Source organism: Dama dama, chromosome 3, assembly GCF_033118175.1.
Source record: "Dama dama isolate Ldn47 chromosome 3, ASM3311817v1, whole genome shotgun sequence".
Lineage (NCBI taxonomy): Eukaryota > Metazoa > Chordata > Mammalia > Artiodactyla > Cervidae > Dama > Dama dama.
Window position 1 is genome coordinate 57,932,721 of NC_083683.1, and position 576,716 is coordinate 58,509,436.

The window sequence follows — 576,716 nt, forward strand, 5'->3', positions numbered from 1 at the left end:
GCTGATGTCTGGTCCACTGTTGGTGAGGATGGATTCAAGGCTAGAGCAGGCTTGCTGATGGGCAGGACTTGGTCTGGGGTCTCTGGATACAGGGCCGTGGGTGTCTGTGGTCTAGGGACTGTGCACTGCATGTGTATGGGGCCAGGTCCTGGGGCCTGTGGTTGGCAGGGCCAGGGCCATCTGTGGGTGGGGGTCAGGGGGTAGAACTTAAAGCAGCCTGTCTGGTGGATGGGGCTTGTCCCTGCTCAGTTGGTTGCAGAGCCTGAGGATACCAGTCATGGTGCCCACAGGCTGTTGGATAGGGGCAGGGCTGGGTCCTGAGGCTGACCAGCTAGAGGGAGGATCCCACAGTGGTGCTGGCTGGCATGCGTCCATGTGGTACAGTGAGATCCCAAGTGGCTACTGCCAGTGGCTGTAAATCCAGGGCAACCAGTCTCCTGAAAGTAAGCCCCACTGGCCTTCAAAACCAAATTGTCTAGGGTCTTGTATTCCTGTTACAAGACCCCCATTTTGGGGAGTCTGCTGGGGACCCAGACCTCTTGCTCCTTGGGGAGAACCTCTGTAACTGTAACTATTCTCCCATGTGTGGTGATCCTCTTTGGGTTCAGTTCAGTAGCTTAGTAGTTCCTGTCTGTCTCTTTGCAACACTATAGACTACAGCACACCAGTCACTGTCTCCCAGAGTTTGCTTAAACTCATATATATTGAATGTATGATGCCATCCAACCATCTCATTCTCTGTTGCCCTCTTCTCCTCCTGCTTTCAATCTTTCCCAGCATCAGGATCTTTTCTAATGAATTAGCCATTTGCATCAGGTGGCCACAGCAAACGGAATTTCAACTTCAGCATCAGTCCTTCCGATGAATATTTCAGACTGATTTCCTTTAAGATTCACTGGTTTGATCTCTTTGCAGTCCAAGGAACTCTCAAGAGTCTTCTCCAACACCAAGGTTCAAAAGCACGCTCAGCTTTCTTTATGGTCCAACTCTCACACCCATACATGACTACTGGAAAAACCATATCTTTGACTAGACAGACCTTTGTCAGTAAAATAATGTCTCTGCTTTTTAATATGCTGTCTAGGTTTGTCATAGCTTTTCTTCCGAGGAGCAAGCGTCTGTTAGTACCGTGGCTGCAGTCACCATCTGCAGTGATTTTGGAGCCCAAAAAATAAAGTCTGTCACTGTTTCCTTGTTTCCCCATCTACTTGCCGTGAAGTGATGGGACTGGATGTCATGATCTTCATTTTTTGAATCTTGAGTTTTAAGCCAGCTTTTTCACTCTCCTCTTTCACTTTCATCAAAGGGTCTTTAGTTCTTCTTCACTTTCTGCCATAAGGGTAGTGTTATCTGCATATCTGAGGTTATTGATATTTCTCCCGGCAGTCTTGATTCCAGCTTGTGCTTCATCCAGCCGAGCATATCACATGATGTACTCTGCATAGAAGTTAAATAAGCAAGGTGACAATATCAAGCCTTGACGTACTCCTTTCCCAATTTGGAACCAGTCCCTTGTTCCATATTTGGTTCTAACTGTTGCTTCTTGACCTATACAGATTTCTCAGGAGGCAGTTCAGGTGGTCTGGTATTCCCATCTCTTCAAGAAATTTTCCACAGTTTGTTGTGATCCACATGGTCAAAGGCTTTAGCATAGTCAATGAAGCAGAAGTAGATGCTTTTCTGGAATTTTCTTGCTTTTCCTATGATCTAGAACCTGTTGGTAATTTGATCTCTGTTTCCTCTGCTTTTTCTAAATGCAGCTTGAATATCTGTAAGTTCATGGTTCGTGTACTGTTGAAACCGAGCTTGGAGAATTTTGAGTATTACTTTGCTAGCGTGTGAGATGAGTGCACTTGTGCGGTACTTTGAACATTCTTTGGCATTGCGGTCTTTGGGACTGGAATGAAAATGGACGTTTTCCAGTCCAGTGGCCACTGCTGTTTTTTCCAAATTTGCTGGCATGCTGAGTGCAGCACTTTAGCAGCAGCATCTTTTAGGATTAGTAATAGCTCAGCTGGAATTCCATTGCCTCCACTAGTTTTGTTCATAGTGATGCTTCCTAAAAGGCCCACTTGACTTCACACTCTAGGATATCTGGTTGTAGGTGAGTGATCACACCATCGTGGTTATGAAGTCATGAAGATCTTTTTTGTATAGTTTTTCTGTGTATTCTTGTCACTGCTTCTTAATATCTTCTGCTTCTGTTAGGTTAATACCATTTCTGTCCTTTGTTGTGCTCATCTTTGCATGAAATAGTCCCTTGGTATCTCTATAATTTTCTTGAAGAGATCTCCAGTCTTTCCCATTTTATGGTTTTCCTCTGTTTCTTTGCATTGATCACTTAGGAAGGCTTTTTTATCTCTCCTTGCTGTTCTTTGGGTTAGTGATACCATATAGTATTTGTCTTTGTCTGACTTGTTTCTCTAAGCCTAATATTCTCTAGATCCATCCACGTTGCTGCATGGCATTATTTCATTTTATCTTAGTCTTTTTTTCCATTGTGTGTATGTACCACATCTTCTTTACCCATTCTTATGTTAATGGACACTTAGGTGCCTTCCATATCTTGGCTATTGTAAATACTGCAGCTATGGACATTGTGGTGCACATATATTTTCAGATTAGTGTTTGTGGTTTTTTTTTTTTTTTTTTTTTAATGAGCCCAGGAGTAGAAATGCTGAATCATGTGGTAGTTGCATTTTTGGCTTTTTAAGGAACCTCTGTGCTGTTTTACATAGTGGCTACACCATTTTATATTCTCATAAAAAAGAGTACAAAAGTCCCCTATTCTCTACATCTTCCCTAACATTTATTACTTGTACACTTTTTGATGTTGGCCATCCTGACTGATTTGGGATAATACCTCATTGTAGTTTTGATTTGCATTTCTCTGTTAATTACCAGTGCTGAGCCTCTCTGCATGTGCCTCTTTGCCATCTGTGTGTCTTCTTTGGAAAAAGTGTATATTGGAGTCTTCTGCCCATTTTATGGATTGGATTTTATTTATTTATTTATTTATTGGTATGCAGTTGTACCAACCTCTTGCTGGCCGTGCCATTTCCAAATAGTACTTTCCTTTCAGTATTTTTTCCTTGTTGTTGATGGCTTTTGTGCAAAAGCTTTTATGTGTAGTTTAGTCTCATTTTTTTATTCATTTGTTTTAATTTCTTTTGCATTAAGCAAATGAATCAAGAAGTAGTGCCACCATTTATGTCAGAAATTCCTATGTTCTCTTATATAAGCTCTATGGTTTTATATCTTACATTAGATTTTCAAATAATTTTGAGTTTAGAATGTTCTGTCACCTTACACAGTAGGATAATCTTTCTTTTACATGTGGCCTTTCAGCTTTCCCAGCACGACTTGAAGAGATGGTCTTTTCTCCATTGTATAGTCTTGCCTCCTTTGTAGATTAATTGACTGTAGGTATGCCCATTTATTCCTGGGCTCTATACTCTGTGACATTGCTATATGTGTGTTTTCCTACCAATACAACACTGATTTGATTACTGAGCTTCATAGTATAGACGGAACTCTGAAGTATCATACTTCCAGCTTTGCTCTCTTTAAGATTGCTTTGGGAATTTGGAGTGTTTTTTAGTTTTCTGTCAGGTTTTGGATTTTTTTCTAGTTCTGTGGATAATATTCTCACAGTTTGATAAGGACTGACATAAATGTATAGATTGATTTAGGTATTATGGCCATTTTAATATTCTTCCAATCCAAGAATGTGGGGTATCTTTCCATTTCTTTTGATTGTCTTCTATATCTTTTAATGATGTTTTATATCATTTTTAGCATATAGTCTTTTCACTGCCTTGGTTAAGTTTATTCATAGGGTATTTTTCTTAATGTGACTTTAAACGGGATTGGTGGTGACTGTTTGTTGTTGTTGTTGTTTTTAACTTTCCCATTCTGATATTTCATTATTAGTAGATAGGAATGCAACTTCTTTCTGTTTATTAACAAGCTTGCTGAATTCATTAGTTCTCATAGTTTTTAGGTGGAGACTTTATGGTTCTTGATATAGTGTCATCTGGACATTTGCTTCCAGCTGGATACCGTTTACTTCTTACTGTATCTGATTTGCTCTGGCTAGGGCTTCCAATGCTGTGTTGAATAGAGCTGGTTACAGTAGGCATTCTTGTCTTGCTCCTGAATTTAGCAGAAAGGCTTTTAGCTTTTCATCACTGAGTATTATGTTGACTGTGGGTTTGCTTTAGTAACCTTTTTTATGTTGAGACATGTTCCTTCTATACGCACTTTGTTGAGAGGTTTTAGCCTGGATGGATGGTGAATTTTATCAAAAGCTATTCTGCATCTATTGAAATGAAGATTAGGTTTCACTCTTTCTTTTTGCTAGTATAGTTATCACACTGTGTTTTTGTTTTCATTTTGCATATGTTGAACCGTCCCTGAAACCCTCAAATGAATCCAGTTTGAGAGTGGTAATTGGTCCTTTTTATGTATTATTGGATTTGGTTTGCTAATATTTTGTTGAGAACATGTATGTTCGTCAAAGGTGTTGGCCTGTAATTTTTTTATTTTGTAGTGTCTTTGTCTGGTTTTGGTGTCAGGATGATTGTGGCTTCATGGAATGAATTTGGGAGTATTCCTTCTTTAGTTACTTGGAAGAGTTTCAGAAGGATAGATAGAAGTCCTTTGTGTGCCTGGTAGAATTCCCTTGTGAACTAGACTAGGTTAGACTTTTCTTTGCTGGGAGTTTTTTTTTTTTTTTTTTTAATTACAGATTCAGAGTCACTTCTAGTCATCAGGTCATATCGTCCAATTCTGCTTGACTCAGTTTTTGCATTTTTCAATTTCTAAGTTGTCTGATTTGTTGGTCTATTCAAAGAATATGATTTTTTTCTTTTGATTTTCATGGTACCTGTTATATATCCTTTCATTTCTCATTTTTTTGGGGGTCCTTTCTCTTTTTTGTGAGTCTAGCTATAAGTTTTTATCAGTTTTAACTCTTAAAATACTGCATGGTGTCTTTGATCTTTTATTTTCTCTCTGATCTTCATTTCATTCCTCTGTTCATGTTGTGCTGTTTTTCTTTTGCTAATTCTTTTAATTGGTAGGTTAACTTGTTTTTGTTTTTTTTTTTTTCCTTGAAGGTCTGTATTGCTATGAACTTCTCTCTTAGAACTAATTTGGCAGAGTCCAGTAAATTATAGAGTTGTGTTTTCATCTTCATTTGTCTGAGGTATTTCAGTTCTTTTTTGATCTCACTGTAGACACATTTATTCTTTTCAGAAGCATGTTTAGTCTCCATGTGTTTGTTCTTTTTTCAGTTTTTTTCTTCAGTTGATGTAATAACAGTCAGAAAAATGCTTGATATAAGTTCTATTCCCTTATATTTGTTGAGGCTTATTTCTTGACTTAGTAGATGATCTATCCTGGAAAATATTCCATGTGCACTTCAAAAAAATTGAAATTCTGCTTTGTTAGATGATATGACCTATGAATATAAAATAAGTCCAGCTGATCTATTGTATCATTTAAGACTATGATTGACTTATTAATTTCTTTTATTGTCTTATCTGTTTGTTTTTTATGTCACTGGGCTGTTGTTGCTGCTAAGTCACTTCAGTCGTGTCTGACTCTGTGCGACCCCATAGACGGCAGCCCACCAGGCTCCCTTGTCCTTGGGATTCTCCAGGCAAGAACACTGGAGTGGGCTGCCATTTCCTTCTCCAACTGGGCTTCTGTGCTAATTCATTATCAAGCTTGAGGGTAAAGGGCCTCATGTGATACACAAGAGACAGTAGCTGTGACACAGTGACTTTTACATAATGTAGGCTCTGAAGTAATTCATACATGTGTCCCCCCTTTACAAAGGATACTCAACCTATAAATACAGTGTTAAATTTACTACTATTTTTCAGATCAAAATGAGACAGAGTTTGTTCATTGAAGTTCAAGTCTGTATTTTTCAATTTTAACTGTAAATGGGAAACTCCAAAGAATGAAAATTTTTAAAAGAATTAACCATTAATGTCTGGGGCTTCCCAGGTGGCGCTGGTGGTAAAGAACCCACCTGCCATTGCAGGAGACATAAGGTACGTGGGTTCGATCCTGGGTCAGGAAGATCCCCCGGAGGAGAGCGTGGCAATCCACTCCAGTGTTCTTGCCTAGAGAATCCCCATGAACAGAGGAGCCTAGCAGGCTACAGTCCACGGGGTCGCAAAGAGTTGGACACAACTGAGGCAAGTTAGCATTAATGTCTAAGTAGGAGAAATAATATTTATATTATGATAAAGGAAAAGGTTTTGATTAATCCTTATTGTTTTCTTCCTTTTCATGCATATCAAGTATCATCTGGACTTGAAAGGAGAGGGTTTACTTTTCAAGGTGACACACATGGAAAAGACTGGGAAATTCAAGCTGGAAAGGCATAGTATGCTGTACTTACATGATTTTGCAAAGCAAATATCAGGTTGATATGCAGATGACTGAGCTGAGCATGATGGAAAGGACGTGACACGAAAGAAACAGAAACAAAAATATGAGAGAGACTCATGTATTTTACAACTGGCTGAAAAAAATCCCCTTCACTGGCAAGCAAAACAGAAAATATCAGCTGGCATAATGCAATAAATATGCCAGACACAGAATTAATATCCTTAATTTACAAAGAGATATTGTGAAAAACAGGGAAAAAAGCAAAGTGGAAACTCAAAGAATAACCTACATTACCCTAAGAATATCTTTAATTATAAGTAATTAAAAATGGGCCAATAAATTATGAAAAGATCTGAACTTGAAAAATATGTATTATGACAACAAAGATCATTTTAAGCTATGAAAATATTGAAGTTTCTTAAAAATGATTTGGGGTGGATTAGAAAAAGACACCTGAATGTTCATTTTTGGTGAGTGTGTGAGTAGATGTGCACAATTTGACAATATTCTTTTATCAACAATTGTACCTCAAAAATGTTTAACCAGACACGTGTGATCATTATTTTTTGCATATTCTGGTATGTGTATAGCAGGACTGTTTTCAACAGTTGAAATTAGAATTAACCTGGGTATCTTACACATCTATCATAAATGAATTGCTTCTTATATCAATCTTATACACTGTGTTACATTAAATAGAAGACAGTTAATTCAGTATATGTCATTAGAGAACAAAGATTACATAATGATGTAGAAAGGTCTTCATGACTTATATATGAGAAAGAAGTTTGTTCTAGATAGAAGAGACAAATACCTTCTTTATGTCTTTCTCAAGTACTAGACAAGAACAATGTTTGGGGAAAAAACACCACGTGTGATGTTTACCTCATCCACTTGCTAGTTTTGTGATCCAGGAGGAATCAAAACATTCCTGAGCCTATTTTTTCATCTGAAATTTCAGGAGAGAGTTCCTGGTTGCTGTGAAGATGGAGAGTCAATGTGAGGGTTTGCTTTATGCTGAAGCTCTTCTCACATATGTCTTTACTCGTGTTGGCTCTAACACAGATGAGAAGAGGCATTTCTCATGGAGGTGAGATAATGAGCACCACGTTTCGTAACAAGACGACCATCACGTTTCTCCTGAATGGTATTGGCTACTTCCTACTTTACTTACAGAATGCTACTAACATATTAAGTGTACACAGAGGAGCACTGCTATGTATGATTTGACACTGAGCAGCCTTTCATGAATGTGATACTTGGTGATGGTTGTCACTGATATACTCAGTTCATAATATCCTGAGGGATCCCAAAGGAAATATACACCAACCTGTATAATAATCACACTTGAAAAACAAAAAACTTGACCAAAAAGGATAATTAATCATAAAATATTCTAAAGCCACCTTTCCAAACTAAGACCTTTTACATAGAAGAGTTTTAAATTACAATGTCAGCCATGGCTGAGATGGTGCTTTCAATGGGGTTATATTATTTTAAGATAATGAAAACAGGCCAGGTCTAATGTTGGTTAAGTTTTCTCTTGCTCTCAGCCAAATCCTGTGGTTATCTGCCCTCCTTTCTCCGAGGCACAGACTCTAATAATTCTGTCTAAGGACACTCCAGCCAGCCTTGCACTGTACTCTCTGGATGTCAGAGTTTACTGATCCGGTCAGCCTGACTGGATCCATCACTTTGCTGTTGAGAATTTTCTTTGCACTGCCCCATTTCTTTTTAATCTAACAAAATAACAGCTTGCTTTAACAAGTAGTCTTTCTTCTCATGTGATAATGAGCTTACTGTCAGGGAAAACAATCTGCCTCACAAAATAATTTGAGTCACAAGCAAGTCTCCCATTCAGCTAAGGAGAAAAGGCTATGTGTAAGTAATGCCTCAACAACAGCCGTTCATTTCTGAGTCATGGCTACACTCTGTTTTTATGGATATAAATAAACAACTTCTTAATTGTCTCCAGTCAGTAAATAAACTGTAAAAAACAAACAAACAAAAAAAAGGGTCAGTAGATAAATAGAAACTTTGTACTCCAGGTTCCCAGGCTGAAAGAGGGAAAATTTCCTATTTCAGGCCGGCAACTCTGCAGGCTGAAAGGTGAACATTGGTTCATTTCACATTATACTATTCCTGAAAACTGTACTTCTTCCAGGAAAATTTATGTACATATTCTCATCTAAGTCAAGGTTGTCAGAAACACGGAGAAAACTGCCACAGGAAATCACATTTAAGTTCCATCTAAAATAAGACACAAATGGACTTATCTATGAAACAGGAAGAGATTCACAAATCCAGAAACTAACAGATGCCTGTGGGGATTTGGTTGTGGGTGTTGAGAGGTTGAAGTAGAAGTGAAGAAATGAAAATCACTGTGTATAATGTAAGAAAAATAATAGTATACTGTATGCAGCAGAGAGAAATACAGCCATGATTTTGCAATATCTTTAAATGGTATATATTCCATGAAAATACTGAATCACTCTGTTGTATCCCAAAGCAAATAGAGTCATGTGAATCAACTTGTAGCTCAACTGAAAAAGAAAGAGTGGGTGGATGGCTACAAACACAAGACATGATCAAGAAGGAAGGTTCACAAAATAAAAACGGGAAAAGTTTAGGAATAGAAACTCCCACCAAGAAATTAATTTGGATAGGATTACTCAAACTCTCCATTGGTTCATCCACTAGAAAGCACAATATGGAGGACCTTCAGAAAACGAAACGTGGAAAGGCCGGAGGAAGCAGCAATCACGTGCCGGGGCATAGAGTCGGGGAAAAGAGACATTTTTGAAGAAAAGGGTACCCATGACGTCCCTGCCGGACCAGTTTCCAAACGAAGGACACTGCTGCCACCTCAGTGCACAGGAACACAGAAATGAATAAAGAAAATGGGTTCTATATATACAATGGTAAATGAATCAGCCATAAGGAAGAGTGAAGCAATGTCGTGTTCAGGCACAGGCAAGAAGGTAGAGATGATCACAGCCAGTGAAGTAAGAGAGATAGGGAGCAAGAAATAGAAATATGATGTCACTTGTAGGTGGAATCTAATAATGGTTACATAGTTCTTGGAACCAAGATAAACAGTTCACAGACTTAGAGGAAACTTGTCTCCCTTATGTTAGCAGAGGCGAAAGGTGTTGGACACGTAGAAATAAGGTTCTTGTATAACATGTGTACACTGCTATTTAGAAAATAAGCTCCAAGGACCTGCTGGGTAACACGAGGAATGATACTCCACCTTCTGTCATAATCTGTATGGGAACAGTTCCTGAAATCCAGCATATACACATCAGTGTGTGAAGCAATCAAGTGACTATGAATTTTAAAAAAAACATCCACTGCCTTGTAATTCACCTATATACTCAAGTTCAAATAACTGGGTGAACACAGTAAATATAGAAACATATGCTGACTCTATTCCCCTCATCCCATGGTTACTTTGACTGCTATCATATCTCTGGAGACCGGGCGGGCTTGGGTCCCAAGGCTGGATTGTTTTGGGGCTCAGGGTCCTGGGAGGATGTGGCAGGCAGTGTGACCCCACGATGTTCCTGGGGTGCCTCTTGCCTTCTGCAGGAGCCTTCAGTCTCTACGTACAGGCAAAGTATATGAAGAGATTTGAATTAACGTAGACACACATACGTGTATGCAATAGATGATCCAAAACGACCTACTGAATAGCAGGTGGAAGTTTATTGAACAGTGTCATCACCTAGATGGGAACAAGAACTTGAAAGAGAATAGCTAAATGTTCATCCATGAATGTATCAACTTCCTGTACATCTGAAGCCCATATAAAATCAGAAATCACTTCTAATCCAATACAAAATCACTCTGAAATGACAGGGCAGAGGTTGGGGGGTTGGCGGGGGGTAGGGGAAACTTGTGGGGCTGGGTAATGTTGCCGCCTTGTGGCCATTCTCTGTAACAACAGCTTGAAAAGCTGTGCTGATGGGCATTGAGTATTCTCAAGGCCAAAGGGTCTGGAAGTCAAAAACTGCTGATCTGAATAAACGTCCTAGGGTGTGAAGTAGTCCTTGGGCCTAGAAAAGAAAACAATGGTCTCAAAGGCCCTTGCTGAATCATCTAACTTTGGAGAAAATAAAACTGAACTTTAAGTCCCGCCCTGATGCTCCCAGCCTGTCGCATCTACCTAGGACTTACCATCCGCTGCCCAGAAACCTCCAACCCCCTACATCTGCCTGGGACTTATCACCCCCTGCCCAGGGGACTTATCACCTCTGCCCAAAACCTCCCACCCCCTGTTCACCTACAAATGCCATCTCAACTAAAGATTACCCAAAACATCCCGCCTGACTAACACTTCCCTTATCGCTTCCACAAACCTCCTTTTAAATATGAAGCCTCCCTGATCCCTCTCGAGCTCAGCCTGGTTGTTAGGCCGACTGTGGCCCCTCCTTGCCTGAATAAAGGTAACAAACCTCTATTGAGGTCGTCTCTCCTCCTTTTCTGCCTCACCCGGAAGTATACCTTACGGGGTGGTTATCAGAAAAGAATTTAAAACAGGGCCAAGTTACAGGAAGCTGCGTTAAGAGGTAACATGAACTCACCCTTGAAAGCACAGAAAAAGAGGTCAATTTCGCTAAATAAGAGAAATGCAAATCGAAGGAAGGAATCATCTCACAGCCCTGAGAATGGCCATTGTCAGAAACTTGACAAACACTAAAGAATGGAGAAGGTGTGGACAAAAGGGAATATTCGTCCCCTGATGCTGGCAATAGACATTGATAACAGACACTATGAAGGATCTTGGGAGGCTAACTAAAACAAAGAAAACAAGAATGAGGTTAGAAGACTCTCTAACACCATACACGAAATGAACTTCAAATCATAAATATCTAAAGGTTAGGAGAGATTCTATGAAACTCTTAAGGAAAACATAGGCAGGACACATGAGGATATAAACCACAAGGTCTTTTTGGGTTTGGTTGATTTCATTGCAAGGTCTTTTGGAATCCATCTCCTAGAGCAATGAGAAATAAAACAAAACCAGGAAAATGCGACCTACTTCGATTTCAAAGCAGGTGTCCCAAAGTGGAAACCTTTAGGAATGAAGAAGGCAACCTGGAATGCAAAGAAATATTTGCAAACCAAGATACCCACAAGCATTTCATCTCCAAAAACAACAAAAAGCTCACAATGTCATAATATTTCAGTAAAGTGGGTTCCGTAAAGTATTGCTCCCTTCTGTTGTTTAGTTCAGTTCAGTCGCTCCGTCTTCTCTGACTCTTTGTGACCTCATGGACCACACACGCACTGCTTCCCTATCCATCACCATCTCCCAGAGCTTGCTCAAACTCACGTACATTGAGTCGGTGATGCCATCCAACCGTCTCATGCTCTGTCGTCCCCTTCTCCTCTTGCCTTCAATTTTCCCCAGCATCAGGGTCTTTTCAAATGAGTCAGCTCTTAACATCAGGTGGCCAAAGTATTGGAGAGTCAGCATCAGTCCTTCCAATGAACATTCAGGGTTGATTGCCTTTAGGATTAATTGGTTTGATTTCCTTGCAGTTCAAGGGACTCTCAAGAGTCTTCTCCAACACCACACACAGTTCAAAAGCATCACTTCTTCGGTGTTCAGCTCTCTTTATGGTCCAACTCTCACATCCATACATGACTGCTGGAAAAACCACAGCTTTTACTAGACGGGCCATTATCAGCAAAGTAAAGTTTCTGCTTTATAATATGCTGTCTAGGTGGGTCATAGCTTTTCTTCCAAGAAGCAGGCATCTTTTAATTTCATGGCTGCAGTCACCATCCGCAATGATTTGGAAGCCCAAGAAAATAAAGTCTCTCACTGTTTCCATTGTTTCCTAATGTATTTTCCATGAAGAAATGGGACTGGATACCATGATCTTCGTTTTTTGAATGTTTAATTTTAAGCCACCTTTTTCACTCTCCTCTTTCACTTTCATTAAGAGACTCTTTAGTTCCTCTTTGCTTTTTACCATAAGAGTGGTGTCATCTACATGTTTGAGGTTATAGATATTTTTCCCAGCAATATTGATTCCAGCTTGTGCTTCATCCAGCCTGGCATTTTGCATTATGTACTCTGCCTAGAAGTTAAATAAGCAGGGTGACAATATACAATCTTGATGTACTCCTTTCCCAATTTGGAACCAGTCTATTGTTCCATGTCTGGTTTTAATGGTTGCTTCTTGATCTGCATACAGATTTCTCTGGAGCCAGGTAAGGTGGTATGGTATTCCCATCTCTTTAAGAATTTTCCAGTTTGTTGCGATTCCCTCAGTCAAATGTTTTGGTGTGGGCAGTAAAGCAGATGTTTTTCTGGAACTCTCTTGCTTTTTCAATGATCCAGCAGATGTTGGCAATTTGCTCTCTGGTTCCTCTGCCTTTTCTAAATCCAGCTTGAACATCTGGAAGCTCTTGATTCATGTACTGTTGAAGCCTCGCTTGGAGAATTTTGAATATTACTTTGCTAGCATGTGAGATGAGTGCAATTGTGCGGTAGTTTGAGCATTCTTTGGCACCTTTCTTTGGGATTGGAATGAAAACTGACGTTTTCCAGTCCTGTGGCCACTGCTGAGTTTTCCAATTTTGCTGGCATATTGAGTGCAACACTTTCACAGCATCATCTTTAGGACTTGAAATAGCTCAGCAGAAATTCATCACCTCCACTAGCTTTGTTCGTAGTGATGCTTCCTAAGGCCCACTTAATTTCAGACTCCAGTGTCTGACTCTAGGTGAGTGATCACATCATCGTGGTTATCTGGGTCATGAGAATCTTTTTTGTATAGTTCCTTTGTGTATTCTTGCCGCCTCCTCTTAATATCTTCTGCTTCTGTTAGGTTCATAGCATTTCTATCCTTTATTGTGCCCATCTTTGCATGAAATGCTCCCTTGGTATCTCTAATTTTCTTGATGAGATCTCTAGTCTTTCCCATTCTATTGTTTTCTTCTATTTCTTTGCACTGATCACCAATGAAGGCTTTCTTACCTCTCCTTGCTATTCTTTGGAGCTCTGCATTCAGAGAAAGTCTCTACTTTCCTTTTCTCCTTTGCCTTTTGCTTCTCTTCTTTTCTCAGCTATTTGTAAGGCCTCCTCAGACAATCATTTGCCTTTTTGCATTTCTTTTTCTTGGGGATGATCTTGATCACTGCCTCCTGTACAATGTCACAAACTTCCATCCATATTTCTTCAGGCACTCTGTCTATCAGATCTAGTCCCTTGGATCTGTTTGTCACTTCCACCATATACTCATTAGGGATTTGATTTAGGTCATACCTGAATGGTCTAGTGGTTTTCCCTACTTTCTTCAATTAATGTCTGAATTTGGCAATAAAGAATTTAAGTCTGAATTTGGCAATAAGGAGTTCATGATCTGAGCCACAGTCAGCTCCCAGTCTTGTTTTTGCTGACTGTATAGAACTTCTCCATCTTTGGCTGCAAAGAATATAATCAATCTGATTTCAATCTTGACCATCTGGTGATGTCCATGTATAGAATCATCTCTTGTGCTGTTGGAAGAGGGTGCTTGCTATGACCAGTGCGTTCTCTTGGCAAAGCTCTGTCAGCCTTTGCCCTTCTTCATCTTGTTCTCCAAGGCCAAACTTGCCTGTTACTACAAGTATCTTCACTTCCTACTTTTGCATTCCAGCCCCCTATAATAAAAAGGGCATTGTTTTGTGGTGTTAGTTCTAGAAGGTCTTGTAGGTCATCACAGAACTGTTCAAGTTCAGCTTCTTCAGCATTAGTGGTTGGAGCGTAGACTTGGATTACTGTGATATTGAATGGTTTGCCTTGGAAATGAACAGAGATCATTCTGTCATTTTTGAGATTGCACCCAGGTACTGCATTTGGAACTTTTTTGTTGACTATGATGGCTACTCCATTTTTTCTAAGATATTCTTGCCCACAGAGGTAGATATAATGGTCATCTGAATTAAATTAGCTCATTCCAGTCCATTTTAGTTCACTGATTCCTATAATGTCGATGTTCACTCTTGCCTTCTCCTGTTTGACCACTTCCAATTTATCTTGATTCATGGACCTAACATTCCAGGTTCCTATGCAATATTGTTCTTTACAGATAGGACTTTACTTCCATCACCAGTCACATCTGCAACTGCGTGTTGTTTTCGCCATGCTCTTAGTTTTTGGTTTTTTTTAATAATTAGTTTTAAGCCAGCTCTTTCACTCTCCTCCTTCAGCCTCATCAAGAGGTTCTTTAGTTCCTCTTCACTTTCTGCCATTAGAGTGGTGTCATCCGCATATCTGAGGTTGTTGATGTTTCTCCCGTCTATCTTGATTCTAGCTTGTAACTCATCCAGCCTGGCATTTTTAATGATGTGCTTAGAGTATAGATTAAACCAACAGGGTGACAGCAGACAGCCCTGCTGTATTCCTTTCTCAATCATCAACCAATCAGTTTTTCCATACAGGTTTCTAACTGTTGCTTCTGGACCCACATACAGGTTTCTCAGGAGACATTCAAGATGGTCTGGTACTCCCATCTCTTTAAGAGCTTTCCACAGTTTATTATGGTCCACACAGTCAAAGGCTTTGATATAGTTGATGAAACAGAGGTAAATATTTTTCTGGAATTCCCTGGCTTTCTCTATAATCCAGTGAATGTTGGCAATTTGATCTCTGGTTCCTCTTCCTTGTCTAAGTCCAGCTTGGACATCTGGAAGTTCTTGGTTCACATAATGCTGAAGCCTAGCATGCAAGATTTTAAGCATGATTATCCTAGCATGAGAGATGAGTGCAATTATCTGATGGTTAGCACATTCTTTAGTATTACTCTTCTTGGGAATTGGGATGAGGATTGATCTTTTCCAGTCCTGTGGCCATTGCTGGGTCTTCCAGATTTGCTGATGTATTGAATGCAACACCTTGATGGCATCATTCTTTAGGGTTTTTAATAGTTCTACTGGAATTCCATCACATCCACTTGGTTTATTAACAGCATGTGCTTCCTAAGGCCCACTTGACTTCACTCTCCAGAACGTCTGGCTCTGTGTGGCTGACCATACCATGCTGTTCATTTGGATCTTTTATATGCAGTTCTTCTGTGTATTCTTTCCATCTATTCTTAATCTCTTCTGTGTCTACTAGGTCTCTACCATTTATGTCCTTTATTGTGCCCATCTTTGGGCAAAATGTTCCCTTGATATCTCCGATTTTCCAGAAGTGGTCTTTCCACTTCTGTTGTTTTCTTCTAGTTTTATACACTGTTCATTGAAGAAGGCCTTCTTGTCTCTCTGTGCTGTTCTTTGGAAATCTGTGTTTAGTTGCATATACCTTTCCTTTTCTCCCTTGCTTTCACTTCTCTTCCATCTTTAGCTATTTGTAAGTCCTCCTCAGATAACTACTTTGCCTTCTTGCTTTTCTTTTGCTTTGGGATGGTTTTGTTTGCTGCCTCCTACTGTACAATGTTATGGACCTCCATCCATAGTTCTTCAGGTGAACTGTTAACTAGGTCTAATCCTTTGAATCTATTTGGTACTTCTACTGCATATTCATAGGGGATTTGATTTAAGTCAGACATGGATGGCCTAGTGGTTTTCTCCACTTTTAGTTTAAGCCTGAATTTTGATATGAGAAGCTGATGATTTCAGTCACAGTCAACTCCAGGTCTTGTTTTTCCTGACTGTGTACTGATTCTCCATCTTCAGCTACAAAGAATGCAATCAGTTTGATTTGGGTATTGGCTGTTTGGTGATGTTGCATGTGTCTGGTGTTAGAAGAAAAGTATGATGCTGTAAAGAACAATATTGCATAGGGACCTGGAATGTTAGGTCCATGAATCAAGGTAAACTGTGTCAACTACAAACTGGCACTTACCAAGAGCATTGCCAACAAGTGAACAACAAAGGCATTTGCCATCTGCCTCTATGGAGACTGAACCCCATGCTGCTATAGCTGTTGACCTTCAACAAGCCCAGAGGGAGTTCAGGGTGGAGTGAGGCACTCTGTGCTCCAGGGAATCTGGTGGGACAGGCCTTTAGATAGTTGGATGTTTTTAGGAACAGATTTTATGATCTCCATCCTTGCATCTCCTCATATCTAGAGAAGCACTAAATCCCTTCATGGTGACATCAGGTCCTCATGACTAACAAAAAATCTTTTGTAAAATGTGTGTTTCACAGTATTGAACTCCCCCTTCACCAAAACCTTATATATTGACCTTCCCCCACTGCCACTTTGGAGCAGTCTCTCAAAGCTATCTGAGATGCTGCCTCCCAGTCTGCAGTCTTCATTTTGCCCCCAAATAAAACTTAACTCACAACTCTCAAGTTGTACATCTTTTTTAATCAACAACTGGAAGTGATCAAACAGGAGATGGCAAGAGTGAAAATTGACATTTTAGGAATCAGTGAACTAAAACCGACCAGAATGGGTGAATTTAATTCAGAAGACGATTATGTCTACTACTGTAGGCAAGAAACCCTTAGAAGAAATGGAGTTGCCCTCATAGTCAACAGGAGTCTGAAATGCCACATTACCTGGCTCCTGAGAAACCTGTATGCAGGTCAAGAAGCAACAGTTATAACTGGACATGGAAAAACGGACTGGTTCCAAACTGGGAAAGGAGTACGTCAAGGCTGTATATTGTCACCCTGCTTATTTAACTTATATGCAGAGTACATCATGCGAAATGCCAGGCTGGATGAAGCACAAGCTGGAATCAAGATTGCTGGGAGAAATATCAATAACCTTAGATATGCAGATGACACCACCCTTATGGCAGAAAACAAAGAGGAACTAAAGAGTTTCTTGATGAAAGTGAAAGAGGATAGTGAAAATGTTGGCTTAAAACTCAACGCACAGAGTTGGACATGCCTGAAGCAACTTAGCAGCAGCAGCAGTAACATTCAGAACACTAAGATCATGGCATCCGGTCCCGTCACTTCATGGCAAATAGATGGGGAAACAATAGAAACAGTGAGAGAATTTATTTTCTTGGGCTCCCAAATCACTGCAGATGGTGACTGCAGCCATGAAATTAAAAGATGCTTGCTTCTTGGAAGAAAAGCTATGACCAACCTAGATAGCATATTAAAAAACAGAGACATTACTTTGCCAATGAAGGTCTGTCTAGTCAAAGCTATGGTTTTTCCAGCAGTCATGTATGGATGTGAGAGTTGGACCATAAAGAAAGCTGAGTGCTGAAGAATTGATGCTTTTGAACTGTGTGTGCTGTTAGAGAAGATTCTTGAGAGTCCCTTGGCCTGCAAGGAGATCAAACCAGTCAATCCTAAAGGTAAGTGGTCCTGAATATTCATTGAAAGGACTGATGCTGAAGCTGAATCTCCAATACTTAGGCCACCTGATGTGAAGAATGGACTCATTGGAAAAGACTCTGATGCCAGGAGAGACTGAAGGCAGGAGGGGGATGACAGAGGATGAGAGGGTTGGATGGCACCACCAACCAGATGGACAAGAATTTGACCAAGCTCCAGGAGTTGGTGATGGACAGGGAAGCCTGGTGTGCTGCAATCCATGGGGTCACAAAGAGTCAGACACGACTGAGTGACTGAGCAACTGAACTGAACTGAACTGAACTGAGGGTGGGCTTGCTCCATGAGAACTCATTCCCAATAAATCAGTTCAGGGTGGAGTCCAACAACACCTCCCCTCTGCAAATGGGTACCCAAACCAAATTGTCTTGTCCTGTAAAGCAAAGCCCAGATTGAGGAGGAAAAAATGTTTCTGATGTGCACACCGGAGCGACTTACCCTCCAGAATCGAGCCCATAGGCTCTTAACCCAGGACTCACAAAACAAATGAACTGGCTGAATTGTCTATGGAATTGGGTAGACTTACCTTACAAATCGAGTCTGACTCTAGAAGTTTGTCTGATCTTTGTCTCAACTGCCAAGCGCTGGGGGCAGCTGGCGCTTCTTCAGGGGATCTTGAAGGAAAGAACATTAGGACAACAAATGGTCCCAGCAGCTTCTAGGGTCTTGCCCCAATATTCCCTGATCAGGGCCATCTAGCCACAAGTAACAAGGCTTCTGCAGGCTAAGCCAAATTTTTACCGAGTCCAAGCTCACTCTGATCACTGCATGACAGGCCAATGAATTCGTTGAGAGATGACGTGTTGAGGCAGGAAGAGACTTTAATTAGGGAGCCAATTGACTGAGAAGAAGGCAGGCTAGTGCCCCAAAATAACCATTTTGTCAGGGCCTGGTTGCCAGGTCCTTTAGTGGGTCAGAGATGGCAGGGAGGTGAGGTAATAAGGAAAAAAGACTATTCAGTCTGCAAATGTCCCCTAGAATGACAAGCCTCAGGCAGGGGTATGTGTTAGTTTCACTTCCTCCAGTCCTTTATGGAGGGTTGCAGGTTGCAGGACATTTTGTATGCTTTTAGTAACAAAAAGTGTTAAAGTCGCAGATGCAGTGTAAATTTAAAATTAACCCTTCCTGGTTACTCTTCCAATAGCAAAGACGCACAACCAGAAAAATCTCCAATGAGAGGTTAAAGCTGGAACAAGACACGGTACATATATACAGTAGACTATTTCTCACTCATTAAAAACAGCTACTGAAGTTAGGGAATTAAGATACTGTGAGCCACAGGGACGGACCTGGAAGGATCATAGGCGAAGGGAAGCCAGTCATGCAGAGGAAGACTATGGTATAGGATGTACCTTCCCAGCAGAATAAAATTAAGCACACAAGGCCAAAAATTTACAATCCAAAAAGAGACTCAGAGAATTAAAAGATAAACAAAAGATTCCAGGGGAATAAAATATGTGAATGGCCTTGAATGAAATGTGTAGACACATTTCTTGTCTACCCTCATAGACAAGAATGTGAATCTGTAATAGATAATCCACAAGGAATATTCTTTTCTCTCCTTCCATCCTTCCTTCCTTGCACAGATACACAGAAATCTGTAACTCTAAGAGATAATCCTCAATAATTATCTCCTAAGTTTTTTCTATCAGTTCAGTTCAGTCTCTCAGTCGTGTCTGACTCTCTGTGACCCCATGGACTGCAGCACGCCAGGCCTCCCTGTCTCTCACCAACTCCCGGAGTTTACTCAAATTCATGTCCATTGAGTTGGTGATACCATCCAACCATCTAATCCTCTGTCGTCCTCTTCTCCTCCCACCTTCAATCTTTCCCAGCATCAGGGTCTTTTCAAATGAGTGCTCAAACTACTGCACAATTGCATTCATCTCACACGCTAGTAAAGTAATGCTCAAAATTCTCCAAGCCAGGCTTCCGCAGTACATGAACTGTGAACTTCCAGAGGTTCAAGCTGAATTTAGAAAAGGCAGAGGAACCAGAGATCAAATTGCCAACATTCACTGGATCATTGAAAAAGCAAGAGAGTTCCAGACAGACCTCTATTTCTGCTTTATTGACTATGCCAATGCCTTTGACTGTGTGGATCACAACAAACTGCGGAAAATTCTGAAAGAGATGGAAATACCAAACCACCTGACCTGCCTCTTGAGAAATCTGTATGCAGGTCAGGAAAGCAACAGTTAGAACTGGACATGGAACAACAGACTGGTTCCAAATAGGAAAAGGAGTACGTCAAGGCTGTATATTGTCACCCTGCTTATTTAACTTATATGCAGAGTACATCATGAGAAATGCTGGGCTGGAAGAAGCACAAGCTGGAATCAAGATTGCTGGGAGAAATATCAATAACCTCAGATATGCAGATGACACCACCCTCATAGCAGAAAGCAAAGAAGAACTAAAGAGTCTCTTGATGAAAATGAAAGAGGAGAGTGAAAAAGTTGGCTTAAAGCTCAACATTCAGAAAACTAAGATCATGGCATCCAGTCCCATTACTTCATTGCAAATAGATGGGGAAACAGTGGAAACTGTCAGACTTTATTTTTGGGGGCTCCAAAATCACTGCAGATGGTGACTGCACCCATGAAATTAAAAGACGCTTACTACTTGGAAGAAAAGTTATGACCAACCTAGACAGCACATTAAAAGACAGAGACATTACTTTGCCAAGAAAGGTCCGTCTAGTCAAGGCTATGGTTTTTCCAGCAGTCATGTATGGATGTGAGAGTTGGACTATAAAGAAAGCTGAGTGCTGAAGAACTGATGCTTTTGAACTGTGGTGTTGGAGAAGACTCTTGAGAGTCCCTTGGATTGCAAGGAGATCCAACCAGTCCATCCTAAAGGAAATCAGTCCTGAATATACATTGGAAGGACTGATGCTGAAGCTGAAACTCCAATACTTTGGCCACCTGATGTGAAGAACTGACTCATTTGAAAAGATTTTTCTATATATACACAGAAAAGTATAACTGAGATAGATAATTCAGAAGGACCTGATGTTCAGCACTCTTCTTATCCTTCTATGGCCAAAAAAAAAAAAGAGATAAGCCATGCCATAAATACTTATGCCTGAGTTAGGAGGCTGTATGCTGACAACAACCACAAGATTTCAAATTCAGTGTACTGCACTGCAGCATCAACAAGATAGTAGGAAAAGAAGAGAAAAGCAGTGTCTTCTCTCTTATCTCTGACCTCCCTGGCTTGGGATGCTATCACGTCCCTGGAGCCTGGACAGGCTTGGGCCCCACGGCTAAACTGGAGGTGATTGCCACAACCTGGCAGGGTGCCCTGGGTTGACCCTTTTAAAGGTCTACTGTCTGCTACGTTCTGGCTGGGACCAGAGTCCTGCATGGCATCAAGGCCTCAAGGGACTTGAAAGCACATTTCAGCTAGCCTCGACCTCTCCTAATACTGGGCATCCTAACTCAAGCCTCGTTCCTAAGAGTGCAGCCTCCTAGCATGAGCACCTAAGCACCATCAGCAGCATACTATGGTCTGGAGAGATTAGCCAGGGCAGGCTGTGTGATGCTTTAGGGGAAAGATTACTGAGACTCAAGCCCTTTCAGGTTAGCTATGCACACTCATCCCTATTTCAGTGCCAAGAAGCAAACTTTCCCTAAGGTTTTGGTTACCCCAGGAACCAAAGGTAGGCCTGAATAATGCTGCTGCCTTGTCAACATTTTCTGTAACTACAACGTTTTCTCCAGTATTCACTGGCAACTGAAATCACGAGGGTTGGATTTCTGTTGATGACAGAAATTAACATTACCCGCCTCAGGAAATGTCCTGGGGCGTGTAATGGAGAAAGAAATTCCAAACACCACTGACTTTCAGTAACCCGATTGTCAAAGGCAAATTTTCCTTTTTTTAGGGGAAAAAAAAAAGCCAAAACAAAATCAAACCTCCACAACAGGACAAGATACCAAGGATCCCGAATTGCTGGAGGAGTGCCATTCAAAACGACAATGGGAAATCAAATCCCACCAGTCACAGTGGTTATCATCACCAATCTACAACCAATAAATGTGGGACAGAGCCTGGAGGAAAAAAATCCCCCTAAATTGTCTGGGAATATACACTGGCAACAGTCAGTAAAATGGACGGTGTCTGAATGCCTGAATAAAGACTCTCAGATTAAAACTAGGGTCTGATATTCCCATACCTTGGCCTATATCCTGAGAAAACAATTGATCAAATGGCATGGATACCCCAACAAAGCTTCAACACTGCTTCTGATAGCTGAGACATTACCAACAAAACCTCCAATGAGGGATTAAAGCTGAAACAAGGTCTGCTACATATATACAGTAGACTATTTCTCACTCATAAAAAACCATCCCTGAAATTAGGTAGTTATGACAGTAGTAGCCACAGGGATGGTCCTTGAAGGATCACACAGTAAGGGAAGTCTGTCAGGCAGAGGAAGACCATGGTATATGAGGTACCTTCCAGACAAAATAAAAGAAGACATACCAGGCAACAAGCTTACAACCCAAAATGAGACTCAGAATTCAAAGTCAAAGGAAGGGTTCCAGAGAAACGTTAAGTGACAGCCCGGGAATGAATTAGGATGTCCATGCCTGCATACACAAGAAATCTGTATTGTCATGTATAATCTACAGTGTCCCCTTCCGTCCTTTCTATCTTCCATGTATAGACAGCAATCTGTATCTCTAAAGACAGAAATCTGTATCTCCAAGAGATAATCCACAAAAATTATCTCCTAAATTCCTTTCTTTATGTACACAGAAAAGTGTATCTGAGATATATAAATCACAAGGACCCGATGCTTGGCACTCTTCTTGACCTTCTATGGTAAAAAGTTCAAAAATGCAATAGAGATACACCATGAATGTGTTACACCTGAATCGGGTGGTGAGGACAAGCCCAACACTGCAAATCGACTGTCCTCCAACACGGCATCGGCATGATGCCAAAGAAAAAGAAATGCAATGCCTGCTTTATTCCCTCCCATCTCCCTGACTGGGGGTATGATCCGTCCTGGAGCCGGTGCAGGCTTGGGCCCTCAGGCCAGACTGCTGTGTTTTTGAGACAGCCTGGCAGCGTGTTCGTTGAGCCCTTTTTAAGCCTATATTGTCCGCTGTGCTCTGGCTGGGACCAGAGGCCCGAGTGGGATCAAGTCCTCGGAGACCTTGGGGGCAATAGTCGCCTCACCTCCACGTCTTCTGAGGCTGGAGTTCCCAGCTCAAGCCTCCTTCCTGAGAGTGCAGACTCCTAGGCACTGAAGGACAGTCAGCGAGCTGCTGTGGGTCCGGCTGGGATTAGGCTGGAAGCCGTGTGTGTGTGTGTGTGTGTGTGTGTGTGTGTGTGTGATGCTTTAGGGGAAATAAGTAGTGAGACACAAGCCCTTAAATGTTTCACAACCCTGGAAGCCGACTTTCCCTAATGCGCTGTTTGCCCCAGGGACCAGAGTGAGCATCAAAAGTGCTGCCACCTTGTGGACATTTTCCGTAACTACAACTTGACCAAAGGCGCTTCCAGGTACCTCCATTTCACAAGCGGAAGGGGGTGCCGTCAGTGACAGCTTGCTTCAAGAAAGATCCTGAGGTAAATATTACAGAAATAAATTGCAAACATGCCCAACGTGCCAGATGCCAATAGAAACTTAAAATTTCCACATAAGCCTAACTAAAAAAAAAGAAAGAAAGAAAGAAAGAAAAAATACCCTAACCACCATAAGACAAGATGCTCAGCATCCCTGATTATTGCAAGAGGAATGCTCATCAAAATGACAACAAGAAATCAAATCCCACCACTCAGAATGGCCATTCTCACATGTCTACAGATGATATATGTGGGAGAGAGCAGAGAGGAACAGGACAGCCCCACACGGTTGGCGGAAGTATCACTGGCAACAGCCACTAGAACTGACAGCCTCTGCACAGCAGGAAAAAACAAAATGTAAGAGAGCTGACCCCAGGATCTGACGTTCCCACATCTCGGCCTATATGCTGAGAAAACCATTATCCAAAAATTCACATCACCCCAACATTCACTTCAGCACTACTTACAAGAGCCAAGACAAAGACCCAGCAAAATGTCCACTGATAGATTAAAGCTTAAAAAAGGCCTGGTACTTATAGACAATGGATGATTATTCAGCCACGAAAAACTGGCAATGAAATTATGAAATTATTCCACTTGTAGCAATAGAAATGGATGCTGGAGGATCACATACTAACTGAAATCAGCCGGACAGAGGAAGATAAGAGCATATACTAATGTCCCTTCTAGGCAAAATTTAAAAAGAAATAAAAAGGAACTAAATTACAACACAAAAATTGACTCTGAGAATTCAAACACAAGAATTTTTAAAAAATAAAAAAGGAAAGGCCAAGGAATTAATTAGAATTTTGGGAATAACACATACACAGAAATTTGGGTCTATACTAGATGCTCCACCAGGACCTGATGATCAGCACAGGGAACTATGCTGACCTTCTGCAAAAACCTCTATGGTGAAAGAATAGAACAGATATGCTGTGTGCATATGCCATAAATGAATCAGGCAACAGTACACTGACAGCAAACAGAAAACCACAGAATTAATATACTCCAACATAGCAGAGGCATGAAATTAAAGAACATAAAAGCATTGCTTTGTTTATTCCCTCCAGCCTTCCTGACTTGCACTGCTATTCCATCCCTGGAGCCTGAGTAGGCTTGGGTTCCATCTCTGGATTGGAGTGGAGTCAAGACAGCCGAGCAGTGAGTCCTTAATTGAGACCCCTGTTAAACCTCTTCTGTCTGGTTTTCCTGACTGAGACCAGAGTCCCTAGTGCTCCCAAAAGATGGGGACCCAAACCTCTATCTTCCAGGACCTTGGAAATGTTACCTAGCCTCCAGGACCTCTGGTGCTGGGGTCCCTAGCTCAAGCTTCCTTTTTGAGAGTGCAGCCTCCTAGGCCCCTCAGCAGGGTGCTGTGGCCCCGGCTGGAATGAATCTGGAGGGGAGGGGTGAAGCTTTAGGGGAAAGAAGTGAGACACAATCCCTTAATTTGTTGCTCAGGCACATTCCACTCCAGTTCACAGCCCAGGAAGCCTAGTTGCCCTGACTCTGCTTGCCCAAGGAACCAGAGGTGGCCTGGGGAAAATGCTGCCATCTTGTGGACACTTTCTGTAACTACAACTGCACCTCCAGCGCTTACTGGCACCTCTATCTCTCACGAGTTGGGGTCTGGTAAGGACAGCTGTCCTCAGGACATGCCCTGGGGCAGGAATTGCAGAAATCAACCCCAAACACAACCGGCTTTCAGGAAGCCAACTGCCACAGGTAAATTTTCCTCACACCGTTCCCGGAAAAAAACAAAGACCCAAACCTCCAGCACAGGACAAGATGCTCAGCATCCCTAATTACTGCAGGAATGCCAATCAAAATGAAAACGAGAAATCAAGTCTCATCAGTCCCGTCAGAGCATCCTCAGGAGGCTACAAGCACTAAAGGCAGGAGAGTCTGAGAAAAGGGAAGGCCCCTACACGGTAGGTGGGAAGGCAGACTGACAACACCCAGTATAATGGACAGTCTCTGAATGCCTAAAAATACACTATCAAGAGAGGCTAGTTCTATGATCTGACATTCCCACGTCTGGGCCTGGAGACCAAGAAATCCATCACTCAAAGAGGCATATGCACCCCAACTAGCACTGAAGTCCTACTCACAACAGCCCACACAGAGAGACAGCAAACTCTTTATCGACAGATTAAGCTTAAACAAGATGTGCTACATATATACAATGGACTTATTAGCTATAAAAACCAAAACTGAAATAAGGAAATTATGTCACTGTGAGGCTGTCACGCCTAACGCCATGGCAGGCAGCCTAGATTAGGAGTAGGCCTGGTTTCCCAGGGTAACATAATTATCAGGCCTCCTGGAGCCAGCCAATCAACATATGCCTAGCCAGAAAAAAGGGAACCTATCAGGGGAAAGCTGAAAGCCCCACGTTGGGCCAATAAAAATTACCTTGCAACTGTGTAACCAATCCGCTTGCGCCAACTACCTGCTGCTTATTTTGACTTAATAAATACCCGAGAGAACTGGGACTCGGGGCCTTTCATCCTCACACACCTGGTGAGGGCGGGAGGCCCTGGCTCGAGTGAGTAATAAATTCCCCTATTGCGAGTTGCATTGTTTCGAGGAGTCTTCTTTCCCAACCAGGGACTCGGACTACAGGCAGAACATTTGGGGGCTCGTCCGGGATCCCTTGACCGGGGAAGAACGCTCTTTGGAACAAAGGGGAAAAAGGACAGGTAATAGCACCGGTGCTCAGGCAGGTCTAGAAAAGTCCAGAGTAAATCCAGGGCCCTGCTGTGAAGCAGGAAGGTGTCTGGCGCAGAAAAGTCCAGAGTAAATCCAGGGCCCTGCTGTGAAGCAGGAAGGTGTCTGGCGCAGAAAAGTCCAGAGTAAATCTGGGGCCCTGCTGTGAAGCGGGAAGGTGTCTGGTGCAGAAAGACCAGAGTAAATCCGAGGCCCTGCTAAAAGGCAGGAAGGTGTCTGGCGTTACAGAAAGCTTTCCATGAGGGAACGGACTGGCTGTTCCGGCTGGCATGAAGCCGCGGCCAGCAAGCGCGCTAGGAGGCAGCCAGCTCTGTGGGAAGGAGACCTCCTCTCCTAAGCCCGAATCTGGGGAACAGTGGACGCCATACGGTAAGGTGACCCTCGTTCCAGAGGATCTGTGTTGTCGGCCGATGTGTGTCTGTGTGTTTTTCTGTGTAACTGCCGGCATTGTCTCCTGTCTCGTTGTTTCGTTGTCTACTTCCTCATTTCTGTTTCTGAGAGTTTCAGTGAACGGGCAGACAGTTGTCGGGGCAACTGACGAGTCCTGGCCAGGGCTACTGCCTGACGGATTCTGAAGGCCTCCCAACAAGTCAGCCCCAGTAACGGGAGCCTGAGAGGGTGAAACTCTTCTTTTTTCTCGTATTCTAAATCAAGAATCTGGCCAAATAAAAACCCGTCTGTGTGAGCACGGGACAGGCACTTAAGAGCCGATAGGGTGCCTGCCACTGGAAGACTCCCGTGAAAGGATAAGGGGGTCACAGAACGGGCTAGAAACCCTTAGGGTGCCTGCCCCCAACAAGAAAACTTCCATGCAACGACTAAGGCACTCAAATAGTTCCACAAAGCATACCACAAGCCCAACCTCCTGGCCGCCACCACTCCCGATAGGATTTATTGGTGGTAATTCTCGGTGACTTTCTTCTGACTCTCGCTATGGGGCAAGGAAAATCTACCTCACTCTCTCTCATGACTGATCATTTCTCAGATGTCAGGGCTAGAGCGTATGATCTGTCGCTACTGATTACAAAGAGTAAATTAATAACCTTTGGCTCTGCAGGGTGGCCTGCCTTCCAAGTTGGATGGCCTCCAGAGGAAACTTTTCAACCTTCTATTATTTGAAAGAAAAAGTTATGGCTCCTGATCCCTGGGGCCACCCGGGCCAAGTCCCATATGTTATGGTCTGGCAAGATGTAGTAAAAGATCCGCCCGAATGGGTAAAACCTTTTGTTCACAAACTCCCTGATTCTCCTAATGTACAGGTCCTGGTTATGGAAACTCCCACTGCCCCAGAGGAAGCCAAGAAGAATAAGGGCCCAAAACCAGTCTTGCAGGAATCCTCGGACCAGAACCTGATTGACTTGAAGACGGAAATTAGGCCCCCGCCATATGCCCCTCCTCCGTTGCAGGTGCCCCCGGGGGGAAGAGCCTCCCCCCGATGAATCAGAAGGGATAAAGAAACCCCGACCCCAGAGAAGAAATAGAGGAAATAAGGGTGAGCAAGATCATGGGGACCCAGAGTTACCTTCATCTACTGTACAGGCACTCCCCATCCGGGTGGGACCAGCTAACCCGGACGGAGAGCAAACCTATCAGTACTGGCCCTTTTCCCATTTTGTTCACTCATAACCCCACCTGGGATGATTGTCAGCAGCTGTTGCAGGTGCTCTTCAATACGGAAAAACGAGAGCGAATCCTGGCAGAGGTGCAGAAACGGCTCCCGGGGGTCGACGGGAGACCAACCGCCCAGCCTCATCTCATGGACGAGGGGTTTCCTCTGTTGCAGCCTAACTGGGATTTTGAGCGAGTGGAAGGTAGGGAGCGTCTCCGAGTGTACCGCCAGACTCTAATGGCTGGCCTGCGGGCCGCAGCTAAAAAGCCAACAAATTTGGCAAAGGTAAATTTAGTAAGGCAAGAGCCCACTGAGAGCCCGTCAGCCTTCATAGAGAGGCTAATGGAAGCCTTTAGGCAATATACACCTATGGACCCCCAGGCTGAGGAATCACGCTCTGCAGTTCTACTAGCGTTTGTGAATCAGGCAGACCCAGATATTAAGAGGAAATTACAAAAGATAGAGGGGTTAGGAGAACAGACAATACAAGACTTACTGAAAGCAGCTGAAAAGGTATTTAATAATAGAGAGACCCCAGAAGGAAGGGAGCCACGGGGACAAAAAAAGATATTGTTGGACCATGGAACAGAAAGTAAATCTGGGCACCCACCAGGTGTCCCATTCGTTTTTGGTGATACCAGAATGCCCAGCCCCTCTACTTGGACGGGACTTGTTGACTAAAGTTAATACTCAGATCCATTTTGACCCTGGGGGAATGTCAATCACGGATGGACTTGGACAGCCGATACATGTCTTGTCTCTAGCTTTAAGAGATGAATACAGACTTTGTGCCTAAGCCCTCAGAGGTTATAGCACCAGATATAAAACCGTGGGTCCACAAATACCCATTGGCATGGGCAGAAACAGCAGGAATGGGACTGGCTAAACAGAGACATCCGGTCGTCATCGAACTAAAAGCCGAGGCAACTCCTGTGAGGGTGAGGCAATACCCTATGAGCCAGGAGGCTCGGCGGGGAATCACTCCCCACATTCGACGGCTCATGGATGCTGGAATTTTCAAGCGGTGCCAATCCCCTTGGAACACCCCCTTACTACCAGTGAAGAAGCCGGGGAGTACGGATTACAGACCTGTCCAGGACCTACGAGAAGTCAACAAGCGGGTGAGTGACATACACCCTACTGTCCCCAACCCGAATACCCTCCTGAGCAATCTGCTGCCTGAGTACACTTGGTACACTGTGTTGGACTTGAAAGATGCTTTTTTCAGCCTACCCCTGGCGGCCCAGAGCCAGGAAATATTTGCCTTTGAGTGGACTGAGGGGGAAGGCCAACCGGTAGTACAACTAACTTGGACCCACCTCCCACAAGGGTTCAAAAACTCCCCTACCTTGTTTAATGAGGCTTTGAGTGAAGACCTCTATGAATATCGGACTCGCCACCCAGAGGTCATCCTGCTGCAATATGTGGATGACCTTATGTTGGCTGGAACCACAGAGGAGGCATGCAGCCGTGCCACCGGTGACCTCTTACAGACTCTAGGCACCTTGAGACATCGTGCTAGCGCAAAGAAGGCGCAAATATCCCGGCAAGAGGTCACCTATTTGGGGTATAAGATCAGGCAGGGACAAAGGTGGCTAACTCAGGCCATGAAAGAAACAATATTGCAGATACCAGAGCCCAAGACCCCCCGCCAAGTGAGAGAGTTTCTGGGGACTGTTGGATATTGCAGACTGTGGATCATGGGGTTTGCTGAGAAGGCCCGGCCCTTGTATGAGGGAAGTAAAGAGACCCCAAACTGGACTTGGACTGAGCCAATGAAACAGGCTTTCCAGACACTCAGACGGGCCCTACTAGAAGCCCCAGCCCTTGCCCTGCCTAACCCAAATAAGCCATTCCAGCTGTTTGTCGATGAAAACCAAGGAATAGGAAAGGGGGTCTTGACTCAACAATGGGGACCATGGAAGCGGCCGGTAGTATACCTTTCAAAGCGATTAGACCCGGTGGCCTCTGGGTGGCCCCCTTGCCTCTGCATCATTGCAGCCACTGCCCTCCTCATCCGCGACGCCGACAAGTTGACGTATAGACAGCAACTCTGGGTTTACACCCCCCACGCCATCAAAGGGGTTCTAAAGCAGCCACCAGGTAAGTGGATCTCCAATGCCCGTTTGACACATTACCAGGCCCTGCTGCTTGATGCCCCACGGGTGCGTTTTCAGACCCCTTGCTTCCTGAATCCAGCCACGCTTCTACCTAACCTAGAGAAGGACCACCCTCTCCATGACTGCAGTGAGATACTGGCTGAGGCCCTGGCGGCTCGAAAAGACTTAACTGATGTGCCGCTGAACAACAGTGAACTAGTATGGTTCACTGATGGGAGCAGCTATGTAAACGATGGACAAAGAAAGGCGGGAGCCGCTATAGTTGATGATTCAGGGCAGACAATATGGGCTGAGACACTTCCCCCAAACACGTCTGCACAAAAAGCAGAGTTGATTGCCCTAATACAGCCTCTGGAACAAGCAAAAGGGAAGAGAGTCACCATTTTTACGGACAGCCAATATGCTATTAGCACTGTCCATAGTCAAGGTCCAATATACCAGGAAAGGGGATTTAGAACAGCGGAGGGAAAAGAAGTTAAGAATTTGCCCGAGATCCCCAGGCTCCTGAAAGCTGTTCAACTGCCCCGGGCAGTAGCAATTGTACATTCCGGTCACCAGAAAAGAGAAGACCCTAGGGCACGGGGCAATCGGGCTGCTGATGCGGCTGCTCAAGAAGCGGCCAACCGGGACTACGCCGCCCCCATATTAGCCGTGGGACTTCCACCTCCTGGTATGGGGACTCTGCCGCCAGTCCCCGACTATTCCCTCCCTGACCTCGTTTGGATCAACGAGGATACCACCCTCCAGAAGGATGACAAAGATGGATGGTACCAAGATCAAAACAACAACCTGATATTGCCTGCAATCCTGGGTCGTCACCTATGTAAACACCTGCACACAACTACACACTTGGGGGAGAAAAAGACCTTGACACTTCTCCGGACGGCCTGCCTGAGGTTCCCTTGACAAAATGCAACTGTACGAGAGATAATCCAGGCTTGCAAAGCGTGCCAGCTGATGAGGACAGGGAAAAGGCAGCACACTGGAACGAGGTACCGAGGGGAAGAGCCAGGGCAACACTGGGAGATAGATTTCACTGAGGTAAGGCCAGGCAAGTACGGGCATTGCTATCTGTTGGTTCTGGTAGATACCTTCTCGGGGTGGATAAAAGCCTTCCCCACTAAGGGAGAGACAGCAACAGTGGTTGCTAAAAAGATCTTAAAAGAGATAGTGCCTAGGTACGGGCTGCCAGTGACTATGGGCTCTGATAACGGACCTGCCTTTGTGAGCCAGATTGTACAAGGGCTGGCCCAAGCTCTGGGGACAAAATGGAAGTTACATTGTGAATATAATCCCCAGAGCTCAGGACAGGTTGAAAGAATGAATCGGACCCTAAAAGAAACTTTGACAAAGTTGGCAATAGAGACTGGCGGGGACTGGGTGACCCTCCTTCCCTTCGCGCTCTTTTGAGTGCATAACACCCCTTATAAGCTGAACCTTACCCCTTTTGAGATTCTGTATGGAAGACCCCCTCCTGTGTGTCCTATATTTGAGAGAAAATGCCTACCACCCCCTACCTTGGGACAATTTCAGCAAACACTGATGGCATTAAGTAAGGTACATAACCATGTTTAGAAATTAATTCAAGAGATACATGAGGGTCCAAGCAAGGGGACCATCTCCTCACATAATATTGGCCCGGGTGATTGGGTTTGGGTAAAATGACACCAATCTAAAGCATTAGAACCTAGATGGGAAGGCCCTTATGTTGTTCTCCTTACCACTCCTACTGCTGTTAAGGTCGACGGGATCAGGCCCTAGGTTCACTGCAATCACGTGCGGCAAGCCACCCCGGAAGAACAGGAGAAGGCGCAAGCAGAATGGGAGGCAAGACCTCACCCGTCAAATCCTTTAAAACTGAAACTCGTACGACGGGAGCCCTCTTAACTCTCCTGCTGATAACAGTTTTCATCGGCCCAGGAGCAACCAGCCACAACCCCCATCAGCCAGCTAACCTGACTTGGGTGATCTACAATCCTGAGACTGGAGAAGTGCTTAATTTGAGCTCCAACGTGGCCCCCAAAGGGACATGGTGGCCAATACTGACCTTTGATTTGTGCGTGCTGGCGGCTGACGGTAATGGGTTTGGTCCCCACCAACTGACCAAGTTCTTTGCCCACGGCTCTTTCGGTCTGTTCACCCGTAACTGTGAGCGAAAAGGCCCACAGTTCTACGAACAGGTGCCTGTCTATGTCTGCCCGCGGGGAAGAAGGGATCGGAACCAAATTGAAAAATGTGGGGGAGTTGACTCTTTTTATTGCGCCACTTGGGGTTGCGAAACCACGGGAACAGTCCATTTCGCACCTCCAAGAATCCTTGAGCTCCTTGGCTGAAGTAGTGTTACAGAATAAGAGAGGTTTAGATTTGTTGTTTCTGCAACAAGGAGGATTATGTGCAGCACTGGGAGAAAAATGCTGTTTCTATATCGACCATTCAGGGGTGGTACAAAAATCTCTCCAGAAAGTAAGAGAAAGACTAGCCCAGCGGAAAACAAAAAGCCCAACAAGGCTGGTTTAAATCTTGGTTTCAGCGCTCCCCCTGGTTGACCACTTTGATTTCCACCCTCCTGGGTCCACTCATAATATTAATATTGTTACTGATCTTTGGTCCATGCATTTTAAACCGTCTGGTCTCATTTATTAGGGAGCGCCTAAATACCATCAAACTTATGGTATTCAGACAACAATATCAGTCAATTTCACAGGGTAAAGAGGAAGATTCCTCTACTTGAACAACAGACAGGGGGGAAATGTGAGGCTGTCATGGCTAACGCCATGGCAGGCAGCCTAGATTAGGAGTAGGCCTGGTTTCCCAGGGTAACATAATTATCAGGCCTCCTGGAGCCAGCCAATCAACATATGCCTAGCCAGAAAAAAGGGAACCTATCAGGGGAAAGCTGAAAGCCCCACGTTGGGCCAACAAAAATTACCTTGCAACTGTGTAACCAATCCGCTTGCGCCAACTACCCACTGTGTAACCAATCCGCTTGCGCCAACTACCCACTGTGTAACCAATCCGATTGCGCCAACTACCTGCTGCTTATTTTGACCTAATAAATACCTGAGAGAACTGGGACTCGGGGCCTTTCGTCCTCACACACCTGGTGAGGGCGGGAGGCCCTGGCTCGAGTGAGTAATAAATTCCCCTATTGTGAGTTGCATTGTTTCGAGGAGTCTTCTTTCCCGACCGGGGACTCGGACTACGGGCAGAACAGTCACTGGTAAGCCACAAGGATAGATCTAGAAGGATCATACCCTAAAGGAACTCAGCCAGACAAAGGAAGGCAATAACACAAAATGTATTTCTCCATCTAGAAAGGTCTGCATTCTCTTATCCCTGCACGATCTCCAAGAAATCTATCATGGTTATCCTTTCCTCAATAACATCAAAGATATGATTTTTGCTTCCTTCCTGAACTTCCGTATTCTCTGTACTTGTTGGTCACTTATCAATCACTGCCCTTCTTTGTTAGAAAATTAAAGTGTTAGTCGCTCAGTCATGGCCGACTCTTTGTGACCCCATGGACTGTAGCCCGCCAGGTTTCTCTGCCCATGAGATTTTCCAGGCAAGAACACTGGAGTAGCTTGTATTCACTTCTACAGGAGATCTTCCCAACCCAAGGATCAAACCTGGATCTCCCACACTGCAGGCAAATTCTTTACCAACTGAGACACCAAGTGTAGTAGAAAGCTGTGTGGTTCCAGATGAATTTTAAACCCTTTTGCTGGAGATAGAAATCACACCTATCTACCAATAATCTAACAGCATAATTTAATTAACTAGTTACAAAGACTGATCAAGATTGAGCTCTCTAAGATCTAATATAGGAAACAAATCTTCAAATATTAAGAATAATATGTCTTGAAGATATAGTAAAAGTTATAATTAACTTCCAAGTAATGTAAGTCACAAGGAGGTCTGGGGTTGAAGAACAAAAATAAAACCTATTCAAGGAAGTCTGGCTTAAAAAAAAAAAATAAGACCTATTCAAAACCAAAGGTCTTGTAGGTCTTCATAGAACCGTTGAACTTCAGCTTCTTTGGCATTTGTGGTTGGGGTATAAATAAAACTGCTTATAAACCTTCAGAGATGGTAGAATGCTAAAATATTGTGAAAAATCAAACCTACTCCATTTAGTTTCCGACATATTCCAAAAAGGCAAAGAGGAGATCCAATAGGTTTCATCAACCAGTCAGTTGCTAAGCAACTCATCACTAAGATGGATGTAAAGTGCCTTGATAATGATAATGGGCATCAGGGGATGTCCTTGCAGTAGTCCAGTGACACAATCATAGGGAAATAAAAAAAATAAAGAAGGATAAAGCCAGGTCGTCCTCAGATGCTAACCTCAAAAGACTGACCTTTGAAAAGGTCTTATGTCTTAGCACAAACATAAGTACTGAACACTTGACCATTTCACAGCAGATATTCTTCATTACAGAAGTACTTCATGAGTCACAAGAGTACTACAAAAACAATCTGAGTAATTTGATGTGCTTAAAATAAAACAAAAATCTTCATTTCCATCTCCATTTTCCTATTTTCAATTTATGTTGTAAAGTAATATGCTTAGAATTAAATCCCAAGTTCTCAAGGTATTATTACTGTCATTTTCACTGCTGATGAGTAAAAACTTCATTTATGATTAAAAAAAAGTTCTAAAAAGTGTACTAGTTGCATGGGAAGGTTTTTGAAAATGCACCAGGTACCTTTTATTAACTAGTGGCAATTACATTTTTTATAATTATACAGTGATGCAGAGAAATAAGAGCATACTGAAATTAAAGAGGATAATAAAATAGTAGAGATAAAATAAAGCCCTAATTGTTGAAAACCTCAAAAATGACAGAATGATTTCTGTCTATGCCCCAACCAGTAATGCCAAAGAAACTGAACTTGAACAGTTCTATGAAGACCTACAAGAACTTATAGAACTAACACCAAAAAAAGATGCCCTTTTCATTATAGGGAACTGGAAGGCCAAAGTAGGAAGTCAAGGGATACCTGGAGTAAGAGACAAATTTGGCCTTGGAGTACAAAATGAAGCAGGTCAAAGGCTAACAGAGGTTTGCCAAGAGAACACACTGGTCATAGCAAACACCCTCTTCCAACAACACAAGAAAAGACACCCCACATGGACATCCCCAGATGATTAATACTGAAATCATGTTGATTATATATTTTGCAGCCAAAGATGGAGAAGCTCTACACAGTCAGCAAAACCAAGACCAGAAGCTGACTGTGGCTCAGATCATGAACTCCTTATTGCCAAATTCAGACTTAAATTGAAGAAAGTAGGGAAAACCACTAGACCATTCAAGTTTGACGTAAATCAGATCCCTTATGATTATACAGTGGAAGTGACATATAGATTCAAAGGATTAGATCTGATAGACAGAGAGTCTGAAGAACTATGGAGGTTCATTACATTGTACAGGAGACAGGGATCAAGACCATCCCCAAGAAAAAGAAATGCAAAAAAGCAAAATGGTTGTCTGAGGAGCCTTACAAATAGCTGAGAAAAGAAAAGAAGCAAACAGCAAAGGAGAAAAAAAAAGATATTCCCATTTGAATGCAGAGTTCCAAAGAATAGCAAGGAGAGATAAGAAAGCCTTCCTCAGCAATTAATGCAAAGAAATAGAGGAAAACAACAGAATGGGAAAGACTAGAGATCTCTTCAAGAAAATTAGAGATACCGAGGGAATATTTCATGCAAAGATGGGCAAAATAAAGGACAGAAATGGTATGGACCTAACAGAAGCAGAAGATATTATGAAGAGATGGTGAGAATACACCAAACAACTATACAAAAAAGACCTTCATGACCCAGATAATCTCGATGGTGTGATCACTCACCTAGAGCCAGACACCCTGGAATGCAAAGTCAAGTGGGCCTTAGGAAACATCACTACGAACAAAGCTAGTGGAGATGATGGAATTCCAGTTGAACTATTTCAAATCCTAAACGATGATGCTGTGAAAGTGTTGCACTCAATATGTCAGCAAATTTGGAAAACTCATCAGTGGCCCCAGGACGGGAAAAGCTCAGTTTTCATTCCAGTCCCAAGGAAAGGCAATGTCAAAGAATGTTCAAACTACTACACAATTGCACTCATCTCACACACTAGCAAAGTAATGCTCAAAATCCTCCAAGCCAGGCTTCAACAGCACATGAACCATGAACTTCCAGATGTTCAAGCTGGATTTAGAAAAGGCAGAGGAACCAGAGATCAAATTGCCAACATCTATTGGATCATTGAGAAAGCAAGAGAGTTCCAGAAAAACATCTAGTTCTGTTTTATTGACTATGCCAAAGCCTTTGACTATGTGGATCACAATAAACTGTGGAAAATTCTTCAAGAGTTGGAATAAGAGACCACCTGACCTGCCTCCTGAGAAATCTATATGCAGGTCAAGAAGCAACAGTTAGAACTGGACATGGAACAACAGACTGGTTCCAAATTGAAAAGAAATAAGTCAACACTGTATATGGTCATGCTGCTTGTTTAACTTATATGCAGAGTACTTCATACAAAATGCCAGGCTGGATGAAGCACAAGCTGGAATCAAGATTGCTGGGAGAAATATAAAAAACCTCAGAAATGCAGATGACACCACCATTATGGCAGAAAGCAAAGAACTAAAGAGCCTCTTGATGAAAGTGAAAGAGGAGAGTGAAAAAGTTGGCTTAAAACTCAACATTCAGAACACTAAGATCATGGCATCCGGTCCCATCACTTAATGGCAAATGTGATGGGGAAACAATGGAAACAGTGAGAGAATTTATTTTCTTGGGCTCCCACATCACTGCAGATGGTGACTGCAGCCATGAAATTAAAAGACGCTTGTTTCTTGGAAGAAAAGTTATGACCAATCTAGACAGTGTATTAAAAGGCAGAGGCATTACTTTGGCAACAAATGTCCATCTAGTCAAGGCTATAGTTTTTCCAGTAGTCATGTATGGATGTGAGAGTTGGACTATAAAGAAAGCTGAGTGCTGAAGAACCGATGCTTTTGAGCTGTGGTATTGGAGAAGCCTCTTGAGAGTCCCTTGGACTGCAAGGAGATCCCAGCCAGTCCATCCTAAGGGAAATTAGGCCTGAATATTCATTGGAAGGACTGATGCTGAGCTGAAGCTCCAGTACTTTGGCACCTGTTGTGAAGAGCAGAGTCATTTGAAAAGACCCTGATGCTGGGAAAGATTAAGGCAGGAGGAAAAGGGGATGACAGAGGATGAGATAGTTGGATGGCATCACTGACTTGATGGACTTGAGTTTCAGCAAGCTCCATGAGCTGTATGTGTCTTTGCCCTTGATCATAAATTCTCAGGAGATACAGATGGTGCCCCTCTACAAATTGACGATAGTAGACAATCTTGTGGTTTTCCTGTTGGTTCAGATGGTAAACAATCTGCTGCAATGCAGGAGACCCAGGTTCAATCCCTGGGCTGGGAAGATCCCATGGAGCAGGGTATGGTAACTCACACCAGTAACCTTGCCTTGAGAATCCCATGAACAGAGGAGCCTACTGGGCTACAGTCCATAATCTGGTCATGTGAGCACACGGCCATTAATGTCACGAGTTGTTTCTGCTTTCAGGTTCACCCCAGAGTGCTCTGCATGTGAGTGTCTTATATATAACAGAGCAGACTTCAAAGGAAACTGAATGGTACTCTTCAATTTTCTTCCTCTCAGGATAATTTTAAAATTGTGTTCCCCCTGATTCATTTATGTCCTCAAAGGAAGTTAGACTGTCTTACTACTGACAAGAGTTGCCAAGAGCTACACAAAACAAGGTCAAAAAAAGTTGGGACTAAAAGAAACTGCAATATTTTTTGACAATAAATATGTAATATTTCATGGAAAGTTTTCTAAAAGTTACATTTGTATCTCAATTTCTAAAGATAAATTTTTTATAATTTAACAAAATACTAAATTAAAAGTGAAATGTGATTGATAAATTAACTAAGTGACCCCTTGAAATGCATAAAAATGATAAGCTAGTTCATGGGGTTGATTGAATTCACATGTCAACTGTCAGCTACAGTGTGAGTACCTCTGAGCTGAGATCTCTCTGTTGTTCAGTCGTTCAGTCGTGTCCGACTCTTTGTGACCCCATGGACCGTAGCCCACCAGGGTCCTCTGTCTATGGGATTCTCTAGGCAAGAATACTGAAGTGGGTTGCCATTCTCTTTTCCAGGGGATCTTCCCGACCCAGGGATTAAGCTCACATCTCCTCCATTGGCAGGCAGGTTCTTTACCCTGAGCTACCTGGGAAGCTCTCCCCTGGCCCGAGGACACTGGCCTGCCCTCTGTTTATTCTGTGGAAGCTGAAATAGAAACCACAGCGCAGAGCAAGTGGGCAGCTCACCCCTCCCCGCCATCACGCCTCACCGAACATCCTCTGGCCAGCATTTTTCCACTGGAACCACTGGACAGGCCATTTTCATATATTCTGCCTAGATTAACTACAAAGAACACTGTGTACCTTCATTAAAATAGAAACCTAATTGTTCCCACCTTAACAAACATAAATCAAGTGTTATTATCAACAAATAAAAGACCAACACCCTTGGGAGTTGCCAAGGGTTTTCACAGATATCTACCTTCAAACAGTCAGTTCTTTCTCCTTTTCCACTCCATTTAATCAATTAGAAAAGGCAAGTCTGCTTATTTTCAAAAGCCACATTTCCCAATAGGAAATCAAAAGCCCAGGAAACAATTATGGAAAATGGGGCAGAGCAAAATGTAGCAGCCATTCATGTTCTTTAAAGCTTTCCTGAACATTTGTTTTCTGTTGCTTCTTTCTCTCTTAAACGGGTTATACCTAATGCCCTCAAAAAGCTAGAGTCTGGAATATGAAGAACTGTTTTGGCTAATATAGAAAGTACTTTCTTACAATATCAGAACTAAAGGTACAGAGTCTTAGCAGGTAAAAACATCCTTTCTCTTTTGGTCTACGATTGTCTTCAATCTGATGAAGAACAATCTGATTTCTTCATGCTGATTTGATCCAAATCAAAAATAGAGCTAACGTACATAGTTTTGAATTGGAAGTATTAATAAATCAGTTTAAGCTCATAGTTACTGTTTTATGTATCTCACAAGAACTTTCACCAACTGACCTATAAACAGGATGACTAAATAGAGTTTTGTAATGTATGTTTTTGAAAAAAAAATTCATCTTCTTCAGGTAATTGTTTTATGACATTATTTTAAGAAGTATTAGTTTAGATTATTTTAAATCAGGACACAGTTGAGAAAGGCTGTTAATAATGCCTTTCAGAGAAGTAAGAACTACACAGGCTGCTGTCTTTGCCCAGCACTGTGGCCACGGGCCTCAGCACAAGAAAGAGCACTCTGCTAAAAAACTAGATCTCATCTGTGCTCAGCATTAGCAAGAGCCCCAAGGCAACAATGAAGGTGCTGTCAAAGTGTAGCTGAGAACCTGTTAGTGATTCTGAAGGCGTCGTTGTCGGCAGTTTTACAGTCATGACTTTGAAACTTGTAAGCCAGAGTTTTGGTAAGAGTGCGCATTTTCTGCAGTCGTATGAAGAAATGCTTTGTGCCGTGTGTGTCTAAAACCTGCGGAAATAACTGCAACTTGGCAAATGCACTCAACTGCATGTTTAGGTGTCACAGACATCAGGGAACTGGATCCCACCTGCTGCAACCAAGACCTGGAACAGCAAAATAAGTGAATATTTTTGGACTTCCCTGCTGGCTCAGATGGTAAAAGCATCTGCCTACAATGCGGGAGACCTGGGTTCGATCCCTGGGTCGGGAAGATCACCCTGGAGAAGGAAGTGGCAACCCACTCCAGTACTCTCATCTGAAAAATCCCATGGACGGACTGAGGAGCCTGGCAGGGTATAGTCCATGGTGTCGCAAAGAGTTGGACACGAATGAGCGGCTTCATTTTCACTTTCACAAATCAAACTGGTTACCTCAGTTTTTAAAAGTGAAATTTTCAGGGCCTTTCCTGGTGGCCCAGTGGTTAAGAATCCACCTTGCAATGCAGGGGGACTTGGGTTCAATCGCTGAGTGAACTAAAATCTCACACACCAAAGGGCAACTGAGCTTCCATGCCTAGCTACTGAGCCACAGAGCCACAACTAGAATTTGCACAGCTACTCAAAAGACCCCACATAGGGCAGCAAAGACCCCGTGTGCCCCAACTAAGACCGGATGCAGCCAAATAAACACACAATAAATAAATAATTTCTTTAAAAAGGTGAAAATTTTCAGTCGTTTGGAAGAATAGTACATTTGAAATCTGTGTGAGTTAATACGTTTCTGAAAGAGCTGATCTCCTTGTACCACATGAGGGGGTTTTTAAAAGCCCCAAGAAACTGGGAGTTATCGGAAACACATGAGGTTAAGAGCAGGCCACTGTGGCCAGGAGACACAGGGGTGGAGGTGGCCGGACCAGACTGCAGAGAGGAGCGGCTGAGGGTAGAAGCTCATCACCGTCTGCCTCCTGACAGAACTTAGAAGCTTAGGAAAGAGTTTTCTCACTCTCACTCTTAATGAGACCCTTGGGGCAGGTTATCTGGGAGCTCGGCATCTGCAGGATGAAGGCTGAGTGTCATGAGCTGCAGGCATCGGAAGGCTTGGCTGGAGCTGGGGCATCTGCCTTTGTGTGGTCCAGCCGCACAGGTGAGGGCGGGAGGGCGTCCCCACGTCCGGATCACCTGTGTCTTTCCAGAGCTGCTGTGTCCTCCCTCAAGTGGCAGCCACTTCCCACCAAGGGCCCCAGGAGGAGGCGGAAGAAGCTTCCGATTCCATATCAGGAAAATATACAGCCTCAAGGCTGTATATTGTGATCCTGCTTATTTAACTTCTATGCAGAGTTCATCAGCGAAATGCTGGGCTGGATGAAGCATAAGCTGGAATCAAGATAATAACCTCAGATAGGCAGATCACACCACCCTTATGGCAGAAAGTGAAGAGGAACTAAGGAGCTTCTTGATAAGGGTGAAACAAGGGAGTGAAAAAGCTGGCTTAAAACTCAACATCCAAAAAACCAAGATTATGACATCTGGTCCCATCACTTCATGGCAAGTAGATGGGGAAATAATGGAAACAGTGAGAGACTTTATTTTCTTGGGCCCCCAAATCACTGCAGATGGTGACTGTAGCCATGAAATTAAAAGACACTTGCTCCTTGGAAGAAAAGCTATGACTACTTAGACAACATATTCAAAAGCAGAGACATTACTTTGCTGACAAAGGTCTGTCTAGTCAAAGCTATGGTTTTTCCAGTAGTCATGTATGGATGTGAGAGTTGGACCATAAAGAAGGCTGAGCACCAAAGAATTGATGCTTTTGAGCTGTGGTGTTGGAGAAGCCTCTTGAGAGTCCCTCGGACTGCAAGGAGATCCAACCAGTCCATCCTAAAGGAAATTAGGCCTGAATATTCATTGGAAGGACTGATGCTGGAAGCTGAAGCTCCAATCCTTTGGCCACCTGATGCGAAGAGCAGGCTCATTTGAAAAGACCCTGATGGTGGAAAAGATTGAGGGCAGGAGGCAAAGAGGGCGAAAGAGGATGAGATGGTTGGATTGAACTGACTCAATGGACATGAACTTCAGCAGACTCTGGGAAATGATGAAGGACAGGGAAGCATGTGCTGCAGTCCATGGGGTTGCAAAGAGTCAGACACAACCGAGCGACTGAATAACAAATCTACAGAAAACTGTACAAGTCCATATTCACTGTGAGCTGCTCTGATGTCTAAATTAAAATGTTCCTACTAGGATAGCAATGCATTTTCACTTGTTCTTTTTTGGATGAAGAATAATGCCTGTCCACTGCCTCCCAATGATTTTGGCAAAGGTGAGCAATGTGCAGAGAAAAGAGAAAGAGGTGAAAAGGCGGGACTGGAAAGGGAAGAGAAGCGCCCATGGTCAGTCACTGGGCCAGACCTTCTGCACTGTGAGCTCCTGTCACCATCAGTCAACAGGGAGGAAGTGCAAGGGGACAGAATTCATTAAAGTAAGGAGCTCAGAATCTGCCTGCAATGCAGGAGACCCCGGTTCAATTCCTGGGTCAGGAAGATTCCCTGGAGGAGGGATAGGCTACCCAGTCCATTATTCTTCAGCTTCCCTGGTGGCTCAGCTGGTAAAGAATCCGCCCGGCATACACACTGAGGAAACCAGATCTGAAAGAGACACGTGCACCCCAATGTTCATTGCAGCACTATTTATAATAGCCAGGACATGGAAGCAACCTAGATGCGCATCAGCAGATGAATGGATAAGGAAGCTGTGGTACATATAACCATGGAATATTACTCAGCCATTAAAAAGAATTCATTTGAACCAGTCCTAATGAGATGGATGAAGCTGGAGCCCCTTATACAGAGTGAAGTAAGCCAGAAAGATAAAGATCATTACAGCATACTAACACATATATATGGAATTTAGAAAGATGGTAACGATAACCCTATATGCAAAACAGAAAAAGAGACACAGAAATACAGAACAGACTTTTGAACTCTGTGGGAGAATGTGAGGGTGGGATGTTTCAAAAGAACAGCATGTATACTATCTATGGTGAAACAGATCACCAGCCCAGGTGGGATGCATGAGACAAGTGCTCGGGCCTGGTGCACTGGGAAGGAATCGGGTGGAGAGGGAGGTGGGAGTGGGGATTGGGATGGGGAATACATGTAAATCCATGGCTGATTCATATCAATGTATGACAAAACCCACTGAAATGTTGTGAAGTGACTGGCCTCCAACTAATAAAAAAAAAAAAAAGAATCCGCCCAGAATGCGGGAGACCTGGGTTCCATCCCTGGTTTGGGAAGATCTCCTGGAGAAGGGAACCCACTTCAGTATTCTGTCCTGGAGAATTCCAAGGACTGTATAGTCCGTGGGGTCGCAAAGAGTCGGACAAGACTGAATGACTTTCAGTTTCAAGGAGCTTAGGAAGTCACAGAGATTCAGAGTCAGCAGGAGGCGAGAGGTTCCTGTCACACCTCCTGAAACCCTTGGTTTCTGGTTGATAGAAGATTATGCTCAATGACGTGTATGTGTAGCAGTGACCCTTCCATACCTATGAGGTGTATTACATGTCAGCAGCAGTGAGTTCAAGCCTCGCAGTTTCTTGTGAGACAAATCACTTACCAGAGTGTCTTAGGACATCTGAGGTGTCTCGTTTTTTTTCATTCTCTCTTATCAAACTGCCTGAGCCTAATGGGCAAAAGCACCGTGTGGTTTAGTTTCTCAGAGAAGAGTTCAAAATAAATGGAAAGAATGTTTCAAATACCTCTGCTATTTTAATACAGAAATGCAAGATCGACCAAAGTTGGGGTTATTTCAAAATCATTCTTCAAAAAGAAAGACTTAACTACTTCCAAATACTTTGGAGCATGTTATTTCATAATCAGATTTCTAACTTTGGTGGTATTATTTTTGTTCTGTTAATGCAGATGAGGGGTTTCCCCAGTGGTTTAGACGGTAAATTAAAAAGAAACGGAAGTTATGTCCCTAGAATTTAATCAGGGTACAATGGTGAGAAAGCAGAAATAACATAACAGCAAAATAGAAAATATATTCAGTTCACCTGCCACCACCAACACGTTGTATATCAACGCTACTATAATACGGAATAAAGGTTAATTTAAAAAAGAATATTCAGGAAAAACACAAAAACTTTTGGGTGTTTGTTCAGGTACATGCAACGTTAAATTACAGCCCTGAATTAAAACTCTCAAAAGCTTTCATTTCCCAGGTAATCACAATTGGGCTTGGGAAAAGTCTGCCGCCTTGTGGCCATTCCCTGCAATAGCAACCATAAAAGTTTTGCTTGTGAGTCCTTGTTCAGTTGCTCAGTGGTGCCCGACGTTATGACACAGATTATTCAAGGCACATATAGCTCACGGTGGGGCTTCAGCGTGGTGGGTCGCCAGGCTGGGCCAGGCTCCAGGGCAGGGAAAGCAGGTCCAGGGTCCAGAAGAAGAAAGTCTTTCAGGGGAGGTACTCAAGTGCACTCCCTGAATAGGATTCAATTTAGAGAAGTTAACACTCCGGTTACCTCTTAGAGGATATTGGGAGTTTTCCAGGCAGTCAGAAAAGAACAACGTGTGCAGAGGTGATGAACAGAAATAATCACAAATGACTCTGCGTACCTAAGATGGAGAAGTGTTTGGGTATAAGAGAAGGAGAGGGCAATTTACAAGGTTCAGACTGGGAGCACTTCTGTGTACCATTTCAGAGACTTTGAATTTTGCACCGAGGAACTGAGAAAGCACTGAAACTTCAGAAGGGGAGGTTGGTGTTTGAAGGAAGGCCCCCTGAAGACAGAAGGCTTCTCACGGGGCTGATCTAAATGACCCCAATAAGACCTATTTTTTGTTTCTTAATTTTAAAATTTATTTCTTACTTTTCAGCTTTATTAAGAAATAATTGACATGCATTATTGTATAAGTAATGTATGTCAGATGGCTGGATGGCATCACCAACTTGATGGGCATGCATTTGAGCAAACTCCTGGAGTTGGTGATGGACAGGGAGGCCTGGCGTGCTGCGATTCATGGGGTTGCAAAGAGTTGGACACGACTGAGCGACTGAACTGACTGACTGATTGACTATAAGTTTAAGGAATACAACATGACAGTTTTGACTGATATGTATTGTGAAATGATGGCCACAATAGGCTCAGTAATATCCATCTTCTCGTTCATCATTTTCTTATTTAATGAATTATACTTTGAGTACTTTATAAGGCTTCAGAAGATTCATATATCTCTAGCTGAGTTGTGCTCATTCTAATGCATTTAAACAGAAATGTAACAGTCTCATTATTTTTCTTTACATTTTTTTATTGGAGTATAGTTACTTTACACTGTTGTGTTAATTTCTACAGCAAAGTGAACCAGCCACATGTATATACATATCCCCTCTTTTCTGGGTTTCCTTCCCATTTAAGTCAGCACAGAGCACCGATTAGCGTTTCCTGTGCAGTATAGTGGGTTCTCGTTAGTCATCTATTTTATACTTCACAGCCCTGTCCTGGCCAAGGGGCTTGCGTGACTCAGTGAAGATAGGAGCCATGCTGTGCAGGGTCACCTAAGACAGACAGGACAACGGTGAAGAGTTCTGGCAAAATGTGGCCCACTGGAAAGGGAAATGGCAACCCGCTCCAATATTCTTGCCTGGAAAACCCCATGAACAGTATGAAAAGGCAGCAGTCCGTGGGACCACAAAGAGTTGGACACAACTTAGCAACTGAACAACAGCAAAGTGAATATAAGACTTAATTTTTAAAAAAGCATTTCCTGTTCTTTATATAGAAGTACAATGGAAATATCTAGATTACTCGTAGTTACTATTTCTTAAACAGTTTCATTGAAGTACTTCTTTATGGTCCAACTCTCACATCCATACATGACTACTGGAAAAGCCATAGCTTTGACTAGATGGACCTTTGTCTTCTTTTTATCATAGTTTCCCTTTCAAGGAGCAAGTGTCTTTTAATTTCATGGAATATTCAACACTAAATAGAGATGAGCTATGAATCCATGAAAACACATGGAGGAAACTTAAATGCATATTACGAAGTGAAAGAAACCAATCTGAAAAAAGCCACATACTATATGATTCCAACTATATGACATTCTGGAAAAGGCAGAACTATGGAGACAATGAAAAGATCCGCGGTTTCCAGGGATGCGTGAAGAGGGAAGGATGAACAGGTGGAGCACAGAGGATATTTAGGGAGTGAAACGCACAGAATACATGCTGTCATAAATTTGTCCAAACCGATAAAATGTAAAGCACCAAGAGTGAACCCTAATATAAGCTATGACTTTTAGGTGATCATGATATACCAATGTAAGATCATCAGCAGTAACAAATGCACTACTCTGGAGAGAGTTGTTAATAAGCGGGAATCATCTATGACTATATGAGGGCAGGGAGTATATGGAAATCTCTGTATTTGCCACCAAATTTTGGTGTGAGTTTAAAACTGTTCTAAAAACAAAGTCTATTAAAAAAGTCAATAACCTGGCCAACTTTCATTTTTCCCATCTGCTTTTTCATTGTCTTCTACATGGAAAACTCTATACACACCAATCACATTTAAAATCATGGAAGTAAAAAATGTCTATTACAGTTAATTCAGTGTACTTTTGCTTGAAGGATAGTTATTCAGATGGTGGTCAAAAAGTAAAGTGAAGTAGAGATTAACAGTCAAAGCTCTAAAGATTCCATTTTAATCAAATGATCTGGAAATTTTATTGGGCAAGTAAGTAGAGACACTGAAATTTTAGATAAAGTAGATCTTAAATTTGAGGGTCCCATTCCCCTAGTTATAACAACAATTAGACTTGTTTTCCCTAAAAAAACTTGCTAAGGTAATCTGAACTTTGCATGACCATATGGGCATTAATTGAAAGGATCTCATTACATACCTGTGATCTATTTTGGTTAAAATAATCATGAAAGTTTTCATATTTGCTAAGATTCTTAAATTCTTTGGGGAATTCCAAGTCATATAGCATTTAATATCAAGTGTTGTTCAATGAAAAATGATCTAATGCCAAGGATACTTAGAAAGGCTTTCATAAATACATTAAAGTAGACGAGCTGTAAAACAGAAGTAAGTGGTTTATCAAAAGAATAGAAAAAATAAATCACAAGAATTTTGGAAGGGAGATTATACAGGTAGCTTCTAAGTTGGTCTTCAAAAAAGAACCTGGATAACCAACAAGGGCAGACTGTATAGCACACAGAACTCTGCTCAGGATTATGTAGCCTTGGGAAAAGAATTTGAAAAAGAAGAGGTACAACTGAAACACACAGTGTCGTTAATCAACTATGCCAACATAAGAAAAAAAAGTTTTTTGAAAAGGAACATGATAGATCAGTTTACAACAAAGATGCTAAGGGAATACTTGGATAAAAGTGGAAAATATACGTTTCAGTAACTCCAGATGACATGGTTTTGAGGATTAACTGATGGCCAAAGGAATAAAAACAATGGGTCAAATGACAAGCCAGGTAGATGTCTAATAACTGCTAATGCTTTAGAAGTCAAACAAAAACCAGGGGAAGTGGAAAGCACAGGTTCAATAAAAGAATCAATGTGGCAAAATAGAAAACAAGGTTACTGTTACCAGAGAATGGGGAGGGGCAGATGGCGATAAATTGGGAGGTTGGGGTGGCATATACACACTGCTGTATACAAAGTAGGTAACTAATAAGGGCTTGTTGTATGATACAGGGAACTCTACGCAATACTCTGTAATAGCCTCTATGGGAAAAATATTTTTTAAAAGAGTAAGTGTATGTATACATACAACTGATTCAATTTGCTAAATACCTAAAACTAACATAACATTATAAATCAACTGTACTCCATTAAAAAAAATTTTTTAAAGGAAATGTGTACTTTTGGAACGACTATTAAATGCCCCCCACCCCCGCAAAAAAAAAAAATCAAATGAAAAATCCTGATATACCATTTTGAATAACTTGGAAAAGAAGCAAATAAGCAATAAAGGCCGAAAGGCCTTCAGTATGTTCAGCTATGTAACTTGCAAATAAGGAATCTTACAGTTAATATTGTTCACATATTAAAGCACTTAATATAATGGACGACGTTGCTGATCTATCGAGTTATATAATTATTGGCTGTTAGAAATTGGTCATATCAAAGTTTCTTGAAAAAATTGAACTATGACCTTTTTTCTTGAGGGAGAAAATAAATTTATAGATTTTTAATGTCTGGAACCTCATGGGAAGTAAACAAGATGCATGTTTAAAGAATGTCACTCCAGATAATTACCAATGCCTTTCTTTTTAAAAAAATGATCAAACTATCATAAAATGATGATATAAAACCTTTACTAATCGAGTATTGTATTCTATTGGAAATTAGGCAGCTCAGGTCACTGGCTGCTCATTATTATGCAAATTGTGCAAGTAACTTACCCTCGGTGAACCTCAATTTCCTCATCTATAAATGGGGATGGTAAAAGTATTTACTCCATAGTGTTGTGTCAGGGAGCAGCGCTGGCAGAATGCCTAGCTCGTGTCTAGTTAGCATGAAACACTGGGTAAAGACAAGCTTCATAGAGTTTGGTGTTGTGGTTTTAAATATTGGCTTAAATACTGAAATGAGACTATTATAACATCAATAGTTATCAGGAAAGTTATAGAATCTGACCCAAGATACTATGAAGAGTTCTTTTACCTAGTGGAAAGGTTAGGTTCAGCATAGGATAGTGGAGGGCAGCTACTAGAACAAAGAAATCTATTTCATCAGAATACTTAAATGGACTTAAATTCTTCAGTCAACTCATTACAAACCTGTTAATAAATGCCTTGAATAATAGCAACTTATCAACTTATTCAATACCCCAAAGAATAAGACTTTTGAAGCATGAATACAATCTCATAGGAGAATAAAACAGGTGCCTTAGAGAAAACTTAAACTGTTCTTTAAAGAATACGTTCCGATTATATGTTTCTGTTGTTAAAAAAGAGATGCTTAATTTTTTCATCTAGAGCATTGCATAATGACAGATGGGCATTTTTTTTCTGTAATTATTCTGATACAGCATGAATAACCAACAGGTACAGAAATTAGTTTCACTCAAAGGGAAGAAATTTAAATTGTGGGAAGAAGAATGAAAATTTTGTTAATTTCCATTTTCTATTGAAAATAAGAACAAAAAAATGAAAGCATCAAAAAAATTGCCATTGTGTCTTCTGCCACAGAGATAATTCTTTGAAAATTCTGTCTTGATAGCATTTATTCAACAGCATTCTCAGAGCTTTGCATAGTGAATTCTCTGGAATATGGAAGCAAGGGAATGACAGTAATTTGCTGTACCATTATGTAAGACCCCCACTGTTAACAACTGCTTCTCATCCCTTTCTTACTGGCAGAGAGTTTATCGTGAGTTTTACTCACAATCCCAGTAATGCTTAGCCCACACACCCCTATTTCTTTGTAAACTCTAAGGAATAAACACCCTATTGACCCCTCACATCAAGACTTCCTGCAAGAAAATCTAATGAAAAATAAACCATCGATTATTATTTTAGTGTTATGCCAGTGTCTCTGGTTATCTGTTTACAAAGTACATTGGCTAGTGGATTATGTCTTTCAGACTGTTTTTCAGAATGGCTTAATGGTTCAATCTGGCCTCTTTGAGGTGGATTTAAATCAAAGAAAATGTGAATTCAGATTACCATCTTCGTCAGTTTTCACATTCGCTGGAAACCGATTTTAAGTTAATGCTGATAGCATGTCTCGTCGTAGGGCAATTTCATGCATTCAAAACAAATTCTTAACTTTTGTCATAAAAATATGAAGGGCTACGTATAAAACAATTTAGCTTCACTCAAGACCCTAAAGCTGGGATGAAACCATAAACAACCAGTCTTCAGAATTGATCTGAAAAAGGTAAGATCCTGATGGATACATAATTTTGTTAATCTTCTAGGAATAAGAGATGGGGAAACCTTTGACACCACAGGAGCTTCTCAGTCTTAAGAAATCTAGATTTAGAAACATGGAACAAAATCTGCTACCTGGTATCCATTAGCAAGTGAAGCATTCTAGGATGAAGTCTAGCCTAGGTTAGGAACAGAATAGACACACATTAGTGATGCATGCATGCTAAGGTGCTTCACTTGTGTCCAACTCTGTGCGACCCTATGGACTGCAGCTTGCCAGGCTCCTCTGTCCATGGAATTCTCCAGACAAGAATACTGGAGTGAGTTGCCATGCCCTCTTCCAGGGGATCTTCCTGACCCAGAGGGCAAACCTGCATCCCTTACATCTAACTGGCATTGGCAGGCAAATTCTTTATCACTAGCACCACCTGGAAAACCCATGCATTAGTGAATGAGATAGCAATTCTACATGTTATACATAGATTACATACACAGAGTAGCATGCATTTGGTTACTCATTCATTCAACAAATATTCATTGACTTTATATCAAATGCCTTTCTCTCTATGCTGCATTAGGGCAATGCCAAGATATTCACCTTTGCACAATGCCTATACTTAAGAACTTAATAGTTGAGGAAAATAAAGACTCTGATGTACCTGATTTTAGTGTATCATTAAGTGCTGAAAAAAGAGTTACACAAAAAGAACTCTGGGGTAAACCATCTTGTGGGTCTTTATTCATAATAGCAAGGGATTGAATCAGATAATCTCTTTTCTTTCAGCTCTCAAATTCCATGGTTTTGTTTTACATATGCAAATAATCTGTAAGGCTGCAAACCCATTTTAAATCATAAAAATTCTTTGTTCCAGTTTGTTAATCATAGATATACCTTGTTGTTTTTCAATGCAATAAAGATAATGCTTTGTAAAGCATTCCTCAGTATCTTGTTATAAAGTCTGTTTAAATTCTTAATTTTAGTTTACTCTTTTACATAAGACTGTTTTTATTTTTATATATGGCTGGTGTGACTTCCCTCATAACTCAGTTGGTAAAGAATCTGACTGCAATGCTGGGGACCCAGGTTTGATTCCTGGGTTGGAAAGATCCCCTGGGGAGGGAAATGGAAACCCACCCCAGTATTCTTGTCTGGAGAATTCCATGGACAAAAGAGCCTGGCGATTGCATTGTTATCGCTTTTAAAACTGATTGGTCCATTTAAAAAATGAAACTGAGAAATGTGTAGATATCACTGATCTTCCACAATTTTGATTGAGCTTCCAGAGGGTGGGATGGGGTAGGCAGGGTGGGGAGGCAGCATTGGAGGGCTCTTTCATTTCAGTTCAGTTCAGAGAACATCTAGTCTGGGTACTATAATAGGACTTAATATACAGTGACAATCTGAAAGATAATTATTTCAAAGGGATAGATACCTGTATGGCTAGTTCAGTTCAGTTCAGTTCAGTCACTCAGTTGTGCCCAACTGTTTGCGACCCCATGAACCACAGCACACCAGGCCTCCCTATCCATCACCAACTGCTGGAGTCTACCCAAACCCATGTCCATTGAGTCGGTGATGCCATCCAACCATCCCATTTTCTGTCATCCCCTTCTCGTCCTGCCCTCAATCTTTCCCAGCATCAGGGTCTTTTCAAACAAGTCAGCTCTTCACATCAGGTGGCCAAAGTATTGGAGTTTCAGCTTCAACATCGGTCCTTCCAATGAACACCCAGGACTGATCTTTAGGATGGACTGGTTGATATGGCTACTAAGTCATTCTAAAAAATTACCTGCCCTTAGAGATTCTTGGTTCTAAGTTGAATCATTGCCTATGGGCGTATAGGTAAATAGACAAGAATCGACCTGCCAATGCAGGACACGCAGGAGATGTGGGTTCGATCCTTGGGTCAGGAAGATCCCCTGGAGTACAAAATGGCAACTCACTCCAGTATTCTTTCCTGGAGAATTCCATGGACAGAGGAGCCTGTGGGCTGCAGCCCTTGGTGTCATAAAGAGTTGGACATGACTGAGCATGCACACAGATAACAATCACACATTCAATTGAGACCCTTCTGTGTGACAGATATTTTGTCTACTGTGGATCATCAGGCTAACTATGTGTAAACAAACTGCCAAGAGTGCTGAGGCATCCCACCATGGTTTCTCAGCTTCCTCCAGAATTGATCCTGATTGATACCAATTTGCCTGTTCTATCCTTCTGCTATTTGCACTCATCTGTGTAGTTCTGATTCCCATTTGGCCTTAGATCTTGGCTTCTCATGATTAGCTCAAGACCTCCTGCTGCTTTTAGACAAATTTCTGGCTCGAAATTTGCTGGTCATTTCCTCTCAAAGATGATTCTGGCATTTGTTCTTGTGACCTAAGTATTGCAAGTCATGGATAAAAGACACTATTGACATCTGCTGTTGTGCCAGGAAACAGAGAACCCTGGAGAAAGCCCTCCAGAAGGAGCTAGACTCCAGACGTATTTGAATCACATTTTTATACAAAGTGGGTCCCCGTTATCTTCCTGCAGACATTCTCCTACTCAACACAGCATGTTCTGCAGTGAAACACTGATTGTTATATCCTCCTCATCTCCTATCTACTCTTGTACTTCTGAGTCTTTGTATATTAAAATGTTTTCAATACTGTCTTCTCAGTCCAGGGGTTTGTACATGTCTTTCACAGTCAGCTCAAGTGTCATTTCCTCTTGGAAGCATTCTGACTTCGCCACACCAAATGTGAGGTGATCCTCAGTGGTGACCCCACATCGGTTAAGTCCCTGTTCAGTAACTGTTTGACTTCCCTGTCTGTTTTCCAAATATACTAAGAGTGCTTTCACCTTATGCAGCATCATGTTCACCTCTGAATCCTCAGTGCCCAGGACAGGGACTGGAACAAAATACATGCTTCATTAAGTGCGGGTTGCGTGTGTGAATGCATTCTTAACAATGGCTCCTTGATTGCTAAATGTCTCCTTCTTGGGATAGCATCACCTTGTGGAATAGTGTCAGGTTCAGAAATGTTTCATCTTTTCCATTTAAAATTAAATTATATTTTCCTGCTATTGCCTGCTTTTTTCAGGTTTTCATTAAGAATAAATAGTGAATATTTGGATTTTTCCCTCATGGTGCTTTGGGGATATTTCTGTGTTATAAACACTTGTCTCTTCTGGTGAATTACCAGTATTCATCCAGTCAGTACATTTTTATATGAGGAAAGTATTTTTCAAAGTATCCAAGGACTGTATCATGACTGTTACCCATTATTTTGACAATACCTTCTTTCTACCAACTAACTTTATCATATCTTCCACTGGAGTCCTTCAAACTCAATGTACTCCATTATTGCTGGAGATTTATAGTTCACTCTTAAAATCAGCCATCCTCATACATTAGCTTGGGGTTTCTCAATTTTGTTCAGGTGGCAAAACGCCTGGAAAAATGACACATGTTGATGTAATGGACTCTCACTTAAAGGAGAAGCACTTTTAGTTACAGAGAATGTGGGTATATTCTATGTACATGAGGTAAAAGCCACAACACTGAACGCCCATATCCTTGGAAAAGAATGAGGTCGGTGAACTAGACATAATTATTGCAGTAATTTATTTTTTATTTCTTTCTTTCTTGTGAAAAAAATAAATGCAAAGATTCTACATTTTTCTATGTGAAGACTTAATACTTATGGCAGACCACAATTTCTTCCTGGATGGAAGGTAGTTTGTATCTTTCAGGGTGTGTTAATTACTCTGTATTTTATGAAATGCCTTTTAAAACTATGTTTCTATAAAACACGTATTTTTCCACTAAACTGAGTATAGACTAGATATATAGAATATATAGATATAAAATATATATTTTTCTAATATTTTTTAATTTATAAAGTTAATGAATATTTTTAGTCCATTTTTTGTTCTTCCCTCATTATTATTCTTTACTTAAAAAAATTTTTTTTGTAGGAGTATAGTTGCTTTATAATGTTGTATTAGTTTTTTCTCTACAGCAAAGTGAATCAGCTATATATATACATATATCCCCTCTCTTTTAGATGCCCTTCTCATTTAGGCCATCACAGAGCACTGAGCTTCCTGTGCTACACCGTAGGTTTCCATTAGTTGTCTATTTTATACATAGTATCAATAACGTATATATGGCAATCCCAATCTCCCAATTCATCCCACCTCCCATCTTTCCTTGGTGCCATATGCTTATTCTCTACATTTGTGTAAGCATTTCTGCTTTGTAAATAAAATCATCTGCACCAGTTTTTTCAGATTGCACATATCCATTAATATGATTATTTGTTTTTTCCTTTCTGACTTACTTCACTCTGTATGGCAGTTTCTAGGTCCATCTACATCTTTACAAATAACCAAATTTTGTTCCATTATTTGTGTAAATATATACATCTTGATTATTCATTCCTATATCAATGGAACTTCAGATTGTTTCCATGTCCTTCACGTTTTGATTCTTTGATGTCACCTGCTAGTAAATGACAAAGTGAATTTACAAGTAGTGAATCAGTGTAAATTCAAACTCCATAATAATAATAACAATAATAATAATCTTGTAACCACTCTTAATCATCTGTTCTATATAAACTAAGCTGCATATTGAATTTTATTTATATTCATTATATAACGTAGTTCTCCTACTAACAACAGAGAATTCCACTTGGCAGAAGAGGAAACTGAGGTTATAGAGAATAAATAACTCATCTAATGCCTCTTGAAGTTTCTGCTCCTTCTTTATCGTTCTCTTGCCCTGAATTTCACATATTCTTTGGCAATTATATTGAAGTGAACAGAGGAGGATATTCTAATCAAATACTTTAATGATATTAGTGTGATGGAAAAAATTAACCCAGAATTTTAGACAGTGTCTCATAAAGCTTTTATATTGTTTCTATTTTGATGGGGAGGGGCTCATTCTTACTTTTACAAGGTAGCAAGATATAAATTGAATAACTTTAACAATAGTCAGTTGCAACCAGGATTCTGTAGCATTAGGAGGTTTTCTCTGTGAATTTTCATTTGACCTGCCTTCTCTGAAACTCTGAATCCATCACTGGTGTGATGCTGACTTGAGTGGCTTTGTTCTAACATACAAAGCCTGAATAAAAAGCAAATACGTTCAGAAATATATAAATTGGAACTCAGTTCATGGAATAATATATTTTTCCCCTTTGAAAGAAAAATACAGTTCTCTGGATTTATAGCCACCAAAGAGTTTTATTGACACGTTAATTTCTGAACATCATTTAGATAAATCCCTGAGTCTTGCCCGTCCCATCATATGATTTGTGATGCTTTCCAGAGTGTCTGGATCCAGAAATCAATGACTGCCTTGTGCTTATCAACATATGCCATTCTTCATCTATGACAGACAGAGCATGGGAAATAGATTCCTGTTAATTTTTAATCAGATTCACAAATAACATCCCTTTGGGGGTACAGAAAAGAGTTAGCGGTGCAGAGACTTTAAGATACATTAAAAACTCACATCAAATATACATCAAGACACGATATTAAAGTCCTCACAGGTATAGTCAAAACAGCCATCCACAAGAGCATCAGTTTGCTTAAAATGCCTCAGAGAGAGTACTCCCATCACGTACAGCTTACTATCCGTGACTTTCCATTAACTCTGCGATGGCATGACCTCTTTGTTGAGTCTACCTCCACAGGCCTACTCTGGGCTTTCCAAGCATGACTGGGAAGGTTGCACTTGTGAACAAATGCTCCTACTTCTTCTTCATTCTGTGATGGCTTTTGATTTAGTGCACCCTTAGTGAGTGAAAGTGCTGCATGCAATATGCCAGCAGATTTGGAAAACTCAGCAGTGGCCACAGGACTGGAAGAGGTCAGTTTTCATTCAATCCCAAAGAAAGGCAGTCTCAAAGAATGCTCAAACTACTGCACAATTGTGGTCATCTCACACACTAGTGAAGTAATGCTCAAAATTCCCCAAGCCAGGCTTCAGCAATACGTGAACCGAGAACTTCCAGATGTTCAAGCTGGTTTTAGAAAAGGCAGAGGAACCAGAGATCAAATTGCCAACATCCACTGGATCATCGAAAAAGCAAAAGAGTTCCATAAAAACATATATTTCTGCTTTATTGACTATGCCAAAGCCTTTGACTGTGTGGATCACAATAAACTGTGGAAAATTCTTCAAGAGATGGGAATACCAGACCACCTGATCTGCCTCTCGAGAAACCTATATGCAGGTCAGGAAGCAACAGTTAGAACTGGACATGGAACAGACTGGTTCCAAATAGGAAAAAGAGTATGTCAAGGCTGTATATTGTCACCCTACTTATTTAACTTATATGCAGATTACATCATAAGAAACGCTGGGCTGGAGGAAGCACAAGCTGGAATCAAGACTGCTGGGAGAAATATCAATAACCTCAGATATGCAGATGACACCACCCTTATGGCAGAAAGTGAAGAGTAATTAAAAAGCCTTTTGATGAAAGTGAAGGAGGAGAGTGAAAAAGTTGGCTTAAAGCTCAACATTCAGAAAACTAAGATCATGGCATCTGGTCCCATCACTTCATGGCAAATAGATGGGGAAACAGTGGAAGCAGTGTCAGATTTCAGTTTTGGGGGGCTCCAAAATCACTGTAGATGGTGATTGCAGCCATGAAATTAAAAGACGCTTACTCCTTGGAAGGAAAGTTATGACCAACCGAGACAGCATATTAAAAAACAGACACATTACTTTGCCAACGAAGGTCTGTCTAGTCAAGGCTATGGTTTTTCCAGTGGTCATGAATGGATGTGAGAGTTGGACTGTGAAGAAGGCTGAGCGCTGAAGAATTGCTGCTTTTGAACTGCGGTGTTGGAGAAGACTGTTGAGAGTCCCTTGGACTGCAAGGAGATCCAACCAACCCATCCTAAAGATTAGTCCTGGGTGTTTATTTGGTGGGACTGATGCTGATGCTGAAACTCCAATACTTTGGCCACCTCATGCGAAGAGCTGACTCATTGGAGAAGACCCTGATGCTGGGAGGGATTGGGGGCAGGAGGAGAAGGGGACGACAGAGGATGAGATGGCTGGATGGCATCACCGGCTTGATGGACATGAGTTTGAGTAAACTCCAGGAGTTGGTGATGGACAGGGAGGACTGGCATGCTGCGATTCATGGGGTTGCAAAGAGTCGGACATGACTGAGTGACTGAACTGATTGAACTGAACTAGTGACTTATGGACAGTCTCATTTTTATAAAGCTATTTATGAGAAATAGGAACTGTGTGATGGCAAGGTATAACAGGAAGTGAAAGTGAAAGTTTCTCAGTCACGTCTGACTCTTTGTGACCCCATGAACCGTATAGTCCATGGAATTCTCCAGGCCAGAATACTGGAGTGGGTAGCCGTTTGCTTCTCCAGGGGATCTTCCCAGCCCAGAATCTGAATCCAGGTCTCCCACATTGCAGGTGGATTCTTTACCAGCTGAACCACAAGAGAAACCCAAGAATACTGGAGTGGGTAGTCTATCCCTTATTCGGCAGATCTTCCTGACCCAGGAATCGAACCGGGGTCTCCTGCATTTCAGGAAGATTCTTTACCAACTGAGCTATGAGGGAATCCCAGGTATAACAGAGAAATATTACAAATGCTCACATTGAGGGACAAAATCTTACTGCCTGGTTATGTTGTTGTCATTGTTGTTTAGTCGCTACATCATGTCCAACCCCATGGAATGTGACTGACTGGTGATATTGGTTATCGTTAATGATGCTGTCTAGGACTTGACATTCATCTTACATTCATGCCAGGTAATGTTTCCCTCATCAACTCTCTTTTCCTTAACATTGATGTTACTCAGACTTCATTGTCTTAACCCATTGCTTTTTGGTCTTCACATACTGTTCATCACATTACTTGATTCAGTCTGACATCTTTATCTTTTACCTGCATGCTTTCGCCTTCAGCTTTAGCCTCTTGCTTATGATTCAGTCATAGAAGTCTAAATATAGGCTGTACACTTGCGCTTGACAGGACCCATTATCTCTGCTCTCTCTACTCTTCTTTTTCTGGTGGGTGCTCTGATCCTTTCCGGGAACACAGAAGTCGTTTTTGACTCATCTCTCTCCTATATATCTGTCCTTCAATCCTTTATCAGGTGATACCAATTATATCTTCAGATGTTTCTAGAATGTACACCCTTTCTGTTCCACTGTATACCTACTTCTGCTAACCAGGTAGAGGCTCTTATCATCTCTTCCTATACAATTTCAGTGGCTTCCTGTTTTCTTTTACTCCAGTCATGCTCCAACGCCTTAATCAATCCCTCTTACAACCGAAATGATGTCCTTACAGTGTACACCTTAGCACATCACTCCAGCCCTCAAGACATTTACAAACTCTCCATTGACTGTGGGGTGAAGTTTAAGTTCGTTAGTACTACATGCTCAGTCGCTTGGTCATGTTCAACTCTTTGGGACCCCCACGGACTATAACCTGCCAGGCAATTCCATGGACTGTAGCCCACCAGGCTCCTCTGTCCATGGGATTTTCCATGCAAGAACAGTGGAGTGAGTTGCCATTTCTTCCTCCAGAGGATCTTCCTGACCCAGAGATTGAACCCAAGCCTCTTGTGTCTCCTGCATAGGCAGGCGGATTCTTTACCACTGCACCATCTGGTTCGAGTGGCATGTAAATAATTTTATGTCTTGATCCAATCTTCCTCTACATGCAATTTCTTTTCACTTTTAAGCTCATATTTCATGCTCTAATTAATAAACTTTATATTCCTTTAACATTTTGTGTGTTCATTTGCTTTGATCCATTTAAGAAGGAGGTCCATCTTTCTTTTCTTGGCTACTACTTACTCATCTTTCAAGGTCTTGTTTTCTTCTGGGAGTCATACATTAACCCAAGATTGGAATAAGTGGTCCTCCATGCTCACAAAATATCAAGTGTACATCTGTATTATCCTTAGTACTTATGACAATATCCTATGTGTCGTCTTACCCTAATATAAGCTTCTTAGGAGCTACCTGCTTATTTTATTCTTTGGTTTCATTCTTCTAGCCAAGTGACTAGCATAGCGCCTGACAAGTGTGAAGAGCTCATTTTTTCCTGATGTGAACTGAGAGGTATTTTGAACATCATTATGGACACATGAATCAAGACTTAAATTCTGAGGTTTTCACAATTAGATGTCATTATTCAATTTTCAAAGTGTTTAGTGAATTTATTTCTGATATTTTTTTAGGGTAAGGATACAGGAGGAGGGTAAAGTATGGTTCTTAACCTGAAGGAAGGTATTAGTGCAACCAGTATACTAGGGGTATAAGATATTTCATAATCATTATTTAATTGCATATATTGCATGTTTCACAAAATTCACATGTATACTTTGTGAATTTGAATACATTAATATTATGTATAATGTATGCATTCAGAAGATAGGTACGATTGTTAACTCTATACCAGGCATTAGGACAGGCACTGAGAATTTTACAGCTATAAGACATGACCTTTACCCTCAAAGAATTTACAGTCTAGTTTGGGATTAAACTGAGGAGCGATCACAGATTCATAATGCAGTGTGATGAGTGTTCCATGTGCACCAGGAATATGCATGAATAAAAGAGTGCCCTTGCCCTTGATTTGAGGGGTTCACAAAAGAACTAGTATAGTGAATGGTGTAGGCAGTTCAGGGGGGATCAAAAAGAATTAAGGAAGGAAGGGGTGAGTGTACGTTGAGAAGTGGGTAAAGATTTCATGCGCCATATGGAAACTGAGTTAGACATTAAGGGACTGGTTACGTGGTGAGTATGATATGACTCATCAGACACCATTAAAATTATTCAGCATAGATAGGGTATAAGTGTAATCAAATTGTGATATATATTTTTCTTTCCTCTCTTATTTTGAGAAGGGAAAAACTCAAATAATTTCTTGTTATGCTATGCTTATCACATGGTTATTTCCTTTCACTCACAGTCAAGTTTCATGAATGAAATTCATCTGTGAAAATCATGCATAATATTTAAAGAATAGTTGAAACAATATTTCAAAAGTCATTATGGGGAAATACTGTAACCTGCCTCTGGCAAATTTTGTGCAGCAGTCTATCTTATATATGAGAATTTCAGGAAGAGATTATCTTAATGATCCTTTAATAATAGGTGGGATAGGAATGGGGAAATAAAGAAAACACCCAACACATCAGCGATGGAACACCATCGCCTACTTGTATTTCTATTTCTTGGTTAGACTTTTCCTGGGTTGTGGTTCTTTAGAACTTCGTAAAACATCACATCAGCAAATCTCAAAGAATCATAGGGCATGAGTTCATTTTCCATCTGATCAGTGAAAATAGCATTTTAATCACGAAACTTACAAAGCACTGAGGATCTCCAGTTTCAAGAATTTCAAAAATCAGTCCTTAAAGCATTAATCCAAATATAAAAATGTTAAATGGTCCTTTTACTCATTTAACAAGTTTTTTAACCAAAACTCAAGATAAAACTTTCCTCAGAAAGCTTCCTCAAGTAATGTGTACTGTAACACCCAGCAAATGCCTACTTGTGAAGTGTTCCCAAATGACCAGTAGATTATTGCATCACACACTGAAGGTCACAGTGGCTGCCAGTGGTCAGGTGCATTAACCTCAAGGCCAGGCTCACACTACTCTTTTTTCTTCCAGCTTTATTGAGATATAATTGACCTACAGCACTGTGTAATTTTAAGGTATATAGCATAATTACTAGACTTACATACATCATGAAATGATTATCACAATAAGTTGTTAAACATCCAACATCTCATATAGATACAAAAATTAAAAGAATAGAAAAAATTTCCTTATGATTAAAAACTCTTAGGATTTACTCTCTTAACACTTTCCTATATTAACCACAGCAGTATTAATCACAGTGTACCCTACATCACTAGTACTTATTTATTTTATAACTGGAGGTTATTATACCATTTACCTGCCTTCATTCAATTCCTCCCTCCTCCCTACTTCCCACAGGTGGAAACCACATATCAGATCTCATTTTTTGTCAGTTTGTTTAATTGTTTATGAAGTCCCCTTTAACTACATCCCTATGTTAGCTTATGTTATACAACATAGTGGTTCAATATTTCTATACATTTCAAAGTGATCGCCATGATAAGTCTAATTACCACCTGTCAACATATAAAGATATTATATTAAATAAATGTAACTACTGACTATAGTCCCCACCCTGTACATTTCATATATGTGGCTCTTTTATTTAACAACCAGAAGTTGGTATCTCTTTATCTGCCTTCTCTATTTCTTTTCTTCTCTTATTCTCTGCCCTCCTGATAAATACCTGTTTGTTCTCTGCATCTATAATTCTATTTCTGTTTTGTTATGTTTCTTCATTTTTTTGTTTTTAGATTCCACACATAAGTGAAATTATGCAGTGTTTATTTTTCTCTGTCTGACTTATTTTACTTAGCCTAACAGGTCCATCCATGTTTTATCACAAATGACAAGATTTGTGAAAAAAGACATTTCTTTTTCATGGCTGAATAGTGTTCCATTATATACACCACATCTTTATCCATTCATCTACTGATAGATACTTAGATTGCTTCCATATCTTGGCTATTGTGAATGATGCTGCAGTGAACTCTGGGATGCATATATCTTTTTGGATTAGTGTTTTTGTTTTCTTTGTATAAATATCCAGGCATCGGATTGTTAAATCATATGGTACTGCTATTTTCTAACTTTTTGAGGAATCTCCATATGTTTTACATAACAGTGGTACCAAACTTGCATTTCTACCAACAGTGCATGAAGGTTCTCTTTCTTTTCTCCATACTTCCACCAACACTTTTTATTTGTTGTCTTCTTGATAATGGCCATTCTTACAGATGTGAGGCAATGTCTCACTGTGGTTTTGATTTGCGTATCTCTGATGATTAATGATGTTGAAAATCTTTTCATGTGCCTGTTGGCCATCTGTATGTCTTCTTTGGAATAATGTCTGTTCAGATCCTCTGCCCATTTTTAAATCCAATTTTTATTTATTTTGAGTTGTATGAATTCTTTGTATATTTTGGACATTAACCCCTTATTGGATATACTTTCTATGTAAGGTGATTACTCTGCTTTGAAAGGTTCTTCTCTTCTGAGAACAGAGTGACATTTTGTTGATCCATGTCTTCTTGCTTATTTGGTCTCCCATTGACAAGAAACACACATATTTATGAAATAGCTGACAAAGGCAAATGATGTGTTTGTGGTGATAGAACAGAGGTGAAACAAGCTGGCAAGCACATATGGTGAGTAGGGCATCAGAAAATCAAGTCCTGATTCACCAAGAGCGAGATCAGCATTTTGGTACATTTTATAGACATAGAATTTCACTCTTTTTAATAAAACAGGAATGGTAAAATTATGGAAGAAATACAGTTTAGTATTGAGCATTTCCATCCCCCAAATAAACATTCCCAGTTATTTGCTTTAGATTTTGAAAAGGTCTTTGGCCTCTTTCAGACAAACACACAAAACTATGATTACATGTGTGCTAAGTCACTTCAGTCATGTCTGACTCTTTGCAACCTTATGGGCTGTAGCCCACCAGGCTCCTCTGTCCATGGGCTTCTCCAGGCAAGAATACTGGAATGGGTTGCCACATCCTTCTCCCGGGAATCTTCGCTTCCGGAGATCAAACCCATGATGAGTCTTCTGCAATGGCAGAAGACACTAGCGCCACCTAGGAAGCCCACTATGATTGCAGTTATAACTAATTTTTAGAAGCCATTTCAGGCCTACTACTTAAGCAGAAAGTAATGATTAACTGAATTCACTTTTATATACTTGTTCAGTGTATTCAGAGTTGTTGAGGACAATTCAAGAAGAGAAACAGTTCCTGCTTCAGCTACCTAATACCGAGTGAACTGTGCCTGATTTCATGCTAGTGCTTATATAACAATGTACTGCTGATCATATGAACTAGTGGTAAACCCTGGTGATTGCACTGAGCTGTGCCTTATATGTTGCACGTTTATAAAACAGCATTTGGATAGAGGCAAAGATTTTTGTTTTAGTAGAAGTTATAATCACGAACATCATCATTATTATATTTTCTACCAGGTTACAATGCCTATTATGACAAATATGCATGTATATATATTTATATATATACATATATGTATAGTGCTTCTGCTTTATAAGATATCTTTAAGATATCTGCTTTATAAGGTAGAAGACAAAGATCATGTTCTCATTCTGACAGAATGATTGATTAAACTAACTTCTTCCTAACCCTTCTGTTAGAAAATGCCTGGAAGTGATGAAAAAACTGTGACAAATAAATTTAAAGTACTGCCAAGTTTAAAATAAAGAAAGAAGTATCTGTAAAGAACAAAACTCAATGGGGAAATGGAAGTCAAGGTACTAAACACAACTTGACATGGGGAGAGAAGTTTGGAATGATGGTGGATATGGTGGTACGGAGTCGGAGGAAGATTAGGAGAGTTATTCTATTCTGCAGCTGGGCTTTAATTTCCAATATAGACAAATAATAAACCTTGAGTAAGACAATGAGTTGAAAAGTGAGAGATTTCTACATGTATTTAGAACCACTGAAGGACTGTCATAAATAAACAATGTAAAGATTCTGAGTTATGCTTCTGGTTTGATCCAGGTGTTACTGGACCACTGTTCTCACAGATACTATTAACAGTGAAAAAAGATGCAAAAGAAGATGAACTTACAGCACTGAAGAGAAGATAAAGCCAGGTATATTGTTAAGGAGAGGTGACATTTTGAAGAGAATGGCATAGACAGCATAAACTACTCATTTTTGTGGCAGTTAGCAAAGAGGGCATCATGAACTCTGTTAAGAAACATGCAGTTCTTCTGGAACAAAGAACTAGTGAGTGGAGTTTGCTGCTATAAAATTACAGTATAAAAACAGATATAATCTAAAGAGCTGAGAGAAAAAAATATGAGCAGAACTTCAGGGAAAGTGAAAGTCGCTCAGTTGTACCCAACTCTTTGTGATCCCATGGACTAAACAGTCCATGGAATTCTCCAGGCCAGAATAATGGAGTAGGTAGCCGTTCCCTTCTCCAGGGGATCTTCCCAATCCAGGGATCGAGCCAGGTCTCTGGCATTGCAGGAGGATTCTTTTCCAGCTGATTCTGTATCAGATGGATTCTCTATCAGGGAAATGTGGGTCAAAATCAAAAGTACTAATATCATATAATTGGAATCACAGAAAGAGAGAAAATGGCTGCAGAAAATGTGTATTAAGAAATAAAAGCTAGATTTTCCCCAAATGTGGGCAAAATTATATAGATTCAAGAAGCTCACTGTCTCCAAATATTATAAACTAAAACAAAAGAAAAAACCTTTGCCAACACACATCACTGCTGAAATTCAAAAGTAAAGAAAATAATCTTGAAAGCAAGGAAAAAAAAAAACCACATTAGTTAGAAGATTAACCATGAGCAGTTTTTTGTACACCAATTAAACATCAGTAAGCAGGATAAATGGTATGTATCTGGGTAAATATAAAGGACTATATTTTTTAAGATCTTTAAAACATGTATTACTGTTAAAAGCAAAAATTATCATGTTTATAATGGGTTTCAATGTATATAAAAGTAATATATATGAGAATTAGAAGGGCAGGTCCAAGGAACCTATATGAATATAAATCTTCTTCTTTACTTAAAATAGCAGCAGAATAATAACTCTAAGTAGGTTGTGAATGGAAGGTATGTGCATTTTACTATTTAGAACAACTATTGAAGAAATGATACAAAGAGAGTTAGCCAAAAGGCCAATGCTGTTGTTGAGTTGCTAAGTCATGTCCAACTCTTTGTGACCCTATGGACTGTAGTCTGCCAGCCTCCTCTGTCCATGGGATTTCCCAGACAAGAATACTGGAGTGGGTTGCCATTTCCTTCTCTAGGGGATCTTCTTGACCCAGGGATTAAACCCATGTCTCCTGCATTGTGGATTCTTTAACACTGAGCCACCAGGGAAATTCTAAAAGGCCAATAGGTAAATTTAAAAGGAATTTAAAATTTTTTTTAATTGTTTAAATTTTTAAAAATTTAAATAGAATATTAAAAATAGTTCAGTAATCCAGAAGGAAGAAGGGAAAGAGGCTTAGAGAAACATTAAAAGAGGGGACAAACAAAAAATGAATAATAAAATTGTAGTGCTAACTGCCAAGAAAAGATGTTTTAAAAATGAGATATTATTTAATATGTGTTGATTTGGTTTGGAAAGTATGACACTTATGTGTGGGTATAGCAAAATTGTGGCTATAGCAAAATTGATTCTCATACATTGCTGTTGTGAATGCAAATTACTATCAACACTACATAGTGATAGCCTATACGTGAGCAATTTAACTTCTATGTGTGTGTCTTAGAGAAACTATGGTAAACATGCTTGAAAAACATGTGCAAAGATTTATTGAAACATTTTTTAAAACTAATTTTTAATAGAGGGAAAAATGCAAACAATTTAGCTTTATAGAATTTAATTCTGCCAAAATATTCAATATAATTCTGACAGAGTATAGTTCTGACAAAATGTGATCCACTGGAGAAGGTAATGGCAAACCACTTCAGTATTCTTGCCTCGAGAACTCCATGAGCAGTATAGAATACAATGCCAGTTAGTAAACATTAAAATTTAAAAAATGCTGCATATAGTTTATGGATACTACAGTACATTTAAAGCTCTGACTAGGAACTACAAAATCATGAGCATCATCACATTTGTGCAGGAAGGTAATAAGCATGAGAAGGTAGCTATACTGTTAAAATTTTTAAAAGAAACCAGAAGCAAAAATAATATTTTTTAAAAGAAAGGAAATACGCAATTACTTATAGCTCCTATTTATACAATTCACTTTACAGGCCTTTTTACCCCATAGTACTTTTTGTGGTGATAATTTCAGTGTCAGTTGATTGAGTTATCCAGGGATAATGAAAAAAGGAACAAATACTGCTCAATCATCTCCTGCTTTATTCATCATTCTTAGGAAAGGCAGCAGTCTGATTGGAATGTACACGTTTCAATTCTTCCTAATTTGTTAGGGGTTGAGATAGGACTCTCAGTCTATGATGTCCCATTCCTGACACCTGGTTTTGACACTTTATAATTTCCTTTTTTAGAATTTAGAATTTCCTTTTTTAGAATTTAGAATTTCCTGGGGCAGTGGCTTCATCAGTGCTAGAACTGCCATGGCTATGTTAAAAGTATTATAACTTTCAATCTCCTGTACATGCTTCCAGATATTTTACAGGTTAAGCAAGTATCATTTCTTACTCTCTAAAGCAGCTCACAATAATTGAGGAAGAACTCTAAAAACTGAGAAGTCAAAAATGGAACGTCATAGTGCAATGCTATGCAACAATTAAAAATAATGACATGACAATATGCTCCCACAATACGATTAGGGAAAAAACAGTGTCCAAATCCATAGTTTGATGTTACTAAGGTAGAAATTTTGTTAAAGTTAGTAATAATTATAAACACATGGATGCATAAACTCATATTTCCCCAGGGTGGGAGTGGAAGGGAAGTCTTTGTACCAAAATGTTACCTCTGTTTATCACTACTTAATGGAATCCATGACTACACATTTTTCTTTCTTTCTGTATTGTCTATTGTTCAATGGATGCTTTTACTTTCATAATTTAGAATATTCGACTCTAAAGACAATTAATTTAAACTTGATTTAAATTTAAATAAATTTCAGAAATTTGGCAGTTTCAGAAATTTGGTAAATTTCAGAAATATAGCATCTGTTTTTGCCCACTTGCTACAAATAGTGTGTTAAAGTTACAGTGCTATCTAATTATAGCTAATTCAAAGATAAATTTAGTTTTATTTCCACATTTGTCACTGAGGGCTTCCCAGGTGGCACCAGCAGAAAAGAATCCACCTGCCAATACAAGAGACACAAGAGATGCAAGTTCAAATTCTGGGTCAGGAAGATCCTCTGGAGGAGGAAACGGCACCCCATCCCAGTATTTTTGCCTGGAGAATCCCATTGACAGAGGAGACTGGCAGGGTACAGTCATGGGGTCTCAAAGAGTCGGACACAATTGAGCGCCTGATCACAGCACATCTGTTACTGAATTTGGTTTTGAAAGGAGTATACTTTTCAATCTTTGTGACTATCAATTTAGAACAGATCAAATATAAAATTTGGTTTAAGTTCTGCAGTCAAAGTCTAAGCTAGATTATTTACTTTCTTTTCTAAAGCAGAGTACTTCTAAGATCAGAGGATCCAGATGACTTCTTTCAAGAGAGTTTATTTATATTTTTCTCCTTTTGTATTGACCACGAAGTAGTATTTGGATGAGCCCTTGTCATATGGACTTGAATGAAAAAAGTATTTTATTAAAATGTAAAGTGAGGTTACCTTCTATTCTATCCCCAAACAACAAAAAATCAAAATTAAGCTACTCTAAGAAACAGAACATTTGCAAAATTTTTATTCTCCAGCATTTGGATAGTATTTAGCTCAAGTATTTTGATACCATTTGCCAAGGAAGAAGCTGAGAACACAAAAATGCTTGCTAGGGTATTTTTCTCTTTTTTTTTCTGCTTAGATTTCTCATCCATAATACATTGGATTGATTCTTTTGTTGGTAGTTTAATATAAGGGTAGTCCACAAATTTTTTTCTCTAAGTCATTCTCTTAGGATAAATAATCAGCATATGCACCCACATTTCTAATTAACAAGATGTTTATTTTACACTAATAGCATGAAATAAAGAGTGGAATTTCATATGATTATGTCCATTGGGTAGTTGCAGTCTCTTGAGTTTTTGTTATTTGAAGAGTTGTATTACTGTAATTTGAAATCAATGCAACTAGAATTAATTTAAAAATTCTTATGGAGAAATTTTCATTTAGTTTAATTTTGCATTTTTCTTACTGTATTTCTCTTTACATACATAGTACATTTAAAGGCATGCTGGAAAATTTTTTTGACACTGTCATTAAACAGTGTGGTTTTCCAGGTTGGTTAAGATATCTATGGAATTACAAGAGCCTTTCACTGGTCCCTCCTCCTGGAAAGTTCTTTAACCAGGTATCTGTTTTGATAACACTTTCACCAACTTCAAGTCTCTTTGCTCAGTTTCACCTTGTGGCTTATCTTGAATATCCTATTAATTTGGTAAACTCCTTTCACTCATTTTGACCCCACCCTCACTCTCCTAATTTCCCATACTTCAATCTACATTTTCCTTTCCCTGAAGCACTTATCAACTTTCACCATATTATATAATTTACTTCTTTCTTATATTTACTGTTAAATGTGTAATTCTTCCTCCTAGAATGTAAGCATCTTGAGGGCAGGAATCTTTGTCTTTGGGGCTTAATGATACATCCTAAGAAATAAAAACACCTGCTGGATCATCACAGGTTCTCAACGTGTGTTTTCTTTAAATTATTTGAAGTCAAATGATGTATCAATGAAATATCAGCAGATTATTTCACTGTTTGGGAAATGAATGTGATGTAGCCCATCCCATTGTAACGTGACTTCAAATACTGTTTCCTAATGTATTCACTGAGCAATGATGCTAGTGTTGTCTTGGCACACTTGGATTCTGTTGAATAAGTCAAAATCATGGCCATGGACAGGTGACTGACTGCTTGGTTATTTGAGGACACTTATGGTCATATTAGAGTCATTTTTACTAAACTTCCCTCTAATTCTCCCCTCCATGTGTGGAGGTGTAGGTTTTTTACAAAGGAATGTTTTAATCTAAAAATGTTTCTCAACACTAAATCTTAGACTGATAAATTATCATCTTCTCTTCTGTAAGCATACAACTGCAAGAATGAGGGAATAAGGAACTATAAGACAGAGAGAACCATGGCTTTTCATTTCTAAGAGGGAGCAATCAATGAGAAAGACATGGAGGCCCATCTTTGGAAGATATTCTTTCATATCATTTTACGGTTATGGGAGAAAATGATTAACAGGAATGGAGTCGGATTAAATGATCTAACCAAGCCATAGCTACATTCCTTGAATCTTCTTAGTGTCTTGGGCTTTTGGGTGAATGAATTGTTCCAAAATGGCCTCATTCAAGGAAATCTTAAAGAATGATCAAACAATGTAGAAAATGTATTTGACTGGCCCCAAGTAGCTGGTCTAAGCTGACACTGGGGGTTCTCACATCTATGTGCTGCTCGGTATGATGGATGGGGTAAGTGCATCCTGATTAGTGTCTAGGGATGGACAGAGAGTTAATGCAGAGAGTCAGCAGTTTATAAATCTATGACTGACATCTTGGCTGAATCTGACCTTTGCAGTGCCAGAGTAGATGACAGCATAATACACTGGTACCAACGGCTAGCTCCCAGGAAAGCTTATACCTCATCCTGAATCAAATTTTAATGATGAACCAATAGCAGAATCTATTGGTACTTATTAACTTTCTACTGCAATATTTTGTGTTATACTAGAGTGGGTAGCCATTCCCTCCTCCAGGGGAATCTTCCCAACCCAGGGATCAAACTCAGGTCTCCCCATTGCAGGCAGATTCTTTACCAGCTGAGCCTCAAGGGTAGCCCAAATTATACTAAGACAGCTAAAGAAGACTATATATCTTATTTTGGGTCTCTAATTTTTTCTTAGCATATTGCTATCTTTATGTAATTGTATATGTGTGTGTGTATGTGTAGCAAACACTTGAAATAGCTAAAACTCAAAAAAACTAGAGCTCTGTTAAGTTGTAAAATTTAATTGTCATTAATCCTCTTGATGAAGTCTGTTTCTTGAGATGTTCCCAACTCAGGGATCAACCCAAGTCCCCTGTATTACAAGCAGATTCTTTACCATCTGAGCCACCAGGGAAACCCCTTCAAAACACTACATTTTCCATTTAAGTCTTAAAGTTAATTCTTTCCATTAATCAGGGAATCAGTACAACAGAGTTGTTAAAGCCTGGTACTAGGGTCACCAGTCCTGAATTTTAATCCCAGCCATATCACTTACTAGCTGGATGACCATGGGCAAATGACTAGTCTTACTGAGTTTTAGTTTCTTCTTTCCTCAAAAAGGAGAATAACACCTCCCAGAGCTCTTGTGAGAATGTGAAAATATATATTTTGTAAATTTTAGTCATTTAGTCTTCATTCCTGGTGTCCTTTCTATCTCACTATTTTCTTCACTGTGTGCTTACACAGAAGGGTAGATTGTTCTGCTTTTTTCATAATTGGAAAACTATTTCTAAAAATTAATGGTGAAGCCATTCATCTGAATGTACCTTTGCCCTAAAATTTCTACTTCCTTCTCTCTGAGCCATTCTACTCTGAATATAGCTTAATTCACCTCCAGTCCTTTAATTTGTAGAAATAAATTATTACTCTTCTTTTCCCCTCTCATCTATAGATATCTCTCAGGCAAAGGAAACGAACTTTGTGACCGACAAAATTACTATATAGCATGGGGCAGGGTAAACACATTACAGATCTCAATAACGTGTTGGTCATTGTCGCTGGTTTCTCCTGTACACGTTCAGAAGTTCCTTGAATTCATTTCACTCTTTCATGTCTCTTTTCCCGGCTAACACAATCCCACAACCTCTCCACATAGAACAATTAGAACTTATTTATCCAGTGAGACTCAGCTCATTTATTGTTTTCCACTAATAGTTTCTTGCCTGCTATGCATCCTTGCCTCCACTTCCACCCTCCAAGGAGAGATAAGCTCTCTCCTGCTCTACTTTACTGTAAGCATACTTCTTACAAGTTCTTCTAAGCATGATGGTGTGTGTTGTCTGTCTTTGTTCACTAGATGCTAGACCTTACAGTCCGCTGCCACAGCATTGCTTCATCCTTTTGGAGACAATCTCCAATGGGTGTTTCTCACTACAGAGCTTTACTGCCAGGGCTAGAATCAGTGTCTTCTGCTCTGGCCCTGATCTAATTCTAATGAGTCGACTACAACTGTCACTATTTACATTGATTATATGTGAAGTAGTATATTGTAGTGGTTTGGTAACAAATTATCTGATTGTACATCCTAACTCTACCAATTTGTCTTTTGCTTGGTTACCTACTACTGGAGTGTGGGCAAGCTGCTTCTCTGATGTTTGTCTATGTGAGCTCAGTCATGCCTGATTCTTTGCAACCCCATGGACTGTAGCCCGCCAGGCTCCTCTGTCCATGGAATTTCCCAGGCGAGAATACTGGAGTGGGTTGCCATTTCCTACTCCAGGGGATCTTCCCAACCCAGGGGTCAAACCCATGTCTCCTGCATTGACAGGTGGGTTCTTTACCACTGAGCCACCAGTGAAGCCCTACCATCTCTAAATTGAGATGATGATAATACCTCCTTGTAGGGATATTGTAAAGTTTAAGTGGGAAATCCATATGCTTAAAATGCAGCCTGACACATAGAAACACTAATCAAGGGTAACGCTCATATTTAAATAATAATCATAATCTAAATAATTTAAAGAAGAAACTTTTACAGTCAGTAGACCCAATTTCTTTAAAGTGTCCTAGGGAAAGACGGCCATTATGAATGGTTTTCATCCATTTATAGACATATTAATGTGGAGGCTCACAGTGGTTATATTCAGTTTGAGGGCATGTTCTGAAAGGCTTCTTTCCTGTATAAATTCTTCCTGACTCTCACCTCATAGGAAACAGAGATGGTGCATTTTCTGGTGAAAAAATTTCACATGATAGTTATTTTCTGTTTCTGTTTCCAAATGTAAATGATTTCCTTTAGGACACAGCTCTGTAATCCAGTATTATTAATAATTTGCCTGGCTCTTGCATAGTAATTTCCAAACTTGTTTAAATTGAAGCTAATTTTCTGAAACGGTGTAGTTTACTAACAGAGGCTCTTCTCTAAAACACCAAATTGCCTTCACTGGTGTTAGATCACCAAGTCAAGGGAAAGTAGCATCTGTGAACTCACAGAGACTCTGTCTCAAAGAACTAAGGGGTTGACTTTTCATTGATCGGCTGATTCACTTATTATACTCTGACTTCACATGTCACGGGATCAAATCTCTTGAAAATATATTAGGTCAACTCACCAAGGAATATGAAATTTTTTCTCCTTTATCTTTTTCAAGTGAATTAATAATTACTGTCTAGTCACCAAAATTACATCTCAATTGAGGTTATTTTTACTGTACTGAACTATTCTAGTAGTATATCTTGAATTAGAAACTGGAAATTTTGCTGTGAAGGGAATTTTCATGCACAGTTTAATAATTCAGCTACCTCAACCCCTGGGCAAAATAAATAGCTAGCTGAATGCTTGTTGGCAAAGTCACAGCGAATTATATTATTTGAAACTCTAAATATCCCCCCCCCCAAATAAATGTTGGAATTATCTGTGGGAAAGCAAGGGATTCAGGGCATTACAGTAACATTGCTTCCTTACCGTATGTGCATTTTCTTCTTGGAGATCTATGGAGTTTGGTAATTGTTTTTATTAGGAATAATAGAAGTACACCCATTGTACTTGGGCTGCAATTACTCCCCCTGACTCTCAGCCCTGCAGCAATTCTAGGATCTGATATTAGTTGAGAAGAGTTTCACCTCTGATTTTTAAACATAGATAAATAAGTTATCTCAAATATCTGGTAAGAATTCCAAAGAGCTGGAACAACTGTCACTATTGAATTTTATCAACTAGTTGTTTTTAATTAATTTATTTTTGAGCATTTATTTTGTGTGAGGCACTGTTAGTCAGTTGGCATACGTTAGTGAATACAATTGTCAAAGATAACTGCCATTGTAGAGGTTGGATTCCGTTGTGGGAAGGGGGTGGGGTTAAGGAAAGACATAATGAATGATAGATGCCATTAGCAATTCTTTTGGTACGTTAGAAACCGATACAGGCTCTGGGGAAGAAGACTGGGGAAAAGTGAATCCGGAGTAAGGAAAGAGGTTGCAGCCTAGAGAGGTTTGGGGTGAAACGGTTATGCCACAGAAATGGTACGTAACACACCCATGTGGGGAAGTGGTGGAGTGGGGAGAGTAAAGCCTCATAGAGCTCAATTTTCAGCACAGAAGTCCTGACAAGGTATCTAAAATACATTTCATTCTCCGCCTTTTTGCAACTAGTGGAGTGCAGTTCCTGGCCTTGTCTCTCAGCGCTAGAGATGAAATAAATTATAAAGGAAATGATACTGCCCAGGCTCAGATCCTGTGACATCCTGTCTAATTGAAACTCTTGTGGGTAGTATGTTTCCCATTAGTTGTCCCAGTTCACAGGGGATGCAGGAAGAAAGCACTGAAGAGATAGGCAGCTCAATTCAACAAGCACTTATTCATATCCTTATTTACCCAGAATGACTTTATTCAATTTCAGTGATACAAAGATGCAGACGTTCTTAAGGCCCCTCAGCCGCCTTGTAAGATGAACCAAAGATGAATGAATATAAATGAAAAATATGTGATGTTGCTAAGCAAAGGTTGTGTATACATTCACATGTGGAAGAGATATACTGTAATCTGGAGTTAGCCCACGGCTTTCTGGAAAAATGAGATCAAGGTTAGACCTTTGCAAGCTTGAGCGTGGCAGTGAAGCAAGCGGGAATGATCTGGGAAGGGCCACAGTATCCCACCAAGACACAGAGGTAGAAAAATCAGAGCTCCTGGGTTAATTAAGGGAGACAAATCTGGCCACGGGATTTCATAAGCAGGAGTAATGAGCCCCTGGACTAACAGAAGGATTTCCACACTCAATGTCCCCAATGAGGGGGATCAACACCTATATTAGACAGACTGCTGCAGCCTTCCTAGGGACTCGAACTTGGGCAGGAGGAGCCCAGTTACAGGGGCGATTCCATTACATTTTACCTTAGTAAAATGGAGACAAAGGATAATTATCTCCAAAAAACAAAAAGATGTCTTCTTCTTTTCTGTTACATGGATATATCCTACTAGTCTCTAAATACGGCCTCACTTAGGTCACTACGGTCATAGGCTTTGAGCTTGAGTCTGGAGAAAGTTTAAAAAACAGGGACCCCGCTGAAGACACGGGAGAAGGGAATCGTGTTAGAAAGAAGGCACCCCCAGGATGCGTGTTCACTAATTATACTCAGCAGGCTGCCCCATGACCTCTCCCCCGGCAACCCTGCTTAACGGAAGACGCCTGTCCTCTGTTCCCATGGGCATCCTGGAGAGGTTGGCACTCGGAGGCCCAGAGAACGTCAGCTCCCATCTATGAGTTCTGTCCACGTGTAAACCAAGATTTGGGGAAGGGACAGGGTGAGTTGGGGGGTTGACACTTTCTTAGGCCGCCTCCTCTGGTTCCTCAGGTCGGGCCCTCATCTGGTCCCACTCCCAGGTTTTGGACAGATACTGGATCCCCGAGGACAGCCTCAGCATGCTTCCCCCACACCCCCGCCGCGCCGCGCAGCCGGCTCCCCCCGCAGCCGCCGCTAAGACCCGGAGGAGTGGAATTCCACTTTGAAACTCCGTGCGTGCGGCGCGAGGGCCAGCCCCGGGCATGCTCAGTGGCCGCGGCGCGGCGGGGCTGCTGCTCGCACGGCTCCGGCCGCGGGCTCCGGGGCTGGCTCCCCCCGCCTCCGCCTCCCCGCCACGTCCCCCCAGCGGCTGCGGAGCTTCCAGAAGGCCGAGCGGCGGCGGCTCCCCGTGATCTCGGCCCCCGCCCAGCGCCGCCGGCTTGCCGCCGCCTCCCACTCCTCTCTCTCCCCTCCTCTCTTAAGGTGGCGAAGCTGGGGCTGGCTTCTGTTCGCGCCACACAGCGCTCCGCCAGCCCCAGCCCGGGACCTGCCAACGCCTCCGGGAGACCAGAGGACTCTCGGCGGGGGCTCTTTCCAACACCACTTTGCCTGAAGTGGGGTCGTGGCGGAGTTGCTCCTCCGCCGCTCAATGCAAAGCGCTATGCGGAGAGCGGTCGGCTTCCCTGCGCTGTGCCTGCTTCTTAGTCTTCACGCTGCAGGTAAGGGGCTGCCCGGCAGAGCTGTGGATGCGCTGGGAGACTGCACATGCTCCAGGACTCTGGGGAAAGCTGGCTTCGCGAGGAAACCCCTAGAAAGGCAAAGCAGGACAGTGCTGACCCGGTAGGGGCGAGGGAGTCCTGCACCTGTTGGAAGACTGAGGCCGAAAACTTAAGCTAAAATCAGCCCTTGATTGTTCCTGACCTCGTATGAACATTTTCAATGCGAATACAGGTTTGCTTCCTCCACCCATCCCCTCCATCTAGAATCCCAGGTTTTGTTTCTAAGCTCCACACTTGACTGCCCGTTTTTCAGGAGGCAGACAAGACTCCCTACTGGATGTAGTATTTTCTACTGCAGCGACTACTTCCGTAAGGTCTCTCGGTTTAGCGAGAGTTCACAGGGATCCATTGGCTGTAACCTGATGGACCACATCTCTGCCCCAAAGATCGAAATACACGATTCCCATGAACGATGCCGCTCCAGGCTCCTTTGGCCCCAGCTCTTGTCAGTCGAATTTTCTAAACCAATAAGACGGACGAAAGCTTTAAAATAGGACCTTCTCGTCTCTTTCAGCATCATGGTCAGGTTCCGAGGGCACCAGACAGAAAACCAATCACAGTTTCAAAGCTGACAACCGCAGGGTAGGCACTGTCCCCTGGGACGGGTTTGATGAGGTATAGAAAGGAATGACAGTTAGACCGGTTCCCAAATATAAATACAGTTGATATCAGAACCAGTATCAGGTTTCGTTTGGAAGCAAACCTTAAGAAGTACCTGGGGAATTTTACATAAAATGTCGCTATAGACCCTGCTTTTTTGATACATGCAGCCTCGATCTGATGCAGGGACTTGCTGGACTGAATCCTTTATCATTTTTACACACACATGAACCAAAATAAAATATGGCAGAGAGATTTTAGGAGCCCTACTGCGACAGCAGTTGTCCATGCAGTATCCCTATAGCAATCAAAGACCAGGTATTTTCCCCGAGTTTGCCTGTCATCCAATCACACGTATTCATTCATTTTTCCAAGCAATATTTTATTGAGTATATAATACAGTCAGGAGATAGTGCATAAAGATAATGGATGCAAAATTGCAATTTGGGGGTATCTTTTAAAAAGAGTGTGGGTGAGCCCTTTTCTGTGTAGGCAATAGTGAGAGTGAAAAATGGTACTTTCTTATTTCTAGCTAATTCTATTTTAATGTATGGTGAATCTCTTGAACAAGTAATGTATAGGAACATTCAGACTATAATTAAGTACCCATGTTAACTGTTATAATTATGATGTTATATTGTGGAATTTTCAGTAGTTCTTTGGCACTTTGAAAACTAGGATGTAGCTGTGACGTGGTCATTAAATTATTTGCAAACAGTTGTAGTAAATCCTTTTATTACTGCATACAATTCTTTAATGTCGAAATATGAGATGAAAACATACACATTGGGTTGAATTTTATCTACATTATTGTTTTATTATAGCCCTGAGACAAATAGCTATTACCAAAAAAATCTTCAGTTCCTATCAAGTTTAGGAATGATTTGAACTGATCTATGAAAAATATTATTGTTATTTTTAAAACTAATGTATAAGATTTCTAAAGATAACATTTAATGTATCTTGAGTAATTATCGCTTAAAAGCTATAAATAACCTTAAAACTAAGCAGGTGGAAAACATTTATAAATTTGTGGTAGATGAACATTTGGGATGAGGAAATAGAGGACTTTCGTTCATCAAAAGAGAAACCTAGAAGTCTGTAGACCTAGATTATACCTGGAGCTCTGCCAAAGGGTGTATTACCAAGACAAACCAATCCAACTCTACTTTGACTTCTTAATTTGAAAAAAAAAAAAAAAGGGGAGATGATTAATCAATTGAATTTAGTCACAAGGCATTGAAGGCTATCTCCAGATTTCAGTTGCAATTTGCCATATAGAAATTAATTACATTCATATTTTTAATGTAGTGCTTTTGATAGGTGTTTTTTTCACAGCAGATTGCAAGTTTAATATTGTGGTTGTCTTGCCAGTTTCATTTTGAATGCATTTTAATTTAAACAGCAGTTTGTGGGTCACAAGCTGTCATCAGATTAAAATTCATCACAGTTATCTAAATAACATTGTTAGGACTTTTCATTAGAACTGAGATGAATCAGCTTTCTTGATCTCAGCTCCTGTAGATTTGGGTAATAAAAAAGTGAGTGAGTGGAAGGACAAAGATCAAGAAGTCAGTGATAGTCTCCACTTGTTGAATGTCTCATTTGGCTTCTCTTACAGAAGGTTCTCCTCTCTGGAGGAAAGTGGGCTTTATAAAGAAGGAGAATGAATTCTATGTAGTCAAGCCTCTTTGTCTGAAAAGCTAATTGATCCGTTTTGGTTGTGCCCAGGGTACCAGCCACTACTTTATGCTGGCAGAACTGATGATAGGTTAGACCTCTTTCAGGATGGGAGAAACTGGCTGCCAAGATGTGAGTGCTCTTCGTAGCTATACTAGAAACTGTTAACTTCCATAGTCATTCTCCTAATGGTAAAGTAGCAAACTGTTTTCACCTTGAGTGCCCTCTCCAACTGTTTGGTCATGATCCCCTGAGTCACTATACAAAAAAAAAAAAAAAAGAATTCTGACCAACCCTGAGTTCTGATGACTTAACAAGGAAAAGTATTGAGATCTGTTTGCAGTGTCTATGGGAGCAAAAAGAGGAAGAGGGGTACAATGCTGTGTAATTAGAATCTCTAGTAAGATAACTCTAATGAATTACTGAGCATGGCGTTTGTCAGAGAACTTGGACTCAACTCTATCCATGGCAGCTGATGTTTGTAGACATTCTTAACAGAAAAAGTGATAGTTATTGTTCATCCAGCTGCTTACTATACAGGTGAGAAAACTATGATTCAGTAAAAAGTAGATATTATTACTTTAAAGTACTGGTTAACAGTATAGTCAGGGTAAAAACCCCATGTTTCCAGGCCTGTGATTACACTCTATATAAAATCCTACACTCTTTGGGAGGCCACCATTGAGATAATGGTGCCAGATTCTTTTTCCCTAACTGTCCTCATTCCTTAGCCTCTGTGAAGCAACATAATGTATCAACTTCACCAGAAAAGACCACTTCAGGAATATCCAAGAAGGCAACTACAAGCTACTCAATGATATGGATGGTAAAATAATTACGTGGAAGAGCCACAGATAGCTTATTTTCTTCAGTGTTTCTTCTCTTTCTTTGCCCAAAGAACTATGGGAGATGATATTTATTGATAATATTTTAGTTACAAAGGAGTAAATGTTTTGGGGTATCTTGAAGATTCTCACGGGAAAGCTTTCTTTTTCCTAGTGAATGTCTTGCTAAAAAAACACAAGTTGATTTCAATGCATTACTCTCTCTTCAAGCTCTGGAAATGGTTCTTTCAAACTTCTATATGGTTCTTACTACCTGCTTTTTGGATGGCACAGAGACTGCCTTGCATGTATATTCTGATGATGCTTCTTCATTCTCAGAGAAGTGCCTAGTCAGTTTCCCTAGTCTTTGAGAAGTAAGAGTTCCTGTGATGGAACTAAAAGGATCAGGGAAGTCACTGGCAGAAACATCATCCTCAAAAGAAAGGGTAGGAACTTCCCTGGTGGTCCAGTGGTTAGGAATCTGCCTTGCAATACAGTGGACATGGGTTCGATCCCCGGTTGGGGAACTGAGATTCCACATGCTGTGAAGCAAGTAAGCCAGATTCCACATGCTGTGAAGCAAGTAAGCCAGGCACCCCAGCTATTGAAGCCTTTGCACTCTAGAGCCCCCGTGCTGCAGCTAAGACCCAATGCAGCCAAAATAAATAAATAAAATATTTTTTAAAAAGAAAGGGTAGACAGATAGGAAAATAATATTTTAAGATATCTTTTCCCAATGAAGAGTCCCTTAGAGTCCCAGAATCAGTCTTTCACTCGACATAGTTCTTACACTGGCCAGGGGTCTGCTCTATTCTCTCCCACATTACCTCCCTGATATCTCTCTGCTTTCCTCTCTTTTGTCTCTCTCCAGCTACAATGGTCTCCTCCCTAATCCAAGAAGACACCAAGTTCTTGCCCATTCCCCCCAACAAGTTTTATTTATTTCTTTGCCCGAACTATCCTTTCTCCATATTTCCATGGCTTAATCCCTCAATTTTCGGTCTTTGTTCAAAGATTACTTTCTCAGTGAAGTTGTCATTGACTATCCTAATTAATATTTCATCACCCCTCAATTCTTCCAATACCTTTCCCTAATTTATTTTTATTATTAATTTTATCAAAGTATAGTTGATTTACAATGGTATGTTATTTTCTGCTGTACGGCAAAGTTACTCAGTAACTCATACGGATATTCTTTTTCATATTCTTTCCTTTCTGGTTTATCACAGGATATTTAATATATATAGTTATAGTGCCCTGTGCTATATAGTAGGATCTTGTTGTTTCTCCATTCTGTACATACTAGTTTGCATCTCCTAATTTCAAGCTCTCAATCCTTTCCCCCACATCCCCTCCCCCTTGGCAACCACAGATCTGTTCTCTATGTCTGTTTCTGTTTCCTAGATGTGTTCATTTGTGTCCTATTTTAGATTCCACATATAACCCCTGATAGCTCAGTGGGTAAAGAATCCACCTGCAATGCAGGAGACTCAGGTTCAATTCCTGGGTCAGGAAGATCCGCTGGAGAAGGGATAGGCTACCCACTCCAGTATTCCTGGGCTTACCTTGTGGCTCCGCTGGTAAATAATCTGCCTGCAATGCAGGAGACCTGGGTTCAATCCCTGGGGTAGGAAGATTCACTGGAGAAGGGAAAGGCTACTTCAGTATTCTGGCCTAGAGAATTCCATGGACTGTATAGTTCATGGGGTCACAAAGAGTAGACACAACTGAGCACGTTTCACTTCACTTTTCCTAAGTGCTATCAGGTATTTGTCTATTTTGTTTACTGCTATTTCTATAGCAGATCCTGCCCATCCTAGCACTGGGAGAGGAGCAGCGCCTGGCATAAAAGCTGCTAAAGATTAGAAAAATACATTGAATACATAAAAACAACACAGTAATATTTCTAGTCTCTTCTTTTTGCATTTAATTTCTTCTTGGCACTCATGCAAGGCACCTAGTAAGCTGAGTCACTTCCAGAATAGATTTCAGCAGAGCTTATTTACCCAAAAATTAAGTTGCTTCCCAGAAGTCTCACATACCCAGGGGACATACAATCTCAAGCAGACTTTGCTACTTTGGGAAATGAAGAGCAACTGGGGATGAGCTTTAGCTATCGATGAACTCAGTGGCAAAGTCCTCCCAACTGATTGCCAGATGCTATAAGAGCCCAAATGCCTTGTTGGTTGGCTGTATTTTTAATTCTTTGTAAAGTGCTTTATACCTGTGGGAATGACTATGGTAATGTCTGCATCTTTAGCATTTAAGAAGATAGATATGTGTATATTTGAGACCACACATTCCTAGAACCCTGGAGATTGCTTATTCTATTGGAAATCACACCCTGACTAGCACCTTATGAAAATTCTGGGTTGTATTATCCACAACCCAAATAATGATGAATGTATTATCCATCATTCAGACTTCTCTGTTTCTCATCCATTTTTCTACCAACTCTAATCTTTTTTTCTTAATTTTAAATTTATTTATTTTTTTATTGAACGATAATTGCTCTACAGGATTGTGTTGGTTTCAGCCAAACATCAACATGAATAAGTCATAGATAAATATGTGTCCCCTTCCTCCTTCCCATCTTCCCTATCCCACCCCTCTAGGTTGTTACAGAGCCCCAGTTTGAGTTCCCTGCGTCATACAGCCAATTCCCCAAGTCTAATCATGGTTCAACATAGTTAAGGTGGTCTTTCATCTTTTCCTTATCAATGAATATTGAGATTAGATTAACTCTAATTTTGAAAAATTCTTCTCATTGATTCCCATGGATAGCCACTGGTTTCCTCAATGGCTTCTCTCTTATCTAACTAGTCATTTCTCAGTTGCACTTTTAGGTCTTTCTCTGAGCATTCTTTCATAGGTTAGTGCTCTGTAGAATTTATGTGTCCTAGGTCTTTTTCCCTCTCTTATCCCGGTATACTTTCTCTGTGGATGTTTATATTCAGCAAAGTTGAAATCCATATTTCTATCTCAGATATTTCTCCTGCTCTCCAGTCCTATCCCTACAATTACCTAGGAGTCATTGGCGATCCCACAAGTATCAGGAATCTGGCTGTTAATGCTCAGCACTTCCCATAACAACCGCTTTTATTTCTATATATTCTATCGTTGTGAATAACATGAGAGTCCCCCACAGTCACCCAAGCCTGGAATTAATTGCTCATCTTGTACCCTACCTTTGCTGTTTTCAGCCAAAAAGTTACCAGGTGTTCTCACCACCTCTTCTCCACTTTTCATGCCCACATCACTGCCTTGGGATAGGTCCTTATTTCTCATATAGTATCTTACAATAACCTACCATCAAATTCGTCCTTCATAATCATGTTGGAGGTAAAACTGAAAAAAAGCATACTCGATCACATTCTCACTTTGTACTCTCTAATACAGCCATCTCCTTTTCTCTTAGGGTAAACTCAAACTCATTAGCATGGGGAAGTCTTTTACTCTCAGGTATTTCCCAACTCCATCCTTATTTCCTATCATCATGTTCTGCTTTGCCCACTGTTATCATACTAAAAGCAAATTTCATTGGTTTGCCAGGCCTCTCATCCTTTTCACATACTGTTCTGTTTATCTGAAGTATCCAGCTCAGCTTTGTTTTCTAGATAATTTTTCTCCAACTTTAAATCATAGTTGAGCATTGCCTCCTTTGAGAACCCTTCCTTGAATCCCATCTCATCCAAGTAGCTTTCCCAAGTTTTCCTTTGAGGCCTGTGTATTTCACTATTAACCTTTATTATTATTAACTATTAGTATTAACTATTAACTCACCTTTAACCTGAGTTTTTTTTTTTGAGGACAATAAGAGAATTGTAGCTTTTATCTCTGTATACTAATAACGTATTAATAGAACTGTGCTTGTTATCTAGTATACCATCAGTAAATGTTGCATTCAATAAATATATTCAGGATGAATTTGGAAAAATAAATTTTGATTAATTTATATTTACAAAGAGATTATATCTCATTTTTCATGATCATAACGAGTACAATTGACTTTACTACTGCCCTTTCAATCCAATGTATATTTACTGGTTACAAAGCAGTGGAAATGGGACAGAATAGCTTTCATTTAAACATATTCTGTTTAAGATAAGTTTGTGTTCTGTGAGCATGATGCTTACTCTAGTGGTGTTGTGTGTTGAACTCCTCCTAGATGGATAGACATCCCTATATGATTTTCTAGTACTACTTCAAGATGGGAGTGAGATGAATGTGTTTATTTTAGAGAGATAAAAGAATTAGACAAGATACATAACATGATAGCTGTGCATTAAAGAATGGACCCAGAATCCCTAACTCTGATTACTGATCAGCTATCTTGAAATAACAAACATGAGCCACCTACACATTTAAAATCAGGTGGGAGTTTGAGGCAGTGGGTTCAATAAGCAGAAATAAAAAATAATCCAGCCTTCCTTTACTCCCCCTACCAAAATCCAAACTAACCATCACAGAACATTTCTGAGTATTTGGATGGTTTTATACAATTTTTCTCTTTTTTATGTATAGATAAAGTCTTTATTACACCTTCTTGGGAGCCATGCTTTTACTTGAAGAATGGAGAGTGGCTGATGAATAATAAAAAGTCACTTCTTCTGAGATGATGGGGTCACACATCAAAAACTCATTTATTGCCATTATTATTAGTGATAACATGGATGTTATGTTTCATGGTAAGTATATTGTTAAATCTCTTAAAAGCTGTTTGTAAAGTCTAGTTCAAAAGGTAGAGAAAGCCATTTTTACCTTTAAAGGCTGATTTTGAAAGATCCTACTTGGCCATAAGTGCATTCTTCAACTTCAAAGCACTTACAAATGCTGACATACTTAGAGTAGCTTTGATATTTCTCAACACAAAGGATTTTAATAGCTTGAAACATTTTAATGGTAAAATATTATTTTAAGATCAGGTTTCCTAATGCCTGCTCACCAAATAATGTAGCTGTAAGTGTCTACTACACTTACATATTTGCCACAGAATGACAATTAGCAAATTTATGCTGCACATAGTAGCACTTTCCATTTAGATCATTTCTACTTATAATGACAGTCTAGACTTTTCTCATAATCAAATCTCATTTGATTTCATTTTACTAAGATGTTGATATCCATGAAAATTTCAGCCACAGGGACCAACAAAACAAAACTGCTTACCTGAAACAGAAGTCTAGATCAATATGTCTAATTATACTGAAGTAGATGCTAAGTTCAGTAGGGGCATGAACTATTTTCTGTCTTGGTTTGGACCTGAAGCAATGTCCATTTGCTGACTTAAATGTGCAGAAGGGCTTAAGACAGCCTAAACTACTGTTTCTTTGAAAAAGAGCAATGAATGAGCACAGATTAAGAGTATCTCATAGTGATTTACTGGCCTATACTGCAACCTGTGCAGATTAAGACTCTTCTGCTATTTCACTAGAGTAGTGATTCAATTCCTGATGGAGACTGGAGGGGAAATGTGGCGATGCACATAACTACACAAAGTCAGCTGCCAGTACTGGGATACTTTCACTTACCTGGGGAAGAGGCTCAATACAAACTCTGCCACACATTATATCATGATGAGTTAGTCCGCACGGCCATCAATCTATAAATATAAATTTACAGATTGTGATTTTAAAGTAATTCACTTTCTTGGTCTCTTGTTGATTCAAGACAGTATTTTTATTCTCCCTGGAAGAAAATGAAATAGCTTAAGCAGAAAAGTAAAGAGAAAATTGAAATAAAGGAGAAAGTGCCATATTTTTCGATAATGCTTAGCAGAGTACTGTAGCAGTTAAGAGCATGTATATGGTGGTCAGTTTCAAATCCAGGCATGGTCACTTACTGTCTCTATGGTGGTTTAGTCCCTAAGTTGTGTCCGACTCTGCGACTCCATGGACTACAGTTCACAAGGCTCTATCCATGAGATTTCCCAGGCAAAAATACTGAAGCAGATTGCCATTTCCTTCTCCAGGAAGGATCTTCCCGACCCAGGAATTGAACCTGGGTCTCTTGCATTATAGGCAGATTCTTTACCAACTGAGCTATGGGGGAATCCCTACTATCTCTCTGTAACTTGGAGTAAATTTCTTGATCTTCTCACATCTCAATTTCTTTTGAAAATGGAGACCGTGTATTATAGAGTTGTTGTTGTGTGTTAAATAGGATAATGGAGTGTGAAATAGACTTTGCTGTCTCAGTAAGTGCCATGTAAGTGTTAGGTATTATTTGACTAGGGGTGGGAGAGGTCAGATGCTAAATGATCAACCAGTATCTTGGAGCAATTTCTCATTCTTTTTGTATTTGAGCCAATGCTAGAGAAGATACATGCCCAAGAGAGATTCTGGATTCCAGCCTCTTTTTCAGTTGAATCTTATCTGCATAATTCCTCTTTCTTTGGTCTGAGCCTTACTAATGGGCAGGTTTGTGATGGATTTTGAAGCTTCAAAGCATCCACCTACTTCTTCTGGCCACTGAAAGGCTGAAGAGAGCCTGGCCAAGCCCAGGATGTCAGACCTCATTCTCCTAGTCCCTATTCAACACCCCCCACCAAACCCCTCAATAAAATAGTTTAGCATGCTTCTCCTCCTCCAAATTCACCTCTCCCCTAAGTCTCTCTCCTAATGCCTTACCTATAAGCATCTAAATGCATTATCTATCTATCATGTCTTCAGCAAATCCTTATTTAAGTGAACATATTAGTAAAATGCAAATTTTTCTTGGGCTTACCTCATGGTAATTGAAAATAAATAGCCTTTTCACCTTTTCCTAAACACCATAGATCTGAAATATCTAGTTCTTATTGCACTGTGTTGCTTAGCAGATAGCCCAGACTTGTCCTAGGAGCTGCCTCCCTAACAAGTCTCACTAGGCACAGATGCAGAGTAAGTTCAGACGTGTGACCAAAGCTGCAACTCACAGCTCTAAGAATTTCTTTTAGGACTGCTGCTCTAGTAAGCCTTCTCCTCTACTGACTGACTGACACTCTCCTGCTTGCTATTTGTAGCCTATGGAACTTCTAGGTCTTTGGGCTCCAGGTCCACATGGAAGGCTGCCCATGGTTCTGTGGGCACTGGAGAAGATAGGAGTGTTTGAACATAAAGGGAAAGCAAGGAGGGACATGGAGATGGGAAGACCTTTTATTGGGGATTGTCAAGCACAGCCTTAGCCTGTTCGAGGGACGACTCATCACTCCCTAATACCCCGACCTTGCTACCCAGCCCCACTTGATCTGAGGATTCTATCCTGCTGATCTTATCTCAGGTGACCTACCATGTATAGCTCCAGTCTGGTTCCCTGAGAGAGCTGCAATCCACCAGAAAAATCAGAATTCAACTATGGAAACTTTTTCATGGTGCTAACCTCCGATATGCAAAGTTATGTTCGTGGTGGGTTGGCTGTTTCAGTGCCTCTGAATGCTCCATGGCAGTTAAGAAGCTCCCTAGGGAAATTCTCACAGGTGCTCACAGGTCTGGTCCAGTTGGGCAGGGCTCTTGTCACTCCTGGGTCCCTCTGCATTTCCAGAGCATCAAGATTCCCCATCAGGTGTCCACTGGTCTTTTCTGAGTGACTTATTTCCTTAAAATGGGAGTGCCTGATTCTTAGAGAGCTTGGATTATAACATTTATCAGCTGTTTGTAATTCCTAAATCTGAACATTAACTGAAGGTATGAAAATATAACAAAAGGGTCTCCTCTCTAGATAAACATTGAATTTATAGGGAAGAGAAAAATAGATTTCATTACAAGAAAAGAAGGAAAATACAAATGACTATTTCCTAAATCCCTGTAATGTGCTAAGTGTGAAAGTGTTGGCTGCTCAGTCATATCCGACTCTATGTGGCCTCATGGACTGCAGCCCAGCAGGCTCTTTTGTCTGTGGAATTCTCCAGGTAAGAATACTGGAGTGGGTAGCCATTCCCTTCTATTGAAAACAGGTCTCCTGAATTGAGGCAGATTCTTTACTGAGTTCACCAGGTCTATTTAATCCCTATGACGTACTAATCTCTATCCCAAATCCTTTCTATAATATAATCATCTCACCCTTTAGGATAGAAAGTTTGTTTGAAATGGTATGCTTGTACAACAGAAACAGCAAAAATTAACTCATGTAACAGAGTAAAAATAAAAAAATTAAGCTCTAGAATCTGACTTCCTGGGTTTGAATCCCATCTCTGCTATTTACTGTTTAAATTCTCTGTGCTTCCCTTTTCTTATCAGAATAAAAGGCTAATACCATGGTAACTACCTCGTAAGGTGTTTTAAGGATTTAAAGAGCTAATTCATAAGGCCTACAGCAAGGGGCTGGAACACTGCATATATTTAATGGCAATAGTTGTGAGAATTATCATATTAGCATGTGAAAACTTTCATTGGTCTTATATTTCAGTTTCCATACTTGAAAAGGAAAAAGTGTGCACATTGACTATCGCCCACTAAAAAGAAATTCACTCTGAAGCCTTCTTTTGTGAAGTGTCCCTGCCCTGAAAATCTAATTGTTGTACCTCCATTAAAAAAAAAAATACTAGTAGAACTTTTGTCTTATGAATTAAAAACTGCTTGTAATTAGTAAGCATGCGTTGGAAGCAATGAGTGCTGTTTTCCAAACTGGAGAGCATAAGAGAAAAATAACTCCATAGGCACCAGAGGTGCTCCAATTATGGGCAACCTCCCTTCTGGTAAAGACCTTCAGTCTTAGATTTGGGGTAGAATTTGTAGTATCACCCCTCCTGCTGTCTCACTCTACAAACTATCTGAATTCAGAACATCCAACAGGAGCCAAAATATCCCACTTCTAATGTTGAACCTTCTGCGTGTCCACGGACACCTTGCAGACTCTGTGCATTGCATGGTTTGTGTACTCCACTGTGAGAGCCTTCTCCATATACCTTTGGGGTGTGTAACTGGGAGCGGAGGGAGTGGGTTTCATGAGATCAGAGTTGCTATATATGCGTACTGTGGATCAGGCAACCCACCTGCCCTAGCGTTAAGTTTTGCTGAGTCAACCATAAATTCACCTTGGGTACAGAGTCCATGCTTCCAAACCAGTCCTGCCCTGAGCCTGAAGCAAAGTGCCTTGGCTCTCCCATACTTCAGCCTAAGGCATCAGCCCCCGCTGCCGGCAGCCCCTTCGCCGCTCCCCCAACCCTGCCCTTGAAGTCTTGAAGTTCACTCTCTGGAGCTCTGTGCTCAGGCTGAATCTCAGCCTCCTGCCTTCTCCTTCCTCTGCACCCCAATTAAAGTGTGTTGTTCTTACTTCCCATTGCAAGAGAGGTCTCTCCTCTGCTAGCGCTATTTTAGGAAAGATGTGACACAGTGATCTACTCCTGATAAAAATAGCTGTTAATTGTATGGTCTTTCCCTAGCAAATGTTCATTTTTTTCAAAGAACAGTGAAAAAAAAAAAAGCAGTGTCTTCTGAGAAAGCAGTGCCTTCGACCAGTGGTGTTCATTTCAAGTGATGGATGAAGGGACCAGGACAGGATGTAGTAGAGGAGTTGACCTGAAGGACCTACCAAGTGCCCTGTGCTCCTCAAACCCCTAAATACAGGCGGAGGAGACCAGGGCAAGATTTCTTCAAGTGGCCACCGTGGACCTCCTTCCTTACTCTCTGTAGTATCATAACTGGGGCTTCAAGTGGCCACCGTGGACCTCCTTCCTTACTCTCTGTAGTATCATAACTGGGGCTTCCAGTTGCTTCCAGTTGCTTCCAGGTGTTGCTAGTGGTAAAGAACCTGCCAATGAAGGAGACTTAAGAGACACAGGTTTGATTCCTGAGTCAGGACGACCTCCTGGAGGAGGGCATCGCAACCCACTCCAGTATTCTTGCCTAGAGAATCCCATGGACAGAGGAGCCTGATGGGCAATAGTCAGCGGGGTCACAAAGAGTCGGACATGACTGACTGACTCAGCACAGCATATCACAACATCATTACTATGAAAATATTGTAATTTTTTATATGTTCTAATATTCATTTTGCTATTTTTTAGTATAATTCCTAATCTACTATGAGAATTATTCTTAAAACAGATATTTTTCTTGCAATTGAAATACAGTTTTTAAGTCTTTTGGAGAATTCTACTACAAAAGAGATGATAATAGTTTATAATCTCTATATTTATAAATAGTAATATTTTAAATGCTTGCATAACAATGAGGCATAAAAATTAGATTTTACAAGTGTACTTAGAGCTTTATCACTCCATAAATGCATATGAAACTCAATTTCTATGATTTCTGCAGAGGCTAGTGTTACTTAGCTTTCTATCTGTACGGTCATTTTTCCCCACTTCTGCATTTCCCAAGAGGGCATATGTTGATGAAGATCTTCTCTGAAACTGCTATGTAGAGTTGAAAAGATAGTAGCTTTCACTCTTGTCAACCTCTGCTCCAGGCATCTTTTAACTCAGTTCTTCAGGAACTGGGGAGCATCTGACTGCTTCTGTGGAGCCAACATAAATCTCACTTCCTCCAGCAGAGTCCGAGGCCGTGGTCTTAATCTCACTTCTTTATGGCTTCTGTCTAGTCACACTGCCCCAAAGGATGCTGTCCTAATTGTATTAAATTTCACTCTGTAATACTAATTTATCAAATGAGACCTATGGCTACTAATGCTGGACAAGAACTAGGAAACATGAAATCCTTTCATTATAATTTTACCACCAGCACATGGCACACAGTGGATATTTTCTGAAATGACTGTCTACTTCTGTGGCTCCCAGATAGAGTTTTCTGTCGTGCAGCTCAGCTTTGGATGGAAGAGATAAATAGGAAGAATGGAGGGACTCCTAGAGTAGTTACAGTGGGCTCTAAGTGGGAGGAGAAACCACGTTAGTTCTAACAGGATATTTGAGGAAATATGAAGGAGTATTTACATCAAAGAACATGCAGGAAAAGTTGACAAGATGCCTTAATAAAAATCTTTCCTTATTGTTTTAAGATTCAGGTCCTTTCCTACATAGAAAAAAATAGAAGCAGTTCTGTAAAAATAAGACTAGTTACTGTGGTGTTGTTTTTTAAATTTTTATTATTGGTATACTAGATATATCATTGGTCAAACACTTGAAGCATGTAAATAATATTAGAAGAAGACATAGAGCTTCCTCATGGAATTATGTGTTTATATCCTAGAAACTAGGGCATAGACTAGATTTTAGAAAAAGACATTTCCGGAAGGGAGTGTAACAAGCTCTTTTACTGAAAGGGAGGGCCTTTCGGTAAATCATGGTAATCATGGGAGGGCCCATGATTGTTTAAAATTTATATATGTATAATTCAATTAAAATTTATAATTGTTATCCTTTAGAAACAATGGCTCAGTGTTTAAAGAATCTGCCTGCAATGCAGGAGACTCAGTATATATGAGTCTCCATCCCTGAATCAGGAAAATCACCTGCAAAAGGAAATGGCAATTCATTCCAGCAGTCTCGCCTGGGAAATCCTTGCCTGGGATGGAGGAGTCTGGAGGTCTCCTCCATGCGGCCGCAAAGAGTCAGACACGACTAAGTAACTAAGGATGCACGCACACATAGTTTTACTTTTTATGATTCATTTACTGATCTGAAGATGAACTTTTTTTTTTTATCAAATTGGTTGTTTGATATCAGGATACAAAACAAGTGTGTACACATATAAATATATGCATACATAATATAACACGTGTTGTAAGAACATAATTAAGACACACAGCCTGAATATTGCAAAGTTAGCTTTATGTTAATATATATAGACAAAGCCATAATGGAATTTTCAAAACACTAGTGTACCTTGCTAATAAGATTAGTACGAGTGAGTGTCTGTAATACCTGGAAGGTTATCCCAATACACCTCAGTTGCCGTGTCTTGAGAAGGCTGTATTTGTTCACCAGGAAGATTCAGTGTTGGTCCTGTGGGTGCTTCTAACTGGAGATTAGTGCCATGGTGACCTCATGGGTTAGCATTGACAGTAGTAAGTAGTATTTCAGAACAACTGGAAGAGTTGTTTTAATGTTAGACTCCTTACATCCAAGGATAGCACTTCTGAAAATCCTCCTTTGAGTTCCCAAAGAGTCCTATATTGTTCTTATGGAAAAACTTATCTCTTTAGAGAAAAATCAGCGCCATGTGAAATCTAACTGAATTGAGGCTCTCTTTAAAGAATGTACTGTATTCTCTTGTAAAGTACATTTCTAATCTGGTTGTAGACCTGTAATATAAGAACCACCTTCATTTTCTGGTGAGAAAACTGAGGCTCAGAGAGGTTGAGGACCCATAACTCAAGTTCTGATAGACGGGGTGTGGTGGTTAGGTATTAAAGATGCAATCTAGCTCTCTTATCTCTAAAACCATTGTTTTTTTTTAAGCATGTTTCTTTCCTTTCTCAGTTCTATTAATTGGCATTTTCTAAGTAAATTTTTACTGGTACTTATGTATTTTTAACTTTTCCTGAGAGGCATTTACAAAGCAAATGAGAACCTTGTCATAGCTCATGTAGAAATTCCCGAGGGACTTCCTTGATGTTATCCATCTGCATCTCCTTTCTAGAGAAGAAAGTGCTGGCAATCCTTGAAAAACAATGATTGTCCTTTTACAAAATGATCAGAAAACAAAGTTGCCCTTTTTTGATTGTTCACTTTTTCAGGTCTCTTTGGTGACCACTGTTTCATCCTTTGTTCCTTTCCCAAGTCACTGACACTGGTTTAAACAGCTGCAATACGAGGATTTATTCTGAGAGGGTATATGTGAGCCCATTCTACCTTATGCATCCAGAGTTACCAAAGTTGAACGTGAAATAATGAATCATAATGTACATAATCATAAAATCACACTGTGATTTTATGTATTTTCTCTTTCCTTTGTTATGGATCTCTTCAGAGACTATCAGGGTCATATCCAGAATGAAATTTCGATTGTGGAATTTTATGACCATCAAGACTGGTTATTGTCCTGTAAATGTTGTTCCTATGATAAACATACCTTTATTTTAAATTCAGTTAAGTATCTTTAACAAGCTATTCACTGTTCTGTGAGGGAGCTCTGTCCCTTAGAAATTGAAAAAATTGTGATTGAGCTCTCAGTGAAGATGAGGAATCCTACTACTTATCTCATTTCTACTTCCTTTTTCATTCCTTACAAGAAGTTTTTTCAGTCCTTCTCAGTTCTCCTGGAGTCTCCAATCTTTGCTCTCATCCTCTCTCTCTTATGAGATAGCTTCATCTCCTTCACGGAGAAAATAGAAGCTGTCAGAAGAAACTTGCTCAACTTCCACTGTCAAACCCATTAACATCCTTCATCTTCCTGCCTCTCCTGTATCCCCAAATTATAATGGAAGAAATACCTCCCTCCAATCCAGGGCTCATCCCCTTGATGATACTCTGGATCCCAACTCCTCCAGTCTTCTGGGGGGGCTCGGTCTACTGATTATTTCATCTGTTTTTTATTTTAGTGATATTTCCAACCACTTCTCCTCAACTAGCTCTTTCCTTTTAAAGAGTAAATGTACTCAGATCTCTCCTATAGTGAAAAAAAAAAAAAATCCCTCAATCCCACTTTCCCTTCCTGTTAATACACTGCTCTTGTCACACTGAAGTTTGTTGCAAGAGTTGTTTTTCATGTTATTTCTCATTTATCTGCCACTTGATCCTCAATCCAATTAAATCTAGCTTTCTTCCCCCACCCTCACTCTGAAATTACTTTCTGTACATTTATCAATCATTTGTTAATGAGATAGATAAGCATTTAGTGATGAGAAAAGATGTTTTGATACAGTGTTGAGTGAAAAAGGTAGTTTACAAAGCATAATATAGCATAATCTATTGCCTTCATTTGGAGTGTAGTGCAATGAATTTTAACTTATCTATAGATTCATGTAATCACATTGTGTACAGAAAAGTTCAGTCACTCCAAAGAACTCCTTCATGCTACTCCCCCTGCTTCTCAACTGATAACCTAATAATCATTGATCTAGTTTTTTCTTTTCAATATTAATTTTTGCTTTTCAAGAATGTTCTATAAATGGAATTTCTGCAACTGTCTTCCTTTCCTCAGCCTAATGCCTTTGAGAGTGATCCTAATTGTTTTGCAGATCAATAATTCATTTTTTTTAAATTGATGAGCGATGTTCTATTGTATGGATGTATCAGTTTGCTTTCCATTCATCAATTGAAGGACATCTGAGTTATTTCCACTTTAGAGTAATTATGCATAGAGTTGCTGCAAAAGTTTGTTTACTATCTGAGTATTGTTAGTATTTTTCATTTTAGCAATTCTAAGAGGTATGTAGTGTTATCAGATCACAGTTTTAATATGCATTTCATTACTGGAGTAATATTCATGTGCCTCTTTGCCATTCATGTATCTTTGATTTTGTGTCTGTTCAAATCTTTAACCTAGTTTTCAATTGGTTTGTTTTGTTTTCCTACTGTTAAATTTCTTGAGTTCATTATTTTTTCTCATTACAAGTCCCTTATTGGATATGTGATTTGCAATTATTTTTTGCCACTCTTCAGCTTGCTGTTTCATTCTCTTAACAGTGTCTTAAACAGAGCAAACATTTTTTTGTTTCAATCCAGTCTAATTGATCAATTCTGGTGACATCTCTAATAATTTTCTGCCTAACCCTAGTTATAAAGATTTTCTCCTGTATTTTCTTCTAGAAGTTTTATAGTTGTACATTTATATATTTGGATCTGTGATCTTTATTAAGTTCATTTCTATGAAGCTTGTATAGAGATTCATTTTGTTACAAATGGAGGTTCGATTGTTCCAATATGATTTTGAAAAAACTATCCTTTATTGTTTTTACATCTTTATAAAAAAATCAAATGATGACATTTTCTCTGGATCTGTTTTAATTAATTATTTTAATTGGAGGCTAATTACTTTACACTATTGCGGTGGTTTTTGCCGTGCATCAATCTGTTTTTGAACTCTGTTCTGTCTCATTGATTTATCTTTATCCTAAGTTCTAGAATTAGACAGTAGTATTCTGTCACCTTTATTCTTCATTTAAAATTGTTTATTCTACTTTAGAATCAATCTATGTGTAGAATTTTGCTTGAATTTTTATTGTCGTTGGGGATAATTAAATCTTCGTTATATAAAGCCTTCCAGTTCATGAACACAGTATGTCTATTCAGTTCTTCTTATTTTACTTTCTCAGCATTTTGTAGTCTTCTGTATATATATCCTGTACATATTTTGTTATAATTATACCTAGGTATTTTATTTTTTGTAACTGCTGTAAATATTTTTTAAATTCAGTGTTTGGTTGTACATTCCTAGCTTATAGAAATGCCATTGATTTCATAGGTTAACACTACAGTCTATTAACTTGCTAAACTCACCTGTTCTACCAAAATTTTGATGAGTTCCTTAAGATTTTATACATAGACAATCATCCTTTCTACAAATAGAACAATTTTGTTTTTTCTTCTCTACTCTGTGTGCCTTTTACTTCTTTGTTTACTGGCAATAAACAGGACTTTCATTCAGCATAGTATTGTATAGAAGTGATGAGTGTCATTGTCTTGTTCTCTATTCTTAAGAGAGGGAAGGTAAACCTATTGTTAACTGTGAGTTTTTGTGTAGGTGTCTTTTATAAGTTTGAAGAATTTCCCTTCTATTTCTGGTTTGCTTATTTTTTTTCACTGTGAGTTGATACGAATTTTGTCAAATGCTCTTTCTGCATCAGTTGGTATGATAATATGGTTTTCCTTCATTAGACTGTCAATATGATGGATTAGGTTGATTGCTTTTTAAATATTAAAGCAGCCTTACATTCCCAGGATAAGCCTTACGTGGTTATATATTATCCCTTATATTTCTGCATTCAATTTGCTAATATGCTCTTGAGGATTTTTACATCTATATTCATGAGCAATATTTGGTCTTTAGTTCTTTTTTTAGTAGGGCCTTTTTCTGGTTTTGTTATCAGAGTAATCTTGGCCTCATAAAGTGCTTTGAGGAGTGTTCCTTTTTCTTCTATTTTCTGGGAGAGGTTATGTATATATGAAGTTAATTTTTTCTTTTAAGTGTTTCAATTTGCCAGTGAAACCATTTGATCCTGAAGATTTCTTTTTCAGAAGAAAACTTAAGTAGGAATTCAATTTCTTTTATAATTTTAGGGCAATTTAGGTAACATTTCATCTTGGGTGAGTTTCATTATTTTCTAGGGTTTGAACTGGTCATTTCATCTAAGTTGTTAAATATAGATGCAAAGAGTTGTACACAGTTATTTTCTCATTATCCTTTTCATGTCTGCTGGGTATGTAGTGGTATTCTTTCTTTCATCTGGTGTTGGCAATCTGCAAGACGCTCTATTTGTCAATCTTGCTAGAGCTTTATCAATTTACTGATGTTTTCAAAGAATACACTTTTGTTTCATTGATTTTCTTAACTTCTTTTCCTCTGCATACTTTACATTTATTTTGCCCTTTTTTTTTTTTTTTTCTGGTTTCCTAAAGTAGAGGCTTAGATTATTGATTTGAGACCTCTCTTCTTTTCTAATACAAACATTTATGCTGTAAGCTTTCCTCTAAGCACTGCTTTAACTGTGTCTCACAAATTACGGTGTTGCATTTTCTCCTGGAGCTATCCTTGTCTATACTCTGGTGTACATTGTGGGTTGGCTAGAGAATCCTGGAGGCAGGGAGAGACGGTAAACTTACTGCTGGTGTTGTGCAATTTTGAATTCTGTTCTTCGTCCCTAATCGCTCTGCTACTGATTACTTCTCAGAGTCCTCAAAAAGATGTTTTATGCATTTTGTTTAGATTTTATAGCTCTGTTTATTGTAGTTAACAAGGCAGAGTGTGCTTGCTTCATCTTACCCAGACTCAGAATCTTCCTTAACCTTTTAAGTCCTTAAAAATTCCTTTATTTTTGTTCAAAGACTCAACAGTGGAGGATGGTTAGCTTTGTATTTCTAATGCTGTACCCAGAGCTTTTCCATGTTGAGTCTGGTGCTCTGAATATCCAGGGTCAGCTGTCCATTGATGAATTTTAGGTCAGTAAATCCTATGCAAGTGTTCAGAGTTGTTTCAACTCTCAGACTGTCAGTGACACTGCTGCTGAGGCCGCTGCTAAGTCGCTTCAGTCGTGTCTGACTCTGTACGACCCCAGAGACGGCAGCCCACCAGGCTCCCCCGTCCCTGGGATTCTCCAGGCAAGAACACTGGAGTGGGTTGCCATTTCCTTCTCCAATGCATGAAAGTGAAAAGTGAAAGTGAAGTCGCTCAGTCATGTCTGACTCTTCGCGACCCCATGGACTGCAGCCCACCAGGCTCCTCCGTCCATGGGATTTTCCAGGCAAGAGTGCTGGAGTGGGGTGCCATTGCCTTCTCCGGTCATTGACACTGGACACTGCCAATCACAGACTCTTTGGTACACTCTTCCCACTGCTTCCATACTTCCACAATCTCTAATTTTTCTTCTTCTCCCACCAAACATTCCTTTAGTGTGGCCTCTTCTGGATCTTTGCTGTAGACTCATAGTTTTTCTCATTCCACAAGGCAGTCTCATCATTCTGGCACTCACTTTTCCTTGAGTATGCTTATGGTTTTTCAGTATTTATCTTTAGTCCAGCACTTTCTCCCATGTTCCATATAAATATAACTTCTTTCTATATGTTTCTGCTTCTAAATATTGTAGGCCCTACAGAATCACATTTCCCTGTCTCAATAAAAGACACCCCTATATGTTGAATTGCCAACTAGAAATAGAATTATTCTTAAATATCCACTGTTTGTTCTTCTTACAACATTAACTCAATTGCTGAATTTATTCCCTTTTATTTTTGCATCAATTCCTATATCTTAAGGCTTCTGGAATTCACCTCTGCTTTGTCCTCCTACTGCCTGCCACCTTGTCTGGGTTATTCTCCTGTCGTCTAAAATATTTTACCCCATACATTTGCACTTACTTTTGCTTCCTCCCAGTCCATTTTATTGTACAGCCAGAGGGACCTCTGAGAAATATAAATTTTACATTATCACTTCCTTCTTTAAATTTTAAAAAAAATGTTCAATTTCCTAATGTTTCATTTCTTAAATGCTATTAAAGGTATTTTGCAGTGTACCATGTTATTCTCAAAAAATCACTTAGTCTCTTGGCATCAGTTTCCTATCACTGCATAAAAAATTGCTATAAGATATAGCAAACTAAAACAATACATATTTAGTATTTCTCAGTTTCTGTGAGGCAGAAATTTGGCCATGGCTTACTGGAGGCTTCGCTTCAAAGTCTCTCATTAGGCTTCAGTTAAAGTGTTGGCCTGAGCTAGGCTCCTAGGTGAAGGCTCACCCGAGGATAGATTTGCTTCCAAGCTTATTTGCATAATTGCTGACAGGATTCAGTTCCTTAATTGTTATTGCAACTGAGAGCCTCAGTTCTTCCTTGGATTTTGGCTAGAAGCCTCTTTCTTCATGTGGACCTCTCCAACAACTTGCTTTATCTAAGTCAACAGGAGTCTTCTAGCAGCACAGAAGTCATCTTTTTTTAGCCGAATCACAAAAAGGACATCCCATCACAAGTGAGGTCTCACTCACTCTTAATGAGCATGAATGCCAGTAGGTATGGGTCTTAGGAACCATCCTTTTCTTCTTCTTCTTCTTATTATTATTCTTAGGAACCTTCTTTTTCTTATTTCCTCTCTTAATTTCTCTGTGCTGCTTTCTGAATTATTACCTAAGCTTTTCCTACTTACCAATTCTCTATTTAGTGGTGTCTAGTCTACTGTTTAATCCACGTGTTGCATTTCTTCAATTATGATATTTTTCATTTCTATGATTTTCACTTGAAAACATGCCAGTTCTCTTTCCCTCAAATCCCTTATTCTTATGTTCTCTTCTAGTTGGATGTTTTAATTAACTTATTTTGAAGCCCTGTTCAATTTTCTCTTTCATTTTTTCTTTCTTAATTAAGAATCTACCCACTTCATCTTCTGACCATCTCCCATGGCAGGAATCCCCATGTGCTTTGTAATTTTTTTAAGTCTATAAGTATGTCTTCATGGGGACTCATCTTACTTGGAAACACATGGAAATTCCATTTATATTCAAGTTTCTAGAGACATCACTATAAGATTGATTTTTCAGTTGCTTCTAAGACCTTATAATACATACAGGTTCTAAAACATTTTCTTTCTTAATCTGCTAGAAACTATTCTTCCTTGGTTTCCCTCCTTCTTTACTACCATTCCTTCTCATTTGTCATGTTGGCTCTATTTCATTCAGCTTCTTGACTCGAAATGTTGTAATTCTACCATGAGCTCTGTCCTGTGTATACTCTTCTCTTTTCAAGGAATCTCCAGTCACTTGGCTTTAAATTTTATCCATACTGGATGTGTCACATATCTGTCTCTCTCCAACCATGAAGTATACACTTATTAAATTTCTAATTCAACATCTCCACCATGAAATTAAAAGATGCTTACTCCTTGGAAGGAAAATTATGATCAACCTAGATAGCATATTAAAAAGCAGAGACATTACTTTGCCAATAAAGGTCTGTTTAGTCAAGGCTATGGTTTTTCCAGTGGTCATGTGTGGATGTGAGAGTTGGACTGTGAAGAAAGCTGAGTGCCGAAAAATTGATGCTGTGGTGTTGGAGAAGACTCTTGAGAGTCCCTTGGACTACAAGGAGATCCAACCAGTCCATCCTAAAGGAGATCAGTCCTGGGTGTTCATTGGAAGGACTAATGCTGAAGCTGAAACTCCAGTACTTCGGCTACCTCATGTGAAGAGTTGACTCGTTGGAAAAGACCCTGATGCTGGGAGGTATTGGGGGCAGGAGGAGAAGGGGATGACAGAGGGTGAGATGGCTGGATGGCATCACCGACTCGATGGGTATGAGTTTGAGTAAACTCCGGGAGTTGGTGATGGACATGGAGGCCTGGTATGCTGCAATTCATGGGGTTGCAAAGAGTCGGACACGACTGAGCAACTGAACTGAACTGATCTTTAATAGGCATCTGAATCTTAAAATTTCCAAAATGTTTACCTGAATATATTCATAATGTTGAAATGAAGAGAGGTAATATTTGAAGACAAGAAAATAAAACTTATCCCAAATACTAACTCAGTGGTCCTCAACTTCAGAGTTGGAATGTGAGAAAATTTTGATTAGAAATCTAGATTTGTAAGCTACCTTTCCAGAGAGTCTGCTATGGTAGTTCTAGGCTAAGATATGGAGATCTGAATCTTAATATCCCAGGTAATTTTGATGCAGGGATCTAAGCACAACACTTTGAAAAACTTTTTCTTCCCTAATGTCTTTGGTGGGGTTCCTAATTAATAGTGATGCCAACTTGGTTCTTATTACTCAGGGACAAGGCAGGACTGAGTATTTTCACATATAAAACTGATAGGGTTGGGAGATTCTAGTTCTGTTTCAACTGCACTTAAAATTAGATTTTTTTCATCTTTCTCTGTAGGCCTATTTTTGTACAAGAGACTTTATTAGTTGGACTCACCTATTCTATTTTTGGGGGATTGATATCGTGTGTTTAGCCACTAGTCGTGTCCAACTCTTTGCCACCCTTTGGACCATAGCCTGCCAGGCTCCTCTGTCCATGGGATTTTTCAGGCAAGAAGACTGGAGTGAATTGCCATTTCCTTCTCAGGATCGAACCTGCATCTCCTGTGTCTTGTGCATTGCAGGTGCACTCTTTACCCACGGAGTCATCAGGGAAGCCTGATATCATATAAAAAGAAAGATTGAAGATCAATTTCTCAATTCTTCATTAAGTTTTACCCTTCTCATAAATCTGTGTTTTCTGATCTTCTGAGCTGCTTCTTTTTCTTGGTGAAACTCTTTGCCATCACCTCCCATGTTTTTGTTTTTTTTTTTCCTTTTTTCTCTTCCCAAATCTTGCAAGGACTTCCAATCTTTTTTGCATGTTAATTTTTTAATTAACACGCCTATCTCTATAGCACTATCTTGTTATATAGGGTTATAATCCCTCTTTTTGGTAGGAGAACCAACCCCCAGGTGAGAAACCTAAATTCATTCAAGTGTGCAATATGCCTTTTCTGAAACAAGGGACCATCTTTAAGTGAGGCATGTTTAAAAAGTCAGCTAAGATAAAAATAGTATCTCCATTCTGTTTCTTAGCCTTAAAGTGACCACTCCATTGTTGCTCTTTACGTCAGACTCAGTCCTCTAACAGGGGAGGGAGGAAACTGTTCATCTGTAGTATAGAAAAACTGTAGGACAGTGGGCCCCAGCCTTTCTGGCATCAGGGATCAGTTTCGTGGAAGAGTTTTTCCATGGACAGGCCTGATGGGGGATGGTTTGGGGATGATTCAAGTACATTACATTTATTGTGTACTTTATTTCTGTTATTTATTTCTGTTCTTTATGTGTGTTTATTTCTGTTATTATTACATCAGCTCTACTTTATATCATCAGGTATTAGATCCTGGAGGCTGGGGACCCCTACAGTAGGACACTACAATATAATTTATTAAAGCAATTTTAGTAAAATTTAAACAAACATTTGTGGTCAGAAAGTTAATATATCTCTAAAACATTTTATCACCATTCTCCCTTAATAAAACACAGCAAGAATTTTAACAGTCAAGGACCATATTCATTTATATATGTTCCTAATGACAGTGTCATTTCCAAATGTGAGGAATTCCTACTTCATTCAGAGAAACAAAGTTTACAGTTATTTCAAGGTCATAGTGTCTAATCATCATTGTTGGTGAATTAAAGTAACTTGATTTCTTTTTCTAGAAAGTTAGTCTATTCAGCATACTGAGGATTGAAGACATGAGGACTAGTTTCTATTACTGTCTCAGAATTCACATGGAATTTAATTGTGATTTGAATGATCTAAAAGCCTAAAGTCACTGGGACCCAATGGTTTCCAAATAATTACATCATGGTGAATGCAGCTGAGCTTACTGAAAAAAAATAACCTATCTTCTTATCCCTAAGTGAGAGTTGAGACATATTGGTAAAATAACATTACCGAAAGTGCTGTAAATATATGCTGGTCACAGAGGCTTGGTGGGAGGAAAAGCTATAAAAACTAGCAATTTCTCTACTATAGATATTTGGTAAGAATTCAAGGCACCCCAGAATTCTTATGAAAAGAGGGAAGTCGTCTTCTGGGGACAGCATTTTTATAGCTTATTGTTGCCATAGGCATCCTGAGGGGAAATCTGTGGTGCCTAGGATGCTAGGCACAACGTGGATGCCATTACCATGTTGTGATCTGTTCAATCTGCTTGTCATCTTATATAGAAGATCTTAAGTTTGCTTTTCTAATTGGCGTGTGACCTAGTGATACTCTTTTGACTTACATGTATATGTTATCTCTTTCCTTCTGTGGCCAATGATAAAAAGAATAAAAGAGCTATTCAAGTCAATGGATATTTACCTAACAGATGAAATAAAAGAGAATGTATCACTTTATCTGGATGGCCATATTACTAAGTAAGAAGGGGAGAATGGTTATTATTATTCAACTGGGAGTTGCTACCACAATAATTATACTCAGACTTCTGCCCTTAGTTAGCTTCAAATAGTCTACAAGTATTAAAAATTACACAGAGTTGATTATAAAATATCAGCAGGATAAAAGAAGTATGAAATAAAAATTGTATGAAATGCTATTGATTAAAGGGAGGAAAGCTTGTGTATGATATAAAGAGTTGTCATTTGAGGAATAGGTAGGACATCCAGGAAGAGTTGCTCAGCAAGGTGTTAGAACCATGCATTTAGATAAAGGAGGAAATTCCTGACTAAAAGATGCATTAGAATATCTGAAATATAGGACTTTTTCAAACTATACCCACCTCTGTGCACCCAAAACCTCCGACATGCCTCCATACCATCAAGTGTGTTCTCCTTATTGGGGATAATGGAGTAGGGATGAAAACGGAGAGTAACTGATCTAAATCCTTCACAAGCCTTAAAGCTTTCTAAGAACAGGTAATTCTCTTTATCAGATAATCTATTCAGCTCAGTGAAGAAGGTCTTTGATTTTTGCTTCTGCTTCTTCCCCCTTTCAGGATGCCTTTCAAGAAATAATGATCACTTTTTGGCAATTCGTCAGAAGAAGAGTGGGAAGCCAGCATTCATTTATCACCACTCACAAGACATTGAGAAGAGCCTGGATATAGCTCCACAAAAGACACACAAACATAACTACCATTCCTCTTCTGAAGCTCAAATAGGCAAACACCACCAAATTGTTAACTCAGCATTTCCTAAACCCGCATATGACACATCTCTCAACCTGTTGGCCATGGCTGGTCAAGACCTTGAAGTGGAAAACCGCCCAGTCCCAGCAGCAAATGTGATTGTGGTGGTAAGTATTGCATTTAACTGATGCTGACGCTTTCCTCTGTGGTTGATGCTTTCAAACAAATGAAAACGAATGGTCATGAGTTATCATTGGATCTCAGTGACTATTTACCATAGCATTTCTTATTCTCTGGTGTTTCCTTTTTGTTAATTGATTATTATCTGCTGGCTTCCTCTTGAATGTAGGCCCATAAAATAAGAAACTCTGTCTGTATCTTCTCTGCACAGCCCAATGCAAGGTGCATAGTAGGTGCTTAATAATTTGAACAAAAAATTGTGTTAGGAAGTCTTTACTTATGTTGGTTCATATCCTGCAGTTTTGGATCATATCCTGAACTAAGCCTCCTGCCTTCTGTGATAATTTGCTCTAAGTAGATTGGCTTGAGTCTCAGTTTATATATAAATTGTTGTTGTTGTTGCTTAGTCGTTAAGTCATGTCTGACTCTTTTGCGACCCCATGGACTGTAGCCCACCAGGCTGCCCTGTCCATGGGACTTTCCAGGCAATACTGGAGTGGGTTGCTGTTTCCTTCTCCAGGGGGTCTTCCCAACTTAGGGATCAAATCTGCATCTCATACATTGGCATGTGGATTCTAACACTGAGCCAACAGGAAAGCCCATATGTACATGTATTTATTAAAGATATCCTGGTCACTTGACTCAAATGGTAAGAAATGAAGGGACCCTGAAAGGGAAGAAGTGATGTTGAAGGAGGGGAGTTTTCTAACTGAAGTAGATAAAATGGTTGGGAAGTAATTGATGGATAATATTCCTAATATCACTGAACAAGCATCACCATTTATTAATCAAGGTGATGTAGTGGGTCCATTGTTTGCCTTTTTAGGGTTTGTAGCCTAGACCAGAGGTTCCGAATTTCTGGAAGTATCATAAACTTATGCTAAGGTTGACAGAGCATTTGGATTCCAGCCCCTCTCAAGTTTAAAATTACGATAGGAGGATTCACATTAAAACTACAAAGCACTAGCTAAATGAGTGTTGATTGTATTTCTGTCTCCAAACGTAACCAAATATGTTGACTTTTAAGGCAAGATGATTCAGTGAAACCATGTTTGTATTTTGGCAACCTCTCTATAAGCCTAATGTAGTGAAAATTAATAAGCTTTTGTTCCTTTTCTTTACTTTTTTATCTACCACATATATGACAGCTTAGTATGGAGGATCAAAGATCCATTCATGGATGTTTTCAACTAGCATGCACTTAATATTTATTATGATCCAGCCATCATTTCGAGTATCTAGAAATACCCATCATTTGTGGTATCTACAAGTGAAATGGAGTCTCTTGTTTTGGTTGGGAAATGTCTGGGAGGAATGTTGGTAACCAAAATAAAATCATAAACTGAGAACATAATATGAGCTTTTGTTAAGAAAAAAAAAATGTAGGTCATTTTGCTGCTTGAAAAACTCAGACCAATTTTCTGCATTTACATGAGTAACACAAGTTCTGAAGGTAAAAGCCATGCACTGTGTCTATTGAGTGAAGACAAATGATGTTAATGATGTTACTGTATCTCTATATGCCTGTGCTAATGCTCGGACTCGGGAGAGATATTTCCTCTAGTGACCATCATACACTCATTGTTATCAACTCTTAAAGTCACTATGAATTACAGATCAAGACGTTTGTTCTATCTTCTGATGTCATGTACTGTCGAGTTAATTTAATATTATGGAGGGTAAAAGGCATCAATGAGGAATTCTGGCAGGTCATTTCACTTTTAGTCCATCTGTGGTTTAGAGATTCATGAAGAAGCTGTGCTTTTTCTTTGGGGTGATGATGACATGGAGGTAATAGGCAATTTTGCTGCATTAGCCTTCACTAACCTCTCTTGGTCTAGACTCTAACCATGCTGTGGCTCTGGTAGCTGGCACAACAATTGCTAGTGCTAATGTTTCCTGTAATCCACTTACATTACTTATGCACATGATGATTTACTAGGAAAACCAGGGAAGTAGGGTTATTTTAAAATAAATCAATAATTTTCAGCTTGCTCAAAAAGCAGAGTGTCAACATTTAATCAACTATCAGCTGGTTTGAAGGTTCATTCTATACAGAAAGGAGAGTTAGGAATGGAACATATGTAGTGGAAGGGAGATATTTCAGCTGCTAAACGACTTTGGTGGAGTAATTGGTATGTGTTTGCACACACACACACACACTCACACACACATGTATATATATATTGCAGTGATACAAAAGAATTATTTTGTGGCTTAATTTATACCAAAATGAGTAGTATCAATAAATATTCATTTCCTGTATTGGGAGAAATGATTGCAGTCTTTTTCAGCCAAGGTGAAAACCTACTCCCAACTTCCAAAATATACATGTAGATAACTTTTAAGACTTCCTAGCTCAGAGGAGAGATCACTTGTTTCTTTCTCTCTCACTTATTCCTGACGTCTTTAAGACCATGAATTTTAAAATAAAAAATTATCAAGGACTTGAAAGTTGCATGTATCCTTCTTATTTTCCTGATTCCCGGTTGTTGGCACAAAGCATTTCAGAAAACATTTGTCCCCAAATGATTTTTTTTATCCTTTTTTTCTTTCTTTTATAATCAGGAAAATCTGTAGTTTATTTATTCCAGGGAGAGGACAGCACAATTAGAATGTTTATCCTAAAGCATGCTAACTATGTTCCAGAAGCTCAATTGAGAAGTTGTTCAGATTTTTGTACAAAGAGGAAATATGAATATCCTCAAGGTCAAGGCTGTGGTAGGAGTTAAAAAAAAAAATGGCTCTAGCCAAACATGTGCTGAGAATTCCATCAATATACATCAGGTCGCAAGGCTACCACATTAAGAAAGAGGGAAGTCGGGTGTGAGGGAAAATGGAAGCGTAGAAGAAGATGCAGGCTTTTCCAGTTCAGCAAGTTCAGCATAGATTGCTGAGTGAAGGTTTTAGCTTGGGCAAAGTTTGAGAAGACTGGGGAATAGGAAGGTTTTGGAATATAAAGGGTGGGGATTATATAGTAAGATTATGGCTTACTCCACAGAATGGATTTGAGGGAAGGAAAAGGGATAGGAGGAGGAGGAGGAAGAGAAGGAGGTGAAGAAGAAAAGGGAGGAGAGAGGACAGGAGAGGAAGGAACCAAGAGTAACAGGAAAGAAAGGAGGGGAGAACGTAGGGGAGGGGGGAGGGAAAGGAGAAGGAGAAGAAAGGAGAAGATATAGCGGCAGTTCATGGGGCAGTGGGAAGACTTTTGTGAGCACATAAGATGATGGAGAGTCTCCAGGAGCCCAAGATGTTCTCCATGGGATTCCTAGAATCCCGAAGCTTCTTGTCTCACTTACCACTCACCCAGACCATTACCCAGACTATAGACTAAATTAAGTTACTAACTTACTTCATCCCTGAACAGTTTGTGGCCAGGTAATAAAATAAGGCACATTATCTCAAACTAAAACTATATATGCCTCACCCGTAGAGCATCCCTACCATCTGTTCACAAGAGGGGAGGTTACCTGAATAAAAATTGGGACACTATTAACAAGTAAAGGCAAACTAGATGCCAGGTAGCAGCTAAATGTATGTGAAAGCAGAAGATCTGGACTTCAGTTTTTATTAAGACATGATAGTGCCTTCAAGAAATAATGAGGACATGACAGCTTACAACTTGTCCTCAAGAATATGATTCTTGTACCAAAAAATATATGACTAAAGTCACACTGACAGTAGCCCAAACAGGCAGCAAATACACTCTGATATAGGATAAAATCAAATAAAGGGGCTTGGGCTATGTCCTAACACTCAGACTTTTTGCCTATGAGGACTATGACTTAGTGCAATCTTTTGGACCCGGGATATTTTATCCCAAGAAAGTTCTGAACTTATGAAAACCACTCTAGCCTGTATACTTCTTGATGCGTGCATGCATGCTCAGTCCCTCAGTGGTGTCCAAGTCTTTTGCGACCCCATGAACTGTCGCCTGTCAGGCTCCTCTCTCCATGGAATTCTCTAGGCAAGAATACTGGAGCAGGTTGCCATTTCCCCCGCCAGGGGATCTTCCCGACCCAGGGATCGAACCCATGTCTCTTGTGTCTCTTGGGTTGGCGGTTAGGTTCCTTACCACTAGCGCCATATGAGAAGCCCATACTTCTTGATGCTGCTGCTGCTGCTAAGTCGCTTCAGTCGTGTCCGACTCTGTGCGACCCCATAGACGGCAGCCCACCAGGCTCCTCCATCCTTGGGATTCTCCAGGCAAGAACACTGGAATGGGTTGCAATTTCCTTCTCCATACTTCTTGATAGTGACTGCTTATATGGTGGGGACCAAGATGGCTGCATTAATGCGTAGGCTAAGTGATTGCAGACAGTGGAGTGATGGTCATAGTGGGCAAGCTCACAGAAGGTGGGAAGCAAATGCAGGCTTTGGGAAAATTATGAATTATTGTGTGTCAAGCATATTCAGGGTCTGATAGTAAGTACCAAGTCCAAAATATTAAATGGATGCAAGACGTAAGCCTAATGCAATGTAGTGTCTTCCAATGCAGTCCTGAGACACTAGTCCCAAGTTCCTAAAGAAAATGAATATAAAAAACCTCAGAGAAAAATCTCTACCATGTTTTTTTTTTGAATGTTGAGCTTTTTTTACTTTATTTTTAATTGAAGGATAATTGCTTTGCAATATTATGTTGGTTTCTGCCATAGATCAACATGAATCAGCCATAGATATACATATGTCCCCTCCATCGTGGACCCCCCTCCCACCTCCCATCCCACCCCACTCCTCTAGTTTGCTACAGAGCCCTGGTTTGAGTTCCTTGAGTCATACAGAGTATTTTTACCGACTATCTATTTTATATATGGTGGTGCTGTGTGTGCTCAGTGGTGTCCAACTCTTTGCAACCCCATGGACTGTAGCTCACCAGGCTCCTCTGTCCATGGAATTTTCCAGGCAAGAATACTGGAGTGGGTTGCCATTTCTTTCTCCAGGTGATCTTCCCAGGAAAGGGATCGAACCCATGTCTCCTACATCCCCTGCATTGGCAGGCAGATTCTTTACCAATGAGCCACTGGGAAGTCCCAAATGTAGTTAAATATGGTTAATATAGTATGTTTTGTATTATGTGACTTTTAATGAAATAAATTTTTTAAAAATTGGATTGCTAGGTCTTATCCACCTTTTCATGGATGAAACTGCAGAGGGCTTGAAATCACTGGGGACTGTCTTGGAGCTTGGGTGCCACAATCTTCAAAGCAAAATTGGAAAATCTTTATATTATGCTATTGCTTATTACATACTTCTACCTGTAAACTTCCGGGAACATGACATATGAACTTCAGGAAAGGTAGCTGTGTGCTAAAACCATATTACTGCAGAAATTGCATAATATATCATAAAAGGGGAAGAAACTGTGTCAATAAAGAAACTTTGAGCCTTAAAAAAGCCTTCATGATTGATGGCAATTTACAGGCAAAAAAATCAAAACCCTAAATCAATGTTTCTCCAAGTTATACAATTAATAAAAGGTGCTAGAGGCAAAATTCAAATTTGTCTGACTTTAAAACTCAGACGGTTTCATTTTTAACAGAAGATATTTAGTTTGCTTTGGGAAAGTACTGTAAATTTTCCTAATAGAGAATGTGACTTTATGAATTACATTTTATTTAAGCTAGTGATAATGTTAATTTTTATACTCTAAAAATACATTCATCGATAGCTAGATGTTCATGTTGGAGCCAGAGGTTAAAAGGTAAAAGATCCACTCCACGGATAATAATATAAAATGAATTATAATGTAACATTAGATTTTAAGAAAGTCTAGTAAAAGAAATTCTGCAGTCTACTTCAGATATTTAGTTAACTTTTTACTCTTTTCTGAAACAAAAGCGTTCATATTAAACTACAAGATCTTCTTACATAATCGCCTTTCTTTTAGAATCCCAAACATTTGCATTTTGGAAAGCTTTGTGCCTAGATTCTCCAGATATTATTGTACCCCTGCAAAATCATCTTGAAGTAGAAATTCCGTTCTCGAGGTTGGCACCCTGACAGTCAACAGCTGTCACCGTCTGTTGCTTTTCTCCATTTCTAGCTACTAAAGCAGCAAGGAGAATGCTGGAACACATTTTATGTGTTGATAGAGGTCAAGCTTAGGCAACGTCTATGGGAAGTTTCAACACTGGGCCACTCAGTACATCTGTTTGTTTTGGATCATTTAGACTCAACATTAGAATGATGGGAAGTCTTAAGAGAACTGACTTAATTATCATACTAATTGGACATTGGATATTTAGTAATTTTTTTTAACTCCAGAAGTAATATATTTTCATAGCGTTTCAGAATATTTAGAAATATAGAGAAGGAAAAAAGAGGAAATAAAAATAATCCTTAGCAGATAACAGTGTTGTCTTGATGTATGTATCTATCTATATGATCTTTTCAATATATATGTATATCAATTTTTTTTTTACCAAATATGCAATCAGGATATGTAAGATTTTGTCTTTTTTTTTTTTTGCTTAGTTTATATTGCATAAACTATGATATTCCATCATATATCTTCATATTATTAACTATACAGCATTATTTTTGTTGTTGTTCAGTCACTCAGTTATGTCTGACTCTGTAACTACATGGACTGCAGCATGCCAGACTTCCCTGTCATTCACTCTCTCCCGGAGTTTACACAACCTGTTGTCCATTGAGTTGATGATGCCATCCAATCATTTCATCCTCTGTCGTCCCCTTCTCCTCCTGCCCTCAATCTTTCCCAGCATCAGGGCCTGCTAAAAATTCCATTGTGTAATAGATTTCACAGTTTTTATGTATTGATGTATATCCCCAATACATTCAGTAAGTTAAGACAAAAGGAGAAATAAATGTTGAGTATATCAAATATAGTACTTGATTCCATTGCAACTGCCTCCTTAATAATCTTGAGAGAATTTTGAGAGTTTATCTTAAGGGAAACTGCTTTCTTTATGAACTCTATATATAACTGTAATATAGGATCGATTTTTTTCCACATGGTCAAATTATGTGTTCCATAGACCTTAAATCTGAAGCAAGGGAAATATTTAAAGCAGTCAAGGAAGTTAACAGGACAAAAAAAAGGATGTCCTGTTAAAAGCATATTTAAAAATATTCTATTTCCGGACTTTTCATTGAGGAAGATGGAAGGTGCTGTGTCTCATTGTGTTGAAACCTAAAACCTCTTTTCTTCAGTCCAAAATTTTCAATAATGTAAAAACAAATAGAATCTGCAGATGAACAAAGAGGATATATTATCTTTTGAGCAAATATTTACTTGTCAGGTCTTTCTCTAAGAATTGCCCTTCGGTTTTCCAGTTGTTAAAAATTGTGCTCTTGCATCCTGGGAGTGACTTAGTCCCTTTTTCTTTCTTTCTTTGTTTCTCTCTAATTATAAATACCTATATGTCATGCTTGGAGAAGGCAATGGCACCCCACTCCAGTCCTCTTGCCTGGAAACTCCCATGGACGGAGGAGCCTGGTAGGCTGCCATCCATGCGGTCGCGAAGAGTCGGACACAACTGAACGACTTCACTCTCACTTTTCACTTTCCTGCTTTGGAGAAGGAGATGGCAACCCACTCCAGTGTTCTTGCCTGGAGAACCCCAGGGATGGGGGAGCCTGGTGGGCTGCCGTCTATGGGGTCGCACAGAGTCGGACACGACTGAAGCGACTTAGCAGCAACATATGTCATGATTATTTGTGTGTTTGTTTGTCTTACTGTACAATGCTTTATTTAAAATCTAACTGCTGATGGATAATTCAACTGGGCTTTCTGGGCATCTGGCCTTGCCAGTGAATAATGAGATTGGCCCCGTTTAGCAAATGACTTAGTTCTTTCACCATGATCCCTGTAACTCAGACGGTAGAATCAATTTGTTCCTTTCTCTTGTTTTAAGAAAACATAAGAGTTAAAAGTCTCTGGAAGGTTGTCTCCTTGAGCAAAGTTATGAAGCTTACTCATTGGTAACTTTTATCTTTAGCAACTGAGCGCACCACAGATGCTGCTTCATTCCGTGGGTGACCACATGGCCGCCAGGGAATCAATGGTCACCGTCCCCTGCCCTTTGATCCATTTACCACCCCCGCTCCCTGCCAAACCACATGTTTTCGTGAACCAGGACTGAAATGAAAAATCCCACTTTTTTTTTAGGTTTTTTTTTTTAATGTGGACCATTTCCAAAGTTTTTATTGAGTTTGTTACAATATTGCTTCTGTTGCTTATGTTCTGGCTTTTTGGCCAAGAGGCATGTGTAATCCTAGCTCCCCAACCAAGGATTGAGCCCCCAACACACAGACCTCACATTGGAAGGCAAAGTCTTAACCAGTGGACCGCCAGGAAAGTCTCGTAAATCCCACTTTTAACACCAAAATTCAAAGGAAAAAATCCTCCTCTGGTATTCCTCTACTCTCCACATTCTCAGTACTCTGGTTATGACATTTCTGGCCACCATATCTGAGGAGAGGGCAGGTTTTCCACACCAAGCAATTCTGCAATACCAGCTGGGTGTCCTCCAATTTAATCCAGGTCAGACACTCTCTACTGGGAGAGAGCATCAGATCCCACAGGCTAAGGGCTTAGTCCTATGAAAGTTCAGGTGCCAATCACAAATCCAGGTTGTTACCTGTGCTTTTGATCAACTGTCTGTAAATTGGAGTTCCTTTGAACCCTTTATTGGGTTTGATCAGTTTGCTGGAGTGGCTCGCAGAGCTCAGTAGGACATTTTACTCAGCAGATTGCCAGTTTATTATAAAAAGATATAACTCGTGGAAAAGGCAACTGGAAAGATGCAAAGGGCAAGGTATGTGGGAAAAAAATGCAGAGCTTCCCTGCCCTCTCTGGGTGCACTGTTCTCCAAGTACCAATCTCTCTGAACCCTGTTCTTTGGGATTTCTGTAGAGGCTTGGTTATGTAAGCATGATTGACTAATTCATTGGTCATGGGTAATTGATTGAACCTCCTAGCCCCTCTCCCTCCCCCAGAGGTTTGGGGATTGGACTGAAAGTTCTATCCTTCTTTCCCTGAGGTTATTTCTTCTGGCAACCTGCCTTCATCTTTGGAGAGATGGGTGGTCCAAAAGTCACCTCACTAATGTAAACCCAGGTGTGGTTTATATGAATAACAAAATATACCCATTTCACCTTCATAACTTGAGTTAGTTCAGGAACTGGAGACGACTAAATAGTATAACAAAAGATGTTTCTGCTGCTCTTATATAGGAAAGTGTAAGGGTGCCAGGAACTGTGAATGAAGACCAAAATATTTTTTCTTATTATAAATCACAATTATCACATCACCTTAGCCATTTATCATTGCATTTTCGTCCTGTACTTTATACATTTTTCCAAATTTTCCTTTTGAAGAGTGAAAGTACAACCCAGCCAGTATTCATAACCCAAGTTGCTCTTTTCTAACCTATCTGCTGTATTTGGACCATATGAAGCCAGAAAAATAAACCAAGAGAAAATCATCAACTTTACATCTTTCAATTTAGCCTGTTTTTTCATATGATTTAGTCATTTAACTGAAACAGCAAGTTAGCAACAGAAACTTCAATGAAATAAGAAGAAAAAGACCCACTTTTGAGGGCTAGGACAGATGTTCACAGTTCCTAAGACTGCAGGAAAGACGTGTTTGTGAGATTTGTCTGCCCTTTTTTTTCTGGAAATGGCAGTCACACGATACAAATTGCAAGAGAGCTGGAGAGAACACTGAGATATACATCAAGATAATCAGGGCTAAAAGTCTTAATCCCAGATTTCCTGAATTGCATTTATGAATGTCATTCAATTATTTTGAATATCTTGGGATTCTGTATGTTTGTGTGTCTGTAGTTCAAAAAGGCCTCTGATTTTCTCCTGCTTCCATTATTGACCCAGTGAAGCTGCACGGTTTAAGAATTTGTCTATTTTTCCTGCCTGAAAGCATGGCAACTAGAATTAGGTCTTTAACCAGAACAAGTTATTACGGCATGTTGGTTTACTGTGCTTTAAGCCATCAAGTTGCGTAGAGCTGGTCTGTATTTTAAATAGAAAGTATTGAGCAACAAATGGCAAAATTTGTATGAAATGAGCCTCTATGCAAATTCTTTGAATTTAGACTGTTAGACATCAGCAGTCTTCTTTTTATGGGCAAATAAATGTTTCAAAATTTCCTCCTGTATGACAGGTGATGGTAGCATCTTTATACTTAAATGTAATTTTTGAAATTATAAAATCAAATTAATTAAATTAAATCTATGATAAGCTGGATTATGAAAAACAGCCAGTTACAGAAAGCAATATATTTCTCATAACTATTATAGTATAGGTAAGTCATGGAGACCAGAGAAGAGTATGCGGTATCTGGAAGGAAATGAGAATAAGCAGGAGCAACTGGATCCTCAGACATGCAAAAGGTTTGAGTGAACACCTAATGCTTGCTCCTTGAAATAGTCATTCATTCAGAAATATCATTGAGTACCTCCTATGTCCTATGTCCTAGGCAGTATAGTAGGCTCTGGTAATGCAAGAGTTGACACGGGGCAACAATATCATTACAGCTGTGTAGCTCACATTCTGATAGGAGAAAAACAATAAAAACAAGTGAGCAACTAAACATACTTCAGATGGTGATAAATGCAATGAATAAAACAAAATGAAGTTATGTGGCAGGGAGAGAGTGATGGGACTAGACTAGACTGGATGTTGAGGGATTCTATTGTATATCCAGAAATACTTAGGGATTGGATCAAAGTATAGCTCCCAAATGGAAGCTGCACATTAGAAGTATAACTTTGGAGTCAGCAGAATGGGGTTGGAATCCCAAATTAGGTTCTTATTAATTGTATTTCCTTTGGTGACTTAACATCTCTGTATTTCACTTTCCTCATCTGTAAAAAATCGAAACTAATAATACCCATCTTATGGAATTCATGTGGGAATTGAATGAGATAAAACATTCAAAGCACTTTACATCATGTCTGACACATAGTAAGATGCTTCACTCAGCTAGAGCCAGACATCTTGGAGTGTGAAGTCAAGTGGGCCTTAGGAAGCATCACTACAAACAAAGCTAGTATAAGTGATGGGATTCCAGCTAAGCTATTTTAAATCCTAAAAGATGATGCTGTTAAGGTGCTGCACTCAATATGCCAGGAAATCTGGAAAACTCAGCTGTGGACACAAGAATGGAAAAGGTCTTTGGGATTTCATTCCAACCCCAAAGAAGGGCAATGCCAAAGAATGTTCAAACTACCACACACCTGCACTCATTTCACATGCTAGCAGGGTAATGCTCAAAATTCTCCAAGCAAGGCTTGAACAGTACGCGTGAACTAAGAACTTCCAGATGTTCAAGCTGGATTTAGAAAAGGCAGAGGAACCAGAGATCGATTGCCAACATCTGTTGGATCATAGAAAAAGCAAGAGAATTCCAGAAAAACACCTACTTCTGTTTCATGGACTACACCAAAGCCTTTGACTGTGTGGATTACAAGAAACTATGGAAAATTCTTAGAGATGGGAAGACCAGACCACCTTCCTGTCTCCTGCAAAACCTGTATGCAGGTCAAGAAGCAATAGTTAATACTGGACATGGAACAACAGACTGGTTCCAAATTGGGGAAAGGAGTATGTCAAGGCTGTATATTGTCACCCTGCTTATTTAACTGATATGTAGAATACGTCATGCAAGATGCTAAGCGGCATAAACTGGAATCAAGATTGCCAGGAGAAATACCAGTACTCTCAGATATACAGATGATACCACACTTATGGCAGAAAGTGGAGAGGAACTAGAGCCTCTTGATGAAGGTGAAAGAGAAGAGTGAAAAGCTGGCTTAAAACTCAACATTCAAAGATCATGGCATCTGGTCCCATTACTTCATGGCAAGTAGATGGGGAAGCAATAGAAACAGTGAGACACTTTTATTTTCTTGGTCTCCAAAATCACTGCAGATGGTGACTGCAGCCATGAAGTTAAAGGATGCTTGCTCCTTGGAAGAAAAGCATTGACAAATCTAGACAACATATTAAAAAGCAGAGACTTTACTTTGCCAATAATGGTCCATCTAGTCAAAGCTATGGTTTTTCCAGTAGTCATGTATGGATATGAGAGTTGGACCATAAAGAAGGCTGAGCACTGAATAATTGATACTTTTAACTGTGGTGTTAGAGAAGATTCTTGAGAGTCCCTTGGACTGGAAGGAGATCAAACCCGTCAATCCTAAAGGATATCAACCCTGAATAGTCATTGGAGAGACTGATGCTGAGGCTGAAACCCCAATACTTTGGCCACCTGATGTGAAAATCTGACTTATTAGAAATGACCCTGATGCTGGGAAAGATTGAAGGCAGGAGGAGAAGGGGATGACAGAGGATGAGATGGTTGGATGGCGTCACTGAGTCAATAGACATGAGTTTGAGCAAGCTCTAGGAGATGGTGAAGGACAGGGAAGTCTGGCATTCTGCAGTCCATGGGGTTGCAGAGTCAGACATGACTCTGAGTGACTGAGCAGCAACAACAATGGCAAATTGTTAGCATTGGGCTTCTCAGGTGGTGCTAGTGGTAAAGAACCCACCTGCCAGTGAAGGCGACATGAGACATAAGGGATCGCAGGTTCAATCCCTTGATTGGGAAGATACCTTGGAAGAGGGCTGGCAAACCACTCCAGTATTCTTGCCTGGAGAATCCCAAGGACAAAGGAGCCTAGTAGGCTACAGTCCATAGAGTCACAAAGACATGACTGAAGTGACTTAACATACATGCATTATTAGCATTATATGAAACAGTGGAAAATACAGCTTTCTAGTCAGTACCAAGAACACTTGTAGTTCTCCTGAGCCCTTGGTTGGCTTATATCACTTAAATACTATGAATCATATTTCCCTCTTTCTCTTGACAGCTGGAAAGCTGAGAGCCAAATTTGTGGTCCACCTCTAGCAAATAGAACTTTATTGAGTGCCTTATTTATTTTGTGAACTAACCTCATTCTTGGCTGGATGTTTACTTTTCTTCACTTGTTTTCTAATTCAATTTCCTCATTTCCTTAGTTTTTATTCAATTTTATTTTGTATTATTTGTGTTTTTGTAAGCTGCCATAAATCCTTTGTGTAATATGTTCTCTCTAAACAAATAGTCACTACAAGGAAATAGCCAATCAGTGTGGACAAGTTGAGTCTGAATGTTACATGTTCTCCCTTATAGGGAGAATTTGTTTAACCCTTGGGTTTGAAAATATAAGGAAATATAATTTATGTTAAAAATTACAGTGTGCATAATGGTCTGTTTGGCTCACTGCTCAGCAGGCCCTTAGCCTCAGCCCAATCCAATGTCATGGACCAATATTCATTCTTATCATGAGTGGTTTGAGCCAGTGGGAACATAATGGTTTAATTTTTTATTTTTTTAACTTTTCATTTTATACTAGAATGTAATTGATTAACAATGTTGTGTTTATTTTTAAGATGTACAACAAAGTGACTCAGTTATATATATACATGTATCTATTCTTTTTCACATCCTTTCCCCATTTAGGTTGTTACATAATACTGAGCAGAGTTCCCTGGGCTATACTGTACATCCTTGTTGATTATCCATTTTAAATATAGCATGACATGTGTATGTGTCAATCCCAAACTCCCTAACTATCCCTTTCTCCCTTAGAAGGAGATGTCCTATGTTCACATGACTGTTCTGCCACTGACTGCCTTTGAGATCTTGGACAAGTCAATGAACATTTCTGAGTCTCTGATTTTTCATTTTAATGGCAAATTAAATATGTGACCCGGCTACCTTCTTCTGCTGTTTTCCAGGACCAGTGATTGTATTGTGTAAAGCATATCACATTGTCATAATGTCTGCTGTTGCAATCATGGTGATGATAGTGATGGTGATGATGATAATCAGTAGGTTGTCAATTTTGTTGCTGATCTACTCTGATCTTGGCATAAAATCCCAGTACTGTAATGGGCTTCTTGCCTTGCCATACAAACCTAGAAGGTATCCCTCACACAGTAGTTTAAGCCAACAGCATCACCCAAAGCTGTGCATCACACAGCCCACCCAGCCACATGTGGTCACCCTGACTAAAGCCCTCCTTAACTTCCATTGCTAATTATCTAAGTTCTTGACATCATCTTCCTTCCCTGAGTGTCTGCTTTGTTCAGTCAACTGGTACTTCAGTTCCTCTGAGCCTGGAAACCTGTCTTCTTACTAGGTTTGTCTTTCAACTCCAATCTCACAGCCAGCCCACACCTCTTTCCTGCTGGTAGCTTTTCATGTTGCCCTGGGCCATGTCTTATGAAACTCCCACCTTCTATTCTTATCTGCAGAAAGCCTAACCATCTTTTCTGTCAGCCAGAATGTGCTAACACCTGCTCCACATTCACCTCTCATCACCTGCTCCCAGATGCAGTGACTTCTTTTTGCCTAGAATTTTCTGAATAAAATAATGCATTAATTGCCTTCAGGATCTTAACAGTTGCTGTATTGTCATTAGTTTCTGTTACAGAAAAGATTTTTTAAAAGGTGTTATTAATCCAAATGCAGAATAATTTGTTGACAAATTAATAATTTATTAGTAACCTCATTATTTATTCCCAGTTTACTAGGGAAGATCAGGTAATAAGGACTCCATACATATAAATGCATACTCTAGGTAATTGAAAGTTACCTTTATAATTATTAAGGGTGTGAATTTTTTAAATTTATATTATGCATTTCTCTATTTTAAATGGGTATATAGTGATTTTAATTACTTTTTAAAAAACTGGGTCATACTCTACAATTTGCTTTTCTTAATAGTAGCAGGTCATAGACATACCTCAAAGCCTTTAGATATAAATTTGGCTAATTAGAATAAATATTCTAACTAGAAGAAAAATTCTAAATAATTCTAAATTTTGAAGGTTGCATTCACCATATTTTCTTAAACTATGCCTCAGATTCAGTGTACAACCAGTTGTTCTTTATGTTTTGTATTTGCTACAGTAAAATTGCTGCAATAAATGTCTTTAATACACACTCTTAGAGAAAAAAGAATATATAATATGTATGTGTGTATATATTTATTATAATATGTATATAATATATGTGTGCTTATATATAGTATGTATTTAAATATATTTTGTTCATTTATATATATATATGAGATTTTCAAAAGAGAGTGTTTCTTACAAGAGTATTTTAGTTAATATATTATCAAATTATTATTTTCTGAATAATTGTAGCAATACCCTCTGACTAGTAATGTATCTGACTGATTCAAAATCTCTCTGGTAGCAGTTGGCTGCTGATTTTTTTTAATTTTTGCTGACCAGTAGGGGAAAGAATTGCACCTCACGGTTGCTTTGCTTACATTAGCATTTCCATGACAGTGTAAAATATTGAGCGTCTCTCATGTGTATTGATTATTTGGATTGCCTCTCATGCAATTGCTTATTTGTAACTTGTGTATCAAGTTAATTATCTTTTTCTTAACAATTTGTAGAAGCTCTGTTTATTGGGATATAATCCCTTTGTCTGCCATATGGGTTGCCCAGATTTCCCTCTCGGCTCTCATTTCTCTTTTTTATGATGTCTTTTGCTGTACAAATTTTTAATTGTTTTGCATTCAAACATTTATGTTGGCCTTCTTTAAAAAGTAACTTTCTTGTGGCTCTTTCTTTTCCACTTAACAATATATCATGGTCATTTTTACAAGGCAGGTTTAATTTGTTCATTTATCTTTCCCTAGTTTCTTCGTATGGGATAAGCTTATGCATGCATAGTTCTGTCTCAATGAGAAATCATTTCATTTTTTATTGTAATCATTCTTATTTAGCATTTTTTGTGTCTTCCTTCCCGTCTCCTCCTTCTTTTCACCCACTGCATCTCCTGTTGAACCCTCTTATTTTCCTGATCATTCATACTGAGTACTTAGTGGGTGTCCTCTTAGTTATTTTTTATACTCATAGAATTTATACACACATACATGTGCATGCACATACACAGTCACACACATATATGTACATATAGACATATGCCTATGTTGAAATTTTTGTCATTTTATGTTCCACAAAAATGGTATAATGTTATGAATATTTCTTTGCTCTTTTTTCCTTTCTTTCCCACTGATAACTCATGAAAAGCTTTTCTACTCCATGGTCATACTACTTCATGATGTGGTTATACCATAATTTATTCAGTACTTCCTCTATTCATAGTAATTCATATTGTTCCCACCTTTATTTTTGGCCCTATGAATAATGTTATAAAAAGATCTTTGTACATATGCTTCTACATGCTAGCCCTTTTATTTCTACAGACTAGATTCCCGAAAATGATATTGCCAGGCTGAAGTAATATATAGCAAGATTTGTTTCCCAAAAGACAATAGGAATTTGCATTTCTACCCATAAGTACACAAGTACCACCACTTTTCATCTTTATCAAGAACAATGTTATCAGTCTTAATTATTGTGACTGACAGGTGTAAATTTATATCTCATTATTACTTCTGGCTTCTTAAAGAAGCTATCAAGTATAATTGCCCTTTCTGGATGACTCCAGATCCTTTGACTTCCTTTATTACATGGTGTGGTATGTTAGCTTTGTGAGTTTCCTGATTCCTCTCTGAATGTCTCAGAGTGACTGCCTCTGCCTGCTTCTAGGGGTCATGCCTCTACCCCACCTACTGGGTTGTCTCAGATATGTTTGAAAAGTTTGGACTTTAAAACCAGAAGACAGTATTTGCCCATAATATTTAAACATCAGTCAGCAAGCTCTCAGTGAAGACCCAAAGAGTACCATTTATGAATTTAGTTTGATACTTCGTAATCATTCAATTCTTAAGAAGAATTTATTTTCCAAAAAGTTAGTTAATGGGGGTCAGTTAAAAAGCTTGGATTCCGTGATTTAAAATTGATGGACACCATTGTCAGTCTGCTTAGAGTATTAATAAACTCAGAACCTGCTTATCACATAGCAAGAAAAATGTATAACCTCAGGTCACCAGCTTAGAAAAGGGTGATCACCTCCATCATGACATACTGACAGCTTCTTTAATGACAAATTCTGTTTGTCACTCACTCTTCCTGCCTCCTGCCACTACATCACTGAAATTTATAGACTCTGGTCTTTATATGTTCTGAATGTTCCTGTCTGGGAACATTTATTTTCTTTCCTACCATGTCCCTGGGATAGTCTCATGGTAAAATTGTAGCCTAGATAAATGACCCCAGTGAAAGATAGCAAAGATGGCTCACAAAAGGAGAGAGAAGGCATGCTGGGTGTGGTCCTATACACCCAACAGTCTCCCACGGAATGGACTCTTTGTCGAAAGATTCCAAATATTTTGGTTTCATAGGTTCATGCATAGTGAGAAAATCCTTCAGCTATCTTAAAGACTTTTCTTTTTTTCATTGATCATTTCAATTCTTTTTGCTTTGATTTTAGAGTCAACAAAACTGACTTGTTCCAGACTAGGCCTCTCATCCAGCTTAACTACAGGATGAGATTACTCCAAAGAAAATGGTTTTAAGAATTCTGGTTCCCAAGAATTTTACTTAAAAACAAAAAACACACAAAAAGGATTCTGGTTCCTATGCAATCAGCAATCACTTCTCTTTGTAAATGAAATCACTAGACACCCAGCTGTCCCAGGCTTCTTGATTGGCATGCATTCACTCATGGTTCCATCACATCTAGGCATTAGCAAGAGGGAGTAAAATCTCAAAACTCCTCAAGTTGGCAGCCTGATCAGTTTACCACCCAGTGAAGTCTGAGTTGTTTCAACCACTTGATCTTTAAATTTACACAAATACTAGTAGAGGAAGTAGTCTTACACACCACCTGCCTGTCTAACTCACTTATTTCGCAGATAGGCCAGAAATATGAGATGTCTTGCTGGAGGCTTAAAGCTCATCAAGGAATAAAGCATCTTGAACCAGATCATCTGAATCTCAATTTCTTTCATGAAAAATTATGATATTAATGTCTGTTCTGTTTCCTTCACAAGGATTTTGGTGATGAGCAAATGAATCAATGCGTATGAAACAATTTGAAATAATTGTGTTATGAACGAATGTCAGATATCAAAAATTGTTTTATTTTTATTTTTTATTGACTTATTTTTTGGCCACATCATGTGGCATATGGGATCTTCATTTCTTGACCAGGGATCAAACTTGCATCTCCTGCAGTGAAAGCAGAGTCTTAACCACTGGATTGCCAGGAAGATTCCCACAAAATTGTTTTAAAGTTGAGTGCTGAATCTGTTGTAGTAGGATTTTCTGGATGGATTATACCATTTATTGAGATGCTATCTATGAATGGACCCTCTACCAAACTTATTTCAAGATTTTTATTGTCACACCTCTAGGGCTCCCCAGGTTGTGCTAGCAGTGAAGAATCTGCCTACCAATGTAGGACAAGCAAGAGACACAGGTACAGTCCCTAGGTTGGGAAGATCCCCTGGAGTAGCAGTATACTTGCCTGGAAAATTCCAAGGGCAGAGGACCCTGGCAGGCTACAGTTCATTGGGCTGCAAAGAATTGGACACAAGTGAAACCCCCTTCCCCCACACACACGTTGTCACACCTCTATCCTTGCACAAAAGGAATGGAATAGTTGATTTGTTAAACATCAGGATGCTTCTGCCATCATTTTTTTCTGAAAGACATTTAAGATGGGCAATGTGTCATGGAGAAAAGAGTCAAATTCAGGCAGATCTTTTCCAGTGTCTATGCACTGAACCCACCTGTCTTCATGAAGCCTATTTTATGTGCCACTATATGACCTTCAATAGAAATAAGAGTAAATATTTTACAAAAAAGAAATAAAAATGTTTATGTCTGAACATAAAGTTTTACTTATACCCACATTTTAAATAACCTTAAAAAACTAAATCTAACTTAAAAAAGTTAAATATCACTCCAGTCAATTCTGTTTATGGTCCTTATGAAACAGCTGTATGAATTCAAAGTTAAAAAAATCAGATTATTCAATTTATATCCATTGTTTTTTGTTCAGAAAGATGAAGTCTGTGTTTTCAAAAATAAGTTCAAAAGTGCCACTCTGAAAGCTCTGTTGTTACCTCTCTGAACTCTTTCAGGCTTCTCTACTGACCATTATTATTGTCTTTATGAAAATGAAGCCAAGGTGGTAATAGGAGGTGATAAAATAATCCCTGCTCCAAAATATATACACTAGCATCTATCACAGTCTATACTTCCACCAGTAGAAAATAATTTTCTCTAATAATGGCACTGAATTCCCAGGCTATCTGGGGTGAATAAAGTCTTGATATTTTAGCAATACCTAGGTACTGAGATATTCCCCATATACATTTTCTAGATAGCACCACCAAATAATTTATTTATGCAGCATGCCTTATTGATCCTGACTTGATGATGTATACTGTTGTACCTGTGGGGCTGTGGATTCCTGGCCTTATCCTCAAGGGATAAATGAGGCTTCAGATACATAATCTTGTCCACAAGAGAGTGACCTAGGCTTGGAGTATTCTTTTGTTGTTGTTCAGTCACTCACTCATGTCTGACTCTTTGTGACCCCATGGACTGCAGCATGGTTAGGCTAAAATGGGCCTTCGGTTGGGGAGGTCTGAGGAATCAGAACGGGAAGTACAGGGTGTGGACACCTAAGAGGCGTGATGGTGATTTGTTGTAGGAGTGGCTCTGAAAACAAATAGCTTCCATAGGCTTCTTTTCCTTTAGACTGAGTTTGTTACTGTTGACTTTTTCAGCAAACATCCCTTAGCCAGAGGGGCCACATGCTCCAAGTCTGTGAACCGAAGTCAGCCTACAGAGGAGTCTGTTGGTTCCAGGGTTTTGATGGAAACCCCAGGGCAGAGCTTTCAAGGAGGACGTGATGCTCAGCCTGCACCGAGTCCGATAGATGGCAGGTCCCTCATCCTTAACACCCTGGGTTTCCTGCTTGCCTTCTAAAATCGTTTCAGTTTGTAACATTGGTTTTGGATTTCAAGATCCACTGAACCTCTGTATCCCAAGTGTTGGTTGTATTTTTAATCTGTTCCAAAATTTGTTCACGTGCTTTACCTGTTGTTTTTCCAGCATCAAATCTGTGAATGCATCCTGCTTTACATATCCTCTGCTCAGTTAATGCAATAAAACTGTGAAAACCTTGCTGGAAATGTCACTGTGAATCTTTGCAAAGCCTGAAGGCTGCTGAATGCCATAAGCCTGTAGTCTGAAGCTGCAATAATTAAATCCTTCTTTAACAAGTGCTAGTAACACTGTGTGTATTGGACATGATGGTTGTCAGGATGGCTTAAGGACAGTGGACTTTTCTAGAAGCCTCTCATGCTTCTAATATTCTAGTGACAGGAGGCTGTACTATAAATGTACTATGTTCACAGTGGATGGCAGTATCTGTCATCCCTGTCTTTGAGGGAATAGAGTATGAAGACCAGAATTAAATATTTTTTGTTGTTTCTATTGAGCTGCTAGTTGACTAAGGGTATATAGAAAACTCAAGGTTGTGATCATGGTGAATCTATAGAATATAGGGTAACAATAAAGGAATAACCATGTATCGGGCTCCCACTATTCGTAAGGCCATGGGAGAGGCTTTTCATCCCTCTAGTTCCTAATTCTGTCTCATATCATTATTCTCATTTTACAGATAATGAGATTGAGGCTCACAGAGGTTGTCACACAGAACATATCTCGTTTGACTTTTAAAGATAGTGTTCTTTCCACCATGTGGCTCTGGGTTTCCTCTCATCTGTGGGCTTTGGGAAAGGTCTGATCAGGATTGGAGATGACTGGTAACTATCTTTCTTGGGCTCTAGCAAGAGAACTATTTGTGCAAGGAAAATCAAAGGCTTTCTAGTAGATACTAGGTTACCTTAGTGCTCGGAAGCTCTGAAATTCATGGCCTGGATCTGTGAAAAATTCCATCTCTAGCTCTCCCACAGCTTTCTCTTTGGTCCAGAAGAGAATGCCTGACTTCTTGGGAAGTTCCATGTTGCTATAATAGCTGCCTCGGGTGCTGCAATAAGTCGCCAAAAACACAGTGGCTTAGAACAACACTCTTGTATCATCATATAATTCTGGAGGTCAGAAGTCTAAAATCAGTCTTACTGGGGTAAAGTCAAGGAGTCTACAGGGCTGGTTCCTTCTAGAGGAGGCTTTAGGGGAGAAATAGTTCCTTGCCTTTCCAGCTTCTAGTGGCCACTTGCATTCCTTGACTGATGACCTTCTTCTAGCAATGGCATCTTTCTGACCTAGCCATCCATCATCTCATCTCCTTCACTTTCCTGCCTGTTTCTCATAGAGCTCTTGTGATTACACTGATCTCATCTGGAAAATCCAGAATAATTTCCCACCTCAAAATATTCAACTTAATCATATCTGCAAATACCCTTTTGTCCTGTAAAGTCACATTCATAGGATGAAGATGTTGGCATCGCCAGGGGCCAATTATTCAGCATACCACAGCCGCTGTTCCTGGTGATTGCTCCACTGGTAATGATATCCCACTTCAGGCAGCTCAGGACTGCCCCAGCATCTCCTGAGACACAGAATTCAGAGTTGCTCTCATGCGTACCTCCTCAAGGCAAGAGTGTGAGTGGCGAAGCCAATTTGGGCTTCTTGCTGTCAAACAGGACTTGCAATTTGGTAACCTCAATCTGGATGCAGCTCGTAGGTAAATTTTGAATGTGCATTTTTTTCTTAAGTTGGGTGTTCTATACAAAAATTGGCATTTTGGGTATTTAAAAATTGCGAGATCTGGCATCACAGTGCCATGTTTTCAAATGGCTGCATAATGGCTTTCACTTCTCCATTTTAGAAAGAGGATGTCTCTCCCATTCATCTTAGTCCCTGTCCCTGTCTGATGATGAATTACACTGGCCTTTTCACTCATTTATTTTAACCACTTGGACTGTGCAGTTTGAGTATCTGAATGTACAATAACGATTCTCAAACCACAGCATTAACATGGTTATCAGAGAACTTCTGTTCAGTCATTTAGAGCAGGGAAGTAACTTTATTTGTACTAGAACACTTTGTGTTAATCCTTGGGTATCCTTGCAAGGTAGAGAATGATCCTTTTCTTACAGCCACATCCTGACATTTGCAGGTTAGTTGGATCCTCCCTTTGGATGTTTATTTTTTCAGCCTAACATGTAGCCTTTGATCCACCAACACCTGGGCCAAGCATTCCTAATCATCAGTTTAATATTTCCTGTTCACTGGAGGCAAAATTTTCTACCTGTTACTGGAAAAGTGACCCTCCCTTTCTTCTTCCTAAGACTGTTTCATAAGTATATCAGCTTCTTAAAATTTAGAATCTACTTTACTCCACAAAAAGACTGTCATTCTCTTTATGTCCACAGTCTCAGAGAGTGGCTGGTGTATAATGAGTGATTTATAAATATTTACTGAATGAATGAATAAATTATGATAATAAGTGACATTGGTAATGATGGCTAACATTTATGTGAACTTAGTTATGAATGAATGTTGTATCTTTAAATGAGTTAGCAATTGCAGTCATGATAGACACAAGTTCACTGTGAGTGCATGCCCTCCCACAGGCCCTGGAAAAGCTACCTTATTTATCATATGATGCTCTGTTCCTGGCTACAGATGATAGGACCACAGAAAGATTTCTAAGCCAAGGATTCCCTATCCTTAACCTGACCAGGAACCTGTGACATGGCCAATTGCAAAGAGCATTCCCAAGAAATCAACCTAGGCCTCTAGGGTGTTTTGTTTTGAGAACTCAGATCAAGAGAGACAGTCTCTCTACAATTGGTAGCAGATGCTGGAGCAAATGGATCATACTGGGATTAGGGACAGACTCCCAGTCAGACTATGTGCAAGATGATTAGGCAGAAATAATGCAGCCACTGAGAGATGGAGGAGAATTTTCTCCATTTTGCCTGATTTCTCCATTTTTTGCCTGATTTTCCAGCTCCCAGTTAACATTTTACTGAGGCTTGGCTATCTTGGGAGGGCTCTGAAATTATCTGTTGCACCCTTACAGCTTTGCTTCATCTGTCTTTAACTCAGAGAGACTATCATTAAAACACTTGCCCAGAATGTTGCCTTAGCCTGGGATCCTAGCATGACAGCAGAATTTAATGAAGGAGGGATTGTCGAATAGCAGTGTGACCAAAGTGAAGATTAAAGGAAACCAAGAATTCTGACAGCTTCAGGTGCTACAAACTCCCAGCAAACAGAACTGGGACTCAACAGTTTTTAGTGTTGAATGTTTTTCAATATGTGAATGTGCCTGAATCCTTCCATTCTAAATGGTAAAAAAGTAATAAAAATACCTGGAGATACTTCACCCTGTTATAAAGCAAAAAGAAATGATAGCAATTGGTTCATTAGATTCATTGGACTGAAAAGGATGTCAAATAAAAAGAAACTGTTAATATTTAATCGGGCATTTTAGGAATCAGCTTGCTAAATTTGTAAAGATTGCATTCTTGGTTTTTTAATATGCTTCCTGGAATAACTACCTTCAAAGTGGGTATAATCTTTATGCAATTGCCTTGACATTAAATTTTTATGAATTAAAAAGCATGCTAAGGGATTAAAGTAGAATAATAGATGTAACATTACATGAAAGTAGGACACTCATAAATCATTTATGACTTCCTTGCTCATCAGGACTTGACTTTTTGAATCTTAATTGAAAACTGGCATGGATTTATTGTTGAAAAAAAGTAAATTGGTAATTCTGATAGCAGACAACTTTCATTAGGGAGTTAATTAATTTTAGGAGGCTAAGAGCCTGGTTTTTTAAACATACACAGTCATGTTGAGTCGTGGGACTTTATTTAATTACAGCCATCTTCTGGTCAGTGCACATTGTTTATCTTTTATTTTCATTCTGATCAATGGTAGTAAGATACAGCATAAGCTATTGTGAGCTATAATTGTATAGCAAAACAAAAAAATAGTGTTAGGCCCCAAATAGTCTTAGATGTGCATGTGTGTGCTCAGTTGTGTCCAACTCTTCGCGACCCCATGGCCTATAGCCCACCAACTCCCCTTTTCATGGAGGTTTCTAGGCAAGAATACTGGAGTGGGTTGCCATTTCATGCCCCAGGGGATCTTCCCGACCCAGGGATTGAACCCATGTCTCTTGCATCTCCTACATTAGCAGGCAGATTCTTTACCACTAGTGCCACCTGGGAAGCCCAGGCCTCAAGTAGGGCATAGGTCAATTGGTTGACAAAAAGACATATTCTGTAGCAATCTTAACACTAGACCAGTCCTCATATCATCATATTTCTGTCTTCCTTTTATGTTTACTTACTCATCAATTGCTGTGATAAACTTGAACATTTTTTAGATCCCAAATGAGATACTATTATAAAAGATCAATTAATTGATTTTTTAGAAAGAAAAGATCAATTAATTGCTCTTTTAATTAATTGATTAAGATTAATTTTATTAAGAAATAATAAAATTCTTTGATAAATTAAGCAACAGATAGACTGGCTGGTATACTTTATTGTTCTGAAGTTATTTATATAATTTCTTTAGTTTTTACCCTTTGAGTTCCCTAACCATCTTAGTTCCCTTCTTTAATACAAATGATTATTCTACTAGTTATTGCACACCCAACAACACTAGTTGTAATACCTGTACATCTGTAAAAAAGGCAACATTCTCTTCATTTTACAGATGAAGAAACTGAGGCTCATGTATCTCACCAAAACGTAACTTTTTCAGGGCTGTGAAGTTCTGAAAAAGACTGTTTTTTAAGTAAGCCCTGGAGAATTTTCAAGTGCTTATAAATTTTTGCACACTGCTTCACCTCTCCCACCAGGACTGTGGACAATCGCCCTGCTCATCACTAATCATGAACTTTGTCCTGCTGGCTGGGTTGGTATAGGAAAGAAAGGTCTGATCATGAGCAATCCTGATTTATTTGCCTTGTGCCCTCACCCTCTGGCCAGATGTCACCCTATTTAAAATTCTTCCTTAAAAGAACATGACAGTCTGAGGATCACCCTATTCTGAATTTGAGTTTACAGCCTGGTTTTGAAATCCAGATTTTATTCCTTAAGAACTAGATTTGGAAGGCAGTAGCCAATTAAAGCCACCTGTTTATGGGCACAGTGATGTGTTTGGAGGAGTTCTTGTACAATGAAAGAGATTGATGGCCCTTCAACAGGATCATAACTCCTGTAGGCAGAGGACCATAATTTGCTTACCCAACCCCAAACTAAACAAAGGTCTCTGTGTGACCTAAAGGGGTGCAGTGTAACCCAGAAGACAGCCCAGACTGAGATCAATCCCAGTCATTCCACAAGACCTTGGGAATCTGCATGGACACTATTGGAATTCAATCTCCACAAGGATATTTGGAGCAGAGCAGCCCAGCCTTACGGTTTTACAGCCTTATGGTTTTATAGATTTCACAACCTGACTGAGGACCTCTATAAAAGCTTATCCTATTTTCCATTTGCCAGGCAGTTTCTCAAGCTCAACTTTAAAGACACTATATGAAAACATTTGGAAATTTCAAAATTAAATACTTATCAATTCTAGGAATGGGAAAGACCACATGTGAAAATAATTTTACAGAAACCCACGGCAAGGAAATGGTTTAACGGTAATGTTAACAAATGCCCTCAGAAACTCTGCTGTGAGATCTCTTTCAGTCTTTCTTTCTAGCTGGCATTTTCTCCTCATATGGATATCTCACCTTTCATTTCCTACTAGGCCAAGAGGAGATTCTTGTATGGAGCTTTCTTAGTTTGCTGTAGTCTTGTCCTAAATCCTACTGCATCAGAGTCTCATTTAGTTGATGAATATTTATTAAGCATTTTCATGTGCCAAGATGAATACACTGACCCCCTGTCTTGTCCCCCTGAAAGTAGGAAATAAATCTCTCCTATGAAAGGTACCCTTCCTCACCAGGAGATAGAAATACATTCTTATCACCAGACAGAGAGTTCAAGGTCCAGAAGGCTGTGTGAATGAACTTCACTTAGATTCTTCATTAATGAGTACCCAAGCCTAAGTTTCTTTATCTTGTCAGTTCTTGATAAATGTATTATTTCTTTGGCTTAAAGGTATAAAAGCTGCCTGCTTTGGCTATTTCTCTGTGTCTCATATTTCTACATATGAAATTAAAGTGTGATTTTTCTCCTATTAATCTGCCTTATGGCAATTTAATCACTGGACTAGCCAGAAGAACCTAGAGGGGTAGAGGAAACATTTTTCCCCAACAAGGTTGTAATACAGAATGGAAAACAATCCTGAGAGATGAAGAGATTAAGACTGAATCAAGAGAAAGGGGCTAGTGCAGCCTTTCTGAGAAGCCAGCCCTCTCAGCCAGAGGGTTTGTTCCTCTGTTAAAGAAAGAACATGATTTTGATTAGAACCACTATAAAAGACCAAGGAGAGCCCACAGTGGATGATAGGGCAGCAGTGTGGTAGGATAGTGGGATTCTAGGTGAGTTCTCTCTGATTTAATATCCCTGATGGGAAGAGAATTTTGAGAACAATAAAAGAATTTTAGAAATAGTCTTTGTGGAAAATTAAAGTGAGAATTAGCTAGGAAACTAGAGTAAAAGAAGAGAGCAGTTTGTAGGACCACTCCTGTGAAATGAGAGAGGGTAATAAGGCAGGATTGGCCAAGGAAAGCCTCAGACGGAAGTGCAGCTCTGAGAAAGGCTCAGCCAGGCTGATGGGAAATGAGCACCCATAGAAAAGATTGTCTAGAGAGTCCTGTATCCGGCAGGAAGGGCCTGGCTTTTTTGTTCCTACGGAGCTCAGTGGTTGATTGGAGTGGTAAGGCGAGAAAATAACCTCAGCATGAACCTCTGGTGAAAGCAGCAGCTGGAGATGGTGAGCAACACGTTTTCTCTTGAAGGGAGATCTGAGCAGCACACCCCGCAGCTGCCGTGAGCTAAGTAAACGCCACCAACCTCTGGCTCCTCCTGGTTCCTGTTCTGTGCCCCACGGGCTTTTGTCTAGCAGCCTATTGTCAAAAAACAGTGTTCTTGCTTTCTAGGTTTTGAGTAGATTTTTTTCCCTGTTTCCTTACTTTAAGTCTTATCAACTTAAATAGAATTTTGTGTGTTCCCAAACTTCTGGTGACTCAGACGGAAAAGAATCTGCCTGCCATGCAGGAGACATGGGCTTGATTCTTGGGTTGGGAAGATCCCCTGGAGGAGGGCATGGCAACCCACTCCAGTATTCTTGCCTGGAGAATCCAGTAGACAGAGAATCCTGGTGGGCTATCGTCCATAGGATTGCAAAGAGTCAGACACGACTGGGGCAACTTAATACACATGCCTATCTCTCTATTCAATATCATTTTCACTCAAGATGTATGTGTGTGTTCAGTCACCCAGCTGGGATAGAGTTTCAGGAGGAAGGTGAAAAATCTGGGAGATGGATGATGGTGAGAGTTGCTCGACGATATATCTGCACATAGAGACACTGGAAATGTACAGTTTGTTTAGTTGCTGAGTTATGTCTGACTCTTTTGTGACCCCATGGACTGTAGCCCACCAGGCTTCTCTGTCCATGGGATTTCCAGTGCAAGAATACTAGAGTGGGTTGCCATTTCCTTCTCCAGGGGATCTTCCTGACCCAGAGATCAAACTTTGCGTCTCCTGTGTTGGCAGGCAGATTCTTTACCACTGTGCCACCTAGGGAAAGACAAGATATCAAACACCTGTTTGCTAATGGCTCTCCAAATGTATGTCTCCACAACAGATTCTTATCTACAGCCCCAGAATGAACCACCACTTAAAATTATTTGACCATTCGACTCCTTCGTCAAAATCTCCCTTCACATGTTACACAAGTGCCTCAAAGGTAGTCAATCCCATATATTTCTAAAATCATATCCCTTGTATTTCTCCCATTTTCCTGACTATTATTCCCTGTTTTGGTAAAAAAAAAAAAAAAAAAAAAATCCACTCAGTTGCCCAAAACATAACTATAGAATGATACTAGATTCTTTCTCTCTCCCCACCTTGCTTGCCAACTACATCTCACATTGAATACCAACCCTAAGTAATTCTAATCCATATATGCTTTGCCATCCTAACTGCAATTTTAATGGTTAAGGACTTATAATTTCCTGCTCATTTAGAGCTATAACCTTCAAACTGGCATTCCGGACTTCAGATGTGATCTCTGTTATTGCTGAAGAGATTATTCTCATGGGCAATCTGTTCATATTACCCAAAAGTCTTAAGTAGTTCACCATCAAATACTGCTTATATACCACATGTAGCCTTCCACCATTTCCACTCTGAAAATGTATCCAGTTCCATCCCCTCTAAGTCTAAAGTTCCTATGCTCTCCTTGAACTGAACTTCTCATGGGGAGAAGCCACCACGTTCCTTCTTACCTGCCCTTTTGTATATATGGCTGCATCTACCAGCCTGGAAAACGCCTTCTCACTCCTCATACCCCAGGCAGACTGGATGTCCTTTCTCTGTGCTCCTATTCTTTCTTTCATGCACCATCACTGTAGCCATTGCAATTGGCCTGCCATTGTCGGCAAGGTCAGCAATGTCTGTCTCCTCACCATAAATGACACTAATAACATGCAAAGGTTATATCTTTTAGTCAATATATTCCCAGAGCCTGGGCCTTTAAGTGACTCATGACACTTGAGTTTCAATGAGCACATGAATATGAATGAATTCAAAGAATTGAGTCTTGAAAATAATTTTTTAAAAATATGTCCTCTCCTAAATTGTTTTAAAATAGTTGCCTGAAGAGATAGCAGAGAAAAAATATTGGGAGTGAAAAATACTGTGGGTTATGGATGAAAATTTTCCTTTGTTTACTAAAGTACACAGATTTCATTCTATTACAAGCAACTTCAGAGGATTATCTCCAACTGCCTGTCATAGCTTCAGCTGTATCAAGTATTTCCAGTGCAAGTAGGACATGGCAGTGTCTTAAAACACATTGTTCTATGAAGGTTTCCACAGGCAGTGCTTTGTTGTTGTTTAAATGGAATTTGGCCTGAAATCCTTAAAAAAAAAAAAAAAAAAAAACTATATTCATACAGTACTTAACAGTTGCCAAACCATTTTCACACCCTGATTTTACTTGATATTTAAAGTATCTCAATGAAGGAGTCAGGACAAAACTGATCATCTTTTTATAGGTAACAGAAGCTCTGAGCGGCAATGAGGCTTACTCAAGACTGACCGTTACTCTAGCTGGAACACACGACTTCTGGTTGCTAAACCCATGTTCCTGCTCTCCAGCCTTGCAGCCTTCTTGGTGGTTTCTGTCTGCAGAGCAGATAGAGCTGTGGGCTGTTAGTCACTCCCCAGATCAGTTTGGATTCCTACAGTGTTTCTCATGGCCCCAAGGTTATCGGTCACTGTCGACTGTGGATGTTATAGAAGTTACTTCATTTCAAAAGTGCTTTTCCTCAACAGCTTTCCCAGCTGCTCTAGTTAAGTTTGGAGCTTCCAGCTCGAGTTATTGACACTAGCAAACCCCTTTACTGATCTTACATAATGATCATTGCTCTTGGGTTGGTGTCTAAACTGCAATCCTACATTTGATGGTTTTATAGTTTCATCTTCCTGGACATAAAAACAGTCATCACAACAATTTTTTTTTTTAAGTTTAAACTGAAGTTCTTTAATTCTGCAGAGGGCTAGAATATTTTTTGTAGCCCTCATAGAAGAATTTCTTAGCCCACATTTCTCTACACAAGGCTAAGTTTAACAGCAGATGTGTTTTGTTTGGATTTTATAGTGCTTTAAAACACAGTTAGAATTTGGGAGATTTTAGGTAGAGTATGTACCCTTCAGTTTTTCCCTGGGACCCCATCCTAAGTCATTTAAGTTTCTGGCCCCAGAAGTAGTCTGAGTTTGCACCCCACCTGTATTAATATATGTCACGGTTTAAAAATAACAGCTAATATTTATGTACTGTATATCTATGTACTGTTTTTTTCAATATTTTGCATATATTAGTTTAATTTTCACAACAGACTCTTGATAGGTGGATAACTCTTGGTTGTAGGTGAAATCTCACCATCTGCATTTTAGAAATAATAGGATAGAGGCACCAAGAGATAACTTGCCTAGTCATATAGTCATCAAGTGGCAGGGCTGAAATTCAGACCAAGCACTCTGGATCCAGAGGTGAGCTCTACACTCAAGTGCCCAAATACAATGTCAGCTTTTGTATGATTCATAAAAGGAAACAGAAAACAAATCATTGGTTGGTAGTCCTTACCAAAGAAATGTGAGCTAAGGAGCTTGAATAAATGAGCTGAGAGTGCTCTGTCTGCATATGCAGCAGTGAGCATAGGCTTGCTTCTGTGGACACTGAAGACTCTGAGGGTCTCGTGAAGATGCATTTACTACTCCAGTCGAAAAGGTGAAAGGGCACTTAGCACAGAGTGGACCCATGAAATTGAAATGCAGTGTGTGTCCTTGTGCTACTCTGATTTTTTATAAATGTAGATTGCTAGATTATATTGGTAGGAGCAGCTGGTTTTGCTCTGCATTTTCCTTGTTAGTAATTCCACTTCTCTTTGCAAGCTTATGATATCACTCAGTATCACACAGAGGTTGAATGAGATTCCTAAGAAATCCTTACCAGTCAAGCTGGGGCATTGTATGTAATCAAGGCAAGGGAAGGGGAGGGTAAGTAATTCCTTCCCACTATATGGCTACAAGATAATTATCACTAATCACCAGTATGCAATTTTATTAATAGAATGGAAAAGAACAGAAGGATTCAGATGTTTCCAAGTTTTAAGATTTGATAGAACTCTAACTCCAATAGTAATAATAATGACATTTTAGCTACTAGAATTGTAGAGGTTTATTGTTGAACCACTCTGAAAAGACAGAGATGGAGAGAGAGAGTGAGCACTATATTTTACTTTCTGATAGGCAAAAGTGAAGGATAGAAACACTTATAAACTTGGAATGTTATCACCCTCCTTGTTGGTCTATAGAAAATTTTGTTCATAAGCCTATGTGATCAATATGTTTCATATTTGGTAAGGGCATTGCTGGCTGACTTGCCTTTGGTCCTATAGCAAGCCTGATAGCCAAGAACTGTCATGCTACGTTAGGAACAGAAGCCAGGGATAGGAGAGAATGCCATCTTGTCTGGGGTGAGCAGAATAGGACGGCAGAGTCCTATACAGGAAGCAAAAGCATAATTGGGCTTAGTGCAGTCATAAGTCAGGTCAGACCCCAAAACTGAGGAAAGGTGGGTGAGAAGCCCAGTGTGCGTGCTTAGTTGCCCAGTGATGTCCAGCTCTTTGTGACCCCCTGGACTGTAATCCTCCAGGCTCCTCTGTCCATGGGGCTCTCCAGGCATGACTACTGGAGTGGGTAGCCATTCCCTTCTCTGGAAGATCTTCCCAACCCAGGGAGTGAACCTAGGTCTCCTGAATTGCAGGTGGATTCTTTACTGTCTGAGCTACTGGGGAATTTATATGGGAAGGTCAGAGACACAGACCAACTAGAAGGAGTAGAATGTGGTCTGGCAAGGAGACAAGGCAATTATTGCTTAATAGAAGTTAAAAGTCTATGTTTTGGAGTCAATTCTGAATTCCTACTTTTATCGTGTGTGTCAGTCGCTCAGTTGTGTCCAACTCTTTGCAACCCCGTAGACTGTAGCCCGCCGGGCTCCTCTGTCCATGAGACTCTCCAGGCAAGACTACTGGAGTGGATTGCCATTTCCTTCTCTAGGGGATCTTTCCAACCCAGGGATCAAACCCAGGTCTCCCGCATTGCCAGCAGATTCTCTACCATCTGAGCCACAGGCTTCCCTACTTTTCTTATTAGTTGTCTGCCTATTTGTAAGCGGAATGTGCAGTGGGTAGGTACTAGATTCTGCAGTTGGATTGCTGAAGTTTGAATCCTGTTTCTTTACTACGAACCATGTGACATTGTTACCAACCCAGGTTCTTGGACTCTTTATGCAGCAGAAATTGATAAGAGGCCAGATGAGAAATTCAGGCAAGGCTTTACTGGGACTCCTGCTATAGCACAAGGGAGGAGAATCAAGTAACAGGTGCCCTCACTCACTCCCTGACAGGGGGCAAACAAGACCCTTAAAGGGGCTGAGGGTAGGAGTGATAGGCTGTTAGACAGGAGGGCTGGCTTAATGGTCTGCCCACCGCCTTCCTGGTACTGTGTGCAGCGATCACGCATGGTACCAGACTTTTGCTCCTGGCACCTGGAAAGAAGCAGGTGGATTTTGGCCCTTTTGTATCTTATTGTTCATACTTTGCCCCCACTGTACATGCAAGCAGTTGTTTTCAGTCCCTTATAATTTCTTTGTATTTTGTTTCTCCAAGAAATGTTTGTCCAGGCTCCAGCAATTCAGCAAAGGGTGCCAGGTCCCAGCCTGTCTCAAATGAGTAGGTTATTTAATTACTGGATGTTTCAGCTGTGAATCTGGGAATTAGAGAAGACCCTTCTTCAGAGGCTTCTGTGGTGGCTCAGATGGTAAAGAGTGTGCCTGCAGTGCGGGAGACCTGGGTTCAATCCCTAAGTCGGGAAGATCCCCTGGAGAAGGAAATGGCAACCCACTCCAGTGTCCTTGCCTGGAAAACCCCATGGACAGAGGAACCTAGCAGGCTACAGCCCATGGGGTCACAAAGAGTCAGACACGACTGGGCAACTTCACTTTTCTTCCTCATAAGGTGGATATGAGGATTGGGTGAGTTAATATACGAAAAATCTTTAGCATAGGCATTGCAGATAGTAAGCACAAATAATTGTTACTATCATTATTAATAATCTTTTTGTGCTTCTGTGCCTCCTTTTTAAAATGAAAGTCATAACACACACTGCAGAGGGCTGTAGCAAGGAATAAATGAGATAAGGCGTGGATGTAGCCAGCTCCAGAACAGTAGTCAGGAATTGTTATCAGGTCCATAGAGGATGTGTTTGCCAAGGTAATATCCCATGAGGACAGACCTTCTTTTAAGAGCCCTAAGATCCTACCAATAAATCAGATAAATCATAAAGCATGTACTCTAAGCCTAGCATCTGACAGCAGCCACTTTCCTGCCTCTCTCAGCCTGTAAAACATGATATCAGAAAATTGAAGAGTGCAAGATGGAAGGGAATTTAGAGTCCTAAATTCAGTCTGTGCTTTGTATGAACAAGGGGACAGAAGCCCAGAAAGATAAGGTAATTTGCAGTGACACACACCTAGCTTGTTATAAAGCTGCTCCTTGAATTTAGTTATAATACTTAGCCTCCTAGTCTAATATCTATTCCACTCGACCACGCTGACTCTGCCTCTTCTCAATTCTCACAGCCTAACTGGCACCTCCTCTGGGGCTGACTTGAGTTCCATGAAGGACCTTAGCTTAACTTCACTATGGAGTGAGCCTCTCCTGAGTAGGTCCCCAATTTCTGCTTGATGAGTGCTAAGTATTTCTGATAATAATCACAGTATAAAGGAAATAATATACTATTAATCAGGAAAGCATTATGCTAGCAACAGGAAAACTATGTTATGGTCACAGTTAACTATGCTATTTTTAAACACACTTTTAATTTCAAATTTCTCTTAGGTATTTTTTCTTCCTATAATTGATAATGTCTTATTTGTTTGTTCTTTTTATATCCTTCACATAGCACATAAAACATCTTGAGTTCACATTGGTTAACTTAATATCTGTTGAATGAATAATTTGATTAGTGGGTTTGTCTTAAGTCTGACAACTCATTTTGATACCTGATTGAATTTTTCAACCCCTTACATTTTTCTGATTCTCATGTTTGCCAGGTAGTTTTGGATACCGATTTGAAAAACCTAAGTATCCGCACACTCTTCAACCCTTTACTCCTTTACATTCACACACTCAGACATTGTCTATGGTCCTTCTAGAGCCTTCTATCTTTCTTCAGAGGATTGAGTACAGCAAGTAATTTTGGTGGGGGGTGGGGGGTGCGCACCCCAAAGCATGGAGGATCTTACTTCCCAGACCAGGGATTGAACCTGTGTCCCTTGCAGTGTAAGCACGCAGTCTTAACCACTGGACCAGCAACTAACTTTTAAATCTAAACAAAAGTAGTATTCCCACAACAATGAGACTAAAAGCTGATGATCAGACACAAAATATTTTTAAAAATAATGCAGAGAAAGTAAAAGTTAGTATTGAAAAAAAAGAAAATGTTAATGTGCTCAAACATTTAATTCTCTCAAATGGCTTCTTTTTTCTTCTCTATTCTGTCTGTAATAATAAAATGGTGTTTCATCAATTTTAAGATATACTTTTTTAAAAAAACATTTCAACATCTCTAACATTATGATGTGTTTCCAACGTGATGGCATCTTGCATTTTATAATAAACACTTTTTCTATCAGACTACACAAAAAATGTCATTGTATGATGGAGGGTGTTTTCAACATGATGAAATACAGCAAGAACAGTCATCTTCTGAGTATTTGATACATATTAACTTCTTTAATCCTCACAAATACTTCCAGAGTGGGTTCTCTTATCCTTCCTCTTTTCAGATTAGAGAAACAAGGGCAGATTAGCAGTTAAGTAGTTGCCTATAAAGTTCTACATCTAGTCAGTGATGGCTCTGGGATGTGAACCCAGACTTCTTCCCAAGGCTGCCTTCTTAACCTCTACCTGCTACACTTTTCTGGCTTTCCTTATAGGACTTTGAATGCTCTTCTTGTTGCCATCTCCTGGATTGTCTTTTAGAATACTTACATATTTTTGTAAAATAACTATACTATCCACTTTCATTCTCACTGGTGTTTAAAATTAATTAATTAATTTGTATTTTTGTGTCTGCATGTTTTTCCAAAGGGCCATTAATATAGTTATGATAAATGCAGTTGTTAAAATAGCCATCTCTGGGACTGGAAACTACCTGAGTTCAAACACTGGCTTGGTCACCTACCAGCTCACTTACCTTGGACAAATTACCTAACCTCCGTTTCCTCATTTAAAAAAATAAGTATTTAATGTTTTTAGAAATTCTGCTTTATAAGGTTATTTTGAGTATTAAATCAAATGACTTGTATGTATTTAGGACAGTGACTGACCATAATGAATGCCCAACAAATGTTAAATGATTATTATAACTTTTATGAAATCAGTATATGAGACTGAAGTAAAAGTAGAGGAAATGAGGTTAAAATAGGAAGAAATACTCAGAAAAGTTAGTAATTTACTAACTTATTTGTGTATTCTACAAAATATATTTAAGGTTGTATTTTGTCCAAAGCAACAGAGGGACAGTATCTTCCTTCTTATACCTGAAGGTCTATAGAAGGAAGATACCTTGCAAAATACATTTTTGTTCTGCACAGAGCCTGGCACTGAAAGTGAATGAATGAATGAGTGAGTGAGTGAATGAATGGATGGGAAGGAGAGGTACATCAATTCTTATTCCCCAAAAAAGTATAGAGTCTTAGAGCTCTGAGTACTCAGGGAAGGGTGAAATCACTCCCAGCTAAGATGGATGTGAAGAGATTCACTCACCATATATTTAAGTACCTTCACTATTCTCTCTTGTGGATACAGAGAATAGAATGTCAGGGGCTTCCCAGGTGGTGCTAGTGGTAAAGAACCTGCCTGCCAATGCAGGAGACATAAGAGACAAGGGGCTCGATCCCTAGGTCAGGAGGATCCCCTGGAGGAGGACAAGGCAACCCACTCCAATATTCTCGCCTGGAGAATCCCATGGACAGAGGAGTCTGGTAGGCTATAGTCCATGGGGTCGCAAAGATCCAGACAACTTAGCACATAGCACACTGCTCTCAAGAGTGATGCTCCTAGCACTTTCTTATTTATGTGTAGATATTAATGGTGAAAAATATCACTAAGGAATTGGGTAGTCATTTTAGTCAATAGAATTGGATTCATTTTATTAATTCAGGCAAGCTGCCTCTAAATTGCTGCTATCTTTTCTTTCTTGAATGGATACAAAATTACCTTATTCCCATAGAGAAATGTATTACTCTATTTGAATATTTAAATTAATTTCAAATTTATGAGAGCAAAAAATCACATGAATATCTTGGTAAAGACAAATAAAAGTTGTATTTATAGTTTAGACAATTGGGTATTTTCTGTTTGTGTGTATGCCATTTCTTGTGCTGAATGACTGGGGTTAAAAAAAAACAAATATTAATTTGTGGCCAAGAAGATTACATGCTACATTTTGCAAGACAAGTGAACTCATCCTCAAAGAGCCTAATTTGAATTGATGAAAGAAAAATTACTAAAAAGGCATTAATTTGATAAATATTAAAGGACTAGATGAAATCATTATCTTACCCAAATCATCTGATTATAAATAGTTATTGCTACAAAGGAAATCAGTCCTGAATATTCATTGGAAGGACTGATGTTGAAGCTGAAACTCTAATACTTTGGCCACCTGATGCAAAGCACTGACTCATTTGAGAAGACCCTCATGCTAGGAAAGATTGAAGGCGGGAGGAGAAGCGGATGACAGAGGATGAGATGGTTGGATGGTGTCACCGACTCAATGGACATGAGTTTGAATAACCTCTGGTAGTTGTTGATGGACAGGGAGGCCTGGCATGCTGTAGTCCATGGGGTCGCAAAGACATGACTGAGTGACTGAACTGAATTGAACTTGTCAACTATATATAGATAGATTGATAATTTTTTTCCATGGAAAAAATCAATGGAAATGTCAAAAACAGTTAAAATATGAATATGAAATTAAAACCCCTCTTCTTTTGCTTATTCCATCCACCAGATGTCCCTCTTCTCAAATGTGGTGATGTGTTACTACACAAATAAGTGTCAATGCTATGTTAATGAAAATAACTGATAGTTGAGTTGAATAAAATCCACAGATAATCCCAAAGACTTATTCTGGCAACTGCAAAATGGCAAAGCCTTAGCAACGAAGTCTAAATGCTCTTTCCAGATAGAGTTTCTCTCTATACTGTCATTGCAAAGAGGCTATCTGGCCTGTTCTTAAAAATCTACTTCAGTGGGAGAGCCACTCCTATCCAAAGCAGTGGGTCTAACTCTGGTCAGTTCTGCCTGTTGGGAAATTCTTTCTTACTTTGATCAAAAATCTCCTTCTTATCCCTATCAACTACTGTTTGAATTTCTACCTTTGGAAATTTTATAAGTCATAACTAATACATGTATTCCAATAACACACATCTAAATAATTAAGTAGCTATTAAATAATACCTGTGTATTCTTTTCTTCAGGCTAAGTATGTTATATCCCCAAAATTCATTGATGAGTGAGTTGTTTAGAATTAGAGACATATTTTTCATATAAGCACCAAATTATGGATGGTGATTACAGTTGTGGACTAGGTCACAAAATTTTATTTAACTTATGCCAAGATGAAATAGTCAGAAGTTACCTTTATTCAGTAAATATTTGTGAAATACCTAATTAAGAATTCCCAGTGAGAGTTATTTAATGTTAATTATATTTGGTTGAATGGACACTACACAGAAATTTATTTGAAAATTATTTTCTCAGATTCAAATCATAATTCTAAGCATCTATCACATATTCTGCCCCAGTGTTTTGATGTAGCTGTAAATAATCTGAATTGTAAATGATTATTTTACATTATTCAAACTCTTAAGAGTAACTAAATAGCATTCAAAGTACATTTCCATTCTTAAATTATCAGACAAGTCTCTAATCTGATCATTACAATTTAATATCCATTAATCTGCATGAACACAGTTGAGCATATAAATATCCAGGGGGAATAGTACTGAGAGAAGGAAATATGATCACAGACCCGGGTAATTATTGCAAATGGAGATTACTCAGCATCAGTACAGCTGTCTACACACTAAATCATTATATTTTATTTTTAAGAGTTGTTTGATGACTGCTCTAGTCAACATCTGAACTCTGTTAATTTTAAAGACATTTTTTCCCATTATATGTAATATGAGTGGGCATTTCTTGTAACTCATTGTAATGACCCCATGACACATATACATTTTTAGTTCTAGGTAATAATAGTTTATGATCACACTCATTTGAAGCAATTTCCTCCTCAGAATCTCAGTGAAAGGATGGAGTACTCCAAAAATCAACTGACTGCAAATTATCTTCACTGAAAATCATTATGTTTATGCAAATCAAGTAACACAAATTACATGTTCCGACTATTTCTAAACTGTTCTTGACAAAAAAAAAAAAAATAGAAAAAATACTTCTTAAAATGAAAATCCAGCCAAATTTCCCAGTTCTGCTGAGTCTTTCTGGGCTCTCGAGATGTCCATCCAGTACTTGAAGACACAGAGTTTGAAATTCAGAAATTCTCTGCTTCCGAGCATTATGGTTGTGGGAGGTTTAGATCTAAAGCCCATTATTGACAAATCTTATTAATTGGTGCTTCATCTCTTGGTGAGGCAGGAACAGGGAGGCAGATTCTACAGAAAATCATAGAAAAGATCGGCTACCAGACAGTTCATCAGTGATGTTGACTCCAAAGGGCAAGATGCCAAGATTAAGTGAATTGCTTTCTTTTCTTTCTATACTTTCCATTTTTCTGTTAGCTCCCTAGACTCTAGTCGTTTATAGAACTACTAGGCTTCAAACTTTTCTTGGGCATTTTAGCCAGTGAAGACCTAAGATTCATGGTGTTGTTGGGGTAGTCCTTAAAGGAAATAATGAACTTTTAAGGTTAATGGAAAACTATTAGCATTGTGTGTGTGTGTGTGTGTGTGTGTGTGTGTGTTAAAGATAATTAAAGAAGAACACAGATCATCCTCAAGAGATGCAGAAAAGCATGCTAAATGTCATTGCTGTAAGTCCATAGATGAATCCTTTCTAAATTGTCCTGCTGTGATCCTGACTTTTCAGTCTCCTCTCTTAGATGATATATTATAAATATATATTCAGATTCTGTCCGTGCAATCCCTATGACTCAGTTTTGTTTCTTTCCTTTTTTTTCCCTTTGACTTGTTTTTCTAACCAAGATAAGTGCTTCCAATATTTCCGCTCATTTTTATTGTGAGCTTCATGTTTTGGGGGAAATTTCCTGTGCACACCTACAAGTTGCTTTCTCTCTGCACTTTTCTGTTCCTTCAACTCTTCCCTCCCAGTGAAGTCTTCCTAGAAGAAAATGAGCTTCATGAGCTTTCATGATCTGCTTTCATGATTTTCAGAACTTTAATGAGAGCCTGAACCAAATGCCCTCATTCCAGCTGGCCCCTTACTGCTCTTTCATATACTATCCTCACTTTTACTGGGAGCTGTGCCAGGCAGCACGTTGGGTCTCAGTTCCCCGACCAGGGATTGAACCTGTACTCCCTGCACTGGGAGTATGGAGTCTTAGCCACTGGACCACCAGGGAAGTCTCTAATATCCTCACTTTTACCTCTTGACCTTTGCTTTTCCAATTCCCTCCAGCTGTCTTCGCTAACTTCCCCAGTCTTCCTTCTTCACGGTCCAAATCAGATCCAGTCTCCTTTTTGAAACTTGTCTGATTCCAGTAGCCCACAAAGTCTTCTCTTTTTTTCTTCTTGTTATTATGCTTGAAAAAATGTAACTAGACCCTCGACTAAGTTCTACTTCCTTAAAAGTGTACAAGATGATTTATACTTCTCTGGTATTTTCCTACCATAGCTAGTAGGAAACATAGGTGTATATTGTAATATAAACTGTATTTATTTTTTATTTTGTGTAAATATTTGTCTAGTAGTTACTCTTTCCACAGGATTTGAATGAAAAATTTTAAAATCAACTAAAATCATGTAGTTCAAGTCCAAATCTAGTATGAACTTTCTTATATAATGTAATCAAAACTGATAATTGGTTTAGTCACTTAGTTGTGTCCGACTCTTTGCAACCCCATGAACCACAGCATGCCAGGCCTCCCTGTCCATCACCAACTGTAAACCCATGTCCATTGAATCAGTGGTGGCATCCAACCATCTCATCCTCTGTCATCCCCTTATCCTCCTGCCCTCAATCTTTCCCAGCATCAGGGTCTTTTCAAACGAGTCAGCCCTTCGCATCAGGTGGCCAAAGTATTGGAGTTTCAGCTTCAACATCAGTCCTTCCAATGAACACCCAGGACTGATCTCCTTTAGGATGGACTGGTTGGATCTCCTTGCAGTCCAAGGGACTCTCAAGAGTCTTCTGCAACACCACAGTTCAAAAGCATCAATTCTTCGGCGCTTGGCTTTCTTTATAGTCCAACTCTCACATCCATACATGACCACTGGAAAAATCATAGCCTTGACTAGACGGACCTTTGTTGACAAAGTAATGTCTCTGCTCTTTAATATGCTTTCTAGGTTGGTCCTAACTTTCCTTCCAGGGAGTAAGTGTCTTTTAATTTAATGGCTGCAGTCACCATCTGCAGTGATTTTGGAGCCCCCCAAAATAGTCAGCCACTGTTTGCACTATTTCCCCATCTATTTGCCATGAAGTAATGGGCCTGGATGCCATGATCTTAGTTTTCTGAATGTTGAGCTTTTAGCCAACTTTTTCACTGTCCTCTTTCACTTTCATCAAGAGGCTCTTTAGTTCTTCTTCACTTTCTGCCATAATGGTAATTGGTTAACTAATTTAATTCAATTGCAGTAGGGAATGATAAAAATCTTAGTTTCTTCACTAATTTAATTCAATTGCAGTAGGGAATGATAAAAATGATGTACCTTTTAGTCTTATTTATTTTATTTAGTTTCAACTATATAGTCTTAGACCATTTTTGATTATGAATGCACTGATTAGGGTATGATGTTATCTTATAAAACCCATGCTCAAATTTTATATCTAATTTCCAATTTTAGTGTTTTTAAAAATGGAATGAGAACCCCATTTGCAAAAATAAACTCAAAATGGATTAAACACCCAAATGTAAGACCTATACTATACTATACTAAATAAATAGTATAGATAAATAAATAAATAAATAAATAGATACTATAATAAAACTCCTAGAGAAAAACATAGGCAGGATACTCTTTGACATAAATCACAACAATACTTTTTTGGCTCCATCTCCTAGAGTAGTGTAACTCAAAGCAAAAATAAACAAATGGGGTTGAATTAAAGTTAAAAGCTTTTGCACAGAGAAGGAAACCATAAACAAAATGAGAAGACAACCTACAGAATGAGAGAAAATATTTGCAAATAATGTGGCCAACAAGGGCTTAATTTCCAAAATACAAATAGCTTATACAGCTTAATATCAGAAAAACAAACAACCCCCACAATGGGCAGAAGACCTAAATAGATATTTCTCCAAAAAAGACACATGGGTAACCAACAGGCACATGAAAAGATGCTCAACAACACTAATTAGAGAGATGCAAATCAAAATGACAATGAGGTACCACTTCACATTGGTCAGAATGGCCATCATTACAAAGTCTACAAATAATAAATGCTGGAGAGGGTGTGGAGAAAAGGAAACTCGAATACTGTTGGTGGCAATGCAAATTGGTGCAACTACTATGCAAAACAGTATTGAGGTTCCTTAAAAAATTTTTTTAAAGTTACCATTTGATCCAGCAACCCCACTCCTGGGCATATATCCAGAAAAGAAGAAAACTTTAATTCAGAAGGATACATCTACTTCTAGGCTCATAGCAGCACTATTTACAATAGCCAAGACATGGAGCAACCTAAATGTCCATCAACAGGTGAATGGATAAAGAAGATGTGGTACATATATCAGTGGGATACTACTCAGCCATTGAGAAAAAAGAGATAATGCCATTTGCAGCAACATGGATGGACCTAGAGACTATCATACTAAATAAAGTAAGCCAGAGAAAGAAAAATACTGTATGATATCACTTATATATGTAATCTTTAAAAAATTATATAAATGAACTTTTTTACAAAACAGTAATAGACTCACAGATACGGACAACAAAGTTGTGGTTACTAAAGGGATAAATTGAAAATTTGAGGTTAAGGATACACACTTCTGTATTTACTATTATATATAAAACTGATAAACAAGGACCTACTGTATAGTACAGGGTACTATATTCAATATCTAGTAATAGCCTATAATGGAAAACAATCTAAAAAAGATCATGTCTCTCTATCTACCTATTAACTATCTGTTACTGAATCACTTTGCTGTACGCCTGAAACATTATAAATCAATTATGTTTCAAATAAAAAGGAGTGAGAACCTGAAAGATATAATGTGAGTATAGAATCCTTCTAGATTCTAGGATTTTTCCTAGCCTAGTACAATTGTCTAACCAAAACCTAATTCGACAGGGATTCTTTTTAGCAACATATGTGCCTTGAATCTTTCAAAGATTTCAGCGTAGCTTTCATAGAAATAACAGCTATCTGGGTTTCAGTACTCATTTTAACCATCCTACATAAGAGTTCCTAAATTACAGCAGTAACAATAATAAATGCATTTGGCATATACAGGTTTGGAAACACACCCGACTGACTTTTAGTGAGCAGACAATGAGTTGGTGCAGAATCACACAGATCTGCTAGAACGGAATCCACTTATCACCAGCATCTAGCAGACCTTGAGATTTGCTCCATATATTTTACAGGGCAACTGGGGAGTTCCTTGAAGAACACTTAATTATGGAGGTAATGTTTGGGAGCTTCTGTGAACACATAATATTCACATTGCCTTTTTAGACATTCATGTTCACCTCCAGAGAGTCCTAGGACACAGTTAATGTTCAATAAATATTAGCCATTCCATGTTTCATGAGAAAATCAAATATTTTTAAATGTGTTAAATCAATAAAAACCTTTATAGACTGTTTCAGTTCAGTTCAGTTGCTCAGTCATGTCCAACTCTTGGCAACCCCTGGACTGCAGCCCTCCAGGCTTCCCTGTCCATCACCAACTCCCAGAGCTTGCTCAAACTCATGTCCATCAAGTCAGTGATGCCATCCAACCATCTCATCCTCTGTCCCCTTTTCCTCCTACCTTCAGTCTTTCCCAGCATCAGGGTCTTTTCCAGTGAATCAGTTCTTCACATCAGGTGGCCAAAGTACTGGAGTTTTAGCTTCAGCATCACTCCTTCCAATGAACACCCAGGACTGATCTCCTTTAGGATGGACTGGTTGGATCTCCTTGCAGTCCAAGGGACTCTCAAGAGTCTTCTCCAACACCACAGTTCAAAAACATCAATTCTTCAGTGTTCAGCTTTCTTTATGGTCCAACTCTCACATCCATACATGACTACTGGAAAAACCATAGCTTTGACAAGATGGACATTTGTCAGTAAAGTAGTGCCTCTGCTTTTTAATTTGCTGTCTAGGTTTGTTTTAGCTTTTCTTCCAAGGAGCAAGTGTGTTTTAATTTAATGGCTGCAGTAACCATCAACAGTGATTTTGGAGCCCAAGAAAATAGACTGTTTAGCTTGCAATATACATTTCTGGGGTAAGATAACCATAACTGAAGAGCATTAAGACTAACAGTAGTGAGACTGCAGAACACATAAAGGTCTAGTTCATTCCTTATATTCCTTAATTCAACAATCAAGACAGTATTTTTTTTAATAACTCAAACACATTAATTTTTTGCCAGCCTCTGCCCTCAATTATACAATACAGAAATTTGTCAAATTTTAGTACAAGTATCTCATCTTTTTTATTAATATTGTGAGTGATTTCTTTTAACTCTGGAGTAAAATATGTTTTCCAAACTTAATCGAACATATTTCTTTAAATATTTAAGTAGAGTATACACACAAAACTTTTTCTAGAATTAGTTCTAGTTCTTTAAACACACTGAAAGAACAGTAGAATTATAAGGCAGAAGAATTAGAATATTTCAAGTGAAATGGTTTTAAATATCTGCCATCTAAGGCTAAATAATAGCCCTCCAAAATATATCTACACCAAATCTATGAAATCTGTGAAAGCTAGCTTATTTAGAAAAGTGGTCTTTTCAGATGTGATTAAGTTAAGAATCTAAACTTGAGATGATCCTGGACTACCTTGATAGGCCTAAATCCAATGGTAAATGTCCTTGTAAGAGAAAGACCAAAGAATGCTCAAACTACCGCACAACTGCACTCATCTCACACGCTAGTAAAGCAGTGCTCAAAATTCTCTAAGCCAGGCTTCAGCAATATGCGAACATTGAACTTCCAGTTGTTCAAGCTGGTGTTAGAAAAGGCAGAAGAACCAGAGATCAAATTACCAACATCTGCTGGATCATTGAAAAAGCAAGAGAGTTCCAGAAAAACATCTATTTCTGCTTTATTGACTATGCCAAAGCCTTTGACTGTGTGGATCACAATAAACTGTGGAAAAGTCGGAAAGAGACGGGAATACCAGACCACCTGACCTGCCTCCTAAGAAACCTGTATGCAGGTCAGGAAGCAACAGTTAGAGCTGGACATGGAACAATAGACTGGTTCCAAACTGGGAAAGGAGTACGTCAAGGCTGTATATTGTCACCCTGCTTGTTTAATTTATATGCAGAGTACATCATGAGAAACGCTGGGCTGGAAGAAGCACAAGCTGGAATCAAGATTGCCGGGAGAAATATCAATAACCTCAGATATGCAGATGACACCACCCTTATGGCAGAAAGTGAAGAGGAACTAAAAAGCCTCTTGATGAAAGTGAAAGAGGAGAGTGAAAAAGTTGGCTTAAAGCTTAACATTCAGAAAACTAAGATCATGGCATCTGGTTCCATCACCACATGGGAAATAGAGGGGGAGACAGTGGAAACAGTGTCAGACTTTATTTTTGGGGGCTCCAAAATCACTGCGGATGGTGACTGCAACCATGAAATTAAAAGACGCTTACTCCTTGAAGGAAAGTTATGACCAATCTAGATAGCATATTAAAAAGCAGAGACATTACTTTGCCAACAAAGGTCCGTCTAGTCAAGGCTATGGCTTCTCCAGTGGTCATGTATGGATGTGAGAGTTGGACTATAAAGAAAGCTGAGTGAGTGCCGAAAAATTGATGCTTTTGAGTGCCAAAAAATTGATGCTTTTGAACTGTGGTGTTGGAGAAGATTCTTGTGAGTCCCTTGGACTGCAAGGAGATCCAACCAGTCCATCCGAAAGGAGATCAGTTCTGGGTGTTCATTGGAAGGACTGATGTTGAAGCTGAAACTCCAATACTTTGGCCGCCTCATGCAAAGAGCTGACTCATTTGAAAAGACCCTGATGCTGGGAGGGATTGGGGGCAGGAGGAGAAGGGGGCGACAGAAGATGAGATGGCTGGGTGGCATCACTAACTCGATGGGCATGAGTTTGAGTAAACTCCGGGAGTTAGTGATGGACAGAGGCCTGGTGTGCTGTGATTCACAAAGAGTCGGACATGCCTGAGCAACTGAACTTAACTGAACTGAAGAGGAAAACAGAGGTGGATTTGAGCCAGACAGAAGAGAAGACACAGAGAAGAGAGCAGTGTGACCACAGAGGCAAAGGTAAGAGTGATCCGGCTCCAAGTCAAAGAATGCATACAGCTGCCAGAAGCTGGAGGAGGCAAAGACTAGATCATTGCATAGACCTTTTGGAGGGAGTGCAGTCAGACCAACACCTTAATTTCAGAATGCTGAACTCCAAAACTGTGTGAGAATACATTTCTGTTGTTTTAAGCTACCATATTTGTGGTTCCTTGTTACAATAGCCACAGGAAATTAATATTCATAAAATAAATCCAGTAAGCATGTCATCTAATCCATTACTGGGAACAACTCAAGATTAAATAGATACTAAGGTCTTCATTAGATGAAGATTTCCCAAAGAATGGTATTTGAGCAATTCAATTATTTTATATATATATATATATATATATGGATCTGATTATGTTTATTATAATCTGTTGTGCTCCTTATAGAGAATTATGGGGAAAAGGTAAAATATATTCATATGAAAAAGCAAAATTCAGAAGTCTTACATAAAAAGTGGCAGCAGCTGTTTACAAATACAACATATTTTCATTTCCGTAGGAATTTCTTTATTGTGCCTTTAAAGAGGAAATTTGGTTCTAAGTTCCTTCAGGGGAAATATTAACATTGTATTTTGTTTTTGAAAACTTGTAAAATTAAATTTGAAGCTATGAGACTTGAGTATTGATAAAGAAAATTGCAATGCTAATACTAATAGAGCACCAGGGGAATGTTAACAGAAAGGCTTATCTGCAGAGTATTAGTAAATTGTTTTATAAGTACTATGTGCCCATACATATACTCTCATTAATAAAATGTTAATTGGATTTTGAATTTATGGTGAAAACTAATGCCATGAGCAATTAAATGAGTAAGTAGTAATCTAGTATCAGAAATTTTTATTAAATTGGGAGGAAAGTTGTCTTTACTTTTATTCAGCTTACAATGAAACATTTGGAATGTGAATATTTTACATTTGAATATTTTAAACTATTATTGTGTTGTGTAAAAATCAGAATTATTGTACACTTTCAATCCTTACCGTATTTTCAATAGACTTTCAACTCCATGACAAAGGTTTTCTCACTTTACCCAATCTTAAGCATCACATCCTGCAATTATGTCCTAGTTTTCAGCTTTTCTTATGGACACTCTGGTACTCAGAATCAAAGTCATGTTGCAAGAGTCAGCTTGTAGAGATACTAATAGTTTGGGGGAGATCACCCAAGTCATGATTGAGAGAATCAGCCAAGGGATGAGGGATATTCAGTTTGTGATGCAAATGGAGATAAATAACAAATGTGGGAAATTATGTGATACCTCTACAGGAAATTGAATTACCCGTATCATATTAATAGGTTTAAGATTAGATCTTCTTGTCATCTATCATATTGAGGCACTGTGTCTTAACTCGACTGCTGATTCACAGGTGGTTCAGGTGAGGGGTGGCTGTAGCTGCTTATGCATTATGATATTTTGTTGGTACATTGGAGTCTGAGTCCAGTTGAGCTGAGATACAATTTCCACTGAATGGCTCTTCTGTGGCAGAGAAAAGGGTCAGTGCAGGGATTTCTCTAAAACCAACCAAAGAAGGCTTAGTTACTGAGAAAGTACAAAAGAAGTTGATTGTAAGGGTCTCTTATCTCTGAGGTAAAGCCAATTAAAAAAAACAAAGCTTTGTAAAAATTCGAGATAAGATAATCTGACCATGTTGATCATAGTATGTTTGTATGCATAGTAACTTTGTGGTATCTCTGTTAAATCTAACCCCTGTTCTGATCATTCTGGTGGAGGAATTATGCTGGAATTTTATTAACCTTAATCTCCTGCTATGTAGCAGAAGTGAAAAGTGAAAGTGTTAGTTGCTTAGTCGCTCAGTCATATCCAACTCTTTGGGACCCCATGGACTGTAGTCCATCAGGCTCCTCTGTCCATGGAATTCTTCAGGCAAGAATACTGGGGTAGCCATTCCTTTCTCCTGAGGATCTTCCCAACCAGGGATCAAACCCGTTCTCTACATTGCAGTTAGATTCTTTACCATCTGAGCCACCAGGGAATATATGTGGTGAAGGATATTCAAATAGAGACACAAGGACAACTCCTGCCTCTCCCACAAGGCCTCAACTATTCTTAAAGGGGGAGGGATTTGCAGTGGGTTCTCCCCACAGTTTTCAACGATGATCCATGTTTCACTGTCCTGTGTGCTTTCACACAAATTGTTCAGAATCGTGCCAATCTCTATCCCATGTTGGAACGAGTCTAGTGGAAGAAGCAGCTAGTTACAATCAAATAAACTCAGAAATTAATCCATTTAACTCAGAAATGCTTATGGTAGACAGAATAATACCTCAAAAATGTCCATGTCCTAATTCCTGGAACCTGTGAATGTGTTACTTTACATGGCAAAGGGGAAATAAAGTTGCAGATGGAATCAAGTTTGCTGATAAACTGACCCCAAGATGAGGAGACTATCCTGCCCAATGAAATCACAAGGGTCCTTAAAAGCGGAGGAGAAGCAATGTGAGAGTGTCAGAGTGGACTCAGTGTACCACTGGCACCTTTGAAAATGAAAGGAGGAAACCACAAGACAAGGAACATGACGTCCTCTAGAAATAGGAAAAGGCAAAAAAAAAAAAAAAAAATGAATTCACCCCAGCCCTAGCACCTGCAGAAAAGAATGTGGTCTGGTAGATGCATTTTAGCCCAGTGAAACCCATGTCAGACCTCTGACCTACAAAGCTATACGATAAATTTGTATTATTTCAGGCATTAAATTTCAGTAATTTGTTATGGCAAGAGTATTAAATGAATACAGTGGCATTCAGGAACAAACAGAAAATCAGAATCCAGTGACTATAATTACTTAATTCACATTTCAGAATCCAAAGACTTGATCACTTCTTATGAGACAACAGGCAAGCCAATAAGAGGGCATTAATCTTGCAGGATGGCATAGACACATTGGTTTTGAACTGGTAGTGGTTTATATCTGCTTCTAGGAAAGATATGTTAAGTACCAATAAGAGTACCAACCAGTGTCCCAGTGGAGGGAAGCCAAACTCTATATCTTGCTCACATGTGAGCACAGTCATTGAGTCATCAAGTGGGTAAGCTCAGAACCATATCATAGCCAGGTTCTTCCTACCTATCACAAGGTTGATAATTTAATAATCACTTCTTTTACTCGCTGTCTATGGTACTCTAATATCATTAAAAGAAAGGAGTTTGCAGACCATAAAATGATATCTCATGGAATGTTTTATCCCCCTGACTTAGCTACCCCAAATCAATATCAATACAATTACACTAGGTTATAATAGTTTAAAAATAGCCTGTATAGCTTCACAGATGAAGCATATGTTGCAATTACATATTCCTAAGGTTTTTTTTCCCTTAATCTTTAGCAATCTAAGCTGACTTGTGGTAACCATGTTCAATGATCAATGATGTATCAAATGTCTTTTAGACATATATGTTCACACACAGAATAAAAAGGAGTGAAAAAATGTTGAGTAAATTAGGATATTAGTTCAGTGGTTTTACTTTTCTTTCCTCTAGAAATCTAGCCTGATAGGTATATCAAGTGGGCAGAAAAGTTCTGACCTATGAGCTCATCTGAAAAATTGATGCTTTTGAACTGTGGGGCTGGAGAAGACTCTTGAGAGTCCCTTGGACTGCAAGGAGATCAAACCAGTCAATCCTAAAGGAAATCAACCCTGAATATTCATTGGAAGGACTGATGCTGAAGCTGAAGCTCCAATAATTGGCCCCCTGATGTGAAGAGCCAGTGCATTAGAAAAGACCCTGATGCTGGGAAAGATTGAGGACAAGAGGAGAAGGGGAAGACAAAGGATGAGATGGTTGGATGGCATCTTCAACTCAATGGACATGAGTTTGAGCAAACTCTGGGAGATGGTGAAGGACAGGGAAGCCTGGCATGCTGCAGTCCACGGGGTCCCAAAGAGTTGGACATGACTAAGTGACTGAACAACAACAACAAATGACCTTATCTGAGACCCATGTTGTGTCTTTCTTGCCACCCTACTTTAGGAGATAATTCTATACATTCACATCACAGTGTCACAGCATCTTCAGCATCACAGTATCCACATTCTGGTCCATAAGCGGGGAATGAAGCAGAGGACAGATAGCTTCTGTTCAAAGGTATGCAGACAGGTACACACTCTACTACTGACTTATCATTAGCTAGAGTTGAGTCACGTAGCAAAGCGCAAGAGAGGCTGGGAAATGTAATCTGTAGACAGGTGGCTACATGTTCAGCTAAAATTTGGAGGATCATATTAATTAAGGCAAATGGAGAGTCTGGATATTGGGGGAGTAATTAGCAGTCTCAGCGCAGAGAGCTAGAACAATCCCTACCAGTCAAACCAGATTTGGCCCAGACCTTTGTATGTGTATCTTCACCTTATTCTTCTGACAATGTGCCTGGTTTTGATCTATTTCTGGCTGCTGATTTCTCCCTTTGTATTCCTTTATGTATTTCTGTTTGTGCATTGTCACTTCACTTACCTTTGCTACCAGTTTACAGTCTTTATTCCACTATATTCTTGGGATATCATTTTTGGTTTATGGTTGTCTGTCATTCCTACATTCTGTCTTTAAGTGGTCACCTTCCTGGCCAACCAAATAATCTGGAATCTCAAATAGCCCAGAGTTCTCTTTCACTCCCAGATAATCTCAACCAATAATGTGTGACATAAATCATCTTTATGCAGACAGCAACCACAAGCTTTATCCTTTGTCAAAATGCATTAAGAAAGAATGACGTCAACAGGTTTTATGTTTTATTGACCTTTAGAGTAGATAAAACTTGTGCTAAATAGTTAGTAGCTCTACTTAAACAAATTAGATTGATTTGAGACCAAATCTACATTAGGTAGTCAATATGCAACCTCATTTACAATAACACATCAATCATAATGTAGGATTAGCAGTCATGTGGATGAACCTCGGAAGCTACCACCTTCCATGGATTACTTATTCTTGATATTTTTAAGATGCTTTGTTTGCATCTTGAAATTTTTTGTTTCTTTTTTAAAGAAATTCTGAGAAAATGAGGCCCAGACTCTAGTAACATAGTTAAGAAGAGGCATTTCCAAGTCAATAGCTTTCTTTGTAATAGTCAGCAAAAAAATATATAAGTTGAACTTATAATGGAGAAATCATAATATTCCATCAAAATAAGTCATATAAAGTAACTGATTAGTGCTTATGAAGGCAGCCAATGACTTCAGCAATGTAAAAGATAAAAAATAGAATACTCAGAGATTACATAGCCCAGCATCTTTTGTCTTACTGATCGAAAGACATATCCAAGTGGGGGGATTTTCACTTGAGAAAGCCAGAACTGGAACCAGGTATAAATGCTTGGACAAAATACAGTGTCTTAGATTTCTGACTGACCTACCTTTAGAGCTACATCTCTTTTTATCTCTTCTTACCTTTTTCTTCTGTTTTTTTTTTTACTAACAAAGTTGCTTTACTTTGGAAAATGCTGAAGGAAATAAATTAAATACTCTGGTCATTTGGCTAACCAGTTCCACAAATTCCACATATGAGATGAGTTTGTACCAAGTCAGAGTAAACAAAAATACATGCATATTCATATACAAGAGTGGGCTTCTCTGGTCACTCATAATCTGCCTGCAATGCAGGAGACCTGGGTTCAATCCCTGGCTCAGGAGGATCTCCTGAAGAAGGGAATAGCAACCCACTCCAGTATTCTTGCCTGGAGAATTCCATAGACAGAGGAGCCTGATGGGCTACAGTCCACTGGGGTTGCAAAGAGTCAGACACGACTGAGTGACTAACACACATACAATAGTAGAAAGAGAATTTTTAAACTTTTAAGACTTTCAGAAGTTCACAAATTGAAAGTCCTTTAGTAGTACAAAATTAAATGAATACCAAAATGTTTTTCAAAGATAGTAAAAAAAATAGTTCCAAGTCAATCTACTGATACCAGGTTGTGGTGAAGGAAAGTGCAGTGTTTATTTCAGGGCACCATGCAAGGCATTTGGGCCTGTTAAGCACTAGTTACCTGGACTCCTTGCTTGGTGTGCTGCAATAAATGGTGTACTTTTCTTCACCATAACCCAGTGTCAGTAGATTGACTTGGAGGCACACAGGCAAGCAGACCCAAGTTTGGTGTGGTAACAGTATCACTAGTTTTTGTTCTAGCACTGAGCAAACTTCCATATGAGCTTTTAGAAGGTGAATTGGATCTAATTCTTGGAAATTTTACTTTTCTGAATGAAAGAGGCCTGAAAGCAACAGGACTTCCTAAGTGAGTGGAGAAAAGTAGGGGGAAGAGGCCCCACATATCTTCACTCAGGCTCCTCCTCTCTGCCTCCAGATTCACAGTGGGCAGAGCTCCCAGTTTCTGGCTTGTTTACCCAGGAGTAGTTAACAAGTTTCATAGGCTACTTCAGCCAAGGGTCCGTGGCCAGCTTTTCCAGGATGGTGCACAGTTCAGGGACAGCCTTGTCTTTGACTACAAGCCAATGCTGTTTTCTCTAAGTCATCCCTGCAACTAACTGTTGACATATGCTTGACTGTCAATTAACTTTTAGCATCAATTACTTCCAGTAAGAGATGCTAAAGAAATATTTTCTAGCCAGGAAGAAAGTAATCAGGATAGATGCCTTGTATGCAGAATGACAAACGTAGTTTTCCTCCTTTAAAAATGTTCTTATTCTATGGTTTACTTTTAAGGATTACCTGGGAATAAATTCATTCTATTAATCAACAACTGTACATCAAGGACCTGCTGGGTCCTAGGCATGATTCCAACCACTGAAGAAGCAGCAATGAATAAAAGAAAGGAAAATCCTGCCCTGAACAGTCTTGCATTCCCATCACTTGAGTTCTTGTGGTTTGAATCACTCAAGTAGTTTCTCTACTAGGTGCCAACACCAAACTAATTTGAGAAAATGAGCTAATTCTGCACTTTGCACTACCCATGTGATTTTGTCAGTTGAAAAGACTGAACGAAGATCTTCATGTATCAAAACTTTCAGTTAGGTGGCCTGAGAGATTTGAGGATATGCAGAGAGAGATGGTTCAGAACATTGTCATTCAGTGTGGCTTTGCTACATACATATATAAGCTTGTCACCATAAAAATGGGGCAAAAACCTGCAGCCCTACAAAACATGAAAACATTTTTTAAATAAAATAAATTTTTTAAAGTTGTAAAAGATAATACCAGTAAATGTAAATATATATATTTTTAGAAATACATTCAAAAATAGTTACCATATTCTAAAGGCCACCAAGGTACCATGGAACTACTGGAGTCCCACAATAATAGCACGGGTATGTCTGGTGCCCCAGGGTCAGGTGATATTTTGCAGTTAACTTTAGCCCACGCCCCATGAGGCTGACATCTGTGGCAGAAGACAAAGTTTCTGTTCCCCACAATGTACCCACAATTTCTGAATGTAGATTCAAAAGTCAATAACTGCCTGAGTCTCTAGAAAGCCTGCTGATGGAGTCAAAGTCAAAATCATCGTACATTCTTTTTCCATTGTGATAACGTTCGTAGCTGCGGTGACTGTTTGAAGAAGAAATGCATGGGAGGGATTGAGAAGTCCCAGGAAAGCTTCTCCCATGTATTGAGTCTGTCCTGTCTGGGGCCTTTTCAGGGACCACTCTAGATGTCACATTTGTTCCATCAGGGGTTTTCCTTTGGATTGCTGCATGCAAAGTGAGCTCGCCACGTGTCAGCTTAGATATCCAAACCACTGTAATGTGTAGGGGCAGGGAAGCATTGCTTTCTCCTGCCTACCGAGTGAGGCTTTTTGGTTGTAGGGTCCAAGTCTCCAAGGGTACATGTGATGGAAGTAAGAGTGTTGTCTTTGTTGATTGTCTTCCTTAAACAGCTAAGACATCATCCTCGACTCCCCACCTTAAAGGCTGTTGTGCTCCAGCTGCCAATCCTGTCTCACCCTCCACTCCCAGCACTTCAAGCAGTCTTTACACTGATGTCTGCCCAGAAATTGTCTCCAGCCCACCTGAATACCTCACAGCATATCATACCGAACTTGTCAAAACCTGAACTTGTTGCTTCCACTTCCCCACAATATGAATCCACCATGCCCACTCTTGTCCCCATATTTCCAGCCTCAGGGAATGACAGGAGTCACTCTCCACTCACTTTTCCAACCTAGAAACCCGACTGGCAGCCTGTGTCCTTGCTTCTCCATCATTACCACTCTGACCCCGTCACCACTTCCGCTGCTTCTTTTCCTATGAATTCTTAAGTCCATATGTCCTCTGCATCCCTGTGTATGTTAGATCCTCAACATGCTCCCCAGAACTGGTGTGGCATCCTCCTGACTTCTTGTCCAACTCCAGTTTTCTGCTCAACTCGTCCTCTTAACCTCTCAAATATAAAGGTGAATCTGTACCATATAACCATTAACATCCTTTCATAGACTCTCATCACCTTCAGGATAAAATTCACATGACTTTCCAGCCCACTTTCCATTATTGCCTAGCATGCACTACACCCTAGTACATGAAATTGCTTTAATTTCAGACGTACCACATTCTCTCAAATCCTCTCTGCCTGTAAAGTCCTTTCTCCATAATATTTTTCAACTTCAGGTAACATTGAAAAATCTGAGGCTTTCCAGACTCATAGACTTAGAGAATGAACTTATGGTTACCATCAAGGTGGGGATAGTTAAAGAGTTTGGGATGGACATATACACACTGCTATATTAAAATGGATAACCAACAAGGTCCTACTGTATAGCACAGGGAACTCGGCTCAATGTTATGTAGCAGACTGGATGGGTGGGAAGTTTGGGGGAGAATGGATACATATATTTGTATGGCTAGGTCACTCTGCTCTTCATCTGAAACTATCACTACACTGTTAATTGGCTATAAGTTCAGTTCAGTCGCTCAGTCGTGTCCGACTCTTTGTGACCCCATGAACCGCAGCATGCCAGGCCTCCCTGTCCATCACCAACTCCCAGAGTGTACCCAAACCCATGTCCATCTAGTCGGTGATGCCATCTAACCATCTCATCCTCTGTCATCCCCTTCTCCTCCTGCCCTCAATCTTTCCCAGCATCAGGGTCTTTTCAAATGAGTCAGCTCTTTTCAAGAGGTGGCCAAAGTATTGGAGTTTCAGCTTCAACATCAGTCCTTCAACCCAGGGCTGATCTCCTTTAGGATGGACTAGTTGGATCTCCTTGCAGTTCAAGGGACGCTCAAGAGCCTTCTCCAACACCACAGTTCAAAAACATCAATTCTTCGGTGCTCAGCTTTCTTTATAGTCCAACTCTCACATCCATACATGACCACTGAAAAACCATAGCCTTGACTAGACGGACCTTTGTTGGCAAAGTAATGTCTCTGCTTTTTAATATGCTATCTAGGTTGGTCATGACTTTCCTTCCAAGGAGTAAGCATCTTTTAATTTCATGGCTGCAATCACCATGTGCAGTGATTTTGGAGCCCAGAAAAATAAAGTCAGCCATTGTTGCCACTGTTTCCTCATCTATTTGCCAAAATAAAAAGTTTAACAACAAGAAAATTAGAAAAAATTTAAAAATAAAAATCAGAGATTTTCCCAGTTTTCAAAATCTGAGTTTTAAACTTCTCTAGAAAAATCATTTCTGGCGGCCTGGAGTCAGGTTTTGCACACAGCGACAATTGGCCAGAGCTCCAAGCTGCAGGCCCTGTAGCTAGAACCTCAAATCTGTTTCTGACTACCACTCTCCAGCCCTGCTCACTTTATTCATTGTCGTTACTAGTCTGCTTACTGTTGGCATTTGAATTTGCAACCTCTGATCTACAGAAATGCAAAAGCTTACGAATGCATTTACCAATGAATCATAAAGCTTCCAGCATATGGGACAGTTGCATTGCCGTGACTTAAATAAACAGTGTTGCTGTAGACATTCTGCCCTCTTATTCTATTCCGGGCATGGAGAATAGCAAATTTGGTAAGATAAAGTTATACTGGCATGCCTATTACATTTTGTTTTATTGCGTTTGCACTCTTTTTTTTTTTTTTTTGCAAATTGAAAATTTGTCGCAACCCAGCATTAAGCAAGTCTGTCAGTGCTAGTTTTCCAACAGCATTGGCTCATTTTGTGTCTCTGTGTCACATTTTGGTAATTTTCACAATACTTCAAACCCTCCACCAGCAAAATGATTGTGACTTGTTGAAGTTTCAGATGATGGTTAGAATTTTTTAGCAATAAAGTATTTTATTCATTGAGGTAGGCACATTGTTTTTTTTAAACATAATGCTCTTGCACACTCAATAGGCTACAGGATAGCATAAATACAACTTTTATATGCACTGGGAAACAAAAAAATCCATGGGACTCACTGCATTTCAATGCTTATTTTATCCTGGTGGCCTCAAACCAAACCCAGAATATCTCTGAGATCTGCCTGTATCTATTTAGGTCTTGGAGGAGACACTAAATTTGGGCAAGAAAGATTTTGTTTCAGAATGTGAGCATTAAAACTAAACATGTTGGTGAGCAAGAACAGGCAGAATCATGTTTGAATGGAATTAGGGTGCTACTAGAAGAAACATTGTTGGGATTTAAGTGGGAAGATCCATGTTGGAAGACTTCCTGATCGTTAAGACTTTAAGAGATCTAGGAGGAGCAATGAGGTGTCAGGAACTATAAATATGACCTGAGAAAAGAAATGCTTTCTTAAGAAACAGAAAGCTTCATGTGGCTACATGCAGGTGAGCCAAAAAGCAGGCCTAAAGTGACAGCTTGCCATCTGTCCTCCCAGAGCCAGCTTTGCAGAACACCAGCCAAAATGAAAATGGTACCACTTGTGTGGGTTGCTCTATTTTGTAGCATTTGTAACAACAGAATTCTTCACCCAGAGTGAAGCCAGAGCATTCCACAGCTGAAGGGAGGGTTGGGAAACCCTCACATCCTCTGTTTCCATCTTCTCCATGGGTGGGCTCAAAGAATCTTCTTTTACTTTTCTCTGCAGTCTGGCTCCTTGTTACAGAGAATGCCAAAATAATATCTGAAAGAGCTTAATTGAGACTTTACCTAGGCTATTGATTGATCGTTATGAGTATTAGCCCATTAAGTCTACTGGGTCCAAAAAAGTGAGCTAGTGCCTTCTGGTGAATTGTCAACAAAACATTTAAACCTACTCCTATCCCCCAATTCACAAATTTAAAATGAAGAATTAATATATTCAACATTTATCATTTTCCTCTTTACACAGTGGGGTTAAAAGTGTGGGCTTTCTTGATCCAAATCACTGCTCACTAGGGGAACTGGAGGTTAAAGTTATTTAACCTCTCTGTGCCGGTCACCTTTTCCTTATCTGTAAAGTGGGGATAATAACAGTAGCTTTTTCTTAGAGTTGGGAGAATTTAGAAAAGCTAAAACAGGTAAAGTCTTTAAAAAGAGGCTAGGTGTGGATTAGCTATTATCAACACTATATATTTTAGACACTGTGCTAGGTACTGAATATCTTTCACAGAGCTTAGCCTAGTGGCTGGCTATGTGTAAAATGTTTCATAGCTACTTTGATTCAGCCAGGCCGGACAGCGCATTTGGATACAAAAGAGACCTTAGAATCCCTGATGGCAGCTTTTTTTCTCTGGCAAAGTGATCCTATCCCTGCACAAAGATAGCCTCTGGCAGAAGCCCAGAATGTTGACAGCCTGGTCAGGTGAGAGATCAGTGATTGCCTTTCAGAAGCAGAGGTGCCGGTTTGGCCAAGTTGCATCCATAGATGTTACAGTTTTAAAAGATAACAGAAGCTGCTCGAGCAGCTGTGGTAGACTGTACTACCCTTCAGGAGATTCCTTGCTCTTCCCTGGGAGAGTGTTGGTGGCCGACTCGGCCATGTGACTTGCTTTAGTCGATATAATCCACTTCTGCTAAGCTTTAGAGCCTTTGTACTGTAAACTGTGCTCTTTTTCTTGCTTCTGAGATTATCGAAGCATGTCACGTGAAGCCTCCTTCAGCCTGAGTCTCTGAAATATTATAATGAGCTTGTTTGTACATGGGGTGCATCTTTTGCACATGAGGTGCGTGAGTGAGAATAATTCTTTATCAATAAAGCTCCTGAACATGTGGAGCCCTTTGTTACTGAATCATCACCTATCCTATTTTAACTAATACATCATCCACAGTTACCTCCAGTTGCTAGGATGGCCAGAATTCCCTACTGCACAGATCTTTTAACCTCAGGACCTCATGCTCCTCTTTTTTTTCATTTTCTGTCTTTGGTGGCTCCATTGGTACCCCCAGTCTTGGCTGTTCCCTTGGAGGGAACACAGAGTGGGACAATGAGCACTAGACCTGAACCCAAATCCTGAGACCAAGGTCCAGCTGCTCCACTGTCTAACTTTGTGATCTTCAGCAAATCAACTCATCAATCTGAGCCTCAATTTTATTTGCTTAAATAGGAGGCATAAAATATCTGTTAATTGTAACACAACTTTGTTCTCCAGAGCACATTATAAGTTTTATGATAATATAGAAAATTATTTTTAGTTCTTAAGAAGTCATGGGTGAGACTTCTCTGGTGCTCTAGTGGTTAGGACTTACCACTTCCATGGCGGGTGACATAGGTTTGATCCCTGATTGGGAAGCAAAATTCCCACATGCACACGATGCAGCTGGAAAAAATTAAATAAAGCTCACACCAATTTTTTACAATTTTTTAAATTAAAGAAAAGAAATCATGGATAGGCCTCATCACCATCAACCCATGAAACTCTCAGTCAACACCAATGGACTGATAAGGGTGACCACAGGAGGCAGGGCACCTTAGAAGACTGGTTTATGAGTGAGAGGTCAAGGTCCTCATCTGTGTCCTTACTCAAAACACACTTCTCAGTCCAAAAGTGCCATTTAGAAAGGGGAGACTTGATGACAACTTTTCTTAGTTTCTCAAGACACATTTTCTTATGCCAAATAATATTGCAATTGTCTTTGAAATGCAATATGTGAGGTGTGTTAGACTCAACCATCGATATACACAGAATTCAGATTTAAAGAGAATGTAAATAAATGTGTACATACCCAAGTTGTTCTCAGAGATGCTTACGTCACCACGCACAGTGGTTTGTAATAGCCTGAGGGTTTTCCCCCAGCCCTGAATGACTCAGAGCAAAGTAGGAGCAGGGGAAGTTAGAATGTTCTTGCCTATCATTGTTCTCAAGAAGACTCCTTCTCAGTCTGCCTTCTAAGTAATCTTACTTGACTGCACAATCTGATTTAGATTAATTCATTCATTCACTCCTTTATCAAGTTTTTGAGTGACTATAATGTACCAGTTCTAGACACTATATACAGAATAGACAAGTCCCTGCCTGCATGGAACTTACATGTCTGAGGGGAGCTGACGTTCTGTGTTTCTATAGTTCCTGACACCTGTCTCCATCTGTCTCTATGTGCGATAGTCACTGGTTTGGCCTACAAGATCCTCGAAGATATGGGGAATACATATCTCATTAGCCTTTGTGTCCTCAGTGTCCCCAGCCCTGGTGCCTGGAGTACAGAAGGAATCCAAAAATGTTTCTTTCAAATGAGTAAATATCAGGAGTTAGAAGAGCTGGCTTTCAAGTTCCCAAAAAACATGAAAAATAAAGGACTTAGTTACAGTGCACAATCAATAGTTATCCTTAACTGGTTCATTTTGTGAAAATTTATAACAAGATTAATGTTGCTTTTGGTGCCGCTGTGCATTTGTTGACAGACTTAGAGATCAGAGTGAATAAATGCAGAAAGCTAGCTATGTTCTTCTAGCTTATAAAAATTGTTATGAAGTACTTTACAAACAGTAAGTGTCAGAAATTACTCTTGAGAGTCCCTTGGGCTGCAAGGAGATCCAACCAGTCCATCCTAAAGGAGATCAGTCCTGGGTGTTCATTGGAAGGACTGATGCTGAAGCTGAAACTCCAGTACTTTGGCCACCTCATGCAGAGTTGACTCATTGGAAAAGACCCTGATGCTGGGAGGGATTGGGGGCAGGAGGAGAAGGGGACGACAGAGGATGAGATGGCTGGATGGCATCACCGACTCGATGGACATGAGTTTGAGTAAACTTCGAGAGTTGGTGATGGACAGGGAGGCCTGGCATGCTGCGATTCATGGGGTTGCAAAGAGTCGGACATGACTGAGCGACTGAACTGAACTGAAGAAATAACACCAACGTGGTCAAGGCTAAGCATGGGGATGCAGCCATGTGAGCAATCTGTCCTATGTACAGCCAGTGGTGCATGAGTGTCATGCAGAGAGAAAGGAAAACCAAAGTGCATGTTTGAAAGCATTTTCTTCTGAGAGAGAGTCACTTAGAGCTAAGCTTTGAGTACTGCAGCAATTATACAGCAAATTCTGTGGGCTTAAGAAATGTTTTCCCAAAAAGGCACTATCAGTTCAGAGGTTGAGAAACTGTAAAGACAAGAGGAAAAAGGGGAGGGACTTCCCTGGTGGTCCAGTGGCTAAAACTTCACGGGCCCAAAGCAGGGACTGGAGCTCGATCCCTGGTCAGGGATCTAGATCCCACATGCCATAACTAAGAGTTCTCATGCTGCAACTAAAGATCCTACATGTCGCAACTAAGACCTAGTACAGCCAGATAAACAAATATTTTTTTTTTTAAGAGTAAGAAGGGGAGAAAAGAATGGATAAAGGATGTGGAGACAGTAGTGAGCTTGTTAGTGATAGTCAAATGCTAAGCTACTCTTACCCTCTTCATTTATTTCTGTGACATATTATGTACCCTACAGTGTGTTTAATTACCAAAGGAGAAGAGATACACCTTTATTTAGTCATTTATCATGCACATGTTTATTAGTATCTACTCTTTTATCTTTGTTTCTTAGGTCCCTATTTTGAATCAGATACTATCTTAGATGCTGGACAGAAAAGGACCCTGCCCTACTGAAACTAACATTGTGATAGGGAAAACAGATAATCAACACCTAACTATATAAATAAGATGATCATAGGTCATGATAAGGGCCATGGAGGTGATATTAACGGGCCATACCCAAGAAGGTGTCTGGAGTGTGGTGGGTTAGTGCTAGTTTAGAAATGGCTACAGAGGAAGACATCCTAAAGAGTTGACTTTGAATCAAGGTCTGAACCATGAGAAGAAGCTCACCATGAAAAGCTTCAAAGAGCAAAACATTCTAGCCAGGGGAGAGGACAAGTGCCAAAGCCATGAGGCAGGAATAAGCTTGGCAAGTTCACAGAATAAAAAGCAGACCAATATGACCAGAAGGTGGTGATGAAAGGGTAGAGGAGGTAGAGATCAGATCCTACCCAGCCTTGAGGGGTGTGGCAAGGATTTTAAAATTTTCTTTTGGACCTTATGAGAGTCATTGGAGAGTGTTTGACAGAGAATTGAACATGATCTGGAGCAAAGAACTAGTGAACTCAAAGTGTTACACAAACCAAATAACACTGCCTTCACTGCTTTAAGGCAGTCCCAGGCCTCTTCTCTCCTTTATCACTAAACCAAGGCCCATACACCCACATTTTAGATGATTGGTGACTGATTCTGACCCTGTAGAATTATGAGGCATATATTTGAAATTGGATGCAATTTTGTTAGATAATTTTGTTAGATAATGCTCATTTCTTTAAGCATTCATGTGATCAGTCTATGTTGACTGCATTTTTCTCAAATCAAAAATTTCGGCACATGAATTGACAAGTTTAAAGTATGCTTTTTTTTTCAATAGCTGAGTAGTATTCCATTGTATATATGTACCATATCTTCTTTACCCTTTCATCTGTTGAAGGATATCTAGGTTACTTCCAAGTGCTAGCTATTGTAAATAGTACTGCCATGAATATTGGGGTGCATGTGTCTTTTTCGGTTATTATACACAGTGAAGTAAGTCAGAAAGAGCAAAACAGATATCATACATGAATGCGTTTATATGGACTCTAGAAAGATGTTACTGATGAGCCTACCTGCAGGGCAGCATAGGAGACTCAGACATAAAGAACAGACGTGTGGACGCAGTGGGGGAGGGAGAGGGTGGAACCACTTGAGAACAGAGCATTGAAACATGTACATTACCTTATGTCAGACAGATGGCCATTGAGAGTTGGCTCTGTGATGCAGGGAACTCAAATCCGGTGCTCTTTGACAACCTAGAGGAGTTAGATGGAGTGGGAGGTGGAAGGGAGGTTCAAGACGGAGGGGACATATGTCTATATATCTATCAGTTCAGTTCAGTTCAGTCACTCAGTCATGTCTGACTCTTTGAGACCCCATGAATCGCAGCACGCCAGACCTCCCTGTCCATCACTAACTCCTGGACTTTACTCAAACTCATGCCCATCGAGTCGGTGATGCCATCCAGCCATCTCATCCTCTGTCATCCCCTTCTCCTCCTGCCCCCAACCACTCCCAGCATCTGGGTCTTTTCCAATGAGTCAGCTCCTCACATGAGGTGGCCAAAGTATTGGAGCTTCAGTCTCAGCGTCAGTCCTTCCAATGAACATCCAGGACTGATCTCCTTTAGGATGGGCTGGTTGGATCTCCTTGCAGTCCAAGGGATGCTCAAGAGTCTTCTCCAACACCATAGTTCAAAAGCATCAATTTTTCGGCGCTCAGCTTTCTTCACAGTCCAACTCTCACATCCATACATGACCACTGGAAAAACCATAGCCTTGACCAGATGGACCTTTATTGGCAAAGTAACGTCTCTGCTTTTTAATATGCTGTCTAGGTTGGTCATAACTTTCCATCCAAGGAGTAAGCGTCTTTTAATTTCATGGCTGCAATCACCATCTGCAGTGATTTTGGAGCCCAAAAAAAGTCAGCCACTGTTTCCACTGTCTCCCCATCTATTTGCCATGAAGTGATGGGACCAGATGCCATGATCTTAGTTTTCTGAATGTTAAGCTTTAAGCCAACTTTTTCACTCTCCTCTTTCACTTTCATCAAGAGGCTTTTTAGTTCCTCTTCACTTTCTGCCATAAAGGTGGTGTCATCTGCATTTCTGAGGTTATTGATATTTCTCCCAGCAATCTTGATTCCAGCTTGTGCTTCTTCCAGCCCAGTGTTTCTCATGATGTACTCTGCATATAAGTTAAACAAGCAGGGTGACAATATACAGCCTTGACATACTCCTTTTCCTATTTGGCACCAGTCTGTTGGTCCATGTCCAGTTCTAACTATTGCTTCCTGACCTGCATACAGGTTTCTCAAGAGGCAGGTCAGGTGGTCTGATATTCCCATCTCCTTCAGAATTTTCCACAGTTTATTGTGATCCACATAGTCGAAGGCTTTGACGTAGTCAATAAAACAGAAATAGACGTTTTTCTGGAACTCTCTTGCTTTTTCGATGATCCAGTGGATATTGGCAATTTGATCTCTGGTTCCTCTGCCTTTTCTAAAAGCAGCTTGAACATCTGGAAGTTCTCAGTTCACGTATTGCCTATTGCTGATTCATGTTGATGTATGGCAGTAACCAACACGACATTGTAAAGTAATTATCCTCCAAGTAAAAAAATGATGTAAGTTTTGGAGACTCTGCATTGGGAAGGATCCCCAGTGTTCTCCCTACTTGCTACAACTAAAAATAAAGCCTTCCTTCTCCCACAATAAAAAATTAAAAAATAAAATATGCTTTTGAGGTTAAGAGAATAGAATATATTAAATCAAAAAATTAAAAAGTAAAATATGCTTTTGAGGTTAAGAGGACAGAATATGTTAAATCAGAATCGTTTGTGGAAAACTTATTGTGCCTAGCCATATACATCTTGTTATGTGAAATAAAAAGACTGGATTCTTAGCTCTATGTGATTTGTGGAAGGTGTTTCTCAAGAGTTATTAAACAGAAATTGCAAGGAGTTCCCACACAGGAGTCAGGGAGCAGATGACACACGGGGCTCATTAGTGCTGTTCTTGGTGTGAGCACCGCCCCTATCTGGCGTGAGAGAAGGGGGTGAGTGCCCAGCCCTTCCCACCCTCTTCCCACCTTCTCCTTTATCACTGTTCCATTTGCACCTCACTCCTTCTCTTCCACACCCTATTAGCACTACTATTCCATTTGCAGATGAATAGATAGAAAGGTGTTACCAAAATTTCAGCCTTTTTCTCAGTAGTAACCTAATATTTTGATGCCACTGACAGTTTCTCTCTCCTGCCAATTCCTTCTCTCCTTCCTTTATCACCTCCTTCCTCTTCTTTTCGCCTCGTCTCTCCCACTCTTTCTTTTTTAGTAGGGCTTCCGCCAGGACTTCAGAAAGTCCCAGATGAAAAATATTTAAAATCTTTTCTGGGAGAAAAATAGTTTCTGAAAAAGAAGATTGATCATTAATATTTTTAAATCAAGGGATATATACTTATTAAAGCTTATTATTTAAGAAAAAGAAATGCATGATATCTTTTCTATGTTGAAAAAGAGCTGGGATTGCTAAAGTATCAACTATATGGGTTATTTTGGGGGGACCGTTTGTGTGCCAAGCACAGTGTGAGATGATGAGAGAGATATATACACACTCCCTGCGTTCCAGAGCAAATATCCAACAGGGCAGCGGGACCCCACAAGGGACCACAGGGCGAGAGAGGCCATAACAAGGTCTTTTACAGAGGTGTGGTTTTCCACGGTAGGACCGAGAATAAATGGGAGATTTATTCCAATGGAGGCCTGATATGGAAGAGATTTGATGCAAGACCAAATAACACTACCTTCCACTGCATTATGGAGAAAAATGACAACCCACTCCAGTATTCTTGCCTGGAGAATCCCATGGGCAGAGGAACCTGGCAGGCTATAGTTCATGGGATTGCAAGAGTCGGACACGACTTAGTGACTAAACCAACCACTGCTTTAAGGTGGTGCCAAGCCTCTTCTCTCCATTAGCACTGAACCAAGGCCCATGCCTCCACATTTTAGATGATCAGTGGCTGATTTTGACTCTGTAGAATTATGAGGCATATGTTTGGTACTGGGTACAATTTTGTTAGAAACAGGTTAATACAGCGATTTATGAGTGAGCACTCTTAAGCCAGGCTGTCTGGAGTGGACTGGCTGTCTGGAGTGGAGTGCTGCCTCCATCATTTACTGTCTAGGTGAATTGAACCAAGTAACTTAGCCTTTCTGTTCCATTTCCTTGACTGTAAAGTGGAGTAATAATATTGTTCATATTGCGTGCTAAGTCACTTCAGTTGTGTCTGACTCTTTGCAACCCTATGGGTTTTGGCCTGCCAGACTCCTCTGTCTGTTGGATGCTCCTGGCAAGAATACTGGAGTGGGTTGCCATGCCCTCCTCCAGGGGATCTTCCCGATCCAGGGATCGAACCTGCATCTCATGTCTCCTGCATTGGCAGGCGGGTTCTTTACCATCAGTAACACCTGGGAAGCCCATTGCTCATATAAATTCCGTGAAAGGACTTATTATAATATTTGATACACCATTAGTCCTTGATGGATCTTGTATATATGAGAACTAAATGCATATAATGCACTTAGAATAGTTGAAGAAAACTTAATAAACACTGGATGATGCTAGTGAGTGTTAGTTCTAGTGGCCTGTTGTTAGGGCTTTGAGTGAGAACCATCTTTGGTCCTGAGGGAGTGGTGCTTTTTCATCATTACTTGTGCACAGACGCCCCCTCATGGAGGCAGAGCCAAATATTTGCGGCCAGTTCCTCTCTCCAGTTCTAGGACGACATGAAAACAGTAAGACTCAGCAGCTGACATCACCAGCCACACTGCACCCCGTGGCTTCTCCCAGGCCAGGCCACCGCTGAGACCAGGCCTACCCCAGAGGCTGCTAAGTCACTTCAGTCGTGTCCGACTCCTAGCAACCCCATGGACTGCAGCCTACCAGGCTCCTCCATCCATGGGATTTTCCAGGCAAGAGTACTGGAGTGGGTTGCCATTGCCTTCTCTGACCCCAGGGGAGAGCAATCCATTTGGGAACCTAGCACTGTGTGAAAACCCGGCTCAATCATATACATGGGAGAGTACTTAAAACAGTATGATCATTTTTTGAAAGATGAAAGAAAGTCAAAGTGTTAGTAGTTCAGTCCTGTCTGACTCTGTGACCCCATGGACCGTAGCCCCACTAGGCACCTCTGTCCATGAAATTTTCCAGGCAAGAATACTGGTGTGGATAGCCATTTCCTTCTCTAGGGGATCTTCCTGATCCAGGGATCATTTTTTGAGATAATCAAATACAATTTTACATAATATCCTTCATGGTTGCTTTTAGCCATGAGAGTTTCCCAGTGGAAACATTAAAGTTTACTGTATGGTCATCCCTTACCTTTTTTAAAGATTTAAATTACTCAAAGGTATGTATTCCTTCAAATGCAAAAAATTCTTTGCTGAGTGACTACTATACGCCAGGCACAGGTGAGACCTTGGGGCACCAGAGAGAATGAAATACAGCCCCTGGCTCAGGAGACTCATCATCAGACAGTACAACAGAGAATGCGGAGCAGTGAGCTAGGACTAAGCTGCAGAATATATCGTAGCTCAGTTGGTAAAGAATCTGCCTGCAATGCAGGAGACCCAGGTTTGATTTCTGGGACAGGAAGATCCCCTGGAGAAGGAAATGGTAACCCACGCCAGTATTCTTGCCTGGAGAATCCCGTGGACAGAGGAGCCTGGCGGGCCACAGTCCATGGGATCACGAGAGTTGGACACGCCCTAGTGACTAAACCACCATCAGGGACGCTATGAGGATGCAGGGGAAGGACGTGGAATGGAGGAGTTGCTTGCCAAGGGCAGTTCTGTCTGGTATTGGAAGCTCCAGGGATGCTAAGGGTTCCCAAGGACACGTGTGGAGGGAGGTGGCGTTAGCGTCTCACCAGCAGAGGAGTTGTCTGCTCTGCTGTGTCGCCTCCACTGTTTATCTCTTCACAGAGCCCTGCCCCTCATCCACATGGCCACCTAGACAGCGGAACTGGGGCCCACAGGCTGATTACTACATCCAACTCCTGACAGGACAGCAGGGGCAGCCCCTTTCTGGCTAGCCCTGCCCTCACTGGCCCCTTCTCAGGGGCACCTGGCCTGGCCTGCTGGCCTCTGAGAGGTGTTATCTGTGCTGGGCAAGGCCCTGGCCCTGGACAGGCAGCTGCCACCTCCCTTAGGGAGGGTCAGGCCTCTCTGGTCCTCTCCTGGAGATCCTGGCCTTCACCATTGCCAGTGGGAACCAGAGGGAGGAAGATGAAGCTTCAAGCCAAACGGAGCTAGGAGGGAAGTATGGTAAGTGTAAGCTGTAAGAAAAAAAAAAAAAAAATACTACTAACATAAAATAAATATGGGATGCTGTGGGAGTATGGGGGAGGAGCTGATTACTCTGCCGCTGGGTCAGAACTAGGTCAGGGCAGTTTTCCTGCAAATCCCTTTTTCTTTTTCTTTGAGATCCTGTGGTCTGTGAGCTATAATGTGTTCAGTCACTAAGCCGTGTCCCAACTCTTTGCGACCCCCATGGACCTCTTTGAGCCCCACAGGCTCCTCTGTCCTTGGAATTATCCAGATAAGAATACTGGATTGAGTTGCCATTTCCTCCTCCAGGGGATCTTCCTGACCCAGGATGGAACCCTCATCTCCTGCATCTACTGCATCTAAGGCGGATTCTTTACCACTAGCGTCACCTGCCCACTCCAGTATTCTTGCCTAGAGAATCCTGTGAACAGAGGAGCCTGGTGGTCTGCTGTCCATAGGGTCGCACAGAGTTGGACATGACTGAAGCGACTCAGCAGCAGCACCACCACCACCTGGGAAACCCTGTGGTCTTATGAGGCTGGAGGCTTTAGCTTGAGTGACAAGTGACTGCAAGGGCCAGGTTTCTAGACAGTGGTTTGCATCCCTGAGCTGCCCTGTCTGTGGGTCAGTTTTAGAATGTGTTTCAGTATCTCACTATCCTTTTCTTTCATTGTTATAACTGCAGAAGTGTCATATGCAATTACAATATCACCTCTGCTGTTCCACTCTTTTTCTAGCTTAACAAATAGTCTTAAACGCTGAGCAATTCTATAGCATCAGCCATGTTATTTCAAAAACAAAAAAACACCAGCTCTGTGTGTGTGTGTGTTGCTTTGCCAGTGATATAGGCAAAGGGAGGGAAAATTAGGGTAAAAAGGAAGTGAGCACAAAACATTTTTACTTTATTATTTTTTTGAATTGGACTTTAGGGGAAATCCTTTAAACCCAAGGATAAAAAAGCACACAGCCACAAAATTGGTCTAAAGAAGGATCAAGGCCCATGACCTTAATTTTATTGGCATTATGCTCTAATCAGCCAATGAATTAAGAGATGAGAGGACATTTCAGTCAATTACAGTCACGTGAAGTCGGTGCCTTTTTCTATGGTGGCAGTTTTCTAAAGGCCAAAAGAGCATTTTTCAAATGCGTTTTTTTCAGAGACTATTTATTGGCAATCCTGTCTCGGTATTGATGGAGGAAGTCATTAAATTTCCTTCCTCTGTGTTCATTCAGATGGGCTCTGAAAGGAGGGAGGAGCTATTTATATAAATGTGAACTGGCTTCTAATTGCATGCAGAATCCTGGCATCTCTTGCTTCAGCCTCAGTTACATCCCCACCATGTGTCTGATACCAGAGACATGAAATTATGAATTGGCTCAGCCTTTACACTGCCTGACACATGTTTTTCATGAACATTAAAATTCATTTAACTGAGAGAAAATTAAACCTAGGTTCTGGCACTAATCTCCACTTGTCTTTCTCCTGGCAGCGTAAATTGTTTATTTCTGTGATGTAAAAAAGCATAGCTATTGTTTGTTTGTTTTGCAAACTCCATCCATTTTCTAGGGAAACATTTGCTGTCTTTACCACTCTCTTGTGTGGATACTGATGGATAATTCAAGTCTGATCAAGTTTTATGCCACTTCCTGGGCTCCAGGGTTAAATTGTCACCTTGTCAAAAGCAGCCTTTCCTTTGTATTTCTTGCAGTGCTCAGCACCATGTCTTGTATACAGTGGTGTTTAATGAATGCTTATTAAGTAAGTGAGAGCTCCTGGAATGTAAATATTGATTTTTTTATTAATTTTTGATACATTAACCACAGAAATCAGATATGTCAATAAATCTTTAACTCAATAAATCTACAGATTTTCCCTAACTATTCTCCCCTCATCAAGTAAGCTCCAGCCTCACTAGTCTTCATGATCATTCTTAAGTATGCCAAATTTATTCTTGCATCAGGATTAAGGCATTGAAAGAAGCAATGATCTCTTTCAACATATTTTTCATGTATATGAGCAGTGTTGACAAATACTGAAATGTCTCTTGAAAGATAAAAGTCTTCTCCTTTGAGGGAAATAGTCTAGTATGGATAATGCCTGGTATCTTGCTTAATCTTTTTGAACTGACATTTTTTTTTTTTTTTTTTTTGGATTGTTAAAGAAAAATTCTTCTGACACTTGTTAGAGCAGTTAAGGAAGACTTTATTTGGGACTACTGTGATACATGGCAAGACTGTTGCCATAGGGGAGAGAAATCAGGTTCAACTCCACATACAACCAAGATAACTGAGGATTTATGGCCCCTGAGCATAATGAGGAGTCAGTGGATAGAATGTTACTAATAGGAGACATTAAAGATAGAGGTACTCTTGCTAAACCTATTTAACAGGATTCTTGCTGAGGACATTGTGGGGGTGAAAGAAAGATGAAAGGAGGGAAGAAAGGGAGGAGGGAAGGAAGGAAGGGAGGTGGGGAGGAAGAGAGGAAGGAAGGAAAAGAAAGAAAGAAAAAGAAAGAAAGGACTCTTCAGACTAGTGGGTTTTTTATTGCTTTCCTTGGAAAACTAGGGCAGAGGGCCAACAGATCTTTCATTTTTACTTTTTCCATATACTTTAAGCTTTTAAAATAAATTTTAAACTATTTTAAAAGACCAGTACATATGCTAAATTTTGACACTTTGCAGCCCACAATCACATTAACATGTGCGGCCTGCTGGACTCGTTTTTGTGTAGATGTTAAGGTTTCTCCTGCTAACTCTGTTGAATTAAAGACATCCCGACATTCATTCATTCATTGTTCATCCACCCACTTAGCAGTGCCAGTAGTATTGAGGATCTACCAAAGACCTGTGCTGGATGAGATAAGCTGTTAGTCTGTGATCATTTGTAGCTACTTGTCTATGAGTACTGCAAAATCCATAGAAATAAATCCAGAAGCGGAGACTGATAAAATGCTACAGCTATCCATAATCCTTCACTTCAAATCAAATAGCTCCATCAATTTCTTGACTGATTTTGTAAAACTCAAATTATAGAATTTTTAAGTTGGAAAATAAACAGTTTTTATTTTAATATGTTTAAAAATATTTATATTATCCTTACCTTTTTATTTGGGGGGTTTAAATATGCGTTTGTTTGGGAAAAAAAGGGTAATGTTTCTAATACTATTTATTTTTTTTGTGTGTGATTGTATTATTTTATTTCTGGTCTTCCCATATGGCACAGTGGTAAAGAATCCCTTTGGCAATGCAGAAGATGCAGGAGACATGGGTTTGATCCCTGGGTCAGGAAGATCCCCTGGAATAGGAAATGGCAACCTGCTGCTCCAGTATTTTTGCCTGGAATATTCCATGGACAGAGGTGTCTGGTGAGCTACAGTCTCTGGGGTGTCAAACAGTCGCACAAGACTAAGTACAGGCACATAGCCCAAGTATCATAAGCTTTGTGATTGTGTTAATTCCTCTAAGTCTTTTTCTTTCTTTTTTTTTTTTTTTTATTAGTTGGAGGCCAATCACTTCACAACATTTCAGTGGGTTTTGTCATACATTGATATGAATCAGCCATGGATTTACACGTATTCCCCATCCCGATCCCCGCTCCCACCTCCCTCTCCACCCGATTCCCCCGGGTCCTCCCAGTGCACCAGGCCCGAACACTTGTCTCATGCATCCCACCTGGGCTGGTGATCTGTTTCACCATAGATAGTATACATGCTGTTCTTTTGAAATATTCCACCCTCACATTCTCCCACAGAGTTCAAAAGTCTGTTCTGTATTTCTGTGTCTCTTTTTCTGTTTTGCATACAGGGTTATCGTTACCATCTTTCTAAATTCCATATATATGTGTTAGTATGCTGTAATGTTCTTTATCTTTCTGGCTTACTTCACTCTGTATAAGGAGCTCCAGCTTCATCCATCTCATTAGGACTGGTTCAAATGAATTCTTTTTAACGGCTGAGTAATAATCCATGGTGTATATGTACCACAGCTTCCTTATCCATTCATCTGCTGATGGGCATCTAGGTTGCTTCCATGTCCTGGCTATTATAAACAGTGCTGCGATGAACATTGGGGTGCACGTGTCTCTTTCAGATCTGGTTTCCTCAGTGTGTATGCCCAGCAGTGGGATTGCTGGGTCATATGGCAGTTCTATTTCCAGTTTTTAAAAAAATCTCCACACTGTTTTCCATAGCGGCTGTACTAGTTTGCATTCCCACCAACAGTGTAAGAGAGTTCTCTTTTCTCCACACCCTCCACAGCATTTATTGCTTGTAGACTTTTGGATAGCAGCCATCCTGACTGGCGTGTAATGGTACCTCATTGTGGTTTTGATTTGCATTTCTCTAATAATGAGTGATGTTGAGCATCTTTTCGTGTGTTTGTTAGCCATCTGTATGTCTTCTTTGGAGAAATGTCTGTTTAGCTCTTTGGCCCATTTTTTGATTGGGTCATTTATTTTTCTGGAATTGAGCTGCAGGAGTTGCTTGTATATTTTTGAGATTAATCCTTTGTCTGTTTCTTCATTTGCTATTATTTTCTCCCAATCTGAGGGCTGTCTTTTCACCTTACTTATAGTTTCCTTTGTAGTGCAAAAGCTTTTAAGTTTCATTAGGTCCCATTTGTTTAGTTTTGCTTTTATTTCCAATATTCTGGGAGGTGGGTCATAGAGGATCTTGCTGTGATTTATGTCGGAGAGTGTTTTGCCTATGTTCTCCTCTAGGAGTTTTATAGTTTCTGGTCTTACATTTAGATCTTTAATCCATTTTGAGTTTATTTTTGTGTATGGTGTTAGAAAGTGTTCTAGTTTCATTCTTTTACAAGTGGTTGACCAGTTTTCCCAGCACCACTTGTTAAAGAGGTTGTCTTTTTTGCATTGTATATCCTTGCCTCCTTTGTCAAAGATAAGGTGTCCATAGGTTCGTGGATTTATCTCTGGGCTTTCTATTCTGTTCCATTGATCTATATTTCTGTCTTTGTGCCAGTACCATACTGTCTTGATGACTGTGGCTTTGTAGTAGAGTCTGAAGTCAGGCAGGTTGATTCCTCCAGTTCCATTCTTCTTTCTCAAGATGACTTTGGCTATTCGAGGTTTTTTGTATTTCCATACAAATTGTGAAATTCTTTGGTCTAGTTCTGTGAAAAATACCGTTGGTAGCTTGATAGGGATTGCATTGAATCTATAGATTGCTTTGGGTAGAATAGCCATTTTGACAATATTGATTCTTCCAATCCATGAACACGGTATGTTTCTCCATCTGTTTGTGTCCTCTTTGATTTCTTTCATCAGTGTTTTATAGTTTTCTATGTATAGGTCTTTTGTTTCTTTAGGTAGATATACTCCTAAGTATTTTATTCTTTTTGTTGCAATGGTGAATGGTATTGTTTCCTTAATTTCTCTTTCTGTTTTTTCATTGTTAGTATATAGGAATGCAAGGGATTTCTGTGTGTTAATTTTATATCCTGCAACTTTACTATATTCATTGATTAGCTCTAGTAATTTTCTGGTAGAGTCTTTAGGGTTTTCTATGTAGAGGATCATGTCATCTGCAAACAGTGAGAGTTTCACTTCTTCTTTTCCTATCTGGATTCCTTTTACTTCTTTTTCTGCTCTGATTGCTGTGGCCAGAACTTCCAACACTATGTTGAATAGTAGTGGTGAGAGTGGGCACCCTTGTCTTGTTCCTGATTTCAGGGGAAATGCTTTCAATTTTTCACCATTGAGGATGATGCTTGCTGTGGGTTTGTCATATATAGCTTTTATTATGTTGAGGTATGTTCCTTCTATTCCTGCTTTTTGGAGAGTTTTAATCATAAATGAGTGTTGAATTTTGTCAAAGGCTTTCTCTGCATCTATTGAGATAATCATATGGTTTTTATCTTTCAATTTGTTAATGTGGTGTATTACATTGATTGATTTGCAGATATTAAAGAATCCTTGCATTCCTGGGATAAAGCCCACTTGGTCATGGTGTATGATTTTTTTAATATGTTGTTGGATTCTGTTTGCTAGAATTTTGTTAAGGATTTTTGCATCTATGTTCATCAGTGATATTGGCCTGTAGTTTTCTTTTTTTGTGGCATCTTTGTCTGGTTTTGGAATTAGGGTGATGGTGGCCTCATAGAATGAGTTTGGAAGCTTACCTTCATCTGCAATTTTCTGGAAGAGTTTGAGTAAGATAGGTGTTAGCTCTTCTCTAAATTTTTGGTAGAATTCAGCTGTGAAGCCATCTGGTCCTGGGCTTTTGTTTGCTGGAAGATTTTTGATTACAGTTTCGATTTCCTTGCTTGTGATGACTCCGTTTCTAATACTATTTAAACATAACTTGTCTAGACCTGGGTTTCCAAATATTTTTTGTCACACACCCATAAGTTTAAGAATTAATATATTCCCTGATGTATGTTTATTTACATAATAGAGCTTTCCTGGTGGCTCAGCAGTAAAGAATCCACCCACAATGCAGGAGATTTGGGTTCAGTCTGGATTGGGAACACCACCTGGAGGAAGGCATGGCAACCCACTCCAGTGTTCTTGCCTGGAGAATCCTGTGGACAGAGGAGCCTGGCGGGCTACAGTCCATGGGGTCACAAAGAGTCAGACACGACGGAAGCAACTTTCACACATGCACATTTACATAATAAGTGTATACTAGAGTAGTAGTGTTTTATATATATTATACAACTTACCCAAAAATGAAAACTAAAAAAAAAAAAAAACCAGTAAAATGAATATAAATAAAATTTCTAATAACCTCTTCCTTGACTCTCTTGGCTCATCTTGTTGATCCAGTTGACTCCATTGGACCCCTCGCTCCTTCTTGTACTGTACTTTTCAATACTTTGAGGCTGGACTCTTTCCTGCTTTATTATCTATTCTTGACTATTGTTTTATGGTGATGACTAGTACTGCAGTATATAAGTCTGTTTAAAGGTCATTTTTCTTGAGGAATGCTAACTTATTTACATATACATTTGTATACATTGCATTTGTATATCATATACGTATCATATGTGTATCATATACCTTTGTATATCACCTCTACAAAGGTCATTTTTTTTAGGGTGTGCTCATTCATGTCATACTTATTTGTAAATATTTCTTCTCTCCCACATGACTGTTACATTTTTACTTGTAATAAAATTTTAGATAAGACGCTTCAGGAAACATTTGTGCTAGAGATAAAGAATGATAAATTAAAGAAGTGACTAAGCAGAAAACTATTTTTACCACAAGCGATACCACCCACCTCGTGCGCCTAGAGAATGATTTCACACATTAAGAAGAAATAGATAACTCAGGAAAAGAGCACTTCTTCTAAATTAGCAATAAGTCCGTGTTCAGTGCAATATGTGATAAGGAAATAAGGAAGAAATAGCTAAAATCGACATGTGTGTCTGTCAAACAACTTTAAAATTGTTTTAGCCATAACACTTGGAAGGAAATTAGATTACTAGGTCTCTGAGGGCAGGGCTAGTGTTCAGTTTTATGTGTCCTTAATGTGCTTTTGCAAAAACAGAGTTTAAATGTTTGTTGAATGAATGTTAGTGAATTAATAAGCAACAACATTTTCCCAGCTTCAGTACCAATAATTTTGGTCAGAATTAGCAACCTGAACTGCTTAGCTCATACAAATTACCAGAAGTTCTATGTTCCCCTTGAAGTCTTAATTTTCATGATGCTAAATCTGTATAAAATATACAGAGAATGGGATTAAAAGCAAATTAGACCAGGCAGAAGAATAGATTAGTGAACTTAAGGTCATAGCAATAGAAACTATCCAAAATGCAATACACAGAGAAAAAATTGAAAAAAAAATTAATAGAGCCTCAGTTAGGTATGGAACACCTTCAGGTGGTTTGATATTTAATTATTGGTTTGATATTTATTTATTGGAGTCCCTAGGGGGAGTCAGAAAAATATTCAAAGAATACATATATTTCACACCAGACACTGTAATTTTTATCTCTAGAAGCGAGATTTGCCTCTTTTTTATACCTTCAGTTTCTGTCCTTAGAATGTTCATGCTGTCTTCCACCTCACTGTTGTTGTTGAGTCGCTAAGTCATGTCTGACTCTTTGCAACTGTGTGAACTGTAACTTGCCAAGCTCTTCTGTCCATGGAATTTTCCAGTCAAGAATATTGGAGAGCACCTCCTAAAATCATCACACCGAGGGCTATGAATTTGGGGAAGAAGGGATGGAAATATTCAGTCCATAACACTGCACACTAAACAGACCTTTCCTCTCAAGCTAGTGTTTTCATCCTAAGAATGTCTCCAGCAGATGGCAATTAGACATAAAGCATGCCTACCACATGGGATGGCCCATCTTGGCCAAATAGGGAGTGCAGTGAGGAGCTGAGTCTCTTGTTATGTAAGGATGTACAAAATATATTTGGTTTTGTCTCTTTGTCTATAAAGTCTAGAATATTTACTATGTGAACTTTCATAGGAAAAATTTGTGGACCTTGATCCAGGACTAATCTTGCCCCACTGCTGAGGCAATACCGTTCTGAATACTCTGCCCAGTACTCAGTGTAATTTAAGGTTTTGGTGCTCTAGCTGGTGGAAACAGGAACTATTCCCATCCTATGTGAGCTCTGAAAACTATTCCTCCCATGTTTTTCTGGTGGTTTTTCCTTCTGCCTCAGGAAGTTTCATCCTTTCTGAGGTTCCACAAAAAATTAAAAATAGAGCTATCATATGATCCACCAATTCCACTTCTGAATCTGAAAAAAACAAAAACACTAATTTGCAAAGATAAATGCACCCCACATTTACTGAATCATTATTTGTGATAGCTAAACCATGGAAACAACTTATGTGAGTATTAGTAGTTATATGAGTAAAGACATTGTGGTATATGTATATATTATTCAGCCATAAAGAATGAAATCTTGTCACTTGCAACAACATGGATGAATCTCAAGGGCTTCATGCTAAGTGAAAGAAGTCAGACAAAGAAAGAAAATACTCTGTAATCTCTCATATATGAAACTTAAAAAAAAGAAAATAATAAAACACTAAGGTTATAGATACAGAGAACAGACTGATGATTGCCTGAGATGAGAGGATGGGGTGGAATAAATGGGTGAATTGAGTATGTGTGTGTTTTAGATTAAATAAATTGAGTAAAAATTTAAGTGCAACAAATTATGTCAAAGAATAGGCTGAAATTCTTTCTCCCAGATTCTAAAATTTAAAATTAATTTGTACCCAAATAATGATTTTTAGAAAGAAGAACATCTAAATAATGAAGCAATTAAACTAGGGTTTGATTTATATATATATAACTGGATTGCTTTGCTATACCTCAGAAAAACAAAATATCATAAATCAACTGTATTCAATAAAATATTTTAAAAAAAACAACCTAAAGGTTGATTTTATAGATCCAGAAAGTAGGTGGTGTAACTTTCTCATTGCTTACTCTATTCAGTGAATTTTTTAATCTGTCCATGATCTATGAAAATGCATCTGCAATAATAACAGAGAAACCATTTAGCTATAGTTTCATCCATGAGAAGGGCACTTTCTGAAAGTATGCTTTTCTTACCCCTAACATAATATCCTTTGGACATATACACACACCAAACTGCTTCTCAAGCTGCCAACTCATTGTGATAGACTGCCAAGAGAAAGCTTATTTTCTTCTTGTCATTAATAGTTAATTGTTAGTGCGGTTTCTCAGATGGGAGATGTGGGTTACAGAAATCATATCCATCCTTTCTAAAAGTGCTGCGATATTATTAGAGGTGATCATGTGGCAGAAAATAAACCTGTTCCTTGGAGGATTAAATGGAGTGGGCTTGCGGATTTTTCTTTCTCCTCTACTCTGAAGCACTTTAGAGAGTCACTCATTTTCACAAGTAGTCTGCCTGGGATACTAAATCAATGTTAATGTTCCATGAAAGCTCTCCTATTCTGGAATGATTTGCATTGGTATATATCTAGAGCTTGCCTTTTGAGGGGTAACATGTGTACCCATAGTAATGCTTCATGCATTACTGAAGCATTTCATTTACCCTCTCTACTGCCAGGGTCTCTTGTACAATTATACTGGCTGTTGGAACATTATTTTACAATACTATGAGCCAACTTTTCTAATATATCACCTCTGAGATTTTGTGGCTTCCCTAATTGGGGAAAAGAATAAAAGAAAAAGTGACCAAAAAAGGTCAACCAATGAAGAGAAGGAGAATTTTAAACTATCCTTAAAACATAGTAGAGAGATCACTTTCACGATCCCTCACTGGACAATGTATCTTATTAGAGGATCTTGATTAAAATAAATTGAGCTGAAAAGCTAAAATGAAATAATGCCTAAAATAGGAAAATCTTGATGTAAATATTAGTCAATGCTAAATGAACCCATTGAAATTTTGCTATATTTGCTGCTTTGCAATGAGGCAAATACAAGTTTTTTTAAAAATCGGCTAAAATCTCTGTAGGGCGATGTAATGGATAATGTTATAGAAGCAGAGTCAGGCCCTATGTCCACTACTTACAGCTATCTGACCTTGGGCAAGTCATTCACCTCTCTGCATTTCATCTGGCAGGATGGACATGGTAATGAAACCTGTTGAATAGGAATGTTGAGAAACCTCAGTGAACTGGTGCCTGCAAAAATGAAAGTGAAAGTCACTGTCATGTCCAATTCTTTGAACCCCATGGACTGTAGCCCACCAGTCTCCTCTGTCCATGGATTTCTCCAGGCCAGAATTCTGCAGTGGGTAGCTGTTCCCTTCTCAAGGGAATCTTCCCAACCCAGGGATCGAACCCAGATCTCCCGCTTTACAGGCAGATTCTTTACCATCTGAGCCATCAGGGAAGCAATGCCTGAAAAGGGTTCCATGAATGCTAATATTGTTATTAATAATCAAAAAACTCCAGCACAATCTACATTTGCTTCAATTATCTGGAAATATACAATGAAAGTGGCTTGGAGACAAGAATTACCTGGGTTGACAAGCTAAGATTTCTGTCATGTTTTGCATGGAGGCCAACCTCTACCTGAATTTTGCAATAATTTGCAGAAAGCTAAGAGGAGCTAAAGAGCCTCTTGATGAAAGTGAAAGAGGAGAGTGAAAAAGTTGACTTAAAGCTCAACATTCAAAAAACTAAGATCATGGCATCACTCCCCATCACAAATAGATGGGGAAACAATGGAAACAGTGAAAGACTTCATTTTCTTGGGTTCCAAAATCACTGCAGATGGTGACTGCAGTCATGAAATTAAGACGCTTACTCCTTGGAAGAAAAGCTATGACAAACCTAGACAGCATATTAAGAAGCAGAGACATTACTTTGCCAACAAAGTTCTGTCTAGTCAAGGCTATGGTTTTTCCAGTAGTCATGTATAGGTGTGAGAGTTGGACTATAAAGAAAGCTGAGCGCTGAAGAAGAATTGATGCTTTTGAACTGTGATGTTGGAGAAGACTCTTGAGAGTCCCCTGAACTGCAAGGAGATCCAACCAGTCCATTCTAAAGGAAATCAGTCCTAAATATTCGTTGGAAGGACTGATGCTGAAGCTGAAACGCCAGTATTTTGGCCACCTGATCCGAAGGACTGACTCATTAGAAAAGACCCTGATGCTGGGAAAGATTGAAGGCAGGAAGAGAAGAGGATGGCAGAGGATGAGATGGTTGGATGGTATCACCGACTCAATGGACATAAGTTTGAGCAAGCTCTGGGAGTTGGTGATGGACAGGGAAGCCTGGCGTGCTGCAGTCCATGGAGTCGTGAAGAGTTGGGCATGACTGAACGACTAAACTGAACTGAACCTCTACCTAACAATGTTGTTCAAATGGGAGCACTTTATAACAGCATAGCATGTGCTTTTTAATATTTTGTAGGCAGATTCCACCTCCGCCAAAAAAAAAACCCACAGAAGTATATTAGAAAATGCATACTTTCAGTTATTCAGTCAAACTATATATATGTGTATACACACACACACATACACACACACACACATATATATATATATATCTATAATTTCTGTTTTCATTTTTCCTTTAAAGCTGCCTGAAGGATTTCACATTTGGAGACATGTAGACTGAACTTCTGACATAAAATCCAACCAAAATTAAGTTGAGGATATCATATTTTGTAGGCACTTGACAGTTCATAATGTCCCATGAAATTATTATTTCAGAGTAGAGCCGCTCATTGTCAATTTTGCATTGGTTCCAAAACAGTAGTTGTGTCCATCAAATGCAAATACCTTCCATCTATGCTGAAGATACCCTTTTCATCTTGTGCTTTTATTGATGTGAGGTTTAAATACAGTGAATTTTCATCTCCCCATCCCCACTGTTTCTGACATATCTCAATAATACCAGACACAATGACTTTTTAAAGATGCCTCATTGCACATTCACTAACATGCATTACCCTTTAGAAGAATAATCCTAGTTAATACTGACAAGATATGCAGTCATAGAATTGCCAGAGTGCATTTCAATTAAGTTTGATTTTCTTACCCACAGGTCTTAAATCTAATTGGCTCAGAGAGCTTTTGTCTTTCTGTGAAAGACAGATACATAATTATGCTATTTGTTAAGGGAAAAGAAATATGCCTGGCACTGAGATTTCCATTGTCATTTAAATGATAAGTACTTTGTAACCACAAGACATTCTCATTCGACTTGAGAAACTACTTAAATCCCAAACACATTGATCAGAGAAATGTTTTCTCAGCAACCATTTCCAGGCAACATGCATTTTGTTATAGAGTTCATATTCATTCTACATAAGAACAGCATTGTTGCATTAAGTCAACATTCAAGAAAACAATCCTTTAAAACTTATACTCGAGTAACTGTTGAAAAGTTAGATGATTATTCTAAAAGATGTTTATGTATTTTACCACTAATTTTTGTGCATACTTGGAAATGAAGGAAAACGACCTCCATGGAAGTAATGATATTGTATCCCTAATGACTAAATCTTTTAGTATTACTACTCAAAATTAGAAAAAATACTGGGCAGTTCTACCCTTTGAAATTTAAAAACTGCTACAAAATAAATTCTAGGGACAGTGTATGCTTTGAATCATCCCGTTTAACTCCAGAAATTGTTCATTAATTTTAGATGATGTTTTTATTGGGACAGAATCTGAAAATAACTTCAGCATGGATCCTTGGGGTTTAATGAACATAGCAGATGCTTACCTGGATGTATGTATGTATAGAGGAACACTGCAAACAAGTAGGAATTCCATTAGGAATGCGTCTGCAGCAAAAAACAAAACATTCAGCTTAACAGAGGCTCTCACAATAAATCATTTTAGTTTCTCACAGGTAAGAAGTTTATGGATAAGCAGTCTTGGTCAGACACAATAGTTTAACAATGTCCCATCCCTTCACTTTGCCCTCCATGGCATGTGTTCTGGCCTTGTGCCTCCCACCTCATGATTATAAGGTAACTGGCCCATCTCTGAGTATCACGTCAATGTTTAAAGAGAGTTCCCCTCTGGTGCCTCACTCTTTTATTAGGAAGCATAAGGTTACTTGTTATGCAACCTGATCGTGTATCAGAAATATGCCTTATGACCTCACTTAGCTGTACAGAAGGCTCATATATGAGCACTTAGCTTTTCCAGTCCCTCTGTGGGAAGTGGTCGGGGAGGGAGAAGAGACTTGAGAATTGCTGCTGGGTCAGTCTCCCTATAATATCCCCACATAGACCAACTAAACAAGGCAGACAGAAATCAGCTGTAAGGAGAAGAAAAGAGCAATTTCTGATTTGGAGTAAGGATATGAAAGTGGTACCTAGACTGGGACTTTTAGGATAAATAAGACTTGGTAAAGGAGTTACAGGCTACAGAACAATTCAAAATAGAGTAAACAAAGGAAAGTATAAAGTATAAAATGACATGACATGTATGGGCATTGAGCAAAAAGTATGGATCTAGGGATGTATAAATGTGCTGATTGAGAAGTTCTATGCTAAGAATTTACAAAGGGATTTTGAGATTCATTTATAAACTGCCAAATAGTTTAACTTTCAGTGGTTTCCCAGAACTATAAAATCAAATCACTCAGACTGCATAGTCTGGCAGTAAGGCTCTCAGTTATTTGGACCTAACCTGCTTAGCTAGTGCATTCTTTCCTTCCACTATACCTGCATATATGAAGATATCTTTGGTCAAACTGGATTTCTTATCACATCCACCAGCTGCCCCCAAACAACATGCTCTTTCTATAGCCATTAGTCTCCTGTTACAGATTCTACTGAAATCTTCTGCTCACCCCTTTCCAGACTGAAGTTCTACCCCTCAAGTCCCCTCCCATCAAGAGATGTAGTGGGATCATCTCCAGTCACTGTAACTATAGTAAGTCCCTCTTTTGCACTATTGTGTGTGTGTGTTAGTCACTCAGTTGTGTCCAACTCTTTGCAGCCTCATGGACTGTAGCCTATCAGGCTCTTTTGTCCATGGAATTCTCCAGGCAAAAATACTGGAGTGGGTAGCCATTTCTTCCACCAGGAGATCTTCCCTACCCCGGGAACAAACCTGGGTTTCCTGAATGGCAAGCAGATTCTTTACCATCTGAGCCACCAGGGAAGCCTGCTATTTTAAATGTTATTATCCTGTATTGGGAAGGATAAGGTAAGAGAGACCCAATCTCCTAACCTACATGCAAAGACTGGCAAGAATGATGACTTCAACTCAGTTCAGATTTGCTTTCATTTCCGAGGACTCCCAAGCAGGCAGTCAAGCAGGTCATGGATAGACACAGGATTAGGAAGCAAGTGAGTGGCCATAGCTCCCCAGTTTCTCCATAAACCTTCATGAAATCATGTGTGTAGTTGTTGGTCAACTCAAGCCTATCGGGGTAAGAAACCTGTCAGGTCTGAGGAGGCCAGAACTACAGGTTCAATGCCGCTTAACCAGGGGCGGGACCACAACAGCATCAGGATCTATCTATTATGTAAATAAATTTTGGCTTCAGCCCAGTTACAGTCCACATTCTACTTCTGGCCAGAACCTACACACACTATCTTACCACATATTTTTGTAATGTTGGAGTTACTGTGTATATCTGTTACACCTTGTATGTGTATATCGATTACACGTGTTTACTTGTTGTTGTTCAGTCACTCATTTGTGCTCGGCTCTTTCTGACCCCATGGACTGGAGCAAGCCAGACTTCCCTGTCCTTCATTATCTCCTGGAGTTTGCTCAAATTCATGTCCATTGAGTCGATGATGCCATCCAACCATCTCGTATTCTGTTGCCCCCTTCTTCTGCCTTCAGTCTTTCCCATCATCAGGGTCTTTTCCAATGAGTCACCTCTTCTCGTGAGGTGGCCAAAGCTGAGCTCCAGATTCAGCATCAGTCCTCCCAATGAATATTTGAGGCTGATTTCCTTTAGAATTGACTGCTTTGATATCCTTGCAGTCCAAGGGACTCTCAAGCGTCTTCTCCAACACCACTGTTTGAAAGCATCAATTCTTTGGCACTCAGTCTTCTTTATGGTCTGACTCTCACATCCTTACATGACTACTGGAAAAACCATAGTTTTGACTATACTGACCTTTGTCAGCGAAGTAATGTCTCTGCTTTTTAGTATGCTGTCTAGGCTTGTCATAGCTTTTCTTCCAAGGAGCAAGTGTCTTTTAATTTCATGCCTGCAGTCACCATCTGCAGTGATTTTGGAGCCCAAGAAAATAAAGTCTCACTGTTTCCATTTTTTTCACGTCCAGTTGCCATTTATTACACATATGTATATCCATTACAGGGGATGCCTGATGTGCTGCAGTCCATGGGATCACAGAGAACTGCACACAATTTGGTGACTGAACAACAACAAATATCTAGTACACATAGAAAAGGAAATGGCAGCACACTCCAGTATTCTTGCCTGGGAAATCCCATGGACAGAGGAGCCTGGCCGGCTGCAGTCCATGGGGTTGCAAAAGAATCAGACATGACTTAGCCACTAAACAGCAGTTACACGTTGTAACATAATGGTTAAGAGCACAAGCTCTAGAGTCAAATTGCCAGAATTTAATCTCAACTCTTAGCTGCTTTATTTTGGGGAAAATATGAATGATCTTCATTTTTTTCCTTATACTAATTTTTAATTATTTTACAATGACAAAAAAGCTTTCTTCTTGTGAAAGCAGTCATCTTGAAATGTCAGTTTTTACAAACACCAGTGCAATGGCCTGTGGTTCCCAGCCTGTTCACACATTCATCAGGGCTGTCAACAGTCTGTCTTCGGATGTGAAGGCGGTGGGTGGTGTGGTGAAAGCGAAGACCCGAAAAGCAGACTGATTCTAATCCCATTTCTGTTGTGAAGTTTCCGTGTGGCCTTGGGCAAGGTTTCTTCAATTGTCAAGACATACAGATAATCATATCATATTGCTGTTAAGTGTAGGTAAGTTTACTTGTTTTCTAACTAGCTAGCATCAAGGGTCTTCAGATGCTAAAATAAAATAGCTCTAACCCACCTAACTGTAAAGAGCCCACTGTTAATTACAGACCCAAATTTTGAGTTAGGACACACACACACACACACACACACACACACACACACATACACACACAGTGCCAAGTCCAGGGGCAGGCAAGTAAGGCACTCTAGGCACAAAATGTAAGGAGACAGTCATTCTCCGAGTCATGCAAGCTGACTGATTCTAAATCCATTTCTAATCCCCAAAATGACCAATGCTTGACCTCAGCTCAGCCCTGACTATGAATGCCTCCTTATATTTTGTACCTTAAGTGCCTCTTACCCTAGTCTTGGCCATGCATGTAAGTGTACACACACACACACACACACACACACACACTTTAATAGTAGTCAGAAAGAAGGATGAAAAATATTTCTCTAGAATGCTTGTCAGTTCTATAAAGTTTATCAAATATGTGGAAACAACTTAATTGCACTTAGAAAGAAGAAATTACTCTGTTTTCTGATAGATGATAAGGAACAGTAGAAAAATTTCTCCTTACTCAGACAGTATCCTGTCCTTTTTTCCCTTCCGTGTGATTCTCATTCTGTTTCTTCACAGCCATTGTTGTCTTCTTGGCATGACTCCAGAATTCCCACATTAGAATCCATAGGAATAGTATTATGTTTTGTTTTGTTTTCTTTCTGGCCACACTGCAGAGCATGCAGGCTCTTAGATCCCTGACAAGGGATCAAATCCATGCTCCCTACAGTAGAAGCATGGAGTCTTAACCACTGGACCACAAGGAAAGTCCCCGTAGGAACTGGATTAAAAGTGTCTATCCAGTCATCCAGTGAAGCTTCCAGATATCTTCTTACCATAAGGTTCAAGCTTCACATGTGTGAAAAGAAATACATGTTGGCCTCTGTCTACTTTAATTTATATACTGCCTTTTCTTGGGGTTTCCATTTAGATTTAGTCTCCAACTCTGGACATTTGAACTTGCTATAGACCTGGCAACTTCAAAGGATGCTTCTTTTGGTTATTACTCACTATTCTTATCTCTGTGATCTGAAACTGCTAACTCCCCATGCCCAGAGTAATTACTTGAATTCTTTTGTCAGAATGTGTTGAAGTGATAGCATTTGCAGGGTACTGACTGTCTGTAAGGACAAAACAGCAGTTTAACATGACCATACTCCTTGGCACATAGGCAGACAGCAAGTGCTTCTGTGACAAAACTTCCTGGTGCAGTGGGAAGACCCAGAGGGATCGGGTGGAGAGGGAGGTGGGAGGGGGGATCGGGATGGGGAATACATGTAAATCCATGGCTGATTCATGTCAATGTATTACAAAAACCACTACAATATTGTTAAGTAATTAGCCTCCAACTAATAGAAATAAATGGGAAAATAAAATAAAATAAACAAAAAACAAACAAACAAACAAAAAACTTCAACATGACCCCAAATCAAAAATTTATAAGATATGACAGGTATCCTTTCTAAATTTTTAGTTTGGAGACAAAATTAACAGTTTAGCCTTATGAAATTAGCTTTTACTCTGTGTAGCTAAGTAATATAAACCAAACCTGCATTATGCTAATTTACCCAAACATTAATTCATTCGCATGAGTTGAAGTAGGTCATTTTGCCATATGTAGTTACATTTATATTTCTATTTCAGGCCTATTTTTTTGTAAAATAAGACATTTCCAAGGCACTATATTGGCAGGAATTTACTCTTTGCTAAAAGCAGTTACTTATGTTCTCACAGAATCATATTTGAAAATGTATCTCAAAGTATGGACACTAATAGCAACTGCTGCAAATAAAGAGAAATGATTTCTGGTATGGAAATCTGAAAACCTGGGTAAGAGCCCCAGGTCTAACACTAGCCCGTGTGACCTCAGATGGAAAGCTACTTTCCTCTGTGTTTGGTAAAATGTATCTGTAAATTAAGAGAGTTAAGACAACATAATCTCTAAGATTCCATTACTTTAACATGCCTTACTTCTTAACTATTATCTAACAGGTACTTACAAAATGTATAACAGTACATGTGAAACTAATTTCAAATTCACTACCCAGTCATTGCTGTTAACATGCAAATCCACTTTAAGTGTTGTGTCATATACCTGATTCCTGTAACTATACATCAGTTAGCATCTCACAAAATATGGCTTCTTCTGCACAACTCTTCAGTCTAATTTGCTTATCATTGCCTAATGGAGTAAATGAAACAATATTTTGCCAATCATAAAGAGACATCTGTGAGAATATTATTCTTGGTAAAATTGCATCAGTTTAACAAATAATGATTGCAAAGACAGCTTTTTTAGGTTGGTGTTGCTTGTATTTTGTAATTCAATAGCTGGTTAGTATTATTTAGTTCATTTCAGAGAGAAGCCCATGTAACCTAATATTTTTTCTTTGCTGTCAGACAAGAAAACTAAAGTAAAGGGTGACAGTTATTTTGGTTGTATAAGTATTCTGTTCAGTATTGTGGGTTAAAGACAAACTGACTCTTACAGGTTTTTGATAAATATTCTCTTGGTTTGGTAGCCACAGTCTACTTTGCTACACCCCCACACCATCTGTTTTTATCCTCATAGTCTATAGGATGACAGCCAAAACTTTCTACAAACTCCAGGAGGATGTGAGAGAAAAAGTTCAATCACAAGAAATCTGAAAAAAACTGTTTTTTATCATTCAGTGTCATTGTTAATATTATATGGGTGTATTAGTGGTGGGTTCTCTGGAAAAAAACTGAACCAATAGAAGGTATATCTAGATTTATTATAAAGAATTATCTCACATGGTTATGAAGGCCAGGAAGTTCAAAAATCTGAAGTCAGCAATCTGAGACCTAGAGGAATTGATGGTAGTTCCAGAATGAATTTCAAGTCTTGAGAACCAGGAAAACCAATGGTGTAAGTTCTAAATGTCCAAGTCCAAGTCCTAAAGCAGGAGATGACCAATGTCCCAGCTTGAAGCTTATAAGCAGAGAGCACAAATGCTCTCTTACTCAGCCTTTCTGTTGTATTCAGGACTGCAGGGGATTGGATGAAGCCTAGCCACGTGGGAAAGAGCAGTCTGCGTTACTCAGTCCATAGATGCAATGTTAATCTCATCCAGAAACATCCTTACAGACATACCCAGGGTAACAGTCAACCAAATATCTGGGTACCTTGTGACCAAATCAAATTAACATGTAAAATTAAGCATCACAATGGGCAATCTAAGAGTGTAGAGTCAACTCTATCCATTTAAACCTAAGAAGACTGAACTCCAGAGACATAAAGTGACAAAGTGACTACCCAACTCATATAATTAGTGGAAGATCCAGGGTTATAATCTAAATTGTTACAGTTTATAATATATATTATATGCATCAACTATATATATATATACATATATATATATATTCATTCAACTTTCATTCTACTATACCACAGTAGTTCTTTTTAAAAATTGCCATTCAAACTAATTTAAATGTAGTCTATGTTAATGAATCCCATCTGTGTGTGTGTGTGTGTGTGTGTGTGTGTGTGTGTGTGTGTGTTATGTGTGTGGAGAAGGAGAATATGCATGACTTAATAACTATGTGATCTTTGGGAAATCATTAATACTCTTGAGCCTCAGTTTCCTCATTAGTAAATGAGGGCAATAATTGTACCTACCTCATGAGTTTATTGCAAAGATTAACTAGGTCATTGTATTAAGGGTAAGCACTTCTAGTTACTGGAACATAGCAAATGCCATGTAACCATTAGTTATTATTGGTAATGTTGATATAAAACCTTATATAGTCAAGTTTTGCCTTATTCCTCCCCTTAGCACCATCCTTCTCTGCCCTAATCACTAGGCCTGGTATGTCAGCTAGTTCCTATTTCTCTATGATACTGTATCTCATTCTGTAAGCACTCAAGGATTTCACAATCAAACTGGACAGCCACAGCACAGAAAGAATAGTATGTCTGAAAAGTACCGGGCAAGGGGAAAACTGGTTTAGACAAGTCTGAAGAAGGAGGCAGTGTTCAGGTATTTTATTATTCCTATTCTTCTGTTGCTGAAGCTGAAGCTCCAATACTTTGGCCACCTGATGTGAAGAGCCAATTCACTGGAAAAGACTCTGATGCTGGAAAATATTGAAGGCAAAAAGAGAAGGGGGCAGTAGAGGATGAGATGGTTAGATAGTATCACTGTCTCAATGGACTTGAATTTGAGCAAACTCCGGGGGATAGTGAAGGACAGAGGAGCCTGGCATGCTGCAGTCCATTGGGGTTGCAAAGAATTGGACACAACTTACTGACTGAACAACAGCAGCAATTCTTTATTAGGTTTTGGATTTTTGCTTTAGCAAAAACAACCAAACCAATGTGTGTAACCATATTCGCTGAAGTTTCCAAATGTGCAGTTTAGCAGCACATTCCAACCTGGGAATCATTTTCCAGATACTTGCTATACCTCCAAGTGGGCAGGTAACCTAGGCATATAGAGAAACAAGAACTTATTAGGCTTTCCTTTATTTTGTTTGTATCATTGTGACCCTCAGCTCCTTCTTAATCACATATTACAATGTTATTTACAATGAGCTGCTAGTTAAAAGGACTGGCCAAGTGATCTGAGAGCTGCTCTCTGAGATTTTGCCTCATGACAAAGTGCTTGTGACATGGGTTATTTGGGGAGCTGCAAATTTACATACCAGGGCTTGAACTGGGCTTATTTTATGAAAACCCACCTCTTTTTTGAAATTACTTACAAGTCAGACATTTGAATATTTTTTTCTTGTCAACAAGGATATTTTCCCATGTTTATTTCTGAGAAAGAGTTGACTTCCTGTTACTTAGCAAAATGTTAAGATACTTATGAAACTTATACATATCCAGGAGAACATGTGTTAATATATCCATGGTATGAAAAAATAAGTGCTATAACATCCCTCATGACAAAGAAATATAAATATCACACCTGGACGTTGTTTATTATAAGAGGTGCATATTTAATTTCTTCAGTGGCTCTCAACCTCTTTCATACATGATCTTACTGAGATTCAATATATGAAGATAAACTTTTATTTTAGAGAAACTAAATTTGTGATGCTTGGACCTCCGTCACAATCTTTAACTTCTGATGAGGAATTAAGAACAACAATTATAAAATAATACCTGGTGTGTTGTGTCTAGATTTGTGTGTGTTTTATTTAGTGCAGGTGCATATACCATGGGCTTCCCAGATGGCTCAGTAATGGAGAATCTACCTGCAAATGCAGGAGACACAGGAGACATGAATCTAGGTTAGGAATATCCCCCGGAGGAGGAAATGGCAACCCAGATTCTGGCCTGGAAAATTCCATGAACAGAGGAGCCTGGTGGGCTACAGTCCATAGGGTCACAAAGAGTCAGACACAATTGAGTGACTGAGCACGCATGCATGCACATATAACACACATGATGTGCATAATATTCACTACATATAGACACAGACTACTGGCTAAATTGTGTAATTGGGTCTAAAGTACACTGGAGTGCTCTTTGAAGATAAGATTAATGTTCAGGTGTGGTTAGAATGATAAGTGGACCCTACACTTCTCTTCTCCTGGTTGAAAGGTTAGGTGCCCTTAAAAGATGCTCTTGGAGCCTCTTATGCTTTCTTTACCAAAGTCTTTGGACAACTCTTTGTTATTTTTTATTTCCTTTCACTCTTTGGTATCTACTGTTTGCTTCCATTTATCTGCTTAACAAGAAATTTGTTGAGTACCTACTTATGTGCCATGACCTATGATGGACACTGGGTTGAACACAGCCAATCTGACTTACTCCTCAAATTGCTAACATTCAGACAAATATATAAAGTGAATACGTAAGTGTAGTCATTAGAGATTGGAATAAGACTTATGAAAGAAACACAGAGACTGTGTTGAGGATGAGAATGAAGGGCTTCTCTAGATAAGATGATGAAAATAGCCACCATGAGGATGGACACTTGAACCAGATCTGAAAGAGAGTAAAGCAGAATTTCAAAATTTGGCAGAACAGCATCATAAACGGAAGAGCCAGTAAAAGATATTTGCAAAACAGAGAGGATGCCAGTGTGGAGGGAGCATTGAAAAAAGAGGAAGATGAGGTTAGTGAAGTGAGTTGAAGGCAAGTGTAGGGCTTTGTAGGCCAAGGTATGAAGTTGGAACTTTCTTCTAAAAGGAGTGGGAAAGAAGCCTTAAAGAATTTTTGCAGGGAATAGATGTGATCTTATTTAGAGTTTTAAAGATCTTTCTTCATGCTCTGTGAAGAATGAATTGGAAAGAAGCAAGAATAGGAACAGGGATATAATGTCAAGTGTACTAAGATACAGATAATGGAAATTTAAACTTGGTGTTGACAATAGAGACAGATCAAAATGAGAAGATTTCTTGTGTATCTAGGGGCAGAATGAAGAGATCTTGAGGACAGTGTGTGTGGTGGGTAAGTATTCACGGGTGCTTCAAGTTGTTATCTTGTGCAATTGGATGGTTAGTAATTCCAGTTACTAAGATGGGAAAGTTTGAAGAATAACAGGCTTAAGAACAGTCAGAATCTCGAATTTGGAATATTAAGTTTCAGATTCCTTTTGGATATGCAGATGGAGATACTGGGTAGCAGTTAGATATCGGAGTCTGTAGAACTCAGGGTAACAAGCTGGGCTGGAGATAGACATTTGGTAAACATCAGCCCATTAAGAGTGTGCAAAGCCTAGGGCTAGGTAATAGCTCCTAAAAGAAGAGTGAGATAGAAAATAGAAGGTGTCCAGGAAGGAGCCCTAAGGTTCATCAGCATTTAGAAGCTGGGCAGAAGAAAAGTCAGCAAAGAAAATGAGAAGGAAAATCATCGATGTCGAAGAAAAGTTGAGAGAATACGATGCCACAGAAGCTAAGAGAAGAAAGTTTCAGGAAGGAAAAAACAGTCAACTGTGCCAAAGAGCTTCTGAAAATTAGATTAGGATATATAAGTGTCTATTAGACCTGACAATGTGGAGGTTGTTGATGATCTTAACAAGGCTGGTTTCTTTCAGTTGTTGGGGTCAGTGTTAGATGAGAGTGTTTGAAGAGTGAAATAGAGATAATATTGGGGCAAAGACTACAGAAGATTTGCTTGAAAGTATTGGGTTGGCCGAAAGATTCTTTCAGGTTTTTCCATAAGATCTTATAGAAAAACCTGAACAAACCTTTTGGCTAACCAATATTTAATGTGATGGGGAACAGAGAAATGGGACAATCACTAGAGAAAGATATGGACTCTATGAAGGTTTAATTTTCAAGATACATATTTACATATATGTATCTTGTACATATTTATATATTTATAGGAACAGTCCAGTACTGAGAAGGGAACTGATAATGCAGAAGACAGAAGAGGAAACAAATTCTCCAGAACACAACAGGGGATGAGAGCATAAGTGGAGGGATTTGCCTTTGGAGCAGGAAAGGACTGTGGGGCGCAGAGATGGAGCCTTAATAACCATTGTGTGTCCAACGTATCCAGTGCTTGGCATATGTTAGAAGTTCAATAAATATTTACAGAGTGAATCAAGTAAACATCCGCCCTAAGGCTGGGAAACCAAACAGGCAGCAGACTCAAAGAAAAAGTGAAGAGAAAGAAAGTAAAGAGAAGGACATGCCACTTTCATACTCCTTCATTAGTTATTGCTTATTTTATAATATGTTCTTTATGATTCTGGTTAAACAACTTAGCCAAAAATTTTAAGAATCAAGCTAAATTTTTTAAATGTGGGGACTCAGGCTATGTAGTGTTTAGCTACTTTAGTTCTTGGTTACTTAATGCCTAGTATGATCCCCTAACAATGTGAATTCTCAAATGCAAGAGGTGTGTTCTACCTCAGTAATTAACTTCCAGATGCATGGCAAGAGTCTAGCAAATTTGTTGTTCTGCATGTAATTTCCCTTAGTTTTCATGATTTTCTTCAGCACTGATCAAATTACTGATAATATTAAACAAAACATGTTCATAAATCACATAACCATTTTTACTTTGGAGGTACAAATTGGCACTTTGTAAGATCTAATTCATAGTCACAGAGTCAATGTTTTTCACAAGCCTAAGAAAACTGTCATAAAAAAAAATCTGTATACTCTGATGAGGTTCAAATAAACACACTTTTATTATGCCTATGTCAGGATGTTCAGATGAACTAGAAGACAGATCATTTGTTATTAAAATTTTTCTAAACACATTTTGAAATACAGGACTCGATAAAATATTGTTGGATATTTGTTGTTTAACAATTGCCATCCTCAAAATACATGCCAACCAGCAGTACTCAGAAACAACACTATAAAGAAAGCACATCAAATAAGATACATTTAATATCAGATTTTTGTCTTCTTTTTATATTAGGAATGAGTCTATTGATGTTAATAAATCATGAAACTTTGTCAATGCATTTGGAGTAAAGGAAATAATAAATTTTGAGGTTCTCATTTTAGTTCTCTAACGTAATACAAATTATATATACACTCGAATGAAGTGTATGGATAATAAATGATGTGGCTATATTTTTATCATATGATAAAAACCAAACTGAAAAATAATATAGTCAGAAGAATTCTGATGAGTTAATCACAAACGTCAGGCTTCCCTTATAGCACAGTTGGTAAAGAAATCTACTTGCAATACAGGAAACCAGGGTTCGATCCCTGGGTTGGAAAGAGCCCCTGGAGAAGGAAATGGCTACCCATCCCAGTATTCTTGCTTGAAGAATCCCATGGACAGAGGAAACTGGCAGGCTACAGTCCATGGAATTGCAAGAGTTGGATACAACTTGGCGACTAAACTTAGCACCAATCACAAATGTGAATTTATTCTCATACATTCAGTGGATGAGAATTTATTTTAATTTATTCTGGAGTTACTGTGAAATTTTCATTTGTGGTTTGTTAGAAAATCATCAAAGATTTATCTCATCTCTTATTATTCTGTTGGAAGCTATTCCAACATACTGATTATTTGCTTGAACTTTCTAGAGACTTTGAGTGGTACATTATAATAGTTGTCATATTTAGAAACAATTTCAGCCTAGAAAATAAGAAGTTTAATTTAATTTATATTTGGGGAGTGTAACAAAAGAACCCCTGAGGAAGTATCATTTAAACTGAGATCCAAATGATGAAAAAGAGTGAAGTAGTTGAAAAGCGACAAGAGAATTGCATATTGGAGTTCATGGCAAACCAAAAAAGTCTGAAGAAACCTGTGTTGCCCTAGCCTTCCCAGCACAGTGATAAGACCTGCATTATAACAGTGATGACAGAGATTATGGATACTGTACTTGCTGCTTGCCCCTCCTTACACCTAAACTCTGACTACCACCTTGACTCCAACTTCTTCAATTCTCCCACTTTCATATTTACTGAGACTCCCTGGAAGACATCAACCTTTTCTCCTAAGTACAGTTCTTTTGGTTTTGCATAACACATGCAGGACAGATGTCTGCTGCCCTCACTGCTGGGGTCACCTGCTCTGAGGTTTCCTTGCCTCTAAGTAGCCGCAGCTGATGGCAGCGGGGATATCTGCCTGTGTCTGTATCAGGACTTCCTCTACTGATGCTGATGCCATTGATAGCTGCCCTGAGGACGCTGTTGTCCGATTGCTACTGATACTTAAGGCCCCGTGTCTCTTGACTGAGGATGCATGTGACCTGATTCGCTGCATGAGCCCTCTGTGGGCTGAAGCTCTGTTCTGTGTGACACCAGCGGAAGGAGATTTCTATACTGCCTCTCTTCTACCACGCCTGTGTGTTCCTTGGTAATGTGTGTGCCCAAAATGATGTTCTGGTTCGTTGTTGTTCAGTCGCTAAGTCGTGCCTGACTCTTTGTGACTCCATGGACTGCAGCACACCAGGCTTCCCCTTCACCATCTCCCAGAGCTTGCTCAGACTCATGACCATTGAGTCAGTGATGCCATCCAACTATTTCATTTTTTCAAGCTTAATTTCCCCAGAGTTCTGGAACAAGTCTACCTAAATTCTTCTCTCCTCCTCTTCCATTTCACCCAAGTCCATTGTCCTTAAATCCCTCTCTTGAGACCCAACCCCCACTTCCCTTACTACATGTTTTTTCCCCAAGAAGCTTCTTAAGCTCTCATGTGAATAGAAAAGACATGCAGTTATTTCTAACTCATTGGTTTTCTCATTAAGCCAGATTTTCCTGAATCCTCAGATGCACACATCATTATTTGAAGCTGTGGTTCCTCTCACGTTAGTTCTATATTTTTGGCAACTAAGTTCCTTGACCAGCATTTTCTAGAAAAGGTTTTTCAATAATATGATTACATGTGGATTTTTAAAATTACATGTATGCTTCCAGAATCCTCATTTGGTGCCTATGAAGTGATCTAAAGACAACATATCTGGTTGAATTAGTCACCCTCTCCTCCCTCATCTCTCCACTGTTAAATATTTCGTTAGTAAGGAAATGTGATTATCTTGTGAGATATTAGAAGAGTTAGTATATGTATAAAATCCAGTATAAATTATAATCTTAATAAAAGATATAGCAGGAAAATTAACAGAGAGACAGAGCATCATTTTCCATAAGCAGAATTGGTCTACCTTTGCTTGAGTCCTACAGAACAGCCCCATGACATAATAATAGAACAATTAAAGTTAGAGTAGGAGGAAGCCCTGACTATGAGCTCTGGTTCTGCTACTTTTTGTTCATCATTTAAGTTTTTTTAATTTTAGTATCCTTACCCGTGAAATAAAGACAAAAATATCTATATGCTCAGCTTAAAAATAGCGAAGTAATTAATGGTAATATTTATTGAATGCCTACTAGGTTCCAGACAACATGATAAGCATCATAGAAGCTTTATCTCAATCAGTCCCCTTAACAGCCCTCTAGGATGGGTACATGGAACACAAAAAGCTGCATATGGATGTTTATAGCAATTTTATTCATATTTGTCAAAACTTGGAAGCTAACTTGGAAGATATCCTTCAGTAGGTGAATGGATAAATAAAATTTGGTACATCCAGAGAATTAAATACCATTCAAGCCTTCCCTAAATATAATTGCCTGCAATGCAGGAGGCCCTGGTTTTATTCCTGGGTCAGGAAGATTCCCTGGAGAAGGGATAGGCTACCCTCTCTAGTATTCTTGGGCCTCCCTGGTAGCTCAGATGGTGAAGAATGAGCCTGCAATGTGGGAGACCTGGTATCAATCCCTGGGTTGGGAAGATTCCCCTGAAGGAGGGCATGGCAACCCACTCTAGTGTTCTTGCCTAGAGAATCCCCATGGACAGAGGAGCCTTGTGGGCTACAGTCCATGGGGTCACAAAGGGTCAGACAACTGAGCGACTAAGCACAGCATACAGCACAGTGCTAAACGGAAATGAACCAACAAGTCACGAAGAGACATGGAGGAAATTTAAATTCATATTACTAAATGAAATAAGCTAGTCTGAAAAGGCTACAGACCATGATCCTAACTAAATGAGATTCTGGAAAAAGGAAAAATATGGAGACAGTAAAAAGATCAGTGGTTAGGAATATGAGAGGGATGAATGGATGAAGCACAGAGGATTTTTACAGCAGTAAAAATACTCTGTGATACTATAATAGTGATTTCGTGTCATTATTCATTTGTCAAAACTCATGGAACATACAACACCAAGAATGAACCCTAATGTAAACTATGGACTTTAGATGATTAGTGATGTGTCAGTGACTTGACTGACCTGCCTCCTGAGAAATCTGTACACAGGTCATGAAACAACAGTTAAAACTGGACATGGAACAACAGACTGGTTCCAAATCGGGAAAGAAGTACATCAAGGCTGTATTTGTCACCCTGCTTATTTAACTTATATGCAGAGTACGTCATGCAAAATGCCTGTATGAATGAAGCACAAGCTGGAATCAAGATTGTCAGGAGAAATATCAATATCCTCAGATATGCAGATGACACCACACTTACGGCAGAAAGTGAGGAAGAACTAAAGAGCCTCTTGATGAAAGTGAAAGAGGAGAGTGAAAAAGTTGGCTTAAAACTCAAAATTCAGAAAACTAAGATCACGGCATCTGGTCCCATCACTTCATGGCAAATAGATGGGGAAACAATGGAAACAGTGACAGACTTTATTTTAGGGAGATTCCAAAATCACTTCAGATGGTGAGTGCAGCCGTGAAATTAAAAGACACGTGTTCCTTGGAAGAAAAGCTATCACCAACCTAGACAGCATATTTAAAAGCAGAGACATTACTTTGCCAACAAAGGTCCATCTAGTCAAAGCTATGGTTTTTCCAGTAGTCATGTATGGATGTGAGTGTTGAACTATAAAGAAAGCTGAGCCCCAAAGAATGGATACTTTTGAACTGTGGTGTTGAAGAAGATTCTTGAGAGTACCTTGGACTACAAGGAGATCCAACCAGTCAGTCCTAAAGGAAATCTGTCCTGAATATTCGTTGGAAAAACCAATGCTGGAGCTGAAACTCCAATACTTTGGCCACCTGATGGGAAGAACCAACTCATTGGAAAAGACCCTGATCCTGGGAAAGATTGAAGGCTGGAGGAGAAGGGGAAGAAGGAGAAGACAGAGGATGAGATGGTTGTATGGCATCACCAACTCTATGGACATGAGTTTGAGCAAGATCCGGGAGTTGGTGATGGACAGGGAAGCCTGGTGTGCTGCAGTCCACAGGGTCGCAAAGAGTCAGACACAGCTGAGCGACTGAACTGAACTGAACTGATGTGTCAGTGTAGGTTTATCAGTTGACAATCAATGTACTATTCTGGGGTTCAGGTTCGGGGGAGAAATGTTGTTAATTGGGGAAGCTAAGGATGTGTGTGGGAGTAGGAGATATATGGAAAATCCTCAACTTAACTTTGCTATGAACCTAAAACTGCTCTGAAAAATAGTCTTAAAAAGTACTTACCTTGATAGTGGTTAAGTCACTACAGCAAAGTCATCTGGTTATTAAGTGGAAGAGCTATGCTTCAGATCCAGACCCTCTGACTCTGAATTGCTGCACTTATCTGCTTTACTGTGCTGAATAGGAGATAATGTTCAAATGTACATGAATGATATTAACTCTGAAATCCCTGTGGTTTTTTTCCTCTGAGATATGTGGCTGAAGCTAGTCATTTCTCAAAAAGAGCAACTGCATTTTCTGTAACTGTCACTGATATAATTTCCCAACTACACATGGTGATTTTTATTTTATTTTTTCTCCATTTATTTTTATTAGTTGGAGGCTAATTACTTTACAATATTGTAGTGGTTTTTGGCATACATTGACATGAATCAGCCATGGATTTACATGTATTCCCCCTCCCGATCCCCCCTCCCACCTCCCCCTCCACCCGATCCCTCTGGGTCTTCCCAGTGCACCAGGCCCAAGCACTTGTCTCATGCATCCAACCTGGGCTGGTGATCTGTTTTACCATAGATAATACACATGTTTTGATGCTGTTCTCTCGAAACATCCCACCCTCGCCTTCTCCCACAGAGTCCAAAAGTCTGTTTTGTACATCTGTGTCTCTTTTTCTGTCTTGCATATAGGGTTATCGTTACCATCTTTCTAAATTCCATATATATGCGTTAGTATACTCTTGGTCTTTATCTTTCTGGCTTACTTCACTCTGTATAATGGGCTGCAGTTTCATCCATCTCATTAGATCTGATTCAAATGAATTCTTTTTAATGGCTGAGTAATATTCCATGGTGTATATGTACCACAGCTTCCTTATCCATTCATCTGCTGATGGGCATCTAGGTTGCTTCCATGTCCTGGCTATTATAAACAGTGCTGCAATGAACATTGGGGTACACGTGTCTCTTTCAGTTCTGGTTTCCTCAGTGTGTATGCCCAGGAGTGGGATTGCTGGGTCATATGGCAGTTCTATTTCCAGTTTTTTAAGGAATTTCCACACTGTTCTCCATAGCGGCTGTACTAGTTTGCATTCCCACCAACAGTGTAAGAGGGTTCCCTTTTCTCCACACCCTCTCCAGCATTTATTGCTTGTAGACTTTTGGATAGTAGCCACCCTGACTGGCGTGTAATGGTACCTCATTGTGGTTTTGATTTGCATTTCTCTAATAATGAGTGATGTTGAGCATCTTTTCATGTGTTTGTTAGCCATCTGTATGTCTTCTTTGGAGCTTCTGCCATAAGCTAGGTATTGTCTAGACTGTGGTTGGTTAATCAGAAAGGAAAATAGCTATCTTGATTAACATTTCCTACTTGGGAGAGAGTATTATATATCATTGATGAAAAGTGTTGAGAAATGTAAGGCAGGGTAAGGAGGCACAAGTAACAGGCAAGATGATATTTTAAAATAGTCTGATTTTAGGGAAGGCATCTCCAAAAAGGTAGTGTTTGAGTAGAGACCTGAGTAAAATGAGGGTTTGAGTCCTACATATTCTAACAGTGAGACAGCAATGCAAAAGCTGTGAGCAGAGGAGGAGTTCGCTGTCTTGGGAGATCAGCAAGGAGATAAAAATGTCTGGGGTAAAATAAGAGGAAGAGTAGTAGAAGATGGTAACTGGGGTGGAACAGATGGGGATGGCGGAGGGGAGGAGGGATGCTATTAGGGAGATCAAGATTATTTTTATTTTTCCTCATAAATTTTTGGAGGTATAATTAAAAAACAGCACTGCATAAGTTTAAGGTGCACAACATGATAATTTGACTTACATACATCATGGAATGCTTGCCATAAGTTTAGTGAACACCCATCATTTCATATAGGTACAAAATGAAAGAAATAGGGGGAAAATGTCTTCCTTGCAATGAGAACTAAGATTTACTCTCTTAACTTTTGCATATAACATACAACACTGTTAATTATATTTACTATGTTGTATATTACACCTGTATATTATCTTATAGCTGGAAGTCTGTACCTTTGGACTACCTTTATTGAATTTCCCCTCCCCCTCCCCTCACCTCTGGTAACCACAAACTCAATCTCTTTTCTCATGAGTTTTTTCATGAGTTTATTTGTTTTTAAAGTGTAGTTGGCCAACAACACCATGATAGTTCCTGGTACACAGTGTAGTGAAAATCGTTCAGTTGTGTCTGACTCTTTGCGACCCCATGAATTGTAGCCTGCCAGGCTCCTCTGTCCATGAAATTCTCCAGGTCAGAATACTGGAATGGATGGCTGTTCCCTTCTTCAGGGGATCTTCCCAACTCAGGAATCAAACCCAGGTCTCTGGCATTGAAGGAGAATTGAGGACTGGGCCCTCCAGTATAGAGAGGTCAGGAAGATGAAGAGAAGTGAGCAAAGGCGTCTTGAAAAGGAGCGGTGGTGAATGAGATACAAAACTAAGAAAATGTGGCATCATGGAAGCCTGCTGAGGAAAGAACATCAGGGAGGAAGAACGAATCACCTGTGTCAAAGTCTGCTCATCGGTCAAGCAAGATGGAGTTTGAGAACTGACCACTGGATATGGCAATACTGGCTTAATGTCACAGGAGCCAATATAGAAATAAAGGAGGATAGAATAGAGGAACCAAAAACAATAAACATGGACAATTCTTTTTAGAAGTTTGTTTGAAAGGAGCATAGTGAAAGGGGGTGATAGCTGGACAAGGAGATCTTTCAGTTTGACTTGTTTCACTGTAAGAAATGTAGCACATTTGAAGGCAAATTAGAAAGACACAAAAGAGAAGGTGAGCTAATGATGCAGGAACAAGAAAGAGAATTATGCAATAATTACCTCCCACTGATATACCTAATATATTTATCCTTTTGCAACAATGCAATACTATATCCTTTTGCAACAATGCAATACTATAATACTGCAAAGAGGGCTTTGCCGGTGGCTCAGCAGTAAAGTATCTGCCCGTGATGCAGGAGTTCCAAGAGACGCGGGTTCAATCCCTGGGTTGCAAAGATCCCCTGAAGCAGAAAATGGCAACCCGTTCCAGTATTCTTGCCTGGAAAATCCCATGGACAGAGGAGCCTGGACCCCCAACTCCATGGGGTTGCAAAGAGTTAAACACAACTGAGGACGCACACACACATACTGCAAAGAAAATCTTTGTGTCTGTTTCTTTTTTATTCATTGAAATCATTTCCTTAAGGTAAATATGCAGGTAGGGAATTACTGGATCAAAGATAATGAGCATTTTTAAGAAACTTGATGGTGCCCCATTGCTTTAAAAAAAATCAATTTCCTGTTCTACTCATAATGTATAAATGATTAAGATTTATTTCAATCTTGCTTGCATTATCTTGTGGCCATAACTCATGGAATCCCCATACTGTTTCAACAGCATTTTTTCTAACAAACTGTTAGCTTCTTAAAGACAGAGATCATACCTTAAAATTATCTTCATTCCCTCCTATTTTTTAAACCAAATATTTCACTTATAATAATAAAAACAATCATTTATCTGGTAGCCCTCTCCATAAAGGTGTGCATGTGGCATAATGGGAAAAAATAATCAGTTATAGAATCAGACCAACCTATATTTGAACACCACATTCATTACTTGGGTTTTTTTTAATCACTTTAATTTCCCTATCAATTAAAAGATTGATAACAATGCCTGCTCTCTAAGTCCTGGTGAGAGCTGAAATGAGATATCTATAAAGTCCCTTGCACGAGTAGGAAATTTTATAGAAAACAGAGGAACTTTTAGAAGACCTTTCTTATAAAACTACCTTGTGAACATATATATATTTTTTAAGGGCAGAAAAAAATAAAAACCTTCATATAGCTTGTCTATAGTCCTTAGAGTTCTCATATTATAGTTTTGCTAATGGTCATGAAAAAAAAAAATCACTATGCATTTCAGTTCTTATAAACTGTCGAAACAGAAAGCACCTGAGGTATCTCTTGGGAATGTACAGGCTGCTTCAGTAGGCCTGGGATCTGCAACGTCTCGAAATAGCGCCAGGCAGCTACCTCAGGTGACTAAATGGGGCTTCCTCTCAGTACACCAGGTTAGAAAGCTTTCTGATTAGTCCGGTTCTCCGAGGTGAGGAAGTAACACAAAGAGGAGTACAAATGGAAACCGAACTTAACACAGCATCTAGCCAATTCCCAAACAGGTAAGAGAATCTTTCGTGACACTAACAGTGCTAGGTTAAGAGGTTGAATATTGAGATTTCTGTCTGTAGCTGTTCTTGTGCATGCATATGAGTGAGTCAGCAGAGAATCTTTGTGATACCTAGGGAAATAGCTTTAGCCTCAAAGTTTGAAATTAAAAGAAAATCCTATGCAATTATTCAATACCTCTGAACAGTAAAAACCTTACCACCATTACAAGAAGTTTCTTATAAAAAATTTGTATCCAGACCAACAAGGTCCTACTATATAGTGCAGGGAACTCTGCTCAATGTTATGTGGCAGGCTGGATGGGAGGCGAATTTGGGGGAGAATGGATACATGTGTGTTTATGGCTGAGTCCCTTTGCTATCCACCTGAAACTCTCAAACGTTGTTAAATGGCTATACTCCAATATCAAATAAAAAGTTAAAAAAAATATTAAACTAAAGGCCTTTCCCCCAGTTTTAGAAAATATTCTATGGGAAATACATGTTTTCTTTATATGCAGTGATATAAAAAAATAAAGATGTGTGTTTACCCCAAAATATTGTGTCCATCATAAAAAGAATGGAATTACAAGTACATCCACTTGGACAGATCTGAAAATTTTCATAAAAGCTATTGAGTGGGGCAGCTATTTCCTTGGTTTTGCTTGGTGTAATTCCCACACTGACACTGGGGAAAAAGATGAGCCCTTGCATTTATGATAACTATAAAAGGAAAGGCGAGCTTACAGTGGGTTTAGTCACTAAATCTAGACATTTTATCATACTGCTTCCTGGGGACCCTGCCTTTGTGTGCAGACTTCACGAAAAGACTAGTCAGTATCTTCCATTGTAATCGGATGTGGGGGACCAATAAACGACAGTTGGTGACAGGAGATATCCTCTGTCTAATTCCCAACCGGGGACCTCAGCTTTGTTGTTTTCTACCAGTAAACCAAGAACCTTATTATGAAAGCAGGGCTGTCCTCATAAGAATTAGGGCTCTCGTTAAAAATTATGTATGAATTCATTAGCTAATCTGTACAGAAAGTGCTATCCTCAGGTGAAAAGACTCACAAAATATTTAGTTCACTTAAGTTTGTTTCAAAACAGTATGTATCAAGTTCCCATTGTATTCTAAGCATTGTACAAAGTTCTGGGTGTACAAGGACTAAAAACAAGAATTTAGGTTGAATGTTTAAAGATAATAGAGTGATTTTGGTGTTGGTACAAAATTATGGGTTATTCTGATTTTATCTGTGGTCTGTGATGATGAATAACAATGTCAGAAAACAGTACATCTGGTGTTTCCATCCATCTTAATCATAAAATTGGATTAACTTCCTGTCTGATTCAATGTTGCAGAAAACAATCATCAAGATGCCCCAAATATATCATTTGATTTAAGAAATCGATCTTTAGTTGCCACAAAAATATAGGACTGTCAGATTTTTTAAAAGTATGTTTCTAGTGTGAAACATGAGGAGATTATAATGCCAAACAATGGTTTGGCAATCATTTCAAAGAAGGATTCAGGGTTTAGCAGCAAGATTTTAGATTAAAGAGAAATAAAAGTTTTTAGTGATTTTCTTTTAATGTCTTTTAATACGAGGAGGATAACCTGTTTAAATCTGCCATTTAATAGAAATGAAAGCTTTAAAGGAGACATGGCTTCTTAATTCTGCACACCAAAATATCTTTCTCTACAGCTTCCACAGTCCTAAATTTATATTTTAAATTGCTAGAGTGAATTATCCAGCTGATAATTGATGCTAGATTGTGTTGTATGAAATATAGAAATTAGTCATTTCTATATTTAGCTGTAACAAGGAGGAATAAGATATATATAGTTTTCTTTGTTTTTCTGAACAATCCATGTACTTCTATCTAGCAATTTAATAATTAGTTCAGAGAGATAGCAATCCTAATAAATATCATGACCCCAATTATGCTTAAATGAAAAAAAAAGAGTGTCACTAGGAAGATTGAGAAGTAATAACAGGATGAAATTGGCACAGTCATGCTGTGCATTAAAGTTGTGCTGTAGACAACATCACTCAGAACCTTTATTTTCCAGAAATGAGATAATTCTCAGCATTCTAATCACCAGAATAACACATTGTGGGAAATTATATGCTTATTATTTGCCATCTCCTTCTACAGATGAAAAAAACCACAAGAACATTGACTAAAACTTATTCCACCTCTCTCTTTATTCATTTTTAGTTATGCAGAAAATTGTTACTTCCCACTGTGTCAGAAAAATCAAGATTCCTGAGAATAAACGTTGAAAGGACACTAAATCATAGAGTTTTTATTTGCATGCCCAGAACACATGCCAATAAACCTTGTTTTATTTTACCATACTTCTTGGGAAATTGGGTGGTTCACCAGAAGAGTGAAAAACAGAATCCTATTACAGTCATTGAAGTGAAACATAAACTACTTCATGGAGGGAATGGAAATAAAAGTAAATTTATAACATCCTTCCAGGGATGTTAGACCACAAGCCACCCTGTTGATCAGACTGATGTTTCAGAGCCTGTGTGGTCCTCCCTGCCACTCACAGCTCAAGATTTCACATGTGAAAAAAGTCAAAAGTCCCAAAAGAATATATTCCTGTTGATTGCACATAAGCCCATAAAGATAAAAGGGGACAATTTCCCTATTTAACCCACAGAGGGATTAAGCACCCAGGGTCTGTAATGATTGATAGTTTCTTCATTTTTTAAGGTAGTATTTATATGCTTAGTGGCTTGGGAAGCATCACTTTCTAACTGAGAAGCAAAGTGCTTGAGGAGTTAAAGGATTATTACTTTGCCCTGGAATGTCTATTTCCAAGCATCCCTAAATGCCACTTAGAAGTCAGCCTGCTCACAATTCTTACTGCATTTGGTGGTCAGATGTCTCCTCCGTCTTTTCAGAAAAGCTGCATGAATGGAGCGGTCATGGCTGTGATGATTAGAGTTTTGTCATCCTGACGGGGTTGAATGTAGAAACCTGAATTAGTCTGACCTTGTTTTTCAGGCAGCATTCTTCTGAGCATTGGGCTTTTGTCTGTAGGGTTTCTCCCTGGCCTTGATTCTAGCCATTTTCCATTCAAGCTTTTGGTTAGTGTGCCTGCCTACAGCATAAGAGATGCTGAAGGACAGGGAGGGGGAGTAACAACAGACGGGAGATTGAAAGAGAATGCAGGAATAAGAATAATGGAGAAGAAATAATAATCAGTACAAGGTAGAAAACATAATCAGGGGAGTTGAATGTGGAAATTTCTGTTGACTGGAGCATATAATAATGAGACTTGAAAATTCTGTTAAAAGCAAGTAACTTGCTATTATATTTGTTTACCGTACTCAGAGTAATATCTATTCGTGGGTAAATCGTGATTTTTCCCCTGTCTCCAAAGAACTTTGTGTTAAAACTGTATTTTCGTCTGTCTTACCCATAGATGTGTCTGTGACTTTTATTAAAATATTTTTCTAAATGTAAATGGAAGAAGTGAAACTTTCACTGTTTGCAGATGACATGATCCTCTACATAGAAAACCCTAAAGACTCTACCAGAAAATTACTAGAGCTAATCAATGAATATAGTAAAGTTGCAGGATATAAAATTAACACACAGAAATCCCTTGCATTCCTATATACTAACAATGAAAAAACAGAAAGAGAAATTAAGGAAACAATACCATTCACCATTGCAACAAAAAGAATAAAATACTTAGGAGTATATCTACCTAAAGAAACAAAAGACCTATACATAGAAAACTATAAAACACTGATGAAAGAAATCAAAGAGGACACAAACAGATGGAGAAACATACCGTGTTCATGGATTGGAAGAATCAATATTGTCAAAATGGCTATTCTACCCAAAGCAATCTATAGATTCAATGCAATCCCTATCAAGCTACCAACGGTATTTTTCACAGAACTAGACCAAAGAATTTCACAATTTGTATGGAAATACAAAAAACCTCGAATAGCCAAAGTCATCTTGAGAAAGAAGAATGGAACTGGAGGAATCAACCTGCCTGACTTCAGACTCTACTACAAAGCCACAGTCATCAAGACAGTATGGTACTGGCACAAAGACAGAAATATAGATCAATGGAACAGAATAGAAAGCCCAGAGATAAATCCACGAACCTATGGACACCTTATCTTTGACAAAGGAGGCAAGGATATACAATGCAAAAAAGACAACCTCTTTAACAAGTGGTGCTGGGAAAACTGGTCAACCACTTGTAAAAGAATGAAACTAGAACACTTTCTAACACCATACACAAAAATAAACTCAAAATGGATTAAAGATCTAAATGTAAGACCAGAAACTATAAAACTCCTAGAGGAGAACATAGGCAAAACACTCTCCGACATAAATCACAGCAAGATCCTCTATGACCCACCTCCCAGAATATTGGAAATAAAAGCAAAACTAAACAAATGGGACCTAATGAAACTTAAAAGCTTTTGCACTACAAAGGAAACTATAAGTAAGGTGAAAAGACAGCCCTCAGATTGGGAGAAAATAATAGCAAATGAAGAAACAGACAAAGGATTAATCTCAAAAATATACAAGCAACTCCTGCAGCTCAATTCCAGAAAAATAAATGACCCAATCAAAAAATGGGCCAAAGAGCTAAACAGACATTTCTCCAAAGAAGACATACAGATGGCTAACAAACACATGAAAAGATGCTCAACATCACTCATTATTAGAGAAATGCAAATCAAAACCACAATGAGGTGCCATTACACGCCAGTCAGGATGGCTGCTATCCAAAAGTCTACAAGCAATAAATGCTGGAGAGGGTGTGGAGAAAAGGGAACCCTCTTACACTGTTGGTGGGAATGCAAACTAGTACAGCCGCTATGGAAAACAGTGTGGAGATTTTTTTAAAAACTGGAAATAGAACTGCCATATGACCCAGCAATCCCACTGCTGGGCATACACACTGAGGAAACCAGATCTGAAAGAGACATGTGCACCCCAATGTTCATTGCAGCACTGTTTATAATAGCCAGGACATGGAAGCAACCTAGATGCCCATCAGCAGATGAATGGATAAGGAAGCTGTGGTACATATACACCATGGAATATTACTCAGCCGTTAAAAAGAATTCATTTGAATCAGTCCTAATGAGATGGATGAAACTGGAGCCCCTTATACAGAGTGAAGTAAGCCAGAAAGATAAAGAACATTACAGCATACTAACACATATATATGGAATTTAGAAAGATGGTAACTATAACCCTATATGCAAAACAGAAAAAGAGACACAGAAATACAGAACAGACTTTTGAACTCTGTGGGAGAAGGTGAGGGTGGGACATTTCAAAAGAACAGCATGTATACTATCTATGGTGAAACAGATCACCAGCCCAGGTGGGATGCATGAGACAAGTGCTCGGGCCTGGTGCACTAGGAAGACCCAGAGGAATCGGGTGGAGAGGGAGGTGGGAGGGGGGATTGAGATGGGGAATATGTGTAAATCTATGGCTGATTCATATCAATGTATGACAAAACCCACTGAAATGTTGTGAAGTAATTAGCCTCCAACTAATAAAAAAAAAATAAAAATGTAAATGGACACCAAGTCACAAAGTATAGGAATGATAGTATCATAAAAGTATATGAAGTGGTATTTTGTGATTTTTGGAAGCCTCATCTCCTCCATTGACTCGGAAAAGTCAAGACCTTCACCATTTCATGATTTTTTAAAATAGCTCATTATAAAGGTGGGGGATTACTCCAAATTAAATAGAATTTAAAGTTTTAAGAACAATGTATTAAAATTCTTAACTTTATTGCTAAATTATGGGAGGCTTTTTTTTTTTTTTTTTTTTTTGCCACAAGGCATATGAAATGAAGGATCTTAGTTCCCCAACCAGTAATTGAATCTGCTCCCACTGTAGTGAAAGCTCCCACTGCAGTGAAAGCTCAGAGTCTTAACCACTGGACCATCAGGGAAGTTCCAATAGAAGAGTCTTTAAAGGCAAAAGAAAAGATTTTTTTACAAGAATGTTATTAGAGTATGTGAAAGGGAACACTAATTAAGAGGTAATATTAAAATAGAAAAGGGAGATTAATGAAATGAAGAAAAACTTTGTTATAAAAAGCTTTTCAAATGAGTAGGATAGCGATTGCAATCTAAATCACTAGATTGACTGTTTCAATATTAATATTTAATTTGCAGTAGTAGAGAGAGAAACAAGAAAAGGATCATAAATATGAATTTGATTCAGTAGCTGTAAGGAGTCTTTTATACAATTTGGATCTGAGTTGATGGTTCACACAACCATGGTTAGAAAGAGTGGGATAGGGAGCAAATGGAAGTAGAGATTCTGAAATCAAAGAATCCTTCTTAAAATGTGCTATTTTAACCTTGAACCTCAAGCGTGTGTTCTTCCAAAATTATGTCACTTTAGCAAAACCAAATTGTTTGACCATTGCTTTTTCCTCTGACCTAGATTTCCTAATTGACTTTTGGCCAAAGTCCTTTGATTGTTAAATCAGTAAATGTAAGCACTGGAAATCCAATCAGGCCACTTCTTAGTATATTAATATTATTACAGTTCCAGGAAATAAGTATAAAACCTTCATTTAGTCAACAGATTTGCTCCTCACCCACATGCTGAGTATTCAGAGAAGGAGATCACTTTGTTGTTTTTAACACTGATGTAGTCAACCCACAATTTTAAGCAAAGTTTATGGAGCACTTTTTTTTTTTTTTTTTTGAATGTCAATTTATTTATTTGTTATTTGTTTAACCGCACCACGCAACATGCGTGATCATAGTCTCCGCCCATGGATCGAACCCGTGCCCTCTGCAGTGGAAGCTCCACGTCTTAACCTCTATCTATCAGTTTTAGCTGTTTTATGTTTGATAACAGGTGATCTTCAAAAGCCCTGTGAAAGGTATGCAGTTAACAATCGATTTGACAGATGAAGAAAGTGAGGCTCAGAGAGAGTTAGTAATTTGACCAAGGTCACTTAGCCCAGGATATATCAAAGTCTGTCTTACTAACCATGCTCTTAACTATTATATTATACTGTGGCAAAGTTTTCTTATTTGGTGTTTGCTTACCTGTGTACAACTTCCGAACTCATTATTATTTTAAGTCATATTCATTCTCTCTAGCTATTAGAAAACTGAGTACTCCAGAGCTTTTAAATGTGTGAGAACATAATTTGAGAAGCTCTTGAATATCTCCCTTGTCCACAAGGTCTTTCCTTTCTAAACAAGAATTCAGATACATTTTCTCACTCTCTACCAATTTTCATTTAGCTCCTTCATGAATTGTTTTAACTGATTAGCTAATCAGTTGTTTTAGCAGCCCATAGCTCTAACAGAGTCTAGGATATGAGAAACTTGTGAAGGTGGCATTGCAATTGTTTTCAAAATGTCACAAGACATTACTCTGCCTAAAAGTAGTATTGGCATGTCGTGTGCTAAAAGAGGTAGCTCATCACAGTGTAGAGATCTTAAAAAGAACGATTAAGTCACATGATGCATGATTACTGTAGTATAAAGGTCAAAACTCTTACCACCTGAAGGGAAAAAATTTTTCTATCTATTTACCATCTTGTCTTCTTTGTTCTCAGAAAAAACTGGCCTTGGTGTTCTGCCTGTTTTTTCAGTATCCAATCACATCTTAACACCCCACCTTCCCTACCAAATTCTCAATATACACTGATTACACACTAACTTTAGTTTATGAGTATCAAATTGTACTAACCCTTAAAAACTCATTAAGGGACACTTTAGGACAAAAGAGGACTTCCCTGATGGCTCAGCAGTAAAGAATCTGCCTGCAATTCAGGAGATGCAAGAGACTTGGGTTCTATCCCTGAGTCAGGAAGATCCCCTGGAGGAGAAAATGGCAACCCACTCCAGTATTCTTGCCTGAAAATCCCATGGACAGAAGAGCCTGGTGGGCTACAGTCCAAAGGATTGCAAAAAGTTGGACACGACTGAGCAATTGAACACACATACCTAGGAAAGAAGAAAGTCTGTGGGATTGTACCCCAGGCACCCATATATCTACACAGTGATCCTGCACTTTCAAATAAGTTCCAGTGAGGACTCACTTGGCCTCCCAATGGACCATGGGCCACATTTTGAGATTCATTACTTGAAGGGCACCAATTATTTCTCATCAACAAATCCAAGACCCTTTCCTGCATTTTTCATAACCTTCAGCAGCATCCAGCAGTATTGACAAACCTCTTTCACAAACTGCTCTTGACTCCACAGCACCATATACTAGATTTTCCTTGAACTCTGCCACCCCTGTAAATATCCATGCTGAAATCAAGGTCAACTAACAAAAATAGTTGTTGAGCCTTTTTGCCTTTTGTGGGTTTGGGCAATGGGGTGCAATGTAATGTCTAGGTTTGTTGCACCATGTATTGGTGTTTGAGGGGGACAAGAAATAGCATCTCTCTTCTCCTGCCCAAGAAAGACAGAGGAAACAGACCTGGGAAGATAAAAAATGTGACTTTATTGCTGATGGAGCTGCTGGATTGTGACTTAGGAGCATGAGAGTATACTTCTATGACTGCCTCTCCTTCTTTAGCAAATTCACCCACCAGTCACAAGAGTACTGGGCAACTGGGACCTCACTGGAAGGGACAGAGCCTTCACAACTTACTTTACTATTTGCAAAGAGTATACCAGGTTGTATTGTCTTTACAGGTAAGCAGGCCCCTAAAGGAAGTACAGAGCTACATATGCCCCAGTGTCTCATTCCAAGTGCACCAATTACGTGTCACTTACCCTCCCCTGGGGAGATTGAGGAGGGGAGGAACCAGGAATATTACTATGTTTGAGATGCCACCACACAGAATAAAACATCAGGGTTGGGGAATCGTGTTTCCTCCTAACATTCAGTTCAGTTCAGTTCAGTCGCTCAGTTGTGTCCAACTCTTTGCAACCCCATGAATCGCAGCACGCCAGGCCTCCCTGTCCATCACCAACTCTCGAAGTTTACTCAAACTCCTGCCCATCGAGTCGGTGATGCCATCCAGCCATCTCATCCTCTGTCGTCCCCTTCTCCTCCTGCCCCCAATCCCTTCCAGCATCAGGGTCTTTTCCAATGAGTCAACTCTTTGCATAAGGTGGCCAAAGTATTGGAGTTTCAGCTTCGGCATCAGTCCTTCCAATGAACACCCAGGACTGATCTCCTTCAGGATGGACTGGTTGGATCTCCTTGCAGTCCAAGGGACTCTCAAGAGTCTTCTCCAACACCACAGTTCAAAAGCATCAATTTTTCGGCGCTCAGCTTTCTTCACAGTCCAACTCTCACATCCATACATGACCACTGGAAAAACCATAGCCTTGACCAGACGGAGCTTTGTTGGCAAAGTAATGTCTCTGCTTTTTAATATGCTATCTAGGTTGGTCATAACTTTCCTTCCAAGGAGTAAGCGTCTTTGAATTTCATGGCTGCAGTCACCATCTGCAGTGATTTTGGAGCCCCAAAAAATAAAGTCTGACACTGTTTCCACTGTCTCCCCATCTATTTCCCATGAGGTGATGGGACCAGATGCCATGTTCTTAGTTTTCTGAATGTTAAGCTTTAACCCAACTTTTTCACTCTCCTCTTTCACTTTCATCAAGAGGCTTCTTAGTTCCTCTTCACTTTCTGCCATAAGCGTGGTGTCATCTGCATATCTGAGGTTATTGATATTTCTCCCAGCAATCTTGATTCCAGCTTGTGCTTCTTCCAGCCCAGCGTTTCTCATGATGTACTCTGCATAGAAGTTAAATAAACAGAGTGACAGTATACAGCCTTGACGTACTCCTTTTCCTATTTGGGGCCAGTCTGTTGTTCTATGTCCAGTTCTAACATTATGGGAAGAGAAAAGGCATAGATATATGTGGCAGTTATAGCATCACATTAAAATGGATACATATTTGTATGATTATATATTAGATACATAATATATATTAGATATATATTAGATTATATATTAGATATATATGCACACATATATATAACATATGTGCACATTACATTATATTACCTACATATTAGAAAAAAGCTAACACTAAAACACCACAAGCTTTATTTCAGGGTGATGGAATAAACTATTATGAATAATATTTATTTCTTTTTCCTAATTCTTTGAAGTTCCTAAATCTTCTATCATGAGCATATTTAGTTTTTATAATTAAAAAGATAAAATTTTAAACTCTTCAAATTAGTCACAAGAAATATACACTCTGATTAAGTGCCATTTACAAACAGTATAACACACCAGTCAGGAAGCTGATATTGATTTAGTGCATTAGAAACAAGTTTCAAAGAATTGGTTAGATGAAACAAACTGATTTTCCCCCTCCTGAATGGTGCAGTAGTCAAAGTATGTGTGTGTGTGTGTGTGTGTGTGTGTGTGTGTGTGTGTACACTCAGTTGTGAAGACCAAAGCCCACCATACTCCTCTGTGCATGGGATCCTCCTGGCAAGAATACTGGAGTGGGTTGCCATTTCCTAGTCCAGGGGCTCTTACTGATCCAGGGATCGATTCTGTGTCTCTAATGTCTCCTGCTTTGGCAGATGGGTACTTTACCACTAGCACCACCTGGGAAGCCCCAACATTGAAGCCCCACCCAATTATAGTTTTTGATCTTTGAACAGTGCGAAGATTAGCTGAACCAACCCCACGTTCAGTTGTAAATCCAAATGTAACTTTACAGTCAGACCTCCATATCTGAGGTTCTGCATCCTGGGATCCAACCAACCCTTGCATTGTGTAATGCTATAGTGCATACCCAGTGAAAGAAATCAGTGTATTTGTGGACCCACAACTTTCAAGCAAGTGCTACTCATGGGTCAAGTGTAGTAACTACACAATGTAGTAACTACACAATGATTTACATATTCCTTCACTTCACAAAGATTTATTAAACACCTACCAAGTGCCAGGCACTATTCCAGGTCCTGGAGACGTAACGGAGAACCAGAAAGGCAAGTTTCCACAACGGCGGTGCTCACATTTTAGTGAAAGCATGCATCCTAGGTTGCTTCAGTCATGTCCGACTCTTTGTGACTTTATGGACTGTAGCCCACCAAGTGCCTCTGTTCATGGGATTCTCAGGCAAGATTACTGGAGTGGGTTGCCATGCCCTCCTCCAGGCACATTTTAGTGAAAGGAGGTATATAATAAGCAGACAAACAAAAAAAGAAGCAAGAAACTATAGGATAGTGAGGAATGCTATCCGGAAAATAAAGCAGGGTGATGTGATAGGGATTGGCCAGGCTGAGACAACCCTTCTGAGGAGACAACACTTAAATTGAGAGCAGAAAGATCAGAAGATCTCCTGATCAGATCAGGAAAGATCAGTAGTGGTGTTGAATGACTATCCAGTGGGCAGGCAGATGCCATGGCCATGGTGTGGGAATGAGCACAGCTTGCTTGAGGAACTGGAAAAAAGGGTGGAGTGACTTGAGGGAGAGATATGAGATGAAATTTAGAAGGAACAGGAGCCAAATAAAGTAAAGCCTGGTAAGCCATGTAATTGGATTTAATTCTAAATGTAATACAAAGTCATTGGAGGATGTTAAAAGAGAAAGGAAGCCGAACTCTGGGAAAAAAATAGATTTAAAAATGGGTAGAGAAGATTAGGAAACTATAAACGAAAGTTTTGTGCCATTTCCTGTCTGAAACAGTTAAGAGAGAGTGTATCTTATCTGAAGCATCACAAAGAATACACTGACAGAACTCAGAAGATAAATGAAGATAATAATGAAACATACTTTACAGAATCAAAATCACACTAGAAACCAAAGAATTAGATTAGATTCTATTGAAAACATATAAGAACACAGAATAGACCTGAGAAAATTTTGATGAAATAAAGAAGTGGTAAGAAAAAACAAGTATATTAAACAATAAAGTGGTTAAAAAGAAAGAATATAAAATTGCAAATTAGTATCCTTAAAGATGAACCAAAAAATATTTAGAAGAAAAATCATTCAGATGTATAATAGGAAGAAATACTTCTGAAATAAGACATCTAGGATGTGTAGACATCAAGGCTATGTATGTTGCAAAAACTACCAAATCAGGAAACATCCTGGTGAAACTTTTTAACTTTAAAAAATAAAGACTCCTATGAGATTTCAGGCAGAAGAGCAAGTTATGTACAAGACAGGCTGGCCTCAGGCCAGGGCATTTTTCACAGCAATTTTCAGTGCCAAGAGGCATTGGAATAATAGCAGCAGAGTTCAAAGGCAAAGAATAAAAATGAGGATTGAATCAAGAATTTAATATCCAGCCAAGTGGTAATTTATTGTTAAAGGCACCACAAGTATATTTTCTTTTTTATTTATTTATTTATTTACTACTTTAAAATATTATATTGGTTTTGCCATACATTGACATGAATCCACCATGGGTGTACATGTGTTCCCCATCCTGAACTCCCTCCCCATCCCGTCCCTCTGGGTCTTCCCAGTGCACCAGCCCCGAGCACCCTGGATCATGCATCGAACCTGGACTGTGATTCGTTTCACATGTGATAATTTACATGTTTCAATGCCATTTTCAAACACATAACATGGGAGGAAACATAGTGCTTATGAAGCCTGCTTGAAAGAATCTACTTGATAATGAAATACGGCTAAATGAGAGATACATCAAAATAAAGAATTCAGGAATGGTATGCCCTTCTAAAAAAGAGCTGATCATGATCTTTACTATGAATATGTAACTAACACTACAGAGCCTTACAAATTTTAATTACAGAATATATTCGTTAGTGTAAATAATGCTAACACAATCCCAACATGTTAGTGACTTAATGCAATAAAGGTTTATTTTTAACTCATATCGCTGTTTAACAAGTGTTGGATGGGATCTCTGCTTCATGCAGTGATCAGGTCCTATGCATCTTCTTTTGTATGGCTCCATCATTTTATTACAGTCTTCAGAGTCACGCTGGACCCATACAGCTTATAGACAGAGGGAAGAGAGAGGGTAGAGAAGACTGCCTCAGAGAGAAAATGTCACTTTACTTTAATTTACATTAATTGGTGAGCACTATTACATGACTCCACCGCGATATAAATGGGCTAAGATGCCAGGAGGAAACAATGGGTTTAGTGAGGAGTCTCTATTACATAAAAACATAAATATCATCAAATATAACAATACAAAAATAATAATGTAATTATAAAAACTGGAAGATGATCATGATAATTGATGGAAGAGATGTACATTTCCTTACTTTTCATAGCAGCAATTAGTAAATATTTTCTGAAGTTTTCAAATCAAGAAATAAAGATTTAAATATATTATCATGCAATATCTATATTATGAACATAGGCACCTGAAGAAAAAATATTTAGAATGACCAAAAAAAAAAACCACTTAGCAAAAGACAGAAAACTAAGGAGATATAGAAACAAATTTTAAAAGATAGCATAACATAAAACACATTTAGATATACTAAAATAATAAAAGTCAATGCAGTCAGCTAAACTATAGTAAGAAATTATTAGGTGAGACTCAAAATATGATGTTCAATGACAGTATATATTGTAAATACAGAAATATATCTGGGATATATTTAATAAATTAAATATATATTAAGTGGAATAAAGCAAGCTATGGACAATATGTGTAGTTTAATCATATTTGTATTTAATAATAATAAACATGGTGTATAATAAATATACATTATTTTACATTCTATATGCATAGAAAATATTTGCAGGAATACCCAAGAAATAGCAGTGTTGTGTCTGAGGATTGGAATGAAAAGTTAGGAGAAGGCAAGCATGCTTCCATTTTTTATTATATATCTTAAAATTAAAATTTTTGTAATATGAATTTTTACTATTAAAATTTAAACAAAAGTAACTAAAGTTCAATATAGAGTACTGTCAGAGAACTGAAAGATGCAAGCAAAGGGAAGGGAAAGAGAGGTCATGGAAATCTGACAGCATTATATTTTCCTAAATATAGAAACAGAAGTAGATTTGGTTGTGGATGAGGAGAGGGGAAAAGGCAAATTCAGCTTGAGTAATACTGTGCTTGAAGTATAAATGGAACAGTCAGGTGGAAGGCTGCAGGTGTGACTCTAAGAAATGTGGGAGCATGAAATATGGAAATAAAAATGATTAGTATGTAAGTGACAGATGAGGACAGCACAGAGAGTTAGAAGAGAAGATTGAGTGATGGTATAAAATTCCTCCAATAGGTCAGGCTTTCCTTCTCTGTTCAGAGACAGAGAAACTTTTGCTTTTGTTCTTGGGAATCACTTGACATTCCAACTGCTGGCCAAAAAGGGGAAACTCCTTGCCAAGGATGAGCTTAGAGATCCTGGGTAGCAGTGAGCACACATTAAATTTAGGAAGGGGTGAGTGGAGTCTTCCTGACCTGCTTGGTCCTAAAGGAAGCTGGGATCGTTTGTGGCTGTTGGGAATTGAAACTGGACTTCTTTCAGGGCTTTGAGGACATCTCTTTGGCTTTCCTCCCCCTGTTAGGGTCACCAGGTGTGGTCCTGACTCTTACTGGGGGTGATCAGATGACAGACCAAGCTTCAAGAGGTGACTAACATCTAGAAAACTGACCCCCCCCCCCCGCCAGGCAAAAATAATTCAAACTGTCTTTTAAATAGAAATAACTAAAAGCTAGCTGCATACTTACAATTTAAACATAATGCTGGTACATAAATTCAACTGCTACATTTTAATCAGTTTCCTCAAATTGATTTATATCTAAGACTCATAGGCTTCAAAAGCTTTAGTAGACTGTCTAGTGACCAAAGAAAGAAAGTTATATCACAGGGGTATTTCTTTTGTGGGAAGAAGTCGACTTGGGGGAGGGGACATGGGACCCAGATCAAAAGAACTGACTCAGGAATCTCTTTGCAAGGCAGAAGCCCAATAAATTTAAATACAGATAGAGCTTGAAATCTTTGAATTTTTACCATGCTTAATTTTTTATATGTTTAGATATTGGTAATATCAATAACAGTACTCAGTTGTTTGGGATAGTAACTCTATCTGCATCATTCATTACTGTGAAATGGCTTAGCATTCGTACTTGGAAAAAGCATTGTAATTTCTTTTAAACTTAAAATTTTCAGTCATTTGTATGTTAAATAATAGAAATGACCAAATGGGTTTAGAATAAGACTGAAATATTTCTTGCACTGTTATATGGTAACTTTGAAGTTGTTACACTGTTATTGCCATGGAACTTTATATGCTGTTATGATCTAACTTAATAGGATGAGAAAAAGCTGTGTGTTTCTAGCATCTCTCCAGGTGGGAGAAGGTAACATATATTCTTTTATTATAGGAAGTCATATTTATTTTCCCTGAAATAAAATTTTCATTTTTTCTAGAACCCTTTCTTTTTCTCAAATTGTAATTGTATATAATGTCTGGCATGTATTAGGCCTTCCAATACATTTTTTGCTTGTTTGAACTATATTTTAGCATTACTCTTTTATGGTGAATAGTCAGAAATACATGCACGTGCTGTGAGATCAGCTTAACTTTTCACAGGCAAGCAGAGAACTGAGGTAAATTATTCAAATATTTGAAGCAATGAACCGGATGATTGGAGTTTTAAACCAATTGCTTCAACTCACTTCTTTATTTTAGTTAGGGAATCTAAAATTTCTGTTTCAAAGGCACAGTTTTACCTTCTTGGAATGTTGCCATCTTGAGTGATGTTAAATCTTGAGTTCCCATTTCACATCCATTTGCCATTTCAGTCTGAGAAACTTAGACTTTAATACTGTTTCCACAGTTACAAGCTTCAGGTTAATCATGGCCCTGGGAATTGAGCTCTCAAGTGCGTACACCACCCCCTGGGCTCACAGTTCTCTGCGTAGACTGTTGGCTGCAAACCGTGCCCATGGGAATCAAGGGCTCTGCCTGCTTGCTCACCCTGCCCGACAAACACTGCTGGTGAGCCAGAAGTCGGTGGTTCCTCATCAGTGTTTGCAGTAACAGAGGAACCCATCTCTGGGCTTTCCAAAGGAAGGGAGTAAACAGCCTCCAATACAAGGTCCAATATCTATTGGCAGCTTCCACAGCTTTGCAGAGCTGAAAGTAAGCTGTTAGATAAAAGGAAGTCTCTGTTTCTCAGAGCCACCAGATGGATTTAGTCTTTCTAATCTTTTGGATTTTCCATAAAGCATGTTTTCATAAAATATAAAGTGTGCTTAAAAGTATTAGGTTTTTCTCATTACTGCATTTCCATATCCTACTTATCCTTCAGTTTTATTTTCTGCATCAAAGTGTGTGTATTCAGTCACTCAGTCATGTCTGACTCTTTGTGACCCCATGGACTGTAGCCTGCCAGGCTTCTCTGTCCATAGGATTCTCCAGGCAAGAATACTGTAGTGGGTTGCCATTTCCTCCTCCAGGGGATCTTTCCCACCCAGGGATCAAACCCACATCTCTTGTGTCTCCTGCATTGACAGGCAGATTCTTTACTACTGTGCCACCTGGGAAGTCACTGCATCAAAGTATATTTTTGTATACAGGAAACATTTTTAAACCATAGAAAAGCACACAAAATAATATAACAAACAATTGTGAATCATTAAATGGCTTTCGTCTGATTTTTTTTCTTATTAAGTGTTACTGATGGCATGAGTGTAGCTTTTCTACATACTCCCAGCAAAATTCTCCTTTTCCCCTCTCCAGAAACAAGTTTTACCTTATAGTTAGGGTTTGGATAGAGTTTTTCAATAGTTCTTTCCTTTTATAGATCTCTGGTTTTTGCCAGGAGTCTTCCAGCTACCTAACATGACCAAGCTCTATGGCCCCTGCCCCTACGCAAGTATTAAAAGACTCTAAGGTGCAAAAGCAGTATAGACTTCAGCTGTACATTTTGATTGGAAACCATTATACTTCTTTTGACCTCCCCCACTCCCTTTGATTTCTGTGTGTGTGTGTGCGTGTGTACTCACTTGTGTCTGACTATTTGCAACCCCATAGACTATAATCTTGAACTACAAAGAATGCTCGAACTACTGCACAATTGCACTCATCTCACACGCTAGTAAAGTAATGCTCAAAATTCTCCAAGCCAGGCTTCAGCAATATGTGAACCGTGAACTTCCAGATGTTCAAGCTGGTCTTAGAAAAGGCAGAGGAACCAGAGATCAAATTGCCAACATCTTCTGGATCATTGAAAAAGCAAGAGAGTTCCAGAAAAACATCTATTTCTGCTTTATTGACTATGCCAAAGCCTTTGACTGTGTGGATCACAATAGACTGTGGAAAAGTCTGAAAGAGATGGGAATACCAGACCACCTGACCTGCCTCCTAAGACCTGTATGCAGGTCAGGAAGCAACAGTTAGAACTGGACATGGACCAACAGACTGGTTCCAAATAGGAAAAGGAGTACGTCAAGGCTGTATATTGTCACCCTGCTTGTTTAACTTATATGCAGTTAACTTATATGTTAACTTATAACATCATGAGAAACGCTGGGCTGGGAGAAGCACAAGCTGGAATCAAGATTGCCGGGAGAAATATCAATAACCTCAGATATGCAGATGACACCACGCTTATGGCAGAAAGTGAAGAGGAACTAAAAAGCCTTTTGATGAAAGTGAAAGAGCAGAGTGAAAAAGGTGGCTTAAAGCTCAACATTCAGAAAACTAAGATCATGGCATCTGGTTCCATCACCACATGGGAAATAGATGGGGAGACAGTGGAAACAGTGTCAGACTTTATTTTTTGGGGCTCCAAAATCACTGCGGATGGTGACTGCAGCCATGAAATTAAAAGACGCTTACTCCTTGGAAGGAAAGTTATGACCAGCCTAGACAGCATATTAAAAAGCAGAGACATTACTTTGCCAACAAAGGTCCATCTGGTCAAGGCTATGGTTTTTCCAGTGGTCATGTATGGATGTGAGAGTTGGACTGTGAAGAAAGCTGAGCGCTGAAAAATTGATGCTTTTGAACTGTGGTGTTGGAGAAGACTCTTGAGAGTCCCTTGGACTGCAAGGAGATCCAACCAGTCCATCCTCAAGGAGATCAGTCCTGAGTATTCATTGGAAGGACTGATGTTAAAGCTGAAACTCCAATACTTTGGCCACCTGATGTGAAGAGCTGACTCATTTGAAAAGACCCTGATGCTGGGAAAGATTGGGGGCGGGAGGAGAAGGGAATGACAGAGGATGAGATGGTTGGATGGCATCACTGACTCAATGGACATGGGTTTGGGTGGACTCCGGGAGTTGGTTATGGACAGGGAGGCCTGGCGTGCTGCAGTTCATGGGGTCACAAAGAGTCAGACATGACTGAGCAACTGAACTGAACTCAACTGAGACTATAACCCACCAGGCTCCTCTGTCCATGGAATTCTCTAGGCAAAAATACTAGAATGGGTTGCCATTTCCCCCTTCAAGGATCTTACTGACCCAGGGATTGAATCCACATCTCCTGCGTCTCCTGCATTGGGCAGGCACGTTCTTTACCACTGCACCACCTGTAGCAATGAGTATTTGGTCATTTCCAATCACTTATTTTGTACCAACTTTATGTATAGAGAAGTTACTATTTCCTAACAAAGTTATAAATTATTGAAGCAGTATTAATTCTTCTTTCACAGCAAACTGGGAGAAGGTCTTCTAAGACTTCTTACACTCTAGTAGATCACACTTAAAGCCAATCGCTTAATCACAAAAATGTGTACATAGACCTGCACCTCATTTTATAGAACAGATGGTATTGCAGCCATCTAACAGTTACCGATAATCTTCTATGGTCAAGTTAGGGAATTAAGCGTTATAAAATAAGAAATGCCTAAAGATTTTGTTTTCCCACTTTGCAAAGCATCCATTTCAAGTGATTATGATGCATTTTTGAAAATACATAGTTAACTAATTTGAATGTAATAACAGTACCCATGGCTTGAATTAAGGATGTAGTATTAATTGCATACCTTGGTTTATATTTTAGGAATTTTTAAATACTTAGTTGTCTTTTTCCAAAGCTATTTGAAAATTAAGAAATTGCTTGCCCAAGCAATTGAATAAGAATTATTTACCTTAGACTCAATTATCAGTTCCATTGATTTCTTTACCAGAGTTTGAAAATGCATCATTGCAGCTCATTCTTTTGCCTTGCACTGGCAGCACATTGCTCTATAGAGAAACTGCCAAGTCTGGTGATATGGAACTTACACAGAATCTTCCTCTCTGTGACTGTGTGTGAACACAAATTAAAGATGTCCTCTGGCTTGGATTACTGAAATGTACTTGGCTGCATGTTCTATTCTATCGTCTGGACTTCAAGCAAAGTAAATCAGTACACATTTCAGTGAAATTCTTTGTGAATTGATCATTCATATGAATTCTTGATTATAACTAGACAAATCACATCATTATATATACAATGTACCATCTTCTTAAGTAACACAATTTAAAATTTCATGTAAAATGTCCCTATAATTTTATCTCCATTAAAAATGAAATAAAGCACCATGACTGTGAATTTCTCAGAGTCATAGGAATTGTTGTGGTCGGTCATCCATCAGGAACTGAATGTTGAAAATCAAAGATTTACTATAATTTGAATTTTTTATTTTCCAGACACTGCAAATGGATGTAAACAGGCTGAACATAACCTTGCTTCGGATATTTCGCCAAGGAGTAGCTGCAGCTTTAGGACTCTTACCCCAGCAAGTGCACATCAATCGCCTCATTGTAAGATACCTACATTTCGCATTTCCAGAGTATAAGCTTTGATCTTTATTGCAGGGCTCAAGAATAATGAACAATAATAAAGAACACCCATGCTGTAGTTTTATGGCCCATGAGCCAAATCTGGCATAACACCTGTTTTTGTCAAAGAAGTTTTATTGTAACAAACCATACCCGTTTGTTTACATATTGTATAAGGCTTCTTTCATGCTACAATGGCAGAGTTGAGTAGTTGTAACGGATTGTCTGTCTAAATTGAAAGTTAAAGTATTTGTTATCTGGTCCATTACAGAAAATGTTTGTCAACTTTCTCATAGTTCAAGACTAGCTACCCTGGTAGGTATAAATAGAAAGGCCCCCGAATACCTGTCTCACCACCCTGATACTCCTCCCAAAATATTCTCCCTAAGAGAGAATGTTTTGTATCAGGTAAGACTCTGTCTCCAGACAGCATCTATTCAAATCCCTTCAGGTATAGGAGGATGAAGGATAGTGAACACATAGGCAGAGGATTTTGAATAAAGAGTGAAGAAGAACCATCCTTAACGACAGCAGTCCAAGGAAAATGCAAGAATAGTCTTGAAAAGTCAAGAGAAAATTTGGATGGATAATTGAAGTGGGACAAAGTAAGCCCAAAGGATCTTTTCTATTAGGCCCACTTTAGACCTATCAATCACCCATATCCTTTCTTTTCCTCCTCTCCTCAGTACTTAGGGACCTTGATATCATCCAACTACATGTTCCCATCTGTACTTGAAGGTGGGTGTGAGCAAAGGCAAAGAAAGGCAGATTAAAATATGGTTTTCTCTTTGTAAAAAGCATATTATCAAAGCTTCCTGTGAAAAGGGACTTTGGAATAATCTTTTACAGTTTTAAAATTGTTCTTAATTTCCACTGCCTTAGAAACTCAAGCAAGAACTTCGTGTTCTCCTGCCCTAAATTCTTAGGCTCCTGCTCGGGCTCAGTTTTACATCAATACCTGCATTTCCACATATGGAGAAGAATTTGCTTTTAATTTTGGTTTAGAATTGTTATTTCTTTTCCTTTTTCCTGTGTGGAGGGTAAATTACTTTCATCCCCATAATAACTTTTATTCTGTGAGTCAGCTAATCTCTGGGACTAAATAAGATTTTTTAAAAAACAAAGTTTTTAACAATACCATAGAAGAAGAAATATAGCATTTCCCATTATCTTGAAAGAAGTTATTTATATCCAGAGTATACCTTACTCAAGTGAGAAGTGAGGTATTATAGATGTCTTAGATCTAGATTTTACATATATATATATATATACACTTAGATATCTTAGATATACTTTTATGTGTGTAGATTTAAAGAGTATAATGGCTCTTTGAAAGGGTAACAGAGGAATTTGCCACACCTAGAGTGGGATATGCATATCCTCAGAGAATGTTAGCACCATTTATGCATGTTTATTTCTAAGAGTAGTTTTTGTAATAGTTTGAGTTATGATGACACCTGAGGAAGCACAGTATAGTGATTAAGAGCAAGTGCTGTGGAGACAGACCCAGAATTCTGTTTCATTTCCTGTTTGGCCGTATCCCAGCTCTATGACCTAAGGCAGGTTACTTAGGTTCTTTCATTTACAAAATGAAATGACTATAATACCTCTGTCCTGGAGGTAACAGGTTTAAGGCACAGGGGAGCATGACAAGTACAAAACAAGGGTCTCTCCCTACTATCATTGCTATTAGATCATAAACTATTTGAATTATTACCAGCATCTTTCACATCAGCATTGTGTGATATCCTGTTGTTGTCTGTTGTTTGCTGTAAACACAGAAACATTTTTCCCTGGATTGCTAGCTGTCCTCCATTTGATGCCTGACTGAACTTCTGATAAATTGCATTCAAAGAAAATATTCTTTAAAAAAAAAAAAAAAGTTTTCTAGCAGGATAGAACCCTGCGTATTGAAAAGAAAAGCTAACCACAATTTTCTTTACACGTGTTTTGTGTAAGTTGTGAAAGAGACTCTATCAATGGCAGCATCAGTTTGTTCAGTATTTGTTTTTTACGGGTGTGTGGCACATCACCCATTTATGGTAAGAAGTCCTCTCACCCTGCCTCACAAATGAGGTCAGACTAATAGGAAAGTAACATGATATCATTGCATAACACATGCACTTCTACTGAACAATAAATCTTAAGAGTGTGACTTATTTAAGGTGAAAAACAGGATCAGGGAAGTAAGTTCAAAGACAGCATTGCCTTCCTTAGTTAGTCCAGTCTTCACAGTAATGCAGCTTATAAGATGGGGTGATGATGTCTAATAACTGTACTCTTAAATCAGATTTTGCTTAGTTCATTTGATTTTAAAATACTTCTTTAAACACAATTTCTCAGGAAACATCTGAACAATGTATCTCAAAATTTATAGTATTGAATAGAAAATAAGCCAGCATCTAGTGAAATATAAAATTAGAAAACTAGGCATGTTAACTAATTGAAAGAAGGCCATTTGAAGATTTGGGACTTTGGGCTGGTAATTTTAAGTGTACAAGAGAATACTTAATAAAAGTGATCTCCAAGATACCATTTAGGAATCTAAGGTTCTGGTTTTCTTTAATATTTCTAGAGGAAAACCAAAAAATATTTCCCAAACTTGCTTCACATGTATACTAACATATACAAATAATCTGCTTTTGCTAGGAAAAGAAGAACAGTGTTGAACTATTTGTGTCTCCCATAAATCGAAAAGCAGGATTTTCTGATGCTCTGCCATCTGAAGAAGTGCTGCGTTCACTCAATATCAATATTTTGCATCAGAGTTTATCCCAGTTTGGAATTACAGACATCTCCCCTGAGGTAGGTTGTTGCGTGGAATATTTCATTTAAAATTTTGCACAGTTAGTGTGACACAACCCAATTCTAGGAGACTTTGAGATGAAAGCTGTTGATTGTGTGTTAACTGATAATATAAAAATCTCCCTAAAGGTCAAAATTCTCTGATTTCACTCTGCGTATTTTTATTCCTTAAGGAAGTTCATTTTCATATCAAAGTTTCACTTTTTGACACTTTCTTCTCCAGTCTTTATGGCCTTATAATTTATTTTGACTTATTCAACAAATTGTCCAGAAGAAAAGTCATTTAGATATATTTGTCAATTGATTTGCTTGTTACTGAGCTGTTCCAAAAAACACCCTGATATCTTTCCTCCTCAACAGTTTTGCTTCTCATTGTTTTTGTTATCAAAATGGTCACTTTTTCCACTAATAAGTGAAAGTCACTCAGTTGTGTCTGACTCTTCGTGACCCCTTGGAATTGCTGGGTCTTTGTTACTGGACACAGGCTTTCTCTAGATGCAATGCCTGGACCTGTCGTCACAGTGGCTTCTCTTGTTGGGGACACGGGCTCTGTGGTCCATGGGCTTCAGCAACTGTGGCTTGTGGATTCTAGAGTGAAGGCTCGGTAGTTGCAGTGCACAGGCTCAGTTGCCCCACAGTATACGGAATCTTCTCAGACCAGGGATCAAACCTTTGTCCCTGGTACTGACAGCCAGATTCTTAACTATTGAACTACCAGGGAAGTCCACGTGTATGTGAAAGTGAAGTGAAAGTTGCTCAGTCGTGTCTGACTCTCTGCAACCCCCTGGATTGTATAGTCCATGGAATTCTCTAGGCTGGAATACCGGAGGGGGTAACCTTTCCCTTCTCCAGGGGATCTTCCCAACCCAGGGATTGAACCCAGGTCTCCCGCACTGCAGGCAGATTCTTTACCAGCTGAGCCACAAGGGAAGCCCAAGAATACTGGAGTAGGTGGCCTATCCCTTCTCCTGCGGATCTTCCTGACCCAGGAATCGAACCAGGGTCTCCTGCATTGCAGGCGGATTTTTTACCAACTGAGCTATCAGGGAAGTCGCCTACCTTGGGATTAATATGAGATGTGGTTTTTCAGTTGGTGAGAAACCCAGTCTTTAGAACTATGAATATTTCCTTTATAGTGTTTTCTAAATTTGGCACTTTTCAGATTTCCCCTCCCACCTCCACCATTTTCATTCTTAAATAAATCCAGTCTTGTTTTTACTTCACCTTGCTGTGTCCCACTCTTAACAAACTTGCTAGAATAAACATCATCCCAAATAAACATAATTAAATTCACAGAATCATAGAATTAGACCTTGAGAGAACACATATGGACATTTCAAAGATGCAGAGAGTAAGGCCCATAGAAATTAAGTGACTTCATCAAGGTGACAAAGCAAGTGAAATAGTAAGCAGTATTTAGCATCTAGACATCTTATTCCTAGTCTATTTCCCTTTGCAGTGAAGCACACTGCCTCTCATTATAGCAAATGTCAGGTGTGGTATAAAAAGCTTTGTTACAAGATTGAGTTTGAATCCCAAAGCCAGCATTTAAAATGTGTGTGTGACTTTGGGTGATTTAGTCTCTGTGAAATTCAGTCTGTCTTTACCTGGTATCACCCTCTCTGAGCCTCAGATTCTTCATATCCTACATGAATATAGAGAAAGAAAAAAGGAAGGAAGAAAGAAAGAAAGGAGGGAGGAAGAAGAAAGGAAAAGGAAACAAAAGAAAAAATAAAAGAAAAAATTTGGTATAATCCTCATCTTATGAACTTGAAATAAGAATAAAATTTTAAAATGTAAGAAAATACATGGAAGTCATCACAGAGTAGACACTGAACAAATATAATTTGAATGCAGAATGAAAATGTATTTCATCGCTGAACCATGACTGTAACAACAGCCTCCAGCTGGTTTCCCTGCATTTAATGTTGTTTTCTTCCTTGCTCTCTCCACCACCAACCCCAACACACACACACACACACACACACACACACACACGCATGCACATGCATACACACATGCACACACACACACGCACACGTGCACACACACACAGTGTTTTCTTTCTTGCCACCAGAGTAATCATTCTAAAAGCACATCCGGCCATGCCCTCCTAATGTCCTGATTCTCCTCTGGCTTCCTAAATCCTGCAGAATCAAGTCTGAATTTCTTACTGTGATATATGGTTCTTTGGATACAGAGCTCTATTATTGTTGAACAACACTCTCTTGGTTTATGCTTCAGCAAATCCAAACTTAATAGGCTCCAGGACACCGCACACCATTTCTTCTCTCCATGGACTTGTGTGTATGTTGATACGTCTACACGCCTTTCATGTTTCAAGATCAGTCTACTGTATAGCGAAGGCTTCCCTTGTGCCTCCACAGGCATGGCTGCTGGCTTTGTGTTCTCACTGCGTTTAGTACAAAGACGTATCCCCTGTTGGCCTTCAGGTCCTACACTGTTGTTCCTTGACAGCATTTTATGTGTGTACTCAGCGCCTTTATTCAGGGCCTGGCATGCAGTGGGGGTAAAAATAGCCAATAACTGAGCTAGGTGGTGTCCAAAGCCAGAAAAATAAATGTATAAGCAAACAAAGACACAAATAAAATATGATTTTTGCTTTCGATGAGTTCTATTCATGACAGGGCCACAAGAGACAAGCAGATAAGGAGAATACAGGGCTACGAAAACATAACCGTACTGTGCTGTGGGGGGTTTGAGAAAGAAGAGGACACTTCACACTTCAGAGAGACCAGGAGAAGGAGTCAAGATGAACTCAAACACCCAGACCCCTCCCCAGCCCTCGCACGTGACCCTGGAAGAGGCTCCCTCTTATGCATCAAACCAAACTCCATGCCCGTAGTCCAGGCCCCTCACAGACTGACTTGTACACATTTTGCTCTGAACAACTCATCTCTAAAAAAGATCATTAGGTTAATTTATACTGCTACCCATCCTGGGTTGGGAAAATCCCCTAGAGTAGGACATAGCATCCTGCTCCAGTGTCTTGCCTGGAGAATCCCATGGACAGAGGAGCCTGGCGGGCTACAGTCCGTGGGGTTGCAAAGAGTCAGATGCAATTGAGTGCACACACACACACACACACACACACACACACACACACACACACACCCATAAGCTTTCAGTGAATAAGTGTTTCTTCCTGGTGCTTTATTCTGCCTTTAAATGACATCCTGAAGGCTTTAGGAATATGGCAGCTTAGTGAGTCATCTAGATTTGTGACCCCAGGGAAGCTCACCGTACCAAAAATTAGTTAAAATCAAATATTTGAGGTGCAGCACACCTCAGTCTGGTAAAGGCAAGCAGTCTAGCCTGAATGCCTGTCACAGAACTGTTAGCTGTCAGTAGACCTCAAGCCTGTACTGCATTTGAATACTGAAAGTGTATTTGATGATCAAAATATGATAGTGTCTGAAAGAATTGTGGGAGTCTAACAATCTAGGAAACCTAGAATATGGGAAGTTTTGTATTACAGGAGCCTAGGATGTGTTTTAATTGGATATAAGGAACATTTCATCAAGGACTGGGGGATTGTTGCAGCCTTTTCTTCTGGCACTTCTAGAATGGGCCCAGTGATACCCTCTGACCAGAAGCTCTAACTGCTGCTAGAAGAGAGCCATCCTCAGTGTTCACAGGCTCTTGCTGGGAGCTTCAGACACGAACAGTCCAAGAGGCTCTGCAAGAGCATTTGTTGATAGTTCTTTAGGCTGATAGGTATTCTGCGAATTTCCCCACTTCTTTATTCATCGTTGTGGTTCATGTGTAATAAACAGCTTAAGCCTCAACCCATTCTTTCACATTTCTAATCCCCAAATTATAGCCCTGTTATGGTAACGTGGTTATTACCAGAACAAAAAAAAAGGAATACTGGTATTTGGGGTTTTCATCCTTTACATTGATTACAGAACATTAAGGAATGCTGTCTTGAAGCATCCGTTTCTACACTTTTATTAATTACTTTCAGGGAAGGGTGTTTTGTTGTTGTTGTTGCCATTTATTTATTTGTTTGATTTTACTTAAATTAAAAACTACCCTTGGGAAACATAGACAAATACCAAACAGAATTCCTTTCACTTACTCATCTGTATTTATTTCGAATTTAAGTTTCTTGACCGACAGAAACATTTTTTCTTTTATATATTTTCATATGATACCTAGAACATTGTAGGACCTCAAGTATTGTTTAAAGATGTTCATACAGATTGAAAACTAGACTTCCTCTTGCCTAATAAGTTAAATCTCAGGGAAATAAAACTAAATTCATTATTTTAGGTTCTATATTTAAATGTGTTTACAAAATTAATTAAATATCTTTTGAAGCAGTACATTCTGCATTGATAGTGAAAAAGATGATTTAAGATTTTGTTGTTGTTCAATTGCCAATTACCCTAGTTTCATAGGTCTTATATTTCAAAGGAGGATGTTACCTTCTTTAAATAACAGGTCAAGGTAATGAACTGATACCTTCTTGGAATGTTTACAAAGAGAAAAAAATCATACCAAATAAATATAAAACATAATTCATGACTTTGGTGATTGTTCCTTTAAACATTAGCCAGTTGTCTAAACAGTTATATAGTCCTAGCCATACAGTGACAAGGAGGAATACAGTCAGTTTTAACATGGGTCAGATCATGCATACCAAATTGTTTACCTTGTGCATGATATGGTGGAAGTTTGGCATTTATCTAACAAAACCATATTGTTATATGATCAGTTCAGTTCATTTCACTCAGTCATGTTTGACTCTTTGTGACCCCATGGACTGCAGCATGGCAGGCTTCCCTGTCCATCACCAACTCCTGGAGCTTGCTCAAACTCATGTCCATCAAGTTGGTGACGCCATCTAGCCATCTCATCCTCTTTTGTACCCTCCTCCTCCTGCCTTCAATCTTTTCCAGTTGGGGTCTTTTCTAATGAGTCAGTTCTTCACATCAGGTGGCCAAAATATTCAGCTTCAGCTTCAGCATCAGTCCTTCCAATGAATATTCAGGACAGATTTCCTTTAGGATTGACTGGTTGGATCTCCTTGCAGTCCAAGTGACTCTCAAGAGTCTTCTCCAACACCACAGTTCAAAAACATCAATTCTTCGGCGCTCAGCTTTCTTTATGGTCCAACTCTCACATCTGTACATGAGTACTGGAAAAACCATAGCTTTGACTAGACGGACCTTTGTTGGCAAAGTAATGTCTCTGCTTTTTAATACACTGTCTAGGTTGGTCATAGCTTTTCTTCCAAGGAGCAAGCGTCTTTTAATTTCAAGGCTGCAGTCACCATCTGCAGTAATTTTGGAGCCCAAGAAAATGAAGTCTGTCACTGTTTCCATTGTTTCCCGACCTGTTTGCCAGGAAGTGTTGAAGTGTTATATGATACATCTCATTAATCTGCCTAAGTCAATTAATTAACCAGCTAATTTGTAACATTTCCATTTTATTCTTACTCTGTGTGCTTCACCTTTCTAAAAAGATATAGCTCTTAGAGTCTTTGTATTATCTCTCCTAGCAATGGAGATATTTCCCCGCATTTGGGGTCAGAATTGGCTCTTTTTTAAAAAAAAGGAAATTATAATGCATCAAATTATTAAACAGGATGTAGAGAAGTCATTGCTATCAGTATAGGAAACCACCCACTTTTTAAATAATCAAACTGAACAAAACCCAGCAGCTTCTTCCACTGCCACAGAGTTAAAGGGAAAGTGATATGGTTGTGAAATGAGATGTAAAGATAATACAGTACATTGATGTGACCTCGCCATGGAGCCTCTGAATCAGTAAACCCTCAACCGCCTGTCAAAATGTAAAAGGCATCACAGTAACCTTATACAAAGGTTAGACTGGAGATTTTGTGAATTACAATCTTATGACTTGTGGGATCCTAACTACAAACCTTTTCACTTACTACCCTGCCCTTATCAAGGTTTTTAGATCTCTGTACAAATATAGTAGTGCTCAGTAGGACCAGCATGACTCAAAGGAAATCTATTTACCAAGAAAGTGCAGTGACTAAGTTCTAGGAGTTCAAAACATGTGTCTTTCTAATTAGGGGTAGGAGGATGGGAGGTGGGAAGTTCATTCCTCCATCATTACTGCTTTGGTTAAAAGAGAAATCATAATTGATTTGTCTTAAGCAGAAAGGAACATGTTGATGTTCCAGGAGGTGTTGAACTACAGCAGGAAAAAAAATGAACCAAATCAGGTTAGGAACACAAAATCTCTTTCCACCCACCTAACCACTCCTTTTTAATCCAAATTTTATATGAACTAAAGCTGAGATCCTCACACTTAAATTTGACAAGTTTATGCTGCCTACTTGAAGGCTTAAGTGCTTTGCTTTTATAGCAAGCAATAGATGCTATTTAGTTGCCTGCAAAAAAAAAAAAAAAAAGCTCATTTCCATATTTATACTTGATTTCTAGAAGAGTTTTCTCTTCTATTAGTTTCTAGCTATGTTTACAAAGACATTGGAATAAAATATGGTCTGGCTAAGACAAGCTGTCACTTGAACCCAAGATTTCCTTTTTAGGAGGACATATGAGTTTCTACTTATTTAACAAGCAAGCATTTTCAGATTCTCCATCAACTTACCACTCATGTATTTTAAAAACATACATTAATCATTTCTTGCATCTATGAATTTGTCTCTGTCTTAAAGAAGGCAAGGTATTACAGTGAATTTAAGTATATTTTACAAGCAAAAGAAAGGGAAATTCAGCTACTTCAAGCAACAGAAGTCTTCCTCACATAGTTATAACCACAATTGAACTCAAAGATCCTTTCTGTTCTGTTTTGTTCAACTCGCCACCAAGACTCACTTGAGTTTCAGGATAGAAATTTTTCATAAAATATTTTTCAAAAGGCAAATATTTCTTTTTGTCTAATTTACAAACATGGAATGCATTTTTTTAAGTCTTGACAAATAACTAACAATGACTTCAAAATTCAGACACCTACAAGAACAGGTTTTGCTGAAGACTTTTTTTTTTTGAGACAATTACTATTTATTTTTCAGGATTCTATAGGTTGACTAGGATCAGCTGGGTGGTTCTTCTTTTCCACATAGTATAGGCTGAAGTCATCCCAGCGGTTACATTAAGTTGGGAATTTACCTGCCTCTGGAATGCTCAAGATGACCTCTCACTCTCCAGAGCCACTGTCTTTGATGTTTTTTGTCATTCACTATCCTATTGTTCAGGGCTTTCTTAATCACTGGAGACAGCTCAACTAAAGGGAAGAAAAATCAGACTTCAACAAAATGTAATTTTAGATGAGTGGGAGCATTCAACTTGATTTAGCCTTATATGTTTTTCCTATTTGTGGACCATTTGGTTTCCAGCTAAATTTTCTTTAACCTAAATCTGTAAATTTCACTGAATTATAAAACTTCTGTAAACTTATAATTTATATAAATTATAAAGCTCCATTGCATTATAAGATGTGATTTTAGTAGATGCATTTAAAAGAATAGGTAAAATTAAACTAAATCATTCATTGACATTTTATTCATGCTATTTCTCTACCCTTTCACCCCCCAAATAGTAAGCTAAGTTAATAAACAAACGAACAAATAAATAAAACTATTTTCCTTTTATTACCTACCAAATAATTTTAGATATTTTGATGCTCCCTGATGATTTCAGTAAAATATAAAGTCCTAACAATTTATATGGCTAAAGTGGTACATTCGTCAGATTTTGACAAAATAGACTGGATTTTTAAAAAAAGATTTCATAAAAAAAAGGAAGGAAATGATCTCGACATTGTTGCTCTGTTTATTAATGCATCATGAGACTGCACCTGTTTCACTTTTGTTTAAAAGTTGAGAGCAGTGTTACAGCACGTAAATCAGGGTGTTGGTGTTGTGGGAGGAGTCTGAAAAGAGTAAGGAAAGCTTCAGAAACAATTTCCACAACCCAGAGACAGCAGAACTCTCTCACCTACGAAGCAGGTGGTTGCTGAGAGTTCGAGGGACATTAACAAAGGCTGGGGCCCAGGATGCCACGTCGGGCTTGCTCGCTCCTATACAGGAGATAAAATAGTCTTAATGTCTGAGAACGGCAATCCGATGTCTCAGATCAGTTTGAGAAGCAGCTCTGACAGTGGGGGATGTAGGTGTGTTCTACTACACTGGATGGAATCAAGCTAAAAATATGTTTAGTGTCTGATAAGAACGCCAGTCTCCTCAAGCTCTCATTTAACATCGGACTTTCTGTTTTGCTTTCAAAGAAAAACGTTTTACAAGGGCAGCATGAAGCGGACAAAATCTGGAGCAAAGAAGGATTTTATGCTGTTGTCATTTTTCTCAGCATCTTTGTTATTATAGTAACCTGTTTGATGGTAAGTTCGTTTCTTTATATATTTTCTCTTTTACTGAGCCCACCATTTGATATTATTGGACACACTGCCATTCATTGGAAAGACTGGGAACAGAAGCAAGGCTCTGATCCTGCTAGGTTGGGAATATTTCACATCTAACAGCAGGGTGAGAGCTAAAGGAAAACCTATGGAATTATGGATTCTGACCTGCAGAATAAGGCTATAATTGCACTGAGGCTTTTAGTAACTTGATCAACCCTGAGAATGAAGCTTCAGAAACTGATTTAGCGAGGTCACTGAAACCCTCAAAGTCGTTTAAATCTCATGAGTGCACTTTGGGATTACTTTATTTCTTCTTTTATATCATCTTTATGCAACTTGGGAAAAAATTTTAAAAGAAATATGTCTTAGGGGTAAGTTTACTTCTTAATGAGTAAAAATAAGGTTTTCTTATTTTTAATGGGCCTTGAAAGCACTCTATGAAATTCCAGGCATGAAAAGGAGATGATTATAGGCTAAAAGGCTAAGCAATTCATAATCAACTAATTCTTAGGTGAAAGAATAATGTAAAAGTATAAAAGCATACACTGCAACTGGCTGTGTAAATGACAAGTTATAGATATGAAGCCTTTAAGAGTATATTTCAAATTTTAAAAAGTAGAACTCTAGATAAACTTAAACACACTAAAATAGGCAGTGCTTCTTCGTGTTGAATGAATTAGCAGTTACCTTTTCAATAGAATGATAAAATTTTCTATTGTTTTGAAAATTCTGTGATATAACTTTAAAATATTTGAAGTTTATAAATGGGTTTTAGTATCTTTTTTTCCTGTGTGCTATGTTCTTCTTAATTTTGCACATTTGTAAAAGCATTCCTTCCTTAGTTTTTAAATGCCCCCTGCAAAAGACATCACTCCGGTTATGCTTGCGGCAGTCAGCAGTGTTGCTGGGTGTCTTAAAGGGTTTTGTTTATTTGTGATCCTTGTCCTGGGAAGGGGTTTATATTAGAAAGATTAGGGCTCAGTTTGGAAAGATAGAGGCTGAGCGGATCTAAACTTGAAGGATATAAAACAATTAAGGCTTTAAATAGACTAAAGATTGGCATATTTCCTAGAATCTAAACTTTAGAAAGTAGCAAGTTTCCAGTTGCCCTAAAGTTTCCATCACCATGAATTCAGAGACATCTCCTATGGGTCAGGCATTCAGAAAGAAGATTTCTAAAAATTTTGACATGATCAAAAAAAGAATAATTTAAGAGTAGGAACACAGATTTTTATAGCTAAATAGTGGAGGTTAAGGGTAAAAAAATTTAATGAAATTTGGAGGTGTTATGGAAATTTTGACAGACACCTCTGGACATTTTTTAGGTAGTATAGGATATGGTTTCTTGTTATGGTTAATTGTGTTTTAAAATATGTGGTTCTTTTTTTCTTTTTTTAATAAAGGAAATCTCAAGTGTTGTCCTCTATCTTATAAGTCACAATTACAGTATTTTTCTGCTTGGAACATTGGAAGGAAGAGGAAAATAGAAAGGGGTACAGAGAGATTCAAGTGGAGATTGTATCTTGTCTGACTCATTGTGACCCCATGGACTGTAGCTCTGATAACTCAGTTGGTAAAGAATCCACCTGCAATGTAGGAGGAAGAATCCCTGGAGAAGGGATAGGCTACCCACTCCAGTATTCTTGGGCTTCCCTTGTGGCTCAGCTGGCAAAGAATCTGCTTGCACTGCAGGAGACCTGGGTTTGATTCCTGGGTTGGGAAGATCCCCTGGAGAAGGGAAAGGTTACCCACTCCAGTATTCTGGCCTGGAGAATTCTGTGGACTGTATAGTCCTTGGGGTCACAAAGAGTCGGACACAACTGACTCACTTCACTTCAGTTAGGACTGCTGCCCATCAGGTTCCTCTGTCCATGGGATTTTTAAAGCAAGAATACTGGTGTGGGTTGGCATTTCCTTCTCCAGGATCCTCCCTACACAGGGATTCGAACCTGCATCTCCCGCACTGGCAGGCGGATTCTTGACCACTGTGCCGTCTGGGAAGCCGCCTTGTTCAGGAAGTAAATACTTAAGATCCAGAAGAGCAAAGGCAAGGATGAAAGGAAGAAAGTGGGAAAGCAGAGTCCTGAGCAGCTCGTGAGCTCTGGAGGGCTGAGGGAGTCAGAACAGAGGTTGACTTGTTAGATACGCTCCAAATTCTGTATCTCTAGCTCAGGGTGGATCCCCATGTATCCAACGTGATTGGATAAATTCCCACCCTACATATTGGTCTCCAGTAGCAATAGAACCTGTAGTCACCACACGTTAAACTACTTGCGGCCAGGGAATAACTGACCCTTCTTTTCCCAATAGCTGCAAAGCATCCATGTAAAATTCAAAAATCTAAGTCTGCTCCAACGTTGCTAGAAGAAACCAAGAAGGAAATGTTTCAAGAGTGTGTAGGCAATTGCTCCCTTCAGGGCTGGTAGGTAGATTCATCAGTTCATTCAATCCAGGAATTCCTGCAGTGGGTTCACGGTGAGCCTGTTGGCCCTTTGGGCGAAGGAAGGAACAAGACAGATAAGGTCTCTGCTCACGGTGCTTATTCTCCAGAAGAAGACAGAGACAATAATTAAGTTACTGTTTTAAAAAATCAAATAGTGTTCATATTCTATGATTCCTAGTATATGACATTCTGGCAGAGGCAACACTATAGAGACAGTAAAAAGATCAGTGGTTGTCAGAAGTTGTTGGGGGCAGTGAAACTTTTCTGTACAATAGTGTAAAGGTGCATACTGACATTATGGATTTGTCAAAACCCATGGAACGTACAGCATCAAGAATGAGTGAGCCCTAATCTACGTTCTAGACTTCAGTTAATGATAACATATCAATGTTGACTTAATTAGTAACAAGTATGCCACACGAGTGCAAGATGTTAGTAATAAGGGAAGTTGTTGAGGGAGGTGGGGGAGGGGGCAATATGAGAGCTCTGCTCTCTGCTCAATTTCTAATAAACCTAACACTGCTCCTAAAAATATAAAGTTTATTTATTTTGTAAAGAATCAAAAAGCATCAAGTGCCATGAAGAGCTTATGGTGAGATAATAGTGTGAGTAAGTGGAGCAGAGCAATCAAAGGCAACTGAGATATCTGAAAAAGTAGGGACAGGGCCTCCCTGGCAAAGGATGTTACAGATGGAGTGTGGAATGGAGCAGGTGAAGCTGAGGCAGGAGTCCTCTCTGGCTTCCAGGAGAAGGGCAGAAGCTGTTTCAGACAGAGCTTTGATGTGATCTGATTTGTGGATTTAAAAGATCAGACTCTCCGCTGGTGGAGCGTGGTTGGGGACAAAACTTGGGGTGAAGTGTTGGAGCAGCTACTGTATTAGCCTGATGAGAAATATGATGGTGGCCCTGGGTAAGGGGGTGGGGGTGGAGATGGAGAGGAGTGAAGGATTGGGATTTATTTGTAGGTGGAATTGAAAAGACTTGCTGTGTACTGATTCTCTAGGAGGAAAAAGAAAAATGAAGGATGACTCCCAGCTTATTTGACTGACAATCGGATGGTTGTGTTTCCATTTCCTGGGAGAGGAATCCATTCAAGATGGGGAGTAGTGAATCAGAAGAAACATTTTTTATTTGTATTCCAATAGATTTTGAATAAATGAAAGAAAGTAGTAGAATGATATGTTTCAAACAGGATCTTCCATTTTAATGTGAAAACGTCACTTTAAAAAATAGCAGGGGAATCAGCAGTATAGAAAAGAATTAATATTGATAGAAAACTAAATACTACCTGTTAGACAGGAATAAGATGAAGTTAAGGTTTTCTGATACAACTTAACCACTGACAAGTTCACATGTAGGACTGGTCAAATGTGATTCTCTAAAATAAGCTTATCTTTGTACATGTTCAAGTGTTTTTGATAATGATCTTGATTTAAAGTAAGTTTTTTCCTTGGATCTCTTTGTAATAGTTACACTATCACTCTTGTGACTTTCAAAGAAGTATACACTGGTTTCTGTTTCCCATAATTTTGTTGATTCCATGGCAAAGGAAAAGATATAACTCAGAAATTTCCCTCTGGCGTTAATTATATTTATAAAAGATCAAATGCCATTATTTGTGTCCAAGCCTTCCTCATATCATAGAAATGAAAAGCCTGTGGTTTTATTATGAAATTATATAGGTAAATAGCTGTCACAGAGGATTATATGCTCTGTAACAATAAATAACATAAGGCTTGGCAAAATTTTTGAAATATGGCATATTGTTTACTTTCCTTAAAATTTAAAAAGAAAATATATGTTGCCAGGCATAAAATTAGACACGCATGACATTTTCAAATGTGTGACTTATTTAGCACCTCTCAAATGTGAATGCAGAGTGGGTGGCGCAGCAAATAGACAAATACCATTTTCCAAGGAAAAACGTGTGGGCAACTTCCAATCCATTCAGTCTGTTTTAGGTGGAGGAATATATTACTGAGAAGAATTAATTCTTAAACTGAAATAAATAATAGAAAGAATGTGGTTTACCACCTGCATGACATCTCCAGTGCACCTAGAAGTTTATTAACAAGTGCAGAAGTATTTATGGAATTAGGTAGAGCTGTCTACAGACCAGATTGCTACTGGAAAGCAATTTTATTTTATTTGTTTTTGGCTGTGCTGGATCTTCCTTGCTGCACGAAGGTTTCTCTAGTTGTGGCAAGCTGGGGCTGCTCTTCATTTTGGTTCACTGGCTTCTCCATTGCAGGGGCTTCTCTCGTTGCAGAGCACAGGCTCTGGGTGCTTGGGCTTCAATAGTTGCAGCACAGATGTTCAGTAGTTGTGGCACACAGACTTAGCTGCTCTGCAGCATGTGGGATCTTCCTGGACCAGAGATTGAACCCATGTCCCCTCTGTTCGCAGGTGGATTCCTGTCCGCTGCACCACCAGGGAAGTCCTGGAAAGCAATCTGAGAAAACACATAAAAAGTAGATGTTTGGGCCAATAAAATCTCTGCCTTGTTAGCCCCATGGAAGAGCCATCCATATGTCATTCAAAATGTTTGTCTAGGCATGGTCTTGGTAGTGGACAAAGGAAACCCTCTGTTGGACTACCTAATATAGCCTGAGCATCACAAAGAAAATACATGTCAAGGGCAAACATACATAGCCACACTTTTCTAATATGTTATATGTAATTCCTAGTGGTTCAGGAAATGGGACTAGATTCCGAGCTGGAATGCTTTGGTTACAGAACCATTTTCCAAAGTAGGTATATCTCTCAAACCAATTTTCGGGTTTTTTTTTTTTTTTTTTCTGTATTAATAGAAACCATTCAGCTCAAAATACAACCCTCTCAATAATAACAAAAATAATATAACAACTATGATAACTAGTTTCTTCCAGACAGTACTAAATGTACTGCCTGGTACTAAACAATATATTTTTAACTTCATTGACATACAAAGAGCTGTACATGTTTAATGGAAACAACTTGATGAGTTTGGAGGTAAGCATACACCCATGAAACCATCACCATAATCTGTGTCATAAATGTATCTATCGCCTCCAGTAGTTTCTCTTTTCCTCTTTATTTATTATTATTTTGTGTTGTGATAAGCACACTTAACACAATATCTATCCTCTTAGCAAATTTTCAAGTATACAATACAATAATTCGTTAATTACAGACTCTCTGTATAAACACAGTATATTTTAGTTTCCTAATTTTACTGACAAGGAAACCAAGATTCAGAGAGGATAAGTGACTTGACCAAGAACTAGCAGTACGTGGGTGTATGTGTGTGGGTGTCTGAGAGGAGAGGTTGGAATTCAAATCCAAGTCTATCTGGATTAAAAGTCTGGGTTCCTTCTCGTGATTTTATATGTAAAGGGGTCACACTGTAATTTCTTCCGATCCTGTCGCTCTGTCTTGTGAACGTCTATTTCTGGCCACAAAGGAGTCTAGAAATCAATGACAATGCCTGTGTTAATTAGAGACATTCAACTCAGGCAGACGTAATAAATGTGTACTACCATACCTGCCTTCGACCCAGCTCTATTTTTACACCTAGTATCTGGTACCGGACATCATTTTTACACATCTGTCTCTTCTGGAAGCCTGTGAATTCCCAGAAGCGAGGATTGTGTGCTATCTTTGCACCCACAATGTTGTTCCTACAATGTAGTAATATTGGATTCACATTTTATTCAACTAAAAGAAATGAATGAACTGTTTCAGAACTAACTGTAAACTATTGCAAAGGAGAAATGCTATGACTGTTAGTTCGTGTCATCCTCTTTGAGATCTGAACATATTTTAATCCAAACAGATGTTTTGTGTGTTAGTCACCTATGTGTTTTTTATTGAAATATATTTGACATCTAACATTGCATAAGTTTAAGCTATACAACTGAATAAGGTTTTTAAATGAAAATTATAAGCTGCAAAATAACTTTATAGGATTTTTTAAGCTTCCTCTCATTTGTTTCTCTGATTTCTCTGGTTCTCTTCCTCCTGTTATTTTTTTCTCCTGCAGTAGTTGTGACTTTTACAGTTTCTTTCATTCAATATTCCATTCTCTTTTTTCGAATGATCAAATGAGTGTGTGTTGATAATCCCAAGATTTAAACAGCAAGTTCTTAAAGGGAAAGTTATATTGACTTGCCATTCCTACAGCAAGCTTTTAGGTGGAGTTTGGAAACAAAGTGCATTCACATAGAGAAACATGCATATGGTATATTCCAGATCTCGATCTGCTCAGAGAAAAATTTCTGACAACACTTTTTCAGAGGCTTTGGGAAAAAGAGGGGGAAGATGATCTGTGGGGATTTAGAAGACACTGTAGCAGAGAATGATTATAGGCATATGTCAGGAAGCCTGGATTCTAAACTTCATTTCTAACTTGCCATAAGTCACTCAACCACTCTGGATTTAAATGTGAAGCGACTTAACTACACCAGGTGATTTTTAAGGCTCCTTATCCCAGTTTCCTGATAGCAGCACTGCTGACATGTTGGCCTGGATAATTCCATCAGGAGTGGGGGGCTGTCCTGTTCATTGTAGGGTACTTAGCATTCTGTCCAGCCTCTGCCCACTGGAGGCCAGTGGCCCCCTGCACACACCCCAGTGCATGTTGTACATGTGTGCATGCTAAGTCACTGCAGTCCTGTCTGACTTTTTGCAGCCCCCTTGACTGCAGTCCGCCTGGCTCCTCTGTCCATGGGATTCTCCAGGCAAGAATACTGGAGTGGGTTTCCATGCCCTCCTCCAGGGGATCTTTCTGACCCAAGGATCGAACCCATGTCGCATGTCTCCTGCATTGGCAGGCATGTTCTTTACCACTAGCGCCATCTGGGAAGGCCCAGTACCATGACCAAAAGAGGTTTCCAGATGTGGCCAAATCTCCCAGGAGGGCAAATTCCTCCTGGTTGGGAAACACTTCTATAGAGCTTAATTCCATGACAACTGCTCTGTTGCCAAGTACCAACCTCTCCAATTCTTTTCACATTTTGTCAGATAGACCAGCTCTCTCTGTTGAATATTTAAACAGTGTCTTAAGAGTATTGTATATTCTCCAGGTTCTGCTTCCCCTAATTAAAGATGTAGAAGTCAGTTTTTACACATACTATGTAGATATCAATTTAAAAAATGACCTCTAACCGGAGATGAAGTAAAGAGATGATTGTAAAATATGTGGCAAGGTTCACCACCGAGAACATAAGCTCATGAATGGTATAGAAGGACTTTGAACCAGAGCTAGTTTTCCATTAACACCTGTCAGTGGAACTAGGGAGAAGGCTGACATTTTCTTGGCTTTCTCATTTCCATTTTAAAAATATTTATTTTTTTATTTGCCTGTGCTGAGTCTTTGTTGCAGCACATGGGATCTTTAGTTGTAGCATATGAGATCTAGTTCCCTGACCAGGGATTGAACCTGGGCCCCCTGCATTGGGAGCTCAGAGTCTTAACCACTGGCCCACCAGGGAAGTCCCTCTCATTTCCATTTTTGAAATATGCTTCTCCAAAACTCTAATGTAAACAGGCAAGTGAATGTTTTGATTTATATATTATAAGTGAAGTGAAGTCGCTCAGTCGTGTCTGACTCTTTGCAGACTCCTCCAAGGGGCTCCTCCATCCATGGGATTTTCCAGGCAAGAGTACTGGAGTGGGTTCCATTTCCTTCTCCAATATGTATTATAGTTGACTGTGAAAAAGCTTAGAATATACAATATATGCATTATCCTTGATTAAATAGATTTTTGTAAATATATGTCTTTTTCTTTTCTCATTCAGGAAAATAACACACTATTAAAAAAATAAAAAGCTGTCTCAACTTAAATTCTAATTTTCTCATCTTTTAGTAATTATGTACTTATCTTAATACATACATGTCATCTAATTGATATTGTTCTATTGTGGGTTTTGTTTGTGCAGAATGTTGACAAAGTGCTTTTTGAAGGTTATAGAAAGTGAAAAGAAGGAACAAGTCCAAAAACATCTCCCCATCCTTGGGCATTATCTTCAGTATTTTCTATCCTACAGAAAGCAGTTACATGCCACTTAATATTGGACATTTTCCTTATGCAGTAATATTTGTCACAGGAATATTTAGAACCCATTGTTTCAAAAATTCAAGATTTAGCTTTATCTTTCCACAGTAAACTTTTATACCACCAGTATAAAGTTACCAGGTTATACAAAAGTGAACTGACATAAAAGGCAAGAAGGCTCTCCTTGAGTTCCTGGCAGTTCGATTTATAATACGCATTTCTAGTTATACCTCATCTGTGCATAGTCCTTTTCCTTAAAAGAACTTTCTTTTTTTAATATTTATTTATTTTTATTTATTTATTTGGCTGTACAGGGTCTTCACTGTGGGATGTGGGATCCTTAGTTGCAGCTTGTGAACTCTTAGGTGCAGCATGTGGGATCTAGTTCCCTGACTAAGGATTGAACCTAGGTCCCTGGCATTGTGAATGTGGACTCTTAGTGACTGGACCACCAGGGAAGTCCCAGAGAGAACTCTCAGCGTACAAAGATGTACTCTTAGATTTGGTGACGTTCAAACCCATTGCTAGAATCACATGGGCAGCAGATGGGATTTCAGAGTCAATCTCTAAGAATGATGGTGTGGCAAAGAGCATGCACATAAGGGGTAGGAAGTGATCAGTCCTTCGAAGCAGAGGGGCCTTGAGTTTGGCTCTCCCACAACTAACTGCTGACTTTGGAGCAGCCACATTAGTTAGCTAAACTTCAATTTCTTTCATGTATAATTAGGTCAGAAGGACCTCTATTTTTTTTTAATATATAAAACCTATATATATGTTATTGAACACATTGATAATATTGCATTTATTAAGAGCTGAAAATTGTGAACATGTAAATTATCTCACTTAATATTCACCAAAGCTCTATGGGATGCTATTATAATCCTCATTTTGTTAGTGAGTGATGACCCTCAGGTTGGGAGGGGTCAAGAAATGAATGTGCCCAACGACACACAGCTGCAAGATACAACAGAGAAACATTAGGAAAAAGCAGTTTAAGTAAATCTTCCAAATTCATGTTGTGACTTGGGAGTAAAATGTTTGAGTCCCAATTTCTCAGGTTATGATATCATAGAGGTCTTCTCTAGATGTGAATCTCTACCATAATTTTGTGCAGTGAGGCTGGGACGGTGGTGACCTTTTCTTCCTTTTGCCCCAAAGCACACAGGTGGGTGGGACAGCTGAGGTTCCGGACTCCTTGGAGGAGCCTGTAGCCAGAAAAAGGAGGTCCTTCTTTCCTAACCTCCTAATGTCCTGACCTCCATTCCCTCCGTATCCCTAACTAAAAAGTTACTTAACGTATATTCATCCGTATTTTTTTTTATTTCTTTGCCCTCCTTCAACTTATTTCTTGTTATTACAATCTGAGATGTTGGAACTAAATAAATTTTTTACTCTACATTTAAATAATTCCAGGGCTCCCTTTCATATTACAATTTCTATTTCTTCAGTTCTTCATTTGGAGTCATCTCTCTCATGACTCTGAGTAAAGTTTTTTTCGGGAAGGGTAGACAGGTAATATATCTTATGAAACTTTGTATATTTAAGAAATTGCTCCTGCTGGCTTTATTCACATGAATATCAGTTTATCTAGGGATGGGATTCATATATCCTCTGTAATATGCATTTTTTTCTCAAAGTCATAAAAATTGCTCCATTTTCTTCTCACATTTACTCTTCTTTCAGTCGACATACTTTAAAAAAAAACTAAGAAGTTTTTTCATTCCGTATCCCTAAATTCCATAGAAACAGGATACAGTCTATTTTGTTCATGATGGAATACTTTGTACTTCACACAAGGCACTGAAAAATAGTTTTGGATGACTTGCTTCTCTCTTTTATTCTGGTTTATCATTTACCATAACTCTTCTCTGATGTCCATATCCCATCTTTTCTCTTGTTTTCATCTTCATTTTTTTCTCCTTTGCTATAGATTCCAGGCAGACTCTCAGCTTTGTCATATCTACCACTGATTGTATTTTCTGCATTGTCAGTTCTGTTCTTTATTGCTTAAAAGAAGATTTACACCCTGCTGCTGAGTTTTTAGTTCTTTGAATTCTTTTCTTCTTAATCTCAGTCTAATACCTTCTCATCTTAGATTGTTGTGGTTTTGTTTCATCCTGATTCTTTTTTTAATAATTGAAGTAGAGGAGTTATCATCAAGAAAGAAGAAAAAACTATGAAGCCGTTATACTGTACATCTTAAACTTTAAACATATGCAATGTTATATGTCAATTATATCTCAGTAAAACTGAACAAAACTATATTAAAATATATAAAATATAAAAATTAATATTTTAAAAAGAAAAGAAAAAAAGGGGGGAAGGGGCTTATAAAAAGGAAAGCCTGAGGACAGGAAGGACAAACCTTGCTCACTTCGCAGTTTGGTCCACTGGCGTGTCCCAGCAAAGTCAGTCCCATTCTTTTAAAAGTTTTAAAACTTTCTCAATTGAGTTAGCCATTCCAGAAATAACTCTGAGAATGAAGGAACATGATACTTTGGCTTTTTATCAACACACATTCAAAATTTAAAGGAGCAAGAAGTAAAACAAAATTCTGATTGTCCAAATTATTCTTTAACATGTGCCCTAAAATTTAATTTTTTTCAAGTATTTACCAGATACTCAAATTAATATGTGACTAATGCAGATATTTACCTACATTAAGAACTTGTGGCTTATAGCATTGCTATGCTTTAATTACTACTTTATGAGACTTTCTTCTTACACATTGTAGTGGTTGCAGATCTCTGTTTCTATAAATGTCTTAAGTCTCTATATCATGGCTATTCTTTCTATAAGTTTTCCATGTCAGTCATTTTAAATTAGAGCTTACATGTGATCACACTGACATCTGATACCTTTATAAAATTAGGCATATTTGTTTTCGAGTTCTATTTGAAAAGCAGACTCATGTACATATACGTTTAATATGTTTGTACTCCTTGTGACTGCAGTGTTTGCTCAGTCACTTCAATGGTGTCTAACACTTTGCAACCCCGTGGACTGCAGTCCGCCAGGCTCCACTGTCCATAGGATTCTCCAGGGAAGAACACTGGCGTGGGCTGCCGTTTCTTCCTCCAGGGGAATCTTTCTGACCCAGGAACTGAACTCAAGTCTTCTGCATTGCAGGTGGATTTGTAAACACTGAGCCACCGGAGAAGCCCACTCCATAACTGGAAACAAACTGTATCTTTTTGAGGAAAATCCTCAATAGTATAAAACTGAGAAATCATCCTAGGAAGCTTTGCTCACTTACTTTGGTTTGTCTTCTAAGTTGGGATGGAGATCATATTCTGTTGTTCAACATGAAAAACTGTGACGGAAATTCTTTGTATCTCCTTCCATAGATTCTTTACAGATTAAAAGAAAAATTTCAGCTTTCCCTGAGACAAGATAAAGAGAAAAATCAGGAGATCCACCTATCACCCATTGTGTTACAGCCTGCGCACTCTGAGGACAAGACAGCCAACAGCATGGTCCAGCCTGAACAGGCTCCAAAGGTACTGAGTGTGGTTGTGGACCCTCAAGGCCAATACACTCCTGAGATCAAAGCTGCCACCGCTGTCTGCCCTTCTCCTTTCAAAATGAAGCCCATAGGACTTCAGGAGAGGTAAGAACTTTTTCCAGATTCCCCCAACAGGTTGATTTTTTTTCTTTTTAGAGTATTCCTAACTGAGAAGGATAGAACCAGAGATGATTGGCATACTGGGTAGAATTGTTCACCACCAAATGAACACCAGGAGGAAGTGGTTTTTCTTGTCCCCTAAAAGAGTCTAGCTGTGTTGTCAATAATCTTTTAGTCACATCTGATTTTGATAAGACTTGGGTCTGGTGTAGACCCAAGTCAAGTCTTCAACTACAGGACAGCTTCTATAATCATTTATTGAGTGCTTTTGAAGGCCACTGTTCACACATAACACTATCATGTTTAATTGTCATCAAAACTCTGGTAGATAGAAGGTATGGGAATAAGAATATTTATTGGATATAGTAGAGTATTTCCCACCAAAGACCACATTCTTGTAGGAAGGTAGAAAGAGTCTATACCACAAATTAGTTTTTATGAAGTTTTCCCTCTGCTTCCTTTGAGCCAAACAAACAGTAAATATCTCAAGCTTCATGACATTATTTTTGTTGTTTACCTGCCTTTGTGATATACTGGTACTGGTATGTTCCCATTTAAAGCAAATTTAAATAGGAAAACTAGAATATGCAAAATATTTATTAATTTATTTATTATTGTAGTGGTTTTTGCCATACATTGACATGAATCAGCCATGGATTTACATGTGTTCCCCATCCCGATCCCCCCTCCCACCTCCCTCTCCACCCGATCCCTCTGGGTCTTCCCAGTGCACCAGCCCTGAGCACTTGTCTCATGCATCCAACCTGGGCTGGTGATCTGTTTCACCCTTGATAGTATACTTGTTTCAATACTGTTCTCTCTGAACATCCCACCCTTGCCTTCTCCCACAGAGTCTAAAAGTCTGTTCTGTACATCTGTGTCTCTTTTTCTGTTTTAGAATATGTAAAATATTTAAATGAGGGGCTAATTCTTTGCTTCCTCAAAATATTAAGTAGAGCTTTCCCATGGTATGTCTTAAAATAAGAAGCTTTGCTCTTATATTTGAAATATGATTGATATTATATCCAACACTGCACATCAGGGTAGTGGGGAACTGAGAGCTTTTCAAGGTTCATTCTCCCAAGTTTGTCCTCCACTTGTTTCCCTGGGTCTCCATTTTATATCACTGTCCTTGTTGTTGCCTTAGAGCATGTATGTAAATTTTGATTGTATTTTTTATCACATGTGCACACATACACCCCATATTTCAGATAATATAGTTTGGGGCTTTAAGAACTGCAAAAGACAAAGTGGGTAATTCAAATTTCTTTGAAAGTATTATCAAAGAACAATGAATGAAGTGAAAAGAAAGGAGTTTGTTGCAGTGATCTCCAAAGTTCTATAAAAGAATACTTTGACACCATAATGGAAGAGAATGGAGAACAATCAAGTCATTCTTCCTACCTCCTCCCCCAGAAGACTTGGTTTCCTTATGAATCTACTTGGGTCTACATGAACCATTCTCTTGCTTAGATGCCACCAAATTGCTGTCTGGGCTACAATCTTAAAGGGCAGACAAGATGAACTTTCTCCCTAAGGCCAACCGGAAGAATGACTCCAGACCCAGCTCTGCCATTTCTGGATTGAGTGATTTCAGATGAATCATTTTACCTATCTGGGTCTTGCTTTCTTCTTCTGCAATACGAAGCAACTAAACTTGACTCCTTCACTTCCTTCAGGCTCTTTTATGCTTGTTACCCACATTAGTTTCATGCCTTTATGTTTGCTTCAAAGAGAAACCTTGAAGCAGGTGTCTGAGCAGCAGTGGTGTAGCAAGGGCAGGGTGGCAGAAAAGATCTGGTCAGATGAAAGTGATAAGGGGGTCACAAAGATGATTTAAAGTTGATAATAAAACTGACTGAAAATCAGACTAATTTTTATTAGCATCATGCACCACCAGTTCTGAGCAAGGTCAGCCGTTTAGTCCTCTGGGGAGAATCTATTTCCAGCATCCTGCCCTTTGTAGGCTGCTGCTGGGCATGTTTGAATTTCAAGGGGCAGAAGGTTAAGTATCCACTAATTCATTTAAGTGAAGTGAATGTTTAAGAAAGGATTGCACAGGGATGCTGGCTTGCTCCTCTTTGTGGTCTATATGGGGGACTCTGGAGAGTGTGTGATCAGCGTTGTGGATTCCCTGCCTCCTGGTCTACAGACTTCCCTGCATCCCCACCCATTGCCTTCCACTTCCTGCCTTGAGCAGGAAAAAGCTCTTCTCTACACAAGGGCGCCAGCTCCTCCCTCCCCACCCGGATAACTTACTCTATCAAATTTCTTCGTCTAAGTTCAACTGCAACCTTTTTGCTGATGCAATACCCTCAGCATGAAAATGGTTCTCTTTTGTATCAAATAAACTCCCTTCATCCAGTCCCTCCTCTGATTTTTATCTTTTCTTCCTTTCTCAGATGTGTCTTAAATAAGCAGTCTATTTGGTTGCGTCTATGACCTTCTTTAAGCCTCTATCCTCGCTGTTTCTCTCACATCTTCTTGCCAAGTATGTCAGTGGTCTAACCACCAAAGTCAAAGCACATGTTTTGTTTCTTTTTACATCCAACATTAATGCCCACTTCCTGTTTGATACTCTCTCTTCCTTTGGCTTCCAAGACATTAGTTTTCTAGTTCTTGAGTGGCTACTTTTAGACACTGATAAACTTTCTCCCATAACTTCAGAGTTTCATCAGAGAGGTAGCTTGAGCTGAAGATACTTCTTTAGGAATCAACCACATAAAAAGTAGTAAGAGAAGAAGAGGAAAATGGTCTTGGATTACCTGTGTGTGGTTGGACTACCCAAAAAAGAGACAAGTGGTCCTGGGGTGAGGAGTGGAGGTGAGGAATAGGCAAGGAATATGGAGAAGGCAATTCAAGCGTCACTGTCTCATGAAAGTCATTACGTCCTCCTGCTTCTTCCTCTCACCCACCTTCCAACCTGGATTCAGTTCCCTCTCCCCCATGCCCCTCTATGCTAGTCCCATAATCTTGTGTGCATACAGTAGTTATAAACTTCTTAGGTAAATTTTTTCATTTGTCTTACCCCATAAACTCTAAGCTTCTTTAGGGCATGTATATGATTTGTCTCTTCCATATAGAACATAATTCCTAAAAAGCGAGAGCTCCTGTAAATAAATGCTGTAATGAATGTATGAATGTTATATTAAATAATTCTCAGGTTAACAGCAAATTCTTGTAGGGAAACACCTTATTTATTCCATCATCCCTATTCTCATCCTGTTTTTCTACCATACTTCCCTTGCCAAGATGTCATAATGATGAGGGTTTTAAGAGTGATAAAAGATGAGAGATATATAGTGTTCCATATAGTAGAAACTTTCCTGAGAGTTTTAAGCCTTAAAACATAATTTATGTTTATATGTTCTAATGGCACCTTTAAAATAGCCTTGTGTTTTATAGCCTTCCATCTCCTGATCCCAGAGTGAAATAATAATCCTCTGTTTATTGCATGAAAGTCTGGCTTCATTAAAATCACCGTGAGATCATAAAAGCTGCATTATGAGTCATTTGTCCCCAAAAATCTTTTGGGTCATGCCACATAAATCTCTCATCCCTGAAGGGGAGAATCTACTCCTCTGACATAATTGATAATAGAATATAATTTTAAATTAAAAATAAATAAAGGAAAATATAGAGACTAATTGAATATGCTTGACTGAGTACAAAGGATATACCCTGAAAATTATGCAGATTAAAGAATTATAAGGGGAGGGACAGAGCAGTCCCCTTGTTTTCCTCTATTTGTGATTAGTCACCAGGTCATATTGATTCTTGCTACTTGGATTTCGTCACTTTCAATTCCTCTCTTTGTAGCCATCACCCTGGACCTAGCTCTTATTACTTTATATTTGCATTATTATGTCCTAAGATTATAAAAATGGCATTAGGACTAATGGGATTATATATTTCACATATATGACTTTATTCCATCATTTCTGTCTGATCTAATTCTCTTCCCTCCCTCAGTTCATACGATACACTCTTCAGATTTATCTTGCTGTAACAATACTTCCATTATGTTACATTGCTGTGTATGCATCCTCAGTAGCTCCGCTTTGCCTGCAGGATAAGTCACAGACCACCTCGGTGAGCCTTAGAGGTCCTGTACTATCTGGCTCTGAATGTTCCATTTACCAAAATGCCCCCAAGTAAACCCTGCAGCCTGTTCTCAGCGGGCCATGCCCTGTCTGCGTCTGCACCTTTGTTCGCCTGCTTGCTCCTCATCCTCCTTACAGCCATCTCTAGCCTCCAGGTCCCAACACGAAACTTACCTTCTACCTTTGGCCATGACCCCTACTGAAGCCCACGGTGCTTTAACACCTCTGCCTTCTCGCATGTACCACACTTCTAGCAGTGATTTTTAATTAAAGAATCATTTAGAAAGGGACAGAAATGGGTTTTTGATAGATTGTCCTGTCCCCTCACCGGCTTGTGAGAGTCTTAGCGACAAGTACAGGCTCAAGGTATTTCTGTGTGTTTCATATTCCCGTGTGTTGTTCCATGGTTCCTGTGAGCACCATATATTGTAAACACGTGGAAACCATTATGGAGTTAATTAACTAAGTAATGCTTCTTTACATATGAGGATCTCAAATATTTATTTTAAAAATTCCATAAAAAGAGTCTAATGACAACCTACTGAGCTGGGTCTCCGTGCTAACACTACTTGACATTTACTAAATAAGTGACTCAAAAGGTTAATTAAGTCCTTTTGGTACCGTTTTCCCAATCTTCAAAATAGGTATGATAGTGTCTGTTCCACCTTTTTTCAAAGGATATCGTAAAATTAACAATCAATATAGGGACCTTCCCTGGTGGTCCAGCAGTTAAACTGCTTCCACTGCAGGGGACATGGGTTCAATCCCTGGTTGGGGAACTAAGATCCCATGTGCAATGTAGTGCAGACAATTTATTTTTTTAATTTTTTAAAAATTTTTGAATAAAATTTTAAAAACCCAATCAATACAAAATGATATTATTCTTTTAAGAAGGAAAATTAAATCTAGTCCTGTTTTCATTTTTCATTCTCTGATCTCATTCCATAAGTCAGTTATATTTTTGAACTTAAGCGTGTTGAGACTTCTTTCAAACTGAATTGATATGGTTGAACCTGCTGTTCGACATCATAAATATTTTTAACTGTTGCTTGACTTACAGGTTTTCTCATCCTGTTTATAAATTTGGTTATTTAATATTATTTAATAGGCATTAATATCAAATTAAATGAATTCTCATCTAACAAAGAAATTCTTTCCCCACGTGAGTCCATGAATTTGAGAGCTACATTCAGGTACCTGCTCCACAACTTCTGCATGTATAACTTGCTTGTTCACCAGTGATGAGGGGAATAGCACATGCCCTGCAAAGGCCTGGTGACAGTTAAGCCAGGTAACCAATGTCACATGGCTGGCACGGCAAGCGGCCACAGTTAGCTCCTATTCCTTCTTCCTGTGACCCATTCCTGTCCTCCTCAAATTCTTCTCTTGTCCCTCTCAAGGAAACTGTATTTTATAGTTGGTTTTTGCCAGCTTCCAAATGCCCAGTATACAAGAGATCACACTCAGACCTTAGAATGGTACACTTTCTTCTGTACAAAGACAGAGAACTTGTAAATAGAAGTTTCTGCAGTTTTCCCCTTTAGGCTATTGTGTGACTAATGCAGTCAATTTTATGGGAAGGAAATCAACAGGTAGATTCACATTATTTCCTCATTTTCCTCATCTGATTTTCTATTAGAAATAAAAAGCAAGCAAAGGCAATTAGAAAACTGTCCAGAAAGGAAGGATGGACTCATTATAACAAGGCACTCTCACTCCTGACTTAAATTTGCCTCAGAAATGAGTGAATGGGCCAGTAGGTGTATGGCATTAATGGAGGTTTTCTATCTATCATAATCAAAATCTCCCCAGACCCCCTAGGGTTGCTGATACCCAATGACATTCATTTTCTGACTTTTCTTACACTGTACCACAGGATGGTTTGTTCTGGTGTCCATAAATACTGTGCAAATGATGAAAAAGCACCCGGGTATGTGAGTTTAAAGGTTTTGTTAGGGGTTGCAACCTGTCTGAGCCTGGGAGATTTCTTTCAGAGCTAGAAAGATGTTTGCAGTGGAGGAAGCCATGAAAATGCAGGTATCAACAAGAGAATGGTGAGTATTCTACACCTAAACTCAAAGCCTTTGTTTACTGTCATTTCCCTGAGGCAAGGGAAATGTCTTGACTTCCACCCCTTGCCCTACCATACAGAAAGACATTTCAGTGCTCAAAAATTTTAACTTAGGAAAGTGCTGAGCAGTGCTTAGTTGCTCAGCCGACTCTTTGTGACCAGTCCATAAGGACTGTAACCTGCCAGTTTCCTCTGTCTTGGGGATTCTCCAGGCCAAGAATACTGGAGTGGATATCCATGCCCTTCTTCAGGGGTTCTTCCCAATCCAGGGACTGAACCCAGGTCTCCGGCACTGCAGGCAGATTCTTTACCAGCTGAGCCACAAGGGAAGCCCAAGAATACTGGAGTGGGCAGCCTAACCCTTCTCCAGCAGATCTTCCTGACCCAGGAATCAAACCTGGGTCTTCTGTATTGCCAGAGGATTTTTAACCAGTTGAGCTACCAGGGAAGCCCTTAACTTACGAGATACATACTTAATTGTTCCTCGACCGATCTCCCTTTGGAGATATAAAGTAAAGGAAATAGTGTAGAATGTATACAACTGAGCATCAGGGTACAAAGCATTAAAAATACTCTAGAAATTAAAATCTGTATTCACCAAGTGGACCCATGAGTGAAAGAGGGGTTGAACTTCCTCATTTTTTGTTTAGTGAAACTGAGACCCAGAATCTCCTTTCTTAGTTGTTTCTTAGGTGTTAGATGAGGTTCCTTCCCAGGCAGTGCTAGTGGTAAAGAATCCACTCACCCAGTGCAGGAGACATAAGCGACACGAGTTCAATCCCTGGGTTGGAAAGATCCCCTGGAGGAGGGCACAGCAACCCACTCCAGTGTTCTTGCCTGGAGACTCCCCGTGAATGGAGGATCCTAGAAGGCTCTATGGTCCGTGGGGTCGCAAAGAGTCAAACATGACTGAAATGACTTAGCTATGCCCTAAAAGCAGCCTGAGCCAAGGATTCTTGTCCCAAGTGATTTAGAGAAAGCTTCTGGGAGAAGCCTAAAGGAAAATAGGGGAAGCAAAGAGATGATTTCCATTGGCGTCTGGCCTCAGCCTGATCACACAGGAAGAGCTGGAACATGAGACGTTCCACCTTAAGGGCATCTGTACCCCATGTCGGTCAGCCATTGACTTCAGGCCACCTGAGGGTGGTGGAGGCAATACTCCCCAGGTACTGCTGGACTAGGCCACTCCCATCAGCCGGGGGCGATTCTCCAGAGAAGTGGCAGCTATGTGCCATCCTCGGTCAATATTCCGAGCAGCTGGGGAGGAGAAGGTGCAGGCACCAGTCGAGTAAAGGTGATCTGGGTGGGGAACCAAGAGCATTACTCCACTCACCAAAGCTGATGACACCAGTTATAACAGAGCCAAGTTTATATCCCAGGTTTCCTTGATCTTTCCAGGCTGTTGTGCACATACCATAAAGCCTCCTTCAAATAAACACTATTTGTTCTAGTGGAATTTAGAACCCGGCACCGTGGAACACAGTCTATCAGCCACAGCTCATTGGTTCAGCCTGACAATATGAGGATAATAACATAACAAATAACCATTTAGAGATCAATCCTACTGAACTCCAAGTAACGTCAATGAAATTAACAACTCAGTGAGATGTAGTGACCCTTTATCTGTACTTTCTCATTTAATCTTCACAAGGGACTTATTATCCCCTCCTTACAGTCAGGAAACACAGTTTACATTATTGCCAAAATAGCGGAATAGTAAATTTCTGGGGATGAGAAAATGACAAACAGAATTCACACCCATGCAGTCTGGCTCCAGAGAATGTTCTTCTAACTGGTACTATATTGTGTGTGGGGGTGGGGGGGGCAGTGGTGGAGAAGTGTGGGGTATGTGGCACATTCCTATCTTTTATGGAAAGTAAGTGAAAAATATATTACAAATCATTATGTTTATGGAGTGTCATGCTGTTATTCCTCCTAACAAATGTCATGCTTGGCTTTTGGAATGCTTTTTGGTTTCTAATTCTAGTAGAATTCAGCTTTATTGTGTGTGTGTGAATGTATGTATTGGCTGTGCCTTGGCAGTTTAAAAATGGGACCTAATAACTAGACCACCAGGGAATTCCTCTAGAATTCAGTTTCATGAGATTAAGTTTCAATATATTCAAGGCAGATAACGATTTCATGGCCAGTCTGGAAACTCACTGTCAGCTGCAGGTTTTTCTTGCATCTGGTTGCTCCCACTCCAGAAGCCTGGTGGTTATCCAACATGAAGGATCAAGATGGTAGCAAACACGAATATAGAAAGAAGGCAGTCTGAAAGGGAGACATGAGGCAGTAACTCACAAAACTCAAGTCAAAAACTGCTCTCAACGGTTGTGGCAGGGAGGTCTCTATTGTTCAAACAGCCTGAATAATAACTAAGTCCATGTCACCAGCCACTGTGCCTGCATGGGAGGAGAAGTCGAATAATGAAAGGTAGCATACTGACCACTCACCTACCACGTGCTGCCTACCACCAGGCTAATGTATTGATTTTATCTCCTCCACTCTTCACAGCATCTCATGAGGCAAGTACTATTTTTATTCCTTCCTGCAGGTAAGCTAACAGAGAGAGAGTGAATATCATGCACAATGTCACAAAGAAATAAAGATGGAGTGGAAGGGCTAAACCTGAACAGTCTGGCTCCAAAATCTGCACATATCCACTCTGTTCTACATCCTCCTAGGTGATGCAGATGATAACATTTTAAACTTCTCTTATTTTATAATCATATCCTTATAAAATATTTTTATGAGGATATCCATATTTGCAGAGGCTTTGGAAACATGCTGAGCCCTTCATTAGTGGGGAACATCAAGCAGGTTTTTTCTTTATTTCTAGGACAGGCACAATCACATTTTTCTAATGGGGGAATGAGGTTCTGAAGGATTAGAAAAAAGCTTTATATGGTTCTTTATTATTTAAAAAAAAAAAAAAACCACTGGAATTGAAAGGATGGAGGCAAAAGTTTTTAAATCTGCCTTAAATTTTTTATGGAAAATGAGGCAAAATTTAATAGTGGTAAATGAAAGAAATGACAGTGGCTACAACCCAGGAAGAGTAGAACAGAAATCAAGATATATTTTTAAGGAATTAAGTGTGGCAGCGTTCTGCCTAAAAAAGGTAAAAATTGGCCATCATTTATTGCAAGCACAGACCTAGCTTCTCTCCAAGCAGTCTGAAATGTTTGAGCCTGTGTGAGTAAGTCCCAAGAGTGCAGACGTGGAAGTAACTCTACTAGCAATCACTATAATAACTCCTTTCCCCTCTCCACCTTCCTTTCTTCCCCCCTCATGGCCCTTGGCAGAGTAACAGAGTTAAGTCCCATTGGGTCCTCTTGCTGCTATTTCTTCCACCAGACCACCCTTCCCACAGGCTGCCTCATCCTGAGATTCTAGTAAAAAGGGCTTCTCAGAACACCATCCCACCCCATTCTTCAACATCTATGAACTTGAAACCTGATCCTGACACTGGCTTCCAGATTTACTAGGTGATCTCTGTGTCCATTCACACTATGGGGTACAAATTCCAGTAGGCTTCTGGGAAGTCTTAAAGCCATTCTGTAGGGTCTGGCCTATGTTTAGAGAGAATTATGTGCTTCCCCCAAGCAGCGTGATGACAGCATCTCAACAGAATTCTTGTCCTGACCTTCAAGAAGAGGTTGTGTGGTATAATTGTTTGAGGTTCATATTGACCAATTCCTCTTTCCATGATTAAATTAGAGTTTCACTGTGGAGAGTTCTAAATGCACTGCTTTTTAAAAAAAAATTTATCTTGTATTGGGGTAGAGTTGATTAACAATGTTGGCGAATTTCAGGTATATAGAGCAGAGTGATTCAGTTATACATATACACATATCTATTCTTTTTAACCCTCTTTAGGGCTTCCTTTATGATTCAATTGGTAAAGAATCTGCCCGCAATGTTGGAGACATGGGTCCCATCCTTGAGTCAGGAAGATCCCCTGGAGAAGGGGATTCCAGGAAGAACCCATTCCAGGATTCTTTGCCGGAATATTCCATGGACAGAGTAGCCTGGCAGGCTGCAGTCCTTGGGGTCACAAGAGTTAGACCTGACTGAGTGACTAAACCACCACCACAGCTTTTCAAATTGCTTTCCATGTAGGTGATTACAGAACATTGAGCAGAGATCCCTGTCCTATACAATAGGTCTTTGTTGCTTCTCTATTTATGTATAGAGAACTCTCAATCTATCCCTTTCCCCTACCTTTCTCCCTTGGTAACTGTAAGTTTGTTCTCTAAGCCTGTGAGTCTGCTTCTGATTTGTAAATAAGTTCATTTGTCTTATTTTTTTTAGACTCACCATACAAGTGATAACATGATATTTGTCTTTCTCTAAAGTCAGATTTCTAGTCTTTGCTAGCAAATCATGTTACAGATCTTGGTGTACAGGTTGACAAAATTAGGTAAAATAGCCTTTTTTGGAGAAGTGTTTTAATCAGGGCAGGCACAGACAATTCCCAGAGTATTTGGCTTCCTATTTTGAGAGAGTCCAGCTCTGAATCTCTGTTACTGTGTCAGTAGATTTTAGCTTGTAGGCAAAGTCTTTTGCTTTCGGAATTACTTGAAATGTGTCATAAAGCTACAGCTTGGGGTCCTACTCTCTGTATTTAAAGGACTGTATGAATATTTGTTTTCCTGTAAGGTGACGTTCTACTCTGTTCTCATCAGATTTTCCCAGCTCTTGATACATGACCTCTTTTTGAAACACACTGAAAAATCACAGATCACTCACAGGAGATGACTTTAGCAAAATTATTTTTCAACTGAAGGATTGGTTTGGTTTTTCACCTGTAAGTGTATTACAGACATTAAAGTGTCATTTCCATTTAGCAATGCATCATGATTTGTTGTTCATTTGCTCAATCATATCCAATTCTTTGCCACCCCATGGACTGCAGCATGCCAGGCTTCCCTGTCCTGTTCCATCTCCCAGAGCTTGGTCAAACTAATGTCCATCGAGTTAGTAATGCCATCCAACCACTTCATCCTCTGTCATCCCCTTCTCCTCCTGCCTTCAATCTTTCCCAGCATCAGGGTCTTTTCCAATGAGTCGGCTCTTTGCGTCAGGTGGCCAAGGTATTGGAGCTTCAGCTTCAGCATCAGTCCTTTCAATGAATATTCAGGGTTGATTTATTTAGGATTGACTGGTTTGATCTTGTAATCCAAGGGACTCTCAAGAGTCTTCTCCAACGTTGTAGTTCAAAAGCATCAGTTCTCCGGTGCTCAGCCTTCTTTATGGTCCAGCTCTCACATCCATACATGATTACTGGATTATCTGGGTGTAATTTAAACAGGGTGGCAGGGCTCTGTTTTCTGATAGGTTCTGAAGTCGGCCCAGTCCATCTGATTGTATTGATAGTACTATGGGGAAATAGTGCCCTCCAGTGGATAACTACATGTTGAAGCAATTATTAGCTAGTCTCATCTAGGGAAAAGAAGCTGGCTCTTACTTTTGTTAAAAGAAAAAAAAAATCCATAATGACTTTAATGTCCTCTCTGTCAGATGAAGCCTAATCTTTTTTGACAGATACTTTAGAGAAAGGTCTCAGCCGAGTGAGAAAGAGCTGTAACTTGAGAAATAACAAATTGGTGTGAACGTTCTCAAATATGATGTGCTTTCTAAAAATGCTTAGCTTCCAATCATTTTCATTTCTCATTAAATCCACAAGTAATTTTAAAGACAATGTGTCAGATGGAATTATTATTGCCTACTATGTCTTATAATATATGAATTCTTATATTTAGGAGCCATTTCCCTCCCCTAAATCAGAGGTTTGAATACAAGCCTCAATATTCCTTCCCTTTTCCAGCCTTTTCACCCTGCCTGCCTCACTCCTCATTTCCCCCCTTTTTCCTCTGGATTCTGATTTCCCCACTTGGTGGTGTCTATAGCACAATGCCTGATACATACTACATATTTCTTAAATATTTGTTAAGTCTCAATATGAAAAGGGCTTTCCTGGTGGCTCAGCTAGTAAAGAACCCATCTGCCAATACAGGAGACACAAGAGACTCGGGTTCAGTCCTTGGGTCGGGAAGATCTCCTGGAGAAGGGAATGACTACCCACTCCAGTATTCTTGCCTGGAAAATTCCATGGACTGAGGAGCCTAGCAGACTACAGTCCACAGGGTCACAAAGAGTCGGACACAACTGAGCGTGCATGCACAATGTGGAAAAAGAAACAAGTTCTTGAAATTAGGTTTATTCTATAGAAAGAAGTACATCAAAAAAAAAAAAAATTAACAGATGATCCCCATCATCACTGCATGGCCTCCAGACAGAAGTCCTCTGTGATTTCTGGCCTCATGAACCAGCACAAGGGGCTGAGAGACGCCTCTTGTCTGTCCTGGATCTCACACTGCATCACAGGGAACTAACAGATGCTTATAAAAACCCTCCTTCTCCTGCTCTGAGTATGGTTTCCTGACTCATTCATTTTACTATTGCTATATTTTATTTGCTTTGAATTTTGGTCCCTAAGTTAGCATCTTGTTACTAAATATTCAAAATAATATTCTTCTCCTGATAGAATCTTTAGTCTACCTACAGATTCTAAAAGACAAATTGGAATTTTAAACCCACTTGAAGCAATAATATGAGTAAAAACAATTAAGTGCTAAAGGACCTATGAGTGAATACATTAAAAGTAGAGCAAAGACCCGCTATATAGCCAAGGAATAGACCTCAAGCATGTATACTTGGCCACATTAGTCTCTGACAGACACTCAACACTGCATCCTTTTTTCAATCCTTTTTTCAGTCATTCTCTTTCTCATTGCTCAGGGTACCTTTTATAGATCTATACTGTCCTCCTTAAATTCCCTTCCTTCTTCCCCCACTCTATCCATAGAAAAAAATAAAGACCTCTGGGAATAAAATATCTTTAAACACACCACACACACACACAGAAGCACACCTCGAATCTCCTAAGAGCTCATTCATCTGTTTCCTTACTTCCTAATTTCACACACACAGTAGGGGTTCTTTAAATATTGGTTATATGATCCAATGTTAGCATTATTCATGTTTCAGCCATAAAATGCCCCTATAGTTCTAGAAAGCCCAAACACAGAGGAAGCTTCTCACTTGCCATTTCATTCTTGGGTGCTTACTTTCTCCAACCACTTATGGTGACCGATGAGCTTTTTCAATTTTTTTTTTTTTAGGCCTATCTGCTCCTGTTTAATGAAGAGTCTTGTAAAATTAAAGCAATTCTATCCCAAATCTGTTATTGTCGCACAAATATGCATCAAAACACTTGAACAAGAAACATCATGCTTTGAATGAGTCCACATTTGTGAAGTAATGGTTTAGAAATCTATGAGGTCTCAGATCACGAGACTGAAAGTTTTTCCAGGAGAGGCAAGATTTCTTCTTCTTTGAATATTCTGTAGAGCTTGGATAGGTGACTATCCTTATCCTTGTCTTTACTTTCTTATTACACATTTTAAAATGTCATCCTTCTTTTTTAAAAATAATCATATCTACCAAACAAGTCAAAAACTAAGAATAATAAATATTTTTCTTGAGTCAAAAAAATAAATAAATAAATAAAAGTAATCATAGACATTTTGCAGAAGGAAGATAGTTTCAGCCAACTTCTTGTTCCAGGTGACCCTTATGATTTCAACCATGGTGATAATGGCTTGATTTGCCATCACTGTTTTGTAGAAGACAGTTTATTTCTTGAACCAGCCTTTAAAGTGTATTATCTTTAAAAGTGTTTTATTCCCCACTCCATCCTCATAATTCATGGAGGGTTAAATATATCATGGGCAGAAACTAATAGGAAAAAGCTCTTATTTTAGCCAATATTTGTACAAGAGAAGGACTTAGGTACTGGAGCAGTTTATAATGGAGTAAAGTTCCTTCCAATTGAATGGGTGAGAATTCAAGAATGCAAGTGATAAAGCCTTATGCATATGTAAGGTATGGGGGCAGATTTTATGTATTTTGTGATTTGGGCAGATTGAGTCCAAGAGTTTGGTTGGTAAGTATTCTGGAAGAATGCACACAGAGATATTATTAGAGCGATTGGTTCCTCCATCAAATAGGAAATCCTTGAGAGCCATGCTCTCAGCAAATGTGTGAGTAATGCCCCCGAATTTCTAATTTCTGTTTTAAAAATCCTTCCTATATGACCTGTAGGGGGAGCACTGAAACAACAGTATACTTAGAAAGTGAAAATGTACTCTTCCATGTATGACAGAAATTCCCAAGCAATATTCTGACGCTATGCCAGTAAGATCAAGGTAGGGAGGTTGTCTCATGAAATCTTGAATATGGTGTCAATAAGAGTCATTCCAAAATACATTTGTTATGGGTTATTCTGCCCTGAGGTGGGAGCATATGCACAAAGTCAAATGGCATTAGAAAGTCAGGAGCCTAAAAATATTAATAATAAGTAAAATAATAAAACACGGCTTAAACGTGATTATATGACCCCACACATTATCATCCTTCAAAATACTACACTGTGTCATTTAGTGAACGAAATTGTAGGCTCTTTGGGATAAGGATGATGTCTTACACCATTAATACTTGTATTGCTTATCAAGGTACCTGGGGCACATGAGACCTTAATAAGTGCTGACTCCCCCCTCTCAGGTGATGCAGTTGGTAAAAATCTCCCTGCCAATGTGGGAGATGTAGGAGATGTGGGTTCGATCCCTGGTTGGGGAAGATCACCTGGAGAAGGAAATGGCAACCCACTCCAGTATTCTTGCCTGGGAAATTCCATGGACAGGGAGCCTGGGAGGCTACAGTCCATGTGGTTGCAGAATCAGACATGATTAAGCACACATGCACTGCACTGCACTGTACCCCCTTCTCATTTCCACTCGCTGCTGGTGACAGTAGTCATGTGGTCGGCATGGTGATAGTCTGGAAGTAGGTGGTGATAATAGTAGAACTAGGGTATTCTTGACAAGTCAAAAATACCACATTTTAGAGTTGAGAGAAACCTCAGAGCCATGGTTCCCAAACATAATTCTACATCACATTCCCCTAAGGGCTTGCCAGGGGGCACTAGTGGTAAAAACCTGCCTCTCGATGCAGAGGACATAGAGACATGGGTCGGGAAGATCCCCTGGAGGAGGGTATGGCAAAGCACTCTAGTATTCTTGCCTGGAGAATTCCATGGACAGAGGAGCCTTGCAGGCTACAGTCCCTAAGATCCCCTGGAAAAGGCAATGGCAACCCACTCCAGTATTCTTGCCTGGAGAATCCCATGGACAGAGGAGCTGGCAGGCTCCAGCCCATGGGGTCACAAAGAGTCAGACATGACTGAAGTGACTGAGCATGCAGCATACACACAGAGCTGTTTATAATGAATATAAATCCAAAAATAACTCCTAGAAAAGCTGTTGCTGACTCTCAGATACATTCTTCATTGGCCACTTGGAAGCCTGATTGCAGTAAAAAAAAAAAAAAAAAAAAAAGTGATAATTTCTCTTAAAAGTTCTTTTGTGAAGTTTTCTTTTATACTTCTTTATGATTAATTTTAATATGTTATGTATCGTTTATGCTTAGAAGTTAAATATTCTGATTTTTTACCCTTATAACCCACTCTAAAGTTGACATTTTATCTTATCATTGTAATTAAAGTCTTTAATCACCTTTTCTCAAAAGTAATTCAGTTTTTTAATGTTCAGCAAACACTCCTCTCCAGGAGGACTTTTGTATCCATAAATGTCTGAGTGTTTTAATCTTCTGAGAAAGGAAAAATTAGGACTGGGACCCAGAACTCAGTATCATCTAGAATGGGGCCCTTACAAGTTTATGAGACAATTTCAAGATTTCTTCTTTACTATATTGCCATCTGAAGCCTTTTGTATGATCAAATATACAACAATAAACATGTGGCATCTTTAACACTAGGTAGGAATTTTAATATATATATTACTTTTACCAAAAACCCATCCCACCCCGCCAACTCTTCCCCATCATCTTCCCTATATGTACCAAAATTTTGGGAAAAAAAAAAAACATTTTTTTTGAAAAGAGGAAATGGAAATAAGTAGGAAAGAACCTTATTTTTGAAATGCAAGCTATCCCATGATGACAAGAGTAATAACAGTTAACATTATATTGAGTGTTTACTACATTCCAGGCACTGTTGCAAATGCTTTACGTGTATAGCTCAAATACAAAACAGTCCTGCAGTTATCAGCCCTGTTTAACAAGAGGAACATGGTCCCAAGAAGTTTTGTCACTTGCTCAAGCTGGTCGTGGGAACCATAAAAAGAATATAGGTGATCTGGTTTGAGACGCCAAGCTGTCAACTGTTGCACACACATTTCTAAGGCATTAAATTTCTACCCAGATTTGAAGCCTGATTTTTGTGTTATAGTGTCTTACTCACAATAGACGCAACAAATAGATATTTGTTGCCTCGAATTGGATTTCTGATGAAATGTTCCTGAATTCAATTGACCAAAATACAAGCAAAAAGATAGAGTAGACTTTTTGAAAAAGAAGTAGGAGGATGAGGAGGAGGAGAGGGAAGGGAGGAGGGTAGTGGGCTGGGGAAGGAGGAGAAGTAAGAGGAGGAGGACGGGTGGGGGCATCATTCCTTACTGGGCTTCAGGGTGGGTCCCCTGGACAACGTCTAAAAGTTATATTGAAAATATCACCTGTCTTCATGATCAGTCTCTGATATGAGTCTACACAAGAAGCAATACTATTTAATTATGATTTTCTTATGTAGGCTTAGAAAGGTCATTCAAGACCCTCCCTTAGCAAAGAGAGAGAAACTCATTGAGTTTGCCTTCAACCAGAGTTTTGTTGGAGTCCTGGATGGTGAATCCGTTCATCCTAGAACTTAACAGATAGTCCAGAAATAAAGTCATCATTTGGCTTATTTGGCTCAGAGTCAGATATTTAACCCTTTAATACTTAAAGTTTCAGGACTGTTGGTAAGGGAAGCAATAAATAAATTAAGTATTGCTGTGACGTTAGTCTAAAAAAATCACTTTGTTCTGAATGTTTTCCATTCTTTCCCACCATTTTCTCTATTCTATTAAAATGGTTTGTACCACAAGGACAATTGTCAGTTTATATAAACTCACCCGACTTGGCTGTGAGCACATTTTTTTTTTAACCAGTATTCAGTTCCCAAATCAAGAACTGGGGAATCTGAAAATATTTAGTGACAGAAGCATAAAAATGTATTACATTGAAATGATGTAGATTTCCTGACTAAAATATAGAGCTTTTCCTAGATTTAGTGGATAATTTTATTCCATTGTGCTTTATTTATTCTTAGTATAACTTGAGGGGATTGTTTTCAGGATAAGTCAGGATAATTGTTCAAAACTGAGCTATGGGCCAACCCAAGGGCATTCTCCTGGGAGCAGTTAAGTTAAAACATACAAAAGATCTCTCCTCTTATCAAAATTATCTCTCCTTAAAGATAAATGAGGAAAGGTTTGACATGAGATAAAGATAAAAGCAAAATAAATCAGTGACTAAATGTCTTATGTGATCTTAGGACATAGTTAGATGGCAAATACATTATGTCTCCCAGTCTCTTCATGCTGACTTTATAATGGGATAATATATAAGATGCCTTTTGAACGCAGTTGACACCCTTCCTTTCTCAGAAAGGTAGTATTGACCATGAGGCTGTGCAAGCTATTGGTAGATATGAGAAATCAATGTTTATCCAACTCATTAATTTTTTTTTCAATTTTTAATGTACTTTACAAATAATATGTTGTTACAGCCGAAATGTTGAAAGCATATTTAAGCCAAAACAAAAGCGCAAAAGTTACTTCATGGTCAGTTCCACCACCAGAGGGAACCACCATTAACACTTTTTGTATATCCCTCTAGACTTGCATGCACACACATACACATCTTCATGCACACCAGACCTCTCGTAATCGCTGCTCACTGTGACAACAGAGGTTGCATCAGGAATAAGAGCAAGCATCAACCGTAGTTATGACAGTAACAGTAGCAGTGTTAGCTCCCAAAGGGGAGCTAGCAATATCAGTAACAAGAGAATCCATAACCACCGTAGTTGTAACTACAGAGAAAGCTGTGATGATTGTAGCAGATGTCTTGGCAACAGAAGCGGCAGATGCAACAGCATCGTAGCGGTAATAATATTAATAATACCAGTTAAGAGTTACATAGCACTTATCATGAACTGAGCACCCTTCTGGGTGTTTCACATAGACTCTCCCAATTAATTTCCACAACAACCGATGAAGTAAATGTGTTAGTCGTATCCCCATTTTACAGATGAGAAACCTGATGTACATTCCGGTTAGTAACTTGGGCAAGTTCACACAGTCTTCATTTAATCTTAGCCAGAAGGCCGAGGAACGATCAAGATCACCCAGTCTTAAGGAACCCGAATGTGATCCCCCGCCAGTCTGACTCCGTAACCCACTTTAACCAGGAAGCTGGTAGTAATAATATGAATTCTAAGATATAGTATAAGAAGTATTTTACAATTTACCTATATAATGAATGGATGAATTAGAATGATCCTCAAATTGGAAAAACTGAAGAGGAAGATATGAACTAACTTCCCCAAAAACATCTCTTTCAACTAAAATGATAATTTCTTACAGTTTTCAAAATAAAGTGTCTTTCAAAGATAATATATTTTGCAAACATTTCTGCTCCCTTTTTCATTAGCCCTCAACAATCTGTACCTATCCTTTTGGGTGCTTGTATAACATTTTAGAGTCTCTGACTGCAATTTCTTAAAAATAGAAAGCAAATGAACCACACTGCCTCATTTGTCATATCCTCAGTTTTTAGATGAGTCTCCATGTATTTAGATATATGGAGTATTTATGTTTAATAAGTATTTGGGAGTGAATGAATAAAGCAATAAAGAAATAAAATTTTAGAATCCACACTAAAGGCAAATAGAACCTTATTGGACCAAACACATACAACTGCAGTAAGAATGCTATTTAATGCTGATGGCAACAGCAGCCAAGAGAATAAGAAAAACTTACTCACAACAGAAAAGGTAAATCACGCTGATGCTTTGGTTCTATATTGACTCTATTTCACCTTCCATAATTCCAGATTTTGAACATTTAAGTTACAAATAGTATTAATATTTAATCTGCCTGTACACTGGACCATCTTTATAGAAAAGATTTCCTCTGCTCCCTGAAAGCTATAGATATAATTCAAGATAGAGGGAAAACTGAAACAAAAATTGACTTTGGTACATTAGTAAAATTCTGTCTTTTGTATGATGCGAAATACTTAATCTTGGGCAAAATATATGGCCCCTAACATAAGTTTTAATTTTTGTGGCTTTTTAATAATTTCAGGCTGCCAGAAAGGGCAAAATTGGAAGTCATTGTACTTTAAATATAAAGTGACTTAAAAGAAAAAAAAAAATCCCCTCAAAAGTCATCTTAGGACTTTTCTGCTCGGAGTTTCAGGCTGAAGTTTCAGTGATATGACTTGATTTAATTTCCAAGGCTCTTATCTGTAGTTTATTCTTGTTACTGCAGTTGCTACTGGTTTTTAACTTTGTACACAGGAAGCCAGTGCCAATCAGTTTTGTTCCCAAGGTGACAGGAAACCCTGGTTGGTCAGATGTTGATTGTGCTTGCTGTTCATGCTCCACCCATCATATATTCTTCCCTTTTGGCTGAACTTAAGACAAATTAATCAGCGGTCAACATCTGGCAGACAGTTTTGGTGTCTTCACAGTGATTTGTTGACCTGCATGGTTAAAAAGTAAAAATCCAGTGCATAAAACTTGCAGACTCCAAAAATAAATACTGCCAAGAATCCCTTCTAAGGACTTGCATAGAAGGCCCATCTTTTGGCTTTTTCATTGAAAATGTGAATTTTCTCGAGTAATGAAACATCTGCTGAATAAATATTTCACCTTTTTTGTGATGGTCAGCTGCTTACCTCACCCTATTGTAAATTCCAGAGATGAAATGTGGAACAGGGAACAAGGAAGGGCTTGGAGAATGTTAAGCTTTTTAGCAGGTCTCTGCTGTTGATGTTTAGCTTTAGTCACCTGCATCTTTTCTCCATAGTAAGTCCTGTTCCACATAAACATACCCCTTATCACTAAGTACACTGAAAGTAAATGTTGGTACCCAGAACGTGACAAATAACAGAACTCACAATTAGAAGCTAGGTGTAAAATCAAGCCCAATGACCTTCCCATCACTCAAAGCCAGTCTTCTTTGCAACTTTTTCTTTCAAACTCACAGTTTATGATTCTATAAAAATTGTCAACAGTCTACTTGCTTTGCAAACTGTTTTTTTAGAAATCATTAAAGATGGTGATACTAAAATGGATGTCAAAAAAATAAATAAATAAAATGGATGTCAGATGTTATCATGTCTAGTGATAGTAAAGGTTTCTCATGAGAAATGTACAAGAAATCCTTTTTTTTTTTTTTCCTGTGCAGGAAAATGAAGGAAGGTAAAATGCAGGAAGGTGAGATTAAGATAAACCTAAAAAGGGCAGGTATGTTGGACCGGATAGGCTTTTCCTGTTCCTAAAATGTCTCGTGTTCTTACACAGGAAAAGCATTCTTATCCACCCGAGGCATTTGCAAGTCCTAGGCACAAGACCTAAAAGTACCCTGGCTTGTGATGGTAAGAAAGCAGGAAAGAAGTGGGTGGGAGAGGAAGTGTCCGTGGTAAGTCCATAACCAGGACAAGGTTCCCAAAAGGTAGAGATACACCCACGTCTCCTTTGAGAACAAATTCTGCTAGTTTGTTCTTTCCTAATACTTCCATACCAAAAATTGGATACCTTTAAAACTGGGGTTGATTCAGGCAGTTGAGTCACCACAGAATTGGTAAGCCTGCCCATTGCGAGTTCACTTCCCTTCCTAATCCTGCCACTTCGATGTCTTCCCACTCCCCTCCCAAAGATTACTTTCTTGATGCATTAGCAGGAGGAGTTTTGATCCACTTGTTTTACTTTTTCATTAAAATATCTTCCTTAGAGAAGGTAGGTCTATGAAATAAAGTTGAAGGGCTAGAAATATTTTGCAGTATTTTGAATCCTAACCATTTTGCAGAGCCATAATCCTGATTTTTTACCAAAAACCAAGTAGAAGGAAAACTCAAGAAATTAATTATTTTTAAGCACCTGCCAAGGTCCTGTAAGAAAGCTGGTTTTTGTTGTTGTTTAGTTGGTAAGTCATGTCGACTCTTTGTGACCCTGTTGACTGTAGTCTGCCAGGCTCCTCTGTCTTTGGGATTTTCCAGGCAAAAATACTGGAGTGGGTTGCCATTTCCTTCTCCAGGGGATCAAACCCAGGTGTCCTGCATTGGCAGGTGGATTTTTTCTTTTTTTACCACTGAGCCACCAGGAAGCCCTAGCTGGTAGCGACCCCTAATAGAATCCTGTGGCAAACCTAAAATGCATTTGAAAAGCCTTTGCAGTTCTCTCCCCTTCCCCTCATATTGGTTCCCTTTTGATTTGCATGACAGTCTAGTTGAACAGGAGCAATCTGCTGTGTACCTGGTCTTCTTTGCATCTGCATTTCCATCAGCAGTGGAAAGGAGTGTGCCCAAGGGTGGGGGGTGGCTGCCCACAATAGCATCGGGTGCCCCTCCTCAGATGCTAGATCAGGATAGGGGAGTGTCTATTCCTGGGCAGCAGTATCGCCGTGTACAATGCCAGCTGATCTTTGACCATAATCGAAACTGTTCCCTTGGCTCTTCAGCATCATTTCTAACCTACTAAGCTGGGAGCTTTAGGACGTTTGGCGTAGCATGCATAAGTAACAGCTTTTGTAGGGCATCCAAACAACAGAGATAGCAATGGGTAAATATCTGCAAATGCATTTCTTTTGGGAACTTATGGCCAGTGTGTTTTTCTGGATGATCCTGTTTACGTAACACATTTCGTTAAGTAACGAAACCTCTCTTGGCTTGCTTAGAATAGAAGTCCTATTGTGGAGTGGCTATCTGTATAGGCAAACCCTATCTAGTGAAGAACACTACACTGAGCTTTCATCTGAACCAAGATAGAAAAAGTTCTTGTGGCAAAGGTAAGGGGGTGGGGGAAGTAAGATCACTTATTGGGCACATTTATATATAGGATAACATTTCATGGTCTAATATTAATATCAATTAAAAAAATGTCCCAGAAGCTAGAAAAGCCTGGATATGGCTCTGTCAATACCTCAGATTTGTTGAGCAGCTGCTACGTACTATGTATGTATGGGATGCCTCTCAACCATGTAATATCATTTCCTCCTCATGACTGTCTTGGAGGGGGGGGCGGTTATGGTCTCACTTTTAACTGAGACGTGTGCGTGTCCAGGCTAAGTCACTTCAGTCATGTCCGACTCTTTGTGACCACATGGGCTGTAGCCCTCCAGGCTCCTCTGTCCATGGGATTCTCCAGACAAGAATACTGGAGTGGGTTGCCATGCCCTCCTCCAGAGGATCTTCCTGACCTAGGGATCAAACCTGCATCTCTTGCATCTCCTGCATTGGCATGCGGGTTCTTTACCACACGTGACACATAGAAAGTCCTGAGATGCAGACACATAAAAAATGTCATAGAGCCCACAAGCTCCAGAAATGGGACTGAACCCAGGTCTGTGCACCACCACCAAAGCTCATGCTCTTTTTTATCACCTACCTCCCCTGATGCTCCAGGTATCCCATAATTCTTCTGTTTTTGCCTTTTCTGTATTCATGGTTGGACTGTATTCAGTTTTGTCAGTAGAGAAATATATACATTCTGAATCATTTATTCTGCCCAGCCCTCATAAGCCCATCCCACTTGGAGAAGAGCCGGTAGTGCCTCTTTCCACCCCTAGGTGGCACCTGTGTGCCACCAACAGACAGAAGAACATTCTGGGTCAACAGCAGGTTGACTTGCTCTTGCTTTTGTTCAAAGGACATTTAAGCAGATCATTTCTCTGTCTTCAAAATTCCTGCTTGAGGAATATGTAGCATTTTTTATGCTTTTATCTTATCTTATTATAGTTTATTTACAATATATGTTGCCATTTTAAGATTTAAAGTCAAATTAAATAGACAAGGAGAGGACCAGATCCTCTCTTTAGGATCATTCGATCCTAAAGCTCATGGAGTCTCAGCAGTCTTCCTTCTCAGAGGTACCTTATCACCGACTGTAGAAGGCAGTCCCTGAAATTTGTTCAGACAGCAGATGCACTCAATAGGGTTGCCCAGATACAGTGTCCATGACCTTTAAAAGATTCTGGTTTGGGATTAACTGGAAGGGATTTTATTTCTTCTTCGTTAGCAATGATAAAGATGTATGTTATATGGAAGCAAATGCCTGTGCCTTTGAATTTTCAATTTTAAAAAAGAGAGGATGTGTTGCTCTCTCACGCGACCCATCCAACAAAACAGTAGTGTGATTAAATCTGGGAGATTTTCATGATTCGTTAGGATCTGCATTTAGAAGGGATTTCTGTGATAAAGGCACAATTTCACTGTAGAAATGATCTGCAGGAAAAGATGGGGGTGGGGAGCCTTGAGAAGTTTGCATTTGTGAACACTGGATTCCCGTAATGCAACAGTCCTTATCGAGGGCAGCCCAAGAGTGAATTGGCAGTACATTAGAAAGCATGATTATAAGAGGGAAAGCTGAAATGGCCTTCATGTCAGCTGTTTTCCTCCACAGGATACTGGGTGATTCCTGTCCTAACCAGATATTGATTACTTAAAGCTTAGCCCAAGAGTTCTTGTCACAAATGATTTCCGTAGTGTATTTTGACTTGCTGAGGTCTGAAGAACTTTTGGAATTTGTTAGGTGTGGACCTGAACTCCAGGAACAGATTGTCTTAAGTGCCTCATTTTTATCTCATGACTGGTTTTCTGTCCTCATTTGACATGGAGAATTATTGGTGGAAAATGCTTGCATTGATAATTCAGAGAAATTATGGTTAAAAAAAAAGTTCAATGGACTTCACATTTTTTAACAATATATCAAACAAATGCAAACTGCTTATAAATGTTTTAATCTACAAAATTATATATTCTTCTATTTCCCCATTATAATTGCATTTCTTACATTTCATAAATATTTCACTTCATCTATCATATTGAAATTCAAACTCAAAATATTTAAATTGCTGGAGACTATTTTTAGAGTGAATAAATTTTCTTTTCACAAAGTACAAAGAATTAATGTGCCATCCAACTTTTCAAAATATTCTACCAAATATTCAACCCAAAATGGTAAAATACAAAAAGGGTGTATGTTTGTGTATAAAGCAGCAGACCATTTGTCTTTTTTTATGTAACTCTTTCTTAGCAATATAACTACCAGTGTTAAGGCTTATAGTACTTTATAGTTCCAAATGTCCAACAGTCAAGAATTCCAAATGCTACAAATAATATAAATTTGAGTCACAATAACAGATTTTCTAGAACTCATTCTATTCTGAGTCAGATAATTTGCAAGACCTTTCAAGTACTTGTAGCTATGTGGGATTTTTAAAAAGAAGATTTTATTTTTCATTTCTTAGCATGGATCCCTATTCATATTAGAAATCAAGAAGCATTATTACAGGTAAATCAAGTTTTATATTATTAGGTTAAAGTTTTAAATTACCATTATGACATTTTTATTATAATTGTTTAGAATACCAGCAAAAGCACATACTACTTTTTTCCCTTTGGAATCAATGAAAAACATTATGATGAGTACAAGAAACAATTTGTTTCTAGCCAGTCTTGAAAATCTCCCAGTACTTAATTCTTACTTTCCTCCCCGCATCTACAGATCTGACGTACACAGAAGAGATCAATGGTTGCAGACAAGGAACAGAAATTGGGTCAATTATGTTCTTCCCTGGTAGTATAGGCAGACATTCTATATATATATAAGATATGTCCTATATTGTAATGTTTTTGTTCTGGGATCTTGTATTAATTTTGTCAGGACACCCTAAATGTCAGTATTCAATTTTTTTCATTAAACTACAAAAATTTGACAGTTAGAGCTATTTTTCAAATCTAATGGGCATCCTGTGTTTTCTTATTTGCTAAATCTGGCGACTCTATACCTTGTTATCCCTTGCTAAGCATCCTTTAATAAGTAGACTCATTCATATGTTTCTCAAGTCCTCTCTAACCATTAGAAATTACCATTTTCAGGATAAAGTGTCACTGGTCTAGCTTAGGACCATTTAGCATGCTCAGATGATAGAGTTAGTTGGTATTTAAAGTCATTCTAGTCTTTTGCCATACTTGATCTATAGCAGACATATATTAGTTATACCTCTCATAATTGTTCCTACAAATACATTTGCACAAATAAGCAAAAATATAGTTCAAGACTATCCATTGTAATATTGTTATTAATAGCAAAAAGAATTGGAGATAAATATCTATTATTAGATGTTCATCAATAAATCTATACCATTATATATTTATTATTTGTGAAATCCACATTGTTACTCTAGTTGGATAAGCTTTCTAATATATAATGGAAAATGAAAGAAAAGTTGAAAAACTATGTGGAATTTTATGATCCAGTTTATATTAAAAGCCATATGCGTGTTTATCTTTGTAAATGCATTGGTAATTTCAGAAATTGTGTATAAGAACCTGAATAGGGGTGAGCTCTGGAAAGTAGATCCAAAAATTAGGAGATGGGAGGAGCCAAGGAGGAAGGGACTTTTTTCCTCTTTGCCTATTTGAAAACTTTACTGTAAGTACACATTAATTTTATTAATGTTTTAAAATTAAAACAAATAACTTATTGCTTTCTTTGAATTAATAGATACGTAAAGCATAGATATGTCTGTGCATGCTAAGTTGTTTCAGTTGTGTCTGACTCTGCAACTCCATCGACTGCAGCCTGACAGACTCCTGTCCATGGGGATTCTCCTGGCAGGAATCTAATTCAACATAAAATGAAGTGTGAGTAGAACAGTAACCACATTATTTGAATAATAATGTAAGTAGACACAGCCTTTAGGACCAAAAAAATAGCTTTGAGTGTTTACCTAAGAATAATCAAGCAATGACAAAATGAATTTCAATCTATGCCACGTAGTGCTTGTGGCTCAGACGCTCAGTCACGTCCAACTCTTTGAGACCCATGAACTGTAGCCCGCCAGGCTCCTTTGTCCCTGGATTTCTTCTGCAAAAATACTGGAGTGGGTTGCCATTTCCTCCTCCAGGGGATCTTCCCGATGCAGGGATCAAACCCATGTCTCTTATGTCTCCAGCATTGGCAGGTGGATTCTTTATCACTACTGCCACCTGGGAAACTCCATGCCATGTAGACATAGTTATAAGTTAGCATCCCTCATGTGATTCTTGATATTACGCTGGCTTCTTTATTAGGATATATTTTGTGAACAGATATATACAGTATTACAATATGAACACCAAACTTAGTTAATAAATCATTGTATTATAAATATCCAAGAATGCTTGTTGCTTTTAACTTATCTAACTCCTCTCTGTATCCCTGAAAGACAATCAGTATTCTAGACTTGGTGTTTAATCATTCCTGTAGCTATTCTTATGCTTTTACTTAGTATATATATACCTCATATAAAGCATAATGTATAGTATATATTATAGATAATATGTAAATATATGAACAATGTGTAGTATAATTTTGCATAAACTCCATCTATAAAATGGTGCCAAAGTATATATTCTTTTGCTTTATTGCACAACTAAACTAAACTAAAACTAAACTAAAACTGTAAAGCTCCTAGAAGAAAACATAGGTGTAAATCTTCATTACCTTGGATTAAGCAATGATTTCTCAGTTATGACGCCAAAAACACAACAACCAAAGGAAAAAAATATGTAGCTTGAACTTCATCGAAACAAAAATGCTTGTATTTCAAAGGAGACTTTATAAGTCAGGGTTCTCCAGAGAAACAGAACCAATAGGATGTGTGTGTGTGTGTGTGCATATACATGTGGGCTTCCCAGGTGGTGCTAGTGGTGAAGAACGACAATGTCGCCTGACAATGCAAGAGACATAAGAGATGAGAGTTTGATCCCTGGGTTGGGCAGATCCCCTGGAGGAGGGCAACCCACTCCAGTACTCTTGCCTGGAGAATCCCATGGACAGAGGTGCCTGGTGGGCTACAGTCCATGGGGTCTCAAAGAGTCGGACATGGCTGAAGCGACTTAGCACACAGGTATGCATACATACATGTGTATTTATATAAAGAGATTTATTGAAAAGAATTGGCTCATGTGATTATAGAAGCTGGCAAGTCCCGAGATCTGTGGGGTGAGCTGTCACACTGCAGACCCAGAGAGCTGACGTAGTTCCAGTATGGAGGCTGGCAGATTTGCAACCCAGGAAGTGTCAGGGTTTCAGTTCAAGTTCTCAGGCAGGAAAACATTGATGTTCTAGTGCAAGGGCTGTCAGACAAGAAGAATTCTCTATTAACTGGGGAAGATAACCTGTTTATTTTATTCATACCTTCAATTGACTAGATGAGGCCCACTTTGGTTATGGAGGGCAATTTGCTTTACTCAGTTAACTGATTTAAATGTTAGTCTTACCCTAGAACATTTAGAATGGTGATTGACCAAATATCTGGACATTCCCTGGCACAGTCAAGCTGGCACATGAAATTAACCAGCACAGATACTGTCAGACAAGTGAAAAGACAAATCAAAAAATGGAAGAAAATATTTGCAAATCATATATCTGATAAGGGTCTCATATCTAAAATACATAAACAACTTTTCAGCCCAAAACTAAAAACATAATCCAATTTTAAAATGGGCAAAGGATTTGAATAGAATCACTGATAAGTACATAAGTAGATACTCAGTATCATTAGTCTTTAAGGAAATGCAGTTAAAACCAAATGAGAGACCACTGCATACCCACTTCAGTTCAGTTCAGTTGCTCAGTTGTGTCCAACTGTGACCCCATGAACCGCAGCACACCAGGCCTCCCTGTCCATCACCAACTCCTGGAGTTTACTCAAACTCATGTCCATTGAGTCAGTGATGCCATCCAACCATCTCAGCCTCTGTTGTCCCCTTCTCCTCCTGCCCTCAATCTTTCCCAGCATCAGGGTCTTTTCAAATGAGTCAGCTCTTCACATCAGGTGGCCAAAGTATTGGAGTTTCAGCTTTAACATCAGTCCTTCCAATGAATACTCAGGACTGATCTTTAGGATGGACTGGTTGGATCTCCTTGCAGTCCAAGGGACTCTCAAGAGTCTTCTCCAACACCACAGTTCAAAAGCATCAATTCTTTGGCGCTCAGCTTTCTTTATAGTCCAACTCTCACATCCATACATGACCACTGGAAAAACCATAGCCTTGACTAGATGGACCTTTGTTGGCCAAGTAATGTCTCTGCTTTTTAATATGCTATCTAGGTTGGTCATAACTTTCCTTCCAAGGAGTAAGCGTCTTTTAATTTCATGGCTGCAGTCACCATCTGCAGTGATTTTGGAGCCCAAAAAAATAAAGTCAGCCACTGTTTCCACTGTTTTCCCATCTATTTGCCATGAAGTGATGGGACCAGATGCATGATCTTAGTTTTCTGAATGTTGAGCTTTAAGTCAACTTTTTCACGCTCCTCTTTCACTTTCATCAAGAGGCTCTTTGGTTCTTCACTTTCTGCCATAAGGGTGGTGTCATCTGCATGTCTGAGGTTATTGATATTTCTCCCGGCATTCTTGATTCCAACTTGTGCTTCTTCCAGCCCAGCGTTTCTCATGATGTACTCTGCATATAAGTTAAATAAGCAGGGTGACAATATACAGCCTTGACATACTCCTTTTCCTATTTGGAACCAGTCTGTTGTTCCATGTCCACTTCTAACTGTTGCTAACATACCCACTAGGATGGCTTTAATCAAAACTATGGACAGTAACAAGTATTGGAAAGGATATGGGCAAATTAGAACCTTCATATATTGCTGGTAGAAATGTAAAATGATGCAGCCGCTTTGGAAAAACACTGGACTGTTTCTCAGAAAGTTAAACCTAGAGTTACCATATGACCAAGAAATCCCACTCCTACATGTATACCCAGGAGAAATGAAAACGTATGGCCACACACCAAAAAAAAAATTTGAATGTGCCTAGCAGAATTATCCAAAATAGCCAGAAGTGGAAACAATCCAAATGTCCACCAACTGATAAATAAATAAATGCCTTGTAGCCATACAGTAGAATATACTGTGCCATAAAAAGTAATGAAGTACTGATAGTTACTATCAATACAGCATGGATGAACCTTAAAACCATTTTGCTAAGCGAAAAAAGTTGGATACAAAAGTCCATATGTTGTATGATTCCATTTATAAGAAATGTCCAAAATAGGCAAATTTCATAGACACAGAAAGTAGGTTCGTGGTTTCCAGGGACCTTGGAAAAGGAGGAATGGGGAGTAACTGCTAGTGCATGGAGGTCCTTTTGTGGCTAAGGAAAACATTATACACTTGACCATCGAACAACACAGATTTCAATTGCACAGGTCCACTTACACATGGATTTTATTTTCAATAAATACACAAATTCTCCTTTGTTGTTCAAGGGATGGCTGAAAAATTGATTATTGTGCTATTTACACAACACACAAACTATACTAAAAACTACTGAACTATACACTAAACAAGTGGGCTTTCATACTTGAAGTTTGTAAAGTATACCTCAATAAAAAAGGAGAAAATATGTAACTTTAATTTTATATCAAAGTGTTGGTTATTTCTAGAAAATTAGTTGGATTGTGCTTCTGACATTTTTCCACTTTATTTGAATTGGTTGAAATGTGCTAATTTAGAACATTTTTATTTATGGAAAAGGAAAGGGATGTATTTCCTACCACAAGTATAAAAGTATCCTTTACATGACAAATTTCAGTTCACTCTTAAAAATGTGTATGGCATTTTGCATTCCAGAAATATTTATTTTTTACCAGTCCATCTGCTCCTTGAACATCATAAAGATAATAAAGCACAGTATCCAAAGAACTCTTTACTTCATCTGATATGCGTGATATCTCTTCTTGGGTGAATGGCTATTCTGTTTTTAGGCTTATCTTGCACTTACTCCATCTGACAGTAGATAAGAGAAGGCCCAAAAATAAAAAATGAATTATTATGAGTGGCATTAGATCAACAAATCCCAGTTACTTGAGGGGAAAAGGCTTATTTTAAGTTTTAGCAACATCATTCAATCACTGTTTTTCAGTCGCTCAGTCATGTTTGACTCTTTGCGATCCCGTGGTCTGCAGCATGCCAGGCTTCCCTGACCTCTTCACCAAATCCTGGAGCTTGCTCATACTCATGTCCACTGAGTTGGTGATGCCATCCAACCATCTCATCCTCTGTCATCCCCTTCTCCTCCTGCCTTCAATCTTTCCCAGCATCAGGGTCTTTTCCAGTGAGTCAGTTCTTCATATCAGGTGGCCAAAGTATTGGAGCTTCAGCTTCAGCATCAGTCCTTCCAATGAATATTCAGGACTGATTTCCTTTAAGATTGACTGGTTTGATCTCCCTGCAGTCCAAGGGACTCTCAAGAGTCTTCTCCAAGACCACAGTTCAAAAGCATAAATTCTTTGGCTCTCAGCCTTCTTTATGGTCCAACTCTCACATCCATACATGACCACTGGAAAAACCATAGCCTTGACTAGATGGACCTTTGTTGGCCAAGTAATGTCTCTGCTTTTTAATATGCTATCTAGGTTGGTCATAACTTTCCTTCCAAGGAGTAAGCGTCCTTTAATTTCATGGCTGCAGTCACCATCTGCAGTGATTTTGGAGCCCCAAAAAATAAAGTCTGTCACTGTTTCCATTGTTTCCCCACCTATTTGCCATGAAATGATGGGACCAGATGCCATGATCTTCATTTTTTGAATGTTGAGTTTTAAGTTACCTTTTTCACTCTCCTCTTTCACTTTTATCAAGAGGCTCTTCAGTTCCTCTTCACCTTCTGCCATAAGGGTGGTGTCATCAGCATATCTGAGGTTATTGGTATTTCTCCTAGCAATCTTGATTCCAGCTTGTGCTTCAACCAGTCCAGCATTTTGCATGATGTAGTCTATGTATAAGTTAAATAAGCAGGGTGACAATATACAGCCTTGACATACTCCTTTCCCAATTTGGAACCAGTCCATTGTTCCATGTCCGGTTCTAACTGTTGCTTCTTGACCTGCATACAGATTTCTCAGGAGGCAGGTAAGGTGGTCTGGTATTTCCATCTCTTTAAGAATTTTCCAGTTTGTTGTGATCCACATAGTCAAAGGCTTTGGTGTAGTCAATAAAGCAGAAGTAGATGTTTTTATGGAATTCTCTTGCTTTTTCTATGATCCAACAGGTGTTGGCAATTTGATCTCTGGGTCCTCTTCCTTCTCTAAATCCAGTTTGAACATCTCAGTTCACATACTGTTGAAGCTTAGCTTGGAGAATTTTGAGCATTACTTTGCTAGCATGTGAAATGAGTGCAAATTGTGTGGAAGTTTACACATTCTTTTGCATTGCCCTTCTTTGGGATTGGAATGAAAACTCACCTTTTCCAGTCGTGTGACCACTGCTGAGTTTTCCAAATTTGCTGGCATATTGAGTGCAGCACTTTAACAGCATCCTTTTTTATGATTTTAAATAGCTCAGCTGGAATTCCATCACCTCCACTAGCTTTGTTCATATTGATGCTTCCTAAGGCCCACTTGACTTCACACTCAAGATGTCTGGCTTTAGGTGAGTGATCACACCATCATGGTTATCTGGGTCATTAAGGTCTTTTTTGTATAGTTTTTTATTGAGCAATTAGCAACATTGTTCTATAATTTATTTTATTTTTAGAGGTTTTTTTTAGTTGTTTTTTTTTTTTAGTGTGGACCATTTTTAACGTCTTTATTGAATTTGTTACAATGGTTGTTTATGTTCTCTTGTTTATGTTCTGGTTTTTTGGCCATGAGGCCTGCAGGATCTTAGCTCCCTGACCAGGGATCAAACCTCCACCCCCAGCATTGGAAGGCAAAGTCTTAACTGCTGGATTATCAGGAAAATCCCAGTTCAATAATTTATGTTTAAACATCTATTCCTATACTAGACATGACTGATACATGATCGTGTATTTACATTGGCGAGAATGAGACCATCGTGATCAAGTGCCACTCCTCTTCACTTCTCACTAACACAATGCTTCCAGGTAATTGAGGTGTTCCTTCCACCTGAGAAGTGGTAACACTTTAGATAGAGTCCACAGCCCCCGAGTAACCCTGCAAAGTCATTTACTCTTCTCTGGCCAAGAGGAAACAACTCCCTACTCTGAAATTCCAAGGTGAAAGGCCAGTGATTTTAGATGGCCACCATCATCCTGGTTTATTCCTAGAACATTTGAACTGACCAAAGCCCATGACTGCATTGCTGGGTGGTGCACTTTTAAATGAACACTGAACAAACACAGGAATGCATATTTAAATAAATTACTGTTCCTGGGTAAACATTTGGGGAAGTTCTGGAGGCAGTAGATTTTCATAATTTTGACAGAGTTCATTTTAGGTAAAAAGAGACCATGATGGCCTCCAGTGAATGGTTTAAAACATCTGCTTCTTAGATCAAATAACTGAGAAGGACTTCTGGAAGCTTTCAGATAGGCTTTAAATTTAATTACTTTTTCAAACTATCTAATTCCTTCCCTTAAATGTGAAACTTTTCTTTGTGAAATTTGAATTTTACAAATGTTCTCCTCCAGTGATTAAAAAGAATTTCAAGGGTTTGGTATAAAGTAATGTGTTCTGAAAAATAAATAAATATTTTTTGCCCCTAAAACTTCCTATGCATGATTCTATTCCATAACAGACAGCAAAATATTTGAATATTCTATGTAAGTTTCTTTCCTGAGATGTACTGTCAACATTCACTCTAGGGGACTTCCATGGTGGCTCAGTGGTAAAGAATTGGCCTGCCAACGCAGGAGACATGGGTTCGATCCCTGGTCCAGGAAGACCCCACATGCCACTGTGTGCTAAGCTCGTGTGCCATGACTACTGAAGCGCAAGTGCCCTAGAGCCCATGCTCCACAACAAGAGAAGCCACCGCAATGAGAAGCCAGTATGCTCAACTAGAGAGTAGGCCTCGCTCTCGCAACTAGAGAAAAGCCCATGCAGCAGAAAAAGACCCAGAACAGCCAAGAGTAAAATAAATAAATAAATTTATTTTTTTCATTTAAAAAAGGCATTCACTCTAGCTGCAGTCAGAGGTGAAAATACAGTCTTGTTACATTTTTGCAGTTAGATTCTCTTACATACAGACTTAACAGTGTCAGATAGGTTGGTTTATAGTTTTACTTCATAGTGTACCACTGAGGTGTAAAATTATGCCTTCATTGCTAGTTAAAACTTAAAAAGTAGTCTTAAACTAGAAAGCAGCTGATTTCCATCAGGATTGTAGAGTTTGGATTTTAAAACTTAGGTTGAACAACCAGATGTTGTTTAAAAAAGAAGCTGAAGATACCGAGAAGTTGTATGTTTTTGATGATTGGCATTTCAGCTGGGCTCTATAGATCACTGTAAGCGTGTGTCATTTCAGATCTTGAAAGAAAGTGAAAGTATTTAATTCAGCTGTAATGTTCATTACTAAAAGAGTGCTTTGGTAATTGGTTGCTTTAAAGTGACACAGAGTTATTAATTGTACTATGTTACTGAGAAACCTTCATTGTGTGAGTGTATTGTGTGTGTGTTTTTGTATATAAATCTGCTAAAATTCAAAGAAAGATATTTCACTTCAAAAAGGATGATTTATTCATTGAGGCTTATTAATGTTTCCTCAGCATCATCTTTTTCTTAACGTATGAGCTTGGAAAAACTAAACTTGGGAACTAAAATTAGAGCTACCATCATTTTGTTCTTTTGTTAAAGGGAAACAGCCTCCTCACCATGAGTGACAGTCAAAACAATAACAAATGCCAAAAAAAGAGTAAAAAAATTAATCATACTCGGATATAAGACAAAGCCCTACTTTTTTTTTTCTTTTCTACCAACAAAATCACCATAGCACTTTAGGATGTTAATGCTCAGACTTCACTGATATTCATTAGGACTCAAACTAAATGTCTACTGTAATATTTACTATACCTAGATAAGCTTGGCTTCTCCATTCTAAATTTTCAAACTCCTGTCTAACATGATTTCCCACTTCTTTTGTTTTCAGGGAGTTGGAAAAGCCAGCAGAATACAGTAACTACACATAGCCTTACCCTCACCAATTCACTTGCAACTATTTATCCATGCATATGACAAACATGTTGCTTTCCATGTGTTTAAGACTAGATGGAGAGGGAAGAGTAAAGTCAAATTCTTTGCCCTCAAGGAATTCACACTTTAGGGTGCATCCTTTCTAGTGAATATAATATTACTGGAGACATTTTGGGGGGAAAAAAAGTTGTTAAGAGGATTCCAAGGAAAGGGACCGTAGCATTTGGGCAATTGGATCTGAAAGGGCTGGGGCAAACCCATTTCAGGCATAGAAAGCAGAGTTGTAGGTTGATTGACCTGCCGGGAGCACAGATCTAGGTTAGGATGCAAGAGGAGATGAGGCTGGGGAAATGCAGAGGGAATAAATGAGAAAGCATTTTATGTCCAAGGGCAGCCATGTGTGGGTTTTATTGTCATATTTTCAGTGTCTCAAACATCATTTTGATGAAATCTAGAAGAAAATGTATTGGACTAGGAGATTTTAGAGTTAGGAAAGTTTGCTAGGAATCTACTACATAGATCAGAGCAAGATGTGAAGAGGGTCTTAGCTAATTCAATCAGTCAGTCTTCATGCTTCTTCCATGTTCCTTCCATCCAGTGATTTATCCAAACTCAGAGATTTTGAGTTAGTTTTTAAGACTTCTTGACCTAAAAAATAATCATGAAGTGAAGTGAAGTGAAAGTTGCTCAGTCATGTCCAACTCTTTGTGACCCCATGGACTGTATAGTCTATGGGATTCTCCAGGCCAAAATACTGGAGTGGGTAGCCATTCCCTTCTCCAGGGGATCTTCCCAACCCAGGGATCAAACCCAGGTCTCCCACCTTGCAGGGGGATTCTTTACCAGCTGAGCCACCAGGGAAGCCCATGGAAATACGCAAACCTTCGATTTAAGGATGTTCATTTGCAGTCCAGTCTATAATGGTGAAAAACTGAAAACAACTTCTTGTCCAAAAACAAGGTACTGGTTAGAAAGAGAGAAGTCATCAGTCATGTCTGACTCTTTGCGACCCCATGGACTATAGCCTACCAGGCTCCTCCGTCCATGGGATTTTTCAGGCAAGAGTACTGAAGTGGATTGCCATTTCCTTCTCCAGGGGATCTTACCGACCCAGGGATCAAACCCAGGTCTCCCGCATTGCAGGCAGACGCTTTACCGTCCAAGCCACCAGGGAAGCCTCTGGTATTGGTTAAGTAAACTATGATACATCCATCCAGTGAAGTACTGTGGAGTGTTTGCAATTAGTGTTCAAGTAAATTTGAAGACACAGGACATTCAAAATATGTTTAGTTAAATAAAAAGCAAGTCACAATGAACATGTAGACAAAAAAATCTAGATTTTGTCATGCATATATACATGTATAAAACTTAAAGGACAGATACTTGAAATGTTATTAACAATTACTCTTAGTGTTGGTATTATAGGATAGTTTTCTTTTCGTTATCTATATTTTTAATTTTTATAGTGTTGATGCATTATTTTTGAATCTGAAAAAAGTTACTAATTTTAATTTTAAGGATAGGAGGTAAGAATTTTAAGGGCTTGCGGAATAAAATATGGTCCCAACTTAGGTGACCACTGACTTTGCATATGTAATGCTGCTACTGACTCTCCATCACTAACCAGCTTCCTGAGGTTACCTTCTTCAAACGTTTATCAGTGTATGCCATATAGCTCCCAGGCAGTCATGGCATGGAGTGCAGTAAGAATTCCCATGTTACCGTTATTAAGTATTATAGTCATTCATATATTATGTGTCAGTTAGTAGGCTAGAAATGTTTGTCTATTTTTTGCTTCTTTACCTTTTATCTTGTGAACCAATTCCACGTGTTTTATTATTATCTCCATTTGCAAATGAAGGAATCTGAGGCCAAAAAAGCTTAAGTGAAGTGCAAAGCGCTGACTGAAACTCAGATTCCAAGGTCAATGCTCAAAGAACAATGTAACGAGTTCAATTTATTTTTTTTACTGCTTGTTTTGATTTTTACTTTTTATAATAATAAAAAGGGGTGTAGTAAAGTTTGCCTCATGCTGTACATATGTAAAAGGTCAGATATCATTGTATGAATTAAAAATATTTATTTAATCCCTCAAAAGGAACAAGAATGTTCTACCTAGTGAAATAGGTGCTTTCAAGTAGGGAAATCAATCATTTCTCACACCAAGAAATATTCTTCACATTATAAGATTTTTCTTCTTACTTCAGAGCAAAATTGATTTGTCATCTTCCTGGGTCTGGTGTCTTTCATACTTAACATATGTCTTTCCTTTGGGGAATTTTATTATAGACAATCACAATACCTAGTCATTCATTTCAGCTTCTATATATTAGTAATACTGTATTTATGTCACCATTTAACTTTCCAAGAGCTATGAATTTAATTCACAGTTTAACTTAGCATCCCATATCCTCTTTTGTTTTTAATTGCCTTCATGATCCAGGATGGGAGTTAGCACTGTATATAATTTATTTGAAGGTAGAGAGATGGAGGGAAACAGCAAACTATTCATTTAATATCATAACCCTTGGAACTTAAAAATCATAGAATCTCGAGTTTCAGAGAACTGTGGAGGCCAGTCAATCTAAAGGAATTCTATTTCTCTATTTCCATGTTTTTCCTTTGTTATTCAAATGAGTTTAAACTTCTTTTTTTTTTTTTTTCATCTTTATTAGAAATCTTCTTGAAAACTAAATATGTGGACAAATTTGATGAGCAAATGAACTAAGAAAAATCAAGTTGGTGGTCATGGATCTTAAGATCACCTTTACAATCAAGCACAGTTTATCAGATTTGTGACCACTGTGATCAAAACACATGATGAACAGATTGACCTGAAGGTCTCAGACTCGAAACATTTCAGATTTGGAGAAGACTTCACTGTTCAACTTCTTGCTTCTCACCAAGTTGAATTAGATGTGTATACTGATAAGGACAGCTCTGAAAAAATTGTGCTTATTTTTGACAAGACCAAGAAAAAAAAAAATAAGATTGAGAAAGCTCTCAAAGAGCTGTTTGCCTTCATTCTGTACTAAATTCTTATAATCTTTTGATGCATATTTTTCCGTTCCCATTTCAAGTACTTTGAGATAAGCAGCTGCCACCATTTCCCACTGAAACATAATTTCATAATCTAGTAGTTTCAGAAGTACATCTTCCTGGACTCCAGGCAAAAGGATCACTGTCTCATTTTGTTCTCTTACTCCCATTTCCATTCTTTACTGGGTATGAAATGAGGGACCATGCTTGAAGTCCAGTGCTCTTGGTGGTCGCAATACTGCAAAAATAGCAGCCATATGTGAGGGTTAGAGTCATGGTCACAATACTGGAAATTAGCTTTTCTGCCTAAATCTAGCTTCTAAAATCCAGCATATTGCCCGAACCACCAGGAAAATAAATGCCTAGTTTCTGAATTATTCCAACACTCAACTTCTTGTATTTTTAGCTTGTATTTTCTTTTCACCTCTTGGTCGTTAGGAGCAGCAAGGCAAAAATTGAAAAATCTCAACAGAGTTGTTTATATTCTCTTGTTGAAATGAATGTGTAGCTCTGGTCCATAATATTTATACAAGTTTTCCTTTTTACTTAATTGTAATTAACATGCTGTTTATTGCATTCCTTTTACCTTTCCTTAAGAATTTGCTTTTTCCTTCAATTGTTTGCATCGGTATCTTTTGAATTTCCTCCCTCTTATTTATTTTTTGGCATAAATAAAAATTGGTGCTACAGTGGGAGCTTGATAAAGCTTTTTATTATGTTCCCTTTTGTCCAAGAGCAATCATGAGACCTAAAAAAGGTCTAAACAGTTTGTCCAGAGTTATGTTACAAAAAAAGAGACAAAGTTTTTAATAAGACTTTGTGTTCTTAGCTTTCCGCATCAGTTTTTATTAAAGGGCCAGATTTCCTTCAGTTATTTCTGTGGATTCTGTTTATTTTTTTTTCTCTAAATCCTTTAAACTTTTTTCCTGTCCCTTAATTTAAATTTTCTCTTAATTTCTTGTATCTGTTTTGTCTTCTTATTGAAATGTCTTTCTGATTCTGGCCTTATGTCTTAACATTTGGCTTATGGATCCTGTGGAACAGATGTACATTCTTTAGTTCAGTAAAGTGGTATTTTCTCTCTCCTCTAGACCATTAGTCAGGGATAGCTAGTTAAAAGGCTTCCCAGGTGGCTCAGTGGTAAGGAATCCACCTGCCAATGTAGGAGATACAAGAGATGCAGGTTCAGTCCTTGGGTCAGAAAGACCCTGTGGAGGAGAAGATGACAACCCACTCCAGTACTCTCGCCTGGGAAATCCCATGGACAGAGAAGCCTGGCAGGCTACTGTCCGTGGAGTCACAAAACAGTTGGACACGACTTAGGGACTCAGCACACAGCTGGGTAAAAACCTAATATTTGCATATTTATAAAACACATCCTTTCTCCAGATTGTTTAGTAAATTTTGTTAGAAACATTGGTAACCTATTTGAGGGGGAAAATCCTAGGTTATTCTCACCTTTATCACACTTCAAAATCAATTACAAATAGATTAAAAGATTAACTCTTTAAAAACCAATCCAAACTCCCAGGAGAAGAATTTCTATGGATTTTAAATCAGTGCAAGAAAATACAAAAGAAAAGAACAGCATCTTTTCCTCTTTAATTTGTTTTCATATTTAATTTATAAAATTTAATGTTTGACTAGATGTAAACATACTTTAAAAAAATCCTTAATAGTTTATGATAACAGTAAGCTATGTATATGCAGCAGATATGTCTGAGAAATAATTAGTATCTTATATCATAGAATTCTATAAGTACATTAATGCCAGAATATAAATTTAAAAAGAGCATGAACAGACAATTGTCCAAGGTAAGGACCAATAAATGAATAGTCATATGAAAATGTGTTTATCCTCATCTCTAACCAAAGAAGTAAAAATTAAAACAATGTCACTGCCCATACTGCCCATAAAATTGCAAAACTGAAATATCAGTTTAAATATTAGTGACATTATTTATGTGACTGAGTCATTTTAGTTTCTTTTTTTAAAACCCCTAAGTTTTAAATTTTCTACAATGAATATGTTACTTTTATAATAGAAAAATTAATACTTTAAAATAGATATGTATGCATATTTAATCTCTTCTCTCCAACTCAAGACATGACTAAGAAGTGTACACATTTGTAAGTTGATTCTACTGATTTATTTCCTAATTCCTCTATATTTCAGTTGACCTAAATATTGTTTATTCCTCAAAAATAAGAATTAACCAAAGTGGAGATTTTTCCAAGCTCATGACATCCTATGGCAGTATTTTATAGTCAGGGTACAAGAGCCCTCATGATAAGGCCTGTGTTTTGTGGAAAGTGTTTTCTATAAGGTCAACAGCCTGTGCCAGTTTGACTCCATAATTAAACTTTGAGACATGTCTGAGATGTTGAGGTAAAGTGTTCTGGAACTGCTTAGGGTTCCAGGCACATGGATTTGCCGTAATAAAATGAAAAAGAGAAACAGGTTATCAAGAAGGATGTATTTTGCTTTAGTGACGAAGTATAGATTCTATCCATTGGTTTCAAAATGTTAAAGTTAATCTCAGTAAAACAATTTTTTAGTTTTTGTGGTGATCACTTAAAGTGAATCCCTTAGAGAAGTATTAGAAGGTGAGAGTTATATAGAACTTTATTCATTACGACCCAAATTAAACACTGGCCAAGCATCTCATTTTATAAGCAGTTTACTTAAACTATCTGATTAACTCTTATAATAATCCTCTGAAGTTAGTACATTGAATTGTTTATTTCACAAAAGAGAAGGAAATTGAGATGTACAAAGTCTAGCCAGACCAAAAAGTCCATCACAAGCTCTTGCGAGAGGCAGGATTTGAGACCAGGCAAGCATGACTGTAAAGATTGAATTTGTGACTTGAAAATTGTACTGTTTCCACATTATACTTCAATAATCCTAACTTTGGGCTTCCCCCAGTGGTTCAGTAGTAAAGAATCCACCAGCAATGCAAGAGCCGTAGGAGATGTGGGTTTGATCCCCGGGTCAAGAAGATCCCCTGGAGGCGGGCAGGGCAACCCACTCCAGTATTTTTGCCTGGAGAATCCCACGGACAGAGGAGTCTGGCTGGCTATAGTCCATAAGGTCGCAAAAAGTCGGACACCACTAAAGCGACTTAGCAGCAGCAATCCTAACTTTACTACCAACAACTGACCCCAACTCTACATAGAGCACTGCACAGACTAGCGTAACCTGCCCACTTTACCTTGCTTTTGTGTGGCAAAGCAGAAAGAGCTTGGGTTCTATGTTCTAACATGGGTTGAATCTTTAGTCTGCTATGGTGTTCCTATTAGTTATTTCTTCACCTATGAAATGAGGGAAAATAAGGCCTCAGAGAGCTGCTTGAAAGTTGCGATATCATATGTGAAAGTGCTTAGAACAGTGCTTGGCAAGTAGTTAGATGTTTAATAAATAGTATTTGTTTCCTTTCTTCCTTCCCTTGCCAAACAAAAGTCATTCTTCCTGACCAAGTCAGTTTGCATGAAAATGCTTTCTTGGCTCTCAGTTTATCACAGAATCCTTATAAAAATTTTTTTTGGTTTATTTATTTTTAATAGAAGGATGATTGGTTTACAATATTGTGTTGGTTTCTGCCATACATCAACATGAATCAGCCGTAGTATACAAATTTTACACATTAGATCAAAAGGACCTAAGACAAGGATCCCAAAGACTTTTAATCCTCCAGGTTTGGGTAGAGTATGCCACAAGAAGCCAAAATAGAAGCTGATATAACTCGATGCTCTGAATTCTCTCTTTTCTGGATTCGGGTAGTTTTTTAATACTCTTGTTTCTATAACTCTTGCTTCTCTTTTCAGCTCTCCTACGTGACCCTGCCCCCCAGTTGCAAAATACATCTTACACAACATAACTCTAGCTCAGACTGCTGATGTGTGATTTCTCAAAGATGCCTTATCATTTCCTGCTCCCACATTTTTGTTTTCCTGCCAGACTCTGTCTCTGAAATAACTGTCTACTCAAAATTTATCTTTTCTCTTCAAGACCCAACTCAATTCATTCTCGTTCATACATCTGCTCTGATCACTCTTGATGAAGAGACCTTGCTTTCTACTAAACCATCATCTAATAGCACTGAGTGTCCCTCAGTTGGCAGGTTGCAGATACTTCTATGTTTTAGGGCTAAAAATGGACTGAACAGAATAATGGCATCTGATCAGAAGTCCCTTAAGCCACCTCTCCCAGCTCCTTACTCAAGTATCTATGTAACCAGCAAAGTCAAATTCTTATAAATATAGTAAAAATATAAGGCCAATAGGCAAACTATTTTCAGAATTAGGAATTTCTGCAATTTAAAGGCCAAGAGAACTGGACTGAGAAACTTTAAAAACCACTTTCCCACTAGAAATAGATTAAAATTCTTGGCATGAATGTAGAAGCACCCTTTGCTCCTCCTCAACTACTTATCTCCTGCTCAGAAACACAGGCACTCTGTCAGTCACCACTGACAGGCCCCAAGAAGGAAAACCTGGTGGGAGCAACCAGCCCTCTTATCAGGTAGGTGATTATTTTATGGAGTGGCCATTATGCTATCCCCCAACCCCTAATACAATGATTCAGAAGAGTTAAAAATAATAACGGGAACTGGAAAGCTTTTTTAGGAACATGCTCAAAAAAGGCAGATAGTCAATACTAAATTTTGAAGTCGAATGTGGGGGTTAGGGGAGTGTGAATTGAATCAGTTCAGTTCAGTCTCTCAGTCGTGTCCGACTCTCTGCGACCCCATGGACTGCAGCACGCCAGGCTTCCCTGTCAATCATCAGCTCCCAGTGCTTGTTCAAACTCATGTCCATCGAGTCAGTGATGCCATCCAACCGCCTCATCCTCTGTCATCTCCTTCTCCTTTCAGTTGTAACCTAAACGTGTACTAGGGATGTGACGTGAAATATGATGACTATTAACACTGGTCTATGGTATATCTGTGGAGAAGGCAATGGTACCCAACTCTGGTCCTCTTGCCTGGAAAATCCCATGGACGGAGGAGCCTGGTAGGCTATAGTCCATGGGGTCGCAAAGAGTCGGACACGACTGAAACAACTTAGTAGCAGCAGCAGCGGCAGCATGGTATATTTGAAAGCTTTTAAGAGTAGATCCAAGAGTTCCCATCACCAGGAGAAAACTGTTTTTGGTGTCTATTCAGATATTAACTAAGCTTATTGTTAATCATTTTATAATATATGTAAGTCAAATCATTATGCAATATGCCTTAAACTTATATTAATACAATGCTATGTATCAGTTGTGTCTCAGTAAAACTGGGGGGAAAAGTCAGATGTGAGGCTAGACATAAAATTAATGAGAAATTATTTATTTAATATTGATAAACTTACAGTGAAACTATATTTACGAATCTCTTCAAACAACATAATAGCTGAAACATATAAAGTAAAAATTATTAGAAATATAATGAGAAATAACAAACAATTCTGTGGAAGACTCGCATATATATTTCAGGCTATGAGGAATCCAATAGGAAAAAAGTAAGAAGAAAATAGATTGGAATAGTATTTTTAATAATATATCAGAATATAATATATAAGGTGATAGATATGTATATATGTACATGTATATGATGTGTAGACATATTTATCAATAGATCCATGTTTAGTAGCCAAACCAGCTGCCAGCAAAAGCATGTATGAAATATTTAGAAACTTTTATTATAGTTTTTGTCTCAAAGAAAACATCAAGAAATTCCAATGATTAGAAATCTAGTTCATCCTGATTTCTATGTACATTTCATGTACTAGATATTAATAAGGAAAATGAGTGGGCAAACAGCTAAATTACCCTCGAGTTAAAGCAAGAATTAAACTACAACTACAAGCCATTTAGAAATTAATGAAAATGACAGCATCACATATCAAAATGAAGAATGAGACACCAACACGGCAACTGGAGGCAGATTCGTGAGAGGAAAGAACTGACATATTTTCGTTTAATGAATTTTTTGTTGTGTGTTCTAATCATTTTCTATTCCTTAAAATTAAGCTCTAACCACTTCAGCGTTTCTTGATGTAGTGCTTCATACATGTTAAACACCATTTAAAGGAAGTAATATGCTAGACTGAGCCAGACTTGCCTGTGAGTGTCCAGGAGTCTCTGGTGGAGGCTTGGGTCAACAGGGGCCTACTGCGGGGCCAGGGGCACTGAACACAATGGTGTGACTGAGCAACTGAGCTGAACCTGAACTGAACTGTCTGCTTGTATTCTCTCTACTTGGATTCATTTTGGCTCGTATAGGCCAGCTCTTCATTTTCCTGGGACAGTAACCACTTGGCACCAAATTTGATCACCTGACACACACCTCAGTCCCCTTTAAATTTAAAAATTCTTTAAATACACTCTCTGGCCTTGACCCTCAGTCAGTTCAGTTGCTCATTCATGTCCGACTCTTTGTGATCCTGTAGACTGCAGCATGCAAGCCTTCCCTGGCCATCACCAATCCCCAGAGCTTGCTCATACTCATGTCCATCAAGTTGGTGATGCCGTCCAACCATCTCATCCTCTGTCGTTCCCTTCTCCTCCTGCCTCAATCTTTCCCAGCATCAGGGTCTTTTCCAAAGAGTCAGTTCTTCACATCAGGAGGCCAAAGTATTGGAGCTTCAGCTTCAGCATCAGTCCTTCCAGTAAATATTCAGGATTAATTTCCTTCAGGATTGACTGGTTTGATCTCCTTGCAGCGCAAGGGACTCTCAAGAGTCATCTCCAACACTACTGTTCAAAAGCATCTTCTTCGGTGCTCAGCTTTCTTTATAGTCCAACTGTCACATCCATACATGACTACTGGAAAAATCATAGCTTGGACTAGGTGGACCTTTGTCAGGAAAGTAATGTCTTTGCTTTTTAATGTGTTGTCTAGGTTGGTCATAGCTTTTATTCCAAAGAGCAAGCGTCTTTTAATTTCATGGCTGCAGCCACCATCTGCAGTGATTTTGGAGCCCAAGAAAATAAAGTCTGTCACTGTTTCCATTGTTTCCCCATCTATTTGCCATGAAATGATGGTACCGGATGCCATAATCTTCATTTTTTGAATATTGAGTTTTAAGCCAGCTTTTTCACTCTCCTCTTTCACCTTCATCAAAGAGGCTCTTTAGTTCCTCTTCACTTTCTGCCATAAGGGTGGTGTCATCTGCATATCTGAGGTTATTGATATTTCTCCCAGCAATCTTGATTCCAGCCTTTGCTTCATCCAGCCCAGCATTTCGCATGTTGTAGCCTACATATAAGTTAAATAAGCAGGGTGACAATATACAACCTTGACAATATACCTCCTTTCCCAATTTGGAACCAGCCCATTGTTCTGTGTCTGGTTCTAACTGTTACTTCTTGACCTGCATACAGATTTCTCAGGAGGCAGGTAAGGTGGTCTAGTATTCGCATCTCTTTAAGAATTTTCCACGGTTTGTTGTGATCCACACAGTCAAAGGCTTTGGCATAGTCAATAAAGAAGAAGTAGATATTTTTCTGGAATTTTCTTGCTTTTTATATGTTCCAACAGATGTTGGCAATTTGAGCTCTGGTCCCTCTGCCTTTTCTAAATCCAGCTTGAACATCTGGAAGTTCTCAGTTCACATACTATTAAAGCCTGGCTTAGAGAATTTTGAGCATTACTTTGCCAGCGTCTGAGATGAGTGCAATTGTGCAGTAGTTTGAACATTCTTTGGCATTGCCTTTCTTTAGGATTGGAAAGAAAACTCAGCTTTCCCAGTCCTGTGGCCACTGTTGAGTTTTCCAAATTTGCTGGCATATTGACTGCAGCACTTTAATGTGCTATTTGACCCTCAATACATGCTATTTGATAGTTACTCCTTGATTCCATACACCTAATGTTATTAGTAAGAGGCACTCACACCTTCTGTTCAGGACACAGGGAGCCTTTATATGCTGGAAGAACCACACCTTGCCTCCCAACAAGAGGGAAATCACAGAGAGAGGTTCAATTGTAATTTAGTATAAGGGTCTGTGGTCTTCCTGTTGTAAGTTTATCACAGAATTAAATACATACATATGCAAGTACATACATATATGCATACATACATATACAGGACAAAATATATACATATGTATACAGAATGAAAAAGTTATCTTTTAGGAATTTACCAGAAACTATAAAAAATACATTTTGAACTTTTAAATTCTATTTCAATGGCAATCATTTGAACTAAAATAAATAGATTGTTTTTCTCCTCTGAGCTTCCTGTGTTTAGTAAAATCATAAGTATAATATATTGATGTCAAAAATATTAGCTAGGGTGGATACAGAATTTTTATACTGGACTGTCAGATATACAGATAAAGTAGGTTTGTGTTACATCTTATTCCTCAATTCAAATGCTGTTTACTTTTCCTGAATTTTTCACTTATTAGCCTTTCTTATTCATTTATTAGCCATCTTATTATTTCCATAGCAGCTATATCCCTTAATAAACTATAGTTCATTTTCTCAGTTCAGAGTGGTTTCTCCAACAACAAAACTGTCAGTTTGCTGTAGAGAAACTACAGTAATTGCTATCATCAATTATGGTACCCTAAAAGAAGGTCGTTATTTCTATAATAGTTCTCGCTGAATTATGTGTATATACAGGAAGACAAACTGATCTGCTGAAAACAATCCATACAGTGTTTAAACCTAATAGCATTTTCCTCCAATGTAGGCGAGGGTCCAACGTATCTCTCACATTGGACATGAGTAGCTTGGGCAACGTTGAACCCTTTGTGGCCATACCAACCCCACGGGAGAAGGTAGCCATGGAGTACCTGCAGTCAGCCAGCCGAATTCTCACAAGGTCGCAGCTGAGGGACGTCGTGGCAAGTTCACATTTACTCCAAAGTGAATTCATGGTAAGCTTGCTGTTTGTTATTCACTCTTCAGGAGGCATTTTGATATTCTAGCCACTAGAGGCACATTCCAAAAGGACACTGTCAGCTCATAGTAAAATGATTACAGTTCTAAAGGTTAAGTGCAAAGATTTCAGATCCACCCTGCATCTCATCAGCTATTGGTGAGTGTTCAAACCAGGATGATACCTAAATTAAGGCAGAGGGTATAGAAGCTGGCCAGGCAAAGAAGTGGCAAGAATGAGCTGACCATTCCAGGATGACAGAGCAGGCTTGCTTGTCACTATTTGGGAAATTAAATTGTTCAATTTGACAGGAGTATTAAAATTAAGGTGGGAAGTAACAAAAATTGAGCCTCAGATATAAAACAAATCTAAGACTTAATATGTTACTGAGGGTTTGGATTTATCTTGTGTTTAAAAAATGTTACTATCCAGTTAGGGAGTTTGGGATCGAGAGGTACACACTGCTATATTTTAAATGGAGAAGCAACAAGGACCCACTGCATAGCACAGGGAACTCTGCTCAATGTTATGTGGCAGCCCGGATGAGAGGGAGCTTAGGGGGGATCCGATACATTGCATGTATGGCTGAGTCCCTTTTCTGTCCACCGGAAACTATCACAACATTGTTACTAGGCTATGCTCCAATATAAAATAAAAAGTTTTTAAAAATTACTATCGGCAGTAGAGTCTGCATTGGAAAGAGGTATTTTGGAGACTCTAGAGATTATCCTATGAAGCTGTGATTAGTCAAAACTAAAGAAGTAGCAATGAAAATTGGAAGGGTCTATAGGAGTCTACAAGAAGTGGCCTTAATGAGGTAAGTCAACCAAGAAAAAAGGAGGTTAGGAACGACATCCCCATTTTTAGACTTAGCAACAGGGTGCATATAGTGCCTTTTAATGAAATAAGAAACACAAAAGGAAGACTAAATGTAGGCTAAAAATAATGGTGAGTTTCATTCAGCTAAAAATGATGATGACCCATCGTTGTTGCTGGTAGTAACTTAATGCATAAAACACATTTTATCCAGAGAGCATGGAGACACATTAGACCTTCTTAGGTCCAACTGTTTCCCAAGGGGAATATCCATTTTATAGAACCACTTGCATCTTAAAGCAGTTGTACATTTTAAGCATATCCATTGGGTATGATAAATTGAACACTCTAGGGTAAGTCAGGTGTTTGCAACCACCCTTTCATGAGCCAGCCATAGGTTTGGTCTATTACTTTCATCAACTATTAAGTGTCCAAAGTAAAATACCAAGCATGTAGTTTTAAAAATTAGACTTTGTAGCATGTCATCTCTTTATGTATGAAAAAAAATGAAACCTGGGGGGATAAACAAACCAATCAGTGATCATGTAAGTGGTCAAAGGTATGTTTCTTGAACTGCAGATAGTTCAGTGAGGTAAGCCTTTAACATAGACTACTTCCTTGAAAGGGAGGTTGAGGCCAACAATGAATAGAAAGAGAGAATGCTGGAAGATGATAAATTGTCAGTGTGTGTCAGAAAACAAGAAAGAATGGGAGGAATAAAGCTAATCACGACTTTGCCAAAACAGGCTAACCTGTTTGAAATTACTAAGCATGAACATGTGGTTTCTACTGAACAGTCAACAATTTTGCTTACTTTGGTAACTTGAAAATATGAACTTTTAACATTTAGTTGGAGCAAAGAACAGGAATAAATTATAAATGTCTAAAATAATGCAAGTTTCAGAAATGACGTTTTTAAAGTAAGCTTCTCCTCTCTGTGGACCAAGTCTTAAATTCATAGTGTAGTCAGGCTTTTCTTGAATTTTCAGATTGCCTGAAAACAAGGACAATTTAAATAAATTTGTAGATAAGTTCTTTCATTTCAATGAATACTAGGCTGTCAAGTTTTATTTTCTTTTGGAGAAAGTGTAGGTAACAAAAATATTATTTTATGTGATCTAGGGATAAAAGGTATTTTAATTCACATTTATCTAAGCAATCCTTTGCAGAATTTTAAGTTAGAGAACATACCATTTTGTATAATCAACTCCTTAAATATTTGTTCAGAACCTTTTGAAAACTTTGGCTTATAGTTTCCTTTATTCCAGTCAGCATCAGATGCTCACCTTTTAGGTCTAACATGTAGAGTGATTCCTGCTCTAAATGTTCCCTCCTCCATCATTTGGCATATACTCTGACTTAATAAATATATTTGTATTCTTGTTAATTGCTAGAAGACAGTGTCTAAATGCCCTTCACTACAAATATTGCATTTACAACCAGAAATGGAACAGTAAAATTAAAAACCATTCCTTAATACAAAAATGCATCATATCATTATTACTTAAATCAACAAAAATGCCCTTTATATTTACCATTTGAGGGGAAGTTTTTCATAATCCTAAAAGAGTCACAATTAATGTTAGAACAGAATCTATCATAATAAAAAAAATTAGTATTAAATCTACACAAAGATTGGAAGAAATCTAAATACACTTTAAAAAAAATTTTCAGCCACCTGTTTATAAATTCCCAGCAATTATGTCAGAACAGGATTCTTAAAACCTAACCAAACGTTTCTATGTCTCTTTAAAAACTACATATCAAATAATACTATCTAACACACAAAGCCATTTCTTAGAGTCAGCTTGTCAGGGTGCAGCTGATGTGTTTGGGAAAGGAAGGGTGTTGGCAAACCAGAGGTGGTAGTCTGTTGTTTCATAAATGACTTTGAAGTCCAATAGAGCTCTGGATCAGATGGCCCCCCATGAAGATTTTCTTTGTGGCAGCATTAGATACAGTATTTGATATCACTTATTTTTGCAGGAAATACCAATGAACTTTGTGGATCCCAAAGAAATTGACATTCCACGTCATGGAACCAAAAATCGCTATAAGACCATTTTGCCAAGTAAGTTTCTTGAATTAACTAGTTTGTGTCGTACCCCTCCCTCAACATTTCCCATCCTCACAACTTCCATATACACACCAAATTTGGAATTGCAAACACAGCTCAAGACTAATAATCATTAAAGTGGAATTCCCTGGCGGTGGAGTGGTTAGGAGTCAGTACTTTCATGCTAAGGCCAGGTTCAATCCCTGGTTGGGGAACTAAGATCCTGCAAGTGGTGCAGCCAAAAGAAGAAAAAAACTAATAACCGTTAGAGTGGGCAAAGGTTAGTAATTTTATCTTGTATTACTCTTGTTACAATGGTCTGCTCACAATTCCAGTAGACATATGGTTCTAAACTTTACTGTAGCACACATTATGGTCAATTAATTTTCACTAAAGGTGTCAAATAATTCATGGGAAAAGAATAATCTTTTCAATAAACGATGCTGAGAAACTGGATAGCCACATGCAAAAAATAAAATAACATACAACATACGCCTCATACAACATACAAAAATTAATTCAAAATAAGATCAAAATGGATATTCTAAATGTAAGAACCAAAACTATAAAACTTTTCACATAAAACAGATGTAAATCCTCATGACCTTGAATTCACCAATAGTTTCTTAGATATGACACCAAAAGTATAAGCAACAAAAGAAAAAAAAAATTGAACTTGATCAAAATTTAAAAGTTTTGTGCTTCTAAGTGAGTGAAGTCGCTCAGTCATGTACGACTATTTGCAACCCCATGGACTGTAACCCACCAGGCTCTTCCATCCATGGGATTCTCCAGGCAAAAATACTGGAGTGGGTTGCCATTTCCTTCTCCAGGGGCTCTTCCCAACCCATAAAAAACTAAAAAGATGACACTGACACAAATTGGGAGAAAAATTTATAAATTATACACATAATAAAGGATTTGTATCTATAATATATAAAGAACTCACTTATAACTCAATTATATAAAGACAAATACCTCAATTTTGAAATGAGCAAAGGACTTGAATAGACATTTCTCCATAAAAGATATACAAATAGCCAACAAACATATGAAAAGATGCCTGACACCATTAGGCATCAGGGAAATCAAAACCATGGTGAGATACCACTTCATATCCACATGATCATAATTTAAAAGAAAGATAGTAGAAGGTGTTGGCAAGGATGTAGAGAAATTGGAAACTTCATACTTCGATGGTAGGGATATAATATGGTACATACAGCTACTGAAGAACAATCTGGTAATTCCTCAAAAGGCAAAACCTAAAGTTACTATATGATTCAGATATTTTACTCCTAGGTATATATGTAAGAAAAATAAAAACATGTGTCCACACAAAAGCTGTACACAAATGTTTGTAACAGTATTACTCATAATAGCTCAAAGGGTAGAATCAACCAAAATATTCATCACCTAATGAATGGATAAATAAAATGTTGTATGTTCACATAATATAGTATTATTCAGCAATAAAAAGCAATGAGGTCCTGATGCATGCTACGACATGGATGAACCCTGACCACATTATGCTAAGTGAAAGAAGCCATCACAACCTCATATTGCATGAGGCCATTCATATGAAGTGTCCAGTTAGGCAAATCTGTAGCGACAGAAGTGTTGGAAGGCATGAGAAAAGAAAAGGGTATGAAGTTTGTTTGGGGGATAATGAAAATGTTGCCCTTGCTAGAAATACTTATCCCGCATCCTTACAGAAAAGATTCTGTAGGGCTGCCTACAGAGCCAAAGTGTTGGGGTTCATATCCAGCTGGAGCGCTTACTCTATGGCTTTGGGTAAATTCCTTAACTTCACCTGCGAGATAGAAGTAGTGGTATCCCCGTCACATGGCTGTTGTAAAGCCCAGGGCTTCGCACGTGATAAAGTGCTCAGTGTTACTCTCATAACTCAGAAAGATATTACTCTTCCTTTGTTACAGAGGAGGAAAACTGAGATTTATAGATATTAAAGAAGCAAGATTCAAACCCAAACACATCTGCCCACATGCCTTTCATCACTGATGGTTGTACAACTCTGTGAATTAAACAAATAAAAACAAACTCTGTGATGGTATACCTCACATAAGTGAATTGTATGGTATATGAATTATGTCTCCAAAAAATGCTTTTACGGAAAGACTTCATTATGCGTAGCAATCACCCGAGTCCTTGTGAGAAATGTGGCATCTTGTGCTCCACCCTGAGGATTCTGATTAAGTGGGTTCTGTTGGGCCCAAGAATCTGTACTTCTAGCAAACAGGTGATTCTGATGTAAGTGATACCAGGACCACACTTTGAGAAACACTGCTTAGACTATTTTAAAATCATATTTAACTGTGAAACTTATTGATGTCAAGCAGTGAGCTAAATGCCAGGAACCAGGAAAGAATAAGGAAGATCATATAATATCAAAGAGGTCATGGACCAGAGAAGATACATATAATGAGTAATTATGTCCAATGTAAGAGTCCATGGGGTTGCAGAGGACATGACTTAGCAACTAAACAACAACAACAGCCAGAATAGAAATGTTGCCCAAATGGTGTAGGAGGATGGAGTAATCAATTCTGCCTAGAAAGGCAAAAACACTTTGGAGAGGAAGCAATATTGTCAATCACTAAACAAACAGATGTAGTTGGGATCATGACAAAACCCATAAACATCTCAGGGCAATAACTCTGGAAAGATGGAGCCACAAAGGTTTGTTTCAATGTATTAACACTGAAATAGTAGAGTTTTCATAATGCAGTTTATTATTTCACTCATTAACCTCCAAATTCTCCATATTTATGCTAATAGAGCAAGAATTACTATTAATAGTGTTCATGCGCTTCCCCTTCTGTTGGAGTTGGAAGCACATTGTAATAGTTACTTCACAGTAACATATTTTTTTTTTCCTTTTTTTATTTTTTTTTATTTTTTTATTAGTTGGAGGCTAATTACTTCACAACATTTCAGTGGGTTTTGTCATACATTGATATGAATCAGCCATGGATTTACACGTCTTCCCCATCCCAATCCCCGCTCCCACCTCCCTCTCCACCCGATTCCTCTCGAAACATCCCACCCTCGCCTTCTCCCAGAGAGTTCAAAAGTCTGTTCTGTATTTCTGTGTCTCTTTTTCTGTTTTGCATATAGGGTTATCGTTACCATCTTTCTAAATTCCATATATATGTGTTAGTATGCTGTAATGTTCTTTATCTTTCTGGTACTTCACAGTAACATATTTTTAACTGATCTTTATAGCTAAACCTGTCTACCTAAGATACAGTCATTGTTGAAAGATATTTTGTAATAATAATTGGCTGAAGGGAAAGAAAGTGCTGTGTGTTACATCTGGTATTTCTCTCTCTCAGGCTTTTTCATCTCAAATTGACCAAACACAAGTAAGTAGGGCATAAACATGCATTGCAGTTATTATACTTAACCACCTAATCTCAGAAGGATTTGGAAATTATTAGGACATTTTTAAAGTTCAGCCTTCTCTGTTTCCTGCCCAGATGCTATCAGACAACTGCTTCATCGTTCTGTGTCAGCTTTTCCATTCCCAGAACTGGGTGGGTCACTTGAACCAGGGCACCTGTGCTGACAAATGATGTTGCAAATGACGGATTTTCTGTTGAAAATGTCTGTAGCCTGAATACCCCACCCAACCCCCTGTCATGCAGGATATAATCTAGTAAATATAGCATGGACAAGTCACATCACTGGTTGGAAAATCATCAGAAAAGATGGGAATGAATATGAAAATCTGCTGTTTATGGTTTATTTTAGACTGTATGATGGGATAAGTTTGAAATATTACATAAAATAATTTTTAAATGAATAAGATTTTAAATATTATAATTGTTTTTATTTTTTAACCTAGAATAAACCCTTAAGTTTAAAAGCTTCTGGCTTGTGCATATTAGTGAGACTGTGTAATTTGGAGGGTGTTTTGCAGCAGAAATATGGATGCCAAGAACTAATTAAATTGTAGCTTTTTTTTTTTTTCTATCTACAATGTCAGCCTGGCTCTGATCATTCTTAAGTGGCAGATTAAAGTGCTTATGTCAAATTTATATCAAATTATTTTACAATATAAACAAATATTGTGATGAGAATATCTTTATGTCTTAAACGCAAGAGCAATGGGAAAAAACTGGTATCAGTGTGAAATTATTTGTACAACAAAGAATTTTTATGTATATTTCTTCCATTCAGTTTGTTTATACAACTATAAAACAATATAAATCAAATTTTAAAATCTTAGTTACTCTGGTCATCACTTTTTATTTAAAAGTGTAAAGTCTAGTAATGTTTCCTACTTACATTATGTTTTCTGTTTTATTATATTATGTTCCTAGAACAGAGTAGATATGCAAATCAATGAACCACTCATTAAGGCAACAAGTTGTATGACTCAAGCACAATATTGAAGTTAGACTTGATTTCCTATCCTGGCGAAAATATTTACAATTTATGGCAGGCTACTTCATCTTTCTGTGCCAGCCTTTCTTTGCCCTTAAAAATAGTAGTAGTCATACTACCCTATAAGGCTGTTGAAAGAATTACATAATCATATGTGAAAAATGGCTTGGAAAGTTCCAAGAAATAGTAAACCCTCAGCGAATGTTAGTTTCTCCTTTCTTTATCTTCCTAGTGAATTCATCGTTAATCCCAGAAACAATTCCAGATATTAAGAGCACTAACTATGGGAACATTTACAGTTTCAGAAACAGAGTACTGAAGAGCCCTGTTTTCCATAATAACCATCACTGCACTGGCAAAATCACCGCTGTCCACAGAAGCTCTGTACAATGAGGGAAATGTTCTATATCTCCCGTGTGTGCTGAGTGCTCAGTCACTTCAGTCTTCTGACTCTTCTGTGGCCCCATGGACTGTAGCCTGCCAGGCTCCTCGGTCCATGGGATTCTCCAGGCAAGAATACTGCAGTGGGTTGCCATTTCCTTCTCCAGGGGATCTTCCTGACCCAGGGATCGAATCTGTGTCTCTTAGGTCTCCTGCATTGGCAGGTGGGTTCTTTACCCCTAGCGCCACCTGGGAAGCCCGTATCTCCCATGAGATAGTCATTAGCTGCATGTGGCAATAAGCACTTGATGTAAAGTGAGTGCACCCACGGAACTGACTTTTTTTTAAAGAAAGCAGCTTATTTTTTTTTTTTTTAATATTTATTTATTTGACTGTGCTGTGTCTTAGTTGTGGCACGCGGGACCTTGGGTTGTGACATGCGAGCTCTTTAGTTGCAGGATATGGGATCTAGTTCCTTGATCAAGGATAGAACCTGGGCGGCCTGCACTGGGAGCGTGGAGTCTTAGCCACTGGAGCACCAGGGAAGTCCCAAGGAGCTGACTTTTAAATTTTGCTTTGTTTTAATTAACTTAAATTTACCTACATGTGGCTAGTGGCTACCATATTGGACAAAGCAGGCCTAGATTCTTCTCTCTCTCCCACAACAAATTTGAAGATGATTCCCAATCACCTTGAAGGTGTGACCAGTCCCTGCCCTTCCTTCCATTTCCCTCTTCTCCTGAATTCATCTCTGAGAACTATCCTATTCCTCTCATCTCTGCCTTTGTCCATCACTAGCAGTGATAGGCTTTTTCCTTATCGAATAGCTTCCTCTCTGACTTCAAACCTTAAACACGTTTCTTCCTGAAGAGGAAATCGTCAGATCAGTATGTGTTGTTCAGTTGCTGTCACGTCCAACTCTTTGCAGTCCCAAGCACTGCAGCCCATCAGGCTCCTCCGTCATCTGTCTCCTCGAGTTTGCTCAAATTCATGTGCACTGCGTCAGCCCAGTATAACCTTTGACAAAATCTGATATGATTCTAATCAAAATATCAGGATCCAGGTATCATTTTGTCTATTAAATAGAAGACTTAAGATTGTCAGAGGTATTTTAAAGAGATGGAGAAGAGGGCAGACATTCATGTATTCTGTACACCAGACCTATGTGTGTGTAATACTTTGTAGAGAGGAAAAGAGAAACAAGAAGGGAAGAAGAGAGCGAAGGATGGAGGAAGGAAAAGGATGTAAGGAAGAAGGGAAGAGAAGAAAGAATGAAAGGAAGAAAGCAAAGGAAATAAAGAGAAGAGCAGGAGAGAGGAGCAAATGTGATCAGTGTCCAATGTAACATTGAATTCATGCACTGCATGAATAAAATTATAACAGTAAAGATGAAAACAGTAATACATGATGGCAATAATGACAAAATTCTGTTTTTTATTATTTGGCTTTTTATTAGACTAAACTAGCTTTAAAAAGACTTCAATTCATTTTCATTTTCTCCTACTCTATCATATATTGTATTGTATTGTATATTGTATTTTTTTAAGTATTTCAAAATCTCTAAATATTTTGAAATACTGTAAATTACCAGTTTTCAACATAAATTTAGTTTAGCTTGACAAGGAACCTGCTTCTAAGCAATTTTGGGGTTGAGTTCCCAGTAAATCATATACATCATAGGCATTATAAAAACTGAAGGAAGTGGGCTTCTTTTCAAGTGTGAGTGGTTTAGGCCATTTGTGGAAACTTTTAATAATCAGTGGATACTGAAAAGAAATAGTTTTCTCGTCCCCTTTGCTATGAAAAGAGACAAACCTAGAAGAAAAGCGTTCTTTTAACTCTTTCTAATTGAAATTAATTCTGATATTAAACCCACTCTGAGCCACATATCAAGTAGAAATCACGAAAGATGTAAAAGTTAATTAAAGACAGCCTTTGTTCTCAAGGGGCTCATAGTAATCCATTGAGGGCAAGCAAGAATCGAAGCACTTAAAATACAAGATATTAAATACTAAAATAAAATTCAAGCAGCCTGAGCAAAGAAAGGAATGCCTAATTCTGCCAGGAAGACAAGGAAGGAAGTATCTCTTGAACTGAGCCCTGAAGAATGAGGACGACTTGCCCATGCAGAGACGTCAGGGAAACAATATGCACAAAAACATAGAATCTGCAAGAATGTGGAGTAGTTGGGAGATTGCCCTTGGCCCTTGTGACTAGAGTATGTACTCTATGTACACACAGAAGAGTGATGATAGATACATGCATGCTCAGTCATGTCTGACTCTTTGTAGCCCTATGGACTGTACCCCGCCAGGATCCTCTGTCCATGGGATTATCCAGGCAAGAATACTGGAGTGGATTGCCCTTCCCTTCTCCAGGGGATCTTCCTGACCCAGGGGTGGAACCTAGGTCTCCTGCATTGCAGGCAGATTCTTTACCATCTGAGCCACCAGGGAAGCCCCACTGACATTCTAAGAAACTTAAAAGAGTAAATCTGGTTAACCTATTCTTTCTTGTTTTCTTCATTAGATCCCCTCAGTAGAGTATGTTTAAGACCAAAAAATGTAACTGATTCATTGAGCACTTACATCAATGCTAATTATATTAGGGTAAGTAAATAAACCTAATTTTCTTTCTGATAAGCATGTCGATTTACTATCTGGAATTGTTGGGTTTTTTTTTTTTTCACCCCTCAGAATAGATTAATTTTGATTTAACTTGGTTGCTAGCAAGTTTTGTTTTGCTTGCTTGGTCATAATCAATGTTGGTAGGTCTTCCTTTCCTGTGTGTCTGTGGCCGGAGTGCTCCCTCTGAGGTGCTCTGGGGAGGATTAAGCTTCACAACCCTCAGCACCATGTGCTATGATTGACTTGTTGAGAGAACAACCACAAGAATGGTGGTGCTAGAATCAATGAAGCCTCAAAAGTCTGTGTAGCTTTTGGACCTGCAGAGTTGCTTTGTTTTGAAGATCTTTCACCTAAACTTTCAGTGCAAGGCATGGACTTCAAAGCCAACATTTTTTCTTTTTTTTCTCAAACTAGGGCTACAGTGGCAAAGAGAAAGCATTCATCGCCACACAGGGCCCCATGATCAACACCGTGAATGATTTCTGGCAGATGGTTTGGCAGGAGGACAGTCCCGTGATTGTTATGATCACAAAACTCAAGGAAAAAAATGAGGTATGACCTTTTCCCAAGTGCAGAACAGTGTATTTTTTCTGTTGCTCTAGAACAGAGATTGTTTAAGGAAAATTACCATATACTTCCTAACAAATTTAAGATGTTAAGACATTGAAAGGCTAGGTCAGTTTATGCTCCCAAAAAATGGTAATTGGTGTCCTATGAATGATAGGTTTCTTTCAGTGAAATCAATGTGCTTGGCATACACCATTCACATTTGTATCCATATATCTATGTAAGGAAATGAGGGGCCCTGAATCACCACTCTGATTTATAACAGGGAAATAAAAAATTGTTCATTTACATCATGAGCAATTTTTGAGCACCTCTAAGTGACAGATACTGTTTTATTTACTTAGTATTTATTTATGGCTATGCTGGGTCTTCATTGCTACACGGGCTTTTCTCTGGTTGTGGAGAGCAGGGGCTACTCTCTAGTTGCGGTTTGTGGGCTTCTCACCATGGACAGAGGAGCCTGGCGGGTTACAATCCACAGGATCGCAGAGTCGGACACAACTGAGCTACTAACACGCACACACACAATGCGCTGGCTTCTCTTGCGGTGGAGCGCGGGCTCTAGGGTCCTCAGCCTCCAGTAGCTGCAACTTGTGGGCTCAAGAGCGCAGACTCAGTAGTTGTGGTACATGGGCTTTGTTGCTTCACAGCATGGGGGGTCTCCCTGGACCAGGGATTAAATCCACATCTCCTACATTTGGCAGGTGAGTTCTTTACCACTTAGCCACCAGGAAAGCCCCAGATACTATTTGAGTCGCTGGCAGTTTATTACTAAACAAACACAAAGATTCCTGCCCTTGGTAGATTTTAACTTTCTAGTGAGGGGCAGACAGACAACAAGCAAGAAGCAGAATTTCATAAGAATATAGCATATTAGATGGGATAAATGCTGTAGGAAAAAGAGTAGAGTGGGATAAGGGGACTGGGTGTCTGAGCCGTAGGGAGCAGTAGGAGAAGAGTAAGCTGCAATATTATACAGGGGCTGGGGGATACATCTCACTGAGAAAGTGAAATTTGCAGAAAGATTTGAAGTTAACCAAACCAAACGACTTTCTCAATATTTTCATAAAACAAAATCCAAGAAAGAGACAAAATTAGATCCCACTCCAAACTAGTAAACTTTTCTAAGGATCTAGCTTATAGAATATGCTTTCTGTATTTTGCATCATAAAAATAAAACTGTGTAATTCCCAAAGAGTGCTATCCTAGGCACTGCCTGCATTTCATGACATCCTATTGAGATAATTTACAGTCTGATTTTAGCCAGCATTTGTGCTTGTTTTCTGATCAAAATTACTAAGCCCACATCTCACCCTGACAATAAGAATTTAAGAAAATGGAAATTTCTCTTTTACTCCTTTGGTGAGTTGCAACCACCGACCACAGTATAACCATGCTGCTAATGCAGAAAACTCGGGTCCACAAACAACAACTTAAAGTTCTTTTAAAGTTTTGTTGTTTTCTTCCATTTTTGCTACAATAGACAAAGAATCTTTTTCTGAAATTTATCCTGGGGGAAAAAAAGTATATTTTTGGCCAGTAGATGAAGTTATATACTACATTAGCTATATGCTTACTAAATAAATGCATTTCTATGAATCTTATATGAAAGCCTAAAGTGGCATAATAAAATAATCCCTAATAGTCTTAGCTATTTCACCCAATATCAATTTGTCAACGTAATAAACCACTGACAAGTCCTGCACAGTTGTTTAATATCTATGACAATTTATCTTCATGGCAGGAAAAAAATTCTTCAAGTTATAAAGGTATATTCTCTGTGTATTTATACTCATGTACATATACATAGAACTTATATAATATAGCAAGCTAGATAATCTGAAAAACCAGTCATACTGAGTGAAATATAAGATGGCATGCATAGCAGAGCTTGGGGGAGAAAGTAAATACTAGTAGTCAAAAACTGAATAAAATGCATAAAACCAGAGAATTACAGGTTACTTGTGTTTTCATGGTAATACAAGAACTGGAGACAAAGCCTTGGGCTTGCAGGAGCCAGGACTTAGAACTGAGACCTTCCATGAAGTGAGCACCTGCAAGGGCTATACCTTCAGTGAAAGGGTGAACCACAAAAATAAACCTGCCTACCAAAATAGGATTATAACAGGAAATTAATCTATCAAAGTCTGGCCTTCTCATGGGATCAGTAGGAAGGTACTCTTGAGTATTCAGAATTCAAAAACCAGGAAGCACCAAGTGGTAAGTAATTAATATAAAATAGTAATTTTTAATGTATATAAATCATTTATAAATTAGTTTATATTCATTTAATTAAAAAATTAAAAGTAATACTGCATTGGTATGGCACTTTACAAAAACAAAATCTTCAGCTATCTGCACAGCAAACACTACACAGAATTTCAAAGGAAAAAGCCCAGCAAATATAAACTCAGAAGTCAAACTTCTGAGACACACATGTAAATAACCAACATAAGTAAAAAGCAGAAACAACAAATAGTAGAAATAGACCTATGAGAAATTGAAACAATAGAAACTATAAATACAGGCTTTTTTTATAATTAAACATACAAAATATAAAATTAAAAAACTTGACAAAAGAACAATTTACTATCAAAAAAGACTAGGAAGATTTAAAAACAAACCAAAGAGGCCTAGAAATAAATATTATACAGACGTTAAAGTGAAAAAACTTCATGAGAAAAGTTGATTGGCAAGCTGGACACAGTTGAATAAATAATTACTGGATTAAAAAGCAGAGCTAAGGAAGTTACCTAGAAGATCAATATGACCAAAAATGTGAAATAGAGTTTCAAAGGACAGTATTTAGATGTCCAAATATGTCTAATGGATATTTTAGAAGAAAAGGGAGAATATGAAAAAAGAAGTAATATTTGGCTAGGTATTTTCCAAAATTGGTAAAAGACTTGATCTCTCACAGTAAATCCTAGACTGGATAAATAAAATAAATCTACAACTAGACACATCTGTGGAATTGAAAAACACTGCAGAGATTGTTTTAACAACCAGAATGACTAACAATTGGCTTCTCAACAGTAAGAGCAGAAGCCAAAAATCAGCAGAATAATACCCACAAAGGAATGAGAGGAAATCACAGACACCTTAGAACTCATACAAGATTTAGCAATGCTTCCTAGATCTGAATAGACTGAACTACTCCTGCCCACTTTGGTTGGAATTGCCATTTTCTGAATAGATTGTCATGATGTGTTTTCTCAAAGAACATGCATACCTTTATTAGTTCTATTTTTTTTATTAAAAATAAAATCATGCAAAATTGACATAGAAAAAGCACTGTGATTTATGCGATTACATAAATATAAGGATGTAAATGTTTTGAAACAAGTTTTCTTTCCACTGAAAACATTATTTGTTGCATATTTATTAAGGATTAATACTTGGCAAAACATATATCCCACAAGGATTGGAGAATAGGTTTAGTAACTGTGTAAGATAATTTTTGTTGTCCTGAGCATTTCATTCCTCAAATGCTATATTTGTTTCCTTAGACAAAAAGACAGAGATATGCCAATGGTGCTTTAACTTGTTCTTGAGTCAGGTTTCATCAGGACAGGACAGAAGAAGCCAAGATTGTTGGTTAGTGAGCAAGAATTCCCTAGAAGTTAAGTAGGATGTGACATATTTTAAAGGCCAACAGAGATAATATGAATAATTGGCGGATATGCCAAAGCCCTAAGAGACAGTTATATTCTTCCCTTCTGTCCCCAAGATCAAAATTTGTCATTCTAAGAGAACTGCTGCATGAGATAAATGTGTATTTCAAAGTGACACTGAGTTGGTTAACTGACAGTGCTCAGACATCTCCATTCTGAATGTGAATGTGCAAAGAAATAGACCCCATCTAAACCTGAAGCTAACCTGTGCCTTTCCCAGGTGGCACCATTGGTAAAGAACCCACCTGCCAATGCGGGAGATAGACAGGGTTGGATTCCTGGGTCAGGAAGATTCCCTGGGTCGAGAAGATCCCTTGGAGAAGGAAATGGCAACCCACTCCAGTATTCTTGCCTGGAGAATTCCATGGACAGAGGAGCCTGGTGGGATACAGTCCATGGGGTCACAAAGAGTCAGACACAGCGGAAGCAACTTAGCACACAGATCTGTTGGTACCATGCTCAGAGTTCTTGTTCTCCAGAGGAGAGTCAAGTAGATCTGTTGAAAGCCAGAATTTTTGAAAAAATAATGGCCACATAGAGGACGACTGAGGTTTTTATTTTTCACTTTGGCTGCATAATTCAGAAATTGAAGAGGTATTATTTTTTCTTACCATTTTTAGCCTCCTGCCTTTTTAAATGTCTGAGATATATCTTCTGGAAATATCAAAGTAAATATTGATACATTATGTTACACTTCTGTGTGTAATTTGCTACATGTATTTTCCTGTGGCCAGGCATATTCCAAATATTGCAATAAAGATTTTGACTTCTGTTATTATTAATTGCTCATTAAATTAAAATGAAAATTCCTTTCCATCCAGATTCTCTAAAGATGTACAAAGAATACTGTGAAAGAAACTTTGATGTTTTACAAATCAAAATGATACTGGAAAGTCTGGCTCAAAAGAAATAGGCAGTAGACTTCACACTGCCAGGAAGATGCTGTTTACCAAAAATGTGCCAACTTTCAATTGTGTTAAGTGTCATTGTTCGAAATAGACAAAAATCATTTCCTCAAAAAATATGTGAGGGTGGAGTTATCTTTAGAAATTCCCAGGCTTTGTATTTTCATGAACCTTCCTACTTTCTAATAAATAAAGAAAAGAAAAAAAGAAGAATTGCCAGCTCTTATTCAACAATGTTCTCATAGTTACTTTATTAAATAAGAATAGACAAAAAATTTTTAAATAAAGCTGACAAATCAGTTCTCATCTATCGTGAGAAAGGAGAAGCAATTTTTATTGCTGGTAAGTTTGATTTCTTCATTTAGGTAAATCTCAAGGAAGGAATTCCTCCTGAAAGAAATAAAACATTGAAAACACAGTGTTCAAACTTTTAACATGAACTATTGCTAAACTAGAGAAGACACAGCAGCTAAAACCTGAAAAGCTAGAGTTAGATCAGTATAAACAGCATTTCTATGTTTCCAAAGTCCTCCAACTAGCTCAGACTTTCCTCTAGGAAAGAAGTGGCTATGAATGTTGGTCATATTATGTGTATGGTGGAAGATATTTTCCACCGACTGCCATTTGTTGAATGTATATAGTAAGCACAGTTCATATGTTAATTCAGTATATTTTCACTCTATCTCTACAAAGCAAGATTTACTATACCTATGTTATGGATGAGAAATGAAGGTCAGAGGTTGAATCATTTGCCTATAGTCTCAAAGTTAGTAAGTGATGGAGTCCCAATTTTAGTCCAGGTTTATTTGATTCCAAAGCTCATGTACTCGTCATGCTCCAACATAATAAATGGGCTAAATAAGGATGTAAAGTAAAGTGTTAGTTGCTCAGTCGTGTCTGACTCATTGTGATCCCATGAACTGTAGTCCACCAGGCTCCTCTGTCCGTGGGATTCTCCAGGCAGGAATACTGGAGTGGGTTGCCATGCCCTTCTCCAGGGGATCTTCCCAACCCAGGGATCAAATCCAGGTCTCCCACATTGCAGGCAGATACTTTACCATCTGAGCCACCTGGGAAGCCCATAAATAAGGATGCAAGACATTAAAAGACAAAGTACCCACGGTTGCCTTCAAGGAGGAGTAAGACACCGAATTATCTTTCATGAAGTGAGGGCATTACTTGGCGATCTGGCCTAACAAAATACTTCTCTCAAGTACTTAACACTGCCATGCTCTGTCTTAATATTTACATCTTTCATCTGAGTTCAGCTATGTGACTTAAATACTTAAAAACCCTATTTTGCCCATTGGCCTGTTCAGCACTTTGCAAGAGGTTTAACCTCAAAAAGCAAAATAAAGAAATCGTATTTTAAGTATTCCCCAATTTCATTCTCTTCCTTTCTCTAACTGATAAAATTATGGATAAGATTATTTTAATTACATTTCTTTGTCCAAATAGCCCTTATGGTGCCTTACAGTTTTTCAGTAGGGACCTACAGAGTAAGTAGGTGCACAAGGAACATAAATCTGGCAAAGCAATAGCAGACAGAGGCAGACACGACCCCACAGAGCATGCTGAGCAGTTTGGTGTGGTTTGAGCATAGTAGGGAGTGAAGGGAGATGGGCCTAGAATGTTACATTTTGCTGAAGAACATAGAGAATGAAAGACAGTTCTTTGTATATTCTGCTTTTAACATTACGAGTGTTCTCCATATTATTAATAACTCAGCAAAAACATGATTTTAAGTGACTGCTAGAATTTCACTGTATGGATGCTAAAATGTATGTAATCATTTCCTTATTAATAGATAAAGTCATTTCTAGTCTTTTTATCCACATCTTTCATTATTAATTTATATTTTTAGCTGTGAAATGACCTGACTAAATGACAAGAACTTTTGAAAAAATATATTCCCAATGTGTTTCCCAGAAATATATCTAACTGTATCATCATCTTTGGGCTTCCCTGTGGCTCAGGTGGTAAAGAATATGCCTGCAATGTGGAGACCCAGGTTTGATCCCTGGATTGGGAAGATCCCATGGAGAAGGGAATGGCAACCCACTGCAGTGTTCTTGCCCGGAGAATCCCATGTATGGAGGAGCCTGGAGGGCTAAGTTCCATAGGGTGGCAAGGAGTCAGAGATGACTAAAGTGACTAAGCACTCCAATATTTTTGCTTGGGAAATTCCATAGACAGAAGAGCCTGGAGGGCTATAGTCCATGGAGCCACAAAGAGTCAGACATGACTGAGTAACTATCACTACACTACTGCCATTACCTTTAGCATCTAGAATTCTCCAGCTAACCTTGACGACTTTTAGTACTTAGTTCTTCTTTATAAAACATCCAGTGGTATGTGTGTATACATTCATTCAACAGATATTTATCAACTATCAACCATCAAGTATCAGTGTAGGCACTTGGATTATATCTTTATTGACAAAATAGTCAAAGATCCCTCTTTCATAGAGTTAGAATCTAAAAGAGGAGACACAGTAAACAAGAAACAAAAATTTAAAATATTAGATATAGGTACAGTGTTAGGTCTTATGAGGGGTGGAGAAAACATATGGTAGAGTAAGAGAGATGGAATACAGTTTATACCAAGATCAGGAGATCATTTTAAAATGATATATGGCAACCTATAAGAATCTTATGAATTTATAGAAGTTAAGTAATAACTTAAGTCAAATCACAGCTACTATAGATGACTTTATTTAATTAAATACATCCAAAACAGGTGTTTTTTTTACAATATAAATATTAATCAAGTATATCCCATGTTTACGTTAAGTTTCATTATGAAATCTGATGGGTATTCAGATGGAAATGATCGGTTTGTAAGTAAATTGTAGTTAAAAATAAAGTAGATCTTTTTAAGCTGTACATTTAAAGAGAAAATAAATTTTCCTGATAAAATACTAGTAATTAAATGTTAATTATACTATGTTATATTCTAAGTCCATGAAATAAAAGTACATCTTCTCAACTATTATTAGCTAAAAAGATTAGAGTTTAAGTTAGATAATCTAGAAAGTTCATCAAATATACCTAGAAATTCTAGAAACTGGGCTGTTTGATCTTCCAAATAACTAATGTTTATTGAACACTAACAATGTGCTTAGAAATCAATCTTGACAGTAAGCTTATTTGTAAAACTCCATGAAAGAAGACCTTGAGGTCCAGGGCAGTTAAGCAACCTGCCCAGGCTAAATGCCCAGCAGCCTGACTCCCAGCTCCTCCCTCTCACATCTCTACATACCCTCCTCAAGTCATCCTCCTAGTTAGGGTGAGAAGGGAGAAAATTTCTGTCCAAGCAGTGATTGTGGCCAGAGAGCAGTATGTGGGATTGCTTACAGTCCTGGTTTAAAATCTCTAACCATTCTAAGAAGGAACGAGGAGAAGGATAAGCATTTTGACTTAGTTTAAAGAAAAAGTGTGAAGTCTGTTCATTCAAAGTAGTGGACAATTTGAAAGTGTGGATTGGAGCTGTGATTGGGGGAGTCATGCTCAAGTTAGAGGTCAGTCTGTGAAGCGTGGGGTGGACAAGAGGATTCACTCTTTGTACCAAGCATGCAAATAAATGAGCAAAGTCCCATAGTCAGAGTGTCTGTCAACAAGGTCAGGGAGGGTCATGTTGAAGGAGAGTGGAGACCCATTGACTGGTATTCAGCTGTTCTGGAGGATCAGAATTAGATATTTGGTTTCTAGAGAAGCAGCCTGACCCAGCACTGCCCAGCACTGCCCAGCAGCCTCAGCTCATTTCCTGAATGACCGGGGGCTGGACAGTTATGCTGCACAAGCAATTAAGAGTGGCCAGGAATTCTGAGGCTGACAGTCCCTAAGAAAAATTACTCACTGTTCTTTCAAACATGCTTACATTCCAGATATAATTTGGCACCCTAATTTTTAATTCAGCTGTTCTCCATTCAATTGCTGTAACTTGCTTTATTTCTAGCTATAGTTAGAAGCCCTCTTATTTGACACATATAATCCAAAAACGTCAGAGTGGAGACGCAAACACAGCAAAAAGCTCTTTTATTTTGTCCTAAAACAGGTACAGTTGTTCCTATTCAGATTTGTTCATTATTTTATTATGGGACAGTCTTTTATTATTTTTAATATTGGCTCCAGGTGATGTAGTTTGTGTAATTCCTGCCCTTTATATATCATTAAAATGTCCCATTTCAGTTTCTTTAAAATGAGAGAACATAGAAAAGTTTATAAAACCATACGAATGCAGAATTCTGTCTATATTTCCAAACTTTGCCCTTTCATAAGTCTCATTTGTACCTGATTTGCATGCTGTTTTCTTTACTAATTCAATTCCCCGCCCCGCGTGAAAACCTAATTAACTCACACAATTATTTCATGGAAAAATTCTTTTTTTCTTCTTACCCTCATGTTTCATGAATTTATGTAAAGTTTCATTAAATGAATGCAGCTGTCCTTAAGAGGTTTGGATACAAATACCACTTACTAACATACAGCTCAGCAGACAGTGACAGAAGTACTGGACTTAGTAAGAGAGTGGATGGAGGGCATTCAGTGTTCCATTATCAGCATATTTTACAGAGGGAAGGAAGAGTATTGGTTAATGGTATAGAAAGAGTTTGTTATTGGAGCAGAAATCCAAACACAAAAGCTTGAGTTTATAAAGTGATATTTGCTCAAAGGGTCTTGGCTCTAAGAGGATGTTCCCTACCAAAACACCTGAGCTTCAGTATTCTTAGCTGTAACATTATAAAAAAAATAATAATAACAATAACAATATCTAGTCTCTGTTCTACTTAACATAAATGATCATGGAAGGGATTCAATGACATATTTTGGTGAAGATGCTTTTAATATTAAATTGCTGCATCTATGTTAGTAATATTCGGTGGAATACTAGGAATTAGAGTAACTAAAACCATAATTATTTTAGACAATCTGATCCATTCTCTTTTATGCAAATATAACCCAACTGCAACTAAGTATCTCTTTGTTTATTTACAGCCATTTCCTATGTGATGATACATCTTCAGCTCATAAAGCAAAAATCTCTTTGATTTTAAATGCATAGAATTTAAAAAGAAAGTGACTGAAAAATAGATTTTCTTTTCAGGCAACTAATATGCTAGCTAGACTTGCTTCTTCTTTATACACAAATAAACCTAATGTGGTGAGAGTGAGAGGGATGATCAAAGAAAAAAAAATAGATTATAAAAACATGGGTTTGCATTGCTTTGCACTGCATTCTATTTTTGCTGTAAACCACTGATGATTAAAAATTGGTTGATGTCCATGATCTTTACAGTCAAGGTTCACTAATTACTTGTTTTTACAAGAGACACATAACCTTCTGGAAACCTCTTTGTCCTCCAAATTATGAATTCTTGGAATTAATAGATAATTTTGCTGAAAGAATCGGCCCAGCTAACAGAATAGTGATGATTTGGGGTTATATTCTGCTACATAGCGTGCTATTTTGAATTACCCACAATTAGTGTGATTTCACAATATTATCTTTAAGAGAGCATTTTCCTTCCTTGCATTTTCCTTTTTCATATCATTGTTAACACCAAAATGAAAAAACCTGAAAAAGCTGCTCACAAAAATAATTCAAATGTGAACTGATGCCCTTAGAAACAACCACATTTGCAGCTCTCGCTCACCTCATATTCAAAAGCACCCACACTTATCTGGTCTCTTTTTCTACATCCTCCTTAAAGAGGAGGAAAATGTATTCAGTGTATAAAAATAAGCTATTGTATCTCAGAAAGGAGATGGGATGCTAATTAAGGGTTGTTTGAATGAACAAGTCACATTACATTGTCTACTGGGAGCCGGCTGCCAATTGCATTTTTGGTAAAGAGTCAAGAAAAACATTCAGGAGGGCCCCGGCAAGCTCAGGAGAGAAGCAAGCAGTGCTTCCATTTATCAAGTAGGTGCACAAGCCTGGACTGTATTGTTAAGAGTCAGGGTGCAAGCTGAGAGCTCCTGCCTGGCAGTTTTTCTTACCAGTTTCAAGAGCCACCTTCTCACTGAGGGGCCTGCTACTCAGGCCCGGTCCTGGACAATGGGGCACATATGCCTGACTGCTGGGCCACTGAATGCCTCCTTCTTTGTTCAATACCTTTTGCAAGATTCTTTGTCACTCTTCTTGGATTCATCCAGGAGGCATGGGTTTTAAGTCACACAATAGCCCGGGTCTTGCAGCGAAATAATTGATGCTCCATTGAAAGCAACCATGCAATTTGGTTAGTATGATTATCTTTAACAAATCGGGGAAATTTCAGACATTTGGCAATTCGTAAAGGAGGAGGGAAAGACATTGCTTTATCTTTTAAAGATTGCTATTTTTTTTTAATTTATTAAAATATAGTTGATTTACAGTGCTGTGTAAGTTTCAGGTGTACCATAAGGTGATTCAGTTATACAGATATATGTATGATTCTTTTTTAGATTATTTTCCATTAGAGGGTATTACAAGATGTTGAGTATAATTCCCTCTGCTAAAGGTTTCTCTGTTTTAAAATGTTAATGTTGTATTAGCCAGACTAAGCCTGATAGCCTTATTGCTTGATAGTCTTGGGGATGGAATGGCATGGAAATAGAGGTGAAAATGATTTACTTTGTTTGGAAAAGGACCAGAATGTAGAGGAGGCAAATGTATTTTTATGTAGTGGATGAAAAACAGTGATTCCACTAAATGAAGTGACTTCCTTGTGGCTCTGTCACATAGAGCATTTGGTACTTAGCATGATAGAGCCCCAGAGGTGTGTTTCTGATATGTTACATGTCTTTTCCTTTCGTTCTGTAATTCTGTAATTTTTTTTCTGTTGCTCTTTTAAATCTATAAGAACTTAACTATTTTTAAGTGTGGTCATATGTCTTTGATATAGATGTAAAGAAACAAGTGTCCTGAGGACTGAAAGGTCACTAACTGAAGGCAATAAGTGAAAGAATTTCTTTATCAATATCCATGTGTGTTTGAAAGAAAATGATGAATTCTATTTAAACAATATTTCTAAAATTAAATTACTTCCCTGGGCACTGAAGATAAAGCATTAACTTTCACACTTTTATTCTTAGACATTAAAATATGTGGTAAAAAAGTAATAGTTCTTTTGTGGTTGTTTAAAAGGCAAAAGAATAAATAATATGAGTTTATATGTATGTTAGAAACTCGTTTTGTAGTTTTTTAAATAATGTGATGATGTCATAAAAATAATATATTTGACGCATGATCTAATGCATATTTAAGTAATGATCGAATCAATGTAGATCAAAAACCCATCCCATAATCCAGTAGTTGCAAAATACAATAACAATAATAATAATATCAAGTTTTGAATGCTTACTGTATGCCTGGCTTTGTCCTAAGTGCTTTCCATGTATTAAATCTTGAGGAAACTGAGGCCAGAGAGAGCTTATGTTTCCTGTTTATGGACTCATAGATAAATGGTAGCACCAAAATTTGGTCCCAGGCTCTTTGACTCCAAAGCTTGCACCTTATCCATCATATTATGTTTTCTTACTTACAATATAATTGTTACTACTGCTATTAAACCCTTCAAAGAGGATCCTTGATAAAAATTTTAAAAATAATTTTGCTACACATTTATTTCAATGGATCCCACAGGTGAAAAGAAAATTGGTCCTGGAAAATACAACACCACAGATATATTAATGGCCATTATGTCTACTTTACATACAGGGGAGACTGCATTCTGTGACATGTAACACATTACAGATACTCTTGCTAGAGACATTAGTTTGATGAAGCAGGAAATGTGGGAAAATGTGAAAGTGTTAGTCACTCAGCTGTGTCTCACTCGTTGCGACCCCATGGACTGTATGTAGCCCGCCAGGCTCCTCTGTCCATGGAATTCTCCGGGTAAGAATACTGGAGTGGGTAGCCATTCCCTTCTTCAGGGGATCTTCTCAATCCAGGGATTGAACCCTTGTCTTCTGTACCGCAGGCAGATTCTTTACCATCTGAGCCATCAGGGAAGCCCCAAGCAAATGTGACTTGCCTCAATCATAGTGGGAGAACATTTTTTTTCCACCTTATTCATTGCATGATAAACTCTAATATTTGGATCTTAGTTTCCTAATTCTTAATTCAGTTCTGAATTAGCCCTTAATTTCTCTGTGGGGATTTGAGAAATTTTGCCTCAATTATTTTTTGTATGGGATTAACAGCAATAGTGTTGGTTTAAAAAAAAAATCTTGATTGACGTATAATTTATACTATACATACTATGGGCTTCCCAGGTGGCACTAGTGGTGAACAAACAAACAAAACAAACAAACAAACCTTCCTGCCAATGAAGGAGACAGAAGAAATGTGGGTTCTATCCCTGGGTCGGGAATATCCCCTGGAGGAGGAAATGGCAACCCACTTCAGTATTCTTGCCTGGAAAATCCCATGGACAGAGGAGCCTGGTGGGTTACAGTCCATAGGGCTGCAAAGAGTTGAACACAACTGAGCACCACATGCGTATATATGTATACTATAAAGTTTACCCATCTAAAATGTATAGTTCGGTGGTTTTAGCTCATTTACAGAATGTTTAAAATTGATACTTGATTTATTTTATTTAACTAAATAGAAACTTTTAAGATGCTTGAGTGAAAAATGCTTCAAGGCCAATGAAAACCGTTAATATATGCTGTGTTTTTCTTTCCCCTCCTCCAGAAATGTGTGCTTTATTGGCCAGAAAAGAGAGGAATATATGGAAAAGTTGAGGTTCTGGTTATCAGTGTAAATGAATGCGATAACTATACTGTTCGAAACCTTGTCTTAAAGGTAAGAATATGTAGCTGTAGCGGTCTACAAAGTGGAAGGTGTTAGAGGACTGCATTTTTATTTTGAACTTTTTTGTCCTCAGAACTGAAGATTCAATTTAAACAAGTTAAATAATGTCAAGATCAAGGGGAAATTATAATCACTCCCTTATGTATTTTGTTGTCAGCTACTATCACTCTGGAATAATTAATTTAAGTAGACATTAAAGAAATCCACTAAATAGGGTACTATGGTCTTTTAATTTGCATACATATAACACCTCTGATTTAACCTTTTGAACACCCTTAACTAAAGGACTAAAGGCTTGTGCTGGAGATGTTACCATGATTTCTTTTTTTAATGTCACTTTGTCTCAGCAGATTTAAGTAAGGCCTGAAAACTGTGAAAGGGAAAATCTGTACTCGTGGGTGGTTGTGGGAGGCAAGAAAAGCCTGAAGTGTTGTTGAGATCTTCCAAAACTTGGAGTTACAGTCATTTATAGGGACTTTCCCAGACCAGATTATGTCATAGAAAATTTATCTTATTTAAATTTTGGACAGCAAATGCTGAGGGATGTTGCCATGGTATTGTTGGTATTGTTTTTGCTTCTAGAGAGCAATCATCCCAAAGATTCCAGTTCTATCTAGAACCCCACTGCTGGGACAGAATCATCACAAAGAAAAAGAGAGACAGAGCTGCACTGATGGGTTTTGGTGGGAAATTCATGATAAGAAGGCACTTGGAGAAACCTGTTCTTCAACATGTATTCTCTAGTGTCTAGTCTATGCCGGGCCCCAGCTTGGTTTTGAGATGACCGCATGGACCCTCCTTTGTGACTCCTTTCCTACAGGGATTCCTCACTGCTGTTAAACACTGGTATTTAGGGTGAGTGTAGTGTCATGAGAGTGACTGAGTATAAAATTAAGCATTCTTATACTGTCAATATGTTCATAATAACCTGTCAGGAGCATTCAAAGAACAGGAAACGCACTATATCCCAATTCTTTCTTGGCCATTTATTCATCTACCATTATGTTCATGATCATAAATTACAAACATATGTATGTTTTCTATATTAAATATATATCATATATATATATATATATTTCTCATTTAATTGAAGCAAGATGTCAGATTTTGACATCAGCATATTTACAGTACATTTTTCTCAGGTTGAAAGAATATTCTTCAAAAGTCTCCTAGATTTTATTACCCCCTGGAAGTGAGGAGCAGGCAAGATGGCAGTGATAGAAAGCGTTTAGTATTGTGGTTTGGATGACTCTTAGTTCCACAAGTAAACGAAGCGCTTGGTGGCTGTTTCTATTTTCAGCAAGGAAGTCACACCCAGCGTGTGAAACATTACTGGTACACCTCATGGCCCGATCACAAGACTCCAGACAGTGCCCAGCCCCTTCTGCAGCTCATGCTGGACGTGGAAGAAGACAGGCTGGCCTCCGCGGGCCGAGGGCCTGTGGTGGTCCACTGCAGGTAAGGGGCGAGCTGTCCTTTCTGCCTCAGCAACCGTCTATTCTTTGTAAAGTCATGCAGCAGGTGGAAGCTGGGTTTGACTCCCTGGTTCTGACTTTGCTGGTAAATTGAACAGATATTGAAACTAATGAGCCTCCCCCTTGATTCTTGACCACAATGATACTTGTCAGAAATGAAGTGCCTTTACTAGCGTATTTTTAGCAGTCATACAGTGGAGAAAATTTCCCTAATGGATCACTCAGGGAACAGGGGCTCTTATTCATTCAGTCCTCTACCTTGAAATGTAGGTGGATTCATTTAGTCTCATCATTCTCATGAGGAGACTGATTTTTTAATTCTCATATGATCTTTTAATTATCAACAGCTTTTTTCTTGTTTTGAGATGTCCCTGAACTTTACTAGGATTGTGTCTTGATAACATTTTTTATTATTATGCCAAATTTGGTGAAAGCCAGTCAACTGTTCTAAAAGTTACCTCATGAAAAACAGATGGAAATAAATTTATGAAATGGTGAATGGCAAGTGGTAATTCACCAAGAGGAAAACAAAGTGCTGTTACCAGAACATGGGGTCCTGGAGGGTGGGCTGACAAGAGGCCAGGCTGATGTTTAATGGTTCCCTTGACTCGTGTCCAGTTTAAAGGTCTTATCCTTTAACTTATACCTCTTCCCCCTGTTTTCCTGTTAGTGTGCCCAAAGCAAAGTACAAATTTTAAAGTTATTTATATAACTGGTCATTTATTCTCCATACTTTCTCAAAACAATTTGCATTACTTTATTGATCCCCTTAAGTCTTATAAGATAGATTTTGGTGATTTTTTAATAAACAAAGTATATTACTTTAAATTATGATTTTAGCCTTCTTTTGAACCTTTGTGGTTTAATTAAGAGTAAAATTTACTGTATGTCTACTTGCCCAATGTGTCATTATCTAGTTTCTAACATTAGGCCTTATCCTAAACTTAACTTGGGTCTGAAGACAAATATCTAACTGACCATACTCTAGAGCTGGAACCGTCCCCCACCCAAAATCATAAAACAGTCAGGATATCTAAAATGAACTAACCATTTCCCCTCTAAAACCAGCTCCCCTTCTGATTGCTATTTCTAAGAATGAGACCGTCTTTTTTCCAGCCACTCAACATCAAATGTTGACAGTTATCTTTGGCCCTTTTCTCAATTCCAGCCTCAGTATCTAATCAGTCACCAGATTGGCTTTCCCTTCAAAGCTTCTCCCATAATCATCACTTCCTGCCCAACCACCCAAGTTCAGGCCCTTATGACCTCATCCATGTATTTTAGAAGTCAGCTAATTGCACATACACACCCCACTTCCCCATGCTCCACCCCCACCACAGTCTATTCTGTGTACTTCTCTTGGATGATGTGCCTAAAACCCTCTTTCATCACATGGAGTCTCTGCTCAAAGCTTCACACAGGCTTCCCATTGCCTAGAGCAAAATTCCTTAATCTTGGATTTGTGGGTTAGCTACAGGGGCCAGTGAACTTAAAATGACTTGAACAGATTTGAGTACATTAAGTTAAGTGAATTTTCTGGGGAATGAAAACTCATTGCTTTCAACATATTCTCAAAAAAAAAAAAAAAAAGTATCATTCTTTTAGAGGATGAAGTCCAAAGTTCTTAGCTTTCCATAATCCTTTATGGACCCCACTGTACCTTCCCAGGCTTCTTTCCCACTATTCCTCTAACGTAACTTTCTCTTTCTAGCCAAACTAGTCTACTCATTGTCACACATCTTATTTTCTGTTCTGCAAATTTTTCCCTATGCCAGTCTCACCTATGGAACAATCTCTCACATTGGTGATAACCAATGTGCGTGCCATTCACAAGGTACAGTTCAAGTACTATCTCTTTATTGACACAAACTCTCTATAGACACTTACACTAAAAGGGATGCATTCCTCCTCTGAATTCCTCTACAACTCATATTCAACAGGAAACAAGTGCCAAGTCCGAGAAATAAGTGCTATTTGACTGCTGCTCTTGCTATTGTTCATTCGCTAAGTTGTATCCAACTCTTTGTGACCCCATGGACTGTAGCCCACCAGGGTCCTCTAATGAGATTTCCCAGGCAAGAACACTCGAGTGGGTTGCCATTTCCTTCTCCACGCCATCTCCCCAACCCAGGAATCAAACACACATCTCCTGCATTGGCAGGTGGATTCTTTACCATGGAGCCACCTGGGAAGGCCCTATGGTTTTTGAGTATCAAGTAATATGATCAGGTTCCTATTTCAGAAAGATGAACCTAGCAGCTGTGTATATCATGAATTAGCCCAGGAAGAGTCTTGAGACTTGGAAGCCATGATGAGATCATCGTTAATCATGAAGTAAGATTTCAAAAACGTGAGCACAGTTTATAGAAAGAAAAGCACGGATCCCGAAAGCTCAGTGGAGGTGGAAAACATAAGAATTGATAACAGACTGGATGTGGGAAGTGAGAGAGGGGGAGATGTGGAAGATGGCTCCAAGATTTCTAGGCTGGAAAACTTGTGGCTGCTTGGTAATGCCATTGAGGAAAAAGATAATTAATTCTGTTTTAGATACATTGAATTTAGAGACACTGAACTGCAGCAAGTGTAAAATAGCAACAGCAGAAGTGCCAGCTAGGAGGTGGAATGCTAATCTAGAGTTTAGGAGGAACTTGGGGAACTTAAGTGTAGATTTGGGAGAAATTTACATAAAGATGGTTGAAATTGCTGAAAGAGAGAAAGACAGACAGAGAAAGTTTGTAAAGTTGATAATTTGCCATCTAAAGAGATTCATGAGTAAACCTTCCATGACAGGTAATATTTCTGTTCAGCTGTTACCTTGATTTAAAAAAAAAAAAAAAAAAAGACTTGGAAATGTGTGCCTTTAGCCACATCCTCTCTCCTAAACTGAACTGAATCTTCAGCTATTCACTAACATCTTTCACATCAGTATGTGTATGCGCTAGTTGCTCAGCCTTTTCCAACTCTTTGCGACCCCATGGACCTCACCAGCCTCCTCTATAGAATTCGCCAGGCAAGAATACTGGTGTGGGTTGCCATTTTCTTCTCCAGGGGATCTTCCTGACCCAGGGATCGAACCTGGGTCTCCTGCATTGCAGGCAGATTCATTACCATCTGAGGCACCAGGGAAGCCCCAGCCACATTTTTATATGCAGGACCAAAGCCCCCACTCTCTTCCTCAAATCAGACCTCATTCCAGACCTCCCACTGCATCTCAATGACGCTGCCATTCTTCCAGTCCTCTGGGCGAGTCACCTTTGACTTTTTGCTTTTCTCACTGTTCAGCTCCACTCCTCCATGCTCACTTCTGTGATGTATGTAGATCTTTCCCCTCCTTGCTACTGCCTATACCTTACTGAATTTCAGGCCCTAATTCTTCTTTGTAGAACAGCTGCTACCTTTTTCACTCTTCTTTCCACCCACCACCTCCCTCCATCCCATTCATCCTACTTCTTAGACCTAAAAGGAAGGATGCTGGTGCAGCGCTGAGCAGAGGGCCGGGTTTGTACACTCAGTACACCAGAGCAGCTGCTGTTATCATAATTATTGTTGTTGATCCTAATGATTGTTTTCAATGTTAAAAGAATATATTTTATCTCTGCTATTTTCCCTGCACCTTTTAATTCACTGTCTGTCCTTTGCAGTGCAGGGATTGGCAGGACGGGGTGTTTTATTGCTACATCCATTGGCTGTCGGCAGTTGAGAGAAGAAGGCGTGGTGGACGCGCTGAGCATCGTCTGCCAGCTGCGTGTGGACAGGTAAGTGTTGGCAGGATGTAACAAGAGACACTTCAGAGCAGCAGCATCATCACAACCTGATTTAATCACACGCCTGACTCTATAAAGATGTGTGTAAAATGCTTAAGAATGTACATTATACTAAAAAGTCATCAAAGAAAGTGTTATTTGCAACCCTGACCCTCAGGAACCCAAAACCAAGAATTTGCACTTAACCCTCCTTGTCTCTGATGCAGGTTGTTTATAGTGGCAGCTCTTCTAAGACTTCCACCTCTGTTCCTTCACAGGGACTTTGCATTTTCATTTGAATTCACTGAGTCCTTCACTTTAGGATCTTGCTCCTTTAGAATGAGGCATATGCCATACTACCAAAAGTCATCCTTTTCCTCCACTCATCCTTTTTCAATTGTGAAAAATGCACATGACAAAATTTACCATCTTAACCATTTTTAATAGTACAGTTCCAAGTGTTAGGTATATTCATATTATTGTGCAACCAATCTCCAAACTCTTCATCTTGCAAAGCTCTGTACCCATTTTCTTGACAGCCACCATTCACCTTCTGACTCTTTGAATTTGACTACTCTAGGGGCCTCATACAAGTGGAGTCATATGGTATTTGTGTGTTTGTTACTGGCTTATTTCACTTAGCATGGTATCTCCAAGATTCATCCGTATTATAGCATGTGTCATAATTTCCTTTTTAAGGCTGAATAATATTCCACTGTATGTATATACCAGATTTTGTTTATCCAGCTATCTGTTGATGGACTCTTAAGTTGCTACCACCTTTTGGCTGCTGTGAATAATGCTGCTATGAACATGGGTGTACAAATAGCTACTTGAGATTCTTTAGGGTATATACTCAGAAATGAGATGGCTAGAGCATATGGTCATACTTTTTCAAGGAATGCCACGTTGGTTTCCATAGCAACCGCACCATTTACATTCCCATCAACAGTATACAGGGATTCCAACGCGTTTGTTTGTTTGCTTGTTCTTTTGTAGTAGTCGTCGTCCTAACGGGTGTGTGGTGAAAGAGTCATTTTCAGGGATAGATGGTTTGATAACCTTTGTGATGATCTCTGTTTATGCACTGAAAACAGAACAAACAAGCAGTTTCTTTTCTTGCTTGCTCCAAAACTAAACCTGGGGAAATGAACAGTTGAGTGAATGACAGGTGAGTGACAGAGAACGTGTAAGGATGCTCATTGAAAACGGGCACAGAGAGGAAGATGCTTGCAATCACGTGAGCAGAGGACCTGCCTGCTCTGCAGTCCACTGCACTGTTGTGGAAGAAGAGTTGTCCCAAAAGCTCGGCTGTGGGTTCTCTTCATTCACACGGCAAGTGTGTGTCAACCGCCTTCTAACTGCAAGGCATTGTTCTGGATGCTGCAAGTACTGAAACAGCATGAGTGAGACTCTGCTCGCCTAGAGTTTACATGCTAACAGTGAGAGAGAAGAGATAATAAACAGCAAAGAAATAAACAGGATAATTTCAGACAAATAAATGCTGTGAGGTAATAAAACACTAGCATCACAGAAGCTGAGCCTCCTAGAATTTAGCCCTATGACCTAGAGTTTCCTAAAAGTGAAACCACAAAAGTCACATTTTAAGAATCACGCAATAAATATTTATTGAGCTGCTACTCTGTACTTAGGTCCTGCAATTTCAATACAGACAAAAGAATTATTCTGAAAATTCAATGAGAAAATAGATATAAAGGCAGATAGAAAGCCTTCCAATAAATGTTTACTTTGTTACTGTCATCTTCATTATTACTAAAATCATCAATAAAGCCTCTCTGATCTCTAAAAATTAAACATTCAAATTCCCTTTCGGGATGATGTTTTCCCTCCTCATTGCTATCCTTCTTTCTTTCCTTTTAAATAATCATTTCTCCATCTTTGTAAGTGTATCTTCCCTCTATTTTTCTCTTAACTCTGACTGGCTTATTAGAGGCTGTTACCCATGGTGATTACAATTATGGACTCTGTAAACAGACTGCCTGGTTTTGCATCCTGGCTCCCACCATCGCCTGGCTGTGTGCCCTTGGGCAAGTTACAGGACTTCTTCTTGCCTTGATTTTCTCATCTGGAAAATGGAAGTAATAATAATATCTAATTCCTATGTTCTTATAAGGATTAAGAGGTAATCTGTAAAGTGGCTGCCACATAAGCATGTAACCAAGGTTAGCCACAGTTATTATCAATAGATATAGCAAGAACCTGGGCATGCATCTGTAAAATGGAAATAATAATATATACCCCAGAGGGTTGCGGTAACAGTAAGATGAGATTACACCTGTGATGTACTGAGTAGAACACTTAGTCTAGGTTTCTTTCTTTTTTGAATTCTTACTGAATTTGTTACAATATTGTTATTTGTTACAATACTGTTATTTATGTTCTGGTTTTTTGGCTGTGAGGCATGTGGGATCTTAACTCCCTGACCAGGGCTTGAACCCACACACTCTGCATTGGAAGGTGACGTCTTAAGCAGCAGGCCACCAGGGAAGCTCCCTAGTCAAGTTTCTTACCCTCTCTCTACCCTCTCCCCCACTTCTGCCTTTCCATGAGCGCTGAGTTGCTTCAGTCGTGTCCAACTCTTTGTGACCCCATGGACTGTAGCCCACCAGGCTCCTCTGTCCATGGGATTCAAACAAGAGTACTGGATTGAGTTGCCATGCCCTCCACCAGGAGATCTTCCCAGCACAGAGATAGAACCCGAGTCTCTTATGTCTCCTGCATTAGCAGGCAGCTTCTTTCCCACTAGTGCCAGCTGGGAAGCCCCACATGTAACTGCTTCCAAAAAATGTTTTTGTGCGTTAAAAGATCAGCTCCAATTCTCTGTCCCTTCTTCTAATATTTACTGTCTCAGTTTCCTGAAACCGCCTTGTGTCTATCCACTACTACCCACCCCAACTGGAATAGGATTCATTTGCTTCACTTCAGACTCTGGGACCTACCTTCACCAAGAAGAGGGATCGTGCATTAGAAAGGGAGGAACAGTACCCACTCAGCCTGGAGCTGCTCCTGCAGTGACCTCAATCTCTTCTGCTTTGTGCTTCTGTAAACAAGGCTCCTTCATGGGACCCACAGATCCCTAGGGAATCCAGTTCACACTCTTTCTTATTAGCTAATGCCGGAACTCCATGAATACCTAATATGCAGATCTAAATGGACTCCAAGTTGATGTACGAGGCTTGATCTGACCCTACTTGAAACAACACCTTGAAAAAAAGGGGCTTGGTTTGTTCATTGTTTAGGCTTTCGTGCCTCTTAGATCTTGTCTATTCACCCACCCCTATATCCCTCCTCCCCTACCTGCTTCTGTAGCCTGACATTCACCTTGGTTTCTACTTCCCAGTCACTTTATTCTGTCAAGTCTACCAAATTGTCCTCTAAACTTTGAAGAAAATCACAAATACATTTTTAAAACCATATCACAATGCCTCCTTTCATCGACTCCTTCCTTCCTAAAGCAAATAGGCAGAAAATTTAGCCTTGGCCCACCATCAATACCAAGGTCTTCCCACAAGACTTGTCATTTTGCTCTGGGTAGGAGTTTCAAAATATTCCACTTCTCTGCTGATCTAAATTCTATAGGTTCTTTACCCCCTGGATTTGAATTACTGCCAATACATGTCTCGAAATCATACTAACTGATTTATTCATCAAGATCCGTTCTACATAAATCCTAAGCAGCTGCTTCTATTGTTTATGAAGCAGATCATCTCCTTGAAATTTTCCTTGGAAAGTCTTTTCTTTGCCTTCCTTCCTTCACAGGATTAACATTAGTTGGTTCAGTCACTCAGTCGTGTCCAACTCTTCGTGACCCCATGAACGCCAGGCTTCCCTGTCCATCACCAACTCCCGGAGCTTGCTCAAACTCCCGTCCATTGAGTCTGCAATGCCATTCCAACCATCTCATCCTCTGTCATTCCCTTCTCTTCCTGCCTTCAGTCTTTCCCAGCATCAGGGACTTTTCCAGTGAGTCAGTTCTTCACATCAGGTGGCCAAAGTATTGGAGTTTGAGCTTCAGTATCAGTCCTTCCAATGAATATTCAGGACTGATTTCGTTCTGGTTTGATCTCCTTGCAGTCCAAGGGACTCTCAAAGTCTTCTCCAACACCACAGTACAAAAGCATCAATTCTTTGGCACTCAGCTTTTTTTATAGTCCAACTCTCATATCCATACATGACTAATGGAAAAGCCATAGCTTTGACTAGATGGACCTTTGTAGGAAAAGTAATGTCTCTGCTTTTTAATATGCCATCTAGGTTTTTCAAAGCTTTTCTTCCAAGGAGCAAGTGTCTTTTAATTTCATGGCTGCAGTTACCATCTGCAGTGATTTTGGAGCCCAAGAAAATGAAATCTGTCACTGTTTCCATTGCTATCCCATCTATTTGCCATGAAGTGATGGGACCAGATGCCATGATCTTACTTTTTTTAATGTTGAGTTTTAAGCCAACTTTTGACTCTCCTGTTTCCCTTTCATCAAGAGGCTCTTTAGTTCCTCTTCACTTTCTGTCATAAGGGTGGTGTCATCTGCATATCTGAGGTTATTGATATTTCTCCCAGCAATCTTGATCCCAGCTTGTGCTTCCTCCAGCCCAGCGTTTCTCATGATGTACTCTGCATATAAGTTAAATAAGCAGGCTGACAATATACAGCCTTGACAATATACCTCCTTTCCCAATTTGGAACCAGTCTGCTGTTCCGTGTCTGGTTCTAAATGTTGCTTCTTGACCTCCATACAGATTTCTCAGGAGGCAGGTAAGGTGGTCTGGTATTCCCATCTCTTGAATTTTCCACAGTTTGTTGTGATCTACAGAGTCAAAAGCTTTGAAGTAATCAATAAAGCAGAAGAAGATGTTTTTCTGGAATTATCTTGCTTTTTCTATGATTCAGTGGATGTTGGCAATTTGATCTCTGGTTCCTCTGCCTTTTCTAAATCCAGTTTGAACATCTGGAAGTTCACAGTTCATGTACTATTGAAGCCTGGCTTGGAAAATTTTGAGCATTACTTTGCTAGCATGTGAGATGAGTGCAATTGTGTGGTAATTTGAACATTCTTTGGATTAACATAGATTGTCTTTTTCTTGTTTCTTCCTTCTGTTGCGAACTTCCTTTGTTCAGTTGCTCAGTCGTGTCTGACTCTTTGCAACCCCATGGACTGCAGCACACCAGGCTTCCCTGTCCTTCACCGTCTCTTGGAGCTTACTCAAACTCATGTCAGTTGAGTCAGTGATGCCATCCAACCATCTCATCCTCTGTCATTCCCTTCTCCTACTGCCTTCAATCTTTCCTGGCGTCAGAGTCTTTTCAAATGAGTCAGTTCTTCACATCAGGTAGCCAAAGTATTGGAGCTTCAGTCTCAGCATCAGTCCTTCCAATGAATATTCAGGACTGATCTCCTTTAGGATGGACTGGTTGGTTCCCCTTACAGTTCAAGGGACTCTCAAGAGTTTCCTCCAACAGCACAGTTCAAAAGCACCAATTCTTTGGTGCTCAGCCTTCTTTATTGTCCAACTCTCACATCCATACATGACTACTGGAAAAACCATAGCTTTGACTAGACAGATCTTTGTTGGCAAAGCAATGCCTCTGCTTTTTAATATGCTATCTAGGTTGGTCATAGCTTTTCTTCCAAGGAGCAAGCATCTTTTAATTTCAAGGCTGCAGTCACCATCTGCAGTGATTTTGGAGCCCAAGAAAATGAAGTCTGTCACTGTTTCCATTGCTTTCCCATCTATTTACCATGAAGTGTTGGGACCAGATGTCACGATCTTACTTTTTTGAATGTTGAGTTTTAAGCCAGCTTTTTCACTCTCCTTTCACTTTCATCAGGACTTCCCTGGTGGCTCAGACAGTAAAGCGTCTGCCTTCAATGCAGGAGACCTGGGTTCAATCCCTGGGTCGGGAGGATCCCCTGGAGAAGGAAATGGCAACCCACTCCAGTACTCTTGCCTGGGAAATCCCATGGACAGAGGATTCTGGTAGGCTACAGTCCCCGGAGTTGCAAAGAGTCTGACATGACTGAGCGACTTCACTTTCACTTTCATAAAGAGGCTCTTTAGTTCCTCTTCACTTTCTGCCATAAGGGTGGTGTTATCTGCATTTCTAAGGTTATTGATATGTCTCCCGGCAATCTTGATTCCAGCTTGTACTTCATCCAGCCCAGCATTTCACATGATGTACTCTGCATATAAGTTAAATAATCAGGGTGACAAGATACAGCCTTGACATACTCCTTTCCCAATTTAGAACCAGTCTGTTGTTTCATGTCCAGTTCTAACTGTTGCTTCTTGACCTGCATACAGGTTTCTCAGGAGGCAGGTAAGGTAGTCAGATATTCCCATCTCTTGAAGAATTTTTTACTGTTTGTTGTGATCCACACAATCAAAGGCTTTAGAGAAGTCAGTGAAGCAGAAGTAGATGTTTTCTGGGATTCTCTTACTTTTTCTATATCCCAGTGGATGTTGGCAATTTGTTCTCTGGTTCTCTGCCTTTTCTAAATCCAGCCTGAACATCTGGAAGTTCTCGGATTCACATACTGTTGAAGCCTAGCTTGGAGAATTTTGAGCATTACTTTGTTAGCATGTGAAAATTTTTAGCATTACTTTGCTAGCATGTGAAATGAGTACAGTTTGCACTTCCTTAGTTGTTATAAAAAGCAAAACAGAAAACCTCACTCCTTTCTTTGACCCCATCCAACTTCTTCCAATACTTCTTATGTCTTGCTTCATTTTATCATCCATTTATTGTCATGTTTCATTTTCAAAATTCCCAATTTGTAGGTGACTGCTGCTGTTGACCATGTTTTAACTTACGCCAATAAATGAAAAACTGGCTTTAGAAAATCTGAATGTCTGCCCTTCTGTTCCTGCGGCTTATTGTTCATCAGATCTTCAAAACTGTCTGCAATCCTGGTCTCTGTGGTCATCTTTAACTTCAGTTTTGGATGTGTCTTCAGACATCCCCAAGTGTGCTATTAATTACAGAGATTTATTTAAGCATGGCCATTCCACCGTGGTCTTCAAAGCACATCTTATTTAACTCCAAAAATGAACCCAAGAGTCAGAAAAGAGATATTCTTTAGCTTAATTAAAAAAAAAAAAATAAGTAAACAAAGAATTCAAGATATCAAATATCTTGTCTGATAACATTTAGCTAAGAAAACTGGCAAAGTAGACCTCTTTGGCATCTGGGACTTCTGATTTCTAACTCAAGGTATGACTCTTGATTAAAAGTAAATAAGTTTTTGGAATATGTTTATTGCAAAATTGCTAGACAAAAACATAACTCTTTGAAAATTCTTTGTCAATGAAAAATGCAGTGACACCACAATTTTTAAAACAATGGTTAACATGAAGGACAGCTGTTTCATGAATAGGGTGATATTGTCAGCAATTGTCTTAAGAATATAATTTGAGGAACATAGAGATGTTGCCTCATTCCAAAATATCTATCTATAGAGGGTGCCTAAAATATCTCTGTGTGGCAAATGTCTAAAACACTACCATTAGAGAGCCAATCTTTTTGTTTAAAGAGCTATTCTTTTAAAGTTTCTTGAGCCTAGAGTTGAGAGGTGAGAAATGTGTATGTATTAGTCACTCAGTCCTATTCAACTCTCTGAGACCCCATGGACTATAGCCTGCCAGCCTCCTCTGTCCATGGGATTCTCCAGACAATAATACTGACGTGAGTAGCCATTCCCTTCTCCAAGGGATCTTCCCAACCCGAGGATTGAACCTGTGTCTCCTGCATTACAGGCAGATTCTTTACCGTCTGAGGCACCAGGGAAACCCCTATATCTTCCTGGCTATTAACACATTAAACAGGGTGACCTAGCCTTTTCCAGCTTAGGGTATGTCAGCAAGAGAGTATAAGTCCACACATCAGGAAGGCATTCAGAACTGAGGTTTTGATGAAGGGGAATTGAGGAGAGGGCCTCAGCAGAGGTTCTGCCATTAAGGAGACTGCCAGACAGCTCTGTGCACTGCAAAGGTGAGAGGCAGAAGACACCTCTGGCAAGATCAGCTACCTGATTTGCAGGGACCAGTAAAAATGAAAATGTGAAGCCCCATTTTAAAAAGTGATTAACTCTTTCAAGATCGTGACAGCAGAGCCTGAAACCAATACAGGGTCTTCCTCAGCATAGGGAGACAGGCTGGTTTGATCGAGCATGTCAAACAGATGGAGTCGTCCCTGTCGAGGGATATTGCAGGGTGGGTGTTTGTAAGTGGGTGTGAATTCTGTGTGCTATGGAACAGTCACCCAAGATTCTGCTCCAAGCAGTCCCCCTGAATCACACATGCATTCATGTATTTGACAAAGGTTTACTGAACATTACTACTGAATATGCATCAGGTTCCTGGGGAGCTTGCGTGCATGCTGAGTCGCCTCGGTCGTATCCAACTCTTTGTGACCCTGTGGACTGTAGCCCGCCAGGCTCCACTTGCCTGTCCATGGGATTCTCCCAGCAAAAATACTAGAGTGGGTTGCCATTTCCTTCCCCAGGGGATCTTCCCCACCCAGGGATCAAATCTGTATCTCTTACATCTCCTGCATTGGCAGGTAGATTCTTTACCACTAGCACCACCTGGGAAGCCCCCACTTTGGGTAGAGCAAGATGGATTTCTTAACAGACTTTTCCAGTCTGTGTTTCTCAGGGCCTCTCTTTTTTCAGGTAAAGGTTTTTAAAATTGCTTCTTTATTTATTTTATTTTTGGCTGCACTTGGCCTCCATTGCTGCTGCAGGACTCTCTCTAGCTGTGGTGCTTGGGCTTCGCATCATGGTGATTTCTCTTCTTGCAGAGCACAGGCTTCAGCAGCTGCGGCGTGCGGGCTCAGCAGTTGTGGTGCGTGGGCTTCATTGCCCCGAGGCATGTGGGGTCTTTCTGGACCAGGGATCGAACCGTGTCCCCTGTATTGGCAGGCGGATTTTTCACCACTGGACCACGAGGAAAGTCCCTCAGGGCACATTTTAATGATTAGTTAAACTATGAGAACCGGCTACATGTCAGATTAGCTACAGTACAGATTAGCCTCAGTTCAGTTCAGTCGCTCAGTTGTGTCTGACTCTTTTCGACCCCATGAACCGCAGCATGCCAGGCCTCCCTGTCCATCACCAACTCCCGGAGTTTACTCAAACTCATGTCCATCGAGTTGGTGATGCCATCCAGCCATCTCATCCTCTCTCGTCCCCTTCTCCTCCTGCCCCCAATCCCTCCCAGCATCAGTGAGTCAACTCTTCACATGAGGTGGCCAAAGTACTGGAGTTTCAGCTTCAGCATCAGTCCTTCCAATGAACACCCAGGACTGATCTCCTTTAGGATGGACTGGTTGGATCTCCTTGCAGTCCAAGGGACTCTCAAGAGTCTTCTCCAACACCACAGTTCAAAAGCATCAATTCTTCGGCACTCAGCTTTCTTTATAGTCCAACTCTCACATCTATACATGACCACCGGAAAAACCATAGCCTTGACTAGATGGACCTTTGTTGACAACATAATGTCTCTGCTTTTTAATATGCTGTCTAGGTTGGGCATAACTTTCCTTCCAAGGAGTAAGTGTCTTATAATTTCATGACTGCAATCACCAAATGCAGTGATTTTGGAGCCTAAAAAAATAAAGTCAGCCATTGTGTCCCCATCTATTTGCCATGAAGTGATGGGACCAGATGCCATGATCTTAGTTTTCTGAACATTGAGCTTTAAGCCATCTTTTTCACTCTCCTCTAAAATTAAAAAGTTTCTCAATTTTGAGAAAAAAATCTGTGTGCTATGTTTCTCAGAACCTGTCTCCACCTGGATAGTCACAAAAAGTATTAAAGTTTAAAGGATACAAAGCATCCCCCAGCATGGTAATCCATTCCACTTACTTGAAGCACTCTTTCACATTTATTTGACCACATAACACTCTCCTCAGAGACTATCTAAATGAACGGGAAAGAAGTTATAAAATAATAAATATAAGCTGTTCTTTCCAACGTTTGGTGCCAAAGAGAAAACTAGAGATGGCAGAGGAGTGTGAGCCTGGGAGGAGACCATTTAAAGGTGAAAGGAAAGGGCGGGATTGACTAAGTGGAGCGTCTAGCTTAGTATAATAAGGGCTACGAAAGATGGAGTCAATATATCATAAGGCTAATATTTTGAACTCTTTAGAGTTCAAGCTCCACCAGATTTTTCCTATCCTCTCATACCTTTTTTAACAACAGCCTCTATCCACTAGTGATCCAAAGCTGGACACTACATCTTCTTTATAGTTTATCCCCCACCACTTTTACCTGCCTTCTCTGAGAAGTCCAAGGCCTGGCTAACAGCAAAGAAAAAAAGTGATTTGGATACTGGAAATGGGTTACATGACTGATAAATCAAGAGTCTGAGCATTGAGTAGGATCAAAAACCTAATCAAAAGAAAATGAAAAACAAATGACAATGCTTGATCATTGTTATTCAACATAACATAAACAGGGCAATTTGTACTCAGATCACAAGTCTGCATTTTAGCAATAAATTCAAATGGTCTGATTTAGAGATGAATATGTTATGCTGAATGGATGCTTCCAGTGTAACAACAATGACAAAGCCATTTGGTGGATTCCTCATTCTCTGGCAAGACATTATTTTTATTGGCTTTTGGGCAACATCTATTAATAGATGCTATAGTTCTCCCTGAAGATTCATGAGTTTGTGATTCTCCTATTAATAATACTTTTGAGCATATTTTGAACTAAAATAGGATTTTTTTTTTTCCAAATGGGAGTTCAAATTCAGTGCTGGGCACCCACAGGTGTTTTATTTAGAAGTACATTCATGGATCATTCCTTCATTGCCACTGTGGTCATTTTTCATTAAAAGATGAAGTTACTAACAGGCAATTGGGTAGAGCACTGGCTGGTGCCTCTCAAGTCTTCCCAAGTAGCACAGTGGTAAAGAATCTGCCTGCCAACGCCGGAAGACACAAGAGACAGGGCTTCTATCGCTGATTTGGGAAGATCCCCTACAGGAGGAAATGGCAACCTGCTCTAGGATTCTTGCCTGGGAAATCCATGGACAGGAGAGGCTAATGGGCTACAGTCCACGGGATTGCAAAGAGCCAGGCATGACTGACAGACTGAGCATGTGTGTGCGCATACACACACACACACATGCACACACACTCTGGTGAGACTGGGAAGCAGGCAACAGCTAGAGAGAGAGGTGGCAGGGATCGCTGGAGCAGATGTCAAGGAACCTGAAGCTTGTCCTAGCTCTGCCCCTAATTCCCTCTGTGACCACTTGTCACTCTGGGCCTCTGAGTCTCCATATGTAAAAGGAGAAGTGGTACTTAGCAGAGGCCTCCAACCTGTTTCTGGTCCAAAGATCTCTTTTTAAGAGTAGAATATTTCATGGACCTCAACCTGATGGTTATACTTTGAATCCCGTAGTGCTTACAGATTATCCTGTTTCATTACTTAGAAAGCCCTTATTATCTTATTTAAATATCCCTAAATTGTTGTGACAAAACCACCTAATTAAGAATTCCAGTTGCTATTAAAGCTAAACCAACCAGATTTCACCATATTTAGAGCCTGCTATAAGAGATTCATTTAGGTTTGTGTATACCATGTTTTGGGCTTCCCTGGTAGCTCAACCGGTAAAGAATCTGCCTGCAATGCAGGAGACCCCGGTTCAGTTCCTGGGTTGGGAAGATTCCCTGGAGAAGGGATAGGCTACTCACTCCAGTATTCTTGGACTTCCCTTGTGGCTCGGCTGGTAAAGAATCTGCCTGCAATGCAGGAGACCTGGGTTCTATTCCTGGGTCGGGAAGATCCTGTGAAGAAGGGAGGAGCTGCCCACTCGAGTATTCTGGCCTGGAGAATTCCATGGACTATATAATCCATGGGGTCACAAAGAGTCGGATACGACTGAACAGCTTTCACTTCATACAATGTCTTTGTGGTGTGAGATAGTGATGGTCATTTACTCATCGAGTGTGAGAGATACTTGTCCTTTAAAAGAAATACTAATACATAGCAATAAAATGGCCCACAATACTCAGAGACTGCCTCATATGCATATGGAGAATGACTAAGGAGCCATATGTGACCATCAAAAGACATCTAGGCAGAGAGGGAAGGAATGTGCTCCATTGCAGGCTGACGTCAGGCAATTTTTTCCTCATTGTATTTCTTTTCATCCCACTTGGCACCTCTGAACTCTGGAAGAACTTGAAAACAGAGTTTGGGAAGTGAAACACATAAAATAATTTGTAATCCCAAAGCCTTTTTTTTTTCTTCTTCCCCCTCCCCTTTTTTTTCCTTCCCCAGAAACAGGAAACAATCTGTCTAATCCTCCCTTTTGAGAGTCAGTAGTGAATTCTGCAGTTGTCTTTGTACATCCTTACCTTGGGGACCTTAAATTGGAATGACATCCAAAGTCCTTACTTGTGGCTTCCCAGACAGGATAGAAAAATGCTTCCAGTGTGCGTCATATCATTGTTTAAATGTTTTGATTAATCACTTTAGTTTGATGGGTTTTTTTAAACTATAACAACCTAAGAGGAGGAATACATATGCCATCAGTTTCCTTAGCTAATATGTGTCCCTAGAAAATTCTTTGTTTCCAAAACTTGGTTAAAATAATTCCAAAGCTAAAATTTCCACCTCTTGGTATATTTTTTTTAATTAACTTTTGTCTTGCATTGAGCCATATCCTTTTGCAATCCCGACTCATCACAGAGATTCCCTTAATCAGTAAATTTCAACAATCTCATTGGAAGATCAGGAATTGAACACTTTAGTTTACTTATTTTAAGAACACTTGAAGATAAAGCTTAAAAATTGGTTTGGATTTCCTTGACAGTTCCTAGGCCGTAACAAGATGTCCTCTTGTAAAACAGATTATGCCGACCAAATCTTCGAAGTGGTTGTCAGGACAACCTTTTCCTTCTTCTCAGCTAGGATTCAATTGAGTGTTAACCTGGATGTTCAGAAGAAAATTGACCAGCTTTAAGGGAAAAAAAAATATGGGGAACTCAAGATCTGCTAGGGCATTAAATTATCATTTGACTTGTGTTGGCTTTTGTGCCCTACAAATACTCTGTAGAGAAAATGTCCACATTCAAAATACCTGGTCAGAATCAATCAAAACATTTAGTTTACATTCTCAGTCCTTGAAATGACATGGTGTTTAGACATGGAGAAAACATCTGTCCAAGATACCCCAAGTTCAGCTCCAAACGTTAGCTGTGTTTGACTCATGCCCAAGCTATCGGAGCTTTACCCAGGAGGCACATTATCATCCACACCTTTTGTTCTAAATTTACTGTACCAAACTTTACCAAAAGAATTCCAGATTCGAAAATAATAAAAAGCCAAGGAGCGTCAGTTCCATTGTTAGCCCAGAAATGAGTCACTGCTGCAGAATTTCTTCTGTCTACTGATTAGACCGGATACGCGCTGGGCGGTGCAGCAGGAAAGGCTTGTTGCTCTTTGTATGTGTGAGTTAATAGTCACAAAAGGTCACAATTTTAACATTTTAAAAACCAAACCTCTCTCCTGGGCATCTGGCAGGGTTTTTTTTTTTTTTCAACACCCTCCCAGGAGCAAAGGGGAAAAAAAATATAACTTTTTCCTTTCTAACCTGAGATTACTCTCTGCTGACATGGCTACGTGCTTTTGTGCATGGAGACCAAGATGACATGGATTTTTTGTGTTTGGCGGGACTGATGTGACTTGAGCTATCTGACATTTCTGGAAGGGCAGTTGGTCTGAGTTCTTTCTGGCCTGGCTGAGCACACTGGCCGCAAAGAAATCAAAGCCTTGCACCCAGCACCATTTTTGCAATACAAGAAGTGACTTTCTTCCAAAGGGGCATAATTAGGGTGAAAAGATAGCTTGTCTAAACCAATGCACCTCTGAGGGTGAAAAAAGGAGGCTGTATTAATAATTAGACCAGGACAACAGGAGTAAACCGGGTCTGTCCCAAGCAAACCAGGTACATGATCACCCTAAGGGTTTGTGTTAACCAAGCATTTACCAAAAGAATAACAAATAGAATATATGACATTTATTTAATACTCGCTAAGTGACAGTCACTGTGTCCACTAAAAAATATAGTCACAACCTGAAAGTAGAGAGTTATTTTATTTGGTAGAAATGTTTAGGACTCCCAGCTCCCCAGAGACAGCATCTCAGTAGCTCTGAGAAAACTTTCAAGGAGGTGGAAGGGGGAGTCAGGCCTTATACAAGTTTACAACAAAGGGAGCAGGTAGTCCGAACATCAAAGATCAGACATCAAGTTAAGGAATTTAGCAATCTATGTATGAGAAGATGCAAGCCTCTGCTGCTAAGTTACTTCAGTCATGTCTGACTCTTTGTGACCCTGGGGACCATAACCCACCAGGGCCCTCTGTCCTTGGGATTCTCCAGGCAAGAATACTGGAATGGGTTGCCATGTCCTCCAGTGGATCTTCCTGACCCAGGGATTGAACCCACATCTCTTAGGTCTACTTGCAAGCTTCTGGGCTCACTGAGTTTATTCCTTTCTTATGCACCTCAGCTATCTGGGACCAAATCCTGTTTCCTTGCTCATCTTAAGGAGTGGTAGATGGCTGCTTCTTGCATTTCTCCCAGCTCCTCAGAGGCAGGGAGCGAGGTGGGGGGATTGGCTAGGTCACAGTTTTAGGAGCCCTCATTCACATTTGGCTTCCTTGGTGGCTCAGAAGGTAAAGAATTCGGTTCAATCTCTGGTTTGGGAAGATCCCCTGGAGAAGGGAATGCAACCTAATCCAGTATTCTGGCCTGGAAAATTCCATGGACAGAGGAGCGTGGTGGACTACAGTCCATGAGGTCGACTAACACTTTCACTTTCATTCACATTTGGAGGCTAGAAATTGCTGTTGGCTATCATATTTGTTTATTGATATGGCAGGAGATGTTTTCATTTCACAACTGTGCTAAGCTAAGCATTCTCTGGATTATCTCATTTAAACCTTGCAAATTTTGAAGCCTATTAGGTAAACACTCTTTGCCAGGCCAGTGGTTTTTAAACTTTTGAAGGAGAAACAAAATATTGGGAAGACAAAATCTTCCACAATACACTGATATAGAAAACCAATGACAGTAATTTAAAAAAGAAGAAAGAGTAAAGAGAAATGCCTTGGTCAAAACTGGGATTAGGAACCAGTCTAAGGACACCCTCCTTTCCCACACAGACACTGTGGTAGAACCCTGGGCTCCTGGGAATTCTGTGAATAGCCTTTGGCTAGACGTTGACAGGCTCTGACTCATTTGATCCTCACGATCTTGATGAGGTTTGTCATTTTACAGTTCAGGAAAATTCAGCTGGGATAGCGTAAGTGATTTGTTCAAAAGCCTGTAGCTGGTAGGTTCAAAAGCAAGGATTCAAACTTGAATCTGTCTGACTCCAAGCTTCATTCTTTCTACTAGGTCATCTACCTCCACTGTAGGTGACTCTTCACTAGTAGGTGACTTCTAGGCTGGTTCATATTTAAAAACATATTTTAATTTTTCCATCTAGGCTGGTAAGTATTCTTACCAGTATTCACTCCAGTATTCTTGCCAGAAAAATCCCATGAACAGACCTGGTGGGCTACAGTCCAAAGGATCACAAAGAATTGGACATGACTGAGCAACCAAGCATATCTAGTCTTGCCCAGCCCGAGCAGTATGGCAGAGCAGTCTTCTGCCAGATGTGCTCTTAGTCCTGTAAGGTCCTCAGAGGACTCATTCCAGAGCCTACCATCCAGCCCTGTTTGACCAGATAGTGCCAAAGAATAGCTAACACGGTGGTATCTGCAAGTGCTTAGCTGTGTAGTAATAAATATATTTAAATGGGCTGTTCATTTATATCTCACAACAGTGCTATAAAGCAGGTATAGTTAGATGATTACCTCATCATTTTGCAGATGAGAAAACAGCACGGCAAAGATTATGTGATAAGGGTAAAGCAGCTAATAAGTGGTGGAGACACAATTGGTCTTGAAAGTAGTGTATGATATCTTTTTACCTCTTAACACTCTTTGGTCCCTACTGGTAATGAACTTGATGCTTTGGCATCTCAAGTTTTTTCAAACTCACAATGACTCTCATGGTTAACTGGGTTGCCTTGCCCTGCTTTTATATGGACTTATTCATTTTTGATAATCTAATTCCCATTTGGCAATAGGTATTGTACCTTAATGTGTTATACCCCCAGGAAAAGACTTGTATCTAAACAGGATTCTCCAAGGAGAGACAGTGCTTTAAATACAGTATGTTGGGTAATGGTGGTGATTTTGGCAGGCTGCCTGACTGATGACAGTCTTTCTCCACTGAAGCATCATCTTAATCACCACAGAACTCTTAAAATCTTAACCTTGGTTGAGTTTTTAACTATAATCTGTTGGAGATCAAGGATTATTTAGTGCCTTCATAATTGAGTTGGCTTATGCCTTTTATGTGGTGTTGGAGAAGACTCTTAAGAGTCCCTTGGACTGCAAGGAGATTCAACCAGTCCATCCTAAAGGAAATCAGTCCTGAATATTCATTGGAAGGACTGATGCTGAAGCTGAAACCCCAATACTTTGGCCACCTGATGTAAAGAACCGACTCACTGGAAAAGATCATGATGCTGGGAAAGATTGCAGGTGGGAGGAGAAGGGGACAACAGAGGATGGGATGGTTGGATGTCATCACCGACACGATGGACATGAGTTTGAGTAGGCTCCAGGAGTTGGTGATGGACAGGGAAGCCTGGCGTGCTACAGTCCATGGGGTCGCAGAGTCAGACATGACTAAGCGACTGAACTGACTGATGCCTTTTAAAGTATTAAAAAGAAAATGTTGGATGATGCCTTTTAAAGGAATAAAAAGAGAATTCTTGCTTCTTACCTTTAAGGACCAGCTTGCTCAGAAACTTTACATCAGTAATATAGATCCAAACCTCAGCATGTCCTTGGAGCCCTGTCTGACCTGAAAGGTACCTGCAGTCTGAGTCAGAGTTCTCCTGGAGGCTGAATTAGTATGGGACTCTCTTGAGGGTTCATGATTAATCTTGCTATGTTCATTTATTCCATAAATATATTTTGTTTTAGGCACTACATTAGCTTCTTGAGTATTTTTCACTATGGTCAGCCTATAAAAGACTATAGTTGTCTTGTAACAGGATAAATAAAATCTGCAGGTTAAATTATTAGAATTTAAGTTCTTACAAAGATCAGCAGTGTTCTACATACCAATATATGTAATCTGAAATAATATTTTAAAAGATGATTGTAATGAGTTCCTGATTTTGAGTCAACTTCCAGTTAATGCGTTCTGTGATGCCCCTTCCCTTCTTTTAGCCTAGAGCTTATATGTTTTCATACTACATGAGACAGCCTGGCCTCAGTAACCTACTTGACAAGTATTTACTTCAGACTAGTGAATGTTTTCCACTTTTGAAAATATGCACAAACTGTAACATCATGCCTGCTCTTAAAGGACCTAAAATCTAGTTAGAAATAATTTTGAAATGGAATTAGACAGTCTATCACATGATATCAAATTACTTGTAGTCAAGACCCTGTCTTAGCCCAGTCTTCTTCTACTCCATTATAAATGACAGATAAAAAGACACAAGGCATGCTTGTTAACTATCTGGGAGACACCAATCTGGGGGTGAGAATAAAGGCTAATATACGGAATGATAGAAATAGCGATGTCAGTAAATAAGAACTTTGTGCCGAAACCAACAAGTTGAATAGGAATAAACAGAAAGTTCCGTACTTAGTTTGAAAAAAGTGGAAGAGAGCTGTGATTTTCACATTCAAAAATAATCCTGTGGACTTTTTCTTTATCCCAAACCTTCACTCAATATCCTAAAATACTTGCCAAGCACCAGGCACTCGGTAGCCACTGCGGGATCTTTCCACCCAGCGCACCTGCAGAAGCAGACTCTTTGGCTTATAACATGCAGCTAGAGAGGGAAATATTCCCACTGACTTGATCTCATCAGGAGTAGACACAACACTCTAAGAAGGTCATACTTGATAAAACAGCCTATAGAAAGCGGAGGCTAGACTGGGGAGTGACGGGGAAACCAGGCTGCATAGGAATACTGAGTGACCACAGGATGTTTAGTCTAGAGAAGAAAAGATTATGGGACTTTGATGGTTGTTTTCCAACACTTAGAGAGCTATTGTGTGACTCTTAAGAGGAACCTTAAGGCTTTTAGGGTTATTTCAGTTTAACCAATGGGGCGGGTGAAAGTTAAAGAGGAGCAGACTCCTTCTGACATCTTCAAAAGTTTTCCTGCCAACCTTGGCAAAGGCTAAGTACCCCCCGGCAGAAACTAGCTGGCCATCTACCATGTAGACCTCTCCCTCCTGGAAAGGCAACATTTTGTTGGCAGTTGGAATGCATCACCTCTGAAGATCCTTCAGATGCCGAATCTTTCCCTTTTATTTTTCAAAACAAGTGAGAAGTAACCTCACTTTTCATACACCTCCCTTAAGCCTTGATATGCACAAGAGTTTTGCTAGTCTGCAGCTAATGAGTTTATTTCCTCATCTTGTCCACCTTCGCTGGCAGAAACACCATTTGACTTAGTTAACAGAATATCATAGTAAGTATACTCCAAGCATTAAAATTACACTGCTGACCTTTCTGGGGTAAGATGATGATTAAACCTAGACTGAACCTTCATTCATTCAACAGTTGGACATGTAAATACCAATGTTCACTGGAACATATAAGAAGGGGGAAATCTTGTCTCAAAGTGAAGTAAATGGTGAGAGGAAATTCACAGACCAGAGTCCAGGAGACTGAGCACTTGTAAGGCTCCACAGACTGTCTGCAGCTTAAGGAGGGAGCCTAATGAGCTGTGCTGATGCCAAAGGAAGGGAGGTACCTCTCAGCTCCCTAGAGCGGCCTCAATATTTCCTGTGGCTGGCTCTCTCAAGCCTCACAGTCAAAGCCAGCATCTTCCGGACACCTGCTGTTTTTAGGTGTGCCCAGATGTCATCATCCAGCTGAGAAAAGTCATCACCTCAGCTGGCCACTCCTGTTGTCGACTTAGGATCAAGGAACGCTTTGACCAGAGAGCTGCCTTTAGTACAACAACATGTGCAATTTTCTATGGAAAAGGAATGATGATATATTTCTGCCAATGAGTTGCAGTCACGAAAAAAGTCATGTATTTGCCTCTCTATTACCAAGTACATCATTTGGGCATCCCATCGAAAAAGCAAGAGAGTTCCAAAAAAACATCTATTTCTGCTGTATTGACTATGCCAAAGCCTTTGACTGTGTGGATCACAATAAACTGTGGAAAATTCTGAAAGAGATGGGAATACCAGACCACCTGACCTGCCTCTTGAGAAACCTGTATGCAGGTCAGGAAGCAACAGTTAGAACTGGATATGGACCAACAGACTGGTTCCAAATAGGAAAAGGAGTACGTCAAGGCTGTATATTGTCACCCTGCTTATTTAACTTCTATGCAGAGTACATCATGAGAAATGCTGGGTGGATGAAGCACAAGCTGGAATCAAGATTGCGGGGAGAAATATCAATAACCTCAGATATGCAGATGATACCACACTTATGGCAGAAAGTGAAGAACTAAAGAGCCTCTTGATGAAAGTGAAAGAGGAGAGTGAAAAAGTTGGCTTAAAGCTCAACATTCAGAAAACTAAGATCATGGCATATGATCCCATCACTTCATGGCAAATAGATGGGGAAACAGTGGCTGACTATTTTTCTGGGCTCCAAAATCACTGCAGATGGTGATTGCAGTCATGAAATTAAAAGACGCTTACTCCTTGGAAGAAAAGTTATGACCAACCTAGACAGCATATTAAAAAGCAGAGACATTACTTTGCCAACAAAGCTCCGTCTAGTCAAGGCTATGGTTTTCCCAGTAGTCATGTATGGATGTGAGAGTTGGACTATAAAGAAAGCTGAGCACCGAAGAATTAATGCTTTTGAACTGTGGTGTTGCAGAAGACTCTTGAGAGTCCCTTGAACTGTAAGGAGATCCAACCAGTCCATCCTCAAGGAGATCAGTCCTGGGTGTTCATTGAAAGGACTGATGTTGAAGCTGAAACTCCAATACTTTGGCCACCTGATGCGAAGAGCTGACTCATTTGAAAAGACCCTGATGCTGGGAAAGATTGAGGGCAGGAGGAGAAGGAAATGACAGAGGATAAGATGGTTGGATGGCATCACCAACTCAATGGACATGAGTTTGAGTAAACTTCGGGAGTTGGTTATGGACAGGGAGGCCTGGCGTGCTGCAATTCATGGGGTCGCAGAGTCAGACATGACTGAGCGACTGAACTGACCTGAATTGATTGGCCTGTTTAGTATAGTTGAAGGATGAGTGTTTCTAACTTAACACTGCTGTTTAAGAGGGTGAAATTGTACTGCTTTACTACCTTGTAAGCTTATATTTATAGAAGTGGGCAAGTAAACCTAGATATAAGCCTAATTTTAGTTATTACCATTAACTAGAAGTTACATTATAGTGAGGCAATATATCTCATTTTTAAAGTTGAAGTGCTGAAAGTCCTAAAATCAATTATTTTGAATGGTAACAACAGCCATTAAGAAGAACTAATAAGTTTAAAATCGGTTGTAGTATTGGTTTTGGAGTTATGAAGACTTTATAAGACTTCACATAGTTACTAATAGGGATGCATTTACTCAGTGAGCAGGAAAAATAACATTTATACAACTATAGTAGCTTTGCTAGGTAAAGGAACCATTATCAAAAAAAATTCAATATACCTCTTTTATGTATAAATGTATAAGGAGCAGTGTTATTACTTCTTATGAAGTTAGGTGAAGTGAAGTTGCTCAGTCGTGTCCGACTCTTTGTGACCCCATGGACTGTAGCCTACCAGGATCCTCAGTCCATGGGATTTTCCAGGCAAGAATACTGGAGTGGGTTGCCATTTCCTTCTCCAGGGGATCTTCCCGACCCAGGGATCGAACCCGGGTCTCCTGCATTGTAGGCAGACGCTTTACCATCTGAGCATGAAGTTAGGTACCTTCCACTAATCTAAAACATATGGTACACAGAATAACTAGTGATGATAATGACATTAACTAAGGGGGGAAAAGCAAGAACCAATTCTCTTTTTCCAACTCATTTAAGGATCTCCTGCTACTGTGTTTAAATACCCAGCACACCACACCCAAAATTGTTTCCCCATAACATACTCAAATAAACCATTGCAAGGTAGTTCTTTTAACTTCTAGAAAGAGCAACATTTTACAGTTGAGTTTTGTTTAGTAAACCTATATCAATCAAATCCAAGTGCATAAATCCGTATAACATAAGAAGAATGATAAGGCACCCTAGAAGTAATACTAACACTCCAAATAGAAGTGAATTTATTTAACCTTAGCAATAATCCTGTGAGAATAATCCCATTATTCTCCTACTTTAATAGCAGATGAAACTGAGACAAAAGCATTTTAAGGAACTTGCCCAAGATCAATTTGCCCTCGCTAAGACTAGGCATCAGAGGGATTTGAACTCAGACAGTCTGGTTCCAAAGTTCAAGTACTTAACCATGAGGCTGTACTGCCTCCCCAGTAATGACGTTGGTTAAATTAATCAAATGCCTATTGTGTAGCAGACACTGTGTTAATCCCTTCATATATATTAGCATATTAAAATCATCTTTCAGGTCATCTGGACATAGGAAAGAGGGACAACAAAAGAATTACCATGTCAACTGTTCTGTGTGTCTTTGGCGTAGCACTTTCACTTGAGTGTGGTCTCTGCATTACTTGAGATGGTGGGATGTTAGCAATAAGTTATATTATCTCTTCCTTGCAGGGGTGGAATGGTCCAAACCAGTGAGCAGTATGAATTTGTTCATCACGCTCTGTGCCTGTATGAGAGCAGACTTTCAGCAGAAACTGTCCAGTGATTCTCTGAAGACTCACCAGACCTTTGATCTCTAGGGGTGATTAGCTGATTACCCACTCAAGGCTTCTGGAAGGAGCTTCCCGCAGTGGAAGGGAAGAGAAGCCATGAAGCCAAGTCGGGACATGGACTGTGGAAGATGGCAACATATTCAAGTCCTCCAGCCTCTTGTGTATATGAATGCACTTGTAAGCATCCCCTAAATTATTTTGAAGGTCCTCTGCTGATGGAGGTATGGTTGATTTCTCACACCGCTAAGGAGGAATTTGTTTTGTCTGTATTGACTATCTGCCACACAGAATATATGTATGAAATATACGTCATCAGATGATACCTTGAAGAGCTGCTGAAGAAATTATTATTGTATGTTTAGATGCTTTAATGTTTGCAAAATCTGTCTTGTGAATGGACTGTCAGTTGTTAAACTGTTCCTGTTTTAAGTGCTAATTCCTTCTCAGTTACCAGAATCTTGCTGCTAAAGTTGCAAGTGATTGATGATGGATTTTTAACAAATAAGTCTGTGTTTTTGGAAAAAAAATCAAAAGCAGTAACTATTTTATATGGAAATGTGTCTTGAAAATATTACCTATTAAGTGTGTATTTATCAGTACCTCCTATCAAACAATTACAGAGCACAATGATTGTCATTGGGTATATATGTATTTACTCTCTACTATTGAGCATAGAGGTGGTTTCTGCTCCAGAATTCTATCCACTGTATTTCTACATTGTGAGTCATTTTACTTTCAAAGGGAAAAACAAATTTGTAGCAACTATGATGTATTAAGAATTTTAAATACTTGTCTCTCTTTTACTAAGAAAGAATTTTTGAATATAATGTCTACCTGAAATCTCTCTCCCAGTAAAAGGCAGATGCCTTTGAAATTGATGTAACCTGTCCCATTTCCAGTGGTTCTTTAAAAGGATGCTGCCATGGATATCCTTAAATCACTGAAACGATTTAATCCTCAAGAGACAAAGTTAAAAAAAAATCTACACTCAGCAAACACTAGATGTTCTGCTCACATATGAATTTTTAATGCAACTATGTTGACTTTGTTTCCTACTGCCAATAAACTACTCTTAATACTAAATGTTGAGTAAGGCATGTACTTTTTTTTTCCTTATTTGGAGAGAGACCATTATCTTTTAGGGAAAGCCTGAAGTCAACAGTGTGATGGGTGTAATTTTAGTCTGCCTCTCCCCAGTAGAAATGACGATTTCAAAATGTAGTATTGTCATCACTTGAGTGATAATGATCTAGAAGTGCCATCATTATGTGGTTTTCCTCAATAGACTTCCAGCTATCATTATACACACAGTACATGTTTATGTCTTCATATCACTTGTCATAGGCCTTCATAAATTACATGGTTGGTGTTTGTTCGGCAGAATCACATCACCTGAAGAGATGTAATGCTGTAGGAACATTGAATTACCTAAGATTACAATTCTTTTCCCTCTTGAGCTTAGTCATGTGGCAAAGGGATGGTAGAAGAAAACTTATACATTTTATTCTGCTCCTGGGGGCTGGAATTTTTTTGACATAAAAAAAAAGAAGTAATCATAATCCCTTCTTTCTAAGGAAACAGACAAAAGGACAACTGGTGTAAAACTTCCCCCAAACAATTCAATAGGAGGAAGTGCTCGTCACTGACTTTTCCCCCCACCATGAAGGCACATTTCCTTCCTAGTCTTTGCTTCTCTTATCTGGGAGAATTTTTTTTTCCCCCAAGCAAAGCATGAACAGTCGTTAAGTGGAAAATGGAGGCTGAATTTTACATGGCGATTCTTACCTGCTTCATCTTCGTGAACTCAGGTGAGTGGATCTGCCTCAAGTTCCCTGAGGCATTTCTTCAATAGCCAGCAGAGGAGTCTCTGTCCTTTGAAAAGTCTGTGAAACAAAGCGGAAATGGAGCCAGGTCTCCATGGCAGTTTAGCCAGAGACGATGAGGAGGGGGAATAAAAGGAGCCTGTGATGCCCACATTTTGTTGAGATTTCTCCCCAAAAGAAAATAAATGGCCTCCTCTGGTGTCCTCCAAATGCCTCAGGCAGCTCCTGAAATGGCATCTGAATGGCAGAGACTAAAGCAGCCCCAAGGTGGGGAAAACGTATTATTATGTAACTGTCTGTGGCATCTTTCTGCTTTTTCTCTGTCAAGTTATAGTTTGGTTTCCTTTGTGTTAAAGAGAGAAAGTATAAGAAATATAATTAAAGGGAGTTGAGGAACTGTGGTGGGTTTTATTTGGAAGTTGTTATTTGGAACGTCTGAATATTTTAATGAAATAGCTGAGAAAATTAAGTAAAAGCACCTTGAAGATGGTGCTTGAGCCTGAATATTTCACTTTTTAATCTGATGTTTAACAAGTGGGTATTCAGTTTTCTTTCATTAGCATTTGAGGGAAGACTGTAGATACTGTCACAAAATAGAAAAATACTTCTCTATAGTATTATAAAAATTCAATTTGTGATAATCAATACTTTTATTAGTTACTATTAGCTAGGAGAATGTGCTTAGAAGAATGGAAAATTTTGTTTTATTTTGGGATAAATATACCTAATTTTCAAAAATTGTATTCAAACGCATCCATTTGTACACAAACACTTATAGCAGTGGTAACTTAAGAATTGGAAAATGGAGTGTTTCTTTAGAGTGGAGAATGGAGGTGAGGTGGAAGGAGTGAAATGGTTAAAATGGGAATTGGATTTTATATGACTTTAGCATATTAAATATTTGGGCTAAAATAGCTCACCGTATTCTTTGGATGGTTTAGTTTCTTTTCCAAGCTTCCTTTCATTATTTCAGTGGGGGTGTATTTTCTTCCCTAACCCATGTGAAAGGAAAAGAAAAGAAGCTAAGTGTGACATTTTTGCATTGTCTGTTTTGGGAGTTTTAAATCACATGTGTTGAATCTGGAACTGTTCACTTTAAATGATAACAATTGCAAAAGATAAGTAAAGCTTGCATTTTGACCAGGCTGATTTATGGGTGGGTTGCTTTGTTTTCTGGTGGGCTTTATGGTTTGTTGCATAGCCCTTGATGAGCTTCTCATCTTCCAGAGGGGTTTCAGATTGTCCATGTCCAGAAACAACAGTGTCTTTTCAAAAATGAGAGAGTGGTCATGGACTTGTGCAATAGGACAAACCAGAACCAGCAGTGGATGTGGACTGAGGATGGAAAGCTCCTTCATGTTAAATCTGCTCTGTGCCTGGGCATCTCCAATTCCTCTGGTGGCCCTGGCCGAGCCGCCATCTTTGCCCCCTGCTCCCAGGCTCCTCGATGGACTTGCTATGAGAAGGAAGGGTTCCTTGAGGTGGAAAATGCCTCTCTCTTTCTCAAGAAACAAGGCTTCAGAGTAGTGGTCAAGAAGGGCAGGAAGTACCTCCATAGCTGGATGAAAATAGATGTCAACCAGGAGGGAAAACCAGTCAACGAAAGCCTCTGCTCTAAAAAAGGTGAGTTCTTCCTTTCAGAATTGATTCTGAAAGTTCTGTTAAATATCTTGCTGTTTTGCATTCAAGGGAAGTCCACATGCTCCAACAAAATTCTTATTGAAGATTCATAAGCGAATGGAAATGGATTGTGTGGTACACACCAACTTGGAAAATTTCATTATCTTCGTTAAAATAAGCCCATCTTTCCTTTTTCTGTCTATCTCTCACGCTTCCTTCCTTTTTTTTTTTACTTATTTTATTAATTCAACAAATATTTCTTGAGCTTCTCTTTTGTGTCAAACATTAAGCACTTTGGCTAAATACTACTAGATGTGGGAATGTAAATCTGTGTATAGTATACACAGGTAATGACTAAAGGCAATGATAAGGAAATTAATAATTTTGCTGATGTAGACACTTCTGTTCTCTGATTATGAGGAGTTATTAGAACATCAAAATGGTGCTTGATAAGACTGGGAAGATAGTAAGTTATGCTTTTGCAAATCTCTTGTACTAATGTTTAGGGGTAGATTTTTTTGGAGGTAGTATCTTTGACATGTTAAGAACCAATGTGCAGCCACAGAATTTTCTAATTTGTTGATCATTGATGAATAGAACGTAGATAATGGACATATAAAAACTTGTATACACATGCATAAATTTCTGGTACAACATACAGTTCAGTCCTAGACTAGGAATTTTTATTTGTCAATACAGCTTAATTTTCTGTTTTACTTAATCATTTTATTGCTTATTTACTCCTTTATTAGAGGTTTGCTTTAGGAAGTCAGGAAGGATAAAAGAATTGCTACATACTAGCTATAAATAACTGGAGAATTATCTAGAAATGAAGCCCTTCCTTAAGATTATAATTTGTCAGGGTAAAGTGAATTGCCCCAAATAATTAAATAGCAGAGGTATAGATTAGAACCCAGGTTTAATTTTTTTTAGCTTTTTTTTTGTATTAGAGTATAGCCTATTAACAAATAGCGTTGTGATCCTTTCAGCTGAACAGTGAAGGGACTCAGCCATAGATACACATGTATCCATTCTCCTCCAAACTCCCCTCCATCCAGACTGCCACATAACTTTGAGCAGAGTTCCATGTGCTATATACAGTAGGACTTTGTTGAGAACCCAAGTTTCTTGATTCCTTGTCCAATATATGTTCCATTTTACAGTAGTTTCCACAGGCTTATCCATAAGATTCTTGCCCAATTTGCTACATTCAGAATCACCTGGTGGAGAGGAGTAAAATGAGTCATTGCCATCATTTCTTCCTTTACTGTTGTCTCCAAGATTTGATTCCAAGAAATCTATATTTGGGCATGATACTGCATGCTTTTTAAAAAGTTCCCCAAATGATTTTGATTCATAACCTCATTTCAGGATCAGCATCCACTGTACATTTAAATATTTTAATTAGGTCTTGATTTTTGAGAATTACATGAGTTTTTTCACCACACTGATCTTTGAACAGTTTTAAGTCACTCATTCACTAAATTAAACATCTAAGTAAGTGCCAATTAAATGGGCTCTTCTACAGTACAAGAGTCTCTGTTCTTATAAAAACTTCTGATATGAGAATAAGATAAGAAATATAAAATTTAATTATGAAATTCAACTTTATCAGGGAGAATACATCACATAGCACCATCCACACAGTTCCTTTCCTGTAGTTCATCTAGCTAGATCTGTCCTAAACAACACAGGAACACTGTAAATATTTTGGTTGTATGGTGTATGGTTATACCCAAGCAGTGAGATTCCTCCCCAACTCCCAATCAAACCTTAGAAGAATATTCTTTCATTAGAACTTTTAAAAAGCACATATGAATTCAATAGATATGGGTTATTCAAGATAGAAGATAATTCATGGAAAAACTATTTCTTTTAACCTTCACACAAAACATGTCTAATGATATACTTCATTTCAAAAGTAAAGTAGATATAATAGACCACTTGCAGTTAACCACTGAACATGCCATATCCAAAATGCCTGATAATGTGTGTTGGGGGGAAAATGGACCTCTAGGAAAAGCAAAGTTAAAATTTGAACAATTCCAATACAAAAAAAGTATCATATTTGAATAGACATAGGTGCAACATATACTTTTACCTTCTGTTAGAAACCAACAGACTTTTTTCTTCTCCAACTGTACAAAATGATATTGGTTGACCCATAGCATGAACACTCACTGATTTTCTAGAGAGTTCATTGTGAAATGTTAAATTTCATGTAGATGTTTATAATGAATGAATTCCAAATGCCTTTTCTTAAGAGTTAATAAATACTACACTTTTAAGTAGCACAAATATGCATGTTGTTCATTCAGAGGATGTATTTTTTTTATTAGGCTCATCAGTAAAAGCATACTTGTGAAGGTCAAAACCTGGGTTATATATTTCATATTTGTTTCATAGAAGAAACATTCATAATGCCATTCAAGTATTTAAGTAATGTTTCTCTACTACTTTCTAGGTGCCAGAACTTGTGCTAGTAACTGAAGTAGCCTACACCAGTGATTCTCAACCCAAGTTTTACATCAGAATACAGCAGGAATGTGAAATAGTATTAATATCCTGGCTTCATCCTCTAGGTCAACTAACTCAAGGATTATATTTTTAAATACTTCCAATATGCAGCCAAACCTGAGAATCACTAAATATGTCTTGCTCCTTAGGATTATGAGAAGGCAAATAAGTAAATAGTTAGTTATAATAGAGTATGAGTAGAAAAAAATTTCCCTTCCTTCAATATATATTCTTGCCAATGTGTCACATTAAATGATAGTGTTTTTTTTACTCGATACTTCTTAAATTTTTTAGCGTTTCTTTGAATGCCCACTGAATTTTGTCATAATTAACTGTGCTTCATTCTCACTAAGATGTCTTTTTTCTTCTTCCTCTCCTTTACTCAAGTCCCTCCATAATAGGATGAATCAAATAGGTTTCCAAAGTGGGTCAAAATTCAATTCAAAAATTAATAAGGAGGTTTTTAAGAGAAGAACCTGTACTAGCGTCAGGTTTCCTCAAATAATCACTGTTACTGCGATGATTTTTATTAGGAGAGGAATGTAAAATTGACCTATCTTTTCAAATTTTCATATAATTTATATTTCTTTAAAACCCCTTAAAACAACCATTTAATGGAACAAATAGAATATAGTTTGTGAGTGAAAGTCTCTCAGTCGTGTCTGACTCTTTGCGACCCCATGGGCTATAGAGTCCATGAAATTCTCTAGGCCAGAATACTGGAGTGGATATCCGTTCCCTTCGCCAGGGGATCTTCCCAACCCAGGGATTGAACCCAGGTCTCCCACATTGCAGGCGGATTCTTTACCAGCTGAGCCACAAGGGAAGCCCAGAGTAGAGTTTAATGGGACCTAATTCATGGGAATCCAATTAAAAAGAATATATAGATTATGTAGAACCAGGATCACCAGGAGCATAGTAGATTACCAAGTTAAAGAAAAGATGGATTTAGATTTTTTACCATTCCCTCTGAATTTTAAGTTTACCCTTAAAGACTATACTACATAAATTCATTTTGGATCCCTCCCCCACAAAAAAAATAATAATAATGTATATGGTAGATAGACTCTTACTTAAAAAAAAAAACTTTAAAGATCAAGTTTTAAAATTAGAACTTTATAGCTATTATTCTGAGTAGGGAGTAATAAAAAGCATTGCTTCCAAAATGCCAATATATCTAGCTGAAATGACAAAATTTCCTTTTTCCTATATATTCTTTTGTCAGTCAGTTGCCAGATATCCAGCTATCTGGAAACCATCTTACCTTCAGCAATGTGTCAATAAAATAAGTGATGGACAGATTCAAAATTTTCCTCCATATAGCCACATCTTTGGAGTCACTGTATTGAGTATAACTTTTAGAAATATTTTGTGTATTGTTTCTCAGTCTCTATAAATTCACACAAGGCAGTCATCAATAAGGCAATAAGGAAAAACCAAATTTTATTCTATTCAACCGTATAGCAATTTTATATAATCACACATTTGATTTTTTAAGATTATTATTGCTTTAAGAGTAAAAATGCATTCTGAGGTCCAAATCTCTAATTTACAAACTTTTGAAACCTGGTACTCCTAAGGGTTTCCTGCTAGCAAAAATCTTACAAGCTAAAGGAAAAGTCATATCAGCTTACACTTTGGGAGAGGGGTACTTGTACATTTCTAGGAAAGTTCACTTAAAATTCAGTTAAAAATTTTTTTTTCTCCATGACTAAGTCATTTGTATATACAAGAGATGCAAAAGAAAAAAAGTTAGACTCAACTATTATGCTATAAGCCTCTTCAGAGCAGAAATCATAACTTAGAAATCTTTATCTCCCTTAAAGGTAATCTTGGTTCCAATGGTCAACAAGTGCTGGCTAAATGTGTTTCAACTTCTAAAAGGTGTTAAATATCAGAATTACAGTGATTCCCAGTTGGCTCTTCTGTGGTAGAGAATCCAGGAGACAAGGGTTTGATCACTGGGTTGGGAAGATCTCCTGGAGGAGGAAATGGCAACTCACTCCAGTATTCTTGCCTGGAAAATCCCATGGACAGAGGAGGCTGGCGGGCTACAGTCCATGGGGTTGCAAAGAGTTGGACACAACTGAGTGACTGAGCATGCACATCACAATAATAGGGAACAATTAAGGAAAGTTACGGACTACTTTTATGCCACTACTGAAGTCCTGATTAGTGGTTTTTCTCTTCTTCCCAAATTAAGCAGAATTTTTAAACCCACCAAGCCATTAACAGTTACAGGATCATCTAGTCCAACAGGAAAAGTCTTAGCCCCACAAGGAGACAACACAGGTTATGGGGACCGAATTATTGAAGTTTTATGGCCCTACACAATATGGAAAATAACTCATTCATTGGCCCCCTCTTTTACATGAGAAACAGAGAAATCTTCTCAAAGGATATTACATATTTGCAAGCATACCTAAGCAAATAATCCTTAAGACAGGAAAATAAAAACATTCTAAACTTGAAAAGGGGTTCCACAACACCAGCACCAATCTATTGACTGTAGACCAACTCAAATAGTTCTAGGACTTCCAAATGAGGAGTACAAAATTCCATCTGTGGTTTGGATACCTATTCCAAGGAATCCCAAGTCTCCTTAGAAGTATAAACACCCAGGATGACTGTCTAAAATTGTTACTTTCACTAAGATGTTTCATATTATATGAAGAGTAACATTGTATATGTCAGCCAACCAATCAACATTTATTCCACATCTGCTACAGATTCATTCATTCAGATCTCAGTTTTGTCTGAGGACAAGCAAATTTTTCCAGATATATTTTCAAGTGTCCCTGATATGGCTGAGTTAGTAAAATCACTACGAGATCTCACTGCTGAAGTAAATCATATTGTTGGCAGGCTTGTTATACCTGCTGGTTAGAGTAATTGTTTCATTGTAGTCATATGGGTGAGGGAATAAAATGCATAAGCATTGTAATAGGTAAGCAATCATATATGCTCTTGGGAGACTGGGTTTTAGTAGCTATTTCCTTTAGTGATCGGTAGTAGTGCTTGTAAATACAGAGAGCTTGATGGGAAATGAACAAAGCAAAACAGAAAGTGTCTTTGTATACACAGACTCTGACCAAATTGGCTGTCACTGACATTTTAGAGTTTCCCTCCTTGCATCATTATAACAACATGGACTTTGCAATTAACCATTTATTTACATGATCATTGAAAATCATCCGGTCATTGAGTATTAATATATGCTTTCTATGATTATTGAAAAACATCTAACATAGCATCCGGAGTTGCCCAACGATTTTCAGCCTGTGACACATCATTGAACTTACCAGGGCACACCCAAGGCTGCATATGACTTTCATGGGCTCTGTGCTCTTATATTTTTGTGAGTTCCTTCCTCCACTGGGAAAAAAAATAAAAAATAAAAAATTATCATGGGTCCTAGCATTCTCATTTATTCACAACCTGTGAAAAAAAAATGAACATTTTTTTAACCTGAAAGTTCTTTGTTAAAAATTATTTTCAAAGAAAGTAAACCATTTCATGGACCCTAAAAATCAAGAGCCCTAGGCAGTGTTTGTGTTGCGCCTAACAGATGAGCCAGCCCTGGGCACACCAAGTAATTCACCTGCTTTCCACATGCTTTTGCCCTAACCCTGTTTAGGCTCTGGCTCAGCATGTCTCCCCCAAAGCCTTGTAGCCATGAACTAATAAACCATTCTTCTCCCTCCATCCTCCTACACCACCATTTCATCCTTTTCCAATGTTTGTGTGTGCATTTTCCCAAAAGAAAATGTGGGACATTAGGATAAACCAGGCTCATCATCATATAACCAACCATAGTACAGTAGTTGAGTAGTAATTAGCTATTGAAAAACATTTCTTTGATTGGCTAAACTTTCATTTTTTAATCAAAATTTTTTACTTTGCTATGCTTTGATGTTTTACTATCCTATGTCTTGGTATCAATTTCCATTTATTAATTTTACTTTTTCCTAATCTTGCATCTTTTTTAAGTTTCTTAAAAAAAAAATTAACCCCTGATTATGCCTTCTTGATTGTTATGCCTCCTATTGTTTGTAAAGTTTCCATCTTTGGTACTCTTTTCAAAAATGTTTAACTTCCTAACTCACTTTTTCAAATTTTAGGCATGTGTAATTTTAAATGTATTCTTTATTTCATTGACTGCATTTTCTGAAATTTTAATTATTCATTTTAACATTTCTAATAATTATTCAGAATATTATAATGCCCAGACCTTTCACTTTATTCTAGTCAAATCTTATTTAGTATATCTTGTATATTAACTTAAATATTTATGTGTAAATGTATATATACAAATCATCACTTTTCTAAGGTATCTTCTGTTTCATTTCTCTCTTTTCCAGATTGCTTTCCCACTTTTAAAGGACACATTACATTTGGCACCTTCCTACAGAATAGAAAGTATCAATATAGTTTAAATTTTATATATCCAAAATGAGTTTTATTCAAGTTCTTGCTTTCAATATGCTTGAACATTTTTTTAATCATTTAAAAGAGGGAAACTAACAAATTGTACATTGTCTCCACTATCATTATACAAAAATTCCATTTCTATTATGATTATTTCTGAGGCAATCATAGATGAATTAATAAACTAAAATGCATATTGCTTTTTAAAGAAATGTATTTGAAATATGGTCTTGATATGACACAGTCATTGCAAATCATCTTATAGGTGAGCTCTAAGTGCTAAGCTTTATTTTTTCTACATTAAGTACTAAACTTCTTAGATTGGACCTAGGATGGTCCACCTTATTTTGAACTGCGTTCTAAGAGGAATTGTGTATAATGTGGAAACAACGTAATAGCAATGGTACAATAAAGCTTTTTAAAAATAGCTTCAACATATTGTTCCATTGTGTAGGAACTTTTCCTTGCATTTGTCAAAACACATCTTGTTCTTTCATGAACTGTAAAGGGTATATACCTTTTAAAAGAACATCAGAAGAATTATAGAACCCAAAACACACAGAGATATACTATTTTTAGTATAATTTCATAGCACCCATTTCAACAGAGTTCAGGCAATGGAAAGGTGAAATTATTTTAATCACCTTATATATTTCTATGATGGATTTTTCTTTCTTTTCATCTACTTCATAATTCTTCAATTCCCACATTAGACATGATTAGAATTCAGCTTTGGCTCATATTGTACATATGGATAAAGTTACATATTTAGAGGATATTACACCAGAGAAATGTATATAAATGCAGGTGCTAGATCCCACACCAGATATACTAGATCATAATTTGGGGGTAGGGAGGGGGGCAGTAAGGCTTTAATATTCCAACAAGCTCCAAAGGGGATTGTGATACCTAACAAAGTTTGTTTTGAAATTCACAAAATTTGGAAGTTAAATGTTAAGACTAAAGTTTCCTTCCTGTTTCTTAAATAGCACAAGTTAGAACATAGACACAAAATGAAGGGGTACCAGACTTGAATATTCTGTAGGTTCTTTCTTTGGAAAAAAGGTGGTGTCCTAAACTGGAAAATGAACTCTGTTTGGTTTGGCGTGTTTCAAAAATACGTTTAGAAGGTTAACTAAAGACAGTTACAGAAGAGTAGAAGTTTTTCCATAAGATATCCCAAAGCTACTTGCAATGGTGATAAGCTATGTTATTTGCAAAAGAAATTTCAAGAGTGCTTTGATCATTTACCTAACTTGATGAAAGTCTTGTTTCATCCATTGAATTAATTCTATAAACTGACTAAAAAAAATAGTTCTCAAGAGGAGAACTTACCAACTGCTCCTTGGTGAAGAAGAGTAAACATAGGTTGACATGCAAAGACACATAATTACATGCTAGGTATATGGAAGCTTGTCTCTGCCCTCACCTCACCATTAAATCTTTTTTTTCTGAGGATATGAGAGCTAAAATTGTCTTAGGTAGTAATCAACTCAGGGGATTGACATTGGCCAAAGCTTGAAATAGCCAAAATACTAATCTCCACGTATAGAATTTTTTTCATCCCAACAATAGATTAGTATCTGTGTAAAAGGACATTCTAGCACCTAAATCAGTTAAGAGTGCAGAATCAAGACTGCTTCTTGGGGTCTGTTGTAAAGGCATATTACTAATAGTATAGTTGGATCTGTCCTATAGAAGACATCCCAGGAATGAGTACATCTCTACATATGCCAGGCACAATAGTGATAGATAGGGGCACAGAATTCAGGAAGATAAACACAAACAGAAACTAGGGAGAATGTCCAAACATTTATCAAAGCTTTAGTAGATGTACAGGTAGGGTTGCTGGATAAAATATACCACACCCAGTTACATTTGAATTTCAGATAAATGACAGTTTTTAGTATAAGCATATTCCTAACATACAATATAATATAATCTTTAAATGTTGTATATTGGGGATATATTAAATATACTGAGTCTTTGGTTATTTATGTGAAATAGTCATTTAACTGGGCATCACATATTTTTATTTGCTACATCTGGCAATTGCATATACAGGGTACCCTGAACAATCCTTCACATCTCAAGGAAAAGATGCTTAATGGTCTTGGTTATTTTATTAACATTTAAGAGAACAGCTGATAGTTACATCTTGCTAAATTATAAAAAGGCCTTTTCCATCTTGAGCCTCATTTTGGGCTTATCCCTGATAGCGCAGTTTCCATAATTCTCCCTGCACCTTTTAAATTGGATAGATGGATAAAAGATGGGTAACAAGACAGGGCAAATGGGTATGGTCACACTCAAACTATCTTCTATTTTTCGTGTAACTGAAACTTATCTGCATGCCCATTGTTAAAGCAGTCTTTTTCTAAGAAAAACTGTTTTTATATGAAGACTGTATCGAACACGAGGGTAATTTTAGCACCTGTGCTTTCTTTACTCAGCTGGCCCGGGAACTGAAGTCTCAGTAAGGAGCATTAGAAACACAGCTCCTCCCCAGACCCCCACTACTTTTAATGCACTTCCATATAGCCCGGGACACCTTATTAGAAATACCACCGAGGTCTTCACCAGAAGTACCCCGGAAAACTACAGCCAGAACAATGGCCAGAGGCAGCACCTCAGTCTATGGATGGCTGGAATGACATCTTGGGTTCCCTGGACTACTCCACCCTTCTCCAGCACCACGGAAGAGGTAAGTGAGGAGAAAGGAGTGTATGGAGTGTGTCTTGGGAAGGCCTCAGAAAGCCTATTGCTTGAAAAGACTGGCTTTGCTGGAAATAATGCTACTCAAGTGGGTGATGAGGCACTCTGTGTCTTTGTTGTTAATTGTACATGAAGGCATTTTGCATAATGAGAAGATCTTGGAGGTAGAATTTAAATGGCTACACCTTTATAAGCTGAAGATAATTATAACTCCTGTAGACAGGCCTCATTTCTGAACTGAAGTCAGGGTTCATAGTCTTACAAGAATTAAAATCAGGAAATAAAAATTACAGTCAGTAATTTGCAGGTCCCCCTGCATATAGGTCACAATCATTTATGCTTATAAGGGAGAGGAGAGAGCCACAAAGCAATGGAAGATTCAGGAATCATTATACCATATTTGTGAAGATGGACAAGGATAAGCTGAGTCATATAGCAATTCTACCTCAGCATCCACAAGAGGACAGGTAAATGGCTGAGAAGCAGCCAGGACATGGCTATAGAATCTGTTCACATATCGTTTCCATTTCAGCTGTTCACCTCATTTGGTTTTGCTTTCCACTCAGGGTTTTAGGCCATCATTTTAGACAATAGCTGTAATTAAAGCACATTTTAAAAGCTAAGGTTTCATTTGGCAGTGTTTAGCTGTTTCATAATAAGCGACCTGAGGGCTTCCCAGGCAGTGCAACAGTAAAGAATCCACCTGTCAATGCAAGAGATGCAGAGACCGTGGGTTCGATCCCTGGGTCAGGAGGATTCTCTGCAGGAGGAAATGGCAACCCATTCTAGTAGTCTTGCCTGGAAAATTCCATAGACAGAGGAGGCTGGCTGCCAATAGTCTGTGGCGTCATAAAGAGTCAGACATGACTGAACACATCCACACACACAAAAGCAACCCAAGTAATTTAAAGAAAGTAAAAGCTCAACACTATGCATGTGACTTAACCATTTTAGAGCTGTCTTCCTTTGCATTGTGCAGAAATTAAAATTGCACACGACTCCTCGCTAGTGAACCCATACCTCATTATTGATTGCAAAACAAATAGAGCCAGTGCTATAAATCTGCCCTCCAACCTATTTCTTGCCTTGTCTCTGAAGAGTTCAGAAGGCATCATGACTTTTCTGGACACTCTTTAATCAGTTTAAAGCTCAATATTCACTGTCAGCCTATTAGCAAAAATACCATTTCAAGAAATAACCTAAACTCTAAATTCAGTTGAAATGTCAGCTTCTCCCTTCCATCACCCCACCAAGCTTGGTCTTGAAATAGGGGAAAGGGAGTATGTTCAAATTCTCTCACATCTCACCAGCTATATACCCACCTCTCCAAGCTTGATCTTCATGGTTTCAGATATATCTGGGCTTGGAAAGTAGGAAGGAAAGACAGGAAAAAGGAGCAGGAATGCTGTTACTTAAGAATGCCATCATGTGCTCAACATCACTCATTATTAGAGAAATGCAAATCAAAACCACAATGAGGTACCATTACACGCCAGTCAGGATGGCTGCTATCCAAAAGTCTACAAGCAATAAATGCTGGAGAGGGTGTGGAGAAAAGGGAACCCTCTTACACTGTTGGTGGGAATGCAAATTAGTACAGCCGCTATGGAAAACAGTGTGGAGATTTCTTAAAAAAACTGGAAATAGAACTGCCATATGACCCAGCAATCCCACTTCTGGGCATACACACTGAGGAAACCAGATCTGAAGGAGACACGTGCACCCCAATGTTCATCGCAGCACTGTTTATAATAGCCAGGACATGGAAGCAACCTAGATGCCCATCAGCAGATGAATGGATAAGGAAGCTGTGGTACATATACACCATGGAATATTACTCGGCCGTTAAAAAGAATTCATCTGAATCAGTCCTAATGAGATGGATGAAACTGGAGCCCGTTATACAGAGTGAAGTAAGCCAGAAAGATAAAGAACATTACAGCATACTAACACATATATATGGAATTTAGAAAGATGGTAATGATAACCCTATATGCAAAACAGAAAAAGAGACACAGAAATACAGAACAGACTTTTGAACTCTGTGGGAGAAAGTGAGGGTGGGATATTTCAAAAGAACAGCATGTATACTATCTATGGTGAAACAGATCACCAGCCCAGGTGGGATGCATGAGACAAGTGCTCAGGCCTGGTGCACTGGGAAGACCCAGAGGAATCGGGTGGAGAGGGAGGTGGGAGGGGGTATCGGGATGGGGAATACGTGTAAATCTATGGCTGATTCATATCAATGTATGACAAAACCCACTGAAATGTTGTGAAGTAATTAGCCTCCAACTAATAAAAAAAAAAAAAGAAAAAGAAAAAAAAAGAATGCCATCATGAACTGGCCCTGTGGTTTCCCTAAATCTCCAAGCCCTGAGCCCTTTCAACCACTGATGTCAGTGAGAGTTTCACCACTTGCTTGTGGAATTGAACACTTCTTGGTGGAACACCTTCTCATTCTGGCTGAATGTGCCTTGACTAAAGCTGCATTCTAACACCAGTTTATTAGAGGATTCTTATAGCTGAGCTTAAATATTTATGTTTACTTTTTTCTGTACTTATGTGTGTATTTTGTGTATATGTTGCTTTTGTTCAGTCCCTAAGTCATGTCTGACTCTTTTGAGACCCCATGGACTGTGGCACTCCAGGCTTCCCTGTCCTTCTCCGTCTCCCAGAGTTCATTCAAACTCCTGTCCACTGAGTCAGTGATGCTATCTAACCATCTCATCATCTCATCATCTGCCACCCACTTCTTCTTCTGCCTTCAATCTTTCCTAGCATCAGGGTTTTTTCCAATGAGTCAGCTCTTCACATCAGATAGCCAAAGTATTGGAGCTTCAGCTCCAGCATCAGTCATTCCAATGAAGACTCAGGGTTGATTTCCTTTAGGATTGACTGGTTTGATCTCTTTGCAGTTCAAGGGACTCTCTAGAGTCTTCTTCAGCACCACAATTCGAAAACATCAAGAAAACATCAATTCTTCAGTGGTTACCTTTCTTTATGGTCCAACTCTCACACCCATACATGACTACTGGAAAAACCATAGCTTTGACTATACGAACCTTTGTTAGTAAAGTGATGTCTTTGCTTTTTAATACACTGTCTAGGTTTGTCATAGCTTTCATTCCAAGGAACAGTGTCTTTTAATTTCATGGCTGCAGTCACTCGCCACAGTGATTTTGGAGCCCAAGAAAATAAAATCTGTCACTGCTTCCACTTTTTTCCCTTTCTATAGGTCATGAAATGATAGGACCAGATGCCATGATCTTAGTTTTTTTTTAATGTTGAGTTTTAAGCCAGCTTTTTCACTCTCTTCTTTCACCCTCATCAAGAGTCTGTGTGTTTGTGTGTATTGATATCAGTATATATGTACTAATTTTTATCAGTATATATATAGGCTTTTTCCAGCAGTCATGTATGGTTGTGAGAGTTGGACTATAAAGAAAGCTGAGCACCAAAGAATTGATGCTTCTGAACTGTGGTGTTGGAGAAGACTCTTGAGAGTCCCTTGGACTGCAAGGAGATCCAACCAGTCCATCCTAAAGGAAATCAGTCCTGAATATTCATTGGAAGGACTGATGCTGAGACTGAAACTCCAATACTTTAGCCACCTGATACAAAGAACTGGTTCATTGGAAAAGACCCTGATTCTGAGAAGGATTGAAGGCAGGAGGAGAAGGGAACAACAGAGGATGAGATGATTGAATGGCACCACCGACTCTATGGACATGAGTTTGAGCAAGCTCTGGGAGTTGGTGATGGACAGGGAAGCCTGGCATGCTGCAGTCCATGGGGTTGCAAAGCATCAGACACGACTGAGTGTCTGAACTTAGAACTTATAGGCTTCCCAGGTGGCTCAAATGGTAAAGAATCTGCCTGCAATACAGGAGACGCAGGTTAAATCCCTGGGTCAGGAAGAACCCCTGGTGAAGGGAATGGCAACCTAATCCAGTATTCCTGCCTGGAGAATTCCATGGACAGAGGAGCCTAGAGGGCTAAGTTCCTGGGGTTACAAATGAGTCAGACACAACTTAGTGGCTAGACAACAACAGCAAGCATATATATATATATATATATATATAGAGAGAGAGAGAGAGAGAGAGATCAGTACCAAAAACCAAAAAACAAACTCTGCATCAAATTAAAAACATGCCAAATAGAAACTACAATCAATAGAAACATATCTGCCTGAACACTATAAGGCTGTATTTTAGCAAAAAAGAATATTGCCTCATTTTTGCCCAAGTTTTACCATTGTGAAACAAACATATAGGAAGCTCCTAGATGTGGCTGGTCTCTACTGGTGTGAGGCAAGGACAGCCAGCTCTAGAGTTCCAGGAGCAAGCCAGTCCTGTGTTACAGAGCTCATGTGATCCAGCCCAGAGCTGGGTTTGCAGCCTTGGGTTGTGATAAACACTCTGTTGGGTTTTTTGGTCTTTTGAGTTTTAATTTTTTCTAAGGGGAAATTCATGCTAAGGTTTATATGATCTCCCAGATGAAGCACTAATTGTTGAAAGTTTGTGCGTATCTAGTGTCCAATATGTTTCTATTATCAAATATATAGATATAGATATAGATACATATATAGAGAGAGAATTTTATCAAGGGACTAATTATACACACATACACATTTTCTCCTTTGTAATTTCTCCTCTTTCATCTCTTAATCACTCTTCAATTCCTCACACTCACCCACCAAAAAAAAAAAAAAAAAACTGTCCAGTGACTTTGGAAAATGTTCATACATTCAACAAATAATAATATTTCTTGAGAACTTAACTAGTATCAAAACACAGCAGTTAAGAGCTCAGGCTTTGAAGTCAAAGGGCTGAATTCCTCTTACTAGCTAGTGACCAACTTCAGTTTCCTCATCTATTAAAATGAACCTCTACCTCTTAGGGCTATTGTGAGGACCGGGAGAGACAAGGTCTATAAAGCACTTTCATATATTCTGGGAGGTGGGCACTTGTATCTATTTTCCATCACTGTGTAACAAACAACCCCAAAACTTAGTAGTTTAAAACAATGAGAGCTAACTATTTCTCATGGTTTTGTTAGTTGGAGGGTGGGAGTGCGAGCGTCCTCTGCTGGTTTCACCCAGGCTCACTCTCGAAGTTGCCTTCAGCATGGGGGCTCAGATGAGCTGGAAGCTTCACAGTAGCCTCTTCCATGGCTAGCATTTGAACTGGCTGCATGCTTGGTTCTCTACCTGGCCTCTCAGCCTCCATGAGATGATACCACCTTCTTTACCGGATGGTTTTGGAAAGCTTTGCAAGAGAGGAAAGGTGGAAGCTACAAGCCTACTGAGGCCTAGGCTCTGTGACCACACATTACTTCTGCCCCATTCAGTCAGTCAATGGAATCCTGAGCCAGACCAGACTGAAGAGATGGATAGGTAGAATCCACTTCTTAACGGGAAAGAGCTGCAAAGTCTCCTTGAAAAGGGGCATATGTATTGGGTGAGATGAATCTGTGGTCATTCAACAATCTACCATAGTATTTACTGGGCTTCCCTGGTGGCTCAGATGGTAAAGAATCTGCCTGTAATGCAGGAGACCCGGGTTCAATCCCCAGCGAAGATCCCCTGGAGAAGGCAATGGCAACCCATTTCATATTCTTTCCCGGAGAATTCTATGGACAGAGGAGCCTGGTGGGCTATGGTCCATGGGATTGCAGAGAGTCGGACACAACTGAGCGACTTCACTTTCACTTTTCACTTTCATGCATTGGAGAAGGAAATGGCAACCCACTTCAGTGTTCTTGCCTGGAGAATCCCAAGGATGGGGAGCCTGGTGGGCTGCCGTCTATGGGGTCGCACAGAGTCGGACACGACTGAAGTGACTTAGCAGCAGCAGCAGCAGCTTAAAGAGGCAAGGACTCACCCAAGGTCACATGGTTAAACAGTAGCAGAGCAAAGAGGAGAGTAGACACACACACATACACTCCCGCCCATCTAGTCACCTCATTCTCTTGCATAGAGCTCCTATTAATGAAGATAAAGGCCAAGAAAGAAATGATTTGGAACCCAGCGTCACTCACTGATGCTCCTGCAACGCTGTCCTAAGTTGGCTCTTTTCGGAGCAGATTTTTCCCTACCTTTGTCCTTTTTCTTCTCTTTCCTCACATCCTCTTATGTCAGTTTGGAGGATTGTGAACCTGAGCCAGTACTTGGCTTCAAGACTCTCTTTCTCTCATCCTGGACATGAATTAAGTAAATCAACTTGTATTACATGCCTACAGTATTGCCTGGAAAATAGTGTTTAATTAATATTAGCTATTGCTGTTCTTGCCTGGAGAATCCCAGGGACGGGGGAGCCTGGTGGGCTGCCGTCTATGGGGTCGCACAGAGTCGGACACGACTGACGCGACTTAGCAGCAGCAGCGTTGCTGTTATTATTGTTACCATTACAGTGTTATGTGATTGTGAGTATGTGTGTTTGTGTGTGTCTTTACAAGGACAAAGTTGGTGGAATAAGAAGCTTGCCTATGGTATAAGTCAAGAAATATCTAGCTCAGTGGTAGTCAAAGTATGGACCCCAGATCCAGAAGTTGTTAGACATGCAGCCACTATGGCCCTACCGTAGACCAAATGAATCAGAATCTCTGAGTGTACGGCCCAGCAATCATTGTTTTAGCAAACCCTCCGAGTCACATGGATGTACTTTTAAATTCCAGAACAACTGATCTAGATAAATCTCATCCTTCATTCACAATATCTCTCTCACGGACTCACTAAATGCCTTAGTTTCCCACCATTTATGGCACTTTTGTGCATGTGTTATGAGGGGGGCAAGTAAAGTGTTAGTCGATCAGTTGTGTCCAACCTTTTGTGACCCTATGGACTGTAGCCCGCCAGGCTCCTCTATCTACAGGATTCTATAGACAGACATGTCTATAAACATGTCTATGGAGTGGGTAGCCATTCCCTTCTCCAGGGGATCTTCCCAATCCAGGGATCAAACCCAACCCAGGGACTGAACCTGACCCAGGGATCGAACCTGGATCTCCCGCATTGTAGGCAGATTCTTAACCATCTGAGCCACTTGGGAAGTCAGTGGGTGGGAGGGGATGGTGCCATAAAAACTAAATAATCAAGTAGCAGAATTAATGCATCTAATTCCAGTCTGCTGTGACTTAGCAAAGTGTACAGTCTTGACAGAAGGGGGCCCGGGGTGGGTGAGTGGAGCCTGAGAAGACACTGAACTGCTGCTGGCCTCCAGGTTCTTTGTGTTCATTAGAGAAAAAGGCATTTCCAGGCACATGGTTCTAGCAGGCAAGCACGAGGCTCCATATTGGAACATCGGCTGGATTTCAGCCCCTGCACATACCCTCATCCAGGCACCCCTGTGTGCCACATCCACAGAGATATACTCTGTCTTTGTACACAAGCCCAGGTGTAGATCAGACCAGAGGTGGGTGTCAGAGGTTCACCCTTCACGTATCAGCCATTTCCTATGGGCAAGGAGAGACAGGCAGGACTGGAGGCAGCAGGAAGTCAACCTTTTGGGGCCATAAGCATGGGGTGCAGGAGGAAATTTCATGTGCCTAAATGGCCTCCAAAGGAAGAGAAGACAGGCCACAGAATTATGTTTCTCTTCAAACTCTGAGCGGAGTTCATTTATCATTTGAGTCATGGGCTCTCAAGAAAGGACTGATCTGGATCATCTCTCAGCCATGTGACCTTGGGGGAGATGATTTGATAAAGTGGTAAAGAGCCAGGGCTTTCATGTCAGAGAAACCTGGTTTAAATCCAAGTGTTATCAACTAGTAGTTACTCAAGTCACACTTGCTTCCTCTTTAAAATAAGGATAAATAAGGTAATCTATCTGCCACATAAAACAGCTGTGAAGATTACAATCTGATTAAGAAAAGTGCTTAGTGCATTGTCTATACACGATAAGTATTCAGTAATGTTGACTACTTTAGAAATTAACACTAGCTTCTTGTTTTTATCTCTTTTTCGCTACCCTGCCTATGTCACAGTATTGTTGTAAGAACCAGATGAGCTAGCATTATCATGTGACAATGCTTTCAAAGGAATGAAGTATTGAACATGCATTAAAAATGTTACTGGCTGGTTCTACTAAACACCCATCAGTTTTGTTTGGAGACACGCCCCCTTCTTCCCCCCACCGCCATCCTGCCCTGGCCCAGGCCTGCGAGAGGGACTGCATTTCCTCAGTTCATGAATAGCCATTGTGGTGCTGGTGCAGGTTTAATGGTTCTGTGCTTCCTTTCATTTGGCCCTCAGAGACATCACCGCCCAACATGAGTCTCCAAATAATTAAGGAGACAAATGCAAAAAACAAAACAAAACAAAACCCACCCCCAGCAAGTCTGGGGTCAACTCCTTTATCACGTTACATAAACACAGGGGCATCTCCCCACTGCCCCACTGCTCTGCGGCCAGAACTAAAAATGGGACAACATTCCCCTTTTCTGAGACAAACACTTAGCAGCAGAAGTGCAAACATACAGTAAAAGGAAACATTCCAAACCAGCCCCTAACGATTCCTTGTGATCAAGAGAAGATTCTTAGGTTGTCTAGAGTGCATAGGATAAAAGATTAAACAGATGCTGAGACTGCTCACAGCACAGGGAGCTCATGCCGCGGGTACAATATTGAGGGAGAGATGTGTCTCTGACGACCCTGATTTATAATTGCATCATTTAAGCCTAATTCTGACAAAGGACTGTAGTTCTCTCAGATTGCCCGCTAACGTGGACTATTATGTGCCAATAGCATAATATGGCTTATGATTCACTCGACCCTCCCTGGCTTTAAAATCTCTAGGATTTTCCTTTTCTTTCATTTTCTTTTAATTATAGGGGATTTGCCTGACTCTCCATTTGGTGCACCAAAAGGCTGTGTTCTTATATTGTCACAATATGAGTCACAGGCACATTAAATGCAACCCATAAAACTGAGCATGTACATCGACATGGGCTCTTTAACCTGCCAGTATTTGTCTAGCATATGGGCTCCCTTTGACAGATGAGGTGGAGCCCAGATGAAGGTTGATGCAGAGGGGAGAGAATGTGGCAAAGGAAGGAAAATGAGATCGAAGGAGAAGCCAGGATGTGCAATTTGAGACAGGAAGTCTGTGGCTCTCAGTCCTGGTCTTACACACATCAGAATCATCTAGGAAGCTTTTTTAGATTCTCAAATTCTCGCTCAGACCTATTGAATTAGAATTTGCCAACATAGGACCTCAGCATCAGAGTGTAAAAATCTTCCCATGATTTCTAATGTGCAGTTATATTTGTGATCCATTGGGAAATAATTGAATAATTAATCTGTTAGAGAAAAAACACTGAACCCAAGAGAAGAGGAACAGTTCTGTTGACAAGGTACCTATAACTTGAACCTAATCGTAAGAAAACATCAAATAATTGCAAATGAAGGGAAATACATACCATAGAGATAACTGACATACCATTCAATAAGGTCAATGACATAAGGATGGTTTTAAAGACAGGAAATGTTCCAGATTATGGCAGATTAAGAGACTTGACAACTAAATAAAACACAGAATCCTGAGTGGGATCCTTCTTAGAGAAAAAACAGCAACAACAAATGCCAAAAAGAATGCTTGAATCAATTGATGAAATTGAAATATGGATTATGGATTAAAGCATTATATCGATTTTGCATTTCTTAAATTTGCTGTCTTTACTGATATTTAACAATTCATTCAGGAGATATGCATTCTACTCTGAAACTGTGGCAGAATGTTAGAAAAAGATTAATGGGTCTTGGTAAGGATATGTCATAGCACTCACTATTATAATTCTTACAACTTATCCATAAGTTTGAAATTATTTCAAAACCAAAGAAGTTTAAAAAAAAATAAAAACAGTGATTTGCTTAAGGGCTTGTATAGGGCAGAATCCAAAGGGTACTCTTGAGTGAGGGGTAGACCAGTGGCTCAGACCTAAGAAGACCTGTCCATCTTCTTCAAGGACCAGGAGGAGAAAGGGTTGGGTGGGGGGAGAGGATAGCAAGCATCATGATAAATGATGATGAATTTGCAAGAAAGAACAGTAAATCCAGGGGTCAGAACTGGTGGGTGAGCCAGCTGATAAGTATGATGATAAAGATACTCTGGAAAAGACTGATAAATTCTTTAAATCTCTGCAATTTATCCCAGTTACATACTGGTTTTACTCACATAGTCCACTCACAGGATAACAGCTTTAAAAATCAGTTATTATGAAATATGGTTAAAAGTCACTGAACGGGGAAACTCTGTGAATGCTAGGGAATGTCTCTGAAGGGAAATTTTTTTCATTCTTCCCATTCTTTGGGTGAGCTGGCAACAGAATCCTACCACTGCTAAATCCAGATGCGGTCACTCCTGGGGTACTGTCTGTTTGGGAAGTACACAGGAGGTACCTGTTTTCTCATCAGAGCTCTTCTTATCTGGATCTCAAGTAGAGCTGGGCCAATGAGCACACACTGACAGTGCAGCTTTATTAAACCTTCATCTGTATCCATGAACATTTACATTTGCGCCTCTTTGCACAAGGCTGTAATTCCAGCCCAGGACAGCAGAGTTGACAAGAGAATGCCACAATAGATGATTTGCTAAGAGTTTTGATCTTGGTGGTCTGAAACCAATGACCTCTGGATAATTCCAGAAGGATTAGATCTTTTGTGGAGTCAGAGGTTGCTTAGGCACTAGTTTATCTGAAGGCTTAGGTACTAGGTACTCTTCAATTCTGTCATGCTGAGGGTTCCACAAAACCTCAACAGAAGAGTCCGACATGCAGTACTTGGATGCAATCTCAAAAACGACAAAATGATCTCTGCTCATTTCCAAGGCAAACCATTGAATATCACAGTAATCCAAGTCTATGCCCCTACCAGTAATGCTGAAGAAAGTGAAGTTGAATAGTTCTATGAAGACCTACAAGACCTTCTAGAACTAACACCCCAAAAAAGATGTCCTTTTCATTATAGGGAACTGGAATGCAAAAGTTGGAAGTCAAGAAACACCTGGAGTAACAGACAAATTTGGCCTTGGAGGACAGAATGAAGCAGGGCAAAGGCTAATAGAGTTTTGCCAAGAGAACGCACTGGTCATAGCAACTCTTCCAACAACACAAGAGAAAACTCTACACAGGGACATCACCAGATGGTCAACACCGAAATCAGACTGGTTATATTCTTTGCAGCCAAAGATGGAGAAGCTCTATACAGTCAGCAAGAACAAGACTGGGAGCTGACTGTGGCTCAGATCATGAACTCCTTATTGCCAAATTCAGACTTAAATTGAAGAAAGTAGGGAAAACCACTAGACCATTCAGGTATGGCCTAAGTCAAATCCCTTACAATTATACAGTGGAAGTGAGAAATAGATTCAAGGGACTAGATCTGATAGACAGAGTGCCTGAAGAACTATGGACAGAGGTTCGTGACATTGTACAAGAGGCAGGGATCAAGATCATCCCAAAGAAAAAGAAATGCAGGAAGTAAAAATGGTTATCTGAGGAGGTCTTACAAATAGCTGTGAAAAGAAGAGAAGCAAAAGGCAAAGGAGAAATGAAAGATACACCCATTTGATAGCAGAGTTCCAAAGAACAGCAAGGAGAGATAAGAAAGCCTTCCTCAGTGATCAGTGCAAAGGAATAGGGGAAAACACTTGAATATGAAAGACTAGAGATCTCTTCAAGAAAATTAGACATACCAAGGGAACATTTCATGCAAAGGTGGGCACAATAAAGGACACAAATGGTATGGACCTAACAGAAGTATAAGATATTAAGAAGCGGTGGCAAGAATACACAGAAAGTGAAGTCACTCAGTAGAGTCCAACTCTTTGCGACCCAGTGGACTGTAGACTACCATGCTTCTCCATCCATGGGATTTTCCAGGCAAGAGTACTGAAGTGGGTTGCCATTTCTTTCTCCAGAGGATCTTCCCAATCCAGAGATCAAACCTGGGTCTCCTGCATTGTAGGCAGACACTTTACCATCTGAGCCACCACACAGAAGAACTATACAAAAAAGACCTTCATGACCCAGATAATCACGATGGTGTGATCACTCACCTAGAGACAGACATCCTGGAATGTGAAGTCAAGTGGGCCTTAGGAAACATCACTGAACAAAACTAGTGGAGGTGATGGAATTCCAGTTGAGCTATTTCAAATCCTAAAAGATGATGCTGTGAAAGTGCTGCACTCAATATGCCAGCAAATTTGGAAAACTCAGCAGTGGCCACAGGACTGGAAAAGATCAGTTTTCATCCCAATCCCAAAGAAAGGCAATGCCAAAGAATGCTCAAACTACCACACAATTGCACTCATCTCACATCCTAGCAAAGTGATACTCAAAATTCTCCAAGCATGGCTTCAGCAATACGTGAACCGTGAGCTTCCAGATGTTCAAGCTGGATTTAGAAAAGGCAGAGGAATCAGAGATCAAATTGCAAACATCCATTGGATCATCTAAAACGTGAGAAAGTTCCAGAAAAACATCTACTTCTGCTTTATTGACCATGCAAAAGCCTTTGACTGTGTGGATCACAACAAACTGGAAAATTATTCAAGAGATGGGATACCAGACCACCTGACCTGCCTCCTGAGAAATCTGTATGCGGGTCAGGAAGCAACAGCTAGAGCTGGACATGGAGCAACAGACTGGTTCCAAATTGGGAAAGGAGCACGTCAAGACTGTATATTGTCACCCAGCTTATTTAACTTATATGCAGAGTACATCATGAGAAACACTGGGTGGATGAAGCACAAGCTGGAATCAAGATTGCTGGGAGAAATATCAATAACCTCAGATGACACCACCCTTATGGCAGAAAGTGAAAAAGAACTAAAGAGCCTCTTGATGAAAGGGAAAGAGGAGAATGAAAAGGCTGGCTTAAAACTCAACATTCAAAAAATGAAGATCATGGCATCCAGTCCCATCACTTCATGGCAAATAAATGGGAAAACAATAGAAATAGTGACAGACTTTGTTTTTTGGGGCTCCAAAATCACTGCAGATGGTGATTGCAGCCAGGAAATTAAAAGACGCTTGCTCCTTGGAAGAAAAGTTATGACCAACCTAGACAGCATATTAAAAAGCAGAGACATCACTTTGCCAACAAAGGCCCATCTAGTCAAGGCTATGGTTTTTCCAGTAGTCATGTATGGATGTGAGAGTTGGACTAGAAAGAAAGCTGAGCACTGAAGAATCAATGCTTTTAAACTGTTGTGTTGGAAAAGACTCTTGAGAGTCTCTTGGACTGCAAGGAGATCCAACCAGTCCATCCTAAGGAAATCATCCCTGAATATTCATTGGAAGGATTGATGCTGAAGCTGAAATTCCAATACTTTGGCCACCTGATGTGAAGAACTGACTCATCTGAAAAGACTCTGATGCTGGGAAAGATTGAACGTGGGAGAAGAAAGGGACGACAGAGGATGGGATGGTTGGATGGCATCACCAACTCAGTGGACATGAGTTTGAGTAAACTCTGGAAGTTGGTGATGGATAGGGAGGCCTGGCGTGCTGCAGTCCATGGGGTCACAAAGAGTCAGACACAACTGAGCAACTGAACTGAACTGAACTGAGGGTTCCACATCTGCATTGGAACAACTGAAGAATACAATTATTTTAAGATTCCCCAATACTTAGCTGTGTCTTTGTTGAGTGGTGAGATTTGAATATTTACTGTGTTAGACAGATGTACAGTCATTGAGTCTCTACAACATGGGCATGGGGATATAACAAAGAGCCAAGACTTCTTCCTTCAAAAGTTTTCTATTGTTGCTGATGGTTTTATCATTGTATTTTTGAAAAACATGGTAAGACCGCTTTGATTTTTCACTTTGGTCACTGTCAGCTCCAACATTCAGAGAACCCTGAAATGCCCTGTGTCTGCCTCATCCAATAGAAAAGGGTGGAATGGGAAAGTTATATGGAAGAGGTGAGCAGGATAGGGGCCCAGCAAGCCTCCATTTTTTACTTTTTTTAAGTGAAAAGTCAAAATTCAGACTTTTTACCATGAAAAACCTCCTATTTTTCTCAAAATTACTTGCTTATTCCATTTTTTAAAAACAATATTAAGATCACACTATAAGAGCCAGAAAAGGAACATGTGCTCACCAAATAGAGTCCTCTGTTTACAACCGCCAGAGGATTCTTGGGAAATAGTGTTCTAACATGATGTGTGTTCAGTTGCTCAGTTGTGTCCAACTCTCTGCAACCCCAAGGACTGCAGTCCACCAGGCTTCTCTGTCCATATAGTTTTTCAGGCAAGAATATTTGAGCAAGTTGCCATTTCCTACTCCAGGGGATCTTCCTGACCCAGAGGTCAAACCTGCCTCTCCTGTATTGGCAGGCAGATTTTTTACCACTGTGCCACCTGGGAAGCCCCCATGCTACACTTGATCTTAGTCAACAGTCTAATATGATACACAGAAAAAAAGAATCTTTACCCTCCAAATCATCCCTTTCTAAGGGAGATGAGATGTGTGATTTTTGTTTTTGTTCTCCTTTTCCTTAAAGCTAGTGTTAGCCATGTTTTGTTTATTTACTATCCTAGGGCTGGGATAGTCATGAGAATCATGACCTAGCTCCTGAGAGCGGAACGTATAGCAGTCACACCCATATAGCCATCCCCACCGGCCACATTAACCTCTTGATTTGGTGCATATGTGAGCCAACTCATTTCCGAGGGTGGGGTGACAGTGCGTGAAACGTGGGAATGAAGATGCAACAGAATCGCTTGAGATTGGAAAAGTGATTCGTTTACAGTCACATCTGGTTTTAAGTCATTCTGAGTACAGTTATAAAGCTCTGACAAAAGCTATGCAAAGCCCATTTCCTCTAGATTAAAATTAAAAAGTGGGGGAAGGGAAGAGGGTGAGAAATTTATGTAGGGAAAAAAAAAAAATACCAGGAAACCTTAGAGATGTGTCTGGGAGAGGAGATGGTGGGGCTGCTGCTAGAGACACATCCGGCACTCCCACCCCTCCCTTCCAGGGTTTAAAAAAAATCTTGGCACGGCCAACAGTCAGAGCAGCCAGTGAATGTCTTTTGTGCCGATCTACTGAAGAATTCCTCTTGGGTATGGGATTGACAGAGAAGGTAGTTTATTATTATTTGGATGTGCTCAGAAAGACATTCTCATTCGTGGACTTTGTCATTCTCTAGCATTACTGGGTGCTCAGCATCCATGATTTATTGCTTTTATATACTATTACTACTCACACTAACACTTGTTAGCCAGGGAAGTGCTATTCATATAACATGTACCTTCTCATTTAGTCCACCCCCTCATTAAACCACCCCCAAATGTTTATATTTGTTTCCATTTTCCTGGAGACCTATGACCTAGTAAGGTTACGATTAAGGAAGCTAGAAAGCTTCCTTGAAATGTAAGTATCCCAAAATAGTATCTCTAAACACAAAAATCACGGTCCTTTTTAGAAAACTGCTTATCAAAATTATCTTACCTTAAATTTTAATAAGTCCCTTTTTAAATGCATGACACCTGTGGCAAGTTAAAATTGTATTCACTTCTGCTATCATTGACTGATAGAGCCAATTCAAATTTAAACAAAGAAAAGGATTTGCCATCTTGTAATTGTTTTTAATTGACACATTCCCTAATTGCTAGGCTTTCTTCTTTTTAAAAATCTCTGAGGAAACAGACATGAGAGCTACATAAAAAAGGCATCAGAATTGGCCTGTCATCTGTTGTTTGCTGCATGTTGATCATTTTCCCTTTAGCATCTGTACTTTATGGAGAAGTGTTAAATATCAAAATGTGTATATAATGCACACTGTAAATATACTATATAAAATATATACTATATTATATATTATGTCACCACTTTACTTGACACCTTCTAAAACTGTTCAAGGCCTTTTAAATTGCCAATATATTTCTTATAACCAGAGAGCTCAGTGAAATTTAAAAAAATGAATTATCATTAACTTTCTTTAATATAAAATGATCTGGTTCAGGATTCAGGGTTCGGGACTGACAATCTAAGACTTTTTATTGGAATTTGGATAGCTCTTTCTCACCAACTAAAGCAGGAAATCTTGTTAAACACCGCACACACATTATTGAGCTCCACCAGAGCTCATTTCAAATTCCTCAGGTTGTGGTAGGGCCCTAAGATTTTATGTTTCTAGCAAGTTCTCAGATGATGCTGACTCTAGCCTTTGAGAACCACTGTCCTAAAGATTACGCCTTCCCTCCCCTTTCTTCTTTTTCTCCCTTTATCTTTCCTCCCACTCATCTTTTCCCACCTCTTTCTCTTCAAAATCAATCTTCTCTTCTCTCTTCTCTCACCCTCTCTCCCTTTCAAGATGATCTTTGAGGTATACAGCAGGAACATGTCTAGAAGGGCTTGTTTAAAGTACTTATTCAGATGACAATATTTACTGAGCAGCTACAAAGACTCACTCATTCATTCATTCATCTACTCATTCAAAAAATACTTGTTGAAACTCCACCATACTGCCAAGTTCCGTGCAGAGGAGCAAGACAGACAAAGACTCTGCCCACAAGGAATTCTCTGCATGGCCAGGGAAGACAGTTAGTATACAAATGTATAAATAATTAGATTATTACCAAGTGTCATTAATGTGCAGAATTAAATAAATGGGTTGCTGAGATGAAGATTGATAACGGCACACTTAACCCCAGGAGGTCAGAAAGGGTCTGGCCCCACAGGGGTGTGTTGAGGCTGAGATCTAAAGATTGAGAAGATAGCTAAGCAGAGCCTGTGGGCGGGAGTGGTCCAAGAGAAAACTGCAAGCATAAAGGCCCTGGGGCAGAAAAGAGTCAGCTCCTTAGGGTGTCTCCATAACTTAAACCAAGGCCTGGCACACAGTAGGTGCTCAGTCAGTATTTGCTAAATGAGTGAGTAAATGGATTATTAGACCCAGGGTGCTGGACCCAGGCAAGCAAGAGAGAGGCATGCGGTGAGCAGAGGCCAGGTCACGAAAGACCTTTTAGGTCATGAGTGAGAAGTTTGAATTAACCAATCAGATTTACCGATCCACTCTCCCTACATCCCCTCAAACTTCTCTGCACCCTGCTCAAACTTGGATGTAAAGTAACAATTCTCAAAACATGGCCCCAGGACCCCTGATGATCAGTTGTATCATTCAACATGTATGTTCATAACATGAAAAGAATCATGCTACCATCTATGAATTCATAATTAATGAATGTCACTTAGAGAAATTATTCATTAATTGTTATGACTATCTGTTTAAAAGGCAGCTGTTTAACCAACAGTTTGATTTTAGACACATATCTAATACAAAAAACAGCCCCACCCTTCCCATGCAGTCTGGGAAAGATTTCATAGTGGCAAAGAGAAGTTATCCCTGAAAAGTTACAGAGAGGGTGACTCCAAATTTCTGGAATGCAGTAACTCATAAAGCAAATGCAGTGGCATTAAACAGGATTTGTTGTTGTTTAGTCACTAAGTCGTGTCTGAATCTTTGTGACCCTATGGACTTGCAGCATGCCAGGTTCTGTCCTTCACTAATTAAACAGGATAAATAGGTTCAAAAGAAGTTGAGGAATTCCAAACAAAGATGAGAACAAAGAATAAAATGAATTATTTTATTTATACTTTGTACAGTAGTTTCAAATAAACTCCTTTTGTAAAAGATGTTATCTGGCAGATTTTCCCAGCCCCTTACTTCCTTGAATCTACTACACATCTCTCTAATTTTTCATATTCATATAAGTGTTTCTAAAAAGAAAATCAGCCTTTAAAATGTAATCAGTAAAAACCTGAGTTTAAACTTTCTCTCCTTGTTTCATAATATAGTCATTCTTATGGGTTATTTAGGACCCACTAATTAATTGGGGGCTTTGCCATGAGCCTTATGATACTCCAAAAAACAAAACAAAACAGCAATTACATATGTTTGGAAAAGACATATCTCTGACTCCTAGGCCTTTCCTTCATAGATTGCTGTAATTCTTCATACACATTGGTATCAAAATAGATAAAAGACACACAGTCTTAAATGTACAATGTCTCTCTTTGATAGATCAATAATAAAATCACTGCACTTAAAGAAATTGCTCCTCCTTTTCCTAATTCCTATCCCCAGGGTTATTATTAGCAGGTCACTATTAATTATAGAATTTAGAAGCATTTGAAGAGTGTAGTGGGGATATTTTGTTATTGCCTTGTTTGACTAGTCCTCTTCACCTTTTTTTTGTATAGTTGCCTCTATTATAAGGCAGTATATTGCATTATATTCAGACATTATATTATACATAAAAAATACAATTTTGAAGTTAACTGATAGGGTACAGTAGGTTGGTAATGTAATATTTTTTTAAAAAAGAATGAGAAAGCTTGGAGAACTTAGAAAAAAATAAGATTTAGCAAAGTTTTGTGCAAAGGAAAGAGGAGTATTTAGTAAATTGGAGTGGAAAGATTCCAAACTGGGAGGGCCAATCTATGAGAAAAAAATGCAAAAACTTCACTGGAAAAAACAAAGAAGGATGGGCAGCAGAAGTTAGGTAAGCGGATCCTGCGTGATGGATGAACTTAAAAAAGAGTGAAGTGTGTGATTTGGATACAGTCTATTATTAGGTTAGCTGGCACTTGGACAACACATTAGAGTTTGCAAAGGTGCTTAAACATATGTGATCTTATTCTTCATAATATCTCTGGGAAGTATTTAGAGTAGGCGTTATTCCAGTTTTACAGACAAGGAAATTACGTTGCTTTCTGAATACACCACAAAGGGAAATGGTGATGTGAAAAAGGAATAAAGCTGGAAAAGACTCCTGTAAAGGCCAAAGGCAGCTTGTAGGTTTACAGGATCTAATGTGGAGAGGAGTGTCTCTGATGATGCTGAAAGGCACACTAGGCTGTGAATAGCCATTGAATTTGAGGGGCAAAATATGGAGGGTAAAGGTTCTTTATTAAGACCAGTGACCTGGGCAAATAAATAAGAAAGATTCCATTTTCCCAAAAATACACACATATTTTAGGTTTGACCTTCTTTGAGTATTTGTGACTTGAAAAGGAGACTTGAGATCTCCAGTCCAGCTGCTGGAGAAGGAAATGGCAATCCACTCCAGTACTCTTGCCTGGAAAATCCCATGGATGGAGGAGCCTGGTAGGCTACAATCCATGGGGTTGGGAAGAGTTGGACATGACTTCACTTTCACTTTTCACTTTCATGCACTGGAGAAGGAAATGGCAACCTACTCCAGTGTTCTTGCCTGGAGAATCCCGGGGACGGAGGAGCCTGGTGGGCTGCCCGTCTATGGGGTCGCACAGAGTCGGACACGACTGAAGTGACTCAGCAGCAACAGCAGTCTAGCCACAGAGTAACAACCCATAGAATCTTCAAAGGAGTAGAAACTTCATTTTTTCGTTAATTAAAAAAAAACAAAACAAAACATGATTTCTGAAAGAATTGAAATAATTTTCACTTTTTTCCTTTTTTTCCTCAAAGTAGATACATTTGATATAGTAGTCAATAATATGCCTTTATGTATAATCTATTTGAAAAAGAAAAGAATGGCATCTTTCCCATTAATATAGCTCTACCATTCTGTTTTGAAAATCTCCTCTCCTAGCAATTGCCAGAGATGGCACCCAAAGAAAAGTAACCAAACATTAGAAGCTTGTTGCAATACTTTGCTACTATCACCTGTTTAGTCCCTCAGTCCTGTCCGACTCTTTGCCATGGACTGTAAATCCCCAGGCTCCTCTGTCCATGGGATTTCCCAGGCAAGAATACTGGATGGACTGCCATTTGCTCTTCGTTTATTGGGAACTTTTTAAATTTTCAGATACATGATCACTCAGGTATTGAGGCAACTGCTAGAAGTCAGCACAAAGGTAGCGCTTGAAACTAAGTGAATTTTGCTTTTTTGTAATATATGGGGAGCTGGGCCATTAAAGGTATTTCCCTCAAACCAGAGTTCATATTGCTTTCTTATATTCAATTATAGCTAAAACGACTTTAACTACTGAACCGTCAGTCATAAAACTGCTTTGCTTGTGGGCTGAACAAATGGTGGTGATTATATATGTCCTTGGTTAGCACTATTTGCATAACATTTGGGGAGGGCACAGACCTCTACACAAGAGAAAGGGGAAAGTGAATGGCAGGAAACAAATGAAGGCCCAGTTGACGATGGACACCACCATTTTAGGGTCTTCTCTTGGTGGTGTCAGGGGGCATGCGTTGAGACGAATGCTTTGAGGTGAGAAAGGCCATAGCAGCCTAATGAAAGGCTTTAGGAAAGAGGGAGGCGACCTAGGAAAATCTGCTGTGGTCAAGTTTAATCCTGGGAAAAGGGACCCTGGAGAAAGCAGATGAGGAAGATAGGAAGGAAGACAGGGAGGGGGAGGCGCAGGGTGTGGGGGAAGAGGGCGGGGTGGGGAGCTGGAAAGTGAGAGGGGGCGAGTCCAGATCGTGGTGAAGACGGTGGGGTTGAGGACCACAGAGTGGGAAAAAAGTGGCAGTCGGGCGGAGAGGTGCAGAAGGAGGCAGACCTCCGCGGACGCGGCCGGGACCCCTGGACGGGGAGGCGGCGGCGCGGGGCGGCGGGGGCAGCTTGGCCCGCCTCGTGCCCCCTTGGCAGCCTCAAGCCTTGGCTCCTGGGGGCTCCCTCCCTTGCCGGCGCATTGTTCCTTTGCCGGGAGACGAGGAAATTGCCTTTTGATTGCGGAAGTCCGCGGCCGGGGCCCGGGGCGAGGCAGCGCGGGTCAGAATGGCAGCGTGGGAAGGGCGGCGCGCTGCCGGCCCCAGCCGCCTCTCGCGTCCGCAGCCCGCCCGGGGCGGCAGCAGCAGCGGCGGCGGCGGCGGCCCCCGCGCGTCCCCAGCCCGGAGGCCCGCGCTCTGCGCCCGCGGGGCGCGCTAAGCGCGCGCAACAAGTGGTCCCGGCTCCGCCGGCCGTCGGGCCGCGCCGTGCGTCCCAGCCCCGCAGTAGAGTTTGGGGGAACCGCCGAGCGCCATGCGGAGCCATGGAGCCGGGCTGGCCCTGTGGACCGCGCTGAGCCTGCTGCAGGTGAGGGGCCGAGAAGAGGTCCCCGCGGGCGGACGCGCCCCTCCCCGCCGAGGACCAGATTCTCACCCCGCTCTCTGGTGTCCTGGGTTGCGTTTTTGGAGAGGGAGGTGGCAGAATTTCTCCCCCTCCTTGGGGAACGGTGATCCTCTTCTGAGTCCCCAGCCAGACTGACAGCTCGTGCCACAGAAGGCAAAAAGCCACCTTCTCTCTCCAGCTGCTCGGGAGAAAAAAGCAGTTAGGGGGAAAGTGGCCACCCACCTCTTTTCTCTTGACTGGAGGGCGAAAGGATGCAGGGGCTGAGGCTGGGGCCAGGGGTGAGCGGAGGCAGCTTGGGGAGCTTGCTCCGGACTCATCCCTGGGCAGGGATAGATGGTGGGCTTCAGCTATTGTTCTGGTTCCTTTGCAGACTGGACTGGGGGAGCCAGTGAGATGCAACTTCACCTTGACAGACGCCAGGGTCTCCAGCCGGGCCGTGTCTCTCCAGTGGAGAACTTTGGCGTTCCCCTGTAACTTTAACCTCAGCTACAGAAGTGACACGTCGGGGGTCGCGTGGTGCCACCCTGCGCGGATAGACAACACCACCTATGGATGTAACACCAAGGATTTACAAGCGGGAACCATCTATAATTTCACTATTATGTCTCTGGATGGAGAAAAGAAAACTATGGTCTTGCAAACAGGTAAAAAGTGACAGGTGCGGCTGGAAGTCCAGGCCACTCCTGGCTGAGACCTGCCTTTTCAAGCCAATGCTTCCTTTGAGTTCCAGGCATACAAAATAATGATTATAAAGGGTAAAAACATCTGTAAGGTAACTACTGACGAAGATTTCTAGTCTCCTCAGATCTGGCAAGAAACAGCTTGGCTGACCTTCAGAGATGTCCCTAGTGCTGAAAACAGCGGACTAGCCACTTAAACAGGGAGAGCAGCAGAGAGAATAAGTGCGCTGTGGAGGGAGTTTGTTAAAGTGATGGGGTTTGAGCTCCGAACACGTTGAAGTGTCAAGCCCTGGAATAATTTTAAGTCAATGTTTTTAGAATAAATAACGGAAGTGCAATGATTAGGGATATGACTTTCCCCAACTTAGTTTTATTTTTGGAACCAAGACCTAAAATCATCAGGGATAGAATCATTCTTAGGGGGAAATTAGAAAAAGTCCCTTGAAATGAGGATATGAAAATTTTATTTATTTTTTATCACTTGAGTAACTAAAACCATACAATATCAAAGAACATCTTTTGGTTACTCTGCAAGTTAAATCAATCATTTTCTGTTCGCTTTTGGTAAAACCTTCCATGCATGGTAAGAGTGTCTTTCCTGCCTCAGTTTTCTTATCTGTAAAATGAGAGTGTTAGACTTGGTCATTGAAGTCCAGGTTCCAACCAAGAGCTTACTTAGGCGGGGGCTGTTGTGCATGTTACCTCATTAATCCCCAGAGTCACCCTCAGATATGCTGTAAATCCGCTAATGACTTCCATGTTTTATGACCTTATTAGTCTTCCTTTTAACATTATCTTTATTTGTTGCCATAGAGAAGCCTGACTTTCATCCAGAAAGTCAAATTTGACTGAAAAACTCCAGAAGTTAAATTTAGAAATGTGTTGTCCTCACTAGTCTTTCACTTTCAGCCGAACAAAGATCACTTCTTTAGCTATAGTTCTTTGAGAGGTGTGAGAATGGTGTGTTATCAGAGCTGTTACAACAGAGTCAGGAAATGTAAACAGATTCATATGATAAGCTAATTAATTACTCTCTTATTAAGAATGCCCAATTACTTCAGATGAAAGGTAATTTCTGCGATTTGCAGGAACTTGAATTGAAAAGAGACATCACTTGTTAAGAACACGGTTGTGTTTTTATATAGAATCAAAGAGAGTCCAAAATCACTGACATAATAAGAACATTTTACAGAAATTTAAGTGGCTGGGATTTTTAGTTATAAAGTTCTTAATTTCTTGATATACGAAGGTAGTTCCATGAACACTCAGATTGCCAATACTGTGAAATTCATGACAGAACTTCTAGATATGTTGTTTACATTTGATAAGGTGTCTGTATTGAATGGAGCAGAATGATTTTTAGAAACAGGTGAGCCTTCAGAAGCTTAAGGGAGAAAAGATGAAGACATTAAGCAAGAGTACATTGATTTAACCCAGAGGTTTTGCTTTTTTGGAAAAACAAAATTGATAAAAATGAACTCACTGTGGTGTCACTAGTTAGAATATGTTTAGAGTTTAATTAGTGGGTGTGTTTCAAGTCCAGACACATTTGTGAAATGTAAGAAATATTTGCATTTTATTGACTATGTTGAATTAAAAAAGAGACAATCAGCATTCACAGTTGTTAGCATTCAGTGTCTCATCATTTTCCTTAAGGATTCACCTTTTACAGTACCACAAATAGACTTTTCACCACAAATTTTATGAGCGCTGTGCCAAATGTGAAGAATGAAATTTGATCAATGGTGATGTTTGTATAATGATAATTTTTCCATAGTTATTTGTATGATGGTATAACCTTACTTTGGATTCTCTATATTTAAAAATAATTTACTTAACTCGATATTTTTTTAATTAAGATATTTTTACAAATGTTTCAGAGAGAATATTTTTGGTTGATTGTTGTTTATTTTTTGTCAGCACTTTCTGTGCTTCCTATATTTTAAGGACATATGTGAGTTTTTGTTCTAAGTTCAGAGAAAGTACTGGTATCCCTCTAGTATTAACTGGTACGCTACAGAGATGAATGCCACAAATCATATTTTATTGTTACAAAAGCAGGATCAACTAGTCGCATAATATTGAGTCTGAGATATAACTTCAGACAAAAAAAGTCATTCAGATATGTTGTCCTTTTCTTATTCCATTATGCCTGTCTTATCATTATAGCGTAAAATAGAGTGAGAGCAAGCATGATGTGACTGGAGATATAGCAGTTGCTTAGATTATCTCTGTGTCATTCCAAGTGGGATTTGGCTGGTTATTTTTCCTGGTAAATTATCTAAAAATAGTTATTTTAGTAATGTAGACATGACCTTAAAATAAAATTTAACTAAATAGGAACTATTTCAGCAACAGTCAGTTTTCACTCCAGATTTAAAATCAGAATTGGAAAACCTATGTGGATTCAAATTCAGTTCAACAAACATTTATCAGGCATGGATACTTGCCTGATCAGGGGATTAGGCCAGGTAGTGATTAATAAAGATGACAAGGCATGTTCTCTGTTCTTGTAGTCTTCTACAGAGGTGAGGGAAGTTCAGGATAAGGGTGGTGACAGAGCTTTACCACTTCTTCCCATTGAAGACCCTGCTCTGCTTCTCTTGGATGTTTTTGGTCATAAACGATCAATGCAAGAACTGTAATAATTTGAAAGCCAAATTATCTAGTTGTAAATTTATTAGAAACAGATTATAAATTTCAAAACCTCAACAATTCTGTTAATACTCTGTCCTTGGAATATAGATCAGAGACTGCAAACTGGTAGCCCCTGGGGTGTCGAAACATTACGTGAGCCAAACAAAATCTATCTGTTATTTAGGCATCTCGACACTCCCAGGGGCTACCAGTTCACAGCCTCTGATCTAGGCTCTGAGGACCCAATGTTCACAAAAGTGTGGAGGTTTTCAATATTTGTTATCTGCATAATTTATTTCAATAAATTTTGTCTGGTTCATGTAATGTTTGTGAAAAATTCAGATTATTTCACCAACATTGAGCTGAAAATTCATATAAATACCAGGCATATTGATTACCTTAAAATATTGGAAGATTTGGCAAAACTTGATTATTCTGCCTGGAACTCTCTAAAGCTGAATTGTGGCTTTTCTCCTTTCAGATACCCTGGACCGGGGATTATTTATTTCCTTAACTTAAAGTATCCTAAGGACATTTGTGTTTGCTTACATGAAACTATAGAGTTTTCATTTAGAAATTTGGGGGAGTTTTTATCTTTCCACGAATAAGAAGTAGTTCTTCAGGACCTAAAATGACATCTAACCCATGGTAGGTGGTCAGTAAATATTGATTAACTGGATAGAAAGATGGATTGATGAATGGAGAGATGAATGGGTGGACCTATGAATGAATAAATAGATGATAGATAAATATTAATAAATGAAATTAATACTTTGGGGGAGAATGTATGTAAAGAAAGTGAAAGTGAAGTTGCTCAGTTGCGTCTGACCCTTTGTGACCCCATGGACTATAGCCTACCAGGCTCCTCCGTCCATGGGATTTTCCAGGCAAGGGTACTGGAGTGAGTTGCTACTTCCTTCTCCAGGGGATATTCCTAACCCAGGGATTGAACCCAGGTTTCCCACATTGCAGGCAGAGGCTTTACCATCTGAACCACCAGGGAAGCTGACTGTCTGTAAAAATATGGTCTGTTCTCCTTGGGTTATGGGTAAGTTATGGAGCCCAGGGAAGTAATCCGATGGTAGGGAACTTTACCTGTAGGAAGAATATCTTTGTGGCATATACTTTCTTGTTAATCACTGTCAGGTTCTTATCAATCAGCCTAGTGCGCTTTAGTCATGTCCAACTCTTTGCGACCCTATGGACTGTAGCCCACCAGGCTCCTCTTTCCATGGGATTCTCCTGGCAAGAATACTGGAGTGGGTTTCCATGCCCTCCTCCAGGGGATCTTCCCGACCCAGGAATCGAACCTGAGTCTCTTATATCTCTTGCATTGGCAGGTGGATTCTTTACCACTAACGCAACCTGGGAAGCCCTGCTAATCAGCCTAGAACAAAAAGGCAAAAAAAATTTAGCTCTTTAAAATTAGCTCCTGTGTTTTTAACTTTTAAAACAGCTTTAATTACCAAATTACTATATCAGTTATTATTTCCACCTCAACATGTTGTATTAGTTTACCAGGGCTTCCATAACAAAATATCACAGACTGGGTGGCTTTAACAACAAATTTATTTTCTCATGGTTCTAGAGTCTAGAAGTCCCAGATCAAGTTGTCAGCAGGTTTCTTCTAAGGCTCCTCTGACTGTCTTGCAGATGATCACCTCACTATGTCCTTACTTGGTCCTTCATCTGTGTTGTCCGTGATCTAATCTCCTCTTCTTGTAAGGACACCGGTCATATTAGAGTAGGAAGCACCTTAAAGACCCCATTTTAGCTCAATTACCCCTTTAGAGATCTTATCTCCAAATACAGTCACATTATGAAGTATTGGTAGTTAGGGCTTTAACATATGGATTTTAGAGAGATGCAATTCAGTTCATAAAACTCACATGACTTTAAACACAAGTCATTATTTCTCAGCACTGTCTGTAACTTATGGCATCAAAATCTGTTGCAGGGTTTGTTATAAAAGCATATTGTTGGCTTCTACCTCATATATAATGAATTTAAAAGTAGAGCCTAGGGTATCTGATTTTAAACAACTATCAAAGTGAATCACTGCATACTGAAGTTCAAGAGATAATGATATAGTTTTTCTATTATTCATTGGCATTAAGTTTTTGATAACCATTTCTTTTTATGCCTGGTTAATTCTATAATGATTAGAAATATTTATTGTCTTTCCCAAGAAGAAAATAATACTCTAATATTTGTCTTGCACTCCTGTAGTATTTAAAATACTTTCATCTACCTTGTTTCATAAGTAAAAGTATAAAATATATATATTTAACTGACCATATATTGTTTAATTATATCCACATGGCACTCCTGTGGAGGGAGTGTTATGAGGCACAGGTTACATAGTGGTTAAGAGTTGAGCTCTGAAAGCAGCTGCCTCCACTACTTACTAACCAAGTTGCCTTGGGCAAGTTATTAACCTTTTCTAACCTCTAAAATGAGGACAATAATAAAAATAATGCTCACTTCATAGGGTTGTTTTGAGGTTTTGATTCAGACATAAATTCTACAACCATTTTTGTCACATACTAAGTGTGAAATGTTTCCTGTTATTACTTTCAGGTTAGAGATGAGATTGATATTCATAAGAATTAACTAATCACAAATCCATACTGTTAACAAACATAGACCTTGAACCCTGGCTTACTGGCCCCAACTCCTACTCCTATTCTTTCTATTACTCTGTAGAATGGATACAATTTTTAAGTTGGCTTTTGTTCTTTCAAATTACCTGTGATAGTTTGTTGTTACTTTTCAACTCAACTTTTAAAGAGAAGAAAATATATTACAAAATGCTTTAAATCTATAGATACTTAGCCTACTCAAGGGTAGAATAATGATTAAAAGTATGTTAGTGTGATGAAATAATATTGATTTTGATTTTGTTGTACTTCTGGTGATGAGCTTCAGTATTCAGGAATCAGCCATTTGCAATGTATTTATTTCAGGAATTTTAAGGTCGAGTTGAGTTCCATATATGAAATGGACCAACCTAGTTCTCTGAACGTGACTTTTTGTGTGTTTGGAAGCTTCTGCCACTAGTCTGACCTCTGTAGGTGGGCATGGCATTCTACACATTACCAAAAAATAAAATCTAAGTTGCCCAGACAGAATGGAAGAAAATTTATTATGGCTTCCATTCCCAGACACCAATTCCCTGGAATCCCCCTGGGGGATGGAGGATAATGCTGACTACTTTCTAACATTGCAGGAGAAGTCAAGGCCATTCTATATGTAGGAATGTATATAAACAAAGGTGAATCTATGCAACTGAAATTAACATGGTAGATATACATACAGATTTCCAGGGATTGGGGGTTTTGATTTTGTTCTTCTTCCTTCTAGACGGAAGAACCCAAATACATAAAAAGTAAGCAGAATAGTATTATGAACGACCATGTACCTACACATCACCTACTGTCAACAGTTACCAACTGACAGACCATCTTGTTTCATCTGTATCCCCACCCACTCCCTAACCATGTATCATATCAACACAGCCCAAGTCATTGTTTAATTTCATTTATAAATATTTCAGTATGCATTTCTGAATGGTAAGCATTATTTTTGACATAACCACAGTATCAATATCATACCTAACATTAACAGTAATTCCTTGGTACTGAGATGTCTAGGTTCAGAAGCACACATCAAGCAACAGCTCATGGATTTCTACATAAGAGAGACTTCTGGGCAATCTGTTTGGAAGAGGAGGCCAAAGGACTTCCCTTTATACTGCGTTTATGTAATATTGAGAAAATCTCAATTGGTTTTGCTTTTCGGCTACACTGCGTGGCATGCGGGATCTTAGTTCCCCGAGCAGGGATCAAACCTGGGGCCCCAGCAATGAGAATACTGACTCTTAACCATTGGGCCAGCAGGGAATTCCCAAGAAAACCTCCACTGTTAATATCAAAGAGAAGAGTGGGACTGCTGAAGGATATCCTGGGACTGAGGGTATTAAAGTCTCTATCAGCTGGCAGGGCCCCCGCAGTATTAAAGTCTCTATCAGCTGGCAGGGCCCCCGCAGTGTTGACACGGTTCTCCAATGCTCGGTGGAAGTGAGCTTTTGAGTGCTGTAGCTTACACTGCCCTCTCTCTCTGCAGTGGCCTCTCTTCTCTCTGATTTCTAAGTCCTGCTTGACCTTCCAACTTGCTCACGCTCATTTCCTTCATGAAGCCCACCTCTGAGATCTCCATCCTTGAATGTCGTTCCCCTTTTGCATGTTCAGCATTGACCCTGACCTGTGTTACCCTGAACGGTAGCAGTACTCACACCAAGTACCACTTTCTGAGGCCTCACCACATGCCTGGGCTGTACTTAACACTTTGCCTCCATTACCTCTTAACACTGCAGCTCTGTAAAGCAGGTGTCCCATTTTACAGATGAGGAAACAGCCTCGGTGCAGTTAAGTGACTTGCCTAAAGTCACTGTTTGAAGTGCCATTGTTGGGATTTGAACGCATGTGTAGTGTGACATCAAAGTCAGCCTCCCTGATAAGTCACATTTGTGTTTACCTTTTTCACATGTCCTGTATGCCTGAGTAAACTGTAGACCCTCAGAGGCCAAATACGATGACCTGTAAAATAATATGGTATTCCTCGCTGTTGTTAATCATGATGTGATGATTGTCTAACCTGATTTTTTTTTAATTTCTTTTTTTTTTCCATTCATCTCCATTAGTTGGAGGCTAATCACCCCACAACACTGCAGTGATCTTTGTCATACACTGACACGAATCAGTCATGGATTTACATGTATTCCCCATCCCGATCCTCCCTCCCACCTCCCTCTCTACCCGATCCCTCTGGGTCTTCCCAGTGCACCAGGCCCGATTTAATTTCAAGGCTGTTAAAACTTTGAAAGTTCTTTGCTACCTGAACTTTATGTCTAGTGTATAAAGTTGATAAATGAAATGTATCATTAGCATAATATGGTATGCTGCTGCTGCTGCTAAGTCGCTTCAGTCGTGTCCGACTCTGTGCGACCCCATAGATGGCAGCCCTGCAGGCTCCCCCGTCCCTGGGATTCTCCAGGCAAGAACACTGGAGTGGGTTGCCATTTCCTTCTCCAGTGCATGAAAGTGAAAAGTGAAAGTGAAGTTGCTCAGTCGTGTCTGACTCTTAGCGACCCCATGGACTGCAGCCTACCAGGCTCCTCTGTCCATGGGAGTTTCCAGGCAAGAGGACTGGAGTGGGTTGCCATTGCCTTCTCCATATGGTACACATCATCTTATAAGTCAGAAAGCTGACTATAGTCAAGCTGCAACAAAGTAAAAGAAAATTGTTGTTGTTGTTTAGTCACTAAGTCTTGCCCCACTCTTTTGCAACCCCATGTGCTATAGCCCAGCAGGCTCCCATATCCATGGGATTTCCCAGGCAAGAACACTGGAGTGGGTTTCCATTTCCCTCTCCAGGGGATCTTCCCGATCCAGGGATCAAACCCGTGTTGCCTGCACTGACAGGCAGATTCTTTACCACAAAGCTACAGGGAAGCCCTTTGAAAGAGATTTTTCTCTCTATGCATGCGTGCTAAGTCACTTCGGTTGTGTCAGACTGTTTACAACCCTACGGACAGTAGCCCGCCAGACTCCTTTGTCCACGGGATTCTCCAGGCAAGAATACTGGAGTGGCTTACCATGCCCTCCTCCAGGGGATCTTCCTGACCCAGGGATCAAACCTGAGTCTCTTATGTCTCCTGCATTGGAAGTTGGGTTCTTTACCACTAGTGCAGCCTGGGAAGCTCTTCCTCTTTCTAAATGTATTTAATTAACTACAGATTGTGAGAGCAGTTGCTTTCTCGTTTTCTTCTTCTGCCCGTTTTCAACAACCTGTACCGAGGAATGGTTTGTGGCTTTTGCCTCACCATTATTCTGTTTCCATGATAAAATTCCCAATTAGTTTATATGAATAGTTGATGTTCACACCGTTTTATGTAGAGGGCTACTAAATGCAGCTTCTGGTCTCCTAGGCACCCTGCTTTTAACTAGAATAGTATAATTCCTGTAAAGGTACAGAAGTTGACCCTGTAATCACATAAAATCACATAGAACTCTTGGACTGGAGTTAGTGCTGAAACATAAGGTGTGTGTTGGAGAGGTGGGTGGAGGATAGTAGCCTGCTTGAGTTTCTGTGGGGAAATTCAGGCTTCATCTCATGAAAAATTCTTGGTGCTTCCTAGGAGATCAGGATGGCAGATGGGAGAGATATACAAAGCAATTATTTGGCAATAGTGGGAGAAAGAAAATAAGAAAGACACTTGGAGTAATCCAACACAACACAAGGAACACCAGGTTAAGGCAGTAGGAGAGAAAAAGCAATAGACGAGAAAAATATTTTTTAAAAATCGATAGAATGTTCCCGGATGCAGAATTAAATTTAGCTTTTATTAATATTGTTATTCATTTATCTGTGTTACAGTATCCAAACCATCATCAAAGCTTCATCAAATGAAGCTTCTGTAAATTTGTCTATTATTTTTCTTGGACATCTGGTTTGATTTTTTGTTATACTGACCATGAGACTCATGACATCATTTTCCACCCTGGGACAACTAGGGTGTGATAGAAAAGAACTCACTGGAAGCCAGGTGTTAGAAGCTCTGCTGAATTACCTGTGTAATGTAAATGAGTCACTTCATGCCTCTCATCGTCTTCTCCAAAGTACATTGTAAATGACCAGACCCTACGCATGTATACTCTGTGCCATATGATTTCAAAAAAGCTTTTGACACTAACTTATGAATTGTCTGCTCTCTTGTTGTAAGGCTAAATTTATTTCCAAAATACATACTAACATTTTGAATTCTAAACACTCCTCAAATTCTTATAGCAGTAGATAATAATGCTTTAATGGCTATACAAAAGAATTTTTTAAATATCACTTCCATTTTATACGTATGGGGTTTTCTCTCTCCTTAAGTCAATTTAAGAAAAAAAAGGAAGAATCTGTTTTGGTTCAAGGAATTTGACTAAACTTTATCAGAAAAAGCAGATCGACAGCAAACCTACTTATGAAATTCTAGGGCTTCCTGATAATGAAATTCAGTGAAGCTGAGCAGCTGAATACTGCAGAATTTTGCATTTGGCACTCCACATTTCAGGTCTGTCTGGAACCAAGAAATACAAACAAAGATGTCTTAATTTTATGACTAATGATAAATTTTGATATATTGATTGAGATTAAGTTATTGATTTATGGTTTCCAATAGTTCTCATAGCTTAATAATACTTCACGGGTTACAGTATGTGTAACAGCTGTGGATGGAAAAACCAGAAAGGCTATAAATGCACACATGTGTACATTGATAACTTTTAGCCATTAGCATAAATTATATGTCAAGTAGGGTTTTCTAATTACATATGATCTTCATGTGATAAGATTACAGACATATGACTAAATTTTCAAATGGCATTAAAACTCTCTTTCATATATCTATCTAGATACCTAGATAGATATGTCTCTGCATAGATAGATGATATATAGATGCATAGGTAGATAGATGGACAGATAGAGAGATAGATCAAATTAGCATCCTGATGGAAGTATCTAATTTGTTTCTAACAAAATATTGAAAACCTTAAAAAATTTAATACAGCAGAGTTTTCCTTGGTCTTAGATTGAAAGTCTGAAAACTATTGCACTCCCGCTGCATGCATAGTGATCGTGGACCTCTGCCAGCAAAGGCCTTTATCACAGCATAAATGGGGTTTTAAGTGTTTGTTTCCAGTGCAGGTTCTTGCAGCCCAGGCACTTCCCAATCTCATTGTTCCTTTGTTCTAGCGGATGTACAAAGGGTTGACTGTTTTGTTTTCTGGCTCAGAGAGATTAGATAAAGCCTGCATTTCTGAACTTCACCCTCTAGGCACGCAACCTTAAAATTCATTTTTTATAGCTTTTATTTTGCAAATTATATATGTTTAGATCATAAGGATCATAACATCATTTTCTTTAACCTTTACCTGACTGGGCTGTGCATGTAGGTGACTGTATTGATCCCATTTGAACAATCACTGGAAAGCATCTCTTTCTCTCGTTCTTGTCCTTAAAATGCCTCTTCAGCAAAAATGCATCACCTCAGTTGGCTATGACAAGGTTGCTCTTGAGTTTCTCAGGCTATGAGAATTTCATGATAACAAGAAAACTTTTTGAACGGGAAGTTACAACGGGAAGTTGTATTCTTTCCTTTTATTGTGGCGTCTTTAATTGTAGACTGCTATGTAGGATAGAAAATTTAAATAATATCGCCACACATACACACAGACACAAACCCATACTGTTTTTCCTCAAGAACCCATAAATGAGAATCATCTTGGAAATTTTTTTTTTTTAATCTTAAGGGTTAGAAAGTTAGTTCATGAGAATAAATTGATAAGATTTTTCCAAGATTTTTTTTTCTTAAGAAAAGCGATTAATGCTATTATCAGTTTAGTCTCTAAAAAAGACTTTTTTTAGAGTCTTTTTGCCTCCATTCTGTCCGTGATTCGGAGGAAATTTCTCACAGACAGAATACGTTGTATACCAGGTGAAGTCTCTGGTATATCTTGTTACTCCTCCAAACGTTAAGAATATAGGTACTGTTATTATGCTCCCCAGACAGAGGGAGAAATAGAGACTTAGAAGGTTAAGTAACTTCCAAAGGGTCTCATGACTGATACATGAGGGAGCCAAAATTTGAATTGAGTTCTGACTCCAAAGCCCACTATGACAAGATTGTCCCAACTAGAAGAGGAATAATAGCAATAGTAATAATAGCAAACCTTGAACACCATGTTGCAGACACTTTTTTAAGTGCTCTAGATAAAATACTCAATTTCACCTTCATAACAGATCTACTGAAAAGATAGTATTGTTATCAGCATTGCATAGAGGACACAGTTGAGACACAGGGGGGTTAAGGAATTGCTACACATCTACAAAGCGGGAGACCCGATTCAAGACTCTAGAATCTACACTGCTTAGGTGAACCTGTGCTGCTAGGGTGTAAACCACAGAGCCTTGTCCTCCTAGCTCACCTGTGCTGTGGAATCCCAAAGTTTGCTGCCTTGACTTGGCTGTATTTAGCTTATGTGTGGCGTCTATGGGTGACCCATAGTCTACTCAGCTGTCTGGCTATAAATACCTTTTGAATATAGAGTAAGATTACCTTGTTCCTACTGTATTAATGCTAATAACAAGTGAAGAATTTCTTAAAACATATACTGTTCTAGGAAGATGCTAGAATTTCTTATTTCATGAGTAAAATATAATTTACCAGGTGGTAGATAAGAACTGAGATCGCCATGCCATGCCACTAAAACAGTTAACCTGACTCTTGAAATTTAGTCTCCAGTATCTTTTTTTTTTTTTTTTTTTTTTTGAGTCTCCAGGATCTTGAGCTCATTTCCTAAAACAAAAGCCAGGTAGGACTTCTGAAAACTTTGTATATGTCACTGTCAACATTTCTTCTCCCCATCTTCAGGGTGTGGAGCGCCTCATTGCTCAGATGGCCCCACAGCATCATCTGCTCTCTAAATCTCATTGACTGAGTCCCTAACCTGGAGATGTACCAGTCATCCTATTTCAACTTCTCCAGTGAAGATGCAGTGCAGAGGAAACAGGACTCCTCAAACTGACCCATGGCTTTGAGGATTGAAACTAAGTGCATGGCCAGGTGCAGGACTCACCCATTCCCGTCTGCTCTAAGAGTTTTGGCAGCTCTAAGAACTGATGAAGTTCTGATGTCCCAGAACTCAAGTTTAAAAAAAAATCTAGGGACATAAGGAATCCCAATTTCTAAAAATATTTATTTGGCTGAGTTGGGTCTTAATTATAGCACACAGGATCTTCACTGCATAATGCAGGATCTTTCCTTGAGGTGCACAGACTCTCTAGTTGTGGTACATGGACTTAGTTGGTCTAGGACATGTGGGATCTTAGTTCCCCGACCAGGGATTAAACCCACATCCCCAGCATTACAAGCAGATTCTTAACCGCTGGACTACCAGGGAAGTCCCAGGGAATCCCTGTTGTTGGGAGTATTCATTTTGGTGAACATACCTAGTCTTGGCTTCACTGTCAGGTTTGTATCTTTTGTGGTTTTCTGATATGTAAGAACAACCCAAAGTTCTGTAAACATAACCCCCTAAGCCCCACAGCCTAAAAAAGAGAACATTTAGCAGAAATTTTAAAATTATTTCTTAATATCTATATTTTCTGTTAAGATTTTCAGTATTTATCCAGGAAGAGCCTGGATGTTTGTCAGTGTTTGAAAAATGCAAAATCTGCAAGCCAAAGAAAATGTAACCTTGCTTGGATCTCCAAGCTCAGAGCTGTCATAACAAAAAAGTTTTATTAGAAAAAAAGGAGTTTATATGACTATTAACTAAGGTAGATTCCTTTTTTAAATACAATGGTTTGGAAGTAGTGTAAAATGCCCATTCATATCATGGGCAGCAGAGTTCTGAAAGTGTTGAAGGAAACTGAGTCTGGATTGTAGCAAGGTAAGAGTGCATTTGCAAAAGTCCTCAAGCCACTTTCTCTTTTTTGGTTTTTGCCCTGTAGATCCTTTACCTCCTGCTAGGTTTGAAGTCAGTAAAGAGAAAAGTACTTCCACCAGTTTGCATGTTTGGTGGACTCCTTCCTCGGGAAAAGTCACCTGGTATGAGGTACAGTTACTTGATGATAACCAAAAGATACAGATGGCCCAGATTCAAGAAAGAGCTTCACGGAATGAATACACATTTTTCAACCTCACTGCTGGTAATAAATATAATATTGCCATCACAGCTGTTTCTGGGGATAAACGTTCCTCTACAATGTATGCCAATGGATCAACAGGTAAGATTTGTTTACATGTAGTTGGATATTTAATAGTCTATACACCTTTTGAAATTATATTAGATTCAGGAGTAAGAATGCTGTGAGATCAACAACAGATAGATAGATAGAAAAGACAGGCAACGAAACTGTTTGATATAGAGGAAAGATTGGACTGGAAACAAGGAGGTGGGATTGGGCTGCCACCTTGCTGGGTGATTTTGAACAAGTCATGGAACTTCTCTGGGACTGGAACTTTCTCCAAAATGAAGATGTTTCCTAGAAAGTCTCTGCTTGTGCCCATGTATCCCAGTATCAGTGGCATATTACCATTTCCTTCTATACCACACTGTCTTATCATTCACTCTCCACTCATTTTCTCTCCTGCTTTATTGCTCTCTTTCAATTTTTCATCTTCTATAATTCTTTCTTTTTTCTTTTTCTTTTATTACTATGCTACATCATACTTCATGGGCAAAATCTACCTTGATACCTGTTAAATGGGGGAGATAGACAGGTAAACTATGATTTAGCTTTAGGCTGTGGGATTTGAAAAGAGTGTTAATCCATATCCCAGTAAAATGTCAGGGGTGCTATTTTCATTAGTTATTACACAGATTACAGAGAAGCAAAAATGAATGTGTGGTTTCAAATGAAATGTGTTTATATATTTTATAAGGAAATTATGAATAACACTTTGGAAATGCATTTTATCCCACTAGTGCCATCCCCAGTGAAAGATATTGGTGTTTTGGCAAAAACTAATTCGCTCCTGATTTCCTGGTCACGTGGCTCTGGGAAGGTGGAACGATACCAGCTGATGCTAATGGATAGAGGGAATCTAGTTCATAGTAGTACTGTGGACACTACTTTCTACACTTTTCATGGACTGACACCTGGTCACCTCTATAATGTCACCATTGCTAGTGAGGCTGCAGGGCTGCAAAACTACAGATGGAAATCAGCCAGGACAAGTAAGTTTCCCCAGCTTTTCTGTACAGTAATAAGCTCAATTCAAGGAAATGTTTAATAAACAAGGTTTATTATTTAAATAGTGGCAGTTTAGGGCAAATTAATATCCATATATTACAAAAGACCTTAGTATGTATCCCTATTTCTACTTAGAGGAATTCCCTTTTATTCTAAAGTTTAGGCTAGCCCTTGGCAGTGTTATGAAATAGCAGAATTAATCATGGATATAGTCTCAGCTTCTCTTTTTATTTAGGGATTGTCACTTCCTTCTCTTAAACCAGCATCCACTGCCTTTGTGACATCACTCACAATGAACCAGGATTCCTCTTCTCAGTGCTATGCAAACACCTACTCCTGTGAACCAGCCATTTCCCAAACCTTCTCTTCTATGAAGCATCTACTGAGACCCAATTCTATAGTTGTTCTCATAGGCTAATCTGTGCTATGCTCAGTTTTAATGAATTGGGTATATACACACATACTCATTCATTTGTTCTTTTAATCAGTATTTATAAGGTGCAAACAATGTCCTCGACATTGTAGATACAACAGTGTCCAAGAAAGACCATGTCTTTGCCTTCATGGAGCTTCCATTCAAGTGGATTCTTATGCTTCTAGTCAGTCTACTGTGTTAATAAATAACCTCCTTTGGGAAGCTATGTAAGTTTATATGAAAAAGAAAGTACTTTTAGCACAAAAATTTATGATACCCAATCAATCAACCAATCTATTTATTATGTACTTGTTGTTACTAAATACATAAAAAAGATGGGTAGAAATTAGGCACATGACCAACTTCTTTGAGGAGTCCACTTAAAAGAATTTCAGAACTGGAAAAGACCATTTTAAATTTTTCTGACCCAAGCCATCATTAAACTAAGGGCCCCATTATACAGAGTGAAGTAAGCCAGAAAGATAAACACCAATACAGTATACTAATGCATATATATGGAATTTAGAAAGATGGTAATGGTAACCCTATATGCAAGACAGAAAAAGAGACACAGATGTATAGAACAGACTTTTGGACTCTATGGGAGAAGGCGAGGGTGGGATGATCTGAGAGAATAGCATTGAAATATATATATTATCTAGTGTGAAACAAATCACCAGTCCAGGTTGGATGCATGAGACAAGTGCTCGGGGCTGGTGCACTGGGATGACCCAGAGGGATGGGATGGGGAGGGAGGTGGGAGGGGGGTTCAAGATGGGGAACACATGTAAATCCATGGCTGATTCATGTCAATGTACGGCAAAAACCACTACAATATTGTAAAGTAATTAGCCTCCAACTAATAAAAATAAATGGAAAAAAAATTAAATAAATAAATAAACTAAGGGCCCTTAGGCTTAGTGAGATAGACAGGGCTGTCTAGGGTTGCCCAGCCAACCCATGGCCAAATTTGAGCCAGAATCTAGGCTCCTGACTGCCATGTTTGTGCTCTCTCCACTAGCCAGACAACCTTTCTTTGGTTTTGTATTTTTTTTTAATGTTGTGAAGTCATTTTCTTCAGAACAGAGACTGTGGCTTGTAGAGATTAAAATACAGGTCAGAATTTGGCCATAAGAGTGGTATGAATGACATCCTGAATTAAAATCTCTTTCTGGTTCTTCCTAATTAGCCCCCATGGAAGTCTCAAATCTGAAGGTGATGAATGAAGGCTCTATGACTTCTCTAAAAGTCAAGTGGCAAAGGCCTTCCGGAAATGTGGATTTCTACAACATTACCCTGTCTTACCAAGGGACCATCAAACAATTCAGAACATTAGCATCCCAGATTACTGAAAGTCAGTTTAAAGACTTGGCCCCTGGACGACTTTATCAAGTCACCATCAGCTGTGTGTCTGGTGAATTATCTGCTCACAAGACAGCAGTGGGCAGAACAGGTGAGTCTAAGTCTCCATAAATTCCTTAGTTGCTCAAATCACTCTCTGATCCATCTTAGAATGGAATAAAATAGTTCAGTTCAGTCACTCAGTCGTGAGCACGCCAGGCCTCCCTGTCTATCACCAACTCCCAGAGTCTACTCAAACTCATGTCCATTGAGTCAGCGATGCCATCCAGCCATCTCATCCTCTGTTGTCCCCTTCTCCTCCTGCCTTCAATCTTTCCCAGCATCAGGGTCTTTTTCAATGAGTCAACTCTTCGCACCAGGTGGCCAAAGTATTGGAGTTTCAGCTTTAACATCAGTCCTTCCAATGAACATTCAGGTCTGATTTCCTTTAGGATGGACTGGTTGGATCTCCTTGCAGCCCAAGGGACTCTCAAGAGTCCTCTTCAGCACCACAATTCAAAAGCATCAATTCTTTGGTGCTCAGCTTTCTTTATAGTCCAACTCTCACATCCATACATGACTACTGGAAAAACCATAGCCTTGACTAGATGGACCTTTGTTGGCAAAGTAATGTCTCTGCTTTTTAATATGCTGTCTAGGTTGGTCATAACTTTTCTTCCAAGGAGTAAGCATCTTTTTATTTCATGGCTGCAATCACCATCTGCAGTGATTTAGAAATCACCATCTCCAGAAAGATAGTCTGCCAGTGTTTCCACTGTTTCCTCATCTATTTGCCATGAAGTGATGGGACTGGCTGCCATGATCTTAGTTTTCTGAATGTTGAGCTTTAAGCCAACTTTTTACTCTCTTCTTTCACTTTCATCAAGAGGCTCTTTAGTTCTTCTTCACTTTCTGCGATAAGGGTGGTATCATCTGCATATCTGAGGTTATTGATATTTCTCCCAGCAATCTTGATTCCAGCTTGTGCTTCATCCAGCCAGCCCAGCGTTTCTCATGATGTACTCTGCATATAAGTTAAATAAACATGGTGACAATATACAGCCTTGACGTACTCCTTTTCCTATTTGGAACCAGTCTGTTGTTCCATGTCCAGTTCTAACTATTGCTTCCTGACCTGCATACAGATTTCTCAAAATAAGTTAGAAGGAAAAAATTTTCCCACCTTGGGAAGTATAGTCTACATCATTCCTATGTAGACTGAGAGTGTCTATGAGTGAGGACCCCTTGTGCAGAGTCAAGCAGAGGGTTCATTGCATTCATATGAGTTTTTTCAGCAAATGGATTTGGATTGATTTCTGAACGATCTGTATTACTGGCTCTGCCCTGTGCTCTTTCATGTCACACTACTTAAGTAGCATCAATGAATTAGAACTGATACTAATCAAGAAAACATTCCTGATCAACTCTTATAATGAGGGCTTTGTTGTGTTTGTTGTTCAGTCACTCAGTTATGTCCAACTCTTTGTGACCCCATGCATACCAGGCTTCCCTGACCTTCGCTATATCCTGGAGCTTGCTCGAACTCATGTCCATTGAGCTGGTGATGCCATCCAACCATCTTGTCCTCTGTCGTCCCCTTCTCCTCCTGCCTTCATTCTTCCCCAGCATTGGGGTCTTAACCATGTTTTCCATAAATCATTTTATTATGCCACCAAACATTTATTCATTGCCTTCCTTGTAAAAGTTATAGTATCATGCACTTTCAGAGTTGTTAAGATGGTAGGGTTCAGCAAACTACACCCTTCAGCCAAATATGGTCTGTGACCTGTTTTTGTGTAACCCCAAACTGAGTGGTTCTTACATTTTAAAGAGGCTTTAAAAAGAAAGAAAGAAAAAAGAAAAATATAAGAGAAATATATGGCCTGAAAAATCAATAGTTACTTTGCTAACCCTTGTTTTTATGGAAGTTACATTTTAATCACACAAATGTAGAATATGCACACAATTTTTAAAAATATTACATTAAATTACATTTAATGATGTAATTGTATTGATGTTTCCATGGATCAGGCACTGACTGAACACTTCACAGCATTATTTCATTCAGTTTTCACCAAAATCACTAGAGGTCTTATTGTTATCACCAGTTTATAGATAATTCAGAGAGGTCAAATAACTTGTCCATAGTCATTCAACAAGTAAGTGGTGGTATTTAAACCAGGCTGTCTGATTCCAGGGTTCATTGTCTGTGTTATTGGAGATGCCAGGTAAGAGCCATAAATATGGTCAGAAAGAAATGAGAAGCTCTCCTTCAGAAGATCAGTAAAGATTTTGGGGAGGCAATGGCCTTTAACTGGGATTTTTAAAATATGATGCTCTTAGCAAGTTAAGAGGGAAAAGAGGGAAGGGCATTTGAGGTATAGGAAATAATAAAAACAAAGACACAGCGGCAGAGGAGCCCAGGAGATCTAAGGTCTAAGGATGAGAAACTGGAGGCCAGCATTCAAGAGTGGGGAATGAGGGAGGGGCCCTGCAGGGAGAAGTCAGAGTGAAGACTAGCGGGATCTGGGCTCTGATTTGGGAGAGCTACAAACTCTGCATCAAAGACTTGATGTTTTTTTCTGTAGTTAATGGAGAAACCTTGAATGTTTTTGAGCAAAGGAATAATAAGATCAGAGTTATATTGCAAGAAGATTAATCTTTTCAATTGGAAAAAAAAGAAAGGTTTTGTGACCACTGTCTTCCAAAAGATGCCACATCCATCAATGTCACTGTCCTTAGAAGCAACATCAATATTGTCTGTAGGGCTGGTGTGCAATCAAAAAAACTCAGCGTTTGTATCACCAGGTTAATAGTGTTACAGAAGATCACATTACTGATATATTGCTAAAATGATTTTAGCAAACATTTCTCACATGTCAGATGGCTCCAAATTACTCACTTGCAATTCACAAACATCAGGAGGAAATAGAAATGTTTTGAATTGCTACTATTAGATTTCTTATCTACTGTTGCCCATGGAAAGTGAACGAGTATCCTTACCTTTGGATTTTCGTGTCTCCTTGTGACGTCATTTCACTGTTCAGTTCCACAGAAAGTTGGGGACCTGGAGGCAAATAGCAATGGATCTACGAAGTCTCTGGTCGTAAGCTGGTCGCCCCCTGCTGGAGACTGGGAGCAGTATCGTATCCTGCTCTGGAATGCTTCTTCGGTGCTGCTCAACATCACCGTGGGAAAGGAGGAAACACACTATGTCATAGATGACGTGGGGCTTATACCGGGAAGACAGTATGAGGTAGAAGTCACTGTTGAGAGCGGAAATCTGAAGAATTCTACGCGTTGCCACGGCAGGACAGGTAAGCAAATATTATGGTGTTAATGACTGACAGAACCTCAATTTGGACCTTCATCCAAGTAACCTAGGTAGCTATCAATGTCTTACCCCAGCATTCCCTGGATTTGAGACATTTTAGACTGGTAGACTGAAATAGGTTGGTAATATTTATTTTGTCAAATTAGAACAATAGAAATCACTTCCGCTAGTAAGTCCATTGTTGTATCAAAGAAGAACCTTTTATAACATCAAAAGAATAAGGAAACAATCTGGGGGAATCCTCCCCACAAAGTAGATATTTGATAACTATTTCTTGGTAGTTAGTGTTAGAGAACCACTGCCTTGACCCACTTCTGACTAATGGGGGAGTTTCAGGTACAACAAAAGAGTTGTTCAAGCAGTGAGGGATATACTCAGACTTTAGGGCAGAGGAGAGTGATGTTTTTGAGACGTGGATTTCGGTATTCTTGCTGTCACCATTACACTGTAATTCCAAGGCCAAGTCACAACCTCTTTGAGTCCATTTCCTCAATTTTCAAATAAGAGAGTTGACCTCTAAGCTCAACATTTCTATAAAAATCCCTGTGACATGGGATACGCCACACTTAGAGTGAAATTCAAATATATTCTCTTAGTCTTGCCTGATAATCAGGAAATAACTACACTGATGCAGTGTTCTTAGAAGAATGTCAAAGAAAAGGACCAAGACATGTCTTGGTAGCTTGCCAACTGTGTCTTCCAGTCATCTCTTCATTTTCCAATTGTTAATATCTCCTGGATGATGATCAAAAATAAATGACCCAGTAATTTCCAAGAGTATTCTTTTGAATCCTTATTTCTGGTTATATTACACAAAGTTTTTTGTGATTAGCTTTTTTTTTTTTTGCTAAATGCTTATAAGCATTCAGAAAAGAAATATTCAACTAGAACACTCCTGTGGATGGAAGGGAGCAGATCTGTAAAGAACATTCAAATGTATCCGAGTAAATCAATGACCCAGACGTTGTTGTTCAGTTGCTCAGTTGTGTCTGACTCTTTTCTGCCCCATGGACTGCAGCACACCATGCACTGTTCTTCATCATCTCCCAGAGCTTGCTCAGACTCATGTCCATTGAGTCAGTGATGCCATCTAACCGTCTCATCCTCTGTCATGCCCTTCTCCTGCTGCCCTCCATCTTTCCCAGCATCAGGGTCTTTTCTAATGAGTCGGTTCTTCACATCAGGTGGCCAAACTATTGGAGCTTCAGCACCAGTCCCTCCAATGAATATTCAGGATTGATTTCCTTTAGAATTGACTGGTTTGATCTCCTTGCAGTTTAAGGGACTCTCAAGAGTCTTCTCCAACACCCAAATGACCCAAATGTCTACTGCTTTTTCCTCAGTCCCCCTGGCTGTCCTTCATCTTCGTGTCAAACATGCCAATGAAACCTCACTGAGCGTCATGTGGCAGACCCCTGCAGCAGAATGGGATAAATACATCATTTCACTCGTTGACAGAGACCTCTTACTCATCAATAAGTTGCTTCCCAGAGATGCCAAAGAATTCACTTTTACTGACCTGGTGCCTGGACGAAAATACAAAGCTACAGTCACCAGTATTAGTGGAGACCTCAAAAATTCATCTTTAACAGAAGGAAGAACAGGTAATATTTTTAAATAAATTTTAGACTTTAAAAGTATCCTGTTTGCTGAATTATGTAACATTTCATCTTATAAATGTTCATTAAGAGCCTATTCAGTACAGGGCATACTGGGCATTGTATATATATATATATATATACATTCATGTTTCATGTTTTCCATATATTTGCTCTCTGGGCTATAGTCTGGATAATTTCCTAGATCTTAGTTTTAGTTTATTAATTCTTTTTTTTTAGTGTTATCTCATCTGCTTGAAAGTCCACCCATTGAGTTTTAAAATTTGTTATGTTCACTTTTAAATATTTTCTTTGGTTGTCTTTCAAATCTGTTCTATATTCTATTGCTCTTTCCATTCTCCCCCCTCTATTACTATAAGTAAATTAATGACTTTTATTTTCAATCTATGTCTGATCAGTGCAACATCTGAAATCATCAGGAGTTCAGTCCTATTGTTTATTGACTTGTCTGCCTTTGCCCATGGTTCTTTACTTCCTCAAATGTTTGTGATGCTTTATCACATATCATATATCTTGGATTTTTATTTTGTGGGAATTCTTTGAGATAGGTTTCAGAAAGAATTTTCTTTTCTTGAGATTCTTTGAGGTGCACAGGATTTCTAGCAACTCAGACATTTAATCGAAATTATCAGCTTGAGGTTTTTGATCACCCAGGTTTTATGAATTTGGGTTGCAAACTCACTGAAAATGTGATGAATTCTCAGTGGAAGTTTTTTTTTTCTCCCAATACTAAGGAGGCTGAAGTATATGGGGAACAGGGAGGAAATATTTATTTCGCTTGCATTTAGAATGTAAGCTTTCAGCATTCAGTATTATGCAGAGTCACCTATGAGGTTCCTCACCCTGGGAAAGTCCTATTCATAGTTTCAGCAAAGCTATAAAATCAAAGCTTAGATTTATATTTGAAAGGTGCCCTCATGGTGAAAGTCTACTTCAGCTATCCAGTTATCTCTCTCACTTTATTATAGGTTTCTGAGAATTCATTACATTCTTGGCAACTCATTCATATATTTACATTTTTATGTTTTGTCCAGCATGTGCAGTTGTGTTTATTGGGGGGATTTTCATGGTTTGTGCCAGAAATGAAAGTGTTTTTATAGTGATTTCCCTTGTTGTGCGAAAGCTTTTGAGTTTAATCACGTCTCATTTGTTTTTACTTTTATTTCTCTTGCATTTAGGGGACAAATCCAGAAAAATATTATTACAATTTATGTCAAGAGTGTTCTGCCTATGTTCTCTTCTAGAAGTTTTATAATTTCCAATCTTACATTTAGGTCTTTAATCAATTTTATTTTTGTGTGTAGTGTGATGAAATGTTCTAATCTCATTTTTGTACATGTAGCTGTCTAGTTATCCCAGCACCACTTGTTGAAAAGAATATCTTTTCTTCATTGTATAGTCTTGCCTCCTTTGCCATAGATTAAATAGCTATACGTGTATGGATTTATCTCTGGGCTGTCTGTTCTGTTCTATTGATCTGTGTGTCTCTTTTTGTGCCAGTATCATATTGCTTTGATTACTGTACCTTTGTAGTATAATCTGAACTCTGGGAGCTTGGTATCTCCAACTTTGTTCTTTTTTTCAAGATTACTTTGATAATTCATGGTTTTTGTGATTTCATGGGAATTTTAGGATTATTTTTTCCAGCTTTGTAAAAACTGTCATGGATATTTTGGTAGTAATTGCATTAAATACATAGATTACTTTGGGTAGTATGGCCATTTTAAACAATATTAATTCTTCTAATCCAAGAGCATGGGATATCTTTCCATTTCTTTGTATCATCTTCAGTTTTCTTCATCAATGTTTTTATAGTTTTCAGACTATATTTCACCTCCTTGATTAAGTTTATTCTTTGATATTTTATCCTTCTTGTTTTGTGGTTGTCATGGGATTCACATATGCTGCTGACCTATAATTATATCTACTTGGTTTAGACTGGTAGTCATTTAAGTTCACATGCATTCTGAAAGACCTACGTTTTTTACTTTCCTACCCCACATTTTGTGGGTTTGATACCATTATTTTACGTCTTTTGCTTATCCCTTAATTGTATATGGTTATTGTAGTTGCATTTACAATTTTTTGTCTTTTAATGTACATACTGGCTTATTTAAGTGGCTGATCCTTCATTCTTATTATATATTTGCCTTTTCTACTGGGAGTTTTTCATTTCCTATAGATTCTTCTTTTCTATTTAGAAAAGACCCCTCAACTTTTCTTTTAGGGTATATGTAGTATTGATGAACTTTTAGTTTTTGCTTATCTCTACTTCTATTTTAACTGATAATCTTGCTGGGTATTTTAACTGATAATCATCCAGTCTTAGGTTGGATGTTTTTCCCTTTCAGCACTTTGAACGTATCATGCCTCTGCCTTCTGGCCTGGAATATTTCTGCACAGAAATCAGCTGACAGCCTTATAGGGATTCCATTGTGTATGAGTCTTTGTTTTTCTTTTATTGCGTTTAGAATTTTCTCTTTAGCTTTTGCCTTTTTAATTATGCTGTGTCTTGGAATGGCTCTATTTGGGTTCATCTTATTTGGGACCCTCTGTGCTTCCTGAACCTGCGTATCTGTTTCTTTCTTCATGCTTGAGAAGTCTTCAGATGTAATTTCATCAAATACATTTTCAATCCTCTTTTCTCTCTCTTCACCTCTGGGGCCCCTATAATGCAAGTGTTGGAACACTTAATGTTATTCCAGACATCTCTTAAATTGCTTTCATTTTTTTAAATTTGTTTTTCTTTCTTTCTTTGTTCTGATTGAGTAGTTTACATTATTCTGCCTTCTAGATCACTTATGTGTTCCACTAAATCTGCCCCTCCTTCCTTCTTAGTGTTTTTTTTTTTTTCTTTTATTTCAGCTATTGAGTTATTCATTTCTGGTTGGATCTATTTTATATTTTTTGGTTCCTTGTTAAAATGTTCACTGTTTAGATAATTTTTTTCCCTAATTCAGTTAACATTTTTGTTAACCAATGTTTTTAATTCTTTGCCTGGTAAATTGTTTATTTCTGTTTCATTCATTTTTTTAGGGATTTACTGTTTCTTTTCAGTTGAGAGTAGTTCCTCCACTTTTTCATTGTGCTCTCTGTCCTCTTGTCCCACCATCTTGATCTCCTTCTCTGGCTTCTCTTTTCCTTAATTATTAGTTTGTCTTGCAAAACATAAGTTTTTAACTTTGACGTCCAATTTGTCAATTTTTTCTTTCATGAATATGCTTTTGGTGTCATATCTAAGAAATCTTTGTCTAACACAAGGTCATCAAAATTTTCTCCTAGAAGTTTCGTAGTTTTAGGTTACAAATTTAGGTGTATTATCAATTTTGAATTTTTGTATATATGTGAGATATGAGGCAAGGTTTCTTTCTTTGCGCATGGATAGCCAGTAGTTCTAATCCTCTTTGTTGAAAAGACTCTCCTTTCTTCACTGAATTGCCCTTGCATCTTTAAAAAAACATCAGTCTACTATAACGTGTTGTTCTATTTCTGAATCCTCAATTTTTTTCCGTTAGTCTGTCTGTCTACTTTTTTTCCAACATCACACTGTCTTCATTACTGTAGCTTTCTAGAAGTCTTGAAATCAGGTGATGTTAGTCCTTCAACTTTACTTTTGTTTTTCAAAATTATTTGGGCATATAATTTCATTGCTTTCCACATGTAATTTAGAATTAGAATTGAATCTTTCAGTCCATGTACAGTAAAATATTTTAATGAATATGTTTATATTTTAATCAAAAAGTCGGTGATTTCTGAGAAAGGTTGTGCCAAGGTTCTAATCCCTTTGATTATCTATCATAATGCTGGGAAGAGGCACAAAGGAAATGTTGATCAAGTGCCAACTTCAAGATCTGTGTAAAAAGATTTGTTAATAGACATGTTAAAAATCACAATGGCTATAAATTAGGTAAAGGGCACTAGCTCACAGGTGAGACAGATCTGGCCTTGGACCCCAGAATGACTCTTTCCTAGCTCCGTTGTATAGGCCAATTACACTTTTTGATAATTGATTCAGTTGTTATCATTATTATTATTATTTAATACTATAATGTATATTATTGTAGCATTTTCATGTAGAATAGGGCTTCCCTTGTGGCTCAGCTGGTAAAGAATCCATGTGTAATGTGGGAGACCTAGGTTCGATCCCTAGGTTGAGAAGATCCCCTGGAGAAGGGAAAAGCTATCCACTCCAGTATTCTGGCCTGGAGAATTCCATGGACTGTACAGTCCATGGGGTTGCAGAGTCAGACATGACTAAGCAACTTTCACTCACTCACATATGTATAATAAGAATGGGCCTCTTGAGAATGTGCCAGTAAAGACTTACCAGTTTCCTAGACTACAATCTAATCATCAGGTTGAAGGGATTTCCCAATACCACCCCATAACAACCATCCAGTAAATAATGTGACTTTCAGTTCTCATTGAGTAGGGACAGGTGAAATCCCATTAGGTAAGCAATTGTCAAAAATAGCACCCTTTTATTATTTACAATTTAAAATAAAAAATACTTAATAGGCATACATCTTATCCTTGGATATGAAATAATTTTGATTTTCCACATAAGCAGCTTTTTCAGAATGATGGAGTCTCTGTAGGGGACTAGTTCTCCATATGTCACAGAAAATAAAGGTGGCTGTCTATATCAAAGTATATGTATATATTTTAGCATTTTCAAAACTGCCTCCCTTTTTACTCCTTTTTGTCACACTTCCTTAGGGTAATGAAGTATCACCTGTTTTTTCTTCCCTCTCTGCTCCATTTTAGTGCCTGCCCAAGTGACTGGTTTGCATGTGGCCAACCAAGGGACAACAAGCAGTCTGTTTACTAACTGGACCCAGGCCTTGGGAGGCGTCGAGTTCTACCAAGTCTTACTGATCCATGAAAACGTGGTCATCAAAAATGAAAGTGTCTCCAGTGATACCAGCAGATACAGCTTCCACTCCCTCAAGTCAGGCAGCCTCTACTCCGTGGTGGTGACAACAGTAAGCGGAGGGATCTCTTCCCGGCAAGTGGTGGTGGAGGGAAGGACAGGTAAGAAGAGTGTGGCCTACAGGTATCTGAGCACATGGAACCTCCAGAGTATATCCTAGAAGTCTTAAAACATCCTAAAGACAGGCCCAACTCAGACCTTCCTAAAAGCCAAGTTTCAATACTATTTAGATAGTACATGGTGATTTCCCAGGAATGGAAATTGGAGGATGAGTGAGAGAGGAAAGAATGAATACCAAATTTTCTAAAATCTCTAATACTTGTGTCAGAACTCCTGGAAAACCTTAATGATGACACAATAGTCATTTGCTGCCTAAGTTTATTCCTTCATCAAGCTAGTTTTCTTTGAAATTTTTATGTCAGATTAAGGTAAGCAAGTCATAAACTTTTTTTTTTAAAACATATCTTCCATTCTCTTTCTTATTCTTTGTTTCAAGACAGAAAAAACAATGATCTTCAACTTGTATGGTTGAAAGTTAATAAAATTCCCCAATCCCACATATTTTCATGGGCAACATTAAACAGTGTTTAATACTGTATGCCACCTAAACAGTGTTCCTTGACCTTAAAGAGCTCATAGTCAAATAGGGCAGAGAGCCAAGTAAGCAAATAAATACCTTATGGCAATATGTGTCCGACAGAGGTGCAGCACCAAAGAAAGGAATATAATTTTCTACACAACACAAAGAAAGAATCTAAATACAATATAAAACGTATGTTCCAGTTTCTTAGAAAGGAAAACAGTTAAATAAATCCAATAGAAGCTTTAATAATTATTAGTGACCTCAGAATCAGGTCAGTGACTTTGCCTATTTAATTTCATATGATTATAAGAAGTTGGATGTCAGGCTCATCCCTCTATATTTTCAATGCTCAGATTCTGAGTATCAGCAGCCTATATCCACAGTTATGTCCTTTTCTAAAATCATGAATCTCATCTGCTTATTGAATCCAAGGACCATTAACTTCATTAACTCTCCCAAAAGACCAACTAAGTCGCTGAAAAGCTATTTCTTGTCTAGGTAGAAATTCACTGATGTCTGCTCATTTCTGTCATTTCCGTGGCAACTGATGCTGTTCTTCCCGATGTCTTCTTTCTTCTCCTTTAGTGATTCTTGGCACTATCCATCAGTGTAGCATAATTGGATTGGGGGACCCAAAAGCTTAGTTTGGGGTCAAGAGGCCTAGATTCTGGCCCTAGCTCTCCATTAACGTATCTCTCTAAGCCTTCATTTTCTCTCCCATCCCCAGTAATTCATGCCAACACCAGGTATCAGAGTGGGGAAGGAGAAATAAGTTGAAGAGAAGAGTTGAGAAGGAACTTGCATCCATTTCCCATTGAGTTGCAGTTGCATTAGTCAGATTACACTGACTTATTTCCTGCTTATACAACTGTACAATGTAGGTGTTCCTGATTGGACAACTCTATTGGTTGGTTCTTCTCCAAGCAGCAATTTAGGGACCCAGGGTCCTACCATCTGTGGTTCTTCCTTCCTCTAGATCCTCAGAGGTCTCTTCATCTCTCCAGAGGATGGAGATTATGGGGAGGAGAAAGACTACCAAAGCTGGAAGTAAACGCATCACTTCCACCCACATTCCTTTAACGGGAACAGTTGTATGACTACACTGCACTGCAGGACTGTCTGGGCAGTATAGTCTAGCTGTGTGTCCAAGAGGAAAAGGAAGTGGTTTGGTAAGCAAGTAGTCAGATTCTGCTACATAGGTTAATTCCCATCTTAAAATACCCCAAGGGCTACCCAGCTTATTGTGCTATACTAAAATAGTTTGGTGTCTGAGATCACTTGATAAATGGGACTTGTAATTATTTTATACTATGTTTTAATGGCAACAGAGGTATCAGTATTTGACCAACATTATATAATAAAAGTATGCAAAAAATAGACAAGAAATTCTTTGAAGAATGATTATAAAGTTTTGAGGAGAGGACAAGATATGAATAAATACAAGCATCAGTTATTTTATTCAAACACATTGAGTGCAGAAAAAAGAGAAAAATGGAATATTACTATAGAGACATAATATTGAGAATTTTGAAAGGTGCTTTGGTTAGTATATTTTGAACACGATAGATTGTAAAAATAATTCGGTGGCTAAAGCCTTGATAATCATTACCATCTACTCAACTTGCTGAAGTATTAGTCAAGGTTGAAATAATTCATTTATACTTATACAGATTTTAAACACACATATATATAAAACCTCCCAGTTTAGATAAGGTGGCAAAATATTTAAAATTTAAAATATCAAATGTGTTTAACAAATCTAGTTATAACCTGAAAAAAATGCTAATTCTAAAGAAAAATAAGTTTTATATCTGCCTTTTAATTTTATGTCTGTCTTTTTAAACATGAGCTTATATTTTTGGTTATATTTTTGATAATTATATCTTTTCTAATAAAATGTTAGTAGTTGCAAATATTTCCAGGAGTTTTGAAAAACAAGCATAGTTATTTTGGGAGCTACCAAGGGATGTGATGTACAGATACTAGGAAGGACAGAAAATAAAGAAAAGAAGGAAGGGAAGAAGGAAGGAAGTCATCAATACACAAATAATATGGCTAAAAGTTCAATGTTATATCTAGGAAATGTCCATATACATGGAACAGCATTAGCAAAATTATTCAATTGAGTGCTGTTTATATCTTCAGTGATGGATAAGTGCTTATAGATGTAAAAAAGACTTTAGGGCTTAAATCACAAAGTCGGAGCATATTAGATAAGAAGGATTCTCAGAGGTCATCTAGCCAAATCCCATCAATTATATGTGATGTACGGATTTTGACAATTATATGAAAGTATTTACCTGAAGTCAGTCAACCAATGATGAAAACTGCAGTGGAGTTCATATATACTGTTTTATCCTGATACTCACTACTGACAGTACTGTTTGATGTGCACTTATTTCTAATACAGGGTATAACTATTATTCGGCATCACAATGATTAATTTTCAGACTGTACTAGTAGCTGGGGAACTCCTGAAAGGCATCCGCATCTTTTCTATTTTTGTACGATTATGGTGGACACCAGAAAAGTCATTATCTCCACGACAAGGCTTTGTGCCCACAAGTCTGGTCTCCAGACTAGTTGCTTATGGAATAGATATTTAAGTTTATTTCTCACCACTAGAGGGCAGGAAATGCTTTGCAAAGGGAAATACAACCCCTTCACCTGTGTTCATGATTAGACACCCCAGAAATAAATAACTTAATCACAAGATCGAAGCTATCCCAATGTCTAAGACTTTTAGAAAAGCCATTGTATCTTGAATACCTTTCCCCTCAAACTCCTTTCTTCATCAGTGGGTTTGGATTCAAGCTCATACATTTAGGATGTTAATGTTTGTTCCCTGTCCTGCAAAGGGAACCTCCTGACACACCCACATAAAAATGCCTCCACTTCCAATACTCTGCAAACAGTCACACCATGAAAATTCAATAGCAGCATCCTTATATTGCTGAGGCATCCAAAAGACTTCTTGCATTTTCCTTTTGGTTAGCCTTCTGAGGTAAGAACTCTCAGCTTCCCAAAGCTAGCGTGAAATCCTTACACTTCCTCGACACTTCCTAGGTAATCAGATCTTCTGAGTCCACGCCGTTTGTGCTGACCGCAGTAAATGACTCACAATTTGACTGTGCTTTTCTTTTTAAATATTCTCCCCCTCTTTAAAATCCCAGTCCCTTCCAGTGTGAGTGGAGTAACGGTAAACAACTCTGGCCGCAGTGACTACCTCAGCATATCCTGGCTGCCTGCTCCCGGAGACGTGGATAATTACGTGGTCACACTCTCCCATGACGGCAGGGTGCTTCAGTCCCTGGTGATCGCCAAGTCCGTCGGCGAGTGTTCCTTCAGCTCCCTCACCCCAGGCCGCCTCTACAACGTGACCATAACTACGAGGAGTGGCAGCTATGAAAGTCATTCCTTCAGCCAAGAGCGGACAGGTGAGGCTTTCATGAGATACAGACTCTCTGAGAACCAGCCACCTACGTGGTTCAGGGCATCAGGCACGCATGTGTGTGTGCTAAGTCGCTTCAGTCCTGTCCACTTCTTTGTGAGTCCATGGACTGTAGCCCAGCAGGCTCCTCTGTCCATGGGATTCTCCAGGCAAGAATACTGGAGTGGGTTGCCATGCTGTCTTCCAGGGCATCTTCCCGACCCAGGGATCGAACCCACATCTCTTATGTCTCCTGCACTGGCAGGTGGGCTCTTTACCACTAGCGCCACCTAGGAAGCGCCTCAGGACATCATAGATCTGCGGCAATTCTGTAAGGATGGGATTAAGGACTGCTGAGGTCACAACACCGTTCTAGAGTCCTCATATTTTGACCCAACAAGTTCCTTATGTGAGCAGATGGTACCTTCAGAATAAGATGAACACAATTTTTGTGGCTAGAGTTCATAGTATATTTAAATATAGTATCAAATATTTCTGTTTAGGGAGTACTTTTTGGTTGCTAGACCTTGACTTTATATATGTTCACTAATTTAATCCTTATAAAGTCCTTATTGAGGTAGTTGTTATTATTCCCATCTTACAGGTTGTGATAAGTGTTGAACCAAAGTCCAAGGCAACTTGCCCAGTTGTTTAACTTGTTAAACAGCCAGGGCATTTCACATCCTGGATTTTAAACTCAGTTCTGAATGACCCAAGAGCGTATAATGTTCTCTGTCCTGAAATTTTTCCTGAAATGTCTGTTGCTCAAGACCACTGTTCATCCTTTTTTTAGATAAGGTGAAAATGTGAAACTTTATTGTTCTGAGGCTAGGAGCAAAATCTTAGCAAAGGCATTGAAGGCTTGGTCTTTAATGTGCTATAAAGGACTAAATTTAGACAGCTACCATTTTCCCAATTTACTTATACCTCCTGGGGCTTACATCTGTGATTACTGCTTAAGGTGCTGTTAATGTTTGTCAAATCTTTCCTGCTGAGCTATGGGCTGATATTTACATTTTAAAATGTCAGTTTTCCATGAGGATCTGGGACAACTAATATCATTTAATGCCCCAGCATAAGATCTGGAGCCTAATAGTAGGCACTCAATGAATGTTTGATGAATGAATAATCAGAAATCACTTAGACTGGAGGTTTTTACCCAGTGCTTCATTAGGTAGACTTTTGGAAAACAGTACCCCCAAAATTTTCTGTGAAGTTGTTGGGGACAGGGGAAGTATGTGCATTCCTTTGAAAGAGTGGATGGCCTTTTATCAGAGTCTCACAATTTCTGTAACCTCAAAAAGTTAAGAGCCACCAATTCACATTGCTGCAGCATGCTAACATTGAAAGTGTCTGTAGAGGGGTCTAATTCCATCTCATTTGAGATAAAGCCCCAGAAAGAAACTGTGGCTTCCTAAAGGTCACATGGCTGACCAGTACCCAAGCTCAACCATACTCAAGGGCTGTTTCCATTACATAATGTTCTCTCTGAAAGCACTAGTTGGAGATATAAAGAGATAGTCCTTACCCTCAAATGATTGAAAGTTTAATTATGCTGATAAGCACAATACTGTCTTAGATCTGAAAAGCAGATTTCTATTTACAAAGCAGCTTCATGTCAGCGTTTTATGTTGATTTAACTTGGAGCCTAAAAATTGCCAGAAATTAAAGGATATGTCATCCAGTCACCAACCCTTTTCTTTCCCTTGGTGTCAGTTCATGACTGTTCCATGTCCACATGACTTTCATGTTGCAAGGTCTTGTGCTCAGATTGTTTTTAAATGCAAGAAAAGTAAGTCTTTATTCAAAGCACCCTTTTGATTCTTTACCAGCATGAACTTGGATTTGGCGCATGACTAATCAAGGCAGACCATTGCCCCTGACAAATCAGTTTAACTGGAGTGTCGTGTCTGAGCTGTTGCCTTGTTGATTTTGGCTGATTGTCTCAATGCCGCTTTCCTTTTCTAATGCTTTTGTTCTACATTTCTGGTCATAATGTCAGTATTTCTAATTCTGTGCCACATCATCTCACCGTGTATCAAGGCAAGTCTCACAAATTACCCTCAGTTCCACCTGGAGAGCCCCTTATTGACTTAGCATGGTATTCAGCCTAGTTTTTCTCCCTGGAAGAGTTGCTTTGTCTTCAGTAAATTGCCTGGATCATCAACCTTTCTTAGCCCATACAAACAGTGTCACTCTGGAATGTATTCTCTGTAAGTCTGTGGTGACTAAATTCTAGCAACATGCTGATGGGTTCCAGGTAAACATCTTGGGAAAAAAAGCATACCTTCTCTTTCTCCATATCTGGAGTGTGATAAATTCCCTTATAAAGCCCAGCACACATAAGGCAACAAAGGATAATAGTGCAACTTGTAGGTGTGAGAAGCATCATGAAAAATGTAGCTTAGATACCAAAATATTAAAGTTTCTGGATCATTTCATGCTTGGGGAAATGTGGGAGAGAAAACCTGGACATAGGCTTAGCATGTGATCAGAGCAGAAATCCCTTGACGTACACCAAACACAGAGATTGCCCAGATCCAGAGAACATGGTGGCATTGAGATAGAGTTTAGCACCCTGGATCAGGCTGACTGCATATCTCTTCTCAATTCTCCTTCTCATTAATATTTATAAAATCCAGTTATGCCAAATAGTAATTAATCTGGGGTCTATTTTTGAATTAAAATACAGCCCCAAATAAAAAAATAGAATATCTGTGATATCATGCTCTAAATACAGAACTGGCTTATTTTACAATGCTCCTGTTAACAAGCATTCATGGATTGATTGATCAATTGAGAGGAAAACTATAGGTTCACAGAATTGTTTATTTATATAGTTACGGGAAATGTCAGGTGCACAAAATTAAATTAATCATAATTCTTGGCTCAGGGTCCTGTGTGTCGGTTGCCACTTTGCCAGTTTTGTTTTTTAGGCATTTAATTAATAATTTTTAATAATTTTATATGTACATCAGAAAGCACTACCCAGAACAAAAGCTAGGGACTTAATAATCCACATCAAGTCATGAGATTCCCTCCTCACTAATCCATCCCACGATAGCCATCGTCTTGACTCCTGTTTTTCTCTCTTGCCTTCCATGTTGCACTTTTATTATTTATGTAATCCTAAAATTATATATTTTTAAAATTTTCAGTTGTTTTGATATAAAATAGGTATTTTCATGCAATATGTAATCTTCTGGGACTTAGATTTTTTTCACTTAATATTAAATTCATCCATATTTTGTGTTTTGCTCTTAAGGACAAGAAATCCAGATTTTTGTGTTTTGAGTTAAGAAAAATTAATTATGACTTCCCTATACTGTTTCACTGTGTTTATTTACCATTTCATTCATTCAGTCTTCTGTGAATGAGCACTCTCTCTCACACTGGGTTTTATCAGGTTTTTAAATTTTGTCAACCACATGGATGTAAAATCCTATTTTACCATGGCCCTAACCAGCATTTCCTTGATCACCAGTGATGCTGAACGTATTTTCATGTATCAGTTACCACATGTCCTTCCTCTTCTTCCATTTTCTTTTGGATTGTTTATACTCATGTTGGTAACTTATTGTCATATATTGAGTTGCCAAGGTATGCTGGAATTATTAATGTCATTGCCATCATTCATATTAATCATCAGTTATTACATTTCATGTTCCATCTTATACTGACACTTTGTATAGGCTAACAATAGGATTAGAATTCATTCATCAGGTTCTGTTAAAAAAAGATACATTTAATCACTCCAAATAGTATAACCATCTTTCCTCTCCAGAAATTTGTGATTTGAAGGTCTAAGATTTTTTTCTTTTAAATGCACACAGTAAAAATCTACTCACTTTCCTTTATCATCTGAGATTGTCATTTGTGATCAGTGGCTCCCTCAGAATCATTCTATATCTAGCTGTTTTCTGTTCTCTTTTTTCAGTGCCTAACAAAGTCCAGGGAGTCAGCATCAGCAACTCGGCCAGGAGTGACTATTTAAAGGTATCCTGGGTACATGCCTCTGGAGACTTTGATCACTATGAAGTCACCATTAAAAACAAGAACAACTTCATTCAAACAAAAAGCATTCCCAAGTCTGAAAACGAGTGTATATTTGTTAAGCTCGTCCCTGGACGGTTGTACAGTGTTACTGTTAGTACAAAAAGTGGACAATATGAAGCCAGTGAACAAGGGAATGGAAGAACAAGTAAGTGGAAAGATTGCAAAATTTGATGGTTGGTTGGGACTTTAAAGGTCATTGAGTATATAATTTATCTGAACCTTGAATTTTATCTACTTACTGATCAGTAAATTATATTCCCAGTTAGTCTCACTTGGACTTAACATCATTCAGCCAAGCCAGGACCTTGTAATCACAGAATATTTATTGACAGATAAAAGCGAGCATAGTGGACAAGCAGGAAGGCCAAATTTCGCATTTTACTTCCCTGTCCTCCTGCATCATGCATTTAAAGTTCTAGACATCTCGTTTTATCTTATGATTGAGATCATAACTCATTTTATAATTATATTCTACCAACACTTAGCATATAAGATTTATGTAAGGAAAAAAATTACAATTTTAATAGTGGCTTCCAATTTTTCTTGTTTAATTATGTGTGAAGTCGCTGACGTGGTTTGTTTGGGGAAGAGAGATGTTTGCCAGTTCTGTGAATGTGATTCATAAATTATTGTGGAGTAAACTCTAATCAGTCACTTTCTCGAAATGTCTTCTTGTAGTCCCAGAGGCTGTCAAGGATCTCACACTGCAGAACAGGAGCACCGAGGACCTTTGGGTGACATGGACACGAGCTGATGGGGATGTCGACCAGTACGAGATCCAGCTACTCTTCAACGATATGAAAGTATTTCCTCCTTTTCACCTTGTCAGTACTGCAACTGAGTATCGATTCACCTCCCTCACCCCGGGGCGCAAGTATAAAATTCTTGTCTTGACGATTAGTGGAGATGTCCAGCAGTCAGCCTTCATTGAGGGCTTCACAGGTAATTGGAAATCCGGCTCTCTCGAACCTGACTAGATGGAGCGGTGTATTTAGCGTGTTGGGTAGCCAAGTGTTCTGGTTGAGGATTTGAAGGGCTAAGGGGTGAGGGAGGAGTGGGAAGAAAGGAGTTTATCTCGATAGTGACAATGATGTTGTCCAAGCTGGTTTGACAAAACTGAAGTATGATGTAGGGAAGAAGAAAAAGTTTCTGAAAAAAAAGCATTGAATTGATGTGAATAGCTGTTGCCTGTGAGTCATACAAATTAAGTAGAAATAACTGGGTTGGTTGGTTGGTCGGTCGGTTGGTTGGTTGTGTATTCCTTTTTTGGAACTCTATTGGGAGTGTTACTTTAACAGCTAACATTTATTAAGAGTTTACTGTGAACTGGACCCACAGCAAAGAACTTTATGTGGAAATTTTGTTCAGTCCTAACAATTTCATGGACTGGTTACTATTATTATCACTGCTGTTTTTCTGATGAGGAAATTGAAACTTACAGGGGTTGAGTAATTTGCCTATAGTCCCACAGCTAGTAAATGAGGAAAACAAGACTTGGACCAAGACAGTCTCATTAGCACCCTCTGTATAACTGGCATTCTTCATTTCCACTCACTGGCCTTAATGTCCCTCTAAATTTCCCCTATCAACTTCAGTTCAAGCAGAAAAGTCAGAGAAAAATGGTAGACTGATAGCAATTTTTTCATATGTATTCTTTCAGTAGATGCCAAAAGGTAGGAAGCATGAAACTTTTAGTTGAAAATTTCCACAACTCATTCTGCAAGTGATTTTTTTTTTTAATTTACTGTCTTTTCTTAGTTCCTAGTGTGGTCAAAAATATTCACATTTCTCCCAGCGGGGCAACAGATAGCCTGACAGTGAACTGGACTCCTGGTGGGGGTGATGTGGATTCCTACATGGTGTCAGCATTCAGGCAAAATCGAATGGTCGAGTCTCAGACTGTCCTCAAGTACGTCTCTGAGTACACGTTCCAGAGGCTGGAGGCTGGCGAGCAGTACCGGATCGTGATCGCTTCTGTCAGTGGGTCCCAGAAGAACCAGATCGATGCGCTTGGGCGGACAAGTAAGTGTCCATCTGGAAAAGGGCCAGATAGTTCTCCAGGGCCATTCACAAATGGACAATATCCAAATTCAAAACCACTAAATTTATACAGTTCAATGTGGTTTCAAGAGCTTTTCTCATATCTTTTTCTTTGCGTTTTCCTTTTTTAATAGAGATGTTCAAAGCAATAGAAGGTAATTAGAAACCAAATCATATGAATAGATTTTTTTCTCACTCAAGGAATATAAATAGCTGATTTTCTAACCTATGCATTTTTCAAAAGTTTACTCCTTTCTATAAATTATTTAAAGGAAAATACACTTATGTCATCTATTTCATTTGTGATAAATTAATAATATTCTGTTTATATTAATGCATGCTAAGTCACTTCAGTCATGTCCAACTCTTTGCAACCCCATGAACCATAGCCTGCCAGGCTCCTCTGTCCATGGGATTCTCAGGCAAGAATACTGGGGTGGGTTGCCATGTCCTCCTCCAGGGGATCTTCCTGACCCAGGGATTGAGCCCATGTCTCTGCCTTGGCAGGCAGGTTCTTTACCACTAGCACCACCTGGGAAGCCCTTTGAGTTATATATTAATCAGTTCGGTTCAGTCACTCAGTCGTGTCCAACTCTTTGCAACTCCATGGGCTGCAGCATACCAGGCTTCCCTGTCATCACGAACTCCCGGAGCTTGCTCAAATTCATGTCCGTCAAGTTGGTGATGCAATCCAACCATCTCATTCTCTGTCATCCCCTTCTCCTGCCTTCACTCTTTCCCAGCATCAGGGTCTTTTCCAATGAGTCAGTTCTTTGCATCCGGTGGCCAAAGTATTGGAGTTTTAGCTTCAGCATCAATCCTTCCAATGAATATTCAGGACCGATTTCCTTTAGGATTGACTGGTTTGATCTCCTTGCAGTCCAAGGGACTCTCCAACACCACAGTTGGGAGTCTTCTCCAACACCACAGTTCAAAAGCATCAATTCTTTGGCACTCAGCCTTCTTTATAGTCCAACTCTCACATCCATACGTGACTACTGGCAAAACCATAGCTTTGACCAGGCGGAATTTTGTCAGCAAAGTAATGTCTCTGCTTTTTAATATGCTGTCTAGGTTTGTCATAGCTTTTCTTCCAAGGAGTAAGCATCTTTTAATTTCATGGTTGCAGTCACCATCTGCATTTATATTAATAACACTATTCATATAGTGCTTTCAAAACAAAAATAAACTAGAAGCACCCTGTAAATACCAGGCATCTAAAATGATCCTTAGGGACTTTCCTGGTGGTCCAGTGTTTAAGACTTCACTTCAAAGTAAAAAATGGATATTATAGAAGCAAGCAAAAAGAGTCAGGGGGACTTGCCTGGTGGTCCAATGGGTAAGAATCCATGCTCCCAATACAGGGGGCCTGGGTTCAATTCCTGGTCTGGGAACTAGATCCTACATGCCACCACATGCCACAGCTAAAGATCCTGCATTCTGCAACTAGGACCTGGCACAGCCAAATAAATAAATAAATATTTTGGGGAAAAAAGAGTCAGGGAAGGCTTCCAGAAGAAAGTAACATTTAAAAAGACACTAGGAAATCATCCTGGTGAAGTATATATTGATCAGGTTCAAGCAGAAAAGCGAAGGCCTGGAGGGAAGAGGATGCATGGCACATTTGAAGAGCTACACACCATTATTTCTAGAATAAAGATGTGAGCCATGTGGCCAAGTAGGTAGATGGACCTAATTGCCAAGGGCCTCATTGTTAAAATTATAGAATTACAGAGAGCGATGAAGGGCCTTCAGCATTGTGTGCTATGAGAATCTGCCAAACACTGCAGTTTGGAGCAGTGGGACATGAGGAAACTCTGGTCAAGAGACACTTGCAGTGCTGTGGGTGAGAAATGACTGCCCTAGGCTAGTGCAGCAGAGAAGGAGAGAAGTGGAGAGACCCAAGAGATGTAAGACTTAAGATGCAGGAATGACAGGACTCATGCTTGATTATGTAGAAGGGTGAGGGTGACAAGTCAAGTTTCTGACTTGGACCAAGAGATAGAAACAAAGAGCACTAAGGAGGTGGGGGAAGGGAGATGAGGAGTTCGATTTGGGCATCTTGAGAGCTGGGAGTCTGTGGAACATCCAGAGAGGAATGTCATTTGCAAAACTAGAAAAGAGATCTGAACTGAGTTTAAATCTGGGGGTCATCACCACATGGGTGACAATTCAAATTATGGGAGTGTATATATGATCTCTTGAGGAGACTGGGTAGAATGAGAAAAAATATAAGCATAGAACACTAAATATTATTAATAAACAATACCATCTGGCCTTTCACATCAGAAGCCGTAGGACAAAGACTGTTATATGCTAGTGCTTAGGTCAAGGCTTGAAGCTTTGACCTGAGTTAATCTTGGGAAGGAAAGTCTAAACAATGTAATTCAGTCATCCAAACTATATTCATTGAATGTAAGTTTGTTCAGCATTCTTCCACTTTGTAAATACTTAGATATGTATCACTCTGCCTATCAGTGTCACTCTCACTGATTTTTCTACTTGTTTGACTTCAAGATCCTTTCTAAATCAGAGGGGGAAAAATAGAGAATCTAAGCAGTTATATGGATAACTCAGGTCAAGAAATACTGGGTTGGCCCCAAAAGTCCATTCCATAGGGTGTTACAGAAAAATCTGAACGAGCATTTTGGCCAGACCAGTACTTTCTCCGAAAGGCACATGAAGAGTGTCAATGCAACCATGAGGCATCATCTTCCATCTGCAGTTGATTTAGGGAAGTTTTTCTCAACTGATTACTTTGCCCTAAGTGATGGAACCTGCTTCTCTCTCTCTCTCTCTCTCTTTTTTTTTTTTTTTTGCAGTCCCAGCGTCTGTCCAGGGAATAACTGCAGACAATGCATACAGTAGTCATTCCTTAATAGTAAGTTGGCAAAAAGCTGTTGGCATAGCAGAAAGATATGATATCCTACTTCTGAGTGAAAATGGGGTCCTCCTGAGTAACACATCAGAGGCGGCTGCCACGAAGCAGCACAAGTTTGAAGACCTAACACCAGGGAAGAAATACAAGATACAGATCCTGACCGTCAGCGGAGGCCTGTTCAGCAAGGAAGCCCAAACAGAAGGCCGAACAGGTAATTCGCACAGCTTACTGTTTTGTGCAAGATACATCCTTGTCTGCCATTCCTTAAGAACCGCAGACTCAAAGGGATGAAGCAGTATTGGGAGATGAAGTCTATTTCTTGACACAGCAGGAACATTCACGGTGATCTGCCACTTCCACACCAGCTGGCCTATTCACACAGCCTTCAGCTCGCCACACTCCAAGATTCTTCATCAAAACTGGCTCTGTTCATTTCTTATTGTTGCTATAATATATTGTCACTAACTTTGTAGCTCAAACAACACAAATATATCATCTTACAGTTCTGTAGATCAAAATCAGAAAATAAGCCTCGTGGCGTTAAATCAAGGTGTCAGGTCACAGAAGGGCTGTGTTTCTATTCTAGAGACTTTATGGGGAGAATCTATTCCTTGCCTTTTCAGTTCTAGAGATCACTCACATTTCTTCCAGGAGTGACTTCACTCCAACTTCTCTGCTCTTTCGCCTCCTTCTTCCATCTTTTATGGACTGTGGTGATTCCATTGGTCACCACCTGGACAATCCCAAATAATCTTGTCACCTCAAGATCCTTGACTCAATCACACTTGCAAAGTCCGTTTTGCCACAGAAAGTAACATATTCACAGGTTCTGGAGATCAGGACATGGATGTCTTTGGGAGCCATTATTCAGACAGCACCACTGGTCTAATGATTATTTATTAAGTACCTAGGTCTGAAAGGACTTTCCTGGTAGCTCAGAGGGTAGAGAACCTGCCTGCAATGCAGGAAAGCTGGGTTCAATCCCTGGGTTGGGAAGATCCCCTGGAGAAGGGAACGGCTACCCACTCTGGTATTCTTGCCTGGAGAATCCCATGGACAGAGGACCATGGTGGGCTATAGGCCATGGGGTCACAAAGAGTCAGACATGACTGAGCAGCTGTATGTGTTCCTAAGTCACTCCAGTCATGTCTGACTCTTTGCGACCCCTTGGAATGTAGCCTGCCAGGGTCCTCTGTCCATGGGATTCACCAGCCAAGAATACTGGAGTGGGTTGCCATATTCTTCTCCAGGGGATCTTCCCAATCCAGGGATCAAACCCACATCTCTTAAGTCTCCTGCATTGGCAGGCGGGTTCTTTGCCACTAGTGCCACCTGGAAAGCCAGGCGACTGAACAGCTAACACACACTTTCACTAGGTCTGAAAGGGTTTGATGTTGATAGGAACATAAGTTATGTATGCTTCTCATCCTGAAAGAGGTGACTGACACTTGGGGGAGACAGACATGTGGACAATGACAACACGTTGTGATAAAGTTTGTATATGAGACAGGAAGGTCCAGCACCAAGGGGAGCATGGAGGAGGTGGCATTGGGAAGTTTTAAAAGTGACTGTTCAGTACTGTCATGAAGGATGAAACAATTATCCACGTGGAGAAAAGCCAGAAGGACACCGGTGCAGACAGATGACTGTATGCCAACACAGGGAGGTGTGAAAGGAGCAGTGAGGTTTTGTGGTAACTGAAGTGTGTCTTCCTTGGTGGTGACATGAGGCTGGAAAGGTACGTTGGGGCCAGTTAGAGAGTGCCTGGTGTGCCTTCCTCAGGAATTTATGTTTCATCTTATAAAATAAAGAAAATAATAAAAGTTTTTCAGCCAGAGAGTGAATGTTTTGTAATAAAACGGGTACTTAAAAAAAAAAAGATAAATCAAATGGCAGTGGGAAATAGATTGAATGGAGGAGAGACCAAAGGTGAGAAGACCAGTTCATTAATGCATTTGTTATGAAGCACCTACTGTGTGTGTGAGGCACTGTTTAAATGTTGGATACACAGAAATGAGTAAAACAAATCCTCATGGTCATAAAGCTTATCTTCTAGCAGAGGAGAAAGGCAATAAACAAAGAGGTAAAAAAATAGAATAGGATACTTGTGCACACAGCGGTGGGAAGGAGAGGGTAGGACAAATTGAGAAAGTAGCATTGACACATATATACTATCATGTGTATATATATCATGATATATATACACTATCAGGTGTAAAACAGATAGCTAGTGGGAAGCTGTGTGTAACACAGGGAGGCCAGCCTGGTGCTCCGTGATGACTTAGAAGAGTGAGATAAGAAGGGGAGGGAGACTAAGAGGGAGGGTATATTACTTATATATATAATTTGTATTGTTATCTGGCAGAAACCAACACAACACTATAAAGTAATTATCCTCTAATTAAAAACTAAAAGAAATATATAGTAGGTTAGATGGTAATGAGTACTTAGGAGAGAACTTCCCTGGTAGCTCAGCTGGTAAAGAATCCACCTGCAATGCAGGAGACCCCAGTTCGATTCCTGGGTCGGGAAGATCCCCTGGAGAAGGAAATGGCTACCCACTCCAGTATTCTGGTCTGGAGAATTCCATGCTCTGAGTAGTCCATGGGGTCACAAAGAGTCGGACATGACTAAGCGACTTTCACTTTTCACTGAGAAGAAAATTAAAGCAGGAAAGTGGGTTAGCAAGTGTTAGAAGCTTAACATTTTAGATAGTACAGTTCTGAAAGGTTTTGTTGAGAGGGTGACAGTTGAGTAAAAATTAAAAAAAAAAAATTTGAGAAAGAGAATGGTATAGACATTTGGGGAAGAGTATCCCCAAGTAGCACCACTTGGCAAGCAGAGGTAAAGAACCCACCTGCCAATGCAAGTTAGATGTAAGAGACGCCAGTTCGATCCCTGAGTTGGGAAGATCCCCTGGAGAAGGGAATGGCAATCCACTCCAGTGGATTTTTGCCTAGAGAATCCCGTGGACAGAGAAGCCTGGCAGGCTCTAGTTCATGGAGTCACACAGAGTTGGACATGACTGAGCTACTTAGCCCATCCCCAAGCAGAGCAAACAGCAAAGCAAAGATCCTGAGGCGGGAGGGTGGAGGCCAGTGGAGGGGCAGTAATGGGGCCGCTGTTGGCAGACACAGTGAGTGACAACAGAATGGGAGGAGGTGGTTAGAGTGATGAGTGGGATCCTAAGATGATGGCGGTCATAGAAAAAATAAGGGTCCAAAGCTAAACTAACTCGGGGGCCAAATGAATAATAGATACAATGAAGAAATAGTCCTGTGTTAGATAAGATGGCGCTGAGTGGCTGATGGAGTGTAAGAGGAGGAACGGAAGAAGATTCTAGAGTTTCAACATGGGGTATCTGGTGGGAGATGATTCTATTAACTGAGATAAGAGAAGCAGGAAGAGAGAGTGTCGAGGAAAAAGACACAGGGCTCAGTTCCGGACTGAGTTTGAGTTGTCTGGATGATGTGTAGAGAGAGGTGAGCGATAGGTCATTGAAAATAGGGACCCACCTCAGAACAGTGAGCTGGGGATGGAGATTGGGATAAAAATTCTAGTTAGTCTGTTTTAGTCTGTTCAGGATTCTGTACCGAGAATACCATAAACTAAATGGTTTAAACAACACATTCAGTTCATTTCAGTTCAGTCGCTCAGTTGCGTCTGACTCTTTGCGACCCCATGAATCACAGCACTCCAGGCCTCCCTGTCCATCACCAGCTCCCGGAGTTTACTCAAACTCATGCCCATTTAGTCGGTGATGCCATCCAGCCATCTCATCCTCTGTCGTCCCCTTCTCCTCCTTCCCCCAATCCCTCCCAGCATCAAGGTCTTTTCCAATAAGTCAACTGTTCGCACGAGGTCGCCAAAGTATTGGAGATTCAGCTTCAGCATCAGTCCTTCCAATGAACACCCAGGACTGATCTCCTTCAGGATGGACTGGTTGGATCTCCTTGCAGTCCAAGGGACTCTCAAGAGTCTTCTCCAACACCACAGTTCAAAAGCATCCATTTTTCGGCGCTCAGCTTTCTTCACAGTCCAACTCTCATATCCATACATGACCACAACAACACATTAAACAGACATTAATGCTCACAGTTCTGGAGGCTGGAAGGTCAAGGTCAAGACTCCAACAGATTCGGTGTCTGGTGAGGGCCCATTTTCTGGCTTTCGGGCAGGACAGGAGCACCCTCTGTGGTCTCTTTCATAAGGCACTGATCCCACTCACAAGGTCTCCACCCTTAAGACCTAATTATCTCCCACTGGCTACACCCGCTAGGCTTCAACGAATGAATTTGGTGCCTGGAGGGAGGAGCACAAACTTGCAGACCATAGCAATCTATAAAGTGACTGGGATTGATTGCTGAGCTAATATTATGGATTCTGAAGGGGACAGAGGATGATACCATGGGAAATGCCAGCTTTTAAGGATCTGGCATAAGGAGAGGGGAAAAGCAAAACAGCCTGAAAAAGTGTTTGGAGTGGAGAACCCAAGAGAAACTGAGACAGATGTCCTGTCTTATTTCCACTGGCATCTTAAGACTTCTTGGGTATCAGACAGCATCTGTGCCAATAGTCTGGAAGCAGGTTGTTTCTGGTGGCACTTGGTCACCTTGCCATCAGGTAGCATGGAAGGGCAAAAGGGTTGCAAAATCCTGATGTAAATCTTTTTTATACATATATAGTTTTGGCTTTTGCTCTTCCTTCTCTTTCCAATTGTTGTTGTTCAGTCATGTCCAACTCTTTGTGACCTCATGGACTGTAGCACACCAGGCTCCTCTGTCCTCCACTATCTCTTTCCTATATCCCTAATAGAATTTTCTTCCTGCTTGATTTTCCTTTCCTTGCCCGCTCACTCCTCCACTCTGCCGTTCCCTTCAGTGGTCACTTTTTAGCTCTCAGATGGCACTCAGAGATAGTTTTTTTTTTTTTTTTTTAATCTCTGAACTAGCTCTTAGTATTGGAAAAACATTTAGTTACACAAGTCAGACTAACATTTATTTTATATGCAAAAAATGTCTTTGAATATAGTATTCTGTTAGTGGTTTTTTCCGTGTTCTCTTGAGGTTTTGTTTTTTAACATTAACAGTTCAAGCATCAATAATTCACAGTATTTAGATTTATTTGCTTTGGGGTCTCCATGAAGTCAAGTATTTTCAAAAGCAGAGACCATATGTTTTGTGCTTCTTGTTGGAGTGTGGCCATCCAGGCGTCAATCTAGGGCTGTGTCAGAAATGTGCCAAAACTCAGTCTTACTCTCCTGCTTCCTGATTTTTCCAGTCCCAGCAGCTGTCACCAATCTGAGGATCACAGAGAACTCCACCCGACACCTGTCCTTTAGCTGGACCCCCTCAGAGGGGGAGCTCAACTCCTACAACATCTTTCTGTACAACCCAGATCGAACTCTTAAGGATCGAGCTCAGGTTGACCCGCAAGTCCAGAGCTTCTCCTTCCAGAACTTGCTACAAGGTCGAATGTACAGAATGGTGATTGTGACTCACAGTGGGGAGCTGTCGAATGAGTCTTTCATATTTGGGAGAACAGGTAAGACCTGGACTCAAACTGTAATGAACAGCAGGGAAATTGTCATGGTACTCACTGGCTTTTCCTTCATTTGATTTTAGTTTCCTACTCTACCCAGGGTGTAGCTTTATTTGAAATTTGTGACCTTTATATGAAATTTCTGACCCTAAATCAGACATTTGATTTATATGTCAAAATAGTTTCTGCTTTGTTTCCACCAAGTGTTTACCTCATAAGAGTTTGGTGGAAAAATGAATCTGGCTCCTCCACTTGCCAGCAAACCACTACAAGAGGGTTATAACACATTGGGTTCAATTCAAACTGTGCCTTTCAGCTTTGTACAAGAAGTAGATGGAGTGGAGAGCAGGTGCAAAGGAGGGCAGCTACAAATGGGATAAGAAGCAATGACCACTGTGAATCAGAAACACAGCACTAGATGCAGTGAACACACGAGTTCCAGGAAAATGCAAAAGAAGCATCTCTGGGTTTCACATAAGAAACTGAATCTACTCTTTCTCCATTGTTGTTGTTCAGTTGCTCAATCATGTCCAACTCTTTGTGACTCCATGGACCGCAGCACACCTGGCTTCCCTGTCCTTCACCGTCTCCCAGAGCTTGCTCAAACTCATGTCCATTGAGTTGGTGATGCCATCCAGCCATCTCATCCTCTGTTGTCCCCCTTCTCTTCCTTCCTTCAATCTTTCCCAGCATTGGGGTCTTTTCTAATGACTTGGCTGTTTGCATCAGGTGGCCAAAGTACTGGAGCTTCAGCTTCAGCATCAGTCCTTACAAAGAATATTCAGGATTGATTTCCTTTACGATTGACTGGTTTGATCTCCTTGCAGTCCAAGGGACTCTCAAGTGTCTTCTTCAACACCACAGTTAAAAAGCATCAATTCTTCCACACTCAGTCTTCTTTATGGTCCAGCTCACATCTATACATGACTACTGGAAAAACCATAGCTTTGACTATACTGATCTTTGTCAGCAAAGTAATGTATCTACTTTTTAATATGCTGTCTAGGTTTGTCACAGCTTTTCTTCCAAGAAGCAAGCATCTTTTAATTTTATGGATGCAGTCACCATCTGCAGTGATTTTGGAGCCCAAGAAAATAAAGTCTCTCACTGTTTCCATTGTTTCCCCATCTATTTGCCATGAAGTGATGGGACTGGATGCCATGATCTTAGGTTTTTTTTTTTTTTTTTTTGATCTTGGTGTTTTGAATGCTGAGTTTTAAACCAGCTTTTTCACTCTCCTCTTTCACCTTCATTAAGAGGCTGTTTAGTTCCTCTTCACTTTCTGTCATAAGGGTGGTGTCATCTGCATATCTGAGGTTATTGATATTTCTCCCAGCAATCTTGATTCCAGCTTGTGCTTCATCCAGCCTGGCACTTCACATGAAGTACTCTGCATATACGTTAAATAAGCAAGGTGACAATATACAGCCTTGACATACTCCTTTCCCGGTTTGGAACCAGTCCATTGTCCCATGTCCGGTTCTAACTGTTGCTTCTTTACCTGCATATGAGTTTCAAAGGAGGCAGGTAAGGTTATCTGATATTCCCATCTCTTTAAGAATTTTCCACAGTTTGTTGTGATCCACATAGTCAAAGGCTTTAGCGTAATCAATGAAGCAGATGTTTTTCTGGAATTCTCTTGCTTTTTCTATGATCCAGTAGATGTTGGCAATTTGATCTCTGGTTCCTCTGCCTTTTCTAAATCCAGCTTGAACATCTGGATGTTCATGGTTCACCTATTGTTGAAGCCTAGCTTGGAGAATTTTGAGCATTACTTTGTTGGCATGTGAAATGAGTGCAATTGTGCAATAGTTTGAACATTCTTTGGCATTGCTCTTTTTGGGGATTGGAATGAAACTGACCTTTTCCAGTCCTGTGGCCACTGATGAGTTTTCCAAATTTGCTGACATATTGAATGCAGCACTTTAACATCTTTTAGGATTTGAAATAGCTCAGCTGGAATTCCCTCACCTCCACTAGCTTTTTTCATAGTGATGATTCCTAAGGCCCATTTGACTTTGCACTCCAAGATGTCTGGCTCTAGGTGAGTGATCACACCATCGTGGTTATCCGAGTCATTAAGATCTTTTTTGTATAGTTCTGTGTATTCTTGCCACCTCTTTTGAGTCTATTATCTCATTTTTCTATTCAACTCTCATTCTCAATTGATAATCATTTTTGAGCACTCTTGTGTGCCAGACACTGAACTCACTTCTGGACTAGGACAGCGGACGAGACTTACATGGGTCCCTGACTTCATAGGGGTCTTCCTTACCAAAGAGGGAGAAGGGGCAGGATGGCAGATTTTAAAGGAAGATGATTTTGGAATGCCTTCAATCCTCTGAAGGAAATATGCAGTACATTGTGATGGAGAGTGACTTGGCAAGACTAGACTTAGAGACCACTTTATACAGAGAAGGCTTCCAGCTGAGACCTCAAGGTGGGAGGAACCACGGGAAGAGCTCATTCTAAGCACGCAACAGGATTTCTCAGTTTATCTTCTGAGGGAATGAAAAAGAGCAGCAGGAATTTCCTGGTGGTCCAGTGGTTAGTAATCTGCCTGCCTGTGCAGAGGACATAGGTTCGATCCCTGGTCTGGGAAGATTCCACGTGCCACGGGGCAACTAAACCCATGCACCACAACTACTGAAGCCCACACACCCTAGAGCCAGTGCTCTGCAACAAGAGAAGCCGCTGCCTGAGAAGCCCAAGCACTGCAGAGAAAGTACACGTGTAGCGACAAAGTCCAGCATAGCCAAAAATAAATAAATAAATAAAGAACTTTTAAAAAATAGCAGCAGATGAGCCATAAGTAGAATTGCCTAGGTGTTACTGTTTCCAGGGCCATCTGCCTATGCACATGTTCCCTGATCTGCCCATTAATGTTTAAAGTTCCTCCAAAAAGGAGCAACAGTCTTTGCTCTCCAAGGAATCATGAAACTTACATACCCATGGGACAGGTACCAGTCTGACTAACTTATACTGTGGTAGAAATGACTGTCGACACTTCGTTTCCCAATTGAGGTTCCGTCAGTATAGGTTTCGGGGAAGAAAGAACTGAGAGCCTAAAGGAGGATGGAGAGGAAGTAAAGTGGCCCCGAGAAGGGTATTATGGGATGGTGGCCACGAGTAAGGTGAGCCAGACTGGAAGAGGCAGGAACCTTTTATGAATGCTTTCAGGGATTTTGGTAAGCTAAGTTATAAACTATTTGACCTGTCTTAATTAATCATTTCTGAAACTTTCACTTAATATGTTTATCAGAGAACATGTAGCAAGCATATATTAATAGAAGTCATCTCCTGTTGTGCTTTTTTAAATTTTATTTTAATTTGTACCAGGTCCCCAGACCACATGCTCTTAAACTCAGGTGACCTGAAATAGAAGCAAGATCTGACTCTACAATAGGTGCTGCTCATCCATACACCCAGCATAGCTCATGTGTTCTTCTGTGGGGCCAGATGCTTTTGTTTCCATCTGTTTTGTTTTCAGTAAAGGTTTTCCCTCTGTTTAAGTCCCAGCCACTGTGAGTAACCTCAAGGGATCCAATCAAAACATGACAGACAGCCTCTGGTTCAGCTGGAGTCCAGCCTCTGGGGACTTCGACTTTTATGAACTGATTCTCTATAACCCCAATGGCACAAAGAAGGAAAACTGGAAAGACAAGGATCTGACAGAGTGGCGTTTCCATGGCCTCGTTCCCGGAAGGAAGTACACGCTATGTGTGGTAACTCACAGTGGAGATCTCAGCAACAGGGCCACGGGGGAGAGCAGAACAGGTAAGAAGCCCAGTTACCAGTGGCCAAGCACTGGCGGGAAGTAGCTTCCACAGGCACGTTTTAATTGTGATCTTATTAATAAGAAATAAAATCAGCGATGTGCCATGTGCTCACCCCTAAACTTGGGAAGGGTCTGTGGTAGAGTGGATGAAGGAGATAGACTTTGGGTAAAAAACAGCTGGGTGGTTGAGTTAGCTCTGCCACTTACCTATGTGAAACTGGGCAGGTCACTGAGCACCTCTAAGCCTCAGCTTCATTATCTGTAAAATGGGGATGGTCATATATATCATCATTAAATTACTATGAGCAGTGGGTTTTTTTTTTTTTTTTTTTTTTTTTTTGGTTGTGCTCAGCCTTTGTTGCTGCACTTGGGCTTTCTCTGGTTGTGGTATGAAGGCTTCTCAGCTTCTCATTGCGGGGGCTTCTTTTGTTGCAGAGCACTGACTCTAGGGCCCACTGGCTTCAGGGCTTAGTTGCTTCTCAGCATGTGGAATCTTTGCTGACCAGAGGTTAAACCTGTGTCCCCCTGCATTGGCAGGTGGATTCTTAATAACCAGGGAAGCCCCGCAGAACTTTCTAAATATTTCTTGGGCACACACGGATAACACTGATACCTGTGTGCCACCCTGGAGTCAATGAACAAGGCTCTCTCAATTGGATGTAATTGTTAACTCCAGCCTTCACTTTCACTTTCACACTTATAACCCATTCAGGGCACACTCATGCTCTGTAGCACCCTGGTTAAACAAAAAACAAAACTCTGATTATAAAAATTAAACAAAATGTACATAAAACATTTGAGGACAATTTTTTACACATAGTAAAAACCGTAAATGGAAGCTCTTATTATTATGGTATCATATTACCTCTTCCTACAAAGTACATTAAAAGTATGTCTGATGTCAGTCAGCTATCTTATTTGTGTATGGTGCAGAAATAATCACATGCTCTTTTCACTTTCTCGTACATATAGCCCCAAGTCCTCCCAGTCTAATGTCATTTGCCGATGTTACAAACACATCATTGGCCGTCACCTGGAAAGGGCCACCAGACTGGACAGACTATGATGACTTTGAGCTGCAGTGGTTCCCCAGAGATGCCATCACAGTCTTCAACCCCTACAGCAACAGAAAATCAGAAGGACGCATCGTGCATGGCCTTCGTCCAGGGAGATCTTATCAATTCAGTGTCAGGACCGTCAGTGGTGATTCCTGGAAAACCTACAGCAAACCAATTTTTGGATCTGTGAGGACAAGTATGACATGTTTTGCTACTCTTGGTTCTCAGATGAAATGGGGAGGAAGTATGTGTTGCAACATCTTATTGGATTGGGGCTTGTTTTAAATCCACATTTTTACCTGGAATTGGTTAGATCTGAATTCAGACAGAAGTTCTACATAGATTTATTCATTTATTCAGCTTTAACAAGAAGAAATCATCTCTGCCTTCATGGAGCTTACAACTCAGTGGGAGGTACTATCATTAAAAAGACATTTTGGGTGTGATGAAGTATTTGGCACTAGAGAAACACATGGCAAAGACATCTGACCCAATACAAGGGAACTTCCTAGAAGGAGAAGCTTCCAAATCAAAACTCAAGGAAAGAGTAAGACATGCAGGTGGAGATGAGGAAAGAAGTAAAGAATATTCCAGGTAGAGAGAATAAAAGGGTCTAAAACCAGGCAGGAGACAGAAATAGAAAGGAGTTCCGTTGACCAGAGGATAAAAGGTGAGGATTAGGAAAATCAGGTCATGAAATGTCTTGTGAACCATGGTAATGACTTTGAACCTCCTTCCATTGGAGCCACTGAAGGCTTCTTGGCCTAAGTATAACAGATTTGCATTTTATAAAAGTCACCGTGGGGATGGTACAGAGAATGGATTGAAAGGGGCAAACTACAAGCAGAGGGACTGGTTAGAACATAATGCTGTAAATTCTAAGGATGAAAATACCTCAGTGATAAAATATGTATCAGTTTCTTCCCCAAGGCATTTTGAGATAAGTACCACAAATATCAAAGAAACAAAAGTTTTTGGTATAGGAACCTCAATCCAAATATTTATTGCTCAATAATACCCAGTAAATGTAGATTTGGAGATCAGGCCAGATAGTTATTGGTTATTGATAGAATACAAAGCTGAAAATTAGAAATTTAAGCCAGTAGCTGTTTTGTTAATTCAACAAACATTAATGCTACAAGAGTTTTAACTTGTGTTTTATATTTTATCCAAAGAGTAGTTTGGAATCAGATAACTGCGTGTCGAGAGAAACATGTGAAAAAGAACTAAGACTTTTCATTTTTAGCAAGATCAGGAGGAGTTTTCAGTGGCTTACTGTAGGCTGCGGAATTGAATCCCAGGTGTTCAGTCTAAGAACGCAGTTGAGGCTGGGCTGGTCAGATCACATCTGGAGAGTTATATTCGGTCCTAGATGCTAGAATGTAAGAAAGGCATTTACCAAATGGGGCTTGAGGAGAGCAGCCAACACCAAGAGCGACTTGATAATGAGTTTTTTGGGGAATGGTGGAGTGAACTTTGAGGATTGCATTAGTTAGGATCAGGTTTGGCTGTGGGTAACAGAAAACCCAAAATAACAGAGGATTAAACAAAACAGATGTTGAGAATTCTCATGTAAAATCTTTCCAGTGCCCCACTTCTTGCAAAAACATTCTAGCTGTTATAAACACTGTGCATGGCTCCACCAGCCATGCCTCCTAACCCCACCCTTCATGCCCGGGTTCATGGTTGTCTCTGCCTAAAATGCCTCTTTCCCAGTATCTTGGTGAAGTGTCATCTGTACCAGAAAGGCTTTGCTAAGTCCTGCCTGGTACTAACGCCACAACAGGAAGTTGTCTCTTATTCCATAGAGCATCCTCTTCCCCATCTCGTTTCTACCTTGTATTATGTTCAGGACTCATCTCACTTTCCAAGAGGTTACAGCTAATATCTTACTCATTTCTATACTGTTCACAGACCCTACAAGGGCACTTTGTATGCAGTAGATACTCCTTTCTTAGTGAATTGGAGACCTGACCTGAGTCTTGGTAGACAAGCAGGATTTAGAGTTAAAAAGCAGAGAGAAGGAGCTGAAGGAAAAGATTGGATTGAAGCAAATTTCCAAATACTTCCATACTTCGTGTAAATTATCAGGATGATAGATTAGGCAGGATGTTTTAAAAGACTTTCTCCAAAGCTGAAAGAGGAGATGTCTTTAGATCTCAGCTGTGACTTGGTTTGAAGGGAGTTCAAAATTGTTTGCCTCAAAGGCCAATTCTTCCTCTATTCTGAAAAATTCTTGATTTGATTGTTTTTTCCCTAAATTATCCTCATCTGACCTGCTATGACTCAGCTTACATTTGTAGACCTTGATCGTTGTTGTTCAGTCACTAAGTTGTGTCCAACTCTTTGTGATACCATGAACTACAGCACGCTAAGCTCCTCTGTCCTTCATTATCTCTCAGAGTTTGCTCAGACTCACATCCATAGAGTTGGTGTTGCTATCTAACCATTTCATCCTCTGCTGCCCGCTTCTCTTGCCCTCAACATTTCCCAGCACCAGGGTCTTTTCCAATGAGTCAGCTCTTTGCCTCAGGTGGCCAAAGTATTGGAGCTTCAGCATCAGTGAATATTCAGGGTTGATTTCCTTTAGGATTGACTGGTTTGATCTCCTTGCTGTCCAAGGGACTCTCAAGAGTCTTCTCCAGTACCACAATTCAAAAGCATCAATAGATAGGCCCCGATATGAAACAGGACTTCACTCAGTGGCACACCAATGCTGTGTTTTTATTGAGGACAAGAACTTCTATAACAAATTAGGGGTCAGGGAAGGTTGGCTGTGCTCCAAATCAGAGCAATGGGTGGTGGCTCTTGGAGTGCCAAATAGGTCTACACATAGTTCCCAGAAGATCTTATGTAATGGGGTAGCCTTTGTTAGTAACAGTTTGGTTATTAACCTGCACAGTCACATGACTGGTTTTCTTTCAGACTGAATCTTTCTTTATGGGTGTGTCACTCACAAGAATAAATAAAATCAGCTGCCATCCAAGTCCCCACTGAGTCAGGCACTGTGTCAGGCAGAAGAAAGTGAATGATCGTAAGCACAGGGCCATGAAACAGGGGCATGGAAGAGCCTGGTGTATGGGGGAGCCACAGGTGTTTCAGTGCCTGGAGTACTGCACGTGAGTGGGGAAGGGCAGGCAAAAATGGGAGAGGGACAGAAGCCAGACACAGAAGGTAACAAGGCAGCGATGCCATTTCTTACTGTCCTTGTTGTAAGAACTAACATTTGGACCTCCCTGGTGTCCAGTGGTTGGGAGTCCACCTGCCCACGCAGGGCACATGGGTTTGATCCCTGATCTGGGAAGACCCCACACAACGTGGAGCAGCTAAGCCCGAGCACCGTGACTACTGAGCCAGTGCAAGAGAAGCCACCACAGTGAGAAGCCTGTGCATCACAACTAGAAAGTAGCCTTCACTTGCTTCTACTAGAGGAAGCCCGTGTGCCGCAAAGAAAACCCAGTGCAGCCCAAAATAAAGTAAATTAAAAAAAAAAAGAACTAAAATGTATTGAGCAATTACCACGCAAGCCCCTGTGCTAGGTGGCTGTGCATGTTTCAACTCATTGAGTCATTCCAATAAGCACATGAAGTGTTTGTTGTTTGGTTGCTAAGCCACTGTTTCGTGACCCTATGGCCTGTAGCCCACCGGGTTCCTCCATCCATGGGATTTCCCACGTAAGAATATTGGAGCGGTGGCCATTTCCTTCTCCAGGGGAGCTTCCCGACTCAGGCGTTGAACGCGCATCTCCTGCATTGGCAGGTAGGTTCTTTACCCCTGAGCCACGAGGGAAGCTCAACCACATGAAGCAGATAATTCTTAACTTTCCCACCTTACAGATGGGCCACAGATATGTTAAATCACTTGCCCAGGACTGCATAGCTGATAAACAGAATTTGGATTCAGGCAGATCGAGCTGCACTATTAACCTCTAGGCTACTCTGCTCCACCTTCTGTCTGACTCCTGCCTTCTGTCTGACACTTGGTTTCAGTGTCCCTGTTTACATTTGTGTTTGCAATCACACTGGCACCTGGGGGTTTTTTCCTAAAGGGACAGCATTTTAACTTGCAGTGTTTCTCCAAGTGAGGCCTCGTAGGCAGAAATTGCCTTGGAGACCTATGAAAAGCAGTTCACATGAAGATCGAGAATTATTTATTTAGATCTCTGAGCTAGCTGGAGTCAAAGGAACTAAAAATGTGTCTCCGAGAGTTGTGAAGTGCCTCTTCCTCTCTTTTATTTAGAGCCAGACAAGATACAGAACCTGCATTGCCGGCCTCAGAACTCCACAGCCATTGCCTGTTCTTGGATCCCTCCTGATTCTGACTTTGATGGGTACAGCATTGAGTGCCGGAAGATGGACACTCAAGAAGTTGAGTTCTCCAGAAAGCTGGAGAAAGAAAAATCTCTGCTTAACATCATGATGTTGGTGCCTCATAAGAGGTACCTGGTGTCCATCAAGGTGCAGTCGGCCGGCATGACCAGTGAGGTAGTTGAGGACAGCACCATCACCATGATAGACCGTAAGTGTCCCTGGAGGTGTGTGCCTCCCTCTCTGCTCCCATCACCCTTGTTCACGTGTGTATGGCTCATTTCCACATTAGCGAGCCCTGTTGTCACTTGAAGAGAACTAAAAGGCTCTGAGGAAGTATAAACATTTCTCTGTGTAAAGCATCCTGGCAGCAAACAAGTTAAATGATCTTAAAGAACCTGAATGAATTAGTGTTTAAATACATCTCTTTGCCTGATGTAGAAAGAGCCATAATAGAGCTTTTAAGCAATTTGATGCTAAAACTTCAGGAAATCCTGCTGAGGAGCTGCTTCTTTATGTTTAATGTGCTGCCGGCAAGTCACTTCCTCTGCCGGCTTCCCTTCGGGAGAGGAGGAGGTTTTCTTGATTCCAAGGATTAGAGACACACACACACACACACACACACACACACACACTTGCAGCCTGATGTAGGTGAGTGAAGACCTTCATCTCACTAATATTTTATATTCAAAAGCATAATTGTGACCCTTCTTGGTTCATTTCCCATCCTTCTTCCAGGACCCCCTCCTCCACCTCCACATATTCGTGTGAATAAAAAGGATGTGCTAATTAGCAAATCTTCCATCAACTTTACTTTCAACTGCAGCTGGTTCAGCGACACCAATGGAGCTGTGAAATACTTCACAGTGGTGGTGAGAGAGGCTGATGGTAAGTGATCATGAATTAACTCCAAGACACAGGATTACTTTCTTGAAAGTCAACTGTGGGGGCTCCTTCTGTGACAAGTTTTTAAAAGAAGAAAACTTAATTTTTATATCGTTTCGCTGTATCTCTTCTGGCTGCAGCGAGATGTAACAAGAAAAAGAAAACCTACTGGAAGCCTATTATTTGCAGGATTTAATTACTAAATGGGTAATAATAGCAACTATGTCAATAATCACAATAACCATCATTTACTTATTGCTATTTCAGGCACTGTTGGAAATGCACTGCGTTTGCTGACTCATTCAGTCTTTACTACTCGAGTAACTCAGTCCCATTCAGCTCCATTATTCCGCCATTAAGCAGCAACATGCTTTGTCTGTCTTCCCCACTCCCTGTCTCAAATACCTCTACCAATCAAATACTCCCAAACCACTCACCAATTCACAAAAATGCTCAAACGCTTGAAAGAGGGAAAAAATGATCATGAAAATCATCCGTCCTTTCTCTACTGCATTTTCAATATGTTTCATTTTCTAGTCTACTAAATTATTCAGTGTTACCTAACTCTTATGTAACAGGCAAATTCTAGGTGATTCTTATAATAACATTCCATTCAACCAAGTAAGATCTCTAGTGCTTATGACATCAACATCTATCAGATTATCCTCAGGAGTTTGTATCTGGGGACACACATGTCCATATGGGATTTTGCCACTGAGGTCCTGTGTGTTATTTCTCCACAACAGATGTTCGTGTCTGGAATGATATTAATATATCCTGCATGTCACATATTTTCCAAAATTGTTTAAGATGCTGCACTGGAGTTTCTCAAGCATCCCTGACTATTTTAACTCACTGGTGGGCAATGGGAAGGTTTAAACCTGCCATGACAGATGCTGGAGCTAAATGGTATTTTAGTCTCACCAGGTACTTTTAGGGCTTCTCAGTTGGCGCTAGTGGTAAAGAACTCGCCTGCCAATACAGGAGATGTAAGAGACATGGGTTTGACCCCTGGGTTGGGAAGATCCCCTTGAGGAGGGCATAGCAACTCACTCCAGTCTAGAGAATCCCATGAACAGAGGAACTGGGCGGGCTACAGTCCCTAGGGTTGCAGAGAGTCAGACACGACTAAAGTGATTCAGTACACACGTACTTTTATATTTTATTTAATTGTACTAAAGCCGGTTATGCATAATTAATTCAATAATTTCAAGGGTCAGTGTTGCATCCCAGATTTCCTCACACATAGTAGTTGGAGATAAATAGGTGAACTGTGAAGAGACTTTAAATTTAAGTAGGCTGCAGTGAAGATAGTGTTTTGCTACCTAAATATGTCAGCAGCCAAAAAAAAATAACACCCTGGAATTTAGCCTTGTGTTCTTCAGCCAGGTGGGTTTCAATGACTGATGTCCATGGAGATGGGCTGTGCTCCCCTGGTGATCTGAGATAACAAGCCAGCTCACATAAATGTCATTTATAGCATATATACTCTTCCTCAAGGCAATCTTCCTTTTAACTACGGCCAACAAGATAATATTTCCAGGAGCCACTCATTTTGAGCAAATTTTATCAAACGAGAGCCCAGGACGCGAAGAACTCCCAAGCATATCACTGCTTAAAGTTTACTGTACATGGTATCCAATCTCTATGATATTTTTCTTCCTAATTATGCTTTCCTCTGGCCAACATCAAAGTGAGTTTGCCCTGCCAAAACACACAGCAGCTGGGTGGACATGAGAAGAGTTCTGGGAAGTGTTCTGCACAAGGGCCCAGATTGAGCCAGGATTAAATTGTACTCAGGACAACGGAGCAGGACAAGGGGTAGTTACCAGACTGGGCGTGGTGCAGGAAGCATGCATGTAGGGCGACTGCTCCGGCCTCAGACCTGATTTCTCTTATCTTTTCCCCATTTCCCAGGTCACAGGGATTTCCTTATTCACTCAGCTACAGTGGTTATTGGCAAGTAGAGAGCTTGTTGAGTGGATTGACTTTCACGATGGGGAGTACCCAACTTTCTGGAGTTGTGGCACATTACCATCTGATGCATGAGCCACCGTTTCATATGTGCATATTTTATTTCCAAGAAAAATGATAGCGCGTGTGTGTCTATGTGTTGGCGTAGCTCCCACTGCTGCTGCTGTTGAGTTGCTCAGTCGTGTCTGACTCTTTTGTGACCCCTTGGACTGCAGCCCACCAGGCTCCTCTGTCCATGGGATTTTTCAGGCAAGAATACTGGAGTAGGTTGCCATTTCCTCCTTCAGGGGGTCTTCCTGACCCAGGAATTGAAACTGTGTCTCCTGCACTGCAGTGGTATTCTTTACCACTGATCCACCCAGGAAGCCCCCGTGTTGGGCGTATGCATATATAAAATGTTGTAGATACACTATTTATGTTTAATTTTTTATTCATTTTAGAAAAAGTGAATTAGATTAATTTCACTGGGAGAATTTCACAACACCCTTCGGGATCACAGCATCTGCACTCCAGGGATGACTAGGGATAGTGGGTGGGGAAGGTAACCTCAGAAACCTAGTTAGAAACCCCTGAAGTCACAAGAAAGTCCGTCCCTCACTGTGGGTTTTCTTCCTCCAGGCAATGACGAGCTGAAGCCAGAGCCGCAGCACCCCCTGCCCTCCTACCTGGAATACAGGCACAACGCCTCCATTCGGGTGTATCAGACTGATTATTTTGCCAGCAAATGTGCCGAAAGTCCTGACAGCAACTCTAAGAGTTTCAACATTAAGCTTGGAGCAGAGATGGAGAGCCTGGGTGGAAAATGTGATCCCAATCAGCAAAAATTTTGTGACGGGCCTCTGAAGCCACGCACGGCCTACAGGTTAGATGTATTACCATCATTTCACCAGGAGGGATGTGCTCCATCACCGGGCGCTCAGCTGTCGGGGCATCTGATGCACATGAGTTCCTGTAGATTAATAACCTACGTTACAAGAGTGCTCTGCATTTTACTGGCTAATTTATAAAGGTTGTATTCCTGCCTCCATTCACAGGGAATGGGTAAAGAGGGCCTTTGGCCTTGTACAAAAGCTCCAGTTCATTATGTGAAGAATTGAAGATTCTTAATAGGTGGTTCTTTCTCCTAAAACTTCTCTAGGATGAATCAGGTGATTTATTTACCATGTTAACACCTGTGAAAATGTCCAAGTAGAAAGACTAAGTTTAGGGAAACTCAAGAAATATGAGATTTTTTTTTTCCCACTTTTAGTGAGGACTGGAATTACACTTATTTATTTGCCTGCTAAGGCATAACAAGATGAATGTTCTTTTTGGTCCAGATAGAACCAGGGAAAGACCCCTTAATGAATGGAAGCACCCTCTCCTCTCGGTAAGATGGCAGGTGAAAAGGAGCAGCTAATTGATTTGGCCCCAGGGAGTACTACTGCAGCCAACAGGCCCTTCCAACTGTAGGAACGAGCCGTGCCCTTCATGTTCCCATTCATGTTCATCATGTTCCCGGAAAGCAGAATAAGTATACACAGCATCCCAAACCTGGGTCCCCAAGAGATAGAGAACCTAGGCCGCCATCTTGGAAACAAGGCTGCAGGAATCCGGGATTAGTGCTTTTGCAGAGGATGTGCCTTCTGTTAGGTGTTGGCAGACCTGATGTCCAGCCAGATGGCAGCCAATCAGGTTCTCTATGGGCCAGTGTCCATTCTGGTTGGTCAGTGTCCAGGTCTCATTAACCCTTACACGTTTTGAGTATTACCCCTGAATTTCAGCAGAAACCTTTCTGCCAGCTCCAAAAGGAGACAATGACATGGCATCACGCCTGAGAGCATTCTTAACCCCTCCCTTGCATCAACACGGTCAAGCCAACAGCTTCCCTAAAACATCCCTAAAAGATGGCTCCCTTTGGACATGAATTCCTCATAGATACCTCCACCCAGGGCTCACCACAGAAGTGCTACTGTCCCCCAACCAAGGTTGGCGCCTCCAGAGTGAACACACACAAACTCATTAGTGATGTTTGCTTCAAGAAGAAGCTATATGAGCCTACCTGAAGGAGACGAGATCTCAGTGCAAAGGTGAAATATACAAGAGATCAGAAAGCCGGGATCCTTTAGTTCTTATTAGAATCAAGAAATGCCTCAGCCCCTTGGTCAATTGGGCTCTGGGAAATTTGAGGAAATTTCTCCTAAGGGCTCCCAAGGACTGTTTTTCCTTTGTGAGTTGGAAAGCTGAGCTGTTTTTGTTTGTTTGCTTTTTGAGAGAGGAGAGGAGATGAGTGATTACCACATTTAAGAAAGAGAATAAGAAGCTAGAGAGAGTTCACACATGGACCAGGGCCCCAGTCAACCAGCACACTCTTTCCTGTCCATCACGGCAGCCAAGGTCCTAGGAAGAGCCCCTGCATTCAGGTTCCAGTGTGGCCACTGTTTAGCTGTGTCACCTTGTAAGCAGCATTTCAGTTCTCTGATCCTCACTTTTCTCATCTACAAACATCACAGGACTATCCTGAGGAGTCATATAGATGACAGATCAAACCTAGTCATGTCCCTTGTAGATTAAGGTCCTTCAGTGGTGCCCGTTCACTTCTAGGAGCAAGTGAAGATCCCAGAGTAGGGGACACAAACCCCCAGCCTTCTTGCTCCCACTGCCCACCAGCTTTGTCCCCCACCATTTGCTCCAAGTACTGATACACTCCACCCATTTACTACTCCTCACCTCCTCAGAGTTCCCTGAAATCTGACATGTCTCTCTTATACCCCTGAGCCTTTACACATTCTTTTCACTCTATTTGGGAAGCTTTCCACTCTCTTGTCTGACTGATGAATTCCTTCATACTCTTCAAAAGCCAGCTCAACCCACAACTAGCCCCGAGCCACCCCTGTTAACTCACACCTGGGCAGTGGGGCCCTCAGCTGCACTTCCACTGCGCCCAATCTCTGTGTCTGCCTGCTAAGTCACTTCAGTCATGTCTGACTCTGTGCGATCCCATGGACTATAGCCCGCCAGGCTCCTCTGTCCATGGGAATCTCCAGACAAGAATACTGGAGTGGGTTGCCATGCCATCCTCCAAGGGATCTTCGCAACCCAGGAATGGAACACACATCTCTTGGATCTCCTGCAGTGGCAGGTGGCTCAGATGGTAAAGAAATCATCTGCAATGCAGGAAATTCCTAGGTTCTATTCCTAGGTTGGGAAGATCTGCTGGAAAAGAGAATGGCAACCCACTCCAGTATTCTTGTCTGGAGAATCCCATGGACAGAGGAACCTAACAGGTTACAGTCCATGGGGTCGCAAAGAGTTGGACATTACTGTGTGAGTAATACTTTCACTTTCACCTTCTTCACTAGACTACAAAAGCTCGCAGACTAAATTGTGGAGACAGACATGACATTGGTTACAGAATGATATGGCAAGTACCTGGCACAAAAGAGATGGCATTAAATGTTTATGAGCAAATAAGGGAATGAGCCAAGATGTTCTATGAAAAGTTAAACATTCTGATTATAGCTTAATCAACTCCTGCTGCATTAATGTGTTTTCTAGGATACGGCTTTCCTCTATTTCTCTGTATCTAGTTCACTCCTGTGAAAAGCTTGCCAGGCAGATAATACCTGATATGAGCATGGAGAACCACATGCCAAGTGGCCACCTGTGTGGTAGCTGCTGAACCCAGGCTTCGTGCAAGCAGAATTATGCCTGTCTCACAATGATAATCACCATAGTGACCCTTAGTGCTATCAAGAATCTTTTTCCCAGAGTAGGTAGACAGGAAGGAAAATGGAAAAAAAGAAATTAGGATTGCCAAGAAATGGAAAATGCTAGGTTTAGCTGATATGCAAGTTTATTATACCAACAAATGTTTAACGTCTTCCGTTCATCGTTGGGTTCCTGTTATCCAGGTATATAATTAGTGTTGTTCCATATGGGAGGAGAATGGGCAGATCATGATGGGGGAGGAACAGTGCAGAGGTTGAGGAAGTGCTGAGCTGGCTTTGTTTTCTATTCTAAATAGAATAGCAATGTGACCACAATCAGATAATCTGCTTCTGTTGACCTCACTTTCTTCAAACGAAGGAAATTGAACCACATGATCTATAGCTTTGTAGAATTCTGATTCTGGACATATTTAAAGTTGAAAAACTTACCATTACATATCAGTTCATTAAAATAATCTTATATGCATATAGAGAAGACCTGTCTGTAAAATATAGCAGAAATGTTGAAGGACCTAAGAGGGCTGTAGGTAAATAAATGCTCTGAAGGTCCAAAAGTCTTCTTGAAGGAGGTATCATTTTGGCTGGCTCCTGAAAAGTAGGGAAGGGTTTGAAAATGGGGATATAGGGGCAAAAGGAGATTCACGGTTCAGAAAACAGTCATAGTGCAGAGGTAGAAATACACAAATTATTTAGAGAAGAACAAACCCAAATAGTCCAGTTTCAAAGTGCGGGTCCTATCGAGGGGTAGTAAGGAAGACAAAAATGGGAAGAGAGGATGGGACAGGATTCCAGATTGGGTGCTAAGTGCTGGGCTGGGGGATGTGGCTGTGACATCCATTATTGGAGGGGTTCTAAGGGCAGAGTCCCTCTTGATGGCCTAGTTTTAAGCCAAGCCTACAGTAACTGCAAGAGCTGTAGTAAATGCAATGAGCTCTTGCATTATCTCCTTCCTGGGTTCCCAAAGGCCCTGATTCATCTGGATCCATTTTGTGTTTTGCATTTGCACTTTTGAATCTTAGAATTCCAGAGCAGAACCTGTCAAGGTTGTTACACCCCCAGTGCTTTTCTTTTCACAGATGAGAAAGCTGAATCATAAAGAACTTTAGGAACCATTCACCTAATCAGTGATAGTGAGAAGGAGACCTCAGACCCCCAGTTTCCCAGCCCAGGCCCTTTTTACAGCCCTCCAACAGAAGTCACTGCTGTTAAACCAAAATTAAGCCGAGAGAAAGAGATCTGGACTAGGAGTCAGAAAATCCTGAGTTTGGTTATCTTTCACCAGCTTTCTCTATAATCTTGAGTGAGAAATGGTATCTCCCCAAGCTTCAGGTTCCAAATCCCTAAGTAGTGTCATAAGTTTCTGATACTGGAGAGGTTAGAGATGGTCAAATAGAATCATGTTTGTAAAAGTTGTTCACACTTACAAATCACCATACAAATAAAAGAAACTCTTTTCATCGGAGAGACTCTTTTCAACGTCCAAAGCTACAATACACTGTCAACACACACCAGCTCCTTCCCTTCCACGTAATACATGTTGACTGCTTGTTACTCTCTGGGGACATTGCATAATACCTCCACCAATAGTCTGTTATTCCTGGAAGTACCACTTTTGGCTTGGAAGGTGTGTTTTAGACATGGAAATTATAGATGTGGTTGATCAATATAATCTTGATGATATCGAGGAGATTGTACTTAGACCTGGGCATGAGTTAGAAGGAGAGGGGAAAAGGTCAGAACAGTTTGTCGCAGCTGGCTAATGCTGGTACTGTTTCAGCATTATTACAGGATGTGCCCAGATACTTCTGGGTTAAGCAAATCTAGATTTCTTTTTTTAAGGGAAAAAAGAGTCATTCATTCATTCTCATATGATTTAAATTAACCCTAGAAAACGTTTTCCCATCTAAACCTATCCTGTTACTCTCAGTAAACCTACAATCTGGGAAACTTTAGGATAGAATGGGCTCAAGAGGTTGCCCAAGCCAGTCTTTAACTTCATGCCTGGCTATTGTCCTGCAGATCCCCTGAGAGCTGGTTCTCCAGTCTCTGCTTAAACCCCCTCAGTGACTGGGAGCTCACTACCTATGTGGCAGCTCATACTCTAGATGTTAGAAAGTGATTTTTTGTTCCCACGCTGCCCTGTGACTTCAGCCTACTAAGCTCAGTTCTATATTCAAGAATGTAAACCTTCAGATGATAGGGACTTATTCTTTGCAGTATATCTAGCTCCTGGACAGGTTCTGGCACACGGTAGAGGCTCAATAAATATCTGATGAATGATGCATGAATGCACGAAGCCAGGGCCTTCTGATTTCATAATTCATACCCTCCCCTACATGCATATTGACCAGATGACCACCCTGTTTTTCCTTGAAAACATTCTCCAGTCAGCCCTACTGTGGCCAATCACTAATTTGTGCTTAAATAAATTGGTTTTCTTTTCAGAATCAGCATTCGGGCTTTCACCCAGCTATTTGATGAGGACCTGAAGGAATTCGCAAAACCACTCTATTCAGACACATTTTTCTCTTTGCCCATCACCACTGAGTCAGGTAAGGCTAACCTTTTCATCCATCTGACATAGTGCCAAGCACCACATCACCTACAAGAGCCTCTAGTAAGAGGCTAGACCTCAGACTCCCTGCTTCCCAAACCAGGAGAGACCCAGGGACTTGGCTGATGGTGGGAGGATCATTTATTTTTGCTTGGAATGTAACCTTTATATGATCATGGATTGATGTGGATTAGAGAAATTGCACAACTTCTGTAGCAGAGTGGACTGAAAGGAGATTTATCTTGTAAAGAAGGTAGAAAGAGGTACCAGATTTTTTTATCTATTAAAATTGAATTAAAAAAAAATAGTGGATGAAGAACATTCAAATCAAGAGCTGACACAGGCCAAAACAGAAGTAGGTATAAAAAGCTTTCAAGTTGTAAATGGGAATGTGTATATGAAACATATACATAGAAATGCATAGGAAAAAAAAGACTAGAAGGAACTTTTTTCCTTTTGTTTATTATATGTTGCTTTTACATGATAAAAAAAAAGTATTAACTTGGCTTTACATAAATTTCTGAAAGAAACTTCTCTAAACTGTGCTAAAAGGAAAGCCTGAATAACGTTGTTTTTTAGTCGCTAAGCTGTATCCAACTCTTTTGCGATCTCATGCACAATAGCCCACCAGGCTCATCTGTCCATGGGATTTCCCCGACAAGAATACTGGAGTGGGTTGTCGTTTTCTTCTCCAGGGGATCTTCCTGACCCAGGAATCGAACCTGTGTCTCCTGCATTAGCAGGTGGATTCCTTACCACGCAGCCACCAGAGAAGCCCCTGAATAATAATAGTAGCTAATATTGACTCTTTGTCCTCTCTGTGGAGCTGCAGTTTTAAGCGTTGTGCTTAGAATAATTTACCTAATCCTCACTATGGCCTTTTGTGGTAGATACTATTACCATCCCCCATTTTAAAGGTGAGGATTTGAGATACCAAGAGTTCATGTAACTTGCCTAAGATAGCAGAGCTGGGTTCTAGCACTTTCTGCCTGACCTCTTAACTTCTGCACTGCACTGATTTGGAATAGTTCCAACATGCTGAGAATAGATTTATTTTTTAGCACATTGTTCTTTGGTACCATTATCTGCCCAGCCTTCCCCTGTACCCAGCCTTTCACAGTGCTTGGTCTCAGGAAGTTCTTCTTTAGAGCTAAAACAGTCTCTCATGCTGCATGACAAAAGATGACTCAGCCTCACAAACACTCCCATCTATTTATGCCAAATATAGGATAATCTCCCACTTTTCAGACCAAAAAGGAATCAGAACACAGTTAAGAGAATTTAGATGTGTTTGCTTACAAGTTAATATTAAGAATGGGATTTGTAAACATTATTCTTCCCTATTTAAATTATTGTTATACAACAAAAATTGTAAGTAGTCCAGTAAAGAAAGATAGTAAACATATATCCAAAAAAGGAATATTAACCACCTTAAAAGAAAGATGATTATGTTGATTTGTTAAATCTTTAAAATCAACATTGAATAAACAAATCCAAGTGCTTAAAATGCAACTTCAAAAATGGATTACTCCATAGACCTAAATGTAAGAGCTAAAATGATCCAACTTTTAAAAGAAAACATAGGAGGAAGCCTTTGTGACTTTGAGTTAGGAAATGGTTTCTTAGCTATGGCACCAAAAGCACAAGCAGCAACAACAAAATAGATAAATGGGACCTAATTAAAATTAAAAACTCTTGAGCTTCAAAGGACACCATAAAGTGAAACAAGATAACCCACAGAATGGGAGAAACTATTAGCAAATCCTGTGTCTGATAAAGGTCAAGTATCCAGAATATATAGAACACTTACCACTCAATAATAAAAAGACAACACAATTTAAAAAATGGACAAAGGGTACAAATAGACATTTTGCCAAAAAAGATACACATAAGTCCAATAAACTCATGAAAAGATGCTCATCATTAGACATTATCATAACTACAATAAGATACCACTTCACACCCACTAGAATGGCTATCATCAAAAAGATAATAACAAGTGTTAGCAAGGATATGAAGAAATCCAAACCCTTATACATTGTTTGTAGAATGTAAAATGATGCAGTTTCTATGGAAAACATTTTGCAGCTTCTCAAAATGTTACACCTTCCTCAGCAATTCCACTCATTAGTATATACCCATGAAAAATGAAACAAAAATTTGTATATGGAGATTCATAGCAGCATTATTCAAAATGACCAAAAAAAGTAGAAATACCCCAAATGTCCATCAATGGCTGATAGCTAAACAAAATATGGAATATTATTCAGCATAAAAAGGAATGAAATACTGGTACATGCCACAACATGGATGAACCTTGAAAACATGCTAAGTGAAAGAAGCCAGTTCCAAAAAGCACATGTTTATTGCTTAATTTATACGAAATATCCAGAAAAGGCAAATCTATGAAGACAAGGTAGGTTAGTGGTTGCCAGGGTCTAGAGAGAGGGAATAGAGAATGACTGCTAAGGGGCATGGGGCTTCTTTTAGGGGGTGATTAAAATATTACAAAATTGAATGTAAAATAATTGAATTGTACAGTTTAAATTGGTGAATAGTATGGTATGTGAATTATATTTCAAAAACACTGTTTTTAAAATGGGCTACCTTCTTATAAACTCCCAGTGACAATATGAGATCATTTAATAAACACGGAATTTCATTAAAATAATTGAGCAACTCACTGGATTTGCCAATGTCCCAGATGCTGTGTAACAAATGAAATAGCATATTAACCTTGGCAAACTCCTGGCCTTTACCTCAAGTGCCCCAAACTGTGCATACAAGCACAAATGAAGTCCCAATTAATTATAAGCTGAATATCATTAATTTCAAAAATATAATGACCAACCCACCATTTCATAGTAGTAGCTCATGTTTCATCTTTTCAGCTGTATACTCTAAGCTTTAGATAGTAAAAGCCTTGGGCTTCCCTGGTGGCTCAGTGGTAAAGAATCTATCTGACAACCCAGGAGACGCGGGTTTGATCCCTGGGTCAGGAAGATACCATGGAGACAACCCATTCCTGTATTCTTGCCTGGGAAATCGCATGGACAGAGGAGCCTGATGGGTTACAGTCCACAGGGTCACAAAAAGAGTTGGATACAACTTAGTGACTAAACAACAGTAAATGCCTTAATGTGGGCATCATTCGAATTCTTCTATAATAACATCACTGGGGAGACGGGTTCCCATAGCTCTCTTATTGGTTCTTTAATAACACTAATTTTCCCACCTGGGTTTCTTGTTGTGCTCTGGGTCCTGTAGAGCCTCTGTTTGGAGTTATTGAAGGTGTGAGTGCTGGTCTGTTCTTAATCGGCATGCTCGTCGCTGTTGTTGCCTTATTCATCTGCAGACGGAAAGCCAGGTGAGTACAAAGTTCCCTTTGGTGATTGGGTTCACAGTTTTAAAGATGCAACTGAAAATGCTCTTTTGCCTGAAAAGTAAGAAGGGAGAAATCATTTAATTTCTCCAGGTTAAGGCACTTTATCTCATAAGAGAAACAAGAGACAAACCCTAAAACCATGACTCACTTGTTTGCATACCATTGCTGAGTCTTATCCTTACCAAAGGAATGAGGGGCCATCTGTATCCTCATTTGAATGTGAAATAGCTCCTTTGGCACAGAGGAAAAAAAATGTGTATGTGTGTGGTTCAGTCACCTTGTGAAGACAGAGATGTCTATGAATTATGTTTCCAAATGCTTTTCTGAACAATTCTGAAAAGTACGGGTGCCATCTCAGTTTTGTGGTTCCTACACGCCATGGTAAGCTAAGAAGGAAACAAAAAGAACTAAGCATGTGTGGCCCCAATGCCATGCCCTCTTTCCTTAGGGAATTTCTTCTCTTTGGCACATTGTCCTCTCTCTTGCAGTCGTGTCTTGCATCTAAGATTTACTGTGTGTGTGTCTTTTTTTTTTTTTTTAAAGAAAAGCTTTATTGAGAGTGTGGGAAGTGATTATGACCTGTAGCCAAAAACAGAAGACACATCTTCAGCTATTGCAAAGATCTGTTTCTGAGTGGGGAAAATCTGTTTCTTTATGTTCTTCCTCCCTGCTCCCTCCCTCAAAGGGATGTTGGCTGAGTGTAAAATATACATGTACTGAAAAATCCATATTTGTACAAACATGCACACTCTTACCATAAGTGGAGAAATCTGGGCTTCCCTGATGGCTCAGCGGGTAAAGAATCTGCTTGCAAGGCAGGAGACACAGGAGACTTGGGTTCAATCCCTGGATTGGGAAGATCCCCTGGAGAAGGGAATGGTAATCCACTCCAGTAGTCTCGCTTGAAAAATTCCATGGACAGAGGAGCCTGGCAGGCTACAGTCCACAGGGTTGCAAAGAGTTGGACACGACTAAGCAAGCCCAGCCTTACCATAGACAGAGAAATCTGTTTAAATTATTTCATAATCAAAATATCAGTCCTCTCCCTTATGTTTCAGCCACGGTCGAGAAAGGCCCTCTGCTCGTCTGAGCATTCGTCGGGATCGACCACTGTCTGTCCACTTGAACTTGGGCCAAAAAGGGTGAGCACATTTTCCTTCACTTTATTTATTGAAAGAAGAGTTGATTGTCTTACATGAAATTTGCTAACAAGATCTTTCTACTTTTGGCTTCTCTTCACAGTAACCGGAAAACTTCTTGGTAAGAAAGAACTCATCAATTACTATATTGTCTGCTTTTGAAATATAACTAGGGTTGGGTAAGGCATTTTCTCCTGTTCTTCAGTAATTTTCTTCTCTTTCTGTTATGTTTTTAACCATAGCCCAATAAAAGTAAATCAGTTTGAAGGGCACTTCATGAAGCTGCAGGCTGACTCCAACTATCTTCTATCCAAGGAATATGAGGTACAACTCAGATGCAATGATGTTTTAGCATCCCTGGTCCTTAGCAGAATTTCCTTTCAGCCTTCACTGTGGAATCACAACCCAATTGGGCTCAGGAGTTAGAATGGCACTTAGGGTCTCACCGAGTGTTCTTTTATGCCTGAATCCATTCCCTGCACAATATACCACCTAGTCTCATAAGCCAGTTTGATCTCCAGAATAACCGACAAAGTGCTACCCAGATCGGATGGAAAGAAAGAATTAATAGACTTCAAATGCAAACTGATGCTGTCAGTTATTTAACCTGGCCTTTTGCTTGCTTGGGAGATAATGTGGTTGGGTGAAAAGTGCCCAGGCTTTGGATTCAGTTCCCAGCTTTGCAACCTGTGTGACCCGGGGCAAGTGAATTATCCTGCCTGAGCCTCATCTGTAAAATGGAGATGAGACTACCTCCTCCGGGGCTGTTGTGGGGATGACAGCCGATGCCCGTGGTCGAATAGGAGACATTCCACAAATGCAGCTAGTGTAACATACTGTTAGATTATTATGTATCTCAGGGACTGTCCAGTTTGCCATATTCTATTTCACATTATCCACTTGCAAACTTATTTTTGACCTTACAGGACTTAAAAGATGTGGGTCGAAACCAATCATGTGACATTGCACTCTTGCCAGAGAACAGAGGGAAAAATCGATACAACAATATATTGCCCTGTAAGTTTTGTGTTGAAATCTGTAATACCGCCTTCCTCTCACCATTTCTTTCCTTTTCTATGATTAAAAATGGGGCTAAAGCAACATGCTATAGCTGGATATGGGAGATCTGAGGCTCGAAACGTCTTTAAAAACAAATGACTTGGACGTTACTGGACTTCTCTCCAGAGGGTAACAACCAGCTGAAATTCTGGCTGTGAGAGAAAGACCTCTTATGCTGTTGACATTTCATCACATGGTCCTGATGCTTCTCCTTGGAGGGTTAAGAGCTGTAACAGGGTTAACAGTAAGGGTCAACCTTGGTTTACTTAAAATCTCTAATTAGCAATTATTTCATAGATAAAGATATATATTGTATATATTATTCTTATTATCCTTACCCAATTGGGTGAAGCAATTGAAGGTAGCTTTCCTGAATTGTATTCATTACAACGATGAAAAGGAGCTGGCCACTCCATCAGACGAATGTTGTTAGTGTTACAGAGGGAAGCACAGATGGGCTTAGAAGAGCATTTGGCTCATTTGCTTGTATGTTTCTGGGCCACTTGTGCAACTCTGTGTGAGCTTCACCTGCAAAATGGAGCTGAGACTGTCTGCCATGTGGGGTCGTGGTGGGGGAGAGCTAATACCTGTCAAATGCAAAGCATTCTGTAAACAGTAGAAAAATCACCCCATGGCTCACTGATACATCTTTCACAATAAACTTCCTTCCAGATGATTCCTCTCGAGTGAAGCTGTCCAACGTGGATGATGACCCGTGCTCTGACTACATCAATGCCAGCTACATCCCTGTAAGTGAACCCGGGGCCAAAGCAACTGGGATGAGACTTTGACAGGCATTTATGCTGGAGACACCTCTCCTCCAACACACTCCCACAGTTCTCAGGTCTGGAAACATGAACTTTTTAGAAGGAAAAAAAAAAAAAAGGCCATGTCTGATTGCCATAAAATGCAGGCTGTCCTAGTCAATCACTGCTAAGGCCCAGCTTTCACAATGGCTATAGTCACATAGGATTATTATGGGCCCAGGAGGCATTTTCAAAGGTCATTTCCTCTCTGCAGCCCTTAGTCAAGATTAGAGCTCCCTAAGGAAGCTGAATCTCCACAGCTAAGGCTGCCTAGCTAGGGAAGCTAATTCAAAGTTATTTGGATTTTTAAAAACCACAGACACAACTCAAAGGTTGTGTCAAACCTCTGGGCTCAGATTCTGGTTAGCAATTCACCAGCTTCCTACAGCACCTCCAGTGGAAAACGCTTCAGATCAGGTAGACCCAGTTTGAATCCCATCTCTGCCCCTTGCTGACTCTGGGATCTTGTGCAAGTTTTATCAATCCTTTGGACCTTCATTTCCTTCTCCAAAAAAGAATAAGGATAATATTTACCTTAAATAATCCTACATTTACTCCATAAACACTATATGCGTGGATGCTAAGTCGCTTCACTCATGTCAGACTCTGCGACCCTTATGGGCTGTAGCTCATCAGGCTCCTCTGTCCGTGGCATTCTCCAGGCAAGAATACTGGAGTGGGTTGCCATGCCTTCCTGTGACGCCTGCATTGCAGGTGGATTCTTCACCACTGAGCCACCGGGGAAGCCCTAAACACTATATAATGAAGTGCTAACTGTAAGTTGGACATCGTGCTGTGTACAGAGAGAGGGTCCAATGGAGTCCTGAGGCATCAGAAAATGACAAGGTGATGCCCTTGACAGGATAGAGCAGTTCTTCACCAACATGAGCGCACACCCGCATCATCTACAGGTCTTGTTAAAATGCAGCTTCTGATTGGGGCTACTCTGGCGGCCCAGTGGTTAAGACTCTGCATTCCACTGCAGGAGGAGTGGGTTTGATCTCTGGTTGGTGAACTAAGTTCCCATATGTCAGAAGAAAAAAAAAAAATGCAGCTTCTGATTCGGCAGGACTAGGGTGGAACCTGGCATTCTGAATCTGTAACACGCTGCCTGATGATCCCCTGATGCTGGTCTGAGGATCCCTCTCTGAGTAGCAAGAGGCTAGAGGTTGCCACAGGAGCTTCTGGGAAAACATCCTCCAGCAGAGATGAAGATAAAGGAAAGTTCAGCAGAGCAGGCAACATGCTGAGACTTGGAGGATAAATAAGGATTCGCCAGACGAGCGGCTGTGTTTGGGTGGGCGGGGTGGGGGTGGGGGTAGCAGAGGTGACAGAGCAGAAGCCCGAAGGAAAGACAAGAGGAGAAACAGCTTCAACTGGGATCTGCAAGTAATACCGTAGTGTTGCTAGAACGCAGAATGTGTGGGCGAAAATATCCTAGCTCATAGAGCTATGCTTATGATTCAGTAAGATCTGTGAAAATCCTGACCCACAGCTTGTTATGGGTTTCCCTTGTAACCCAGTTGGTAAAGAATCTGCCTGCAATGCAGGAGACCTGGGTTCGATTCCTGTGTTGGGAAGATCCTCTGGAGAAGGAAATGGCAATCCATTCTAGTATTCTTAGCCTGGGGACTCCCATGGATAGAGGAGCCTGGCAGGCTATAATCCATGGGATCACAGTCAGACACGACTTAGCGACTAAACCACCACCAGAGCTTGTGATAGGGTAGATGCTCAATAAACAGTGGCTTCTCTTCCCCTCAGTTTCCCTTGCATGGTATCTCCTACCAACATCCCAAAGCCAAGTATCCAAAATGAGTAAAACTCTTCTTTGTTAAATAGGGCAAAAGCCTCATCAACGTCAGTTCCTCAGACAATCCACAATGTGTATACACACACATAACTGAGGGTGAAGTGTTTTCTAAATTATGGCCCAAGTCCTCAGCTGCCTTTAAGAATAAACCCAACCTAGTAAAAAAAGGCCTTGGCTCTTCACAATAGGTCAGCATTCCGGCCTTTGTCCTTCCTGCTCCCAAGCCTTGCCACGTGTTAGTATCTCTTTTTCAAATCAGGGACCTGGCAAAGACTTGCATCTCACCTAATCTACAGCACTAAGCCCTTTGTTTAGAGTTCTGAAGAGGCCCATTGTTTCTGACTCCCCACATTGTAAATTCATTGCAGGGCAACAACTTCAGGAGAGAATACATCGCAACTCAGGGACCTCTTCCCGGCACCAAGGATGACTTCTGGAAAATGGCGTGGGAACAGAATGTTCACAACATCGTCATGGTGACGCAGTGTGTGGAGAAGGGCCGAGTGAGTACCCGGTCTTCCTGTCATACTGACCTTGCTTTCCACCCCTTGGATGGAATTTGACTCCCCGCCCCGTAGAAATGAAACCCTGTATGGACTTTCCTGGCTGCCCAGTGGTTAAGACCACGCCTTCCAATGTAGGAAAATCTCTGGTCAGGAAGCTAAGCTCCCGCATACCAAACAGTCAAAAAACCAAAACATATAACAGAAGCAATATTGTAACAAATTCAATAAAGACTTTAAAAATGGTCCTCATCAAAAAAAAAAAAAAATCTTAAAAGAAACCCCATGGAAACCAAGTAGGGATCATACAAGAACACTGTTACTGAGTTAAAGCCACTCGGTTATAGAAAGCTCTGTAGTAAACCCAGGTGATACGCTGTTCAGATGCTGGGTCTGAAGTTTCAGTCAAAGATGGTTCCACTGAACAAGTGGGATCATCAGAAGTGTCCAGGACACAGAAGGATTACCTGGCCTCTTGTCATCACCATCCTCTGTTGTATGGGGAGAAGAGGTATGTTGGCAGAGTCACTGGCTCTACCCCTAATTTCAGGAAGTAAGGAGTAGTGAATTTTAGGCTGTGTCTGCAGACACAAAGTAAAATAGTTGTCTGATTAAATGGTTTATGTGGTTATGTTGCTGGTTAAAAAGAAAGATTACATGAAGTTCCCAGTGTCTGTGCTCAATAATTATATATGTTCACAATACTCTGTCTCCCGTCTTCACCTGTGAATGTGATCTTAGCTAAATGTTCTGACTTTTCAAAGATCACCTGGCCCATTTCATTGGATCCAGGTTGGAACAACATAAAAACATGGACAAAAAAGGGCCAGGGAGATGGTGCCTTCATCTTCCCAGCTAGATCTTTCTTCAGAAAACAAAACAAGGCAAAAACGAACAATAAAAGAGCGCAAGAAATTGTAAGACATGGTTTATGTGCCCATGAAATTGAAAGGCTGAGGAAATCAACAAACACTGAAGCCACAGAACATGAACCTGAAAGGGAAATGAATCTGAAGGTGGGGGATTTGCCCCTTGACGATGTCTCTCCCTCACTGGGAGCAGAAGCCCAGCTTCAGCCCTGCCCATGAGCAGGTTAAGGCAAAGCAGATCGTCAGATTGCTTTAGCAGCTGACCCTGGATTCCAACTCAGGAAGACATTTCCAGGAGGGAAAGTTCAGCTTCATGGTAGAAGCACTTTTCCAGACTCACTTTTTGTTTTCTGCCTGTATTCCTCTAGGTAAAGTGTGACCATTATTGGCCAGCAGACCAAGATTCCCTCTACTATGGGGACCTCATTCTGCAGATGCTGTCGGAATCTGTGCTGCCCGAGTGGACCATCCGGGAATTTCGGATATGCAGCGTATGTTTGTTCGTTTGACTTCACTGACTAACAAAGCTGGGAAGATGAAGTGCGTGCTAAAGTCGCTTCAGTCGTGTCCAACTCTGCAACCCCATGGACTGTAGCCCGCCAGGCTCCTCTGTCCATGGGATTCTCCAGGCAAGAACACTGGAGTGGGTTGCCATGCGCTCCTCCAGGGGATCTTCCTGATCCAGGGATCGAACCCATGTCTCCTCTGTCTCCTGCTTTGGCAGGTGGGTTCTTTACCACTAGCACCGTGCAGGAAGATGAAGAACGCCTGTGAATCCCATTTCTGCTGGTTCCCTCTCCTGTAGTTTGGCTCCTAGGAATCCCTGCCTGGGCACGGTGGTCAGTGTTGAAGGTTTGCCTTGAGCCGTTCCCCTTCTTACCACTCTGCTCTTCCAGGAGGAACAGCTGGACGCACACAGACTCATCCGCCACTTCCACTACACGGTGTGGCCAGACCATGGTGTCCCGGAGACCACCCAGTCCCTGATCCAGTTTGTGAGAACTGTCAGGGACTACATCAACCGGACCCCCGGGGCCGGGCCCACTGTGGTGCACTGCAGGTACCCTTCCACCCAGAGCCAGCAGGATGGCAGCCGGGTGTCTAGGCCTGGGGAATGGGGTGGGTGGAGGGTCTGTGTGCCCAACCAGGCTGCTTGGGCCCGGGGGGTGTTCTTCCACCCTCTTCCACCCACTGCTCCCCAACCTCACTCCTTCGCAGTCTCTTCACCTCCCATTTCTCTCTCTGGCTCTCCATCCTTCTCTCCCTCTTGCTTTTTTTCCTACTGTATCCAGTGCAAAGCTCTTATGTGACTTCCATGTCCCTCATCATTGGGCCCCATCTCACCCCTCAATCCAAGTTCCTAGAAACTCACCTCCCCCTCTAGCTGGGGAGGAGACTGCTCAAGCTCATCCTTGCCTCCTGCCATTCTTTCTGCTTGGAATGGCCCCCTCTCTCTCCTCCACCTGTATAAACCATAACCAGCCTTTAGGATCACAGCTCTCAACTTCCCACAGAGTCGCATTGCCATCTGTGGCAACCCAATTTTGCTCTTAAATTTCTGTTCTCTCTTGACTTCTCTTTGCTTCAGCCTGTACAACCATAAAATCAACCTAACAAGCAGTCTCTCACTCTCTTTCTCCCTGGGGAGCCTAGTGTTTAGCTAATTAATGTTTGCAGAAACACTTGGATAGCCCTAACCGAATGGCACTAATAAACAGCAGGGAATTGCTACAGTAAGAGAAAAGTCACATGTACTTGTTTTCTCCCAATCTGCCCAGCACCCTAGGAGCCCTGCTTTTATATGTCATCGGAACCATGATGCTTTTTATAGGAATGTGAGACTTTCAAGAGTTTCCTGCCTTCTGAAAATGGCAGGCATGTTCACCCAATAACACCGAAAACCTGTTTTTCTTTACTTATAAATATATGCATAAAAAAACCCCAGGTTATGCCATCACTTTAGGGAGCAATTTGACAATTCCTGGTGAAGCTGAAGGTGTTCCTACACTATAACCCAGCAGTTCTGCTTCTAAATATCAGTCCTCGAGAAACCCCACACGTGTGCACAATGATGCTCACTGCAACGCAATTTGTAATAGAGAAAAACTAAAAACAATCTCATTGTCTTATCAGTAGGGAACGGTGGTTTATGAACCCTATAAAAGAAATTATGTCTACATGTAACAAATGTAGACAAATCTCAAAAACAATATTGAGTAGAAAAGTTGACATAAGAATACATAAACCTTGTTTAGTACCATTTTAGTAAATTTTGGAAACACATTAAATGAGTATATTGTGTGTAGATTTACATGAATATAGGAAGAGTATAAAAGCATGCTTGAAAATGATACACAGCAAATCCTTACCCTTGATGGGGTGGAGAGGTGGAGGAAGGAAGGAGGAAAGGATGGAAGTTCAGAACCCTGGGTTTTATTTCTTTGAGAGAGCACATTGAGAGAAAGAAGTATCCTATATTCTTCTCTAACTTGGAAGGGAAGGGAAAGGAAAGATTGTGCTAGAGTCATTGGATACAGTCCAGAAAGTCCAGTTTAATGAAAAAAGTGGTCTTTCTTCACTCTCTTTTCTAGTGCTGGTGTGGGTAGGACTGGAACCTTTATTGCATTGGACCGAATCCTCCAGCAATTAGACTCCAAAGATTCTGTGGACATTTATGGAGCTGTGCATGACCTAAGACTTCACAGGGTTCACATGGTCCAGACCGAGGTAAGAGTTCAGCTGAAGGACACACATCACCCTGTCTGTCTCCCTCCCCTCACAAATGTTCAGGGCTTTAATCTGATAAAGGGAAAGAACTATGATTCATTAAGAAGAGAAAGAGAATTGAATATTGATGTTTTCTAAGACTTTATTTTAAAAGAAATTTCAGTGACCTTGAGGATGATGTGTATCCTTATCTTTACTGAACTAGTTGTCCATCTTCTTTAGGTCAGTAGGAAGAAAGATGAATTTTTTTTTAAATCAATATATGAACATGAGGGGAAACCAGCTAGTTCATCTTGAAGATCATTTTAAGATAGGCTGGTGGTTGAGCACAAAAACTTCAATTAGTAAAAAGGAAGCAGATTCTAATCTCTTGTCTCCTCCAGCCCTCCCCAGCTGCACCCCCATCTCTGGAGACACTAAAGAGTCTCCACATTAAGTGTGCTCTCTACATTAATTGTGGAGGATAAATGCTTGCATTTATATAGTCCTTTGCCATTAACTGTGGAGGATAAATGCTTCCATTTATATAGTCCTTTGACATTTACAAGGTGTTTCTAAACAGGTCATCTCATTAGATTTTCTCACACACACACACACACACACACACACACACACACAAACATAGATAAGAGAGAATTATTTTCCATTTCCAGAATAGAAAATAAGTTCAGAGGCAAAAGGACTTTGCACAGCTATGAAGTAGCTGAGCTGGGACTTAAACCCTGTTCTAGAGAATCACAAGTCCCAAGTCCTAATTCCCATGTCCCCTGGCCCACAGACTCAGAGTCAAATCTGTGTCCCCACACAGACCAAACCTGTCCCTCCCCTGCATCATTGCCTTACCAATTCTCTTCTTACCAATTCCAAGTTCTCTTGCCCTTCTGTTTCCCATGTAACTGTACAAAATCTATTTTTAAAAAAATGCCTGTGCTCAGAAAGGTGAAGACTTCTGTGTGCGACTCTGTGCCCTGGTAGAGTCCTGGGACACATGAAAACTGTGCAGGTGGCCATGATCCACGAAATGGAGATGTGCCATAGCAAAGGCTCCCCTCGAGCTTTTTGAGCCCACTATTCCTGAAACCACTTTGACCCCCAGATCCTCTTCTTGTGCAGAACATATTCATATCCTGCAGACCCTCATATTATGTAACACATTTAGGAGAACACTGTCATCATTGCCTCCTATGGGCAGCGCCCACACCCAGGATCTTCTATCCCCACTGTCCTTTCATTGTAACAATTATTACACTATATTTTAAATATTTTATTAAGTGTTTTTTTTTAAATACATGAAAGTAGGGAAAATAGTATAATGAATTTCCATACCCAAACCCCAGTTTCTGCAGTCATCCAGTATTTATAGCCCACATATACTGTTCCCCTATCCCATGACTTACTGGACTGTTTTAAAGGTACTCCTACTTATCACATCATTTCATTCTTAAATACTGTGTACCTTAAAACGTACATATTTAATATTATGTATTCTACATATTACTAATAATATTATATATTTTATTCCATATATATTTTACAGTTATATATATATTTTAAGTTAAAGACTTGTTCAAAAATCATGACCACAATACCATTATCATGCCTGACAATTTTAATCATAATCCCTTAATATCATCCAATATCTAGTCAGTGTTTAAATATCCCTAATTATCTCAAAAATTGCTTTTTACACTTGGTTTGCATTAGAATACAAAGTCCATACATTGCATTTAGTTGAAGTCTCTTCTAAATTTCTTTTAATCTATAATAACCCTCCCTCTGATTTGTTTCCTGTGCCATTTATTTGTTAAAGAAATCAGTTCATTTGTTCCATAGATTTTCCTACTTTCTAAATGTGGCTGACTGCTTTTTCATAATGTATTCTATTTTTCATAATGTAAGGTGATATGATCCTCTATTTTCCATAATTTTTGCCAGCAGTTCATTGGCTCTAGAGGCTTAATTAAGTCTCAGTTCCTTTTTACCACCACATGCTTCCTGGGTGGTACTGAGTACTTCCTGTCGCATCCCATCAGGAGGCACTTCCTGTTTGTGTCTCTTCCCTATACTGATGAAACTGACAATGACCATCCGTCTCTTCCCTATACTGATGAAACTGACAATGACCATCCACTATAACATTTCCAGTCAGCCTTTCACTTAATGGTTTGGGCAGCCGCTGATGACCACTGTCTAATTCTGTTCTTTCACTGTGTTGTAAAATTATATCACATTATATAATAATTATTTTCATTCAGCCTTTTGTACAAGACTACAAGTTCCTAGAGGGTAGAAACTTGTTTCCTTTGCTCTAGCCTCAATATTCTTTTAAAATCTATTAAATGAACGAATATCCTACAGTCATGTTGCTAAAAAGTCAAGGCATCAATGTTCCATTACAAATTTGTTTTCATTTTCACAAACTCAAGCCATACTTAATTGTGATTTGGGGAGGAGGAGATCATCACATTATAAATAAGAGGTGTTGGGGGTAGGGGGCTCAGGCGCCATAGCTATTTTTAGAGGCTTCTTGGGCCATGTATCACTTCTGTACACCTGCCCAGAACTCTGGAGATGCATTTTGGCAAAGAACAGGCAACACCACCCCACTATAAATATCACTGGCTGACATCCAGGGCAGGGGCAACATAATGTACCAAAGCTCTCCCTCTTCCCCCTTGGACACAACTCCTCTTTCACCTATTCTTTCCCCTTCCTCCTCCTAACCTCTCTGGGGATTCTGTGGTTCTTATTCTAAAGCCTGACTTTTCAGTGTTCAAGTTCCCAAGAGTCTCTACTCAAGGCACTACTCTTGTTTCTCCCCATCTTCATTCTTCATATTTCTTCCATTCCCATGGCTTCAGGAACCACATACCTGCTCAGTTCTCTCAGATCTCATTCTCCTTCCCCGTGAAGTACCTGCTTCATGGACCGTTCCACCAGGAAGTCTTACAGTCATCGCACCTCCAACTCAAAACCAAATTCATTATTCATTTCTTTAGAAAACAAACAACAGAAGCACTTCTGCCCTTTCTTCTTTTAGCTTCAGGTGATGGTGTTGCCATTCATCTTGACCTTCATTTGTTTGCCCAGGCTGGGGATCTGACTGTTCCCACAGACACGTTTGAGCAATCATTAAGCCCTGTCCATTCTCCCCAGCATCCTTCTCCTTGTTCTAGACTCTCTGCCCTGCCTGGCCCTTCATCACCTCTCAGAGAGCCTTCGCAGTAGCCTGCTCGTGGGTCTCCGCCCCCACTTCTGCCCTCACAGTCCTTTATCACCACTGCCACCCACAAAGTGCTCTCTCACGGTCAGCTCCCTGCAGAAAAGTTGTGGAAAACTCTTCATTGCTTTGAAATGATTTTCAAGTTCTCCAGAACCTGGCTCCAAGTTACTTCCCCAGTTTCATGTCATAATGCCACCCACCCCCACTCTTTTAGGGTCTGCCAAAATTAAGGAAGTTTTCACTCTCTGGTCCAAAACCAGTGATTCTTTTTTTTTTTTTTAATTTTTTTTTTTTTTCAGTGGGTTTTGTCATACATTGATGTGAATCAGCCATAGATTTACACGTATTCCCCATCCCGATCCCCCCTCCCACCTCCCTCTCCACCCGATTCCTCTGGGTCTTCCCAGTGCACCAGGCCCGAGCACTTGTCTCATGCATCCCACCTGGGCTGGTGATCTGTTTCACCCTAGATAATATACATGCTGTTCTTTCGAAACATCCCACCCTCACCTTCTCCCACAGAGTTCAAAAGTCTGTTCTGTATTTCTGTGTCTCTTTTTCTGTTTTGCATATAGGGTTATCATTACCATCTTTCTAAATTCCATATATATGTGTTAGTATGCTGTAATGTTCTTTATCTTTCTGGCTTACTTCACTCTGTATAATGGGCTCCAGCTTCATCCATCTCATTAGGACTGATTCAAATGAATTCTTTTTAACGGCTGAGTAATATTCCATGGTGTATATGTACCATAGCTTCCTTATCCATTCATCTGCTGATGGGCATCTAGGTTGCTTCCATGTCCTGGCTATTATAAACAGTGCTGCGATGAACATTGGGGTGCACGTGTCTCTTTCAGATCTCAAAACCAGTGATTCTTTTGATCATGTTGAATGAAGATTTCAATAAGATAGAAATTTTCTCTTTCCTTTTTTCTCTATCAACGAAATCCCAAACAGTATCCAGATGTTATCTGTCTTGCTTTAAGGCTCTGCTGAAGGTGGGCTCCTTCTACAGTCTCAGACACTCAGACCCAATACTGCTCACTCAGACCTGAACGTGAGGGCAGAGGGGTGCAAGCCACAGCTGAGCCCCTGTGGGTGATGATTCCAGCCAAAGAAAAAGGGCATTCTGACATCCCTTGTATTTCTTTTCTGGGTCCACAGAGAGAGTCAACATCAACTTTATTCTGCTTTATTTGGGAGACAAAGGGGTGGTGGGGCTTCCGAAGTTTTGATCAATATATTAAAGAGCAAAGGCCTCTAAACAAGAGACATTAGACAAGGGATTTGTGAGTGTGACCCTCCTCCTTTTAGCCTAACTTGGGGCATGTTTCCTGCCTGGTTCTGAGAGAGACACTCAAACACGCTTGTTAAAGAAAAAGAGCTGATAGTCACCATCTGTCAATGTCATCTGCTTCCCGTGAGGAGGAAACGGTGGAATGTTATGGGACTCAGTGCACATTTGGGGGATTCTCCTGGGGGTTTCCTGTGACTTATGCACCCTACCTTTTAACTACACTAGACTGCTCACAGTTTCCAGAATATATGTACCCTTTTCTGTTATTTATATCATTTAGAATTTCCTATTTCTTTGCTCAAATTCTTAACAAATGTCACCTTTTCTCTCTAGCTCTGTATTTTCCTCCTCCAAAAGTGAACCTGATGGCTTCTTCTCATGTATGAAGCTTTATATACAATTTTGTCACATGTTTATCACCTTACTTGTTCACATACCTGCCCCTCTGCTAAACTGTGCACTCAGAGGCCATGAAAGGCTCTAGGTACAATCCTATAAATATTATACATACTACAGATATTGGTGAAATTGAATGGAACTAAGGCTTCACCAGCTCGCTAGGCAGAGGGGAAAAAATGAGCTTTTATGATGTGAAATTCATACATTAAACTTTGTCTACTTTTCATTAAGAATAAAGTGGGGAGCACAATAATCTGAAAGGTTTTAGGAGTAATCATTTTCAAAGGGGTATTCTGTTGGGAAAAGAAGAATTTATATTTAAGACAAAGCAAATTAATGAATATTAACTGGTTTCAAAGCCCAGAGTAGATTATTGTTGAAGAACTTACTAATAACGCATAGCATACGAGAGCTCATTCATAGCCAAACTCCAAGGTCCCAAACTTTAATATCCCAGTAGAATTGAAAATGTGATTTATGCTTTGGATGGGAGAAACGAGGGAAGTGTCAGCCTCTAATTTGGTAGTTTTCAAGGTGAGGAAAATGACTGCCTATACAAACAACCATTTTCAGGAGAGGACCCTTCTCAAGTTTTCAAGATCATAAGATACTCATAGCAAGTAAGCTGAGTTTGTGAGCAGAATTGCAGAGAATAGTTATCAATATTAACACAGATGTCACTTATGATTGGTTTGTTTCTTTGAAATGTTCTAATCTAATGATTATACCAGACCTACATGGTGAGTTCCCTTGAGTAGATGACCATGCACCCAGGGACAATGCCTAGTGTGCCAACACATAAAAATAAATACCTGTCCACTTTTAAAGATCATTGATGAAGACAGATTTATAGTCTCCCTGTGTGTCTCAAACCTTGAAAATACTCTAAAACTGACCATATGGATCACCTTAAACATAGAGCCTAGGAATGTTTTTTGATATCCATCTAATTGACAGCAACACAAAATCTAATACAAATCTTTAATGGTCACAAGAAGTTTGCTGTAGAAGAGACCCTTGCCTCCTTGTTTTACAGATGCAGAAACCGAGATCCCTATCTAGGCCAGCTGGTGGGCAGAGAGCCCAGAGTCCTCATCTGAGGAGTGCCATGTCATGAGGAGAGCCCAAGGCTGAGCACTAACATTACACGTTCATTCCCTTATCAGACAGCCTGGTTGGTAGTAAGGAAAGGAGCCCAGTGCACCTGTTTAGCTGCCTGTGGCTGAGCTTCTATGGTCAGTGAAGGTCTCTATGGTGTCCTTTTGGTCCCCAAAACACTGACTCTTCCATATTTGTTTCTGAGTCAAAGGTAGTTTCTAAACCACAGACAAGATGCACCACGCTCCTGCACCCAAATGGTGATTTAGGGCAGTAACAACCAACTCATATCATTGTGCCCTGGTAAACGGCACAAACAGGCATCCAGAGGAGACCAGTTGCTTTTCCAGCCTAGAAGAGTCTGATTAGGCTTCAGAGCAACACAAAATCTGTCACTTTCTCACACAAACATAATCACTGGGTTGGCCAAAATGTTCATTTGGGTTTTTTCATAACATTTTATGGAAAACCCAAACAAACATTTTGGCCAACCCAGTATGCTTTACGTGCTTTCATACAGGTTGAAATGAAAATGCACTGAATTGCTCCATGACTCTTTTTATGAAAATAATCTGATACATGACCAAATTTCATGGCTTAAAATTTGGCTGAAATCTAATTTTGTCTTGTTCTTTATAACTCACTTTAAACATTACATTTGGTTAACTTCTTGCTCAAATTCTCATGCAAGGAAACTTGTCAAAGCAGATTAGAAATTTGAACTATAAGAATTCTTATCTCTTTAAACAGAACCATTATCCGCAGACTGTGAATAAAAGTATTTCAAAATGTCACTCTATTTGTAAAGAATTTAAGCATTTCCAACAACTAAAATTTTAAGAAAAACTGCACAAAGGAGAACACAACTTCTCCAAAGGGATAGCAAAAAAAAAAAAAAAAAAAGTAGTTCCCAGATAGCTGACAGGTAGGGCTATTCTCACTGTGTAAGCCTTCTTAATGAAGTTCAAAGAGGGAAGTGAAAAAGCTGGCTTAAAATTCAACATTTGAAAAATAAAGATCATGGCATCCAGTTGCGTCACTTCATGGCAAATAGATAGGGAAAAAGTGGAAGCAGTGACAGATTTCATTTTTTGGGGCTCCAAAATCACTGTGAATGGTACTGCAGCCACGAAATTAAGACACTTGTTCTTTGAAAGAAAAGCTATGACAAACCTAGATAGTGTATTAAGAAACAGAGACATCACTTTGCTGACAAAAGTCCATATAGTCAAAGCTTTGGTTTTTCCAGTAGTCATGTATGGATGTGAGAGCTGGACCATAATGAAGGCTGAGCACTGAAGAAATGATGTTTTCAAATTGTGGTGCTGGAGAAGACTTTTGAGAGTCCCTTGGACAGCAAGGGGATCAAACCAGTCAATCCTAAAAGAAATCAACCCTGAATATTCATTGGAATGACTGATGCTGAACCTGAAGCTCCAAAACTTTGGTCACCTGATGCTAAGACCTGACTCATTAGAAAAGATCCTGATGCTGGGAAAGACTTAGGGCAGGAGGAGAAGGGGGCAGCAGAAGGTTAGATGGTTGGATGGCATCACTGACTCAATGGACATGAGTTTGCGCAAACTCCAGGAGATGGTGAAGGACAGGGAAGCCTGGCGTGCTACAGTTCAGAAGGTGACAAAGAGTTGGACATGACTTAGCGCCTGAGCAACCACAAAGCCTCTATGGTTTTCTGCAGTAAGCCAACATCTTTGAGATTCTTTAATGAGTCAGACTCAGATACTGAGAACCAAGATACACACATCTATTGTACAACCTCTTTTTTCTCACCATACCACCCCTACCTAAAAAGAATCAAACAACACAGTATGCAGTGACATTATTTTCACATTCAATAATGCAATGATTTTAGGTTTCATCTAAGAAAATTGATGTAATGAGAAAAGCATGAAGTTTGGGCTCACATACCCGGATTAAATCCTAGGACCTCATTTCTTAGCTGTGTGACCTTGGAGAAGTTACTTATTTTCTCTTAGTTTCTATTCATATGGATGATTATATCTACTATATGAGGCTGTCAAAATAATTAAATGAGATAATTCATATAAAATGCATAGTACAGTGTTTGGCATTCATGTTGTATATTTAATAACTATTTGTGGAGGACCTACTATGGTCAGACATAGTTGTTGGCCCTCATAGAACATATTCTAAATATGCATGTACCTAAAAAAGATGAATAAACACTGCCTTTCTGCCCTTTTTCATCATTTTCTTCTCTGTCGTAATAGAAAGTAGTCACCTTTCTACATACTAAAAGCCACTAGTGAAGCGTTATCATGAAATTTGCTAACCCTTATAGAATCCCATTACTGTTGAGGTTTGGTGAGAGTCCCTTGTCTTTCTTTTTTATAAGTATCTTGTCTTTTTAAAAAAATTTTTAAAAACAATTGTATTGGAGTACAGTTGATTTACAACTGTTGTATTAATTTCAGGTGTACAACACAGCAAATCAGTTATATGTATACACGTATCCACTGTTTTTTAGATTCCTTCTCATATAGGCCATTACAGAGTGTTGGGAAGAGTTCCCTGTGCTTAATACAGTAGGTCCTTATTAGTTATCTATTTTATATATATATAATAGTGTCCTTCAACTTTCTTATGCTTTCCTCTGAGAATTTGCCTTCCTCTGACATGTCTTCTGCTTTTTCATAGTGTCAGTATGTGTACCTACATCAGTGTGTAAGAGACGTTCTCAGAGCAAGGAAGCTACGGAGTGAACAAGAAAACCCTTTGTTTCCAATCTACGAAAATGTGAATCCAGAGTATCACAGAGGTAGGAGCTTACTGCACTTCTTTGTAAGTTTATTTAACAAAATACAGTCTATCTGGAAGCCATTAAAAACCTCAAGCTTTCCCAACACGCACTGATCATCTCTTCTTCTCCCCAAAGGTTTGAGAGAAAGGCCCTCAAAAAGTGGCAACAAGGAAGAGAGGCTGAGTTGGGAGGGAACCCCCACAGTGGAGCACAGGTTTCATGTGGTATCTCCTCCTAGGCTTGGGGTGCCCTCTGTTCAGGACTTGGCTTAATATTTCTAAGGAATAAGGCTTACTACTAAAGAGGATGCTTTGAAATAGCAACTGGGAATTCAAATTGTAAAATCCCATTGGAGAAGAACTTGGCCATATGTATGAAGGTCCTTAATATGTTCTTGCCACCCAGTATTTCTACTACCACCCTAAGTACTGAAAAAGCTTTATGTAAGTGAAGCTTTTCATAGTTAAAGGTCTGAGTGAAAGAACATAAATGTTCAACAGTGGAGGTCTAAGCATACCATGGTGCATTCACTGAGTAGAACCGAATGCAGTCATTAAGAATGATATTTTTAAGGATATTATAATAGTATAGATTTTCTCATAAATAAGTAAGAAAAGCAGAATGTTAAGCAAACAAAAACAGCACATAAGGGCAAAAAAAAAAAAAAAAAGACTGGAGAGAAATTTGCATGCTCAGTCACTCAGTTGTGTCCGACTCTTTGTGACCTTGTGGACTGCAGCCCACCAGGCTCCTCTGTCCATGGGATTTTTCAGGCAGGAATACTGGAGTGGATTGCCATTTTCTCCTCAAGGAGATTTCCTGATGCAGGGATCGAACTGGTATCTCCTGTGTCTCCTGCATTGGTAGACAGATTGTTTACCACTGAGCCATCCAGGAAGCCAGAGAGAAATAAAGAAATATATCACAGTTGTAAATCAGATTTCTCTGAGCAGTAAAATAAGTTATCATTTTTCTTCCATTTTATGTTTTTTCTAAATTTTATAGAACAAGCATGTAACATGTAATTTTTAAATGAAAAATTCAGTAGAAGAAAATGTATAAACTTTGTAAGGCACTTCTTTGATCAGACAATAGTTAATTGACATGTGAAGGGTCTGCTTTTTCCTACTCAGGACCATCATTAAAATCTATTTTATCACACTGGCTAATTGCAAATTTGAAGTTACGTTGTAATTTATTTCCAGCTAACAAATTACCTCAAAACTTATCAGCTGACCTCTACATTTAGTATATTATAGTTTCTGTAGATCAGGAATTTGGAAGGGGCTTAGCTGAGTGGTCTGGTCCTGGATCTCTCATAAGTCAAGACATTGGCCAGGACTACAGTCATCTGAAGGCTTGACTGGGGCTGGAGTGTTCACTTCAAGATTGTTCATTCACATGGTTGTTAGCGTAAATTTCAGCTTCTTGCCACATGTCCACCCATAGATCTTTTTTTTTCTTTTGGACAAACATTATTTCAGAACTCTTTTATCTCCATTTCAAAATGCTCTTCAGTTTTATTTAGTTCTCTGTACCCTCTGTACCCACCCACCTAGCCAGTATATTAAATAGTTAGTAATCTCTAAAGCACACATACATGAGAGGGCTGCTATTTAAAGGAGTTCTTTGTAAATCAGATAATCCTTTTGTTTTGTAAATAATTACCCCCTAATTTATCAGGAGAGTAAATTAATAGGTTTTGCATGTGAGATTCTTTAAGAGGCCCAGGACGGAGGAAGCTCTGGAGGATCTTGGAGTTTCCTTGTCTTGTTTTGGCTTGTTTAAAGGTCTTTTTTTAGTGTGATCTTGGGTGCACTTAAAAGAAGCTAATTATGGTATGGTTAGCTTCAGGCATCTGAAAGTTAGGATTCAGGTCCTAGCTCTGGAACTAGCTAGCATTCACAAGCCGTATAACCCTGAGTGAATTTCTGTACCACTCTGGGCCTGTGGGCTCATCTGGAAAACCAGAGGGTTAGATTGGAATCACTAGTCTTTTCCAGTTCTAGTAATCTACAATCCTGAATGCAGTGACCTGGTCCCCACAGGGATGGTCTCATCCTAAACCATATGAGTTTCCGTCATTTCTGCTGGTCTTTGCATTCATTATTTTCATAAATAGAACAAACAACTATGACACACCCCGCTACAGCCTCTAATTCCAGTGTCTTTCCTTTCAGATTCGGGCTATTCAAGGCACTGAGAATGTACCCGAAGATCTCCTGGATCAGAACTATTCACTGTGTGATTTTATTTAAGAAAAAAAAAACAAAAAAAAAACTTGCTTCATGCCCTACAGAGGTGCCAGCTATTTCTGTTGATATTATGTATAATTTATTAATCTGGAGAATTTTAAAGATTTTATGTAATTTAAAGGTAACAGATATTATTGTACATAGTTGTAATTTGTAGTTTCTTCTGTAAATATGTATTTTTCATAATGTTTAATATTAAGCTTTATATAATACTATTTTTCCACACCAAAGTGTTCATGGCTTGTTCTACCTAAACTAATTCAACCTGTATAACAGGACAAGTGGTAAGAAGTGTATGGAGGTGGTTGCAGGGGTGATCCCCTAGGCCAGGGTTTTTACCAGTTTTGATACCCATTGGGCAGGATGCAGGGCAGGGCTGGAGATAGCAGAGAGTACAGCTGGCTTGAGGGCATTGCTAGGACCCAAAGATGATCCAGAAGCAATTAATGTGTGTAACAATGTAATAATATAACAATCAAAAGAAAGGATTGAAGAGATGAGTTTAAGCACCAAAGCTGAAGTAGGTGTTTGTGCATCCCGTGGTTAGTGTCTCCCCTTTGTCCTGCCAGAGCTCCAAGCCAGCGTGGTCAGCTTAGGGGCCACGTAACTTGCAAGGCAAGTCCAGGCTGCCGGGCTGAGGGTTCTGAGAGAGAACGACCAAAGCAGAAGTGATGAACTCCTCTTATCCAGAAGCGTGCCACCTGCTCCCCTGACTGGAAACAGTCAACATGCAAAGCCCCACCCGCAGCCACGGGAGACTGTTCCACTGCATCCACCGTGTGCCGTGTGTGAGCATGCGTCCCGCACTGGGATGTGTGTTTTGGACAATGGACACACACTCATCTCTGTCTCATTGCTAGGAGGCTGCACTCCTGGAAAAGTCAAAATCGCACTGGTCATACTTGGATTTCCCATTAAAAGAAGATTGTGGTGACATATTATGCTACTGATCAAAGGGCCTAATATTAATACCTCTAGAGAAATATCCACAAACATCACATATCACTAATTTAAAAAATACTGAAACAAAAGTTCAGTGGTGCCTAGTATAAAATTTTCCAGACAACTTCTTTTAGTAAATCATTGAGGTCAAATTATCAAGTAGTCACCTTCAGTTGCATTTAATATGAAAGGCACTCACATCTGCCAAGTTGACCGATTTTGACCATCACAGATTTCAGTGAGTCAAAAAGTGAGCACTGCCCTCTCCAAGGTCCAGTTCCCAGGGTCTTCCTGGAGAAAATTTTAAACACACCAGTATGGTATCATCATGGCCTCCCGAGAGATGAGTCGGGAATGTTGTCCTTTCTATCACTACAGATTCCTCTGTAATAAATTTAAGATTTAGAGAGCCAGGTTGTTGGTCTCATAGCTTCATTTGCAGAAAGAGTACATTTCTTTTCAAAATGTATATATTTTGCTACAAACTGTATAACCCCATAAGTACTATAATGGGTGTAATTGCCATAGTAAGTGGGAAAATCATTAAATATACCTAATATAGTTGTAGTAAATTAAGGCTACACCCAAACTGGAAAATTTTCCAGGGCTTCTTGAAGTTTGTGGGAACAGGAAAAACCTTTATAAGAATGAATGGGAAGAGGATTCCAAATCTTCACAGTGTTATCACGCTCAATGCCTTGTGAAATGACAGTGTTAGGGTCTGATCCTGTTTCAGGAAACCAGATGGCTCTTCTTGAAATGAAAAGGAACAACATACATGTAAGTGTGGCAGAGGTACCACTGGGGAGAAAATAAAGATCAGAGATGTATGAGATGATATGTCTATTAGGAACAACTTTCCCTGTATCAATAAGAAAAAGCAATAAATTTTAAAAAACCAGAATTTTAAGCCGACGTCACTGGGTATGAAGCACATTCATACATGGAAAGAAATTCATTTTCGGCTTCTCACTCATTTAGAAAAGTTTAAGTGCCTGCAACTTGCTAGGCACTGTCCTAGAAACCACACATTTCTATTCAATAAAGAGAATACATCACAGTGATAACGGTGGAATTGTTGTTACTATTTTCAATTAAACCTGAAAGAGGGCCTCAGCAAGGCAGCAACATCACCCAGCAGCAGGGCAGTGGCAGCCTTCCTTGGGCCACAAATTGGCTGATGCTGCTTCTCTAGCAAATCTCTGGACCAAAAAGAGAAAGAAAGCAATTAATTGCACAAATCAAGAATTAAAACCATAACAAACCTACACGGCTGTCACAGTACATACCCTGGCATATCTGGGGTGGAATCAGAGTTATGGAAATGGACACGACAAGGGAAAACTGTATGTTCTTTTAGTCTAATGCAGGACAAATTTATTTCTACCCTCCACCTGTCTAATTTTAAATCTCCTTAGCAACAAATATTTCACTGTCTTCCCTCCCACCACCATCAAAGACTAAATACATAATCTAGTTGATCTATTTATTAAATTTAAGAGGAGGAAAAACAGGTTTCCTTGACATTCAGCTCAATTAATTTAATCCCATCATGTGTTATGTCTTGGTAAACACTCCACTTCCTGTCGCGCTGGGCATCCTGGCTGTGCACCTGTGCAGTATGCGTTAATCATCAAGCCTTCAAAGTGCTTTTGAGCTATCAAATCTTGGAAGGTTCCTGTCTTGCATCTTAATAGTGATTTATCCAAGTCCTTTATAATTAACTCCTTTAATCTCTACTCATTAAATCAATTTCGTACTATTCTGTCTTCTCTGGATAGCAGCCAGTTTTTCAGCTCTTGAGTCAGATTTTTCTAAGGCTCCTCTCCCTGTCTGGGTCTGCACTTGTCCTAAGAAATTCAGCAGCACTTAACACTTCTGAGCCCCTCTTTTTCACTACACTTCCCCTTCTCGTTTTTTAATATATTTGCTTTCTCAGTAGAAGGTGATTTTATTTTCTGTTCATCTTATCTCCTCATACCCATTGGTATGTCCTAATCTTTTCTGGCTCCACATTTTAGGAGAGATGATAATGATTCACTTTTGAACACGAAAATGGCCACAGCACACAATATACTGGGGACAGTTTTATTTGGTAAGGTCTTTAATTAATTTTACTATCTCTCGGAAGAAAACCCAAAATGATATTTGAAAATAATATGAAAGCACTAAGCAGATGTCCAGCAATACAAAAATAGACTTCACATCTTATAGTTCACACTCTGATTCTTCTAGAGTCTCAGGATCCAGGTTCTTGTATTTGAACACTCGCCTTACCTCTTGAAAGAAAATTGTTGACTATGCACTAGATTCTCATTCACTTAGGCTTCTGGGTCTCTACAGTTGGAATCCTAAAGTCATACACCTGCCAGATCTGAGTAACAGCAAGTAGCAGAATCGAAGCACCAACTCTGGGGTGCTCTAGAGCTTTAGTTCACACACATGAGCCAGACCAAATCTGACCTGATTGGGGGAAAAAAAGGGGTAATAAGCTGCTTGTTTGATGTAGCAGCTCAAGGACTTGCCACGTTCCATTTCATTGAGGAAATGGAAGTAATTGATGACTCACAACAGAGTGGCAAAAAGGAATGGCTGATCCTCCTGGAAGTGGCTGTGAGCAAGGCTTCAATGGTACCTCATTCCAGAAGAGACAGAGTGGAAAAGGCTGTCATCAGCCCAAATGTTCTGTTAAGGTTCAGGGTATTTTTAACCTGAGATTTCAAATCATATCAAGTATTCAAAGATTGTTTCACTCAAGGGAAAATCTATAAACCATGACTGCAGAAAATGAGTGAAATAATACAAAAAAGGAAAAATATTTGAAAAGAGGGGATCTAAGCAGACATCATCAGAAAGAAGAAACGGCATTCCTTCTGGGTCCAGACTGTTTCTTGGGGATGTCATATGTTTCTGTTAAGACGCATTATCCTTTGAATGGTTCACTTTGACTATGTTGGCCAGATGATGTAGCTGATTAAGCAATTGAATTGATTCATTTAGTTTTGTGAATTGACCAGGTGTTTGACGAAACTGAGTTTGGAATTCTGAACACACTACCTTAGATTCTTTCAGTGGATGGTGCCTTTGAAAATGTTTGGCCATTTTAGTTAAAATGCAGGGTAACATTTAATGCAACCATGATAATAGCAAAAATCTGTTCTGTTCTAAAAATGTTTCTAGCAACGGAAATATTTTGGACTAAAAGACTACTCTTGACTTGTAGGGAGGCTCCCTAGGAATAAATATATGCCACAAAAATAAGGCATTTTATTTTTTTTAAAGATTGTCTATATAGACGCATTCATGACATAAGAAAATGGTTGGTGAATGCTCCTAAAATAAAGGCTTATGTAATGGAAATAAAAAGCTCTATTAACAGACCTACCAAAAATGATTTTTGTAACCTATATGCCAATGTACATGATCTTATATAAGATATCAAAATAAGCTGTTGAAAATGGTGAACAATGTCCGACAAAAGTAGTATGTTTCTTCTAGAATATTCACAAGAAGGGTTAGTTATGGCTGTTTTCTGCAGTAAGTAATTTCTTTTAAGGAAAACTATCTTCATCCTGAGAGTAAGCTTTCTGTTATGTTGGAGAGGTTGTGTTTTCATAACATCTTGTGAGTGAGCAAGTAAGCCTCCCCACAGAAAGGACATATGCAGTTGTGGCTTTCGGAGTGTGTCATAGAGTTGGGTGGCTTTCCCCTGCAAGCGGAAGTGAGAGTCTACAGTGGCCTTCATGAAATCTCCTAATTTCGACCACACTAACAACCAGGTGCACCAAAGTTCTTACCTGAAGAGTCCTTAATCTCTAGTTTCCTAGGTAGGACCCATCAGGCTTATAAATTCTGCAAGGATAAGAACCAAGTCTTTGATCTCTTTTATACTCCCGCCTAATGGAAATTAGTACACAACTCATAGACATTCAACATATACCTTTTGAGTGGAAATTGTTCCTGGCCCAATACTTTGGGTATTAGGTAGTCAGTATCTAATAATGCTAGATATACTCCATGTGTTCATGGAGGCTCATCTGGCTGTTCCTTGATTTGTGTGAAGCTTAAATAAATAAGGCAAATACATCTAGCAACTGAATGTGCTATGTTCTTTAATAGAGCTTTTTTTATGTTTTTTATATTATGTATTCTTTCTCTGCAAATCTGGTCATTTAAAATGGCAGTCGATGGTTCTGTTTTTTCTCTTATGATAGTACCTCTCCACACGTTTGTGTTTTCTAACCAACTCTATTTAAAGAAAGCACTTCCATAGTCTTTGTATTTAATTTATGTATTTGCTTAATATATTTTCATACTGTAACTGTGGTCAAAAGCAATCTATATAGTGTCATACACACCTTCCCACTAGTGAATAAAACTGCTATTTGTTGAAGGAAAGTGTTCTGTCTTCTATTTGCCTGTATCTCATTTATCAATTTCTGTCATCTGACTGCTCGGGAGAAAGGTCAGAAGTGACTGCTTCTAAATGAGAAAAATCTTGCAAACCATTATCATGAAACACTTGGTTGTTTTAACCTTTGCTCCTGTGAATGCCTAGTTGGTCACCTAGGGTATCACGAACATATAATAGACTCTCTGGTTGACTGTCTCCAGCTAAATTCTTGGTTTCAGTTCTCTAATTCGTTGGTAACCAAAATGTCATCTGTCACCAACAGTGTCTGTGTATTCTCAGAGGCACTGCCCCAGCTGGATCCCTGAGCCCTTCAGAGGCACTTCACACATAAGCGGGTGGTATGACATTTGGTTAAGAGCTGCTGTGTCTATTTCCAGAATCATTATTTTGCCTTTTCTTTACTTTTTCATTTCAGTTGAAAAAACTCACTGTCCTTCACAACTCCAGTGTTTCATTTTTCTACAACTTACTTACAGAAATCTTCATTTTTTTAAAAAAAAAAGTACCATAACAGATTTACATGTAAAACCATTAAATCAAAGCCATCCTTCGTTTTGAAACAATTTCTGGATTCAAATTGAGTTAGCAAAATAATTTGACCTCTGAAGCTTGACCTTGTTTTGCCCAAAGTAGCTGTTTGTTTGATGGAATTTACTCCTAAAGGAAAAGGGAATATGACAATATGAAATAATCACTTAGTAATTCTACTGGAGTATCCTCCACAATCATGAAGTGTTAGAACTGAAAGGGCCTCTTTAGGATGGACAATGATGGAAACCAAGACCACGATTAAGATGATAGAGCAAAATAGGACAATGCTAGAACCAAACCCTATCTTCCTATCACTTGTGGGGGTGGATCTGCCTACATGTAAATCTAGAAGAAATGAAGAAGAATGATTCTCAGATCCGGGGCATGTAATTGCCATCTTGCACACTGAGACAGAAAGAACCCTGAGTGGAACTTTCAACATTTTATGTGATTATTCCTTTAATTTTGTATGTTTGGAGACACTCATTTGCCAAACAAATCTCAGACTATATTTTAGAGTCATACCTTAGCAAAAGTCATCACCATCTTAAAGCTGAAGTACTATTGAACAGAAAAGGAGAAAACATGATTTTTTAAAAACATGATACTATTATAAAACATTTTTTGTTAAAGCTGATTAAATCAAACCACCCAAAACCCAAAAAATTTCTACCACTAGATTTGGAAAGAATTGGCAAAGCTTTTGATGTTGCCAGTAAAAGGAGCATTCATAATACAAGGATAAAAATTAACTGGTAAAATTCAAGCTTGAGTAATAGAGAAAACCATGCAGGGATGGTTCTGTGTAGGAGTTAACACTTGCCAAAGGCCAGGCTTAACTAAAATATCTCCCCAACCCAGCATCTCCCAAAGAATATTGTACCATTATTTTAGAGAACTGTTGATCTAAATAAGGCTTGCCCTTTTTATCCTGGGGTTTATTGTAATGATACAAGAACCTTTGTGTAGAGTATCTTAATATTAAATTACTTTGCTCTTGGAGCTCTTGACCCCAGGAAGAAACTTGGCATCTATTTCAGTCTTTAAGAAAGAACTAACAGTGAAATATGTTTCCTGTCTCTGCGACCCTGCTGCAAGCTTGTCGGTGGCCAAGAAGTTTCTGTGTCTTAGGATTTGCTGAGGAGCTAAGGTAAATTAAAAAAACAACAAAATAAAACAAAAAGCTGGCAAGACAACTATAGAAACAAAGGCGTTAAAGAGGAAAAGTTCAGAAGCTTGGGAACATTCCTAAATCTAACCTCCATCAGAAAATAACATTTGTAAGAGTCATAAATTAAAGATCCAAGCCAGATTTCATTCCTAAAGAACTTTCCAATGACCCCTGATCCAGTCTTCACCCAAGTAGGTACTCCTTCTCCATTCATGACAGATGACAGGGCAGGCAGCGGGGGTGGGGGTGAGGCGTCAACAACTGTCTACCTGCAAACAACACCGCATCAGCAGTAAACAAAGATGAACCAGGAGAGAAGAGAAGTGACATGAATGATCCCACGCTGGTGGAAAACTGGGAGGAAGAAGGCAAAAGTAAAGTGAAAGATGAGCGCTATGAAGGTGCCATTGGGAGTCTTAGACCCCTTGCAGTAACAGGATTTTCTCATTTAAGAGGAAGACATTCTAAGTTCTGTTTAAAGTGCTACAGAAGGGGCCTTCATTTTTTTCGCTTTTTTGTGTTTTTTTGCTGTGCTGGGTCTTGGTTGTGATGTGCTGGGCTTAGTTGCTCCAGGGCATGGGGGATCTTAGTTCCCTGTTGTCAGTGGCTCAGTTGTGTCTGATTCTTTGCGGTCCCATTGACTGCAGCACCCCAGGTTTCCCTACCCTTCACCACCTCCCAGAGTTTGCTCAAACTCATGTCCATTGAGTCAGTGATGCCATCCAACCATCTCATCCTCTGTCGTCCCCTTCTCCTCCTGCCTACAGTCTTTTCCAGCATCAGAGTCTTTTCCAATGAGTCAGACCAGGGATGGAACCCACATTCCCTGAGTTAGAAGGTGAATTCTTAGTCACTGGACCATCAGGGGAGTTCAAGGGGCTTCATGTTTAATCTTTAGGATGTCACTTAAAAGTTTGACTCCAGGCTATTATCTTAGTGAGTGCCTTCGCCCATCATATACTATCGATCAATGATTGTTTCCACTTTGTAGATTAGAAAGCAGAGACACAGAGAAGACCAAGATACTGCCCGAAATTTAGCTGATGAATAGGAACAATAACTAATGCATATGATGCCCTAACTATAGTATCATCTAATTTAACTCTTCACACAGTCTAGTTCTCACACTAACATTGGAGATAAGGAAACTGAAATTTAAAGAGAGAGTAATTTGCCCAAGGCCCCACACTACCAGCTATTTAGTTTCCAATCTGAGTCTTCCTGACTTCAAAATGTGGCCACTTAATCTCTGTGCCCTGATGGGTCATTGGTAAAAAATCCATCTGCCAAGCAGGAGACTGGGGTTCCATACCTGGGTCAGGAGTACCCCCTGAAGAAGGAGACAGCAGCCCACTCCAATATTCTTGCCTGGGAAATCCCATGGACAGAGGAGCCTGGTGGCTACAATCCATGGGGTCACAAAGAGTAGGACATGACTTGGTGACTAAACAACAAACCGCTCTGCCAGAGTATTCCAAAGTTTGGTTCCCAGACCAGCAGCACTGATATCATCTGGCTACAAATGCAAATTCTCAGACTCACGCCCCCGTAATCCTACTGAATCTGAAACTCTGGGAGTGAAGCCCAGCAACGTGTGTATAACAAGCCCCCCAGGTGATTGGACATGTGCTGTTCTGTGTGGAGCCTCTTTGCTTTGCAGGTTCTTGTTAGTCAAATCTAATTCTGTGAGAAGAAATTTTGTCAAACCCTATATGACAAAGAAGAATAATGATGTGTAATGTTTTTGACCCCTAGCACATAAAAAGCACTTAATAAATGTTAGCAACTATTACTATTGTGTCCCTGGTAGCCCTCTCTACAGCCTTACCTGTGTTATCTCATTTAATTCTTGAAAAACTAAATAAGGCAGGGACTACAATTATTAAAAAGAAGAGACATTACTTTGCCAACAAAGGTCCGTCTGGTCAAGGCTATAGTTTTTCCAGTGGTCATGTATGGATGTGAGAGTTGGACTGTGAAGAAAGCTGAGCACCAAAGACTTGATGCTTTTGAACTGTGGTGTTGGAGAAGACTCTTGAGAGTCCCTTGGACTGCAAGGAGATCCAACCAGTCCATCCTAAAGGAAATCAGTCCTGGGTGTTCATTGGAAGGACTGATGCTGAAGCTGAAACTCCAATACTTTGGCCACCTCAGGTGAAGAGTTGACTCACTGGAAAAGGCCCTGATGCTGGGAGGGATTGGGGGCAGGAGGAGAAGGGGACGACAGAAGATGAGATGGCTGGATGGTATCACCAACTTGATGGACATGAGTTTGAGTAAACTCTGGAAGTTGGTGATGGACAGGGAGGCCTGGCGTGCTGCAATTCATGGGGTTGCAAAGAGTTGGACACGACTGGCTTCATATCTCATCACCCCAGCAAATGCAGAAGTCCTCTGTGTTGTCCCTATGCCTCCGTCTGGCACTCCAATCCTCCTTCTACACTGCCATCTGAGTGACTGATCTAAAATATGAAACTGACCATGTGATGTGATACGAAAGTCATTTAGTCATGTCCGACTCTTTGTGACCCCATGGTCTAATCCATGGAATTCTCCAGGCCACAATACTGGAGTGTGTAGCCGTTCCCTTCTCCAGGGGATCTTCCCAACCCAGGGATCGAACCCAGGTATCCCGTGTTGCAAGCAGATTCTTTACCAGCTGAGCCACCAGAAAAGCCTGAAACTGACCATGGTCCTCCTGAAATTGACCAGCGACTCCCAATCATCCACAAGATGCAGTCCAGGCTCCTTGGGGGCCATAGAAAGTCTTTGATGACTTGGCCCCTGGCTTCTTCCCCAACTGCAGCTGTAGCCCCTCTTCTCCCTGCAATTTACATGTCATCATTCAAACCCTTGTGGTTCCTAGGGTGCATGCTGCTGTTCTACACATTTTTGCTCTGATATATTCCTTTTTCTCCTCCCTGAAATAGTTCTTACCTCTTCTCTGAAACCCAGGACCCAGCACAGTGGGCAGGAAGGTCATTAGCTCAGGCCTCACCCTCACAAAGGGTAGCAAACATAGCCTTTTGATTTATCTATGTGCCTGTGTGTGTGTGTATAAGTTGCTTCAGTCATATCTGACGCTTTGTTACCCTGTGGACTGTAGCTCACCAAGCTCCTCTGTCCATGGGATTCTCCAGGCAAGAATACTAGAGTGGGTTGCCATGCCCTCCTCCAGGGAATCTTCCTAACCCAGGGATCAAACTTGCATCTCTTATGTCTCCTTCGTGGCAGGCGGATTCTTTACCTCTGGGCCACTGGGGAAGTCTGACCTATCTACATGTAAAGTTAAATGTAGTCACAGAGATGCAGACAGGAATGAGAGATGAAGACAAGCTTCAGATAACTTTCAACTCAGGCCTGTTACTAGATCAATCTGCCTAGAGTATTTTATAAAGAAATATTTTTAAAGAAATCCTTTCATTATTTTGTGATTTAAGCAATTTCTATAACCCTCTTTAGACATTTTTTAAAACTTAAATTTTCTTTTTTTACTATATCAGAAGTCTCAAAAACTGGCAGTGACCTTCTCTTGACCCCAAGATGGCTATTGACCAGTTCCCAAACTTGTCTCCTGAAACTCAGCTCCAACTCAGGGTTACTTCTGTACCCACAGAAACATTTTCCATTTTTCATGCACAATGGCATATTATGCTGAAATAATTTATTCTGTCTTCCCCCTGAGACTTCATAGTTTCCAGAACAGGTTCTCCAAGGCACCAAATAAATGAATATGAGATTGACTTCAGATATTATTATAATGGTAATAATAATAATGCAATATGGCTCAACAAGTAAAGAATCTACCTACAATGCAGGAGATGCAAGTTCATTCCCTGGGTCAGGAAGGTGCCTTGAAGAGGAAATGGCAACCCACTCCAGTATTCTTGCCTGGAAAATCCCATGGACAGAAGAGTCTGGTGGGCTACAACCCATGGTGTCGCAAATAGTTGAAGATGACTAAGCGTGAGCATAGAATAATTATATAATAGAAAGAGATGCATTTCAACAAAGTGCTGAGCATCAGTCATTGCTTCCTCACACATTTTCACTGAGTCACTCTTCCCCAAAAACCCTGTGAGACGAGAAATCGAGCCTTAATAACACAGCCGATGAGCAGTACAACCAGGATTCAAGCCCTGACAATCCAGCTTCAGAGCTAGTGTCTGCCACTCTACTGGCAGTTCTCAAACTTTGGAGTGCTGACTCTGTGGTAAAGAATCCACCTGTCAAGCAAAAGACATGGGTACAATCCCTGGGTCAGGAAGATCCCCTGGAGAAGGAAATGGCAACCTACTCCAGTCTTCTTGGCTGGGAAATCCCATGGACCCTGGAACCTGACGAGATACAGTCCATGGTGTCGCAAAAGAATCGGAAATGACTTAGCAACTAAACCACCACCAGAATCACCTGGAGAAATATTAATAAAGCACAGTTTAACTGGGCCCTATTAATAGAGCTTCTAAATCAGTGCATTCATATTATGCTCTGGTGTTATGAAAAATAGTGAAGAAAAAATTTGAAAGCTATTTCATATAATTCTCTGAGGATGGTTTCATCTCTTTAAGTAGATAATGATATTTCAGAAAATAAGTTTGTAGCTTTTTAACAGAATTCAACTTTAAAGAGGACTTTGCAAAGATTGAGCTTTCATTTGTAGTCATTGGTCTTTTCTCTGGAAGAGCACAGAATTTTGAGACCAATTGGGTTCAAGAACGCCTGCTGACAAGCTCTGCATTTGCACAACTTCACAATGAGGAAATGAGTTTAGAGAAATGAATAACTGCCTCAAGTTGCTGAGCCAACAAACAACCCCTCCAGAGCGGCTGCCCTGAGAACAGGCTGAGCTCAGGACAGAACATTCCCCGATCAACCGTCTAGTCACACCATCACCAGCTCAGCCCACTTCCCCACACCCAGTTCTTTCTAGCCTGGTTTATTCCTCTGTAAAAAGAAAAGTCCTTTGCTGCCTGGCATTTGTGATGCTTGCAAATCTGAAGGATGGAACTCCTCTTGCAATGGTCCACTTCTCCCATTATAACCATCTCTCCCCCACCCCACTCACCACTGGCAATATTTTTTTTTTTTTTCAAATAGAGTGTCTCCTTACCTAAGTCTGGATTTCTTTTGAACTTGATACCAGTCTGGGTTTGCTTCAAAATGTGTATGATTTCTCACCTGCATGCAATCTTAGATCCACATTCATGATATTTTTATCCTTATTTAGTAGAAAGAATAATGGATACTGAAATATCCACTTTCTAATCCCTGAAACCTGTGAATATGAGTGTGTTAGGTTACATGGCAAAGGCGGGGCTTCCCAGGTGGCACTAGTGGTAAAGAACCCGCCTGCCAGTGCAGGAGATGCAAGAGATGGGAGTTCAATCCCTGGGCCGCGAAGATCCAGGGAGGAAGAAATGGCAATGCATTCCAGTATTCTTGCCTGGAAAATTCCATGGACAGAGGAGCCTGGTGGGCCACCATCCTTGAGGCTGCAAAGAGTCAGATGTAACTGAGCACATTATTTCAATTTAATTTTCATGGCACAGGGGAATCAAAGTTGCCAATGGAATTAAGCTTCTAATCAGCTAACCCTGAGATAGAGAGACTGTCTTGGACTCTTTGGGTGGGCCCAACTACAAGAGTTCTTATAATTGAAGATGGAGGCAAGAGAAAGAGAACCAGAGACAGCAGTGTGAGAAGTTGGCCTAATATTTCTGATTTTGAAGATGAAAGAAAAGGGCCATGAGCCAAGGAATGCAGGTGAGCTCCAGAAGCTGAAAAAAGGAATTGGATTATTTTCTAGAGCTTCCAGAAGGAATGCAGCCATGCTGACATTTTTATTTTAGCACAATGAAGCCCATTCTGTGGAATCTGACCTCAAGAACTGTAAGATAATAAATTTAGGTTGTTTTAAGCCAGTTTTCCATGAGTCATGTATGGATGTGAGAGATAGACCATGAAGGCTGAGTGCCTAAGAATTGATGTTTTCGAACTGTGGTGTTGGAGGAGACTCTTGAGAACCCCTTGGACTGCAAGGAGAACAAACGTGTCAATCCTAAAGGAAATCAACCCTAAATATTCATTGGAAGCATTGATGTTGAATTTGAAGCTCCAGTACTTTGGCCACCTGATGCAAAGAGCCAACACATTGGAAAAGACCCCAAAGCTGGGAAAAATTGAGAGCAGGAGGAGAATGGAGCAACAGAGGATGAGATGGTTGGTTGGCATCACCAACTCAATGGGCATGAGTTTGAGCAAACTCTGGGAGAGAGTGAAGGACAGGGAAGCCTGGCGTGCTGCCGTCTATGGGGTTGCAAAGAGTTGGACATGCCTGAGTGACTGAAAAAGAGCAACAAAGCCACTGAATTCATGAAAACTTGCTACAATAGTGATGGGAAATTAATGTACTCTATTTTACAGATAATGGATCTGAGATTTAGAGTTTATAAAATTTGTCCCAGGTCATACAACCAGTAAATAATGAAACTAAACCCAAAACTCAAGCCCCTATATTCAGAGCCCCTATTTCTACTACTATGATAATTTATAAAACAAATTCTAATCTCTTCTTTTACATGATAGCTTTTCAAATATTTGTAAGTAGATGCCATGCCTTCCCATAGTCTTCCCTAGGAAAACCAAAAGTTTCTGTAAGCCTCAGGTGACAGTTGGAGGTACCCTGACCCTCCTGGAAAATATGGCAGCCAAGCTGAACATGGTACCAGTGATGCTCCAGCACTGCCTTTGTATGTTTCAATTCGTCCTTTGAAAAGTGGCATTTATAACTCATCAAATTTAAGCATGACTCTTTGAGTTAAAAAAAATGAGGTGGTAGTTTTCTTTTATTGACAAATTGGCTGTGAACTTAATGTTCCTAAAAAATGAGTCATTTGAATTGGAACATTAATTTATTTGAGCAGCTGGGTCCACATCACTCTGAGAAAATGCCATTGCTCTGTCCCTACACAGATCATCCCGTAACGATCCCAATACCTGACTATAGTAGTAATAGTTCAGGCTTCCTTCTTGCCCTCCCACCTGAAATCTCAGATGCTGGAGGTAATCACACCCTTTTAGAAGATCGCATTTGAGAGTCCACCTTGCCACCTCTGCCCCACCTGGAGACATTAAGTTTTGCCTGCAACTGAGATTCAATAGTACCACATATTTGTATTAGAGACAAAGTCTGTCCTGTCTCTGTAAGATCCATCCTATAAGAAAAAGTGGGAGGAAGATTGAGCCTTCAGTCTGAAATAACCAACAGGGCCAATAAGAACTGCAAATACCTCATGGCTGGGGAAGCATAGATAAAGGGACACACTCATCTCCCATACAGGTGCTTAGCTTGAGTCCACAGGAGCCAAATGTAAAGTTCTGAACCAGCTGTTAAACACAGACATTACTAAAAATTATATGTTCGCAACTTTATAAATCATATTAAAAACAAAAGCAAGAAACACTCAAAGCTCGTTACTTCCTCATTATTTTACCACCTTTTACTATTATCCCTTCTCTTGAGGTTATTTCTGTTGCTAGATCTATACGATTGAAAAACTATAACAGTGCGCCACTGAATAGCTCTCTCAGATTCTAAGTTCAGCAATGTCACATTGATGGCTTTACAATCAGCCATGGTGGGTGGATTTATTCCACAGATGTCAGTAAATCCTGTAAATGAGGGCATCTATCTCACCCCTGGCTGAGTGTCAAACATTTACCAGGACATCACTTCCCATCAGTACATCTTTCCACCCTGCACCACACAAAACATTGCAACCCACTCACCTTGGGAAGGCATGAAGGCATCAGCCACATCATTTCATCCAATAATTATAAAGGGCAAAGTAAACCTCTCTCGGATTTTTTTTTCTTTAAACATTTTTTTTTTTGTTTGGAAGGTTTATTCACACATTTATACATCATCTGTTTCCTCTTTAAATTTCAGAGTAACTTTGGATTTTATAACATGGAGTTAGCATTTAAGGTATGCTATCTCACAAAGAATTATAGGAACTAATGAGAATTCTACAGTGTTTTTGGTGTCTCTTGGTCTGTGATGTATGGGACAGTATGGAGGCCTCCTTGAGTATCCTCTTTTCTGTATTACCTTTTATTACCACTGTTCAGTTCAGTTCAATCACTCAGTCCTGTCTGACTATTTTCAACTCCATGGACTGCAGCACGCCAGGCCTCCCTGTCCATCACCAATTCCCAGAGCTTACTCAAACTCATGTTCATTGAGTTGGTGAAGCCATCCAACCATCTCATCCTCTGTCATTCCCTTCTCCCACCTTCAAACCTTCCCAGCATCAGGGTCTTTTCAAATGAGTCAGTTCTTCGCATCAGGTGGCTAAAGGATTGGAGTTTCAGCTGTTGCATCAGTCCTTCCAATGACTATTCAGGACTGATTTCCTTTAGGATGGACTGGTTGGATCGCCTTGCTGTCCAAGGGACTCTCAAGATTCTTCTCCAACACCACAGTTCAGAAGCATCAATTCTTCGGCACTCAGCTTTCTTTAGAGTCCAACTCTCACATCCGTACATGACTATTGGAAAAACCAGAGCTTTGACTACACGGACCTTTGTTGGCAAAGTAATGTCTCTGCTTTTTAACTATGTCTAGGTTAGTCATAACTTTTCTTTCAAGGAGCAAGCATCTTTTAATTTCATGACTGCCGTCACCATCTGCAATGATTTTGGAGCCCCCCAAAATTAACAGTCTGTCACTGTTTCCATTGCTTTCCCATCTATTTGCCATGAGGTGATGGGACCAGATGCCATGATCTTGGTTTTCTGAATGCTGAGTTTTAAACAACTTTTTCACTCTTCTCTTTCACTTTCATCAAGAGGCTCTGTAGTTCTTCTTTGCTTTCTGCCGTAAGGGTGGTGTCATCTGTATATCTGAAGTTATTGATATTTCTCCTGGCAATCTTGATTCCAGCTTGTGCTCCATCCAGCCCAGCGTTTCCCATGATATACTCTGCATATAAGTTAAGTAAGCAGGGTAACAATATACAGCTTTGACATACTCCTTCCCGATTTGGAACCAGTCTGTTGCTCCATGTCCAATTCTAACTTTTGCTTCTTGACCTGCATACAGACTTCTCAGGTGGCAGGTCAGGTGGTCTGGTATTCCCATCTCTTGAAGAATTTCCCACCATTTGTTGTGATCCACATAGTCAAAGACTTTGGCACAGTCAATAAAGCAAAAGTAGATCTTTTTCTGGAACTCTCTTGCTTTTTCAACGATCCATCAGATGTTGGCAATTTGATCTCTGGTTCCTCTGCCTTTTTTAAATCCAACATGAACATCTGGAAGTTCATGGTTCACGTACTGTTGAAGCCTGACTTGGAGAATCTTGAGCATTACTTTGCTAGAGTGTGAGTTGAGTGCAATTGTGTGGTAGTTTGAGCATTCTTTGACATTGCCTTTCCTTGGGATTGGAATGAAAACTGAACTTTTCCAGTCCTGTGGCCACTGCTGAGTTTTCCAGATTTGCTGGCATATTGAGTGCAGCACTTTCACAGCATCATCTTTTAGGATTTGAAATAGCTCACCTGGAATTCCATCACCTCCACTAGCTTTGTTCGTAGTGATGCTTCCTAAGGCCCACTTGACTTTGCATCCCAGGGTGTCTGGCTCTAGGTGAGTGATCATACCATCGTGATTATCTGGGTCATGAAGATCTTTTTTGTAGTTTTTCTGCCCATAGTACTGGGCCCTTTTATTAAAAATACTCCTGTACCTAGGTTTTCTCAAGAATCCCAATTTCATTAACTTTATAACTTAATCAAGGTTTCCTTGTTTAGACACAACCTCATCCATAACACTTTAAAGAGGTTGTGAGGTTTGTTTGTTTATTTGGAAAAAGTGGCAGAAAAATCTTCTCAACAATCAGGGCAAAGTACTTTTCACTTTTCATTATTAAAATAAAATGTCACTGAACAGAGAAACCTCCACTCAGGCAGTGCTTGCCAAGAAAAAGTCACCTGAAGGAGACTAAGGAGGGCAAATGTGAAGAACTGAACTCCTCCCTCAGCCTGTTGCTGGGTCGGAAGGGGAACAGAGTCAAAACACCAGCACAAGGAGAGAGGGGGACCAGACGGTCACTGCCAATCATGAGAAACCAGTGATGACCTATGACTGGAACTCTAATTAGAGAAATTAACCAGGAGTTTTCAGGCTGCTTGGAGTTCCAAGTAAGGAAGAGTTGGGGAGTAAGGGGATTATAATATAACTAAACATTCACTGAACACTTGAACATACTGAGTCAGGATCACTATTAAGTATAAAGCATTTTGTGTATGTTATCTTTCCATACATCATTTTACCAATTACCCTTAACTAAATGGCCCAGAAGAGAAGACACTCTTCTTAAAATGTCTTTACACACTTCCAAGACAGAGATTCAGACAAACTGCTAAATAATAGCAAATCGGTTTTTAAAAAACCACATACTGCTTCAAGGCTTCAACAAGATGGATTTTGTTGAAATCACAGAAAAAGCTGCTGAGCAACAGAGGTGAGTTTATTAAATTTACAGCAGCAAGGGAGACCTTATTGACAAAGTCTTGGTAGTCACACAAAAAGAGAGTGTAAGAAAAGTATTTGTAGGCTTTTGGAATATGAGTTCAAGCAGTTTAAGGCAGTTCTTTAAGGTACAGAGCTTATTGGGAGTGAGCCAAATTAATAAGATAATGAATCAGTAAAATAAGTTTTGCCAAGAGAACACACTGGTCATACACACCGGTCAAACACTCTCTTACAACAACACAAGAGAAGACTACACATGGACATCATCAGACGGTCAATACCAAAATCAGATTGATTATATTCTTCGCAGCCAAAGATGGAGAAGCTCTATGCAGTCAGCAAAAACAAGACCGGGAGCTGACTGTGGCTCAGCTTATTGCCCAATTCAGACTTAAACTGAAGAAAGTAGGGAAAACCACTTGACCATTCAGGTATGACCTAAATCAAATCCCTTACAATTGTGCAGTGGAAGTGACCAGTAGATTCAAGGGATTAGATCTGATAAACAGAGTGCCTGATGAACTATGGACGGAAGTTCATGACATTGTACAGGGACAGGGATCAAGACCATCCCCAAGAAAAAGAAATGCAAAAAGGCGAAATGGTTGTCTGAGGAGGTCTTACAAATAGCTGTGAAAAAAAGAAAAGAAGAAGGCAAAGGAGAAAGGGAAAGATATACCCATTTGAATGCAGAGTTCCAAAGAAGAGCAAGGAGAGAAAATGCAAAGTAAGCAATGCAAAGGAATAGAGGAAAACAATACAACGGGAAAGACCAGAGATCTTTTCAAGAAAATTAGAGATACCAAGGGAATATTTCATGCAAAGATGGGCACAATAAAGGACAGAAATGGTATGGACCTAACAAAAGCAAAAGATATTAAGAAGAGGTGGCAAGAACACACAGAAGAACTATACAAAAAAGATCTTCATGACCCAGATAATCACGATGGTGTGATCACTCACCTAGAGCCAGACACCCTGGGATGCAAAGTCAAGTGGGCCTTAGGAAGCATCACTACGAACAAAGCTAGTGGAGGTGATGGAATTCCAGGTGAGCTATTTCAAATCCTAAAAGATGATGCTGTGAAAGTGCTGCACTCAATATGCCAGCAAATCTGGAAAACTCAGCAGTGGCCACAGGACTGGAAAAGTTCAGTTTTCATTCCAATCCCAAGGAAAGGCAATGTCAAAGAATGCTCAAACTACCACACAATTGCACTCAACTCACACTCTAGCAAAGTAATGCTCAAGATTCTCCAAGTCAGGCTTCAACAGTACGTGAACCATGAACTTCCAGATGTTCATGTTGGATTTAAAAAAGGCAGAGGAACCAGAGATCAAATTGCCAACATCTGATGGATCGTTGAAAAAGCAAGAGAGTTCCAGAAAAAGATCTACTTTTGCTTTATTGACTGTGCCAAAGTCTTTGACTATGTGGATCACAACAAATGGTGGGAAATTCTTCAAGAGATGGGAATACCAGACCACCTGACCTGCCACCTGAGAAGTCTGTATGCAGGTCAAGAAGCAAAAGTTAGAATTGGACATGGAGCAACAGACTGGTTCCAAATCGGGAAGGAGTATGTCAAAGCTGTATATTGTTACCCTGCTTACTTAACTTATATGCAGAGTATATCATGGGAAACGCTGGGCTGGATGGAGCACAAGCTGGAATCAAGATTGCCAGGAGAAATATCAATAACTTCAGATATACAGATGACACCACCCTTACGGCAGAAAGCAAAGAAGAACTACAGAGCCTCTTGATGAAAGTGAAAGAGAAGAGTGAAAAAGTTGTTTAAAACTCAGCATTCAGAAAACCAAGATCATGGCATCTGGTCCCATCACCTCATGGCAAATAGATGGGAAAGCAATGGAAACAATGACAGACTTTATTTTGGGGGGCTCCAAAATCATTGCAGATGGTGACGGCAGTCATGAAATTAAAAGATGCTTGCTCCTTGAAAGAAAAGTTATGACTAACCTAGACATAGTTAAAAAGCAGAGACATTACTTTGCCAACAAAGGTCCGTGTAGTCAAAGCTCTGGTTTTTCCAATAGTCATGTACGGATGTGAGAGTTGGACTCTGAAGAAAGCTGAGCACCGAAGAATTAATGCTTCTGAACTGTGGTGTTGGAGAAGAATCTTGAGAGTCCCTTGGACAGCAAGGCGATCCAACCAGTCCATCCTAAAGGAAATCAGTCCTGAATAGTCATTGGAAGGACTGATGCAACAGTTGAAACTCCAATCCTTTAGCCACCTGATGCGAAGAACTGACTCATTTGAAAAGACCCTGATGCTGGGAAGGTTTGAAGGTGGGAGAAGGGAATGACAGAGGATGAGATGGTTGGATGGCTTCACCAACTCAATGAACATGAGTTTGAGTAAGCTCTGGGAATTGGTGATGGACAGGGAGGCCTGGCATGCTGCCGTCCATAGGGTTGAAAACAGTCGGATATGGCTGAGCTGAACTGAAGGTGAAGTTCATGAGATAAATCTTGATTATTGCTATAAATAAGGGAGCCTTTTTCCCATTTTTGGAGCCTATCCCTGGTATTTTGTAATAGATTTGTTTTTTGGGGTTTTGTTTGTTTGTTTTGCTAATAAAAGTTCTCCAGAGATTTTGCCTTCTAGTGCATTATGGAAACAGGATTCTTAGAAGATGTCTGTCTCTCATAATAACCTGGTAGTGCATTTCTATTAACCTTCAAATTAACTCTTTTTATATGGCATTCTACCTCCTTAAGAAACATTAGAACACTTTAGAATTTCTTAATCTTTTAACCATTTTTGTTTGATTTTCCCACCATTTTGTTATGTTATTTCCAAAACATTCTACATCTCCTGCCATTGCTATTAACTTAGCTCTCCTTTTTCTGCTCAGTTGACAAGTCCTGGTGGGTACGAGTTCCACCTTCTTGGTGACTTTAGTTCCAATAAAGGGTCATTGGGCTTCCCAGGTGGCGCTAGTGGTAAAGAATTCACCCGCCATTACAGGAGACCCAGGAGATGTGACTTTGACCCCTGGGTTGGGAAAATCCCCTGGAAAAGGAAATGGCACCCCTCTCCAGGATTCTTGCCTGGAAAATTTCATGGACAGGGGAGCCTGGCAGGCAGCAGTCCATGGGGCAGAAAAAAGAGTCAATTGAGACTGAGCACAAAGGGTTATTATTTTTAGGAGTGAGTTGAAATCTGTTTTGACATATCCAGCTTAATAATTTTCTTTTCTTTTCTTTTGGAAGGTATGACTTGTCAATAAACAAGATTAACTCTGAGTTTTCTAGATGAGTTTCTAATTTACTTGTTCAGGGCATGGTGGTCTTGGACAGAGGTTGAAAGTGAAAGTGAAAGTGAAGTCTCTCAGTCATGTCCGACTCTTTGCAACCCCATGGACTGTAGCCTACCAGGCTCTTCTATCCATGGGATTTTCCAGGCAAGAGGACTGGAGTAGGTTACTATTTCCTTCTCCAGGGACAGGTTACTCCTTCTGACAGAAGAAGGAAACTAGCAGGATTTCAAGTACTACTATCAAGGAAGAAAATGAGTGAGGGAAAAAATAATAGAATTTCATGTGAGGTAAGTCTACCCGCTAAGAAATAAAGTGTCTTTTTAGTAGGGGACAATGATTGTATATCATGAGAAAGAATGAGGACTTAGTTAGCAGTAGCCTTTGCCAATTTCTTCTCTGGTGGCTCAGACGGTAAAAGCATCCGCTTATAATGCAGGAGACCTGAGTTCAATCCCTGGGTCAGGAAGATCCCCTGGAGAAGGAAAGGGCAACCCTCTCCAGTACTCTTGCCTGGAAAATCCCATGGAAGGAGAAGCCTGGTAGGCTACAGTCCATGGGGTCGCAAAAATTCAGACACGACTGAGTGACTTCACTTTCTTACCAGTTTAGCTGCAGTGACTATTAACCCGCAACCAGGAAGTAGAACTTTTAACATAGGGTCAAGAGAAAAACTATGGCAAACTTTTCTCTGTAAAGAACATGAAACTGAGTCAAAATAATAAGGGTTTGTCCAGATTGTTTTTCATGGTTATGTAGAAAGGCTTAAGATATTAAGCTGGCCCAGGGTAAGAAGATGCCAAAAAGCTAATCACTTTATTTTTCTAAAATTTATTTTATTGAAGTATACTTGATTTACAATGCTGTGTTAATTTCTGTAAAGCAATTGAGTTGTATACATGTGTGTGTGTGTGTGTTTATATACACATATTCTTTTTCATATTCTTTTCCATCATCGTTTACCACAGGATATTGAATATAGTTCCCTGTACAATACAGTAGGACCTTGTTTACCCATCCTATATATAATAGTTTGCATCTGAAAAGCTAATTTTAAAATCATAAAATGCCAGCTCACATTGAGATTCCAAGGCAGAGATTTGACTCCCAATAACTTGATTAAATCACAAAGAGATCTTGTGATTTTAGAACAGCTGGTAACTAACTGCCTGCAGTAGCTATCAGACCTCAGAAATCCTCTTAATTTACTCTGAATTAAGTCTGAATAATTGGCCTGGAAAATTTTTGAATGGTTTTTAGTCTGTCCAAAATGAGGGTAACTCGGTAAATCTGCATTAGGATAGATCTTGTCTTGGGTGATATATTTTGTTTTGACAAAATTATAACATTCCTTCTAACTTAAAGCCCTTTCTAAGTTAAAACTCTTAAGAAGATTAATGAAATTAGTTGAGAGGGCTCAACTCATCTTCAGAATCTAATAAGAGGTTAAGAGGTCATCCACGTATTGAGTAATAGAATTGCAAGGAAAGTTAAGATCCAAAATGTCCTAGGCAGGGTTGTATGAAAAAAAAAAAAAAGCAGGAGGCTACTTCATTAAATCACTGAAGTAAAACTGTCAAGACATATTGCTGAGTTTTCCAGGAAAGGGTGAGTAGGATTAACTATTACAATCTAAACTAAGGAACTACTAAAGAAAGCAGATTTATACTCATAACACAGATTTATGAGTCTAAAATGTGTAAACCCATGATAAAATAGCTCTCTGGCTGAGCATCACAGGGAAGTAAGGAAAGGCCATTTCATTTATGGCTCTGAGGTCCTAAGCAGGTCTATATCCTCACCCACTGAATTTCAGGTTGGTATTGTAGCATCCAGCTGATGCTCAGGATGTGCTCTGGCACCTTGGCATATTAAGTGTCTTGAGCTGGAAGAGTCTGAGAAAACAGCAGAAGCAAGAAGGTCACTCTGACCTCCCCTTCACTTGTCCTTCTCCCCTAAAAGCAAGATAAATTTCCCTTATAAAAGGTACCCTCCCTGTACCAGGAAGAAGGAAGACATTTGGGGAAAGAAATCTGCACCAACAAACTTTGTTAAGCTAACCCTTATCTTCCTAGTTATCATTCATCATTTACTACATTTAGTCCAAATCCCCTTGTCTTGTCAACTCTTCACAAATGAATTGTTTCTTCATCTAAAAGCTATAAAAGTTTCCCGATCTAGTCACCTCTCAGGCCTTCATTCCTTGTGAAGGCTCTCAGGTACATGTGAAAATTTGATAAAATGTGTTAATCTGTCTTGTCAGTTTAATTTTCAGAACCAACCAGGGACCCTAATAGTGTGGAGAAAATCATTCTTTTCCTACAGTCCATTATCAAAAATGTCCTTGCAAAACTGTCATCAGTAGTTAAATTTCAACCTGTGAATTTCAGAGTAGAGGGCTAAGTAGATACTTGGTTCCCCCTTCAGAGCATTTTTGGGCTTCCCTGGTGGCTCAGATGGTAAAGAATCTGCCTGCAATGCAGGAGACCTGGGTTCGATCCCTGGGTTGGGAAGATCCCCTGGAGAAGGGAACGGCTACCCACTCCAGTATTCTTGCCTGGAGAATTCCATGGACAGAGGAGCCTGGCGGGCTACAGTCCATGGAGTCACAGAGTCAGACATGACTGAGTGACTAACACACTCAGAGCATTTTTATTACCTCTTGAGAAACCTGTATGCAGGTCAGGAAGGAAAAGTTAGAACTGGACATAGAACAACAGACTGGTTCCAAATAGGAAAAGGAGTATGTCAAGGCTGTGTATTGTCACCCTGCTTATTTAGCTTATATGCAGAGTACTTCATGAGAAATTCTGGGAAGGATGAAGCACAAGCTGGAATCAAGATTGCTGAGAGAAATATCAATAACCTCAGATATGCAGATGACACCACCCTTATGGCAGAAAGTGAAGAGGAACTAAAAAGCCTCTTGAAAGTGAAAGAGGAGAGTGAAAAAGTTGGCTTAAGACTCAACATTCAGAAAACTAAGATCATGGCATCTGGTCGCATCACTTCATGGCAAATAGATGTGGAAACAGTGGCTGACTTTATTTTTTGGGGTTCCAAAATCACTGCAGATGGTGATTGCAGCCATGAAATTAGAAGACGCTTACTCCTTGAAAGGAAAGTTATGACCAACCTAGACAGCATATTAAAAAGCAGAGACATTTTGTTGTCAACAAAGGTCTGTCTAGTCAAGGCTATGGTTTTTCCAGTAGTCATGTATGAATGTGAGAGTTGGACTATAAAGAAAGCTGAGTGCTGAAGAATTGATGCTTTTGAACTGTGGTGTTGAAGAAGACTCTTGAAAGTCCCTTGGACTGCAAGGAGATCCAACCAGTCCATCTCAAAGGAAATCAGTCCTGGGTGTTCATTGGAGGACTGATGTTGAAGCTGAAACTCCAATACTTTGGCCACCTGATATGAAGAGCTGACTTATTTGAAGAGACCCTGATATTGGGAAAGATTGAAGGCAAGAGGAGAAGGGGATACAGAGGATGAGATGGTTAGGTGGCATCACTGATTCAATGGACATGAGTCTGGGTAAACTCCGGGAGCTAGTGATGGACAGGGAGGCCTGGCATGCTGCAGTCTGTGGGGTCGCAAAGTGTCGGACACAGCTGAACTGAACTGAGCACCATCAAAAAGTTTATTCCTGGGACTTGGTGGTGTGTGCTGTCACTTCAGTCATGTCCAACTCTTTGTGATCCCATGGACTGTAGCCAACTAGGCTCCTCTGTCCAAGGGATTCTCCAGGCAAGAATACTGGAGTGGGTTGCCATCTCCTCCTCCAGGAAATCTTCCTGACCGAGGGATTGAACCTGCATCTCTTGCATTGCAGGTGGATTCTTTACCACTGAGCCATCAGAGAAGCCTCTCCCTGGCGGTCCAGTGGTTAAAACTCCACCTTCCAATGCAGAGGGTGCCAGTTTGATCCCTGGTCTGGGAAATAAGGTCTGACATGCTGCAGAGTGAGGCCAAAATTTTTTTAATAATAATAAAATTTAAAAATCTATTCCAATGACTTCTTTGGAAGCTTCTTCACGTTAATCAAAAAACAGAGATGATTGAACTTTGCTCACTTTTTGTTCTAAGGTGCCTGTCTAATGGACAATTGTGTTCTTATCAGAAGCTCCCCACTATCATTCTGCTGGATCTCTGTTTCTGAATTTATTCCACCATAACCCTAATCCATGCACTTATCTTTCTAAGTGGTGAGATTTCACCAGGAATAATTTAGAATTACAGTCAAGCTACTTCCTGATTCCTAACTTTCAGGAATGATATGAGATAATAAATACTTGTTGTAATAAGCTTCTTCAGTTTTAGGATAATTTGATAATGAGTGGAGTGATTATTATTCTTTTCATTTGTTTAACAGGCTGCATATAATATTTATATACAAAAACATTAGTGTATCTGTCTTATAACTTTTCATTTAAAGGCTAAAATTGCAACATGTATTTGTTTACTCATTAATTTTAATTTTTTCCAGGGTTAAGTATGCCTTGGGTACTATGTTAAGTATCTTACTCTGCGCAGCTTTGATGAAGAACTTAGAAAGGTGTTAGACAAGGAAGGCATTTAGACGCACATGGAAACCACTTAATAAGAGTTAATTGGGCATTATTGTCATTGTCATTATGGATAGAAAGATCAATAGGTTTCTTGTTGGAAAGGACGTGGAAACAATATGTACAAAGGACATAATGGATCTGGGGAGCACTTACTCATTTATTTAGCATCTTAATGTGTCAGGCACTATGCCAGTCATGGGGAAAAATATTCCGCCAACACTGTTCTTATGGATCGTATCATCTAATGGAAGAGAGAAATAATAGATAAGTAAACAGGTATAAGCAGTAATAGGTACTACAAAGGAAGAAAGAAGAATGGAGAGGAAGACGATGACAGGAGAAATCTACTTAAATAGGATTCAGGGAAGGCTTCTAGGAAAAGTCAGTATTTAAGCTCAGATCTGATGAGTAAAACCAGATTTACAAACATGGTGAAAAGCGAGGTCTAAGCCATGGGACAGGACCAGTACATCTGAACTGTATAGCATGTGCTAGGAACATTGAGATGTTAGGAAAATGTTACAATGAATCGGTTTATTTCAATAAATTTTCAGGACAAATTATCTGAGCCGGGAAATGTTTCCTTATCCATATTGTTTGGTACTATTTTGTTGCATTGAAAGTATTAGTTGCTCAGTTGTGTCTGACTCTTTGTGACCCCATGGACTGTAGCTCACCAGGCTCCTCTGTCCATGGGATTCTCCAGGTAAGAATACTGCAGTGTGTTGTCATTTCCTTCTCCAGGGGACCTTCCTGACCCAAGGATCGAACCTGGGTCTCCAGCATTGCAGGCAGATTCTTTACCATCCAAGCCACCAGCATTATTTGTCATCATTGCATTGTCTACCCATCGCTATTCTTAATAAAGAGTTCATTGGAGCTATTGCAAATACATTCAGAGCTCAAAACAGGAGAGAATAGATGTGGGAATCACCAGCTGAGATCATCAGATGAGACCATTCAGAAAAAGACAACGTATGTCTGCATGTCTATTCCTGTCTTGGAACTAGGTTTAACTGTACCATTTTCCTAGATTCCACGTACATGCGTTAATATATGATACTTGTTTTTTCTCTTTCTGACTTACTTCGCTCTGTATGACAGACTCTAGGAGAGAACAGATGTGTAGACACAGTGAGGGCCGGGGAGGGTGAAATGAACTGGGAGATTAGGCTTGACATGTAGAGACTACCACATGTGAAAGATAGCTAGCTAGTGGGACGCTGCCGTGTAGCCCAGGGAGCTCAGCTCAGGGCTCTGTGATGACCTAGAGGGGTGGGATGGAGGGGGGTTGGGAAAGAGGATCAAGAGGGAAGGGGTATACGTATCCTGTAGCTGATTCACTTCGTTGTACAGCGGAAACTAAAGCAACAATGTAAAGCAACCATACTCCATAAAAAAAGAGAGAAGGGCCATGTAAACTATAGCCCTGTCATAACAAAATATGTGGCTATGTATTGCTGCCAGGCAGCAAGGAAATAGATATTACAGGATGGAAAACTAGAGACCCTTGTGCTTTGGCTAACCATTAGATAAAACTGGCACTTGTGACGACTTCACAGGCAAAGCTAGAGCTCTGTGGCAAGTAATTAGAAAAAAGCAGAGTGGGGCTTCCCTGGGAGTCCAGTGGTTGAGAATCTACCTGGCGATGCAGGGGATGAGGGTTTGATCCTTGGTCGGGGAAGATCCCACATGCCGCAGGGCAAGTAAGCCTGGGCCCCGTAACTGCTGAGCCGATGCTCTGGAGCCCTCAGGCCACGACTACCGAAGCCCTTGCATCACCACTAGGATAGCCCCTGCTCTCCGCAACTAGAGAAACCCTGCGTGCAGCAACAAAGATCCAGTAGAGCCAAAAATAAATCAATAAGTAAACATTTAAAACAACAGTTAATTAAAAAAAAAAAAAAAAAAGCAGAGTGATGATGTGCATTGGCTGCTTTATTGCTGTTTTTTGGCAAGGAACTATGAAAAATAGTGAAACAAGAAAAACTATTTACAAGTAGGTAATTCAGCCTTGTTTCAGGAACTAAGACTATATCCTGCAGCCCAACCGTTTCTATGCACCAAAAAGCAAATTATTATGCAGTCTCTCTGAAAGTCTCCACTGAGTATCCCAATATTACTGACCAGACAACGGAAGTCAGCTGAGCAGAAAAGACCAGCTAAAGGGTGAAGCATTCTCACTTAAACCCGGTTTTCCAGAAGGCTTCAAAGTGGCTGCCCCTCAACTGAGGGATGGAGACACGGGCCAAGCACAGAGACTAGTAAATAAGATGCCGCTGCCTTAAGAAGTATAACAAGAGTAGCTCTTTGGCTGTGAATATTTGTGTGTGAACTAACAAAACTAAAAGCAAAAACACCAAAAACCATGTTTTGATGAAATTTCATCACCAGTGTTGGAAGCAACCCTTCACAGGCCACATGAAAACCCATTACCTCAAATTTGGTTTGGATGTTGAGACTAATAACCATACACACATCAAGAGGGTATGAAAAGGTTTATTATTCACATAATGAATGAGACTTTCTAGGAGAGTGGAGCAGTTCCAAAGCAGATCCAAAAATGACTTGACTGGTTTGACTTTATTATTCTTAGGGTGTGGGGCAGGGAGTGGGTTCCTGCAAGCAGGCCAGGGCTTGTATGATTTGAACTTCCCACCCAGTCCAAAGGAGGGGGTACCCAGGCTCACTAATCAGCTTGCCCAGATGTGGAGCAGAAGGGGAAAGGAAAAGGGGAGCAGAAAGGGAAAGCTGTTAGCATCCCAACATCAAAAATAGAGTCAAACTCCCTACTGCAGTCAATTAAACAACAACCCTATAAACTTGAAAAAATCTACATTTGTTCAGTCTCTAAAGAAATCTAGGTCTACTCTACAAATCTGCACCAGCAGGTGGGGGCCTGCAAAAGCTGTGATGCCTCCCAAAAGCTTCAGATGTGGCTATGAAGTCTGAGGAGCAAGAGTCTCCTAGAAGTCAAAGTAGAGGCCAGAGAGAACAGAGGACAAGGGAGTTTCTCCCAGAGAGAAGATTCAAGGTCTAACCAAGGACTGTACATCCTGCCAGAGCAACAGATCTTTGTCATCCCTGCCCAGATTTTCATCGTAGCATGGGCCACTGACAGCTGTCCATCATTCCTGTCTTTAACTCGAGTATCATTCTCCCCTTTTCCTTTTTTCCTGGAGCTTTAATAGGACATATGTCCATCTAGCTGGAGACAACAGGTCCCAGTCTTCCTTGAAGCTAGGTATACTTATGTAATCGGTATTCACGGATAGACTATGAGCAGAGTGATGGCTGGAACTTCCTTAAAAGGAAGGATTGGGTTGGCCGAAAAAGCTTGTACAGACTTTTCCAAAAGGTTAACACCTCATGAAAAAACCAGAATGAACTTTTGGTCAACCCAATAGCTAGCTCCCAAATTGCTCTCTTTTCATGGGCTGCAGAATGGGTGTGTATTTTTGAGCCCACTTTGACCATGGGATGAATAACACCTTTGATAATGAGAGGACAAGGTAGACAAACTTGGGTTCCTTGATTACCTTAAGAAGCAGACCTGCCCTCCTGGATGACTTCTCAGGTACCTCCGGATTGCCATAAAAGAAAGAAAGAAAAACTTCTGTCTTACATGAGTCATCATATTTGGGGGTTTCTGTTCCAGCAGCTTATACCATTTCCTCATTTATATTTAGAAAAAAAAGAGAATTGAAATATTAAGAATTTAAGCTTCTTTGTCTTCTGTGATCCTAAAAATGTTGTTCCATTGAATTTTATCTTTAATGATAAGTATAAATAAAGTACCTCAAACTTAACTGGCTACAAGCAAGAAAGATTTTAAAATTATATGTGACCTCAGTAATTCAGCATGCTTCTCCTTTTTTCCAAAAATCAACCTACAGAATATAACCAGGTATACTCTTTGAGCCTAAATAGAAGCATTTATTTAGTTTTATATAAATGGTTAAAAACTGGTAAATAAAAACTCACATCAATATATATCAACTTCCCTTTTTACCAACATGTATGTTCACGCACTGTTTTTATCAACTCCCTGTAATCAATTAATTACAGATTATTGGATTTAGATGAAATGGATAAAGAGACTTCATCTACACAATATATCTCCCACAATGTAATGCAATGACGTTGACTTTCTCTGAGCCCCATTTTCATGTTACTCTGTGCTTCAGAATGGTTCACTTTGTTGCTGAGACAACAGGGATGCTGCAACAGAAAACTGGGATTGAAGTCAAGGCACTGTAGCTGCCTCAAAGGATGTCATAAATAGTGTGTTCAAGGCCTTTTTCACAGTGAAATCTGTAACACTTGAATTGGAAGAAAAATACCTTACTCATCCAACACCCTAGTCTTCCACAGATGACAATGGTTCTTTCAGTTACTTGAGTTTCAAATTTAAGAAAACATTGCTATGTGGACCCAAAGTCAGGAAATCATCAAGCCACTAATATGTATCTTTCTTAGAATGCTGAGCAAAATAAATGAGGGTAGCTTGTCCTTACATTCCAATTTGTCATCATTCTAACAGAAACACGTCTGAAGAATAAGAAGACAGCAAATAAAGTGTGTGTTGTCAGTTTTTCCTCAACCAAAAATTTGTACATATCTTGTAAGCAAAGGTTTGATTCTACATGGTAAATAAATAGAGGAGCTTAGATAGTCACTTAGATGTGATTGATATTTGGAATCTGAGTTTATGAACAGATGCAAAGAAGTACTGTCTCGTCCATGAACTTCTGATAAAGGCGCAGAGAGCTCAGCAGCAGAGTGATGTGAGCTGGCTTGCGTCTCCAGGCTTGTCTAGGCAAACATTAACAACTGCAGCAATATTCTCATTTTAAAACTGAAAACATCAAGGCAAGGACAAAGAAAATAAAATTAACTGATTTTGATCATTTTTTTCCTGACCTAAAAGAAAAATGAAAACCGCATTTAACTAAAATGAAATGTGTCCTTCACATCACGTACATTCTACTGCAGAGAGACAAAAACCCATCATAAATTACCTGAACAGATGAATAATGAGGCACAGTGCTCTTAGAGCTAGGACAGACCTTGTTCAGAATCACCTCCCTCTCTTAAGAAATAATCTGGTGAGAAACAATGGAGTGTTGGGAGAATGTTTTCATCTTTGAGGGTTCCTTGCTGGAGAGTCACAGAAGTGACTGCAGACTGAGTTAACAGTGGCAGTTTTTCCTTTTCAAATAGGAGTCTAACGTACTCCTTCATACTAGAGACTGGGGGTTACATTGTGAGGTCAAGATTTGTGCAGGAATCCCTGTGTCCAAGTAAAAGTTTCACCTAGCAAAATCAAATGAAACCCATAAGACCCTTTTTTAAAACCCTGGTGTTCAAAGCATAAAAAAGGAAATAGAAAAGAACACAGACCACTCTATTTTAATATTTTTAGGTAGCATAAATCATAATAGTTTGTATTCTACACTGTACAATTATATACTGTTACTTCCCCGAAGAAAATTAACTTCTATAGGATTTTCTGAAACAGATAACTCCATACAGCTCAGAGCTTGACCCTGCAGCTATTGCTACGACACATGGAAAACAATCGATGAGGTTCCAGGTCTTCCGGTTGTGCCTGCTTCTGCTGTCATTGAGGGGGAGCCTCTCGGAGACCTCTCACAGCCCCTTCCATCTCCTGGGCCGGGAAGCAGGCTCTGCAGGTAGATGTGTGCAGACGAGAGCAGCTGCTGGGCTTCACTTCCCACGAGCCGACTCCCCTTAAGAGAACTTGCGCTTCTTCATGGCTTCTGCCTTGACTGCTAGGCTCTTGGCACAGATGGTCAGGACCACAATGAGAACACCCACCACGAACGTCACCAGGGGCCAAAGGAAGCAATGCAGGAGGACTATCTCGTCATGCGTGCGATGCAGGAGCACATCGTCTGGTCTGCAGGACAGTGGAGAAGAGGAAAGAGAGAGCGGTCAACTGCCTTGGCATGGCAGAACTCTTCACAAGTGGAGCTCAGCTGGCTTTCTAGCCCCAAGAGTATAACCATCCTTGAAAGTGAAGACTCCACGCTGGCTATAAATACTGTATTTTGTGCTTCAAATCCATTACAGAAAGGTCTGAGGTCCTGAATCAAGTAACTGGTGCATATTATTTATAATGCGATTTACATGTGAAATGTCAAAAGTGCAGCGATCTCTTATTCCATTATTTTCCCCCATTCTAAATTGCTTAACATATTCCATCTACTCACTCATCCTTTAACATCTGCTGACTCAGTCTAAAAATGACTTATGAGCTGGCGCTGTCAAACAAAACCAGACCCAAATGATAGCTGGCTTTTTACCCTTTCACACATTTTGCCCACCTCCCCAACGCTTCACCTCTGGCAACCACAATCTAATCTCTACATCTATAAACTCGGTTGTCTGTTGTGTTTGTTGTTTATATGTGTTTATATATTTAGATGCAATTCCACATGTAAGTGAAATCATATGACACATATAAAGACATTTGTTTTTCTCTACCTGACTTATTCCACTTAGCATAATACCCTCAAGGTCCATTCATGTTGTCAAAAAGGGCAAGATTTTGTTTTTTTTTTTATGGTTGAATAATGTTCCACTATATATACTATATAACTTATATATATATATATATATATATATATATATATATATATAAAATCACATTTTCTTTAGCTACTCTGATTGTTGGACACAGGCTGCTGCCATGTCTCGGCTATTGTAAATAATGCTGTAATAAACATGCAGGTGCATACATCTTTTCAAATTAGTGTCTTCATTTTCATCAGATAAATACCCAGGAGTGAAACTGTTAGATCATAGGATTGTTCTAATTTTAATTTTTTGAGAAAACATTTCCACACTATTTCCATAGTGGCTTCATACTGTTTCCACAGTGGTTGCACTAATTTACACTCCCCTCAACGGTACACAAACAGTTTTCGTCCCAATTCCTAAGAAGGCCAATGTCAAAGAGTGCTCAAACTATTGCACAACTGCACTCATCTCACACGCTAGCAAAGTAATGTTCAAAATTCTCCAAGCAAGGCTTCAACAGTATGTGAACCTTCCCCTTCTCCACATCTTCACCAATACTTATTATTTTTGTCTCTTTGATTTATTCTGACAGGTATGAGGTGATATTTCATTGTGCTTTTGATTTACATTTCCCTGATGATGAGTGATGTTGAGCATCTTTTCATGTACCTGCCAAATGATCTTGATTTACACAAAAAGTCAGCTAATAAAAAGGAACACATTTGAGTAAGTTCTAATGAGGTGGATGAAACTGGATCCTATTATATAGAGTGAAGTAAGTCAGAAAGGACTTCTGGGGTGGCTCAGATGGTAAAGCGTCTGTCTACAATGCGGGGGACCCGGGTTCGATCCCTGGATCGGGAAGATCCCCTGGAGAAGGAAATGGCAACCCACTCCAGTGCTATTGCCTGGAAAATCCCATGGATGGAGGAGCCTGGTAGGCTACAGTCCATGGGGTCGCAAAGAGTCGGACAGGCTGAGCGACTTCACTAAGCTCATAAGTCAGAAAGAGAAAGACAAATACTGTATGTGCTCAGTCACTTCAGTCATATCTGATTCTTTGCAATTGATGGACTGAACTCTGCAGACTCCTTTGTCCACGGGGTTTTCCAGACAAGAATACTGGAGTGGGTTGCTGTGCCCTCCTCCAGGGAAATACTATATATTAATGCATATATATGGAATTTAGAAAGACGATCTTATATGCAGGGCAGCAAAAGAGACACAGATGTAAAGGACAGACTTTTGGACTCTGTGGGAGAAGGCGAGGGTGGGATGATTAGAAAGAATAGCACTGAAACATGTATATTACCATATGTAAAACAGATGACCAGTGTACGTTTGATGCATGAGGCAGAACACCCAAAGCCAGTGCTCTGGGACAACCCAGAGGGATAGGGTAGGGAGGGAGGTGGGAGCGGGGTTCGGGATGGGGGGACACAGGTGTACCCATGGCTAATTCATATCGATGAATGGCAAAAACCATCACAATATTGTAAATTAGTTATCCTTCCATTAAGATAAATTAATTAATTAAAAAAAGAAACACTTGAGTAAGTGTGCTAGAATCAAAGATTAGAAGCAATAATTATGCATCAACACTCATGTTTTCTAACAAAAATTTCACACAGATTAAAAAAATGTCAACTAAAGTCACTATTTGCATTTAGTCATAAAGACCGATGATGTAGTCTTCGGGTCAGCTTCACCACGAACAGACAGTGAATAGTTGGATTTAATGCATTTTCCCATGCTTCTGGGTAGGATTAGCCATCATTTGAAACCACTGACCACTTTCTTGATAAATTCTGCAAAGTCTTAGCAACATAGCTTAAAACGTGAGGGTTCTATTTGCAATTTCAACATTGGTCTCATTCATAGGAAGTAACAATATCTTCCACAAACCATGACATGTCATCTTTGGCCACTTAGATACTGGGAATTTTGCTTTCATACAAGAGGGTTACATGTTCAAGGTGTTGGGTTGACCAAAATGTTCGTTCATATTTTTCCATAAAATGGTACAGAAATGCCTGAGGGAACTTTTTGGCCAACCCAATATTTCCATTTCATCCACAGAAAAGTTTGTTCCATTATACTGGAGTAGTAATGCTTCCACTAGAAAATAAAATAATGCAGTAAAATCAGTCCAATTGCCCTCAAGAACATCAGAAGCTTTAGAGTACAAAAGCAATGCATTTAACAGAGGAAGGCATTCCTGAGGCGCTCTCACTAATCACAGCTCTCATAATTCAAGCCCTAGTTTCCCAGAAGACTGACAAAGAATGCTGGGTATGTCTCTTCTATCTACAATGCAGTCATCATGTAGCATTAATAAAAATGGTTTGGCAGATTGGCTTTGAAATTACATAATTCTTGCCCTTTTTTGTGCATAGTGTTTCAAATTCTGTAAACAAAGTGAGATTTTTATAGACATTTGATTTCAATTAGAATTTGAACTAAGTGAATGCAGAGTCATTGTAACAATTAAGCAAAAATCATTCCCGCTTGCAGAAGTTACTCCTTTTTCTGAATTCCTGTACCAAAACATTGTCTTCAAGACCTGTGCTATCATTCAGAGAAGTATCATTCAGTATCAGTATTACGTGGCAGCATGGACAGGAGAGGAGTTTGGGAGAGAATGAATACACCTCTATGTCTGGCTGAGTCCCCTTTGCTCTCCACCTGAAACTAACACAGCATTGTTAATCTGCTATATCCCAACATAAAATAAAAAGTTTTTATAAAAACAGACTTCTGCTACCACTGATTTGTGATTTATATTAATGTGCATATCCTTTGCTCCTTTAAGACCCTTGACTGTGTCATTGTCTGTTTTTCTGCACATAGAAGGTGCTTAGTAACAGCTTCCCACTGATCAAGGGAAAACCATCCCAACTGCATCCCATCTTGTTATCCATGCAAAATTTCAACAAACTTCAAGCCTTGAATGTAAAAAAGTAGAGACCTGGGTCCAAAAATAGGGAGCAACACTGTTCGACGCATATTTTACAGTCTTTGAAATCCCACCTGTAGCACTGCCAATGGTTCTTTTTTCAGCTATGAGAGCTCACAGCTGTCAAACTCTCTATCTAAGTGTGTAAGGCAAGTGAAAGCTAAAGTTATCTTGGGATGACCCTCCTTCTTCCCTTCCTTCTTTTTGATTTATTTATGGCTGCACTGGGTCTTGATTGCTGCACGTGGGCTTTCTCTAGTTGTGGAGAATTGGGGCTAGTCTCTAGTTGCAGCGTGCGGGCTTCTCGTTGTGGTGGCTTCTCCTGTTGTCAAGCACAAGCTCTAGGCACACAGGCCCAGTAACTGCAGCACACGGACTCAGCAGTTGCGGCACAGGGGCTCCAGAGCACGCAGGCTTCAACAGTTGTGGTGCATGGGCTTAATTGCGCTGCAGCATGCTCAGTCCCGGACAAGGGATTGAACCCATCCACGTCCCCTGCACTGGCAGGTAGATTCTTAACCACTGAGCATGCAGAGAAGTCCCTTCCCTTCCTTCTTACCTTTATTCCTACCTCCCTGCCTTCTTACTTTCCTTTCCCCTCTCCTTCCCTCCCCTTCTTTCTTGGATTGTTCTACTCCTGATTTGTACAAAGATGATCTAGATTCTTCATCAAAAGGTGAGTGTATAGTAATGTGAATGTACTTAACACCATGGACTATGTAATTATACATGGCTGAAATAGTTAAAAAAGCGGGAGGTTGGTGGAAGGGGACTTGGATTTTTAATGCTATTTAATTAATTTGCATGTGATTTCCACAATTGATGTGTTTTGCAGCTAATTTTCTAGTAAAATAATTCAGTGAGTATCTTCTATCCTTTTTTTAGACATAATTCTTGAGGTTGAATCCTTTACCACAATACAGGCATCCCCTCCCCTTACCTGTAGTTTTGCTTTCCATAGTTTCAGTTACCTTGAATCAACTGAGATCTGAAAATATTAAATGGAAAGTCCCAGAAATAAACAACCCATAAGCTTTAAATTGTGTGCCGTGCTGAGAGTCATGGTAGACTCTCTTGTCACCCTGCTCTGTCCGACCCGTGATGTAAATCATCCCTCTGTCCAGAATGTCCTACCTGGTAGTCACTTAGTAGCTAGCACGGTTATCAGACCCACTGTGATGATACTGCAGTGCCTGTATTCAAATCACTCTTATTTTACTTAATATTAACCCCAAAGCACAAGAGTAGTGATGCTGGCAATTCAGATATTCTCTTACTGTGTCTAATTTATAAATTTGTCATAGGTATTATGTATAGGAAAAAACATAGTATATATAGGGTTCAGTTAGAAGTACTCCACCCCCTGGGAGTTTGATCTTCAGTCTAATGCTCTCCCAATGGCCACCTGTTCCCTAGGGGTTTGGAACATACCTGTATAGGGTTCAGTTAGACGTACTCCCCACTCAGGGTTTGGAACACACCCCCCCACCTGCAGGTAAGGGGCACCACTGTACCGTAAAACTGAGTCAGGAAAACAGTCCCAGATGAAGGTGGTTGGAATCGTTAAACATATTTCTGAAACACAGTTTGAGGAACATTTACTAAAAAGAATGAATAAAAGGAGGAAAGAAACAATAACTGGAAATTGCTGGACCCAGATATTTGCTTTATATAAAAACTGTTTAGCATTCCACACCTACTAAAGCCCTTGAGGGAAAATTTGATTTTAATATTTCAAATGACAAAACAACATCATTCACTTGAGTTAGCTATGTTGAATTTGTAAATACTTCAAAAGCCTTCTTTGAGGTAGAAATATATAAAAATGTACCTGGTTTCTAAAATAACTAGTGCCTGTTTCTGTTTCACACGGTCCTAAAATGCTCCACGGTCTCCTTCAATGGGAATGAAGGGTACAGAATATCCTACTTTAGCATAAGGATTATTTTGAAATGAAGGCAACTGAGAAGAATCATATTCAAGGAAAGCTCGCCACACTTTCCCTGGTTGCCTGAAAGGAGGACACAAATTTGTAAAGGTATGCCCCTCCTTTCTCTTCCTGGAAGGACAGAAATTAATCACTGGAGACAAGTTTAGACCCTAATGGCCCAGGGATGGCACCAACGAAATCTATAAAATGAACTTTATTAACTCAGCACTTATCTTCTATTAGCTCCTAAAATATTTACCTCCCTACAATATGCTGCCCTAGAAACTCAAGGTCCTTATCCTTCATCTTGCCTCTTCTCTAATCATTTATCGCTTTCTTTTCTTTTTTTTAAAGATGCCATAAGCCCAAGTTCTAATCACCTCTTTGAATCTCATCACTGAGTGCTCCCTTGTATACACAGGTGTACATGTTAATAGACTTCTCTGTTTAATCAGTCTTTTTTCAGTCTGATTTACAAGGCCCCAGGCAATGAACCTCTGGAGTAGGAAATGGCAACCCACTCCAGTATTCTTGCCTAGAAAGTTCCATGGACAGAGGAGCCTGGTGAGCTATAGTCTATGGGGTCTCAAAGAGTCAGACAGTCTGAGCATGCACATATACACAAGAAATGAACCTAAGCTGGGTAGAAGGAAAAACAGCTTTTCCTCCACTATAGGAAAAACTTATTTCTCTGCAGAGTAATGCTTAAGTCCACATTCAGTTATAGGTTTTACTGAGATTATCTCTAAATTGTCTTCATGATATAAAGTCTGGCTCTTTCAAACTGGGCAGTTAGTGCCTTAATGGAAGGGAATCCCCAACTCTGCCCCAGCTTCCTGCAATGTTATGAGGCAGACTTCAGATGAGTTATCAAAAATTATTCCCAAGGGGATTTGGGCTTAGCATTCAGTTTTCCATAATTCCATAATAGTGAGACTAAAGGGAAACATTGGGGAAAAAAAAAAAAGAATCACTGTTTTCAGCATTTGCAAACTAGATAAATGGCTTGATGAGATCTGAATATTATGTATTAAAATAAGCATGGGGATGAGGATGTAGGCAATAAGCAAAAATCAAAAATAAAAAAGGATGACTACTTTGTATCTGAAGACTTCAAAGAAGTAAGCAAGAGATTTCTTTGGGGTTGCATAGATATGCTAATGGAAAGCACTTCTACGCCCTGAGGAGGGTGCAGACAAATATCATAAAATGAGAGTAAGTGCTGTCTGCGCGTTCCCTTAAAAATACTTTCCTAAGGGTTGGACTTACCCTGAATAGAGCTTTGAAAGTATATTGTGAAAACAGTAACCGGCATTTATTATGTGCTTACTACCCTCCAGGTACTCTGGTAGAATATTTAATCTGACTTCATCCTTAAAATAACCCTGTGCTGGAAGAATTTTTAATTGGCACTTTACAATCAAAGAAACTGAGGCAAGGAAAAGTTGGTTTTCCCAGACTTCCCTGGCGGTCCAATGGCTAAGACTCCACACTCCCAATTCAGGGGGCTCGGATTCGATCCCTGTTCAGGGAACTAGATCCTATGTGCTGCAACTGAGAGTTCACATGCTGCAACTAAGGCCTGGTACAGCCAAATAAATAAATATTAAAATACAGAAAGAAAGGTTAGTTTTCCCAAGTTTACACAACTTATAATGACACAACAATTTGAAATTCTATCAGTATGATTTTTTTTTTTTTTTGAATTTATTTATTTTTTTTTTTTTCTTTTTTAATTTTTATTATTATTATTTTTTTTTTCCCAGTGGGTTTTGTCATACATTGATATGAATCAGCCATGGATTTACATGTATTCCCAATCCCGATCCCCCTTCCACCTCCCTCTCCACCCGATTCCTCTGGGTCTTCCCAGTGCACCAGGCCCGAGCACTTGTCTCGTGCATCCCACCTGGGCTGGTGATCTGTTTCACCATAGATAGTATACATGCTGTTCTTTTCAAATATCCCACCCTCACATTCTCCCACAAAGTTCAAAAGTCTGTTCTGTGTTTCTGTGTCTCTTTTTCTGTTCTGCATATAGGGTTATCGTTATCACCTTTCTAAATTCCATATACATGTGTCAGTATGCTGTAATGTTCTTTATCTTTCTGGCTTACTTCACTCTGTATAATGGGCTCCAGCTTCATCCATCTCATTAGGACTGGTTCAAATGAATTCTTTTTAATGGCTGAGTAATATTCCATGGTGTATATGTACCACAGCTTCCTTATCCATTCATCTGCTGATGGGCATCTAGGTTGCTTCCATGTCCTGGCTATTATAAACAGTGCTGCGATGAACATTGGGGTGCACGTGTCTCTTTCAGATCTGGTTTCCTCAGTGTGTATGCCCAGAAGTGGGATTGCTGGGTCATATGGCAGTTCTATTTCCAGTTTTTTAAGAAATCTCCACACTGTTTTCCATAGCGGCTGTACTAGTTTGCATTCCCACCAACAGTGTAAGAGGGTTCCCTTTTCTCCACACCCTCTCCAGCATTTGTTGCTTGTAGACTTTTGGATAGCAGCCATCCTGACTGGCGTGTAATGGTACCTCATTGTGGTTTTGATTTGCATTTCTCTAATAATGAGTGATGTTGAGCATCTTTTCATGTGTTTGTTAGCCATCTGTATGTCTTCTTTGGAGAAATGTCTGTTTAGTTCTTTGGCCCATTTTTTGATTGGGTCATTTATTTTTCTGGAATTGAGCTGCAGGAGTTGCTTGTATATTTTTGAGATTAATCCTTTGTCTGTTGCTTCATTTGCTATTATTTTCTCCCAATCTGAGGGCTGTCTTTTCACCTTACTTATAGTTTCCTTTGTTGTGCAAAAGCTTTTAAGTTTCATTAGGTCCCATTTGTTTAGTTTTGCTTTTATTTCCAATATTCTGGGAGGTGGGTCATAGAGGATCTTGCTTTGATTTATGTCGGAGAGTGTTTTGCCTATGTTCTCCTCTAGGAGTTTTATAGTTTCTGGTCTTACATTTAGATCTTTAATCCATTTTGAGTTTATTTTTGTGTATGGTGTTAGAAAGTGTTCTAGTTTCATTCTTTTACAAGTGGTTGACCAGTTTTCCCAGCACCACTTGTTAAAGAGGTTGTCTTTTTTCCATTGTATATCCTTGCCTCCTTTGTCAAAAATAAGGTGTCCATAGGTTCGTGGATTTATCTCTGGGCTTTCTATTCTGTTCCATTGATCTATATTTCTGTCTTTGTGCCAGTACCATACTGTCTTGATGACTGTGGCTTTGTAGTAGAGTCTGAAGTCAGGCAGGTTGATTCCTCCAGTTCCATTCTTCTTTCTCAAGATTACTTTGGCTATTCGAGGTTTTTTGTATTTCCATACAAATTGTGAAATTCTTTGGTCTAGTTCTGTGAAAAATACCGTTGGTAGCTTGATAGGGATTGCATTGAATCTATAGACTGCTTTGGGTAGAATAGCCATTTTGACAATATTAATTCTTCCAATCCATGAACACGGTATGTTTCTCCATCTGTTTGTGTCCTCTTTGATTTCTTTCATCAGTGTTTTATAGTTTTCTATGTATAGGTCCTTTGTTTCTTTAGGTAGATATACTCCTAAGTATTTTATTCTTTTTGTTGCAATGGTGAATGGTATTGTTTCCTTAATTTCTCTTTCTGTTTTTTCATTGTTAGTATATAGGAATGCAAGGGATTTCTGTGTGTTAATTTTATATCCTGCAACTTTACTGTATTCATTGATTAGCTCTAGTAATTTTCTGGTAGAGTCTTTAGGGTTTTCTATGTAGAGGATCATGTCATCTGCAAACAGTGAGAGTTTTACTTCTTCTTTTCCTATCTGGATTCCTTTTACTTCTTTTTCTGCTCTGATTGCTGTGGCCAGCACTTCCAACACTATGTTGAATAGTAGTGGTGAGAGTGGGCACCCTTGTCTTGTTCCTATCAGTATGATTTTTAAACCTGTACTATTTACTCCTTGGCCAGCTTTTCTCAAATTGGAATCACCTTGCTTTTTGCTGAAATGTAGCTTCCTGGGTTTCAATCCCTGGTTTAATATATCAGAATTGGAGGTTGCAGTATCCAGAAATATGCATTTTTAAGAAGCTCCTGTGCGATTCTAATACCTAATAAAGTTTAATAAGCCCTGTGAAAAATTCTATTAGTTAAAAAAAAATGAGGGTGAAACATGAGGCTGTTTAGCTGGCTATTTCTGAAACTGCCTAATTGATCCTTCAGTCCAGTTTCATGACCGCCACATACTTTTGCGCATGTGCACTGCACAAAATGTGCCCTGTGGGACTTCCCTGGTTGTCCAGAGATTAAGACTTTGCCTTCCAATGCAGGGATTGCAGGTTTGATCCCTGGTCAGGGAGCTGAGATCCCAGATGCCTTGCCGCCAAAAAACCAAAACACAAAACAGAAGCAATACTGTAACAAAGTCAATAAAGATTTTTAAAGTGGTCACATTAAAAAAAAATTTTTTTTAAATAAGATAAAGGTGCTCTGAGATAAGACAGGAGGGGAGCAGGGGGGCTGGTAATGGGAGGAGAGATAGGGGTGGAAATCTAGATCGGAATGCTAGATTTGCCTAGGGTTGGGGGGTGGTGGTCCTTTGTTCTAATTGGTAAAAAAGCACCCTATAGCCTAGAAACTGACCTAGTGATACCAGACAGGAAGACAAAGATTTGGTATGTATCATCCTCAATTAAAAAAAACTGATTCCCTTTGACTTTGTATCACCAAAGGAGATTTCTTCCACCCCACAATGCTTGTTCTGTTGGCTAACAAGGAGAAAAAATGTTGACAATCTCTTTTTTTAATGGACTGGAAAATTTCTTAAACTCATCTTAACCAGTTCACATAAAAATCTGAACTGCATTATAATTTACTAGCATGACATGATGGTAACGGTCCTCACTGAAACACAAGACGATCTCCTTCAAAGTGCTTTCTCCATGAAGATCTTATCGGAAACAGAGATCTTTCTAGATTTATGATCACACGTACTTCTTACATGAGCAGAGAGACGTTTCCTATGGGCCGCTAGAATTTTCTCATTTCCAGCAAGACTATGTTGACTTTTTTTTGTGCCAATCAGACCTTTCATGCTTTGTCTTATTTTCTCCACACTTTTCTAATTTATTTTACCTTGCAAAATTCTGTGAATCTTTAGAGCACTCATTGAACCTTTCTTAGAATAGGCATGTGTTAATTATGTACATTTATACATCAGGTATACAATAAACATTGGAAATTATGTTAGTTGCCAAGCTTTACCCATACTACTATGAGAAAGAATATGCTACCTCACTACTGAAAATTGCACTTAAGTATTTTGATGAAATCTCATTTCAAAGTCTATAAATGCCTCATCATTATCACAATCACAATAATTCTGCAGGCATAATGTCAGTTCATATATGCCAGGCCTCTGGTACAGCGGCATAGCCAAATGACATAAAAAAGGTCATGATTTCATCTTTTGAACCTTTTAAAGAGGTTCTATCTATTCCTGCTCTAAATCTTGTTTATTATTGGTAACATGACCTACTTAAAAAAAAATCTGAAAAAAAAAAAACTGAAACAGATAAAAATAAAAACAAAAAACTTAAATACAATAAAATCTTTAAACTGACAGTAAAGAAGAAGTAAAATGTGATTAGGATGGAAATAAAACAGAAATCGCAGGCTAAGAAAAACTCCTGCCTTAAAGCAGAAGTGGAACTTACCTCTCGAGCATCCCAGTGCCCAAGGAAAAAGGAACAGAGATGAGTTACACGTTGTCATTATATAAAAAAAGGAAGTCTGTCAGTTCACCAGATTGAAATTTTTGCTAGGGCTAACCACCATAAATTAGGTTGTGTGCATTTTTACATGAAGCAATCTGTATAACACATTTAAAGGCCCTTAACAGCAGGTTTACAAAGTTGGCTAATGAAACCATGTTAGGGGTTTTCAAATACTGATTTCAAGGTCTCCGTTCTCCTGAGGTTTTAAATAAGTTTCCAGGTGAGGTTGATGATTACTCACACTTGGTAATACCTGACCTAAACATTATTTTACTCCCAGTTTTACTGTAGTATAATATACATACAACAAACTACACACACTTAAAGTATACAATCTGACGAGTTTCACAGTATACACCTGTGAAACCATCACCAAAATCAAGCTGGTAGATGTATCCCCTGCCGCCAAAGTTTCTTTGTACCCTCTGATAAGCCCTCCCTGTCCCCCATACCCACACCTCCTACCAACAATGCTTTTTAAATATCAAATGTATCAGTCTGGTTTTTCACAATAACAAGAGCAAGTCGTTCAAGACTGAGATCACTGGAAAGCAGTCTCGGTTATGGGTTGAAAGGAGAGTCTTCTGTCAGGATAGATTCCTGCCACTGAAGTGACAACATATTTTATATTGAATACTGAAGAACCTGACATGTATTCATTCCCAGAGAGCTTTGTTTGCATGGAGTTGGGCTTCAGACAGTGTTTGAAAGTTTTCTATAAAAGTCTCTAATGTATAGACAAATATTCAGTTGATATAAATCCCTGGCAGTTTCGTGGTTAAGACTTGGTGCTCTCACTGTCGCGGGCCCTGTGTCTGATTCCTGGTTGGGGAATTAAGATCGCACAAGCTGCGCAGCATGGCCAAAAATAAATAAACGAAAAAAATAAAAACAATCCAAATATTCAGTCGAATTGCCACAGGTGTGAGGTGGCTATGGCACACAAGATTTTCAGGTAGGAACTCTTATTTAATCATTGATACCCAATCTGTAAAACTTTGATGTGGGTATTCTTAAATGTTTCTGTTTTCAGCAACATTGAAACTTAAATGTTTCAAGTTTCAGAGCACATGTCTCTACCCATGTGCTTTCTGCTGCTGCTGTTAAGTCACTTCAGTGGTGTCCGACTCTGTGTGACCCCAGAGACTGCAGCCCACCAGGCTCCCCCATCCCTGCGATTCTCCAGGCAAGAATACTGGAGTGGGCTGCCATTTCCTTCTCTAGAAGACCAAATCAAAATGCACCCCATGAAGAAACTGACTTGATCCACTGATTAGTGATTTTTTAAAAAATTGTTTGCTACTTATAGATGTTGAAGATTAGCCAATAAAAACACTGAATTTGGTTTTGGCGTAATTGAGCTGTCCTTACTAAGAGTAATTAACCAATGTGTTTATTTAGTTACTGTCTGAAGCAATTACAAGAACTTGGCAAGGGAGGATGAAAGCATGTTAATTGTCCTCTCTTATACAGGATTGTATATCTTCTTATGCAATCACAGGAAGGCACCTGAACAGCTGATCCAGAAGATGTATGAAGTTATTGCTATAAATTACAGTAGGAAATGGGGACCAGAATACAGACCCTTTATAGTATTCTTTATGGTGATCTGCTGTGTGGTGAGCCCATTTTTGTCCACTTGCGTTCAGCTATGATACTGTGATATGGGCTTGTTTTTTTTTGGTTGCTCTGTATCTTCCTTCCAGAATGTGGGCTTTCTCTGGTCACAGTGAGTAGGGAACACTCTCTAGTCGTGGTGCCCAGGTTTCTCATTGCAGTGGCTTCTCCTGTTGCGGGCGGAGCACGGGCTTCAGTACTTACAGTGTCCGGGCTCTCGAGCATAGGCTCAACAGTTGAGGTGCACAGGCTTCGTCGCTTCATGGCATGTGGAAGCTTTCCAGCCCAGGGATCAAACCCACGTCCCCTGTCCTGGCAGGTGGATCCTCATCCACGGTACTACCAGGGAAGTCCTGTGATTAGGGCTTCTAAAAGCTTGAGAGGTATTCTACTGACATCATGGCTTTACTCCAAAGATGGCATCTATTAGGGTGAAAGGTTGATTATAGGTCTATAAATGTTATAAACATCCTTATATTTTCTTAGCTGTTTTCTCCAATTAGATGAACTTAGAGACGTAAATGTTTTCTTTATTTATAATCAGAGGATAATTGCTTTACAATATTGTGTTAGTTTCTGCCATACATCAACATGAATCAGCCACAGGTATATATATATCTCCTCCCTCTTGATCCTCCCTCCCACCTCCCACCCCATCCCACCCTTCTAGGTTGTCTGGAGTAGTGATGTTTTTTTAAAAAATATTTATTTGACTGCATGGGGTCTTAGATGTGGCATGAGGGATCATCAGTCTTCACTGCAGCATATGGGATTTTTAGTTGCAACATGTGGGATCTAGTTCCCTGACCAGGGATTGAACCTGGGCTCCCTTCATCAGGAGCTTGGAGTCTTAGTCACTGGACCACCAGGGAAGCCCAACAGTAATGTTTAATTGTATAAGAGTTGTTCCTCAGCTTGCCTGTTCTTCATGCAGGAAATTACATCAAGACCCAAACCTGCATTTTCCAGAAAGAAAAATCTGCACTGAGCCTTGGCAGGATATACAGCAAACTGGCAGGTGTGATATTTTGGAGCAATAAAGGGTTACATTAATTATAAATAGGAAAAGATTACACTTTAAGTCCACCCTGATGGAGAGTTCTAAGTAATGCTGCAAGTATAGCACCATCTTTCAGCATATGAATTTGAGTTAGAAAAACCTGGGCTTAAATATGGGCTTTACAGCTTGCTAACTACATGGTCTGAAGAAAAATACTTAATACCTTTGAGTCTTAATTTTTTCACCTGTAAAATGGGTATAATAATATCTACCATATAGGATTCTCCTGAGGAGTAAATGAAATAATGCACACGAGGTATGTAGGCAGATAGCTGCCTAATAGTGAGCATTCAACATTCCATAAGAGGTGGTATTGTTAATGACTGTCATTACAAATTTGGGGCACACAACTCAGAAAATGATTTTAAAATGTTGGCAGTAACATATCTTCCACAAATACCTTCTTCAGTCTAAGACTCCCAGGCTGAAGTCATAGCAAACTCTTTTAATCAAGTTAGAACTCCTTTTGGTATAGATAACCTCATTTTCCTCAGGTTTCTTTGGCTCTTGTAGTCATCATTCCAGTCCTACACAGACAGGTTTAAAGGCAGCAGTGTGAAGAAAGAGGATAGAAGGAGACTTCCTTGGAGGTCCAGTGGTTAAGACTCTGTGATGCCACTGCAGGGGCCACGGTTTCAATCTCTGGTGGGGGAACTGAAATCATGCATGCCATACAGTGAGGCCAAAGCAATTTTTTAAAAAAGAAAGAAAAGAGAATTCGTTTAACAAGCTAGTGATTACAGTTGCCCCCCAAAAGCTCAGGGGTTAGGGGTACTAACATCCATATAGTCAAAAATCCCTATATAACTTTACACTTAGTCATTCTATCCCAAGTTGCTCATCCATGGATTCAGCCAACTGCAGGTACCACAGTATTTATTGAAATAAAATCCATGTATAAGTGGACCTGTGCAGTTCAGACCTGTGTTGTTCAGGGTCAATTATACTTTCCATTCTGGTATATGTATCTTGAATAGAGATATGCAAGGGAAAAAAAATCAGTAACACTACTTGCTTGATTAGGAACACAAATGGAAGTTATCCCCTAAATGTATCCCAAGCCATCATTTAGCAACATTAAATTATTATAGTGGTTAGGCTTATTTAGCAAACATTTTCCTACTCATTAGGATGATTGTCCCTACAGATGCAGCCCAAATAACTGTCTCAATCCAGCTCTTCTAAGGCAGAGGCCTAGGAAAACCATGGCAATCTTGTGCTCCCAGAGTAAAAAACTTCTTTTAAGTTTTTATTCACTCTAGGTAGTAATTATTTTTAATACATCTATCTGTTTTCCCAGCCTGAGTCTAAGAACCCTGAAGTCATTAGGGGTAATCCTTGCCTGAGAAAATCTCTCCTGCGTCTTCAAGAAAAAAAGAGGGATTATTGGTCAAGACTTGCAAACCAAGAGGATGCTTATTACTTTTTGCCTTTAAAAAGGGCAAATCAATGAATCGATTTTATCCTACATTCAGCTTGGCATAATTATAAATCCTCTGTTTTTGCTGTTCACTTTGTTTTTTAAAAAAACTTTTTGTTTTGTTTTGGGGTATAGCCGATTGACAATATTGTGACAGTTTCACATGAACAGCGGGAGGTATGACTCAGCCATATATATACATGTATCCATTCTTCCCCCAAATTCCCCTCCCATCCAGGCTGCCATATAACCTTGAGCAGAGTTCCATGTGCTATGCAATAGGTCTTTGTTTAAATCCTTTGTTTTGTTCCATTTAAAAAATGGAAAAATAATTTAAACTATCTAGATAGTCTCTAAGGCAGAAACCTAAGACTGCATTAAATCTGCATGAAATCCTTTCCTTTTCCACCCACCTCTGTGAATCGCTCAGGAAGAGTCACCTGTATCTGTGACTGTGAGAGCTAGAGAGCATGACTTTCAGCTCCCTGACAGCATCAAAGAAGAGGACCAGTCTGTAAAGTGGAGGACGGTGTTGGCCCAGTACTTCCTCTGAGCTTTTCCTAAGAAAAGCCATTCTTTGGGGGTAATTTGGCTTGTGGGCCTCTGAATTACCAGGTAAGCTATTTATTTCACACAGAGCTGTGTTTTCTGGCCAGAGTGCTTAAATTTAAGATTTAAACAGAAATAAACTAGAGAAAGGAAGACATCTATATTCTATTTAAGACAAACTGTTCCCATAATAGTTCTTACCTGTGTACCCTACTTTGTAGTTCCAATTTTAAAGTGAAAATCTAATACTATTAAAAAAAAAAATCAGTGTGGAAAAGATGGGTTATTCAATAAATTGCGTTGGGACAAGACTGACCATTTGGGGAAAAGGCATTGGTTCTCCATCTTATTCTTTACCAAAAAAAAGAAAAGAAAAGTTCCAGATGGATTGAAAACCATGAATGCTCTAGAAAAACACCTGAATGTTTAAAAATAACATTGGAATGAGAAAAACAAAAGGTCTTTGTAATGGAGTTTTTTTTGATACAAATATGTCCCAAGTATTCTACTGGACTTACTTATACTAAGAAGTTACTAATTGTTTATCAGAAATTAAAATTTAACTGGATTTCTTGTATTTCAGTTCACTAAATTTAGCAACCCTAATTTCTAAGACATGAAATATAGAAACTATAGAGAAAATATGGATGATCCAATTATAGAAATGTATACATTTTTGTATCACCAAAAAACTCCACGAAGACCATTGGTCAAATAAAAACAACTAGCTAATAAAAATAAATCACTTTTCAGATGAAAAAGATACTCAATTCTTTAATAAAAGAACAGGTAGTGTCAGTGGCCAAGATGGTGGAGTAGGAAGACCTTGAGCTCACCTTCTCCCAAAAGCATCCAAAATAACAACTATTTACAGAGCAACAATCCATGAGAACAATGCAAAGACAAGCAGAAACGATTTTCCACGGCTAAAGATATAAAGAAGGAACCACACAAGATGGGTAGGAGGAATGGAGCTGACAGAGTCAGAATTCACAAGCTCGGGTGCTGCTGCTGCTAAGTCGCTTCAGTCGTGTCCGACTCTGTGCGACCCCATAGACGGCAGCCCACCAGGCCCCTCTGTCCCTGGGATTCTCCAGGCAAGAACACTGGAGCGGGTTGCCATTTCCTTCTCCAATGCATGAAAGTGAAAAGTGAAAGTGAAGTCGCTCAGTCGAGTCTGACTCTTCACGACCCCATGGACTGCAGCCCACCAGGCTCCTCCATCCATGGGATTTTCCAGGCAAGAGGACTGGAGTGGGTTGCCATTGCCTTCTCCAACAAGCTCGGGTAGACCACTCACAAACAAAAGGATAATCACAGTTGCAGAGACTCTTCCCAGAGTGAGAGGTCTGAGCGCCACACGGAGCTCCCCAGCCTGGGGGTCCTGCCCTGAGGAGACAAGCTTCCAGAACATCTGGCAGTGAGGACAGTGGGACCCGACCACAGGATAGCTGGAGCACTGCAGGAAACGCAGACTCTGTGCTTCAAGACGCGCAAAAGCATCCTGCTCTGAGTGCCAGCCCAGGGGCAGTGCTTTGAGAGGAGCCTAGAAAAACCCACGTGCTGGTCCTGGAGAGCCTCCTGGAGAAGAAGAAAGCAACTGGAACCACCCCCGGGGACACCGACACTGGTAGGAGGCGTTTGGGGAGTTCATTCTCCCACGAGGACACTGGTGCGGGTGACTGCCGTTCTGGAGTCTTCCCTAGCCTATTACTGCTAGGGGAGTATGTGCCCCCCAGCAGGCCAGGGCAAGCCCTGAGTCCTCCACAGCAGGGTGGCTATCATACAAGGCAGGGTCTGACAGCCAGCTGGGGTGGGGCTAGCCCCACTTACCACTGCATCCACCGTGGTCGGCCCTATCACAGCAGATGGATGGATGTAGCCCAGAGTATAGCTCTGGTGGCTAGGACCTCCTAAGACCTCTCTTCCATAGGATAGAATTTCGTAGGATCAGAGGATCGAACCTCACAGGACGTCTCTTACATGCTGCCATTTTTCGACATCAGGAAACAACCCACCTACCCGAAAGTGAAAGTCTCTCAGTCGTGTCCAACTCTCTGCAACCCCATGGACTATACAGTCCGTGGAATTTTCCAGGCCGGAATACTGGGGTGGGTAGCCTTTCCCTTCTCCAAGGGATCTTCCCAACCCAGGTCTCCCACATTGCAGGTGAGCCACATTTACCAGCTGAGCCACAATCAGGAAACAACCCACCTACCTAATACAGACAAACAAACATAGAGAATGAGGTAAAATAAGGCAACAGAGGAATATGTTCCAAACGCAGGAATAAGAAAAAACCTCAGAAAAAGAACTTTTGAAAGTGGCAAAAGCAAGCTACAAATATTTAAAGGTAATGATCATGAGATCAACAAACTCAAGAGAAGCATGGAAGAACAAAGTGAGAATTTTAACAAAGGATTAGAAAACCTGAAGAACCAAACAAAGCTGAAGAATACAATAGTTGAAAGAAAAAATACACTAGAAGGAATCCACCGTAGAGCAGACGATACAGAAGGCTTCCCAGGTGGTTTAGCAGTGAAGAATACAGCTGCAGTGCAAGACAGAGGTTTGATCCCTGATTTGGAAAGATCCCCTGCAGAAGGAAATGGCAACCCACTCCAGTATTCTTGCCGGGGAAATCCCATGGACAGAGGAGCCTGGAGGGTAGGGGCTACAATTCATGCAGTTGCAAAGAGTTGGAAATGACTTAGTGACTAAACAACAACAAAATGATACAGAGGAACAGATCAGTGAGTGACCTGGAAGACAGACTAGTGAAAATCACCCAAACTGAACAGAAAAAAGAAAAAAAAAATTTTTTTTTTTAAATGAGGATAATTTAAGGGACTTCTGGGACAACATCAAGCAAATTAACATTTCTCTTAGAAGGAGAAGAAAGAGAGAAATGGGGCAAACTTATTTGAAGAAATATTAGCTGAAAACATCCATAACTATAAAAGGAAACAAACATCTAAGTCTAAGAATCACAAAGTCCCAACAAGAGGAAACCAAAGAAGTTCACACTGAGAGACACTGTAATTAAAATGGCTAAAAGACAACTTTCTCACACCATAAACTCAAAACGTAAGACCTGAAACCTTAGAACTGCTAGAAGAAATCACAAGCAGTATGTTCTTTGACATGGATCTTAACAACAGTTCTTTTGGATAAGGCTTCTCAGGCAAGGGAAACAAAAGAAAAACTAACAAATGGGGCTACACCAAACTAAAAAGCTTTTGCACAACATAACAAAAGCCTACTAAATGGGAGAAGATATTTGCTAGTGATCTATCTGACAAGGGGTTAATATCCAAAGTACACAAAAAACTACAGCTCAACATCAAAACAAAACAAAAAAACCAACCCTGATTAAAAAATGGGCAGAGGACTTGAACAGACATTTTTCCAAAGAAAACATGGCCAATAGGCACATGAAAAGATGCTTGACATCACTAATCATCAGGGAAATGCAAACCAAAACCACAGTGAGATGTCACCTTGGTTAATCTAAGTAAGTGTTTCCCTGAGTTCTGTGAGCCACTCTATCAAATCAAGCCTGACGTGGAGGTCATAGAAACCTGATTTGTAGCCAAGTCAGATCCCAGGTATAGTTAAAGCTATGATTTTTCCAGTAGTCATGTATGGATGTGAGAGTTGGAGCATAAAGAAGGCTGAAATTGTGGAGCTGGAGAGTCCCTTGGACAGCAAGGAGATCAAACCAGTCAATCCCAAAGGAAATCAACCCTGAATATTCATTGGAAGAACTGATGCTGAAGCTGAAGCTCCAATACTTTGGCCACCTGATGCAAAGAGCCAACTCACTGGAAAAGACCCTGATGCTGGGAAAGATTGAGGGCAAGAGGAGAAGGGGGTGACAGACCATGGGATGGTTGGATGGCATCACTGACTCAATGGACATGAGTTTGAGCAAACTCCAGGAGATAGTGAAGGACAGGGAAGCCTGGAGTGCTGCAGTTCATGGGGTTGACTGACAGACTGAACAACATCAGAACCCAGCTAGTGCTAGTAGCGAAGAACCTGCCTGTCAACACAGGAGGCTTAAGAAATGTGGGTTCGATCCTTGGGTTGGGAAGGTCCCCTGGAAGAAAGCATAGCAACCTACTCCAGTATTTTTGCTTGGAGAATCCCATGAACAGAGGAGCCTGGCGGGCTATGGTCCATAGCGTCGCAAAGAGTTGGACACGACTAAAGCGACTTAGCATGCACACACAGAAACTGTGGGTAATCTAGTAAGACCCACTAATAATTGGTATCTGAAACGGTGTAGAAGCAACCTGGTGCAATTGAGCCCTTAACCTTTGGGTTCTGACTCTATCTCCAAGTATATAGTGTCAGAACTGAGTTATTAATAAATTGTAGGACACCAGCTGGTATGGTGGAAAATTGCTTGATGTGGGGAAAAACCCACATACATTTAGTAATCAGAAGTGAAATTTCTGTATGAAGAATAAAGGAGACACACAGGAAGGAGACTGAACTGAGATTTTCTATTAAAGCCTCAAACCAAGGCCATACCCAAGTTTCCTAACTTGGAGAAATGAATTCATCAATCCACAGAACACAACACAGAATCAAAATCTTTAGAAACTTGTGGCAATCTAAAAGCCTTAGGCTCACAGCCATTCATTGTAAAAGGTAATTACACTTAATACTGTCTACAGATTACTACCAGTATGTTTCTTATTGCCGCTCTAACAAATTTAGCAGCTTTAAACAATGCAAATTCATTCTCTTCTAGTTAGTTCTGCAGGCTAGAAGTTTGAACTCTGATTCATTGTGCTGAAACGGAGGTGTTAGCTGAGCTGTTCCTTCTGAAGGCTCTCGGGCGAATCTGTTTCTTTGCCTTTTCCAGCTTCTAGAGGTTCCCCGCATTCCTTGGCTCCTGGCCCCTTCTCAGCATCATTCCAATCTCTTGCTTCCATTGTCACATCTTATGTTACTCCTCGGATCTCCCATCTCTCTCTTATAAAGACCCTGTCAATTCAGATCTACCCAGATAATGCAAAGAAACCTTTCATCTCAAGATCTTTTACTTAACTGCATCTGTGAAGTCCCTTTTACTATACAAGGTAACAAGGTAAGGTACCATAAATCCATGGAGACTAGGATGTGGACATCTTCACATGTCTACGTGCTAAGTCACTTTAATCATGTCCAACTCTCTGTGACCCCATGGACTGTAACCCGTAAGACCCCTCTGTCCATGGCATTCTCCAGGCAAGAATACTGGGATGGGTTCCTATGTCCTCCTCCAGGGAATCTTCCCGATCCATGGATGGAACCCACATCTCTTGTGCCTCCTGCACGGGCAGGAGGGTTCTTTACCACCAGTGCCACCTGGGAAGCACTGTGGACATCTTTGGGAGCCATTATTTAGACAATTATATAAGTTTCCTATTCCTTTCCCCAATTAGTCATTCAGAATTAAATCATCAACAGATGGAAGTTTTTAAAAAGGCAAGGGAGGACTTCCCTGGAGGTTCAGTGGTTAAGGCTTCAATGCAGGGAGCATGGGTTCGATTCCTGGTCGGCGAACTAGGATCCCATGTGCCATGTGGCACAGTCAAAAAATAAAAATTAAAAACAAGACAAAAAAACTACAGAATAAATTCTTTTCTAATATCCCAACTTGAATTATTTTTAAAAATCTAGTTTTTTCATTTTTTTCAACATTTGCTCTTTTATACAAAGGCACTTACATGCAAAACACACATGACCAAAGAGATTACAAAACATTTCTCTTTCCTTCATCCACACCATTTTCCTGTACTCTTTCCTCCTAGAGTTCCACCACATCCCCCAATACCTGCTGTTCCCAATCACATCATTAATAGAGCTCCAAAAATTTCAATCCTCCACTTTAATCCTCCCTAGGGAACTGCCTCCTTATTTTTCATAAACCTTACTTTGCCTTAATAATACATTGATATAATATTACATTAACTAATACATTAATAATAATAAAATAATACAATTTCTCTGTTTTCCTTTCAACTTTACACTTTATCAAATGTGTCCAAAGATTCTTGATTCTTCTTTACTCAGTCTTTCATGAAACAATGTCATGAGTAATTCTCTGTATTAAGTTTAACTACAGTGCCATACCACACTTTTATAATTTGACCCTCTTGAACTTTTTCTCCATTATTTTTCCTTCAAATCTTTTCAAAGCTCTGAATTTTAAAACCGGGGTAAATTTCCACACAGAGAAATTCAGAGATAATAAGTGCATAAGTTTGATTATGTCATGTTAATATTGTTGATTTCTGGCCCTTTTACCTCTAGTTTATAAAAAGTTTCATAATTTCTATCCAACCCATTCTACCATTTAAAAGCATGCATTCTTCTATAGAATTATTTTTCTCATATTTAATGATTTGATCTCATATTAAACAGATTTTAATCAGAAATGGGGAAGTTGAAGAATGCGCCTTTATGTTCCCAAAGGAAGTCTCTCAGAACCTGTTTTCCATTTCAGCAATGCCTACTCCTGGAGATAAATCCTTAGAAATTAGAAATGCTGATTTATGATGCCAATGCTTAAAATGCTCTTTGGCTTTTCAATTCCTTATTTAGAGTAACTAATACTTTTTTAAAATAATTTTTTTGATGTGGACTATTTTAAAAATCTTTATTGAATTTGTTACAATATAGATTGTTTTATGTTTTGGTTTTTTGGCGTGAGGCATGTGGGAACTTAGTTCCTTGACGAGGGATCAAACCCACACCCCTTGCATTGGAAGATGAAGTTTTAATCACTGGATTGCCAGGGAAATGCCTAGAGTAACTAATTCTTAAACATCAAAAGATGCTTGTTGTGATCTAGCATGCCTGAGCATTCAGTGAAACAAACAAGACTTCCTAGCAAGCCAGGGACTAGGAGGGACTAAAAACAATAGCACTGATTAACCAGGATATCTCAATATTCCTCCTGCTGACAGATAACAGGACTCTTTAGTCACTTTGTGAAGCCAATACCAAAGCAGAAAGAGAAGCTCTCTTTATAGAAAAGGCTGCAAACACTATATTAAAAAAAAAAAAAAAAATCACAGATTTTATTAAGTGCCTTTTTCTCAAAATCTTCAAAAACAGGGTAGAGGCTCCCCTTTGAAATGAAATAAAATGATATCCAAAGGCCTACAATTGAGCTAGTGTCTTCCAGGCCATCTGATTTCGTGATTCTGAGATTGTTTCAGGTGAAGGAAGACTTGATTGCACTCAGCATAGTAACTGCACACATAGAAAAAGGACTCTTTTGAAAGATCACTTTAACAGCCATACTTTGTATCATTTCCCTAAGCTGAATCATATTCACAGCCCTCCCTCCAGGCAAAGAGGACATGAAAAGTAGCAGGAGATAGAATCATAGATCACACACTTGCAACGTGGGTGTGAGAAACCGTTTCCAGGGAGAAGATGACAAACATTTTGAAGCACCCGAGATATGCATTAAGCAGGGATTCCATCGGGTATTTGTAAGGCTGGCAAGAGCTTCAGAATTTGGTTCTCAAGGAAATGAGGCAGGTAAGGAATCTCCCCAAACGTCAATGTGTGTTCTTACCATCTGAACAATGCTGGACATATTGTATGCAGTTTGAACTGTGGCATTTCAAGGGAGGTAGAGAAACATTGCCCCCATGATTTCTGATATACAATCAAGATGGCAGGGGTTCCTTAACTAGCAAAACTGAAGTAGAGGCAGAGCAATGAGGGCTCCCTCACCCGCCTTCAGTTTGAAGGCGAATGCCCCCACAAAGCGTGATCTCAATGCGTCTGCCCAACTCAACGAAGCCTGGATTTTCTTCCAGTGGTTCCCACATCTAGAAGAGCGTGACACTGAGCTAAGCTTGAAATGAAAGCTCGGTAAATGTCAGTGGAATAAGAAGGGAGTGAAAAGCCAGCAACACAGTTTCAGTTAAGCAAATCTGGGGGGATGGAGGGAATGAGGGGGATGGGGGGATGGCGGGCGGGATCCTAGACTTCATGGGAATTCTTTCAAAGGCCATGTATATTTGTTTGGAATTATAAATACCATCGATGTAGTTGCATAAACAGTCAAGTCTATTTTTGTTTTTGCTTGTGTTTTTTACCAACTGTGCCAACTATTTTCAGATAATTTCCAAGAGTGATCGTGTATACTACACTTTTTGTCATCACAAAATTTCCTTTCTTCTCTTCGTGCTTGGTTATTTAAAAATCTATCTCTAGCCTGTCCAACCAATACACGTGCATGCAACTCCTGTCACTAGTGGTTCCTTTTCCTTCGACTCATCTGCCCCAGGCTTGCTTGGTCGCATTACCCTCCCTGAGAAGCCTACCAGTGCTGCTGTTCCTTTGATGCTGCTTCAGGACTAGCATGCTTGGAAATGCTGCCAGGACCTAATAAAGCCAATACCAGATGAGCCCAAGCAGCTGAACAGACACTCTACTTTTTCCAAACCTCGGAGAAAGATCCTGTAACTCATTTCACAACTTACCCTCAGGAAATCACTGTTAATGTCTGATTAGGTGAAGTCCAATTCCCTGTAATTAGATCCTCAATGAAGAAAAATCAGCCAGTCATCACAATTTCTTTTCCTTTCCACCCCTCTCCCATCAGCCCCGGCTTCATTATTTTGGCAGCTTTGAAGAGAGGATCTGAAAAATACATCCTGGGTGGGGGAAGAGTGAACTGCATGTCTTTCTGATTATTATGAAAGCTCGAAGGAAACAGAGTTACTGCCTATTATAATACTGTCATTCTAGAACCTTCCCAATTGTTAAAAACCCATTTCATTAAAACATATTATGCACTAAACAGTTATTTTTTTAATGGAATAATTCACAGATGATCTATATTTTGCTGCTGCATGTAGGAAAACAGAAACAGGCTAGCATTTCTATCAAGGCTAGCAATGAATCCTTCAACCTAACCCCTAAATTATACAGTAAAGAGTACATGAATAATAGCTTTACATTCTGTTTTGTTGCAGTCTGTAATGTAGTTATTTTTCTTGATAAAAGTGCACTGAACAGATATTGTAATACTTCAACCCAGTAAAATTAGCTAAATTAATTGTCAAGCTCTTTTCCTAACTAGTAAATTGCTTATTATATATATATGTTTGGAGGACAAAAGCTTTATAAAGAAGTGTGTATAACAATGAAAGTGATGACTTACAGTACAATCGTAGAATTTTTTATATTTGAGAAATTAAAAAGACCCTATCAGGTAATCATAAAGTCTCTCTTGAATGTGCCAGTAACTTAACTTTACCTTGGTAGCAGGTGATATTCAAGATTCAAGAAAGTACACATACATAGCCATCAGACTGTTGGACTGAACGTGATAAAGAGTTTGAAAATCACTAAAAATTTCCAGCACGAGCATCCAAGTCTCTCTTGGATGTGCCAGTAACTTAACTTTACCTTGGTAGCAGGTGATATTCAAGATTCAAGAAAGTACACATACATAGCCATCAGACTGTTGGACTGAACGTGATAAACAGTTTGAAAATCACTAAAAATTTCCAGCACTGAACGTGATAAAGAGTTTGAAAATCACTAAAAATTTCCTAAGGAAATCTGTTTTCTCTTCTTATGCCACAAGACTAATATTAACGTCCCAGAGAGGGGGCCACCCCTTCAGCTGGGGGTCCTGCAGTGATAAAGGCAGGGGTTGAAGCTGCGTGGGGCCCCAGACAGACAGGTACTGTAAGCAGAAAATAAACTCTCATTGTTATAAGCTACTGAGGTTTTCAGATTGCTATCCCAGCACAACTCAGCCTCAGCTGACTGAATCGCACAGGTACAGGTTGGGGATCCTAAAATTTCACCAAGTAAACTAGCCCTCTGTTAATCTCAAACACAGTTCGCAGGTGCACATGTGAGCATCTTAAATGAATTTCTCGGCACTCTGTTCCCTTCCATTCAGCCATTCAACAACAGTTGCAGCACCCCACAGTGTGGCCAGCCCCAGGGCGGCGCCTGTGTGTTGGTTCTCACGAGTTAATGGGAAGCCTGTGGGCAGAACACTGTCTGCTCCTGTACCCTCGTCGGCCAATGCCAGGCACATGCTGCAGGTGCTCCGTCAATGTTTGCTGTTTGTTTACTGTTGAGATATATTTCAAAATGCATTGTACAAATGCAGAAGTGATAAAAGAGAAGGGGTACGTCCACGTGTCTGGGGAAATAAAACAGAAGTATCTTTTGAGCAAACCCAAAAGCAGAAGAGGAGTATGGAGTACAAGTTTCTTGGCAGAGGACCCACCACATACAAAGGCTCAAGTTCCTTTGTCTGCCATTTCAGATCATTTTGCCACCAAGGGTGCAATTAAAGAATGGTATAATTACAAAGTCACTGATAAGATTCCATGGAGTCCCTGATGTTATCTGACCTCAGTATGGGCTAGAATCCTGGCTGATGTCAGCAGCTGTATAGCGGAGTGCGTAAGAGCCTGGGCCACAGAGGTAGACTGCATAGGTTTGGATCCTGGTTCTCCTACTTGTCAGCTGTGTGATCTGTGCAAATTGCCTCACCTCTCTGTGTTTCATTCCTTTATGCAGAATATGAGAACTACGACAGTAATGCTTTATATGGATGCTGTGCAGATTTAATGAGATTCAATGTGTAAAGCACCTAAACTGTTTCTGGAACAGAGTAAGCACTATATGAAGGCATTGGCTACTATTGGGTAAGGCCAGAGGGCCAGATTATCAGGGAAATAGTCCCATCTCTGCCTGTGACTCAGTATTTTCCAGCATTTTTATCAATAACTTGCATAAGGAAATTGAAGTCATTTAGATTTACAATTGAATAACATTTTTCAATGGAAGAAATAATACCTGTATTCCAGAATCAAGATTCAAAATAATCATAAAAGAATGGAACAAACAGGAAAACAGCATTGGTATGTATTTATATAGGTATAAAATTCTTGCACTGAAAATCAGAACATCATCTTACAGAGAAATGTGAGAAATGGGGATAGGGAGAGACTTCAAGAGTACCCTGTATAAAACAGATGTGGGTCAAGTAAGTTTGATTAATCATAAGCTCTGTATGAATCAACAGTGTGTCATTGCTGCCAAAATAATAATAATACCACGTCAGGCCTCATTAACTGAGTTTTAGTCTCTAGATTGAACAATGGGGGCAGAAATGTTTTGCCTTCCTCTGTACAGGCCAGCTCAGAGCAATAGTAAGAACAGCATCACAAGCAGTGAAAACACGTCTATTCTCCACAGCAGTGGCAGTGTGGAACGGAGGATGCCTTCGGTCTGAGGGTCAAGGACACGGGTTCAGATCCTTACTCTGCTCCTTCCAGGCAGTATGACCTTAAAGGCTGTTTCTTCTTCTGTAAAATTCAGATAATAGGGTCTACCTTCCTTCCAAGACCACAGTGCTAACCAAGATGAAGTCTGTGTGTGTGTGGTTAAAACATACATATATATACATACATAAATATATGGGGGCTTCCCAGGTGGTATTAGTGGTAATGAACCTGCCTGCCAATGCAGGAGACATAAAGAGACACGGGTTCAATACTTGGGTCGGGAAGATTCCCTGGAGGAGCACATGGCAACCCACTCCAGTATTCTTGCCTGAAGAAGCCCATGGACAGAGGAGCCTGGTGGGCTACAGTCCATAGGGTTGCAAAGAGTTGGACATGACTGAGCGACTAACACTTTATTTTATATACACACACATATATATGTGTTTTATATATACACACAATATATATATATATATACACACACACAATCTGCCTGCAACACGGGAGACCTGGGTTCAATCCCTGGATTAGGAAGATCCCCTGGAGGAGAGCATGGCAACCCACTCCACTATTCTTGCCTGGAGAATCCCCATGGAAGGAGGAGCCTGGTGGGCTGCAGTCCATGGGGTTGCAAAGAGTCTGAGGCAACTGAGTGACTGAGCACATATATACACACACGATAAAATTTGCCATTTTAAGTATACAATTTAGTGGCATTAATTAAATTGACAATGCTGTACAATCATCACCATTATCTATTTCCAAACAGAAGCTCTGTAACCATTAAGCAATGAGTCCCCTTTTCCTCTTCCACCCAGTCCTTGATAAACTCTAACCTATCCATCTCTACTTATGTGCCTATTCTAGGTATTTCCTTAAATGAATTATGGACAACTAAAGACACTGGGAAATGGAATGGATTGCTTTAGGGGAGGTGACATATACTATCACCGATTAGAGAATGGAAAATATTAATACCTACAAAAAAATGGGCCAGGGAGCCACCCTGGGTTGTAATAAATGGCTAGAAGATGTCGCCTAGATTTGATACCCTCTACATGTTCAGCTCAGGTCAGTTTCTCAGTCATGTCCCACTCTTTGTGAGGCCATGGACTGCAGCACACCAGGCTTTCCTGTCCATCACCAATTCCCAGATCTTACTCAAACTCATGTCCATTGAGTCGGTGATGCCATCCAACCATCTCATCCTCTGTCATCCCCTTCTCCTCCCACCTTCAATCTTTTCCAGCATCAGGGTCTTTTCAAATGAGTCACCTCTTTGCATCGGGTGGCCAAAGGATTGGAACTTCAGCTTCAGCATCAGTCCTTGCAATGAATATTCAGGACTGATTTCCTTTAGGATGGACTGGTTGGATCTCCTTGCAGTCCAAGGGACTCTCAGAGTCTTCTCCAACACCATAGTTCAAAAGCATCAATTCTTCAGCGCTCAACTTTCTTTATAGTCCAACTCTCACATCCATACATGACTAATGGAAAAAACATAGCTTTGACTAGATGGACCTTTATTGGCAAAGTAATGTCTCTGCTTTTAACAAGCTGTCTAGGTTGGTCATAGCTTTTCTTCCAAGGAGAAAGCGCCTTTTAATTTCATGGCTGCAGGCACCATCTGCACTGATTTTGGAGCCTAAAAAAATAAGGTCTCTCACTGTTTCCGCTGTTTCCCCATCTATTTGTCAAGAAGTGATGGGACTGGATGCCATTATCTTAGTTTTCTGAATGTTGAGCTCTAAGCCAACTTTGTCACTCTCCTCTTTCACTTTCATCAAGAGGCTCTTCAGTTCCTCTTCGCTTTCTGCTATAAGGGTGGTGTCATCTGCATATCTGAGGTTATCGATATTTCTTCCAACAATCTTGATTTCAGCTTGTGCTTCATCCAGCCCGGCATTTCGGCATATAAATTAAATAAGCAGGTGACAATATACACCTTGACGTACTCCTTTCCTGATCTGGAGCCTGTCTGTTGTTCCATGTCCAGTTCTAATTGTTGCTTCCTGACCTGCATACAGATTTCTCAGGAGGCAGGTCAGGTGATCTGGTATTTTCATCTCTTGAAGAATTTTCCACCATTTGTTGTGATCCACACAGTCAAAGGTTTTGGTGTAGTCAATAAGGCAGAAGCAGATGTTTTCCTGGAATTCTCTTGCTTTTTCGATGATCCAGCAGATGTTCTCAATTTGATCTCTCCCTTTTCTAAATCCAGCTTGACCATCTGGAAGTTCACGGTTCATGTACTGTTGAAGCCTGGCTTGGAGAATTTTGAGCATTACTTTGTTGGCATGTGAGATGAGTGCAACTGTGTGGTAGTTTGAACATTCTTTGGCATTGCCTTTCTTTGGGATTGGAACGAAAACTTACCTTTTCCAGTCCTGTGGCCACTGCTGAGTTTTCCAAATTTGCTGGCATATTGAGTGCAGCACTTTCACAGCATCATCTTTTAGGATTTGAAATAGCTCAACTGGAATTCCATCACCTCCACTAGCTTTCTTTGTAGTGATGCTTCCTAAGGCACACCTGACTTCACATTCCAGGATGTCTGGCTCTAGGTGAGTGATCACACCATCGTAGTTATCTGGGTCATGAAGATCTTTTTTGTATAGTTCTTCTGTGTATTCTTGCCACCTCTTCTTAAGATCTTCTGCTTCTGTCAGTAAGAGGCTTATTCTGCCCCCATTTTGTCCAAGATGAAACTGAGGCAAGAGCTCTTCAGTAAGTAGCCCAAGGTCATCCGCGAGTCAGGAAGAGAGCTATGGATAGAACGCAAGTCTCCTGACGCACAGCCCTGCCCTGCATTCCGCCCTCTGACGGTTCTGCACTCTGTGACCCACTTGTCCTTTGGTTCCTGTAGTTTTCCTCCAAACACCCTCAGGGCTTTGTTTAATAGCTGCATAAACTATCTTAAATGAAAAGTGATTTAATAACACCAAATTCTTGACTTTACTGCCATGATGATAAAAACTGTTAGGAGATGAATTTGCAAGCATTAAGAACACTTTGAATAACCATCAGAAAACAGACTCTCAAATTTATATCCTTAGTAATGTACGGCCATTTGGATGTCAGATTTTGGAAGAACACTGAAATGAATTCCATACATATTCTACAGCATGCTGGAAAAGCCACAGAAATCATTGCTTGTTTTTAAAAAAGTACAGATTTTGAGACCAGAGCTTTCAATTCTGATGTAATCTCTCTTAATATGGAACCAGACACAGACACAAATATACACAGAAAAGACTCAATATGGGTAAGAATCCAGGTTCATTGCTTTGTTTTCTAAAACTCAAGATATATCATTGGACTTAATGTCTAAAAAGAAAGCCATATTCCTTAAAAAAAAAAACTTTCGAATCAGTCTCCTATTTAATGAAAGATTATAAGAAATATTTTTCAGAGTAAACAGAAAACAAAAGTAAAAAGATCTATTAAAAATGAAATTTTTGTTAAATAAGTCTAGTATTTAGTAATTTATCCAAAAGTCAATAAAATTTCCTTATAGAATTTATTTAAAATATCCTTTTCCACATTTATATGCACATTTCTCCCCATTTGTATCCTAAGGGGTCTACCAGTAAAAACAAGTTTATTTCTTTATTAATTTGTCTTATAAAAAAATGAAAGGAAAGCTTAGAAGCCATTGGAACAATTAAATTCAACTATAAATATATTAAAAAGAAATCTGGCAGATTCTCTGCCAATTCAATGGTTAGGACTTGGTTCTTTCACTGTGGGGGCCAAAATTCAATCCTTGACTGGGGAACTAAGATCCTGCAAGACGAGAGGCATTGCGAAAAAAAGAAATCTGATTTTAGAGTTTCATAAGTCAAAAACAGATGCAAAGACATAGCCAAAATCAACTATAACTGACCAACCATTTTTCACCATACTGGTTATAAATGCATTCAGAGACATATATATAAGCATATATTATTAACCTCACATAATAAGAAATCCAGAGGTAGGTGGGCCAGGGCAGGGGCAGCTACTCAATGATGGTGTGGGAAAGCTGGCCTTTTCTATCTTTTTGCTCTACCCTTCATAACGTATGCAAGCCCACCTTGATGCATATCACCTCAAAGTTGCAATACAGCTTCCTGCATTTCTGCCATCAAGCCACTTCTATCCACTTCTCTGCCAGGACAAAAGTAGTAGAAACAGGAGGGCATGGTACTTATATTAGGAAAGCAAAAGTCTTCCCAGAGACCCCTAATTGATGTTGCCTCCAATGCCCAGGACAGCAAACCAGAGTCGTGCAATCCATCCTCCTCTGAACCTGACTCCCAGTCATGCACAGGTGTATCTCTGTCTGTGAGCTCCACTTCCATACAGTCTTATACCCGGTCCCTCCTTCACTTCTCCACTAATTCTGCCTTTGCCCAAGCTCTTTTCATCCCTTGTTTAGACCGACTCAATAATTTCCAAATTGTTTAACCTTATATCCTGTCTACCTTCCATGCAGTCACAAGACTGGTCTCCCTAAATCACAAATGTGAATGTTGCTCCTCCACTGCATACAGAGGTAAAGTCTAAAACCTCGGCATGCCATAAAAGCAAAGCATTATCTGATTCACCCTCTTCGAGTTCATCTATCACTTTTCCCCTAAAAGTACTCTCCAAGAATATGTAGAGCCTTACATTTCATTCAGTTGCCTATGACATTTCAAATCTTCATGCCTTTGAATATTCTTTATTTTACCCGAAATCTCTTTCCTTCAGTTCAGTTCAGTCACTCAGTCGTGTCCAACTCTTTGTGACCCCATGGACTGCAGCACACCAGACCTCTCTGTCTAACACCAACTCCCGAAGCTTACTCAAACTCATGTCTATAGAGTCAGTGATGCCATCCAACCATCTCATCCTCTGTCATCCCCTTCTCCTCCCACCTTCAACCTTTCCCAGCATCAGGGTCTTTTCAACTGAGTCAGTTCTTCACATCAGGTGGCCAAAGTATTAGAGTTTCAGCTTTAGCATCAGTCCTTCCAATGAATATTCAGGACTGATTTCCTTTAGGAATATTCAGGACTGATTTCCTTAGCCTTCATTTACCTGGAAAATTCCTATTCATTTATCTGGAAAATTCCTACTCATTTTTAAAGAAAATACAATTCAGACTTTCCTCTCTGAAGGCTTTTCTCTCTCCACTCCTTTTCTCCATTCAAGTAGGTCCAAGCACTATACTCTGTGTGTGTGTGTGTGTGTGTGTGTGTGTGTGTGTGTGTGTGATGTGTGTAATTACGGCACTTATTACTGAATAAATTACATCCCAATTGTTTGTTTACATGTTGGTCTTTCATAGTACTCAGTGACTTCCCTGAAGACAGAAACTAAGTCTTATTATCTTTGATTACCATCACCTGGTGTAAGGCTAGTCATTAATAAATACTTAAATAAAAGAGTAATAGGGTATGTGTGCTCAGGTGTTCAGTCGTGTCCAACTCTTTGTGATCCCATGGACTGTAGCCCCCTGAATTCCTCAGTCCATGGAATTTTCCAGGCAAGAATATTGGAGTGGGTTGCCATTTCCTCCTCCAGGGGATCTTCCTGACCCAGGGATAGAACCCTTGTCCCCTGCAAGTCTCCTACATTGGCAGGCAGATTCTTTACCACTGAGCCACGGGGGTAGTTCTAATTCCTAGATTTTTAAGGAGTCTCCATACTGTTCTCCATAGTGGCTGCATCAATTTACATTCCCATCAACAGTGCAAGAGGATTTCTGTTTCTCCACATACTCTCCAATATTTATTGCTTGTAGATTTTTAAATGTTGGCCATTCTGACTGGAGTGAGGTGATACCTCATTGTAATTTTGATTTGCATTTCTCTAGTAATGAGCAATGTTGAGCATCTTTTCACGTGTTTATTTGTCATCTGTGGCAGAAACCAACACAATATTGTAAACCAACTATCCTCCAATTAAAAAAAAAATTTTTTTTTAAGAGTAAACGACTGAAATGGTGGTAATTCGATGGATGAAATCCAGGATGCTGAAAAGGGTAATGCCATGATAGAAGAGTCATTAGCTATTTTGTGGCAGGAAGATTTTGGACTCCCTAAAACAATATTGTTTATTTCAGGGGAAGGAGGTAGGTATTCACATAAGTGATTCTTCCAAATAATTGAAGTTTAACCTTTTAAGTTGAATAAAAACCAATACAAATATTAAAATATAATTGGTAACATCTTTCTAAAAATGCACTACACATTTTCTTACCTTTTAAAGAGAGTATATTGAACCAAATTTAACTTTTTTGATGACTCAGTGTCATCATTATGAACTCAATTACTGTTGAGGTAGGACTCTCTGCTCCTCCACTTAATGGCTCCAGACTGTTAACCATTTGGTTCTTTGCTAATTTTCTTTCTCTTTCACCATTAGGATTTGATCCAACATCTTAAGCTATTGCAATTGTATATACCTTCAGAATCAGGGAATTACAAAATCATAAAACTTGAGAACTTAGGGGACTCTTAGAGATCATTTAATCTATGAAATTTTGTAGGTAAGAAAACTAAGCCCTAAGTAAGTGAGCATTCCTTTTCTATGACTTTCAAACTGTACTCTAAAGAGCATTGTATTAAATTTTAGCTCAGACCATTATGTTCATCTTTCTCTAAAATGCTAAGGACAAATTTAATTTGGAAAATATATATCATAGGACAAACATACTCTGGGTGAACTTAAAAATTAGGATATATCTGTTCAGGATCAGAAGTACAAAATATTTATTTCACAATAGAATTCTTTCCTTTGAGTTATTTTTGTGTGTTCCATCACTTTACTCATTAATCAAATTTCTATTATGTATTCATTCAAGATCTCACTCAGCATCTAATCAGTGAATATCTAGGCTATGCTCTGATTAGATGCTTCCATCATTGATGTTACAAATTTACAGGGCAAGGAAAGAAAAGCACATACATATACTAAGTACTCATTCTTGTGCAGATATGATCACTACCAGAATAAACAAATAAAAAGTAAAATCCTTAAGATAGACAATGTTGTCTCATTTTACAGATGACAAAATCAAGAACAAGAAGTTCCACAATTTACCCTCGGTCACACAGTTATTACGTGGTAGAGAAGAAATGTAAACCAGACACCCAAGGCCACATGGTTCCTGCATTAAGGAAGTCATAACCCATCCAAGGAGAAAGATACATATTCAGCCAACTCTCTAACAGTGTGATAAAAGCAATCATAGCCCTGTAGGAACTCAGAAGAGGGAGTGACTAATTATAGCTGAAAAGGTGAGAGAAGTTTACACAGTGGCCTTTGAGGCAAGTCTTAATAGTAACAAAAATAATAATGGCAAACACTTTCATAGGAATTACTCAGGGCTAGGCATGTGCCATCTCATTGATAACCTCACAATAACCTTGTTATTTCTCCTTTCTACAAAGGGGATGGGGGCATACATAAGTCAGAGTAATATACCACATGTTAGAAAGTGGCTAGTTTCAGGCTTCCTACCACTGTAGTGTGCGAATTCCTACAAAAGGGAGAAGGAGAAGGAAGGAGAGAGAGACATGAATGTGTGTGTGAAACAGGGCATACTCTGAGGTGACTGGACTAGGTGGAATGAATGTGAAAACCTTTAAATCAGGTCATGTCACCACTCCCCATCACTGGCTATTGACTGAGTTTAAGAGAAATGTGTGGCTCAGATGGTTAAGTGTTGCTTAAAATGCGGGGACCCAGGTTCAATCCCTAGGTGGGGAAGATCCTCTGGAGAAGGAAATGGCAACCCACTCCAGTACTCTTGCCTAGAAAATCCCACGGGAGGAGCCTGGTAGGCTACAGCCATGGGGTCGCAAAGAGTCGGACACGACTGAGTGACTTGACTTCACTTCAAACCCTGCCTATTCTCTCCAGAATCAACACTCACCACTTTCCTTCTCCCTAGCAGCTCCTCTGTCATGGGGGCCTTTTGGGTCCTAAAACTCACCAAACTTTCTTGCCTCAGAACCTCTGCACACTGTGGTGTCTCATTCTGAAATACTGTTCCCCTTGCTTTTTGCCTATCTAACTCTTGACCATCTTCTGATCTTCACCTAATTATGATTTATGCATACAGGCCTTTGAAATTCCCCACCTTGTTATAATATCTCATAGCAGCACCCCTGGTTTTCCTTCATGGTGTTTACTCCACTTTGTAATTATCTATCTAATGTGATGATAGGCTATAAGCTCCATGAAGGCATGGATCACATCTGTTTTTCTTTTTCCAGGTTATGGACATGTGGGTAAACAGCAGAAGTTGAACATGGAATTGGAAGGGCATAGTCTTCATCCAATGAACAATAAGAAGGCAGAAAATTTTAATCAAGGACTGTGACAAAATCAAATAAGACTTAAATGAAGTACAACAATACTTAGTCTAGGGTAGATGATTGATGAAAGAAAGGCCAAGCCTAAAAGACCAGTTGAGGGGCACTTCAACAATCTAGATGAAAAACAATGAAGGCCTCAACTGAGGGAATGAATTCAAGGCTTCACAGGTGAAGTGGCTGGATTTGTTCATTTGACAATTGTGTGTGTGTGTGTGTGTGTGTGTGTGTGTGTGTGTGTGCATGCATGTGCATGTGTAAGCCTGTTCTGTGCCCTCTGTGAACTATTATCCACTTAGGACAAAAAAATTAAGTATTAAAAAGTAAACCCGTATAGAGAAATACAATGCTTTCCTTAAGAGGAAAAGTTCAAAAACTAAGAACAGGTCATGCTTCCTTGTCCTTAGATCCAAAGGGAATTAAGGAATGAGTACCCATTTTCCAGGGACACACCCTCATCAAGGGGAAGCTGGTGAAGGCAAAGATGAGGGAGGAAAATTGTATGGAAAGAAGTAAGAGATGTTTTCGAGCAACCGAACGGAGATTTCAAAACAAACTTGGTGGGCCTCCCTGGCGGCTCAGTGGTAAAGAATCCACCTGCCAATGCAGGAGACATGGGTTCCATTCCTGGTCCGGGAAGATCCCACGTACCTTGGAGCAACTAAGCCTGTGTGCCACAACTACTGAGTCTGTGCTCCAGAGCCCGGCAGCCACAACTCCTGAAGCCCGAGCTCTTAGAGCCCACGCTCCGCGACAGGAGAAGCCACGGCGATGAGAAGCCTGCACGCTGCAACTGAAGAGTAGCCCTCACTTGACGCAACTAGAGAAAAGTCTGCGCGGCAACAAAGACCCGGCACAGCCACAAAAAGAAAAAAAAAAACTGGTCAGGGGGCATGGAGCCAGGTGGGCTACAGTCCATAGGGTGCAGAGAGTTGGACATTACTGAGAGACTTTGAGAGAGAGAGAGAGAGAAGTGGGCGTTGCTGGGGTTTTGCTGAGAAAAGATAAGCCAAGGAAAGGCTAACAGGAGACAAAAATATATAGGGAAAGTAAGTGTGATCTTACCCATACCAAAGAGTGTAAAATAAAAATCTACCCATTGCATGGAGACGCGATGCTTCAAGGTTGAAGGAGACAGAGAGCCAAAAGGCTGTATGGGAAGATCATGAATAGAGGCAGTTAGGGCCTGGTTCCACGAGCCCTGGGCATGAAGTTACTACACCACGGTGTGCTTCCTAGGGGGCATAGAAGGAAGGGGTGATTACATGGGGACCATCCTTCCAAGGCAGGCCTGGCTACTGATGGCTGCTCTGGCCACTGCAGATTCTATGTCTGAGTGTAACTCACCTAAATAAGCCTTCAACAATGGAAAGCTAAGACTCCAATCATCTTTGTCTTAGATCTTTAAAATAACATCCTTTTCTTGAAAACGGAAACTTCTTGGGAACTTTTCTCCCCAATCCTGCATTTGAGTGAAATCTAAAGGTTACTTTAAATATAAAGTTCATCTTATCAAGAGCATCTGGGAGTCTTTACAGTGAGTCTATTTTTATTTCATATTTAGCAGTAGTAAAAAGTGTACTAAGAGTAGATGGCACCAAGGAGCTGCCATTTTTCACACCTCCAACCAGCACTCTTGTTTCCTCTAGCAAATGTCATGATGAAAGAGCCAAACTTCAAACTTCTGTTTTCTCGAAGTCACTTAAAATCATGTCTGGAGTGCTTCTGAGTTGTGACAGACCACCCCTACTTCTGTCTATACCCCCAACAGTTTCAAAATGGGACAGTGAGATGATGGATGGGGAATGGGTATCTGTTCTGAAGAAGGAATGATGAGCTTAAATGTACCACTGCTAAAGTTGATATACTATAATTGATATACTGTGTTGGCCAGAAAGTTCATTCAGGTTTTTCCATTAGGTGCTACAGAAAAACCCCCAAAATTTTTTGGCCAACCCAGCATAATGCAGGGTGAGTTCTTACAGACAATTCTCAAGCATGCCAGGGAATGGTCCTGTGTGATTTGGTACCGCGGATATTCAGAGTTCGTGCCCTAGCAGAAGGCAGCCCTATTTGCAGGAGGCAGCCTTTAGAAAACTTGGTACCTGAGTGGGGAGTGAGGGCAAGTTACCAAGATGACTGGCAGCTGGGGAGCATAGCCCTTGAGAGGGGGTGCCTATCTGCTTCCTCCTGCAAGCTCAAGGTCATGCACATTTGGAAACCAGCTCCTGGTCCAGGGGTTGGGAGCCTAAAGGATCACCTCGTGCAGACCGTGGTGGGTTCGGTATCAAACTGTCTTGACTGCTAATGCCTATTTCCTGTGGCTGGGCTCTCCGTCTCACTGAAAAACATATCCCCACTTCACCTCTGTATTTCATCCTCCCCTGTTTTCCTCAGGGAATGTTCCCTTTTTTCCTTGTTTACTATGTGTAGTCAATATTTCCTTCTTTCTCAGCAGTTTTAGTCCATACCCCGTCTCATTCCTCTGTATCCATTCCTATTTCCCTCTCAGTTACTCATCTCCTCCCTCAAATTCTTTTTCCAGTCACGGCAAACTTCTTGAAAAAGTAGTCTGCACTTGGTAAAGCCTTCACAGGCTCATCTCAGCCTAAGACAAAGTGATTTCAAACCCTTTGCTTTACGGCAGTACCTAAACTGTGTTCACAAAGATCACTTATGCACTCGGAGCTCCCGCAATTGATGACTTCTCAGTAGCGCATCTCGATTATTCTTTTCTCCTTAAAACACTCGCGCTTCCAAATCTTTTCACTTTCCTCTCAACATCTGGCCACGCTCTTTCCATCTCCTCCCCCTCATACATCAACACAGCGGATCCCAAGATTCTGTCAACATTTCTCTCCTCACTCCAGGATGCATTCTTTCCCAGTGTGCGTTCTTTCTCTTTGCTTCAACTATGGCTTGTGTGCCAAAGATTCCCAGATCTGTATAGCACTGACCCCAGCTTCTTGCTCTTGAACTGAAAGTCTGTACTTCTACCTCTTTTTTTTTTTTTTCTCATTTATTTTTATTAGTTGGAGGCTAATTACTTTACATTCTTGTAGTGGTTTTTGCCATACATTGACATGAATCAGCCATGGATTTACATGTGTCCCCCATCCTGAACTCCCCTCCCACCTCCCTCCCCTTCTACCTCTTTCTTTTGGCTATTTTGAGACTCTCAAATTCAGCATAGTCAGAGCTAGACAATCCTTTTCTCACACTCAGTCAAATGTGACACCTCCCTTTTCCGCATCACTCACATGGCTGCTAAGTTCTGCTGACTGTGATTCTAATGTCACTCTGATGCACCCCTCCATGGGTTACTGCCGCTACAGTTACTCTCAGACTGCTTTATTGGGATAAGAAGATGGCTAACAGAAGGAGCTCAGGGCATCAGATGAGCTGGTTTCGAGCTGCATTCTGTTTTTTTCACTTAAAGACTTCAGCTGGAGTCTTTAAGACTCAGTTTTCCCACCTGTCAAGTGGGGCCAGTATTTAGAACTATTATAAAAGATATAGTGATCTAACCAAAATGTTATTCACAATGATTGGTATAGGTCACCACTCAGAAATGCCATGCTTTTCACTCAGGACTCTCCTTACCCCCCGCCCCCCCCCATCTCTGAGCCGGAGCTCCTTGCTTTCAGCCCATCTTTCCTCTCCAAAACACATTCAACTCTCACACCCCTTACTTTCTATATCCGAGATCTACTCAAGTGAGTCTTTGGTTCAAAAAAAAGAAAACCTTTTCACACATTTTCATTGCCCAAATGACAAAGAACATTCTCCTTAACATGGCATTTATGACCCTTTGGAAATCTAACCCTAAGCTACATTTCCAGCTTACAAATTCACCACTCCATAACCTATGTACCTAATGTTACTTATATTGCCAAACTTGTTTTTTTTTTTTCACAGCCACCCCATCTTTAAAGTCTTCCTCCCTTTCATTTCTAACTGATGAAATCATTCTTTGCGTGAAATTCTTGCCACCTCTTCTTAATATCTTCTGCTTCTGATAGGTAAACCATTTCTGTCCTTTATTGTGCCCTTACATTGCATAAGCTCTGTTTCCCCCAAGAAAGTCTAATTCCTTGGAAGCAAAGAACCCTCGTTATTATTCTGGCACATTACATTCATTGATTCATTCATTCACCAAACATTTCTTAACAGAGAACCAGCCACTGCGCTAAGTATTAGGGATACAAAGCCAAAGAAGATATGGTCCATACCATTAACCAGTAGGCAATCTGGTTGGGAAGATGGGCATACAAACAATTCCAGTAGAGGGTTATAGGTGAGAGGATAGACCAGTGACTCTCAATCCTGACTGTATATTAGAATCCCTAGAATTGATTTTTTAAATGCTAATGCCTAGGTTCAACCACCAAAAATTCTAAGTTAATTCATCTGTGATGCATTTTTTTTTTTAAGTTTTTCCGGTATAGTTAGGACAGTGAGGACTGCAAACCTGAGAAAGAGCTCCAGACAGCACACAGAGGTATATCTTGTAGCTGGCACTTTGGGATGTTCTACAAATTGCCCCTTTTATGTACCTCCTTCCTCTACATGAATTAGGAGACTCTGCCATATCCCTGACTCAGAGGTAGATCCTAACTGCTTATTCTTGCTTTCAAGTTTAAGAAAGACAGTCTTGGCAGCAACGTGGAGAATGTCTTAGAGTGGGGCAAAGGGTGGAAGTAGAAGGGCTGGTTAGAAGACTATTGATTGTTGTGTTAATAGTTAGAAGACTATTGTGTTCTCAGATTCATGAGAAATAACATGAATCTGAACTAAAACAGTGGCAGAGGGAAGGCACAGAAGAGTTAATACAGGATAAAATCAACAGGATGATAAATGTAGGTTATAGAGCACAAAGGGGAAAAGTGAGTTAAGAATTACTCAAAGTTTCCAGACTCAGTAAGTGAGTAGACTACGGTGCCATTCACTAAGAGAGGGGTTATGGGAGGAAGAGAAAGTCTGACCTAAGTGTGGAACACCCAAATGGAGAGTGACAGCAAAGAGCTGAGAATACTCAACATTTGATGAACAAATTACTATGGTTAATCTGGGTGGATACTGAAATATTCTAATTCAAGGAACTGTTGCTGTATGCTATAACTTGAGTTCTCTCTAGGTCGAGTAAAGTTTTAATGATGGAAACATTTGAAGATACCTGGTCAGAATAGAAAGGAAAAAGAAAGATAAGATTTGATATAGACCAAAATGATGATAAATCTGAACACTGTTCAGTTTGTGATCATTAATCACAAATGATTCGGGAGAACACTCCTAATATACAGTCCTCCTACCTAAAGGCACTTTCTTAGTGTATCCAGAGGGTAAACTCTATGATGCATGATACAGTACTCACCTTTTTTGGCTAGCATATACATGCTATACACCTTTTTTGGCTAACTATACACACCCCCCATCCTATAGAGTAAGAAAGGGCTACCCTAACTACATGCTAGGAAGAGTCGAGACTATCTATCTCCATGTTGTATATTTTGTCAAGTGAGCACAATCTATGATTTATTAATATAATTAGCTACTGAGGCTACAAACAACTTTAATATGCACATGTAAATATTTGCTTACCTTTGAAATTGATTAAAATAGCAAGTAAATGGCTGGGAACCAATCTCATCTTTCCAGTACTGTTGCCAATTCATGACACTTTCCAAGTTCTTCTGATTTTCTCTCTTACAGGGAGGAATATAGGAGCACTAACAAAAGAGAACACAGAAAGTAAACCTATTATTCTATAGAATACTGAAATATAGGCTGTTTCTAATAGATGGCATTATGCTTATGGTAAATCTAATTCTGACCTACTTAATTTTAACCAAACTGGAATTGCTAAACTATATTTCAAACTTCGAATTTGGTGCAATTACAGGAAGTATTCCAATAATAAAGATACAGCCAAAAATAACTGTCAGTCATTACACTATAAAGATACTTTATAAACAATTAGTTACAACCTACTAGTGGGTTGAAAGCATAATATGGGCCTGCTGATCAACAAAGGGAGGTAACACAAAAGTTGATTTTTATCCCCAGTCTCCAGCAGACTTTGATGTTTTCCTCTTCTACTTTTAACTAACAAAGCAAGCACAGGGCTCTCTTCTGATACTGATCTCAGCTGCTGAAACTCGTTTTCTTTTCTTACATGTTCTTGAACAGCAAAATCAAAGGGAAAGTTCATCTCAGTTACATAATCAATGCATTTTGCTAACTGTTGCCCCTTTCTAGCCACGCCTCTGACAAAGTAGTCCTCTGTGAAGGGACTTCATTACTTGAAGCGATATACTCAGCAGAGTTAGAACACTGCCCTTAACCCTAGATGTTACAATTAACCCTTAGCATGCTAATCCCTTTTTTTCCATTTCAGTCTTTTCTGATGATGATCACGATGAAGATGATGCCAGTTTACAGTTATTGAGTGTTTACTATGCCAGCGAAGTGGAAGTCCCTCAGTCATGTCCAACTCCATATAGTCCATGGACTTCTCCAGGCCAGAATACTGGAGTGGGTGGCCTTTCCTTTCTCCAGGGCATCTTCCCAACCCAGGGATCAAACCCAGGTCTCCCACATTGCAGGCAGATTCTTTATCAGCTGAGCCACAAGGGAAGCCCTTACTATGCCAGACATGGTAATAAATGTTTAATAGCCTTACCTCCAGTCCTTCTTACAACAATCCAATAATGAACCCCAGCCTACAGATGAGGAAACTGAGATTTCCGTCAGTTCTACAACTGGAACTAGAGTCTGCTGACTCATCACATTCCACTCTCAGATGTTGTATCAAGGTGTTCAGTATTAAGGAGCAGAAAAAAAATCCACTAGCTCTATAGTATAATTTGAGTCACATGATTTTAGAGCATCTACTTTCTCAATGTCTTCAAGCCATTTTTGGGTAAACTACAAGCATTTTAGCACGATGTACAGAGCTCTCCATGATCTGGTCCCTGCCCAGTCCTCATTCTCACTCAAGCCTGGGATGCAGACGTACAGAAGCTCTTGTTCCCAAATCTGCCATGTGGAGTCACACAGTATCATACTTGTCTGTTTTATGTCAGCCTCTCCAATTTGTTGGCAAGCTGGGACAAGGGCTATTTTATTTTCTCTTCTGTATCTTTAAACCTAGGACTATATCTGGTTAACATGGAAGTTTCAAAAATGTTGGTAAAATTAAATAATAATAACACATGTGGATACATCTTTATTCAAGAAGACGAAGATTCTTTTTTTACAGCAGTTAAACATTTTAAAGTATATATAAACACATTTTAAATTTTATTTCATTTAAATTTTAAATATTTTTACTTAAAAATTTTAAAACTTTTAATTTTAAAAATTAAAATTTAAATTAATTTAAAAATATTTTTATTTTAAATTTCTTAGATTAAAATTTAAAGTTTTATTTATTTAAATTTAAAATATTTTTCTGTTATATATAACAAATTCACGTTATACAAATATTGTCTCAAAGCATATTTACCCTCTGCATATATAGTTTCACTTCTACTAATAACAATAATATATAGCTAAAAAGTTCTGTGAAATTATGAATCCTGAGCTCTTCAAAGCAGCAGTTGGGTTTAGAAGCAATGGAGACCATTAGATCGGGTTCCAGTCTTACTAGTTGTTACATGTTTGGGCTTGAGGTAAATTACTTTTTTTTCTGAATTTCACTTTTCTAATCTGCTAAGTCTCCAAAATAAATTCTAGCTCTACATCTCTATGATTCTCTTCTTGGAGATACAGCAAGGAAGGACCCAGCAGAAGGCAGGACTGCAAACCCTGTCAAGTATTTTCTCCAGAAGAGATCCTGCCCACTGGGGAGACGGCCAGGAAGCCCGACGAAACCACCATTCCGGCCAGCGAGGAGGACAAGTGTGGTTAGTCTTTACTTAGAGACATGTATTTTGCATTAGGAAAATGTTTATAAAGGGCTTCTGATTTTCCTGTTGCTTATTTCCTATGATGTGACAGATGTTTCCTTTCCTTCTATTAAAAATTCTTTTTCTGTATCATGGTCAACTAGTTTATAAAGTGAGAGTAGTCGTGTCAAATGACTGTGCTCTTTGCGGGGGGCAGAAATTTCTAGATCTGGAGGTAGAAGCCATGAGGTATGAAACTTGAAAAACTCATCAGAGCTCTTTTTGCAACAGGCACACTCAATACAGGGCTTCCCTAGTGGCTCGGCAATAAAGTATCCGCCTGCCAATGCAGGAGACACAGTTTCGATCCCTGGGTTGGAAAGATCCCCTGGAGAAGGAAATGGCAACCCACTCCAGTAACCTTACCTGGGAAATCCCATGGACAGAGGAACCTGGTGGGCTACAGTCCATGGGGTTGCAAGAGTCTGACATGATTTAGCAACAAAACAACTGATCCTCAAAACAAGAAGTACACTAAACATTTTGGGGAATGACAATCAATAACCAAAAGTAATTAAAGCAGATTTTTAAATTCTGTAATTATCTCAGTTTGAAAACCTTACTATTCAGTTTTGGGAGGAGGGGGAAATAAATGGATTTAAAAGAAATGTCTCTATTGAATGACAGCTCTATAGTCTGATCAGGAGAATTACAGCTACACATTTCTGAAAAAGTCAGACTAAAACTTTCACTGAGGGCATAAAGTTTTATATTAGGTATGTTGTGATTTTATGTGGGATAAAAGAAATGTTTATTGCCTCTAGGAGACTTTGAGCTAGTATAGATGGATTTTTGGAAGCAAAGTACTCTCTCACATTGGGGAAAATAACCTGTGATCAAAATTTAAGTATTTTTTCCATGGACTGCATTCTTTCCAAAGAGTATCATAGATTAAATAATGAGTTTACAATACTCCAGCAACTTCTAAGGTGCACATCTCCTTGAAAGGAAATTTGGGAAAATTGTTAAAAGGCTAAACATTAAGGCTCTTAAAAATCATTATTATCTATTTTTTTATACCTTGATTGTCCATTTAATTGGTCTTTAAAATTTCTATGAAGCCTAACTCAGATTTGCTCTAGATTCTTTCTCAATTTAGTGGATCACTGTAGATTGTTAGAATTTTAAAATAAGGTATAAGTGATCAAAGCAGTGTTCCAGAAAAAAAGAATTCAAAAATCAGTCATAGAGATTTTCTTTTCTGGGTTGTTCAAGTTGTTCAAGGTTTTCCTGGCACCAAATAGCTCCCTCATAAATCTCTCTCCTTTGGAGGAGGGGCACAAATAACAATGTGTGTCTTATCACCATCATCATCACTATCATCGGCATGGTTAACATTTATTGACTATATGTCAAACATCTCATTGATCCAAATCTCATTTAATTCAAATGAGCAAATATTATAATCACCCTCATTTTACAGATGAGGAAACTAAGGGACAGAGGAGTTTCAGAAAACTTTCCTTAGGGCTTCCCTGGTACAATACAGTTCAGTCCCTCAGTCGTGTCCGACTCTTTGCGACCCCATGAACCGCAGCACGCCAGGCCTCCCTGTCCATCACCAGCTCCCGGAGTTTACTCAAGCCCATGTCCATCGAGTCAGTGATGCCATCCAGCCATCTCATCCTCTGTCGTCCCCTTCTCGCGCCCCCAATCCCTCCCAGCTTCCCTGGTAGCTCAGTGGTAAAGAATCCGCCTGCCAATGTAGGAGACACGTGTTCGATCCCTGGTCCTACGTGCCATGGAGCAGCTAAACCCGAGTGCCACAACTACGGAGGCTGTGCCCTAGAGCCCAGGAGCAGCAACTACTGAGCCCACGCCCCTAGAGCCACCGAAATGAGACACCTGCTCACTGCAACCGAAGAGTGACACCCACTTGTCACAACTAGCGAAAAGCCTGAGCAGCAACCAAGACCCAGCACAGCCAAAAAAAAAAAAAAATCTTTTCTTAGATTACAGTGGCAAATGGAACAGCTGGGATTCAAACCTCAGAGAATTCTTTTGTTCCTGAGCTTCTTGAGTCATTTTATTTTATTATTTTTGTAGTTTATTTATTTATTTATTTATTTTTTTGCTGCTTGTGGGGTCTTAGTTCTCTGACCAAGGATTGAACCGGGACCCTTGGCAGTGAGAGTGCAGAGTCTTAACCACTGGACCGCTGAGGAAGTCCCTGCAGAGAATTCTTAACCACTGCACCACAGTGTGGAGGAGGCATTGGCGACCCACCCCAGTCCTCTTGCCTGGAAAATCCCATGGACGGAGGAGCCTGGTGGGCTGCGGTCCATGGGGTCACTAAGAGTCGGACATGACTGAGCAACTTCACTCTCACTTTCCACTTTCATGCATTGGAGAAGGAAATGGCAACCCACTCCAGTGTTCTTGCCTGGAGAATCCCAGGGACAGGAGGCTGGTGGGCTGCCGTCTATGGGGTCGCACAGAGTCAGACACGACTGAAGCGACTTAGCAGCAGCAGCAGCAGCACCACAGTACCTCGCTTTAGGGCTTCCCAGTTTTCCCTTTTTGGAGCCCCCTGATTTGGTGGTCAGGGAGATGGCCTGACATCCACCCTCCCCTCCTGGAGAACTAGTGTAATGTTTTCTTGGGAACGGACTTTGTGAAGTCCTCCTGAGGATTGGAGCCCTTTGGTTTCCCGGTACATTCTCAGAGAAATGTATTGTAAGTCTTTGCTTGTTCCCTCCTGTCTCAATTTGGCTTCGGGGTTGGTTTTTGGTGCCACAGATGTAATTTCACTTAGGTGAATTTATAGACACAATGTCTTTGGTCATGGAGGACAATGAGCATTCCCTTGGAGAAACTTCCTCATGCCGTTCTGACCTTTTCTTGTTTTTCATTTGCAAAGGCTGCATTTCCCAACTTCTAATACCATTATCACCCGAATAACCTTCACTAGAGGCTGTGTCATTTGCTGACTAAAATTGCATGAAATCACTCTCTTTAAAAAGTCAGGAGAAAAAGAGGCACATGATAAAATATATTTGTTTAATGCCTACCTTTTAGAAAGGAAATTTGACTTCTTTGCATTCATGAAGGAAACTGATGGAACTGAATGGACTGTTCTGAGTGTATTAATGTAAAAACGTTCAGAGAGTTTATAAAGGGAAGAAACTATCATCACTTGACACGAAATATCTGATTATGTATGTATTATCACTTATTTTACATTATCTTATTTTAGGGCTTATCAAGATTCATAACAGCATTCTTTTTCAGCCTACCACAATGAATTTGTATTTTAATAGAACACTTCTTGAGTGGGTTCTTTGTGATGTGTCTTGAGGATTGCGTTTCAATCATGTGGGCAGAGTAGGCAAAATTCACCTTCTTCCTTTACTGAGTCACTTTAAAAAAACCACTGCACAAAACACTCCATCTATTTAACTAAACACTGGGAGCTGGGTTCTATGTTAGGCATTACCTAAGAAAGAGAAATGAAGACATTTTTTTGGTTCCAGTTTCTTTCTTGACTTGACTTGGTTAGGGAGGTGATTATTGAAAGACATAATATTGGCATGGGTTTCGTAGATTAAATAATTTCCAAAGTAAATTTGGTTAGAAAATGAATTCTTAAAACATTATCTACTGGAACATAGATTTAATTATATTTTATACCATACTTTCCTATTTTCTGAAATCCTGTAAGACCTCTCTGTGTCAGTTCTGGTGTATAATTTTAATGACAGTTCTGACAAAATAAACATACAATCAGGAAAGCACTTAAAACAAAGCAGGGGAATTCCTTGTGGTCTAGTGGTTAGAATTCAGTGCTTTCACTGCCACGGCCCAGGTTCAGCTCCTGGTCAGGGAACTGAGACCTTGTACAGCCAGAAAGAAAAAAAAAAGCTCTGTAGAATAAAAAGTTTAACTGAGTCATTTATAAACCCTACAATATTTCACGTGCCTCATGACTTCATTAACTGTTTGCAAACGTGTGCACTGCATGCAAACACATATTCCTTATGAATGTAGGTTAACTGAAGAAACACATACGGAATTATATGTCAGCTAAGCTAAATTCTAGGGCAAGTGGTTCCAGTATGCACACCCACATCTGAAAGCTAAATGGAAATAATCTCATGGAAGAATCCGAAGGCCAAATAAATGGCTTAGAAAATGTGAAAAGTAGGGCTAAGAACAAAGGGGCGCTAAAATGAGCTCTTCAGAGAGAGCAAGCTGGACAGGTACAGAGCAGTGCCCAGCCTAGAATAGGGTTCGTCAAAGGATGGTCCACAGACCCCTAGACTGTCAAAAGATCCACCCTCTGAGAGTCTCATTCAGAGGCACTAGGAACCTGCACTTTTAACAGCTCTCTTTCTTCCTTGGAATGACAGGTTTGGGGAATTGATCATTTATGCACTAAACCATTCTTGATTACTCAGTACAGGATACAAAGCTTAGATATTACTCCCTAGCCCTCTTCCTCCTCCCTTCCCAGGAACATGTAGTTATGAAAGAGGAAGTGAAAATTTTGGCTTTGAGGGGAAATAGAAGGCTTCACAAAAGAGACAACATGATTGTGTCTTTAAGGTTGAATGGGAGTTTGTTTCTCAGAGAATGGGTTGGGAAGGGGGACATTCCAAGAAGAAGAAATGGAATGTGATGGATGTTCCAGAAAGACTGAATCATCTAATGTGCTTGAAGGTGAGGGACATGGAAGAAGACCTTGGAAAATGCCCCAATTATCTGAACCACTCATTACTCATGAAGAACTGTTATCCTAGCCTTACCAGTTTCTGTGAAAAACAGCTCACTACCCACCAGGCTATTCCCACCCGCCCCCAACTCTCCTTTAGTTGGACTGTATTATTAGGTGTTGAGACTACATCTGCATTTTTGTAATTTAACATTATTTATTTAACTTCTGGATTCAAATAGACTGCTAAAGTTGGTGACATTATTAAAACTGAAAAAAGTTTGGAACATTCCACTTTCAAGAGAAAACAGTTCATTCAGCTGGAAAGTCAGAAAATAAAAATGCAGAGTCTTTGCCAAAAAATAGAGGTTGAATCTCAACAGCAGTCAGACCAAAACAAGAAGTTTTAATCTGGAAGAAGCTCAACAATAAGTATTTATAATAAGCATGGCAGTATATGTAAAGATGTGCTCAACGGCTTATGATGATAATTTAAAATCCTTGAGGAGATGGCCAATCCTCTTATGACCATATAGAACACTGAAGTGAAATAAAATGTCTTAAATGCTCTTGCATGCTTTCAGAAATGCCTCATAATACGTGTATATGTGTGTGTGCTCGGTCGCTCAGTCATGTCCAACTCTTTGTGACCCCATGGACTGCCAACTGCCAGGCTCCTCTGTCCATGGGAATCTCCAGGCAAGAATGCTGGTATGAGTTGCCATTTCCTCCTCCAGGGGAACTTACCAACCCAGGGATCAAACCCACACATCTGCATCTCCTACACTGGCAGAAGGATACTTTACCACTGAGCCACCTGGGATTCATTTTGTGTGTGTGTGTGTGTGTGTATAAAATAAAATATTAACAGCCATCATTTCTGCATGAATGGAAACAACAAGTCCTGTCTGTGGTAAGTCCCCTAGAACCAGGATTGATAGATAGTGGTGATGAAAAATTGATGCTTCCTATTTGTGGCAGAACGTATTTTTCCACAGATGGCTCCACCAACATCTATCCTACTGTACATGCTCCTACAATGTCACATTGACTCTCCTCTCCTCAGGGTTGTGGGTTTCCCTTCCCTAGAATATGGATGAGTCTGTGATTACAGAGGAAGCGACGCTGTGTGACTTCCAAGGCTAAATCAGAAAAAGAGGACATAGCTTCTGCCTGCATTTCTCTCTTGGGAACGCTTGCCCTTGGAGTTCTGACACTATGCTGTGAGAAAGCCCAGAGTAGTCCATGCAGAGACCACACGGAAAGGCCTGGGTGGAGAGGAACCAAGGCCCCCCACTCAACCACCAACGTCAACTCTCTGATGTGTGAGTGAATGAGCCTTCCGATGGTTCTCGCCTCCTGGCTTCGAGTATTTCACTAGAACCTCAGACATCACAGGGCAGAGATAAACTGTCCCCATTATGCCCTGTCTGTATTTATGATCCACAAAATTTGTGATCATAATAAAAATGATACACACTCGTGTGTAGTCGCTCAGCTGTGTCCGACTCTTTGTGACTGGACTGTAGCCCGCCAGGCTCCTCTGTCCATAGGCTTTTTCAAGAAAAATACTGGAGTTGTTTGCCATTTTCCTCCTTCAGGCGATCGTCCCCACCCAGGAATCGAACCCAGGTCTCCTGTGTCTCCTGCACTGCAAGCGGATGATATCAGGCTGATGATGCACACTGCTGATATCAGAAACTGGGTAGTACAAAATGCTCTAGATTCCTTGGTAAAGTACAGGTGTGCCAGAGGGTGGGAAATGCAGTGGTCTGTTATTTCGGTGATGCTTCTGGGGGTGTCACGCCACAGGGAATTTCTGGATATCTCCTCCAGAGTGAAAGAGATTGCTGTCCCTTTCACTCGTTAAAACTGAGAGGCACAGTGCTTGATGGACCCTTGGCATTTTGGAGGAAACACTTACCCATATTTGGGACTGCACCTCTGATCCCTTACTGAGCAATCCACAGACCTGGCCCCTTTCAGTGGCAGCCAGAGCAGAAGAACCTGCTCTTTTCACTGACTTCTGTGGCCCAGGACCTCGAATGGTATCCAAGGAGTGCCGGATGGGAGGGATAGATGGAGCCTGTGGAGTTCTGATAGTGTAAATCAAACCCATGCTTTCTTTGACAAATTGCTATTCCCCTCAAGAAACCCTTGGTTTGTTACTGATGCCTAAGCATGGGACATCCAGTCACCATGTCATTCATTGTATATTGGGCTATTCGACCCACCTAGACAAAGAGGTGGGGTTTTCAGGGCTAACTAACGCAGCTCCTGCAGGCAAACAAGATGCATAAGAAAATGCTTTGCATTCCTGACACATCTTCACTCTTGTACTATGGCCTTCTCAACTTATCCTAATGTGCAGTTGTTAACCTAGGCTTATTTTTCTCAAACTAAGATATTCAGGGAAGCCTGGCATGCGGCAGAGCATGGGGCTGCGAAGAGTCAGACATGACTAGGTGGCTGAACAACAAGATTTTCATCCCTCTAGGAGCACTCTGCAGTGTGCGTGAGAGTGCTTAAAGCCTGCGACCAGTTCTGGTCCAAGAAAACATTTGAACTCAGTTTAGCATAATTTTGAGCAGAACTTCTAACTGTTTATTTCTCTTTTAAAGGAATGATGTTGGACGTATAGGCCTATGTTGATTTATGGGCAATAGATAACAAATAATAAATTGCATTTTGAGTAAACTGATTAGAGTATGTTACAGCCTCAGAAAAAGAACTCTGATCAATACATAACATTCTAAAGTTGTATTTCCCAAGCACCCTTTCTCAGGAAGCTACTTGAAGATGTATCTCACCAAAGCAAAGGTATATAGACAATGGCATAGGGTCAAGGAAACAAAATATCTAATAGAGGAGGGACATAGCAGGTCCAAGGTGCAACCAGCGCAGTTTGGGGCAGTAGGCTGAAGGAGTTCAGAAAGGCAAGTTTTTGAAAAGAGAAAAAAGTAGAATGAAACAGTTATACATTATGAATAAGTATAGGGGCTCCCCGGGTATTGGCACTAGCGGTAAAAAACCCACCTCCCAGTGCAGGAAACATAAGAGACGAGGGTTCGATCCCTGAGTCGGGCAGATCCCCTGGAGAAGGGAATGGCAACCCACTCCAGTATTCTTGCCTGGAGAATCCCCATGGACAGAGGAGCCTGGTGGACTATGGCCCACGGGGTCGCAAACAGTCAGACATGAATGAAGTGACTTAGCATAGTATATATATGAAAAACAGTAGACAAAGGAGTCTTACAATTCTGTGGGAGAATTTTGTAAAAGAGAAAGGTACATAAGGAAGTAAGAAAATATTAAAAGAGCATGATTATTAGCACAAAGAAAAAGCAGCAATAAAAATGAACATTATGTAGTTAAAATAAAGTTAAGCACTCCATGTTAATTTGGCCCAAAACTATGATATCTAAAGGATGAACGGCCGAAAAATGAGGTGGAATGGGATAGTGTAAGAAAGTTAAATGCTCAGATTCAACCATTGGCAGGTGATTGTCTAAAATACATACACTGGAGAGCCTATTGTTTGAACATGGATTTAAACAATGGAAAAAGAGAAAACAAAAACAGTGAAATATAGTGATCTCTGGACGACAAAAAGGATTGGGACAGAGGAGTCCTCATTGTGGTTCTATTGAGATCTTTCTCTATTTCCTCTCTAGTAACTGGCCCACTTTGAAAAAGAAAAAATCATTACTAGATTGTTTTAGTTTGGAAGTTTGTATTACTCTAGAGGATCACCATATCATCCTATGGTTTCAAATCTACTAGCATAGTATTTGATCCAAGCATTCAGGAATCAGTATAGAATAACAGGCAACTTTTTTGTTTTTGTTTCTTAACCATACCATGCAGCATACGGGATCTCAGTTTGCCCACCAGGGATCAAACCCGTGGCTCTAGCAGTGGAAGCCCGGAATCCTAACCAATGGACTGCCACTGAAGTCCTCAGAGAATTTATTTTACAGTAATATTTCTGGAATTTCTCTCATTACAGAAATAATGGTTTACAGATATCTGGACATCCTTTAGCCCAGGTAAGTTGACACAGGAAATTAACCATCACATCTATAAGTCTTCCACTGAAGAGAAAGCCATTTATTGCCAAGAGCTCTTCATGTAATGAGTTTTGAATCACTGCTCTACCATGGTAGAAATATTCTCCCAAACTGGTCATTTTTTCCTTCAACTTTAATATTTTTGAAAACCATGTTAACTTTTTTCTTACTGTGTCATTAAAAAAGTGTATTATTTTATAATATTTGCTTTTGCTTTAAAAGGCTTTGTTCACTGACAAATTTATGTAAATATTTACCTATATTTTCAGGATTTTCACAGTTTATTTTTTGTAAATTAAAAGTTCATTCCATCAAAATTATAATTTTATTTTAATTAAATATTTTCAGAATAATTTTGAGTATTTTACAAATAAATTTTATTTGGAAAATTACTATTTTAAAATACATAACATTCAGAGATCAGATCAAAATAGCAGAGGGGTATGATATGGAGCTCACCGTCTCCCCTACAGATACATCAAAAAATATCTATGTGTGTAACGACTCAGAGAACATCTGCTGAACACTGGCAGAAGTCCTTAGACCCCCAACAGAGCAAGAAAATCTCCAAGTAACTGGGTAAAAGGAAAAAAAAAAAAGACAAAAGAAAAAAAAAACTTCCCACACTTCCCAGCCTGCAAGGCTTGTCCACTCGCCCAATGGAGCAGGTAGGGGCTGAGTACTGAGGCTCAACCTCAAAGGTCAGATGCCAGGGGGAGGAATGGGGTTCACTGTGTGAAGATGGCGAGAGGGGGCTAGGTTGTAGAGCCCCACAAATGAGGTTGTCTGGGAAGAAGCCTCTCATTAGAGAGGCAAGGGACCATTGTAGGAGGCTGTGCATGAAGACAGGGGGGTCGGCCACACGAGCTTCTTTCTCTGCGTGCCTATGGGTGGCAGGGCACCGCCTACATGAGCTCCAGGGAAAACAGAACTACCGTATGACCTAGAAAACCCACTCCTGGACATAAACCTAGAGAAAAATCCGTAAGTCAAAAAGACACATGTACTTCAAAGTTGACTGCGGCACTATTTATGATAGCCAGGACGTGAAAGCAACCTAAATGTTCATCAACAGAGGAACGGATGAAGACGATGAGGTACATATACACAATTGAACTGTTATTACCCAGTCATCAGAAACAATGCAATTTTGCCATCTGCAGAGATATGGGCAGATTGAGACTGCCATACTGAGTGAAGTTAAGTCAGAAAGAGAAAAACAAATATCGTATAATATCACCTATCTTTGTAGAATCCAGAAAAATGATACAGATGAACTTAATTTGCAAAGCACAAATAAAGATACAGACATAGAGAACAAACATATGGATACCAAAGGGCAAAGGAGAGGTGGGATGAACTGGGAGACTGGTGTTGACATATATAGACCACTATGCATAAAATCATAACTAATGAGAACCCACCATATTAGCATGGGGAACTCAACTCAGTGCTCTGGAGAACTAGGCGGGAAGGAAATCTAAAAAAAGAGGGGGCGTCTGTATGTGTATAGCTGATTCTGCAGAAACTAACACAACATTATAAAGCAACTCTGCATGTGTGTGCGCTCAGTCGCTTCAATGTTGCCCAACCCTTTTCGACCCTATGGACTGTATGGAGCCCTCCAGGCTTCTCTATCCACGGGATTCTCCAGGCAAGAATACTGGTGTGAGCTGCCATGCCTTCCTCCAGCGGATCTTCCCGACCCAGGGATCGAACCTGCATCTCCTGCATTGCAGGCAGATTCTTTACTGCTGAAGTCCTGTAAAGCAACTATACTTCAATAAAAATTAATTTAAAACAACAACAACAACAAAAAATCCCCTGGACTCCTACCACCCAGAACTTCTACCACCGGACTTTCTCCTTTACCCCGCTCCCCAACAGTTTCCCATAAATTAAATCAAAGTAAACATTGTATTTTGCATTTGTTTCTCTCATTGACTATCAGTCAGTATACCCTGCGTTATCCTTTTTGATAGCAGTGCTTCTTGGCTGCATCTTCATCTATTTCACCTTCTTTAATCAATAGACATCTTCCATTTTTTTAATCACTATATACAATGCTCATTAAATATTGTGCACAATCAATTTTGCTGACAAGTTTGGCATTGATTCTTTTTTTTTTTTTTTTAATTTTTTTTTTTTATTATTATTATTATTTTTTTCCAGTGGGTTTTGTCATACATTGATATGAATCAGCCATGGATTTACATGTATTCCCAATCCCGATCCCCCCTCCCACCTCCCTCTCCACCCGATTCCTCTGGGTCTTCCCAGTGCACCAGGCCGGAGCACTTGTCTCGTGCATCCCTCCTGGGCTGGTGATCTGTTTCACCATAGATAGTATACATGCTGTTCTTTTGAAATATCCCACCCTCACATTCTCCCACAAAGTTCAAAAGTCTGTTCTGTATTTCTGTGTCTCTTTTTCTGTTCTGCATATAGGGTTATCGTTATCACCTTTCTAAATTCCATATACATGTGTCAGTATGCTGTAATGTTCTTTATCTTTCTGGCTTACTTCACTCTGTATAAGGGGCTCCAGCTTCATCCATCTCATTAGGACTGGTTCAAATGAATTCTTTTTAATGGCTGAGTAATATTCCATGGTGTATATGTACCACAGCTTCCTTATCCATTCATCTACTGATGGGCATCTAGGTTGCTTCCATGTCCTGGCTATTATAAACAGTGCTGCGATGAACATTGGGGTGCACGTGTCTCTTTCAGATCTGGTTTCCTCAGTGTGTATGCCCAGAAGTGGGATTAAGATCTAAATGTAAGACCAGAAACTATAAAACTCCTAGAGGAGAACATAGGCAAAACACTCTCCGACATAAATCAAAGCAAGATCCTCTATGACCCACCTCCCAGAATATTGGAAATAAAAGCAAAACTAAACAAATGGGACCTAATGAAACTTAAAAGCTGTTGCACTACAAAGGAAACTATAAGTAAGGTGAAAAGACAGCCCTCAGATTGGGAGAAAATAATAGCAAATGAAGAAACAGACAAAGGATTAATCTCAAAAATATACAAGCAACTCCTGAAGCTCAATTCCAGAAAAATAAATGACCCAATCAAAAAATGGTCCAAAGAACTAAACAGACACTTCTCCAAAGAAGACATACAGATGGCTAACAAACACATGAAAAGATGCTCAACATCACTCATTATTAGAGAAATGCAAATCAAAACCACAATGAGGTACCATTACACGCCAGCCAGGATGGCTGCTATCCAAAAGTCTACAAGCAATAAATGCTGGAGAGGGTGTGGAGAAAAGGGAACCCTCTTACACTGTTGGTGGGAATGCAAACTAGTACAGCCGCTATGGAAAACAGTGTGGAGATTTCTTAAAAAACTGGACATAGAACTGCCATATGACCCAGCAATCCCACTTCTGGGCATTGATTCTTAAGAGTAGAAATCCTACCTCAGGGGGAGTGGGGAAGGATAAATTAGGAATCTGGGATTAACAGACAAACATTGCACACGCGTGCTTAGTTGCTTCAGTCATGTCCGACCCTGTGTGACCCTATGGACCATGGCCTGCCATTCTCCTCTGTCCGGGGGATTCTCCAGGCAAGAATACTGGCATGGGTAGCCATTCCCCTCTCCAGGGGTTCCTCACCCAGGGATTGAACCTGGGTCTCCCGCATTGCAGGCATATTCTTTACTGTCCTTCTTATAGCCAAATAAAATTCCTTGCATGAATACAGCACATTTGTCCATTCATCAGTTAATGGACATATGATTTACTTACACTTTTTGGCTAATAAGAATAATGCTACTATGAATAGTCATGTACAAGTTTTTGTGTGGACATGTGTTTTCATTTCTCTTGGGTGTATTCCTAGGAATGGAGTTACTGGGTCTAATGGTAATTCTGTTCAACTTTTCGAGGAACTGTCAACTGTTTTCCAAAGCAGCTACAGATCTTTTACATTTTTATCAACAATGTACGAAGATTCTAATTTTTCCACACCGTCATCAAAACTTGTTACTGTCTTTTAATTTTTAATGGTCACTTAGTGGGCTGAAAGTAGTATCTTATTGCTGTTTTGATTTGCGTTCTCCTCTTTGCATCGAAAAAGCAAGAGAGTTCCAGAAAAATATCTATTTCTGCTTTACTGACTATGCCAAAGCCTTTGACTCTGTGGATCACAACAAACTGGAAAATTCTGAAAGAGATGGGAATACCAGACCACCTGACCTGTCTCTTGAGAAACCTGTATGCAGGTCAGGAAGCAACAGTTAGAACTGGACATGGAACAACAGACTAGTTCCAAATAGGAAAAGGAGTACGTCAAGGTTGTATATTGTCACCCTGCTTATTTAACTTATATGCAGAGTACATCGTGAGAAATGCTGGGCTGGAAGAAGCACAAGCTGGAATCAAGATTGCCAGGAGAAATAACAATAACCTCAGATATGCAGATGACACCACCCTATGGCAGAAAGTGAAGAGGAACTAAAAAGCCTCTTGATGAAAGTGAAAAAGGAGCGTGAAAAAGTTGGCTTAAAGCTCAACATTCAGAAAACTAAGATCATGGCATCTGGTCTTATCACTTCATGGGAAATAGATGGGGAAACAGTGGAAACAGTGTCAGACTTTATTTTTTGGGGCTGCAAAATCACTGCAGGTGGTGACTGCAGCCATGAAATTAAAAGACGTTTACTCCTTGGAAGGAAAGTTATGACCAACCTAGATAGCATATTAAAAAGCAGAGACATTACTTTGCCAACAAAGGTCCGTCTAGTCAAGACTATGGTTTTTCCAGTGGTCATGTATGGATGTGAGAGTTGGACTGTGAAGAAAGCTGAGCGCCGAAAAATTGATGCTTTTGAACTGTGGTGTTGGAGAAGACTCTTGAGAGTCCCTTGGACTGCAAGGAGATCCAACCAGTCCATCCTAAAGGAGATGAGTCCTGGGTGTTCATTGGAAGGAATGATGCTGAAACTGAAACTCCAATACTTTGGCCATCAGATGCAAAGAGCTGACTCATTTGAAAAGACCCTGATGCTGGGAGGAATTGGGGGCAGGAGAAGAAGGGGACGACAGAGGATGAGATGGCTGGATGGCATCACCGACTCAATGGACATGAGTTTGAGTAAACTCTGGGAGTTGGTGATGGACAGGGAGGCCTGGCGTGCTGCGATTTATGGGGTCGTAGAGTCGGGCACAACTGAGTGACTGAACTGAACTGAATGACTAAGCGGGCTTCCCTTGTAGCTCAGTTGGTAAAGAATCTGCCTGCAATGCAGGAGACTTGGGTTCAACCCCTGGGTCAGGAAGATCCACTGGAGAAGGAAATGGCAACCCACTCCAGTATTCTTGCCTGGAGAATTCCATGGACAGATGAGCCTGGCAGGCTACAGTCAATGGGGTTGCAAAAGTCAGACACAACTTGGCAACTAAACCACCACCAATGACTAATGAAGGCTTCCCAGGTGGTGCTAGTGGGAAAGTATCCTCCTGCCAACGCAGGAGACATGAGACTAGGGTTTGATCCCTGGGTCGGGAAAATTCCCTACAGGACAGCACGCCAACCCACTCTAGTATTCTTGCCTGGAGAATCCTATGGACAGAGGAGGCTAGTTGCTACAGCCCATAAGGTTGCAAAGAGTTGGACACAACTGTGCACACTTTGGACATGACATAGTGACTTAGAACACATGCATGCAATGACTAATGATATTGAGCATATTTTCATGTGCTTATTGCTCATTTGTATAATTCTTTGGAAAAATATCCATTCCCAACTTTTGTCTATTTATAAATTGGGTTGTTTTTGTGTTACTATTGTTATTGAGTTGTAAAGGTTCTTTATGTATCCTGTATATTCGATCCTTATTAGATACATAATTTGCAAATATTTCCTCTCATTTTGTGGTTATCTTTTCACTTTCTTGACAGTATCCTTCAAAGCACAAAAACACAAATATTTTAAAAAGTTTTATTACGTCCAATTATTTTTCCTTTGGTTGCTTGTGCTATTTGCATCATATTAAGAAACTGTGCCTAATTCAAAGTCATAAAGATTGACAACTGTGTTTTCTTCCAATAGCTTTGTAGTTTTGCTCTTACATTCAGGTCTCTCATTGATTTGAATTAATTTTTGTATTATGATGTGAAGTAGAAGTCCAACTTCACTCCTTTGCATGTGTATATACAATTGTTCCAGCATACTGGTTGAAAATACTTTGTTTTTTTTCCTATTGAATACTCCTGACACCCTTGTCAAAATCAATTACTTATAAATGTATGCATTTATTTCTGGACTCTCAACTCTATTCCATAGATTTGGAATCTACTCCTTACATCAGTATCATACAGTCTTGATTACTGTAGCTTTCAAGTAAATTTTAAAATTGGAAAGTGTGAGCCTTCCAACTTTGTTCTTGTTTTTCAACATTGTTTTGACTATCCTGGGCCCTTTGCACTTGTATCTGAATTTCAGGATCAGCTTATCAATTTCTGAAAAAGAAAACCCAACTGAGTTTTTTTATGGGAATTGTAATGAATCTATAGATCAATTCGGAAAGTGTTGCCATCATTACAATATTAAGTTTCCCAATTTATGAACAAAAGGTATCTTTATTTAGTTCTTTCTTTCAAGTGTTTTGTAGTTTTCAGGGTACAATCTTACACTGTTGTGTTAAATTCGTCAAATATATTCCTAATTGTTTTATTATTTTGATGCAACTGTAAGTAGAACTGTGTTCTTAATTTCACTTTTGGATTGTTAATTGTTACTATATAAAATACAATTATACATTTCCTAAAAATACTGGCACTGTACACTTATAGAGGACATATCCTTATGAAGATCTCAATAAAGCTATTACAAATCAAAGCTTTAAAAAAATAAAAATACAATTGATTTTTGCACATTGATCTTATATCCTGCAGTCTTGCTAAATTTATTTGGCAGTAGCTTTTTTTTTGCTGGAGTTTTCAGGAGTTTCTATATATAAGATCATGTGATTTGTGACTAGAGATAGTTTTATTTCTTCCTTTCCAATCTGGATGTCTTCTGTTTCATTTTCTTGCCTAACTGTCCTGACCAAAAACCTCCAGTACTATGTCGAACAGGAGAAGGAAGAATGGACATCCTCATCCTGTTTCTGATCTCAGGGGGAAAGTTTTCAGTCTTTCATCATTAAGTATGATACTAGTTGTGGGTTTTTCAACCCTTATCAAGCTGACAAAGTTCCCTTCAGTTCCTACTTTGTTGATGTTTTAAGTCATGAAAGGATTTTGTCAATTTTTTTCTGCATATGTATATGCATGTGATTTCTGTCATTTATTCTATTAACATGCTGTATTGACTTTATTATGTTTAACCAAGCTTGCATTCCTACAATAAATCCCACTTGACCATGGTGCAATATCATAAACTCTTCTCAAAAAAAAAAAATGGAGAGAATATATCCCAATTCATTCTGTTACTATGATACCAAAAAGCAGACAAAGATATCATAAGAAAACTACAGACCAATATACTCTATGAATATAGATGCAAAAATCTTCAACAAAATGCTAGCAAACCAAATTTTGGAATATATAAAAAGAATTATATATCACAACCAAGTTGGGGGAATTGGGAGTGAGAAATAATATGCATGAGATTTCCCTTGGGAGCAACGGAAATATTCTGAAATCAGCAATGATACTTGCACAACTTTGTGAATATACCAAAAAACTGTACACATTAAAAGGGCAAACATTACAATATTTGAAATATATCTTTTTTACAGGAAGCTGTCTTTCCTTCATTTTTCCTCTTTCACTCTTCTTTCTGCCCACAAGGCGGATGTGATGCAAGTTAGGAGAAACATGTTAAGGGACATGTTAAGAGCAACAACACAGTAAGAAACTGGGTGTTTGAATGACCTTCCAGATTAGAATGGTTTAGCCCCTTAGACTGCTTACAAGCTCAGACATTTACAAAAGAAAAAACCTAGTACTTCCTTAGATGGAGGAGACACGGGTTTGATCCCTGGGTTGGGAAGATCCCCTGGAGGAGGAAATGGCAACCCACCCCAGTTTCTTGCCTGGGAAATCCCATGGATCGAGGAGCCTGGTGGGTTACAGTCCAGGGAGTTTCAGAGTCCGACACGACTTAGACAAATTAGGATGTGGTACTTCTTAGGGTTTTTCTTGTTTGTTTAGGTTACTTTTGTTAGGTTCTTATTAAAGCATCCCATCCAATATCCTAATTAACTCAGTTAGATTGTTCCTACTTTTTCACTACTACGAACAGTTCTGCAATGATAATCCTCACACACACTTCTTGAACATGTGTTAGTTTTTTTTAGGGTAAACTCCTTTGAAGGGAAATTGCTGTCATTTGCTTAGTTATCACAACGATTGTCAGGTATGCACAACTTCAGTTTCACATAGTATGTTTATTTTCCTAAGTTGAACTAACTTTCCAGCAATAAGTTAGAACTTAACATTTTCTCAAATCCTCACCATTACTTGGTTTTATGAAGCATACTATGTTTTGTCAGCCTGATAGGTGTGAAATAGCATTCCATTATTGTTGTCATTTGAATTTCCCTAGGATTACCAGAACGGAGAATTATTTCACATTTATTGACCATTTGGGTTCTTTCATGAATTGACTGTCCATAGCCTTCACTGATTTTCCCATTATGTCAAACATCATTTTCTTAATGATTTGTAGACATTTTCATAAATATTGTTGATTGTTTTTGCCACTATCTTCTACTTGTATGTGGCTTACATTCTCACATTGTTTGCAATAATTTTTGTCACATGTAAATCATTGTTTTAACATGCTCAAATGTATCATTATTTTTCTTTTATGATTTGTTCTTTAAGCCTTATTTAAAAAATATTTCTTAGACCTATATCATAAAGATATTTTCCTATTTTAACTTCTGAAAGCTTTATGGTTTTCATTTTTAGGTTTTATTCCATTTAAAATTTGCTGTTACGGGTATGAAGCATGTACCAAATTTTATTTCTATTTTATGTAGAGCTAGTTGCTCAGGTATCATTTATTCATAAGTTCACACTTTCACTGATGAACTTCCTATACTGTCTATGTCTCTCAGTAAAATTTAATCATTTCTACCTTAATTTCACTGAGGATATAATATTCATTATTTCACTCCTTTGAAATTTGTTAAGGCTTGCTTTATTGCCCAGAAGTGATCAGTTTTGGGAAATATTATGTGGGTACTTGAAATCATGTGCACTGTGCTGCTCCTGGATATATTAATTTATAAACATCACTTGGGTCCATTGTTAAACATGTTACTCAGATCTGTTGGATGTGTATTCATATTACTGATGTCTGAGTATTTATCAGTTAGAAACAGAAATGTCTTAAAATCTCTCATCATGATAGACATGTATATTTCTCCCTCAAAATATTTCTATATATTTCTGTTTTAATTTTTTGTTTTTATGTATTTTGAGTTAATATTTTAGGTATATCCCAGTACAGAATTGTTATATTTTATTGAATTAACTTTTATGACTATGAAATATCTCTTTTTAGCTCTAGTGACACATTTTTGTTTCAAAGTCTCTGTGTTTCATATTATACAAGTACTCCAGTTTTTCTTTCTTTATTTTTTTGATGGGGGTACTGATGTTTGTATAGTGTGTTTTCCAGTCTATGATCTCTACCTTTACATTGGAAGAGTTAGTCCATTTATATTCAATATAATTATAAATTTGGGTTAAACTCTGTCTTATTTTTTTAACTTTTTATTTTTTATTGGAGTATAGATGATTAATGATATTGTAATAGCTTCAAGTGGACAGCAAAGGAACTCAGCAATACATATATATGTATCCATTCTCATCCAACTCCCCTCCTACGCAGGGTGCCACATAACATTGAGTAGATTATTACTTTTTTTTTTTATTATTACTTTTTAAAATGTATTCTACCTGTCTACAGTCTTTTTACTCTCTTTTATTGCATTCTTCTAAACTTACTGCTTTACATTACTTCATTTTCCCCATCTATTAGCTTGGTAATTATTTTCTGCTGTGTAAATTCTTAGATTCCAACACAGAACTACTAAATCAGACACTAGGATGGAATTTCTGACTCAGTGGGTTTAGGATGGGTATTGAGAATGTGCATCACTAACAAGCTCACAAATGATGCTGATGCTTCTTGTCCACTGATTATACTTTGAGAATCACTGATTTGAAGGAAGAAATTGACTAGAAAAAGGGGATTATTGAAGAGACTGTAATAACCAAGGCAAATTGCAGTATCTTTGACCAGAACAGTTCAGTTCACTTCAATAGCTCAGTCGTGTCCGACTCTTTGCGACCCCATGGACCGCAGCACGCCAGGCCTTCCTGTCCATCACCAACTCCCAGAGCTTACTCAAACTCAGGTCCATCATGTCAGTGATGCCATCCAACCGTCTCATCCTCTGTCATCCCCTTCTCCTCCTGCCTTCAGTCTTTCCCAGCATCAGGGTCTTTTCCAATGAAAAGGTGGCAAAGTATCAGGTGGCCGAAGTATTGGAGTTTGAGCTTCAGCATCAGTCCTTCTAATGAATATTCAGAATTGATTTCATTTAGGATGGACTGGTTGGATCTCCTTGCAGTCCAAGGGACTTTCAAGGGTCTTCTCCAACACCACAGTTAAAAAGTATCAATTCTTTGGCGTTCAGCTTTCTTTATAGTACAACTCTCACATCAATACAAGACTACTGGAAAAACCATAGCTTTGACTAGACGGACCTTTGTTGGCAAAGTAATGTCTTTGCTTTTTAATATGCTGTCTGAGTTGGTCATAGCTTTTCTTCCAAGGAACAAGCGTCTTTTAATTTCATGGCTACAGTCACCATCTGCAGTGATTTTGGACCCCCAAAAATAAAGTCTCTCACTGTTTCCCCATCTATTTGCCATGAAGTGATGGGACCAGATGTCATGATCTTTGTTTTTTGAAAGTTGAGTTTTAAGCCAGTTTTTCACTCTGTTCTTTCACTTTCATCAAAAGGCTCTTTAGTTCTTTGCTTTCTGCCATAAGGATGGTGTCATCTGCATATCTGAGGTTATTGATATTTCTCTCAGCAATCTTGATTCCAGCTTGTGCTTCATCCAGCCCAGCATTTTGCATGATGTTCTCTGCATATAAGTTAAATAAGCAGGGTGACAATACACAGCTTGATGTACTCCTTTCCTGATTTGGAGCCAGTCTGCTGTTCCATGTCCTGTTCTAACTGTTGCTTCTTGACCTGCATACAGATTTCTCAGGAGGCAGGTCAGGTGGTCTGGTGTTCCCATCTCTTTGAGAATTTTCCAGTTTGTTGTGATCCACACAGTCAAAGGCTTTGGTGTAACCAATAAAACCGAAGTAGATGTTTTTCTGGTATTCTCTTGCTTTTTCAAGGATCCAACGGATGTTGGCAATTCGATCTCTGGTTCCTCTGCCTTTTCTAAATCCAGCTTGAACATCTGGAAGTTCATGGTTCACATACTGTTGAAGCCTGTCTTGGAGAATTTCGAGCATTACTTTGCTAGTGTGTGAGATGAGTGCAATTGTGCAGTAGTTTGAACATTCTTTGGCATTGCCTTTGTTTGGGATTGGAATGAAAACTGACCAGGACAGTGGCAGTAAAAATCAAAGTATTAATACCAGAGAATAATGATATCATTGATAGAAACAAAAGATTCTAGAATAGAAGCTGGTTTTAGAGAGATAAACATGATAATCTTTTGCCATTTTTATCCTCGTAACAAAGGAAATAGAAAATAATTAAAATCAGAATAGAAGATTTTAGTCTCAGTAAGCAGTATTATTTTCTGGCTTTTTATTCTTGAGAATTATTTTAAAATAAAGTTGTCTCGATAAGGACAATTTTGTAAATTGACTTATTACACAGGAAAAAAGTATTAAACTTCCGAGATTAGAATTTAATTTTACAGGATATATTGATGAGATGGTTGGATGGCATCACCGACTCAATGAACATGAGTTTGAGTAAACTCTGGGAGTTGGGGATGGACAGGGAAGCCTGGAGTGCTGCGGCCCATGGGGTCGCAAAGAGTCAGACATGACTGAGCGACTGAACTGATTGATAATTTCCACTAAGGAGATACAACATCAATAAGTGCTTCTACAATATTGTTAAATTATAACTAGTAAATTGGACATCAGATAAGGTTTCAAAGTCCATTTGGTCTATTGCATCAGTTAGATGAATGGATATTTCTTCACATGTGCTTCAAGGTACAGAGAACTTTCAGTGACCAAATCTGCTGGCTTCTGCTAACCAACCAATCAGAATTGATTTCATTTAGGATGGACTGGTTGGATCTCCTTGCAGTCCAAGGGACTCTCAAGGGTCTTCTCCAACACCACAGTTAAAAAGTATCAATTCTTTGGCGTTCAGCTTTCTTTATAGTACAACTCTCACATCAATACAAGACTACTGGAAAAACCATAGCTTTGACTAGACGGACCTTTGTAAGAACACTGGAGTGGGGTGCCATTGCCTTCTCCACATAAGTCAGTTAGGCATATCTAAAACTGAACACCCGCTTTTCATGCTGTGTGTTTCTGTGTGTGTGTGCTCAGCAAATACATGAAATAAATTTGTTTGATTAGTTTATTTACCAAAATGGTCACAGATTTAAATAATTTAATAAACATATGGTTGTCAATTTTATAACTGATTATTTTAAAAGAAAACAGGATATTACCACAACTCAAATTACAAATTTTTACACATTATTTTATGTGTCCTAGAGACTACCAAACGCACAGCATGAGGAATAGTTAGAAACATATGTAATATTGAAAATCATTCTGTTCAGTATTACACTGTGAGTATTTATGGTAATTGTAATATAAATGTACTGTTTATCTAGGAACTCAATTGAAGACGAAATTCTGCTAAAGACAGAGAAAAAAATTTTATGCCCAAGGTAAATAAAATGAGTGACATCTTCACTCACAGATGAGTATTAAAAACATTTCAGATAAACAAAACTGACAACTTATAAAAAGCTTTGTAATTCTGAGGTAAGTTTGTAATAATGGAAAATATATGCATTTCCCCCAAAACTTTAACTGAAATGTATTGTAATATCACAAACCTCTCATGTAAAAGTAAAAAGTTTCTGATTAAGTTTGAGATACAAAATTTTGAGAGTTCTTGCAAATAATTAATACATTCATAAACAGCATCCACAATGGAAGCCAGAGGTGGCTCATGGTTAAGTACTCTCAGACAGGAAGATCCTAGCAGTCTGCAGAGTAGGTTGTTTGCAAAGAGCTGTAACAGGTGGATATAATCTGACCAAGCTTTCAAATATCTAATCATATTGGTCACCTACTCAAAAGCCTTACTTGGCTTCTGTGTTAAGTTCCCAATGCTGCTATAGCAGAAACTTAGTGGCTCAAAACAAATGTATTAACTTGCAATTCTGGAGGACAGAATTCCAAAACAGGTCTCACTGAGCTAAAATCAAGACACCAGCTGGGCTATACTTCTTTCTGAAGCCTCTAAGAAAGAATCCATTTTCTTGCCTTTTCCCGCCTGCATTCTTTGGCTCATGTCCCTCTTCTGTATTCAAAGCTGCCAACAGTCAGTTGAGTTGTCTTCAGATTGCATCACTCTGACCTCCTCTTCCACATTTAAGGGTGCTTGAGATTCCAGAGCCCACCAGTACATCTCCCTATTTTAAGGTCAGCTGATTAGCAAATTTAACTGCATCTGCAACCTTGACTCCCCTTTGCTGCATAACATAAGATATTCACGGATTCTAGGGATTAGCATGTGACCATCTTTGGTAGATGGGCACAGATTCTTCCTACTATGGGTTCCCAATGTTCACTAAACCCACCCTGTCTGTCAAGGACCTCTACATTACTGGCCACAATTTACTCTCCTGCCTTATGCCAGGTGGCACTAGTGGTTAAGAACCTGCCTGCCAATGCAGGAGACTAAGAGACATGGGTTCGATCCCTGGGTTGGGAAGATCCCCTGGAGGGGGGCAAGGCAACCCACTCCAGTACTCTTGCCTGGAGAATTCCATGGACAGAGGAGTCTGGCAGGATATGGTCCATACGGTTGCAAAGACATGACTGAAGTGACTTAGCATGCATGCACACCTTTCCCCCAGACCTCTGCTCTTTGTCCCCTAGGTTCCAGCTACACCAGTCTCTCTGCTGGTTCCCCAACACACCCCATACTCCACAGCTTCAGAGCCTTACTCCTGGCATTTTTCTCTTTCTTGATGTTCTCTTCATTTCTCCTCATCTTTCCTCCCAAGATAAAAATTCTATTCATTCTAAAAGTTTCATGGCAAATGCTTCCTTCCCCAGGAAGCTTTCCCCCCAGTTATTCCCCTTTAGATGTTTGTCATATTGTTTGCACCTCCCAGTAGAACTTGATGTGTTGCTTTGTTTGATAGTTATTGAGTTCTTATCTTGTCTGCTAGGTAATGATCTCTTTGAGAGCAGAAACTCAAGAATTCATCCTCATTTGTACATCAGTTGCCTCCAAGGGTGCTCAGCTGTTTCCGACTCTTTGCAATGGAGTGTAGTCTACCAGGTTCCTCTGTCCATGGGATTTTCCAGGCAAGCATATTGGAGTGGGTTGTCATTTCCTACTCCAGGGGATCTTCCTGACTCAGGAATCGAACCTGTATCTCTTGAGTCTCCTGCACTGGCAGAAGACTCTGCACTACTGGAGAAGCCCATAAGTCAGTTGCTGCTGCTGCTGCTAAGCCACTTCAGTTGTGTCCGATCCTGTGCGACCCCATAGACGGCAGCCCACCAGGCTCCCCCGTCCCTGGGATTCTCAAGGTAAGAACACTGGAGTGGGGTGCCATTGCCTTCTCCACATAAGTCAGTTAGGCATATCTAAAACTGAACACCCGCTTTTCATGCTGTGTGTTTCTGTGTGTGTGTGCTCAGTTATGTCCAACCTCCAAAATTGCTCCTCCTTCAATTTTCCTATTTATAATAAAACAACCTCCCTTTTTCAGTTGTGATTGCCACAAACCTTGGAGTCATCTTCATTCTTTTCTCCCTCATTCCTTACATCCAATCTATCAGCGGACCTTATCACTGCTACTCCCTGATCTAAGTCACCACCACCTTTTGTCTGGCCTACTGGACTCCTTGTTTCCAATCTTGCCTCTGCTGCTCTCACCTTGCACAAGTGAGCATGCGCGTGTACACACACAGCCCCCCACCCCCCATACAAATTCTATCCTCATCTCAGCATCCAGATGGATCATTCAAATTTTTTAAAAGTCTAAGTCTGATTATATCTGGGTTAAGTCTAGTGTCAAATAACTTAGCATCACATTTAGACTAGAATCCAAAATCCTGATAAAGTTTTCTGAGACCCTCGTCTCATCTCCCACTGTTCTCTGTTCACTCACTGTCATCCTCACTATTCCTCACACTTGCCCCACTGCCTCTGCACTTGCTTCTCCTGCAGCTTGCAGAGCACTCTTTCTCTGGAGAGCCACACGATTCATTCCTCTATGTCCCTTAGGCCACTGATAATCCTCTCATGTCCTTTGGGTCTCTGTGGAAATATCACTTCATCAGAGCCACCTTCCCTGGTCACCCTATGCAAAAGAACAGCTCTCATTCCTTCCATAACTTTCTGTACCTTTATGCTGCTTAAATTTTCTTTGCCCATCTATCATTACATGACAATATACTATGAATTGATTTCTTGTCAGTCACTCCACCAAAATGTAAGCTCCAGAAATCTTCTTTTGATCTCTATTCCAGTCCTAAAACCTAGAAACACACCAGAACCTAAGCAGGCATTTAATAAATATTTGTTAAATGAACTCATCTTTGTACATCCTCCCATTTCTTGCCCAGTTCTTTGATCATAATCGATGCTGAAGAAGTATTTGTGGGCTTAAATTTTATGTACATCCCCAATATTATTTCATATTATTACCAGAGGAAAAACCACCACAGTAAGCCACTTTTTCATGGAGAAATAAAGGCTACAGATAAGTTGTCACAATTCAGATTAGCCTTTTATTAATTTTGATATGATGGACTCCCTAGAGCACAAAGTATATCACGTTGAACATTTAACTCAAGAATGGAGCTCAGAAATTAACCCCAGCAGACCTTATAGTCTATACAGGGAGCATGTGTGTTGGGGGAAGGGGCACACTAGAATGGATGAGAAGGGTACCAAGAAGGTGACTAAAGCCACAAAGGTCTATAGTTAATTATACCCAATTTCAGGGGATATTCTTAATGCCTGAAGCCTCTTCCAGTTCTGGTCTAAGTTTTTCTTCTCTTCAAAGCATTTCTCTTAGGTTTTTAGTAGTACTGATTTCTTAGAAATAGACATTTGTCCTCTCTTTTTAGGTTTTTCTTATCAGAGAAAGAAAACTCAAAAATAAAACATACAGCCTCTAATCACGTACTTTCTCTGGTCTCTCAAGAGGCCAGTTTTAATCATTCATCTTTTCTTGGCCATCAAATGTCTACAGTAAGGCAAAGGCGAATGTTTGTAACTGCGTTAAGTTCATTTCATTTACATTGAACTAATTTTAAAGGATTCTCTTCTTTTCCTTCAGAATTTGAGTCCTTCCTTTCATACCAACTCTCAACATTCGGTAGCATCAGTACCATCTTTTAACCTAAACACACAAATATTAATCATGATGAATCCTTTGGATTCTTACTTTATTTTTCTTGAACAACAGATGAAGACATTTTCTAAGCCAGTGTTTATTTTCACTCCATCTACAGACTTAGAACTTTTTTTTTTTTTTTTTTGACAAATCATCAATACTGTAATTTTATTTTTTTTTTTTAAATTTTTTTTATTATTATTATTATTATTTTTTTCCAGTGGGTTTTGTCATACATTGAACTTTTTTAAAATTACTAATGCCCAGGACCCACCCAAGACCAAGTGTGAATCTCTAAAGGCTGGACTCAGGCATCTGAACTTCTTTTTAAAATTCCCTCACCCCGACTCAATAAACATGAATTCAAGCAAACTTCAGGAGATAGTGAAGGACAGGGAAGCCTGGTATGTTGCAGTCCATCAGGTTGCAAACAGTCAGACATGACTTAGTGACTGAGCAACAGTAACAATCGATATATTCTCAAGAATCAGAGAATTTTTTTCCCTCAACCATGTTCAGTGTACTAATAAACTTATCAGAGGCATTCTTAAAAAATAAATAAATAAATAAAGTTCCCCCAGTGATTCTAATGATTGTCATGGTTGAGAACCAAAACCCTTAGCCTACACAACAGCTAGTCATAATCCAGTGTTAAGAACCGTAGTCAGAGGAAGCTGATCCCAAATTTAGATTTTTTTGCAATGGTCAACTCAAAGAGCAGATCACTGCCCTGTGGATAATTAGGACTTGACTTGATAACTAGGATAACTGACTTGAGTACTACATTACATGAAGTACTACACTACTTGAAGGAACCAGAGATCAAACTGCCTACATTTGTTGGATCATCGAAAAAGCAAGAGAGTTCTAGAAAAACATCTACTTCTACTTTATTGACTACGCCAAAGCCTTTGACTGTGGATGACAACAAACTGTGGAAAATTCTTCAAGAAACGGGAATACTAGACCACCTGTTCTGCCTCCTGAGAAATCTGTATGTAGGTCAAGAAGCAACAGTTAGAACTGGACATGGAACAACAGACTGGTTCCAAATCAGGAAAGGAGTACGTCAAGACTGTATATTGTCACCCAGCTTATTTAACTTATATGCAGAGTACATCATGCGAAGTGCTGGGCTGGATGAAGCACAAGCTGGAATCAAGATTGTAGGGAGAATTATCTATAACACTAGATATGAAATGACACCACCCTTATGGCAGAAAGCAAAGAAGAACTAAACAGCCTCTTGATGGAAGTGAAAGAGGAGAGTGAAAAAATTGGCTTAAAATTCAATATTCAGAAAACTAAGATCATGGCATCTGGTCCCATTACTTCATGGCAAATAGATGGGGAAACAACGGAAACAGTGACGGATTTTATTTTATTGGGCTCCGAAATAATTGCAGATGGTGACTGCAGCCATGAAATTAAAAGACACTTGCTCCTTGGAAGAAAAGTTATGACCAACCTAGACAGCATATTAAAAAGCAAAGACATTACTTTGCCAGCAAAGATCCATCGAGTCAAAGCTATGGTTTTTCTAGTAGTCATATTTTGATGTGAGAGTTGGACTATAAAGAAAGCTAAGCGCCGAAGAAATGATGCTTTTGAACTGTGGTTTGGAGAAGACTCTTGAGAGTCCCTTGGACTGCAAGGAGATCCAACCAGTCCATCCTAAAAGAAATGAGTTCTGAATATTCATTGGAAGGACTGATGCTGAAACTGAAACTCCAAAAGTTTGGCCAGCTGATGTGAAGAACTGACTCACTGGAAAAGACCCTGATGCTGGGAAAGATCGAAGGCAGGAGGAGAAGGGTATGGCAGAGGATGAGATGGTTGGATTGATCACGGATGCGATGGATATGAGTTTGAGTAAGCTCCGGAAATTGGTGGTGGACAGGAAACCCTGGCGTGCTGTGGTCCGTGGGGTCGCAAAGAGTGGGACATGACTGAGTGACTGAACTGAACTCAACTACATTACGTGACTGGATACAGTTTCTGCTTTGGATACAAGGATACATTTCAAAACATAAGTTGAATAGGACTTAAAGATATTTTAAAGAAATTATTAGTCAAAGGTCAAATTTATTCACACTATCTCTTTAGTAGTCTGCAGCATAAGAAGTTATATATTTGCATTATTCTTTCCCCTTCTCTGCTTTTTACTGTAACTAATGTAGTAAACTCACGGGAGAGGAGAAAGCCCTTGTTCTCTTTTCTAAGAAGAGATCTCCAAATGGCTTCTTGCGGCAGTGGGTCATAAAGCAGAGAAGGTTGGAGGTGATCAGGATCCAATACACTGTAGGGAATCTAGACATTCTACAAAGAGAATGGGTGGGGAACCCAGGCCTTCAACAAAGAGGAAAGTTCTGGGTGGCCAAGAGGAAACAGCACTTGGTGGTGGGTACTGCGTAACTGCAAGGGCACTGTGGAAACATTCTGCTTACGTGATGGGCTCTGGCACAATATTTTGGTTACACTGAATTTTTCCATCACTAATTGCTTACAAGAATTTCCAAATTGAGCATTTCATTGCTCAAAAGTGGAAAGGTGACTGCAAAAGAACACGTCTAATGTTCTTTAAATGGTCCAATGCAATCATAATTTGGATAAAGAGATATACACTGCTTTGGCTGAGGAAACCTTGACTAAATCGAATGGTATGCTGTTCATCATTTTCTGTAACATTAATGTATCTTTCTCCAGTTCTGTCATTTCTTTAATGTTTTACTTTAAAAAATCTTACTTTGTTCAAATATTTCTTCAAAGCAATTGTTGCCAGGATCCAAACTGGCACTGGAAGGAAACTGTTTATTTGCTAATAAAAAGAGATCAAATCTTAGGATTACATATAAGCCATTACCACTCTTTCCAAGTGATTTAGAAATCTATGTCCTAATGATCCCAATTTACTTTTTCCGCCAGATTCTACAAAATTACCTGGAAACTGTGAAGCAGTCTTTGTGTAGCAAATTCTGTCTTCTCAATGTCTTGATTAGGTTTTAGGCACTTACTGGAATATGTATATGTAATTTATTAGTGCCTGAACCACAATCTTAAACTAATTGCAATGTTTTACCAATTATAACACCTTTTAAATGATAAACTATCATATAATTTCTAAATTACTACTACTGTGCCACACCTTGCTTTTATATTAATGGCTTAATCTTGAAAAAAAAAAAAAAAGTGATGTTCCTAAAGCCTTGCAATTTGTTTTGAAATTCTTGAGCATTGAGCTGCTTAACTTACAACATCTGTCTTGAGACTTTATTGCTTCTTCGAGACTTTGAAGTTTATACTCTAAATTCTGTATTTCTATACTTACTACTCATCTATTATCTTCATTTTAAAGATACTCTTCCTTTGTCATCAAGAGCATCTTTAAGAGTAGTCATTCTTTTTTTTAAAAAAGGAATTTTATTTTAAAAATTTCCCAAATTCAAGAATTAACTATTTAGGAGACAAGAACAGGAGTTTTGCTGCAGAGAAATGATAAGCTTATTTTTAAATATTTTAAAAAATGTTGATAGACAACTCTTCTTTTGTATTGTTATAATTATATCCTGTCACATGTAAGGAAAGTTTTCCTGTGTACACAAGACTCATTCCCTTTTGGACAGTTTTCTTGATCTTCAAGCACTGCTCTAACAAACAGGGAGGGTGTCAGTAACTTTAAAGAAGAATACATACCTTTTCTTTGATAGTTAAGTAATCAGAAGAGTAAAAAAGGCCAAGAGAAGAAAAAACAAAAGAAAGAAAAGCCTTCTTGCAAAAGCAGGTGTACTACAAAGCTCAACTAGTTCACAGACTGAGGACACTGCTTTTTATAAGCTTTTTCTCCACTGGGAACGGTCTTCTGAGTCTCCCTTTCTCTGCTTTCCATCCCTCGAGTCCTAACCAGGTTTTTTTTTTTTTAAATTTTTTTCTTTTTTGCTTGCGAGAACGGAAAAAATTGCCAAGACAGGCATATTCGGTACATTTCACGGAGGCTTTTCTATTTTCAGAAAGTTTTACCGTTCCCCAGATGGCTCCCAATTGTTCTTAGACACACGGAGAACCTAGGCTTCCTCTAAGACCCTTCTGAGAATCTATTTCGTGACAACCAGGAGTCCACCGTACCCGCCCAAGATGGATCTGCACAGAATTTCGAATTTTGATTCCACGTCGTTTGTCGACCCACGAAAGCTCATCTTTGTACCCCAAATTAAAAACATGTGTCTAGAGTGAAAAGGTAAGGAAACCGCTAACACCTCTCAAAGGGCTAAAGGACCCCCTGCAGCCCCCCAAGGCGAGTTCTGGACGCGGCCAGTGGGACTTCGGACCTTGACCATACGCCGGAGTTGGTGGTATCCCCGCTACGCACTGGATTTAATCCGAGGAAAAGTTAACTTTCGGCTCCTCGCATTTCTGCAAAGCCGGTCCGGTAGGGCCCGAACCGAAGCTGGGCCAAGGCCTCAAAATCTGAGACCAGGCAAGACAGGTGTGTAAGGAAAGCCTCCGAGTACCACGGGTCGCCGCACACAAACCCTCCTGAAGGACCGGGGGGCGCCCCGGGCTCCCCGATGTACTTACTCCCGGTTTAAGCATAGTCCGCGACGTCTTGTCGCCTCCTGGTAACGCTTGCTTACTCCGAGCCACCCCGCGCAGGGTTTAACACTGATGCTCCCCCAAACCTCAGCGTCTCCGTAGGAGCGAGGCAATCCTCCCGGGGCGTCCTTACCTTGGGGTTGGTCAGGAGCTGGTGCTCGTCGCTGTGCAGCAGCGCCCTGGAGTTGGACTCGGAGTTGTTCACGTAGACCTGGACGCAGGGGTACTGCGAGGTGCCCCTGCAGTCGGCGCCACAGGTGAAGGTGCACTCGAACACCTCGCCGATCTGCTGCACCGACAGCACCGTGCAATTGGCCGCCGTGGCTTGCAGATCCTGCAGCGCGGGACTGAGCCAGCAGAAGCCGAAGATAAAGAGCGACACGACGCCGGAGATGATGAGAAACAAGCCGAGCCGGATGCTCTTGTCCTCGGCTTCCGTGTACTCGTAAGCCACCCGGAGCTTCGCCATCGCCCCCCACTCCCGGCGGCGGGCGCGCTCCCCCCGCCCCCTCCCGCCCCCGGCGCCGAGCCCGACTGCCTCGGCGGGAGGAGCCGCCGCCGCGCGACAGCAGGGGAGTGGGCGGCCAGGGGGAGCGCGCGAGAACAAAGGGGCCGAGGCCGGCGACGCCCCCCGGCGGCGGCAGCGCCCCCCCTCCACCTCCCCGCCGCCGCCGCCCGAGCCCCAGAGGCTCGCCGCGCGGCCGAGGTTTCAGAGCCTCCTGCACCCTCGGGCGCGAGGAGCGCACGGGCGGCTCCTGCCTCCAGCGCCCCCTGCCAGCCTCCGCCCCCGCGCTTTCCCCGCCTCCCCCACCCCGCCTCCTCTCGCCCGGTGGCTCCCAGTCTCCATCGCCCGCCGGCCGCCGCTCCGCGGACTCGCCTGGCAGCTGCCCCGAGGGCAGACGCTGCAGGGCTGAGGCGAGCCCCGGGGCTCCCCCGCGCGGGAGGCAGCTCCGCCGGGCCCCACCCGCCGCCGACCCGGGTCCTCCCGCCCCGCCCCGGGGCGTTTCCCGTGGGCGAGGGGCGGGCAGGCGCTGGGATTCTCGTTACATTCCCCAGGAAGGGACATCCGCGATAGGAGGTTAGGATCAATATAACTTAACGGAGTGAAAGTTTAAAAAACAAAACAGAAAACAAACGAGGGAGAGGGTGTCGTGCAAGTGGAGCGGCGGGAATTTTGAACTGCAAACGGGGACTGGTCAGCCAGCGGAGGCGTGCGCTCTCGGGGAGACTGGCCGCCGGCACCAGGCGGATAGGGATGGAAGCCCCCGGGGCGAGCGGCGTGCGCCCGGGCGTGTGCCCCAGAGACACCCGGCCGCCGGTTCCCACGCTTGGGGCGGGCGCGCGCCGCAGGGCGGGAGGCGTGACCTGTCGCCGCCCCCCTACTCGGGCGAGCGCGGTAACTGCCTGGCCTCGGGGTCCCGGCGCTCCCAACTGTCCGGGAGCAGCCCACGATCACCCCCACCCCCGACACCGCCCACCCTCGCCGGCCCCAGCCGGGCCTGGAGGGCAGCAGGTCAGAAGTGAAACAGGCTGAGTCAGACGGAGTTTGCGGTGGAGGCAACGCGCGTGGGGGTCAGGAGCCTGACGCCCCCCACCCCAGACCCAGGAAACTCGCTTCCCGGGTGGACCACGCGGCAACGCAGGTCTAAGGGCGGCCGGGCCGACCCCAAGTCTAAGTGCCCAAGGCTGGGGCTGGCTGACTAGGGACCCAGGGGAGCGAGTGCAGAGGCTTACAGCCCTGGAAGGAGACACCTTGTTCCCCATCAGGACCGTCCTCTCGCTCCAAACCGAGAGCAGAATCCTCTCTGTTCTGGCTCCCTCCTCAGGAGTCTTGCCACCGTTGGCCCATCTTGGAATTTGTAGATGAGCTTTCCAGGAGCGCTCTGCGAGGCGACCGCGGCGTGCCGACCCACTCTGGGACAGGTACCGTTTCTAGAGCTGCGTCCTGCTCTCCTGATTCTTTCTGCTGCTCCCTCCACGCCCCCTCCCCCACCTCGCCTGTGCATACCTCAGTCTCTGTTCTTTTCCTGACCTTTAAAAAGAAGATTACCTTTTTAAAGTCATACTGCTATTAAAATATCAAACTTGGAGAACTATTTCGACCTACATTTTGAAGCATCAGAGTATTCACTTGGTAAAACATATAAACATGTCTTTTTCTTGACTTGCAAGTCCCAAATGAATATACTCTTAATTAAATTCAGTCATATATTCATATTCAGTTCCTGATGAATACGGAAACACAGAATCATAGAATTCTTGACTTCTCTTTCTTGGATTTCAAATGTTAGTTTACTGGTATAGTACTTTTCAACTGAGGTCCTGATCTGTTACTTTGAAGTACTCCTTCATGTGGTATTTCCAAGCAAGGGGTAAAGCAAGTTTAATTATAGGAAGACCCCAAGTGTTTTTCTGAATAAATTAAGAAGATACAGGGTTTGGAAATTTTCCAAGTCAGGAAGACTCTGTACTTTAATAACTTTCAAGTTTTGAGAGACTATTTTATTATTTTCTTCCCTTTCTGTTGGCATAAAGACAATTGTTAGTGATTACACACACTACCTGAAAGGAAAAGTGAGTTTATTAGGTGAAGCATATTAACCTAAGATTACAGATTTTCAGTGTGAATCTCTTTCCTACAGTGGGTTATAATTATTTTCCTTTTCAAGAGGGCTAAAGCCAATCTAGGATCTAAGGCAGCCGTGAACGGATTAGATTTTTTGGATCTCATAGCTCTGATATGGTGAGCAACTTAACCTTGAGGCTGAATTAATTCCTATAGCCTTTCATAAAACACAGGGATCGGGTTGTCTAAAAATCATTTAATGAATATGATTCACTTTTCAATGATTCTAGAGCTCAGAGAGTTGTGTGAATGTAACCTTTGCCTCAAAACTGAGGCAAGATGGTCTTCCAAGTAAATCTAGAGAACACACACAGAAAATATTGTCTTAACCTAAATTCTTAAAGGCTTTTAAATCCATTTTTTCCAAGTTCTGCATTTAGTCACTTTCCTTCTTTATAATTATTCTAAAAGTATTTGAAGAAACTGTTGCCGTCTAGCCTTCTGCTCTTTACTCCTTTTTTCATACTTTTTTTGCCTTTTCATACTATTCATGGGGTTCTCAATGCAAGAATACTGAAGTGGTTTGCCATTCCCTTCTCCAGTGAACCACGTTTTGTCAGACCTCTCGGCCATGACCCGTCCGTCTTGGGTGGCCCTACACAGCATGTACATTCCATGCAGAGATGAGCACAATAAAGAACAGAAAGGGTATGGACCTAACAGAAGCAGAAGATATTAAGAGGTGGCAAGAATACACAGAAGAACACTACAGGAAAGATCTTCATGACCCAGATAACCACAATGGTGTGATCAAGCACCTAGAGCCAGACATCCTGGAATGCAAAGTCAAGTGGGCCTTAGGAAGCATCACTACTAACAAAGCTAGTGGAGGTGATGGAATTCCAGCTGAGCTATTTCAAATCCAAAAAGATGATGCTGTACTCATCTGCTGCACTCAATATGCCAGCAAATCTGGAAAACTCAGCAGTGTGCACAGGACTGGAAAAGGTCAGTTTTCATTCCAATCCCAAAGAAAGACAGTGCCAAATAATATTCAAACTACTGCACAACTGCACTCATCCACACGCTAGTAAAGTAATGCTGAAAGTTCTCCAAGCCAGGCTTCAACAGTGCGTGAACTGTGAGCTTCCAGATGTTCAAGCTAGGTTTCAAAAAGGCAGAGGAACCAGAGATCAAATTGCCAACATCCGCTGGATCATCAAAAAAGCAAGAGAGTTCCAGAAAAACATCTACTTTTGCTTTATTGACCATGCCAAAGCCTTTGACTGTGTGGATCACAACAAACTGTGGAAAATTCTTTAAGAGATGGAAATACCAGACCACCTGACCTGCCTCATGAGAAATCTGTATGGTCAAGAAACAACAGTTAGAACTGGACATGGAACAACAGACTAATTCCAAATTGGGAAAGGAGTATGTCAAGGCTGTATATTGTCAGCCTGCTTATTTAACTTATATGCAGAGTACATCATGTGGAATGCCGGGCTAGATAAGCACAAGCTGGAATCAAGATTTTCTGGAGGAATATCAATAACCGCAGATACTCAGATGACACGACCCTTATGGCAGAAAACAAACTGAAGAGCCTCTTGATGAAAGTGAAAGAGGAGAGTGATAAAGCTGGCTTAAACGCAACATTGAAAAAACTAAAATCATGGCATCTGGTCCCATCACTTCATGGCAAATAGATGGGGAAACAATGGAAATTTAGTGACAGACTTTATTTTCTTGGGCTCCAAAATCACTGGAGATGGTGACTGCAGCCATGAAATTCAAAAACGCTTGCTCCTTGGAAGAAAAGCTATGACCAACCTAGACAGCATATTAAAAAGCAGAGACATTACTTTACCAACAAAGATCCATCTAGTCAAAGCTATGGTTTTTCCTGTAGTCATGTATGGATGTGAAAGTTGGACTATAAAGAAAGCTGAGCACCAAAGAATTGATGCTTTTGAACTGTGGTGTTGGAGAAGACTCTTTTTTTTTTTTTTTTTTTTGGAGAAGACTCTTGAGAGTCTCTTGGACTGCGAGGAGATCCAACCAGACCATCCTAAAGGAAATCAGTCCTGAATATTCATTAGAAAGACTGATGCTAAAGCTGAAACTCCAATACTTTGGCCACCTGATGTGAAGAACTGACTCATTTGAAAAGACCCTGATGCTGGGAAAGATTGAAGGCAGGAGGAGAAGGGGATGACAGAGGCTGAGATGGTTGGATGGCATCACCGACTCGATGGACATGAGTTTGAGTAGGCTCCGGGAGTTGGTAATGGATAGGGAAGCCTGGGGTGCTGTATAGTCTATGGGGTCGCAAAGAGTGGGACACGACTGAGCGACTAAGCTGAACTTACTCCTCTTAATTCCCATTTAAATTAGCTTGCTTCTCTTCTGAACCTTTCATTATTTCATGTGTTTCTTACTAAAAGTCAAACATATCAAAAAGACTTTCCATACTTTTATCTTTAATGGAACACTGTGTGTTACCAGTTTCCTTTATTTGAACTGGGGCAGCCTTTTCACATTTCCAAGAAAGGTTGGATATGTTAGCCTCTCAATCTCTGAAAACAGATCACCACTGACTCTAAGTTAGGATAGTAGTAAGAACACTTAGGACATCAGAGATCCTGAGCTCTGAGGCCACTGAGCATCTTGTTTCCTGTGGAGTGCAGAGGCAACTCAGGAAAAGAAAAAGCTAGTCTTTTCTTTGCATAGTTGTCCACCAACTAAAATTGAGATTAAAACTGCAATACTCAGGACCAGACTAACATACTTGATGCCCTTCTTTGTTTATAGCAATGTTTTCAGGAGAATCATGGTCAAGCCTTGATGAGATTCTTTTTAAAAGAAAAATAAAGCATATCTAAACAAGGACTTTAAAACCACTGTTATTTATTGATCAATATTCCTCAAGAAGTTCTGTGACTGATGTTATAGTTGCAATATACAATTTCATATGTATATATATCTTTATTAAAACATTGTAAAAAGAATGATCATAAGTAAACCTATGATAACCTAGGGACAAGGGAATTTGGAATATGTTGGGAAAATGTTTATACGTGATTTTCAAAATTTGCACATTGTGAAGTTTTTCAAACTGATACTACACACTTGGATAGCTAAAATATAGGGTAGAAAAGTAATATTGTATCATCACCTTTTCTCATTAAAATTCACATGCTGGATAGGTTTTAGACATTTGCAATTAAAGAAGAGTAAATATGAATGAAAGCATGAGTGATCCAAAAACAAAAAATATATAGAAAAAACTTACCAAACTTTTTCATTTAGTTATGTAAATTTAGATTTTGTTATTGTCAGAAAATTAAGTTTCCTTTCTGTTTGGTCTTAACTTTAAAAATGCTTAAAGTTGTAATAAATCGTTTCCAGCTTGCTAATATTAACTTTCTTGCTAAGCTTCATTGTGAAAGTAAAATATTTGCTATTAGCGTCAGAATTTTACATTCTAAATAAATTTCCTATGTGGCCACTGTCTTTTCTAATTGCTTTTATTTTTTCCTGTCTATAAATTTTACCTATGATATTGAGCACATAATTATTATTGAGAACACGACTTACTATTTTTAGATAGTTACAATCATGTTAGAACAGGAAGGGTTCTTAAATATTACCTAGTTAAATATTAATTAGGGGAAAGAAAGCTCCCAAATAGTTTGCATTTTGTTTTAAATAGTAAATAATGATTATTAAAAATATTTTTTCAAAGTTCAAATTTATTTGCATACAGCCTTTAATCTTTGCAATTGAAAAAGAAAAGCAAAAAGCCCCGATAATCACTTCATATTAATAAATTCATAATACTGTACTGGAAGTGCTGGTTGGATTTCCTAAATTCTTGCCACCTGTCAGTCTTTCATGTTAATGGAAGTGAACTTCTATGTATATAAATACAAATGTAGTAAAAGGGAAATCAGCTTTGACATTAGAAAGCAAGAAGCTAAGAAGTTTTGGTCTTAACGTTAAGAATAAATAGTTTGACATAACTGATGTTTCAGACTGGAACATTACATGATTTTTATTCCAAGTTGATTTTGTTCTTCCCATGTTCTTCAGAAACTTAGGTAGTACTCTCTTAACAGTTCCCAGTTCTGTTAAAAAGTCATTTAATAATTCCAAAATATGGAGAGTGCCTCCTAGTACAGTGATTAACAGGGGGAGTGTCTGTCTTTGGAGAAATGGACCAGCATCTACTGAACACCTACTATAAGCACGACTGAGCGACTTCACTCACTTCACTCACTCTATATATTTATATTCAAGTATGGTTAGCCTTGATCAAAATCCATATTGTGAAACCTGACTATGAAGTGGCTGTGGCAGGAGGGCAGTGGGTAGAGAATGCAGGAGTGATGACTTAATCTGGTCCTTCTGTTTAATTTTACTCTGAAACACTTGTGTAGAAAATAGCTTGTTTTTAGATGCATAGCAAATATAAGTAGTACTGTGTTATGCAGGAGAGAGAGATTAAGTGTTGTTTTCAGGTTTCAGAGAGACTTGTTAGAACTAAACTCAAGCTATTCAAAGCTTCTATTACTGTAGAAGTAAACACAGGGAACGAGATGTTAACACAAATCATTAAATCATTTTAGGGTAGAAGAAAAGCCCAAGTGAGTGAACGAGAGTTGCTCAGTTGTGTCCGACTCTTTGCCACCCCATGGACTATACAGACTATGGAATTCTCCAGGCCAGAATACTGCAGTGGGTAGCTGTTCCCTTCTCCAGTGGATCTTCCCAACCCAGGTCTCCCACCTTGTAGGTGGATTCATTACCAGCTGAGCCATCAGGGAAGACCAAGAATACTGGAGTGGGTAGCCTATCCATTCTCCAGCAGATCTTCCTGACCCAGGAATCAAACTGGGGTCTCCTGCATTGCAGGCAGATTCTTTACCAACTGAACTATCAGAGAAGCCCCAGAAGAAAAGACTATCTTCCTCTTAATGCAGGGAATCACCTAATACTTCTAATAATAGCTTCCTTGCTTTTGCTTGGACACTTCCAGTGATGAAAAAATCATTAACTCCTAATGCTATTCATTTGATTTTTGGACATTAAAAAAATTTATTGTGTAGTATTTTCTTGTAAGTTGAAATCTGCCTTGCCACAACAGCCAATAATATAAACATCCTTATCCTGCCCTCTGGTGTTACACAGGTTAAAGGTAGTCTGTCTCACAAAGGATAATCTGCCTTAGCAATTTAAGATATGGGAAGACAACTGTCATGTCCTTAGGCCCTTTCTTCTTAGGCTATTCTTAAATTTCCTCAGTATTCTCTTTTGATATGGTTTAGAAAACTAAACCAAAATGCTAAGAAAAATAGATAACTGGAGGTTGAAAACATTCTCTAAAACAAAAGTCTGCACCTTTCTTTTCCATGTTTTTGCCGACAAACACTTCTAGGACAGAGGACATCGCTGTTCACTAATTAACAATGTCACTGCAAAAAAGATTTTGGCTCTATTCATTAGACAGAATTGGGATTCCAAACAGTGATATGCCAGTCAACTCATTTAACATTCAAATATTAAATCGTTTAGAGTGAGCTGAAAAAAATTATTTTTAAAAACAGGTATAAGTTTCCACTCAATAAAGGGACATAACTTGTTTTATATTTGAAGACTATTAACCATTTGAAGATTATAACCTAAAACATTAAAAATAAAAATGTCTGACTCCTAAGAGGAAAAATATTTAACAGCTCAAATTTTTTCTTAAAACAGACCATTTTTTCATGCAACTGTTACATATGGTAATTACATCTTAAAATAAATGTTCAGTATGTAACAGATTTAAAGGTAGCTTCAAAACATTCTGGCTGCCCTAAATCTTTATTTTTATACAAAGGATGAAACTATTTATACCTTTCCTGCATGTAATTTTTTCTCATTGAGCTGTGTATTTTTGAATAATCATCAATTTCAAAGTTCAATTTAAAAGTCTTTTCATTACAAATGAGTAACCATAGAGCTGGTCCTAAAAATAATCCCGCACACCCAGCCATTTGACATCATAACACTCATTGAAATTTGATGCATTTCTTCCAAAATGTTTAAAGAACTCTCAAGTATTATTCCTAAAATTATCTTCAGTATATACTAGAGGATAGATTGGTCTGGAAGAAAAACATCACCTGTTAAAAGTTTTAAAAATTAAATTATGTGGTCAAAATGTTACTTAGGCTAAATACAAATGCATGTTAGCAGAACATTATGTTTCAGGGTATGCTTATGAAAATTCAGACACTAGCTCTGATTCATAGTAAAAATTTTTCCTCAGCTAGTATCCTCAGTTGTTGCTTAAAGGAACTATCATGTGGGTCACAGGATATTTTATCTCACCTTCTCTAATAAAAATGTCAAAATATATTTGTGGTGTGGTAGATGCCTACTCAGGCCTTAGAAATGAAAACCTAGTTTTGCTATAGAGAAGATAAGGTTTATTAGCTAAAGTATTAAATATTTTGGCAAATGCCAAGTGGTGGCCATAATAAGCTGTTAAGACTATGCAATAATTTGGGTTTTTGACAGATAGGAAATTATGATGGTGAAAATGACCATTGTCTTCTTGGCATTTCCAAGAAGTTATCTAAATGACTGGGTTAAAAAAAGCTTTTCAGCTGATGGACATGAGTTGAGAGTGCACCTAACTGCCCTTAGCAGTTTTCACGCATATAAGTTGAAGTGTCAATCTAATGTCTAGCAAAAATATCCCTAGGAAATAGCTAAGGTTAAAAAAAAGAGAAAAAGCATCTTTACTGTGTTGTACTTGGAGATGGATTTAAATCCCCTTGTATTCTGCTCTAATAAATACTATTGTTAACAATGCAGTGTCTGTACTAGAACACTGGTTGATGCCCCTGATACACAGTAATGCATTATCCCAAGATCAACTTGGTTTGTTTCACCAGGATCTGAGGATTTTATTCTAGTTAATACTTACACAGTAGGCATAGTATAGTGTAAGTGGTAGTTCACTAACTTCAGAAATGACTTGTGGTACTTAACTAAATTTTATATTCTT

The 576,716-nt window shown here is 39.7% G+C and overlaps 3 protein-coding genes across 9 annotated transcripts; 2 read left to right on the forward strand and 1 right to left on the reverse strand.

The window, feature by feature from the left end:
- Positions 1–73,903: 73,903 nt before the first annotated feature.
- Positions 73,904–342,258, forward strand: PTPRR (protein tyrosine phosphatase receptor type R). 5 transcript variants are annotated; one of them, XM_061129965.1, is made up of 14 exons: positions 73,904–74,119; positions 100,278–100,576; positions 220,121–220,234; positions 222,902–223,057; positions 231,305–231,415; positions 243,355–243,524; positions 289,614–289,800; positions 292,605–292,689; positions 299,992–300,071; positions 300,504–300,641; positions 313,921–314,031; positions 315,341–315,498; positions 319,157–319,270; positions 341,075–342,258. In XM_061129965.1, exons 1-14 carry the CDS (start codon positions 74,050–74,052, stop codon positions 341,166–341,168), a joined length of 1,887 nt encoding a protein of 628 aa, XP_060985948.1. In that variant the 5' UTR covers positions 73,904–74,049; the 3' UTR covers positions 341,169–342,258. The 5 variants fall into 5 exon arrangements, with proteins under 5 accessions (XP_060985948.1, XP_060985939.1, XP_060985951.1 ...); XM_061129956.1 differs by having other exon boundaries at positions 73,912–74,119; positions 243,262–243,524; XM_061129968.1 differs by lacking the exons at positions 73,904–74,119; positions 100,278–100,576; positions 220,121–220,234; positions 222,902–223,057 and adding an exon at positions 230,911–230,959 and having other exon boundaries at positions 243,262–243,524.
- A 586-nt stretch (positions 342,259–342,844) lies between these two features.
- On the forward strand, positions 342,845–467,577 carry PTPRB (protein tyrosine phosphatase receptor type B). Of its 2 annotated transcripts, XM_061129936.1 has the most exons (34): positions 342,845–342,983; positions 344,226–344,621; positions 354,017–354,267; positions 375,710–375,983; positions 389,217–389,492; positions 390,194–390,445; positions 392,066–392,329; positions 395,265–395,534; positions 396,895–397,155; positions 401,938–402,204; positions 405,860–406,123; positions 410,054–410,317; positions 410,851–411,114; positions 411,931–412,194; positions 415,035–415,304; positions 420,374–420,637; positions 424,148–424,411; positions 425,385–425,666; positions 429,710–429,988; positions 430,516–430,665; positions 433,255–433,498; positions 438,792–438,898; positions 442,168–442,267; positions 443,344–443,427; positions 443,528–443,545; positions 443,667–443,748; positions 444,351–444,441; positions 445,156–445,232; positions 447,471–447,605; positions 448,843–448,965; positions 449,371–449,534; positions 451,066–451,201; positions 459,901–460,021; positions 462,184–467,577. In XM_061129936.1, the coding sequence occupies exons 1-34, from the start codon at positions 342,929–342,931 to the stop codon at positions 462,204–462,206; spliced, it is 6,636 nt and encodes a 2,211-aa protein (XP_060985919.1). In that variant the 5' UTR covers positions 342,845–342,928; the 3' UTR covers positions 462,207–467,577. The 2 variants fall into 2 exon arrangements, with proteins under 2 accessions (XP_060985919.1, XP_060985926.1); XM_061129943.1 differs by lacking the exons at positions 342,845–342,983; positions 344,226–344,621; positions 354,017–354,267 and adding an exon at positions 375,169–375,303.
- A 22,616-nt stretch (positions 467,578–490,193) lies between these two features.
- Positions 490,194–567,602, reverse strand: KCNMB4 (potassium calcium-activated channel subfamily M regulatory beta subunit 4). 2 transcript variants are annotated; one of them, XM_061129969.1, is made up of 3 exons: positions 567,224–567,602; positions 534,787–534,914; positions 490,194–493,637 (listed from the first exon to the last, which is right to left on the reverse strand). In XM_061129969.1, the coding sequence occupies exons 1-3, from the start codon at positions 567,557–567,559 to the stop codon at positions 493,469–493,471; spliced, it is 633 nt and encodes a 210-aa protein (XP_060985952.1). In that variant the 5' UTR covers positions 567,560–567,602; the 3' UTR covers positions 490,194–493,468. The 2 variants fall into 2 exon arrangements, with proteins under 2 accessions (XP_060985952.1, XP_060985954.1); XM_061129971.1 differs by lacking the exon at positions 490,194–493,637 and adding an exon at positions 505,407–506,952.
- Positions 567,603–576,716: the final 9,114 nt, after the last annotated feature.

Excerpts from the sequence above, each read along its gene's own strand:
- PTPRR (XM_061129956.1), top strand. The coding sequence starts at position 74,050 with ATGCAAAGCGCTATGCGGAGAGCGGTCGGCTTCCCTGCGCTGTGCCTG. Across the intron at positions 314,032-315,340 it reads TTCGAAACCTTGTCTTAAAG|CAAGGAAGTCACACCCAGCG; the intron begins GTAAGAATATGT and ends TTCTATTTTCAG. Across the intron at positions 315,499-319,156 it reads CCTGTGGTGGTCCACTGCAG|TGCAGGGATTGGCAGGACGG; the intron begins GTAAGGGGCGAG and ends TGTCCTTTGCAG.
- PTPRB (XM_061129936.1), top strand. The coding sequence starts at position 342,929 with ATGGAGGCTGAATTTTACATGGCGATTCTTACCTGCTTCATCTTCGTG. Across the intron at positions 430,666-433,254 it reads GGTGGTGAGAGAGGCTGATG|GCAATGACGAGCTGAAGCCA; the intron begins GTAAGTGATCAT and ends TTCTTCCTCCAG. Across the intron at positions 451,202-459,900 it reads TTCACATGGTCCAGACCGAG|TGTCAGTATGTGTACCTACA; the intron begins GTAAGAGTTCAG and ends GCTTTTTCATAG.
- KCNMB4 (XM_061129969.1), bottom strand. The coding sequence starts at position 567,559 with ATGGCGAAGCTCCGGGTGGCTTACGAGTACACGGAAGCCGAGGACAAG. Across the intron at positions 534,915-567,223 it reads AGCTCCTGACCAACCCCAAG|TGCTCCTATATTCCTCCCTG; the intron begins GTAAGGACGCCC and ends CTCTTTTGTTAG. Across the intron at positions 493,638-534,786 it reads TATTTTAATCAATTTCAAAG|ACCAGACGATGTGCTCCTGC; the intron begins GTAAGCAAATAT and ends ACTGTCCTGCAG.